Source organism: Lithobates pipiens, unplaced genomic scaffold (assembly GCF_037356315.1).
Source record: "Lithobates pipiens isolate NorthernLeopardFrog02 unplaced genomic scaffold, aLitPip1_a1.2 Scaffold_30, whole genome shotgun sequence".
Taxonomy (NCBI): Eukaryota; Metazoa; Chordata; class Amphibia; order Anura; family Ranidae; genus Lithobates; species Lithobates pipiens.
Window position 1 is genome coordinate 96,701,462 of NW_027507791.1, and position 428,807 is coordinate 97,130,268.

The 428,807-nt window shown below is 43.6% G+C and overlaps 2 protein-coding genes, 1 long non-coding RNA gene and 52 other non-coding genes across 64 annotated transcripts; 54 read left to right on the plus strand and 1 right to left on the minus strand.

Moving 5' to 3' along the window:
• Window positions 1-40,232: 40,232 nt before the first annotated feature.
• Window positions 40,233-128,532, plus strand: ZNF106 (zinc finger protein 106). 2 transcript variants are annotated; one of them, XM_077464661.1, is made up of 23 exons: window positions 40,253-40,347; window positions 42,327-42,504; window positions 60,490-60,574; window positions 62,960-63,021; window positions 74,429-74,623; window positions 81,592-83,622; window positions 84,702-85,260; window positions 90,341-90,410; window positions 91,738-91,892; window positions 94,905-94,965; window positions 95,059-95,379; window positions 98,532-99,270; window positions 101,467-101,510; window positions 101,642-101,787; window positions 104,375-104,509; window positions 111,212-111,328; window positions 112,961-113,152; window positions 114,701-114,763; window positions 115,070-115,189; window positions 116,442-116,513; window positions 118,594-118,665; window positions 121,512-121,658; window positions 123,319-128,532. In XM_077464661.1, the coding sequence occupies exons 3-23, from the start codon at window positions 60,521-60,523 to the stop codon at window positions 123,370-123,372; spliced, it is 5,409 nt and encodes a 1,802-aa protein (XP_077320787.1). In that variant the 5' UTR covers window positions 40,253-40,347; window positions 42,327-42,504; window positions 60,490-60,520; the 3' UTR covers window positions 123,373-128,532. The 2 variants fall into 2 exon arrangements, with proteins under 2 accessions (XP_077320786.1, XP_077320787.1); XM_077464660.1 differs by lacking the exon at window positions 42,327-42,504 and having other exon boundaries at window positions 40,233-40,347.
• An 11,386-nt stretch (window positions 128,533-139,918) lies between these two features.
• CAPN3 (calpain 3) lies at window positions 139,919-403,845 on the minus strand. 9 transcript variants are annotated; one of them, XM_077464662.1, is made up of 24 exons: window positions 403,303-403,845; window positions 260,264-260,333; window positions 254,944-255,062; window positions 253,251-253,384; window positions 249,878-250,046; window positions 240,706-240,834; window positions 236,454-236,537; window positions 231,181-231,266; window positions 226,829-226,906; window positions 215,911-216,071; window positions 208,987-209,156; window positions 197,321-197,332; window positions 193,560-193,768; window positions 190,723-190,759; window positions 189,908-189,925; window positions 181,159-181,269; window positions 171,381-171,455; window positions 169,392-169,449; window positions 166,843-166,907; window positions 158,091-158,159; window positions 155,454-155,532; window positions 152,780-152,896; window positions 144,157-144,215; window positions 139,919-142,586 (listed from the first exon to the last, which is right to left on the minus strand). In XM_077464662.1, the coding sequence occupies exons 1-24, from the start codon at window positions 403,585-403,587 to the stop codon at window positions 142,560-142,562; spliced, it is 2,421 nt and encodes an 806-aa protein (XP_077320788.1). In that variant the 5' UTR covers window positions 403,588-403,845; the 3' UTR covers window positions 139,919-142,559. The 9 variants fall into 9 exon arrangements, with proteins under 9 accessions (XP_077320788.1, XP_077320791.1, XP_077320792.1 ...); XM_077464665.1 differs by lacking the exon at window positions 403,303-403,845 and adding an exon at window positions 361,943-362,421; XM_077464666.1 differs by lacking the exon at window positions 240,706-240,834.
• LOC143943109 (uncharacterized) lies at window positions 143,605-155,875 on the plus strand. The gene is made up of 3 exons (XR_013264880.1): window positions 143,605-143,759; window positions 151,139-151,288; window positions 155,724-155,875. It is a non-coding gene; the product is annotated as an uncharacterized LOC143943109 (long non-coding RNA).
• On the plus strand, window positions 309,796-309,867 carry TRNAA-CGC (transfer RNA alanine (anticodon CGC)). Its single transcript has one exon. It is a non-coding gene; the product is annotated as a tRNA-Ala (tRNA).
• On the plus strand, window positions 310,023-310,094 carry TRNAA-UGC (transfer RNA alanine (anticodon UGC)). The gene has a single exon. It is a non-coding gene; the product is annotated as a tRNA-Ala (tRNA).
• TRNAA-UGC (transfer RNA alanine (anticodon UGC)) lies at window positions 311,647-311,718 on the plus strand. The gene has a single exon. It is a non-coding gene; the product is annotated as a tRNA-Ala (tRNA).
• Window positions 311,949-312,020, plus strand: TRNAA-CGC (transfer RNA alanine (anticodon CGC)). The gene has a single exon. It is a non-coding gene; the product is annotated as a tRNA-Ala (tRNA).
• On the plus strand, window positions 312,174-312,245 carry TRNAA-UGC (transfer RNA alanine (anticodon UGC)). The gene has a single exon. It is a non-coding gene; the product is annotated as a tRNA-Ala (tRNA).
• Window positions 312,405-312,476, plus strand: TRNAA-UGC (transfer RNA alanine (anticodon UGC)). The gene has a single exon. It is a non-coding gene; the product is annotated as a tRNA-Ala (tRNA).
• Window positions 313,655-313,726, plus strand: TRNAA-UGC (transfer RNA alanine (anticodon UGC)). The gene has a single exon. It is a non-coding gene; the product is annotated as a tRNA-Ala (tRNA).
• On the plus strand, window positions 313,882-313,953 carry TRNAA-UGC (transfer RNA alanine (anticodon UGC)). Its single transcript has one exon. It is a non-coding gene; the product is annotated as a tRNA-Ala (tRNA).
• Window positions 315,522-315,593, plus strand: TRNAA-UGC (transfer RNA alanine (anticodon UGC)). Its single transcript has one exon. It is a non-coding gene; the product is annotated as a tRNA-Ala (tRNA).
• TRNAA-CGC (transfer RNA alanine (anticodon CGC)) lies at window positions 315,824-315,902 on the plus strand. The gene has a single exon. It is a non-coding gene; the product is annotated as a tRNA-Ala (tRNA).
• TRNAA-UGC (transfer RNA alanine (anticodon UGC)) lies at window positions 316,061-316,132 on the plus strand. Its single transcript has one exon. It is a non-coding gene; the product is annotated as a tRNA-Ala (tRNA).
• Window positions 316,289-316,360, plus strand: TRNAA-UGC (transfer RNA alanine (anticodon UGC)). Its single transcript has one exon. It is a non-coding gene; the product is annotated as a tRNA-Ala (tRNA).
• On the plus strand, window positions 317,539-317,610 carry TRNAA-CGC (transfer RNA alanine (anticodon CGC)). The gene has a single exon. It is a non-coding gene; the product is annotated as a tRNA-Ala (tRNA).
• Window positions 317,769-317,840, plus strand: TRNAA-UGC (transfer RNA alanine (anticodon UGC)). Its single transcript has one exon. It is a non-coding gene; the product is annotated as a tRNA-Ala (tRNA).
• Window positions 319,397-319,468, plus strand: TRNAA-UGC (transfer RNA alanine (anticodon UGC)). Its single transcript has one exon. It is a non-coding gene; the product is annotated as a tRNA-Ala (tRNA).
• Window positions 319,699-319,770, plus strand: TRNAA-CGC (transfer RNA alanine (anticodon CGC)). The gene has a single exon. It is a non-coding gene; the product is annotated as a tRNA-Ala (tRNA).
• TRNAA-UGC (transfer RNA alanine (anticodon UGC)) lies at window positions 319,931-320,002 on the plus strand. Its single transcript has one exon. It is a non-coding gene; the product is annotated as a tRNA-Ala (tRNA).
• On the plus strand, window positions 320,159-320,230 carry TRNAA-UGC (transfer RNA alanine (anticodon UGC)). The gene has a single exon. It is a non-coding gene; the product is annotated as a tRNA-Ala (tRNA).
• On the plus strand, window positions 321,412-321,483 carry TRNAA-CGC (transfer RNA alanine (anticodon CGC)). The gene has a single exon. It is a non-coding gene; the product is annotated as a tRNA-Ala (tRNA).
• Window positions 321,639-321,710, plus strand: TRNAA-UGC (transfer RNA alanine (anticodon UGC)). Its single transcript has one exon. It is a non-coding gene; the product is annotated as a tRNA-Ala (tRNA).
• On the plus strand, window positions 321,870-321,941 carry TRNAA-UGC (transfer RNA alanine (anticodon UGC)). Its single transcript has one exon. It is a non-coding gene; the product is annotated as a tRNA-Ala (tRNA).
• On the plus strand, window positions 323,089-323,160 carry TRNAA-CGC (transfer RNA alanine (anticodon CGC)). Its single transcript has one exon. It is a non-coding gene; the product is annotated as a tRNA-Ala (tRNA).
• Window positions 323,319-323,390, plus strand: TRNAA-UGC (transfer RNA alanine (anticodon UGC)). The gene has a single exon. It is a non-coding gene; the product is annotated as a tRNA-Ala (tRNA).
• TRNAA-UGC (transfer RNA alanine (anticodon UGC)) lies at window positions 323,548-323,619 on the plus strand. Its single transcript has one exon. It is a non-coding gene; the product is annotated as a tRNA-Ala (tRNA).
• On the plus strand, window positions 324,798-324,869 carry TRNAA-CGC (transfer RNA alanine (anticodon CGC)). The gene has a single exon. It is a non-coding gene; the product is annotated as a tRNA-Ala (tRNA).
• On the plus strand, window positions 325,027-325,098 carry TRNAA-UGC (transfer RNA alanine (anticodon UGC)). Its single transcript has one exon. It is a non-coding gene; the product is annotated as a tRNA-Ala (tRNA).
• Window positions 325,260-325,331, plus strand: TRNAA-UGC (transfer RNA alanine (anticodon UGC)). Its single transcript has one exon. It is a non-coding gene; the product is annotated as a tRNA-Ala (tRNA).
• Window positions 326,510-326,581, plus strand: TRNAA-CGC (transfer RNA alanine (anticodon CGC)). The gene has a single exon. It is a non-coding gene; the product is annotated as a tRNA-Ala (tRNA).
• Window positions 326,740-326,811, plus strand: TRNAA-UGC (transfer RNA alanine (anticodon UGC)). Its single transcript has one exon. It is a non-coding gene; the product is annotated as a tRNA-Ala (tRNA).
• Window positions 328,220-328,291, plus strand: TRNAA-CGC (transfer RNA alanine (anticodon CGC)). Its single transcript has one exon. It is a non-coding gene; the product is annotated as a tRNA-Ala (tRNA).
• TRNAA-UGC (transfer RNA alanine (anticodon UGC)) lies at window positions 328,447-328,518 on the plus strand. The gene has a single exon. It is a non-coding gene; the product is annotated as a tRNA-Ala (tRNA).
• On the plus strand, window positions 328,698-328,769 carry TRNAA-UGC (transfer RNA alanine (anticodon UGC)). The gene has a single exon. It is a non-coding gene; the product is annotated as a tRNA-Ala (tRNA).
• On the plus strand, window positions 329,934-330,004 carry TRNAA-CGC (transfer RNA alanine (anticodon CGC)). Its single transcript has one exon. It is a non-coding gene; the product is annotated as a tRNA-Ala (tRNA).
• On the plus strand, window positions 330,164-330,235 carry TRNAA-UGC (transfer RNA alanine (anticodon UGC)). The gene has a single exon. It is a non-coding gene; the product is annotated as a tRNA-Ala (tRNA).
• Window positions 330,394-330,465, plus strand: TRNAA-UGC (transfer RNA alanine (anticodon UGC)). Its single transcript has one exon. It is a non-coding gene; the product is annotated as a tRNA-Ala (tRNA).
• On the plus strand, window positions 331,644-331,715 carry TRNAA-CGC (transfer RNA alanine (anticodon CGC)). Its single transcript has one exon. It is a non-coding gene; the product is annotated as a tRNA-Ala (tRNA).
• TRNAA-UGC (transfer RNA alanine (anticodon UGC)) lies at window positions 331,871-331,942 on the plus strand. The gene has a single exon. It is a non-coding gene; the product is annotated as a tRNA-Ala (tRNA).
• On the plus strand, window positions 333,349-333,420 carry TRNAA-CGC (transfer RNA alanine (anticodon CGC)). The gene has a single exon. It is a non-coding gene; the product is annotated as a tRNA-Ala (tRNA).
• On the plus strand, window positions 333,576-333,647 carry TRNAA-UGC (transfer RNA alanine (anticodon UGC)). Its single transcript has one exon. It is a non-coding gene; the product is annotated as a tRNA-Ala (tRNA).
• Window positions 333,814-333,885, plus strand: TRNAA-UGC (transfer RNA alanine (anticodon UGC)). The gene has a single exon. It is a non-coding gene; the product is annotated as a tRNA-Ala (tRNA).
• On the plus strand, window positions 335,054-335,125 carry TRNAA-CGC (transfer RNA alanine (anticodon CGC)). Its single transcript has one exon. It is a non-coding gene; the product is annotated as a tRNA-Ala (tRNA).
• Window positions 335,280-335,351, plus strand: TRNAA-UGC (transfer RNA alanine (anticodon UGC)). The gene has a single exon. It is a non-coding gene; the product is annotated as a tRNA-Ala (tRNA).
• On the plus strand, window positions 335,513-335,584 carry TRNAA-UGC (transfer RNA alanine (anticodon UGC)). The gene has a single exon. It is a non-coding gene; the product is annotated as a tRNA-Ala (tRNA).
• TRNAA-CGC (transfer RNA alanine (anticodon CGC)) lies at window positions 336,763-336,834 on the plus strand. The gene has a single exon. It is a non-coding gene; the product is annotated as a tRNA-Ala (tRNA).
• TRNAA-UGC (transfer RNA alanine (anticodon UGC)) lies at window positions 336,991-337,062 on the plus strand. The gene has a single exon. It is a non-coding gene; the product is annotated as a tRNA-Ala (tRNA).
• TRNAA-CGC (transfer RNA alanine (anticodon CGC)) lies at window positions 338,469-338,540 on the plus strand. Its single transcript has one exon. It is a non-coding gene; the product is annotated as a tRNA-Ala (tRNA).
• TRNAA-UGC (transfer RNA alanine (anticodon UGC)) lies at window positions 338,696-338,767 on the plus strand. Its single transcript has one exon. It is a non-coding gene; the product is annotated as a tRNA-Ala (tRNA).
• TRNAA-CGC (transfer RNA alanine (anticodon CGC)) lies at window positions 340,185-340,256 on the plus strand. Its single transcript has one exon. It is a non-coding gene; the product is annotated as a tRNA-Ala (tRNA).
• TRNAA-UGC (transfer RNA alanine (anticodon UGC)) lies at window positions 340,412-340,483 on the plus strand. The gene has a single exon. It is a non-coding gene; the product is annotated as a tRNA-Ala (tRNA).
• Window positions 342,035-342,106, plus strand: TRNAA-UGC (transfer RNA alanine (anticodon UGC)). The gene has a single exon. It is a non-coding gene; the product is annotated as a tRNA-Ala (tRNA).
• Window positions 342,337-342,408, plus strand: TRNAA-CGC (transfer RNA alanine (anticodon CGC)). Its single transcript has one exon. It is a non-coding gene; the product is annotated as a tRNA-Ala (tRNA).
• Window positions 342,560-342,631, plus strand: TRNAA-UGC (transfer RNA alanine (anticodon UGC)). The gene has a single exon. It is a non-coding gene; the product is annotated as a tRNA-Ala (tRNA).
• Window positions 403,846-428,807: the final 24,962 nt, after the last annotated feature.

A 428,807-nucleotide genomic window follows, 5' to 3' on the forward strand; every position in this document is an offset into this window, starting at 1 on the left:
AGCAAACCAGCCCTGTAAAAACATTTATAGAGCAATTGGTTAATGGGTTCAGCTTCCACCCCTTCCGTTAGTGGTTGGTGGGTTGGCTCCTGCCCCTTCCCTTGGTGGTCAGTGGGTCGGCTCCTGCCTCGTTCCATTGTTGGTTGGTGTGCAGGGGGACTCTGTGTTCCCTTTTGAAACTGGAAGACTGCTTGCCACTGCATTATAATTTCATTTAACTCTGCCATGGCTGGTCCCAAGCAGCGAAAAGAGGAGGATGTTGACAAAAAAATGGGTAGTGGCGCTGCTAAATAGTATGAGATATAATACATTAGTCCATCAGTAAATCCTTGAAGTGGAATACTCAGTGTATGTATTAGGGGAGAGATGAAGAGGGAGGACCTGTATAGATTACCAAAGAACCTGGGCAGCCTTGGGGGGGGGGGGGGGCGGGTTGAAAGCAGACTCCAGATATGCAAAGAAATATAGCTATACACAGAGTGTTAACCGCTAAGGATGAGCTCAATGTTCGGGTCAAACGTAAGATTAACCCGAACATCGTGTGTTCGCTCTTTCACCGAATAGTGAACCTTATGGGGCGCTTGCGGAAAATCGCTGTGGAATGCCCCATAATGCACTTTTGACGTTGCTTCTGCCCTGCAATGATGTGGAGATGGGTGGGGGCCATTTTCCCCTCACTCATCTCCGTGCCTAACAGGGAGAAGAACCCGATCGCCTCTGCCCCTACTGACGACACTGGTGCATGGTGGGCCCTCCCCCTCCACCGATAAAAGGGATCTTGCCGCAAATCCGCTGCAGAGACCACTTATCTGAAAGTGGACAGCCAGCTGAAGAAGAGGATAATCAAGCTTATGGTAGCTAGCTGCTGCCATAACAATATTCCTCTTCAAAGTAGCGATGTAAAACAACTGTGGGCAGTCTGTAAGCCCTTCAGCTGCTTTAGGATTTGCCCACGTCTTGACCAAGCCATTTTTTGCGATAATGCACTGCGTGGCTTTAACTGACAATTGCATAGTTGTGCGATGCTGTACCCAAATAAAATTTACGCCCTTTTTTTCCCCACAAATAAAGTTGTATGTAAAGTTGTACTCCTTCAAGTTTTACTCACAGCTACCCGCTGTATTCTTGGATGAGTCTCGACTGAAGCTTTCTCACTTACTTCACCGTCCCCAGCTAGTGAAGCGCCTGCTCTGGTAATCCTTCAGAAATCCATCCCTTTGCACCTTTCTCAGGCAACAAGAGTGGTTGACCCTCTGGCAACTTCTTCTCCCTTGCCTCCTGGCAGCGATCAGGTTCCTTTTAGGCTGAGCCCCTTTTACATGTGGCTAGGCCCCAGGCTTCAGGCCTACACCTCGACTGCTGCTTCACACACACCCACCCAGGCCGCAGCCCGGGTGGAAAGAACCCTGATCACCTGCACCCAGCACAGCATGCTCAGTGGCCAAAGAAACGCCTGCTGATTGGCTGAGACAACATTCATTCATAACCTGAATTCACTGCAATCTATCATCCTAATGCCAAAGGCAATAGTGACACCTATTGAAGAAAAAAAAAAAGTGCCAATAGATAAAAAGTTCATAAGAAAGAAGGGGGGGGGGGGGGGGGGTGCCTACATCCTATCTAATAGAGAAATAGTGTTTTTTTTAGGCTGTTTGGACATATCTTGTACATTCAGCTCTATACAGTTACAGATGGGTTTACCAGCAGGGGATGATAATCACCCAAATCATACCCCATCTATTGAATACTTATTAATGCTCTACATGTTTCATGGGGAACACTACTGCTTCTTCAGGAGATTGTAGTACAGTATTTATAGAGCAAAGGTCATGTTTTTTATTGCTACAAATAAGAAAAATAAAAAAAGGAAATTTAATTACATAATTCCAACATCGTGTACAATACATGCATGACATTGCTTTCTGCACGTCATCTTACCCATACAATACATCTTTTTTCATCTCACTTGCTGTTGTCTCCTTCCGTTTGCAAGTAGGAGATGTTTGTAAGTTGGATGTTTGAAAGTAGGGGCCTGCCCTATATGCTCTGCAGAAATGGCGAAACAAGGTGTTGGTTTTGCCACAACATTGTAAGCCCTCAAAGTGACTCTTGCTGGGCGCTGGAGCGCCCTGCTGTGAACGATTATATCAAGAATTGTAATTACATGCCATTGTTGAACAGTGGTAGAAAAATTGACCTTTGGTGGTTGTGGTGCTGGTGCCACAACACTATAAGTCCTCACAGTTACTCTGGGTGGGCACAGGAACGGGCCCTCCTGTGAAATATTATATCAAGAATTGTAATTGCATGTCCCTGTTAAACAGGGGCAGAAAAATTGGGCCTTAGGCACTGGTGCTGGTGCCACGACACTGCAACTTCTCCCATATACTCTAGTTTTATTGCAGGAATTAGCCCTGCTGCAAAGCATTGCATCAAAAATTGTACTTAAAGGCCCCTGTTAAACAAGGGCAGAAAAATTGGGCTGATGGCATCACCCAGAACCAGAAATGTTCTTCCAACAGAGGAGGAGGAAGAGGATAGACAATCAACATAACAGGACAGTCACTCAGCATCAGCATAGGCAGTCTTGAAGGGATGTGATATTTCAAAAAAAATTATTCGGTTACATCAGCTTCAGGTGCTTGGTAGCTGTGTGTGATCCAAGACTGATTCATCTTGATGAAGCTCAGTCGATCAACTGATTCGGTGGACAGGCGCACCCTGTGATCGGTAACAAAGCCACCAGCAGCACTGAAGGTGCGTTCCGAAAGAACGTTGGATGCAGGACAGGCCAGTAGCTCAATTGCATACTGTGCAAGCTCTGGCCAGTGATCCATCCTCAAAACCCAGTAAGCCAGAGGATTTTCGGTGGGAAAGGTGTCCAAGTCTGACCTTGCCCCTAGGTATTCCTGCACCATGTAAATCAGACGCTGGCGATGGTTGCTGGAACCGATCATACCTTGGGGCTGCGGACTAAAAAATTGTCTGAAAGCATCAGTCAGACGGCCACCTTCTCCATAGCTCCTTCTGACCGATGCCTCAGCAACACGTTGTCCAGGACCAGGAGTTTATAACCTCCCAGTCTCTGGGAAAACGTTGCACATACCTTTCTGCAAGGCCTCCCGGAGATGTCTCATCCTCTGCTCCCTCTGCGATGGCAAGATAAGGTCGGCAACCTTACCCTTGTACCGTGGATCAAGGAGAGTGGCCAGCCAGTAATGGTCCCTCTCCTTGATCTGAAGAATACGAGGATCCTTCCGCAGACTTTGCAGGATCAGGGAGGCCATGCAGCGTAGGTTAGTTGAGGCATTCGGTCCGGAGTCCTCTGGGTCACTAAGGGCAACATGATCCACAGCTACCTGCTCCCAGCCACGTACAAGTCCACGTGTTTCTTGGGACTGTAAATCATCCCTACAAGACTGCTGCTGCTGATGCTGAGTGCCAGACTCCACCTCCATGCTGACACAATCATCCTCCTCCTCCTCCTCCTCATCCTCTTCCTGTGTGATGGGTGGCACAGCAGGAACACTGTCTGGATAAAGGGGGCCTTGAGAGGCAAGGAAGTCCTCCTCTTCCTGCCTCTGTTCTGCCTCAAGTGCCCTGTCCATTATTCCACGCAGCGTATGCTCCAAGAGGTAGACAAGAGGTACAGTGTCACTGATGCATGCACTGTCACTGCTCACCATCCTTGTGGCCTCCTCAAACGGTGACAGGACAGTGCATGCATCCCTGATAATGCCCCACTGGCGTGGTGAGAAAAAAATCGAGCTCCCCTGACCCTGTCCTGGTGCCGTAGTCACACAGGTACTCATTGATGGCCCTCTGCTGCGTGTGCAGCCGCTGCAGCATGGCCAACATTGAGTTCCACCTGGTGGGCATGTCACATATAAGGCGGTTCTTGGGCAGGTTCAACTTCTTTTGGAGCTCAGCCAGCCGAGCACAGGCATTAAATGATCGGCGGAAATGCACACAGACTTTCCTGGCCTGCTTCAGGACATCCTGTAAGCCGGGGTACCTGCCCAAGAACCGCTGCACCACCAGGTTAAGGACGTGAGCTACACAGGGCACATGGGTCAGTTGTCCCTGTCGGAGGGCGGAGAGGAGGTTGGTGCCATTGTCGCAAACCACCATTCCTGGCTTAAGCTGGCGTGGCATCAACCACCTCTCGGCCTGCCCCTGCAGAGCTGACAAAACATCCGCCCCTGTGTGGCTCCTGTCCCCCAAACAAACCAGCGCAAGCACGGCATGGCATCGTTTTGCCTGCGTACTTGCGTAGCCCCTGGAACGCCTACGGAGCAGCGCTGGTTCTGAGGACAGAGCACTGGAAGAGGTCATGGAGGAAGAAGAAGAGGAGGAGGGGGTGGAGGAGAGAGGTGTGTCACAACCAATAGTAGCATTTTGGAGGCGTGGTGGCGGAACAACCTCCAACACTACTGCACCTTGTCCTGCATCCTTCCCAGCTGCCAGAAGAGTGACCCAATGGGCCGTGAAAGACAGGTAACGTCCCTGTCCATGCCTGCTGGACCATGAGTCAGCGGTAATATGCACCTTACCGCTGACCGCCCTGTCCAGCGAGGCAAGGACATTGCCTTCCACATGCCGGTAGAGAGCCGGAATCGCCTTCCGTGAGAAAAAGTGGCGTTTGGGGACCTGCCACTGAGGAACCGCACATTGTACAAACTCACAGAAGGGGGCAGAGTCTACCAACTGAAAAGGCAGCAGTTGAAGTGCTAGCAATTTAGCCAAGCTAGCATTCAACCGTTGGGCATGTGGATGGCTGGGAGAGAACTTCTTTCGCCGGTCCAGCAGCTGGGGCAGGGACATTTGCCTGCTATAATCGGACGTGGGTGTACTGCTAGCAGAGTGCCCGGAGGCACTTGGCTGTGACACACCTAAATCTACACCTTCATTCCTCTCAGAGCAGGTTTCAGAGAGGACTGAAGGTCTAGTGGGGTTGGAGATGCCAGCTGATGAGGAGCAAGGAGAGGTCCGCTTTGTTCTTTGGTGTGGGTCTTTCAGGTACGCTTGCCAACGAGCTGCATGGCAGGTCAACATATGTCTGGTCAAGCATGTGGTGCCCAAGCGGCTGATGCTTTGGCCACGCGAGATACGCTTGAGACATATGTTGCAAATAGCAGCGGTGCGATCTGATGCACTCGTCTCAAAAAAGGCCCACACCAAAGAACTTTTAGAATAACGCGCAGAGGCAGCGCCCTGCACAGGCGGAGCTCTGCGGTGTGATTCAGTCGGTGTGCTGCCCCTAAGCTGGCCCCTGGAGGGCATCCTGCCTCGTTGGACATGTGCCTCCTCCTCCTCCTCCTCTCTCCTACCAGGCACCCACGTGGAGTCAGTGCCCTCATCATCCCCTCCCTCTTCATCGCTGTAGCAAACCTGGCAGTATGCTGCAGCTTGTGGAACATGACTGCCAGATTGCTGTCCTTCTTGAGCATCCCCTCTCTCTGCGCTCACGCTACTGCCTTCCTTTAGCTGAGTGTCATCATCAGAGCCTACAAAACACTGGGCATCCTCCTGGAGCATGTACCCAACACTGTGCTCAAAGAGTTCAGGAGACTCCTCAGGAGGACGTGGTGGGTCTAGGGAAGGAGTCACTGATGATGACATTGAGAGGAGGGAAGACGATGCGTTGGCAGCTGCTTTGCTAGTACCCTGAGACTGGGTGAGAGAGGATGAGGAGGATGAAGAGGGCTTGGTCATCCACTCTACCAAGTCGTTGGCATGTTGGGGTTCAACATGTCCAGCTGCCGAAAAGAAGGACAAGCGTGTCCCATGGCCACGTGCTGATGACAATGCACCGGGTCCACGACCAGCACTGTTGTCTCTAGACACAGAGCCTGCTTGCCCTCTTTTATCGGCTCGCACCTGTCTGCCTCTCCTTGCTGGCCTTCCAGACATGGTAATGGCCTGAAGGGAGTTGGGTAAAACAGCAGTGTAATGGAGTCACACAACACCCACTAAGCCCTGCAGATGCCTCTATTAGAGAACAGCAATAAAGGGTAGATACAGGTGTATATTATGCTGGAGGCACAAAAAACCCACTAACTCCTGCAGATGCCTTTATTATAGAACACCAGAGATAAAGGGGTATATACAGATGTATACTGGGCTGTGCTGGAGGCACACACAACTTCCAATAACTCCTGCAGATGGCAAGTGGGCTCAAATAGAGAAGAGCTATGTAGGTGGATATAGCGGTGTGTACTGGGTACAGAGCACGCAGACAGCACGCACAAGCTCCTAACACTACTGACTGCAAGCTCTATTATAAAAGATAGATCACTAGCTATATAGGTGAGGTGAATATAGCAGTGTATACTGTGGTCAGGGCAAGCAGACAACAACCACTACAGAAGAGCAAGATCGAAAATCGGCCGATAACGATCGGTGTGTACTGTGTTGAAGGTACACAGAACACCCACTAACTGCTTCAGACGCCAACACACTACACTAGGCCGCCGCGCTGGCGGCCTTATATAGTGTGGGGCGTGTACTACACAGCCTGAGCTATGATTGGCCACAGATGGCTCTCCTCGCTGCTGACGCTGTGATTGGCCAAGCATGCGGGGTCACAGTGCATGCTTGGCCAATCATGAGCCAGCAATGCACTGCGATGACGCAGTGCATTGTGGGCCATGAGCGCCACACGAATTTGGAGCGAACGGCCCATAACGTTCGGAATTCGCCGAACGGGCGAATCGCTAGTCCTGGCAAAAAATGGATAAGGAGAGGTAACATGGAACGATAAACTGTAAAAACAAATACATACTGCCACATGAAAATAGGTGAAAATAACTTATGTTATGTTACAAATGGGATTTCACACGATGACAGATAAATATGAGGCATTATTTACAATTACGTGTAGCGTGCCACACAATAGCAAAGGAAAAAAATGCAATAAACAACAACCTTATATCCTATATCTAATATTTACACGATAATGCAATTAAAGATAAACATTATAATATAGAGTCTTGTGAGCCTCCACTAACCAAAATGCCTAATTACCATAAATCAGCTGCAAGCGTTAAACATGTCTCATAAAATCATAAAAAAGTAGAAAACTCAAATATATACGCTGCACTTCCAAAATAGACCACACACAATACCAATTTGCATACAGGTATATGTGAATGTCTTACGGTGGTAAATAAATTTGTCTCTATTGACTGTAAAAACTGACACTAGTGCACCACAATATACAAAATAAACAGGTAAATGAAAAATAAAAATGATGGGAAAAAGTGATGAAAAAGTGCTTGTGTGCATACAAGCTGTTAACAATTATACCACTTCTGACTGAAACTACTAGGTGATCCAAAGCATGCTGTGGTGTTCCTCGCTCTGGTGCTCCCCTTAGGTATTGACCACTTCCCGACCGGCACATGCAGTGTACGTCGGCAGAATGGCACAGGCAGGCAAATGGGCGTACCTGTACGTCCCTTTAAATTTGCCGCCCTGCCATCGCGAGCGAGCTGCCGGCGGCGCACTCGCGTGCCGGTCGGGACCCCCGCGAGTCCGGTCGCGGGTCCCGCAGAATCGATCGCTGCTGGCATACCTGCGATCGTCTCACGGGGCGGCTGAACTAGGAGATGCCGTTGTAAACAGCATCTCCCAGTTCTGCCTAGCAACAAGTGACTCTGATCTCTGCTCCATATGATTGGAGCAGAGATCAGTGTTCACTAAAAGAAAGCCCAGCCCCCAACAGTAAGTAACATGCCCCTAGGAACACTTAACCCCTACACTGCCACCCACTGGTTAACCCCTTCACTGCCAGTGTCATTTACACAGGAATCACTGCATTTGTATAGCAGTGATTGCTGTATAAATGACAATGGTCCCAAAAATGTGTCAAAAATGTCCGATGCGTTTGCCATAATGTCGCAGTCACAATAAAAATTGCTGATCGCCGGAATTACTAGTAAAAAAATAAAAATAAAAAATAAATAATGAATAATAAAAATGGCATAAAACTATCCCCTATTTTGTAAACGCTATAACTTTTGCGCAAACCAATCAATAATCGCTTATTGTGATTTTTTTACCAAAAATATGTAGAAGAATACGTATCGGCCTAAACTGAGGGAAATTTAATTTTTTTTAAATATTTTTGGGGGATATTATAACAAAAAAGTTAAAAATAATGCATTTTTTCAAAATTGTCGCTCTATTTTTGTTTATAGCGCAAAAAATAAAAACCGCAGGGGTGATCAAATACGACCAAAAGCTCTATTTGTGGGAAAAAAAGGACGTCAATTTTTTTTGTGAGCCACGTCGCACGACTGCGCAATTGTCAGTTAAAGCGACGCAGTGCCGAATCGCAAAAATTTGTCTGGTCTTAAGCCAGCAAAATGGTCCGGGCTGAAGTGGTTAAATGCTCACCTCAGAGTGTGTGACTTTTGTAAGATTGGGGTTATCGGACTCAAACGGTAGGTGCGTTTTCCAGTGAGTACGCCAGTACAAAACTGTATTTTTAGGGGCCTGGTAGCCCACTTTTATTTAAAAGCAGAGAAAAGTTCACAAAGACATCAGTACCCACGCATTGGGGTTCCACCATTACTGTATCTTGCACACTCAATACTTTAGCCTCCTGGCTTACATTCTTCCCATACGGTTGATTCAGGCCTTTAGCCTAGGCCTTAGGTCTACTCCTCAGACCCAAAAGAGTTTCCTAGAGTTAAGCTTTCTCCTAGCTCACTCCTGATCAGCGCCTTGCTGCTCTGTCACCAAGTACGTCTGCCTCCTGCAGACATGCATGCTCTGAGGCTCGATTCACATATATGCATGTTGCTTTTGAGCGTTTTTGCAATGCTTTTTGCGGTGCTTGCCGCATTTTTGGACACGCGTTTTTACCGTGATTTTGCTGCGTTTTGCGTTTTTGCTTTTTTATTTCTTTTTTTTACACTGTGGTGGCTTAGCAACCAGATATATACAGTGAAAAAAAAAACGCAAATCGCGGTACTTGCCTTTTTGATGCAGGTCCATTGACTTCTATTACATGCAAAACGCTGCATTTTGCATGAAAAAAAATCCCCGACCCTTTCCAAAAAACGCAGAGGCACAAAAATGCATTAATGTGAACATGCTCCATAGGAACCCATGTTAAAAAATGTCCTTGCATTTCTGCAAAATGCAAAATGCATCAAGAAACGTGCTAGTGTGAATCGAGCCTAACTCCTCTGCACAGACTTTCTGTCTGTTGAGTGGAATGCTGAGCCATACCAGGTCCAAAACTAAATAGTCCAGCACCCAGCTGTGCAATCAGCGTGCCTGTCTCTCCAAAATCTGGCATAAACCAACAATCCTCCAGGTAGCACAGGGTCCTACCGCCACCCTTTGCAATTGAGCGCAGTCAGTACATGCCTGTGAACCACCTCTGGGCTCTTGGCATCTATACTGGAATCATGGACTCATCAGTGTAATACCTCCGAGCGTGTGACTTTGCGATTAAGAGCAGTCAGTACACGCCTATAAACCACCTCTGGGCTCTTGCAGCTATTCCGGAATCCTGGACAGAACTCCAGGGCTGCAAACAGCTGTGAGCTGCTGGTGTCGTCTTATCCATTCTCTGAGCTCCAGGAATAGAGTGGCCGGAGCTGAGGGGCCGCTATGGGAGGAGGTGAGAGATGCTCTCTTGTTCCGGCTCTATGTAAAGGACCGTTATATGCAGATGAAAGGTATTACACAGACAAGTCCAGGATTCCGGTAAAGCTACAAGAGCCCAGAGGTGGTTCACAGGTGTCTACTGACTGCGCTTAATTGCAAAGTCACACGATTGGAGTTGATCATTTCATACCTAAGGGGAGCACCAGAGTGAGGAACACCACGTCATGTTTTGGATCACTTAGCAGTTTTAGAATCGCATGGACTTTAAGCACACTTAAATAGATTCAGCTGATTGTCACACATATGCACAGGGGCACTTTTGATTCAGTAGCGGGGTCATTGTTAATTGATACATGATCCTTTGTACACAGTGAAAAGTGGTATAATTGTTAACCACTTGTATGCACACAAGCAATTTTTCATCACTATTCATAATTTTTCTTTTTATTTACCTGTTTATTTATTTATTTTATATATTGTGGTGCACTAGTGTCACTTTTTACGGTCAATGCAGACAAATTGATTTACCACTGTAAGACATTCACATATACCTGTATGCACTTTGTTTTTCACATTGGTATTGTGTGTGGTCTATTTTGGAAGAGCAGCGTATATATTTAATTTAAAGATAAACATTACTGTACACAATGAAGATCTTGTCTCTCCTCATCCGAGGATATAGGAACACCTGGAAACACAAGATTATGCAATATATAGAAATATGACATTTTAGCAACACACTATAGTATAATCTACTAGTACAGCAATATCTATGCAGAATAAACTGTTATGTAAATGTTTGGAGCTTTTGTCTGCCCTCATCCGAGAGTGACAAAATGTGCAAGGTACACACAGCAATATATCCTAATATATCCTAATATAATATAACATAATATAATATAATATAATATATATATATATGTGTATATATATATATATATATATGTATACTGCATTAATGGGTCACAGTCAAGCTGCATTGATGGGGTACAGTGAGGCTGCGTTCACAGGCACAGTGAGGCTACGGGCACAGTGAGGCTGTGGGCACAGTGAGGCTGCATTCACGGGCACAGTGAGGCTGTGGGCACAGTGAGGCTGCGTTCATGAGCACAGTCAGAATGCATTCACAGACATAGAGAGGCTGCGTTCACAGGCACAGAGAGGCTGCATTCACGGGCCACTGTGCCTATGAATGCAGCCTCTCTATGCCTGTAAACAAGATTGCATTCACAGGCACAGAGCTTGCGTTCACGGGCACGGAGAGGCTGCATTCATGGGCACAGTGAGGCTGCTTTCAGGGGCACAGTGAGGCTGCGTTCACAGGCATAGAGAGGCTGCGGACACATTGAGGCTGTGTTCACAGGCACAGAGAGGTTGCATTCACAGGCACAGAGAGGCTGCATTCACAGGCACAGAAAGGCTGTATTCACGGGCAAAGTTAGGCTGCATTCATGGACACAGTGGGGCTGCAATGATGGGCACAGTGAGAGTGCATTGATGGGCACAGTGAGGCTGCATTCATGGACACAGTGGAACTGCAATGATGGGCACAGTGAGTGTGCACGGACGGGCACAGTGAGTGTGCATTCATGGGCACCATAAAGCTGCATTTGATGGGCACAGTGAGGCTGCAAGTTGTTGTTATTTATTTTTGGAACTTAATTCTGCTTCTGAGAGAGAAAATTGTATATATCTATATATATAATATATATATATATATACACACACACACATTCCTAGCAAATAACTATACCTAGAAATATGTACATGTGGAAAAGGGCCCCACTCCTGTGAGAGTGGCACAGTTTTTGAGAACATTTCTAGAATATCTGAAAAATAACACTCACTTAGCAACCTATATTTAGATACGTGCAGTAAGAACTTATAACTCACTCAGAATGGCATGCTCACACCATCTAGTGGTCAGTAAAGAGAGACTAGTCCATATGTAAACATTTCATTCCATGAGATCCAGATCATAGGTAAAGTCTTACCCCTTTGCCATAGCACAGCCTACCTGACTAGCTAACTAAACACCCCATTGTCCTTGGAGCCCCAAAGTCCAATGGGCACTTTCCTTGGAACTGCAACGAACATGGTTAGCAAACTTCCCAGTAAGTTCCCCTTTTCCTAGCAACGAACATCGGGACTGCGTGTATGGCTACTTTAACACAAGCAATTTAGCCACACAAGCATGCAAGGGACTGTAACCATGAAGAACTTTTCCATCTTCTGGATCAACAAAGTCCAACAAAGTCCCCTTTCACTTAGAACATATCTCAGCCTTTCTTTTTCATGGCCGGGGAATGGGATCACTTTTCCTCACGTGAAGAACAAAACATGCTGACTGTGACAGACTCACCCGGAACAGAGGCTTTTGGAGGGGACTGAATGCTAACTTCTTGCTTACCGACTATGGGCCCTGGCATTTGAGGGAGCTACAAGCATTTAGGAAGATATTCTGTTATGTAATACAAAAGAACATTATTAAGGAGGATGTCAGGGCTGGCTTAGCCCTTCCTTCTCTAGGCTGGCCACTCAGCTGTCGGCTAATTGCCAGCTCTCTTCTCTCTCCACAGTTACCAGCTGTTCCTGATGATGCTCGTCTGATCTGCCTACTTAAAGCCTTCCAGCTCACTTCACCTCTGCCTTTGCCTTGGTCACATCACTAGAAACCATCTTCTGCTGTTTGTTTAAAGACTGGCTTGCTGACATCCCTTCTGGCTCCTTATCCTGCTTGCTGTTGCTCTACTCGGATCCCCTGACTTCTGGCCTGGCTGACTACCCGATCTGGTTACTGGACTCTGGCTATGCTTGACTACAATTTTTCTATTTACCTTTTTATTTTTATTAATAAACAAGTGTGATTTAATTGTACTTCTGTCTCAGTCTGATTCATGGTTTCTGACAGAGGACATGATGTTCTCTGCCAGCTTGGCACTCAGTGGACAGATATATGTGAAAGGAATGCTGATTAATGAGATCTGGAAAGCCCGGGTTTTTCACCCAATAGTTTATTGTGCTCATTAACGCACCTTTGTCTCCTAGAAAACTATTGGGGGATGTGTTTATACTTATGTGTATTGTAAGTTGAGTGACCTTTCAAGTCTACCCTGAAAGGTCATATCTCTGCGTCACCAAGTGTGGGTAAATGATTAGCTAACTAGCTCATGTTAATTAGGTTTTTGTTTACAGTATTAAACAGTATTGTTAGAGTAATATGAGCAGGAGGGAGGAACCTCCTCTTCAACTGTATATGATTGTATTCTTGTTCTAATAAACAATTCATGTTCAGCAACCAAATGAGTATTGTCTTGTTTTGTTTGTTGTCAGCGGTTGGAATAATTGATATCTATATTCGAACTGTGAGGAAGCGGTATATGACACAAGCACTCAAGCGGAGTGTAGGATGTTTCGTTATACTGACAATCTGGAGCAGTAGTTCAGCATATCACTTTCCTGAGCAACGCATACTGGCCATTTCAGGGCACAGGCCAGCATGTCACTTTTAGGGCACCTCCTGCAACTGCTGCTGTCAGGAGCACATCCAGCAGCAAACAGCACAGGCAGGAGTGTTCCCACATCAACATTTTTTCAAATGCAGAGCAGCTTCTTGTGGAACGGACACAGTCAAACTGGGCACATTGATGTGTTCCATGCTGACTTAAAACAAGCTTTGAATGGTTAAATGGCGTTACCAATAGTAACGAGGATCAGTTAGTTGAGAAGGCTTTCCACATGATCCAATAGTAGCAATCTAGTTTTTCACATCTACTTGATTGGGCCTGTGAATGACAGCACAGTCTGGGTAGATATGGCAACCATAGTCCCAGGTTTGCAGAACACGAGTATACTTCCCGGCATGTCGGGGCAACAACTTTCTTATATCACAGTGAGCAGGAATTTTTTAGGTACTCTCGAATAGCAGTATCAACCCACTGTGCCCACTTGCATTGGATTTCAGCTTCCAGACTTTCTGGCACATATGGATACAAGTAGCCATACTCCTCAGCCACTTTCCTCATAACAATTCGTTACAGTTTGGATAATCTTAGCAGCACTTTTGGATCCCCACAACCGGGTAACACTTCAGTATCTAAAGCACATTTGACACGATAGCCTGCAATTTTGTCAGGCTTTTGAGATGCACTTGCATCAGGGGTTTTAAAACGGTGTGCCCACAGCTCCTCTTCCAGAGAACCTGCAGGACAAAGAACAGGAGATGCAAATGCTGACAACCCAGGCCTATTACTGGAGGTTTGGATAGTTGAGAGAACTTCCTACTCTGTAGGCTCACACTGCTGCTCAGCATCACTTTCAGACCATCTCACAGGCCAAGAAACAGTATCAGAAAACAGTTCAGAGATCCGATCAGACAGGATATCCGAATCTGACTCAGTTAAAGGGGTTGTAAAGGTTTGTTTTTTATTTTCTACATAGGTTCCTCTAAGCTAGTGCATTGTTGGTTCACTTACCTTTTCCTTCGATTTCCCTTCTAAATGTTTTTTTTCTTTGTCTGAATATCTCACTTCCTGTTTCTCCTCAGTAAACTTCTCACCATCATCCGAGCAGTGGTTAGTCAGCCAGAGCAGCTTACTGAACAGCTTACTGAGGAGGAACAGGAAGTAAGAAATTCAGACAAAGAAAACAAAGAAAAAAAAACATTTATAAGGGAAATCGAAGGAAAAGGTAAGTGAACCAACAATGCACTAGCTTATAGGAACCTATTTAGTAAATAAAAAACAAACCTTTACAACCCCTTTAAGAACTCTTCAGCCAGGAGCAGATTACACTTTGAACTTTCCAAAACCTGCTCCCTTAGTGGCTAAAGGTTTTACATTCCCCACAGGCACACTGGCTTTACTTACATCAGGCTGACCCAGCTCAGTCATCTTCTCTTTGGGAGGTCACCATCAAAAATGTAGTTGGCCCCCACCTTGGCCACAGGAGATTACCGGTGAACCTGGCTTTGAAACTGTCACAATAACTGAAGGAGCAGTCACTCCAGCAAGCAAGGTGACAGTAGCAGTGTTCACAGGAACTTGTTCTGGAGCTGAAATGGAGACACACTTGTCCCAATTCACTTGTAGCACCCGTGGAGGTAAGACTGGCGAGACTACCTCTAGTAGTGGCTCCCCGCAGTGCTTGCAGGTAATCCAGGGCCGAACATTAGTAGATAGGCCGGAAAGTTTAGCTCACAACATCCCGATTGCTTCATAGCCTCTCGGCGTATAAAGCGACCGGATATCTTTTGGTACATACCGAAATCCGACATCAGTAAGGACCTCTTTCAGCCCTCCCGGGCCAGGAGCGATGTCCGCTACATAGACTTTCCAATCCGACATTGAGACTTCGAACTGCGCCATACTCTCTGCTTGGTAACAGTATCTCAAAATGTGTACTGGTAATGGCAGTGCGCACAGCAGCGTCTCCTTCTCCTCCTCTGCAGAACGACAACTCCCCCCACCAAGGGATTGATTCAAATGCTCTTCAGAAGCTTCAACCGATGCCTCTTGTCTCCTGAAGCATGCCAAAACTGTTGTGGAGCCTGCCTTAACCCCTTCAGCACTGGTGTAAAGTGACAAAAAAACAGTTTGGCACTCTCCCAAGAGCAAAAAGACACGTTGGTGCTTTCCCACATGGTTCAAAAGGAAAATAACACAGTTTCTGTGGAATAAAGATGTTATTTGCCACTTTCCCACAGAGCTAGACGAAATCCTTGTGTAAATGCAGTCCCTTGCTAGGAGCGACTACAGCAAAAATGACGTCATGCCACATGTTGGGTGCCAAAATGTAGCGGTCTCCCAGACCTCGAGAGGCCTGGTGGTGACCCCCAGAGTCAGGGAGAGCTGACATTCCTCCTCAGGGTGCAGGTTACTACACATGGTGGATGTAGTGCAAGATGGAAAGATGGGTGCCAGTCACTTTTAAAATGAACAAAGAGAGTTTTTATTTCTCTTAACAGAAACAGGGGAGAGAGGGTTAGGGCACAGCACACCGCAAATACATTTACAACTTGGCAGACTCCACAGACAAAAATAGAAATAGGCAGACAGCAATACAGAAAGGGGGCCTTTAACCTGAATTTGACAATCTGTATCTTGTAGCAACTGCTTTCTCCTATCTCCAACTTCACTCACAGTATCCCATTTTAGGTCTTGAAGCTTAGCTCCCAGCAGCCTGATGGACTTCTCAAGCTTCACTCACAGCTACCTGCTGTATTCTTCAATCTGAGCTCGCAGTATCCCACTGGAGTTCATGGACTCTCAGCTACCCCCTGGATCACTTGAGCTCAACTCAAAGCTACCCACTGTATTCTTTAAGCTTCACCCCCACTACCCACTGGGTTCCTTGGATTTACAGCTACCCGCTGGATCCCTCAAGCTTTGCTCACAGCTACCAGCTGTACTTCTCTTCAAACTTTACTTACAGCTACACACTGTACTCCTTCAAGCTTCACTCACAGCTACCAGCTGTATTCTTGGATGAATCTCTACTGAAGCTTTCCCACTTACTTCCCCGTCCCCAGCTAGTGAAGTGTCTGCTCTGGTACGCCTTCAGAACTCCATCCCTTTACATCTGTCTCTGTCAACAAGAGTGATTGACCCTCTGGCAACTTGGCAACTTATTCTCCCCTCGGGTGATCAGGTTCCCCTCAGGCTCAGCCCTTTTTACACGTGGCTAGGTCCCAGGCTTCAGGCCTACACCTTGGCTGCTGCTTCACACACATCCACCCACGCCGCAGCCCAGGTAGAAAGAACCCCAATCCCCTGACTCCTTCCAAATAGACTATCCCAGCATGCTCAGCGGTCAAAGAAACCCATGCTGATTGGCTGAGACAACATTTACTTTGTTGGTCAGTGGTTCAGCTCCCACCCCTTCTGTAGATGGTTGGTGTGCAGAGGGACTCTGTTCTCCTTTCCAAAACTGGAAAACTGCTTACCACTGATTTTTTTTTTTTTTTTTTACTTTGCAGAAAGCTGCCCATGGTTACAATGCATGGGGCAGCAGCCTTTAGTGTCCTTTGTGGAGTCACCTCGTTCAGGAGTTCAAGAGTATTGGGTACATGAGGGTCGTTAGGACCACCACACCCCCCCCCCCCCCCAAGGCTCAAGGTTGACTCCTCAGCAGAGTTCAGATGGTCAATTGGGCCTGCAGGGGCCAGAGGCTCTAGCATGAGAGAAGGCAGGTACGATTAGTGGAGAACTTCTTGTATTGGTGGGACATCAATGGAGTCTGAGACCTCTTTAGCTCCGGCAGGTTTGGAAAAGCAATCACTATTTAGCACACAGGGTCTCAACAGGTTGCAGTGGTGCCTTCTCTTGGTGGGGTTGGGACCCTCCGAGATCACATCATATACTGGAGTTGGAGGGAAGGGGGGTTTCGCAACCCAATAGGGAGTGTGTTCCCATTTGGGATCCAATTTTCTGCCTCTCTTGCTTTTGGTATTCTTCACCAACACCTGATCCCCCCAGTCGCAATGGCAACTTTTCTAGGGTGGAGCCCTCAGCCAAGTCCTTGTGTCTATCCAGTACCATCTGCTTAGCTGTCTGTATTCAATCCCAGTGCTCCTGCACCCAGGTGCTGTTTGTGAGGGGCATCAAACTCTCTAGGGAGCCCAGTAGGAGGTCTACCGGTAGCCTGCCATCTCTCTCGAACATCAAGAAGAATGACCTGTGACTTTTGGCCTGATATACTGTGTTGTTGTAGGCCCACACCACGGCTCCAATGGTATGCTACTTCCAGATATCATTGAGGTGGCACAGTTTGAACATGATCTGTGAAAGATCAGTGATCATCAAAGTTTGGGCCTAGGTCCCAGAGTATGCATTTGGGCCAGCCATATTGTTTTACCACGTGTTCTTAAAACAGTTTAGCCCTGGTCGGAGCCGTATGGACCTCGATGAGGACTACCACCACAAACTTGGTGAAGTATTCCACAAAAACCAGGACATAACGATATCCTAAAGGGGAGCTGGGTATTTTCAGGAAGTCCATGGTGACCAGATCAAAAAACTCTGAGATGGTATTAGTCATGGGTGTTGTCTTTTCAGGAGGGGCCCTATGCATGGAGTAGGATTCCCATTCCTCTGGACCCAGTCAACCAGCCGTAGACAAAACAAGTACCTTCTGACCAGGGTCTCGGTTAAGTCAGCTCCAAAGTGCCCTCTTGCAGCATGCAGCACCTGACAGATTTAAAGAATGTGCGACTGGGGGAACACAAACAGTTGTATGTCCACTGTTCGGTAGGGATGTGCGCCTGGCAGTAAAGCATACTATTCTGCATCTCGAGCCAATCCAACTGTTTCAGGATCACTCTGACTGTGTTGGACAGTCTCTGGCATTTGCGAAAAGATGGTTTACGTTGCCACGAGAGGAAGTATTGTACCTGTATGAAATTGGGGTCTTTTTGTTAGATCAGAGCCCATTCCTCCTGGTTGTGGGTCTCTGTGGGTTCTGCCTGGGTGACTGTGGCTCGCTCCTTAAGGGAGTTTGAGGTGACTGCTGTAGGTAGGATAGGGGCTACCTCAACGGTCTACTGGCTGGAGTCTACATCCTCCTCCGGTTGTTCCACTGGATAGTGAGACAGAGCATCATTACATCAAAGAAAAAATATTGCGCCTCCATCCCTGGTTGCTTATGCAAAAAAGAGGGGGGAGGGTGGGACTTTAGATGAGGTGCGTGGGGTAGAGCCAGACAAAACCATATACATATGTAAAAAATTATATTCTTTATTAGACCAAAGATAGGGCATGGATCCCATATAAATGCATAATAACACACTGGCATATAAAATGCAAAGGGGGTTATTTACTAAAGGAAAATCCACTTTGCACTGCAAATGCACTTGAAAGTGCACTTAACGTGCACTTGGAAGTAAAGTCCCTGTAGATCTGAGGGGGACATGCAAGGAAAAAAAAAACAGCATTTTAGTATGCACATGATTGGATGATAAAATCAGCAGAGCTTCCACTCATTCCAGATCTATCCTTTAGATTTAGAGCGACTGCACTTCCAAGTGCACTTGCAGTGCAAAGTGTATTTGCCATTAGTAAATAACCCCCAAAGTATCAACATACATATTGAGGATAGTCACCAACATGACACAGAAAGTAAATATTATACATTACAGTCCCCCAAATGGAGTAGACATAACATTATATCAGGGTGGTAAAGCAATAAAACCATCTAGAATCATAAATATGAAACGGATGCCTCAAAATAAGCTTGACAACGTTTCATGGACTTCTATCCACTCATCAGGAGCAAGTGCATCCATATACTAAAAAGGGGATAAAAATCAACATTATAGTTTGATATATCCATAGACTGGGGGGGTGGAAGGAATAGGGATGATGATGAACAGATAAACGGCCATAACTGAAAGTACTCACATAAGAACTGATACTGAGAACATGCGATACAACCTGCCGGGGGTCAGCCAGATAAATATGTCCAGCACGGGAGCCAAGGAAAGGACCCAAGCATGAACCAGGAGCACACACGCAGTCCCCCAAAAAGTGTGTATGGAAAAATCTTGATGTAGCTGTGGATGGGGTTTCTATATTGTATACAATAAAGTAAGCAGTTTGTTACCATATAAAGAAATGTCATAGAGTAGGCCCATCACCACAGTATAGAAGTATATTGTGGCGCATATCATCAAGGTGAACAGAATAAAAAAATAGGGTGTCCATATAGTGAAAATAGGGAAGAGGAGATAAGATTCCTGAAATCCTTGAGAAAATAATGAAAGCTAGAGTAAAGAAATAGTAATAATGCTTGTTATAGTGGAATTAAAAATAAATCAAGAGCTTGCTGTGTATTTACCCATGTAGGTCCTGATGGGATATGAACCAAAAATGGAGTGCAGCATGGGGCTCCTGAGAAACAGTCACTGAAGGGGAACTGCAGGGTGAGCCCTGTGGCCAGGGTCCCATCCAGCATCACACTGGCATGGCAACAAAGGAGAGGCAGCAGCCACACCTACTCACCATGCCAAGCTGAAATAGCACACGCCTGCATGAAGGGACGCCCACTGGGCGTCACACACATAGCGCGGGAGGTGTGGTGCCGTTGCACGGTGAAGCCGCCTGCCCGATCCCCCACCCCCATAATGTGTGGGATGAAGGGTAGAGGGAAGGCATGCAGCATGCATCGCAGCTCTTGTGCAAACAAAACACCGGCCAACCTGTGGGCTGCAGAACACACTGAACCAATTCAGCTCAAGGGAGTAGAGACAATTACAGCAGCAGTGTGTCTATCAAAATCAGCTGTGTTCAATAGGGTATGTAGTAACTTGACCACTAGGGGTCAGATACAAGGAAGTGAAGGCTCTTGAACCATACACACCTCCATCCCTTCCAGACTTGTAGTGGATCTTGTATTTGAACCGTGCAAGTCAGGAGATCCCCCTTTGTGCTAAAGCCCTCAGTTTAGCTGTTTCCAGGTAGACGAGGAAGTTATTGTTGGTGAAGACCTCTATAACTGCTCCCGCTGAGTCTTTCAGGGGATCCACCATTACTGTCATTTCTTGTGAGCCCCAATGGCAGAGACCAGACCCTCCCCAGGCAAGGACCCTCTTGACCACTGATGAGGGCGTTCATTACTGGACCTGGTGGCGAAGGACGGTCCAGAGGGTTGTCCCTCTGCCCTGGGAGCCACTAGATTATTGGTGGTACTTTTGGATTCTGATCGACCACAGTTCTTGGCTACATGTCCAAACACCACCAGCACTTCCCGTCCTCCTCTTGGTCCCTCCACAATGGATTCTCAACCTTAGAGGGGTGGTCCAAATTCTGTTTGAATGTGAATATTTCTTGTTTCAATAAGGCCATGTTCTGGGCGAGTTCCCTTAAAGCCATCTCTATGGCTGACAGAGGTTAAAGGGCCAAAGCCTCCTCTTTCAGGTGTAAAGGTTCATACCTTTTTGTCACTGTCACAGTTGCTTCCACATCTTCTTCCTGTTCCTGTAAGGCTACATCCAACATAGTATCCTGGAAGGAGATGACGGGTTACATTTTGATTCACTCTTGTAGGACTCTCCTGACTGGCGCAAGCTTCAATCCTACCACAAATTGGTCTCTCAGTCGGCAGATATATTGGCACAGCTTTGCACATCCCTCTTCTCAAGGCCTTTCCAAAGATTCTGAATTGCTACCGTCAAGTGGGTGAGGCTTTTGTCTTTCTGTTGCCTCTTGACAAGAACCTGCACCTCAACTGGCTCCAAACAGGTCCTCTAGACGCACCACAATTGCTAGCTCAGTGGTCAGCCGAGCTGGAACCTGATACAGGTGCGCAGTCCTTTCTACTCTCTTCTCCCACTCAACCTGAGGAATATTGGAACCCTTAAACTCAGTCTCCAGAGCCAGGGCTGTTGAAATGAATGGCCCGTCAAAACCGAACATGCGCTTACATGCCAACAGTCCTGATTTTCCCAGGACATTCACAGGATTAAGACCCTTGTCACGTTTTTATGTTGTCCCTGGAAAAATCGTGGGAAATCGGCACTTGTACTGACTCCAGGAGAATCACCAGAGCCGCCGCTAGAGGTCCAAGGCCAGCACTGGTGATGATCTCTACCGTCATTTTACAGAAGACCAGCTCTTATGGAGCCTGGGCACTCACCGAGGGGAAGAAACAAGAGGTGGAGCCTGGGTGGCTGCCAATAGAAATGGAGCTGCCGCCAACTCCCCGTCCCATGGCCTACTGCAGGTCTGTGACCTGTTGTGTGAAAGGCCGTGGGGCGGGGGGGTTGGTGGCAGCTCCATTTCTTTTGGCAGCCATCCAGGCTCCACCTTTTGTTGCTTCCCCTTGGCAAGTCAGGCTCGGCCTCCATGAGAGCTGGTCTTCTGTAATGGGGGCAGAGATCAAATCTTGCATTATTCGACGAGAGGCAGAGCCAAGGGACTCTGCTGGGGGCACCTTATGTAAGGAGGGATTCTGCTGGGAGCACCTGATGTAAGGAGGGACTCTGCTGGGGGCACCTGATGTAAGGAGGGGCTCTACTGGGGGCAATTGATGTAAGGAGAGACTCCACTGGGGGAACCTGAAGTAAGGAGGGACTCCGCTAGGGGCACATGATGTAAGGAGGGAGTCCGCTGGGGGCACCTGATGTAAGAAGGGACTCTGCTGGGGGCACCTGATGTAAGGAGGGACTCTACTGGGGGCACCTGATGTAAGGAGGGACTCTGCTGGGGGTACCTAATGTAAGGAGGGACTCTCCTGGGAATGTCTGATGTAAGGAGGGACTCTGCTGGAGACACTAGATGTAAGAAGGGACTCTACTGGGAATGCCTGATGTAACGAGGGACTCTATTGGGAACACCTGATGGCATCTGGTGATGGTGACACGCTCGGGGCTCCCACTGACTCTGCATTATGGTGAGTTGAACTATTTCATTTTATATTACAATGCATAGAAATAATGCACTTCAATCATCCTGACACCATAACAACCATGGTGCTGTGATGAGTGAAGCTCTACACCAGGTTTTTGGAATATTGTTAAACTTTCTGGAATACATATATTTCTATTGTGGTATAGGATCTGGGCCTACTGTCCCTCCATCCCTCTTTCTTTCCTTTCTTATCTCTCCTTCCCTCCCTTTCCTTCTCCCTCCATCCCTTATTCATCTCAGACTCTAACCACACCTCCTTTGAGCCACACCCCTTTAAGCCACGCCCAAGATTTAATCTACCCACTTCCTGCCCAAGCCTATAGCAGATTAATGGCTGGGCAGTGGTTCTGTTATCCTGACTGTCCGTCATATGACTTCTAGGAGGATAACATGCCAGCTTGCGCCCGCTGGGGTGCGCAGTGCGGCGATTGTAGGCGCTGTGTGTCACTCTGACACACTGCATCTCCGATCGTAGTAAGGAGCTTCTGACAGAGGCTTCTTACCATGTGATCAGCTGTGACCAATCGCAGCTGATCATCGCGTGAACCAGGAAGTGCTGGTAAACAGCATTCCTTGGTTTGCGCTGACAGGGAGAGCCGATTGGCGGCTTTCCCTGTCAGATGTGGGGGTTTGTGCTAATAATCAGCACATTGATTATCTGTACAGCCCCCATCAGATGTGCCCATCAGCTACCAATCAGTGCCCATAAGCTGCCAGTCTGTGCTCCATCAAAAAGCCTGCCAGTGCCAATCAAAGTGCCAATCAGATCCAACCACAGTGCCAATCAGTGCCCAGCCAGCAGTAACACCTGTCAGTATCTCATTATCAGTGCTGTCTATTGGTGTATATCAGTAGTGATGGACGAACTTCCGACGGGACGTTTCGTGAACGCGAAAAGCGAACACGGCCAATAGTTCGCAAACCGTAACGTTCGCGGCGGGCCCAATTGACTTCAATGGGAGGTGAACTTTACAAACCTACAGGTCATATTTGCAGCCACAAAATAATTACTAGCTGTGCACACATAGTCCCACCACATGGCCAATGACATAACACATGTATGAGGTGAATCTGGGATCGACAACTACAAGCATTCTTTTTTTATATGTGAAATTCTGACAATTCAGGACTCATGAGGCAATGGAGGTGAGGGAAGGTCAGGGTAGGCAAAGAAGAGGGTGCAGGAGATGATCACCAGAACCGTGATATATAGCACTGACACCTGCACCGTGATAGAGTGATCTGACACCAGCACCGTGATAGAGAGCACTGACATCAGCACCGTGACATAAAACACTGACATCAGCACCGTGATATAGAGCACTGACACCTGCACCGTGATAGAGTGATCTAACACCAGCACCGTGATAGAGAGCACTGACATCAGCAGCGTGACATAAAGCACTGACACCTGCACCGTAAGCAGCCCCAGGAGGAAGTCAGCATAGCACAGGGATGGTGGGAGCCCCTCATAATAAGCAGCCCCAGGAGGAAGTCAGCATAGCACAGGGATGGTGGGAGCCCCTCATAATGAGCATAGCACAGGGCTGGTGGGAGCCCCTCATAATAAGCAGGCCCAGGAGGAAGTCAGCATAGCACAGGGATGGTGGAAGCCCCTCATAATGAGCATAGCACAGGGATGGTGGGAGCCCCTCATAATAAGCAGCCCCAGGAGGAAGTCAGCACAGCACAGGGATGGTGGGAGCCCCTCGTAATAAGCAGCCCCAGGAGGAAGTCAGCACAGGCATGGTGGGAGCCCCTCGTAATAAGCAGCCCCAGGAGGAAGTCAGCACAGCACAGGGATGGTGAGAGCCCCTCCTAATAAGCAGCCCCAGGAGGAAGTCAGCACAGCACAGGGATGGTGGGAGCCCCTCATAATAAGCAGCCCCAGGAGGAAGTCAGCATAGCACAGGGATGGTGGGAGCCCCTCATAATAAGCAGCCCCAGGAGGAAGTCAGCACAGCACAGGGATGGTGGGAGCCCCTCATAATAAGCAGCCCCAGGAGGAAGTCAGCACAGCACAGGGATGGTGGGAGCCCCTCATAATAAGCAGCCCCAGGAGGAAGTCAGCATAGCACAGGGATGGTGGGAGCCCCTCATAATAAGCAGCCCCAGGAGGAAGTCAGCACAGCACAGGGATGGTGGGAGCCCCTCATAATAAGCAGCCCCAGGAGGAAGTCAGCACAGCACAGGGATGGTGGGAGCCCCTCATAATAAGCAGCCCCAGGAGGAAGTCAGCACAGCACAGGGATGCCGAACTTTACAAACCTACAGGTCATATTTGCAGCCACAAAATAATTACTAGCTGTGCACACATAGTCCCACCACATGGCCAATGACATAACACATGTATGAGGTGAATCTGGGATCGACAGCTACAAGCATTCTTTTTTTATATGTGAAATTCTGACAATTCAGGACTCATGAGGCAATGGAGGCGAGGGAAGGTCAGGGAAGGCAAAGAAGAGGGTGCAGGAGATGATCACCAGCACCGTGATATAAAACACTGACACCTGCACCGTGATAGAGTGATATGACACCAGCACCGTGATAGAGAGCACTGACATCAGCACCGTGACATAAAACACTGACATCAGCACCGTGATATAGAGCACTGACACCTGCACCGTGATAGAGTGATCTGACACCAGCACCGTGATAGAGAGTACTGACATCTGCAGCGTGACATAAAGCACTGACACCAGCACCGTGATATACAGCACTGACACCTGCAATGTAAGCAGCCCCAGGAGGAAGTCAGCATATCGCAGGGATGGTGGGAGCCCCTCATAATGAGCATAGCACAGGGATGGTGAGAGCCCCTCATAATATGCACAGCAGAGGTAAAGCCCCAGGAGGAAGTCAGCACAGCACAGGGATGGTGGGAGCCCCTCATAATAAGCAGCCCCAGGAGGATGTCAGCATAGCACAGGGATGGTGGGAGCCCCTCATAATAAGCAGCCCCAGGAGGAAGTCAGCATAGCACAGGAATGGTGGGAGCCCCTCATAATAAGCAGCCCCAGGAGGAAGTCAGCACAGCACAGGGATGGTGGGAGCCCCTCATAATGAGCATAGCACAGGGATGGTGGGAGCCCCTCATAATAAGCAGCCCCAGGAGGAAGTCAGCACAGCACAGGGATGGTGGGAGCCCCTCATAATGAGCATAGCACAGGGATAGTGGGAGCCCCTCATAATAAGCAACCCCAGGAGGAAGTCAGCATAGCACAGGGATGGTGGGAGCCCCTCATAATAAGCAGCCCCAGGAGGAAGTCAGCACAGGGATGGCAAACTTTACATACCTACAGGTCATATTTGCAGCCACAAAATAATTACTAGCTGTGCACACATAGTCCCACCACATGGCCAAAGACATAACACATGTATGAGGTGAATCTGGGATCGACAACTACAAGCATTCTTTTTTTATATGTGAAATTCTGACAATTCAGGACTCATGAGGCAATGGAGGCGAGGGAAGGTCAGGGTAGGCAAAGAAGAGGGTGCAGGAGATGATCATCAGAACCGTGATATAGAGCACTGACACCTGCACCGTGATAGAGTGATCTGACACCAGCACCGTGATAGAGAGCACTGACATCAGCACCGTGACATAAAACACTGACATCAGCACCGTGATATAGAGCACTGACACCTGCACCGTGATAGAGTGATCTGACACCAGCACAGTGATAGAGAGCACTGACATCAGCAGCGTGACATAAAGCACTGACACCAGCACCGTGATATACAGCACTGACACCTGCAACGTAAGCAGCCCCAGGAGGAAGTCAGCATAGCACAGGGATGGTGGGAGCCCCTCATAATGAGAATAGCACAGGGATGGTGGGAGCCCCTCATAATAAGCAGGCCCAGGAGGAAGTCAGCATAGCACAGGGATGGTGGGAGCCCCTCATAATGAGCATAGCACAGGGATGGTGGGAGCCCCTCATAATAAGCAGCCCCAGGAGGAAGTCAGCACAGCACAGGGATGGTGGGAGCCCCTCATAATAAGCAGCCCCAGGAGGAAGTCAGCACAGCACAGGGATGGTGGGAGCCCCTCATAATAAGCAGCCCCAGGAGGAAGTCAGCATAGCACAGGGATGGTGGGAGCCCCTCATAATGAGCATAGCACAGGGATGGTGGGAGCCCCTCATAATAAGCAGGCCCAGGAGGAAGTCAGCATAGCACAGGGATGGTGGGAGCCCCTCATAATGAGCATAGCACAGGGATGGTGGGAGCCCCTCATAATAAGCAGCCCCAGGAGGAAGTCAGCACAGCACAGGGATGGTGGGAGCCCCTCATAATAAGCAGCCCCAGGAGGAAGTCAGCACAGCACAGGGATGGTGGGAGCCCCTCATAATAAGCAGCCCCAGGAGGAACTCAGCACAGCACAGGGATGGTGGGAGCCCCTCATAATAAGCAGCCCCAGGAGGAAGTCAGCATAGCACAGGGATGGTGGGAGCCCCTCATAATGAGCATAGCACAGGGATGGTGGGAGCCCCTCATAATAAGCAGCCCCAGGAGGAAGTCAGCATAGCACAGGGATGGTGGGAGCCCCTCATAATAAGCAGGCCCAGGAGGAAGTCAGCATAGCACAGGGATAGTGGGAGCCCCTCATAATGAGCATAGCACAGGGATGGTGGGAGCCCCTCATAATAAGCAGCCCCAGGAGGAAGTCAGCATGGCACAGGGATGGTGGGAGCCCCTCATAATGAGCATAGCACAGGGATGGTGGGAGCCCCTCATAATAAGCAGGCCCAAGAGGAAGTCAGCATAGCACAGGGATGGTGGGAGCCCCTCATAATGAGCATGGCACAGGGATGGTGGGAGCCCCTCATAATAAGCAGCCCCAGGAGGAAGTCAGCACAGCACAGGGATGGTGGGAGCCCCTCATAATAAGCAGCCCCAGGAGGAAGTCAGCACAGCACAGGGATGGTGGGAGCCCCTCATAATAAGCAGCCCCAGGAGGAAGTCAGCACAGCACAGGGATGATGGGAGCCCCTCATAATAAGCAGCCCCAGGAGGAAGTCAGCATAGCACAGGGATGGTGGGAGCCCCTCATAATATGCACAGCAGAGATACAGCCCCAGGAGGAAGTCAGCACAGCACAGGGATAGTGGGAGCCCCTCATAATAAGCAGCCCCAGGAGGAAGTCAAGTATGTTCAAGTATTTTATACGTGTATTACACAACTATATACTGCACACCAAATAGTACACCTATACCAGTCCTTAAGGACCTTTGTGGAACTAGTAGCTAGGGATTAGCAGACTGAACCACACTCAACCCTATAGACTGTACTACGCTATACCTTACCAGTCCTTATAAGGACCTTTGTGGAACTAGTAGGTTGTGATTAGCAGACTGTACCTCACTCAAACCTATATACTGTACTACGCTATACCATACCAGTCCTTAGAAGGACCTTTGTGGGACTAGTAGCTAGTGATTAGCGGACTGTACTTCAGTCCCTATACTGATAAAGGACTGCTGCAGAATAGGGCAGCAGTCAGCAGTAGTGCACCTTAACCCTATATATTGTGGACCTATACCAGTCCTTAAGGATTAGCAGACTGTATCTCACTCAACCCTATATACTGTACTACGCTATACCTTACCAGTCCTTATAAGGACCTTTGTGGAACTAGTAGGTTGTGATTAGCAGACTGTACCTCACTCAACCCTATATACTGTACTAAGCTATACCTTACCAGTCCTTAGAAGGACCGTTGTGGAACTAGTAGGTTGTGATTAGCAGACTGTACCTCAGTCCCTATACTGATAAAGGACTGCCGCAGAATAGGGCAGCAGTCAGCAGTAGTGCACCTCAACCCTATATATTGTGGACCTATACCAGTCCTTAAGGATTAGCAGACTGTACCTCACTCAACCCTATATACTGTACTACGCTATACCATACCAGTCCTTAGAAGGACCTTTGTGGGACTAGTAGCTAGTGATTAGCAGACTGTACCTCAGTCCCTATACTGATAAAGGACTGCTGCAGAATAGGGCAGCAGTCAGCAGTAGTGCACCTCAACCCTATATATTGTGGACCTATACCAGTCCTTAAGGATTAGCAGACTGTACCTCACTCAACCCTATAGACTGTACTACACTATACCTTACCAGTTCTTAGAAGGACCTTTGTGGAACTAGTAGGTTGTGATTAGCAGACTGTACCTCAATCCCTATACTGATAAAGGACTGCTGCAGCATAAGGGCAGCAGTCAAGTATAATATTCTTTCTATATTTGGAAGAAAGAATATTATACGTGTACAACCCTATTACCATACCAGTCCTGAAAAGGACCTTTGTGGACCTAATAGTAACAGCTAATGATTAAACTGACTGTCCCTTACTGCTACACACAGCGTCCTGTCTGTCCCTCTGTACACTGACAAAACACAGGCTGCTGCAACAATAACTTGAATAGCAGTGCACTCAAAGCTATATCCTGTACTACACCATACCAGTCCTGAAAAGGACTTTTGTGGACCTAATAGTAACAGCTAATGATTAAACTGACTGTCCCTCTCTGCTGCACACAGCGTCCTGTCTGTCCCTATCTGCACTGACAAAAGACAATCTGCTGCAACAATGACTTGAATAGCAGTGCCTCAAACCTATATCCAGAACTACATCTACACCATACCAGTCCTTAAAAGGACTTTTGTGGTCCTAATTAGTGATGGCCGAACGGTTCGCCCGGCGGTCGTTTCGCGGCGAATTTCGGCTGTTCGCGGTCCGCCCGTTCGGCTGACTTTTGGCGCCGTTCGCCCGGCGGACTTCCGTGTTTACTGTGTTAAAGAACTTTGACCTATGATGACACATCCATCATGGGGTACAGGACAGCCAATTGAGACATTACAGCACATGGACACTTGGACATCCCCCCTAACTTATAAATACACCCGATTCGGCGGCTATTTTACATTCTTTCTTCTGTCACTATAGGGAGAGGTTGCTGTGTGGAGCAGGGAGAGATTACAGTGACCCAAATCGCTAGCTATTTGGTACACAAAAGTTCTTTTCAGGACTGGTATAGGTGTTAGGTGTAGTTCAGGATAGGCAGTGCTGTGCTAGTGATTGTTGCAGCAGCCTGAGTGTCTTTTGTCAGTTTAGAGAAAGGGACAGGACGGTGTGTGCTGCAGGGACAGCCAGTTTAGTCATTAGCTGTTACTATCAGGTCCACAAAAGTGCTATTTCAATTATTGTTCCAGTAGCCTCTGTTTTGTCAGTTTATATAGGGACAGGCAGGAAGCAGTGTGTGAGGCAGTGAGGGTCAGTTTAATCAGTAGCTGTTACTATTAGTTCCACAAAGGTTCTTTTCAGGACTGGTATCAGTGGTATGGTAATAGGCTTGTACACGTATAATATTCTTTCTTCCAAATATAGAAAGAATATTATACTTGACTGCTGCCCTTCTGCTGCAGTCTGCTAATCATTCACAACCCACTTGTTCCACAAAGCTCCTTATAAGGACTGGTAACTTGGTCTGTCTAGGGTGCTACAGTACATAGGGTTGAGTGAGGTACAGTCTGCCATTCTATAAGGACTGGTATAGGTCCACAATACATAGGGTTGAGGTGCACTACTGCTGACCGCTGCCCTATACTGCAGCAGTCCTTCATCGGTATAGGGACTGACGTACAGTCTGCTAATCACTCACACACAACCTACTTGGTCCACAAAAGTCCTTATAAGGACTGGTAACTTGGTCTGTCTAGGGTGCTACAGTACATAGGTTTGAGTGAGGTACAGTCTGCCATTCTATAAGGACTGGTATCGGTCCACAATACATAGGGTTGAGGTGCACTACTGCTGACCGCTGCCCTATACTGCAGCAGTCCTTCATCGGTATAGGGAGTGAGAGTTTTGTCACAGGGTCATTTAAAAAATGACAGGCAGAGGAAGAGGCAGGCCCTTCCGCAGTGGTGGTAGGGGTAGGGCAGGAGCAACAGGCTTGAGCCAAAGTGGGAAGTTGCAGAAGGTGCGTTCAATTACTTTAAAGGACGCACCAGACTTGGTTGAGTGGCTCGCTCAGCCTTACTCTTCTGCACCCTCCTCATCCTCTCGATCTGCACCCTCTTCTTCACTCTCTGCTATGTGCACCCCCAAAGACACTACCACCAACAACACCACCACCACCACCACCACCACATACCTTCCGCTTGAGTCACAGGAATTATTTTCCGATCCATATCAAGACATTTGTGATGCGCAGCCACTCTTGGTATTGGATCAGGAAGAGGAGGCAGCAACAACCGCTATTCAGCAGTCTGACGACAGTACCCAGATCAGCCCAAGGAGGAGGTTGGTCCCCGGTGTTGCTGCCTACTCCGAGATCTCTACTTATAGTGGTGGGGAAGGTGACGTTGATGATGACGTGTCTAGTGATGTCACGTGGGTGCCCACAAGAGAGGAAGAGGAGGGGAGTTCAGAGGGAGATATGGACCAGCAGATAGGGAGGAGAAGCAGGAATAACTTACATTGCACAGGAGGGACAAAGCAGACTGCAAATGTATCAGGAGCGAGTCATCGACCATGTACGGTCACATCTGGCGCTCCCAGGACACCGGCACATGGCTCCGCAGTGTGGGCTTTTTTTAACGTGTCCGCTGCTCACAATAGCGTTGCCATCTGCAATCTTTGCAGTCAACACATTAGTCGTGGTAAGTCCAACACTCACCTAGGGACGACCGCCTTAAGAAGGCACATGAGCAGCCATCACCGAGCCGAGTGGGAGCAACGGAACACACAAAGCCACACTGCAGGCTCTCACCGTCCAGCCTCGTCTTCTACTTCTCCTTCTCCTCTCTCCTCACAATTGTCCTCCACTCCACCTTCCATCACGCCAAGCTCACGTTTTTCTGCAAAAAGGCAGGCTTCTGTGGGCCTAACGTTCAAGCGTAAAAAAATTATGATGCCGGATAACCCTCTTGCCCAACGGTTGACGGCTGGCTTGTCAGAACTCATAGCCCGCCAACTACTGCCATATAAACTGGTGGACTCGGAGGCCTTTTGCAAATTTGTGGCCATTGGAACACCACAATGAAAGGTCCCAGGAAGGAAGTATTTCTCACAGAAGGGCATCCCAGAGCTATATGGCCATGTTCAGCGGCAAGTGAATGTATCTCTGGCACACAGTGTCGGTGCCAAGATACATCTGACCACAGACACGTGGTCTAGCAAACACGGGCAGGGAAGGTATATCACTTTTACTGCCCACTGGGTTAACCTTCTGACGGACGTCAAGCATGTAACCCGTGGCACCCGTGTAGATTTGGTTTTATCGCCACGGATTGCATGCAGGGCTGACTCTTCTTCTCCTCCTCCTCCTACTCCATCCTCCTCCCTCTCCTCCTCAGCTGACTCCTCCTTTTCCGTTGCTAGCGTCTCTTCCACTGCGCCACCCAAGCTCCCCAGAACCTATTCGACATGCCAGGTGAGACGTTGCCATGCCGTGCTGCGTCTGTTGTGCCTGGAAGCCAAGAGCCACACTGGCCCGGCACTCCTTTCAGCTTTGCGTTCACAGGCAGATCAGTGGCCAACACCGCTCAATTTGACAGTTGGTAAAGTGGTGTGTGACAACGGTGCCAATCTGCTTAGCGCATTGAAACAGGGCAAAATCACGCACGTGCCATGCATGGCACACGTCTTAAACTTGGTCGTGCAGCGATTCTTTGTCAAATACCCTGGGGTCCAGGACATCTTGCGGCAGGCAAGGAAAATCTCGGCCCATTTTAGAAGATCTTACACGGCCATGGCTCGCCTTGCTGACATTCAGCAGTGACACAATCTGCCGGTCAGACGTCTTATTTGCGATTGCCCGACGCAATGGAACTCAACCTTCTATATGCTTGATAGGCTGCTCCAGCAGAAACGTGCAGTTAACGTCTACCTGTATGAACTCTGCCGCAGAACCGGTTCTGGGGAGCTGGGTTTTTTTTCACCGCGCCAGTGGCTGCTCATGCGCGACGCATGCAGACTTCTGCGCCCATTTGAGGAGATCACCAAACTGCTCAGTCGCAGCCATGGCGCCATCAGTGACATGGTACCTTATGCCTTCTTTATGGAGCGTGTATTGCGTCGTGTCATTGATCAAGCTGTGGAGGAGCAGGAGCGGGAAGATGAGGAAGTCGCAATGCTGGATGAATTCCCAGGGGGGGCTTCTCTGAGACAAGTCAACCACAGGAGTCTGAAGAGGAGTCAGAGGAGGATGGTGACGGGGCGGATGAGGAGGAGCAAGAAGAGCATGCTTTAAACCTTTCTGGGATCCCTGTTGTGCGTGGATGGGGAGAGGAGAATGAAGAGGACGACATTATCCTGGATGATGAGCAGGAGCCAGGCCACCACACATCTTCCACTTTAGTGCAAATGGAGGCCTTCATGCTCCAGTGTTTTAATAGGGACCCCCGTATAAAAAGCATAAGGGTCGAGGACCAGTACTGGGTGGCAACGTACTTAGACCCCCCGGTACAAACACAAAATGGCGGAAATGTTACCGCCGTCACAGAGGGCTGTCAGAATGCAGCACTTTCAGGCCTTGCTTCGAGAAATGCTGCATTCTGCTTTTGCGTGCGCTGGCAGAGGAGCAATTCCCACTTCCAGAGAAGGAGTTGCGGGTACCAATCCAACAGCGCCTGCAAGAAGAGGCCGGTTTGAAGATGTGTTGGTGACTTCGGGTATGAGTTCATTCTTTCAGCCGACCCATCGACAGGTGTCATCCGGATCCAGCATCAGGGAACGCCTAGACCGTCAGGTGTCTGACTACATCGGGTTAACGGCCGATGTGGACGCTCTGAGGAGGGATGAACCCCTGGACTACTGGGTGGGCAGGCTTGACCTCTGGCCAGAGCTTGCCCAATTTGCAATCGAACTGTTGGCTTGCCCCTCATTCAGTGTCCTGTCCGAAAGGACGTTCAGCGCAGCAGGGGGGATCGTGACCGATAAGCGTACTCGCCTAGCTCACGACAGTGTTAACTACCTCACATTTCTAAAAATGAATGAGGCATGGATCTCGGAGGAATTCAACACATGTGACCAGTAGACCATGTATATGTCTATAAACAATTTTTTTAATCGAGCACACAGACCTTCTTTCTTCATTTGGCTCACTTCCTTGTCCAAAAAAAGCACACCGTACTATATGCCCGTACCCTCCTCTTTGAAGAGGTTGAGCGGTGTCATATTTCTACTGGGGCTGCTTTTTATGAGGGGCTCCCACCATCCCTGTGCTGTGCTGACATCCTCCTGGGGCTGTACCTCTGCTGTGCATATTATGAGGGGCTCCCACCATCCCTGTGCTGTGCTGACTTCCTCCTGGGGCTGTACCTCTGCTGTGCATATTTTGAGGTGCTCCCACCATCCCTGTGCTATGCTCATTATGAGGGGCTCCCACCATCCCTGTGCTGTGCTGACTTACTCCTGGGGCTGCTTATTATGAGGGGCTCCCACCATCTCTGTGCTATGCTGACATCCTCCTGGGGCTGCTTATTATGAGGGGCTCCCACCATCCCTGTGCTATGCTGACATCCTCCTGGGGCTGCTTATTATGAGGGGCTCCCACCATCCCTGTGCTATGCTGACATCCTCCTGGGGCTGCTTATTATGAGGGGCTCCCACCATCCCTGTGCTATGCTCATTATGAGGGGCTCCCACCATCCCTGTGCTATGCTGACTTCCTCCTGGGGCTGCTTACGGTGCAGGTGTCAGTGCTGTATATCACGGTGCTGATGTCAGTGCTCTCTGTCACGGTGTTGCTGTCAGTGCTGTATATCACGGTGCTGGTGTGAGTGCTTTATGTCACGCTGCTGATGTCAGTGCTCTCTATCACGGTGCTGCTATCAGTGCTGTATATCACGGTGCTGGTGTGAGTGCTTTATGTCACGCTGCTGATGTCAGTGCTCTCTATCACGGTGCTGCTATCAGTGCTGTATATCACGGTGCTGGTGTGAGTGCTTTATGTCACGCTGCTGATGTCAGTGCTCTCTATCACAGGGCTGTTGTCAGATCACTCTATCACGGTGCAGGTGTCATTGCTGTATGTCACGCTGCTGATGTCAGTGCTCTCTATCACGGTGCTGGTATCAGATGACTCTATCATGGTGCAGGTGTCATTGCTGTATGTCACGCTGCTGATGTCAGTGCTCTCTATCACGGTGCTGCTGTCAGTGCTGTATATCACGGTGCTGGTGTGAGTGCTTTATGTCACGCTGCTGATGTCAGTGCTCTCTATCACGGTGCTGCTATCAGTGCTGTATATCACGGTGCTGGTGTGAGTGCTTTATGTCACACTGCTGATGTCAGTGCTCTCTATCACAGGGCTGTTGTCAGATCACTCTATCACGGTGCAGGTGTCATTGCTGTATGTCACGCTGCTGATGTCAGTGTTCTCTATCACGGTGCTGGTGTCAGATGACTCTATCACGGTGCAGGTGTCATTGCTGTATGTCACGCTGCTGGTGATTATCTACTGCACCCTCTTCTTTGCCTACCCTGGTCCCTGACCTTCCCTCTCCTCCATTGCCTTCATGCGCTCCACAGTCCTGAATTGTCACAACAATTTCCCATATAAAAAAAGAATGCTTGTAGTTGTCGATCCCAGATTCACCTCATACATGTGTTACGTCATTGGCCATGTGGTGGGACTATGTTTGCACAGCTAATAATTATTTTGTGGCTGCAAATTTGACCTGTAGGTTTGCGAAGTTCACCTCCCATTGAAGTCAATGGAGCCCGCCGCGAACGTTCCGGTTCGCGAACTATCGGCCGCGTTCGTGGTCCGCGTTCGCGAAACATCTCGTCTGAAGTTCGTCCATCACTAGTCCTAATAGCTAGCGATTTGGGTCACTGCAGTCTCTCCCTGCTCCACACAGCAACCTCTCCCTATAGTGACAGTAGAAAAAAATGTAAAATGGCCGCCGGATCGGGTCTATTTATAAGTTAGGGGGAATGTCCAATTGTCCATGTGCTGTAATGTCTCAATTGGCTGTCCTGTACCCCATGATGGATGTGTCATCATAGGTCAAAGTTCTTTTACACAGTAAACACGTGGGTCCGCCGGACGAACAGCGGCAATTTTCCACCGATCGGGCGAATCGCGAACAGCCGAAATTCGCCGCGAACCGACCGCCGGGCGAACAGTTCGGCCATCCCTATATATCAGTGCCACCTGTCAGTGCCAATCAGTGCCGCCTATCAGTTCGGCTGGTCAGTGCCCATCAGTGCCGCCTGTCAGTGTCCATCAGTGTCGCCTGTCAGTGGCCATCAGTGCTGCCTGTGAGAGCCCATCAGTATCGCCTATCAGTGCCCATCAGTGCTGCATATTAGTGCCTCCTAGACATGTGCAAAAGGAAAAAAATTGTTTAGTTTCGTTTAGTTTTAATTCGTTAATTAATTAATTTCGTTTAGTTATATTCGTTAACCACTTCCCACCCGGCCAATGCACATATACGTCTACTTCTGATAGGACGTTCAGGAACGTCCATCAGAAGGAGCGGGATCGCGCGCGCGATCCCGATGCGCCTGTGTCACCCAGACACAGCGCATCTCAGATCGGCAGGAGGGCTCTGTGATTGGCCCTCCTGATCACATGACGGCCGTGCCCAATCACGGCCGTCATGTGATGTAAACAAACAGCCGGTTGCTAGGCAATCTGCTCCTCCTCTCCTCACACAGAAGTCATCGCTGAGGAGAGGAGAGCAGATCGCTGCAGCCGGCTGATGATCAGTGAGTATGAGCTGTTTTTTACAGCTTTTTACTCACTGATCACCAATCTAGTGTAAACACAAATCACCACACAGTGTGAACACACCACACAGTAAAAACACAATGTCCCCACACATGTCCCCAAAACATACATGTCCCCAAATAATAAATACACATGTCCCTAATAATAAAAACATGTCCCCCACATATGTCCCACTAAAATCACATGTCCCAATGATTATCTGCACACATATGTACGTGATCACCTGCACACATATGTGCATGATCATTTGCGTACATATGTCCGTGATCACACAAACCAATTATTATACACTTAACGGAATTGTTTTTTACCAAAAACATGTAGCAGAATACATTTTGGCTTAAATTTATGACAAAATTTGATTTTATTGGATTTCTTTTAAAATAGAAAAAAGAAAATATTGTTTTTTTTTCCAAATTTCTGCTTTTTTTGCGTTTATATTGCAAAAAATAAAAAATGGAGTCGTGAATAAATACCACCAAAATAAAGCTCTATTTTTGCGAACAAAATGATAAAAATTTCATTTAGGTACAGTGTAGCATGACCGCGCAATTGTCACTGAAAGCGCTAGAGCGATGAAAGCTAAAAATTGGGCTGGGAAGGAAGGGGGCGAAAGTGCCCTGTATTAAAGTGGTTAAATTCGTTAAATTGGTTTTCGGATTTTGTTTTGTTTTCTACCGAATTCGAAAAATCGGTCGCATTTGAAAATATTTAAACCAAATTCGAAAATATTTCTACCGGATTCAAAATTATTTCAACATGATTCGAAATTATTTCAACCGCATTCAAAACAATTTCAACCGCATTCAAAAATATTTTGCGACACGACTTTGGGGCCAAGTATCTCGGGGTCACTTGGTGCTAGAAACCCCAAGTGGACAATCCACAACTTGGTCACATGACACTTGTGGCAGGTCACATGGCACTCGTGGCCTGTCACATGGCACTCGTGGCCTGTCACGTGGCACTTGTTGCAGGTCACGTGGCACTCGTGGCCAGTCATGTGGCACTCGTGCCCGGTCATGTGGTACTCATGTCAGGTCACGTGGCACTCGTAGCCGGCAAGTGGACAATAGACAACTTGTGGCAGGTGATGTGGCAAGTGGACAATACAGAACTTCTGGCAGGTGATGTGGCAAGTGGACAATACACAACTTGTGGCAGGTGACATGGAAAGTGGACAATACACAACTTGTGGCAAGTGACGTGGCAAGTGGACAATACACAACTTGTGGCAAGTGACGTGGCAAGTGGACAATACACAACTTGGTCACGTGGCAGGTTACGTGGCACTTGTGGCCGGTCACGTGGCACTTGTGGCCGGTGTCGTGGCACTTGTGGCAGGTGTCGTGGCAAGTGGACAATACACAACTTGTGGCAGGTGATGTGGCAAGTTTACAATACACAACTTGTGGCAGGCAGGGCCGGACTGGCCTACCGGGATACCGGATATTTTCCGGTAGGCCGGCATCCCTGGGGCCGCTTTTAGTTGCGGCTACATCCTCCGCTCTCTCCTGCGGATCACAGAGCTGGCTGGCTCTGTGTTCGGCGGCCGCTCTGTAACATGGCCCCGCCCCCTCAGACCTGCTCGTGGGATAGTAGATAGAATCAACTTTCCGCCTATCACACAAGCAGGTATGAGGGGGTGGGGCCATGTTACAGAGCGGCCGCCGAACACAGAGCCGGCTAGCTCTGTGATCCGCAGGAGGAGATGCTGCAGATACAGCCCGCCCTGTATGCCATTGCCTGGATAGGAGGATCGGCGGGGTGGGGGCTGCCGATTCTCCCATCCAACTTATTTTACTGTCCCCAGTTCACCTTGTGCTCCCTGCCCCCCTGCTCTCCCCCCTGTTCTTTCCCCCCCAGTGCTCTCCCCTGCTCTTTCCCCCCCAGTGCTCTCCCCCCGTTCTTCCCCCCCTCAGTGCTCTCCTCTCCCCCCCAGTGCTCTCCACTCCCCCCATTGCTCCCCCCAGTGCTCTCCCTGTTCTTTTCCCCCCCAGTGCTCTCCCCCCCAGTGCTCTCCACTCCCGCAGTGCTCTCCACTCCCCCCAGAGCTCTCCCCCCTGTTCTTTTGCCCCCCCCCCCCCAGTGCTCTCCAGCTCTCCCCATCACTCCCCAGCCCCCTCCCCATTGCTCTTCAGCCCCCCATTCTCCCCACCCCTGTTCTTTCTGGCCCCCTGGTGCTCTCTACCCCCCCGTGCTCTCCACCCCTGTTCTTTTTGGCTCCCCCCAGCACTCTCCACTCCCCACCCCTTTACTCTCAACACCCCCCTGCATTTTGCCCCCACCCATGTGCTCTCCACCCCCCATAATGCTCTCCAGTCCCCCGTGCTTTCCACCTCTGTTCTTTCTGGCCCCCACTGGTGCTCTCAAGCTCTCCCCCATTGCTCTCCACCCCCCTGCTCTTTGTACCCCCCCAGTACTCTCCAGCCCCCGTGCGCTCCCCCCCTGTTTTTCTGCCCCCCCAGTGCTCCTCACTACCCCACACTCTTAGCCCTCCCAGTGCTCTCAGCCTACCGTGCTCTCCACCCCTGTTCTTTTTGGCCCCCCAATGCTCTCAAGTTCCCCCACAGCGCTCTCCGCTCCCCACCCCTGTGATCTCCACTCCCCCTGCTCGTTGGGCAGCAAACAGATCCTCTGGAAGGAGCACCGTCCCCATCCAAAACGAGAACAGACCCTGCCTGCTGCTGGCCATAACGGATATCCTGCTGGCATGCAAGGTACCGTACCGAGCATCAACAACACACCTTCCCACAGACAGGGACTGCAGACTGGGACATGGGGCACAGGAGGGGCTGCAATGATGGGCACAGTGAGACTGCATTCAGGGCACAGTAAAGCTGCATTTGATGGACACTGTGAGGCTGCAATGGTGGACACAGTGAGGCTGCAATGGTGGGCACAGTGAGGCTGCAATGGTGGGAACAGTGAGGCTGCAATGGTGGGCACAGTGAGGCTGCATTGGTGGGCACAGTGAGGCTGCATTGGTGGGCACAGTGAGGCTACATTGATGGGGACAGTGAGGCTGCATTTGATGGGCACTGGTGAGGCTGCATTGAGCTCTTGTATCATGTCTGCAGTCTCTGACCATTTCCTGTATAATGTCTGCAGTCTCTGAGGGAGTCTGGATTTTGAATATATATATATATATATATATATATATATATATATATATATATATATATAGCCCTATGTGATTTCATATCTATATATAATACTCTCTTCATCAAATGTGCTTTAAAATGTATGGTTTTCCCTTTCATGAACAAGAAAATAATGACGCTCTGCTGTTGGGCTGGTATAATAATGCTGTGGGGCTGGTATGAAATTTTTTCCAGGGCTGGTTTTTATTCTCAGTCCGACCCTGGTGGCAGGTGATGTGGTAAGGGGACAATCCACAACTTGGGGTTCGGGTTACGTTTAGGGTTGGGGTTAGAGTTTCCCCTTGATGAATAAGGCTTCGACTACTTTATACTATTCTGTTCAATTTTTTTTCTAGTCTATTCTTTTCTATTCAAATCTTTTCTATTCTAATTCATTCTATAGGAAATTCGAATTTTCGGAAGATGGTTATAGAGATATTTATTTATATAGCTATAAAACCATCTTCTGAAATTCTAATTTAGTATAAAAATTTGGATCAAATTCGAATAGAAAATATTAGAATATAAAATAATAGAAAAGAATGGACTAAGAATAGACTATAATAAAATATAATATATATTATTTTAGTTTCCATTGTTTTGAGTTATTTTCAAATCTATTCTCCAATTTGAATTTATACTATTCAAAATTATCATTTCAGAAGAAGGTCATATTCTTCTATTGTATTTTATTACATTCTATTAAATTATATTCTGTTCTTTACTATTCTTTTATTTTCATTCTATTGTGTTATTATTTTATATTCTATTTTACTGTATTCTTTTTTAGAAATTGATTGCCTGGTATTGAAGTGGTTAAATCAAGCCCAATTTTCACCGAGAGGCGCGCCACGTTTTTCTTTCCTCCGCTACATCACGCCTACAAATGAATGCCCCACCTCCTAATTATAATGAGACTCCACCCACAGACAAAAAATGTCCCTATAATAATAAGTAATAGTTTTTTATATATAAAAAAGCTTTAAGTAGTTTTCATGCAATAAATGTCCATGGTAGTGTGTGAAAAAAATAAATAAAAACAGAGCAACTAAAGTGAAATCCTTCACCACAAAGAATAACACGGACAATAATAAAATAATAGAGATTCCCTTTAAGAGGGACAGCTCAGGACTATGAAGGAGTCCGCAGTAGCATACCGTATACAGACTCTCCCCAGCTGATTGGGCAAAAGGGGCATATACTTCAGGAAGGTATGAAGGAGAGAGACCAACAGGGACCCGCCCACTCCGGCAAACGCGTATGAGGATGTTTGGTCGCCATGGTAACTAGGGTACAGTACGGGGCCATGTTTTGTTACCGGAAGCGGAAGTTGCTTGTTATAGTGGAGAAATTGTACAGGTCGACCTGGCGGGAGTGAAGCGGAGTAAGGTAGCTGAGTGTATGGGGACCATATTAGGATGAGGTAAGATGGCGGGAGTCTTGGGCTCGGAGCCGTGCGCTGTCTGTGTGTATGATGTTGGGTTGGTCTGTGGGGCTGTGTGTGCGGTGTTTTGGGGAGGGGGTCCTCTGGTTCTTTGTGTACAGTGTTTTGGGGGGTCCTCTGGTTCTTTGTGTACAGTGTTTTGGGGGGTCCTCTGGTTCTTTGTGTACAGTGGTCCTCTGGTGCTGTGTGTACGGTGGTGCGGGGGTCTCTGCTGCTGTGTGTACGGTGGTCTCTGCTGCTGTGTGTACGGTGGTCTCTGCTGCTGTGTGTACGGTGGTGCAGGGGTCTCGGGTGCTGTGTGTACGTTGTTGCGGGGGTCTCGGGGTGCTGTGTGTACGGTGGTCTCGGGGTGCTGTGTGTACGGTGTTGCGGGGGTCTCGGGTGCTGTGTGTACGGTGGTGTGGGGGTCTCTGCTGCTGTGTGTACGGTGTTGCGGGGGGTCTCTGGGTGCTGTGTGTACGGTGTTGCGGGGGGTCTCTGGGTGCTGTGTGTACGGTGTTGCGGGGGGTCTCGGGGTGCTGTGTGTACGGTGTTGCGGGGGGTCTCGGGGTGCTGTGTGTATGGTGTTGCGGGGGTCTCGGGGTGCTGTGTGTACGGTGTTGCGGGGGGTCTCGGGGTGCTGTGTGTACGGTGTTGCGGGGGGTCTCGGGGTGCTGTGTGTACGGTGTTGCGGGGGGTCTCTGGGTGCTGTGTGTACGGTGTTGCGGGGGGTCTCTGGGTGCTGTGTGTACGGTGTTGCGGGGGGTCTCGGGGTGCTGTGTGTACGGTGTTGCGGGGGGTCTCGGGGTGCTGTGTGTATGGTGTTGCGGGGGTCTCGGGGTGCTGTGTGTACGGTGTTGCGGGGGGTCTCGGGGTGCTGTGTGTACGGTGTTGCGGGGGGTCTCGGGGTGCTGTGTGTACGGTGTTGCGGGGGGTCTCGGGGTGCTGTGTGTACGGTGTTGCGGGGGGTCTCGGGGTGCTGTGTGTACGGTGTTGCGGGGGGTCTCGGGGTGCTGTGTGTACGGTGTTGCGGGGCTCTCGGGGTGCTGTGTGTACGGTGTTGCGGGGATCTCGGGGTGCTGTGTGTACGGTGTTGCGGGGATCTCGGGGTGCTGTGTGTACGGTGTTGCGGGGATCTCGGGGTGCTGTGTGTACAGTACTAAGGGGCTGAGATTTTGTGTGTATTATGTGTACTATCACTATCAAGTCCTAGATGGTGTTTTTGGTGGCAGGCAGTGTTTGCTGCAATGGGTTGTCTGTAATACTGGGAGTCTGCATAGATTCCAAAATGAGGATGCAAATGTTCAGAACATATACATTGCTATCACACACTAGTTTGTGTGGCAGGTGCCTGTTGGGTGCTAGTTACTGTCTTACGTGTTTAATGGGGGGCCATGGTTTAATAGCTCATGTCCTGGATTGAGTATATTACCTCTTTTGCAGGAAACATTCCACTGAAGATGTATGAGAAGATCTGGCATCATACAGTTATGCACAGGGGGTTGCATAAACTACCCATGTAGACGCATGTTCTAAGCACACACTATCTGTGTTTGAATCGTAGTCTATGCCGGTACTTTACTCAACCTCTGGAGTATAACAGTACAGCCGCATCTTCTAAATGATCTCAGTGGGTAGCTGTGGACCCTGGAGAGCGTTTAGTTAGGCTGGCCATGACCTAATGGCTCTAAATAGTGTCTTGGGTGGCCGTGGTGCTCTGGTTGCAAATATTACCTCCTCTCTTGCTTTATCCGCTAATTTTGAAATGAATGTGCCACTAATAAGAGGACTGCCAACAAATAGATGAATCTCTCAGTAGTAAAAAAAAAAAAAAAAATGTAAATTAAAACTGAACTTTAGTAAAAGTAAAAGACTTCCCTTGGAGTGGGGCTGCACCTGCACGTCAAGGGTTAACTGCGGCTTTATGTCTTGGGGGACCGTGTATAGTAGTTTACTTACCCTATTCTCTGCTCCCACAGGATCCTCCATGCTGCTTGACTTGGTCCCCGCAGCCTCTTCTCCCCTGCACTCTGGCGGTCTAAAGTCCTCTGATGTATTCAAGACCGGTGCAAGGTCCTTAGCCCTGCATTGGACGCAAGGGACAGTCTGCCACCGCAGCATGGGGGAGCGCTGTATACCAGGGGAGCAGATTATCTGGTAAGTAAAACTGCTTTCCTGTCCCCTAGACATAGACAAGCAGTTAACCCTTTCAGTGTAGATGAATAAATGTACCCTACCCTCCGTGTCCACTTGCAGCTGAGGGTAATGGTGAAGTCCTGGTGAAATGTTTAGTATTTTAAATCTTGTGAGAAGATGTACCTGTGCTGAGTTGAAATGTCTTATTGTGAGACTTGGTGTACTATCAATTACACAGGAAAATAAGGGGACGTGAAAAAAAAGTGGGCCTTTCTTGGTAGTACCAATCTAGTAGCCCTAGACTTATACTATCCAATGCACTGCTCAATGCACTCATACATGTTCAGGAAACCAAAACAAAGTATCTGTCTGCACATTTTGTGCCCGATCTGTGACCTTTGATGCTTACCATGCAGTCCAGGGACTCCAGCAGTCAGTAGTAGCAGTGCTGAATTTGTTAAGGGATTGTAATGCCAGTGATCTCTAGCAGTCTCATGTAACATCCCCCCTGTCTCTGACTATCACTAAGTATGAAAGATCAAAATTTACTGACCATTCCTTCTTATCAGTCTTCTATAGCATCATCTATGCTGAATACTATGTGCAGCCTTTGGGGATTTTAGGCAGTGGTGCACCGAAATGAAAATTCTGGATGCACTTGGCTGAAAACAGAAATGGACAGTTTAAAAAAAAAAAAAAAAGTTTTTTAAATGTAATTTAATGCGGCTGGCCGGTAGCTTCATCTTTTTATTTTAACATTAAAGAAGAACTTCAGATTTTCACACAATTTACATTTTGTGAAGCTGGCCCAAATGAACTATGTCCCTCACTAAGCTGTGAGGCCGCTGCATGTGCTGTATAAGCTGTGTGTAGCGTAGCTGAGGCTCCATACAACATACTACACTGTGTGCTGGGTGCGAGCCGAGACTTTCTATCTCCTACCTAGAACACAGAAGAGTCTATAGAAGAAGTGTTTAGCCATTCAGAGGGAGCAATGTATTCTATCAATGAATACAAAGCTTCCTCTGATTGGCTGAGTCAGAGAGGTGGACTGATGATGTCACATTTCTGACTCATTGATAGAATACATTGCTCCTTCTAGGAGACAGGAATATAGTCAAGTTTAGATTGCAACAATGATAATGGCATGTATTAACGCGCAAACTATATTTGCCATGTAGCATGTATTAGCAAGGGTTAATCAGCAGGAGAGCATAAGCCAGTAGCCAAATAAGGAGGCAGAAATGAGCGAGTTGAGAATAATTTCCTCAAAAAGTCTTTGGGTATGTAGTGACAGCTCCACTACCCTTCTAACCCCCCCTGCCAGAGTATTCAACATCCCTGCAGCCACTCACAAACTTACTACAGTCAGCTGTTACCATGCTGTGCTCCATTGCGGACAATACAGTTACAAGCCTACGAGCCGCCTGTTGAGTGACCCCCACAGGAAGCAGCTTGCTATGGGGGTACCTGAGCCGAGCCACAGCTCCCTGTGTCCATTCAGATGTGGAGCCGTGGCCTGGCCCCTTTCTCTCCTCATTGTCTGACTGACTTTGACAGCAGCGGGAGCCAATGGCGCCACGCTGCTGTCTTAGCCAATGAGGAGGGGAGTCCTGGGCAGCCGAGACACTCCAACATCCCTGGATCTAGATGGGGCTCAGGTAAGTATTAGGGGGGCTAAGAAGGGCTGCTGCACACAAAAGGATTTTCTATCTTAATGCATAGTATGCGTTAAGATAAAAAAAAAACTTCTGCCTTTACAATCACTTTTGTAATCTCTGAGGTGTGCACATGCAGGCAGATACAATAGTCACCTATGACTCTGGTGGGACCACCAAGCTGACCAGCAGTAAAATGCCATCAAAAAGTTTCAACAGTGTGTTTGTTTTTTTTTTTGTTTTTTTTGTCTAAGGCAGTAGAGAAGTTGTACAACTTCCTGTGATTATTAAGGCCCAACACACAATCAGAAAATAATACAAAAAATACTGCTTTCGAAGTGACCGTGCAATGATTGATGAAGGAATAAACTACCAACAGAGATAGGGAGACGGTCAACAGTAAACGGCTTCAAACATGCTTGGGATAAATATAAATCTATAGTCAGACAACAAAGTTATTGATAAAAAAACAATGATTCTAATCTGATCTCTTGTATACAGCTTTCATCCCAAATGATCCGAGGGGACCAATACATGTTCAGTCTTGTTGTGTCCAGTGAAACTTTGGTTAAATCTCTATAAACAATTCCCTGAGTTGAATGTAAATTGGTTTAATGTTTATTTGGGTAACTCTAGCTTTCTTTTGTATGGAAATTACTTTGTAATGTGTGATTACAATAAGAATGTACCACATTTTGTCAACAATGGTTGTGCTAAGAGACATCCAAACTATACACAGTCTAGGTGTTTATATGTGGAAGTTGTTATTGTTTTTAGGACCCTTCCACACCCATCAGTTTTCCTTCTGTGCCCAAAACCTGGTACACACAGTGAGATTATCGGACGGATGATTGTCCGTGTTGTGTTTTTTTTTTTTGGATGCTATTCTCCCTATTGGGAACTAATAGGTTAATAAAGTACGAAAATTCTCATATGACAGAATAAAATTTGGAAGTGATGTGATATATTTGTATTGTATCTTCAGATGAAAAAAAATGTACTGATTAAACGAAAATCGCACGATCTGGTATTGTGCGAGAAACATTTTTGCGTGTGTGTGTGTCCCTTCGGAACATTTCGGACGACAGCTGTGTACTAATGATCAGATTATCGTACGATTGCTTCGAAAACTATATTTTAAGTATGATTTTCTCATCATGTGCATGGGGCTTAAAGCCTAGTACGCACTATTATTTATTTATTTTACTGGGTTGAACAAAAAAAATGGTCAGCTCTGGTCAGAGCTGCTGTACTAACGATCTGGTGTTAGTACAGTGATCTCCCCTGCTGAGCTGTTGTGGCGCCCCCCCCCCCGGCAGAACACTGCAATCAGCGCTCTCTGCCATTGGCTGAGAACAAGTGCCTTACACACGGAACAAATGTCAGCTGGTTTTTAATGAAACGGTCAGTGTCGGCCAGCTTTCGGCCCCTGTGTACAGTGTTTTAAGCTGTGTACACACGGGCTGAAAATCATACAAAAATGGCCTGTGTGTACAGCTGTCTGTTCGACAGAAGCCAGTCTTACGATCGGCTTTTGTCAAACAGCAATGATGGAGAACTAGCATTAAACCGGCATCTGATCAGCGCTGCCAGCCATCATCAGTGTGTTCTGTTGGGTTGAAGAGGAAAAAAAAAAAAAAAAATGGTGTATATCCTTCATTACCAAAAGTGAAAGAAAAATGCATGACCCTTAAGTCTTATAGAACTCTTCACACCAGTCAGTTGCATTTTTTAAAAAGTGCTGCATTTCTTGGTGCATATTTGATGTAGTAAAAAACAAAAAGCACCAAAAATGCACCCCCCCCCCCCCCCATTGAATGAATGGAAAACGCATCAAAAACACACCCACAGTTGCGTGTGTGTGTTTTTTTTTTTTTTTTTTTGCATTTCTTTGAGTCCTGTTTTTTCACAGGTGCAAAATGCACCTGAAATGCAACAAAACCACACGCATGCCTTTCTACCTTGTTTTTGTGAGGAGCAGTGTGAAAGCAGCCTTAGTTAATCTTATTTCTTTAGGTGTATACTATTTAAAACTGATGATTTTTTTTTTTTTTTTATGTATATGTGTAGTCATCATGAGCATTCAACTTCATGAATGACAAAAGCCACTTCACTCCACTGGCCAGTCAGGCATCTGGGCAGATCCCGATATTATTGTCAGGATCCTTGCAGTGTCTGGACTGGCTCTGTGATGTCAGCCGACAGCAGACCTTATCCTGCTGTCAGCTAAATCTGGGCCACAGGAGTGCAGAACTACCGTATTTATTGGCGTATAACATGCACCTTTTTCCCCCCTAAAACCGGGGGGGGGGGGGGAAATCGGGGGTGCGTGTTATACACCGATCCCCTGCTGTTGCTTTCTGTCGCTATCTTCGGTTTCCGTGTATTTTCGGCCGCACTCGGCCATTCGCGGCCATCTTCGGCTGTTCTCGGCGGCTTTCGGAAAGCCGAAAATAGCAGAGAACAGCCGAGTGCTGCCGAAAATACCCGAAAGCGGCCGAGAACTACCGCCGCCATTTTTAAACGGCAAATGACTGACAAGGCTGCATACGACTATCAGGGCTGCAATGCAAGGCTGCAAATGACACTGACAAGGCTGCAAATGACACTGACAAGGCTGCAAATGACACTGACAAGGCTGCATTGATGGGCATTTTAAATGTAAGGTGTGTTTTTTTTTTTTTTTTTTTTTTTTTCCTTCCCTCCTAAAAGTTTTTTTTCTTTTAAATTCCCTCCTAAACTTGGGGTGCGTGTTATACGCCAATAAATACGGTAAGTGCTAAGAGCTTTGACCATACTTCTCCTTTAAGGGGAACCGCCCGAAATGGCAGGCAGTATGTACTCTCCATGAGTTTTAAGAAACTTCCACGTTAATAAATCTGAGCTGCTGATCATAAAAACAGCATTTTCTAAAACCATTGGTAATCCATGCTGTTCCTAAACACCCTCTACTCCTTGCTCCTCTGGATGTTGGGTGCCTGCCTGAGAGTGTGTCCCCGCCCCACAAACAAGTATCATAAGAATAAACAAGCTGCACACCAATGTTGTTGTCATTAGACGTTGTCCCAAAGAAAAAGCCATGTAAGGCCGCGTACACACGCAGGGACTGTTCGCCCAACTTTGTCCGTCAAACAGTTTCAGCAAACAGTCCGCTCAAAATTAGCATGGACGGACATGGCCACACACGACGAACGAACAGTTTGCTGAAACCGTGCGCGATGACGTGAACGGCACGTACGACGGGACGAAAAATACGACGTCCTATACACTGCATTATAACTTTCGGCGTGTAAATCCTTTCTGAGCATGCGCGGAACTTAGTTTGACGAACAAGCCTACACACGAGGGGACTGTTCGCTGAAACAAAGTTTCAGCGGACAGTTTTTCGGAAATTCCGAAAAACCTTGTTCAGCAGACTGTTCGCTGAAACTGTCCGCTGAAAGCCCACACACGAGCGGACTGTCCGCCGAAACACTGTTCAGCGGACAAAGTTGGGCGAACAGTCCCCGCGTGTGTACGCGGCCTTACTCTCCTGTCAAGCAGCTGGATAAAGCTGACTGTTCAAGTGGTTTGTAATTTAGTAATGTAATGCCATGTACACATGACCGGACTTTCTGGCAGACTAGGTCCGACGGTCTTCCTGATGGACTTTTCATCGGAGTTCCGACGGCCACACACAATCGCACGTCCGGATTTGAACGTGATGATGTACGACCGGACTAGAATAAGGAAATTCATAGCTAGGATCCAATAGCTGCCCTAGCTTCGGTTTTCATCCATCGCACTAGCATACAGACGAATGGATTTTTCCACCAGAATCGAGTCCCTCGGAAGGATTTGAAACATGTTCTAAATCTAAAGTCCGTCTGACTTTTCCTTTTTTTTTTTTTTTTGGACAGTAAAGGTCCGATGAAGCCCACACGCGGTCGAATTGTCAGACGGATTAGTTCCGTCGGAACTTTGCTGTCAAAGTCTGGCCGTGTGTATAAGATGGCATAAGATTATCTTCAAAACAGTGCTGTGTAAGAGAGATCAATGTATTTTCACTTCTAGCCTCGTTGTATGACCATCTTCCATGTAAAGAACATAGCTATGTTATAGATGTGCAGATCTTTGACACTGAGAAATGTCTTGGCGACCATTGATGGAGCAGCATGAATGTCCAGATTAAAGTCTGTGGGATCTGTGCCAGAAAAGATCACAGTTACACATACTCTAGGCATACCACAAAGCGTTCATGCCGGAAGTGTCTGAAATAATCCAGGGGCGGTTGGCATTGGACAATTGTGGTGACACTTTTAAAATGACAGTAAAAGAAACAGTTTCTTGAAGTGTATCCTCGCAACAAGAACCCTTATAGCTCAGAAATTACTCGTCCTTCATTGAGAAACTATTTTTGCTTTGAGAGGACTTAAAATAGCGTCTGTCAGGAACTTTACATTCCTATCTGTTAAGCCCCATACACACTATCAGATTTTCTGCTGATTTTTGTCTTCAGATTTACTAAAACCATGTAGTGCAAGGGGCTGCCTGATTGCATACACATTGAAACTCCTAAGGTTTGACCTCATATTATATGGTTTTGGTAAATCTGAAGACAAAAATCAGCAGAAAACCTCATGCTCCAGTTAAAACTCCCAATTCCCATCCCTTTACTACCTAACTGGACAAAATTTATTTTATTATTTTCTATTTTTATTATCTATAAAATGTGTATTTTTTTTTTTACTTTTTGCAAATTAATCATTGGATGATTTATAGCTTTGGAACTTTTATAAGTACAAAGGGAGCTGATCGTTGTCTTCTAGTGTTTTATGACATATTGCAGTAGACAGGCCATTCTCTTTTTAATGATCAGTTGATGCCGCCTTAATCTGTGTCCCATCTGCATATAACCTGTATTTACAGTACCAGAGAGGTAATGGCAATCTATAGGAATCGTTCATGGAACAGTCTGCAGTAATGTGCTGGAGGATTTCTAAAGGGTGCATTATGGGCAAGGTCTGTGATGGTGTTTCCCTCAAAAATTCAAGAATAGTTTTCTTGTTCCCAAAACACTAAATGTGCATGCAGGCTAAAATGTAGAGCTGATTAACCACTTCAGCTCTGGAAGGTTTTACCCCCTTCCTGACCAGGCCATTTTTGTGATACGGCACTGTTACTTTAACTGACTCGTGCGACGATGTACCCACATAACATTTGTCCTTTTTTTTTTTTTTTCCCCCATAAATCAAGCTTTCTTTTGGTGGTATTTCTTCATCAGTTTAGGCCAATTTGTATTCTGCTACATGTTTTTGTTAAAAAAATAAAATAAAAATAAATCCCAAAAAGCGTATATTGATTGGTTTGCACAAAAGTTATAGCGTCTACAAACTATGGGGTAGATTTATGGACGTTTACATTTTTTTTATTATTATTGTTTTTACTAGTAATGGCGGTGATCAGTGATTTTTAGCAACACTGACATTGCAGTGGAAAAATCTGACGCTTTTTGGGGACCAGTGATCAAGGCTAAACAAAATGCACTGTCACGGTATAAATGACACTGACAGGGAAGGGGTTAACATCAGGTGCATTTAAAATGTTAACTGTGTTCCCTGGGTGTGCAGTCTTACTGTGGGGGATGGACTGACTTGAAGAGACATGTCTGTGTTCCTGATTAGCAGGAATTGCATATCTCTTTCTTCCTGTCTGACAAAACGATGATCTGCCTTGTTTACATAGGCAGATGTAAGGTTTCATCCCCTTCATGACAGGTCATTTTTTGCGATACGGCACTGCGTTGCTTTAACTGACAGTTGCGCGTTCATGCAACGCTGTACCCAAACAAAATCGGTGTAGTTCACACCCCCCCCAAAATAGAGCTTTCTTTTGGTGGCATTTGATCACCTCTGCGGTTTTTATTTTTTGCACTATAAACAAGAAAAAGACCATCAATTTTGAAAAACAATTTTTTTACTTCCTGCTATAAAATATATCCAATAAAACAATTTAAAAAAATCTAATTTACATCATCAATTTAGGCCAATATGTATTCTGCTACATTATTTTGGGATATTTTTATGGAAGTTTTATTTTTACTGGTAATGGTGGCGATCAGCAATTTTTAGTGGGACTGCGACATTGCCGTGGACAAATTGGATGCTAAGTGACACTTTTTGGGGACCAGTTACACTAATACAGTAATCAGTGCTTAAAAAATGCACTCTCGCTGTACTAATGATTAGAGCTGAAACAATCGATTATGAAATTAATTGATTACTATTTTCATAATCGATCGGCCAGCCGATTAGTTGGCCTGCATACAGAATACATTATTTGTTTACATATCGGGGAAATACAGTGCAGCACACATGCAGCTCAGTACATCATCCATACATGTCAGTAAGTGCCTGAGAACTTCTGAATCTGTGAGGAGCAATGCATCATGGGATATGTAGTCCTGGGCAGGAAGTGAGTGGTTCTAAAGGCAGAAGTTTTTTTTACCTTGCTATATACTGTACTTTAAAGTGGTTGTAAACCCTTACAAACCACTTTGACCTACAGGTAAGCCTAGATTAAGGCTTACCTGTAGGTCCAAGAAATATCTCCCAAACCTATACGGTTTAGGAGATATTTGCCCGAAGACGGGCACCGCTATCTACGGCGCATGCGCCTTAGACAGCGGCGCGCAGGTGCACTGAGCGGGGCATCGTCCATGACGCGCGTCTCGGTTCCCGTGTGCATGCGCGGGAGTGACGTCATCGCTGCTCCGGCGAATCACAGCGCCGGAGCAGCGAGACCCACGGAGACCCACCAAGAAGATGGACGCTCGGAACTACAGGGGACAGCGGTGACTTTGCTGGCTCCTGTGTCAGGTAAGTGACACATAATGGACTACAATGCGATACATAGTCTATTATGCTTTACCTTTGCAGGGAGTGAAAGAGGAAGTAAACCCATTAGGGTTTACTTCCTCTTTAACGTACAGCAAAAAGCAATGTAGAAACAGATCAAAAGCAAACTGCATAGGTGTGTACCGAGCCTTATGCTGGCCACATGGATCAATTTTCAGATGAGAATATTCATATGAAAAATCTTTGTATATTGGCTGAAGGAAAAATGTTTGAAATTTTCAGTTGCTTTTAACATTCTGTTTTAAAATGAATGCAATTTCTGAACGAAAACCACATACACTGCCTGAAAATTAATTTTACCAAGCAGTTTTCTATTATTTCAAAATTTTCCTGTCACTGCGTATGATTCCGTATGGAATTAATGAAATTTAATTATCTGGGCACCCCAGAAGACGCCCGTTGAGGCGAAATGCGTTGGAGAGTCTGAAGCTGTTTCCGCTGTTACTGTCTTACAAGTGCTGCTATGTGCCCTCCTTTTTCTTTCTATCTAATGGTTGGGCTGTCTGCCCTATATATTGTCCTATCTGCTGATAGCCACTGGTCTGAACCATCTCTGGTACCTCACAAAAGCCCGATTGACTCATTAGATGTACACCTATTTGAGTTCAATCGTTCCGTGATTGGTGATTTTGGTGGATCTTCTATCAATTTTTCACGAATTATGTGACACTTACATTCTGATATTATTTTTTTGATGCACCTGGATTGTTTTTTCATTCCACTAAACTTCTTTTTGGTTTATCGCTATTAGGACCTACCTTGGTCCCCATATTTTCACTTCTGGACATTTTATTTTTGTACGTTTTATTCAAAAGAATTGTACTCATACTTTAGCTTTGCACTTTACTTTAATATTTATATCTTTGCATTTTGAATCACTGCTGTGCTGGCTGCTAACCTTGCACTTTTGGACAGCGCGGTATACATTTGTATATTTCACTTTGTGAGCCACATCGCACAACCACACAATTGTCAGTTAAAGCGACGCAGTGCAGAATCGCAGAAAGTGCTCTGGTCTTTGGCCAGCCAAATGTTCCGGTGCTGAAGTGGTTAATCTGTTTTAACCACTTCCCGACCGGCGCACGCCGATGTACATCGGCAGAATGGCACGGGCAGGCATATTGGCGTACAGGTACGTCCATTTTAATATGCCACCCTGTCATCACGTGCGCGCCACCGGCGGTGCACTTGCGTGCCGGTCGGGACCCCTGTGAGTCTGGCCGCGGATCCCGCGGACTTGATCACCGCGGGGATACCCGCGATCGTCTCACAGGGCGGCTGAACGGAGAGATGCCGTTGTAAACAGCATCTCCCCGTTCTGCCTAGAAACCAGTGACGCTGATCTCTGCTCCATGTGATTGGAGCAGAGATCAGTGTTCACAAACGCAAAGCCCAGCCCCCCACAGTTAGTAACACACCCCTAGGAACACTTAACCCCTAGACTGCCACCCCCCTGGTTAATCCCTTCACTGCCAGTGTCATTTACACAGGAATCACTGCATTTGTATACCATTGATTGCTGTATAAATGACAATGGTCCCAAAAAATGTGTCAGAAATGTCCGATCTGTCCGCCATAATGTTGCAGTCACGATAAAAATCGCTGATCTCCGCCATTACTAGTAAAAAAAAATTATTAATAAAAATGCCATAAAACTATCCCCTATTTTGTAGACTATAACTTTTGCTCAAATCAATCGCTTATTGCGATTTATTTTTTGAAAAAAAAAAAAAAAAATGTAGAAGAATACGTATCGGCCTAAACTGAGGGAAAAATATATATATATTTTTTTTATATATTTTTGGGGGATATTTATTCTAACAAAAAGTAAAAAATAATGCATTTTTTTTTTTTTAATTGCCGCTCTGATTTTGTTTATAGCGCAAAAAATAAAAACCGCAGGGGCGATCAAATACCACCAAAAGAAAGCTCTATTTGTGGGGGAAAATGGGAGCCACGTCGTGCGACCGCGCAATTGTCAGTTAAAGCGATGCAGTGCCGAATCGCAAAAAGTGGTCTGGTCTTCAGCCAGCAAAATGGTCCGGTCTGAAAGTGGTTAAGGGACCAGGATCTCTATTTTGGGGTGGCTTAACGGGGTTTTAAACCCTCGCGTTTTTTCACCTTAATGCAGGGGTGCCCAACCTTTTGAAGAGTGAGGGCCACTTAAGCGACTTGGTAACCGGTTGTGGGCCACAACGAGCGGAGCAGTGGATGGCATTTCCATGTCCGCTCTGCATTTGGAGAGTGGACACGGACGCAGCCCACAATACTTTTTAGCGGATCGTATTGGAGGTAGAATACAAGTCGGTTTATGTGTGCCACTACTTAGAGGTGAATGGAGGGTCCAATTGGTTGGACTGTCGGACTGACCGTGTGAAAGGGGTCCAAGGCTGCTTTCACACTGATGCGCTGCGGTTTACCTGCACCACGTGTGCAACGCAGTGTACCTTTTGGCTTTCCTGGAGTTTGCAATAGACTTCTATTATATTCTGCAGGTTTGGTGCACTTTCACAAAGCTCTCCAAACTAGCAGGTAATAGAAGTCTATGGCTCAGTGCAGGGCTCGACAAAACCCGGGCGCCCGATCGCATTTGCGACTAGAATTCCAGACCTGGCGCCTGGGGCAGCACAGCTGGGGGTATGATGTCTCCGTGGCCCCCCCGGCGCGATCGCGTCGGGCCGCGCCGCCGCCGGCCGGTAATTTAGCCCCCGGCTTTGAGGCCTTCTACGATCCTATGGTTCCTTCTGTAATCTGGCGCCCTCTTGTGGTGGCCGTTGGAATTACAACCAGCAATGCTAATGGATGTAATGCTAATTTTCCCTGCCTGCCAGCCTATCTTTCTTCCCTTTACTCAGAACCCCTAAAAATTATATATATATTTTATTCTAACACCCTAGAGAATAAAATGGTGGTCGTTGCAATACTGTCTGTCACACCGTATTTGCACAGCGGACTTACAAGCGCACTTTTTTGGGGAAAATGTATTTAATAAAAAAAAAAAAATAAGACAACAGTAAAGTTAGCCCAATTTTTTTTAATATTGTGAAAGATAATGTTGCGTCGAGTAAATCGATACCAAACATGTCATGCTTCAAAATTGCGCCCGCTCATCGAATGGCGACAAACTTTTACCCTTTAAAATCTCCATAGGCGACATTTAAAAAATTCTACAGGTTGCACTTTTTAAGTTACAGAGGAGGTCTGGGGGCTAGAATTATTGCTCTCACTCTACCGATCGCAGCGATACCTCATGTGTGGTTTGAACACCGCTTTCATATATGCGTTCGCTTCTGCACGCAAGCTTGGCGGGACAGGGCGCGTTTAAAATATTTTTTTTTTATTTTAACTTTTATTTTTATTTTTTTCACTGTTCTTTAAAAAAAAAAAAAAAAAATGTGTGTCACTTTTGTTCCTATTACAAGGAATGTAAAAATCCCTTGTAATAGAAAAAAGCATGACAGGTCCTCTTGTATATGAGATCCGGGGTCAGAGAGACCTCACATCTCATATTTACACTAAAATGCAATTTAAAAAAAAAATTGTCATTTGAAAAAAATTAATAAAATGTCCCTCTAAGAGCTATGGGGGGCAATGACTTGGAGACAGGTGGGGGGCTTGAGGCTATCTTCCCCTCACTTGTCTCCATGTCAGGCCAGGGACAGGTCCGGATCGCCGTCACGGACCCGGCTCCTAACTTTTTTAGCTGGCTCCTAGATTCCAAGCAAATTTGTCAACCCCTGGCTCAGTGCAGGTAATGTGCGGGTAAACTGCTCTGCACCTGCGGATCAGTTTGAAAGCAGCCCAGTAACCACTGCAGAACAGATATGCCCATTTATACATTGTGATTTTAGTAATAAACTGACCTTTAATAACGGTATTCTTTCTATTCTATCCCAGAGCAGGAGGTCGCAGGCTACATCAGAGGGCTCCGTGGGCCACTGGTTTGGCACCCCTGCCTTAATGCATTCTATACGGTCCACATAGGATAGATTCATAGCTGCGGGAGCCATTTGTTCCCAATGCTGTCAATCAAATCCAGTGACGGGGGGGGGGGGTCAGGGTGAGTCCTGCTGTCTGTCAATGGGCACAGGACTCAGGAGCGTGCCTGCACGAGTGCCCCCATGGAAAGCGGCTCTCCGTGGGAACACTCAAGTAGAGGAGAAGCCAGGCGCGTCGCTGGGGGACCCCAGAAAAGGAGGATTGGGGTCACTCTGTGCAAAACTCTTGCACGGAGGAGGTATGTATGATGTTTGTTATGTAGAAAAAAAAAAACAAGCTTTACAATCCACTTTAATTGGGAAAAAAAATTGAGATTTGTGTTTTCTGCTTCCCCAAACATGCTCCAAAGATGCTGCAAGCAGGATTTTTTACACTGCAACAGAAGCGCACCGCCCCATTGTAAACACATTCATAGATTTTAAATGGAAGCATTTTTCTTGAGCTTTTAGGCACTTTTTTTAATGTAAAAGCGCTTGCAAAACACCTCCAGTGTGAAAGCAGCCTAAAATATGGCTTTGATCCCCCAATTACCCACAAAGACTTTGTGAATGTCAACAGCTAGGTGCAGGATGTATTATTTCTTAGTTTTGTATTTACTGAGCTCCTTTTATAATCTTTTATATCCTTCAGTGATCCACCATCATGACTTCCAGACTAGGAAATCCATGAGCATTGGAAGTCTTCAGATGCTGAAAGCAACTGCGCTCTCATGGCTCCCAGCTCCCCCCATTCAGTTGTCACCTAATATAGTTAGAACATTTCCGACATAGATCTGTAGGAAAAATTAGGCTGGACACATGTTCTTTTTATACATACAGATCTTCTAGGAAGTGGAGAAGGTCACTTGCTGTTTGGTTAGCTGTTGGTTTAGTTGTTGCTATGATTTATCTATACAAATGTTGTTTTTCTTATAATAGCCAAGTGGAGCTTTTGCATTTGCAATAATTATATCGGTTTATTTTAACCTTTTTATATGATGATGATGTCAGTCCTGGAGTTGGAGAGTTTGCAGTATAATATTCCAGCTTCAATCGCAAAGACGCACGCATTTTTCTGATTGTTGGAGTCGCATTATTGGCAGTTTAACCCCCCGTGTTCCAAGATATGAGTTTTAAAGCCCCATACACACTATTAGATTTTTGTCTTCAGATTTACCAAAACATATAATGTGAGGTTAAAACTTAACCACTTAAGCCAGGCACCATTTGTCTGGCCAAAGACCAGAGCACTTTTTGTGATTTGGCACTGCTTCGCTTTAACTGACAATTGCGTGGTCGTGCGAAGTGGTTTCCAAACAAAATCAACGTCCTTTTTTCCCCACAAATAGTGCTTTCTTTTGTTGGTATTTGGTCATCTCTGTGGTTTTTATTTTTTGCGCTATAAACCGAAAAATGGGGACAATTTTGAAAAAAAAAAAACGCAAAATAAGGGATAGTTTTATGGCATTTTTATTAAGATTTTTATTTTTTACTAGTAATGGCGGTGATCAGTGTTCCCCCTCCCCCCGTGACTGCGACATTATGACGGACACATCGGACAGTTTCGACACATTTTTGGGACCATTGGCAATTAAAAATTTACTGATTACTGTAAAAATGGCAGTGAAGGGATTAAATGTGTCCTAGTTTGTGTTCTAACTGAAGGGGGGGGGGGGGGGGGGGTGGGACTGTGCAGGGAAGATAACAGATTGTCTGTGTTTTACAGTATTTATTTAAGCAGAGATCTGACTAGCAGAGTTGTCAGGGAGTAGAGTACAGCAATCACACATGACCCCTTCTCAGGTTATTAACTGCTGATGTCCTTAATATTCCTTCTCTCCTAGCCAATCTGATGAGACGCCTGTATTTATAGTGCTCGTTCCCTAGCAGTTCAGTGTTTGTGTGTCTTCTGGAGTCTTGAAGAGTGCAGCTCTTCTGTAATAAATTAGTATTATTCTGCTACTTATTGGAAGCTCAACATTGTTTTAGGTATATTTATTTTGAGTGTACATGCTAGTAGATCCTACTTGACATGCTTATTGGAGCTAACAGTCATATATGCATTTGTGTGTGTATATTAAGGATGCGCCAAAATTTCGGCCGTAAATGCCCTTTTCGGCAATTTGCCGAAAGAAAAAAATTGCCGAAATGGGGCGTGGCCTGGGTGGGGGCGGGGCCCCGCCCCTGGTGACGCCCATCATGGGGGGTGTATAGCGCAGGAGAGCCGCCTCCGCCGCCTGTTTGATCACAGCGCCGGGAACATCACAGCTTTCATTTCAATAGCTGTGTGTTCCCGACCGCGCGCAGTCACACACAGCCCCCCCCCCCCTGTCCGGGCACTTTGATAGACAGATTATCCGTCCAATCCTGCGGATGATCTAAGTGCCCGGACAAGGGGGAGGGGCTGTGTGTGACGGCGCGCGGTCGGGAACACACAGCTATTGAAATGAAAGCTGTGATGTTCCCGGCGCTGTGATCAAACAGGCGGCGGAGGCGGCTCTCTTCCCTGCACAGGCACACTGGCCTGCAATGGGGCACACTGGCCTGCAATGGGGGATGCCTCCTGTACCATGTCCCCAGTCTCTGACCATCTCCTGTACCGTGTTCCCAGTCTCTGACCATCTCCTGTACCGTGTTCCCAGTCTCTGACCATCTCCTGTACCGTGTTCCCAGTCTCTGACCATCTCCTGTACCGTGTTCCCAGTCTCTGACCATCTCCTGTACCGTGTTCCCAGTCTCTGACCATCTCCTGTACCGTGTTCCCAGTCTCTGACCATCTCCTGTACCGTGTCCCCAGTCTCTGACCATCTCCTGTACCGTGTCCCCAGTCTCTGACCATCTCCTGTACCGTGTCCCCAGTCTCTGACCATCTCCTGTACCGTGTCCCCAGTCTCTGACCATCTCCTGTACCGTGTCCCCAGTCTCTGACCATCTCCTGTACCGTGTCCCCAGTCTCTGACCATCTCCTGTACCGTGTCTCCAGTCTCTGACCATCTCCTGTATAAAAATATATATTTTTAAATATGTTTCGGTATCGGTGCTGTTTCGGTATCGGTTTTCGGCCTAGTGTATTTTTCATTTTCGATATCGGTTTCGGCACCAAAAAACACATTCGGTGCACCCCTAGTGTATATCCGTGTTTCTCAACTCCAGTCCTACAGGTCATGTTTTCAGGATTTCCCTCAGATGAAACAGCTGTGGTAATTACTAAAGAGGAAGTAAACCCTGATGGGTTTACTTCCTCTTTTTTTCCCTGCAAAGGTAAAGCATAATGGACTACTATGCATCGCATAGTAGCTCATTATGTGTCACTTACCTGACACAGGAGCCAGCGAAGTCGCCGCTGATCCCTGTAGTCCGCCGCATCCATGTTGCTGGTGGCGTCTCGCAGCTCCGATGAATCACAGCGGCGAAGCCGCGATGACGTCACTCCCGCGCATGCGCACGGGAGTCGCGTCTCGCAGCTCCGCCGCTGCCACTCGGCGAAGCCGCGATGACGTCACTCCCGCGCATGCGCACGGGAGTCGACAAATTTGGCAAATCCATTCATGGATTTGCCGCATTTAGTGCGCCTGCGCGCCGCTGTCTACGGCGCATGCGCCGTGGACAGCGGTGCCCATTTTCGGGCAAATATCTCCTAAACCATATAGGTTTAGGAGATATTGCTTGGACCTACAGGTAAGCCTTAATCTAGGCTTACCTGTAGGTCCAAGTTGTTTGGAAGGGTTTACTTCCTCTTAAGCATGGTGTATATAAATCAAAGATCGTTTTCTATTTAAAATACATTCATAATTTAGTTTATTCAGCGTGAAATGGAGCTTAGTTATGTAGCATCAGGCTGTATATTCTGCAATATTTCCATTTTTGGTAAACTCATTCAGTGAATCCAAGCTCTGCAAGCTGAGATAACATGCACTGCATTGATGCATTCACACACTTTGACAGTAAATATGAGCTAAACCAAAGTTCAGGAATATTCCTTTATCCTATTGTTTTACAAATCTATGTACACTACAAACTGTATGATTGAATGGGTTCTGATATCTCCGTTTTACTACCTGATAGCTTATTATTCTAATAGGAAACCTTCATTTTGTTTGCAAATATTAATGAATGCAACTACCAGCAAGAATAAGTCCTTGCCTTTAAAGAGGACCTGTCATTTCAGATCCATTATGGCAGCGCCTGTTAACGGACATCCACTCACTCGCTGCTGCTGCGTCCCTCACCTTGTTGTGTCACTGTCGTATCGCACCAGCCGTCCCATTACAATGAATGGGACTGTCGGTGTGTCAACAGCGGGTCAGAGGAGGACTTGCTGCGGGACAGAGATGGCAGTTGCTCTTTAAAAATGGTGATATAAACCAAGCCTTTTTACTAGTGATTTCAATGAAATCCACCCAGTTACTAAGGCAGTGAAACTGATCAAATCACCTGTGTGTGGATATTTATTTTCTCTTATGTAAAGTAGTTGTAAAGGCTTTTTCCCACTAAAATAAAGAGATTTATACTTTCCTGCTTTGTGCAATGGTATTGCAGTAAACAGGTAGGGGGACAGTTCTTTCTTCTTTCTTCTTCTTCTTTCTTCTTCTTCTTCTTTCTTCTTTCTTCTTCTTCTTTCTTCTTCTTCCTTCTTTCTTCTTCTTTCTTCTTCTTCTTTCTTCTTCTTCTTTCTTCTTCTTCTTTCTTCTTCTTCTTTCTTCTTCTTCTTTCTTCTTCTTCTTTCTTCTTCTTCTTTCTTCTTCTTCTTTCTTCTTCTTCTTTCTTCTTCTTCTTTCTTCTTCATTTTGACTTTATAACCACTTTAATATTCGAAGCCTTCATAAAAACAGCATGCACAAGGTGAATTTATGCTCCCAGCAAAGCATAATGTTTCAGGATATACCTTTTTTATTTTTTTTTATTTTTATTTTTTTAATACCGTTAGCGTCACTGTGAGATCCATCTTTTTAAAGGAGGTTGTAAACCCGAGAAAAAGAAAATAAAAAAAACCCCTCAGTGCAACGATGGCGGGGGACAGATGCTGCATCCACCTAAGTAAGTACCGAAAATCCTGCTGACCTGGATGACTTTCAGTAGGTGTGTACCTCTGGCTGTTCAACAGAAGCTTGGCTCACAACTGGTTTCTGTCGAATAGTGTTACTGGAAAACCAGCATTCGATCAGCACAACCTACTGGTTGATTGAAAAAAAAATGACCCTTGTATACCCAGCTTTATTCAGGGAACAACTTCCCACTGGACTGTTTCACTCCATATCTATTTTCTGGTTAGTCTGCTGAGCTTGTATTTGCATGTAGGCCTCAAGATAGTCTGGCAGTCTTGTTATTGTCAAGAGTTTGTTACAATCATCTAAACAGGCTTATGATAAAGTGGACCTTTTCTAGGTGTAAATCGGATAGCACACTGTAGGTTGCATTGCTATCTATACCTTGACATAACTAACATGTCCTGTTTAATTTTATTTGTTTTCACAGCTATGGCCTGAGTCCTTACTAAGAAGACACAATGGTGCAGGAACGAAAATGCATCTTGTGCCACATGGTATACTGCTCCAAAAAGGTAATTCACATTGTGTTGTCTCTAAAAATACTTGCAAAATGTAAAGGTACTCACAGACATATAATAACTAGATAATTCTTACTCCTGCGGGTACAGTGAGGTATCCCTGGTTGACTGACGTTGGCAGAATAATTTGTTAGTATTGTTTAATTTTTCTCAACTACTAACTGTTGTTTCTGAAGAGAAGGCCAAGGCCTGGGATGTCTTCAAACTTCCTATCAATTGCACCTTTGGGTGATATGACAATACCTTATGATGTCGTCTATGTTCGCTTTAATAGGTTTTGTAGACGTATGATGGGAATGCCTGGCCTTTGGCAGTATAAGCTGTGTGTGTTCATGGGTCTGTGTTAAAGACGCCAACAAATCAGTTTAGTGTTCAAATCCACCTGCAGTCTCATGCTGCCTGCGACTAGGATGGGATGTGTATGATTTTTTTTTTCCAGCTCTATCCAAAACTAAAGGTTTTTGGCTTGATATACAAATAATTCCATTTATTAAAATGTTACCAAGTCCCATTGTTTTGCTGGTGCACACACATTCTCAGGGAATGTATAACAACGGAATCTGTTCTGATCTTTACTCTCCAGAAGACTCGCAAAGATTACAAACATCTGCCCAGGAATTTAGTTTTAGTGCCGGTCTCCTGTCAAATACTGTCCCCCGTCGGATGGTGTCCGCTGTGTACTTCGCAAGCAGATTCCAGGTTCAAGCCCCACCATCCAAGTGGACATAGAGTTAGAACAAAAAAGGGCCGAGGCCGTGCCCGAAGCATGGCGAGCGAAGTGATGCCCACCCCAAATTGTGGCGAGCGGCCCTCTGTGTGCAGCCCTATGTCCACTTGGATGGTGGGGCTTGCGCCGTTCATCTTCGGAGATTTTCCGAATCTCTTTGTGCGCCGTACTGCGCAAGTGCTGCACCTGCGCAGTACGGGGCAGACGCTATTCAATAGGCGGACATTTTTGGACAGAACGCCGGATCACACCAGCTGGGCTTTGAAGCCGACATCCCTGCGCGACTTCATTGAGGCTTGCATATGACTTCTTTATCAGAAGTCACTGCAAGTCATGATGAAGTCGCCCCCAAAGTAGTGCAGGAACCTTTTTCTAAGACTTAAGTTGTGCCGTTTAGAACAGATCCATTGTCATTAATGGGGAGTGACTTGTCATGTGACTTTGTTGCGTGACAAGTTGCCGCAGTGTGATCCGGTCCTAAGTGTACATCTAACTAAAACGTTGTTTTTAAGGTTTTGGATATATTGGGGAAAGGTTAGAACACCTGATGGGTTTTACTATTGGTCCCCTTTTTGCAGGCGGGCATATGTTTAGGCGTGTCTGTCAGTTTTTCCGATGGACCTGATTGTAAGATCCATGTACCCCTATAGATAGGTAGGTGTAAATGGACTTGTGTCTCCGAATCACATCAGGTCTGCAAAAAAAAAAAAGAGCACGGTGTATTCTGGAACAGCTCAGAGCTCCCCTGCTGATTGTAGTGGAATCCGCCTTGTGTGAAAGGGACCTTATCTGGGTCCCTAATTAGAATCTGTCAGGACAATTCTTAGATCTTTACAACTGCAGCTCTTGTTTTGTTGTTTTGTTTTTTTGTTTCTTTTTTACATTTTTTTTTTTTTTCCGCTAGCTGACCGGTAACATTTGCTCTGACAGGTTCATGTTAATGCTTCGTTAAACAGTTTTTAGGGCTTTTTTTTGCATTTGCGGCTTTCACACCAGAATTCTAACATTATAGCCTGACAGAGCTGTACACATGCCATGTCCATGGCAATTTAAATTCAGGCTGCAGAGTTTGGTAGGCAGGACTGCCTGTAAAACTCGCTCATTGAGGTCAACAGGGCCTCAAATGCGAGGCAAATGTTTGTCTCGCTGTTGCAGGCACAGTCCCACGATGTTAAATTGCTGTTCAGTAATTTTAAAAGAAAAAAAAAACGGGTGGTAGGAGGCAGCAATAGAGCCTCCTGAATGCCTTCCAATCGCTGCTCTCTTAATAAACTATGGATTGCTTTTCAGAGGGCAGTAAGCATTACCGTCTCTCTGGTAGAACCCTTAGGGAAACGATTGCTATTGAATACACTATAATAATAAGTCTTGAATGATGCATTTCAGTGACTGTAAAATGTTCTTTACAATAGATCACTATTCCTCTTTGAGTCTCTGTAAACAGCTTTTTTTTTTTTTCCCAACAAAAATTGGTTGTCTATAAAGTCCCACTTTTATAGTTTATCTCAGCAACTTTTATAAAAATGACATTTACATGTTGCCGTTATCAGCATGTCTGTCTCCACATGCACATTTTATTTTTTTCTTACATTTACTAAAAGTGTTTTTATAATCTTACAATATATAATTTTGCACATTTATTTTTTGCACAGGAAATGGAGGAGCACATGCGTAGCATGCTTCATCACCGGGAACTGGAAAATCTAAGGGGCAGGTAAGAGACATGTAACAAGTCCTATCCCTAAAAAAATACTTTTCTATGGATAAATCGTCTCGCTTATCACTACGTCATACATGTGTATGCACAGCTGTTATCGAACTTGCAATTAAAAAAAAGTGTGAAATAGCTATGATATACAGTATATGTTGAAATGTGTGACATTTCTCCATTTGCAGAGCAGCTGCCTGCCGGTTTACATGGCAGCTGTTCTAGGGAAAGCTCAGTCACAGAAGATTGCTACTTTCAAATATGTGCTCATCTATAAAACTCTTCATCACTCTTCCTACACTCTTTCTTCAGATATGTAGGCTGTGGCTTTCTAAGAACATTACTGCCGTTTGTTGCTGCTTCCCTTTTTTTTTTTTTTTTTTTTTTTTTTTTTTCCCCAAGGTCAGTTATGGTTTGGAGATTAGCAGCCAGTACATATTAGGAGATCCTGGTACATTATTTCCTGCTGGACCTAAGATTACCAGCAAATACATGCATGTTCCTTGAATTGATAATTCGGAATGGTGGATGGTGGTAAGTCATGTGCTTATGAGGCAGGAGTAATGGAATAGCCAACAAGAGCGGCAAGGATGTGGAATTCCCTTCCACAGGTCTCAGCGGGGAGCATTGATAGTTTCAAGAAACTATTAGCTAAGCACTTGAATGACCGTGACATACAGGAATATACAATCTAATACTGACATATAATCACACACATAGGTTGGATTTGATGGTCTTGTATCTTTTTTTTTTTTTTTTCAACCTCGTCTACTATGTAACACAAGGAACAAAATGTGTATGGCCCCTTTCACATGGACGATCCGTTCAGGTCTGCCTGTCAGTTTTTCAGGCAGACCTGAACGGATGCTCCATAGAGGTCTATGAAGCGTCGGATGTCAGCGGTGACAAGTCTGCTGACATCCGACCCACTCCGATCCGAAAAAGTGTGACGGAGGAAAAGGCTATTTTTCCATCCCTCATCGGATCGGGTGACGACGGACACTGCGGTCTGTCGTCACCCGATCTCCCATAGGGGAGAGCAGCGCTTTGACAGGTCCATCCCTGCGCAGTGTGCAGAGACGGACCTATCATCTTCCTGCTCAGCGGATATCCATGGGGCGGATCAGCACTGATCCGCCCCGTGTGAAAGGACCCAAAGGTGTCAAAGGGTTTGACAAGAACAAGATGACCAGCATTAAGATTAAAGTGGCTGTAAACCCTTACATATACCCAGTGAATTGACTAACCCTGGGGGATACACAGAGATAAAACCAATCCTCCCACACATGTTGCATCTGTCTACATGCAGTGTTCTCTACCTCCATTCAAAGTGCTACATTTTTAAGCTTGTCAGAAGTGACTCATGCTGATGGCAGAGGAATGAAGCAGTAGACAGAAAGACAGACAGTAGACAGAAATTACACTTAGTGCTCTTAATTGAGGCAAGTACACACTATAGAGGGATATGCTTTGTTCATATTTTATGTCTGAGGTTTACAACAACTTTAATTCACAGAATAAAGTCCCCCAATATAAGAAGTTTAAAATCAGTCCACCCTGACTGATTTCTGTTTTAGATTGATCTTGGCAGGTTTCACCATCCATTGGCTTGTTAAAACTTACACGTTAACTATACTTTATCAGGTTAAATTGTGTCATGAAAGATGGTTGTTTAGGGATGTAATTCTGTGACAAACACTTGTTTGCTTATATTTAGAACTCATTGCTGTGCTTTTGTGAAGATGTCCTTTAACCAGAACCTTAAAAAAAAAAAAAAAAAAAAAAAAAATGTTCCATGAACTGCCTTTTGTTTGTGCAGTAGTAGACCTAGACATTATCCTGAATATTTTGAACCCGTCCCCTCCTGCTCCTCCAGGATAACAGCTGAGCGGCTTTTAGCTGCATTGGTTGTTATCCCTGCATAGCCGATCGCCCGCTCTAAACAATGGTATCGGGATGATGCCTGCAGCTGCAGGCGTCATCCTGGTATAACCACTAAAAATAGAGTACGTACATCTGCGTACGCTTGGCGGGAAGGGGATAAACCAGTTCAACCTGAGTGAGTGTGGGTGCGTGTCTACAATTGTCCCTATCCCTATACATTGTATCTCATTAAGGTGCTCATCTATTATTAATATTTATTTAAGGTACCCATATAGTGCTTTCAATTTACGCAGCGCTCCACACATACATCGCACACTGGCACCAGTCCCTACCCTCAAGGAGCCCACAATCCAAGGCCCCCAACTCACATTCATATACTAGGGCCAATTTTATTTTGGTCAGAAGCCAATTAACCTACCAGCACGTCTTTGGAGTGATTTTTGTTTGCAAAAGGAACAATACAGTACATGTTTTTTATTTTTCACTTTAATTTGCTTGTCTTATATATGTAAATGTAAGATATTGTAAAGCACAAGGCTGTGTGAAACATTTGAGCTCGGTCAGTAGGAAGGAATGTGCACAGGCTGAGAATCTTGTGCTTGTACTAGAGACTAGCCCAGGCATGTGTACTTAAAACATTGCCAGTCTTTCCTTGGCTATCTTTGCTTCAGATGATAAGAAGTTATTTTATAAAATTTGGACATACCAGGCAGCTTTTTAAAAATGGGGAAACAATCGGTTTCGCTAATATTAAATTTAGAGCAGCCTTTTTCAAAATTCTAATCACTGGGAAACCCTTGAAACAATTTTCAAGTATCAGGGAACCCTTGCTAAAACCAAGTTATAGGGGGAATGGATAAAATACCCCTTACATTGGTGGTCAGCGGGAAGCATACCCCCTTACAGGTAGTGGTCAGAATGCATCACTACTGACATTGGTGTCATGCTTCTGGTTCCCAAGTGGCATTGGCCCTGGAACTATTCAGGCACCTCCAGATGGGAGATTAACCAGCAACAATGCTAGCACGTCAAGAATGAATGCTCTAGGTCTGTGGTATTCAATCTGCAGCCCGGGGGCCGGACAAGGCCCTTTGCTTCCTTGTATCTGGCCATTGGAGCACTTTTATTTACTGATACCAATGAAGGGCACAATATCTTCTAATGAGACCAATGATGGGGCACAATTCCTCCGAATGGCATCGACAATGGGGCACAGCTCCCCCAAATCGCACCAACAATGGGCACCAATGATGCCACACCATTTCTTCTAATGACCCCAATGATAGGGGAATTGTTTACTCCCACTGATGCTGGGACATTTTGTGCTTCCGATGGCCACAGTCCATCCGCCCTAAGTCTGAAAGACAGTAAGCTGGCCATTTGTTTAGAAAGTTTGGAGATCTAGATAAGATTTTGTTTATATGGAAAGTATTCATTATATCAACATAGTCCTGCAAGTTAAGTACAGACTAAGGTCCTTGTCATGCTAGAGATTTTCACACTAGTGCCAACTTACCTTCTGTTATAGCTATGCTTGCTAGCTTAGCAAAAGCAGCTGTCAGTCCGCCAGCACACCTTCACAGTGTTTGAGATTGTTTAGTGTTCCAGAAACTGAATGAGCAACTTCCAAAGGCAAAGTATTTACAGTTTAGTGATTTTGTCAGCAGATGTCTGCCAAATGTGTTCTACACTCCATCAATCATAGGAATAATGCTTAGTGGTTGTAAAGGCAGAAGGTTTTTTATCTTAATGCATTATATGTATTAAGATTAAAAACCTTCTTTGTGCAGCAGCGTACTTACCTGAGCCCCATCTCAATTCAGCGATGTGCAAAAGTGCCTCGGCCGTCCAATAGGGTTCTTTTCTAACCACCCTATCTAGTGAGACAGAATGAAAGTGCAAGGGTGAAACCAAAACCAGTGATCAGCCGCTGCAAAAGGAAAGGGATGAAGTGAAGCTAAAACCAAAACCGACTAAGCCTCCAAGAGAGGACTGTGGGGGGGGGGGGGTGACTGTTAGGAGTACTAGAGTACCTAGTAATAGGAGGAAAGGAGGGACAGAGTCTATGGTGATGCAGGGAGTCCAGGATGTGAGAACATGGAAGCCAAGCCCAACCAGGGAGGCTGTATATGTAGGCGCAAACATCGGACAACCCACCAAGGCCACGTGCACAGGGCGCTGTCACCTGGGCGAAGATGCGCCTGGCAGTCGGCGCCATCGGAGATGACGCACTTCAAAGTGGGAGGTGTGACGTCAATGCGCAGTGCAGTGGGTCCGCCCCCCTCAAGCATGAACAGCGGAGGGAGGAGGCCTGCAGTGCACATCGCACATCGCATCGAACACGATGAAGAACAGGCAGACCAATAAGATCAAGGATTCTTTTCTAACCCCCTTTACAGCAAACCATTTGGTTGGTTCACATACCATCCAACATTGCACCATGGACATGCCTAGACCCACAGTTACCTGGGATCCTGGGCATGGTTGGATGCTTTCGCTGGACATGTCCCCACCGCAGCTTCAGACCATGATGCCTCCGGGTGAACCATGATTCCTAGCATTACACCACCATTACAAGTTTTTTTTGTAAGTAACATGGTTGGGGGGTTCCCCCTTTCCCATAATGGTATATGACAAAATATTTAGGCCCATTTTTTTTATTCTATTTTTGATTGTAGATCTACGTGCCTGCTCCTGACTGGTTTACGAAGGGGGTAAAACCTTCCGAAAGTCAAGTGGTTAAAAGCATTCTGTTGCATTAAGCAACCAAACACAAAGCTTGTTGCTCTTTTTAATTAGTTTTTCCATAGGCAGTAAATTATCAGACGTTGGTGTAAATTAAATGTAAAAAAGATCTGCCTTTTTCATACATTCATACTATAATGAAATACTGAAATACTTGTGTTTTACCGCAGCAATTGCATTCTTTCAGAACTTGGAAGTACTGTAATTTATAGAAGTTAAAGTGATTGTAAAGTCAGAAGGTTTTTTTTATCTTAATACATAAATTCTATGCATTAAAGTGGTGTTGCACATAAAAAAAAAAAAAAAAAAAAAAAAATCATCAAAATTCCTAAAAAAAAAAAAAAAAAAAAAAAAAATTTTGATTTTTTTTTTTTTTAACTCGCCTTTAAATGCCTGTTGCTAGGGGGTCTCTCATAGTCTGCCTCCTAAAGTGCCTGGGCTCTTGATGTCACTTCCCCTCGGCGCAGGAAGGTCTCAGCTCTGCCCCTCAGTTCTGTCAGTCATCTGGGACACGTGACAGGTCCCAGATGACTGTGCGGCCAATCATGGCGAGCGGCGCCGCTCACGCATGTGCAGGGGGGTCCCCGGCTGTGCCCACAGTTAGAATGCCGGCGCCACCGAGCAGAGGGGGAGATGAGTGTGGATTCATTCCCCCGCATCGCTGGACCCTGGGACAGGTAAGTGTCCGATGATTAAAAGTCAGCAGCTGCAGTATTTTGTAACTGCTGACTCTTTAAAAAAAAATAAAAAATAAAAAAATAAATAAAAAAAAAGGGTTACTGCTAACAACCTCTTGTCCATAAAGGGTCCCCTAATCCTGTGAACCCTGAAAGAGCTTCTTTTTTTTCACCCCAGCAGCCAGGCCTGGCTTCAAGGAGCAGTCACCAGCAACACCTACACCATATGATTGCAAATGCATTGAAATTCATAGATACACATGACTGATTACATTGTAACAATTTTTTTAAAATGCATCTTTTTGTATAATGCTGACACTGTGAGCTTGAGTTACTGTGAGTTATGACTGGCATTTTTCCCGCACTAGAACAACAGTAGTCACCGCTAGGGCACAAAAAAACTGCAGACATGCTGCATTTTATTGCAAGCGCACAGGTAGGCCTCACATGTCACCGCACAGTAGTGCAACACACTGCATTGCTGTGTGATGACATAAACTGTCACTTTGTGCACTTCAAATAAAGTTGACAAAAAAAAAAGTGAGCTGTGTGGTGCGCTGAAACATGATTTCAAGCATCAGCTACCCTTTCAGTAAAATAATACTTTCCAAGATTAGTTTTGAACTTCCAGTTATTTTGATGTCATGTCCCTGTGTTCTTGATTTTGGTTTCATATTTAAAAAAAGTCCTCCTAAACCTTATTCACCCCCTTGATGTAGTTAAAGGTTTCAATTATGTCTCCCCTTTTCTTTCTTTCCCCCAGACTGCACATTACATTCCTGAAGTCGCTTTCGATATGTTTTATCCCCCAGACCTTTCACCATTTTTGTTACCTGTCTCTGGACTTGTTCTATCTTATCAATATCTTTTTGTATGTGAGGTCTCCAGAACTGGACATAGTTTTCTAAATGACGTCTCACCAAAGATCAATACAGGGGAATCGGGACCACCTTCCCACATGCTGGTGATCCCTCTAGTAATGCATCCTAGAATTCTATTTGCTTTCCCCACTGCCTGGCCGCACTGTTTGCTCATTTTGCAATCATCTGAAATAAGTACCCCCAAACATGTTATACTTACCTGCTCTGTGCAATGGAATGGCACAGAGTGGCCCAGATCCTGCTGTTCTGGGGTCCCCTGTTGGGATTCCTTAATCCTCCTGTTCTTGGTGTGCCACCATAAGAAGCCACTTCTTATGGTGGCACACCTGCAAGTTTGATGCCAAGCTGGGCTGCCTGCATCTATAGACACATGCAGTGTGGCTTGCCCCCATGCCCTCACAGGATTTGACTGATAGCAGTGGAAGCCAATAGCTCCTTCTGCCTCAGTAAAGACTGTGAGAGCGTGGAGAGCCACCACAAATGGGCTTGGGTAAATATAAGGGGGAGTAAGAGGGCGATACCAATACCTAAACACGTTTCACCTTGATGGAGGGAATACATTGTATTAGCCCTTGTACACACGGTCGGAGAATCCGTCGGAATGTGTCCTATCGGACCGTGTTGTCGGATAATCCGACTGTGTGTGGTATGCATCGGACTGATTCCGTCGGACCCAATTTTCCAACTTGTTGGAAATATTTTCCGACAACCTGGTCCGATCGGACATACTCCGATCATGTGTAGAGAATTCCGATCGGACAAAGTGCCACGCATGCTCAGATCAAATTCCTACACCAAAGCAATTGGCTACTAGCGTGAACGTAGTCCCGTCGTAACGAAATAACGTCATCACGTTCTGAATGATCGTATTTTCCGACAACTTGGTCCGACTGTGTGTATGCAACAGTTTCAGACACAATCCATCGGACAAAATCCAACGGATTTGGTTAGCAGAATGTCTGACCGTGTGTACAGGGGCTAAGGCTTTTTCACCATTTTAAACAGAATGTCGCTTTCTTGAGGCATCAAAGCTTGTCCGCTACCTACATTGATTTCAATGGCAATGCTCTGTAATTGCACCTTAACAGCACCTATAGCATTTTATGGTGTGTTAGTAAAGCATTTATAAAGTATTAGCCGGGTGCTGGGGAAGAGGCAGTCTATGCGCTTGTATCCCAGAATGCACTGGGAAATAGAGCAGCAGGACACAGCTGCTTCAGTTACTTCCTGGTTGTAAAGAACAGGCGTGTGGTAACACCATTTGCTTCTGTGTGCAGGCAAAAGCATCAAGCTAGCAGTACTAACAGTGCCAAGCAGGAGAATAGGCGTTGAGAATTATTGGCAGTGGGTTTTTGTTTTGTTTTTAGCAAAGATAAAGTGGATGTACACCCTTGCATATACCCAGTGGCGTGAACAGCCTCCGACGATAGATATGTACAAATCTCCCTACAGAAGTTTTACATATATATCTGCTGTCTTCAGCTTTCTGTATTCTTTAGAAAGTGAACCTCGTGTTAGAATTTTTGCTTTCTCATTCAGCAGTAGGAGTGGATTCTTGGCATACACTAGGAGACAGCTGATTGGAGGAAAGGCACACAACACCCCCCTCTACATGGGTAGAGGAAGGAAGGGGTGTGCAGAGCTGTGCTGTGACAAGACCGACTCTCTGCTAATCTATTTAAAGCACCTTCCCTGACACAAATTTCAGCCTGGTTTTATCTTCCTTGACGGAGAACTTGTCAGAAGTTACCATGCTAATAACAGAGCAACGAAACCGCAGACAGACACAACTTAGTGCTTTGGAGAGAGATGAGTAAACACTGCAGATGTATGTGCCCAGGTCAATTTCATGAATCGGGTTTACATTCACTTTAAGCTGGACCAAGCAAAGTTTCAAAGAGATCTAAGTGTAGAAATCCATGTTGCAGAGAATTGACAAAAATATCCGCAATCCCACCACCAACGTCTCAAAGTAGATAATTTCCTCTACAACACTTCATAGAGTACAAAATACTTCTCACATCATTGTCTTTCCTAGAAGGGCTTACTGTCTCTGCCTATGCCCAACCAATTGTCTTGTTTTTAGATAAATTGGTGAAGTGTTCAAATTTCTGCTTTGTGTTGTATTTATGGCTGTGTGCCCATTGGGAAGAGTTTCCCTTAATTCCTCTTCATACAGGATAGGAAAGCACAGACAGTAATAAAACATGTCATACGTTCTAACCCCTCCTAATGTTTAATTTTTGTTTATGTGCCCAATGGAGTGACATGGATGGTGCGTATGTATGTGTATATATATCTGTGTGTGTGTATGTGTATATGTATATATATATATAATATATATGTGTATGTATGTATGTATGTATGTATGTATGAGATGGTACAGATTATCTCACAATAGCGATTACACCCCTCACATTTTTGTTAATCTTAAATGATATCTTTTCATGTGATAACACTGAAGAAATTACACTTTGCTACAATGTAAAGTAGTGAGTGTACAGCTTCTATAACGGTGTAAATTTGCTGTCCACTTAAAATAACTCAACCGCTGGCAACAAAAGTGAGTACACCCCTAAGTGAAAATGTCCAAATTGGGCCCAAAGTGTCAATATTTTGTGTGGCCACCATTATTTTCCAGCACTGCCTTAACCCTCTTGGGCATGGAGTTCACCAGAGCTTCACAGGTTGTCCTCTTCCACTCCTCTATGACAACATCACAGAGCTGGTGGATTTTAGAGACCTTGCGCTCCACCTCTCGTTTTTAAGGTTGCCCTACAGATACTTAATAGGATTTATGTCCGGAGACGTGCTTGACCGGTCCATTACTTTTCCCTCAGGTTCTTTAGCAAGGCAGTGGTCGTCTTGGAGGTATGTTTGGGATCATTATCATGCTGGAATACTGCCCTGCAGCCCAGTCTCCTAAGGGAGGGGGATCATGCTCTGCTTTAGTATGTCACAGAACATGTTGGCATTCATGGTTCCTTCAGTGAACTGTAGCTCCCTAGTCCCGGCAGCGCTCATGCAGCCCCAGACCATGACATTCCCACCACCATGCTTGACTGTAAGCAAGACACACTTGTCTTTGCACTCCTCACCTAGTTGCCGCCACACACACTTGACTCCATCTGAACCAAATAAGTTTATCTTGGTCTCATCAGACCACAGGACACGGTTCCTGTAATCCATGTTCTTCGCATCATCTTTAGAAGAGGCTTTCTTCTGGGACGACAGCCATGCAGACCAATTTGATGCAGTGTGCAGCGTATGGTATGAGCGCTGACAGGTGTTCTTGGGGTCATAGTCAGAATTTTCCTTCCTCCAAACATGGTAAGTCAAGGTAATGCCATAGAGCTCAATTCTGGGCTCATCTGACCACAGCACTATCTCCCAGTCCTTTTTTTAATAATTTAAATGTTCATTGGCAAACTTCAGATGGGCCTGTACATGTACTTTCTTGAGGAGGCGTATTGTGTTACCAATTGGGATGAGCTCCGGCGTGTCCGCACACTCCACGTGCAGAGCCCGCCAGGAAGTCGGCACGGCGCTGCGCTAATCACAGCCAATGAGACATTTTCTCGATGTGCAGCTGCAGAGATCGGGAAATGTCTCATTGTGATTAGCGCAGTGCCGCGCCGGCTATCTGGCGGGCTCTGCACGTGGAGTGTGCGGACACGCCAGAGCTCATCCCTAGTTACCAATGGCTTGTTTGGTGACTGTGGTTCCAACTGCCTTTTGAAATCCTTCATAAGCTCCTCCTGTGTAGTTCTGGGCTGATCCCTCACTTTTCTCATGATCATCCTTACCCTATGAGGGCAATTGATGGTTATTTTGTATTTCTTCCATTTGCGAATAATCGCTCCAACAGTTCTCTCCTTCTCACCAAGCTTATGGCTGATGGTCTTGTAGCCCATTCCAGCCTTGTGCAGGTCTACAATCTTGTCCCTGACGTCCTATGACAGCTCTTTGGTCTTTCCCATGATGGGGAGGTTTGAATGGAAGAATTCTTTGGACAGGTGTATTTTATACACATAACGAGTTGTAGTTCTGCGCACCTTCTTACATTTATAGGACTAATCTGTGTACCACATAGGCACATACTGTAGCCAGTCTGTGGGATCCTGAATTATTGTTGGTTGGTAGGGGATCAAATACTTATTTTACTGAACTGCAACTCAATTTATAACATTTGTATCGTGTGTTTTTTCTTGATTTGTGTTTGATATTCTGTTTCAATCATTTAAAATACACCTATGATAAAAGTGATAACCCCTTTGTTTATTTGTAAGTGAGCAAACTTACAAAATCTGCAGGGCTCAAATAATTATTTTCCCCACTGTATACCCAGAAGGCAATGAATTCCAGACAGAAGCCATTCACACTATCCAGAAAAAAAAAAGGGGCTGCATTTGAGCTAAAGTTACGTGTACAATACATGTGTCTGCTTGTCTGTCTGTTACTATGAGAAGTCTATTGGCTATACTGGTTCCTGAAGCCAATGTCACTTTCTGCACAGATGGATCCATTTGTGCTCTTCCATCTGTTGTAACCCATGTGCTTCTGTAGCATAATGCATAGTTTGTTGTAACCATTTTCAGTGTGTTTAATGCTAGGCAGTCCCTTTTCTTCAGCTGTGAAGCCGGAGTTTTCAAATTCCCAACCTGCGTTTCAGCTGTCCAGGCTCTTGTTTCTCCCTAGTGATTGGCTGGCATCCCATCCCCCCTCATGCCCTTTCTGAGCTTGTGGGCAGAGTGTGATGCTAGAAATAAAAGTGAAATCTGTCAGTGAGGCAGCTCTCACAACAGCTGACACCATGCTTGGGCTTCAGAGCTGAGACATCTAGCTCTGTAGCCCACCTCCCCTGCCTGGGTTGCCATCCAGCATGCTGTGTGTCCTCTATGGGCATGATTTTCAGTACAACAATTAAAGAAGTTTTTTTTTTCTTTTTTTTTTCCTTAACAAGCTTTGCCTCTTAATTGTTGGAGAAAAATCTATCCTATGTTATTTTTTTTTTTAATTTATGATTTCTTAAAACTACATTTGCGAAATATCAAGATTAAGTATTTTAGCAGCCTTTTAAAGAAACTTTCCCTGTGCCAGAAAGTTACTTGGTGCTGCAGTGACAGAGTCAAGGAGACCCTGCTCTTAGAGGACACAGCATAGCCTGCCTTTTTCAGCAATGCCTATTGGAAGAATTGAGCACCCCTCTTTTGCCTCTATCCCCAGGGACTGCAACCATGAGTGCCGGGTTTGCAGAGTGACCGTGGTGGGCCTTTCAACCTACGCCAAGCACATATCCAGCCAAGGACACAAGGATAAAGTTTATGCCTGGGACAAAGAGGGATCAAAGGAGGAGGAGGATGAAGAATACTTTGATAAGGAGCTCATCCAGTTAATTAACCAAAGGAGGGAACAAACCCAGTAAGTATACATGTATTTTTGTTTTTTTAATTCATATGGCTTCTGCACTATAACTGAAACACTAATTGTCTGTATTAGTATGGACGTTTCCTTGAATAGCTTCTTTTTTTTTCTGTTGGGAAGATGCTATCTTTTGTCATCTATTCATGTACTATATGCTGCTTATGGCAATATGTTTCATCATTCACGTTATTAACCACTTGCTTACTGGGCACTTAAACACCCTTCCTGCCCAGACCAATTTTCAGCTTTCGGTGCTCTCACACTTTGAATGACAATTACTCAGTCATGCAACACTGTACCCAAATGAATTTTGTGTCCTTTTTTTCCCACAAATAGAGCTTTCTTTTGGTGGTATTTGATCACCTCTGGGGTTTTTATTTTTTGCGCTATAAATGAAAAAAGACCGAAAATTTTGAAAAAAAACGCATATTTCTTTGTTTCTGTGACAGAATTATGCAAATTATTAATTTTTCTTCATAAATTTTGGCCACAATTTATACTGCTACATATCTTTGGTAAAAATAACCCAAATTAGTGGATATTATTTGGTCTTTGTGAAAGTTAGAGAGTCTACAAGCTGTGGTGCGAATCGCACAAAATTGATCACATCTGATGTACTGGTGGCCTATCTCGCTTCTTGTGACCCGAACAAGTCAGGAAAGTACAAATACCCCCCAAATGACCCCTTTTTGGAAAGTAGACATTCCAAGGTATTTAGTAAGAGGCATGGTGAGCTTTTTGATGTTGTCATTTTTTTCCCACAATTCTTTGCAAAATGAAGATTTTTCATTTTCTTTATTTTTCTCCACAAAATTGTCATTGTAATAGGTTATTTCTCTCACGTGGCATGTGTATACCACAAATGACACCCCCCAAAAAATTCTGCTACTCCTCCTGAGTATTACAATACCACATGTGTGGGACTTTTTCACAGCATGGCCACATAGAGAGGCCCAACATGCAGGGAGCGCCATCACGTGTTCTAGAAGCATAAATTACACATCTAACTTGTTGACTATTTATTACACTTTTGAAGCACCAGGACAATGACACGTGACACTGATGACAGATGGCACTGATACGTGGCAATGATGACACTTATACGTGGCACTGATGACAGATGACACTAATACGTGGCACTGATGACAGATGACACTAATACGTGGCACTGATGACACGTGGCACTAATACGTGGCACTGATGACACGTGGCACTAATACGTGGCACTGATGACACGTGGCACTAATATGTGGCACTGATGACACGTGGCACTAATACGTGGCACTGATGACACGTGGCACTAATACGTGCCACCGGTGACAGATGGCACTAATACGTGGCACCAATGACGCGTGACACTGATGACAGATGGCACTGATAAGTGGCATTGATGACACGTGACACTGACAACAGATGGCACGTGACACTGACAGGTGGCACTGATGACAAATGGCACTGATACGTGGCACTGATAGATGGCACTAATACGTGGCACTGATGATAGATGGCACTATGTGGCACTAATAACACGTGGCACTGATGACAGATGCCACTTATACGTGGCACTGATGACAGATGGCACTGGGGACAAATGGCACTGACAACAGGTGGCACTGGGGACAGATAGCACTGCGGGCAGGTGGCACTGGGGGGGGGCATGGCACTGGGGGGGGCATGGCACTGGGGGGGGCGGCACTGGGGGAGGATGGCTCTGGGGGAGGATGGCACTTTTTTTTAAACTTTTTTTTTTTTTTACTTTTTTTTTTATTTATTTTTTCTTTTGTACACTGACGGCTGCTGCAGCCGTTCTTCTCTCCCCTCTCACACGCTGTCTGTGTGAGGAGGGAGAGCGGCGCTGAGAGATGATCTCATATGTTTACATATGAGATCATCTCCCATTGGACACGCCGATCACGCTGTAAACGGCCGCTGTGATTGGCCGTTTACAGCGATCTGTGTTTGCCTGTCCCCGGGGGACACGGCAAACACAGAACTTCCGCGATGCGCGCCCGCGGCGGCGCGCATTGCGGAAGTAAACACCAGGCCGTCCAGGGACGGCCAGGCGAGGGAAGCCGCCCGCCCTAAGGCCGTCATTCGGCTATAGGGCGGGCGGGAAGCGGTTAAGGACAACCTGTCAGTGTTCTAGTTTAACAAATTACAAATGTCTATATACAGTAAGCATATGTACTTGCATATACTGGCTTGGAAGCTTTTACTTGGAAAGTTATTTGTAAGGCTGGGAGCTATGCTGATCTATGCACATTGCTGTGTAAGCACAGGTGCCAAAAATATGCCAAAGAAATGTTTGTATATCCTGTACAGCCAATCAGGTTTATCGCTTTGTTACCAAAACAGATGTTCCATTACTCTTTGTAGGTGATAGTGACATGCTTCTTGCAGGGTACATAACTAGAAATGACACCTTTCTCCCAAACAGACCCTGCACTGTGCAACATAATGTATTATGTCTGTCTCCAATTTCTTTCATGTACACATTTATGCCTTTCTGATTGAAATCCTGTAACATTTCATGCCACCTATAATCTCATCTTCCCTAATGGAGTGGCAGCTCTGTAATCTCTGTCTACTTGCATAACCAGGGTTGGACCGGCCCGGATCCTTCTCTTCTTGGGTCCCCCCCTGTTGTGTGCCCCCATAGCAAGCAGCTTACTTTGGGGTGCCGAGCCGATTCACAGCTCTCTGTGTCCATTCAGGGCAGCCAGTGGTGCCACTGTTGTGTCTCAGCCAATCGAGAGGGAGAATCTTGGATGGCTGAGACACTCGTGGACATCGCTGGACAGAGACGGACCTCGGGTAAGTGTCAGGGGGGCTTCTGCACACAGAAGGCTTTTTTGTTTTAATGCATATAATGCATTAGGATAAAAAGAAGCCATATCTACACAAGGACCCCACATTTTTTTTAAATGAATCAGGGCAACCCCCTTTCTCATAAGTGCTTTGGTAGGGTTTACATACACTTTAAGGAAAATTTGAAATTTATTTAAGAAAATAAGAAAGCTTTAACAACACTTGTTTTGATGCAGTAGTTCCCTTTAGACCTACATGCACCTAACTCGGGTAAGCATTTTGTAAAAGTTTCAGGAGCATTACCAATATATGGGCCAAATTCAGGTAGTTCTAACTACTGCTACTTTACCTGTAGCTACGGCAACAACATTCTTGAAGAATTACTACTAGTTTGCAGATGAGGAAATGGATGGTAATGGACCATCGATGACATGTACTCCATTATGAAGAGTGGGGCATGGCTTTGCTGGGAAGCTATATATGACCACTTCCTGCACAGTACTGTATCCTCGACCCCACTTAGCTGTGTTGGCCCGGAGATTCCAATGCTAGGATGCTAGTTCCCCATTAGGTCCGCCTTAATTTCATGGTCTACGTCAGTTTTTATTTTTTTATTTATTTTTTTTATTATTTTTACAATTTATCCTTTTAAAAAATTATTATTACAATTCTTTCTTTTTTTTTTTTTTTTATCAGACCTGTTGGAGTGGCTTTGGTGAGATATCAGGGGTCCTAACAGACCCCTGACATCTTCCTTTTGAGACAGGGAAAGGGACTTCCCCAGTCCCTTTTCTCTGTAGCCTCAGCTGCACTGAAGGTGAATGGACAAGAGACATAGGCTCCTGTTTATTTACAAACTAAAGCACACAATGCTCAGTTATGAATGGACAGAGTCACTGATCAGTGCATTCAGAAAAGGAAGGAGGCGGTAAATTGCATATTTACCGCCTCCGCTCTCCATGACAGATCCAAGATGAGTGGAGGACCGGAGGAGGACCCGGAGAGCCAGAGGAGCACACAGAGGACTCGGGGATAACTTTTAATAAAGCAGTTGACAGCTGTGGGAGGGAGAGGAGGAAAAGCGTCTTTCAGCTGCTTTATTGAAAACTATACAGGGAGATTGGTGCTTGTAACTGCCCCCACCACTGCACCCATCATCAGTGAGGCTGCACCCCCCCCCCCCCACTACACTGAGGATGCCGGACCCTGTACAACAAGTATTGGATTAAGCATTGCATCGGAGCATTTGTACGAGTGCAAGTACTTGTGCAAATGCTCAGTATTGCTATTGGTGCAACCCTACTAAAAACTTCTTTGCCATGCGCCTGTCTGTGAGATAAGCACAGTGCCTGAGAATGGGGCAGCGTAAGGGAGAGAGCGTACTGAGAAAGGAGTGATCAATATGGATACTCTCATCTCAGTGCCAGGCTCCAACTGATTCACATATTTTGCAAATCAATAATACACTCATTAATGCCCTTTCACCTGTGTATTTACCACTGCGCTTCCAGCAAAAGAACTAGGGATGCACCGAAATTTCGGCCGCCGAAACATATCGGCCGAAAATGCCCTTTTCGGCAATTTGCCGAAAGAGAAAAACGGCCGATAATGGAGCCGAAAATGGGGCGGGGCCTGGGTAGGGGGTGGGGCTCCGTCCCTGGTGCTGCCGATCATGAAAAGATATATCGTGCTATAGTGCAGGAGAGCCGCCTCCACCACCTGTTTTGATCACAGCACGGGAACATCACAGCTTTCAGTTCAATAGCTGTGTGTTCCCAGCCACGCCCCGTCACGTGCAGCCCCTCCCCCTAGTCTGGGCACTTTGATAGACAGATCACCCGCAGGATTGGACGGATGATCTGTCTATCAAAGTGCCCTGACAAGGGGGAGGGGCTATATGTGGCGGCGCGCGGCCGGGAACACACAGCTATTGAACTGAAAGCTGTGATGTTCCCGGCGCTGTGATCAAACAGGCGACGGAGGCGGCTCTCCTCTTCTCTTCACAGGTTAGCTGCTATGAGGGGACACTGGATGCAACGGGGGACACTGGCTGCATTGTATCAATTGTATCATGTGTCATGTATCATGTGTGCAATTTCTGACCATCTCCTGTACCATGTCCCCAGTCTCTGACCATCTCCTGTACCATGTCCCCAGTCTCTGACCATCTCCTGTACCATGTCCCCAGTCTCTGACCATCTCCTGTATAAAAAATGTTTTTTTTAAATATGTTTCGGTATCGGTGCTGTTTTTCGGCTTTCGGCCTAGTGTATTTTTCATTTTCGGTATCGGTTTCGGCACCAAAAAACCCATTCAGTGCACCCCTTAAAAGAACCCTTCCCCCACTAAGCAGCCACTTAAAATAATGTGTAATTTCTGTGTATTTGTTCCTATTATAAATAATTGAAACATGTGGCGCTAAACCAAGTGACTATTACACCACTAAATATTATACTACAAAGTGCATCAGATATAGCTCAAAAAAATTGTATACATAAATAAACAATAAAAAATTAATAGTAAATAAACATTAAATAAAAATAAATAACCCAGTGAATAAGTGATAGTTCACACTATTCATTTAAACACTCCTCAGGGAGTATTGCAGAGCATATGCAGTGTTCATACAATGTTGCAAAAGTCCGTGAGTCTCCAAAATATATTTCACTTTAACAAGCAATATTGATCAGTGTTTTTTTTTCTCTCTCAAACCGCCTTTCCTTCACCACACCGCTGTGAAATGTGATTCCTCTCTCCCTTATGTGAATTAACTCGCAGACTAAATCCGCCACACACTCAACGTATTTGGCAGAAAAGCGCTTTCCAAACCCTTTTTGCAGGGATGTGGATGACAGGCATACAATTCTTCACTTCAGCGGGAGAAAAGCTGACCTATTTGACACTTTCATAGACAGTGCTCTCATGAAATAGAAAAAAGGAAATGCTCCCATAGCGTGATACCGTAAAAAAAACTTTTAATCACACATAAGAAGATCCTCTTAAGTTACACTCACATTTTAAAAACTTGTAACCATGCCAAATAAGTCAAGCCACAGCTGATTGTCAAAGCATTGGTGATTGTTAGCGGACCCAGGGTATGCGAGACACGCTCTTTAAATCTCTCACCGCTCCTTGGCCTCGCCAGCACCTTGGTGAAGATAGACGGGAGCCGTCCGATGGTTCCTCTCACTCTGTTACCTAGTAGCCACGCCCCGACATGTTTCGTCATTCACTTGACTTAATCATTGGGTTAGGCCTCTTTCACACTAACGTTCAGGCCCGCCTGTCAGTTTTTCAGGCGGACCTGAACGGGTGCTCCATAGAGCTCTATGGAGCGTCGGATGTCAGCGGTGACATGTCCGCTGACATCCGACCCGCTCCGATCCGAAAAAGTGTAACGGAGGAAAAAGCTATTTTTCCATCCGTCTGCGGATCGGATCGGATGACGACGGGCACTGCGGTCCGTCGTCATCCGATCTCCCATAGGGGAGAGCGGCGCTGTGACAGGTCCGTCCCTGCGCAGTGTGCAGAGACGGAGCTGTCATCTCCCTGCTCAGCGGGGATCGGCGGAGTGATCCCCGCTGAGCAAACGGATATCCACGGGGCGGATCAGAACTGATCCGCCCCGTGTGAAAGGACCCTTAACCACGTTTCGTCATTCACTTAATCATGGGGTTAACTTATTTACTGGGTTATTTATTTTTATTTAATGTTTATTTACTATTAATAATTTTTTTATTTACGTATACAATTTTTTTTGAGCTATATCTGATGCACTTTGTAATATAATATTTAGTGGTGTAATAGTGACTTGATTCACATACTTGTCTGTGAAAAAACACCCATTATGCATTCCACCAAATATTTTTTACATGCTTATTCAACATTCTACACATTTTTTTTGGCAAGATGTACAAAAAGTAGCATTGCAATTTTTATACTACTTCTTTTTTTTTTTTTTTTTTTTTTTTTTGAGTCACATTTGCACAACTTTTTGCTGTGCATGCACATTTTTACATATAGGGCTAGTTCTCCAGAGGTTAGCTGTGTCACCCAGTAAACAAATTTTGAGAGGCATCTTGCTGTATTTAATGTCATTAGAAACTTAAGCTTGCTTAGTCGTGGTCAATTATATTCATTGTTTTCTTTTCTTTTAGGCCAGATGATGCCTGCAGTATCTCCAAAGACCAAGAATTTCAGAGAAGAGACGAACGCCTATCACATCCAGTTATAAATCAGCAAGACTGGCAGAAAGGTTTGCCGGAAAGGAGCTGGCAATTGCAAAAGGAGAGCTTCAGCAACCCTAGACAAAATTTTCTGCATTCTGCATTAAGCCTCAATTCTAATCGACATCTCCCTGGTCCAAGGGGGCGAGCTGGATGGCATATGAGCAGTCAGACCACTCGACAGTTGGTCCATGTCAGAGTAGAAGACTCATGGCATTTAACCACAGGGGGGAAAACTAATTGGCACCAAAGGGGCAGAGGTAGAGGTTTTCACTGGCAACCAGAGGGAAAAGGAAATTTCCCCAACCAGCATTCTAGAAACTGTGGTGGAAACTTGCCACCTTATTCTTATAATAATAACCAGTGGAAGTTCGGTAGCAATGTTGAAACTTTTCCACAAGGGAGAAATTGGCCACAAAGACACCGTGATACTGCTCTGGACCAGAATTCTGGATGGTCAATTAAAAGTAAGACGTCAAATAATTTTTCCAATGAAAGATTCAAGTGGAAAAATGCTGAAAAAGTTACCAGCAGCACAACTGTTTGTGCAAATTTAGATAAAAACTTTTCAAACAAAACAGACGATTTTACTAGCGATAACCACATAGAAAACTTTATAGACTTCAGAGCATCTGAAAGCTCAGATTCATCATCATCATCATCCAAAACACAACCTACACTTCCCTCTGAGAAGAACAGCCTTACGAAAGACAAACAGCACAGGTGGTCTCCATATCCATCACAGAAGGCCTCAGATCAAAACGTTCCACCAGTTGCTGACAAAAATGTCATGCCTTCATCAGAGGAGACAAAGCGTGGAGAGTTACAAGCAGACCAAAATGAAAATTTAGCTAAAGAGAAGGTGGCAGAAAATATGCAAGCTGAGCAGTCTATCGGCAAGAAAAGTGACTTCACGGAGCTGAGAAGCTCTCGTATGCCTTCTTTAAAATCCCCACTTCACAACATCCCAGATAATAAAGCTTTAGCTTTGAAAAAGGATCAAAAGAATCCTTTGAAAGGTGTAAAATTGTCATTTCCACCTTTTGTTGAGAGACAAAGTCGGCTAAATGCTCTCAATTTAGAAACCATTAGATCCAATAGTATTTCCAAATTTCACAGTGCAGCTAAAAGCACAAAGAACAGCGAGGAGGCACAAAAGAATAGCAAAAAAGAGCCAGAGGAAACCCTTAGTGAGGTGTTACACAAAGCAAAAGAGATGTTGCATAATAGCCAGGTCATGCAGAGCTGTTACAACCAATCTTTGAGTAGGGAACCTAGTGATCCAAAAACTAGCAGAACTGAGGCAAAAAATTACCTTTTTCAAAATGTCGTTTCTTCTGATGAGATCTTAGAAGACTTTAGTGATGATGATTTCTTCAGTAATGCACCTAAAACAGAAATTGTAGTGGAGTTGCCTAGTGATAGCTCTGATAAAAATATCTCTCCCAAGGCAGATGATAGCACAAAATATTTGGAGCAAATCGCCACCAATTCTGACAATTCTGGTCTATTTATTGCAAAATCTACTGAGAAAAGTTCCCTGACCAATGAGTCTCCAGATAGTGGCGATAATAGCAATTCGCTTCAATCTCAAGACTTTAATGACTGTGAAAATCTTGAAAATTTTTCTGATCTTGAACATCAGAAAAGTGCTGCCCATTCTTCTAATCCAATATTACCAGAACTGTGCAAGCTTGGACTTCCTGTTTCCCTCCAGAGAGATCTAACTAGGCATATTGGTTCGAGAAGCAAACCTGGAACACATCTTCCGGAGCCAAACCTCAACAGTGCACGTCGCATTAGGAACAAAAGTGGTCATCGTAAGAGCGATGGTGACAAGGATTCAGGACTCAAACCAACCCTTCGTCAGATTCTGAATGTATCGAGAAGGAATATAAACTGGGAGCAGGTTATGCAACAAGTGACAAAGAAGAGACAAGAGCAAGGCAAAGGTTTGCCAAGGTTTGTCTTTATGATGTTGCATTTGCGTAAAATAAGAGCTTTTCAAATGCTGTAATCTTTTTGTTTCGTTTTGGGTTAAGTGAGTCAGGTCAGTTAAAGCCTGTCAAGTTTGTATTTCTACTAAGAGGACATGCAACTGCAAGTCGGTTATAAACGTTATAACAAATCACAGAGATTTGAATCTAATGGGGGGAAAAAACAGCCCAAAATCAATAATGCAGAATAGAAGTACAGTATATTGGTAACCCATTGTCCCCACACTGATTTTTAAGAACACATTAAAGCAGTATTAAACCCAAAAGCAAACATTTATTATGTTGCAGCTTACCAGTTTGTAGCTGCATTCATTTTAATTTTTAGGTTTTCCTTTTTTATCCAGTAATCCAGCCAGTAGGTCTGTTCTTCTTTTTTATTTTATTTTTATTTTTTTTTTATTTTTTTTTTGAAAAGCTCTCTTGCAGATGTAGCCCCCTGTGTTTATTCATCCAGAGTGGAGGCACTCTAGTACAGGAGGTGTGCTACTGGCCAGATCACCAGGTGAAAGCAGAGGGGGAAAAAAGAAAATGAATGCAGCCACCACATTTAGTGAATATATATATATATATATATATATATATATATATATATATATATATATATATATATAATATATATATATATATAATTGTGTGTGTATATTTATTTATTTTAACATTTTTGGGTTTAATACCACTTTAACCCCCTTCTGCCACCGCTCCTGGTACATTGACAGAAAGAATGGGGATAAGCCCCACCCCCTGCTCCCTCCTCACTGGCTGTGAATGACAGCAGCAGGGGCCAGTGGCAGTCTGGCAGAAATCGGTTTTATTGATAAGGTAACCTGCTAGAATTAGGCTGCAGTGGAAGCAGCCATCCATTGGCTCATGTTATTTGTAGTTCTGGGGCAGTGAATCTCAATCTGTTCATCACTTCACTTCTCTGGAGTCAGTATGTATCTGTTCTGTTTGGTGACATAAGTCCCTTTTAAATTATTAAATAAAATGAGAACATACTTTTTATTTTTTTTATTAAATCTTTATTTTATCTCCTTCTCATTAAAGGTTTGGTATAGAAATGGTAGCACAGGTTCAAAGCGAACAAGATGGTCTTGACTTTGATGAGGAGTCGGATTTGGGGATTGAAAGCTATCACTTGGACATCGCTGCAAACGCACTTGGGTCAGTGAGGAAAAGGAGCCTCTCAGAAAGCAGCGTAGCTGTTGAAAGGGGCTTTGTATACAATATATTTAATCATTCTGACATAAGTGGCAAGCAAATTATTCGAACACACCAGTTAACATCGGCAACATCTGGACCAAAGGCAGCTTCAATATTAACTTCACCTTCCAGTCACGGGAAAATTGGCAGCAATTTTCCTGAAGAACTTTCTGCTACAGCCAGTAGCGGTGTTTCTAACACAAGATCGTATGAAACATCACAAAGTCAGAGCGGAAATGAAGAAACCTGTGCCCCATCAGACAGCCTGAGCATGTTCCAGAGCTCTTGTGTTAATGTGGTTACCACCGTCAGCAGTCATGTGGATGGAGGTACTGATAGTTGTGCATCCAGCACAGAGCAGAATGACAACCAAGGAGTTGGAAAGAAAAGAAGAGCCACCAGGGTAAGATTATTTTTATCAGAGAATTTGTGTATTTAGTTTGTATTTGTTTATCTTGTGCCGGTGTTCTGAAAAAATGACCAGCCTGACAGAATGTGCAACCTGCGTCACTTCCTGTGACGTGGAATCAGCTATATCTCCAAACAGCACGCACTGTGCAGGTGCAACGTGTCATACATCCCTTCAGTGGCTGGCGTTGGTGCACAGAGGAATTTGCCTGACAAAATGCTCGACCAACTGCTGCGCATGGCACAAATCAACACTTATGCCATTTACGTTGCTAAGAATCTAGTCATCTACTCTGTCAAGCAAAGAAAGTAACTGCGCTTGCATGAACTGTACGTAATGATTGTCTGCATATCACATTCACAAACAACAATGATTTTATAGATACTTGACAAAATGAAAATTTGTGAAATCTGTATATAAATTCATTGTTTGTGAATGTGATATGCAGACAATCATTCCGTACAGTTCTAACGTAACAGTTCTTACTTTCTTTGCTTTGCAGAGTAGATGACTAGATTCTTAGCAACGTAAATGTCATAAGTGTTAGTTGATTTGTGCTATGTGCAGTAGTCAGTTGAGAATTTTGTCAGGCAAATTTCTTTGTGCACCGACGTCAGCCACTGAAGGGATGTATGACGCATGTGCAGTGCACGCTGTTTGGGGCTACAGCTGATTCCACATCACAGGAAGTGACGCAGATTACACATTCTGCCAGATTGGTCATTTTGTCACAACGCCTGCACAACAAATATAATGCTGCTAGTGGAACAAAATATGTAGTTATATGTTCACCAAGGCGCTGTAAACACGTTTGATAAGCTGTTGAGTATCTACCCTTGATCTCCCTAAAAAAACTTTCCACATTACTAATATACAGTAAGATTACAAACGTAGGTGAGGTTGAAAAAAGTCCATCAAGTCCAATCTGTGTGTGATTATGTGTCAGTATATCACTGTATGTTAAGTCCCCTTAATTAGAACAACAGGCAAAACTTTTTTTTTTTTTTAGGGTTGCACCAGTACTGTTTTTTCCAAGCACTGATGCTTTCCATCAAATGTTCAGATACCAATTCCCGATACCATTTGCGGTGCGATTTGGAGCCCATACAAAAATGAAAAAATGAATGGGCTCAAATTGCACTGCAAAGAATTGCATGCGATTTGAACAGGAATGAGGGCGATTCCTGTCCGAATCGCAATCCGTTTCCCCCAACGCTCCTGTGTGATCCCAGTATAAAAAGACAGCGAAGTAGCGAAGTGACAAAAAGGAAGTGCAGAAGTGGTGCAGGAATGGGCAAAAAACAGCTTATTAAAGAGGGATTCCGCCCAAAAAAAAATATTAAAAGCCAGCAGCTATAAATACTACAGCTGCTGACTTTTAATAAATGGACACTCACCTGTCCCGGGTTCCAGCGATTGCCGAGGCCGATCGATCGCTCGGCCCTCGGCTGCTGCCGCCGCCATTCTAGGTGAGGGAATCAGGAAGTGAAGCGAATCGGCTTCACTTCCCGGTTCCCTACTGCGCATGCGCGAGCCGCGCCGCGCAATAGGAAATCTCCGTGCTGTCACTGGGACCCGTGTGTGTCCCAGCAGACAGCGCGGCAGGGCAGGAAATGGCGTAGACTCCCGTGGGAGTCTATGCCCGGAAGTGGGTGAAAATACCTGTCTTTGACAGGTATCTCCACCCCCCTCCCCCCTGAAAGGTGTTAATTGTGACACTGGAGGAGGGGGGGGGGGGGTTCCGATCAGCGGAGGTTCCACTTTAGGGTGGAATCCCGCTTTAAAAAATGCTATCACAACTCGCAAGTCAAAAGTACATAATATAACTTGCATGTCAAATCCAAAACTGTAGCCACTTGCGGTGCTCTTGGGGCTGGAGGAGATGTGAGAGGTTCCGGGACCCCTGTAGGTATAGGGTGGAAGTGATTGGGATCTGAATGCCTTTACATCTCCTCCAGCCCTGTAAGTACCACAAGCAGCTGCAGTTTTGGATTTGACATAGAAGATATATTGTGTACTTTTAACATGTGAGTTGTGATAACATTTTTTAATAAACTGTTTGTTTGCCCTCCTGCTGCACTTCTTAGATGGCACATCCCTGTCTTTCTATACTGGAATCACACAGGGGCGGCGGGGGAACCGCATGTGATTTGGACAGGGACCGCACTGCATTCCTGTTCAAATCCCATGCAATTCTTTGCAGCGGGATTTGAGCCCATTCATTTTGTATTGGCTCAAATCGTACCCAAAGGTTTTTGTTATCGGGAGCATTTGCACACGTATGAGTACATGTGCAAGTACTTTGGTACTTTGTATCGGTGCAACCCTTCTTTTTTTTTATTTTGGCTAGAGTACGGAGATTGCAGAGATTTCCCCTCACTTCCTGTTCCATAGCCAAACAGGAAGTGAGAGGAAATCCCTGCAAATTAAGGGAATCCCTTGGGAGATTTCCCCTCGGTTGCTTTTGTGGGTACATCCTAAAATTTGGGATTTTCTTCTACTTTCACCTTCAATGATAATTGTAAACAGGAAAAACTAGAGATGGTGAATCTCCCTAATGGGGACACAGGCCGTGATAAAAACTGACAAGCATTTTAATCCTTCTTCACTCTATTCAAAATGTAAAAAAAAATTTTTGCCTTTAGTTATACTTTAACATCGAAGTCTCTCGTCTTGAAGTAAAATGCTGAACCCTCATTTTTTGTATATTGTGATATAGTTTAGAGGTCGACCGATATATCGGCCGATATTTGCCGTTTTTTAAATAATCGTCATCGGCCGATTGTGCTGATAAAAAGCCGATTCTACAGCGACTTCTGTAAGAAGTCAGTGTAAGGTACCTGAGTCGTCATAGCAACACTTTCCTCCTCTCTGGGCAGACTGCCAAGAAAAGAACTAAATGATACAATGTTTACACTTCTGATTGAATGAACTCATCTCTGTGTGTAGAAGTTCTCAGTTTAACCATTTAAAGACTAAATCTTTTCTGACACTTGTTGCTTACAAGTAAAAATCCTGTATTTTCTGCCAGAAAATCACTTAGACCCCCCAAAAATTATATATATTTTTTTAGCAGAGATCCTAGGGAATAAAATAGCGGTTGTTGCAATATTTTATGTCACACGGCATTTGCACAGAGGTCTTTCAAATGCATTTTTTTGGGGAAAAAATACACCATTTAAAAAATAAAAATAAAATAAAAAAACAGTAAAGTTAGCCCATTTTTTTTTTTTTTTTTTTTTTTTTTTTTTTTTTGTCCAAAAGTTTTGACTACCCGTTTTTATTTAATATATAGTTTTTTTTTTTTTTTTTTTTAATCTAGATCATGCATACAAGTAAACTGATTGGAGGTTTGTTTTGTTTAATAAATGTTTAAAGCGGGAGTCCGCCGGGACTCCGCGTTTTTTTTTTTTTTTTTTTTTTTTTTTTTTTTAAAAGCCAGCAGCTACAAATACTGCAGCTGCTGACTTTTAAAATAGTGACACTTACCTGTCCAGCGCACCCGCGATGTCGGCACCCGAAGCCGATCTCTAGATCGACACTCGAGTGCTGCCGCCGCCATCTTGGGTATGGGAATCAGGAAATGGAGCCTTTCGGCTTCATTTCCCGGTTCCCTACTGCGCATGCGCGAGCCGCGCTGCGCAATGAGGACGGTCCCCGCTGCCTCTGGGATCTGTGTGTTTCCCAGCAGGCAGCGGGGCACTTGCGGAAGGGGGCGTAATGTACGCCCCTTTCCGCAGAGAGCTAGCCCGGAAGTGGGTGCAGTTACCTGGATTATCCAGGTAACTGCACCCCCCTCCCCCCTGAAAGGTGCCAATTGTGGCGCCGGAGGGGGGGAGGAATCCGATGAGCGGAAGTCTCATTTTAGGGTGGACCTCCGCTTTAAGTGTAAGAAATTTTCTGTATCACTTATGAAGGCCGCTTTCACACTGGAGCGGGCAGACGTTGATGGTAAAACGCAAGTTTTAGCAGGTCTTTACCATCATTTTAGCGGTGCTATTTGGCTGCTAGTGGGGCACATATAACCCAGCTAGCGGCCAAGGAAGAGGTTAAATGCGCCCATGAAGCACCGCTGCCAAATCGCATTGCATGCGCTTCGGCAGTGGTGCCCATTCATATCAATGGGCAGGAGTGGTGGAGGAGCGGTATACACCACTCCAAACGTGCTGCTTGCAGGACTTTTTTTTAAGATCCTGCCAGCGCATCGCCTCAGTGTGAAAGCACTCTGTCTTTCACACAGACTGCAGGGGAGCCATTTTGCAGGTACTTTACAGGCGCTATTTTTAGCCCAAAAGCGCCTTAATAAACGCCCCAGTGGCAAAGGTGTGTTAGATCAAGGGGGATTAAAAATAAATAAATAAAATAAAATCGGCCTAACATATCGGCCCAAAAAAATCGGCATCATATATCGGCTATCGGCCGCCATGATTTCTAAATATCGGCATCGGCATCGGCCAGAGAAAAACCCATATCGGTCGACCTCTAATATAGTTGATTCCTGAACTCCATAATGGTAGTCCCTGTAACTTTGTTTTTCCTGTGTAGTTGATTCTCATATAGTGAAGCAGACTACTAAATAGTTCCGTTGAAAAATGATTTCAGCATAAGTACATCCCTATCAGAGATTATTTTGCTAGTATTGCTTTATGCTGATCCACTCCTTTGTACGGCTTGCTCCTGCTCTCTGCCATGTTTCCTGCTGATGTCACACGCTCGGACGCACACAGGAAGAGGAAGTTGCCAGTTTTCTACATATCATGTTTGTCACATGTTGTCTCTATGGACACAAATTTAGGCATTCATTTTCTTGCATGTTATGCAATTATTATTTAGCAATAAACATTGTGTTTTTATATTGACTGAGATTCTGTTGCTGCACATACATCATATAAAGTCCCACCCCAGTTCTCTTTTGTATCTAATGTTACGCCCGTATTTTTGGTGTAATACAGTTGCAAGTGGTGAATTTAGTGAAGACTAGCAAAAGGTGAACTTAGCCTTTATAGCCCACTTTCTTTCTTTAAAAAAACAAATTGTTTGGTTTTGCATACAATATTTTTTTTATTTTTTTAAGGATGGTTCTGGTCCTGAAACTTCAAACCTGGAAAGAGACTCCAAAAGAAGAAAAATTAGAGGGAAGAAAGGTGAGCTCTCTTAGACTTTATCTGTTCTCTATTCTATTATTAGAGGCACACATTCATATAAATAATATCGTCAGTATGTTTTTGTTTTTCAAGTTTTTGTAAACATCAGACATGAAATATGAACAAAGCATATCCCTTTATGGTGTGTAGTTGTCTCAATTAAAAGCAAGGTGTCATATCTGTCATTTCTGTCTGCTGATTTGTTCCTCTATCAGCATGAATCACTTCTGACAATTTTTCCTGAAACCAAGAGAAAAATGGTGACAGGGGAGGGACCTCCAGTTGATTGATAGCCTCAGCTCTGATCCTGTGCAAAGGGGAGTGTGTCTCTTTCCTCCAATCAGCTCTCAGAGCTCTCCTCACTGAGCTCTGCAGAGTGAAACTTCCGCTCTCGGTCCCCTTTTATTCTGAATTCTCAGACAAGCCTTATAATTCAGCTTTATAATTTTAATAAAAGCAATAAAAATGTACATGTTCTAAATCCTCTGCACTCTATCCAAAAAACAAAAAAAAAGTTATACTTCTAAGGCCCCTTTCTCCCTGGTGCCGTTTGACCACATGGCAGGTGAAGAGCAATGTACCTGTGGGTTTGGTGTGGGTCAGCTGCTCTTTCTTATAGAATTCTCTTATATCCCGCCATTTTGGTTGCGCTTTCTGAGAGCACACCAAAGCCGCATCAGTGTGAAAGTGGGCTAGCACTAACTTTTTTCCTAAAAACATTCCCTCCTCCTACCTGTCCTGCATACTCTGTAAAACAGATTTGTGTACTTACCTTTTTGTAGTCTGGTCCAGTCATGTGATCTTGCAGCACCCATTCCCATGTGTAAAGGGAGCACTTGACAACAGCTGTGAATTCCCGGAGCTATGACGCCATCTATAGGCTCCCATGGCCAGCTATTGTCAGCGCTCTCTCCCCTGCAGCAGCCGCTCGCTGACACAGGGGAGCCAGAGCTGCAAGAAAAAAAAGCCTGCATTAAAGACATTTCTTGCAGCCCCATTAACCAAGCTAATTCAAACTCAACTTAAAAGTTTGCATGTGATTGGTGATAAAAGAAACTGATACAGCATGGGCTTCTGACACAAAATTATTATCTAGCTGATTGGTTCCACTATTACTTTGTATAGTTCTATATTCTCATTATTATGTTTGTTTATCCAGTCATAAGTCTGAATCTAGTTCTATGTGCCTTGGGTGCTGTATCTGCTTAAATACTGATCCTTCTCTTCTTACTGTTTTTGTATAGCTTGTGGGTTTATGACTGCAACTGAATTTTAAAATGCAGAACATTTCTTCCATTATTATAGTCATTTTTTTTTTCTTCCGCAGAGCGCTCCCAAGTGGACCAGTTGTTAAATATCTCTTTAAAGGAAGAAGAACTAAACAATTCTCTCCAGGATGTTGATAACAACCTTAGCCAGGCCCGTGCTGCTTTACAGGCAGCTTATATTGAAGTCCAACGCTTAATGATTCTGAAACAACAGGTAAAACATTTGTCTGATGTGGACAATATTGAAATGTTTTAGCAAATGGGTTTATTATTCTCCTTTTATATCTTTGGGTGTTTTTCTACATATTTTTCCAAAGTGTCAGACACACGTTTAAAGGATGTTTCCATTTTTGTATACAAATTGGGATAACATCTGCTTTGTATTTGTTGCATGTTCTCATTTACATATCATAACTTTAAAGGGGTTTTAAAGGTTCATTTTTTTATTTTCTAAATAGGTTCCTTTAAGCTAGTGCATTATTGGTTCATTTACTTTTTTTCTTAGATTTCCCTTCCTTCCTGTTCCTCCTCAGTAAGCTGTTCTGACTTACTAAACACCGCTCGGATGATGGTGTGAAGTTTACTGAGGAGAAACAGGAAGTGAGAAATTCAGACAAAGAAAAAAAAAACATTTAGAAGGGAAATCGAAGGAAAAGGTAAATGAACCAACAATGCACTAGCTTAAAGGAACCTATTTAGAAAATAAAAGATTAACCTTTACAACCCCTTTAAAGCCAAAGAATATAATATTATTATTAAACTATTTTCCACTGTCCACCACCATAACTATGCCCACCCTTCCACCCAAGTTCCCTACTCACAGAAGCCAGTACTATAGCTTCTATGAATTAAATGTGATCTATGAATGCAGGACAAATGGATGATTGAAAGGTCTGCCTCCTCCATTCATAGATCAGATTTAATTCATAGAAGCTATAGTGCGACTTTTATTAATAGAGTAGTTGGGCAAAAAGAGCACACATAGCACTCGTGCAAATGCTCCTGATACCCAAAAACCGATGTGGTACAAATTGAATGGGCTCAAATTGCACTGCAAAGAATCGCATGCTGAAACGGGCAGTTTATTAAAATTGTTATAACAACTCACATTTAAAAGTACATAGCGTCAAATCCAAATCTGCAGGGTCCCCGCCCTGCTGATGATAAAATTAAACCACGGCCGCTGAAGGAGAAGTTCAGGGACCCCTGTGGGTATAAGGCGAAAGGGATATCAGCTTGGGGGTGGACCACCTATACATCTCCTTCAGCCCTGTGAGCACCTCCAGCGGCCGTGGTTTACTGTCGTCGGCAGGGCGGGGACACTGTGTAGATTTGGATTTGATGAGATCTGTACTTTAATGTGAGTTGTTATAACATTTAAAAAAAAACTGCCCATTGCTGCACTAAATGGAGCTTCCCTCTCTTTACCTGGTTCACACACACAGGAATGGCACTGCATTCCTGTTCATACGCATGCGTTTCTTTGCAGTGCGATTTAAGCAGATTCATTTTGTATGGGCTCAAATCACAACACAAAGGTATCAGGACTCGGTATCGGCGTACTCGTCAATAAAAAAGCGGTATCAGTGCAACTCTAAGCCGTAGTATCAGAGAAAATACAGGGAAAGTTTGTGCAGCCTTGATGAATGCTTGTGACATTTGTCCAACAAAAGTTTTACAAATAGACCCATATGTCTGTGACTGAGATCCAGCAAATGTTTAAGTCCTGGGTTTCTTTTAAAATAGGCTCTAGCAGAAATGTCATTGGTGTATTGGCTGCCTACCACCTGGAATACACTATATTTTCAAAAGTATCGGGACAACTGCCTTTATACGCACATGAATTTTAATAGCATCCCAGTCTTGGTCCGTAGGGTTCAATATTGAGTTGGCCCACCCTTTGCAGCTATAACAGCTTCAAATCTTCTGGGAAGGCTGTTCACAGGGTTTAGGAGTGTGTCTATGGGAATGTTTGGCTATTCTTCCAGAAGCACATTTGTGAGGTCAGGCACTGATGTTGGACGAGAAGGCCCGGCTCGCAGTCTCCGCTCTAATTCATCCCATGAGTGTTATATCAGGTTGAGGTCAAGCCAGTCAAGTTCTCAAGTCGCCCTCAAACTCTCTCATCCATGTCTTTATGGACCTCGCTTTATTCACTGGTTCAAATCATTTGGTGGAGGGGGGATTATAGTTCTGGCGTTCTTTTTCAGGGGTTGGTCCTGGCCTCTTAGTCCCAGTTAAGGAAACGCTTAAGGTTTCAGCATGGCAAGACATTTTGGCCAATTTCTTGCTCCCAAATTTGTGGGAACATTTTGGGGATGGTCCCTTCCTTTTCCAAAATTACTGCGCACCAGTGCACAAAGCAAGGTCCACAAAGACATGGATGAGCGAGTTTGTGCAGGCCAGTCAAGTTCGTCCACCTCAGAGTCCTGACCTCCACCCCGATAGAACACTTTTGGGATGAATTAGAGCAGAGAGCCAGACCTTCTCGTCCAGCATCAGTGACTGACCTGACAAATGCGTTTCAGGAAGAATGGTCAAACATTCCCATAAACACACTACTAAACCCTGTGGACAGCCTTCCCAGAAGAGTTGAAGCTGTTATAGCTGCAAAGGATGGGCCAACTCAATATTGAACCCTATGAACTAAGACTGGGATGACTTTAAAGTTCATGTGCGGTTTAAGGCTGGGTTCACACTGCTGCGGGGGGAGAACCGGATGTGATTCGCACAGCAAATCACATCCGATCTCCGTAGCAATGCGAGTTCAGCCATACAGATAGTATGGCTGAACTCGCAGCGGTCCCGCAGCAAACTCGCACAGGACCCTTTTTTGGGTCCGCAACGGAATCGGATCGCATGGGGGTTCACACCATGCGATCCGATTCCTGTGCGAGTCGGCAGATCGCACTGCGATATGCCGACGGATCTGGGGGTGTCATTAACATAACATTGACACCCCCAGCCGTCCGCATAGGGCAGTGTGAACTGCCGGCGGGAGGTATGCGATGCGGGAAAACGCCGCGGATTCGCGGCATTCCCGCATCGCAGCGGTGTGAACCTAGCCTAAAGGCAGGTGTCCCAATACTTTTGACAATATTGTGTATGCTAAAACTGGCAAACTTTGTAATTTACTATAATTCCAGAATAATTGAACATAAGCTGTTGGACAGCTGTTGATATTGTGGGTTTCAGAAGTATTTTTAAAATTGTTCTCTTTTTACAGATTACAGTGGAAATGGGTACTTTAAGAACACGGAGAATTCAGATACTTCAGGGACTCCAAGGTACAGAATTATGGCGAAAATGACACTGTGTGCAATTAACTATTGATGATATAAGAGCATAATATTTCCCTACTCTTTTTAATGTGTGAATAGGAACCCTTGGTTTAGCCATTGATGCAGAGGAGGGAGGGAACAATACAGCTCAAGGACAACAGGAACTAGCTGTCCAACCCAGAAATGTGCTTCCTTTCCATTTGGAGACTCCACCTTTTCTTACTACCCAGACCCCAGCCAGCTCTCTTCTACCACCTCCAGTCCTCGCTTTTACACCTGCAGCCATCCTTCCGGCTCCTTCTGAAACAGCAACACCTGATTCATCTATAATAATTAAACAAGAACCAATGTCACCTGAGGAAGCAGATAGAAACCTCTCCACGCCACCATTACAAGTCACTGCACCAGCAGAGCCTAATGGTATGTTGATTTAGAATGTACAAAAAGATTTGTAATATCTAAAAACAATTCTAATGTATAATACAATTATTTACACGTTGGGGGTGAACACATCCATACAAAATATTCCCAAATTGAAAATATAAAAAAATCACATATAACGAATGATTGAAGTAGATAATCCTTGCAGAACTTGAAAATATAAATGTGCAAAATCAGTTGGTTTTGGATCTGGCATCTTGCCGTTGCTTTTTTTGGTGCAGGGACAGGTGATCTCTGAAACAAATGGCTGATTCATAGACCATGGGTTATATGCTGCTACTTATAGGTGATTGAGCAATGGCAAAATGCCTGTAGCGTCCCCATATAATGTTGTGTTTTTTTTTTGCTTGAGTCCTTAGCTTATGGATACTTTCTCCTTTTTGGAGAATTTCCTACTAAATTCACATCCTTCAACTGACACTTCTGTGAAGATCTTACAGCCTAATGCCTCCATGGCTCACTAGCAGCTTTCCTGAATCGCTGACCCTTGGGTACATCTTTGCAACCATACCTGAACCCCCCACTTCAAAGTGGGGTTGACTTTGTAATGTTTGTTTTGAGCACTGAATCTCCCGAGTCTGTTTTATTTTTGTTCAGCCTACTGGTTGAACCAAAAAAGCTAAGCATGTATTGCCAGCTGTAGTGGTATGATTTAATCTAGACCAGGGGTCTCAAACTGGTGGCCCTCTAGCTGTTGCGAAACTACAAATCCCATAAGGCATTGCAAAGCTGACAGTTACAAGCATGACTCCCACAGGCAGAGGCTTGATGGGACTTGTAGTTTCACAACAGCTGGAGGGCTGCCAGATTGAGACCCCTGAGCTAGACACAAATAGAAAGTTTTTTGCTCCATCATCATAACAACTTTTACTAATCTTGTACTAGTGAGACTTTATCCAAATATAAAAATTCTAATAAGGACTTTGAGATTTTTCTTTGCAATATTTTTGTCGTTGGTATGTTATATTTGTTAGTAATATTTAGTGATTTTGCATATGCACCTCATTTCAGTAGTAGGGGTGGGGTGTGTCAATTTACTGATATTTCAAATACATTCGCTTGTATCTCTAAATAATAAACTGAAGTTTAGATATATTTTTTCTTATGTACAGCTTTAGTCTCATTACTTACATGCAATGAAGTAGGTTCCACGTCATGCAGGCAACTGGATTCTGAAGTAATCTTCTCTTCAATGCAGGGATGCCCTGTGTTCTTCCTGTCTCTGAAATGTCAGCACTGCGATGGTTAATAGCTTCAGGCTTTGGGCTGAGCTGTTGTGAAAAATTTCTCCTCTCCCTCCTTTCTCCTCCATTGGGAAAAGTTCTACCACAATCTTTGAATGAGGGAAAGTCTCGGGAGTCACAGGATCCTCTCACCACTTCACAGATCATGTATAGGCCTGCAGTTAATGTACTTTTCTCAACCGGGGGTTGGGGCCCTGGAACAACTTTTTCACAGCAGATCGATGTGGAGTCGCAAGTTATCAACCTCCGCAGCACCGGAAGTTCTGCAGGGGCATACCTGCAGTGACGGCTTCTCTAAGATCCAGCTGCCTGAATTACTGGTACAGAAGAAAATAGCGATGCTTCGACTTTAAATCAATCCTCACTCTTTGAATAAGCGCTACTATATTTTAGGTCTCTGAAATATCCCTGTCTGGTGTGACAGTGTGTATTATAGATATTTCTTAAGGTCGGGATTAATGAAGCAAAACCGATATTGAGAATGGGGTGTACATTGTGTGTGTGTGTGTGTGTGTGTTCAGAAGGGACATTTTGCAGTATTAACCATCACCTATCCTTCTGAGGAACCTAAATTGTGAAACATGCTGAGGAAAGGACTACTGGGCTTTTTTTTTTTTTTTGCTTTTTTTTTTTTATGGATTGATGACTAGATTACTGAAAAGGTTAACAACCTGTTGTAATATGCAATAACAGGATTAGTCATAGAGAAGGTTATTTTGCACAATATCTGAAAAACTATATGCAAGATGTATAGAGTATGTCCTTCCTTTTGAACACTGTACTATATAAATTGTGTTATTTAATATACTATTTATTGAATACAATTTGTAACTTTTATATTAATACTATTGTTTGGCACCTTAAAGGCTATCAGGTGTGTTTAAACACAACCAAGGTGTGCAAAGGGTGTATTGCAGAGGTAACTGACCCCCAATGACTATTACTCTTACTCTACTGGCACATAGATTATTGCTCTGCGGGCTAGAAAACCTTTGTCTATGGGGGAGGCTGAAAGTGCCATCGTCACATACTTTTGACGGTAGCAGATTAGTGGCATGATGTTATGCGGTCACATATCTGTGGCAGTGTCTGGGATCTATCGCTGTCATCTTTCCCCTACAGAGGTTGGACAAAATTATGGGAAACGCCAGGTAAAAGAACAAAATTGTTACCTAATATAATGTTGGACCGCATTTGGCATCCAAGAGGGCCTGAAGTCTCCAGAGAATTGACAAATATAAGTCTTGAATGATGGATAATGGGATCTGAATCTACTTGTCATGCAAAATGGTTCCAGTTGTCACAGAGATGCTGGAGGCGGAAAATGAACCCAGACCTTGTTCTACAAAATTGACCATATTGGCTCTAGGCTATTGAGGTCTGGTGACTGTGGCGTCCAGGGAAGGTGCGAGATTTTGCATGCTTGTCAAACTACGATTTGACAACACCATTTGTGTGAATCGGAGCATTATAGTCTTGGCAAATCATGTAGTGTTTCCATATTTTTGTCCAACCCCTGTAGCTCCCCCATAGTAACACCCATAAATTGGGCTTCAGTCTGCGGTGGAGCACAGCACAAACAGACATAAAGATGTGCTTTATTTTCACAATATGGTCAAGGATCAGATAAGGACCAAGTGCTATGTGTGCTTAGTCCCCTGGAGGATTTGAATAACCTTTTTAAGCATTAATGATTTGTACAGCAATCATTTCAATAAATGATGAGTAGATTGTAGGGCGACATTAGCTGCAATTTGAGGTAAATGTAATTTTACATAAGTAGATTGAACAGTGAAACTCTATTATTATTTTATAGTATTTACAAATGTACCCTTTTACTGCATACATAATTTAGTATTTTTATTTTATTTTAATTTTTTTATCCAGGTATAGATGGTCAAAATACAATGCTGTATCCAGTTATTACAGCTTCTATGTCTCTTTCTGAGCTTACAAGCAAGTTTCCTATTCTTAATACCGAAGAATCTAATGAAAGGCAGTATGTATCAACTGCTACATCACCACCTCCTTATTTATCACCAACTCCAGTTTTCTCACCAAAGAAGGAAGTGGGCACCCCTGAAGATCCACCTGCTTCTGTGACTAGTCTACTTCAAAGCCAAACTCTTCCCATCAGTATTTCACCAAAAGATACTGACTGTCCATTAGCCCCTTCAGAGAATATAGATTCCGCTTTGATTTTACCAGATTCTAAGGTAGGCAAAAAAAAGAAGAAACTACGAAAAAAGAAGACGTTACGTGCTGCCCATGTGCCTGAAAACAGTGACACTGAACAGGACGTCAGCAAACCTGTTAGAAAAGTAAAGTGTAGAAAACTTTCAAAGGATGCTACAGTCAGCACTTCCACTCCTCTAGTGGTAGATGTGGCGTCACAGGATGGTGAAAGCAACAAAGGCGTCAATGCCAGTGATTCCAGCATAGAAATGATGGAATTACCAAAACCTTGCTATGAGGTGGTCGAGATAGATTCCAATGAGGAAAAACCAGACAGTCCAACCAAAACTGCCCTTGCAGACTTTCCAAAACTGGGCAGCTTAGATAAGAACGATGAAGTAACCTCCACCAGTGAACTTGGCACAAACTACACAGAGGAAACTTTGAGAAGGTGAGCAAGTGTTTAAATGTCTTGATGTGAAGATAATGCAGTTTGCAGGTCTTTTTAAAAGTAAAATCTTAGCTCACAAAGCAGCTATAGCCTGAGAAGAAAAGCCAGACTTTTGCTCTCTGTGTGGAAGAAGTGGTCTCATAGCAGAGGTCCAAAACAGCCCCTGCTGCAAAGCTCATGCTCCCTGCTGTTTGGAGAGCTTGGGCTTTGATACAGCAGGGGGCATGTTTGACCTTAGGTCCTTGGACTGATCGAATAATGGCACTAATGGTGCTGGCCTGGTCATACTTTCAGTGTTTTAAGAGACTGAGAAGTACAGTTAATCTTCTAGCAGAAAAAAAGTTGAAAATAAAGATTGATGACAGACTTGTTTTTTTTAATGATAGAATAGACCCATTTGGTTTCATTGTTATAATTTCATCTTCCTACCTGTTGGCATTTATGTACACAGAGCCACAAATGTGCAGCTCTGCATGCATTCACGGCACAGCTCTGTGCAAAGGTCATGTAACTTCTATGCACCTGTACAGGATTCATGTCCTCATGGCCTGACCAATCAGGTGGCCAAAGAATCCAAACTCTGAAGGGAGACTGGGAGAAGATTGAAGCGCCCACAACAGATGGGGCAGCTATAGGAAAACTGTATGGTAATGTGAGCATGACCAAAGCCCCGGGTCCCGGAGTCCAGCCCTGCAAGGAGAGGCATCACAGGCAAAACCTTGCTCTTCCATACAATGCCCAGGTACCATCCACTTTGGCCTCAGTGGCACTTTGGACAGATCCGGCCTGTGGAGCCTATTTAAATCCAGTAAGGATCCCTCCAGCGGAGCTCTACAGAGCACAGCTTCACTCGTGACCAACATCTTAGACACTGGCGTAAAAAACTGAGGTACTCCTGGTAGGAGGAGGGGTTATATAGGGAGTGAACTTCCTGTCTTGGGTGTGCCAGTGTCCATCACCTGAAGGTGCCTATATAATACTATGGCTCTGTGTCTTGTGATGTACTCCAAGAAAAGGATTTTACAGGTAAGCTATTATAAAAATTCTATTGTGCCCAGCCCAAATTTCATGAATTGGGTTTACATTGACTTTAAAGCGGAGTTCCATCCAAAAATGGTACTTCCGCTGATCGGATTCCTCCCCTCCTCCGGTATTACATTTGGCACCTTTCAGGGGGTAGAGGGAGCAGATACCTGTATAATCCAGGTATTTGCTCCCACTTCCAGGCATAGATCACCACAGGCTCTGTGGTGAGCTACGTCATATCCAGCCCCTCTTCCACCCACCCCCCCAATATCTTCTGGGAGACACAGGTCCCAGAAGACAGCAGGGACCAGTGAGGACAAGCATGCGTAGTAGGGACCTAGGCTGTGAAGCCGCAAGACTTTACTTCCTGATTCTCTTACCGAAGATGGCAGTGCCTCCACCCGAGAGCCAAGGGATAGATTGGCTTTGGGTGTGGACATCGTGGGCGCCTTGGACAGGTAAGTGTTCATTTGTAGTGTTGAGAATTTGTAGCCTCTGACACAAGAAAAAAAATTCAACGGAACTCCGCTTTAATTAAAAACTCCACGTAAATCTGAAAACTCAGTGTTCAGTCATACTCTTAGCAGAAAATTAGGTTAACTTGGAGTAAACTTGTTCTGCTTGCCAGTGCCAAATCATCCATGGTATTATGGAAATTTTAAATCACATTCAACTCATTTTATTTTATGAATTTCACTTGAAGGGCTGCATTCAAACCAGAGGGTAACGCTTTAGAATAGATCTGTTAGTTGTTGGTAATTTTTCAATGGTATAACCCAGAATTTGTAAAGTCTGTCAGGTTTGTTCTTCTATGTAGCTAATGTTTTAAAAGTGATGTTTATATACTGAAATGGCTTGCTGTATTCCTTTATATAAAAAGAAGTGCACTTTGAAGTAAAGTCGCTGTAGATTCCAGGGGGACATGCAAGGAAAATTAAAAAACAGCATTTTAGCTTGCACTTGATTGGATGATAAAAATCGGCAGAGCTTATCATCCAATCAAGTACAAGCTAAAATGCACTCATTTCAGATCTACCCCTTAGATTTAGAGCGACTGCACTTGCAGTGCAAGGTGGATCCACCTTTTGTAAATAACCCCCTATTTATTATAAACTGAAAATTAACAACTTTTGTCATTTGCTTCAATCATTATTTTCTTACCCTATGCAGCATGGAGCAGAGAACTTCTACCCCAGGAACAAAGCATTCTTCTGGTGAGTGTGTTATTGCTGTTTTTTAGAGTTTATTATTAATTGGCTTCTGTGAATCTGCAGTGAATGTCCTCTTCTTCTTTTTTTTTTTTTCTAGCTATGCCCTCCTTATCACTGTTCATTGTATTTTGTAGAAGTATCATCGGATCCTGGTGAAGATGAGGAACCTACAGAAGGCAGATTTGAAGGACACCAGGCTTCAGTTAATGCCATGCAGGTTTACTGTAGAGCCCTCTACACCTGTTCTGCTGACAAGAAAGTGCGGGCGTACAATCTGGTGGTAAGAAAAACAAAACAAAAAAAACTTGTTTTTCGAGCTGTTGGTATGCAGTTGTAACCTATGCATAAAATAAAAATGATAACATCTATAGGCATGTTACGTCCTCCCCTCTCGGATGCCTCCTGCATGCCCTAGGGGCGATGCAGTTGCATGATCTGTGAACTGCTGTGCCCACTGGAGAGATCATTGTATGGGGATGGCCCTGGTACCATGCGATCGTTGTAACCAATGTGGCCAATCACAGCTTGCCACAATGGTACACATTGACACATAAATGGATGCCATTCGTCATCTTCCCAGAGCAGTACGGTGTAACTATGGAAAAACTGTACTGCTCTGGTCACAGTATGTAAACTAAAAAAATTTAATCGAATGATTGTTTTTGTTTGTTTTTTTTCCTTTATATACTGTTGTCACTATCAGTGTCCCAGATCACCGCTACACCAGGCACATGGTGAGGCTGTACTGCTCTGGTGGCAGTATGTTAAAAAAAATGTGAAAAACATATATTTAATGTCTTTCCTTTCCAAAAAAAAGTGACTAAAAATTGCAACTTTAAAAAGTCACCATTCCACTTACTAAATACCTTTGGGTGTCTACTTTCGAAAAAGAGAGGTATTTTGGGGGCTAGTTGTACTGTCCTGACATTTTTGAGCCTCAAGAAATATATATACCATAGTTTTTAGACTCTATAACTTTTATTGAGAGTGAGTAATATACACTGATTTGGGTTATTTTCACCTAAGAAATGTAGCAAAATATACAGTATCTCACAAAAGTGAGTACACCCCTCACATTTTTGTAAATCTTTTATTATCTTATGTGACAACACTAAAGAAATGACACTTTCCTACAATGTAAAGTAGTGAATGTACAGCTTGTATAACCGTGTAAATTTGTTGTCCCCACAAAATTACTCAACAAACACACAGTCATTAATGTCTAAACTGCTGGCAACAAAAGTTGAGTACACTCCTAAGTGAAAATGTCCAAATTGGTCCCAAAGTGTCAATATTTTGTGTGGCCACCATTATTTTCCAGCACTGCCTTAACCCTCTTGGGCATGGAGTTCACCAGAGCTTCACAGGTTGTCACTGCAGTCCTCTTCCACTCCTCCATGATGACATCACGGAGCTGGTGGATGTTCGAAACCTTGTGCTCCTCCACCTACCTTTTGAGGATGCCCCACAGATGCTCAATAGGGTTTAGATCTGGAGACATGCTTGGCCGGTCCATCACCTTTACCCTCAGCTTCTTTAGCAAGACAGTGGTCATCTTGGAGGTGTGTTTGGGATCGTTCTCATGTTGGAATACTGCCCTGCGGCCCAGTCTCCGAAGGGAGGGGATCATGCTCTGTTTCAGTGCATCACAGCACATATTGCCATTCATGGTTCCCTCGGTAAACTGTAGCTCCCCAGTGCCGGCCGCACTAATGCAAACCAGGACACTCCCACCACCATGCTTGACTGTAGACAAGACACACTACTTTGTACTCCTCACCTGGTTGCCACCACACACGCTTGACACCATCTGAGCCAAACAAGTTTATCTTGGGTTCATCAGACCACAGGACATGATTCCAGTAATCCATGTCCTTAGTCTGCTTGTCTTCAGCAAACTGTTTGCAGGCTTTCTTGTGCATTGTCTTTAGAAGAGGCTTTCTTCTGGGATGACAGCCCTGCAGATCAATTTGGTGCAGTGTGCGGCATATGGTCTGACCACTGACACTCCCCCACCCCTTCAACCTCTGCAGTAATCATATGTCTATTTCCCAAAGACAACCTCTGGATATGACGCTGAGCACATGCACTCAACTTCTTTGGTCACCCATTGAGATGCCTGTACTGAGTGGAACCTGTCCTGTTAAACTGCTGTATGGTCTTGGCCACCGTGCTGCAGCTCAGTTTCAGGGTCTTGGCAATCTTCTTATAGCCTAGGTCATCTTCATGTAGAGCACCAATTATTTATTTCAGAACCTCAGAGAGTTCTTTGCCATGAGGTGACATATTGAACTTCCAGTGACCAGTATGAGAGAGTGAGAGCAATAACACCAAATGTAACACACCTGCTCCTCATTCATACCTGAGACCTTCTAACACTAACGAGTTGCATGACACCGCGTTGGAAAATGGCTAATTGGGCCCAATTTGGACATTATTGGTGTTGTCACATAAAAAGGTAGAATAAAATATTTACATAAATGTGAGGGGTATACTAAGTTTTGTACGATACTGTATTTTGGCCTACATTTATGAAGAAAGGTTATGTGCAAAATTTTTAATGGAAACTAAGAAGAATGTGGGATTTTTTTTCAACATTCTTGATTTTTTATTTTTTTTATTTTATGTAGCAAAAAATAACCCAGTGATGATTTAAATGCCACTAAAAGAAGGCTCTATATGTGTCAAAAAAATGTTAAAAATGTCATATGGGTACAATGTTGCATGGCCGAGTAATTATCAGTCAGAGTGTTACAGCGCTGAAATCTTAAAATTGCTCTGGCCAGGAAGTGTGACATATACTAAAGTGTTTAATGTGGCTTTCAGATTATAAAAAAAAAAATAATAAAACTTTATTTTTTATTTAGACTCGAAAATGTAAGGCAGTTTTTGAAGGACACACATCAAAAGTGAACTGTCTCCTTGTGACACACAAGCGTGGGGGAACCATAGTACTGTATACTGGTTCTAGTGACTACACAATCCGATGCTTTGATGTTAAGGTAAGTTACTCTCTAATACTATCACAGCGGAACAAGGAATGTAAAATAATGCTTCAAATATCTGTCAATGAGTGGCACTAAAATCTGCATATGCGGTGTTTAAATGTTAAGAACTGGGGATTTATTTGTTCTTCATCAGATGTCAAGCTATGCCTAGTCATTAAAGAGGTTGTAAACCTAGAAAAAAAACATAAACAAAAAACCCTGTAAGGCAAAGGCACAGGGAGCTAATATTGATCGCATGCTAGCTCATTATGAAATACTTGTGACTGGCATTTCTGCACATGCCTGTGGGAGCCACTGGTCACGGTACAGGCCCTGAAAAAACGGCACTGGTGGCCGTTCCTTCAGAGCGCATGCAGCAATGTATACAGTAAATATCTCCTAAACGGTGCAAGTTTAACCGCTAGCCGATCAGTCGCCGCAGTTACACTATACTATTATCCATGTCCCTGGAGCCGATGCGCGTTCACGATGATCGTACTAGTAGGAGCACCCATCAGTCTCCTCCCCCCTACAGTTAGAACACAGTGAGGGAACACAGTAACCTCTTGATCTCCCCCTAGTGTTAACCCCTTCCCTGCCAGTGACATACAATCAATAATGGTAATCAATGGCTATTTTTTGCTCTGATTGCTGTATAAATGTCACTGGTCCCAAAATAGTGTCAAGAATATCCGATGTGTCTGCCACAATGTCGCAGACCTGATAAAAAAAATCGCAGATCGCCGCCATTACTAGTAAAAAAGATAAATAATAATAAATATGATAAAAATCTATCCCCTATTTTCTAGACGTTATAACTTTTGCGCAAAACCAATCAATATACACTTATTGCGTGGTTTTTTTTTTTTTTTTTTTACCAAAAATAAGAGAAGAATATATTGGCCTAAACTGATGAAGACTTTTTAAATGTGTATGTGTGTATATATGTATATATATATATATATATATATATATATATATATATAATATAATATATTTTTTGGATATTTATTATAGCAAAAAGTACAAAATATTGTTTTGGTTTCTTTTTTCAAAAATTTACGGCCTTTTTTGTTTAGAGCACAAAAAATAAAAACCATAGAGGCGATAAAATACCAATACAATATATTTCACCACCAGAAGCCCTAAAGACTGTCCACATTCTGCAGCCAAACCTTATATAGCTATGAAGACATCTTGCAGCTAGCAGCCATACCCAGTCTTTTTGACTTGGTCATTTGTGGATAGCAAGATACTTCCTAGCCATATACTGCAGTTTCTGAAAAAAATGCCACGTGCACAACCTAAAGTAGATGAGCAAAAATCAACCGTGAGTCTTCAGCAGTAGTGACAGACAATTGGCATTTTTATAAAAATTTGTTTTAAATATTTTATCATGCATTAGGGACTAAAGATTCACGTAAACAGCCCAGATTTAGGTAACTCTGTAATCGCCCCGAAACACACAGAGGCTCCATGCACACTGGGCTTAAAAAAAACTGCAGTTCCATTGGCACTATTTTGTACATAGTTTAGGAGAGTTTGAGACTTTTGTGTTATTTCTGCCAGAAAGCTCCTATCAGAAATGTGAACCATCACAGGATACAGAGCACCATAGTAATCACTATGTGGGTATATAGGCACCTTCAGGTGATGGACACTGGTATACCCAATACAGGAAGTTCACTCCCTATGTAACCCCTCCTCTTACCAGGAGTACCTCAGTTTTTTTGCCAGTGTCTTAGGTGTGTGTCACGAGTGAAGATGTGCTCTGCGGAGCTCCAGGATGGATCCATGCTGGATTTAAATAGCCTCCACAGACCGGATCCATCCAAAGTGCCACTGAGGCCAAGGTGGATGGTACTCGGGCCTTGTATACGAAGCACGAGGTTTTGCCTGTAACGCCTCTTTGCAGGGCTGGACCCCGGGACCCAGAGCTTTGGTCATGCTACATTACCTAAAGTTTTTTCTGGGGGGATGCTATTACAGGTCCAAGGGAGTGGAACCCCGATAAAAAGGGACCCGGTCCTTGAAGGTTTGCTAAACGCAGCTCGCTGTGATGGTTGAAGGTTGGATCTGTCTGTTAATTCAGCAGAATCCTGCAGCGGGGACAAGGTAAGGGAAGAAGCCTAGGAAATATAAAAGTCCACCTAAGGTTTTCTTCTTTAGGGAAAAATGTTGTCATGCCTTAAATCTCCACTAGAGGGGGTATGTGCAAATACAGTGCCTTGCGAAAGTATTCGGCCCCCTTGAACTTTTCAACCTTTTGCCACATTTCAGGCTTTAAACATAAAGATATGACATTTTTATTTTTTGTGAAGAATCACCAACAAGTGGGACACAATTGTGAAGTGGAACGAAATCTATTGGATTTTTGAAACTTTTTTAACTAATAAAAAAATTAAAAGTGGGGCGTGCAAAATTATTCGGCCCCCTTGCGTTAATACTTTGTAGAGCCACCTTTTGCTGCGATTACAGCTGCAAGTCGCTTGGGGTATGTCTCTATCAGTTTTGCACATCGAGAGACTGAAATTCTTGCCCATTCTTCCTTGCAAAACAGCTCGAGCTCAGTGAGGTTGGATGGAGAGCATTTGTGAACAGCCGTTTTCAGCTCTTTCCACAGATTCTCGATTGGATTCAGGTCTGGACTTTGACTTTGGCCATTCTAACACCTGGATACGTTTATTTGTGAACCATTCCTTTGTAGATTTTGCTGTATGTTTGAGATCATTGTCTTGTTGGAAGATAAATCTCCGTCCCAGTTTCAGGTCTTTTGCAGACTCCAACAGGTTTTCATCCAGAATGGTCCTGTATTTGGCTGCATCCATCTTCCCCTCAATTTTAACCACCTTCCCTGTCCCTGCTGAAGAAAAGCAGGCCCAAACCATGATGCTGCCACCACCATGTTTGACAGTGGAGATGGTGTGTTGAGGGTGATGAGCTGTGTTGCTTTTACGCCAAACATATCGTTTTGCATTGTGGGCAAAAAGTTCGATTTTGGTTTCATCTGACCAGAGCACCTTCTTCCACATGTTTGGTGTGTCTCCCAGGTGGCTTGTGGCAAACTTTAGACGAGACTTTTTATGGATATCTTTGAGAAATGGCTTTCTTCTTGCCACTCTTCCATGAAGGCCAGATTTGTGCAGTGTACGACTGATTGTTGTCCTATGGACAGACTCTCCCACCTCAGCTGTAGTTCTCTGCAGTTCATCCAGAGTGATCATGGGCCTCTTGGCTGCATATCTGATCAGTCTTCTCCTTGTCTGAGCTGAAAGTTTAGAGGGATGGCCAGGTCTTGGTAGATTTGCAGTGGTCTGATACTCCTTCCATTTCAAAATGATCGCTTGCACAGTGCTCCTTGGGATGTTTAAAGCTTGGGAAATCTTTTTGTATCCAAATCCGGCTTTAAACTTCTCCACAACAGTATTACGGACCTGCCTGGTGTGTTCCTTGGTCTTCATGATGCTCTCTGCGCTTTCAACAGAACCCTGAGACTATCACAGAGCAGGTGCATTTATACAGAGACTTGATTACACAAGTCTCTGTATACTGGATTCTATTTATCACCATCAGTCATTTAGGACAACATTGGATCATTCAGAGATCCTCACTGAACTTCTGGAGTGAGTTTGTTGCACTGAAAGTAAAGGGGCCGAATAATTTTGCACGCACCACTTTTCAGTTTTTTATTTGCTAAAAAAGTTTAAAATATCCAATAGATTTCGTTCCACTTCACAATTGTGTCCCACTTGTTGGTGATTCTTCACAAAAAATTAAAATTTTATATCTTTATGTTTGAAGCCTGAAATGTGGCAAAAGGTTGAAAAGTTCAAGGGGGCCGAATACTTTCGCAAAGGCACTGTACCTTAATCTGTTGTCTTCATTTCAGCTCAGTGTCAGTCTGTGTGTGGCTGCAGCAGCTTGCACAGGGGGATTCCTCATGAGGTAAGAGATCTGCCATGCAGGAGGTTATGGAATCAGCAATTGTTGTACCCCCTTGCAATAACCCCCCACCCCACGCACAGAGGGTGTGGAGGTCCCTGGTTTCGCCCCACATGTATTTCTCTTCCTGCTTGGCTCATTGGGCGCTGCCTACCCTCCCATGTTAGGTCTGCGGATCCAAAGGCGTGCGCGGGAACTTTTTTTCAAATGAAAGGAGGGGGGGGGTTGACGGAGGGGGGCGAGGCCTAGTAGACGCAATGCCGTGTGTAGGGCACAGCGTCCATGAGGACGCACGGTGCAAGGGCTTAAGAGTTTTACTGGTGCAGTCTCTCTGCAGATGCGAGGAGAAGCAAGCATGGCTACACTCGTGACACGGGAGTGGTGGGGAACGCAAGGACTGCAAAGGGCATTCCTAATACGGAAAGGACAGTTTTCCCAGCACTAGGCTGAACTTGTATATCCGTATTATACTGTCGGACTATGTTCAGCAATTAGTGCATTTAAATAGTGCCTCTTCTTTTGTGCCTAGGACAAACATGCGTAACAAAAAAGGCACCACAAAGACCACAAAGGTACCAAAGATTTCACCCTTAGGTGCTAGGAACTCCAGTCATGCCTCCACACTGTCATCCTCGCCTGAAATACCAGATATGGATACGGGGTGAGTCATTGGAACAAATTGGTGGTGCAGCTGCTTCTCTCATCTCAGCCCCTGTATACGTGACTGAAGATGCCTTTTCCTCCGTCCTGCAGGACCTAGAAGGAAGATTTAGTGGCTTTAATCGCATCCTCCATCCAAATGGATAGGAAGCGTGTTAGATCCCCCACCCCCACCTTAGACCCTTTGCAAAGGGAACAGTGGGTACAGGATAAGGTGAGGCTATGAATCCTCTGCGGAGGAAACAAAAGTAGATGAACCCTTTTAAGCCTCACAATCTGAGAAGTTGCTGATACAATCTCTTACGGAGATGGTTAATTCTACTTTCATGCTACCCCTAACGGAGTCTATTGAACGTTCGGTTTCTTCCTTGGGTTCCTTAAAACCTTCACAGCCTTTGCATGCATTTCCTGTCCATGCATTACTAGAAAAGCTTATTTATGCTGAATGGGATCACCTGGATAAGCATTTTCTCCCTCCAAAGAGATTCTCAGTTCTCTATCCCATGGAGGAGAAATTCACCAAAAAATGGAATGTACCAGCAGTTGACACTGTGATTTTTCAGTGTGAATAATAGTCTAACTTGTCTAGTAGACAATGCACAAATGCTTAAGGATCCAACATGTGCATTTTAAAATATATGCAGCTTCATACCTCATTTCTTAGTGTGTGTGTATATATAACTGTATATGCCGCTCATGTGACTGCTTGGTCCGGCTCTCCTCTCTGTCCCTCCTCACGTCAGTGTGAGTTCTCAGCCCCGCCCACCGACTGTAGCTATCAGAAGAGAGGCAGCTGGGGCTGATGTCAGACGAGACGTGAAAGGACAGAGGCGGTCCGGACCGAGCAATCACATAAGCGGCATGTAGAGTTATACACACACTAAAAAACGAGGTATGAAGCTGCATATATTAAAAAAAAAAAAAAACACATACAGCGGTGGCCACTTAATGAATTATAATTGCTTTTATTAACAAAAGGCATTTTGACAAAAACGCTTGGAGCACTTTTCCGAGAGGGGCGGGGCAAGTCGAGATGACGTCACCTGACATCGATTTTTCGGGTCGCTTGCATCGATGCCGCATCGGGGACTCCCTAATTAAATTCCACACCCCTATTGCTCAGATCCGGAAGACTGATGTCTTTATACTGCCAGAAGGTCCTAAGAAAGGACGGACAGCGTTGAAATCCACTGTTGCTAAGTGGATTTGGCAAGTTATAATTCAGGCTTATGATTTAAGGGTTAAGATTCCACCCTTTCGAGTCAAAGTACACTCTACCAGGGCGGTTGGTGCTTCTTGGGCAGTGCGTCACCAGGCCTCCATGGCTCAGATCTGTAAGGCCTCAACTTGGTCTTCAGTACATATATTCACCAAGTTTTATCAGGTGGATGTAAGAAGGCATGAGGATATTGCCTTTGGGTGCAGTGTGCTGCAGGCAGCAGTATAGGCCCTCAAGTCTGGGGATGCCCTACGGGTTGTGTCTCCCTCCCCTTGAATAGCATTGCTATGGGGCATCCCACATAGTGATTACTATGGTGCTCTGTGTCCCCTGATGTACGATAAAGTGAACTTCTTGTTTTGGGTATACCAGTGTCCATCACCTGAAGGTGCTTATATACCCACATAGTGATTACTATGGTGCTCTGTGTTCCATGATGTACTCCAAGAAAAAGATTTTACAGGCAAGCTGTTATAAAAATCCTATTTTTTTTCTGCCTTAAACGTTGAGCTCAAAATATGCCTCTAAATCTCCTACTGTGCATGGACATTGAGCTGCTTCATCAGAGAAAACACAAAACTCCTGTAGGAAGCAGCGATTTTTAAGCCAGTGTGCATGGAACCTATGTACAGTAACTCTATGCACAATATAAATATCTATGATCAATACTGATCTGCCTGATGTCTATCAAAGTTTGCCCCTGTGATATATAGTTAATTCAGAAGCATAAATGTAATATATTGCAGCCTACTAATTCTTAGATATTGTGGCTGTATGCATTTTCCTTTTTATTCTTACCCAATACCCAAAAAAAAAAAAAAAAAGAATCTAAAGTCTTGTACAATATGTTTTTGGGAATTGGTCTTAATTAACCTTCTTCACCCTCATGTCTTTAGACCAAGGAGTGCATTGATATCTTTTATGTTGGTCAACGAGTCTTGTGTCTGCACTCGCGATGGAAAATCCTATATGCAGGTCTTGCCAATGGAACAGTGGTTACTTTCTCAATCAAGGTATGTGAGCTGTTGTGTCGATTTTGAGACCGATTCTGTAGGTTTGTAATAAATTGTCTCATTAATTGCGGTAAGAAGGGTCCTAATGTAGCTGCACGCATTTACTATTTATTTATTCTAAAAAAAATTTTTAGCTACATTTATTGAAAAAAGTTATTTTATTAGGGGCATTTGTGCTTTTTTATTTTTGCTTAACCCCTTCGCGCCTAAGGGTAAAACAAATGTTCATGCCTAAGCACAATTTTGCAAATTTGACATGTGTTAGTAAAACTGTACATAATCTCTAATTGGATTATACTTTTTTCAGCGCAAATTGGGCTGGCCCAAAATAGTTAAAATAAAAAAAAAATGTAGGTGTATGTTGCAGAAACAACAGTGTGCATTTTGTGTGTGTATGTATGTATATGTGTATGTGTGTGTGTGTATATGTGTGTATATATATATATATATATATATATATATATATATATATATATATATATATATATATATATATATATATATATATATATATATATATATATATATATATTCCTACTTAAACACGCTATCACTAACTCACCCTGGTACAAATTTATAGCTTTTAAAAAAAATAAAAAATCTTGACCCTTGACTCAAACAATAACCCTGCCAATGACCTAGATCAAACCTTGATCAAGGTATTTTTTCTTTTTTCTTTTCTTTTTTCAAGTGTCTTTCTGCTCCAGTCACAGAGAGAGAAACACAGGGACGGGCTTCAGTGACTGATCACTGTGGTAGCCAGTCAGAGGCTATCACAGCGATCAGATGACCCTGAACCAGAAGTTCTGGGTACGGAACATTAGTACGGTGCTCCCGGTAAGATCCCAGTCTCTGTCCTGTGTGGCATGCCCCCAGCACACACAGATACGCATATATGCAGACCCACGGGAAAAAAGCCCAGTTCGGTGGGGCCGCATATATGCGTACTGTCAGCGCGAAGGGGTTAAGATTTTATCAAAGACCATTCTAGGCTTTTACACTCTTTTCTTGAATTTTGGCAAATGTATATTTTTCTAGAAAATCATCTGGACCTAGTAACTCTTCTTGTGAGTGTAAATTAATAACATTTTGTGTTAATGAATATTCTCCACACCTGGCTCTTCATTTTATAGGGTTAGTAGAGAGTTTTGTTGCTCTGGTCTGGAACTACCCTGTAGACCCAGCAAAATATTTCTCTATAGATAATCATTACTTTTGGACACTTGACCATGCCAGGACTTTCCTAGCAGCCAGACTGTGTCAGTGTAGCTGGTTGCAGAGAACACTTCTAGATCACACACAGACCTTAAAATTTACTGCAAGATAAAGAACAAAAGATAGATCAATAACACTGAAGTGTAGGGGAAGCTGATTATTTTCTTGCATGAAATATGACTGAAAAGTAGATTTACAAACAATTGTCATAGGTGTAGAGATGGCTTCCCCAGAAGACTGAAAATATGAATACTGAAATATCTGTTTCGTGAAGTTGTGTTTTTATTTTTTATTTATTTTATTTTTTTTGTTTCGAGGTTTGCCAGCTACTTGTCTAGTAGTGGCAGTGGTTGCTTAGAATTTTTGAACTTATGCAGTTATCTTATTTCAAATTTGTCATTTTCCTATTTTTGTTAGAGCAACACCCAGCTTGATATGTTTGAGTGTCATGGGCCCCGGGCAGTTAGCTGTTTGGCAACAGCACAAGAAGGCTCTCGGAGGCTACTGCTAGTTGGGTCATACGATTGCACCATTAGTGTTCGAGACGCCCGTAATGGCCTTTTGCTGCGCACCCTGGAGGGACATACAAAAACCGTCCTCTGCATGAAGGTGAGAAAAAAATGAAATATGTTTTAGTGCATATCACAGGCATTAAAAATATCATTTATGGCTTTCATGATTTTTAGGACAAGTGCTGGTGTTGACAAGCCTATTTTAATGGAGGGAATGCAGCCAAGCCATTCACTTGGCTTGTGATTGAAGTATCAGTCACCAGGTTAGCCAACTGGAGATTTATATAAAAAAAAATGTATTTCAGATACTTGTATAGTGCCATCAATTTATGCAGCGCTTTACATATACATTGTACATTCCTATCAGTACCTACCCTCAAGCAGCTTACAATGTAAGGTCCCTAACTCACATATATAAATACAGTACACATACTAGGGCCAATTTAGAGAGGATCCAGTTAACCTACTAGCATGACTTTGGAGTGTGGGAGGAAACCAGAGTACCCGGAGGAAACCCACAAAGGCACCGGGAGAACATGCAAACTTTGTATGTTTGCCCACTGCCAAAGAAATTATCAGTCTATAATGTGCTCCTAATCTCAGATTGTTACCTGTATAAAAGACACCTTTCCACAGAAGCAATCAATCAGATGCCAAGGCCAAAGAGCTGTCCAAGGAAGATCAGGGACAAGATTGTAGACCTACACAAGTCTGGAATGGGCTACAAGCAGCTTGGTTAGAGGGTGACAACAGTAGTGATTTTTCGCAACTGAAAAAAACACAAAATAACTGTCTATCTCCCTCAGACTGGGGCTCCATGCAAGATCTCACCTCATGGAGTTTCAAGGATCATGAGAACGGTGAGGAATCAGCCCAGAACTACACCAGAGAATCTTGTCAATGATCTCAAGGTAGCTGGGACCATAGTCGCCTAGAAAATAATTGGTAACACACTACGCAGTAAAGGGCTGAAATTCTGCTGCACCCACAAGGCCCCCCTTCTCAAAAAAGCACATGTACAGGCCCGTCTGAGGTTTACTAATGAACTTCTGAATGATTCAGAGGAGAACTGGGTTTAAGTGTTGTGGTCAAATGAGACCAAAATCAAGCTTTGGCATCAACTCAACTTGTTGTCTTTGGAGGAATGCTGCCTATGACCCCAAGAATATCATCCCCACCAGTAGTGGCCCGTCCATACAGGGTGCATGGGTGCCGCCCCCCCCCCCCTAATACATCGCCCTAATATGGGGGGTGGGGTTTGCAGGTGGTTTGTTTCATGTGGATCTAATTGCTATTTGCAGTTCTTTGAGTGATGACTTCTGGCTTTTTCTAGATCTATGGCTGAGAATATATTGAAATCAGAAGATCAGTTTTTTTTTTTTCAGTAAGGCAGCTAGTATTTTCAGAAGGAGGTTGATAATGGCAGTCTTCAGGTTGTTCTCATCCCATGCTGCTCCACCATAGTTTTGACCTCCTAAATAATATAAGCTGTTGGTGGCATACTTGTCTCAACCGATTCCACTTTTCGCATTATCTCTTTCTATCCCTGTCTTTGTATTTTTCCCCTGCACAGTCCAGAAATTGTTTCGCTTTGAACCTGTATTTCTTGACTGGGACTACATAAGCCTCATGTGATTTCTTACAGGTTGTCAATGATCTGGTATTCAGTGGATCAAGTGACCAGTCTGTCCATGCCCACAACATCCATGTAAGTATGGCAAGTCATTTTTATGTTTTCCATTCATGAGATGTTGCCTGTCAAGCTGTTCTGAACGCTGTAATAGTCTTCTTAAATAAACCACCTGTTTCTGCATTTGCACTTGTAGACTGCCTTTTCTTCTATAGTTTGTGTATTGAGCATAGCCGTGGAATTGGCGCTGTTTGTGGGGTGGATGCGTGCTGATTCCCCTGGCGACAGCTGTCCCATTTCTTGGCACATTACAATGTTTTGGCTTTAAAAAAAAATCTGCAGTAGTAGTTTACTTATCTTAATCATCATGTGTTTTTCTTGTAGACTGGGGAGCTGGTACGCATCTACAAAGGTCACAATCATGCTGTTACAGTAGTTAACATCTTGGGGCAGGTTATGGTGACAGCTTGCTTGGATAAATTTGTCCGTGTCTATGAACTGCAGGTAAGATATTGTTTTGCTTTGACTCAGACTGCAAAAACAATGATTTGTATAATCAAAATAAAATGTACAGTGTTTTTGTATATGACTGCTTTGTTTATTACAGTCATGACTAAAACATACCCTTTTTTTTTTTTTTTGCCTAATAAAAATGAAATATTGTTAATTATATTTTGCAGTCTCATTTTGAGCCTACAGATGGAGCCTTTGGTCCATTTTCACATTTTCCTAGCTCTTTCCTGGCTTTTGTATTACTTCTCGATACAAAAACCCATAACCTGAGCCTAAATATACACACACAGCAACTCATCGCCAATTATCAAACGTATTCTTGGAGTTCAGGCAAATCAATCGTGTCTCAAAGCAGAAAGAATCTGCTGGACTGTTATCAGTAAACTGATACTCTGGGAATCCTTAGCCGTGTGTTACTTTTTTTTTTTTTTTTTTTTTTGTGAGACAAAGCTTTGTATGAAGATGATAAACATCATCCTAAAAGATAAGTGTTGCGCTGTCACATAAAAAGGTTAAATCAATAAACTAATAAGTAATGCCCAAGTGTTAACTGAAAAAACATCCACCATGAAGAAAAATTATTGATAATTCTAAAGTGCACCAGCAACCATGTGAGAAAAAGAAGCCACTTGCCAGATGTTTAGACCTTACATTAAAAAAGGTCTAAAACTGCTTTTAAAGTACACAAAATCCATCGGGATGGATGGCTTCAATCCCCCCTTAGCCTCCCAATCCACAGTGCCTCAGATCGCTCTTATAGAGGTCAAGATCATCTCATAATTATTAACTAGATGCACTCTCACCGAGTAAAATAGTTTACAAATAGAAGGCAATAAGAGCATTTCAAATGGCACCGCCAATGCTCCGGGCGGGCGAGATGATATGATCGCCATTCTTTGCCTGACGCACGTTTTTGTTCTAAGTGGCGTTTTTTTTTTTTTTTTCCCCCTCTCACAATTTCAAGTTCAAAACCGATGACGTGCGCGATTCAGAAGCGTTCCCAGTGAGCCTGGAATTCGTATCTGACTCGCACCACAGTGCTCAGAAATACACAGGACTCTTTTTCGGGAAACTGAGTTTGACAACCCTACTGTAGATGATTGAGAATTGTTCTTTTTTGATTTTATGTGTCGCCTATTATGTTAAATTTACTGCTGGATTACATGTGCACGTTATGGAGCCAAATATTGTTCAGTTCAAAATCTTATATTTAACAGAAGTAATTTTTTTCTCTTTTTGTTAGTCACATGACCGGTTACAAGTTTACGCAGGATATTCAGACATGATCATGTGCATGTCAATTTACAAAAGCATGGTAAGTTGTAAATAGTTCTGCATCTTGTTTGGTTATTTCACAAGATCAGTAAAGGCAACTAAAGAGACCAGACAACATTTCACAAGATCCGTCTAAACTTTTTTTTTTTTTTTTTATTTTTTTTTTTTTATTCTATAACCCTGGGTATACAAAAAAGTGCATGTGTTTTACATTTATTTTGGACAAAATATTTAAGGATAACAACAGTAATTATCCAGGTTTTGAAATTTCTGTTAATATCACAGGTTCATCAGTGCAATAATGCAGACTGTAAAAGTTAACATGCCATGTGGTTTTCAGACGAGCCTTATTTTTAAATGTATGGGTATTTTTGTGGTGTTTTGAAAGCATTTTTAAGCCCCTCCTTTTTTTGTACCAACACCACTTTACTTCCTGTGCTGTTATGCTTGGTCCAAATGGCTGTAGGCCTCATGCACACACATATCTAGAGGCTGCAGTGTATATAGAAGTAGAGTATTTAGTAGAACAGCAGGAACGCTGCTAGAATCTCAGTCTCCCCTCACAGGTGACCGGTTAGCATCAATGAAGAGCAACTTCTGAGGCGCACTCCCAGGAGACAATCACTACACATAAATGGACGTTCCCTAAAAAACATTCCTTGCAAGGATAAAGGTAAAAAAAAGCTGCTCTGCTAGTATCTATAAAGACTGTTCACGCATGCGCAGTGCATTTATACGTGACGACCCGCACGTATACACGCACTATATTGGGTTGTCACGTATACACACACTGCGCATGCGCGAACCGTCTTTATAGATACTAGCAGAGCTTTTTTTACCTTTATCCTTGCAAGGAATGTTTTTATGTATTGGGATTTTCTTTGGAAACTTTTAATAAATGAACCAAAGGAATCTCTGCACTACTGGAGTCTTTCTTCTCTCCCATTTTCGTTTTTTCCTGGGAAATCCACTGCATGTCTATGCCTCACCTGTGGAAGGGGGAACATCCATTGATGTGTAGCGATCATCTCCTGGGAGTGCGCCTCAGAAGTTGCTCTTCATAGATGCTAACCGGTCACCTGTGAGGGGAGTCTGTGAGATTCGAGCAGCGTTCCTGCTGTTCTACTAAGCCGTGTTTGACCTCCCCGTTAGTTGGTTTTCTGGTAAGCTTTCATTGTTAAAAGGTGACGGGGGCAGCACAAGTGGTGGAAGTATATACCCAGGGTTTAGTATTGGAAACTTTTCATTGGATACCTTCACATATGAACTGTTTTTTGTCACATTTTTGTATTTAACTGCATGTTTTTGCTGCCAATGCAGTATTCATATGGACTATTTTTTTTTTTTTTTTATGTCTTTTATCTGCACATAATTTTAGATGACTAATCATATTGTACACATTTGTATTCATATTCCTCTTATTCACCTTTATTATTGGTATATTATCCAGTGCTTCACTCCTAGCTTTATATCTTTTGTGCCCTATATCAGGGTTATAGTGTTCAGCTGCAGGATACCCTTTATGGTCTTTCTTTTTTTTTTATTTTTTTTATTTACACACCTAGCGCAATTCTTTCTTTTTAATAGAGTATATAGTGTAAAAATCCCTGGCACTTTCCTGCACCCAGGGAGCCCAGGTGCGGTGTACAGCTGCCCATACAAGTGAAATTGTTGCATGCGGCCTGTCTCATGTAAACACTGATGACTTCTGCATTGGTATTTGCATGCACAGTGTAGGAAAGCAGTGAGCATTTTACATTCCAGCCTTCAGGCTTCCGTGTGCATGAAGCCTTAAAATTACAGTAACATATTGGGTTGCGAGGAATTTGGTGTACAATGATGTTATGAGGTGCTGAATAATTTTAACCCATCTGAATTAGTCCTTGTTGACTTATTGACTGTGAATACTGCTGTACACTATAATTGTAGCAAACTTGTCATAAAATGGGAGTTTCCCGTTCACATGTATTGCTTTAACTTCTTACTAAATATGTCAGATTTACTTGGAAGTGTCTTTCAACCTCATTGCCTGCTTTTCCTCCTATGTGATGATGATTACATCTTATGTTAATATTCTGAAATCTAAGCGTGCATAAATATGTTTGCTCCATGTCTTGTAGATCTACACTGGCTGTTACGATGGTAGTGTTCAAGCTGTGCGTCTGAACCTTATGCAAAATTACCGTTGCTGGGTAAGAACATTGTATTAAGTATAAGTATTCCTGCACCTGATTTATTTGCCCATAATTTTGTATATGTACAGTACACTGTTTTTTTTTTTTTTTTTTGTTTTTTGTTTTTTTAAATCTTCTTTTGGATATTATAATTGTTTTGCAGTATCACTCACCTATGCTTTTATTTGTGATCATTTTTTCCCCCCTTACACTAAAAAAAAAAAAAAGAAAAATTGTCACAGCGTTACTGTTAAAATCGACAGTACTGGGCAGCAGTCTCTTGTTCCTGATTGATGTAAAGAAACCCACGCTCTATGCATAGTATCAGATACAAAAACTAAACGGCGCTGCTGCTACAAACATGTATCTACATGCAGACTATATGTGATTAAAAACAAGACCAGTGCGAGCCCAAAAATACTTGCACATTAAGATACCTGTATGTTAAATCATGCCAATCAAGGTGCAAATTAGTAATAAACAATAAACTGCAACAGAGCCATAAAAAGTAATACATTGGTGAATGAAAATGTACAGTCTTGAAATGTGTCAACCATAAGGATGAAATAATACATTTCAGCCTTAAGTGTAAAAACTGCCCGAAAAAGTGACTATTGCAAATTTTAAAGATAAATATAGGTTTGAGTTAAAAAAAAAAAAAAAAAAATCGCCCAAGTGGATGCCGCTTTGATGCAATGCTGCATCTGTCCCCGCCTTCTCTGTTGGTGAGAACTGAGAGATCAGACACCACTGATTGCTCAGAGCTCTGTGAGCAGAGAGCTGGTAACTGTCAGTCACCGGCCCTGTCCTCTGCCCCACCGGCTCTCTGCTTCAAACCACTGTCTGCTGAAAATGGGTCACAGGACTGCAGAATGAACTGCAGGAGCAGCACAGCCAAACGAGCTTTGGCTGCAATTCTCCTTTAAAGTGCCCATCCCAATGATTTTAGTGAATATTTTTAGTTCCAAATATTTGCCTCAATATATTTTCTCCAAGGTGCCCTTAAAGAATGCTCACTCACTGAATAGTAATGACACCTCATAATACATAAGCAGGTCCAAAGCGCTTTTTCATAAGGGTCAACTCCAGGCGATACCCACTCAGAGAGAGGTCTTTGTTCCTCCTCTATAAGCGACATAACAGTCTCTTGTTATGTGTGTGAAATCATGTTTAAAGCTTAAAGGAGTTGGAAACTCTCACGTTTTTTCACTCTAATTCTTTGCATTAGGGTGAAAAACCTTTTGTGCTGCAGCAGCTCCCCAGACACCCCCCCCCCTCCTTCTTACCTGAGCCTGACCATTCCAGCAACAGGGATAAGCACCTCAGCTCCAGCCGCTGTCTCGGGTCCTCATTGGATAGATTGATAGCAGCATGTGCCATTGGCTCCCACTGTTGTCAATCAAATCCAGTGACAAGGGGGGCGGACTGAGTCCTGCTGTCTGTGTCGATGGACTCAGCAGCAGGACTTGGGCACGTGCCCCCATGGAATGCGGCTCTCTGAGGCCACTTAAGAAGAGGCGGAGCCAGGAGCGCTGCTGGTGGACCCCAGAAAAGGACAAACGGGGCCACTCTGTGCCAAATCCTTGCACAGAGCAGTGAAGTAAAAAAATAACAAAGCTTTACAATCACTTTAATTCCAATTATTTATTTATTTTGTAAAGGTGTAGTTGTTTAGCCACTCCCCGTGGAAGCAAAGAATCACTGTAGTAGCCATCCGTACTACATTTATATTTGCTGTCTTCAGGACCCTGTGCCATTCGGAAGAACACCATGTATTTTTCTCAGTGAAGGCGTTCTCTGATTGAAGGGGGGAATCGTTGAGTGATTTTCTTTCCTTCAACCCATGGTTGAAGAAAAGAAAACTATATATTGTTTGGCTTGCTTAAGATGCAGTCAACATTGTAAATGTTACTAATGTACAATTAACTGCACAATAATATCAACTTTCACTCTTTTCAATACTTAGCAGGGCCTTGAAACTATTCAATTGTAACAACCTACCATTTGTAAAGATAACTTAATTTTCCCATGATAATAGTTTGTGAATATCTCTATGGATAGGTACTGACATATTTGTTTCATGGTCCAGAGGTTAACTACAGATTGTATTCTGTTTGGTGCATTGTGTTCTATGGTGAAGGTGTAAATGACACCCATTTAATTGTTCTTGTGTCTGCCCCCTTCCCTTCTCAAAGTGTATACACAAATACTGTACAGGATTTTTAGAATTGTTAGGTGGAGAAGAGGAGAGACGGGGTTGTATTGTGTTTATGCTTTCTTGTATTAAGAAACTTGTTACAATTAAAACTGATTAAGGGCCACTAAGGTACCATGTGATTTGGTGCCCACAAAATCTCTGTTTGCGTTCTGAATTTGGAGCGCCATTAACAGTATATTGACCATAGAACATGAGTATTCATGGGAAAGCAAGTGGTGGCAGAAGATTAAACTTGGTTCTACTACTGAAATTTTTAAACATTCGATCTACTGCCACAACTTCAGCTTCATTTTCACTGGTATATTGGCCCCTGGTAAAACCTCATACACCCTTTTGGTTACTTAACATATACTTTGATGAAATCTAAAAATAACCTGGCTTTTAATCAATGGTGTGGTTTTTCAAAAGCACCTCCCAGATGCCACTTCATGTATAGCAGCAACCTAACCTATTACTCTGCACTCCACCTCATATATATTCCTCTCCACCCTCCAAGTGTAAAAACCCACTTTGGATCCAGTGCCTCCAAACACATTCTTTCTCATTAAGTTGTGATGTGGCATTTCTGTGGAGCGGTAGAGTACATTCAGAATTGACTATATAAAACAACGCTAACACTGAATTTGTTTTATGCACTTCTGTACAGTGGCATGGATGCTCGCTTGTCTTTGGTGTTGTCGACCATCTGAAGCAACACCTACTGAACGATCACACAAATCCCAACTTCCAAACCTTAAAATGCAGATGGAAGAATTGTGATGGTTTCTTCACAGCTCGGCGAGGATCCAAGCAGGTATTGTGATATAAATGCTTTAGCTTTGTTGGTCTAATTATTAATACTTGTGCGTTTGGTTTAAATAAACAATAAAAAATGTGTGTGTGTGTGTGTGTGTGTGTGTGTGTGTGTGTGTGTATATATATATATATATATAATATAGGTCTGTGTGTATGTGTTGGGTTAGGTGTATACTGTTATACTAAACAGAAAAGAGATTCCCTACACTTAGTGTACAAATTAAAGATATGTGACAATGGCAACACTGAAATACTTATCACTAAATAGGAGCACTGTCATTTTAAGGTGCTATCCATACTAATCTAGATATAAAAATAATGTATTATTAATAAAAAAAATTGTGAAAATTTCTGAAAAAAAAATAAGGATAAGATTGCTAGATCCGGAAAATGAGCTTTGTTTTTTTGTTTTAAAGTGAGGAAAGTTACCACCGTCCTTCTTTTTTTTTTTTTTTTTTTTTTTTAGTGCAGTAAATATTTAGTAAACTGGGAAGTACTGTTTGTATTTATCACTTCAATACCGCAGACTATTGCCCCTTTCCTGCCCTGGCCAATTTTCAGCTTTCAGCGTTGTCACATGAAATTTTAATTATTTTTTTCACACAAATAGAGCTTTCTTTCGGTGGTGTTTGATCACCTGTGTTTTTAATTTTAATTACATTTTTCACAAAATAAATGGGGGGGGGGGATCCTTTGGAAAAAGTTTTTCTTAGTTTCTGTTATAACATTTTGCAAATTAATAATTTTTCTTCATAAAATTAGGCCAACATGTATTCTGCTCCATTTCTTTGGTGAAAATAACCCAAATCCATGTATTATATTTAGTCTGTAGGAAAGTTACAGAGTTTACAAACTATGGTGTGTGTGTGTGTGTGTATGTATATGTGTAGTGTGTGTATGTGTGTGTGTGTGTGTGTGTGTATATATATATATATATATATATATATATATATATATATATATATATATATATATATATATATATATGAAAATTGCGAAAATTGTACTTGAGATTGGAAAGTACAAATATATCCCCCAAATGACCCCTTTTCAGAATGTAGACAGTATTTACTTTTTTTGAAGTTGTTATACTTGTTTGTAAAATGAAGACATTTTAAAAAATAGTTTTTAGAAGTTTTTTTGTGCTTTACTTTTGTATGAGGTGTACTGTCAACATTGTGGAAGGGGGCTCGCCCTCTAGCTAGTGCAAAAGGCTCAAATTCAGCTGATTTCTCCAACTGCAACACAGCCAATGGCTCCCATTGCTGTCAATCACAACCAGTAAGGAGAGAGTGGGCGGGGCTGAGCCAAGGCTCTGTGTGTGAATGAACAAGCAGAGCTGTGGCTTGGGGGCCCCATTTCCAAGCCACTTGTTCTAAGGACACTTGGCAGGAGGGGAGCGGCCATGAGCACCGGTGAGGGACCCAAGAAGAGGAGTATGGGGGTTTCTGTGCGCAAAACCATTACACAGCAAGTGAGTATGCCATGATTTATTAAATTTTTTTAAAGAAAGCCTTTAATATCACTTTAAGACTAAAATACAGATTTGTAAACACAGAGTCATCACTGGTTCTTTGACAATTAAATCTGTTGGGTTATCTGTTCAATTGTTTTGGACTGGTCCATTTACAATGTCAGCATGTTTTCTTTCTCCACAGGGCGCAATAGGACACATTGAACGGCATGCAGAAGAGTGCCAAATGAACAAATAAGAAGCACATTACCTCCCATATTGGGATGTTTCTTTATAAACAACACAGAGAGATTTTCAGCAACTCCAGGTGTCCGATGCCCAGCAGGATCATTATACACTACTGGGAAGTAAAGCGCAGAGTTGCCTCATCTCTTTTTTATTTTTAATGACCGCACAAAGCAACAGCCCAAATGGCTCCTACATCTGTCGTCTTTGTCACTCCAGTGTCCAACATCCTTGTATTTCATTTTAAATGGTGTAATTTTCAGTGTTAAGTTACCAAAAAAAAAAAAAAAACTAATATTTTTCTACATTTCTCAGTCTTTCCTTCATGGGCACAGCATGAAGGAATCCATTGTGTTATATGCCTCTGTTTCCTGTACAAATCTTAAATGGACAATTTTACATTTTTATAGAATGAATAGAGCCTTTTTACATTTTATTTACACTTCTTATCATTAGAGAAAAGATTCTAGAAATCGTTAAATTATTTTAAAAAAATTCCCAATAAGCAGATATGATTTGCTCCCTTTGGCACTAATTGTGTTTTTGTTGCACTAGAATTACTCAGATCCTCATCAAATTAATAACCTTTAATACCTGTCTCTGTTAAGCTGAGGACACTAATGTGGAATAATATTATTTTGATATCATGCTGATTTATCAGAATGTGACACTAACAAATGTGTATCTTTTAATTGAAGAATTAATTTCAAGTCAATCAGTCAAAAGGCTCGTAAATTTTCCAAAGCTTGTTAAAAATTTCAGACAGTTTGTCAACTTCCAATACGAGATTTCCATTGTTATGGTTTAAAATACTATGAAAGACCACACTAATGGAGTCAATCTGTAGAGTTTTTTTTTGGCAGTGAGGAAAACAATGCTTGACTTGTTAAGTTGGTTCTTTTTCAATATTCTCATACTGTTGTTGGTAATGTGAGTGGCATGGCTGAGGCTTTGCATCCTTAAATTTCAATGAAAATGTTTTTTGGAGAAGGGGAAGCTATAGTATTTTTATTTTTTTCACTAAGTACACATTTTGCTCTATCATTTTTTTTAACATTACCCGAAAGTAATACTTGGACTCTGACATTTTTACTTTTATTTTATACAGATTTGTGAATGCTTATACTATGGATCATCAGTGTATCAGGGAATGTGGATAGGGTCCCGTGTTTAGGAACTGTTAAAGGGTACCCAAAATAAAAAATGTGATCTATTGCAATTTACCAGTCCTTAGATGTGGTGGCTACCTGAATTCTCTTTTTTTTCAGGCTGAAAGCATTCACAGCAAGTACAGAAAATACACATTGAACTTGCTAGAAATGTGATGCTCTTGTCGCTTCCTGTGAGCTGGCCTTGAAGCAGAAACCATGACATATCTCTTTTGTAAACTACTGAGCCCATCAATACACCATGTAATGGGAATGAACAAATGTAGGTAGTTTGAAAGCCCATACTGCATGACATATTTCCCTCCACGAATACCATGAAGAAGTGAGTGTAGTCACAAAGGAAGAGGAAGTGTGTTATGTTCGGCATTTATTATGTGAAAATAAAGGGAAAGAATTGCCTGAAGAATGAAAATGAATGTAGCCACCACTTTTAAGGGACTGATAACCTACAATATATTACATTTTTCCTTTTTGTTCCAGATACAGTGTAGATTATAATATTTTTTTTTTTTTTTTTTAAGGGCACAAATCTGGCCTATAAATTTGCACTGACCAACTGAGAGGACAGTAAAGCACAGTCACAGTGCAGTATCAAAAAGAAGAGCCTACATATGTAACCAACAATGTGGCTGCACTTTTATGTATAGAATTACAAATTATATAAGGTTTTCAAATCATTAATACCCATTTGATAGGATTATTTACATCTGTAAAAAGACTATGGTTTCTCTTTAAGTGCTTTATTTCATGGCATGATGTATTGAGCAATGTTGTATCCTAAACAATGGAGGTCTGGCTACATCCATTGGGCAACCTGCTCTTTAGGCGCACCAGTTAGATGTTTATAACAAGGAGTTACAGGAACGAAGATGGTTGGCCAGCTAGCCATGTGCATTGTATTTACCTAAAAATCTTCTGATATATCTCTAAAATATATATTTGTGGGCCATTGACCTTTTATGGATCCTTTACAACTTGACCATACAAAGTAACTCTAGATGCGTCACCCGGTGAGGATAATGGCCCTTTGCTCTAGGAGCACCTGTGCCCTATGGGGTTAGTTTTCCTTTGCTCCCAATGGCAGCTCTTTTGTGGTATTAAACCAACCAGAGTAACCTGTAAATCTGCTTTCATCCATCTAGATATCTGATTTGGTTATTATGGGTTGCACTACTTTATTGCTCTTCACACTTTGCCATGACCTAAACTCTTACAAGTATCTTTATGGTGATGTCCTAGATATGCTGTTTGATGGCATGGGTCTCTTACAGCAAAATAGGCATTTCAATACTGACTTTACAGTATGTGGGGATAACTTGAATGTCCTTCTCATCACTATCATATTTTTGTGTGTTCATTTGTATTGGTATTGTGTTACTGCATCTGTTAGGCAATAAATTTATATTCTAGTATCCCCAGACACAAGAATTGTGTTCAGAACTGTAAAAAGTCAGCCTTCGAAATGGGCCCAAATATGCTTCAGTTGTAAGCTTGGGCCCCGAATTTTATTTAAAGTGGCACTTAGGTTATTTTATTGTTTGATTCGTGTGTGTTTTAAGTTAATTTCTCATACACTTACTATGCAGATCTTCTTTTAAGGTATTTTATAGTGCCACTGATAAGTATGAAATAAAAAACGTCATCTTATTTATTTCACATAAAACAGAAAATCTATTTGAAGTCTGCCGTGATGTTAGGTAGGTGTGAAGTTATGGTGTACAAGTGATTGAATGTGTGTTGTGGGGAGTCGACAAAGTAGAAAGAAAAAAAAAAATACCACAAAACAACAAAAAACACAAAAATCATCTTCCAGTTATGTGTGAGTGATCTAGCCAAAAAAATAACAGATTACTTTGTTTTTGTTGGATTGTTTGTGTGTGCGTGATACATAGCTGTCTTTTTGTTTATTTTAGGAGTCTTGAAACCTCAGGACTGCAAAAATTGCAGGTAATAGCTTTACAGTACCTGACAGCAGTGAGTTTCCACAAAGCTAAATTTAGCAGTGATTTAGGGTACAATATTATGTACACACCCAAAGAAATCCCAGGGAATGTTGTCAGGCATTAGGAAAACTATTTTTTTGGTATGTGCCATTATAACTTACTTTATAGGAAAATTACAGCAGAACCTACCTGTCCTGTACAAGAGTAAATCTAAGAACATTGGAAGTGGTTTGGTTTTTTTAAATTGCCACCATCGCCAAACAAAAATATGCATGCACAATGTAAGTTCCCATGGGATCTTAAAGGCAATGTAAAGATTAGTCAACAAAAGTATGTTAAACTATTGTAATAAAAGCTTTTTTTTTTTATGTAAAAAGCACATAATTAGTCATAAAATTACATATTTGCTGGTAGGTTACAAAAATGCATGATGCCTTTATATCAGTCCATTGCTGGGGAGCTTATGGGAGCATATCCCGAGTATAACAAAAGTTAAATTTTGTTATACTTCAGATATGCTTTCATAAGCTCCCCAGTTATGGAACCTAATAGGATTATCGTGTATATTTGTCGAGTACCAACAAATATGTACGGTAGTTTTTATGACTAATAGCCAATTGTTTGCTTTTTACGTATGCTATTGTAATAAAGTTGTTATATGTTTAGTATACTTTTGTTGATTACGGTTTGCATTGCATTTAAAATCCCATGAGAACTTAAATTTTTGCATGTATGAGAGTTATGATGGCCACACAGCCGAAAAATCATTTGAAAATCTGTCAATTGGACCATAAGTTTGTCTTCCTTCCAGTTCATGGGCAGGAATAGAAAATTGTTTTTAACTTTTCAGAACTGAAAAAATCAAAGAGACAGGCTAGAAAATTCTGCTGAATGAAAGATAAATTGAAATGTTAATGTGTTTCTTCCCCAAACTGTTTTGCACTAGGCATATGTAACAAAACTAAGAAAAAACGGATTCATTTATGTCCATTGAACAAATTATCAATCAAAATTCGGTCATTACATGATGGCAAAATCGTTTGCTCTCACGGCAAAGTGTTCAGCATTCGAAAACGAGTTTGAAAGATTTTTTATATAGTGTATGGCCAGCATACCGAGCATTGCTAGATTCAACTGGTGGCAAATAAGTGGAAATTAACTTTTCGTGATGAAAGCTTGTGTGTTTTTGGATATTAAAGAGTTGCCAAGCACCATTGTTCTTTATGGCATAACTAAAGAGAACTTGTCACAAACATTAATTTCGGGATTACATGTCTTGTGTGTTGTTTTACTTTGGAGTGGTCTTTTGGCACTGTGTGCCCCCTTTTGAACAGGAAAACCTTAATAATCTGTATGCCAATGTTTGGAGTCATTGCTGTCTACTGATTCCAGGGTGGTATTTTTATTCGTGTAAAAACTGAATATTTTTTCCAGGGCTTGCATGAAGACCGATGTCAACCACATTGGCATACTAGTGACAAGGGTTCTGCCAGGCAGAGGGTGCTTTTAGCCACAAATGTTTGTATTGTTTTCTCTTTAAAAAAAAAAAAAAAAAAAAAAAGGCCTGTAATACTTAGCCAGTAGCTTTGCAGAGCTGAGCATCTCCCTGTATCCTCCAAATATTTATTATTACAGTTTTTAAGGGAGAATGCAAAACCCTCTGCATATATGTATTGCACTGGCTCTGGAATCCCAGAGAAACAATGACTAACAATACAAACGGTAATTAATTTGAAAATGAATAATATCAATGTGTATTATTGTGTTGACATGTAGTAATTCAGATTTTCATTCTACCATAGCCTATGTTGTGCATCTAGAACCTAGGCAAGTGCTAATGTCATTTCTTGCACATGATTGTTTGGAACGTGCACAGCAGTTGAGCCCTTAATAGTGCCAAGTTTTAGAATTGCCTTGATAGGCTTTTATGTCTTTATGTTCCATCATTTTACACCTGTTTCCATAGTCTTTACTTTCTCTTTTTCTCTTTCTTTCCACAAATCTCTGATTTATAATTTGGTATTTGAGGGCTAATGTGAGCTAATAAATCAGTTAAATCAATGACCTTGTTTCCTTGTTTTTTATTTATTCATTCCGTAATTTCTGAAATGTTTGGGGGTCTATTCATGCAAAATTAGCTGGACAAATATCACAAGCATTTACCCAGCCATTACAATTTTTGCCTGTGTTTTTTTTCAAATATAATTTTTGGCCATCTAGTGGCCTTAATGTTGTGTTACGGCTGGTCAAATGCTAGTGAATATTTAACCAGCACATTTTTTTTTTTTTAAATGAACCCCTTAGAGTCGTGTTTTGGAAGCATCCCAGTAGGAGCACTCTGTGGAACCTAAAGAAAAGCAATGTAAAACCGCAACAATGCCAACAAACAATTAGAGACCCACGCTTAAAACTGATTTGTTTAGCCAATTCAATTGGGGAAAGCCCCTGTGTTAAAACCCAAGCCTACTTGACAGAGCTTATACAATGCTATGGACTGTAGTCCTTCCTCCCCTTGTGTTACTGCTGGATCAATGCTCACCCATACCTAGAAATGTCAGTTATTTAACCTTCCTTCTGGCTTCAGAGCAAAAGAAAAAAAGAAGTATGTACTGCTTGGAATAGATTTCTAATATTTTTTATTCCACCCTTCTGTTCCTATGTGGGAGTACAACATCCACTTTCTGACACTTTTTTGTTTACAGAAAATTAGTTAAAGCCCCCAAACATTATATGTTTTTAAAGCAGAGGCCCTAGATAATAAAATGGTGGGGTTTGCAATTTTTTATGTCACACGGTATTTGTGCATTTTTCAAATGCAATTATTTTTGGAAAAAATACTTAAAAAAAAAAAAAAAAAAATGATGATGTTACACCGAGTAAATAGATGCCAAACATGTCACATTTTAAAATTTGAGCACATCGCTCAATGGTGACAATGTAAATTTTACTATCCATAGGCAACACTTTAAAGGCCTTTACAGGTTACCACTTTAGATTTACTCAGGAGGTCTGGTTTTAGAATTGCTCCCATGATCTGACATTCACGGTGATACCTCATGTGTGGGATGATCACTATTTGTGTGCGTTTTGACTTTTCGCACAAGTATGGGGGCACTTTTAAGGCTGCATCCGCACCTGAGCGCTTCAAAGTTGAGCGTTTTTACCGCAATTTGGCCACCTTTTTGCCATGATTTTGTAGAGGTCACCAATGTAAAGAGCGGAAAAACGCCTGTAATCTGCCCCAAAGAAGCTCATGTTCTTTTTTTGAGGTTAAGGCTTTTTCAGGCGTTTTGCTTCAGGTGACAAAACACTCAGATGTGAACAGGTGCTATTGAAATTAATGGGATTTTGCTTGTTGGGTGTTTTCTCAGGAGTTTTTTCGGGCGTTTTATGAGCTCAGGTGTGAATGCAGCCTATAAGAAAAAATTATTTTTTATTTGTACACTGTCGCTTTTTATTTTTTGAAATCACTTTTGTTGTCACAAATGTTTACATCCCTTGTGGAGACAACAGGCATGTCGCAGGTACACTTTATGGAGAGATCTGGGGTCTATAAGACCCCAAATCCTTCCTCTACCCTTAAAAGCATTAAATTACATCAAGATCTGTGTTTTCGAATGCTTTTTATTTGTGACAATGAGACCATTGACATCCGGGTAAACTGTAAGTAATATCGGGTCATTGCTTCTCAGAGAGCTGAACAACGGGACGGCAGAGCTCAAGAATGCCACGGAAGGGGTGGGGGGCTTTAATTTGCACATTGTTTGTTTATGTCAGGACGTTTACAAATTTGCTTTTAATCTAGGAGCCAGCTAAACAAAGATAGGAGCCATTTTTTGGGGGACTGGCAAGGCTTTGTTTTCGGCGACAAAAGTGGCAGATCTTGGATTTGAACATGGAGGGGACTGGAGATGGGCATGCTGGTGGGTGGGACAGCTTTATCACTGTCTGGTTTCAGGGGTTGTATGTCCCTTTGGTGCTCTCATAATGTTAGGATTTGACACATACTGTAGGATTGTTGGGGCTGGGGTTTTAGGTGTATGTGGCACGTGACCTGTGCTCAATTCACCTCCCTGCTAGGATATCCCTCTGCACCCCTATGACCCCACAGGGCACTCCTCCACAACGCCCCCTCCCTACCAACACCACAAGATACATCTCTGCACCCAACTGAAACCACATGATACCCCTCCACATGTACTGGCCTACTGACACCGCAGGAAACACCCCCTGCTCAGTGACTCCACATGACTCCCCTCTACACCCCCCTCCAACATTACACCACAGGATAACCCCCCCCCCATCTGTGAATACCTATCTGTACCTGACAACACAGTACACCCCGTGACACCACGGGTAACGGCTCTGCACCCCCTCCCCTGACATAAGTAGACCCCCGCAACTTATAACACCACAGGGTATGCGTCCCAACGTGATACCCCTTCTCCCTCAGATGTAATCTCCCGATCTTTGATGTGCCTCTTGTGCATGCACGCTCTGATAATCACAGATAGCTGGGAGAGTGTTCACACACAGGATAAGGTAGTATTGTGTGACTGGATAGTGATAGAGGATTTTCCTGGCCTGCACAGAGAAGGGATGTGCTGTATGATCGTGTCCTCTGCTGGTGGGTGGTCTGAGAGAATCGGAACAGGAGTTATCTGCTTGACAGCGGGAGTTGTTCGCACTAGATGCCGGCGGTGGATGGGCTGGCAGGGGCCCGTGGCATGGATTCTGGTCGCTGTGGCCACCTAGCGCCTGGAATTTGAGCCCTAGTTTACCCTGCGTGCCATTTTTTTCATTTTGCACATTTAAAAAAAAAAAAAAAAATTTTATATGGCGGATTAGGTTTGCACATATGTATTCAATCTGGCCCTCTCACTAATCTGGTAACAGTGACTGTTCTCCAGAATCCCCAATTACACATATTAAACGTGAGCACATCAAACTACCATGTGGAGAAACCTAATTTTTTTTCTCATTTATTGAAGCACATATGTCTTTCATTTTTGGGTTGTACTACCACCTACAGGAGGAGTCGCAGTCTTCTCCTGGTGCACCCTCTGTTTCAAATACACTTCTATAGAGACTGGAAACTCCCAACAACGTATTTGCTCCCCCTGAAGCACTTATTGGCCTTGTACCCTTTTTAAGAGGACTTTAAGAAGTAGTCTTTCCCCACCCTGGATCTTGCAGTGTGCCACCTTGCTAAAGTGACCACCATACAGATCTATAAGACTTCCTCCCTACCTAGTTGGACCAGTTGTCCTATTCACCACAATGGAAGTTCAGTCCGTTGTCTGGATGTGGTTCAGGCAGGAAGAGTTTCTCTTAGCCACTGCTTTTTCAGGAAGACTGATTCCTTTTTTGTAATTCTGGACTAACTTTGGAAGGGTTCACTGGCTTTTTGTTCTACCATTTCTTGGTGGCTCAGACAGACCATCATTAAGCTCTGGTTGGTGGGTTGTTCTTAGGCTTTTCAACATCAGGCAACAGGCAAAGCGTTCAACTTGTCTTCTGTTCACACATTCTTTAAGTTCTACTAGGTGAATGTTGATGCCTCATCTCATGCTAGTTTGGGGCTTAAGGTCTTTCACATTACATTTTGAGCTACAGGTGGTCCCCAGTTTTATGTTTTCATTTGCCTGTTTTATTGTCTTTAACTGTGTTGCCCACCCCGCAGTTGGACTACTTTTGGTTGTCTGGAAGGTGAGAGATTTTTGCAGTCACTGTTAAATCCATTGAAGGACTCTGGTCCCATCCCTCTGTGTTTATGATCATGTTCTCAATACTGTTTTGCTGTAAAATTGAGGCATGCTGGCAGTAGGAGGAATTACCCTTGGCTGGCCCATTTTTTTGTTTTGGTAATGTCCAGTCCTCCTGTAGGCAGCTGTGAAACCCAAAGGTGAAAGACTTTCCTGTGTCCCTTAATGGGCCCCAAGAATTTTACAGCAAGTACAGAAATCCCATTTTTCTGCCACAGTACTAATTTGTCAGTTTGGCTATAACTCCAAAGGCATAGGTTTAGGCAATGACTGACCAATATACTGTACATAAAAGTAAAATCTGACAGGCTGGTTGTGGCCAAGTTGATTGAATGCTCAACTTGGTACATTAAGTCTGCTCATACACAGTTCAAGTCTCAGCTGGTTCCAGCTAAACAGGCCCAGATTCGAATGATCTATGGCCAGCATTCGTTTATTTTTCTTTCAACCTAGTCGGCTGAACGAAAAAAAATACAAATTGCTGCATTAATATCTCTTGTGTTAGTACAGCAATCTCCCCTGCTGAAATATTGTGTTCTGACGAGGGCCAGCAATTGCTGATCGGATGTTGGTTTTTCAGCATGCTCGTTTGACAGAAGCTGGTTATGAGATTGGTTTCTGTTGGACAGGAGCTTTACATATGGGCAGCCCAATTGAGTGTTTCCAGACGACTTTCGACCCATGTTTATCCTTTGCAAATTTGAATAGTGATTTGAAAAAGACAGCAACTTGCACCAACCAATTAGCTCTTAATTTTCATTAACCACTTTAGTAGCATGCTATAGCCAAAAGACTGCTTCAGTGTGGAACTATAGTTCTGGGAGGGCATCCATAGATGTCCTTCAATGAACCGCGCTCCCTGCAGCTGTTCTTTGTGACCACTGTGTCCTCCTTCGTAGACAGCTGCTCACAGATTGGGGTAAAGGGCCAATCACAGCAGCCATTCACCATGTAATCAGCTGTGTCCGATCACAGCTAATCACATGTAAACAGACTTGCCAGTTATCGGCAGTCTTTATCTCACACGTGACTGTGTGAGAAAAGGAGTGCCGATAACCAGCAAGGCTGTCAGTGAAGTTCAGGGCACTGATCATCAGTGTTCTGATTATCAGTACACATCAGTGAAGAAAAATTCCATATCCTAAACAGAAAAAAAGTTTTTATTTTTCCAAATTTTTGGTTTGTTTAGCAGTACAGTAAAAAAAAAAAAAAACAGTGGTGATTAAATACCACCAAAAGGAGGGGGGCGTGACCGGATGTGATCAAGGCAGTCAGCTTTTCTCCACAGCTCCGCACATCCTGCATGAATCCGCGATCTTGGAGCGCAGACAGCCAGGAATAAAAGTTGTCCGGGGGAAGGTGAGCAGACTCGGGACATGCGTTCATCGGCCTCTAAACAACAGCACAAGGCCCAGAAAGAGCAACGCCGCACTTGCTCCACGAAGGGCACGGACGGAAGTCCCGCCCCCGCCATCTTGTCTTCACAGAGGGCTGAGCAGCGTGCAGTGCGGCCATGGGACGAGATGGAGCAGCATGAAAATGCAGCGGAGCTGGGTGCAGATGGTGAAGGGGCTGAGGACCATCCTGTGGCGGTGGACACAGAGGCGATCACGCGGCCTATATTGGAAGCCATAAATGCCAGCAAGTCTGAGCTGATGGGGCGCATTGATCACTTGTCATCGGAATGGCACGACCTAGATAAGATCCGGGGCAGACTCACCACGGTGGAAGACCGGGTGTCTGAAGTTGAGGACACCACACATACACAGGAAGCACATATAGCTGAACTCCGCGATATGGTACGGTCCCTCCAGAGCAGAGCAGATGACGCCGAAGACCCTCAAAGGAGAAACAATATCAGGGTGGTGGGCCTGCCAGAAGCATCAGACCGGGACAAGCCGGTGGAGTTTGCAGAGGCTCTGTTCAAAAAATTATTCTCTTTGGAAGAATTACCCCCCACCTATGTGGTGGAAAGGGCACACCGGGTCCCAACGGGCAGGAGACCGCCGGGTGTATTCCCGCGACCTTTTCTTGTAAGATTCCTGAACTACAGGGATAGGGACATGATCCTGGCCAAATCTAGAAGAACACAAGAGCTGCTTTATGAAAACTCCAAGTTGATGCTCTTCCCTGATTTTTCAGCTGCCACGCCTCCCGTTTTTTTCCTGGGGAATTGCTAGAAATATTCACTGCAAGGGAGGAGGATGCTCATGGCGAATATTGTGGTATTATGAGGTCTCCTGAGGAGGGGGTGGGTTTTACCCGGAGCAACCATGGAGCCCACTGCCTTTTTCCTTCAGTTTTTTACCCATTTCTATTTTTATTTTTTTTTTTCCCTTTTTCTCACTCATTCTCATGGAAATCTGTTGGCACGAGTCTGTGCCCTGGAGTTTGCTGCACTCCAACTGTCTACTTACTTCCTGGAGCTTAGGATTGAGGAAGACCTGACGGAGGAGACTTTGCCAGACTTTCGATTGCAGCGGTTGGACCTCAACGCAAGTTTTTGCCGTTTTAGTTACGGGAGGAAGCTTAATATCAGGACACTTTGGTTTGGTTGTAAAAAGGGTACTGGTATAAGAGCAGGGGGGGGGGAATTTCGGTTTGTCACGTCTCAAAGACTCGGGAATGTGGTATGGTTCCTTATGTTAAGGTATTCTGGCATTGTACCGGTAGTCCGGACTGCGAGAGAAAGGTATACACTGAACGATATATGTGTTAAGCTGTTGTGGGATGATGGTGGATAGATTAGAGATTGTGTCTTGGAACGTCCGAGGCCTGAACCACAAATTTAAAAGGGCCTCTGTTTTCCAATATTTGAAACAATCCAAACCACATATAATTTTTTTCCAGGAAACCCATCTAGACGGAGCCAAAGTGTTGACTATGAGGAAGCTGTGGATTCAGAAAGCTCTACATTCCACATACTCTACATTTGCGAGGGGAGTGTCAATGCTTATTAGCAAGGCCATTGCATGCACGGTACATCAGGTTATTACTGATCAGGGGGGACAGTATGTGGCGGTGGTGATGGAAGTGTGTTACCAGAAGCTACTGTTGGTCAGTGTTTATGTACCCCCCCATTTCAGGTTCAACTATTATATGTTTGCCCGCCTGGCGGAATTTTTGCATTTACCCCTGGTGGTGGGGGATTTCAACACTACACTGGATGCGGTGTTGGATTCCTCCAACCCAGGTAGGGGAGGTTCAACGGAACTGGTAAATTGGGCTTCAGTGGTGTGGCTGACGGAATTGTGGAGGTGGAAGCATCCGACGGCCAGATGTTATTCTCACCTATCGTCCGCACATGGGTCGGCAGCGAGAATTGATCTGGCCTTTGGAAATGGTAGATTGATGCACAGTGTGGAAAGGGTGGAGTATTTGCCGGGGGGCCTTTCGGACCATAATCCTCTCTCCCTCACCCTGTCCTTTCCGACCGGGTCCGGGAAGAGGGGATGGAGGTTGTCTGCAAGTTGGCTACAGAAGGAACAGGTGCTTTCCCAGCTCGAACCTGCCTTTAACAACTACTGGTCAGAGAATGTGGACTCCACGGACCCACCCATGGTCTGGGATGCCTTTAAGGCAGTTGCAAGGGGTGAATGTATATCGGCCATAAAAACGACTCGGGTTAATGACAACGAGGAATTCAATCTGCTGAAGCAGCAGGAAAGGGAGAGCGCAGATGCACACGCGGGTTCCCCAACTGGGGCCACACTTGAGCATCTACTGGCGGCAAGGAGGCGTCTGTCTCTCCATATTAAGGAGTTGACTAGCTCTGAATGGACTAATAATGCTCATAGGGTGTTTGCTGAAGGGGATAAAAATGGCAAGCTTCTGGCTATGTTGGTGGCTGACCAGCCGCCCCTGGTACACATTCCCACAATTAGAACTAGTTCCGGAGACTTGGTTACTGACCCAACATTAATAATTCAAGAGTTTGTGGCCTTTTTTTCAAGACTGTACATGCCCATTCCTAGGTATGACCCTGGAGCTCTGGATTCCCTATTAGGGGAACTACCCATCCCAAGATTGGCGGAGGAGGACTGCTTGACCCTTGATTCCCCAATTACGCTTACGGAGATTCAGAAAGCTATCTTCTCGTTCCCACCCAACAAGGCCCCAGGCCCAGGCGGTTTTCCCATAGAATTTTACAAAACCAATGTAGAGTTGCTGGCCCCGCGAATTAATTGGCTGCTGCAACACTGTCTTGACGTATCCTCCCTGCCGCCTTCAATGATGGAGGCTTATATGATTCTACTGTTGAAGCCGGGGAAGGATCCTACGGAGTGTGCATCTTATCGTCCCATAGCTCTAAATACGGATCTTAAGGTCCTCACGAAAATTCTAGCGACCAGACTTGCCAAAGTTATTCAGACGATAGTCAATAGTGACCAGACGGGGTTCATGCCTGGCAAATCGACGAACACGAACATACGGAGACGTTTTACACATCTACAACTACCGCCAACGGACTCTGACAGTAGAATAGTAGTGTCCATAGACATAGAAAAAGCATTTGATTCTATTGATTGGGAGTATATGCTTAAAGTGTTAAAGGTCATGGGCTTTGGGCCACAGTTTTGTAAATGGGTATCCATGTTGTACACAAATCCTAAGGTGGCCATTAGAATGGGATCATGGACCTTTGAGTTTTTTGCGGTGGGCAGGGGCACCAGGCAGGGTTGCCCGTTGTCTCCTTTTCTTTTTGCTCTGGCCATCGCACTCAGGTCAGCGGAGAAGGTACAAGCTATTAGGGTGGGGTCTATTAGAGAAACATTGGCCCTTTATGCAGATGATATGCTATTGTTCCTTAATGACCCGGAGGAATCCCTGAAAGCAGTGTTGGCTGTCTTCGATACATTTGCCATTTATTCGGGTCTTCGAGTGAACTGGACTAAGTCGTCCATCCTACCAGTGGACGAAAAGGCCAGGGAAAGGATGGATCCAGACTTGCCACTTCAATGGGTGGAATCTATTAAATACTTAGGCGTGACGGTTACTCCACGGGTGCGAGACTATCTCTCCCTTAACTTCCCTTAGTGGGACTCCTTAAGCAAAAAACGCAGGCCTGGACCAAACTGCCCCTGTCCCTTATGGGCAGGATCAGCTTACTCAAAATGAAACTGCTTCCGGTAATCCTGTATTTTCTCCGGCATGCGCCGGTCTGGATACCAATGTCCTTTTTCAAACAATTGGAGGGGGTTATTAATGCATTTCTCTGGACGCCAAAACCACCTAGGATAGGGTTGATGGTCCTACAGGAGCCAACGGACGGGGGTGGCCTAGCAGTACCAGGTTGGTTTAAATACTACCTTGCGGGCCAGATGGTGTTTGCGCGCCGGTGGCTAATATCTGACGAAGGTGATGCGGCTACTGTACTGGAAGACGCTCATTTAGGATCCTACAAAAGCCTGCGTCTGGCACTTTTTCGGGGAACCAATTCGGATTTGCCCATCACGTTAACCATGACTTCCACGATTAGGGCATGGGAGAAGGCGCAAAACTTGGCAGCCCCTAGCTATGGATGAATAGGAAGCTTCCGCATTTCTATGGTTTACCCGATCCCATGCTATGGGCGATTAAGGGAATAAAGACACTCGGGGACATCACAAACTTAGGGGACTTGCAAATGTTTTCGCAGCTGCAAACTAGACACGATTTGCCTAACTCGTATTTTTTCATTTTTTTTTCAAATTCTGCAAGCATATCAAGCTCAATTTGAGGAGTTGAGGGTGGAATCTCTACCCTCGACGCTCGAATCGATGCTGTCCCGGGAGGACCTGTCTAAAACGCTCTCAGTAACGTACAAGGAACTTTTTAAACGTTCGCCTAAGGCGGTAACTAAGTGCAGGACCAAATGGGAAGTAGAAGTCCCTGATATTCAGGCAGAGGACTGGGATGATCTCTGGACACAGCCCTTTCAGCATCTTGTATCAGCTAGGGATCGCCTAATACGATTTAAGTTCTTACATAGAAGCTACTACACGCCAGCCAGAATAGCCAGGATATATGGACTGGCAACGGCAGAGTGTTGGAGATGTACTTTCTCTCCAGCCGATGCTGACCATGTATTCTGGAGCTGTGCGCACATTAGGGGGTTTTGGCAGGAGGTTATCACGTGTATCTCGGAAGTAGTGGCGGTACCGATCCCCCTGGCGGTGAGGGTTTGCTTGTTAGGGCTGGTAGAGGAGGTGGTTCCATCCAGGGCGTTACGAACGCTGATCACCATCCTGCTATTCTATGGTTAAAAGGCCATACTACTTAAGTGGAAGAACAAACAGGCCCCAGACATAGTTTTTTGGAAACATCTAATCAATTCTATGTTGCCGTATTATAAAACAACATACAGGGTGCGAGGAAATGGGAAGAAATTTGATAGGGTCTGGAGAGCTTGGTATGAAATGAATGATACTGTGGGCTGAGTGGGTGAGCCCTGAGTCCCTGGGGACATAATGTGACAGGGATGGATATGGTAACAAGGTCCTGTAGAAGACAGCTTGAAGGTAGCGGGGAGGTGATAAAATGGGGAGTGTATGCAATTTAACAAACTGAATATAAAGTAATATTAGCATTGTAGTGGAGGTTGCTGGTATGTATGCACACGGATATAGTTTTCAAAGATGATGCAGGAACCTGGATCTGAGGTAACAGTCCGAGAATCAGGGGGGCTGAGTCGTGACAAACAGGGGGGTGGGGAGGGGGGGGGGGGTAGATAGTAGAAAATGTTAGTACTAGGATGTTTGGCCCTGCGAGGCCAATGGTTGGGCTACTGTTATGTTAACAGGACCCAACTTGTGTTGTATATGTTCTTATAAAATTGAAAACTTTAATAAACAGAAGTTTAAAAAAAAAATACCACCAAAAGAAGGCTCTCTCTGTCTCCAAAAAAATGCTAAAAGTTGTATATGGGTACAGTGTTGCATGGCCACGCAATTGTCATTCAAACTGTGGCAACGATGAAAGCTGAAAATCGGCCTGGCCAGGAAGGGGGTGAAAGTGCACGGTATTGAATTGGTTAAAATGACTGAGGTAAACCAAAATCTCATTGCTGTGGATTACTAGTATACATTGCTTTACTTAAAGCAGAGTTCCACCCAAAAGTGGAACTTCTGCTTTAAGCTTTTCTTTCCCCCTGAGATGCCACATTTGGCATGTTATTTTTTTGGGGAGATGGGTACTTAGGTTAGCGTGGGACTTCCTGTCCCATTTTTTCCTTCCTGCTCTTGGCCGCCTAGGTGACTCCTCCTTTTACCCTCGGCGGCCCCTCCCTCTCTGTAATCTTCTGGTACATGTGACAGGTCCCAGAAGCTTGCCTGGCCACTAGCAGAATGCAGTGCACATCCGGCCGTGAAGCCGAGAGCTGTCAGGGCCGGATGCCCACAGTGGCTATGACTGTGCTGGAGGAGAAGAGGGGGCGACGAACGAGGCTCAAGGCGGCTGTATCGCTGGACCATAGGACAAGTGAGTGACAAGTCTGTTTATTAGGTCAGTAGCTACACGTTTTGTAGCTGCTGACTTTTAATGCATGAAAAAAATGGGTGGAACTCCACTTTGGGGTGAGAGATTGTATAGTAGGATAATAGTGTGTAGAATTTAAATATCCATTGATACAATTATGACAAATATTGGAATCAATAAATGTACTCAAACGTTTTCCAGATAAATAACTGCAAAACATGATACAGTTGTACAAGGATGACTTACTTTGTTTTATTAGTACTGGACTCTATAGTATCACTTTTACATATAAAATGGAGCATTCAGTTATGAAATGTCACACCTCAATTGCTAAATCCCAAACAACACACTAAAAGTAAATGAGATATCACATTCATAAAACACATGTAACATACAGAGTGGGGATAAAATATTGCCATTGCCATTGGCGATGTGTATCTTGCATTCATTTTCACTGCTACCTTTTATTAGGTTGAGAGAGGTGTGCCCTGCTTGTATTAAAGTGGAACTCAAGGCAAACCTGAAAACACAATTTAGTCCAGTTTTAAATCAATTTAAACATCATTACATTTATTATCAAAGCACATTTTAACTCCTGGAAAATAACAAGTGATAAATCTGAAGTATGTCTTTTGGCTAAACTCCAGGCAGATCTAAAAGGCACAAATTAATGCAATTTTATATTCATTAATACACCATTAAATTATTATTTATTTTGCCTGCAAGCAGTGTAAGTACCTGAATTTGACATAGAAGCTATTTGCAGTCCCTGAACAACAGCATTCAGACTGGCAGAGGAAGCAGCAGGACTGGACAAATGTCAATTATTCTGCAGTGTAAAGTCTGGTACACACTAGTCGTCTTTTTTTTCTGCTCAACCCAGCGGGCTGAAACCCCCCCCCAACAAAAACAGAAGAGCTCAGGTGGAGCTGCTGTACCAACAATAAATGTTAATACAGCCATCTCCGCTGCTGTGCTAGTGTGTTCTGACGGGGGCTGCCCCCGCCCACCAGAACACACTGGTCAGCGCTGATCAGCAGGCCACGTTCGGTTGGCTTCTGTTGGACTGGCCCCCAGTACACACGGTCTGAATATCGATGCTGCCTGATATGTGGGCTGTGTGTATGGCCCTTAAGTGGCAATACTGATAGGAGGAGAGAGCAGACTGACAGAGAGATGAGCTCATTAGTGAGCTACTTCTCTTTTAAATCTCAACTCACGGGCTGGGAAAGAGAAGGCTTGTCAGTGTTATTATTATCCCCTAAGCTACCATTCCCTGTACATTTTGCACAAAGCACAGGAACTGTGCATCATAGCAGGGTATAGGTAAGAAGATGCAGAAACACCTCTCCAGGCTTTCCTTGTTATAGATCGCATTTGAGGCTGCAAGAGTGCGAGTCATCAATTATGGGTGTTATGAGCGGTAGAACTTGACCTTGTTCTATGTTCATTAACACTGACTCTTGTGCCAAGAACTTATAAAGGCTTACTCATCAGTGAGACTAGCTGACTCTGACCATCAAGATATTTCTTTGTGCACCTACTGACAGCAACCTTCCTCTGACGGTGATGATAGAGGAACTAAAATTTGTTGGGAGGCTCTAAAAACTGGGTATTGCTTGATCTAGTTAGCTGCATTTGAACTTTTAGACTGGTCATAAAAAAAAAAGTAAAGCTGAACTCAAGGCACCAAAACCTCTCTGCAGAGAACAGAGCTGGTGGTGGTGCCCAATAGGTCCACCCAAAACAGGCTGGCCGCAGGAAACTACAGGGGGGCAGATACAAGACCAGTCATTCTTCACAAGGAGAGAGCGCAGGAGATGGAAATACACGATGGACACCAATATTCAACTAAAAATACACATGCTGCTGGTATTTACACTTTATTTATTTTTTGCTTGTACTTCACCTTTAAATATATCTTTATATTAACTTACAGAATTGCACTCTGTACCAGAAATCAAACTGAGTAGGATTTTGCTATTCTGTAGATGAGCTATACTGGTCCCCAATGCACATACACACTGTGGTCCAATTAAGCTCCACTACACTGTACAGTGTGTGTTTCAGAAGCTAGGGATGAGAAGGGGAGGTGTTTATGCCAGATATACAAGGGACACAAGATACAGAGGACCCCTTTTCTTTGCAGATGATCGAATATAGTCCAGATAGAGCAAGCTAGATAAGGAGTGGTGGCATGGGAAGTTACAGAGTTGTAATATTGAACAGTAGTTTCTGTCCTTTAGCTATATCGTATGGCAGGTGAAGGGTTCACAGCTGTGTGGCTGGAATTCCACTTTAAAAGATATGCAGAGTTCCCTGAAACCATTGTGTACTGAGTTTACACTTTAACTGGGTAAGTATTTATAGAAGACCTCTCTTGACCCTCAAGTCTTTAATGACCTTCCTATGATGAAATGGCCAAAGAACCCTATTCCTGGTGTCTGACAAGTGGTAACTACTATATATAGGTTTATGAGTTATTTATTTCTTAGGTTCTAGAGTATGTTCAAATGATTTCGCTAGATTGCATCAGCCCTCTTGCAATTTTTGTTGTGTACATGATATCATTTGTCTAATTTTAAAGTGATTTTCAATTTTAAGAATACAATTTACTTAAAGAATAGATTGATGTTGGTGCTATTAATGGAGAAGGAAACCATGACAGAAGTTAATAAAGGCTGCAGAGTTGCTTGTACAAGTCAGTCATGTCGGTCCTGATTTTTAAACTCTTCTGTGGATTTTAGTAAACGTATATTTAAGATATATGAGGTAAAGGTTTGCTCTGTCCAACAGAGATCCTGAGTCGTTCCTTGTGTGAGAGCGATCGAGGGACAGGAGCTGAGGTCACCGTAGTTCATGATAACTTTAGGCATACATGGTAAGCTGCAGCCACTGAAATAAATAAAGACATAAATAAATGTTAATCACTTACAGATTAGTAAAATTCTCATTTTTTTAAGTAAGATGCACCCTCATTTCATGTCCCAGGTCTACTGGCACCAGGACTGAAAGGAAAGAAACATTTAAATTGTTAGTTTTCACTAGGAGAAGATTAAAGAGGAAGTAAACCCTGATGAGTTTACTTCCTCTTTCATTCCCTGCAAAGGCAAAGCATAATGGACTACTATGCATCGCATAGTAGCCCATTATGTGTCACTTACCTGACACAGGAGCCAGCGAAGTCGCCGCTGTCCCCTGTAGTCCGCCGCATCCATCTTGTTGGTGGGGTCTCGTAGCTCCGCCGCTGTCATTCGGCAAAGCCGCAATGACGTCACTCCCGCGCATGCGCACGGGAGTCGACACGCGCGGGAGCTCCATTCTTGGAAATGCCGCGCTCAGTGCGCCTGCGCGCCGCTGTCTCTTTTTGGGCAAATATCTCCTAAACCATATAGGTTTAGGAGATATTGCTTGGACCTACAGGTAAGCCTTAATCTAGGCTTACCTGTAGGTCAAAGTGGTTTGTAAGAGTTTACAACCACTTTAAAGAGAAAATCTCTCCTTGGGGACACACCAATGAAAGAATTCCAAATGCTTCCTTGATCCAATCCAAAGCTTAAAGAAGGCTTTCATTTGATTCAACGATAACTGTTTTTAAAGAGTAACTCCACTTTTGTGTGTAAAAAAATAAATAAAATAACAAATAAACTGTATATACAGTAGCATATACAATTGCTACCACACAAGTCCTATTGTAATTGTATGTTATTAAAAATGACCTTTCCTTTTAAGTCTGCAGCACTGTCATTTTCTGTAAAATGCAATGCAATTTGGCAACCTGTAGGCGTCCAGTACACATGGTTTGCTTGTGTGATTGGCTTACTGATTTTTCCAGAAGTTTACACGGAAACATAATTTAGATTTTGGGTATCCCTTGCAAGAAAATTTTCATTTTTGGGGAGATACTGCCAAAGGGAAATCACATCTAAAGGGATGTAGACCCTGCCACTTTCCTCATTAGAGCCCTGCAAGTTAAACAACTGATTGATAATTATAAAATTACTTCCCATACAGATTCACTCCGTACATGGACACAGACAAATGGCTATTTCTCCAGAATATCAAAAGGTAGGAATCTGCAACAAAGTTTATTAAAATCTTTGCAATGTACATAGATCACCCAGCGGGGAATGTTTTTTTTCTCAACAAAAGTAGAGTTATTCTTTAAATCATTACGTGGCAGTTATAAGTTCCTTATACTCAAATGATAAAGCAAACTGATATTCAAATAAAAAATTGAAAGTACATAATTAACAGTGTAAGTATACTTTTATGTTCTCGTTTCTGCAATATCGATGCTCGGTGAGCTAAATAAAAAAATAGGGGGAAACCTTGTCCATTTTAATCATCCAGCTTCTTTGCATAACACTGGGTATTCATACTGAATATACACAAAAAAAAAATTCACCTGAACCTAGAACAAAATATACTGCTCCTCATAATACTAAATATCTTCAGTATTTACCTCTAACACGTTGAGTTTGATAATCCCATCTCCATCTTTGTCAAAGGCATGGAATGCTCCTGTAAAATAAAGACAAATAGAGCATTATAAAAGATAAGATACGATTTGGGACAAGGCTTGAATGCGAATGATTGTGGATTTACCTGGGTGTATTATATCATTTTTGGATATATTTTAGCAATCTTATAAGATTGACAAATTTTTGTTGACTCCCTTTCTATGAAATGAGTGCTGGAAATAACCTTTAGGTTGGGTTCACACTAGTGTGAATTGGATGTTGGTTTCCCCGCATCCAATTCGCATGACAGGAAATTGTGATCGTCTCACTATGGAGCCGTTTCACAAATCTCGGGAGCGGCTTGCACAGGAGTTCTGTGTGTTTTTAGCTCTGTTTAAGGACTGAATTCAGGCAAAAATTTGTCCCGGAAAGGGGAACGCACCGAACCCCCTGCTGCGAGCCACATCCAGCAGCAGTGTGAACCCAGCCTCAGGCTGGATTCGCACCTATGCAGTCTTAGTGCTTTTTGCAGATTTGCACTACAGTCCATTTAACGTTGTTTCCTATGGAACACGATCTGGAGTGCAAATCTGCAAAATGCAAAAAGCACAAAAAATGCATAGGTGTGAATCCAGCCTCAGGGCTACACTTCACTAAAATTGGAATTATCATGGAAATACATAAAATTTACCTTTCCTGTGTTTTTGTTATGGGAGAAATCAATTTTCCAGCTTTTGCTGTTGTACAAAATCATATGACCGCAGTGGACCCTGCTTTGTGATTCTGTAGACCATGGATTTGACCGTCATCAATCATAAGCTCACTAAAGTCTAATATGCCCACCCCTCTGCATTCAGGAGAAAATTATTTATATATTTGCTCTACATGCTGCCATCTTATTATTTGATGCAGACAAATATAATTGTCATGGCTGGAGAAAGTGGAAAGCGGCTGCAGTCCACCCAGAAGTAAAAGCTTTGTTCCATGTGTCTGCAAGAAGTTATAGAAAGTTATATTAGATGGACTTCCTGATTGAGACATACAATACAATACGGTAGTAAAAGCAGTTTCCAGCATGCCAACATGCATTACTCTGCATAAGGCAGGCATCATCTAGTAATACAGCATAGCCCTCAATCTAAAAGCTGAACTCCAGGCAGTTATATAAAACAGCTTCTGTATGTATTAAGAAATGTCTCCAAATGTTTTTACATGCAGCGAGCATAAGGATCCTTATCTGTCTTTGAGCCATCGACCCAGAAAAGTACTGTATGTAAACTTCCACTTTCATGACATAAATGTTGTGGGTCCATAACTTAGAAAATATTGAAGTCAGTGAGTTGCCCTGAAAGCTTGCCAGCTAGCATTTCCAGAAAGCAGTTTGCAATGCCAGTTTTCATATTTCCTGACAAGTTTAACTGCAGAGAGGTCCAGGACCAGGCTACAGTATGCCAGCCATGTCGTGTGAATCATAAGACTGGCAAAACACAATTATATTCATCTCCAAAAAAAAAACAGTTTAGATGTTTGTATTTAGCAGTTTTTCTGGAGATTAGAAAAACTGAGAACTTTAAAAAAATGGACTAATTATACCAAAAAACTGTGAATCTGTTGCCTTAAGTAATTCCATCTTCCCTCAAAAAAAAAATGCATTAACCGCTTGCCAACAAGCCGCCGCAGTTGTACTGCGGCAGGTTGGCACGGCTGTGCTAACCGCTGTAGGTGTACATCAGCCACTTTAAGAGCTATAGGGGGCACACACACGTGTTTCCGGAGCCGATGCGCATGGCCGGCGGCTGCGGGAATGTCTGCAATGTTTTTATAATAAAAACGCCATAAATATATCCCCTATTTTGTAGATGCTATAACTTTTACGCAAACCAATCAGTATACTTATTGCGATTTTCGTTTTTTTACCAAAAATATGTAGAAGAATGCATATTGGCTTAAAGTGATGAAGACATTTTTTTTTGTTTTGGATATATATTATAGCAAAAAGTAAAAAATATTGTTTGTTTTTTTTCAAAATTGTTGCTTTCCCAAGGCGTCTTTCAGGACAGCACCTGAGAGATAGCGACTCCTCCCTCCTCGTTAGGAAACACCTTCTTCCTCCAGACTTTAAAGGGAGGCACCTCCCTACCACACTTCAGTTATTGTGTTTCCTCCGGCCCGGAGGGAACACCTTTTGGGAGGGAGTCAGTTTCTCTTAGGTGTTCCTGAGGGACTAGGCTTCTTTCCCTTTTTTTTCCTCCTTTAGAGACCCGCTGTCCTCCCGACCTACCCACGCCTCGGCAGCGGTAGCAAGCGGGCTCCTCTTCCCCTCTTGTGCTCGGAGAGAGCCGAAGATTCGGTGGCCCGCACGGTCGTAGGCACGGCGGGTTTTTTTCGGCGGTCGCGCCGGAAGTGACAGAGCGGGTCATCGGGTCAGCTGAAACGTCGTTTCCGGCGTGGACGCAGGGGGGAGGAGGGAGGACAGGAGCTGGTGCCTATTTCCGCTTCCGGTCCGGTGCAGCTGCATTATGGGAGTCCGGAGGCGGCGTGTAGCCACAAGTGGATTTCTGCACACCTGTTATGGAAGATTCAGCGTCTGCAGCGGTGGGGACAGGCACAGGCACCAGCAAAGCCCAGGTAAGAGGCAGCGGTTAAAGTCTGCCTTCTTTCTCCTATTTTCCTGGCGTTTGGTCTCGCTCTCTCTTTTTTTCTTTCCCCCCTGGTGGCAAGGGGCCTGTCTGGGCACTAGAAGCTGACTGGTTTCTTCTCAGTGCACCTGTGTGGTGATCCCTACCAAGGCTGAGACTGGGTCTCACCAAGGGTTCCCTGTTTTTTTTCCCTTTTTTGTCTTTTTCTTCATAGGCTAAGAGCTCTGACCCAAAGAAAAGATGTCCTTCTTGCAGGGCCAAGCTGGGAGAAAATTGGAAGAAAACCCTATGCAGTCCCTGCATTACTTCTTTAGTTAAGGAGGAATCAGACTCTGTATGTGAGGATCTGGTGGCCTCTGTAAAGAAGGAGCTATACGCCACGATTCAGAATTTTCGTGACTCACTAGCAAACCCGGCTGCTAGTCAGCCTTCCACTTCAGAGTCTTCCCAGGGGTCTCTCTCAATCCCGGTGTTGGAATCTCTGCCTGAGGACCCTTCAGATAGGGAAAAGCAGTCCACTGCTCTTTCCATTAAAGATTCGGAAGAGGAGTTGGAGGATTCTGAGGTAGCCCCCTCTAAATTCAAACTGTCCCTTGAAGAGGTTGATGGGCTCCTTAAAGCCATTCATGCTACGCTTGGTTTAAGTGAGGAGAGAAAGGAATTATCACTCCATGACCGCATGTATGCTGGGTTGGATGAGCCTAAGAGCCGAACGTTCCCAGTTCATCCGGTCATCTCTGAGGCCATTAGGAAAGAATGGCAGGATCCAGAGAAAAAACCCTTTTTCTCCAAAGCCCACAAAAGGCGTTTTCCTTTTGAGGAGGACCCTGCAGCAGTGTGGAACAAGGTGCCCAGACTGGATGCCGCCTTCTCCCAGGTTTCAAGGTCCACGGATCTGTCCTTTTGAGAGGATGCCTCAGCTGAGGCAATTAAGATATCAGCCAGGTCAGCAGCTCTAACTAATGCTGCAAGAAGAGCCTTATGGCTTAAAACCTGGCCCGGTGACTCGGCTTCAAAGAATAAGCTGTGTGGGTTACCCTTTTCAGGGGACCTGCTCTTCGGCCCTGACCTTGATAATATTCTTGACAGGACAGCCGATAAAAAGAGATCCTTCCCGGTCAAAAAGAAAAAGCAGGTACCAAAACGTCTTTTTCGACCTCAAAAAACTCAGGATCAGGACAGCAAGTTGCAGGGGAGAAGGAAAAATTGGTCCGTCCCGAAGCCAAAAGGTAGAGGCGGAATTCTCTTCCGTCCTCCTACACAGGCCGAAAAATCGCAATGACTCGTCCCTGCGGGTAGGCGGAGGACTACAAGAATTTATTCCGCAGTGGTCAGGGATAACTTCAAATCAGTTTATCCTGACCACTCTCGCGCAGGGTTACTCACTCGAGTTTGCCAACAACCCCCCAAAAAGGTTCCTGATTACCAACACCCCGCGGGACCCGGTAAGGGCCCTGGCCATGAAGTCCTCTCTAGAGGAACTGATGCAACAGGGTGTAGTAGTACAGGTACCCCTGCAAGAGCAGCAGGAGGGGTTTTACTCCCATGTTTTCCTAGTAAAGAAACCGACAGGAAAATTTCGGTTGATTATCAACCTGAAACCGTTAAACGAGTCCATAAGGTACAGGAAGTTCAAAATGGACTCAATTTTTTCAGTCAGAAATCTGTTGACGCCAGGATGTTTTATGGCGTCAGTGGATTTAAAAGATGCATACCTACATGTTCCGATCTCTCCCCAGTCTCAGAAGTTCCTCAGGCTGGCGGTGAGGTTGGGGGGTGTGGTTCATCATCTCCAGTTCAGGGCCTTACCCTTCGGCCTGTCATCATCTCCCCGAATTTTTACCAAAGTAATGGCAGAAGCTTTAGCGCCGCTGCGACTTCAGGGAATCGCAGTTATTCCTTATTTAGACGATCTGCTGTTTTTCGCCCTATCCAGCCAAGAATTGCAGATCAATCTAGGCAAGGCTCGCAGCCATCTGGAGGCGCTGGGGTGGATTTTGAATCTCCAAAAGTCGTCCCTAAACCCATCTCAGGAGATTCGGTTTTTAGGGTATCTAATAAATTCGGTGGATCAAAAAATCTTCCTTCCCTTAGACAAAAAGGACAGGATTTCCGGTGCAATGTCTTTACTACAGACCAGCCAAAATCTGACAGTAAGACAGGTTATGTCAGCTCTGGGGGTTCTAACTTCAACAATGCCAGCAGTCCAGTGGGCAAGAATGCATTTCAGGTGTCTGCAGGCTTTCCTTCTAAAATCTTGGGATCACACAGTGGCATCCCTAGAGGCAGAGGTAAGAGTGTCAACCCAGGTAAAAAGGTCCCTATGGTGGTGGAAAAGACAGGATGTCTTATCGGAAGGGTTAGTCTGGGCTTTTCCAGTCGAGAAAAGACTAACAACCGACGCCAGTTCCTGGGGGTGGGGAGCCCATCTAGGAACACGTTTCACTCAGGGGTCCTGGGCCAAAGAGGAGGCAATAAGGTCCTCGAACTGGAGGGAGCTCAAGGCGATTGCCTTGGCTCTGGAGTTGTTTGTTCAGGAGCTTCAGTCCCATCACGTCCAGGTCCTAACAGACAATGCCACGGCGGTGGCTTATTTAAACAGACAGGGGGGTACAAGAAGCAGGTCGCTTCAGGTACTGGCCATGGAGATTCTTCGGTGGGCGGAAAAAACGTTTGTTATCCCTATCAGCAGTCCACCTAAAAGGGGATCTAAACAGGTTAGCGGACTTCCTAAGCAGAAACGCTATTCAGGAAGCGGAATGGTCTCTAAACCCGGAGGTATTCGCAATGATTGCAGGGAAATGGGGTTTACCAGAGGTGGACCTGTTCGCCTCAAGGGTGAACGCCCAGGTTCCCCAGTTTTTTTCCCTGGACAGTCGCGATGGTTCGCTGGGCACAGATGCGCTAGCTTATCCATGGGAATTTCGTCTTTGCTACGCTTTCCCCCCATTTCAGTTAATCCCGTTAATTTTAAGAAAAATTCAGAAGGAGAAGGTGCCAGTTATTCTAATCACGCCCTTTTGGCCAAAAAGGGCCTGGTTTTCGACAGTTCTAGGTCTGGCAATCAAGCCTTGTTGGCATCTGCCCCTCAGGCACGATCTGTTGTTGCAGGGCCCAGTAAACCATCCAGGAGTGGCCAGTCTGGCCCTCACGGCCTGGTTTCTGAAAGGCAGCTCCTTAGGAGCAAGGGGTTTTCCAGCCGTTTGATCTCTACCCTTTTGGCAAGTAGGAAAAGGGTTACAGGGGCCATTTATTCTAAGGTTTGGAAGCGTTATAAAACTTGGTGTTTTTCAGCTGCCCAGGTGCCAGGGAGCCTTGTCTCCATCTTGGAGTTTTTACAAGATGGAGCAGACAAGGGACTAGCAGTTAGTACCCTGAAGGTGCAGGTAGCAGCTCTGACAGTGTTCTTAGAAAGATCTGTGGCCTCAGATCCGCTGGTGATCAGATTCTTTAGAGCCCTTAAAAGATCTAGGCCAGCTCCTATTAAGGTTTTTCCTAGATGGGATTTGTCGGTAGTCCTACAGTCTCTAACAAAGGGTCCTTTTGAGCCTCTGGTGGAGGCTTCCCTTAGGTTTCTCACATTAAAGACCGTTTTTCTGATTGCCATTGTCTCTGCACGCAGGATCAGTGAGCTAAATGCTCTGTCAGTTAAGGAACCATATCTTTCCATTTTTCCTGACAGAGTTATTCTTAGAACAGATGCAAAATTCTTACCGAAGGTAGCTTCAGTTCAGAACCGTATACAGGACATAGTACTGCCAACCTTTTGTGTTAACCCCAAAGGAAATAAGGAGACTCTTTTCCATACTTTGGACGTCAGGAGGACTCTGCTGAGTTATCTAGAAAGGAGGGAGCCCTTCAGACGTTCAGATTCACTGTTTGTACTTTTCTCAGGAAGAAAAAAGGGTTTCCAAGCTTCTAAAGTTACTTTAGCTAGATGGCTGAAATTAGCTATCTCGGAGGCATATTCCCAGGCAGGATTATCCCCTCCAGCAGGAATTTGTGCACACTCAACCAGGGCTCTGGCGTCTACGTGGGCAGAGAGAGCTGGTGCCACCCCGGAGCAGATCTGCAAGGCGGCGACATGGTCGAGTTTTCACACATTTGTGAAACATTATAGACTGGACCTCACTTCTGCCGGCGATCAGGCGTTTGGCAGAAAGGTCCTGCAAGCTGTTGTCCCGCCCTAAGGGGTAAGTCTCTGTTATCCTCTCAGGTGCTGTCCTGAAAGACGCCTTGGGAAAAACCAAGTTGTTTTCCAGAAGTCTTTCAGGACAGCAACATCCCGCCCTATGGTATTATATTATGCTATGCTGTGACTAACGTATATGTTTATGTGTTCCAGCCGGGGCCGGAGGTTCTCTTCTACAACTGAAGTGTGGTAGGGAGGCGCCTCCCTTTAAAGTCTGGAGGAAGAAGGTGTTTCCTAACGAGGAGGGAGGAGTCGCTATCTCTCAGGTGCTGTCCTGAAAGACTTCTGGAAAACAAGTTACCGGTAAGTCTAACTTGGTTTTTTTTTTAGTTTAGAGCGCAAAAAATAAAACCCGCAGAGGTGATCAAATACCACCAAAAGAATGCTCTATTTGTGGGAAAAAAAGGGCATAAATTTTGTTTGTGTAGAATGTCGCACAACCAGGCAATTGTCAGTTGAAGTGACACAGTGACGTATCGCAAAAAATGGCCTGGTCATTAAGGGGGCAAATCCTTCCGGGGCTGAAGTGGTTAAGCAATTAAAAAAGAAAGTTACCTAAACTAGGCAATGCGTTTTGGGGGAAGATCCTGTGTTCTCAAGAGGTCTGAGAAAAGGGGGACCCACCCCCAAAATTCAGCACCTATGTTACCACTCGCACACTAGAGGAACAGTACATGCTTCCTGTTGGTCTGTAGTAGCTGTCAGTAATGCCGCGTACACACGATCAAATAATCGGGTGGAAAAGTCCGGCAAACTCAAGTCCGCCGGACAATCCCCCCGTGTGTAGCCTCCGGCGGACTTTTTTTACCCAAAAGTACGGCGGACTTAGAAAGTAGTTTTGCACTCCAATCTTCCCGCCGGACTTGCATTTCGGCGGACAATCCGGCCGTGCGTATGTCAGTCCGCCGTACTTTTGAAATGAACAGACTTTTCCCGCCCGGAGAAAAGTCCGCTCATTTTGAGCACGTCTCCAGGTAGGCGGGGCACGCGAAGGATGCGTCGCTGGCCCCGCCACCTGGTATGGACTTAAAGGGAAACATCGGCGTGGGGGTCCCCCCCAGGTCCACATCAGACCCTTGTCCGAGCACGCTACCCGGCCGGCCAGGAAAGGGGGGGAAGAGCGAGCGCCCCCCCCCCTCCTGAGCCGTACCAGGCCGCGTGCCCTCAACATAGGGGGGTGTCGCAGACCCCGACAACCAATGGCCAGGGTTGTCGGGAAGGAGGCCCTTGTCCTCATCAACATGGGGACAAGGTGCTTTGGGGTGGGGGGCCGTGCGGCCCCCCTTCCCCAAGGCACCCCCCCCATGTTGAGGGCACGCGGCCTGGTATGGCTCAGGAGGGGGGGTGCGCTCGCTCGTCCCCACCTTTCCTGGCCGGCCGGGTAGCGTGCTCGGACAAGGGTCTGATGTGGACCTGAGGGGGACCCCCACGCCGTTTTTTTTTCGCCGTTGGGGTTCCCCTTTAAGTCCATACCAGGTGGCGGGGCCAGCGACGTCTCCTTCGCGGGCCCCGCCTACCTGGAGACGCGCTCAAAATGAGCGGACTTTCCTCCGCGTGTGTGGGCGAGTCCATTCATTTCAAAAGTTACGGTGGATAGTACGGCGGACTTAGTACGCCGTATTAGTCCGCTGAAAAAGTGCCGTGTGTGGGCAAGTAGCCCATTCGGAAAGTCCGGCGGACAGTCTGGCGGGAAGTCCGTCGGTAGTCGGCTACGTGTGTACGCGGCATAAGAAGCTCTGGCATAAAGTCAAACTAGGTGAAAACATTTAGTAGCAGGCAGTAAAATGAACTTACTAAACATTCCTTCCAGACGCACAAAGCAACAGATGAAGCTATCAAAGTCAATGTTCATATGCTTGTTTGCATAGCGCATTGTGATGATGTCATACAACTGGTTATTCAGATGGAACCCTAGGAAAAAAGTTAAACAAAAGAATATTAGTCCAATGTCTATCCAACCCACATAGATACTGTGAAAATATACAGTTGACCAGAAGTAGACACAAATACTGGCTCACTCTAAATTCAGTATATGTATTTTATTATTAAAAAAGATAATAGATGCTTGCGTGCAGTAGAGATAAAAGCACCTGTCAGATACTCTGAAGCCGTCATCAGATGGCAATCTTGGGCGGGCTTCAGAAAAGGCTATACCGCAAGGGTAGTTTATGAAATCAGTGGGCTTGTGTGTTGAGTTCATACGTTGGGCCCTATTGTTTTATTAAAAAAAAAAGTGGTGTGCGTAGTGTGCCACAGTGAAAAGTGGGCATGGTTTTAATTGTGCCAGATGTTTTGCAAGGATTGTACAAAATCTAAGGCTCCTTTTGGACATACCAAGTAGAACAGTAATGCAGGGGGTGTAGCATGCTGCGGCAAACAGTGGGTAAGGCCAAATTGTGTTAATGGTGGGTGGGCTTTAAGGGGCGTGGTTAAATCAGGGGCTTACCCCTACCCATTCACCAAAAAAAGTGTCAAAAAGTAAAAAAAACAGACATAGTTTTTGACAATTCCTTTATTAAAAAAGAAAAACAAATGTCCCCCGCTTGCAAGGACAACTGGTCGCCGAATGCCTCCTCTGCAGTTTGACAGTTCTTATATAGGAAAGGGCAGGGCCACCTGGCGATGTGACCTGGAGGCACCACCCCCCTTGTGAGGTCACAGACCGGCTGCATGCTCAGATAATGGTCTGGCATGGATTTTTTTTTTTTTATTTTGGCTTGGAGTTCCCCTTAAAATCCATACCATCGGGCCTGGTATGCATTGGGGGGACCCCATGCTCTTTTTTTTTTCATCATCTTTAATTGTCGGCATGTTTTTTTTTTTTATTCATCTGTCATGACAGCTGATTAGTCATCCATTGTTAAGGAAGCGGCAGCCAGCTTCCCAGCCTGCTCCTTAGCAACAAGCTATTTGTCAAAAAAACAGCGTGTAGTTCCCCCACCAACCCCCACGCTGTTTTTTGACACATACCGCATGTGATACTGCCAGCAAAACCCTTGTGGTAAATATCAAATTTTTTTTTTTTGCTCTCTGGTCCATTTGTGGACTTAAGAGCTTTTTAACCACTTGCCAGCCACCGTATGGCGAAATAACGGCAGCAAAGTGGTTGTGTTATCCTGATCAGACATCATATGACGTGATCAGAATAGCAGAGCCCCTGTGCAGCGCAGCGATTGGAGGTGCTGTGTGCCAGTCTGACACACTGCAACTCCAATCGTGGTATGAAGCCTCTGACAGAGGCTTCTTATCACATGATCAGCTGTGACCAATCATAGCTGATCACCGCGTGAACCAGGAAGTGCCAGTAAACGGCTTTCCTCAGTTCACAGTGACAGGGAGAGCCAATCTCCCTGCCAGAAGGGGGGTCTATGCTGATAATCAGCACACTGATTATCAGCACAGCCCCCATCAAAAGGTGCCCATCAGCTACCAATCAGTGCCCATCACCTGCCAGCCTGTCCCCCTCTACAGTGCCTTGTGAAAGTATTCGGCCCCCTTGAACTTTTTAACCTTTTGCTACATTTCAGGCTTCAAACATAAAGATATAAAAAAATTTTTTTTGTGAAGAATCACCAACAAAACCTTTTGCCTGAAATGTGGCAAAAGGTTGAAAAGTTCAAGGGGGCCGAATACTTTCGCAAGGCACTGTATAAGCGCCTATCAGTGCCCAAAAAGTGTCAATAAGTGCCCCATCAGTAATGCTTGTCAGTGCCACATCAAAGTGTTACTCAGTAATGCCTGTCAGTAACTCCTCATCAGTGCTGCCTATCCAGTGCCACCTATCAGTGCCCATCAGTTTTTTTTTGGTTTTTTTTTCAAAATTGTTTTTTTTTCGTCTATAGTGCAAAAATTAAAAACTGCAGAAGTGATCAAATACAACCAAAAGAGCTCTATTTGTGGGAAGAAAATGAAAAAATTTAGTTTGGGTGCAGTGTTGTATGACCGCGCAATTGTCATTCAAAGTGCGACGGTGCAGAAAGCTAAAAATTGTCCTGGGCAGGAAGGGGGCAAAGTGCCTGGTATTGAAGTGGTAAAATCCCGCTATATATATATATATATATATATATATATATATATATATATATATATATATATAAATTTTTTTTTTTTTTTTTTTTTTTTTTGATGAATTGGACCTCATTTACTGCATATGATAAGTTATACAAATGTCTCACGTGACCATGTTATCGCATTCGGTAAACATTAGTGAATTGACCCCAAAGTTCCTGTTAAAGTTCTACTAAGGCCTTATGTATATGAGGCATACTAACGTGTGCACTGATGTGAGGGCTGTGTTTTGTTTGACACCAACTACCCCCTGATTCTCTTATTGTCTGTCCTCTGTGTTGTTTTGACCTCCTTGTTACATCTCTTCCTCGGTCACCCGCAGCATGTGCTCTCCACTTCAGCCATCACAGGTCCTCTCTGTGATCTGGCCATCCACACTTGGTTCATAATAAAATATTACCTGCTTCATCGACAGCATTTCGCATCTCATAACTGCTGATAGTTCCCGACTGGTCTGCATCATATTTAATAAATATTTTCTGAAAAAATAATAGCGTATTTTACTCATCTGTAATATAAACCCATTTTTACAATTTCTACTTTAACAATACTGTACTGTATATAATAAAACAGTATTTTTCTATACAAATGCAGATTATTGAGTTTATTTAAAGAAAGCTTATAATGATGGAAACATGTAGACAGTCTCTTATTTTCACTCATTCAATAGGTTTCCTCAATTAAAAACTACGGAAATTTGGACAAGTAATTAAATATATTCAACATTACAGAACAAGCGGCTGAAAGTAAATGTTATATGTACCATGACCTGGATAAATGGAAACCCAAAGTAGACTGCCATTGCTCACCTCAGCAAAAGCACAGGGTAAGCAAATTTAGAGTAAGTCAGAACTCAGCTTCACACTTAACAGCTTCAGTGATCCAGAAAGTAATGAATGCAGTACGACAATATCAGAAGTATATGTAGTATCTATTATCAATGACCAATGCTTTGCCACTACTCTAGCCATATTGCAAGAATGGCTGGCTGTACAGTATGCCTGCTGATATGATGGAGGTTCTGGGGGCCTTTCACGTGGAATATAATCCAAATTAAGTGCCCACTGGGTAAGGCAGGTGTCGGTAGTACTAATGTGGAGGACCCTAAGAAGCACAGTGGTTCCTGATTTGAGAAGTGCTCTGTGGTCTGGAGGGATATAAAGGCAAAGAGCCTGCAGTGTTAAATGCTCCCTGGGATTGACAACCCAAGGGAGTGCCCAGTTTCACTATGGGTTTGGACCCCACTGTGAGAACAGGCACTAGGCCACAGCACAGCTTGTTTTTTAATGCACACTGCCTTATGGCCTAGGCCTTTTGGCCGCAACCAGGGCAATTCTTGTTTTTAGGCAGCAAGACATAGCCACTGCATTGCACATATATTTATTTTTGTTTACCTGTTTGTCACTGCACATTTTTATGTGTTTATTTTTTTTACTCACTGGATGGTAGGGTGTGGGTCTTCGGACATGCCCTGAAGCCTTGGGGGAAGATGTGTGGCCCTTGGGTTCCTGCCTCCCTTGCCTGGGGGTCTTTGTTCAGGAAAGCACTTAATCTAGTGTACTCAGTAGTTAGTTTTGGCTAGTCATGAGTAAATGGGTCTGCCAGGCCTTTTGGTTAGGTGGACTAGAATGCCTTGCACCTTTAGGAGTTATGCACCCCTAGGGGTCAGGGAGGTCCATCCTCATTAGGAGGGGACCATTGACCCTGTGCACTTATTTGTGTGTGTTCACATGTACTTTATTAGTTCAATTGCTTAGTTTTTTTGTACACTGCACCGCGAGCTCAAAAAAAAGGAAGGAGGGGGAGAAAGCATATGGGAAAAAAACAGAAAGAGGTCAGCAGTGACAGCCTACACAGTCTTTCAGAACAGATTTCCTTTAACTGCTTCCCATCCAGCGACATACTGGTACCTTACTGGATAGGAAGGATGATATCTCAATCATTGCTGCAGCTGTATCACTACAGCTGGTGATTCCAAAGCCAGTAAAAGTAATCCAAGGGGCAAATGAGCCACTGGATTACTTTTACAGGCGGTGGAAGGGGGTCCCATGCCCCTCTCATCACCTTTACTGAGCTCTCCTGGGCAATCGGGGTGCTCAGTAAGGATGTGACCAGTGGCCTCCCCCCGGGCACACAGTGAGAGGAACTGTGGTTGTTCCTTCCACTGTGTGACATCAGAAACTGGAAGTGACAACGATTTTGCCACTTCTGGTTTTGGTTCTTTGTTTACTTGCTCATTACCAGCCAGGGATGCAGCCGGTCAGACGAATCTGTGTCTGATCGGCTGCATTGGAGACAAGAGGAGCGGTCTGGGGTCTAAAAGATCCCAGATCTCTCCATAGAGGACCTGTCACGGCCCATGTTATTACAAGAGATGTTGTTCATCCCTTGTGATAGCAAACAAGTTAGTCAAAAAATAAAGCAATATAGTTAAAAAAAAATTAGACAAATGATTAGAAGAATTAAGAATTAAAATGAGACAAATGATTAGAGATAAAAATGTTTTTTTTTAAAATAAAATAGTTGATACCACTGAAGGTATTTTTGGGGATTTTTAAGTACTGTAGTGTGGCGCTTTTAAAGTGTGACATGTAAGGTATCTATTTACTTGGCGTAACATAATCTTCTATATTTTACCAAAAAATTGGGCATTTTGTTGTGTTTTTGTATTTAAAAAAAAGTTGCATTTGAAAAACCGCTGTGCAAAGGCCGTGAGGCACAAAAATATGCAACACCATTTTATTCTCTAGGACCCCTGCTTACAATATATATATATATATATATATATATATATATATATATATATATATATATATAATGTTTGGGGTTCTAAATTGTTTTGTAGCAAAAGAAAAATATGTTTATACATGTAGGGGAGGAATGTCAGAATTGGCTCAGACTGGTAATGGTTAATGAAGAAGTGTAATAAAGATATGCATAGTGCAGTAATCCATATTAGTTTACCAATTGGTTGTTATGGGTTACTGTACTTTTTGCATTTGTTCGATGTAGCAATGATAGATCAACTTGGTTTTACCTGCCACTCCTTGATCTTTTTCCACAGGTGCTGAAACTCCTGCAGATTCAACCGGCCACATCCATCTGTCTGTAAGAAAATTGGTAAAGGATTCACGTTTCTGTTCTTGGTATGTTAATGAGATATGATGTCGTTTTTTGGTGCTCCCAAAAATTAAACAGTGGACATCATATCCCTGGAGTGTTGCAGGACACCACTTGTCTTATCTACTTGTGATAGGGTTCAACATTCAGCTTTCCTCGAAAGATACTGATATTTGAAATATTGTCTGCTGACTATTATTATATGTGCTTTGATTTCTATATAATTCACCAAATTGAGCTTTATATCATAATAAAAGAGATTTGTTCTCATGTCCCTATCTTAAGAGGTTTGAACTTAGTTTTTCCATCACTTCTAGACATACTCTAGACAAAAAAAAAAAAAAAAAAAAAAAAACACTACAATACCTTCCCTGAAACAAAACCCCACTTTTTTTTTCCTTTTTTAAAGGAGGTCATACAGCAAAAAAAGCTCTATCAACAGGCAATAAAAACGAATATACCTCCAAAATAAATGAATCCCATGCCAAATAAAAAATAAATAAATACAAAATAAAACAAATGGCCGCTTTTAAAAGGAAACAATAATGCAAAAAACCCTTTAACCTAAAATAAAGGCCCTAATAACACAAAATAATAAACAACATACCCCCAAAATAAATCCCCCAAATACCACCCTGTGAAACAAAAGCCCCTTTTTTAACCACTTACCAACCGCGCACTGTAGTTTTACTGCTACAGTGCTGGCTGGCTGCACAGAATCACGTATATATACATGATTTTGCACTTTTGGGTAGGGGACACATGCATTCCCACCCGGCTAAGCTGTCACTGGCTTCAACACATGCCAATCACTGGTTTCCGGCCAATGATTTATGGCCAGGACCTGCTGATCCGTAGAGTGGGTGACAGGAGAGAGCTTTGTGTATGTAAATAACACAAAGCTCTCTTCTGACAGTGGTGATGTTTTTCCGTTTTTGTTTTTTTGTTAACATTGTTAGATCCCTTAGTAAAAGAACCTCACAGTAAACATTTTCCACATAGTTAGGCACACATTCAACTCTTTGATTGCCTCAGATGTTAACCCGCTCCCAGCCAGTGTCATTAGTACAGTGTCAGTGTATATTATTATCACTGATTACTGTATTAGTGTCACTTGAGATGTCAGTGACAGTTAGTCAGCTCCCACAAAGTGTCAATTAGTGCCAGGATGCTCGCCAGACTATCACTGTCCTGCTATAAGTCGCTGATCACCGCTATTATTAGTATTTAAAAAAAAAAGTATATATCTCAGAATTTGTAGATTCAATCAAAGATCAAATTCACTTGCGTTGTAAGTCTTTTTTCCTGTGTATTACCAGAGTTTTCCACTAGGTGGCACATGGTGGTGTCAACCCGTCATACTAAGCCCCACTTAGGTGGGGTTAACCCTGTTTTAGGGTGGACCCTAATTGGTACACCTTTCTGGATGGAGGATCTTTCTTCGGTCTGTTAGTTATGGTGTCCAGTAGGTGTCTTTTGGACACTCGATGGGAGCCTAACTATCTGTGGTGACTCCAGTAATGGGGTCTTTGCTACCACCTATCGCTCCTTGTGCCGTGATTGTGTTGTACACTTCTGGGTGTACGGAGCGGAGCAATGAAAGGAGAGCGCCTGGGACCACAGGTGGCCAATGATCTTGGCCCTCATTGTTCCTTTGGGACTGATGGGACATGAGGCCCAGGTGCAACAGCACCTGTGTAAGCTTGTCCCTGCCTTTTCCCCCAAAATATATGTGGGTTGTTTGGAGACACATTGAAGAGCTCTCCCTTCAGGGAGCATCATGGAATGATATATGCTGGTCTGGTGGCATGTTTTTATTTCCACTGTTAAAGGCATGAGCGATTTTTCAAGATTTTTTCCTTTTTCTATGCCCTCAGTTCACAGTGTCTTTTTGGAACAATTGTTTTCTGCTTGTTCTAATACACAACTGGTCTGGTTCAGGATTTGCAGGTAGCAAGGGGTGTGTTGGAGCATCTGGCATGGCTCTTAAATTTGGAGAAATCCAACCTGGTTCCATCCCAGAGGGTTACCTTCCTGGGTTACATTCTGGACTTAACCCAGCGGAGAGTTTTTCTTCACGAAGAAAAAAATTCTGAAAGTAGACAAAGCCTTGGCATTTCTACAAAGTAATCAACAAATCTCCATAAGAAAAGCCATGTCGGCTTTGGGATTACTGACGGCTGCCTAGCCAGCCCTAAGTTTTGCAGTTGCTCATTCTGGGATCACACTCAAAGGGCCTTGAACTCAACGGGTACTGCCAGTATCCAAGAATCCAAGATTGTCACAACAGACGCAAGCAGCACGGGTTGGGGAGCACACCTGGGGGTGAGTCTGACGCAGGGATCCTGGAAAGTCGAGGATGTGGGGAAATCCTCAAACTGGAGAGAGTTGAAAGCCATTTCTCTGGCTCTCAGAGCCTCTCAACAGGAGCTCCAGGGACATCACGTCCAGGTCCACTCAGACAATTCCTCAGCAATTCCTCAGCAGTTGCTTACATCAACCGACGGGGGGGGGCCAGAAGCAGTTCCCTTTGGGCTTTTGGGCCTATTCAACTGGGCCGAGGTCACGGTGCTCCCACTATGTGCAGTACACCTAAAGGGGGAGTTGAACCAGATGATTATCCAAAAGTGGGGGGTTCCATGTGTGGAACTTTTTGCTTTGAGGGAGAATGCAAAGACTCCCCTCTTCTTCTCTCTGAGCCGGTGGGACGGGGTAATATGGGTGGATGCTCTTTCTCAGAGCTGACATTTTTCCAAGTGCTATGCCTTTCCCCTCCTGTACTGTTGCCCGCAGTCCTGAGGAAATTCCAGTCAGAGGACATGACCCTGATCTTGATAGCTCCACACTGGCCCAGGTGGCCATGGTTTTCTGTCCTAAAGGAGCAGGCGGTGGAACCGCCTTGGATTTTACCAGTCAGGGAAGACCTCCTCTATCAAGGCCCAATCTGCTGCCCTCAAGTGGAGAGGTGGAATCTGGCAGCCTGGTTACTAAGGAGGAAATGCTGAGAAGTAAGGGTTTCTCTGAAAGGCTGGTAGTGACTCTTCTGAATTGTAGGAAAGAAGAGACACACAGGATCTATTTGAAAGTCTGGAAGAAGTTAAATTCTTGGTGTGCAGAGAGCTCCTTTAATGTTCACAGCCCAGTAGCAGTGCTGGGGTTCCTACAGAGTGGGACAGATAAGGGGCTGGCCCTTAGTACTTTTAAAGGTCAAGTTTCTGCTTTAAGTGTGTTCCTTGAACAACAACTCGCAGTGAATCCTTGAATATCCAGGTTCTTTAAAGCCTTAGGTAGGCAGAGACCAGTCAGCACCCAATCAGCACCCATCCTTTTCCTGTATGGGATCTCTCCCTAGTGTTGCAAGCTTTTACAGGGGAGCCTATTGAGTCTTGTACAGTAAAATTTTTAACCCTCAAGACTTTTTTTTGGTGGCAATCACTACCGCAAGGAGGGTTAGTGAGCTAGAAGCCCTCTTGAGGAGGGCACCTTTCCTTCAAGTTTTTCCGGATCGGAATATTTTTAAACCGATCCGGCCTTTTTGCCAAAGGTGGCTTAAAAATTTCATGGGAGCCAGGAAATCTGTCTGCCCATTTTTTGTTCAAATCCTCAAATCCTGTGAGGGAACAGGAACACATCTTCCACAGGTTAGATGTCAGGAGATGTGTATTAAAAAACCTGGAGATTACAGATCAGTTTAAGATAATCGATTCCTTTTTTGTTTATTTTTCAGGGGCTAGGAAGGGGTCCAAAGCTTCCAGACATACTATAGCCAGATGGTTGAGGTTGCCTATCAGTCAGGCCTATATAACAAAAGGGGTGGATGTCCCAGAAGGTATTAGGGCTCATTTGTCTAGGGCTATGGCAGCGTCACAAGCAGAGTGGGCTGGCGCTACACCCGAACAGATCTGCAGAGCAGCAACATGGTTACGTTTTAAGAATTTCGTTAAGCACTACAGACTGGATTTACTGTCTGCCCAGGACAGGACTTTGGGCGTAAAGTCCTGCAAGCAGTAGTCCCACCCTAGGGTAAGTCCTCGCTTATCCTCTCAAGTGTGCTGTCCTGAAAGACGAAATAGGGAAAATCGAAGTTGCTTACCGGTAACGTTTTTTTTCCCCAAGAGTCTTTCAGGACAGCACCAGTACCCACCCATTGAATTTATTGCCACTAGGAGGTGAAGCATCAGGAATATGAAGGTTGGTATGATGTGTTCTTGTGTCTCCCTACACTGGCCAGAGGTTCTCGTAGAAAAACTATTAGATAAGCACCTGAACGACCACAGCCTACAGGGATATACAAGTTAATACTGGCATATAATCACACACATTTCGACTTGATGGACTTTTTTCAACCTCACCTACTATGTACCTATATATATATATATATATATATATATATATATATATATAACTATGTAACATGGGGCCTTTGATTGCAGAGTGGAGGACTCCATTGATCAACTTGATGGCAATTTTGGTAAGCATGCAATTTCCTCTCTTTTTTGCCACAATATAAGTGCCAGGAAGGCCTGACACAGGATGCCTTACCAGTAGCCTAGGATTTATTTAGTATACATCTTTCTGCCAGTAGAAATGGCAATTTATTGAAAACAAGAAAGAGAAAACTGAACATCAGTTATGACCAAATCTGGAACAAATTCTTTGACTTTGCAGAAGAAAATCAGTTCCCAGCATTGTCATCAAAGCTTCTGAATATTCTGGACATATTACAATTGCCCCTAGATAAAGGCTTAGTATATTTTTCAGTAAAAGGTCATGTTTTGGCTTGGTCATGTTTCACAACTACAAAATGGGCAGAAGACCCTATATTAAAACACTTTATGCAGGGAGCAAACAGAATGTGTCCTCTGAAAAAGTCCTTATATCTACTATAAGATTTAACCTTATTTTTAAAGTCTCTCCTGCAGACCCCTTTGTAAACCTGTACTTCATGGTTCCTGACTTTGATAGTTGTTTTCCTAACCCCTATTACTACTGCTTGAAAAACTCTAAATGTGTGCTTTTTCTTGTAAAGAGCCATGTTTCTGTTTACTCAATGAAAAATCTATTTTAGGTCCCTTTTCTAAACCATCCAAAAAATTTTCATGCTAATTGGGAATCTGTTCTACCAGTCCCTAAACTATTACCAGATTTACAGCAGGAGGAGCTTAGCACTTTGAACATCATGAGATTGATCTCTGACTATCTTGGCAAAATTAAAATATTCAAAATGATGGACAATCTATTTATGTTGCTAGGTAGTCCAAGGAAGAGCTCTGTGGTTTTGTTACCAGGGGCCAGGTTCCTCGGGACAGCAGCTCACCAAGCATCCAGGACAAGTCTGCTGTGTATCAGGATTGGTGAACATATTCACCTGTGCTTATTCTATCACTATTAGCAGTTCAGTACAGTAGAATATCCTATTTGCCTAGCAGCCCAAAGTTGTTCATTCCATGCAGGGACAGTAACTAAGTGCACCACTGTACAGACCAGCCCACAATGTTAGTCGGCTTAAGTTTTTGCAAGTTAGTGCCAGATACTATACAAACACCTACCAGGGGTACCTAGCTCAGGAAAACCCACATATTCCTACATCACTGTTTATGCTGTTCTTTATAAATGCTGTGCATTTCAGGTTAACTTGGGTTAGTATTATCATAGCCTAATATTCACATCAGTTACTTGATCATTAATGTTAGTGTGTTGCCATTTATTTTTCCTTTTTGACAATTTACTTACTTATTTACAACCTACTAGCCTGGCTTTTATCCCCTATGTAGTCAGGTACTGGGTTACAGCAATATGGAGAAGGAGCCATCTCTTTCTAGTCTTTTCTACTTCTACTTCTGTTATTTTTCATGGCACTGAGGGAGTGAGAGAGAGAGAGCACCTCTTTCTGGATATTTGCTTGCCAGCGCAAGACCATACCAAGCGGAGATCCGAGCCTGAAACTGGAAGTGAGGACACCCGAGGCTAGAGCAGTACTGCTCACATCACAGCACCTTCACTGCTGCTGCAGGGAGACTGGAGCACCCTCTCACCCTCTGCTTCCCACCGCTGATCACAAAGGCTTTTGGGGAGAGACATAGGCCCCCTTCTAAAGCAAAAGGTCACTGCAGCATTACGGGAACTGGTGAGAGGGATATTTGCCCATTGCTGATACTGCTAGCAGTGACTGAGCCACTGAGCTCAGGACACCAAGTGTATCCAATCCATACTGCACCCATGCTGCACTCTATACTGCACTTATTCCAAACCTAGACTGCACCTATACCAACCCTAGCCTACATTGTATTAAACTCTTAACTGCATCTGAACCACATCTACCTTGCACCTGTGCTGAGATGATTATACACCTTCACTGTGCCTGTATTGCATGCAATGTAACTGGGACTGTTGTTATGTGCACCGACGCTCTTAAAGTGCCCCAATGAATAAATCTCAAAGAACCGCTCCTCCCATAATAAATATTCTGCAAGTCCCCTTTGCTCCTCTGCCCCATCCCCTACCATCCTCCTTGCTTTGTTACCAACCATATTGTGTGACAATATATTAATTTTGCCTTTACTGCCTGGTTGGATGTCTGTTTTCTTTAATATAGTACTACTATTGGGTACTAAGTTTTACTTTCAGTGAATTCCTGTGATATTGTATGCTTGTCCACTCAACCTGGTGTGTCAGAGAGGCTGCGGTTCTTGAGAAGGTTGAGCCAAAGTACAGAGGACCCAAAACTGCTTGGTGTGTTGCTCAAGCTCTCTGAAATGGTGTGTAAGTCTCAGGCATCCATTGCTGGCAGTTCCTGCATGGGAGGGAGCTTGTCTCAGCTCCTATAATCACTTGAGGCAAAAAAAGGTCCCCCTGCAGCTGCACATCAATGCTGTCCGAATTGATGTGTGAGTGGCAACCTCAGCCTGGACTCTGTCCAGACCATGCTCCCCAATGTGTTTCACTCTGCCTCTAGAGCTTATCCCCATCACTAAGCTTTGAGGGGTGGAGGCAAACGTGTTGCGGGCGTGACTTGGTCGGAGCCCAGGCTGAGGCTGCCACTCACACACTTACACATCCATTCAAGGCACAACATGGAAGTGTGGCTGCAGGGAGACATTTCTTTCCACAAAGAACAGAGGACCCATTTGATTAAGCGGTTCCTACGGGTGTAGCGCTACACATGTAATTAGTAGTGGATAGTGCTCAAATACCTGACCTAATGTAGGTCTTTGCAGCGCACATATAACCAGGTGTGCCGGTGGGGACAAAGCAGTTCACAGAGTCGTAACAGAAGACAGACAATTCATCACCATCATAATCGGCTCCTTATGGGGTAAGCGCTACAAGTATAGGATAACAATTTTATTATCAATAGTCCTTCTAAAGCCCCGTACACACGAGAGAACTTATGTCCGACAGACTTCCGAAGGAGTTCTGCCGGAGTTCTGCCGGAGTTCCGACAGAGTTCTGAGCGGACTTGGCCACACACAATCACACTAAACTCCGACGGATTCGAACGTGATGACGTACGACTGGACTCGAATAAGGAAGTTCATAGCCAGTAGCCAATAGCTGCCCTAGCGTCGGTTTTAGTCCGTCGGAATAGCATACACACGAGCGAATTTTTCGGAGGGACCAGGTCCGGCGGAGTTCCGTCGGAAAAATTTGAAGCATGTTCCATATTCTAAAGTCCGTCAGACTTTGGCGAATCAAAAGTCCGTTGCAGCCCACACACGATCGAATAGTCTGACGGAATCAGTCCGTCGGACTTTGGATGTTGAAAAGTCCGCTCGTGTGTACGCGGCATAAGTCTACTGGTTCAAAATGCATGTCATGCCTTATTGTTTAATAAAACTTAAATTCAAATCTACACATACATAAAGTCACAAAGACTTTGAACCTCAAACTCACAGGATTCACTCATGGTATTGGCGAACCTGAAATGCATCCCTACATCTAGCTTGAGAAAGTGTTCTTCATAGCTAAAAACATTCCTTTTTCGGAATGGTTATTTTTGCTGGCATTTTCTAATGCACTGTAATAAAACATCCGGTTTTTAATCAAGGAGAGCTCAGATTAGCATGTCCATGGATCTTGTAACAATGTCTCATCGGCATATCCCAGTATCTGCAATGTTTTTAAAAAAAAAATATGGCTGGCAGCTTGAATGACTGCCTCTCACAAGCTAGATCCCAGAGCTACATCCCAGAGAATACATGCCAATGCATCACCCTGCATCAATCCACTAATAATATTTTCTGCCTCTAAAAAGAGGAAGTTTGTGTGCTGTGCTGCCTGCCATGGTAAGCTTTAACATACCGGTATGCCCACTTCCCTCATGGCTATATACAGATGTTTTTCAATGAAGCTGTCATATTCTGCTCTAAAATCTGGAAACAGTGCTGTGTTTAATTTCACCAAAGAGAAAGTCTTATCATGTATCATCCATTTTAAATCCTTTTTAAAAATCTCCTTGCTAACGCATGCATGTTTGTTATTAAACTAAAGATATGGATTGAAACTACTTAACTTCTGTCTATTCTTGCTCAGACATGCAACAGATATTCAGAATCTGTTTATTTGTACAACATAAAATGATTGCACGACATACGTTCAGTGTAAATCTCCAACTTACAGCTACAAGATAAGGTTATGTTTGCTAACTTGAATTCATACAAAAAGGATACATCCATAAGAGCAATCATACTGCGGCAAGACTCCAGGGTGAAACCTTCAATCTTTAGGTTTTTATCTGAAGAAAAAAAAAAACAGTATTGCAGTCATTCACATAGAATCACAAAACAAATGCACATTTCTTTAAATAAAAAATAAAACAACACCTTGGAATAAAGTTAAATGCTTAAATAAAGAGTACTCTGCATAAAATAAATAATGGGAAATTGCATCTGGATCTATTTTTCGTGATAAACACACTTAAATGCTATGTACTATTTAGCTGTATTCACTAATATTATTATACTGGATTTATATAGCGCCAAGAGTTTGCACAGCGCTTTACAACATGAGGGCAGACAATACAGTTATAATACAATTTAATACAGGAGTAGTGTTGGGTGAACGGTTTGGCCCGAGAATGAGTTCGCCAGAGCTTTGACAGTTCATATATAGGTAATGTCAGCTGGTGGCTCCACCCCCTTGTGACATCAACAGCCCAGCATGTAGCTGTCTGTGACATTACAAGGGGGCATGGCCACCAGATGACATTGCCAGGTGACCACGTCCTTACTTATATAAGAACTGTCTATACACAGAGGAGGCATTTGGCCGGCAGCTGTCCTAGAAGGCAGAGCGTTTATATTTTTGGGGTTTGTCAAAAACTTGTCTGCTATTTTAATTTTTTTTTCTACACTTTTTGGGTGAATGGGTAGGGGTACTATGTACCCGATACTCATTCACATAATGGGAAGGGCCAGGATCTATGGGCTCCCTTGTTAAAGAGGGCTTCCAGATTCCAATAAGCCTCTCGCCCGCAGACCCCCACAACCACCGGCCATGGTTGTGGGAATAAGGCCCTTGTTCCCATCAACATGGGGACAAGGAGCATTTTTGGGGGTGGGGGCTTTTTTTTTTTCCTTATTTTTCCACTAGCCAAGTGCCAGCTATTGTAACTGCTTGTAATTTTAAATGGGATTTGACTCATTTTCTTTTCTTAACAAATGGCAGTTTTGCTGCAGCATGTCCTGTATATGCTACAGATGCACCACTTTACAGGCAGAATAAGGAGACTCCCCAGGCACTATACTTAAAGGAATTTTTCATTTTTGTTGTTGCACTTTAAGCATAATTAAAATCACTGCTCCTGAAAAAACAATATATTTTTTTTTAAATTGCATTGCTACATGTCCCCCAGGGCAGTATCCAGATCCCTATACCCCTTTTATGGCCAATTGCTTGCATAAAAGTCTTCAAAATGGGTACTTTTGATTTTTCCTGTTCGGCTCCCATGGACTTCAATGGGGTCCGCTGTTCAGGTTAGAACATTTCCCCTGTTCGGGAGTTCTGCTGCGAACCAAACAAGGGGGTGTTCAGCCCACATCTATACAGAAGGAATCAGGGGGCCCTGCTCGTTAGAGCTTACAATCTAGGATAGTAAACTTTATTATGTTTGTTATTTGTAGCTATTGTTTCTTTGGATTACTGTAGACTGACCCACATTAACTGCTTGCTCTACATGTTCCTACCTGGGATTTCAACAGTTCTCTGAAAATTAAATATTTCTATAACAATAATCTGTTAAAGATTGATTTGATTTATTTCCACTGCTACCAGTGTATTCTTTTCAGAAATGTTACATGTCAGGATATGAATATGGGACATGCCCATTGCTGACTTTTTTCTAATGTTGAAAGTTCTAGGGCTGTAATCCTTATCCTTTCTACATGACTTAACGAGTCACTGATTTAGAGTAAGTATCCACATAATGGTTGTCGAACACTTCATGCATCCTATGTCAGTGACTTTCCACTTAGTAATGCAAGAATAAGGCAGTTTTGTAACTTGGCTCTTAAAAAAACAAGTGAGCAGTGCTAGTTCCTATATTTCTATACTGTTAGATTGTTTATGTACAAAATTTGGTTAATATATCAAATAAAACACAGCACAGCATAATGTTTAAATACACTGAGATGTAGCTACTACTAAAATTGCTTGTCTACAGCAAAAGTCAGATTCCCCTAAACTGCAATTTCAGTTTTTTCTGATGGGTTTAATTATCTTTGAGATACCATCACACTTTTGTTGATTTATAATAATTCTAAGGCCATCATCGCTGCTATGTTTAAACTGATAACCTGTAAAGGCTTTTAAAGTATTGTTTATGGACGATTTGGATACCGTACTTTTCCACTATTTCACATCAGCGGGCAGTTTTAAAGCTTAACATATTTGATATGTATTTACTCACCATAGCCCTACTCACAAGGCCAAAGTGAAGGTGCCACTCATACTACTGGACTAACCCAGTCTGTTGAAAGGGCATGATACCAACACTGAGCTTTGTTATGGTAATTCTAGTAGAAATATCTTGCTACTGGAAGCCCCAATTGTCACATTAGAAAACTGAAATATCAGCTTTGTATGGAGCAAACATTAAAAAAAAAAGTTCATATGCATAGCTTTGTTTTCTGTTTATATACAGTACATTACTTTAGTGCTCTGTAAAGTATGCATATACTAGAAGCTACCAATGTGGAGAGTAGATGGATTGTATACATACGTTTAGTTACAACTCTATTTAGAACACTCTGAAGTTCATCAGCACTGATTTCCATGTCCTAGAAGAAAACCAGAAATGAAAACATCAGCTAAAGATAGAAAACCAAAGCCGAGCCAAAACCAAAGGAAGTCAATCCCCATCTCAACATTCTGCCATCACTAAGATTATTCTAGTCAATTGCTGGATGGAAATCGCTTTAGTTGATGGTAAAGTGCCTTTTAACCAAAATAATGAATGACTAAATGATATTTAATTTGATGCCACAATAACGCCATCATACCCATAGACTGAATCAGGAGCATTTAGCCCCTACCAGTTATCTGGAGTAGAATATAATATGTATTGCCCTACACTCCTTCCCTAAACATATGTGCCACCCTCTACCATTACATCCAGCTTCCTATACCAAGGTAATTGTGCCATAGGAGGGGTGAAAGCCTCTGGACACATTCTCCATCTTCTTTTTATTACCAGTGTATTATCGGTGCATGCCTTTAAACTCATTAAGCCCCATACACACGATCAGTTTTTCTGCTGAGTTTTTCCTTCAGGTTCACCAAAACCATGTAGTGCAAGGGCCTGCCTGATTGCATACAAATTGAAACTCCTAAGGTTTGACCTCATTTTATGTGGTTTTGGTAAATCTGAAGGAAAAACTCAACAGAAAAACTGATAGTGTGTATGGGGCTTTAGGGACAAGAAGAAAGAATTTGGGTCATTTTCACTTAAAATTCACCACATGAAAATGCATTTCAAATAGAAATGCAATTTTTCTCATACGGTTGGTTCACATCTACACAAAAGATCCCCAAAGTCACTTTCAAGCTAGCCACAAAAAAATACTTAGGTAAGTAAAACACTGAAGTTTTTCTTGCATTCATTTGTAAAGACATGTAAAGCCACAGTGCCACATCAAGGCACCTTTGAAAAGTAAGCCCCCTCACCCCCTCATCTTTGGATTTAGTGCAAACACACACTGGAGGTCTTCAGCTGCCTTGGTACAGTGTAGCACGACCAAGTAATTGTCAGTCAAACTATCAGAGCACTGAAAACCAAAACATGACCTGGTAATGAAAGGGTATTTACAGGCTAGTACTCAATGGCCTACAGGTAAGCTTGTCTTCAGTTTTTGCTTTGCTACATATGGTATGTCCTATAGCTGAGAAATCAGATAGTTTTGAGTCAGAGACCACACTTATTAGAAATGCCTTGAGCAGTAGTGTTATTCTACTTGAATTTGAAAATGTATGTAACAAAATCTCTTCTGATAAATTTTTTTTTTTTGCTTTTTTGCTGGATTACTTTTGAGTCCCCATTTACATCTCTTGCTTTGAGATTGTGGGCAGAATTGCTGCAATTCTGCCTGTGATCCCAAATTGCATGGCAATCACAGCACAATGTGTTGGGTGCCATTATCCTCCAATGTCACCCCAGATGCAATTTTGTTGTTCAACGATTGCAGCAAACCGTGCCATCACAAATTATGTGAAACTTGTTGCCAAAAAGGAGCAGGGGTTTCCTTTTGGGCAAGCAATGCCCATAGGGCAGCCCATTCAAGTGAATTCAAGAATAGCATGTCAAAATTGAGTAGATATTTGATAATGTGAACAGGGCCTTAAAGAGTGCTTATGGCCTTTTTGTATTGTTTTGTATATTGCCCTGCTTGTGTGCAAACTGATCAGAGTGTCTGGCATTGTAAATTTTTTATTTCACAAAAAAATATATAGACACATTCACATTCAGACAATGGGATAATTATCTCCTCAAACAGCAAATGGAAGCTTCACCCTTTGATCTATTCAGTCTACTGTATATGGTCTTCCAGGTCACAATTTTTTTAACAGCAATCATGCTATTTGTTTTCCATGCCATCATTTTATTTTCTAGGGTTAAAAAAAACTCAAGTTGTCACTCGAAAACATGTTCGGCTTACTGTGTAAGAATGAAAAGTAATATATAATGGATTTTAACACTACTATCAGTACTCACATCCCCTGCAATCTGCTGAAAGATGTTCCTGAATTGCTTCTCCTCTTCAGTTTCTTTGCCAGTGTTTCCAGAGTTCTACAAAATACAGAAGTAGTATAATTTGTATAATTATTAGGCCATTTTATAATGAATTATTAAACATCTTATATCCCACTGAAAAAAACACGATGCTGTTGCAATGAATAAAAACTATAAAGATGCGTTTATTGAAACAATGGTAAGTTTATAATAAAGATAAAAAGGGGGAAATTGTTTAGGACTTTAGATGAGGTATATGGTCGAACGAGCATACGCCTCCATCCATCAATTTTGGACTTTGAGTGAGATGTGTATTTGGACAAAAATAGATAGAAATAGATAAATTGCACAATAAAGAAGAAGTTTATTCATATAAATGCACATGGGACATGGTACATAGCAGATATTACGAGCTGATAGACATATAATAGACGTGAACCAAAAATTCCATTATTGCACATGATACACGAAACCAAAAAAACAGAGCATGATGTAAACGTATGATTGAATAAAAAAAAACGCATTTAAAAGCTTGACACGTTTCGTGGATGAAGTTCCACTTCTTCAGAAGCAAGTGTAGAGTGCGTATCTAAAAAAAAATAAAATACTCAAATGAAAATTAAATAGGAATGTAAGGGGGCGGGGGGGGGGGGGAGAAAACCAAACATCACAAAGTTACTTACATAGCTCTAAATTTGGTCATAAAATGCTAAAACCTGATGGTTGAGGAAAGCTGGGAAAAATTCCCCACCGTGGATAAAGATGCCTGCAAAGGTTCCAATCTATATGAATGTAAAATTAAATAGTCAATAAAGTGTATGGTTAAACTTGTAAGGGGCATAAAGCCTAAGTTGGGTCAATGTGAGAGTGAAGGGACAGAAGGAAGTGTAGTGAAGACCCTTACACCAGGGGAAACAAAAAGTGATGGGGTATATACATTCTGAGATCACGACAGACCAATCCTGTCCAGAAATTCAGGAACTGACTGAAATGACAAAGAAACAAATGAAAGAAACCCCAAGGGGAAATGAAGGAAGTGAGTATACCTGGTAATCCCAGTGCTAGTGCCATGGCTTCCATGTGTGATCCATAAAGTGTCCAGCATGAAGTGAAGAATCATGCCTCCCACAAGAATGAAGTATATACCTGCCGTGGCCGCTATGCATGACGCCCCCAGTGTCACGCTGAGCGTGTTTGAATGAAGGCACTCCCACCAGAACAACTGACATGATGCAGCCAGTGTCTGGGGAGATGCACAACACACGCTGAGGATGAAACAACGCTGCCGGAGTAATTTGGAATATTTTTTAAAGATGCTTGCTTCGGAAGAAGTGGAAACGTCATCCACAAAACGTGCCAATATTTTAAATACAGTTTTTTTTATTCAATCAAGCGTTGATTTTATGTATAATGTGCAATCATTGAATTTTTGTTTCATGTCTATTATATGCCCATCAGCTCGTCATATCTGCTATGTACCATGTGCATTTATATGAATAAACTTCTTCTTTATTGTGCAATTCATCTATTTCTATTTTTGTCCAAATACACATGAAAGTACAAAAAGGAGGGGTTACAAAAGGTGACCCAAGGTAGGACTTTAAAGGCACAGTAAACAATAAGGATATGAAAAAATATTGATATTTATTGAAACATAGATATAAATACTGCATTTATCGGCATATAACACGCACTTTTTCCCCCTTAAAATCAGGGGAAAATCATGGATGCGTGTTATACGTCGATCCCCGCTGTTTGTGAGGGGAAGTGGAGTGAGCGCCACCGAAAAAGACAGAGCCGAGTGTGCTGTGTGCTCGGCTCCACTCAGCTGCGCTCGCAGTCACACCATCCCGCCTCCCTGCTGTCTGAGTGGAAGAGGAACGAATGTCAGCAAAAAAGACAGAGTCGAGTGTACTGTGTACTCGGCTCAGCTCGCAGTCCTGCCTCCTAGCCTTTACGGGCCATTGGACCGGCGATGTGTCCATCATAGAAGCCAGCCAAGGGGTGGGACTGCGAGACGAGCCATATCTCGGCGGCGCAATAATTTAAAAAACGACAATGCTGCAATTTTGGGCAAGGCTGCAGATGGACACTGGGCAAGGCTGCAGATGGACATCATAACAACCAATGACATTGAGGAGCCAGGACACTCAGCAATGCATCATTAGTTGCTATGCTGCTGGTGGCTGGCCCAACAGCATCATGGAAAAACATTGCACTTTTTCAGGGCAGAAGCATCCAGGGCCACCCCAGTATTCAGAAAAGGACCTGCTCCCTCTTGCCCTGTGCCATGCTGCTGCTGCTTTAGTGAAGATTGTATGGTAGGATGGGGGGACTGAGAACTTCATTTGAAGGGGGGGGCATTGATGTAAAGGAGGGGGAGCTTTCATGTGAAAGGGAGGCTCCACTGTGAAAGAAGAGGACCGATGTAATGGAAGACTCTGATGTGGATGGGCTCTGGTTTGATGGGTGGATTCTGATGTAAATGGGAACTTCTTATGTGAAGTTATTTATTGGGGCAAGTTTATCCATTTAGGTTTTAATCATTCAATTAAAAAAAAAAAGATTTTTTCGGCCTGCACATTTTTTGTAAAATATGCAATGTGGCCCACATGCTGAAAAGTTTAGAGAACCCTGTTGTACATTGTTATCACTATGATGACAAAGAGCCTAGGCTAGACAGATGTGTAGACAGAAAAGAGACAGGGAGGGATATAAACTGGTAATATATCATCCATTTTCATCATTTTAATGCAAAACAAGCACTACTTACTGTATATCCAGCTTGGTAACACAAATCAAATGCATTAAAAATTGAGATGAACTACAAACCTTTATAAGAAAGGAAAACAATGTTCAGGGTCATAACTTAGCTTTAACAGCCGAAGTGATGAAGCTGGACTCTAGATGCATGGCTTAGGAGACTATCATATTACTAGCTTAATTCCCGTACCTTCATCTTCAAACACTGCAGCAGAATTGTAGCTAGGTTCATTTTAGAGACCCATTTTTGTTTAGGCCAAAATGCTTCTTTAAACCAAGCTTCTATTTGGGAAGTAAAAGGCATACCACATGGTAGGCACATAAGGCAAATATTTTTACCTTACCTTTTACCCTACCAAGCAAACAATTTTATGGGGGGAACCTGGTTCCTCCATCACCTGTCATTTACAGCTGGTGCTTGAACGCAAGTTATTAAGTCTTAGCATTGTAATGTTATTGCTGTTTAAATATTGACTTTCAGAATGTCAGTCTTGGCATAGGAACTTCAGAGGCCTCAGACTGCAGATTGGGTTAGTGATGAAGTATGACGCAGATACCAGCAAGGAACCCTATGGCGCCTACTCTGCAGCAGGCCAGTTTCAGAATACAGATTCACTCTGAATATATCCAGCTGCATTGCACATATCCTTAATAGTTTAGCTTCCTTAATTTATTAAGTTACATTTACTTTATACGAGTATAGAATTGTGTGAAGATATGTTAATTAAATTGTTTGCAATACAGTATATTTTCTACTGCATTGTAACTTTACTACCAAAGTACTACAGTTCTCATGAGGTGGTTCCACAGTATCCTTGGGCCTTGCATCCCTCCAGCTGTTTGCCTGTGTTACAAGAGCTACCCTGGACTTTACTGTGAGGGATGCTGTTTGTGCAGATGAGCACGAGTAGCTGTTTGTGTTCTGATCTGTTTTACTGAAGTAGTGACTCTTTATTCTTAGAGTTGTAGCGCACTCCCTTAAGGGTCGCAAGTAAACTAGGATCCCCCAATGTCACCCCCCAGACTAGGGGGCTCCTTGCAAGGGCCTCCGACAGCCTGCTCAGCACCCCATCTCCATCTGCCACCTGACTGCCCCTGCTGGCATGACTCATGTCTATTTATGTGGTGCCTACCCCCTTCCAGACCCTTTTTGCTGGGGATTTGTCAAGGACCTCATGAATATGCCAAACAGCTGCACCTAACCTCCTTCCACTACATCTGGAAGCTTCTCCAAGGTTCCAGAAAATGGGTAGGCACCAGAGATGCTGCTTGCTGAGTCATCCAGCCTCACTGAGTCAGTCAACTCTAACCCAGATTCAACCCAAGCCTGGCTCTCAATTTACCTACCCTATCAGTTAACTATATATACTAGCACACTAGCTAGTGGGTGCTACACCCACCCCCCTACAAAACAGCCCATCCCCAGGCTGAGGGAAAAAAATAGCAGGAGCATCCCAAAAAATGCAAAGGAGGGGGAAAAGGGGAAACAACTTGGAAGGGCTATGTACAAATAATTTAGCAGCTACCGTATCTAAAAGGGACATTTCTCTTCAAAACACATTTGTACACTACAAATCAACAGTATATACACATCCTAACTACAGGTCTGGAACAGGTCAGGGTGTTAGGCCAGCCTAGTTAGTGAGCAAAGAGCAATACAGGCAGCAATCTTCTTCCTGCTGTCCATGTAAGTTTTACCAGTAAATTAAACAATTCACATCAGCTCCTTATAGATAGTACTGAAGGTAAGGCAGTCTCCTCAAGTTGCTGTCAGCTCCCCTGACAGCGACAAAGTGGCTCTTGGTTGGCTGTCAGGCTTTAACAACCACCACCCTGTCTTTGTAAATAGCTCTCCAGCCACCATTCCTTCCGAATATCCTGAGACCGGGTCTAAGTTTAGTCACAATGTGGTCCCCGGGCTTGGGGACATGTATATACTCCCACTTCATGTCATCCTCCCATTCTCCTCGAGAGTCCTCAATGACGTCCATGATCTTTAGAGGGACATAGGGATAGTCCAGACCCCACTCCAGAGCTGTTCTTCGCTGCACCTCCCATTGAAACCTGGAAAACCTTGGCAGTTCTCTTGGCTTTCCCTTCCCAGAAAGAACACAGGCTTTGGGTGACCTCACTACCCAACTACCTGTACTCAGCCAATTTGGTCTGGGTGGTAGAGTATCTGTTGAGGAATTTCTGCTTTACACTGACTGGGATCTGCATGGCTCCTCTCGCCCCTTCAGCTGGGTCTGGTACATCTAACACCTCGGACAAAACTTCCACCTTCTCCTGAGAATGCCCCCTCCAAACTACTGTGTGATGACCACTCTGCAAACTCATCATCCAAGGGCCCAAAAACTGCCAGCAGTCTGAGCGACCACCAGTCTATGCACCCACCAATGGGACTCCCCACTGGCTCACCTGAAGACGAGCTGTCCTCCAACACTGGTTCCTTCCAGGTGGGGCTGCCAGGGTGTATGAGCATGGCTGGCTTTTAAGGAACATCATCTGGCTCCTACTGGGCAGTACTTGCAGGTACCAGCTCCCTCACCCAGGCTTCAAGCTGAGGCAGACTTCCTGCTTTTTTCCCAGATGTCACTTTTCTTCGCAGGGGTGTCATCACTATCAGACTCAACCCTGCCTTCACCAGATACTTCAAGGCCCGCTCTGGCCATCCGGGACTTCTGCGGCTGTTCCGTGCAGAGACCTGACCGCAGATCCATAACTATAGTTAAGTGGCTCCTATTCGCTGGGCATCAGCCTGGTGAGTGGCTCGTCACAGTGCCCATATCGGATCCAGGCACTAACCACTGCAGTTGGTCTTCTGCAACCAGGACAGTACACACAGCCTCTCCATCCCCTTGATTATCCCAAGGACATATCCCCCTCGATGCTCCAACCCAACACTGATGTTCACCACAGTCAGCTCCTGCATGTCAGGCAACCAGGTCAGCACTGAGTACACACATGCACCTTCCTCCATCTTGCTCCACTCTCTCACACTACCAGCAGGGCATGCTGCGTCTCCACCGGGGTGTGGTTACGCCCCCAAACTTCGAGACTGGCTGTCGCCTGCAGCTCTGAATAGCAGGCCCATTCCCACCACGCTCTGCTGTAATCCCTTGTTAACATTACTGAAGTTTGCAGGCATAGGCAGCACACTGATGATAGTGATGTACACTGGCACTTGCAGAACTTATCTACACATGCTGCTAAGCATCGACTGTGCCCGAGCAACACTGGGAGCAAGTGGTAGCAAGCGTTACGTTACACTCTAATTAGCAGGGTTAGGACAGTCCTTAACATCAGCCTTGGTTGGGCAACTAATAGACCCCCTCCTGCAGATACCCACTTGCTTACCCAAATCCCCATGGGCAACAGCAGACATTTTGGTGCACATTTTACTGTTCTCAGAAGGACATTGCAGCATACAGTCACATTTTCCACCTTTAAGCAGACTGCTGGACATTTTGAAATCAAAGGGCATGTTTGCCCACCGTGATTGCCATGGGTGACAGCACATGACACAGTTCTCAGAGTTCTCTCTGAACAGCAGATTTAACACAAATGTCCGTCCCAGACATGGTTTGAGGCAACTGGGTATGCGATGCAATAGTTCCCACTGGTTGCTATGGACAATGGCAATGGTTTTAGCACACAATCACAAACGGGCACAACACATAAGGCCGTCTCACTGGTTTTAACCCTCACAGTGATTCTGAAGCAAAGCACAGTCCCCTGGCTTGATGTATCTCTACTAGGAGCAACGGCCGTACAAGATGCCGTGGGTAATATTCCAGACTAGCCCTGTAGCATAACCCCTTAAGGGCTACAAGTAAACTGGGATCACCCACCCTGCACAGCCAGGCACACCAAATCTTCAGTCACCTCAAAATAAGGAAACAGTCCAGGACCTTGTTTTTGTTATTTGAGGGATTAGAACTTGGCTGGGGATTGGGAAATTATGGGATGCCCACTTGACTTCAAACAAACTTCAGGGACAACTATATCCTATATACAGTCTATATACACTCCACTACTTCCTCCAGCACTCACCTTGTTGCAATTTGGTAGCCAAGGCCCATTACAGGCAGGGACTCGAAACCCCTATACTTGAAGAAAGGCTGACACAGCTTACACTTTCCCAGCACTTTCTCTCTGTGGTCACTGATCCCAGCACCACCTCTTCAGGCACTGCCAGCCCACCTGGCTGCAGCTGCCCCTTTCAGAAGCCCTCCTAGCTAACTCCTGCACAGTCCTCCCTAACTGACACTCCACAGTCCGCCCAGACTGAACATTCACCAGCCCACCCAGCAGACTTCTCAGGAGCTCTCTGAATGTGCTGACCTGCTCCTGCTGTCCTCCTACTTGCTCCTGTGGCTCCCGGAAGGGTGAAGTCTGTGTATCCCCTGTGTGTTGTGGGGGACCCTTCCAATACCTGAGCTCCAGGCCCGAGGTTACCCCGCCCCGGCCCCCTCAGCGCTCCATGTCTATCTTCCACCTGACTGACCCTGCTGGCATGACTCATGCCTGTTTATGAGGCGCCTACTCCTTTCTAGCCCCATTTTGCTGGGGATTGGTCGAGGACCTCATAAATAAAACAGCTTCTCCCAACCTCCTCCCACTGCATCTGGAAGCTTTTCCAAGGTTCCAGAAAACAGGGGGAGGCACCAAAGATGCTGCTTGTTGAGTCATTCTGCCTCTCTGAGTCACACAACCCTGACACAGATTCAACCCAAGGCTTGGCTCTCAGCCAAACCAATTTACCTACACTATCAGTTAACTATATACACTAGCTAGAGGGTGCTACAGAGTCTTTTAGAGACTATACTTTGCAGTCACATGTTATTTTGATTGAGCCGAAGTCACATTGCTGAGAAGAGTCCATGTTTTTGAAGCTTTCATGATCTGTTTTGTATAAATATGTACTTCATGCACACCCTGTCATTCTGAACCTGTTTTGCATTACTGATTCTAACTTTCCTTCTGTTTAGTAAATTGCAAGTTACAGTTACTCCTTAACTTATTTCCATCCTGTCATACTTTTAACTATTTTGACATAGTTACTATGGCATGAACAGGGGGACAGCACCAATATCATAAGTACTAAAGAAGTGGCTTGGATGAGCTGGATAACATTTTCAACAGTACAGCATAAGTCCAGCTGATTGAGTAACTATTACTAACTTTACCATGACCTGAATGAATAAGCACCTTCACAGACACCATAGAGTAATTTTGTTCCACTCATGGTGACCAAGCTTCTACAAATTCATATTTAGTAGACATGAATAATAAAATAACTGTGAAGCTCAACACTTCTGGGTTGCAGAGAGAAGCTTGCTACAAAGTCTTCAACATCCAGCAGACATGGGTGTGTGGATTTCCTGGTGCCCTGCTGTGCTCAGTAGTTGAATCTGGTGGCCCTCCATGTCACTACAGTATACAGCAGAAAAGTAGGATACAGCAAAGGAATATCAATGTACAGTGGAGTAGCAGGCATCTGACACACCTGAAAGTATGCTGGATGTTGAAGACCTTTTAACAAGCTTCTCTGTGTAACTTAGTGGAGTTTGGCTACGTAGGCAGCAGGACAGGTAAGTATTAATTGTTTTCTTTACAGGCAGTGCTTTCTTTCAATGTTTAAAAGTAGCCTTAAAGCGGAGTTCCACCCAAAAATGGAACTTACGCTTTAAGTAATGGCACATTTGGCATGTCATTTTTTTGGTGGGGGGGGGGGGTGAGTACTAAGTTTTTAGAGGCACCCAGCTCCCACTTCCTCCCCTGGCACTGTGACACCGGAAGGAAGTTTACCTCTTCCCCTCCCTCCCTCCCTGCAATCTTCTGGGACACGTCACAGGTCCCAGAAGTTTGCCTGGCCATTCACAGCGCACAGCCCGGCTCGCGCATGCACAGTGCGCGCCCGGCTGTGGAGTCACAGCCAGGCACCCACATTTAGAATGCCAACGCCGTGGAGAGGAGGGGAAGAGGAGCAGGGCTTTGTAGCTGCTGACTTTTAAATGGGTAAAACTCCGCTTTAAAATTGGACTCATAATTTATTTTTGCATAATAGAAAATGTAGGAGGGTGAGCTGCAAAACACAATGTTAGGTGGGAACACCCAAAACTCACAGGTGGATAGGGGCAGTAATCATGTTGGGAAATCTTGCTGTTGGAGTATCTAAAGCATGTCAATTTCTTATGTTCGTTATACAAGAATGATTTAACATGGAAAACCGCCTCTTTTTTCCTTGGTACCAAACATGAGGTATGACATAGTACATCAGATATACTATATACAAAACACAATTTGCTTATTATTCCAGTAATTCAGAGCGACCAGCTTATTTCGACCTTACTAAACTAAACAAATATGGCTGCTTTGAATTACTATGTTACCATTCTCATTGTTCTTTATCCCAATTTACTGAATAAGTTAATCATGTAATCGGATAAGGAAACGTTTTAAGGTACCCATAAACATTACATGTCAGTAATATGAATGAAGCAATTTCAGCAGGTGTAAATAACAGTCACACTGCTATTTGATTACCAGCAACTACATATGTTGTGTGAGGATCTACCTACGGTAATTTGATATAAACTAAATGCTTAGGTAAGCCTTCAAACTACATGACTATTGGTAAACCAATCAGACTGTAGAGTGTATAGCCAGCTTTGGAAAAGAGTTGAATCTACCAATTCGGACATTTTTCTCCAATCTTTCATTTGTACTATAGAGATGATGGCTCATGCTGTGGGTCAGAAGAAGATGGTTGATGAAGGAGTATCTATTAGTGGTCAGATTATTATTATTATTTTTTAACAAGAAAAGTGGTCAGATTGTTATTTAATGTTCATCTGTCATGTAATGTCTCTGAGTACCTTTTAGGTCTTTCACCAAGACAGACTATGACTTACACTCTAATCACTACATCGACCCATCATTACAATCTTGCCCAGCAATGGCACATTATGAGAATTATGGAAGGCACAATGACCTTATCTTTATCTTTTTGATCGGCTGCCCTTTTTTTCTTCTCTTCATCAGACACTTCATCCACACTCAACTCCTTATTGCTGTTTGATCTGTCGGATACAAAGATGATTGGCTGGAACGGGGAGGAGGAGAGGGGTAAGAGGGAAAGAGAGGGCTGATTATAAAATGGAAGAGTGTAATGTGCCTAACTTTTACAATGGTCATGCATGAATCGGTGGTGCATCAAAAAGGAACATAGCTCCAAAGTATGTATCACCGGATCTTTCCATAGTTGAAATGTATGGATTTATTTAGATATTTAATTAGTTCATTGATATTTGTGATTACCGTAGTGCAATCATTTAGAATTTGGTTAATTGACAAAGGACCTTACTACATTTCATGTTGCTATATCAATAGCAACAGTCACAGCTAGAGACAATAAGAACTCTAAATAATGAAGATGAAGCACATTAAAACAAAGAAATTTTATCTTCAAAATTGTGTAAGTACTAGTATTATTATAACATTAATAACAGCTGTATTATAACAATCATCAGGGGCAATTAGAGGATCTCCTGACTAGTGCCCAATTTAAGTATTATCACATTTTAACTTTTTAAAAGTTTGTACCTCCACATGTTATGATTTGTGTTATGATTTTTTTTTCTCTAGGAAGTAAATTAAAAATCTATTTTTCTCCCAATAAAAATGCTGCTTCCTGCCCTCACACTCCCATGCTCTGTGTTGACAGAACTGTGACATACCCTTCATCACAGGGACATTTATTGCAGGGATAGAGAGGGGGGTTTGTCTGTGCAGATATGTAAATAAGTGCTAATTACTGAGAGCACTGGGTCTAGCTACTGCCTACTGGAGTAAACGGTCATATTTAGACACCTTATGCCCAGTACACATGGTCGGACTTTGATGGAAAATGTGCGATCGGATCGTGTTGTCGGAAAATCTGATCACGTGTGGGCTCCATCTGACTTTTTCCGTCGTAATTTCCGACACACAAACTATGAGAGTTGGATCTAAAATTTTCCGACAACAAAATCCAATCGTTTAAATTCCCATCATGTGTAGATAATTCCGACGGACAAAGTGCCACACATGCTCAGAATCAATTACGAGACGAAAGTGAGTGGCTACTGCCCTCTTTATAGTTCCGTCATATGTGATTTATGTCCCCTCGTTCTGAACGATCTGATTTTCCGCCAACTTTATGCGACTGTATGTATGCAAGACAAGTTTGGGCCAAAATCCGTCAGAAAAGATCAGACGGATTTTGTCATCGGAATGTGTGACCGTGTGTATTGGGCATTACACAACTGCTGTTACAGAAAATAGGAGGCAAGACTATGAAAACTGGACTTGATAGTGCAATTTCGAACTGACTGTATCTATTTCTGTGACTTTGACTGGGCTTTAAAGAGGAAATTTTGTTCAAACTGAAATCCCCTGGAACCACCTTCTGTGTGCACAGACTTATGGCCTATTTCAACTAGGTTTTGTTGCTTTCAGAACTGCTTCTTTCCCCAAACATGTCTATGGAAATTAAAAAGCAGCTGAAGCAGGTCAAATGCAGGCCAAATTCACTTCAATGAATGCCGAATGATCACTAAAGCCTCTTAAATTGTTAATTCTCCATTACGAACGCTAGTTTACAAGACCGACTGCTTCTGGCTCATCCTTGCTTCCAAGCAGGGGTGTTTGTACTTTGAACTTTTGTCCAACGGATTTGTGTACACACACTCGGAAAATCCGTCAACAGATATTTGTCCGCAGAAAATTTTAAAGCATGCCATCCAACATTTGTCCATAGAAAATCTGACAACAATTGTCCGATGGAGTGTACAAACAGTCAGATTTTCCGCCAACAGCCTGTCATCACACATTTTCTGTTGGAAAATCTGATCGTGTGTACGCGGTTTTACAGATCTATGCAGTTTGTAATAAATTGATCTATAATACTAGTCGCTGTCTGTGCTATAAACCCAGAGGTATTGGATGCATACTGTAGTTGGCCCAGGAGCAAAATAGAATGATTTGCATGATAGTTTCTCCAGTATCCTAAAATGAGATCTAAACCCCCTTTGCTTTAGTTTTTTCACGGAATGAGACATGCATGTACTTTCTATTTTAAGAAGGCTCTTTTTGTGCTTCAGCTACACTTGAAAAGAAATATGTTTGCAATATGCTTATTTTAATTTTTTTTTTTTTTTAACATTTTCTAACCCACAGCAGGAAAAGAACAGCTGCAATCAGAATGCAAGATAAGTAACTGTTTAATGGCTTTTATACCAAAGTCAATATAAGATAAGATCATAGACAGAAATCTAAATACATGCAGAAAGATGCTTAATATTCATGCAAATCAAACACATCATTCAACAGAATCATTTCAAACCAAACAATATCATGCACAATTATGAAAAAGTTAATATGATACCATTGCTGGGCAAGATGTCATGCAAGTGAACTGTAGTGACTTCTCATCACAGGAAACATATACTTATCTAATTTGTATTCAGCATACCAAAGGCCTAGTCATTATGAATACAATCACCCCAAAACATTCAGGACACAGAGCTATGTACATATCATACAGTATTATTTAGCTTAACATATGTGAAAGCCCAAACGCTATAATCACATATACACCTATTAGTGCTCCTACCCAAATGCCCATATTGTGTTTGACACTTCCTAGTAGCATTGGGGCTTGGACACTCCCTCCCCCCACCCAAAAACACCTTTCTAGGTGCCTGTATTTTAAAAATTCTAAGCAACATATATTTTTTTTGTTAAAGTAACAGTCACACTTTAATAAGTCAGTAACTTGAGGCAACTGTACAGGTCCGGAGTGCCAGCTCCACTGGTTCAATATCAGCATAAGCACTTGCTGAAAGCCAATCCGGACATGTTTAAACCTGCCATAGATGGTGCGATTTTCTTTCATCATTTTCATTCATTTTCACCAGGGGTTGCAAAAAAATAAATCGCTTGATTCCCATACAAACACAGTCGGTTTTTGATGCGGGAATCTCTACCATGGAGTTATAGCGGCTGTCAATAACCGCATGGTCCATAAATGGTTTGAATCTTGGCCGGTCGCTCGTCTATTTACTTAAGGCAGTCTTAACCACCCCAGGCTGACATTTGTTATACTTTTTTGTTAGAAAATTACTTAGAACCCGCATACATTATATATTTTTTGAAAGCAGAGACCCCAGAGAATAATTTTTTTTATGGTGCACGATATTTGCACAATATTTTTTTTAAAATGGAAATTATTAGTAAAAAATACACTTTATTGAATTTTAGTGCACATAGACACAGTATAATACACACTTGACTCCTTGACTTGACTCCTACGAGCAAACCACATATTACAAGAGGTGTCAACTGTCATCTGCTGCAAGGGAACTTCTAAACCAAAGGTCGTTGTTGTTCACGATAAAACTATAAGAGGATAATAAAGAAAAAAAAAGCAGACCTAATCAAATAAGAGGGAAAAGGGAAGTAGAAAAGAAAACCCAAGTAAGGGCACAGATAGCGTGTAAGGAGAACAAAAAGATAGAAAAAGGGGAGCATAGGAGAGATAGAGAACTGCTGGAGAGACACTTGTGGGAAGCGTTAGAGAGGAGACAGAGGGTAAGACACTTAGGGATTGCCACTTTCACCCTCCCTATATTTAACCTATGTACTGGGATGACCCTGTCGGGGTCAAGAGCATAGTCGCGAGGGTATCTGAGGAGGAGAAGCGGAGCCAGATGGACCACAACATCTTGTATTTAGCAAAGATGTTGTTGTCTAAAGCCAACATCTCCTCCATTCTCATAGTATCATTCGTGGCTGAGACCCATTGTGATAGGGGAGGTGTGGTGGTTGTCTTCCAGTATAAAGGAATAAGCAGTCATGGCGAAGACAGAAAAGGTGGAGAAGACTCCGTTTCTGTGATGTTATAGACCTGAGGAGTATTGAGAGGAGGGCAATCGTTGGAGTAGGCAATAAAGATTCCTCATAAACTTTATTATAGCATTTAAATACCCGAGTCCAGAAAGGGCGCATCCCCTCGCATTGCCATCAGACATGTAGATAGGTCCCTGTAACTGAGCCACAATGCAAGCAGGAGGTTGGAGTTGATGGGAAAATTTTGTGTAGTGTGGGATCCCTATATCATCAGGATAGGCTCTTGTAATTGGTAAAATGAAATGAGGTCTGCCAATCCACCCTGGAGATGTCGTTTCCCAAGTCTGTGTACCACATCCTGGTATAGGGTGGAAAGTCATCATGTGTAAGAGCTTGTATGAGACAGTATAGGGATGAGAGAAGGTGTCTGGGCATTTCAGAGAGGGAGCACAGCCTTTCATATTCAGTATAGGGGCGGCGTAGTTGAGAGGAAGCAAATAATCGTTTTGTGAATGTAGATAAGTGAAGGATGGGGAGCCAATCGCGAGACTCCGCCGGGGTAACTTGAGTCCCCTGTAACGGTTGTATAAAATAATGTGCCTGTGGCCACTCTAAACGTTGAAATGAGCCCAGGATAGTGGCTCCTATGCCCTGGGAAAAATGGGGATGTCAAAAGAGAAGGATCAAAGAACAAAATTGAGCACAATCCCTAATACCATAGCCTAAGGGCAGTCAGCATTAGTGGCGAGGAGGTAGATAGGTGGGAGAGGTAGTTTCTGTAACCCCAGAGAAGGGCCTGGAGGTCAACAGGAGTCAAATCTTGTTCAACCATGATGGAAGCTTTCAGGAAAAGATGGGGGAACCATTCCAGAATGTGAGCCATGTGAGTGGCTTTATGGCAAAGCTCATAATCTGGCAGGACCGTACCTCCCTGCAGTTTCAGAAGGGTGAGTAGTTTGTACTTGACCCTAGATAACCCACACTTCCACAGGAAGAGAACGTAAGGAAACAAAGAAGGACTTGGTTACCAGGACGGATATCATTTGAAAGAGGTACAGCAATTTAGGTATGGTATCCGTCTTAAGAGTGTTAATTTGTCCGAACCATGGCAAAGAGGAACCCCCCATTCTTCTAGAACTTTCTGAATGCAAGAAAGTAGGGGAATATAATTCAGGGAGAATAAATTCGAGAGATTGGTGGGAATTGTGACCCCTAGATAGGATATGCCTCTAGCTTGCCATTGAAAAGAGAAATTCGCTTGCAATAAGGACATCGTAGAAGCAGATAAAGACACGTTGAGGGCCTCTGTTTTGGATATATTGAGTTTGAAATTACTGAAAGAGCTGAAATGACGAAATTCCATGAAAAGTGATGGTAAGGAAGTATGGGGTTGTTGACCAGGAGATCGTCTGCGTATAGGGACAGCTTATGATAGGAAGAGGGTGTTTGGATACCTTGGATAGAGGTATTTTGACAAATAGCACAAGCCAGAAGTTCAATAACAATGACAAATAAAAGTGGGGAGAGGGGGCAACCCTGTCGTGTGCCATTCGATATGTCAAATGGTTCAGAAGAAGTACCATTCACTAGGACAGAGGTGGAAGGTTGAGAATAGCATTTCATGCCTTAAAATCGAGTATACAGCTTGGCTATAAAACTTTCCGACAACATGATCCGATCGGACCTTGTCCGATCATGTGTAGAGAATTCCGATCGGACAAAGTGCCACGCATGCTCAGATCAAATTCCTACACCAAAGCTATTGGCTACTAGCCTGAACGTAGGCCCATCGTAACGAAATAACGTCATCACCGTGTGTATGCAACAGTTTTGGACAAAATCCTTCAGACAAAATCCGACGGATTTGGTTGTCGGAATGTCCGACCGTGTGTACAAGGGTTAAAATTGCTCTTTGCAGAAGTTTGTTCACTAACCAGTTTCAGCATTCAATAATGGATCACTGAGTCATTACCAAATATCAGTAATGTTAAACCTGAGTTTTGGAATAGGAGTTTAAAACTTGTATTGGATAGAAATTATCATAGTTAAATATTTCCTTGGAATGGTTAATTGTTTCTGAATGTACGGTAAAAGAAACAGCATGGAATAACAGAGCCATTTCCATTTCGCCTGGCTGCACTGTGCTCATGGGTCGCTGATCTTCCTATCATTTGTTTTTCTTCATGTGTGATTACATTGTAAATGATGGTAAGGCCTATAAGCTTTGCACAATGAATGCAGTGGCTGCTGTGCTGTGGTCAGCAGATACATTAATCTGAGTCACTCAACTAAAAATAATTTCTTAACCATAAGTCCTGGAACGCTGAGCCGTATGTTGCCTATGGTAGCTGTAGAATACAATTATTCCACAGGAGAAGATGTTAAAAACAGGCACAACGCATAAGCATCACTGTTTCTTTATTGAATCAAACATATTAAATTCCACAGAAAAGGATAAACAAGTTTCCACCAGTCCATAAAATAGTCATAGGCTTACAAAGAGTAAAAAATTATCATAGTAGATGTTCCACTTCCCTATCTCATTTCTTTTCCTAAATGTATGCAAACATTTTTTAAGGATTTGCTAAAATTGTCCTTTTCTAGATCAAAACCTCCACTGAGTGATTTATTGAGAATGTCATTGTTGACCTCTTTCGGAAAGTGCTAGTTGCCTGAAACAACCAGCTGGATGAAGAAAGTTAGAGTGAGGTCAGAACATCTAATCTACATGCTTGGAAAAGTCGTTTTTGGATGATGGACTTTATAGGCACAACACTAACTACATAGTTTTGTAAAAAAGTATATACATTTACTATTTACAGAAACATATGAAACCATTTTTAAAATATTGACAATTGTGCAATTGTGCCTTGAAGCATAGAACACACCACCTATGTATCGTAGACACTAGAATACTTAGTAGTGAGAAACCCAAAGGTCACTCTCCAAGAATTTGATGTAGTAACGTAATTTAGGAGAAGCGGTGTGACGTGGTTTGGCTCAGCTGAGCTATGTAGTTAGTGTTGTTCCTATAAAGTCCATCATCCAAAAACATATTTTCCAATATAATATATCGGTACGTGGCATATGTTTACTAATCCCTCGTATCCACAGTACCACTCTGTGATGATGCAAATCTAATTTATCTATAATTTACATGCTTGTTCCAGTTCTGGCTTGTTCAAACTGGTGTGTTGTAAAACATGATATGCGTTTTTTTAAAACACATATTGCATTTTTAGCATGTTTTTAATAAGTTGAAAATTTCATGCAACACATATGCATTTAAGATATGTTTTGCATGCGCTTTCATCTCTGGTCACCTGGGGAAAAAAATAACACGTAACTCGAAAAATGCACTTTAAAAAAACATGGTGCAGTTTTGGTGCATTTCTATTGACTATAATGGAAGGTGTATTTTTGGTGTGTTTTTCAAACGGCACCAAAGATGCAGCAAGCAGAACTTTCTAAAAATGCAGCGCAGAAATGTGAGCAGTTGGAATTTAAAGGGAACTATTTTTCATGCCCTTTTGTGAGGCTGGAAAGGACAGGGCCTTCAGTCACTCAGAAACTATTGGGATCTAATATCTTTTGAAGAATAGATCAGCATGGGTAGATATTCACTGTATAGGTTCCCTTTAACTTGCATTCAATAAAGAAGGGAGTTTTGGTTTTAGAATTGCATAGTTTTTTTATGCAACGGGGAAGCACCGTACAGCCTTCTTAAAATGGAAGGTATTTCCATCTTGCTCCCATCACAATTACCAAAAATAGGGAGTTTATCAATTGAGGGTCGTGGGCAAAGCAATACAAAACATTCCTTTTTCCCAGAGCCAAAATTTGCATCCATAAGTATGCCAAGTACTGTATAACATTTTTTGGGGGACCAATGAGACAGTATAACCCAAACACATCTAAATATCCCTCTACTGTTTTATGATTTAAAAAGTTATATTTTTAATTTATAATTAAAACTAATTTATTTACTTAAGTAAAGGAAAACAAATGGTCAATGTCCCATAAAAAAAAAAAAAAAAAAAACTTTTTTTTTTCCTTTTGTCACATACAGTTCACATAATGCATTATAACTTGAGAATAAATGTCAAACTAATGCCGCATACACACGATCAAATTGTCCGGCGTACTTAGTCCGCCAAAACGCATTTCACCGGACAATTCGATCGTGTGTGGGTTTCAGCGGACAATACGTTCGTCAGTATACTAGTCCGGCGGACTAAGAATGACGCATGCTCAGAAGCAAGTACGAAAAGGAAGCTATTGGCTACTGGCTATTGAACTTCCTTTTTCTAGTCCCTTCGTACATGCTGTACGTCATCGCGCTAGCAAACACCGAACTTTCTGTGTGTCCGTGTGTGGCCAAGTCCATTCAGTAGAAAGTCTGCCGGACTATCCGCCGGATTGTTTGCCGGATTAAGTACGCCGGACAATTCGAACGTGTGTACGCGGCATTAGAATTAACATGGAAGCTATAATATATGGATGCATTAGTAGGAATAAACACAAACACTACATACCAGGAGTGGAAAAGTCAAAACATGATCCTTTATTATTAATCAGCACACCGAATATAATATTGTAGTACAGGCAGTGCATCATCCACTTTCAGTAAAACCAATTTCCATTCCGAAATGAACAAAAAAATAGGAGGTATATTCAAAATGCAGCTAACGTGACTTTCATCAAACATTCATTGCAGGTGGCTCTTCCTAGTGCACATGTTATCAATTAAAAAGTGGTTGATTCACCTCCAGTAAGAGTTTAGTGAAAGTCATATTTTTTTTTTTATTAAAAACATGCAATGTACAAGCCACAAATCTCATGCTAAGACCCACCTTGGGTTTTTTCTTTTTCTGGGTGCATGAAACAAAATAGACTACTGTCAGAACAGTGATATATGTACATAAACATTAAAATGGCAATGGCACTTCTGCTGATGTTACTAGACATTATTATATATACAGTATATAAGAAAGGTTGTAGTGTGGAGACCTACCTAAATGATCTGCGTGATTGTCCTATGCATGGTAAGCATTTAGATAGTTGTCACCAGAAAAGTTATCCTTATTGATAGATTTCTCCTTACCTCCTGTGCTGGTTTTGGATTTCCCGTCCCTTTCTGTCAGGCCCGGGATAAGGGGTGGGCAAGAGGAACGGCTGCCCTGGGCACAACGGTTTACTGTAGGGTTAAGGGAGTTTTCCTTCTGTTATAAGGCTGACAGGAGTAGTGACAGTGGCAGTGATTTCGACAAGTGAGTGACTGCTGGGCGTAGGATCCCCTAAGCTTGCACATCACAAACAAGGGGGGACACGGTTTGGCATCTTTGCCCTTAGTGCTGGATGACCTTGTCCCGGAACTGCTTTTTGTCCCGGGGTCTGTAACCATCAGGACAAGCAGAAAGAACTAATCTCCCCAAAGGGGGCACAGGCAGCAATAAAAACCTGACCAGTTCTATCTAAAGCTAAAATTGATTGCTACACAGAATTATATATGCCCAGAAAGGCACTTTTTACCAAGGTCACATAAAAACAGTCTTCATTGACTCTCTTTACGGAAAAAAAAACACTGTACCAGAACAAACACTTTTTTGGAACGACAGTGATAAGTTAAGCTGAATGGCACAACACAGAAAGAAGAGCGAATACTTACACTTGGTCGGTCAGCTTCAATCTTGTTTTCAACCTCTCTGAAAAAAACAATAAAAAACAAAAAAATAGTGTGAAAGATTTACCTAGAATTGATGTCCACAAAAATGCCTGTGCTGTTAATTACTGCATGTCGTTATATTATATCATATATTTTATTTTACAGTTGACTCCTTTTAATTTTTACACACCAGTGCCCTGCTAAAAAAAAAAATTTTTCAAAGAAATTTGTGTATTCCCTATTTTATTGAGACCTTCACATGATGCCTCCCAGAGAACTGTAGTAAGAGCTTGTTTGAGCCTCAATCCTCGCTTTCAGTGTGCCATTTCTATATACATTTCTATATACACATTTGTGGTACCTTTTTGTAGCATAATTTTTCTTAATTTGTTTTACCTTACTCTTTTTAATATGCATTTGCAATGCATTTACATATGTTCTATTGCAAAAAATAGGTGACTGAATTGCTACCACATCAGATGGCTGAATCAGTTCCACTTGACAGTCTGCCGAAGAAGTACACACATACATTTTTAGCTGCTACAGCACCCAGGTGTGTGTTTTAGCAGCCACTGCCAACAATGTAAGCCTTACATCAGTGGCAGTAAAAGGGTTAATGGATAGTATGACAGTGAGAGGTTCTGTCATGGTGGGAATACAGGAAAATGTGACACAGGATTTGCATTTAGGGTAAATGTGATGTTCCAGACTAATGTTTCTGGGCAGAGAAAGCTGTTTATTTGGATTTCTCCAGATTCTGCAATTCTGGATCAAAATAGTGAATCTTGTGGCCGGGTTTTGACGCCTAGATGCCTGCACCCTGGCTGAGTACGCAGGTGTGCAGTGTTGTTATATAGTTAGGTCTGAGGACAGCTCAGAGATTCCAGTTTGGAGGCTCCCAAGGAGGGAGACAGAAGGTTTCACCTCTGGGTCAGGGTGCCCCAGCCAGGAGACAGCTGGTCTCCTACCAGGAGTCAGGTTAGCTCCTATTGGGTTGTTAGGAGAACCCCAATCCGTGGGCCATGCAGCAGGGTGGTGCAAAGAAAGGCTAGAGAGCCAAGCATGGGCGTCCACAGGTAGGGGCAAGGGGGGTCAAGTGCCCCCCCTGGAATTGGGGATCAGATCTTAAATTCAGCACAGTTGAGTCGCTATCGAGGCTTCCTGCCCACTCTGTTCCTTCCCTATTGGCCCTAACTGAGGGCCAATCAAAGGAGACTAGGATAGGAGAGCATCGTGGGACATATAGTCCCAAAGATTGGCAGCCCCATTTTCCACAGGGAGGAGGCTACAGCTCAATCAAGAGAGAGATTGGGAGACTGCAGCCTGAAAAAAAGGTGATGGAGAGAGTGCTACAGAACAAAGAATGAGGAGTGTGCCGGGCGGAAGCCAGAGAAACCAGGGTACGGACATGCTACTGACCAGAGTCGCCCTCGGGGGACCCAGAATGATCTATCGTCCAGCCAAAGGGATCACTGCGGTAGTTTCGCTCTGTCTAGTAAGGGCCTGTTGGTCATTATCCATTACTTATCTTAGGGACTGTACTACGTCTCTGACCATGATAATTTGATAATGACATTGTCGAAAAGGGGTGGTGCATGGGCGACCCTAAAATGATGCCCTCCCCCGAAAAAAGTTCTGCAGACGCCCATGGAGCCAAGTTTCCAGGAGAGCTGGACACCAGAGTCTGAGACACCGGTAAGAGGGGCAGCGTGGTAGTGCAGTTGAAGCTGAGTGAGCTTTTTCCGTGTTTGTATTCTGCTAAAAGCTGGTTGAAGATCCCCTGCATGTGAAACTTTATGTTGGACTGTTGTTTTTTTACTTTCTTCCATTTAAATGGCAGTTTGTTGCTACTGAGGTGTTGAAAGGAGCCAATTGGGTGGATTGGAGCAGTCTTTTGTATCTGTTTGGACTGGGGGCATATGTTGCTGCTGTTCCAGTGGAGTAACTCTATGCTGGTAATTCGGAATCAATGTTTAGACCATTCTTCTTTGTTTTCAAGATTATAAAGTCCTGAAGAAGCTATTTGATGTGAATCGTGTTGACCTCTTGGGAAATTTGAGCAAAGATATTTGTGTAACAGTACATATAGTCTACATTGCCTTGAAGGGACCAGTATCCCATTAAATTTCAATGATCTTTTTAACTTTGTAATACTTAATGTGATTGTAGCCATATTGGAGTACTGCTTGGACCTTGAAGAAGGGGACATACCCCGAAAGCTTGTCCTGAAAAATTGTATGTTAGTGCAAATAAAAAAAGTATCACGGACAGTACTCAATTTTCTCTAACTTTGTAATAAAATTCTTCATAATTTTCATATATACATGTGTTTGTCCCCTCTTGTACCAGTAAAGTCCGACATATATATGTGTATTTGAGGTTGTAGTGCAGTGGTGTAAACACACCTCAAAGCTTTATTTACAGAAAGGGGCTTCATACATACACAGTGCACTGTATATGTGAGCTGATTTACCTGCAAAAACCCGTGCAGTTCTATGTGACCAGTTTTGTAACCCAGGCACCCATGCCTGACAGCATAGCCAGAACCTTAGCCTCGATTGCGGCAGCACTGTGTGGTGAAAAATACACCTCTGGCCTGATGACTGCAAAACAAAAGAGCTGAAGAGCACTGAAGTCACCAGTCTGCTAAGCATGAGTACTGTTGGCATATGTAATTTGCAGCAATCCTAGTGTTGGTCCTCCATCTGAGTGCTGACATTTTACTGCAAGGCTAAAGTACAGATGTGCTTTAAGCTAAATTACATTTACTTAAATAAAAAGAATGTTTTTTAATGGGAATTGTAGTTATTAAAGTACTGATAACATTCCAATAGGCTTACTCTGAAATATTTCTTTTCTCTGAAAATACTCTCAGAATAAATTCTCCTTCCTGGTGCGGCTCATAGGTGGAGGGGATAATGACGTATTCACTGGGAGGTAGCCGAAAACGCTGTGAAACTTCTCTCATGTTGATATAAGACTTACACCGATCTTTGGATGCATTGTACAAAAAGAAGTCCTTTTGTAGATGTTGCTTATTCCCATGCATCTGCATAACAGCAGAAAAAACAGTGACTTACATTAAAAAGAAGCATTGCATATTGACTGGTAATAGCCTTCTGTAATTGATGAGCACCCCAAATACAAAACATATTCTGCAAAATACATGGTAGATGTAGAACCAACAAATTTATGATATACTAAAACTCACATAGACAGCTCAGAGGGTTATCATCAAAAGAAGAATATGATTGTTTAGTAGATGGAAGCCACATTTTTAAAAGAGCACACACAATTTGCAAGCTGCAATTAAGAAAGACAATCAACAGCACAGCTCTAATATGCACATAAGACAGCAGGGTGGATAAATCTTGAGCACTCTAGTTTCCTCCTAGAAGCATACTAATAGATTAAATAGGTTACTGTGACTGCATCCACATAGATCCTAATGCAAGTACATACTAGAGGTAGGAACACTAGAATGTACACTATTACGGTAATGGCCAATAATATCAATGGATCTGTGTACCCCATAAAGCCCTACTTAATATGCTGGCATTATATAAATTAGTAAACTAACATTAAAAAAAGGAAACTACAATAAAGATTGTAAGTTCTAAAGAACAGGGCCCTTTGATTCCTCCTGTGTTAAATTATATTGTAACTGTACTGTTTGCCCTCATGTTGTAAAGGGCTGTGCAAACAATAATAAACAAGCACTATTTAAAGTGTGTAGTTTTTGTTCAAATCCCGGTATTTCTTCCATACAAATCCATACCGATTTTATTAAGGATATTCCTTACTCTTACCTGAGCACAGGCTTCACCTTCTAGTAGGAAGAACTAACACAACATTGGTAGTAAAAATAATGTCTTTTTCCTTTGGACAAAAAGTAGACTTTTACGGAAAACAACCAATTCTCAAATTTGAAGTATAGGGTTTCAAACAAAGCCCTATTGTTCCTTTGCATTATATTTTTTTCTCCAGTAATTAGTGTATCAGTGTATTAGTGTATCAGTAGTTAGCCAATGGTATATATGCCCCTGGAATGGTAGTCCAGGGGTGCCAAAAAAATTCACAGTGGGGTAACTTACTACATTTTTAGTATAGTACTTTGGTCACAGCACCCCTTGCATGCTTTCTTTCACACCTGCCTCCTTGGCACCCAAAGCACTTATTTTATTTATTTTTTTCCCAAGCACTATGCACTTTAACTTATTTTGATTAGTAGTATCTAGGTCCTTGGACTTGCCCTGAAAGTCTTGGGGGAGAGGGCACATGGCCTTATGGTTGGTTTCTCTCCCTCCTATGGGGTCTCCCTCCAGGGGAGCCTCACATAGTACTTGGGTGGACCTTGCTTGGTGGTTCCCCTGAAGAATGAAGTCTGCCTGGTAAGAGTATGAGTATCCTGGAGGTCAATTCAATAAAAATGTAAATAATGCTTAAAAAAATGCGGTAAAATAACGAAACAAATGTGCAAATGTTCAATTCACAAAAAATTGTGCGGTAAATAACTACTACTGTAAAGTTTAGATAATGCTGTAATTACCACATATATTCATGTGGTAAGTTATCGCATTGAGCTGGTTGCTAAGCAGCTAAGCCGGCTGCCGCATCCCCCTTATCAACAGATGACTTATGAGCTGAATGTAAAGAAAACGTGCTGGCAATTAAAAGTTATGGAACAAAAACAGCATGGGGTTCCCTCCCCCAATGCATACCGTCTCTTTGGGTCTGATATGGATTTTAGGGGGAACCGCATGAAAAAATCTAAGAAAAAAAAAAACACCATACCAGACCTTTATCCGACCATATAGCCCAGGAGATCAGGAAAGGAAAGTGGGACGAGCAAGCCCCTCCTCCTGATCTATGCCAGGCCACATGCCCTCGACATAGGTGGGTGCTTTGGGGGGGACTCTGCCCCAAAGCACCTTGTCCCCATGTTGATGGGGACATGGGGACAAGATCCTCTTCCACACAACCCTGGGCGGTGGTTGTGGGGGGGATCCTACCCCCCACCTCAAACTACCTTCCCCCATAGCTGTTTTTATTTCTTTTTGACACTTTTTTTGGTAAATGAGTAGTTGGTACAATGTACCCCATACTCATTCACATGGGGGGTTCTGGGATCTGAGGCAGAGCCCCCCAAATCACCCCCAATGTTGAGGGCATGTGGCCTGGTATAGTTCAGGAGAGGGGGAAGCTCGCTCATCCCCTCCCTTTCCTAATCTTTTGGGCAGCATGCTCCGATAAGGGTCTGGTATGGTTCTTGGGGGGGCCCCACACCATTTTTTTTATATTGAATCCATACCCGACTGAAGACCTGGTATGCATTGGAGGGGGACCCCACGCTGTTTTTTTTTTCATAATTTTTAATTGCCGGCATGTTTTCTTTACATTCAGCTGTCTATGGGGAACCGGCTGACAGCTGATGAGTCATCCATTGTCAGGGACGCGGCGGCCAACTTCCTGGCCCAACGAGCAACCTTAACAACCTGCATCATGCTGTTTCTGACAAATACCGCATGTGATACCACCAGCAAAACCCTGGTGATAAATATTGCATGTTTTTTTACTCTCTTTTCCAATTGTGAATTGGACTTAAGAGCTTACTGCATGATTTTTTTTGCAATATTTACAGGCACATTAAAAATTTTGCAGTAAATACTGCAAAATCTTTATTTATTTTTTATTTTGTGCATTGGATTTTTTTTTTAACTACATCATTTATGAAAATCAGTAAAGTGACCGTGCTATCCCATGCGGTAAACATTAGCAAATTAACCCCCGAGTCTCTGTCAGGAAGAATGCGCCGGGGGATCAGGACCAGGGTAGTTTCATTTTGGAGGAGCATGTATACACCCAGCCTATGCACTTTTTTTGTGGTTGACTGTTTGTGTGTTCACTTAACTATTGCACTTGGTGTTTTGCTTTCCATTGTGTGCACTGCATCACAGAGAAAAAATAAATAAATTATTAGTTAGAAGGTAAGTCCAGCCAAAACTATTTCATTTTACATTTTGAATAAAGTGAGGGTTAGGACTACTGTTGGGTTTATGTAATGGCCCAGTGATAACAGTTTCACCAGGCAGGAAGTGAGGAAAAATCTGCAACAGAGACATAGAAATAAAAAGCCAACAAAGGTTTTAACTTTCTACTCTACTAACAAAAAATGTATTTTATTTTTATCCGTGATACTGTTGGGGATTTTTCCTTCTTTTATTTTCCGATTGGAACTGTTGCCTCCAGGACAAAAAAGTGAGGAGAAGTCTCTGTAACAGAACCCCAGGTATTAGTACAAAGTGTGAAATAAGCTGCCAAATATTTGGGGTAAAGTTTTGATAATTTTGTGGCATTAAACATATTTCATGCTCCAATGGGACAGTGTTAGTTGATGTTATTTAATTGGTTACTGGGATTCCAGATGACCAGGCACAGACGAATGCTAGTAACTCCGTATGGCAATATTTATTCTTGCAACAGTCACTACAGTTGAAACACATCAAAATAACCCAAATGGATTGGTTTCCAATGGGTTACAAAAGCCATAACAAAATCATTATAAGATACTTTTTCCATACTTATCCTTTCACCACCATACCTCTTTTGGGACCTTGGAGGAAGGAAAAGAACAAAAAAATACAGAGAAGGTGAAAAACGGCATACAAATTGCAGCAACAAAATGGTAAATTCTGTCAAAAAACAGAAAATTGTACCATACTTACCGTAATTTTCTTTTCCTGGTGCCTATCCATGGCAGCATACCTGTGACAAGCTCCGCCTTGGCTCCTCCCTCAGGACTAGTGAATATTATAAAAGAAAAGGTTAGTACAGCCCCCGCATTCTCGTTAATATAGAATACCGAGGGTGGGAATGTATGCTGCCATGGATAGGCACCAGGAAAAGAAAATTACGGTAAGTATGGTACAATTTTCTGTTTTCCTGGTGCCTCCATGGCAGCATACCTGTGACAAATAACTAGCTGAGACGGGTGGGATAATGCTTAGAGTTTTATTTAAAGAATTTATTATTTAGAAGAGGCGAAGGCCGAAGTGACTGCCTGTCTGCCAAATTCCACTGAGGAGAGAGCTCCTGGGTCCACCCTGTAATGTTTCAGGAATGTGTGTTGGGACGACCAGGTCGCTGCCCGACAAATAGTTTCGATCGACACATTCGCTCTTGCCGCCCAAGAGGCAGAAACCGCTCTTGTGGAGTGCGCCCTGACCGCCGAAGGGGTCTCTAGTCCCTTTGTCCTGTACACCTTGTGGATGAGTTTGACGATCCATGAGGCGATCGTTCTAGCTGATGCCTCCTTTCCTTTGTATTTTCCCCAGGGAATTATGAACAGTCTGATGGAAGCCCGGAATGAAGCTGTGGCTTGCAGATAGCATTTCAGAGTGGAGGCGATGTCTAATTCATGAAGAGCAACAGAGTCCTGTTCAGAAAATGTTGGGAGTGCCCAGGGTTCTGACATGCTCAAGGATGAAGCGACCTTGGGAATGAACCCTCGTACTGTTCTGAGTTCCACTCTATCTGGGTAAAATATAATGTGATCATGATCTGCTCCCAAAGCTTGGAGCTCTGACACCCGTCTGCCGGAGGTTATGGCTATCAGAAAGGCTAATTTTAAAGTTAGATTCCAGAGTGATATTGAGCTCGAAGGGGCAAAGGGTGGATTGGCTAAGGACTCCAGGATGACCGTAAGGTCCCAAGTGGGAAAAGATTGTTTGGTTGGTGGTCTGATCTTCCTGACGGCCTTAAAGAATTGGATTAACAATGGATCCTCCGCCCATCTTCTACTGGTTGCTGCCGAGATCGCTGACACCTGTACCTTCAATGTACCTAATGCAAGCCCTAGGTCCAGGCCTGCCTGCAAGAACTCAAGAATTTGAGATGACGAAGGGGAACCTGGATCACAGTTTCTATCAAGCATGAAAGTCCTGAACTTGTTCCATACTTTATCATATATGTTGTTCGTGGATGGTTTTCTCGCTTTGAGCAGGGTTGCGATCACTTTGTCGGAGCACCCCAGGGATTGGAACCTTTTCCTTTCAGTTGCCAGATGTGAAGGTCCAGCCTGCGGGGATCTGGGTGGGTGTGACATCCTTGCGACAGGAGGAGGGGTACTATTGGAACCTTGACTGGAGGACTGGTGCTCAGATCCATTGCTGTAGGGAACCAAGGCCTTCTTGGCCAGTATGGTAGAACGGCTATCACCGTCGATGTCTCCCTCACGAGTCTTGACAGGAACCTCGGTATGAGGGGCCGTGGAGGAAAAGCGTAGGCCCGATCGCATGCCCAAGGGGCTGATAGGGCATCTGTTGCCTCCGCCTGGGGGTGCGGAAATCTCGAGATAAACCTTGGAAGTTTGGTGTTGGATGCTGTCGCAAAGAGGTCTAGCTCGAGGGGCCCCCACTGGATCATTATCCAGTTGAAGATTTCCGGGTGTAAGGACCACTCGTTGGTGTCTGCGAACCTGCGGGAAAGGCCGTCTGCCCTTGAGTTGAGATGGCCGGGCAGATAGACTGCCCTCAGGTCCTTCAGATTCCTTTTGGCCCAGAGGAATTAGGGGTCCACCTCGTTCAGGAGAGATCTGCTGCGCGTTCCCCCTTGACGGTGCACATAAGATACCGCTGCCCTGTTGTCCATCCTGAGGAGAACTGGTTTGCCCGAAATCTCGAACTCCAGGGCTAGCAGTGCAAGATAGGCCGCTCTGAGCTCCAGGACATTGGACACCATGCCGGCTGCATTGAAGGACCATCTTCCTTGTACGGAGGTCTTGTTGGAATGTGCTCCCCAACCAGCTGCGCTGGCATCGGTAGTAATTATGATCCAGTCGACATGCCCTAGCGGGCGAGACTTCAGAAGCGACTGTCTCTTCATCCACCAATGTAGACTCCTGAGCATCCGGGTCGTCAGGTGTATGGGTTGGGATAGATATCGTTTGTTCCACATTCTTAAGAACTCCAGCTGAAAATGTCTCAAATGCCAGTGGGCCCAGGGGACCATAGGGATGCATGATGACATCCGACCTATCAGGCTCAAACAATTTGAGGCTGTCAGGTAGGATCTGGAGCTCACCTTCTTCATCTGTTGGACAATGGAAGATACCTTCTGAGGTGGGAGAGACACCGATCCGTTCATTGTATTGAACAGGGCTCCCAGATAGACCATCTCTTGAGTCAGAGAGAGAAGACTTTTCTCGTAGTTTATCTTCCATCCAAAATCCACTAGTGTTGTTAACAGGATATTTCTGTGTTCTAATAACTGGGTTGGGTCCTTCGCCAGGAGAGGAAGGTCGTCCAGATAGTGATACACCCGGAGCCCCAATTCTCTCAGAGGTGCTATGATGGCGATCAGGGTTTTTGTAAAGACTCTGGGTGACGTGCAGAGGCCAAATGGAAGGCTCCGAAATTGGAGATGTACTTGCCCCACCGCGAATCTCAGGTATTTCTGGAACGTCGGGAGTATGGGTATGTGTAAGTAAGCGTCTTGCAGGTCTATTGACAACATCCAATCCCCTGGTTGGACTACGCGAATAATCGTCTGAAGAGACTCCATCTTGAACTTTTCCAGAAAGATATAGCGATTTAGCCTCTTTAGGTCTATCACGGGTCTCCACCCTCCGTTTCTTTTGGGGACTAGAAACAGGGTGAAATAGAAACCTAAAAATCTCTCGGATGGAGGCACTGGAACTACTGCTCGTTGTTCCTGTAGGGAAATAAGAAATTGCTTCAGAGCTTCCGCCTTTTGAGGAGATCTTGATACCCTTGTCGGAGAAAAAAAGTCTTTGGGGGGTTTGTTTAGGAAGGACCAGAAATGACCGTGTTTGACTGTTGCAACAACCCAAGGATCCCTGCATTTTTGTTCCCAGATCTTTGAGAACTGTTTCAACCTGGCCCCCACAGGGATCACTTGGGCTGGCCTGGCGTCAAAAGGATTTCGATGGATCCTGTGGGGTAGGTACTGGCCTCTGCCTCCTGGACTTGAGAAATGTAGACTGTGTGCTTTTCCAGTTTTGCCTGAAGCCTTTCCCTTGTCTGGATTGTCGGTAGTCCCTATTTTTGGAAAATTGGAACCTTGGTGCAGATGATCTGAAACGTCTGGAGCGCCTGTCTTGAGGAAGTAGGCCTGACTTTCCGCCAGTGACCCGAGAGATGGCTTTGTCAAGTTTTTCCCCGAACAAGGCTTTACCGTCAAAGGGTATCTTGCACCAATTTTGCTTCGAGGCAATGTCCGCTGCCCATGGTTTTAGCCACAGTGCCCTTTTGGCCATTACTGTGTGAAGCATTGCCCTTGCGGAGCAACGAATCGAATCGATCGCGGCCTCCCCAATGAAGTCGGCTGATAGCTTCAGCTCATCCAATGCCCTGATTATATCTTCTTTAGGGACATCTTGTTGGATTGCTGACTCTATATTATCTGTCCAGACGCGTAATGCGTTGGACACTGATGTCAGAGCTATTGCAGGTTTACAAGCATATCCTGCCATCTGATAGGCCTTCTTAAGGTCGAGGTCCATCCTCCTGTCCAGAGGGTCCTTGAAGGAGGTTGAATCATCTAGGGGCAAAGTGACATTCTTGGCCAGCCTTACCACTGCGGCATCTACCACCGGAGGGCCGTCCAGCATTTTGGAATCTGCCTCGGAGAAAGGGTATAATTTTCCCAATCGATTGATGGAAAGTCTTTTGTCTGTCCTCCCCCATTCTTCCTCGATCACTTCCCTGATTTCCTCCATAAGAGGGAAGAAGGAGATCTGGCGCTTAAGGAAGGGGAAGTATGATTTGGACTTCCTGACCTCCGTGTTGGAATCCTCCCAACCGATTGCTTGTTTAACAGCCTGCACATAGGGCTGGACCATGGCGAAGGGAAAGCCAGAGGCATCTGTGTCATCTGAAGAATCCTCTGAAATGGCCATTTCGTCCTGATGCTTAGAGGAGGAGGGAGGGAACGGACGACCACTTCCACTCGTGGATGGAATGGGAATGGAGGCCTCGGCCATCTGTTCCTGAGGAGGGGATGCTGGTTGTTGCGTTGGCCTTGTGGCGACCAATTCCGCAAGGGAGTCTTTTACTGCCTTTTTAAGGAGATCTGCCACCTGTAGGCCCTCAGACTCTCTGTCTGCTGCATAGTCTCTAAGGCAATCACGACAAATTAGTTTGTCCGGAAGTGGGGTGCCTCCGCAGGCCTGACATTTATTAGGTCTAGGTCTCGGGGAGCGCGAATGACGGCGCCTCTTGGCTGAAGCTTTCCTGCCACTTCTGTAATGCCCATGTCTGGGCGACCTGTCCCTGCTGTGACAGGAATCATCATCGTCATCTTCATATCGCCTTGAGGTCTTCTTAGACGTCTTCTGGCGTACAGGACTGAAATACAAAAAGTATCGTCCTTAGTGCACTCTTTTTTTTTTTTTTTAAAACTTACCTGGGCGTAGGTCCTTACCTTGGGAGTAGAGTAGGATCTTGAGCGGGCGGCGAAAGGCTCATGTTAGGCGGCTAAGCAGAGGTAACGGCTAGGAAAGAGTCAGAGGAAAAGGCGTCAACCGGTCGTGCGCTGATTCACGGAAAAAAAGGGAATTTGCCTACATAAGTAACGACTTCCCCCCACTGTTACTGTGCGCTGTGTGTTTTTTTTTTTTTTTTTTAAAACATCCAAAAAAAATTTTTTTTTTTTTTATATTTTTTTTTTTTTTTTTTTTTTTTTTTTAGGAGGCTCCGATGAAAAGAGAAATTTTTTAAAAATTTAATAAATTAATAAATCAATTAATAAATTGATACACTTTTAACGAACAAGTTGTTCCATCAGAGCTATACATATATATATTCGCATGCTCACAAGTATAAGAAGACAAATGCATTAAGACATGCCTTACCTTAACAGGGGTGGGTATAGCCTGGAACTCTAGAGTGTAATTCCCTTGTTGACCACAGGCATTTCACTTGTGCTGCTGGGGAAATAAATAGGAGGAGGGGAAGTGATGTCACGCTTGAGCTCCTCCCCTGACACTCTGAGGGCAAGAAGAACCATTCGCCCTCAGTAAAAATGGCCGTCCTCCGACGCTACCGCGCATGCGCCGAACGTCGAGACTGGCCGTCGAAACATACGACCCGCCGGCGCATGCGCAGACGACGACGGGAACGCTGATCTATTATAAAATGACACAGACTCGCCGCGCGCGGCCCCTAGTGAGTCTGAGGATAACAAACGCACGTGGGAAGGGAAGGGGGTCTCCTAAAACTATGTGGACCAGGGGAACAGAGCGCAAAAGAGAGAGAGAGAAAGGACAGATGAGACAGGAGGGGAACAACAAGTCTCAGGGACAGAGCAAAGCTGCCACCTCTGCTGCCATAGACTGGAGCCTGAATGCCCATACTGCAGGTAAAGCTCTTACTTAAGAGACAAACTGCTTGTCCCAAAAGATCCTACAGAAGGGACTTCCAACCTTATTAGCGCGTTTAGCTGCCCAAGAGAAGGAACTGTGTCCGGGAGAGGCTTGAACCCGGACGGACGCTGCCGAATGCAGAAGGTAAGGACGCCGACCAGGATTCACTGCCATGAGGTATGAGGAAAAAAAGGAGAATGCGGGGGCTGTACTAACCTTTTCTTTTATAATATTCACTAGTCCTGAGGGAGGAGCCAAGGCGGAGCTTGTCACAGGTATGCTGCCATGGAGGCACCAGGAAAGTGGTGTTCATACAAAGGCCTACAGTATACTCAACCCTCTATTTGTGAAAAAGCTCTCTAAAGTACCAAGAGTTGTATTGACCACACAGATGACTGTAAAAGCACAGTGTTAGGTAAAAAAGAGCTATGTTGGTTACTTTAGCTAACCAACTAGGACTGTTAACCTCCCTGGCAGTACGATTATTTCGGATTTTAGGTGCTAAAAGCGGTACAATTATTTTGCATGAAAATTTGGCGTTTTATATTGTAGTCCTGTAATTCTAGGAATAACTCTCTTAAATCTGTCCAAACCAGAGTCTAGCAGACATCCCGGGTATAATAAAGTTTGAAAAATGAAATCATAAATTATAATATAATAAATAACTATAAATAATTGTACCAAATAATAATATAACAATAATAAAAATAATTCAATAATGTAATCAAATCAAAAACACTGAAATTTGCTCAGTTGCAGAATTGTCACTGTCATTACTTTTCAGTATTTGATGACGGATCTCCCCACAAATCGCTGTCACTCAATTCTGCAAGTGATTCCAATTTATTATCGCTATTTTCTAGCTGGTCTAAAACCATTTTTGATGTAAAGGGACAGTTTTGGTTGCTATGGGCAATCTCCAGTTTCCAGGCATAAAGAACAGTTTTTATAATATAAAACTGCATGCAGGGCACTGGGCAGACCACTAGGGACAAAGGGGATGTGAAATATTTACATACAGCAATGTAATCTGTAAGATTACATTATACTGTATGTATACTGTGTGTTTCACTTTTTGAATTTGGCGCCGATCTCCGTCCCCGTGCATCGCAACGCTCGCAGGGCACGGAGATCAGGTCCGTGATAGATCGAGCGAGACACGGCTCGCTCGTACAGTGGGGAGACAACGCTGGATCCGAGGGAGAAGGTAAGTAAACATCCTCCTGGATCCAGCGATGCAGTCCCGAGTCTGGCTCGGGGTTACCGCTAATGGTACAAAAATTCCACCCCGAGCCAGACTCGGGAAGACCATCAGGGGGGTTAATATGCAGATGTATAAATGTAACCTACAAAGCATACTGACACAAAATATTCATGATTAATTAGGTTTAAAAAATTTAGGAGTATGCTGTTCAGGAAAATTTACCTGATTTCCATTCTAGAGCCAGGGTGAATTTTTTTTTTTTTTTTACTTAAGTGTAAGCTCACCTTTTTCACAAAAAAAGAAAAGATAAACTAACATCCTAAACCCTCCCCACTCCCCTGGCCCCTTCTGTACTTACCTTCCTGGGTAACTGCCCATGCAGCCGGTGTAGGAGTCTAGGGATTTGAAATCCCCTCTCTTCTTCATCTTCTTTGTGTAGGGCTCCCAGAATGGACCAGAGAAATTCCTCTTTGACGAATTGGTATCGACCTGATCCATCCTGGAAGCCCTATACAAAGAAGGGGAAGAAGAAGGGATTTTATATCCCTGGACCACTACACTGATTGTGTGGGTAGTGACAGCCCTTAACCCAGGAAGCTAAGTTCAGTGTGGACCGGGTTGGAGGGGGAGTGGGTGGGGAGAGTGTAGAATTAGTTCACCTTTTTATTTTTTGTGAAAAGGTGAACTTACACTTTAACATATATCTAAATGCAAGAACAAAAATGTAACATTTTATGGCTTATAGACTGTATATGTGGTGGCTGAATTTGTTTTCTTTTTTCAGGGTAAGTACATTTTCTGCTAGCACTGGAAAGACCCGTTGATACTGCCAGAAATGCTTGTAACGTCCTGTGCATCAAAAAATAAACTGATTTACCAAAGAAGTTTTGAATATTATTCAAATTTTGTGAATATTTAATTATCCAGCCATATGGGAATGTAAATATCAAGGGCTGAGCAAATGGATTAAAAACCACATCCCAAAATAAATGAGATTGAATGGTACAAAATAAAATATATGTAATATAATATTACCCATTTACTGTACTGTGGGAAAGATGTAAATGAGGCAACTCCACAGATATACTAAACATCCCAGCACTACCCGAGAAGAGGATAAACTATGTACAATCTAGATGTAGACAGATATCAGAAGGGTTGAGTCTAAACAGAAGAGCAATATATAGCTATTAAAGTATTGTAATGTACCCATCTATTGATATATTGCATAGTGCACAGGCATTAAGTCAATAATTCAAGGGCTACCATACCAAATAGGATGCGGGGGGGGGGGGGATACATCCCCCAAGGACGGTGGTTAGCTGATTTCTGTGAAACACATTGAGAAACTACCTTCACCCCATTGCATGATACAGACAATTACAAAATACTTTCTCATAAAGTGTTACACAATTTTTCTAGTGTGCTCATACATGAGGTTTATATTGTCATTTTATGGTTTGTCTGTTTTCATAGTACCTCAAAAGAACAGCATAGGGTGACAATGCACCTGCTCCTTTTTTTTCACAATGAAGTGCACCTCCTTTTTAGAGTACAGTGAGCAAGTGTTGTAATCCAAGGTCAGAAAGTGTGTTACTAACAGAATCAATGGGTGAATATAAAGGGGAAAATCCATAGAAAAGAAAACAAATGCAGCCACCATCTTAGAACAGGTAAGCTGAATTGTATTACGTTTTTGTCATTGGGTTTAGATAAGATATTAATAATTGGTACACACTTTAAACCCTGCTCGCTGACCGCCTCCTGGCTCTTTAAGGGTTTTAAAAGTCAGGAGCCGGTCAGGTCATGTGAGTGCTGTGACTGGCTGCCACAGTGATCACATGATCGTAAAGCTCCCAATTGCTAGTATGCATCAAGAGCTTTCCTTTAACTGCCAGCTACTGTGTTCTCAGTGCGGTTAGTGGTTTACACAGGTACACACGCTGAGAGGCCGCATACACAATACAATACACGTTTTTGATCCATTGAAGTCTATGGAAGCAAAAACCAGAAAAAAGTTCCTGCCCCTTTCCATAAAATGCACAGATGTGAATGTGACCCCTAGGACACCATGTTAAAAGTGAGAAATGTAAAGCAAATATACTGCTCTGTCTGCAATCAATGTAAAAAAAAGCAGCTAGCACAGCAATAGATTCATTGCAAAAAAATGTGAACAGTAAGTGCAGCGCTCGGAATAAATCTCAGAATAAACAGAAAATAAATAAATAAATATATGTATATATATATATATATGTATGTATATATATATATATATATATATATATATGTATGTATATATATATATATATATATATATATATATATATATATATATATATATATATATATATATATATATATATATACACATAAAGTGCACATAAATGATCCAGGAAGAAACTCAAACAACTTATATATGTAGACAACGGGGGTTATTAACGAAAGGCAAATCCACTTTGCACTGCAAGTGCACTTGAAAGTGCACTGAAAGTAAATCTGAGGGGTAGATCTGCTGATTTTATCATCCAATCACGTGAAAGCTAAAATGCTGTTTTTTATTTTCCTGGCATGTCCCCCTCTGATCTACAGGGACTTTACTTACAAGTGCACTTTCAGTGCAAAGTGGCTTTTCCTTTAGTAAATAACCCCCATAGTGTAATCTCATTTAAATCAGAAGTAATTTAAAGGGATAACCCACTTTTAAGTACATAATGGGGTTTATTTACTAAAGCTGGAAAGTGCAAAATCAGGCTCACTTCTGTATAGAAACCAATGAGCTTCTAACCCCCAGCTTGTTCAATTAAGCTTTGGTAATACGACTTGGAAGCTCATTGGTTTCTATGCAGAAGTGAGCCTGATTTTGCACTTTCCAGCTTTAGTAAATAAACCACATTGTGTACTTAAATGTGGGGTATACCTGTATTCAATAAAAAAGGAGGAAATACACTCACATTCTAGTAGATAAAAAAGCGCTTTGGAATAAAACAGTGACTTCAGCAGAGTGTCCCCAATGCTTTTCCTCTTAAAAGACATCATCTGGGGCATTATCCAGTCACTGTTTTATTCCAAAGCGCTTTTTTATCTACGAAAAAATGTGAGTGTATTTCCTCCTTTTTTATAGCATAAATTACTTCTGATTTAATTGGGATTACACTATGTGCCTACTTCTTCTTCCTTTTCATAAATTTGTCCTATTGGAGCAACTATCCATGTGGTTCTCTGTCTATTACCTATTCCATTGAGGTCCATTGTTGGAGTTGGTCTTCTGGTTGGAAGTCGTGTCCTCTGTGACAGTTTCCCCTGGGTGTGTGGCCCTACAAGCCTGATTGACCCATTGGGTGTACACTCATTTGGATTCAATTGCTCCAGTAATACTTTGGACTCTCTGGTGGTGGATCACTTATCAATTTTGGGCACGCTTTCCTTTGTCACATCGTTATCTAGTTCAAGTGTCAGTTATTTTGAACCACATTTTGTAAATCTACAATTCATTGTTTGGTTCACCGGTCAAAACACTAAGGACTATAATTTATCTTTAAAATATTTTTTTTCCTTCACATTATTGGACATCATTCACTCATATATTGATTGTCACATAGCACATTCATTTTTTGTTCTATCATACACGTATATTTAGTGTCTATACACATTGCCTGCATAAATATGTTGTTTTAGTTTCTTCCTGGATCATTTATGCGCAATTTATGTATGTGTATATATATATATATATATATATATATATATATATATGAAAATGCACTAAAATATGCATAGGTGTGAACCAGCTCTTAATCTTATCAGAACATGTTAATATTTTAGAAAACCTGTTTCTGTTCATTATTTATAGTTATATATGCAAATGGGGGAAGTCATATTTGCTTTTCACTGCTTCTATTCACAGTGCAAGTCTGTGAGTCCTCTGATAGCTTATCTCAGCAGTAGTAGCAAGGAAACCCGAGTGATAGAAACAAAATGCAAAGCTAGTTCAGAAAATCAAGTGAATGTAAACCCATAAAAGAGTTAAGATGGCCATACATGGCTTAAAATTCGACTGAGCTGAGTGGAAAGTTAGCGGCTGAACAGTTACTGCATCCTATCAGAAGCAGCCATTGTTCAGATATTTAGGCAGCCACAGGTGTCATGGCTACCTGAATAAAATAGCCGGCAGTGGAGTTTCCTTCATCCATGCTCATGAATGGGAAAATAGATTGGTTTTCTTGTTAAGCCTGGGGGTTGAAAACACAAAAACATGCTCGGCTAGCTTTACAAGTTCCCACAGCACATACAATAAAAATAAATTTTGAATGTAGATACAGTATATGATCTTAGAAGATGTTTATGTTTGCATGGAGCAATCCTTTAAGTCCCCAATAAAACAGTCAACCTGACTGGCACATTGCCAGGAAATTGCACCCTCTGGCATGACATAATCATCATCTGATTCAGTAACGCTGTCTACTGTATCTTTTTGGTAGAATTAGTAACTGTCTAACCTCAATCAGATACTAGGGTCTGCTCATAATATTTTTTAGGGGAAAATGTGTGGCTTTTCAGCCTTAGGTGGATACTAGGGTCTGATGATCCCATCAAAAACAGGACATCCGATCTTATAGCATTCTGCCAATGTATGACCAGTTTAAAGTTGCCCATGTGGTCATTTATAGTCAGACCAGTTAGTTACCTCATAAATAGCAAAGCCAATTGTGAACAGATTTGCTCCCACTTTTCGATCTTTTCTGCGGTTTTTCTGCATTAAGGCAACAAGGAAACTGCACACAACTTCATTGTCTTCAGGGTCATCATCTTCCTCCAAGAGCTTCAGACGGTACTGGGGGTTAGTCCAGTAGGTGTCTGTGAACAATGAATTAAAAAAGTTAACTTATGTTAATGTCAAACTAAATATTCAGAAGAAACTTTTTTTTTTAAAATAATATTTCCCTCTAGAATGGAATTCCCGATGTTATGCTCCCCATTTCCTCCATTCATATACATGTAACATTGATTTCCCATTGAAAAGATGTATGGTGCAGCTATGCCTGGAAGCACATAGTCCCCAACTAAGTTGTTCTAGTGCTGGAATAATGCTTACAATGGCTTTAAAAAGTATTTATACCTCTTGAAACTTTCCAAATTGTTTCATGTTACAACCAAAAATGTAAATATATTTTATTGGGATTTTATGTGATAGACCAACACAAAGTGGCACATAATTGTGAAGTAAAAAGAAAATGATAAATGATTTTCAATTTTTTTACAAATATCTGAAAAGTGTGGCGTGCATTCTTTCCCATTCGTCTTTCTTCTTCTAGTTCAAAATCTGTCAGATTGGATGGAGAGCGTCTATGAAGAGCAATTTTCAAGTCTTACCACAGATTCCCATTTGGATTTAGGTCTGGACTTTGGGCCATTCTAACACATTAATATGGGGATGGGGGAGGCGGGCGCCCACGCTCACCCCCCACATTAATATGCTTCTAAGCAATCTGTGATTGTAGCTCTGGCTTTATGTTTACAGTTGTTCTGCTGGAAGACAAACCTTTGCCCCAGTCTCAAGTCTTTTGCAGACTCTAACCGTTTATTTTCTAAGACTGCCCTGTATTTGGCTTCATCCTTTTTCTAGATTGTAAGCTCTAACAAGCAGGGCCCTCTGATCCCTGCTTTAGTGAATTGTACTGTAACTGTACTGTCTGTCCTCATGTTGTAAAGCGCTGCACAAACTGCTGGTGCTATATAAATCCTGTATAATAATAATAATAATAATGATAATTTTCCCATCAACTTTGACCAGCTTCCCTGTCCCTACAGAAGAAAAGCATCCCCACAACATGATGACCATGTTTCCTGGTGGGGGTGGTATGTCCAGGGTGATGCACAGTGCTAGTTTTCCGCCACACAAGGCGTTTTGCTTTTAGGCCAAAAAGTTTAATTTGGTTTCTCCTCACCAGAGCATCTTCTTCCACGTTTGCTGTTTCCCCCACATGGCAAACTGCAAACGGAGCTTCTTATGGCTTTCTTTCAACAATGGCTTTCTTCTTGCCACGACTAATAGTTGTCCTGTGGACAGATTGTCCCACCTGAGCTGTGAATCTCTGCAGCTCCTCCAAAGTTACCATGGGCCTCCTGCTTCTCTGATTAATGCTCTCCTTACCTGGCCTGCCAGTTTAGGTGGATGGTCTAGGTTTGCAAAACGAGCAGAAAGAGGGTGTCTGGGTCAGTGTGATAGTAAAAACAAGTAACACTTCATATACACTTACATAAAAGTATCTTGCAAGCTGCACACAGGGTGGATGTGAATCACCAATCAAGCAGTCAGCCATCACAAGGGATGAGAAGACCGCTGTGGGGATAAGTTCAGACCTGCCGTATGGTCTTTTTCTAGCTCTGTGAGAGCGCCCGCTCTCACAGAGCTAGCAAGAGACCATACGATGGTCCGCTCTCACAGAGCTAGCAAGAGACCATACGGCAGCCCACTCTCACGGAGCTAGCAAGAGACCATATGGCAGCTCACTCTTGCAGAGCTAGTAAGGGACCATACCGTGGCCCGCCCTCACAGAGCTAGCAAGAGACAATGCGGTGGGTCTGAGCTTATCCCCATAGCAGTCTTCTGATCCCTTGTGATGACTTGCTGCTTGATTGGTGATCCACATCCACCCTGTGTGCAGTTTGCAACATACTTTTATGTAAGTGTATCTAAATAAAGTGTTACTTGTTTTTACTATCACACTGACCCAGATGCCCTCTTCCTGCTGTTTTTGTTTGAGTCTGTGAGAATTCCCATTTCCTACTGAGGAGCTTCCGGTGACTGTGTGTGCTATCCCCATCCACCTGTGGATCCATCCATCCTGTGGACTTCTCCTTGATATTACTTGTTGTTATTGGGTTTCCGCCCCGTTATTGATCCCTTAAGGTCCACCTTATAGCTGCCAGTGATCACTGACTCATATATTACCTGCCAGTTCTGCGTGATATATTGCTGGTTTAGGTTTGCAGTTGTGCCATACGCTTTCCATTTTCAGGTGATGGATTGAACAGTGCGTGAGATGTTCAAAGCTTGGGATATTTTTATAACCTAACCTTGCTTTAAACTTCTCCACAACTTTAACCATGACCTGTCTGGTGTTCTTGGCCTTCATGATGCTGTTTGTTCACTAAGGTTCTCTAACAAACCTTTGAGGGCTTCACAGAACAGCTGTATTTATACTGAGATTAAATTACACACTGGTGGACTCAATTTACTAATTAGGTGACAGTCACCTAGGTGACAGACAGGTGGCATTTGGTTACACTAGATTTTTGTTAGGGGTAACAGAGTAAAGGGGGCTGAATACAAATGCAAACCAGACATTTCAGATATTTATTTGTAAAACATTTTAAAAACCATTTATCGTTTTCCTTCCACTTCACAATTATGTGCGACTTTGTGTTAGTCTATCACATAAAATTCCAATAAAATACATTTTTACTGGTTGTAACATGGCAAAATGTGCAAAATTTCAAGGGGTATGAATACCTTTTTAAAGGCATTGTAAAGCCCACTTTCAACCAAAATATGTTTATTTAATTTGGAAAGAATGGAGAAGGGTTACAACTTATGCCTGTCTTTTACTGCCATCTTAGTTCATATAGGAAATATTTTCTTTCACTTCCTGTCAGAACAGATGCCCACAAACAAAAATTTGAAACATATTATTAGAGGAGTAGGGAAGGGTTTAAACCTCTGACTATGCTTTTTTTTTTTTTTTGCAGTCTATGCCTTCCTCTGGGACAACTGCACCCCTCATCTCTGCCAAAATTAAATATTCAATTTGACAATTTAGCTCTATGGGTCATTTGAATTAAGATGTACCATTTTAAGATGGTACATTTGAGATGTACAATTTTAAGCAATCCTAGTGGTTAATTAGCTGTTTTATTGCTTTCATAGGCAGCAAAAGGGTGCCCCACCGTCTGATGCCTCTCCGGTCTCTTCCGTCCCAGGACTGAAGTCGGAGATTCAACCGTTCTACCAAAGAGATGATTGGGGACTTCTTCCCTAATTATCTCTATGGTATTAGAAACTTGAAGCGACAAGTATTTTGTCACTTCCGCTTTCCCCAGCATGTAAACGTAATTTTTGCCAAATTTTGAAAAAGCATTTAATCAAACGGATCTTGGTTTCATCAGATGCTTTTAAGGGCAAAAGAGGGGTCTGCCACTGCTTATTGCTATAACATTCCTTGTGATAGCATTACAATTGTAAAAAAAAAAAAAAATAGAAACAGTGTAAAAAAAAAAAAAAAAGAAATGTAAATGGCAATGTATTTCCGTGAACGTCAGAGCGAGGACAATAATTCTAGCACCAGACCTCCTGTGTAACTCTAAACTGTAACCTATAAAGACTTTTAAAGTGTCACATCTTTTAGGATTTTTAAGTTCTATAGTTTGGCACCATTCCATGACCAATCACAGCTGATCATTACATGAACCAGGAAGTGGCGGTAAACGGCATTCCTCAGTTTGCGCTGACAGGCAGAGCCAATCGGCGGCTCTCCTTGTCAGGGAGGGGGGTCTGTGCTGATAATCAGCACATTGATTATCAGCACAGCCCCCATCAGATGTGCCCAACAGCTGCCAGTCAGTGCCCCCTCAATAAAGACTCTCAGTGCCCACCACCGTGCCAATCAGTGCCCATTACAGTGCCAGAGCCCATCACAGTGCCAATCAGTGCCCAGCAGTAACACCTGTCAGTACCTCATCATCAGTGCCATATATTAGTGTTCATCAGTGCCCATCAGTGCTGCTGGTCAGTGCCCATCAGTTCCACCTGTCAGTGCCCATCATTGCCACCTAGCAGTGCCCGTGAGTGCTGCATATCAGTGCTGCCTATCGGTGCCCATCAGTGCTGCATATCAGTGCCTCCTCTATCAGTGCCCATCAATTCTACATATCAGTGCCAACTCATCAGTGCCCATCAGTGCTGCTTCATCAGTGCCCATCAGTGAAGGATATAACAACATTTTATCATAGAAACTAAGAATTTTTTTTGGCCTTTTTTACTTTGTTTAGCAAAATATAAAACCCCAATGGTGATCAAAAAAAGAAAGTTTGATTTGTGGGAAGAAAATGATAAAAATTTCGTTTGGGTACAGTGTTGCATGACTACGCAATTGTCATTCAAAGTGCGACAGCGCGGAAAGCTGAAAAATGTCCTGGGCAGGAAGGGGCGAAAGTACCCAGTGTTGAAGTGGTTAAAGGTGGAGGTCATTTTGCATGCTAACCACTGCCACTGCCTAATAAATTACTTATTCAGAGCCAGGGGTACACATAAACAACATATTCCTAGGCGTCAGTAAGCAGTGGTTTTGGTACAGGGCAATATCCATTTACACATTATGCATGTGAAGTTCGCATAAATGCTTGCAATGCATAATGCATAAAATAAGTTCCAAATTGGACCATGGATGCAAAATTTTTAACTTTAGACACAACTGGGGGCCTGGCTCAAAAAGATTTGAAAAGCAGCTCTGTCACCTCACTGGCAATATCTCACTGATTCAGGGACAGGTAATTATAAAACTAGCAGAGGGTGCTGGGGCAGCTTCAGTATATTTGTAACTGCACCAAGGTGAAGTTACACTTTAGAGCAAAATGTAAACTAGGTCACAACAACATCTCATTAATATTATGAGCTCATTGTATATGCAAAAAATTCTCTTAGAAAATTGACTGTATAGACACAGTATATCTGGTGCAACAAGGGGCAATAAATAAGTGTAGCAGGCATGTTGTAATGCATTTCTCCTTTTGGCCACAAGATGGAGACAGAGAGATGCTGACTGGTCCTTCCATAAAACAGAGAGAGAGAGAGAGAGAGAGAGCTCTGGGAAAAAGTGCCATTTCAGGAAGTGCTGAGGGGACAAAAGAGAGGGAAATACTGAGGTAAAAGAGAGCGAGAGAGTGCTGACAGGAGACAGAGGAGAGGAGATTGCTTAAAAGAGAGGGAAAAACCAAGGCCCAAAAAGTCCTTTGCTGGGACACAGTCACACTTAACAATAAGGAGAGGAGGAGTGTGTGAGGGGAAGGAACTGAGGTGCCAGAGTGAGGAGAGAGACACACATTGACACCAAGGACTGTGTGCCCCAACAGAGGAGGAGTGATATCCTGAAGCCTGGAAAAAAAGAGTCTGTGAGGAGAATTAGGAGAGCGGTCTTAGGGAGAGAGAGAAAGAGAGAGAGAGAGAGAGTGTGTAGTGAGGTACCAGGTGTGAGGAGAACCGCTAAGACCAAGGATACTGAGAAAGAGACTCTGGCAGCATCAGAGGGGGAGAAAGCCAAGCATTTCCAGGGACTGCCAGGAGAGTGTTGCCTGGAGACGGAGGAGTGAGGATGCCTGAGAGGAGCTAAGCACAGAGACAGTCCACTACTATTTAGTCCAGGGACCCTACACAGAAGCATAGCACCACTTAGCTCAGCAGAGACAACCCACACCTTTCAGGGATCGAGATACCCATCTGGGTATCGGGTTGGCCAATGCCTGTTCACTACCAGTCATCTCAATCGGCCAACAGCAAGAGACCCAGTGCCTTACAACATTGTTAGAAGCATCAGGAGCCTAAACCAGTACCTAGGGCTATTTTTATGTCATTGCACAGAGGACTGGTGAGCGGGTGTAAACACAACATCCTTCTTGACACCATACTGACAATGCATGCAGACACCAATTTCCCTTTTTAGTGTCACAGGATGCTTGTTTGGATATATCATCTCTAGTAGTTTGCCCTTTTAAGTCTCTGGAGGACTGCTGCTCCATGCAAGCTTGTTTAAACCTTCTCTTAAAACAAGGGCCCCACCTTTTGCTAGCAGAGGATACTAGTATTCTTCACCTTAGGACCTGCAGCATTACCAAACTGTGCTTTCTGTACTTGTACCCCTTTACTTTTCGTTGTGTGTTTGCGGCCCAGAAGGAGCTGAGAAGTTGGCAAGTCTTCTCTCCTTCCTCCATCGCCTGTGTTAAGGGCATATAGATTATTTCCCTTTCTATAGATGCAGTTACTTAATATTGAAGGTTGTCTTTTCTAATGTATTAGTTATTTGTAGCAATGTTTAACAGTGTTGTAAGTTTTCATATGCTTTAAGCCATGCTAATATATTCAACTTTTTTATCACTACCAGGTTTGTGTCTATTTTTGGTAATAATCCACCGCCAGGATAACGGTATTTACCACGTGTCCTTAAATGTGTTTGCAGTAATTTTATTTAACCAGGTGTGTCAGAGGGGCTGAGGTCATTCTTGGAATTGAGGTGGAGATCAGAGAATCCAAATTCACCAAACGGGTCCTTGGGGGGGTGGCGCTACATAAGCATTACTGAATAAGGAACAGAGCCCAAAGGCAGGTGCTTAGTACTGATTATCGCTTCCTATGCTACCCTAGGTGTTACTGGAAATTTGAGTCAGGCTGGGAAAATGCCTTCTGATTAATGGGCTTGTGACAGGAGGGATCATTGGACACTATAAATGTCAAGCTTCTTACAATACATTTGGGCATTAGTTCCATTCCCTTTGTCTAAAAATTAAAACTGAATGCATTATGCCACCTAAACCTCTGTTTTATAAACATGAATTTTACCTGGAAAATTTCGACATCCACCAGCCGAGCAGCCTCGGACCCATCGTCCCTCATTAACGGATACCGTCCATGTTTGTAACCTGTCTGATTCCAGAGCGTCTGCTGTTAGGTTGCAAATCTCGAGCTTTGTGAAATTCTTCATAAAATCATCAAATGACATCCTAAGAGGAACAGTATGATTAGTAAATGTATAATGCTAAGGCGTTATTTATTTTAATAGTGATTTATTTCAATAGTTATCGTTTGCTTCATATCCTGGGACAGATTTTTACTTTTTGTCCCCCTAGAATGATTTTGCTTTGCTGGGGCAGTAGAAGCTGAAATAGACATTTTGCCCACTATGCATCATTGCTTAAAACTGACTTGAGAAGTTGGAAAACTATTTATCTATTTTGATAGCAGTTCAGTTCTGAGGCCGCGTACACACGGGCGGATTGTCTGGCCAACTAAGTTCGTCAGACAATCCGACAGACAGTCCGTCCAAATTTTGAATGAACGGACTTGACCACACACGATGAGCAGACAGTCCGCTGAAAGCGTGCGCGATGACGTCTACAGCACGTACGACGGGACTAGAAAAACGACGTCCTATACACTGCAATGCAACCTTTGGCCGTGTAAATCCTTTCTGAGCATGCGCCATACTTAGTTCGTCCAACTTGCCTACACACGAGCGGACTGTCCGCTGAAACCAAGTTTGGACGGACAAAACCAAGTTTGAACGGACTGTATTACGGAAATTCCGTAAGACTTTGTTCGTCAGACAGTCCGCTGAAAAAGTCCACTGAAGCCCACACACGAGCGGATTGTCCGCTGAAACGCGGTTCAGCGGACTAAGTTGGCCAGACAATCCGCCCGTGTGTACGCGGCCTAAGTGTACATATCCAACGTGGATAAGCTATATGTACACAGTACTCTAAATCAGACGTTTTTAACCAGGGTGCCTTTAGGTTTCTTTGGGGATGCCTTAGCAAAATGCATAACAATTGTATACAAGCCAGTGGGTGGATCAAGCCTGCCTATTAGTTACTCAAAGCCACAGGTTTTCACTGTGCACCATTACAACCTTCTAGCTGCTAACATCCTAACAACCGATGATGTAATTGGTTAATAAGGAGGCTGTCAGGTACCTGCATCCTTGTTGACCCCTCCCCTGCCCCTCTCTATCAGCACTGGGGTTACTTAGCTAAGTGAGGGAGCAGAGGAATGCTGAAACACTAGTCAGTGCCAGTGTGAAAAGGTGTATTAGCTTTGGAAGAATAAATCACCAATAATATTGGGTGTCCTACATGTGTGAATGTTTCTGTAATAAGTAAAACTGTTCGTGTTGTTTTTATACATTTTAGAATGGGGTGCCTTGAGATTGTCAATAATTTTAAAGAGCACCTTGACTGAAGTAAGATTGAGACTCACTGCTCTAAACCACTGGATTACTGACAGTCAGCAGCAGATGATGTGTAAAAGCTTGTGTGCTGTCCCTGGAAATTCTGCCACCCTAAGCTACAGTTTGAGTTGGCGATGCAAAAAGCATTCCCTGTTCCTAATTGTTAAATAAGGATTCCGTTCATTATTTACGGTATATGAAATGTGGCAATATAATTCCCAAAATGCACTGGAAAAAATGTTTGCTTACCTATACACTAGATGAAATTTTAATTCAACTTTCTTTCTGATCTTCTGTCAAGACACATAGTGGGAGGAAGGACAAAGTGGGCTGCCTGGATATTTATGGAGCTCTAGACAGTCCTTGGGGTGGTGTGCTCAGAAGGTGGAGAGAGAGAGACCATAAACAGTCTGAGACCTGGGCATCAGGGTGCAGTGGTCCTGGGTCCTGCAGGAGGAGACCATCTCTGCAGGGGTTAGAGAAGCCTGTGTGAAGACATTGAGGTCCTAGCTAGGCTTAGCTGTGGGACCTATTCACAGGTTTAAGTCCTGGGGTCAAGTTGAAGCCGGTGTGAAAACATCAAGGTCCCAGCTAGAATCAACTGGGGGGCCTATTCGCAAGTCCAGGGATCAAGCTGGATCTGGAAAAGCTCAGGGGAGAGAGCCAGGAAGAAGTTGGTGGGAAAGTGTTCAACTATCCTATGGTGGTGTGAGTCTACATCTCCCTCACTAGGAAGAGCCTAATGGCAATCTAGCAGGAGGCAACCGATGATCCTGTGGCTGGAGGAAAAGTGATTGTATGTAGCTTTTTACTCTGGAAGGAGTACAGGTCACCTACAGCATAGGGGTATTCAGTAGTTTGTACAGTGCAGCCAGCAGTTTGTGTATTGAAGGCAGAGGGTCTGTGCAGTGCAGGCAGAAAATGAGTAGCCCTCAAGTTATCTAGTTTTACAATTTTAAGGTAGCTCATACTTCCTGTACCCTATCCCAGTTCCCTGTTCCCCCATAAAAAAAACCCTAAAAAGAACCCCTAGACTGTTTTCTGAGCCAGTGGGAGAATGCTGTGTGCTTGCATGTGTGTTCTCTAAGGGGTAAATAGGATCAAATTCACCAGTGGTTATTTAGGGGTCGCACTGCAGTTACACTGTCGCTAACTGTAGCTAAACCCAAATACATGATGTGGTGTGTTGCGTGATTGACTATAACCTAGAGGTGGAAATACTACGCAGGGCACGTTCTGCCACCACCCCGGTAACATACAATGGCACTGAAATTCACCTCTTTCAAACCGTATCCACCACCACTTTACAGAGGCGAAGGGAACTCTGCCCCATTCTAGAAGTCCTGCACTCCAAAGGATTTCCATATCGGTGGAAGTTCCCCCCTTCGCCCTGTTGGCCACCTCAAGAGGCAGAACTGCGATGCTTAGGGTGCCTGAACATTTATGCAATTTTTGCGAAACCCTAGAAATACCTTACACCAAGGAGCCAGATTGGTATGCGGAATTTCGCCCACCGCCGCCTAGAGCCTATCACACAAGTAACGAACCAATGGAGTACCAGGAACACTGATCCAGACGATGACCTTCACCATCGGAATCCAGGCCTCAACATGCGCAGCACAGGCCAGATCATGGAGCTAGCACATCGAAAGCTCTACACTCCAGGAGAGCCCGCCGCGATCGCTGATCGGAGAGCTCAACAGCATCGACTCCACCAGATAAGTACTCTGCCCTTCATTACTATCTGCCTTTACCCTCTCAAACTCTGTTTTCCCATTACACTGAACTCCTGATAATCTGTAATCCTACTCTCACGGGTCAAGGAGGTACACCAAAGATTGCAACTAAAAGGTTTGTTTCCCCCCCCCCCCAGAACCTATGTTCGACTCCAGATGTTATCCCATGTTGCACGTTTAAGCCATGCAGGATGACTCCTGCTTCATAATGGAATCACAAAAAGACCAGGTCACTCCACATTGAAAGTAAAGCCGCGTACACACGGGCGGACTGTCTGGCCAACTAAGTCCGTCAGACAATCCGACAGACAGTCCGTCCTACTTTTGAATGAACGGACTTGACCACACACGATGAACAGACAGTCCATTGAAAGCTTGCGCGATGACGTGTACAGCACGTACGTCGGGACTAGAAATACGACGTCCAATACACTGCAATGCAACCTTCGGCCGTGTAAATCCTTTCTGAGCATGCGCCATACTTAGTCCGTCCAACTTGCCTACTCACGAGCGGACTGTCCGCTGAAACCAAAGTTGGACGGACAATATTACGGAAATTCCAAAAGACTTAGTCCGCCAGACTGCCCGCTGAAAAAGTCCGCTGAAGCCCACACACGAGCGGACTGTCCGCTGAAATGTGTTTCAGCGGACTAAGTTGGACGGACAATTCTCTCGTGTGTACGCGGCCTAAGACTTTGTGCTTCTTGAACTGCTCCCCAGTATTAACATGTCTTTCATCATTAATGGTATGGTAAACACAGCCTATCGGACAGTGGTGATCCTGACCAAACTTGACTTGAGTCCCCTGAATGTGTTATATAGTTCCTTAACAATGCACATCTCATGTTTGTTCTGGTTTGATAAATACGAAGCTTAGGCATATAGCCCTCTAATTATCTCTGATAGTAGGTGTAGGCATAGTCTTGGGGGAGCTGCAGCAGAGAACAGATGGAGGAGATCATACAGGGTTACCCACTCCCGATACACCGAACACACTAACCCCACATAATAGATCAGCGAAATCTTCAGTCTCCATACACTTGGGGTGAAAGACCATACTGGGTGTTGAGTAGACTATTTCTATGCCCCCTCCACCTTCTACCCCCCTCGAATGGGAGGGGAGGACTTCTTGAGGACCCCAGAAGCACTTCCATCCGTCTCCAAAGCATCAACCCCCAGGAATTAGGCTTAGAAACTGGCCCGGTTATGGATCAGTTGCACGCTACAGGCACCTTTCCCACCTGGGGCCTCTTACTGGAATTGCACAATCTATTTCTCTCTTAGTAACACAACCACACACACAAAGGGGCTCAACCCCTTTCTAGAGACATTTAGGTCATGCAACAAACCCAGAACCAAAAAGTAAAGGGGTATGCTTTTGACCCCAAGAACAATGATTATTGCTATCAGGCAAATTCAAGTTCAGTTTCTCCTTAAGCGGACATCTATGTACATTAGAACCCATGTCCCGATCGCCATGGTAACTGCCCTCTCTTTGAAGCACACACAAGACACCCCAAACGGAGCAGTACAACCTGAACAGACTACCACTTCCAACCGCAAGTTTAGCAGACCGGTGCATGGCAATGGTAAAATAGAGTACCTCACTTTTCCTTTATTTGTATTTTTTTATTTGAATTGTTCAGTTTTATGTAAGTTTAGTTCAGTTTACTAAAAATTTATAGTTAAAAGGTTGACACATATCACAGACTCAGGAATCCAATTCGACTGGTAAAGTCGGTCTACTCCAGAGACCATAAGTTACCCTAATGATAATTATAAACAATATAGTAGTGTGGAGATTTGTCCCAGAACTATCCCATCGGTCATTAAACACTTAATTTCCAACGGGACATTTCCCATCTGAGCTTGGCTCTAAACACCATAATTTTCAAACCTCAACCAACAAATCAAAACATTCATAATACCCTCGATCTAGCCTGGTTGCACCCTCCTAGCCTCTCTGAAAGCACAACCATAAACTTCTCACGTATCTCCTTGATCGGCGGGTAGTGAGATGTATAGATCCGTCTCCACCCCAGCCGACTCGAGTCCCCTCCCCACACAGTGGTGTCGCAGAGAGAAACCTACAGGGTTATTATACAATTTTCCCCCCACCACTGAAATTATCCGGTCGCGGTTTACTAAGATAAACCTGTACACTGTGAGGGGGTTAGCTCGGCAGCGGGTGTGTGTGACCCCCTGGATGGGTTCACAACACAAAATTAGGCACAGCAGACAGCGTTGTAGGTGCAAAAAAACAAAAGATGCAGTTTATTTATGCAGTGAAACATATAACAGCCAAACAAAAATAAAACATGAAAATAAATCCTGGTCAGCTTGACCTCTAATTACACACTTAGACTCCCTGTCTAACAACTGAGTGCAGCCTTGTGCTGCACCAGTCGCTGTCTCTGTTGTAGAGGTTTGCGACACAGGCGTTAACTCACCGCACAGAACAGGTATCACACTCCCCAGTCTATACAAACACAAAACTGGTTCCAGGATGGAGCATCTCCCTAAGCATGCTGGGGTTTTTTGTAGAGGTCTTAATGAGCCCTCTTACTTCAGTTGGGCTCATTAACTCTTCCCCTCTAATTGTAAAAGTCTGCATAAAGCCTGAATCTAGGGCACACATATTTCCCATCCTGGATACAACCAGGTGACTTTACCTGCGTGCTGCCACAACACCAACACTGGAATTGCAAGCTGGTTCTTGCTTTTCTCCGGATTAGTAATTACAGACACAAACATAACCTTGCACTTGGACAACCCCCAAGCTGCACATGAAAGACTTTTAATACGCTCCCCTATATTATTTTAATCTGCCTAATCCCCGTTCCCCCTTGCCTTCCCTCTACAGCCATTCACTATCAACACAGGCACTACACCCAATTTCCATTCCTTATCACACTTGAATCAATAAGTGCTATCAATACCAGCTTGCCCTATGTTAACACACAACATCCCCTTTCCCCCTTCCGCACACAATGCCACCTAAATAGCCCAACCAGACACACAAATCTATCAAAATACTTTCCTTAAATACGCGTGGACTCAACGTTCTGGAAAAACGCTCTCAGGTGTTGCTCTCCCTTCATAAAAGCAAAGCCGGTATCATCTTCCTCCAAAAAACGCATTTCAAATCCAGTTCGGTTCCGAAACTCTCGAACCACAGATTCCCCACAGTCACAGTTACATGCCCCCAACCATGAAGAAAAATCGAAAGCAGTCTCAATCCCCCTAGCACAGCACTGCCAACTTCAAATAGACGACACCCTTATCGACAAGGATGCACAATTCATCTTTGCCAAAGGCACATTACTAGGCAAACGTGTCAGACTTGCCAACGTATATGCCCAGAATACAGGGCACGTACCATTCTTTTACTCCGCCCTGAATAAACTTTCCTCCTTCCAAGAAGGAGTCCTTATCCTCAGTGGAGGTTTCAACGTCCCCCTCAATCCCCTGCAAGACTCCTCTACAATCTCTTCCTCTTTACTGTATAAAGCGTTACGCGCTAGCAAAACACATTTACAAGAGCTTTCTCTACATGACTCTTGGCAAACACTCCATCCACAGGGAAAAGACTATACCACATTCTTCTCAACCCCACACAATATACACTCTAGACTAGACTACTTGTTTCTATCACAAAGGGACCTCCCATGTCTCACTGAGGCCTCTATAGACCCCAAGTACCTGTTAGACCATCACCCCATGTCCATGACTTTAAAACTCGCAGACAACCCATCCAGACCACCTATTTGCCACCTAGACTACTAACAGCTCCTGTCATAGCATCTAAAATAAAAGATCGCCTAACACTCTACTTCAAAGAAAACAAATCCCCAGAGGTCTCCCCTATACTACTGTGGGAAGCACATAAAAGCATGGTTCGTGGGGAACTCATAGCGGCAGCAGCCAAACGAAAGAAAGAAAGGAATGCTCAAATCACACAGCTTACCAACCGCATTCGAACACTAGAAAGAGCCCAGAAAATCTCACAAGCAAGGGGTACTTTCCTCAAGCTCATTCAAGCTAGACAAGACCTCCTAGACTTATTGAATAAACAAATCAAAAGAAATTACATTCTATCTCGTAAAATCTTTTACAAATTCGGCAATAAATCAGGCATTATTATTATTTTATTTATTTTTATTTAATGTTTATTATTAATAATTATTTATTTATTTATGTATACAATTTTTTTTTTAGCTATATTTGATGCACTTTGTAGTATAATATTTAGTGGTGTAACAGTCACTTGGTTTAGCGCCACGTGTTTCAGTTATTTATAATAGGAACAAATACACAGAAATCACACATTATTTTAAGTGGCTGCTTAGTGGGGAAGGGTTCTTTTGCTGGAAGCGCAGTGGTAAATACACAGGTGAAAGGGCATTAGTAAGTGTATTATTGATTTGCAAAATAAATCAGGCAAGCTATTAACAAGAGCCCTCCATAAACAACAGGCCTCCAAATCTATCCACGCCCTAACGGACCCTTCTGGCAACAAGGTTGTAACGAAGAATCACATTGCCAAACAATTCGTCCAATATTACACTGGTCTATATAACCTGCACCCCAAAAACCCACAAGTGGACAACTCCTATTGGCTAAAGCTCATAACAAACTTCCTTATGGAATATGGACCAACCCCATTGTCTGCAGAAATGGCCAGTAACTTGGAACTACCCCACCGCTTGAACTCGAAACAGTTCTCAAACAACTAAAACCGGGGAAAAGTCCCAGCCCAGACGGGTTAACGACGAGCTATTACAAATCTTTCATTGACATTTTAAAACCACGCCTTCTGTCTGCATTTAACACCTTATCCCCTGATAACCCGCCCCCGCGAGATCTACTAAAAGCCCATATTGCGGTAATTCCCAAACCAGATAAAGATGAATCCCTGGTATCCAACTATCGACCAATTTCCCTACTAAACGTTGATTTAAAGATTTACGCCAAGATTCTACCAACCGCCTCTTGCCTCTACTGCCCAATCTCGTTTCGCTTGACCAGGTAGGCTTTATTCCAGGGAGGGAGGCAAGAGACAATACAATAAAAGCTATCAATATACTCAATTGGTTGTCCTCTTCCAATCAACAGGGATTCTTCTTCTCCTTGGAGGCGGAGAAGGCGTTCGACAGGGTGGCCTGGGATTATATGTTTGAAGTTCTCAAGCAGATAGCAATACCAGAACACATATTAACCTACATCATGACCCTTTACGCCTCTCCCACAGTCCAGGTTAGGGTTAATTGTCAACTGTCGAACGCCTTCTCCATATCCAACGGGACTTGCCAAGGATGCCTGACTTTTGCCCCTGATTTTTGTCCTCACCCTTGAACCCCTCCTCAGGAGACTGAAAGCAAACCCGGACATAAAAGTAGCTGCTTTTGCAGATTACATCCTTCTATTCCTTACAGAACCACATATTGTTACCTAACCTCCTTAAAGACTCCAATTTGCAAATAAATTTCACCAAATCTGAGGCCCTAAATATCTCCCTATGGAAAGAAACAGTAGACTTGTGTCAGACTAATTTCCAATTCCGCTGGAATAGCGCAGCCATCACGTACCTAGGAATTAAGCTAACCTCAAATATCAGAACTTTATATTCCAACAATCATCTCCCACTCCTCCTCAAAATTAAAAAAGACCTCAAAGCCTGGTCATCAGGAATGTTCTCCTGGTTTGGCAAGGCATCATTAAAATGAATATCCTCCCAATACTTTTGTATTTGCTACAAACGATACCCATAAAACTCTCTCAAGCCTTTTTTGCCTCTTACCGAAGCATTTGCAACAACTTTCTATGGGAGGGTAAATGACCTAGGCTCAGCTATGGCAGACTGACCCTACCTAAAATGAAAGGAGGCATTGGACTCCCGGATATTAAGAAATACTATTGGGCCTGTCACCTCACTAGAATAGTTGATTGGAATGTACACACACACACACACACACACACACACACAAGAGCCTGGACAAAACTAGAGAATGCAATCTCCCCGATATCAACACAATTACCCTGGATGGACCCCAAATACGTCCCCCAAGTATGCAAACAACATCCATTAATAAGCAGTACCTTGCAAGCTTTTCGCATGATGTGTTGCATGCATCACATTTCTTCTACCCACAGTCCCCTGACCCCAATTTGTCACAATCTGGACTTTCAGGCAGGTCAATCGGATGCATTCCTTGCCAAATTTTGGCCACATCCAGTAGTACGCGCCCAACACTTCTTCTCCAACGAGAAATTTCTCGCACTACAGGAGATTCCTAAACAGAAATCCGAACGCCCCTTCCCGCAATGGATTTAATTTCAAATTAGGCTTTTCTTGACCCACCACCAACGCCAACCCAATTATGCCAGACCTCACACCCTGTTCGAAACATGTGACAAGATAGAACCACAAAGACACATGATTTCCAGCATCTACTTTTTTTCTCAGAACATAATCCTAAATCTAATATAGCTTTTATGGGAAAGAGAACTATTAATATCCCTAACAGAGGAAGAATGGGAAAACATTTACACTTGCATCCACAAGGGATCCACCAACGTGTCAGTACAAGAAAATGGTTTCAAGATTTTTGCTAAATGGCACAAAACTCCCTCCAAACGACACAAGTTGGATCCTAACATCCCACCTACGTGTTGGAGATGCTCTGAAGACATAGGAACTCTCCTACACATCTGGTGGTCATGTCCAAGAATCCAACCATTCTGGAAAGAAGTACATTTCCTTATTACTAAAATCACCACATTTCACTTAGATTTCTCACCAGTACAAATGCTCCTACACCATACCCCACTCCCGAACAAAACATATCACCACTCACTAGCCCAACATTTACTTAACGCGGCAAAAATGTGCATCCCTACACTATGGAAATCTACTACTCCCCCATCTACTTCGGACTGGATTAAACGCTTATCCGGAGTTGCTGAAATGGAAGAACTAATACACCAATCTAAAGATACCCCATTTAGTTACTGGAAAGTACCATTGACACAATATAAAACATTTTCGGGAATAACCCAAATCCCCCCCGACCCTCATTGCATCAAAGACTATATAAGATAACCCTTAACAGGGGGATGATTTGACACTTGATATTTGATACTTGATATCTGTTACTGGACATCCAGCAACAATTATCCCGTCTTGAGGCTATTAGCGAGGCTCAAACATGGTTACTAGCAGTAACTATTATCCTAATGCATCTGCGGTATATGATGTCCGTAGGGAAAATTCACTTTCATTAATACAAGGTTATCACAACTCTCACCCACGTAAGTTGATATTGACTTGCTTGTTATAAATATTTGGACTACCTGTTAAACCTTTGGAAACCCATTGTAATCACAATGTATATCCTTGTGAATTTGTGTCACGCTTATTTACATAGTCATGTTGTATTATTTTACAATGTTCAATAAACAGATTTTGAAATAAAAAAAAAAAAATCATGTTCAGGAGCTCAGTCACTTTTCAAGAAATTAGATGAGAATATTACTATCTTTAGAATATGGGAGACTGAAATCTATAAGTATATTTTAATGTCTGTTACTAAGCTTTTCAATAAGAAGTTAGAAAATACATCTCTATGTAATTGCTCATCGTTAGCCCTTCCATTTCTGTTTCCAAGAAAATAGCAAAAATTCTTAATACTTTATTCTGTATAATAAAATATATATTTACATCATATATTTACATTATGTATGTATTTATATAAAAGAAATGTCATCAGGATATATTACTAAACAATGTTTACCATACCAGAATTCACCATCTTCTTTTATCTGATGTTGTAGACGAGCTTTCTCTGATTTATCAATTATATTCCATTCCTTTGAGCTACAGAAGACAGAACATAATTACCAGAATGCCAAATAGATGTTATAAAGAAGTTGTAACAAGCCTGAGCTAGACTCAATGTTATAAATATATATAAAGAGTATATTTTACACATTGAGATGTAACACGGTTGAGCTAGACCCATATACAGAATGTTTATAAAGCAATTGATATTATTCTTGCATTGCTGATCATGAGAGAAACCTTAGACACTTCACTGTCTTTCATTGAGGTGCCATCCAGACTGGAAGATGACCTGATTTCATGACATGATCAATTGCTATATGACCATACTATATATTATTATCTGGCCTTGATCTATTAAAATAATTATCCATCCGTAATAAAAGCATATTCAAAGCAGACAGTTTATTTTAGTTTTGGACAGAGTAGGAAAGTGTCAAAACTCATGTTAGGTTTTTTGTGTCCCATTGGAGAAATGTCACTTCTCTTCCTGTCCCATAGACACATCAGGAAAGGAACCCCCCTCTAAAGCAGTTGTCTACTTAGCAAGTGACCCATTGGAAGTTAGCCATTCTATACCTGTTTCATTAAAACTCACAATTTTGGATTTCCCCTCACTTTTGGTCCCTATGATAATGGTAATCAGGAGAAACAAAGGGTAAATCTTCCCAATGATGACACAGATGGCAATAAAAACCAGATGGGTTTGCTCCAGACCTTATAAGCTCATATCACTTTGATTCCAAAGCTGGGAAAATACATGACCAATTGTGGAAGTTGCATGCCAATTTCTCTTTATTCTGAGTGTTCCAGTAGTTTTCAAATGCTACTAAACACCTAATCATTCATCAACATTTTAAAAGGGGTGTTATTTGAGTGTTTTTTAATGTTATTGTTTGTGGGTTAAGGTTGTTGAGTGTTTTTTAATGTTGTTTGTGGGTTAACTTTCCTATCATAACTAGTAGCACAGCACTTGTATGCATAGTATTTGTATTTGTATGCATTTGTATGGATATATATGCACAGTGCTGTCTATTAATGGCTGGTTATAAAGACAATCAAACCTGTAGTCAGAGGACTAGAGCACTAAAAGGAAGGACCCAAGCCTGTCTAAATATTTACTTAGTAGTCCAGTTTTGTTTCTCCCAGGAAGTGGACTGAGACTAAAGTGAAGGGCTTAAAGTACATTAAGATGAAGATGAATTGAAGCGTCTCCCATTTTTTCATTGAAATATTGAAGGATTACAATAAATCAACAGTTGGGTGATTAGACATAACTAATGTATGAAGTGGATCCCATGAGTTGAGTATAGCCCAAAGTCCATGACAGCTTTCATTAGCTATTACAACTGGTAAATAAACTAGTACTCTGCACATGGTTAAACTATGGAAAGTAAGCCTGTAATAAACCTTGCAAATTTAGTCTTGGCATATAAGAAAAAGGACATGAACGGAGGTTATTCTGTGTGAAAACTGCATATCAAAACCATCTTTTGAACAAAATTTACTTTTTTCCCCCTGTAAATTGACCTAGGCTCCACCCATCCTAACTTCCAAATCTCCCTATTGGTCAGTAAGGTCACGATCACACTCATAGAAAGGCTCATGGGATGTGTAGTGACAAGCTCAACTATTACAGGGAAAGTTGAGATTTTAACGGAATTTCAGCAGCCTGTATCTCTCCTACCTAACCACTTCTCATCCATTTTTTTGGTAGAAAATTACTCAGAACCCCCAAACAATATATACCGTATATGTTTTTTAGCAGAGACCCTAAGGCAGTGATGGCGAACCTTGGCACCCCAGATGTTTTTGAACTACATTTCCCATGATGCTCAGCTAAACTGCAGAGTGCATGAGCATCATGGGAAATATAGTTCCAAAACATCTGGGGGGCCAAGGTTCACCATCACTGCCCTAGGGAATAAAATGGTGGTTGTTGCAACTTTTTATGTTACATGGTATTTGGCGCAGCAATTTTTCCAACGTGTTTTTTTTTGGAAGAAATACAGATTCATGAATTAAAAAAAAAAAAACAAACACTAAAGTGAGCCCAATTTTTTTGTATAATGTGAAAGCTGATGTTACGCCAAGTAAATTCCTAATATGTCATGCTTGAAAATTGCACGTGCTCGTGGAATGACGCCTAACTTCGGTACTCAAAAATCTCCATAGGCAACTCTTAAATTTTTTTTTACAGGATACCTGCTTAGAGTTACAGAGGAAGTCTAGGTATAGAATTATTGCTCTCGCTCTAACACTCATAGTGATATTCCACATGTGTGGTTTGAATGCCGTTTACATATGTGGGCACGACGTATGCATGCATTCACTTTTTTTTTACACTTTCTCTTTAAAAACATTTTTTGATCACTTTTATTCCTATTACAAGGAATGTAAACATCCCTTGTAATAGGAATAGTGCATGACAGGTCCTCTTTATGGAGAGATGTGGGGTCAATAAGACCCCACATCTCTCCTTCAGGCTGGAAAGCCTGAGATAAAAAACAAAAACAGGACGATCTCAGCTTTCCAGCCGAGTATATGGCAGTATTTACCGCTGCCAGGCCGGGCATGACGTCATAACGTTGCGCTCAGGCCTCTGAGAGTCATATAGATGACCGGGGACCATCTGTTCCCTGGAAATCTCTATTGTCAATTTCTGGCGCCAGTGGATTTCTTCTCCAGCTCACGGATCGCGTGGACGAGCTGGTAGAAGCACTGGAGGTTGGCTGCCTGTAAGAACAATCAAGCGGATGAATTGCCACTATGATTGTTCTTACGATGCAGGGAATTGCCAGTGAAAGAGAACAATACCGGGTTGATGCCTGTAGATGCAGGCATCACCCCAGTATAATCACTGAAACAAGTGGACGTCCCTGTACGCCCTCCCGGCGGGAAGTGTTTAAAGTGATTGTAAAGACTCTGTTTTTTTTAATTAAAAATAACAAACATGTTATACTTACCTGCCCTGTACAGTGGATTTGGACAGAGCAGCCCAGATCCTCCTCTTCTCGGGCCCCTCTTCGGTGCTCCTGGCCCCTCTCCCCTGTTGAGTGTCCCCACAGCAAGCAGCTTACTATGGGAACACCCGAGCCGAGCCACTGCTCCCTGTATCCATTCAGACACAGAGCCATGGCCCTGCCCTGCCCCCTTTCTCTCCTCATTGGCTAACTGATTTTGATTGACAGCAGCAGGAGCCAATGGTGCTGCGCTGCTGTTTATGCCAATTAGGAGGGGAGTTCCAGGAAGCCAAGATAATCCTACAACATCACTGGATCTAGATGGGGCTAAGGTAAGTATTAGGGGGGCTGAGGAAAGCTGCTGCACATAGAAGGCTTTTTATCTTAATGCATAGAATGCACCTTCTGACTTTACAATCATTTTAACATTTGTACATCAAGGTGTCCTCTGATGATTTTTTTTTTTCTTTTTAAACTCAGTTTGAAAATTCCCAGATTTGTTTATAATGAATACAACTAATAAAGTATGGTAAATAACCACCTAACATATCTGTCCTGCTTCAAACATCACGTACCTACGACTATAGAATAGATAAACAAGCCAAGAATGAGAAAGGGGACCACTGTGAAAAAACTCAAATGTGAAGGATTCTGCTGAATGAACACACTGCTAGCATGCTCAGTAGCAACTATTTCAATGCAAAATTTAATGTCAATAAATACAGCGCTCAAACAAATTAAATGACTCTAAAAAATAAAATTAAAAAAAAAAACTATAAAATACATCTAATATGTGCAATGGCAAAAAAAGTGGTAACTCATTATGACTAGAACTTACCAAAAACCAAGAGTCGCATAATACATCAATGTTAAACATAGTATCAAATCGGATAAAAATTATCAGATAAAAAACAAAACAGTGAAAAAAAATTGTTTTATGTTTTTTTAATCCGACTCTTTTAAAATCTGACTAGATTGTATGTTTAACATTGATGGATTATGGGACTCTCACAATATTGATTTTTGCTAGCAGTGCCAATAAGGAAGATTACATATGAAAACATAAACCTCATACTGATTCTTTAGCTGCTGTGTTTCACATTACAATATCACATTGCATTGTTTTTATTTCACCTGTAACCATAAAGACGCTTTCTCTGTGTTATCAGCGTTGGGGGAATGGAAATGTAAAGGTGCTCATAATAGTCATGTTTCGAACCTTCATTTCTCCAAGGCCATTTTGGAAAATAGCATATAAAATCGGTTATCATTCTGCCCTTTTTATTTGATAAAACAGGGCCAATGACACCAGCAAGGGCATAATACAGAAGGACATGTCAGGCTTACTTATCACTCCAGGATCCGTTCCATTCCACTTGTCCCCACGGGTTTCTTAGACGAACAAGTTTTACCTTATCTGCTTTAAATGTTGTCTGTATTGTAGAAAATACAAAGATGTAGATTTGTCATTAGACGTTTCTAAAAATATTGGATTAACCACTTTGTTTTCTACATTGAATGCCTATAAAATAGAAATGCATTTGATTGGATTTGCTCATTTCTGTGAATGTTTCACAGACTTATTGGCTTCATCACTAAGGCCGCGTACACACGCGCGGACTGTTCGCCCAACCTTGTTCGTCAAACAGTTTCGGCAAACAGTCCGCTCAAAATTTGCATGAGCGGACTTGCCCACACACGAGCGGACTGTTTCAGCGAACTGTTTGCCAAACAGTTCGCTCAACTTTTGAAATGAACGGACTCGCCCAAGTAAGGCGGAGGCAAGTCCGCCCATTTCGAGCGCGTGTGCAGGTAGGCGGGGCCCGCGACGGAGACGTCGCGGGCTCCGCCGCCTGGAATGGACTTAAAGGGGAACCCCAACGCCGAAAAAAATCGGCGTGGGGGTCCCCCCAAAGTCCACAACAGACCCTTGTCCGAGCACGCTACCCGGCCGGCCAGGAAAGGGGGGCGAGCGAGCGCGCCCCCCCTCCTGAGCCGTACCAGGCCGCGTGCCCTCAACATGGGGGGTGCCTTGGGGAAGGGGGGGGCGCGCGGCCCCCCCACCCCAAAGCACCTTGTCCCCATGTTGATGAGGACAAGGGCCTCTTCCCGACAACCCTGGCCGTTGGTTGTCGGGGTCTGCGGGCGGGGGGCTTATCGGAATCCGGGAGCCCCCTTTAAGAAGGGGGCCCCCGGATACCGGCCCCCCACCCTATGTGAATGAGTATGGGGTACAATGTACCCCTACCCATTCACCTGTAAAATAAAAGTACCCCAAAAAAAAACACAACACACGAGAAAAAATATTTTATTGCACAGCTCCGGGGGTCTTCCGTCTTCGGGGGTCTTCTCGCCGGACTCCTCCGCTATCTTCTTGTAGCTCTTTTACTAGCGGAGGAGTCCGGCTTTCTTCCTCCCCGCCGCCGGCCTCTTCTCCCGACTTCGGGGGTCTTGTCCCCCTCTTCGGTTCTTCTGCCGGGCCACCGCGCCTTCTTGTAGCTCTTTTACAGGCGGTGGCCCGGTCTTCTGTCGCCGCCGCCTTCCGTTCTTCTGCCGGGCCACCGCGCCTTCTTATAGCTCTTTTGCAGGCGGTGGCCCGGTCTTCTGTCGCCGCTGTCGCCATCGCCGCCTTCCGTTCTTCTTCTTCTTCTTGTTCTTCTTCTTCTCCAGGAGATGTTGACACGACGCTCTCTCCGGCCGGAATGCCAGAGCCGCCCTGCGCTGCCACTTATATAGTGACAATGGGGCGGTGTCACATGGTATATGTCACATGGGTTGGTCACATGGGTTGATGTCACATGGTGACCCCGCCCCCTTACGATGTCATAGTCCCCATGTGACATCAACCCATGTGACCAACCCATGTGACATATACCATGTGACACCGCCCCATTGTCACTATATAAGTGGCAGCGCAGGGCGGCTCTGGCATTCCGGCCGGAGAGAGCGTCGTGTCAACATCTCCTGGAGAAGAAGAAGAACAAGAAGAAGAACGGAAGGCGGCGACGGCGACAGCGGCGACAGAAGACCGGGCCACCGCCTGCAAAAGAGCTATAAGAAGGCGCGGTGGCCCGGCAGAAGAACGGAAGGCGGCGGCGACAGAAGACCGGGCCACCGCCTGTAAAAGAGCTACAAGAAGGCGCGGTGGCCCGGCAGAAGAACCGAAGAGGGGGACAAGACCCCCGAAGTCGGGAGAAGAGGCCGGCGGCGGGGAGGAAGAAAGCCAAACTCCTCCGCTAGTAAAAGAGCTACAAGAAGATAGCGGAGGAGTCCGGCGAGAAGACCCCCGGAGCTGTGCAATAAAATATTTTTTCTCGTGTGTTGTGTTTTTTTTTGGGTACTTTTATTTTACAGGTGAATGGGTAGGGGTACATTGTACCCCATACTCATTCACATAGGGTGGGGGGCCGGTATCCGGGGGCCCCCTTCTTAAAGGGGGCTCCCGGATTCCGATAAGCCCCCCGCCCGCAGACCCCGACAACCAACGGCCAGGGTTGTCGGGAAGAGGCCCTTGTCCTCATCAACATGGGGACAAGGTGCTTTGGGGTGGGGGGGCCGCGCGGCCCCCCTTCCCCAAGGCACCCCCCATGTTGAGGGCACGCGGCCTGGTACGGCTCAGGAGGGGGGGCGCGCTCGCTCGCCCCCCTTTCCTGGCCGGCCGGGTAGCGTGCTCGGACAAGGGTCTGTTGTGGACTTTGGGGGGACCCCCACGCCGATTTTTTTCGGCGTTGGGGTTCCCCTTTAAGTCCATTCCAGGCGGCGGAGCCCGCGACGTCTCCGTCGCGGGCCCCGCCTACCTGCACACGCGCTCGAAATGAGCAGACTTCCCTCCGAGCGGGAACAGTTTGCTCATTTCGAAAGTAGCCTACACACGGGCGGACTGTCCGCTCAAACCAAGTTTGAGCGGACAGTTTTTCGGAATTTCCGAAAGACTTTGTCCGTCAAACTGTCCGCTGAAACTGTCCGCTGAAAGCCCACACACGAGCGGACTGTCCGCCCAAACACTGTTCAGCGGACAAAGTTGGGCGAACAGTCCGCCCGTGTGTACGCGGCCTAAGGCAGAACAATATGGCATCACTGAAAAGTGCAGTAACTCATGGAAATCAGATTTAGTGCTTTCCTGCATATGACTATTATAACTCTGATTGATTGTTTAGGCATATTGCTATTTAACTTTACATTGTCATGCTGAATAAGACCACTGAGGTTTAAATGAACTTTGCTGCTTAAAGTGTTTGTTAACCAAAAAAAAAAGAAACATGCAGATCCTGGTCCCCCTAGAGCAGATTACACAGCACAGTGCCGTGTAATCTACCCCCATCTAAACTGTAACACCCCCCCGAACTTGCCACTTCCTGTATGGCCTCTCTAAACAGACCACGAAAATCAGGGCTGCTCCGTCCTGATCTCTGTGGTCTGATTGCGTCCCTGCATCATACGTATCTGCCCCCTCTACTCTCCTCTCTCCCCCCTCACCCCCTCTTTTCTGCCTGTCATCCCCCTCTGTGTCTGTTTCCAGCCTGGCCCTGCCCTCCCCCATCGATTTATTATTCTAAAATAATAAAAGTTTAAATTACAACTGCCAGCCTCTGTATTAGAGGCTGGCATAGCACACTGTCATTAGTTTGAACAAAAAAAAAAATGGGTACCTAATTGATCTTTAATCATGTTGTGTCTTCCTCTCTGGCATACCTGGGTGCACTTTGACATCTCTTATGCAATTGTTTCCTACTATATTGTGGATAGGCTACATATAGACGGTCAAAAGGACGTTTTTGCCCAAACTTCTTTACTATTTTGGACGCTACCTATCCGCATTCCTTTCTTCTACTTGCGCCTTCTACAAAGTAGAATTCTCTCTTTCATTTGGGCCTATAAGCACTCTAGATTCTCACACTCCACCCTCTTTACACACAGCTTATGGGGAGGCCTTGGGGTCCCCAATATGGCGCAATACTATCTGGCAGCTCAAATCTCGCAGCTTACCATGCCCCATGTTACAACTGATATCTTGCTTTGGGTACTCCTGAACTCCCCAAATGTGTGCCAGCTCTAATTTTGGCCCTGCTATGGCACCCCCACAGACTTTTCCCACCTTCCTTAAGTCCCCTAATGTTGCAATGTCTGAAACTCTGGGACTCCATATGCTGCCTCATATCCTCTTTTCTACCCCTTCTACCGCTTTAAAACACTCCTCTCTTTCTTCCAAGCCTAGAACAGCTGGAAGCATTTTGATGGTGGTGGTCTCGCAGGTTCTTCATTTTCTTTTGTCTCGCTCCTTCCCTCCTTGGCCCTCTATTCAAGAGATGAGTTGCCTTCTGAAATTTCCGCTATATCCAACTTCACCACTAGTTGACTTTCTTATGATGCAGCTCCACCTTCCCTTTCCAAAAAATTACTTTCAAGCACATCTCTTTACATTCACCTGGCTCTTCGTGTGCTAACTCGGCGATCTACTCCTGATTAAATGCTTCCCACTGGAAATGAGATTTAGCAACCCCTTTTGACCCAGCAGAGTGGAGCAAAGCCTGGTCTATGATAGTAAAATATTCTTTCAATACTGCTACCTTGGCGTCAGCATATAAGGTCCTGTTAAGATGGTAATGGGTGCCGACTCTTATAGCACATGCTAATTCCTCTCCTGGGGAGAGATGTTTCAAGGACTGTGGTCAGCGCAGAGATGTCATTCACGTTTGGTGGACTTGCCCACGTTTAAATGGATTCTGGTTCAGGGTCTTTGGACTTTCACACACATTTTTTGAGTTACCCATCCACAAAGACACAAAACTGGCTTTATTACATTGTCCCATTCAAGGCCTCTTCTCATAACACCAAAAACTGTCAACCTATTTATTTCCTGCTGCCAAATGCACCATAGCCAAGGCTTGGAAGAAACCCACTCATTTGCAGCGATGAAGGACTGCTTGACCACTCTGATGTTTAATGAGAAGAATTCTAGCATGATTCTCACTCAAAATTGCTAAAGGTGTGGGAACCTTGGCTATCTTACGCTTTTACCACTCTACACCTGACTAGTTTTGGCAACCTGTGACCTATTCCCTGCCTAATTCCTGAGATTCCAGGAACTTTTGCTACCCCCCCCCCCCCTTGATTTTTTCTCTTTTTTTTCATACATTTTCCTCTGATCCCGTTCTACTACTTATATTTATATTCCCCCTGGTTTATTCCATTTCTTCTATTTCAGGTTTATTAATATCTGGATCTTTGGACCTGGACAGTGTATTCAGGCCTGCGGCTTGGCTGTGAGGCCATGAAGTTGAATCCTTGAAGTCTTGCTTAGTACTTAACTACATGAACCCACCTTTACTGGAAGACTGTATACCCATTACCAACCCCATGCATGGGTGATCTGTTTTGTACTTTCTTAAAAACTCTCAATAAAATTGTATTGTACCAGAAGTAGGATGACTGCAAATGATCATAAACATCAGTTTCATTCAGCATCATGTACTTCCTACGTTGTTTGGTCTCTTGGTGACTGTGGTTGGTGATTCAGTTTCCTAGCATAATCTTAAATATTCGTTTTGGAAATGCTGGCTGAGCCTTTAAACAAAATTTCACCATGTGTTATGCCAGTGATATACATATTTATATTATACCTCTTCCACTCCTGTTACGGAATAAGCATGACCTTTAACCAGTCCACTAGCCATACGGGTCTCAAACTGTGCAGGTACAATAGCCTGAAACAACAAAGTCAGAAGTTAGACAGCCACACTCATAATAACTCAATCTTCTGCTATGTTAGTCAGTTAAAAGAAGATGACATCTTGCTTGGTAGCATTGATAAAGTTAATTAAACCAAATGTACTGTAGCCCTAGGGGCTGATGTCTGAGATTTGTAATAAATAATTCCAGGCAAGGCCAGCTACTGTCAGTTCATGAAAACCACACATTGCACAAGGCAAACAATGCAAACACAGTGTTCTGCATTATTTAGATTCAATCAGTAGTTATTCCTGAGCAGAATTCAAAGCAAAAATGCAAATTATTTAAAAGAAAATTTCCATGAAAATATTATAGATACAGTGCCTTGCGAAAGTATTCGGCCCCCTTGAACTTTTCAACCTTTTGCCACATTTCAGGCTTCAAACATAAAGATATAAAAAATTTATTTTTTGTGAAGAATCACCAACAAGTGGGACACAATTGTGAAGTGGAACGAAATCTATTGGATTTTTTAAACTTTTTTAACTAATAAAAAAATGAAAAGTGGGGCGTGCAAAATTATTCGGCCCCCTTGCATTAATACTTTGTAGAGCCACCTTTTGCTGCGATTACAGCTGCAAGTCGCTTGGGGTATGTCTCTATCAGTTTTGCACATCGAGAAACTGAAATTCTTGCCCATTCTTCCTTGCAAAACAGCTCGAGCTCAGTGAGGTTGGATGGAGAGCGTTTGTGAACAGCAGTTTTCAGCTCTTTCCACAGATTCTCGATTGGATTCAGGTCTGGACTTTGACTTGGCCATTCTAACACCTGGATACGTTTATTTGTGAACCATTCCTTTGTAGATTTTGCTGTATGTTTGGGATCATTATCTTGTTGGAAGATAAATCTCCGTCCCAGTTTCAGGTCTTTTGCAGACTCCAACAGGTTTTCATCCAGAATGGTCCTGTATTTGGCTGCATCCATCTTCCCCTCAATTTTAACCATCTTCCCTGTCCCTGCTGAAGAAAAGCAGGCCCAAACCATGATGCTGCCTGCCACCACCATGTTTGACAGTGGGGATGGTGTGTTGAGGGTGATGAGCTGTGTTGCTTTTACGCCAAACATATCGTTTTGCATTGTGGGCAAAAAGTTCGATTTTGGTTTCATCTGACCAGAGCACCTTCTTCCACATGTTTGGTGTGTCTCCCAGGTGGCTTGTGGCAAACTTTAGACAAGACTTTTTATGGATATCTTTGAGAAATTACTTTCTTCTTGCCACTCTTCCATAAAGGCCAGATTTGTGCAGTGTACAACTGATTGTTGTCCTATGGACAGACTCTCCCACCTCAGCTGTAGTTCTCTGCAGTTCATCCAGAGTGATCATGGGCCTCTTGGCTGCATCTCTGATCAGTCTTCTCCTTGTCTGAGCTGAAAGTTTAGAGGGACGGTCAGGTCTTGGTAGATTTGCAGTGGTTTGATACTCCTTCCATTTCAAAATGATCGCTTGCACAGTGCTCCTTGGGATGTTTAAAGCTTGGGAAATCTTTTTGTATCCAAATCCGGCTTTAAACTTCTCCACAACAGTATTACGGACCTGCCTGGTGTGTTCCTTGGTCTTCATGCTGCTCTCTGCGCTTTCAACAGAACCCTGAGACTATCACAGAGCAGGTGCATTTATACAGAGACTCGATTGCACACAGGTGGATTCTATTTATCACCATCAGTCATTTAGGACAACATTGGATCATTCAGAGATCCTCGCTGAACTTCTGGAGTGAGTTTGCTGCACTGAAAGTAAAGGGGCCGAATAATTTTGCACGCACCACTTTTCAGTTTCTTATTTGCTAAAAAAGCTTAAAATTTCCAATAGATTTCATTCCACTTCACAATTGTGTCCCACTTGTTGGTGATTCTTCACAAAAAATTTAAGTTTTATATCTTTATGTTTGAAGCCTGAAATGTGGCAAAAGGTTGAAAAGTTCAAGGGGGCCGAATACTTGCGCAAGGCACTGTACTGCTGATCAATGTCAGCTATCTAAATTAAACATAAAAGCATATACAGTATACGGCAAAGCAGCATAAATACCTGAATGTTTATAAACATAACCCAGCATGCGTTTTTCCAAAGTAAGAATATCTAACATTCACTTTTAACTGAAAACATGACATATTAAGAAAATAATTGTTGCATAATGCATCCAGAAAAGGAGGACAATGCACAGAAGTCTAAAACCACCACATATAAGATACTTTCGTTTCTTTTGCAATTTCTTAGGTAAAAGAAAGTATCTAGACAAAATGCCACAGTCAAAAACAAGTCCATTGCAACATTCAAGTTACACATTTCAGTGACATGCTTTTCTTCTTAAATTTCTTAATGTCATCTACTGTTTTTGAATGTTTGGAAAGAATCCCTGTCAGTCTCTAATATCACCCCTTTAAGAGCTGATAGTTGCTCAGAGAATATATAAGAATTCTTAATCCCACTGATAGACAGTATGGTTGAGACCAACACATGTCAGCCCTTACTGGACAGCTGGTATTCCTGGTACCCTTCTTATATCATTCAGTTTGTCTTCTGGTAGTTGTGGGGGCTGTCTGGGAGATCTATCAGGAAGATTATGCTTCAGCTTCCATGAATTAATTACAGTATCAGAAATATGTGCTGGAACGTACTCTTGGTACAAAGCCTTCCTAGCTTGACACAGCTGACAACATAAAGTGGGGAATATTTTAAGAGTTGTTCAGGTGTGGGTATTGTTTAGAATCGCTATAAAATATAATCCAATTACAACTTTTTGCATTCGTTTTGAAAACATAGGAAAATGAGGGAGGGAAGGAGGGAATGGAGATGTAGTAGCAACATAAATCTTGACAGAGGTTCTAAGTGTTTATAATATTGTCTTTTCCCCTCTGGAGAAATTATACCTCACTGCCCTTCCTGTTAATCCCGCATTAAATTAACCAAGAGCAGGAAATCGCCAATGAGGACAAAGACAGCAACATAAAATAGATTAAATCTTCTGCATTCTAAAAATAAATAAATATAAAATTTTTCTTAAAATCCCCATGTAACCTCTTCCCGCCAATGTGGCACATAAATGCGGCCTCTCAGAATGTGGGATTTAATGCCAAGAGGCTGTACATATGTGGCCCTATGTAAACACACCCTGCGTTCACCCAACACAGTCTTTAGCAGAGACAGGAAAGCCCCGATGCATATTGGGTGCTTTGCGATCATGTGACCGCTGTGACAACTAATCACAGTGGTCACATGGTACGAATGCTTGCCTACTGGCATTTAGCTCTTTAAAGGGTTAAGAGGTGGTGGCGGTAAGGGGTTAAAATTATTTAGGCAATATGAATGCCACACTTATAAATAGTTGTAAAGCCATGCAGCAAAACTTGCCCATTATACTAAATCTATAAAGGCCTTGCTTGGCCCCTAGGACCTACTAGACATTAAAAAGTTCACAAAGTTCGAAAAGGAAGTTAGAGTATTAATTTCCTACCTACACCTACCTTTTGACAAGTCTATAATAATATAAGTAATTGACTTTTGTAGACTTGTTTTACAAAGTAAAATTTAATTATTTATGGCTCCCACCTTGAAAAATAAGTCTGCAGTATTCAGGTTATTCATTTATTCATGTTAAGCTCTCTGACCTTGTGCAAAATCTACAGTATGTAGCTATTAGCTTATAATAATAGTAAAAAGTAATTAGAGATTACAATAAAAGGCACCAAACTGCAAATAACCACCACCGGGTTACTTAGTAATGGAAGTATGAATTTGCAAAGTAAAAGTGATTTTTGTAGTGTTCCATCCTGGCCTACAACATTGGTTGTTTGTTTTATATATGTAACTATATTAAAGAATAAAAAAAAAAATAACCTTTTTATGTTTTACAGGCTGCAACATGGGCTCAATGACCCTTATGGGGGTTTTTTTGTAGTAATATTTGTAAACCTTGTTACATCTAGCCAATAAAAGGATGACCCTGTCATGGCACCCTTGGGTGGGTTTAAGAAAAACAGTAAACACTAAGCTGCCTATATAGTACAATATAGCTGAAAGAGCCACAAGAATACCTATCCATTGACATAATTATTATGTATCTTCCCTGATACAGATCACAACATTACTGCATGCTGTATTGTCAGATCTATATAGCCAGTATACCATGCACGGGGAATACAAACCACAGATGGTTTTGGTTCCAAGCCTTTTCCTTCTAAATCAGACTGCTTGTCACCCACACTTTGTACCATTCGTATTAATGCTTGCCCCATATCAGGTGGTGCGATACCATAGGACAACCCATTAGCTTCCTGGCATCAGCAACAGAAAGCACATAGGTTAAGACAAGCTACAATAAACTATGTATCCAAGACAAGAGACAAATAAATTAATTTGCAGTATTTATTATATTTGCCTCATTACAAAGTAAGAGACCTTTTTTAAGAGCACAAATAAATACATAGTAAATCATTAAATCTGCCTTGCCCATGCAGGAAAAAGCGACAGATTTGCATTAATGCCCCCCTTCCCCAGCAACATATACTCATCTTTCTTTTGTTTCCTGCTCAGTTCAGCCACTGGGAAAGAGGAAAATGCTCTATACTTCTGGGTATAGAGTGCATGTGACAGTGCTGGAGCTTGATGATTGGCCCAACTCTGTTACATCGGTGAAAAGAGAATTCTCATCTCTTTGTAAGCTTCCATTGGAATAAGTTTATAACAAGTGGGTCTCTTTCTTTCCTCCCAATGGCTGAAGCCATAAAGTAAACCTGCTACTGTGCTCTACAGTGGCAAAACACGGTTTCACTTGGTAACACTAAAATATTTCTTTAACCAATAAGATCATAAGTAAGCCTGACCAGTTTTAATAATTTAGAATTAAAATTTTTGATTAGTCTAATTAGGCTGCACAAATTCAAAACAAACCTGGCTCATGCAAAATGGAAAATGGTTAACAGCTACTTACAAAAACAAAAAAATGGTTGTGGGAAGTCACACAAAAATCCCTTTCACTAAGGACCAAAGAGAACTATGCTTTGTTGCCACTAGGCAGGGTAACCAAAAGGGAGTAAGTACATAACATTGCTGTGCTCCATCCCTTTCTTTATCTACCACAACACTGGCCATTCTAAGTAAGGTTGGCCATACACTGTTAGTTTTTTTTCCTTCAGCCAGTAGATTCCTTCATCCACACAAACATGGTGGATGGAGGAATCCCCCCTCACCCCCCACCAGGACATAGAATTCTGACAACAGCACCCACCTCTATCAGAAAAACACCAGTCAGCAGCTGCAGCTGGATGGTTGCAGCCACCAATGAATAAACATATTTCCAACATGTCCCTTTGATAGAAATGAATCAAATTATACATTTCTGCTGAACGGGGGCAGCCACACACAATTATACAGTGATCGGTGCTATAAAAAAGCACTGATTACTGTATAAATGTCACTGGCAGGGAAGGGGTTAACACTAGGGGCGATCAAGGGATTAACTGTGTTCCCTAGGTGTGTTCTAACTGTGGGGGGGGGGGGGGTGGGACTGACTAGGAGGAGAGAGAGATTGGAGTTTATACTTAATATGAACACACAATCTTTCTCTACTCCCCTGAAAGAACCAGGATCTGTGTGTTTTTAGACACACAGATCCTGGTTCACACTCTGTCACGAGCGATTGCGGGTGCCCATGGTCATTGCACCCGTTGGGCACACTCTGCGGGCGCTCCTCTAGTGGCCAATAGGCAAAGCGATGTAAGGCAGCGTCAGTTTGCCCAGCCGAGCAAACCAGCTACAATAAAACTGCGGTGGCAGGTCGGGAAGTGGTTAAAGTAAATGTAAACCCAAACACTAAAATCTCATATAGCTTAGCATGTTCATGTTATTTCAAAAGTAACCTCCAACTTTTTTCAATCTGAAGCTTTCATTAAAACAATATGCGTGGATCCTGGATGTTCCTGTAATAGGGCTGCAAAATGATGTTCCTGCCTTTTAATTGTTCTTCTTTATTGCCAGTCTACCACACAGACTCCCAATAGAGACTACAAGCCCACACTGAACAGACATACTCCACTGTTTTCACTATCAGGAAACCCACCCAGAAAAATGATGTACAGCAGTTGCTGGGGCACCTGCGGGTAGACAGGAAATTGCTGCAAAGGAACTACCAGAAATCAGAGAGGTTTATTTTCAATCAAGAAAAAAACAAAAAAAGACAAAAAGCTCTTTTTCTAAAAAAATAAAAAAAATATTGTTTATGGCAAACTGTACTATATCAAGCTAATGGGCATAATAATCATAAAGCAGTGCATGTGAAAGAACTGTAGTTTTAAACATGTACCAGGCAGACACACCTGCAGTGAATATTTTGTGAATGTCACATTAACTACTTTATAAATATACTCCTAAGTGTCATTCAGTTAGTGATTACATGTACGGTAAGTATGTACATAATAGGAATATTTACTCTAAATGTTGAGGGCTTACAAAATGTTGGTAGCTACAAGTACAATTGGCAATTAAATTCACAACCAATTTCTTTGTCAATTTCATTGTAAATCTACTTTTTTTTTTAAGGATAATACATTTACATAATTATTTTTACAGATACATTACTCTGTCCATATATATGTTTTGGAATGTTCGTACATATGGAAGCTGTACCATAAAACCCTGGAAGTGTGGAAAGATTTATAGGAGCAGGTGTCATACCCATCATGTTGCCCTGAATTACAAAACTAAAAATAAAATCTCCCAGAATCCTCTACTTTTTAGACAGCTGGTGGCATTACACAATCATTTTTACTGCTTTAATTGGTGGTCTCAAGAGCACTCTTTTGACTCAAACTAATATGGTTTTGTGGGTAAGACAAAATAGCCCAGTTATAATGGCAATGGATATGTTTCACGTCTCATGTTACCCTCAGTATACATGGATATTCAGAATGAACCCAAGATGAATGCTTTTAAATATAGAATAGCAAACAAACTAAATAAAACTTGTTGTAGCAACGTCACACATTTATAGTGGAGGGTATAATAGTAAAATGTTTAATAACTCTACAAATTGTGCAGCTTATCCAAATCCATTTTTACACAATGATTACCCTGTTAAATTCCAAGCTAGATCCAAGAGAAATAATAAAGTATCCCCTTTACTAATTTCTATAATTGATAATTTATTAATATTGCTCCATAGAATGTGCTCTGTAAAGATCTATTTTTTTCAGTAGTTATATTATTTAGGAAAGCTGCAGGGCAAAGTAATAATGCCTTAGCAAAGATCTCCCCTGACCCCTTTATTTTTATATTGTCTGCACTAGACCAGATGGAAGAAGGAGCAGTGAGGGAGTGCAGGAGGGTAAGTTTATGGGGGACAGCAGGGCCATGTGCAGACACACTCTCCGGTTGCTTTGGCCTGCATGGGCAAGGTGACAGTGGGTGTTATTTACTAAAGGAAAATCCACTTTGCGCTGCAGGTGCACTTGGAAGTAAAGTCGATGTAGATCCGAGGGGGACATGCAAGGAGAATAAAAAACAGCATTTTAGCTTGCACATGGTTGGATGATAAAATCAGAAGAGCTTCCACTGATTTCAGATCTACCCCTTAGATTTAGAGTGACTGCACTTTCAACTGCACTTTCAGTGCACTTTCAAGTGCACTTGCAGTGCAAAGTGGCTTTGCCTTTCGTAAATAACCCCCAGTGTCTTTTTAAGCACCAAGCACTACATTGTGAGATAAGGGAGGAAGCATGCATTGTTTTGGGGGCTTTAGTGATTTATTAGAGAGGCATTTAGTCAGTGTAAAAGCATGGCAACAGAGCATGCTTTCTAGTATTTTGTGCTTTCTTCTTCATTATATGCCAAACATAGTGAATTTTTACACTTCAACAAATCCGCTGGGCTGTTTTCTTGCAGAAGTTTGTGATCTCTAGTGATTGCACAAATATTATATTGAAGTGCGTTAGTGCACGTTCAACACAATATATTTCAGTGCATTATTGCACGTTTAACGCAGTATATTGCAGTGTGTTAGTGCATGTTTAACGCAGTCGATTTCAGTGTGTTGGTACATGTTTACCCAGTATATTGCAGTGTGTTAGTGCACATGTAACGCAGTATATGTCAGTGTGTTATTGAACGTTTACTGCAGTATATTGCAGTGCATTAGTGCACTTTTAACGCAAAATATTTCAGTTCAGTATATTTCATTTAACACATAAATCAAACAGGGCTCAGTGGAACCAGATATAAAGTCAATTGGTGTAGAAAAAAATCCATTTAATGTAAAATAATTTAAAAAAATGCGCAGATGTAATAAAATCTAATAAAAAAGCAATCAACAGTCAGATGCAGATGAAAATGCTCATTTCTGGAATATAACAAAGTTATATTATAGCAGTACTGCCTTTAGAGATGAAGACAAGGGGTTAATCCATGTTGATAACCATCATTCATCATGATCCAGACCACAGGGGGCTTGCTGGTTCACAAAGCTGGCAGCGGTGCAAGCATGAGGGGGCACTGGAACTGCCACTTATCTGATGGCCCGTCAGATGTCCACAATGGGGGGAAACACATGCATTTGCCACTTCCTACAATACGTCCCTCCTGGGTGACGCTTTACAGCATCCTTGGTTGCTGTACATCCAAATGTCAGAAGGAACCCAACGAAGGATCCAGAAGATCAAACGCTCGGACACCAGAACTCGATTGGGCGGTACACGTGCTCAGTCAGTTGCCATGACGAACGTGACTGACATGTTCCACGCGCCTGCGCTTTGTCAAAGTCACGGGAGCCACTGGCATAGATGCACTTAACAACGAACGGAACAAGACGAGGGGTTGGGAGACAATATCAAAGTTAACCCCTTGTTTCCATCACAAGGCATAACGTCCAAGTGTTTATACATACATAACCATCACAAATACGGAAACAAATATATATACCAGGGATCTGCAATTAGCGGACCTCCAGCTGTTGCAAAACGACACGTCCCATCATGCCTCTGCCTTTGGGTGTCATGCTTGTGGCTGTCAGAGGCTTGCTATGCCTCATGGGATTTGTAGTTCTGCAACAGCTGGAGGTCCGCTAATTGCATATCCCTGATATATACTATACTAATGTCTAACTTGAATTTTATTATGAGTTATATTGTATTACATTAGTATAGTATATATATTTGTTTCCGTATTTGTGTTGGTGGTCTCCATAATTAATGTCACTATTTTTCAGCTGTTTGTAAAGAGAATGAATGTTCTTTCGTTCTATATGGCTATGTATGTATAAACACTTGGACTTTATGATGGAAACAAGGGGTTAACTTTGATATTGTCTCCCAATCCCTCCCCTTGTTCTGTTCGTTGTTAAGTGCGTGTATGCCGGTGGCTCCCGTGACTTTGACAAAGTGCAGGGGCGCGAAACATGTCAGTCACGGTCATCACGGCAACTGACTGAGCGTGCGTACCGCCCGATCAAGTTCCAGTGTCCAAGCGTTTGATCTTCCGGGTCCTTCGTTGGGTTCCTTCTGACGTTCGGACGTAGAGCAACCAAGGACGCTGTAAAGCGTCGCCCAGGAGGGACGGTATTGTAGGAAGTGGTGAATGCATGTGTTTCCCAGCATAGTGGACATCTGACTGGCCATAAGATAAGTGGCCGTTTCCAGCACCCCCTCATGCTTGAACCACTCCCAGCCTGTGGTCTGGATCGTGATGAATGATGGTTATCAACATGGATTAACCTCTTGTCTTCATCTCTAAAGGTGGTACTGCTATAATATAACTTTGTTATATTCCAGAAATTAGCATTTTCATTTCCATCTGACTGTTGATTGCTTTTTTATTAGATTTTATTACATCTGTGCAGTTTTTTAAATTATTTTACATTAAATTGATTTTTTTCCTACACCAATTCATTTTCTATCTGGCTCCACTGAGCGCTGTTTGATTTATATGATTCCAATTGCTTTCTTTTTATCCAAGAATTATACAGCTGCACGGGTTCACTGATATAGCTTTTGGACTGTGACTGCAGTTTTACTGCAGTATTTTTTAGTGTGTCAGGGTAATGCACTTGTGTAGTGAGTAACAGCACTTTCCATTGATTAAAGTGCATCCATGTACACATTTCCCCATCTTTATTCCATTTTGTTAATAACCTCCCCTCCATCATGTCTGGGAGGCCCTGGGAGGGGCCCAGGAGCATCTGTGTCCACAAGCAAAGGTGGACTTGGTCCGTCCTCACGCAGGACATAATTTCTTGTTTAGTGATGTTGCCGTGCTTTCCAGCCACAGCATGCAGAGGAGGTGTCTCAGTAATACCTTCATGTCCTGTCTGTCTGCTTACCTGGTCTGTGTGTCAGCCTTGCACTCTCACCCTGCATGGTTAAGTAATCTTCCCTCAGCGTGGATCCACTCTAGCCTCTACAGGATATACTATTTAACACTGTGCTGTTCAAGCCTGCCTTGCCCGAGCAATAGTGTGTGCTTGGTTTCTTATCTCCTGCTTGCTGTGTGCTCTACGTCTGTTTGTGTTACGGATCTTGGATTGTTCTTTGACTATCCCTGCTTGCTTGTTACCCTGACCTTTGGGGTGTTCTCCGTTTATTCTTGTCTGCTAGTTGCCCCGACCTTTGGCTTATCTTCTGATTGTCAGTGCTTCAGCTGGTCTGTATAGGGGACAGGAGCCACATTGGAGCAGAGATTCTTTCAGCTCTGCAGGGGCAGGCCCAGAGGAGGTTCATGCCATGCCAGCTGGAGCCAGGAATGGTGGTGAGTAATAATGGAACAAACTTCCTGTCTGCCGTTAGGCAAGGAAAGTTGGCACATGTGCCATGTCTGGAACATGTATTCAATTTGGTGTTGCGGCTTTTCTTAAATAAGTACCCAGGGTTGGAAGATCTGCTAACGCAGTCCCGAAGAGGCTGGAGCCATTTCAGGCGGTCATACAGAGCCAGTACTCTGTTGGCTGTAATTCAGCAGGAAATCCACCCCAGCTCTGCTTTTTTTTCCCATGCCAATGGCTGCTGATAAAGTATACGTGCACTGTACTGCCACCATTTGAGTAGGCGACAAGGATGGTAAGCCGTGACAATGCATGCATCAGTGACACAATCCCTGTTGTGTTTCTGCTGGAGCAGACTCTGTGTGGTATTATGGACAGGACATTCAAGGCAGAGCAAGGCAGAGCAGCAGGAAGAAGAGCAGAAATTTGTGACAGATAAGAGAGTGCATCTGTCCATAGACTCCGTGGACCAGCTGACTTTTATCAAAATGAATCAGTCCTGGATTAGCAGCAGCTATGAAGCTCCTGATACTGATGACACTGATTAAGTGCTTTATGGATTTGAAATCTCTGAAAGACTGTCTAGGTTGCCTAGCTTTGTTTGTGTTAATATCACCTGGAAGAAATGTTTTGGTGTAGGTTTCATGGGCACAATTAACACCCAAAGACCAATTTTTCCACATTTAACAGGTGCATATCATTTAAATTTTTTGACAGCAAGGCCAATTCCTGCTTTCATCAAGAGTACCTCTATAGGGTTACGGGGGTTATGGTATGAAGGCACTACTAACACCCAAAGCCCGATTTTTCCACCACTATTTGACTAGTGCATATTATTAAAATTTTTGACAGCAAGGCCAATTCTTGCTTTCATCAAGAGTACCTCTATATGGTTACGGTGTGAAGGCACCACAGACACCCAAAGACCAGTTTGTCCGCACCTGTTTGACAGGTGCATATCATTAAATTTTTTGACAGCAAGACAAATTCTTGCTTTTATCAAGAGTACCTCTATAGGGGTTATGGTATGAATGCTTCACCAACACCCAAAGCCCAATTTTACTTCTTTACTTCTATCCAAAGTCTGCAAAAGAGACACCATAATTTATCCAAAAAAACTCTAATATTGTTCCAAATGCACTAAATTGTGGCCTTATCCTACTGACTGGCTCCCCAAGCTGTTGTTTACAAAATAAAGAAAGCTTGCAGGAAAAATTTCGAAATGCAATTTTGCTGCAGCATGTTCTATACATGGTACAGATGTGCCACTTTACAGGCACTATTTTTAACCACTTCAGCCCCGGAAGGTTTTACCCCCTTCCTGACCAGAGCATTGTTTGCGATTTGACACTGCGTCGCTTTAGCTGACAATTGTGTGGTTGTGCGACATCGTACCCAAACAAACTTGACATCCTTTTTTTACACAAATAGAGCTTTCTTTTGGTGTTATTTGATCACCTCTGCAGTTTATTTGTTGCGCTATAAACAAAAAAAGAGCGAAAATTTTGAAAAAAAAGCAATGCTTTTTACTTTTTGCGTTAATAAATATGCCCCAAAAAATATAAAAAAACAAATTTCTTCCAGTTCAGGCTGAAATGTATTTTTATACATATTTTTGGTAAAAAAAAAAAAATTGCAATAATTGTATATTGATTGGTTTGCGCAAAAGTTATAGTGTCTACAAAATAAAGGGTTATATTTATGGCATTTTTTATCACTTTTTTTTACTAGTAATGGCGGCAATCTGCGATTTTTATCATGACTGTGACATTGCGGCAGACAGATCGGACACTTTTGACACTATTTTGGGACCACTGACATTTATACAGCGATCACAGCTAAAAATAGCCACTGATTATTGTATAAATGTCACTGGCAGGGAAGGGGTTAAACTCTAGGGGACGATCAAGGGGTTAAGTGTGTTCCCTAAATGTGTTCTAACTGTATGGGGGATGGGCTCACTACATGACAGAGATCAATGCTCCCGATGACAGGTCATGTTGCTAGGCAGAAAAGGGAAATGCCTTGTTTACATAGGCATCTCCCCGTTCTGCTTCTCCTCACCCCAATCGCGCGCCGCCGGCGAACATCGAGTCCGTAGGACCCGCGGCATGCTCCCGCAGCGCACGACCCTGCTAGGCAGGGATTTCCAAGGAGCCCCCTTTTGTCTGCCTGTGCCATTCTGCTGACATAAATCTGCATGCGGCGGTCGGCATGTGGTTAAAGGAATTTTTAATTTTTATTGTTATTTCTCATTTTTGCGGTTTCACTTTAAGCATCAATAAATCACTGCTCATTTAAATATGATGTTTTTTATGAACTTTTTTTCATTGAAACATGTCCCACAGGGCAGTATCCAGACCTCCATAACCATTGTATGCCCAATTACTTGCATATAAGTCTTCAAAATGGGCACTTTAGATTTTTTTGTAGTTGGGGTCTCATAGACTTCAGTGGGGTTTGTTACTCGGTTCTGAACTTTTGCGATGTTCAAAAACTCTGCCACAAACGGACATGTCTAGTAACAACTATGAATAATCCCCACAATTCAGAAAAGATTTCTTTACACTTACATCGATTGAGCATCCAATGAGTGAGCCCCTTTCAAATGCTTTTTTCATGATTTTGAACAAGTCTTTTGGTGCATCCTTAATTTCGTAAAATTCAGTAACTCCACCCGTGAAGTCCTCCATTGCTTCTGTAGTGTTTCCACCTTTAAGTGCCTCATAAGATCCATGTAACCTAAAAAGGACACACTGTACTAAAAGTATGAATAACTAAAAACATACCTACAGACATTGGTGTATTTAAAGTGAAACCGAATTCCATTCAAAATGTCAAAATCACTAGGTAAAACAGTAAAAGAAAGGAGAAGCAAACAACTGGAGGAAACACTGGGGGTTATTTACGAAAGGTAAATCCACTTTGCACTACAAGTGCAAACTACAAGTGCAAAGTGCACTTGAAATTGCACTGAAAGTGCACTTGGAAGTGCAGTCGCTGTAGATGCCAGGGGGACATGCAAAGAGAATAAAAAACAGCATTTTAGCTTGCACATGATTGGATAATAAAATAAGCAGAGCTTACCCTCATTTCAGATCCAGCCTTCAGATTTACAGCGACTGTACTTCCAAGTGCCCTTTCAGTGCAATTTCAAGTGCACATTTGCCTTTCGTAAATAACCCCCATGGTCTAGAGATATACAGTAAGTAAGAAATAATACCTCTGCGCTGCCACTATATACAGGTGCATCTCATACAATTAGAATATCATCAAAAGGTTAATTTATTTTAGTAATTCAATTCAAAAAGTGAAACTCATGTATTTTATATAGATGGGTTACACACAGAGTAATATATTTCAAGCATTTTTTTTCTTTTATTTTGATGATTATGGCTTACAGCTAGTGAAAACCCAAAATTCAGTGTCTCGTAAAATTAGAATATTACATACCTGTAAGACCAATAAAAAAAGGATTTTTTTTAATACAGAAATGTTGGCTTACTGAAAAGTATGTTCATGTACAGTATAGTACGCACTCAATACTTTGTTGCAGCTCCTTTTGTTTGAATTACTCCATCAATGCGGCGTTAAATGGAGGCGATCAGCCAGTGGCATTGCTGAGGTGTTATGGAAGCCCAGGTTGCTTCGATAGTGGCCTATAGCTCATCTGCATTGTTGGATCTGGTGTCTCATCTTCTTCTTGACAATAACCCACAGATTCTTTATGGGGTTTAGGTCAGTCGAGTTTGCTGGCCAATCAAGTACAGCGATACCATGATCATGAAACCAGGTATTGGTACTTTTGGCAGTATGGGAGGTGCCAAGGCCTTCTGGAAAATTATCTCCATAAAGCTGGTCAGCAGAGGGAAGCATGAAGTGCTCTAGAATTTCCTGTTAGAGGGTTGCGCTGACTTTGGACTTGATAAAACACAGTGGATGAAAACCAGCAGATGACTTGGCTACCCAAATCATCATTGACTGTGGAAAAGTTTGCATTTCATTTGGAAATCAAGGTCCCAGAGTCTGGAGGAAGAGTGGAGAGCCACAAAATCCAAGTTGCCTGAGGTCCAGTGTGAAGTTTTCTCAGTCAGTGATGATTTAGGGAGCCATGACATCTGCTGGTGATGGTCCACTGTGTTTTATCAAGTCCAAAGTCAGTGCAGCCCTCTACCAGGAAATTCTAGAGCACTTCATACTTCTCTCTGCTGACCAGCTTTATGGAGATGCTGATTTCATTTTCCAACAGGACTTGGCATCTGCCCACTCTGCTAAAAGTGCCAATACCTGGTTTAATGATCATGATATCACTGTGCTTTATTGGGCAGAAAACTCGTCTGACCTAAATCCCACAGAGAATCTGTGGGGTATTGTCAACAGGAAGATGAGAGACCCCAGACCCAACAATGCAGATGAGCTAAAGGCCGCTACCAAAGAAACGTGGGCTTCCATAACACCTCAGCAGTGCCACAGGATGATCGCCTACATACCACACCACATTAATGCAGTAATTCGTGCAAAAGGAGCCCCAACCAAGTGTGGAGTGCATACTATACTGTACATGGACATACTTTTCAGTGAGCCAACATTTCTATATTAAAAATCCTTTTTTTTTTATTGGTCTTATGTAATATTCTAATTTTCTGAGATTGAATTTTGGGTTGTTGTCGCTAGCTGGAAGACATAATCTTCAAAATTAAAAGAAAGAAATACTTAAAATATATCACTCTGTGTGTAACACATCTTTATAAAATAGATAAGTTTCACTTTTTGAATTGAATTACTGAAATAACTGAACTTTTTAATGATATTTAAATTTTATGAGATACACCTGCATAATTGCCAAGTGTGGTTGCTGCAAACACTGTATTGTGTGCCCACCAGTAATGAAATAATACATTTCAATAAGTGTTGCGAATACCAGAAAAAACAAACTGATACTGTAAAACAAATGACCTCAAATGATCCATGATAAAAATATATCAAATCATCAAATGCAATCAATTCACACTTTGTTTTTACCCTAACATATGAATAAGTGTATGTGAGGGAGTCTTAAAAGGACCAACACTAGAGGATATCCAAACCAACTGAAAAGGACTACAAGTGGGTGAACATAGATGGAGGAGGATTTCTATATGTAATCAAATGTGTATTTGATTACTCATTAAGGTGAGAATACTGGGAGCACGGAGGTGTCACGATCGGGTGGAAGTGCATCATTTGTTTATATGTAGTTGCACTGAAGCTACCTGCACTGAAGAGCACTTTGCATTTTTAGCACACTTACACTTTACTTTTATTGAACTATTTTAATGCACTGAGTGTGAATTGATTTAATATATTTTCATCACGGATCAGTTGAGGTTATTTGTTTTACAGTATCAGTTTGTTTTTTCTGGTATGCGCAACACTTTACTTGGATAGAGAGATGCTGGAAATAGACATGAAACAAAGTGGCAAGCTACTGAAATAATTCTTTAGTTACATTTGACTGCTCAAATAACATGTACAGGTATATTGGCTTTGTCTTTTTTTAAATGTATTTATGGTTTAGGGTCCTTTCACATGAGCATTCCGTTTATCTGTTTTTCATCCATCCATCCATCGGATGGACCCGCACCCTTGTTACATCATTTACAATCGAGATCCACCCAGATGCCTGGAAAGGAGACCAGCTCAGCCTCTCAGCGAGCCGCTGAGCACAGCCTCTCCTGCCCCTTCACCAGCCCAGCACTCCAGTGAGGGCTGCAGGGGAAAGCAGAGGCTCTCTGCTCACTGAAGACTGAGAACTGAGCGATCAGTGGTCTTTGATTGCTCAGTTCTCATTCTTAGAAGCAGAGGGGGAAAGATGCAGCACCGGATCTATGCTGTATCCATCTAGGTAAGTATAACTGTTTGTTTATTAAAAAAAAAAAAAACATACTTCTCTTTTAAGGTACTCACTTTGCATAAGCTTTTTCCAGTAGTGCACTCCAGAACTCATTCCGCTGAGAAGACTTGGTAAATACTAACTGATTGTTAAATGTTGGCAGGCAGTCATCAATTATCACATCAATCCAGTCTCCATAGCGCCAAAACTACAAGAAAACAAACAACACATAGATATACTTACAATACTTTAAAGTATAACTAAAGACAAAACTTATTTTTTAGTTCTGGATAGATTGCAGGGGGATTAGAACATCTGTCAGTTTTTATTGCTGTCTGTCCCCCCCCCCCCCCCCCCCGTTAGGGAGATAAAACCTCTCTATTTGTCTTGTTTACCATTATCATTAAAAGTGAAAGTAAAAGAAAATCCAAAAGTTTGGTTTGTCCACAGAAAAGAAATAGAGCGGAAATCTTCCAATGGGGACACTAGTTCTGGTGACCTGGGGGGTCCCCAAGGAATTCCCTTAATTTACAAGGATTCCCTCTCACTTCCAAACGCCTGGTCTGCCCTATGGCTAGTCCAGGCCTGCTTCCCATCCTTGTAGTTAGTTATTGGCCTACCACATGTATGCTGCCCTGTTGGCACCAGGAAAACTGAAAATTGCTTTCCTTTCCTGGCAATACATGGTAGAATAATAAATCCACCCAGTTTGCTCTAGGCTTGGTACAGGAAACAGACTGTTGTAGATGTGAACACCTTATGGTTTTGCTTGGCTCCTGTGGGTAGAAGTAGGCGGGTATGCTGCCATTGATTGGCACCAGGAAGGTAAAAGTAAAGCATCTAAAACAATTTTCCATTTATTCCTGTTGGAATGAAGGTTTTAAACAAACTATTAGCTGACCATTGTAAGCACCCCGTCAGTGTTAAATGATTTGTCCCAAACCTCAAACAGCCACTTTTGCTTGGCCTGTTAAGAAAAGCTAAAAAAAACAGACTTACTGGCAAGATCACAACATGAAAATAAAGGAAAAGAAGCCATAAGAAAGAAGGTGAATACAGTAATAGCTCGGATTGCGAGTAACGCGGTTTACAAGAGTTTTGCAATACGAGCTATTATTTTTTTTCAATCCTGACTCAGTTGGCAGGTGTTGTCTCACAAAACTAGCAGGATTCAAGCCTCTGGGGTGTGCAGTACTGCATTTGGTCAGAGGTCCGGGGGCGCCAGTTACAATCGGAGCTGTTCGGATCCGCTTGGAAACACCCTGTTTCCGAGTGCATCCGAGCGGCTCTGAGTGTTTCGAAATGTCTCTGGCACCCCCCACCTCTGGTTACATGCGGTACTGCATACCCTAGCAGTGCCACTGGAATGTATTATTTGAGTTTCTATTATTTCCTATGTGAAACTCACTTTTATATACGAGTGCTTTGGATTACAAGTATTCTTCTGGAACAAATTATGCCCGTAATCCAACATACAACTGTAAAGGGTGGGTAAGCTAATTTAAAGCTAAAGTTTTTGCTTTTGGGTTTAGCTACACTTTGAGCTCTGGGCTTCCGTGTTATTCTGCAATTTTATTCTATGGAGCAGATGTCTTCTGTGATTGGAACAATGATTTCATGTGTGGTTTGATGTGTGACAACCAGGTGCCAACTCATTGCTGATGGCATCCAGTCACCATTGATAATTATGTATTATATTTACTGATTTTATTTTAACATACAAATTTTGAGGCTCATATAAAAAAAAATAGCATTGTTTTTAATTACCTGAAAATGAAATATCCCAGCATAGTTTTCAGTGAAGTTTTGTTCTGGAGGTATGACACGGAAAAGTAACTTTTCATTAAGGGTTAGACAAGCAATGGCAGCCAAAAACCAGCAGTCACCTACGGGTAAAAATAAGAATGGTTAGATGACTGCGCGCGCTTCCTTTATCCTGTATAGACCAACAGTTTCTTGTTTAAACCTTGAGTGTATCATTCGAGAGCAGCACATACCCAACTTCCACCAATTAAGATGACATTGGTGTGTGTTGTGGACTGAAGGACACTGTCTTGGTTAACATATTTTCACATTACGTTAAACACGATCGTGCTGTGTCTGTCCAGGTTGTCACTCATAATCTGTAATATGAGGCATGGCAGGTTACAGGTGTCCAGTCACTGCAAATAGATATCCCTGCCAGCAGGGAAGCCTGCCATCGCACACATTCTCTGCATCCTGACAGCTCAATAAATAAAGCCGCTCAGTCATCCCGAGTAACAGGCTTTCCAACCATCTGATATCAGGATAAGAAAAGACTTACAATGCTGGCCACATGTATCCCATACAGCTTGCACCTTATCCTATGATAGATGAAAGTTTAGTGCTCCTTAGTGTATAGAAGTCACAGTTGCAGCTAATTTGTTTTCTTTTTTATTGCAACTGGGTTTCTTTTCCTATGTGTCTCTAAATCAAATCTAAATTGTTAGGCTACTTTCACAATGGGGCGGGTGGGCGCCGGTAAAGTGGCACTATTCTGCCACTAGCCTGGCAGTTTTAACCCCCGCTAGTGACCAAAAAAGGGTTAAAACCGCTCGCAAAGTGCTGCTTTGCCAGCAGTTTGCTGACGGTTTGCAGCGCTGCCCCATTGTTTTCAATGAGAAGGGGCGCTTTAGGAGCAGTGAATACACCACTCCTATAGCGCTGCAAAGATGCGGCTTGCAGAACTTTTTTGACCGTCCTGCAAGCGCACCACTCCAGCGTCAAAGTCTGAGACACAGGAGAGGCACTTTACAGGCGCTATACAGGCTGTAGCGCCTGTAAAGCACCTCAGTGTGAAAGTAGCCTTTAAGTGAGTTCTATCAAAGTAAGCTTCTGCAAGCCCAACAAGGAACACCTCATTCTAAGTGTATGCTATGCCCCTTGTGCTGATTTTTATGTTTTCCATTTTAGCTAAGCTTAGAAAAAAAAAAAACACAGTCACTGTCCAATACTGGGGCAAGCAAAACTCTGCCACTGACCATCACTGGGGGGAGCACAACTCTGCCACTGACCATCACTGGGGGAGCACATCTCTGCCATTGACCATCACTGGGGGGAGCACACCTCTGCCACTGACCATCACTTGGGGGAGCACACCTCTGCCACTAACCATCACTTGGGGGGGCACACCTCTGCCACTGACCATCACTTGGGGGGAGCACACCTCTGCCACAACCATCACTTGGGGGGAGCACACCTCTGCCACTGACCATCACTTGGGGGAGCACAACTCTGCCATTGACCATCACTTGGGGGGAGCACAACTCTGCCACTGACCATCACTTGGGGGAGCACAACTCTGCCACTGACCATCACTTGGGGGGAGCACAACTCTGCCACTGACCATCACTTGGGGGAGCATAACTCTGCCACTGAACATCACTTGGGGGAGCACAACTCTGCCACTGACCATCACTTGGGGGGAGCACAACTCTACCACTGACCATCACTTGGGGGAGCACAACTTTGCCACTGACCATCACTGAGGGGAGCACACCTCTGCCACTGACCATCACTTGGGGGAGCACAACTCTGCCACTGACCATCACTTGGGGGGAGTACAACTCTGCCACTGACCATCACTTGGGGGAGCACAACTCTGCCACTGACCATCACTTGGGGGGAGCACAACTCTGCCACTGACCATCACTTGGGGGAGCATAACTCTGCCACTGAACATCACTTTGGGGAGCACAACTCTGCCACTGACCATCACTTGGGGGGAGCACAACTCTACCACTGACCATCACTTGGGGGAGCACAACTTTGCCACTGACCATCACTGAGGGGAGCACAACTCTGCCACTGACCATCACTGGGGGAGCACAACTCTGCCACTGACCATCACTGGGGGAGCACAACTCTGCCACTGACCATTACTAGGGGGAGCACAACTCTGCCACTGACCATTACTAGGGGGGAGCACAACTTTGCCACTGACCATCACTGGGAGGAGCATAATTCTGCCACTGACCTTTCCTGGGGGGAGCACAACTCTGCCGATGACCTTTCCTGGGGGGAGCACAACTCTGCTGATGACCCTCACTAGGGGGGAGGCATTACAAAACTGCCGCTGACCATCACTAGGGGGGAGGCATAAGAAAACTGCCGCTGACCATCACTAGGGGGGAGGTGTAACAAAACTGCCGCTGACCATCACTGGGGGGAGGCGTAACAAACCTGCCGCTGACCATTACTAGGGGGGAGGCGTAACAAACCTGCCACTTACCATCACTAGGGGGAGGCGTAACAAACCTGCTGCTGACCACCACTAGGGGATGGCGTAACAAACCTGCCGCTGACCATCACTGGGGGGGAGGCGTAACAAAACTCTGCCACTGACCATCACTGGGGGGGGGGGGGCTTAGAAAAAATACTGCCATTGACCATCACTTGAGGGGCTTTCACTGAGCACCAATTGGAGGGGCTTAAAAACACTACCACGGAGCACCACCAGGGAGGGAGGGGCTTAAAAATACACTGACACTGACCCCTATTTGGGGGTGGGGTAGGGTGGAGGAGTTAAACATAGAACTGATCACCAATGTGATGGGATCACCAGTGTGGGGCATAAAAAAAAAATCACTGATCACCAGTTGGATGGGGGGTTTAGATACTAATGCTGGCCATACGCTATATGAAAAATAGGCCAGAAATTCGGTCTCTTCGTTTTTTCAGCCAGTTAGTGGGCACAAATTCAAAAACTATTGGGACGTTTTTGAGCTGAAAAAACGAAGGACAAGTTTGGAAATGTTCTGCCGACCGAGCGAAAAATTGAAAGGTTAATTTGTTTCCCGTCTGAACTGTTTGCACTAGGCATATGTAAAAAAAAGTAAAATTTATGTAAAAAAAAAGTGGATTAATTTATGCCCACTGAACGATTTACTGATCATTACATGATGGCAGTATCGTTTGCTCTCATGGCTGAATATTCCTTTTCGAAAATGGGCTGATTTTTCGTATAGTGTATAACCAGCATAACACTGATCACAAGTTGAGGGGTTAATAGTAAATAGTTATTCCTGCACTGCTCCTAATAAGGGTTTTTTATATGAATAGCTGCATACACCGATATGGACCAAGCCGTGTCCACTAGGGAAAATATGTAGGAAAGTTGATGTCACGCTATTCTTACTCTAATTGTAGGTAGGGGGCTGTTACACCTTCTACTCTATTTAGTAATGTGTAAATGACTCTCAAAACGTTTATATTCGGATATATGATATCCTCTAAGTGGTTCTGTATGATTAAAATTCTTTATAGTGTAGGTATTTTATAGAAAAAACTATAAAATAAGGTGCCCAAAAAAGGACTAGATTATTGAAATTGCACTCTAAAAAACTGTAAACACACTTACAAAGGTGCTACCACCCAGTAATGTTGGGTGTGTATAGAACTCCCGGGAGTGTGTTAGTGTTGGATGTTACCTCAAAAAAAAAAAATATATATATATATGAATAATATAAAATAAATAAACGCACTACAGAGGCAACTATTATATGCATATAACTTTTCACCTGGTGAACTATATGTCTTTAAATGACATCAATATTATGTAAAAAAATTAAATGCCACACGCTTAAAAGATAAGTGCAACTACATCAATATACTAAACAGAACTAAAAACTATCTGATTGCATCATGTATTGCCTAGTGATGGCTGGTATTATAAACAGTCGTAATAACAGTGTTAAATATGGTAAGATATAAAAAAGGATATACAAAAATATTTTTTTTTTGTCAAAAATATATTTTTTTTTTGTCAAAATATTTTTTTTTTTTGTCAAAAATATTTTTTTTTTTGTCAAAAATATTTTTTTTTTGTCAAAAATATTTATTTTTTTGTCAAAAATATTTATTTTTTTGTCAAAAATATTTATTTTTTTACAAAAATATTAAAAAAGGACCCCTGTAGAGTGTTTACATTTTGTCACTTTGCCCTTTATATTTATTTTGCCAAAAATAAATAAATATTTTTGTATATCTTTTTTTATATCTTACCATATTTAACACTGTTATTACGACTGTTTATAATACCAGCCATCACTAGGCAACACATGATGCAATCAGATTTTTAGTTCTGTTTAGTATATTGATGTAGTTGCACTTATCTTTTAAGCGTGTGGCATTTTTTTTACATAATATTGATGTCATTTAAAGACATATTTCAATAATCTAGTCCTTTTTTGGGCACCTTATTTTATAGTTTTTTTTCTATAAAATACCTACACTATAAAGAATTTTAATCATACAGAACCACTTAGAGGATATCATATATCCGAATATATACATTTTGAGAGTCATTTACACATTACTAAATAGAGTAGAAGGTGTAACAGCCCCCTACCTACAATTAGAGTAAGAATAGCGCGACATCAACTTTCCTACACAAGTTGAGGGGTTGAAGCAGGTTATAAATTTTAGCACTATTTACCAATACAGGGTGTAAAGGGGTTAAAAACACTAATCACCAATGTGAGAAGAGTGGTAAAAAAAAAACACCAGGGGGTGTGGAAAAAACCCAAAACGCAATGACCACCAATCCCACACGGGGGGTGAAGGTGGGGGGTTGGGGTTAAAAACACTGCACACTAACCACCAAAGCATTGGGAAGGGTATAGTGTATATTAAAAAAACACAGTCACTAACCACTGGGGGAAGAGGGAGTTAATATAGCATTGCTACTGAGCACCAATGTTGGGGGGGGGGGGGGGGTTAATACCACCAATGCTATTGTGGTCACTGTAGCAGATGTCACCTGCATCATAAGTAATAAAATCCACAAAATGGTATCATACATGTTGGAAATGCAAAGAGGTGACATGTCTTCTTTACAGCAGTTAGTAAATTGGTATTGTGGGTATTTTTCTGCTCCCCCCTCCTGTAAGGGTGCTGTCATTGTTAAACTCTCAGCAGCGTGCAAAGCAGAGGCCTACTAGGCTCTAGAAGCTAAAATTCATTGGTATTTTTTTGGGGTTGCCTAAAAACATTAATAAGATTAAAAAATGGTGTAAAGAAATACATTTAAAATATACAGAATGTAAAGTAAATATGCCAGTCTTACCTAAATCTCCTTGACAAATATCTGTTCTGTTTGCCCCACCGATGATAAACTGAGGATTTTCGCATATTTCCTGCACAAGAAATTTAAAATATGAGCAATGCAAGTACAGGATACAGAAATGCATAATACATAGAAATAGCTAAAAAGATGAGTATACCTGTTTAAAGACAAACACATTTACTACTGAGCATTAGACTTAAAGTGTTACTAAACCCATGACCCTACATTCACTATATCTGGTCTCCCACAGTACACAGAACATGGAAATGCAATTATTTTAGTAAATATAAACTGCCAAATATCTTTTCTCATCAGCAGTATATAGCAGTCTTATGACTTCTATCAGTGTCCGGCCGAGCACTAGTTAAAGCTTGTGGGAGGAGTTTTCATTCTCCTCTGACTGTCCTATGAGGCTGCATGAACCCTGACTGTCTGGACAGTGCTGATTGGCCCTGTGCTGATCACATGCACCCTCCCAAGAGAAAGATAAAACCTCTCTTGCAATACACACTAAACGGAGAATGTGCCTTCTAGGGCTCTGTTCTATCAGTAGATAGTTTGGGGACTTTGGAAGAAGAAGATGATCAGAGAAGACAGGATCAAACAGCATTTTTACACAATGTGGAGGATTAACCCCTTAGGTTCCACAGTGAGTATAACAAGCATGCTTTACTGCATATACATACTGATTTTACTGTTGCGGGTTCAATAACACTTTAACTGCTTGCCGCCCATCTATCGTCAAATGACGGCGGGCGGTGCGGCTACCGTCTACCGTCATATGACGGCGCATCATATGGCGCTTTCATATGATCGCAGCCAAGCCATGTCTTAGCAACAGGGCAGGCCCGCGAGAGTGGCCATTCTGGGATGCCGTCATATGGCGGCATCCCAGAACGAGAGCCATACTGCCCCGTCCCGCCCCGCTGTCAGTTGTCGGTGGACAGGCGGCAAGCAGTTAAAGTGTTATTAAACCCACAACAGTAAAATCAGTCTGTATATGCAGTGAAGTATTTTTGTTATACTCACTGTGGAACCTAAGGGGTTAATCCTTTACATTAAGGAAAATTTTACATTCCAATCAAAATAAATAAGGGGAAATTTCTATTTAGCTAAAATAAAAAATGAATTCAAAAGCTGTGAATGGACATTGGCTAGACACATAAATCTATGACAATCTAAAATATTAGACAACTGCATACTGTATATACAGTATCTCTCAAAAGTGAGTACACCCCTTTTATCTCAATGTAATTAGGCAAATGATGCACCCTGCAAGGTCTTCATTTCCATGACTCATAAAGAACGAAATTACAAAAAATGATTGATTAAACTCATTACTTCACTTCACAACTACTTTTCCTTGATGCTGGTTTTTCAAAGCACCAGGTGCACTATTATAGAGATTGGATGAAAGGTTTAGTGTGCTTTAAAGTGGTACTAAAGCCTTAAGATGGTTTTCGTAATGGATTTTATGCCTTAAGGTAACCCCCCCCCCCCCCCATACTTACCTGAGTCCCATCTCAATCCAGAAGCTTTAATATCACTTTAACACTTTTAGTAATTAAGCAATTCATTAGACCAAAAAGAGATGCAACTGAAGAGGAAAGACGGACAGAGAGATTTGGTTACAATAGTGGGACAGTCCCTCCAAATGATTGACAGTTGGGAGCTATGCTGCCTGGATATGATACATATACACTGATTACATGATCAGCACTCACATGGTGATCAGCAGTTTTGTTGCTAAACAAAGTCAGCCCTATACCTTACACCAGGCATATGCAATTAGCGGACCTCCGGCTGTTGCAAAACTACAAGTCCCATCATGCCTCTGCCCCTGGGTGTCATGCTTGTGGCTGTCAGAGGCTTGCTATGCCTCATGGGACTTATAGTTCTGCAACAGCTGGAGGTCCGCTAATTGCATATCCCTGCCTTACGCTAACTCTTTGCTTAACAACAAATTCATGTGACTGTCATGTTAGCACAGACACACACTACTACGATATGTTGATAACAAAGGGTTAGGATTAGCATAAGGGCTACAGTTTTTCTGTTCCCCAATATCTCACATCATGTTCCCAAGGTAACAAGAACCAGGATAGATGAAATGAGCCAAGCTGCGCTCCATGAATGAACACAGAGCAGCGGGACTCAGGAGCGAGCCTGCTCAGGTGCACCCATAATAAACTGCTTGGTATGGGGGCACTTGGAAAGAGTGAGGGGTCAGGAGCATTGGCGGGTGGGGGGGGGGGGGCTGAGAAGAAAAGGTTGGGGCTGCTCTGTGCAAAACCGCTGCACAGAGCAGGTAAATTATAACAATTCTGCCTTTAGTAACACTTTAATTTAGCTTTTACCACCTGGTGTTCTTAATCTTTTTTTTTGCTTAAAACCCCCAATGGACAGTCCAATATATCCCCATACCTGCTTCTCCATCTTTTCAAACTCATCACCAGTCCTGCTATGAGTACTGTACCAAGATGACTTCAAAAGATGTTAAAAGCTTGGTTTTTACAAATGATTCTGAATAGAAAATTAGTTGGAACCGATTGTTATATTTAGGTATCAAAAATGGTAAATCACAAATACACAAACTAACAGTGGTATTTATGTTGTTGTTGTGCAGTCAAGACATGAAATGGAGGCACATTTACTGACAATGTTACTCGCAGGTCATCTGATGTGTTAAGTTGATTGCAATTTTTTTTAATTATTCAGAGATACAATCCTGATCATTTGGTCCCTATACACCCAAGAGGTATAGATACCGCCACTGAAAGTGGTGTTCCACAGAAAAAAAAATTAAAAATCATTAAAATTCCTAAAAAAAACCTCACCTCTAAATGCCTGTTGCTAGGGGGTTCCTCATAGTCTGCCTCCTTCAGTGTCTGGGCTGGTGACATCACTTCCCCTCGGCACAATGACGGGGCGTGGCGCTGCTCGCCAGTATGGTGGCCTGGAATTATGGGAGGAGCCCGGTGGGGTATATAACTAGCCCGTTCGCCTATCTTCCTCGTCAGTTCCGGTGCGCGATATCTGATACGTCAGAGATCAAGGGCCGACTATTTTCGAGACCAAACGTAGTGAGTTGTGTTCGTGAGTTCCCGTGTTAGTCCTGATCGTATCCGTGTTGTCAGTCATCTTGTCTTCGTCAGCGTTCGTGTGTTTTTTCCCGTCCGAGTGTCGCAATACTCAAAGAAATTGCCGTTGTCGTAGAACGCATCTGGGCCGGCTGTCGCAGGTAGGGCTTCGGCACCCATTTTTCATTTCATGTGTTACAATGTCACTTAAACGCGATATCCTGAACTCACGAACCTCTCACTTTTCATTTCACGAACGTTTTAAATCGTGTCACTCGTACTCGTTACCTCATGTCACTACCCCTTTTCTTTCGAAGGAAAGTCGTTATTACCTTTTCGGGACATGTCGATCGTGCCACATCAGGCACTTCATTTCGTAGGCACGTCATTTCTAGCCGAACGACTCCCCAATCATTTCTCAATATTCGAATCGATTGAATCATTTTGAAATCACAGCCGACTGCTCGTTACGTTAAATCAAGCAGTCCGGACCATTTCAAATTTCATGTCGTTTCAAATCGTAAACCGGTCAGATCGTTCCAAATTCGAATCATTTCATATACCGTATATACTCGAGTATAGGCCGACCCGAATATAAGCCGAGACCCCCAAAAAAACTGGCAAACTTATTGACTCGTGTATAAGCCGAGGGTGAGACATGCCTGTCCATCCCTGTGTGTGTGTCCGTCCATCCCTGTGTGTCCGTCCATCCCTGTGTGTCCGTCCATCCCTGTGTGTCCGTCCATCCATCCCTGTGTGTGTGTGTGTCCATCCATCCATCCATCCCTGTGTGTGTGTGTCTCCATCCATCCATCCATCCATCCCTGTGTGTGTGTGTCTCCATCCATCCATCCATCCCTGTGTGTGTCTCCATCCATCCACCCATCCCTGTGTGTGTCTCCATCCATCCACCCATCCCTGTGTGTGTGTGTATCCGTGTGTGTGTGTGTGTGTGTGTGTGTGTGTGTGTGTGTGTGTGTGTGTGTGTCCAGCCTACCTTTGTCCCGAGCCTCCGTCCCGTGCCTTGCCTCCTTGCCTCCGTTCCGTCCCGTGCCTTGCCTCCTTGCCTCCGTTCCGTTCCGTCCCGTGCCGTCCCGTGCCGTGCCGTGCCTTGCCGTCGTGTCGTGCCTTGCCTTGCCTCCGTCCCGTCCCATCCCGTGCCGTGCCGTGCCGTGCCTTGCCTTGCCTTGCCTTGCCTCCGTCCCGTGCCCTCTTCGGCGGCCATTGTAAAATTCAAAAGCCGCGCCTCCTCCTTCGCCTGTGATAGGCGGAACACTGAATTTCCCAGCAGCCTGTGTTCCGCCTATCACTGACGTCGTATCATCCTCGTCCGTAGTACGAGGATGATACGATGTCCGTGATAGGCGGAACACAGGCTGCTGGGAAATTCAGTGTTCCGCCTATCACAGGCGAAGGCGGAGCCGGAGGCGCGGCTTTTGAATAGAATGGCCGCTGTCTGTCTGCTCGACACGCTGATCGAGCGGGCAGACAGCGATGACTCGAGTATAAGCCGAGGGGGGCACTTTCAGCCTCAAAAAAGAGGCTGAAAATCTCGGCTTATACTCGAGTATATACGGTAATTAAGCCATTTCAATCATTTCATGCCATTCGAATTATTTCAATCATTTCATGTCATTTCGAATCATTTCAATCTCTTTTATGTCAGATCGAATCATTTCAATCATTTCTAATCATTTCAGATAATTTCATCATTTCGGTCACTTACCGCGCTCCGGTGCGAATCCTGTCGTATCCCCGATGCACCGATTCGCTTCGAAGTGCCCCAGTTTTCGGCCTCATTTCTGTACATGCTCCAGAGACTGAGTCACTCGCAGGTTCAGGCACAGTCCCTGATTCTAGTCTTTGTCATGGCATACCATTTCTGTCACTTATTACGCTCCGATTCGAATCCTGTCGCATTCATCGATGCACCGATTCGTTCTGGTGTGCCCAGCTGTTACGCCTCATTTCAGTACATGCTCCAGAGACGGATTCTTTGTTGTAACCATCAGTCCAGTCGTTGATTCTTGTCTCTGTCATGGCATATCTTTTCTGTCACTTATTATGCTCCGATTCAAATCCTGTTGCATTTATTGATGCACCGATTTGTTCCGGTGTGCCCAGCTGTCACGCCTCATTTCAGTACATGCTCCAAAGACAGGATTCATTTGTTTCATTCATGGGCTCATCCTCTGATTCTTGTCTTTGTCATGGGTATCATTTCATCTCACCTATCACGCTCCGGTACGAATAGTCATATCGGGGGCCTTGCTCATCAGCCTCATTTCACTATAAATTGCTTCAGAAATTTCATACTTGCTCCAGAGTTCAGTTTGGTGTCAGTTGCATCTGCAACGCGACCAAATCACTTCTCTGTCATGATAAGCATGTTATTCAAAAAAGCAACATTTCATTTGTTTGTTTGTTTCATTTCATTTATTTCATTTCATCTCATTTCTAAATCTCACCTCCATGAAGTCACTATTTAGCTAGCCATCTCTGTTCGGGTATAGAAATCTCAAACAAACTTCACCTTCATCTCCTCAGGTCAGTCGAGTTTTCAGTAGGTCCACCCTGCACCCGGTCGGACGATGCCTCCTTAGGTAAGACAAAAAAAAACGTCATCTGGGAGGAAACGCTCATGAGCGGAAGCATCCTTCTCGTTAAAGCATGTATTTTCTTCAGGAGTCTCCAACGAGTCTTGTAATCCATGTCACCCTCATATAGGTTCCGTTTAGGAGAAAACCCGAACCCGAGGACTAATAGGCTCGCCAGGCCTGGATTACGCCACCATGTCCCGGACTGGCAGCGAGGACCTCACGGCCCCATTATCTCCGTCTCTAGTCTCAGAGAGTGGCAGCCAACGGTCCCTCAGAGCATGGATCATTCCTAGGCTGACAGCTGAGCTAAGGCGCAGAGGTGTACCCTTTCCGGCAACAGCCAGAAAGGCCGACCTTTTCAGGCTCCTCTTTCCTCCCCCAGCCGCGGCTGAGGCTAGTACCCAGCAGGCCTCCCTGGGCTCTATCGCTTCTTCTATTTCGCAGCTACATACCTTGGTATCTTCCCTGACGACCTCAATGTCAGAGGTCCAGAATCGGGTGGCCCTCCTCGAGACCCACCCGCCAGTTTCTCCTCCAGTACCAGCATCCCAGGCAGTGACTAACCCTCTCGCAGGTATCACCGGGTGTACATCAGTTGTGTACCCTTCTCATCTGGTATCAGCTAGCATCAGGAAGGACATCCTAGAGGGCAAGGACGTCAATCTGGCTTCTCTTCTCATCTCCATTCACGAGCTTGCGGAGAACAAGGCTTATACATGTCAGTGTCAGTGGTCCTCAAAACCAAAGACCCCAGGCTGGACAGGAAGCTTTCTGTCACCGAGTTTACCTTGGCCTTCGGCATGATGAGGGACATCATCTGCTCAGCCTCCCCCGGCAGGAGGGAGGAGCTGGATCGCTACCTCCATGTGATAGTAGACCTGGGTTATAAATACGGCGGTTTTTCATTTTACGACTACCACCGCTCCTTCTCCGCTAAGGCGGCCGCCAGGCTCTTCCAATTCCAGACGCCTACTGACTGGAGCGTCATGGATACCGAGCTATTCTGCCGCCACTTCGCGGGGCTAAGGTCTCCTCTCTGTGCGATTTGCCAGTCGGCTACTCATACCGCGACTTGGTGCGCTAGCTCAGTGGCAGCCCCGCCCTCAGACGGTCCTTCTACCTCAGGTACTGCTCAGGGCCCACAGGCGCCGGCACGCCTGCCGCAGACGGATAAATTTGGGCGCCCGGTCAAGACCATGGGAGGTGCAGCAATCTGCAACAATTATAATAGCGGGTCATGCAATTTTAGTCAGTGCAGGCTGCTCCACGTATGCACGCAGTGTCATAGGGCTCATCCCAGGCTTATGTGTGAGGTCAAACAGATTAAGAAATCTTGACTAAGCCGGGTCAATGTCTCGTGGCTCAGTGTCTACCTTACCAATCATCCTACCCCCTCACTATCCGTCTACCTTGTTCAGGGCTTCACTAAAGGCTTTCACACTGGACTTATCTCTCTCCCTCACCTCACGCACGAATGCCAGAACCTGCAGTCAGCAGCTATGGATGAACGAGCCATTGACCAACTACTACAGTCAGAGTTAGACCGGGACTTCATCATAGGCCCTTTCACACAGCCCCCATTCAACACCTGGAGAGTCAGCCCTATTGGGCTTGTCAAGGGCAAATTCTCTAATAAACTCAGATTGGTGTACGATTTGTCAGCGCCTCATTCCTCTTCTGTCCCCAGTCTTAATTCCCTTATCCCCTCCGAGGAGTTCTCCCTTAAGTATGCATCCGTAGACACGGCCATCCAGGCCATTCTCAAAACAGGCACAGGAACCTGGCTCTCCAAGGCTGACATCTCGGACGCCTTCAAGCTCCTTCCCATCCATCCATCTCTCTGGTGCTGGCATGGCATCAAATGGAGGGAGCTGTACTATTTTGCCACCAAACTAACATTCGGGTCCAAGAGCAGCCCCTGGCTCTTCGACACTTTCGCACAGACTCTCACATGGATCTTGCTGCACGTAGCCCAGTGTCGGGGAGTCATACACTATCTGGATGACTTCCTGCTGATCGAGCCACCCGGCTCACCTCCAGGAGATCTGGATAAGTTAAGGGTGGTCTTCAGTAACCTCAACGTCCCCATTGCCGAGCACAAGGTGGATGGTCCAACGCAGACCATCACCTTTCTCGGGGTCAGCCTAGACACCAACACTATGCAGGCCAGCCTCCCCCCGGATAAACTGGCCCGCATCAGGACGGTCCTGAGGGACTTCACCCGTGCCAGAACTTGCACCAAGAGACAGCTACAGTCCCTACTCGGCATGTTAAATTTCGCCATGCGCATCATCCCTCAGGGTCGCGCATTTGTGTCACGCCTATTGGTCTTACTGTCCCTCTCACAGGACCCGGAGCAAGTCCTCAGCCTGGATCCCGCGGCGATAGCAGACCTTGCTATGTGGGAGGAATTCCTATCGTCTTGGAATGGCGTGTCCCTGTTCATTCCCTCTGTGTCCTCCCTTTCACCCCAGGTGGTGACCGACGCAGCGGCCTCCACGGGCTTTGCGGCAATTTTTGGCCACCTCTGGCTCGCAGCTCCCTGGCCTCCCCAGATACTGGCAATTCCTGGCTTTGCCGAGACGTCCTCCCTGTTTGAGTTATACCCCATCGTAGCTGCAGCACACACATGGGGCCGCAGTTGGTCGGGTCAAACGGTGACCTTTTCAACAGATAATTTAGCCACTGCGGAGATCATTAATAAAGGCAGGTCCAAGTCTCTAGAGATTATGTCCTTCCTACGTCGACTGGTCCAGCTCTCGTTATTATTTCAGTTCAACATCCATTGTTCCTTTATCCCCGGTAAATTCAATCAGGCAGCAGACGCCCTCTCCCGCTTTAACTTTGTCTCATTTTTCGATCAGGTGCCCGGAGCCGGACCAACATCAGCAGCTATCCCGGACTGGTCTCAACTGACCCTGGATTAGCCCCACACCTCCTAGCAGCAACCCAACTCATCGATCACTCCCTCTCACGCAATACCCGCAAGGCTTATCAATCGGCCTGGAGGGCCTTTAACCGCTTCATGACGTATCACAGCACAGAGACGTCCCAGGTCAACCAAGTCCTGGCCTTCATTTCCTACTGCCACTCGGAGTTGGCGTTATCCTTTAATACGATCCGGCTATACCTGGCCGGGGTACAACATTTCACGTCCCTCCAGGACCCTACCGAACCCTCCTTATTTTCTTACCACGCCGTTCGGGCTGTTATGCGCGGCGTTCAGAAGCGCCAGCCAATGGCCTGCACCAAACGGCTGCCTATCACAGGAGACGTTTTTAGGAACATGTCAGATATCCTGGCCACTTCACCTTTCGGTCTCCGCATTAGTGTCGTCTTACAAGCAGCCATACACCTGGCCTTCTACGGCTTCTTACGGCCAGGCGAGTTTACTTGTAATAGCCCCACAGCACGCATGCTGTGCAAGCACCACCTGGTCAGATACGAAGACCATTTCGTCTTACACTTAGCAGTCTCCAAGACGCAGCAGCTTGGCTCGGGTACGGACATACACTTCTATAAGACCAACAACCGCTGGTGCCCGGTCGCCATTCTCACCCGCTTGTTGACCCTTCTGGCCGATCAACCAGGAACTGGCCCGCTTCTGCCTTTTCACACTAAACCTCTGAACGCTGCCCGGTTTATGGAACATGTCAGGATACTCCTGGGTATCCTTCACCTCAATCCTACTCACTACTCCGGACATTCATTTCGTATCGGAGCAGCTTCAACAGCCTCCCACCAAGGGGTCCCGGACCATGTCATCAAGAAGTTGGGTAGATGGAAATCCACCTGTTTCGCCCGTTACATACCCAATCCGCAAGTGGAGATGGCCCAGGCCTTTGTCAAGCTCACCCAGTAACAAACTTGAAACAATAAAATACAACCCCTACCTGTATGTTTTTGCCCCCTTATTTTGGTATACCGTACGTTAGACCAGGGCACACTTTCAGGTCCATTTCAAGTAAGCGAGTTTATGTTAACCTTGTTTGTCATCCTTATCCGTATCGGTCAGAGGGCTCTGGACCATAAATAGAAAGGCCAGTATGGTGGCCTGGAATTATGGGAGGAGCCCGGTGGGGTATATAACTAGCCCGTTCGCCTATCTTCCTCGTCGGTTCCGGTGCGCGATACCCACCCACCCATCCCCTTTTTCAGGGCATTTCTCAAGCATTATACTCCTCATGAGAGTACTCATTTCACTCCATTTCATATTCATTTCATTTATCACCCACTTCTCTATCTAGGGTATGCCCCCTTATTTTGGTATACCGTACGTTAGACCAGGGCACACTTTCAGGTCCATTTCAAGTAAGCGAGTTTATGTTAACCTTGTTTGTCATCCTTATCCGTATCGGTCAGAGGGCTCTGGACCATAATATATATATATATATATATATATATATATATATATATATATATATATATATATTTGCTGTGTGCTGCTAAAGTGTTCAGGTTTAACCCGAAAAAAAAAGTGGCATGCCTAGTGCAGTACACTCAGATGAGGTGCGGTAGTGCAAGCTTTGAGGGGCCTCCTCCCTGTCTGTCAAATGAGCGGCCTCCTCCCTGTCTTTCGAATGTGCTCTGAAACGTGATCCACCAGATCACTTTTCAGAGGGCTGACGCTAGTGTAGGCAAAAAGCTGGACCGATGTAGGTACTGTATACAATACAAATAATTCCTAGAGTTCAAATGTAACAGACCAAAAGGAAGAAAACATATCACTGGCAGCTGTAGTGCAAAAAGCCTTTCCTTTTCCAGTCACCTCCTTTTAGCCAGCATTGGCCTTATGGTGGACTCCTATGAGAGCAGACAGGAGGGTGGCAGGCATCCAAATGTGACAAGTCAGCTGCAGAATATCTTGTAGCACGGGGATTTTTTCGCACTTGTCTCATATCTCAAGCCATGCATATGTTTAGTATTAGCCTGGGATTTAGAGCCAGGCTAACCAAAACTTTTAGCAGTTTTAGTGTATTCTGAGGTAAAAACTACCTAACAGCTTCATTGGTTTCGTGTGGATGCTAGATGTTAGCTTTCTGCTCTTAAAGCAAACCTGTCAGAAATCTGCACATCTCAAATAGCAATGAAAATGATTTAAAAACACTCAAACTTCCGACTATGGTCTGTCTAAGCCAGCACTTACTACATACAGATCAGGTAGTATATAATATTTATGCTTAGTGCATGTACCTTACTCTTCCCATCAAAATAGAAGTAGAAATTATTCACTTGCAAGTGCTAATGCTAAACAAAAGTAAAAGTTATACAGTGACTGGTTCTTCACTTATAAAACACTAAGCAAACAGGCCGAGCTAATGTTACAACGTGGAAACAAATACAATCCACCCATGTGTTAAAAAAAAAAAAAAATCCACAAGTACAATCAATCATTAATATTAGTCGACCACACTTGATTTTCTATTCACTAATGTGTGTAATCGCAAATAATAGTCCAGGAATCTTCACACACTAAAGCCCCGTACACATGGGCCAAATGTCGGGACACATCGGCTGGTTCAATAAAATGGCAGCCGGTCTGACAGAAGCTGGCCATTAGGCCAGCTTCTGTTGGACGAACATACTGGAAAACCAGCAGCCGATCAGCGCTGATCGGAGTGTTCTGGCGAAGGGGGGGGGCATTACCCTGTCAGAACACAACAGCTCAGTGGGTTAGATACCTGTACTAATGTAGGATTGTTAGTACAGTGGCTCTGACCGGTGCTGTCAGCTTTTTCAGAACAAAAAGAAAAACAAAACTAGTAGGGCCAGTTCACCCCATAAAAATGCAGTCCTGTTGCGCTCCAGATGTTTTTTTGCATGCACGTTTTTGATGCGTTTTTGATGCATTTTTTGGTGCCTTTTTGATGCAGTCCAGTGCATTTCCCCCCCTTTTTTTCCTTAACCTTAGGCTGGATTCACACCTATACATTTTTAGTGCTTTTTGCATTTTTCAGATTTGCACTACAGTCCATTTAACATGGTTTCCTATGGAACACGTTCTGTAGTACAAATCTGCAAAATGCAAAAAGCACAAAAAATGCATAGTTGTGAATCCAGCCTTAAGGGCCAGTTCACACCAGATGCAGTTCCTTTCCATTCGCTTTTTTTCTGTACTAGAAATGCATGCACAGTGTTTTCAGTGTATTCCAATGGCTCTAGTTCACACCATGCAGTCAGTTTCTGGTCAGTTTCCGGTGCAGAAACTGGCTATTGAACTTCCTTTTTCTAGTCCTGTCATATGTGTTGTACGTCACCGTGTTCTTGACGGTCGGAATTTGGTGTGACCGTGTGCATGCAAGACAACTTGAGTGAAATACTGTCGGGAAAACCATCAGAGCTTTGTCCGAACAAAATTCCCATTGTGTGTACACGGCATTAGTGCGTATCAGGCTTTATGCTGCAGCCACAATGCAAAGCAAAAAATTATCCCCACCTTTGCATTTGGCAGGCTGTATCTCCCGCCCCATGAGACCTAGTCAACTGAATGCAGGCGCCTTGCAAATGTTCCAAAACCATGTGTAAAGCATGCAGTTGTGATGCACTTGTGCGTGTTTAAGGGGTTAAAACACTCAATGAGGAGGCAATATAATGCCTCCTTACTGTCTGTTACATGTCCTCTGAAGGTGATCTGAATGTGGATCACTCTCCAGATAATACTTCAAGGGCAAGGTCTTACAGAGCAGCTGCTCTTTTAGTGCTTTGACACTTTTTAGGTTTTGTTTAGACCAGTGGTCTCCAAACTGTGGGCCGGGGGCCAGATGCGGCCTCTTTTCTCACTTTTATACGGCCCTTGGGGCACCATTTTCATTCACTGGCACCAATGAAAGGGGCGCAATGTCTCCCAAAGACACAAAATGTCTCCCAATGACACCAAAAACACTGGATAAAAATGCTGATATTTAGTGTTTTTGCAGTGTTTAGGAACGGTAGCACTTTCAATAAGGAGCTGGCTGCTGCCAGCTTTTTTTTTTTCTCCCAGTAAATACCTTATACAGACCATTTCATGTTTCTTGTCTGGTCATTAGCCTAGGCTTATGACATCATGCACAACTCTCTCTCTCACTCTCGTCAAAGTTTGCCAGGAAGGGAGGGGGTTATGAGTCATAAGAGGGCCAATGAATGCTGCAGAGCTAGAGGTGTGCCTATGTGTGTCTGTGTACATTCAGGAAGTGAACAGACAGCAGCTTCAGCTGCCCACAGTTAAAATGGATGCAGCCAGACTTAGTGGAGGGAGATTTCTGCAGCATATTTGGCAAGTACGTGTAGCACGGACTCCTGAAGGAGCGGCTGGTTTTACTGGGCTTACCGTTACCTTCTTCACCTTGATCTTGATCTAGGGGTTTCCCTTGTCCAGAAACGATAGAGACTGACAACTGATCCGCTTAAAGGGATTTTTATTTGTGAAAATAAACGTAGTTAAACAACAGTCTCTCAGCATAGGATCAGAGGGTTTGGGTGAAAAGTCCAGGTACTCTTAAGCCTCATACACACGATAGGACTTTGTACAAACTTTCCCTTGGATTTTTGTACAAAGGGCGTCGGCCCTGAACTTGTATTGCATACACACAGCAGGACTTTTTCAGCCAACTTTCACCAAATCACATGGTTTTTCTGCTCTTTACCGCCACCTTTGGTCAACTTCTGTATTGTTGTCTGATCGTTTGCATTGGTTCTGAGCATGCCTGTTTGTACTTTGTACAAAAGTCCTATGGTTTTCTGTACACACGATCAGACTTTGCTCTATCAGACTTTTGTTGCCAGAAAGTTTGTCCGTTCGCACAGCCAACAAAAGTCTGATGAAAACCAAAAAAGTTTGTCCGATGGAGCATACACACAGTCGGATGTTGCTCCAAACCAGCTAATTTGCATGTTTGTTGTCAAAAAGTCTGATCGTGTGTATGGGCCTTCAGTGTCAAAGTCAGCAATAAAATAACTTTCTTACTTTGTATAAAATCCAGAGAATAGCCATTCACAGCTGGATCCTCACCCTAGTTGAATAGACCTTCTCTTACTAGGCCTAGCAGCCAACAGGGTGCCATTTCAGGAAGAAGTCTCTGCCACAGACTCTGTTGTAGAACATGTAGGAATAAGTCTCTGGCACAGACTTTGTTGTAGAACATGTAGGAATAAGTCTCTGGCACAGACTTTGTTGTAGAACATGTAGGAATAAGTCTCTGGCACAGACTTTGTTGTAGAACATGTAGGAATAAGTCTCTGCCACAGACTTTGTTGTATCACATGTAGGAAACTAGAAAACTTGTAGAACACTCGTGATTAGATTAGATTAGATTAGATTAGATTCACTTAGGTCCTTCAGCTTTACCAGGCTCTTGCTAAGAAGCCAACCCTTGCATGGCCTTCTTCTGAAGAGTCCTCCCCTGAATAACTACGAAGTTGCTGGGCCTCTCCACAACCTGAGACGGCACCGGACCACCTCTGAATCCTTGCTTTATTTTCTTTGCCTCGGGCTAGCCAGCCCCGAGACATAAAGTCGGGTGGATCTGCATCCCAGGCCTTAGGCCTCCTGGGGGCTGGTCAGGAGGACCAGGACCATGGAGTTAGAACATACTTCTGGACCGGAAACCCTGAAACGCGTGACATTCGCATCTTAAGTACCCTCTCCCAGAAAGTACAGCAAGAGTGACCCTCCCACTGGGCTGACTCCGAGAGAAAATAACCTTAAAGCACCCAACCAGACTGTGTTTCCATGCCTGCCAGAAGTGACAGCGCCCCCTATGGCCAGGCCGAACACCCTATAATCCAGTCAGACTGATGCTGAGGTAAAAATTTGGAATAATTATACCCAAACCAAACTGCAGTTTAGGTGTAACGTTAAATTTCAAAAACACATAGAGCGTGCTCTTCAGGAGCCGGCGGTGCATGCAGAATCACAGTATATATAAAATAATATACAAAGTGGTTGGAGGGAAGCTTCAGAATGGCAAAGATGTTTTTATTACAAATTATGTGAGCAGACTGTAGTTCCTCTTTAATGACGAGTGCATAGCTGGTTGTTAGGGAGCAGGTCGGGAAGCCCGCTGACAGCTGAATGTAAAAAATTGAGAGGAAAAAAGTGCGGGGGTCCCCCCAAACCCCCAATCCAACAGTTAGCATTTTTGCCAGCATTTTTACAGTGTTTAGGAGCATTTTTAAAAGTGCTTAGGAGCGGCAGCGTTTTTGTTAAGGAGCGGGTTGCTGCCAGTGTCCTCAACAACCAGTGAATAGATGGTTGTTATGGAGCAGGCTGGGAAGCCGGCCGCCGCGTCCTTAAAGCGAGGTTCCACCCTAAAGTGGAACTTCCGCTGATCGGAACCCTCCCCCCTCTGGTGTCACAATTGGCACCTTTCAGGGGGGAGGGGGGTGCAGATACCTGTCAAAGACAGGTATTTACACCCACTTCCGGGCATAGACTCCCGTGGGAGTCTACGCCATTTCCTGTCCTGCCGCGCTGTCTGCTGGGACACACACGGGTCTCAGAGACAGTGCGGACAATTCCTAGGCAGTAGGGAACCGGGAAGTGAAGCCGATTCGCTTCACATCCTGATTCCCTCACCTAAAATGGTGGCGGCAGCAGCCGAGAGCCGAGCGATCGATCGGCCTCAGCTGCCGGCATCGCTGGACCCCGGGACAGGTGAGTGTCCATTTATTAAAAGTCAGCAGCTGTAGTATTTGTAGCTGCTCGCTTTTAATATTTTTTTACGCAGTACAGTCCCTCTTTAACAACGGTTGACTCCCCATTGCCAGCTGAATGTACACTAAACAATTGCCAACAATAAAAAAAGGAAGAAAAAGAGCATGGGGGTCCCCCCAATCCATACCAGGTCCTTTGGGTCTGGTATGGATTTTAAGAGGGAACCCCGTGCCAAATAAAAAAAAAAGAAAGTTGGGGCCCCCAAAATCCATGTCAGACCCTTATCTGAGCATGCAGCCTGGCAGGCTGCTCGCTTGTCCCCCCTCCCCATCCCAAACCATACTAGGCAATATGCCCCCAACATAGGAAGGGTGCTTTGAGGGCCCGATGGTTGTGGGGGTACAGGATTTGACTTATTGGAATCTGAAAGCCCCCTTTAACAAGACCTGAAAAAAGGTCCTCACCCAAAGAAGGCTCCCACCGCTTGACAGCCCCGCCACCTCCCATACGCTAAATAAACGAAGGGGCAGGGCCACCCTTGTGGCGTAATGGACCCAGCATGCCCCGGGTCGGTGTCCACCGTGATTGACGATGGATCCACACAGAGGGACATTGTTTTTTTTGTTTTTTTTAATAAAGGACTTGTCAAAAACAGTCCCACAGGAACAGGAGCTGCAGGAAAGAGCCGTACAGCTGACAGAGGTACAGCATTTGTATGAGAGCACAGGGGTGCTGTGTTAGATTTTTAAGTGTACTAATGCCACGTACACACGACCGGAATGAACTCTGATGGTCTTTTCGACTGACTTTTCAACGGAGTTCCACTGAAACTGACTTGCCTACACACGATCACACCAAAGTCCAATTGTTTAACACGATGACATACGACGGGACTAGAAAAAGGAAGTTCAATAGCCAGTAGCCAATAGCTGCCCTTGTGGCGTTGTTGATCCATCGGACCTGCATACAGATGAGCGGTTTTCTCGATAGGAACTGGTTCCGGCGGAAAGATTTGAAACATGTTCTATTTCTAAAGTCCGGCAGATTTTTCAACAGAAAAGGTCAGATGAAGCCCACACACGATCAAATTGTCCGATGGATTTGTTCCGTTGGAACTTTGCTATTGAAAAGTCCGGTCGTGTGCACATGGCATAAGGCTTGGGGCCTGAGCAGCAGGGCTGCCAAAGAGAGTAAGAATATTGCTGATTTTTTTATTGATGGTCGAAAAGCCCTGTGAGGGAAGCTGAATGTTGTGTTGTGAATGTTTGTTTTCTTTCTGTTTAACCACTTGAGCTCCTGATAGGTTTACCCCCCTTCCTGACCATTTTTTGGGATATGGCACTGCATTACTTTAACCACTTGCTTACTGGGCACTTAAACCCCCCTCAGTCCCAGACCAATTTTCAGCTTTCAGCGCTGATGCACTTTGAATGACAATTGCGCGGGCATACAACACTGTACCCAAATGAAATTTTTATCATTTTTTTCCCACAAATAGAGCTTTCTTTTGGTGGTATTTAGTTACAGCTCGGAGTTTTATTTTTTGCTAAACAAACAAAAAAAGATGCAAAAAAAAAAAAAAAAAAATCATGTTTTAATAGTTTGTTATAAAATTTTGCAAACGGGTCATTTTTCTCCTTCATTGAAGTGCGCTGATAAGGCGGCACTGATAGGCTGCATTGGTGGGCACTGATGGGCTGCATTGGTGGGCACTGATAGGCTGCATTGGTGGGCACTGATAGGCTGCACTTGTGGGCACTGATAGGCATAGTTAAGGCGGCACTAATAGGCACAGATAAGGCGGCACCGATGGGCACAGATAAGGCGGCACTGATGGGCAAAGATGGGCACAGATAAGATGGCACGGATGGGTGGCACGGATAAGTGGCACGGATGGGTGGCACGGATGGGCACTGATAGGTACCACAGATAGATGGGACTGATGGGCACTGATAGGTGGCACTGATAGGTGGCTCTGATAGGTGGCACTGCTGGGCACTGATGGGCGGCACTGCTGGGCACTGATGGGCGGCACTGCTGGGCACTGATGGGCGGCACTGGGGTGCAGCACCTTTGAGGCAGATTGGGTGGCACTGTGGGTGGCACTGTGGGTGGCACTGTGGGGTGGCACTGTGGGGTGGCACTGTGGGTGGCACTGTGGGGTGGCACTGTGGGCATTATGGGCACAGACGGGGGGCACTTACTTTTACTTTGTTATATTTCAGGATGGCACTGCGGGAGGCAGGTGGGCACTGGCAGGTGGCATGTGGTGCCTTTCATTGCTGGCCGTGATCGGGACTGATGTCCCGATCACGGCCGCCGGTGATCGGCTTTTTTTTTTTCTCCTCGCGCTGTCAGCGCGAGGAGGAATAATAGCCGATTACCGGCTCCGTTCTATCACATGATCAGCTGTCATTGGCTGACAGCTGATCACGTGATAAGGGGTCGGGATCGACCCCTTACACGGATCGGTGATCAGGCGAGTCTCACGGACTCGCCGATCACAGAGCGCGCCGCGCGCGCCCCTCAGGGGGCGCGCAGGCCGCTCGTAACCAGGACGACGTCAATAGACGTAGTCCTGGAAATCTAGGTCCGCGCTAATGCCGTCATTCGGCAATAGCGCGGTACCCAAGTGGTTAACTGACAAATGTGTGGTTGTGCGACACTGTACCCAAATCAAAAATATGTCCTTTTTTTCCCCACAAATAGAGCTTTCTTTTGATCAACTCTGCGCTTTTTATTTGTTGCGCTATAAACAAAAAAAAGACCGACAATTTTGAAAAAAAACAAAAAAACTATGTTTCTTCCTTTCTGCCATAAAATAAATTTAATAAAAAAAATGTAAAAAAATCTAATTAGGCTAATATGTATTCTGCTACAAATTTTTGGTAAAAAAATATCCAAATAAGCGTATATTGATTGGTTTGCACAAAAGTTAACGCGTCTACAAACTAAGAGATAGATTTATGGAATATTTTTTATTTTTTTTACTAGTAATGGCAGCATTCAGCATCTTATAGGAGGACTGCGACATTGTGGCAGACAAATTGGACACCAATGCTGCGTACACACGATCGGACATTCCAACAACGAAATTCTGGCATTTTTTTCCGACGGATGTTGGCTCAAGCTTGTCTTGCATACACACAAATGTTGTCGGAAATTTCGAACGTCAAGAACGTGGTGACGTACAATGTGTACAACAAACCGAGAAAAAATAAGTTCAATAGCCAGTGTGGCTCTTCTGCTTGATTACGAGCATGCGTGGAATTTTGTGTGTCGGAATTGTGTACACACGATTGGAATTTACGACAATGGATTTTGCTGTTGGGAAATTTGAGAACCAGCTTTCAAATTTTTGTTGTTGGAAATTCCGACCAAAAATTTCCGATGGAGCCTACACACAGTCGGAAATTTCTGACAACAAGCTCCCATTGAATATCTGATCGTGTGTACACAGCATTAGTGACACTTTTTTAGGGACCAGTGACACTAATACAGTGATCAGTGCTAAAAATATGCACTGTCACTGTACTAATGACACAAGCAGGGATGGGGTTAACATCAGGGGCGATCAAAGGATTAAATGTGTTCCTGGGGAATGATTACCAACTGTGGGGGATGTGCTTTTACTGTGAGAAGGCAGAAATCTGTGTTTCTGCTTAGCAGAAGAAAAGGAAAACAGGACCTACATCAGCAGACCGCCATTCTGTCTCTCTTGGGAACGATCGGTTCCCAGACCCGGAAGAGCCGCCTTGCTGCTGTATATATACAGTATATGGTCAGACAGCAGTTATAATAAGAGTGGACCTACAATCCCTACAAACATTTCATTTGAGTTAAAGTGGTTATAAATTCTTACATATACCCAGTGCAGTGACTGGATACACAGAGATTAATCAGATCCTCCTACATAAGTTGAATCCGTTTATCTGCAGTATTCTCTACATCTGTGTAAAGTCCAGAACTCATAGAGCTTGTCTGAGCTGTCATAAAAAAGGGGGCAAAGAGCTGAAGTTACACTCTGCAGAGCTCAGTGAGGAGAACTCTGAGAGCTGATTGGATGAAAGGGACACAAAGCAAAAGGTGTCCTCTGCGCTACCTTTAAAGCGGGAGTCCACCGGGACTCCGCGTTTTTTTTTTTTTAAAAGCCAGCAGCTACAAATACTGCAGCTGCTGACTTTTAAAATAGTGACACTTACCTGTCCAGCGCGCCCGCGATGTCGGCACCCGAAGCCGATCGCTAGGTCGTCTGTCGGGTCCTGCCGCCGCCATCTTGGGTATGGGAATCAGGAAATGGAGCCTTTCGGCTTCATTTCCCGGTTCCCTACTGCGCATGCGCGAGCCGCGCGGCGCAATCCGGACGGTCCCCGCTGCCTCTGGGAACTGTGTGTTTCCCAGCAGGCAGCGGGGCACTTGCGCAAAGGGGCGGGCAGTTGCGGAAAGGGGCGTAATCTACGCCCCTTTCCGCAGACAGCTATCCCGGAAGTTGCTGCTGCAACTGATTGTGCATTCACCACAAACCAACCAAAAAATACAAAAAAGAAAGTGCAATGCAAACCACCATATGATGAAACAATGTATGTAAATAATAATAATATACTGATAGACTGTGTATCAAGAGCCCAAATCAATAAGACATGTATATAACACATGAATTGCATAAATACAGGATAAACCCAAAATATAACTAAAAATATACCAAAATGAATCATAAGCACATATCATATTTCAATGCATGCATAAAGTCCATAAAGAAAAAAGAAAATTTCATAAAGTCCATAAAAACCCATTAAAATGAACTGAAAATTAGGTGAAACTTGAGCAATAATTCAGTGATCCATTATTGTGCCATCATAGAGAGGGTCCCACCTCCATTCACTGGAAAGAGATCAGGTTAAAGCTAAAGTTGAATATATTATGCTGTCCTTGGTTTCAGAAATTTCTAAAACTTTCTGTCAATACATACCTTATTTTCGACCAAGTGGTGCCATGACTAGGTCTCTGTACTCCTATAGACTATGCAGGCAGATCATGGCTGTTGGGAGGGTCTGGCAGGCTGCTTCACACAGCTTTCTGAAAACATCATAGCATCCTCCTTCAGTACTCTTCTCAAAAGCCTGATGCAGGCAGCCGACTTGATCTTGGGAGGAGTTGTGCAAATCTGGTTGATGGGGTAGATGTCAGTCTGGAGGAGTGGGAGTTCTTAGGCAGACTGCATGTGCTAGCAGACCACCCAGCTAATGCCTACATGCAGGGTTGTGAATAAGGGGGTACTTTGGGTCCTCCTGCATGGGGCCTAGGCCAGCAGGGGGTTCAGGCTGGGTGAATCAGATGTGGGCAGGGAGGGTGATGGGCACGGAAGGGGAGCAGTGACTGGAACCGATCCTATGTATGGCTCTCTCTGCAGCAAAGTTGGAAAAGTTGGCTTTTTCTTCTCTCCCTCCCGCTGACTTTCAACTGCTGCAGAGAGAACCATACAGGGGATCAGTTTCAGTAATTCCCCCCCCCCCCCCGCGATACCAATCACCCTCCCTGTGTACCATACATTTCCCCTGGCTTCCCTCCTCTCTTTGTCATCATCTGCAAGGACGTGATAGCATACTTCAGGATGGAGAATGGGGGAAGGTCCAAGAAATATGTCACATTTACCAGCCCCTTCCTTTCCTGAATGAACACAATAAGTGATCAGTACTGGCACAATTTTGTGCTCCCAACTTTGTGGGTACAATTTGGGGATGGTTCCTTCCTGTTCCAAGATGACTGCGCATCAGTGAACAAAGCAAGGTCCATAAAGACATGGATGAGTGAGTTTGGGGTGGAGGAACTTGACTGGCCTGACCTCGACCCGACAGAATGCCTTTAGGATGAATTAGAGCAGAGACTGTGAGCTAGGCCTTCTTGTCCAACATCAATTGCGGTTATAGAAGTATGGTGAAACATTCCCATAGAAACACTCCTAAACTGTGTGGACAGCCTTCCCAGAAGAATTGAAGCTGTTATAGCTGCAAAGGGTGGGCCAACTCAATATTGTATCCTGCAGACTAATACTGTGGTGCCATTACAGTTCATTAGCATGTAAAGGCAGGCACCCCAATCATTTTGACAATATAGTCATGCACCCACACTTACTCAGGTTGAACTGGATGGACTGGTGTCTTTATTCAACCTTACTATGTAAAAATAATGTATCTATGGAGATGGCAAGCTTTTCTGACAAGGTAGAATAGGTGGCATGTGTCACCAGTTTCTGTGCATTACAATTACATAGTTACATAGTAGGTGAGGTTAAAAAAAGACCATCAAGTCCAACCCATGTGTGTGATTATAATAGGGGTTTTAAAATTCTCGCTAGCCCCCGTGGCAAATTAGGTGTCACAGCCACACAAGGCCAAGGCTGGAAAGATGGAAGAGCAAACCTGAAAGAGACAGGGTGTCCGCATCATATTTAGTAGACTTTATTAGAAGATGAAGACCTCTCTTGGACAGCTGTCCTCTGTTCTGATCAGCAGGGGATTGGTGAACAGATCATCTAAATGGGAGCAAACTGAATGAATGTCACATTTGTGTCTGCTTATTTTTGGCCTTCAGCTTATGACCACAGGAAACCAACTGACTGTTCTATGGGCAGAAGGGTACGTCCATTTGCATCGGATTACCTCCGATCCATTGGGTTTAGGTAAAAAAAAATGGAAAAGGATGGCAATCTTTTCCTTTATTTTTTTTATTTTTTGGGGGGGGGGGGGGGGCCTAGACAAACATGAAGGTAATCAGATTTAAATGGACGTACATCAGTATAGTGCCACCTACCCATAGACTAAATTAGAACTTTTAATAAGATCCACCTGAGAAGCTGATAGGCAGATCTGATCAGACCACAGATGTAAATGGAACCTAATGCCACGTACATACGAACTGAGTTTTCAACGGTCTTCCCGACGGACTTTCGGTGGAATTCCGAGGGACTTTCCAAATGAACGGACTTGGCCACACACAAGCACACCAAAGTCCAACAGATTCGAAGGTGATGATGTATGACCGGACTAGAATAAGGAAGTTCATAGCCAGTAGCTAGGGATGAGCCGAACACCCCTCAGTTCGGTTCGCACCAGAACTTTCGAACGGACCCCAAATTCGTACGAACGTTAAAACCCCATTGAAGTCTATGGGACTCGAACGTTCGAAATTAAAAGTGCTAATTTTAACGGCTAATATGCAAGATACTGTCCTAAAAAGGGTTTGGGGACCTGGCTCCTGCCCAAGGGGACATGGGTCAATGCAAAAAAAAAGTTTTAAAAATGTCCGTTTTGGTGGGAGCACTGATTTTAATGACGATTAAAGTGAAAAAAAAGTGAAATATTCCTTTAAATATCATGCCTGGGGGGTGTCTATAGTATGCCTGTGAAGTGCCACGTGTTTCCCGTGTTTAGAACAGCCCCTGCACAAAATGACATTTAACGGAAATAACGTCATTTAAAACTGCTTGCGGTTTTGATGTTATATCTGGTTCCTGCAATATGGTTGAAAATCATTGAGAAAAATGGCATGGGTAGCCCTCCTTTGGGTCTTGTATGGATATTAAGGGGAACCCCGTACCCATATTAAAAAAAGGAAAAACGTGTGGCCCCCATGCCCTATATACTCAGAACAGCAGTATACAGGCGGTGCAAACAAGACAGGGACTGTGTAGATTTGTTGTGTTAAGTTGAATCTGTTTGTAATTTTCAACTGGTACATTTTTAAAGTGTAGCTCCAGTCAAAAAAACTATTTTTAAGCTTTTTGGAAAACATAGGGAAGGGTTATCACCTCTGTATAATTTGTTTTGCCGTCCGTCTTTTTTCATCTCACTTGCTGTTGTCTCCTTCCGTTTGCAAGTAGGAGATGTTTGTAAGTTGGATGTTTGAAAGTAGGGGCCTGCCCTATATGCTCTGCAGAAATGGCGGAACAAGGTGTTGGTTTTGCCACAACATTGTAAGCCCTCAAAGTGACTCTTGGTGGGCGCTGGAGCGCCCTGCTGTGAACGATTATATCAAGAATTGTAATTACATGCCATTGTTGAACAGTGGTAGAAAAATTGACCTTTGGTGGTTGTGGTGCTGGTGCCACAACACTATAAGTCCTCACAGTTACTCTGGGTGGGCACAGGAATGGGCCCTCCTGTGAAATATTGTATCAAGAATTGTAATTACATGTCCCTGTTAAACAGGGGCTGAAAAATTGGGCCTTAGGCACTGGTGCTGGTGCCACGACACTGCAACCTCTCCCATATACTCTAGTTTTAGTGCAGGAATTAGCCCTGCTGCAAAGCATTGCATCAAAAATTGTAATTAAACGCCCCTGTTAAACAGGGGCAAAAAAATTGGGCCTTAGGCACTGGTGCTGGTGCCATGACACTGCAACCTCTCCCATATACTCTAGTTTTAGTGCAGGAATTAGCCCTGCTGCAAAGCATTGCATTAAAAATTGTAATTAAACGCCCCTGTTAAACAGGGGCAGAAAAATTGGGCCTTAGGCACTGGTGCCACGACACTGCAACCTCTCCCATAGGAAAAATTGGGCTGATGGCATCACCCAGAACCAAAAATGTTCTTCCAACATATCAGCGGAGGAGGAAGAGGATAGACAATCAACATAACAGGACAGTCACTCAGCATCAGCATAGGCAGTCTTGAAGGGATGTGATATTTCAAAAACAATTATTCGGTTACATCAGCTTCAGGTGTTTGGTAGCTGTAGGTGATCCAAGACTGATTCATCTTGATGAAGGTCAGTCGATCAACTGATTCGGTGGACAGGCGCACCCTGTGATCGGTAACAAAGCCACCAGCAGCACTGAAGGTGCGTTCCGAAAGAACGCTGGATGCAGGACAGGCCAGCAGCTCAATTGCATACTGTGCAAGCTCTGGCCAGTGATCCATCCTCAAGACCCAGTAAGCCAGAGGATTTTCGGTGGGAAAGGTGTCCAAGTCTGACCTTGCCCCTAGGTATTCCTGCACCATGTAAATCAGACGCTGGTGATGGTTGCTGGAACCGATCATACCTTGGGGCTGCGGACTAAAAAATTGTCTGAAAGCATCGGTCAGAAGGCCACCTTCACCACCGCTCCTTCTGACCGATGCCTCAGCAACACGTTGTCCAGGACCAGGAGTTTGTAACCTCCCAGTCTCTGGGAATGCGTTGCACAGACCTTTCTGCAAGGCCTCCCGGAGATGTCTCATCCTCTGCTCCCTCTGCAACGGCAAGATAAGGTCCGCAACCTTACCCTTGTACCATGGATCAAGGAGAGTGGCCAGCCAGTAATGGTCCCTCTCCTTGATCCGAAGAATACGAGGATCCTTCCGCAGGCTTTGCAGGATCAGGGAGGCCATGCAGCGTAGGTTAGCTGAGGCATTCGGTCCGGAGTCCTCTGGGTCACTAAGGACAACATGATCGGCAGCTACCTCCTCCCAGCCACGTATAAGTCCACGGGTTTCTTGGGACTGTAAATCATCCCTACAAGACTGCTGCTGCTGCTGATGCTGAGTGCCAGCCTCCACCTTCATGCTGACACAATCATCCTCCTCCTCCTCCTCCTCCTCATCCTCTTCCTGTGTGATGGGTGGCACAGCAGGAACACTATCTGGATAAAGGGGGCCTTGAGAGGCAAGGAAGTCCTCCTCTTCCTGCCTCTGTTCTGCCACAAGTGCCCTGTCCATTATTCCACGCAGCGTATGCTCCAAGAGGTGGACAAGAGGTACAGTGTCACTGATACATGCACTGTCACTGCTCACCATCCTTGTGGCCTCCTCAAACGGTGACAGGACAGTGCAGTGAGAAAAAACCGAGCTCCCCTGACCCTGTCCTGGTGCCGTAGTCGCACAGGTACTCATTGATGGCCCTCTGCTGCGTGTGCAGCCGCTGCAGCATGGCCAACGTTGAGTTCCACCTGGTGGGCATGTCACATATAAGGCGGTTCTTGGGCAGGTCCAACTCCTTTTGGAGCTCAGCCAGCCGAGCACAGGCATTAAATGATCGGCGGAAATGCACACAGACTTTCCTGGCCTGCTTCAGGACATCCTGTAAGCCCGGGTACCTGCCCAAGAACCGCTGAACCACCAGGTTAAGGACGTGAGCCACACAGGGCACATGGGTCAGTTGTCCCTGTCGGAGGGCGGAGAGGAGGTTGGTGGCATTGTCGCAAACCCCCATTCCTGGCTTAAGCTGGCGTGGCATCAACCACCTCTCGGCCTGCCCCTGCAGAGCTGACAAAACATCCACCCCAGTGTGGCTCCTGTCCCCTAAACAAACCAGCGCAAGCATGGCATGGCATCGTTTTGCCTGCGTACTTGCGTAGCCCCTGGAACACCTATGGAGCACTGCTGGCTCTGAGGACAGAGCACTGGAAGAGGCCATGGAGGAAGAAGAAGAGGAGGGGTGGAGGAGAGAGGTGTGTCACAACCAATAGTAGCATTTTGGAGGCGTGGTGGCGGAACAACCTCCAACACTACTGCACCTTGTCCTGCATCCTTCCCAGCTGCCAGAAGAGTGACCCAATGGGCCGTGAAAGACAGGTAACGTCCCTGTCCATGCCTGCTGGACCATGAGTCAGCGGTACTATGCACCTTACCGCTGACTGCCCTGTCCAGTGAGGCAAGGACATTGCCTTCCACATGCCGGTAGAGAGCCGGAATCGCCTTCCGTGAGAAAAAGTGGCGTTTGGGGACCTGCCACTGAGGAACCGTACATTGTACAAACTCGGAAGGGGGCCGAGTCTACCAACTGAAAAGGCAGCAATTGAAGTGCTAGCAATTTAGCCAAGCTAGCATTCAACCGCTGGGCATGTGGATGGCTGGGAGTGAACTTCTTTCAGCAGCTGGGGAAGGGACATTTGCCTGCTATAATCGGACGTGGGTGTACTGCTAGCAGAGTGCCCAGAAGCACTTGGCTGTGACGCACCTAATTGTACACCTTTATTCCTCTCAGAGCAGGTTTCAGAGAGGACTGAAGGTCTAGTGGGGTTGGAGATCCCAGCTGATGAGGAGCAAGGAGAGGTCCGCTTTGTTCTTTGGTGTGGGTCTTTGAGGTACGTTTGCCAACGAGCTGCATGGCAGGTCAACATATGTCTGGTCAAGCATGTGGTGCCCAAGCAGCTGATGTTTTGGCCACGCGAGATACGCTTGAGACATATTTTGCAAATAGCAGCAGTGCGATCTGATGCACTCGTCTCAAAAAAGGCCCACACCAAAGAACTTTTAGAATAACGCGCAGAGGCAGCGCCCTGCACAGGCGGAGCTCTGCAGTGTGATTCAGTCGGTGTGCTGCCCCTAAGCTGGCCCCCGGAGGGCATCCTGCCTCGTTGGACATGTGCCTCCTCCTCCTCCTCCTCCTCCTCTCTCCTACCAGGCACCCACGTGGAGTCAGTGCCCTTTATCATCCCCTCCCTCTTCATTGCTGGAGCAAACCTGGCAGTATGCTGCAGCTTGTGGAACATGACTGCCAGATTGCTGTCCTTCTTGAGCATCCCCTCTCTCTGCATTCACGTTACTGCCTTCCTCTAGCTGAGTATCATCATCAGAGCCTACAAAACACTGGGTATCCTCCTGGAGCATGTACCCAACACTGTGCTCAAAGAGTTCAGGAGACTCCTCAGGAGGACGTGGTGGGTCTAGGGAAGGAGTCACTGATGATGACATTGAGAGGAGGGAAGACGATGCGTTGGCAGCTGCTTTGCTAGTACCCTGAGCCTGGGTGAGAGAGGATGAGGAGGATGAAGAGGGCTTGGTCATCCACTCTACCAAGTCGTTGGCATGTTGCAGCTCAACATGTCCAGCTGCCGAAAAGAAGGACAAGCGTGTCCCTTGGCCACGTGCTGATGATGACGATGCACCGCGTCCACGACCAGCACTGTTGTCTCTAGACACAGAGCCTGCTTGCCCTCTTTTATCGGCTTGCGCCTGTCTGCCTCTACTTGCTGGCCTTCCAGACATGGTAATGGCCTGAAGGGAGTTGGAAAAACCAGCAATTGGGTAGTGTATATTGTGCTGGAGGCACACACAACAATCACTAACTCCTGCAGATGGCAGATGGCTCAATTAGAGAAGAGCTATGTAGGTGGATATAACGGTGTATACTGGGTTCAGAGCACGCAGACAGCACGCACAATCTCCTACCACTGACTGCAAGCTCTATTTAAAACGAGCAAGATAGCTAGCTATATAGATGGATAAAGCGGTGTATACTGGGTTCAGAGCACGCAGACAGCACGCACAATCTCCTACCACTGACTGCAAGCTCTATTTAAAACGAGCAAGATAGCTAGCTATATAGATGGATATAGCGGTGTATACTGGGTTCAGAGCACGCAGACAGCACGCACAATCTCCTACCACTGACTGCAAGCTCTATTTAAAACGAGCAAGATAGCTAGCTATATAGATGGATATAGCGGTGTATACTGGGTTCAGAGCACGCAGACAGCACGCACAATCTCCTACCACTGACTGCAAGCTCTATATAAAACGAGCAAGATAGCTAGCTATATAGGTGGATATAGCGGTGTATACTGGGTTCAGGGCACGCAGACAGCACGCACAATCTCCTACCACTGACTGCAAGCTCTATTAAAAAAGAAAAATATAGCTAGCTATAAAGGTGGATATTTTTTTTAATGGTTATCTGCTACCGAACATACAAATTTTTCATTACAAATCAAATATCAGTTAACATACACTTTGCAATTTAACAGATAATAAACTATACAAACAAAAGGGAAAAAACAACTTACATGTCATCTTCCCCCTCCTCCTCCCCAGAAGAAACATTTATAAGTAGAGCATCACCCCTACTGCTAGGCCCTTCTGGTGGCCCAGGATCCACCTCAGGTAACGGGGCCCTTTTTTTCTTCTTCTTCCCCTGCTTTTTCCTAATCGTGACCCAAGCCACTTCACCCTCCTCATCCGATACTTCTTTTGGGCGTTTCTGAGCCCCCTTAACCGAGACTTCCATCTCCTCCTCCCCAGACCTGTCATCCCCAGCCGAAGAATCGGATGAGGAGACAGTGACCAGACGTCTGCCCGGCCTACATCTCCGAGGAAGGGGAGTGGGAGCAGTAACCTGGGAAACAGAACCCTGTGCCCCCCCCTTATCCAAAAAGGGAGGCCCAACTACCTCCACCTGACCAATATCTGGACCGGGCACCTGAACTTCAGTGACAGGGGCCTGGGCAACATCTGCAGGCCGTACCCCCTTTTCTCTTTGAGGGACCCTACTTGCCTTTTGGGTTCGAGGTGCACCCTGTGGCTCCGCCGTAGGAGCGCTTCCCTGCCTTTCCCCTCCAGAACTCTGCCCAGCAGGAGGAGGTGCACTATCCCCTCCTGGCCCACCACCTGCTGCAGCTTCACCCCTGTAGGCTCTGGGACATCTGCTAAAGGGATGCCCCATTTGACCGCAAAGGTTGCAGCAGATCAACCCACACGTGTCACCTGAGTGTCCAAACTTATTGCACTTAGTGCAGCGCACAACTGTGCAATCTGCACTCATGTGGGTTGGACACCCACACCTGAAACACCTACGGGGCTGGCCTGGGTAGAACACCAGGATTCTATCTCGTCCCAGGAAAGCACTTCCTGGGACATGTGCAACCGTGTTGCCAGATCTTCTCAAACGAATCCTGGTGTTCCATGCTCCAGTCCATACCCCACGCTCGTCTAAGCATTTATTTAGAGGACACTGCAACTGGCCGTGTCTCCCCAGCCAAGTTGCTATGTCCTCCGGGGGCAGGCTCTCGTTCCTTACTAACACCGTCAGGTTTTTAATCTCCTCCTGCCTACTCAAAGGAATCAGGCGGAACCCTTTCCAGGGATCAGCCCCTTTAACCAACCCAAAAGCGGTTATAAAACGCTCCATAGTCACAGCGTTGGTGAAACTGACATCAAAGTCAGGGGTGCCAGCTGGGTGGATCACAGCAAATAGCTCAGCCACCCTGAACCCCAACGCCAGGACCATGTCAACCACTTGGCCCCTCGTGGGGCACTGACCTTCACCCTCCCATCTCAGCTGGACCACATTCCTACGCTTGCGCTCCGGACCACCTGTCCCCCTAGACCAAGTACTGGCCCCAGGGGTCTGACCAGCCGGGGGTACCCGAAAGTTACTGGCCCCAAACTGGTGGTACAGGTGGTCCAGAGGCACACTGGACCCAGCCACATTGGCGTAGGAACGCCTTTCACCAAGTGCCGTCAGCAACTTTACCTCCGGTGTCCCCCTTAGTACGGGTCCCGGAGGAGGAGCCTCTGCCACAGACACTGGGGGTACAACATGAGAAGCAGCCCCCCCACTCACGGCATGGGAAGTCACACTCCCCACATCGTTTACCCCAGCCTGAACTTTAGGATAGGTCTCATCCTCAGAGCTATAAAGCAAAGCCTCCCAGGCTTCCTGCCACTCCACCTCCATATGGGCCCCGCAGGAATCCACTGACACTTGGCTCGGCCCTGATTGAGAACCCTCCAAGCCGCGAATGAACGTCATTGCAGGGTTCTCACCATCAAGCTCGCCCATTGGGCAGTCACCCCAGGCCGTAGCTTGTTCTGGCACTATACAATTAGACATTTCAACATTACTGTTACTGTTACTGTTTACACTCTCTTGACCAGAAAGCAGACCGGAAGTCCTTTGAAAACGACCCTCGGGGTCAACTTCCGGACCCGCCACCGTCACTTCCGGCCGCGGGCTATTCTCGCCATGAACCAGCTCGCGCACCGGAAGTGCGTCATCACCCCTTCCCGCGCTACTATTGGCCTCGCGGTCAGTAGCACCACCCCTCCTCCCGCGGGAAGACGGCGTTCTCTTATTCACGGCCGCCATTCCCGAACTGTCAGATGCCATGCCGCCGGCCGACACTGCACCGCTGCCCACAGCGGCAGCCAAGCTGGCTTGACTCTCATATACCCTAGTCCCCTTACCCTGAGACCGGCTTGCAGCAGTGGCAGCCGACAACGCAACTGACGGCGTGCCCTGCTTGCAACCACCGGCTGGGATCACTGGGGACTGTACAGGTAAGTCCATTTTTCCTTTGCTTACTATCCTAGCAAGCTGCACCACTGGTATCTTCTTAACAACACTCCTGTCTTTAATGTCCTTTTGCTGCCTCCTTCCCACTTCAGCGGGGTCTAACCTGCCCTCTGGGGACACAGCCTCATTCATAGGCTGGCAACCCTTAGGCTTACCTGACCCCTCTGCAGGATTAGTGGAGTTAGCAGGGCTAGCAGTCTTTTCACCAGGAATGCTCTTCACATTTTCAGCCTTCACAGCACTCTCTCTCTCCAAAACTGTTTCTTTACACACCGCTGGCTTTCTTTCCACCACAGTCTTTCCCTCTGGTTTGTCACTGGCCACCTTTCTTTCCACCGCACTTTCCTTTTCTTCATGGCTGGCTTCCACAGAGGGACCCGCCATTTCCTCCTCCTGCGTTGTGTTCGGGGCTGGATACAGTCTACGGCGTCTCCCTGCCTGGGTCCCCTCGTCACACGCAATTCTCATCGCTTTGTCCACGTTAGATAGAAAGTCTTTCTCACCAGAAGCACTGTCAATCAGGTTGGATAACAGCTCACCCAATATGTTGCACTGCTTCTTCAATCCGTCTATCACCGTCTTATACTCCTGTCTCTTTACAACGCCTGATCTGTCTCTCCGGTTCCTTAGCTCCGCCAGGACCTTCATTTTCTCGCAGTAGCTGCGGGAAGCCTTTACAATTAAGCTTTTAGCTTTCTTTCTTCTGTCTGCAGATTTCTCCACATCCTCTCCTGGCTGTCTCAGAGACCAATCTGCAAGATCCAGCTGGTTCTCCAAAAACAACCTCTCCTCCTTGACGAGCTCCAGGAGCTTAGGGGCTCCACGTCCTTCATTAGGCTGAGAAACAGGCACCTGGCCTGGGCTGACTGAAGTCATCAGCTCCCTCTCTTTCTCCACCACTCTGGAAGTCCTCAGAGATCAGAGCACGCAGCCAGCACACACAAGCTCCTACAACTGACTGCAAGCTCTATTTAAAACGAGCAAGATAGCTAGCTATATAGATGGATATAGCGGTGTATACTGGGTTCAGAGCACGCAGACAGCACGCACAATCTCCTACCACTGACTGCAAGCTCTATATAAAACGAGCAAGATAGCTAGCTATATAGGTGGATATAGCGGTGTATACTGGGTTCAGGGCACGCAGACAGCACGCACAATCTCCTACCACTGACTGCAAGCTCTATTAAAAAAGAAAAATATAGCTAGCTATAAAGGTGGATATAGCGGTGTATACTGCGGTCAGTGCACGCAGACAACAACCACTACAGAAGAGCAAGAACGAAAAATCGGCTGATAACGATCATTGTATACTGTGTTGAAGGTACACAGAACACCCACTAACTCCTACAGATGCCAACACACTACACAAGGCCGCCGCGCTGGCGGACTTATATAGTGTGGGGCGTGTACTACACAGCCTGAGCTATGATTGGCCACAGGCATCCTGCCTGTGGCCAATCATGACTCTCCTCGCTGCCGGCGCTGTGATTGGCCAAGCATGCGGGGTCACAGTGCATGCTTGGCCAATCATGAGCCAGCAATGCACTGCGATGGCGCAGTGCATTGTGGGCCGTGAGCGCCACACGAATTTGTCGCTAACGGCCCATAAAGTTCGGTATTCGCCGAACGGGCGAACAGCCGATGTTCGAGTCGAACGTATGCTCGACTCGAACACGAAGCTCATCCCTACCAGTAGCCAATAGCTGCCCTAGCGGCGGTTTTAGTTCTTCGGACTAGAATACAGACGAACAGATTTTTCGACCACACTCGAATCTGTCGGAAAGATTTGAAACATGTTTTAAATCTAAAGTCCATTTGATTTTTAGACAGCAAAGGTCCGATGAAGCCCACACACGATTGATGTGTCCGGTGGATTTGTTCCGTCGGACCTAGTCTGTCGAAAAGTCCAGTCGTGTGTACATGGCATAAGTCACACTGTCACCATGTACTGCAGGCAGTTTAGTGCTAGATGCAAGAAGCTGAAGAACTATAAGTGCAAAACAAATTACTCCACCAATATCAATACACAAATGGTACAAGGACAGGAAAATGAGGACTCAGCTGGACGGTGTTGGCAGGCAGGGTAGTCACAGGGATCCTTCTCATACATGGGAATGTGTTACTGGCAGTCAGGAACAGGATGCGTGGGTGATCTTGTACTGCCCCTGGTAGACCTGCCATTCTTTTCCATGACTCATGTTAGTAATGTAGAAATAAGTCCATGTGTTATTATATGTTATCATATTACTCCCATGTATGTTTTATTATCCTAATTTAGTTGCTTTTTAAAGTGTAACTATAGGCAGAATTAAAAATTACATATATGATGCAGCCTGCCGGCATTAACCACTTCAGCCCCGGAGCATTTGGCTGATCAAAGACCAGAGCACTTTTTGCGATTCGGCACTGAGTCCCTTTAACTGACAATTGCGCGGTCGTGTGACGTGGCTCCCAAACAAAATTGATGTCCTTTTTTTCCCCACAAATAGAGATTTCTTTTGGTGGTATTTAATCACCTCTGCGTTTTTTATTTTATTTGCTATAATAAATATCCCAAAAATATATATAAAAAAATTAATTTCTTCCCCAGTTTAGGCCGATATGTATTCTTCTACATATTTTTTGTAAAAATATAAAAATCGCAATAAGCGTTTATTGATTGGTTTGCGCAAAAGTTATAGCATCTACAAAATAGGGGATAGTTTTATGCCATTTTTATTAATAATTTTCTTTTTACTAGTAATGGCAGCGATCAGCAATTTTTATCATGAATGTGACATTATGGCAGACACATCGGACATTTTTGCTGCTATTTTGGGACCATTCACATTTATACAGCGATTAGCGCAATAAAAAATGCATTGATTACTGTATAAATGTGACAGGCAGTGAAGGGGTTAACCACACCGCTCCCGATTACAGGCAGCTGTGATCAGTGACAGTGTCACTAGGCAAAATGAGGAAATGTTTGTTTACATTAGCATTTCTCCGTTCTTCCTCTACGTGAGGCGATCACGGGTATCCCCGCGGACATCGAGTCCGCACGACCCGCAATCACAGTCATGGCGCTCACGGCGGGCACACGCCTGCTATCCAAGCCTCACGAGATCACGTGCGATAACGTGATTTCGTGCAGCTGAGCCAACCTGCCCCAGTAAAACTGTGGCGGCTGGTCCACAAGCGGTTAACAAAGAAGATAATTTTCTGAATCCTCCTGTAACATAACTTTTACCTGTTGATTAGTTATTTTTTTTCCACTTCCTGTAATAGTGCGGCAACTATGTTCATTCTGCAGTGAAATTGCACCACAGCTTTATCACCCCTGTGCACAGGGTAGTCTTAAGGCCCATACACACGATTGGACTTTTCGAAAACAACGGTCAGGCAACAAATGTCCGATGGAGGATAATCCGATCGTGTGTACACAATTCTATCGGACTAAAGTCCAAAGTACAAACACGCATACTCAGAACCAATGCTAAAGATCAGACAACAATAGCAGAAGTTGCCCAAAGGGTGGCGATAAAGAGGTGAATTGGGGAATATTGGCTGAAAAGGTTCTGCCGGATGTATGCAGAGCAAGTTCACGGACAACGCCCCTTCGTACAAAAAAACATGGAAAAGTCCGATAGCGTGTACGTGGTTTTAGATGGAAATTAAATTTCATAGAGACTGTAACCCCTTTGCTTCTGGAGACTTTTTATATTTTTTCACACATGTTTAAAAAAAACCTAAACTCCCAAAACTTGTTTTTTTTTCAAAGCTATTTTTGTTAAAGAATTTTTTTAATAATTATTTTCTGTTTTTGCAGTTATACAAACATAAATGGTCAAGCAAGAATTTCCTTTAAACGTGATTAAATCATTGAATTGAATATTCAAAACATGTACTGTGTGAAGATTATCAGCTCTTCTATTAAATCTGCCTCGTTGTCAGAGTTATGATTCTAAAACCAGGAGTTGCTTCTGTCTTTTACTTTAACAAGGATCTTTTGATTTCTCTATTTGGGCTGATGCACTAATGTTAGGTAAAGTGTGTGCATAGCCCAAACTTTGTTTTAATTTTGGTTAGAGTAAGAAAAGGGATAAAACCCTTGCCATCTTATTTTTTTTATATTTTTTATCATCTATGTACTATTGGGAAATTTTCCTTTCACTTCCTGTCCCAGAGATATCATTGAAAGGAAGAAGAATTACCCTCTGGTAGTTGTCTCCAGAGGTGCTCCCTCACCTCATGTTCTGGAGATATGGGCATGGGCCATATGAGAAGAACATTTGCTATGTTTATACTTGTGTTATACGTGTCTAAATGTGATGAACAAGAATTCACAAGAAAGCCTTTTTTCTGCTATTCTGTACAAAAAAAATAATAATAATAAATTTGAAAAGGTATACAATTACCTGACAGCATTGAGGGCCCATTTACACTGTCATGATTATCTCATACAACTCATACATTACAAAGCATTAAAACGCCTTTGTCCAACTTCCCCCATAAAAAAAATATAGTGCCTGTTCCGATCTCAGTGCTGCAGTGCAATGAGTTTTCAAAAATACAAAATGTAAATTTTTGTGTTTTAAGGTTGTTGGGAGGATCATAGAATTCAATGACATGGCATATAACATAAGTATATTGACTTTGTGTTTTGTGTTTTGTGTCATGTGTTTTGTTTCACAATGGGCATGAACAAGCATTGGTAATTGAAGTTGGAACAACTCCCTATACATGTCCTATTAGTTCCAATGGCGAGTAGATTCACTGCCTTATTTGGTAAACCTATATTTCTCCTGATCCGAGGGTTTTATATGACCTTCATTTTGGAAAATGATTAGAGTGGATTTTTAGAAGACCTGAATTTGTGACATGACTATTTCTTGACATGGTTCGGACGCATAAATGTGCTCAAAATGACTATCCTCCTTCGAATAATATATTTGTTGTATACTATACCGATTTTATAGATGCATGGCGCTAGTGCGTATTTTAATTTGCCGTCATGATGCCTCTACTAAAATTTGGGTTCCTTTAGAGAAGACTTTGGCAGGCAGGAACTTGTCCGGGGCCTCATGGTTACTGATGGATGACAGAGGACTTTCAGACTGGACATTCCCATTGACACGTGCAAACCTCATTGTGTGGGATAGACCGAATATTCACGGTGTGTATGCCGCTCAGACTTTCCCCCCCGATGCTTCTTGGAGGCTTTCTCCTAGAAGAGGATGTTCGTTTTTTCCGCTCCTGGGGAGCAGACAGACACGTCTTGCACTAAATTTGCACCTGAAAGGAAGCTGTTGGTCTCATTATGGGGACTTCCCGATGTCATTACGGAGGCACAGACAATTGCTGGATTTATTCTCTAAATTGCAAACCCCACTGTGCCCACAAGGTACACTATCTCTCTTGGAATCTTGGTGTGCCCATGGAATCTAGACACCTGCACTCCTACATGTATAAGTTGGTACTTGGGGCTTATTCTCAGACACCCATATTTTATTAAGGAATAGAAGAGAGAGCTGGGGACTGAGTTTTCCACTCCACAGATCCAGAAAATTATGCACCTAGCCCACGTTTCCTCCATTAGTACTTGCATCCAGGAATCCTCTTATAAACATTTGACTAGGTGGTACAAGAAACAAAGAGGAACCCCCTATGGGTGGGGCTTTACCGGCACTACCACATGAACAAAAAGTATTTGAGAAATATCAAGTATTTATTGAAAAACATGCAAAGAAAAGATATAGCTTCATGAACCCAAAGCATTTCAGGGATGAATGCTAGCTCCTTCATCAGGGTTTTTCACAGAAAATATAATATATATAGAATTCAAATGCAAAAAGATCAGTGATATTTAAACATTAAAAACTATCGCCAAATACACACATACACAATGTTGAAAGTATTTGAGACTTACATCCTGGTCATTTGCATATATATCAGAACATCCACATTGATTAAAATACAGCACATCCACATCGTTTATTGGTTCAATTGTAAAATTGAAAAGGAGAAAAAGAATTCCTGGATGGCCGCACATCAAAAAAAGGCATCTTTATTGACAAACAATTAAAATCTAAGTACAGTCACCTCATAAAAATAGGGAAAACATGACAAATAGCTATTTTTCACACCCCATCATGGCGCTTATTCATAGCTAAAGAAAATAAGCGTGTTCATGGGTATATATAGAAGCATTTATACAACCCTATAGGGTAAACGACCAATCAAAAAGAGCAGTCTCAATCCAATGAGCACGCTTCAAAATACTTCCCTTAGCAGAATGGAACACACCTGAGCAACAAAAGGGTGGCCAACACTTGTACTTGTCAGCCATGCTCAGTGTGTGAATCCATAATCCCACAGGTAGAAAAACATGATAAATACTAAAAAAAAGCCTGGATCTAGTACAAAATGACAGCTTCAATATCAAAAGTATCTAATCGGACATTATCTGCTGAAACAATTGCCACAACTATGCCTACGTCAATATCGTTATTGGAACTATATAAAAATGAACAAATAATAACATATATAGCATCCATGCATATTGTCATGACACCTGTAAATTTGAACAGATCCAAAAAAATGTGCTAAGGAAATCCATATAATAAACTGAATTAAAAATATGTAAATATATATCATAATTTCCATATAAATACAAGCACCCAAAGGAAAAGCCAGTGCTCACACCACTAGGCATATTACGCATACTAAAAATTCCACATAACAACAGGTTAACATCACAACAATGTCAGAACAATAGCCCTTATGTGGAGGAGCACTGAAATAGTGCATGTAAAAAATGGAAAACAAAAAAGTTTTTACGTAGAACCAAAACATAAAGAAGGACCCTGAGGAAATCAAGTAATAAAGTTATGCCATGTTTTGCATACACAATAATAGTGCATGCACAATAAGTGGAGAACTACAAACTATAAATAAAACCTCCTCAGAAATCTGGACAGGAATATGGATAATAATAATAAGAGTAGTAATCATAATGGATTCTCCACAATGCATATCCCATATCACAGTATAGAAAGAATAAAGAAATTATTCATTCAATTCAAAGTCGAATCTTTGTGTCTGTAAAATTGATAAGGATGGAAAAAAGATACCGAGTGTTGTAAGGGGATACGATCCCCAATCACACCAAACTCAGCTGGAATCTGGAGACCCAGATACAGTCGATAAATACCATGTCTACTGAGGCCCCAAAAGTGGAAAATCTGGAAGGAAGAGCACAAATAGACACATAAAGATAAAATACAATCTATTCTGAAAGAAGGAGTAATGGGGTGAAGGACAGAGGTATATTATACTTATATCCCCATTGGCTGAACCCCTCAAAAGATAACATACCTATATGGAGCAGTGACATCAATTGCAGGTAGAGGGGCCGGTGGGAGTGTGGAAGGCATAGACCAATTCAGTAAGATAGTCACTGGTAGGAATAAATATTGCCAACAGGTGGGTAACCCAAGAAAAAAGAGAAAAAGGAGAAATATATAGAATCTATATTAGAGAGATACATACATCTCCATTCAAACATGCGTAATGTTTGTAAGTCAAATGCCAAAAAGGCATTATATGGCAGTGTTATCCCAACGGCCTACTCACAGTGAATCTGGCCCCTCAGCAGCCTCTCCCAGAACATCCCATCGATAGCCCTATCCGCTAGCAAATGAGGTGGAGGCTTAAATAGCCCCATAGCTGCCACCACACCTCTGCTGAATGTAGATCAGCTGTGTGTAGCTAGTTTCCTCCCAGGTTACCAAACGGGGCCCCCTAGGCAGTGGACATGCCGCGCCTCCCCACGGCACATGGGCAAGCGGTACCACGCACCGCATAGTCCATATGGCGCATGCGAAATGATGTCACGCACCACGGAGGGACACAATGTCCCACCGGCACGGCAACGCAGCCCAGGACAGGAGAAGTCACCCTAGGTGCAAATGGGAACAGAGCCAGGCAAATGATAAAGCGCATAGCTCCTCCCCAAAAGTGTCTCCAAAGGGGAAACTCTTAGCCGTGCTGGGTGCACATGGTAAGCTGGCATACATAATGTATATGCCAAAATAAAGCCCCACAGAGATAACAGATGAATCTGTATGAGAGGTAAATAAAAACCACAGACAGAACCTGTAAATATTGATGACCCATGTATCTATATAGAACATGACCAATTTATGCTATCGTGCTGGATCAAGTGGCATATGGCAACAAGTTCCAAGCTCTATCTATGTCCCAATTCTCAACACATGTTCGAGAAAAGGGGACAGCCATAAGATTAACCGTGGAGGGGATGTGTGTAGGACTGCACGCGGAAATGTTTACATTAAAAACGCATCATAGAAAGCAACATATATATATATATATATATATATATATATATATATATATATATATATATATACAGACATTCAAAACGTGCAAAATATACTTGAATGTGCAAAAACATATATACAGTATCTCACATTTTTGTAAATATTTTATTATATCTTTCAATGTGACAACACAGAAGAAATTACAATTTACTACAATGTAAAGTAGTGAGTGCTTGTATAACAGTGTAAATTTTCTCTCCCCTCAAAATAACTCAACACACAGCCATTAATGTTTAAACCGCTGGCAACAAAAGTGAGTACACCCCTAAGTGAAAATGTCCAAATTGGGCCCAAAGTGTCAATATTTTGTGTGGCCACCATTATTTTCTAGCACTGCCTTAACCCTCCTTGGGCATGAAGTTCACCAGAGCTTGACAGGCATGACGACATCACAGAGCTGGTGGATGTTAGAGACCTTGCAATCCTCCACCCCCCATTTAAGGATGCCCCACAGATGCTCAATAGGGTTCAGGTCTGGAGATATGCTTGGCCAGTCCATCACCTTTAACCTCAGCTTGTCTAGAAAGACAGTGGTCTTATTCATGTTGGAATACTGCCCTGTGGCCCAGTCTGTGAAGGGAGGGAATCATGCTCTGCTTCAGTATTTCATAGTACATGTTGGCTTTCATGGTTCCCTCAATGAACTGTAGCTCCCCAGTGCTGGCAGCACTCATGCAGCGCCAGATCATGACACTCCCATCACCATGCTTGACTGTAGGCAAGACACATTTATCTTTGTACTCCCCACCTGGTTGCTGCCACACACACTTGATACCATCTGAACCAAATACGTTTATCTTAGTCTGCGGATATGGTCTGCGCACTGAAAGGCTGACCCCCCACCCCTTCAACCTCTGCAGCAATGCTGGCAGCACTCATGAGTCTATTTTCCAAAGACAATCTCTGGATATGACGCTGAGAACGTGCACTCAACTTCTTTGATCGATCATGGCAAGGCTTGTTCTGTGTAGAACCTGTCCTTTTAAACTGTTGTATGGTCTTGGCCGCTGTGCTGCAGCTCAGTTTCAGGGTCTTGGCAATCTTCTTATAGCCTTAGCCATCTTTATGTAGAGCAACAATTATTTTTTTCAGATCTCAGAGAGTTCTTTGCCATGAGATGCCACGTTGAACTTCCAGTGACCAGTATGAGAGAGTGAGAGCGATAACACCAAATTTAAAACACTTGCCCCCTAATCACACCTGAGATCTTGTAACACTAACAAGTCACATGACACCGGGTAGGGAAATGGCCAATTGGGCCCAATTTGGACATTTTCATTTAGGGGTGTACTCAGTTTTGTTGCCAGTGGTTTAGACAGTTATTTTGAGGGGACAGCAAATTTACACTGCTATACAAACTGTACACTCACTACTTTACATTGTAGCAAAGTTTAATTTATTCAGTGTTGTCACATGAAAAGATATAATAAAATATTTACAAAAATAAGGGGGGTGTACTCACTTTTGTGAGTTACTGTACATATAAGTGCAAAGTTGTCAATATTGAAAGTCCACACTGAGAAGAGTGGTTAAAAACACTGAAATAGGGGGCGCATGCGCGGCGCGGGACAGGCAGGACGCTAAATCTAAGAGCTCCGGGGACAGCGGAGAATCTACAGCACTCCCCAGGACGATTCTGCACCCCTATCAACTCCAAAATAACCTCTTCCTCCCGAGGGATTATTCGTGCATGCCGACATCTAAGAAGGGCAAGCGGAAAACCTCTCAACACTCTCTTACGAACTATCTGCTGCGGGTCACTGAGAGACAGGAGATGTCCCAAGATGGCGCCCAGGCCTCCACAGACACAGAGGCCCTACGTACGGCGAGCTCTCATACAGGTACGGGGGATGCCCAACTAACGAAAGCGGACTTGGAAGACAGTCTAGCTAACATATATGACAGGCTAGCTAGGAAATTCCAGGCGGAATTACAAAAATCAACTAGTACACTGTCTCAAGAGTTAGCGGCCCTGGGAAACAGGATGGATCTCTTAGAAGTGAAACATGATGAGCTTCACTTGGCTTATGCGGACCTCCGGAGGGACCACGAGGTGTTGGGAGACACGGTTGTCCAGCTCCAGAATCATTTGGAAGACCTGCATAACCGCAACAGAAGGAACAATGTTAGGGTGCGGGGGGTCCCTGAATCGGTGACCGACCTCCCAGCTACGGTCATAAAGTTGTTCCAACTCCTCCTTCCTAACCAGCCAAAGGAATCCTTTATCTGCGATCGCCTGCATAGGGCACTGAGACTTAAGCCTCCCCGGAGAAACCCCCCCCGGGACATTGTCATGTGTCTTAAGGATTTCCTTATTAAGGAGGAAATCCTCAGAGCTTCCCATAATACCCCACGCATTCATCTGGATGGGATTGCCATACAAATCTTCCCTGACATAGCACCCGCTACTCTGGAGAAGCGGCGACAAATGAGAGAAGTCACCTCTGCGTTGCAGACAGCACAGATATGTTATCGTTGGGGCTTTCCATTTAAACTTATCATACCACACAATGGATCCACACACGTTGCCACCACAGTCGTGGAGGGTAAAGAAGTTTTAATGAAATTAGGCCTACTGGAGAGACAACAAACACCCAGGCACCCGCCAACACCTCACCCGTCACCCATTTGGGCCACCCCTTCGCCTCACAGGGATAGACGTTCCCGAAGACTACAACCACTACCCGAAATATGATTGCACGGTTGACTAGCCGGACTTCTCGCCTACATCCAGACATATGCAAAGGGATATCAGGTGTCATTAATGGGACATCTAGTCAGATTTATTCAGTTGACACACCTGGATCCCCCCCCCTTTTCCCCCTCCCCCCCCCCCTAGGTTTTAGCCAATCTGGCATGACTACGATGATGACCAGGAGTCTCCCTGTCCCCGGAGAAGTTCTCTTTTTGCCTATTCTTCTTTTTTTTCTCCTCTTTTTCTCGGCCTCGCATTCCCCCCCCCCCCCTCCATACTTGTCCTCCACTCCCTGCTCGGTCCCCTCTTTTGACTAGTTTTATTTTTTATTTTTCTAGCTGACCCATCAGTCAGGAGGGTTTTTTTTTTATCTACCCTTGTAGTGGGGAGTGGATGGAGCAGGTGGATTTAAGGGCCGGAGGGCCCTATGTTTACACTTTATTGGTCCGGATAAACCCCGACCCCACGGAATTTTTGTTTATGTTGTTGTTTATTTGTTTTTATGTTATACTGACCTTAATGTTTGCCCTGGAATGTGGATATGTATGCTTACTGCTTATAGCTTTTCTAACTGGTGGAGGCCTGGCTCTGACCACGTCCTGATAATGCTATGCTCTAACGTGAGTAGGAGTAGCTCCCTGGGCACTGGACTCTGGCATAGGGTAAAGCACTTCTCTGGTGACTTTTTCAGAGGAGCATATATACCTACCGGATAGCATGGGTCTACAAATTATTTCCCATAATGTGAGGGGTTTCAACTCCCCACAAAAACAAAGGAAAGCTTTCCACCACTATAAGCGAATTGGTGCGGATATTATCCTTTTACAAGAGACCCACTTCTCTTCAGCAGCTTGTCCTAAATTCTTTGATAAGTCCTATAAATTGCACTACTATACCACTTTCGAGTCCAGAGCCAGGGGAGTTGCGATTTTTATCCGTAATAATATACAGTTTGAACCCTCCCATGTCTATAGGGACCCTGATAGCAGGTTTCTTATTCTCCAGGGCATGATACAGGGTAAGGCTGTGACTGTAGCCAATCTGTACGCTCCAAATTCTGCGCAAGGTACTTTCTACAATATGTTTTTACGAATTTTGGATAGATACATCTCCCCCCATTTGATTGTAGGGGGAGACTTTAATTTAGTAGCCAACCCCTCGATAGACAGAAGTAAACCAACACACAGTGCTAAAGCGTTCCCGAAACTACTTAGCAGATCCTTGGATAGATTACAACTTATTGATACTTGGAGGGCACTGAATATTGGCGCTAGGGAATATATTCATTATTCCCATCCCCACGACAGCTACGCTAGATTAGATTACATATTCACATCCCCCATATTACTGGCCAACTCGGCTCTTGCAACTATCCACCCATGTCCCTGGTCTGATCACCACGTGGTAACCTTCCATACCTCTCACATTGGACTTTCCCCTGCAACGGCGTTGCGGGCCTCCTAGAGGAATACTTTGACACTAATGACACGGGTGACATCTCCCCCCAAGTACTCTGGACTGCTCATAAAGCAGTACTCCGCGGTCATCTTATTGAAATCGCAGTCACCAAGAAAAGGCAGAAAAGTGCACAGATTCGGACGCTCAACCGCGATTTACAGAAATTGTACCAGTCCCACACGCATACACATTCGCCAGATACCATGCAGTTAATCAATCAAAAGAGAGCCGAGTTGGACACTATACTCTCAGAACATACAGAGAAATCACTACGCTGGTCTAAAGCTAAATTCCTTTTACATAGTAACACAGCCTCGAGTATGTTCTCTCGCAAACTCCACCAATCCCTACAACCTACCCACGTCTATAAATTAAGAAATAATTCAGGCCAAATGGTTACCCACCCCACGGAAGTACTTCAAATTTTCAAATCCTTCTACCAAACTTTGTTATCCCCCCCACACTACCTATAGCCCATAATATAGACCAGTGGCTTGATTCTTTGCGTCTTCCATCCCTTTCGGACTCACAACTTCAGGTCTTGAATGCTCCCTGTACCGACCAAGAAGTCAAAGCCACTATGAAAACCCTTAAATCCTCTACGGCTCCTGGCCCAGACGGTTATACCTCTTTGTATTACAAAAAAATTTCCCAGATATTGGCCCCTAAATTGACGAAACTTTTTAATCAGACTCTGCAAGGTCATACACTTTCTGATGAAATGTTACATGCCAATATGACATTAATCCCCAAACCGAATAAAGATCACATCATGCCCCAAAATTATAGGCCCATTTCAGTTTTAAATAATGATATCAAAATTTTAGGAAAAATTTTAGCAAATAGATTGGCCCCTATCATTTGTACCCTGGTCGGCCTGGAACAAACGGGATTTATTCCCAACAGGCAAATCACGGATAATATCAGATTGGCCATGAATATTATACAAGACACAAACCTTTATTCTCGCAAAGTCTTGATTTTGGGATTGGACATACATAAGACGTTTGATAGTATTTTATGGCCATATCTAGATAGGGTTTTAACTAAATTTGGGTTTATGGGTGAATTTGTGAACGGATTTAATGCACTATATCATAGGCCTCAAACTAGAATAAAAATCCCTGGTTGTTCATCCGATTTCTTCCCTTTAGGCAGAGGTATCCGGCAGGGTTGTCCCCTGTCCCCTCTAGTATTTGCCCTGGCCTTAGAACCCCTTGCCAGGGCACTTATAACTAACCCGAATATAGGAGGGTACTTGAAGGAAGACGGAGAGTACAAAATAAGTGTCTATGCGGACGATGTCCTCTTGTTTTTGCCCAACCCTCTGATATCACTACCCAACCTTATCGAGAACCTAGCTTCCTTCCAGAAGCTCTCAGGATTAGGAGTTAATTTATCTAAATGTTCTGCCCTCCCTGTTAATTTTACCTGTCCGGAAATCTTAAATCTCCAAAACACATTCGGTCTCCCTTTATCTAACCATACATTACATTACCTAGGTATCCACCTGGCCCCTACACTGAAAGATATATACAATGCTAACTTTCCTTCTGCCTTCTCTGCAGTTAAGAGATGGCTGAAATTGTGGTCCACATACCATATCCCCCTAATGGGTAGGGTGGTGGCTGTTAAAATGTCAATTTTACCTAAATTACTTTATTTTTTTAGAGCCCTCCCTTTGTATGTCCCACGCCAATCCCTTACGTTGTTACAGCGAGATATCAACGCATTTATATGGCAAAATAAGAGGCCCAGGTTTGGGAAACCCTTGGTGCATCAACCTCTGCCGCAGGGTGGACTGGGTTTACCGGATATGTGGTTGTATTATCTGGCAGCTAGGTTAGCCCAAACAGCTCAATGGCATGCCCCCAATGTTGGGGTGCCATGGATAAAATTTGAAACCCAGTCCATACGCCCATATTTCCTCCCGGGCATCCTGTGGCAGGAGGGGCTGAAACCAGGGGACCTAGCCCCCCTAAATGCTATTGTCAGTCCTTCTTTTTTTCTTTGGTCGCTATACCATTCTAAATTTAAACTACGCCCAAATAGACCCCGCTTGGCATCTTTCTTGGGGGATAAGAGGTTCCCCCTGGCCTTTGAATCCCCTAGCTCCTTTAGCTGGTGGATTCAAAAATCGCTGGTCACCCTACAGGCTCTCTGCAATGATAACATCCATTTTACCTCTTTCTCACAACTCCAGACACGATATGAGATACCGAGGGGGGAATTCTTAAAATGTCTTCAAATCCGCCATTTTTTTCAAACACACTATAGCGCTCCTCAAGCCCACACAAATGCACAATTTGAATCTATATGCTTTCGTCATTCTAGAGACAGAGGTATTATTTCTACCATGTACAAATATCTCATTGAGACCCAACAGCCAGAGAAATCCAGAGCTATGGGACTATGGGAAGCTGACCTGGCCACCGAATTCTCACTTGAGGAGTGGCGAGATATGATTCTGAATATGCATAGATGTTCCAGGTCAATGGCTATAAAGGACACTGTGGTGAAATTACATACACGATGGTACCTCACCCCAGAAAGGGTTCATAAGTTCTATCCGTCGGTCCCTGACCTGTGTTTTAGGGGCTGTCCTGTGACTGGCACCTTGCTCCATACTTTTTGGAGCTGTCCTCAACTTCAACCCATCTGGGATCAAGTTTCAGCCTTAGTGGCTACCATCGTAGGATCTAGTGTTGATTTAACAGCTGCACACTGCTTACCATTTCCCCCGATCCCGGGGATTCCCCAATCCTCCCAAAGGTTAATTAATACACTATTTAGTGCCATCCAATGGGTGGTGGCACTACATTGGCGCACACCCTTGACTCCCTGGTCTCAGGTCCTCCGGAGGATGGACTCTATCCGCCTCATGGAGTGGATCCACCATACACTCATGGATTCTATGCACATTCATACCGCCAAATGGGCCAAGTGGCCTACAAGTGCACGGCCCGAGGGGGTGATACTTCTTCCCCCCCCTCCCCATGAGGCTCCCTGAGTGTGAGTTGGATTTGGACCCCTTTCTGGGACACACTAGTCTCCCTTGCCTTGATCTTATAGCCTACTCCACCAGACAATTTGACACTATCAAGCACCCGGAGCTTAGCTGCTACTAGTTGCTATAGGGCTGAAAGATAACACCGATTGTTTTTTGATGGTATGGTCAGTTGTTATAAGAAAATTAGTTCATTGTTTTGTTAACCTACACAGACAATTCGGATAACTTGGCACAGTATCTTTAGATGTGTATGGCATGAGCTCAATGTAGACTGTCTATAACAGAGGTTTTTATTTTCTCTGTTCTTCAAGATACTAAATTGTCTAAATACTTCTAATGTGTACTATTATGTTATCCACTGATACTGCACTATATATGTGTTTATTATTGTGTTTATTGTTTCTCACCCAATAAAAACGTTTGTATTAAAAAAAAACATTGAAATATAGTCCAAAACCATAAGTTAAAAAAGTTTGTGAAAAAATTACATTATTGAAGTGTTGATCCCGATGGATATATATCAGCCTCCAGATATAAACATAATGGTGCGTGAAAAATGATAAGGGAAACCACCACCAATAAAAATGAGGCTTACTGGAACATATAGACCCAATAAGGCAAATTCCAAATTAGTCATCAGAGCTTTGTGGGGGCAATGCACCAAATGATTTGAAACGTCAGCGTTTGAAGATGTTTAGACACCGGAAGTTAGTACTCCCACCAGGGGACACAGATCTCAAGAGCAGAAATTCAGAAACATGGGTTCACAGATGTATAGCCATAAATAAAATAAAAATCCCTCAGTGTGAATCTGCTTGACAGGAAATTTACTAAAATAGTAAATAGACACACTCACATTTGAGTAAAAAAACAGGCGCTTGTATATCAGGATTGGTAATGCAATGGAAACAGTTGGCTCGACCCGACGCGTTTCATCTAAGACAACATCATCTGGGGTGTCGCCCTACTGAAACCATCACCTTTATATAGGCAAAAGACCCCAATAATTATGAGACAAACCTGCTGGTGATTAACCAAATAACTATGTAATGAATTCCCAAAACATGGCGGCATTCAAGCCCTGCTATGGAATAGAGGCACTTCCTCAAGTGATGCACGTCAAATCAAGCCTGGCTATGGATAGCAAAAGGCCCAAAAGGAAGAGAGGCGCTTCCTGAAGAGCTGGGAAGTGATGCACGCCGATTCAAGCCTCACTCTGAGTAATGAAGCAGCATTAACTAGAAAACACCAAGCCTCGTTATCAGGAGCATCAGGAAATGACCCAGAAAAAATGACATCCAGGTCCAACCTCTGAATTCCACAATTGTAAACAAAGGGCAATGTATGGGTTTTAAGCCTCGCTGAGAATAACGATCGGCTTAGGTTAAAAAAAAACATGGCTTTAAAATAAATAAATGATGTGCCCATTGAGCCTCATTTCAAACATCTAACATCACTTTGATCATACCTAGAAGGCCACAATTTCAATGACGCTAGGATGGCATATTATTGGCAAAAAAAGGCACATTAGTAAACTACAAATATTATATATTAAAAAAAGGATATTATATTAAAAATATCATTTAAAATATAAAACATGCATACTAAACCCCTGATTTAGTAGGAAAATTCCAGAAAAGAGGACTACAAATACTCCAATATAATGTATTGAGGGCAGACATCCCGCAGGGTTGAATCCCAACGTGGGTATTGACTTACATCCACAAATATATACAAAATAATGAACCACATATAGCCACATATAAATAAAGGACAATAAAATACATAACAACCAACACTAGAACCCAGGTAACCCCTAACTAGATAATATATCATGACATGTCATAAAAATAAATTAATATTCAATTAATAACCTAAAATAATTTGTTACATACAACTTCACTAAGAAAAATAGCCCTGCAGGGCAACATTATTAAAAAATAATTAAACTAAAAAGTAAAAAAGTAGGAAAAAAAGAGAAGGAGAAAAAAATGATGAAGGCATTAAGAAGATGAAAAATAATGAAGGCATTAATGTCGCACTCTCCATTAATTCCCTGGGGGGAGTGAGACTGTAATTCGTAGATCCAGTACGTCTTAAGTCGAGAAACGCCTCTAACAATAGTAGGCTTGTGCAATTAGTTTCATAACAAATCGAAATTCGGCCGAATTTTGCATCCGAATGTCCGAATAAAAAAATAACAAATTACAACGAATACGAAAGAAATATAACGAATTAATTTGAATGAATTCGACATGGTTCGAAATGATTTCAACCGCATTCAAAATTATTTCAACTGCATTCGAAATTATTTAAACTGCATTCGACATTATTTCAACCACATTCGAAAATATTTTGTGACCCAAATTTAGGGCCATGTATCTCGGGGTCACTTGGTGCTAGACACTTTAAATTTGGATATATTGTAGTGATATTATTATTGTGTTTGCATACCAAATTTGGGGTTTCTAGCTATAAGTGACCCCAAGATATGTGGCCCCAAAATTGGGTCGCAAAATGTTATTAGTTATTAGAGCAGAGAATGACATTTTGCGACCCGATTTTGGGGCCACATATCTCGGGGTCACTTATAGCTAGAAACCCCAAATTTGGTATGCAAACACAATAATACACTACAACATATCCAAATTTGAAGTGTCTAGCACGAAGTGACCCCGAGATACATGGCCCTAAAGTTGGGTCACAAAATATTTTCTAATGTGGTTGAAATAATGTTGAATCATGTTGAAATAATTTCGAATGCATTCGAAATTATTTCAACATGATTCGACATTATTTCAACTGCATTCGAAATGATTTCAACATGATTCAACATTATTTCAACCGCATTCGAAAATATTTTGTGACCCGACTTTAGGGCCATGTATCTCAGGGTCAATTGGTGCTAGACACTTCAAATCTGGATATGTCGTAGTGCTAGTATTATTGTGTTTGCATACCAAATTTGGGGTTTCTAGCTATAAGTGACCCCGAGATATGTGGCCCCAAAATCGGGTCGCAAAATGTTATTAGTTATTAGAGCAGAGAATAACATTTTGCGACCCGATAGTACTAGCACTACAAAATATCCAAATTTGGAGTTTCTAGCACCAAGTGACCCCGAGATACATGGCCCTAAAGTCGGGTCAAAAAATATTTTCGAATGTGGTTGAAATAATGTCGAATCATGTTGAAATCATTTCGAATCCGGTAGAAATATTTTCGAATTTGGTTGGAATATTTTCGAATGTGCCCAATTTTTCGAATTCGGTAGAAAACTAAACGAAATCCGAAAACGAATTTAAGGAAGTTAACGAATATAACTAAACAAAATTAATGAATTAACGAATTAAAACGAAACGAAACTAAACAAATTTTTTCCTTTTGCACATGTCTAATGTCCAGTTTCGTCAGAAAAAAAGATAGAAAATAAGTAAAAGTAGTAGTATTGGCCAATACAACCCTTACATAAACCCTTACATAAACATGCCTGGCCACACCCTCCACAGTCATTAGCATGTAAGGGTGGAGGAGACAACCAGGAATTCTTCCCTTTGTTCCTCTCTATCTGCATTTTAAACTCACAAGGATCAAAGGTCTGCTCCTGAGTAGTAAGGGGGATGTAGCTCAGTGGTAGAGCGCACGCTTCGCATGTGTGAGGTCCCGGGTTCAACCCCCGGCATCTCCATTCTTTATCTTAAAACCGGGTCTAGTTACCATGTAGCGCATGCTGAGTGGCCTAATTATCCCCACAAAGTGCAAAATACTGCTGAGAACTTTACTCTAAAGTCAAACTTCACCCCCCCCCCCCCAAAAAAAGGCACAGACTCACGCTAACAAGAAGGGGATGTAGCTCAGTGGTAGAGTGCATGCTTTGCATGTGTGAGGTCCCAGGTTCAATCCCCGGCATCTCCATTCTTTATCTTAAAGCCGAGTCTAGTATCTATGCAGCGCGTGCTGACTTGACTAATTATCCCCACAAAGTGCAAAATCCTGCTGAGAACTTTTCTCTAAGTCAAACTTTCTCCCCCCCCCCAAAAAAAAAAAAAAAAAGACACAGAAGGACAAGCACAAGATGGGTATGTAGCTCAGTGGTAGAGCACGCACGCTTTGCATGTGTGGAAGCCCCGGGTTCAATTCCCGGCATCTCCAGCCTTCGCCTTAAACAGATATCAGTTGGGGTGATTGCAACTAGTTTCAAAACCCTGCCCACACCTTTGCTGGGTACTGTCAAAATGGGTGGCAGTAGCAAGGAAGGCTTTGCTTGGAAGCATGCTAATGAACTTGTAGTTGACATTGGCTGTCTGTTTAAGGGTATATCCAGTTTCGTCAGAAAAAAAGATAGAAAATAAGTAAAAGTAATATTGTATATACAATTGTAACACAAGCTATATTGTCACTTATTTTAAAAAAAATGATCTTTACTTTTCAATTGACAGCGCTGTCATTTTCTGTAAAATTCAATGCAATATGGCAACCTAGAGGCGTTCCGTACACAATTGGTGTACAGAACGGCCCCCAGAGATTTCACTTCCTGTTTGTGTGATTGGCTCACTGATTTTCCCAGAAGTCTTCCCTTAGATACAAGTCAGATTTTAGGCAACCTCTGCAAGAAAAAATGTCAGATTTGGTGAGATGCTCCTAAATGGTTAAGTACTTCTCAAGGACTGCAGGTCCTGTTATTCTTCTCACTAGAGCCCTGCAAGTGCATCAGCTGCTCAAAAGTGAAGAATAAAAAAATAACTCCCATTTCAAATCAGTCTTGCACAAGACATGATCTAACAAAAAGCTATTCATTCAGAGAAGAAACAGGTAGGACTCTGCAACAAAACGTGTTAAAATTCTTGCAATGTCCATTGATCACCCAGAGGGGATTGGTTTTTTTTCCTCAATAAAAGGGGAGTCCTCCCTGCATAAGTTGTGCCCTGAAGATGTAGTTTAATGGTGTCATTTGTTGAACTGTACGCATAGGCTATAGTAGAGGAAATCTTCACATTCCTGTGTCAGCGGTTTCTTATTGTGTTGACACGTGAGGCTATTAGGCATGGCTTTGCATGGGTTAATGCATGACCTCTATCTGCAGTGTGAGACCTGACACCTCCTGAGAAGAAACTTCATTTCGAAAAAGTCCTGCCTCTCTCAGACTAGTGCTCATGCAGGTGAGAGCCACACAGTAATTAGATGTGACACAGACACAAAGAGAGGTCACTTATGCAGCTAGGAGATGATGTGTTGTCAGCTAACTGACAAACACAATTCGGACATAAATGGGTTTTTTTTGGCTCTTGAAGGCTGAAAGTCCTTCCTGGAAGAAAAAAAATGAAAGCGTGGTTGGTTTTGGGAAGTGAAGGAGGCCCTGAGTACTGGTAGTGGAACACAGATGTGAAGGCCAGGTGCCGGGTTAAAGGATGCAACATCGTTTAGAGCTCTGTGGGGCGAAAAAGGCACAAGCGCTACCACGAGGTAAGGGGATGTAGCTCAGTGGTAGAGTGCACGCTTTGCATGTGTGAGGCCCCGGGTTCAATCCCCGGCATCTCCATTTACCGTACGCCAAGGGAAACGGCCACCCCTCATCTGCTGCAACCCAGGCATGTGCACTCACATGGGAAACATTTGGCCAAAACAACCCTTACATAAACATGCCTGGCCGCACCCTCCAAAGTCATTAGCATGTAAGGGTGGAGGAGACAACCAGGAATTCGTCTCTTTGTTCCTCTCTATCTGCATTTTCAACTCACAAGGATCAAAGGTCTGCTCCTGAGTAGTAAGGGGGATGTAGCTCAGTGGTAGAGCGCACGCTTCGCATGTGTGAGGTCCCGGGTTCAACCCCCGGCATCTCCATTCTTTATCTTAAAACCGAGTCTAGTAACCATGTAGCGCATGCTGAGTGGCCTAATTATCCCCACAAAGTGCAAAATACTGCTGAGAACTTCACTCTAAAGTCAAACTTCACCCCCCCCCAAAAAAAAAGGCACAGACTCATGCAAACAAGATGGGCATGTAGCTCAGTGGTAGAGCGCGCGCTTTGCATGTGTGAGGTCCTGGGCTCAATTCCCAGCATCTCCATTCTTTATCTTAAAGCCGAGTCTAGTATCTATGCAGCGCATGCTGACTTGACTAATTATCCCCACAAAGTGCAAAATCCTGCTGAGAACTTTTCTCTAAAGTCAAACTTTCTCCCCCCCCCCCAAAAAAAAAAAAGGCACAGAAGGACAAGCACAAGATGGGGATGTAGCTCAGTGGTTGAGCACACGCTTTGCATGTGTGAAGCCCCGGGTTCAATTCCTGGTATCTCCAGCCTTTGCCTTAAGCAGATATCAGTTGGGGTGATTGCAACTAGTTTCAAAACCCTGCCCACAGCTTTGCTGGGTACTGTCTAAATGGGTGGCAGTAGCAAGGAAGGCTTTTCTTGGAAGCATGCTAATGAACTTGTAGTTGACATTGGCTGTCTGTTTAAGGGTATGTCCAGTATTTTGCATCTTTCGGACATTCGGATGCATCCGAATGTCCGAATAAAAAAATAACAAATTACAACAAATACGAAAGAAATATAACGAATGAATTCGAATGAATTCGACATGATTCGAAATTATTTCAACCGCATTCAAAATTATTTCAACTGCATTTGAAATTATTTCAACTGCATTCGACATTATTTCAACCGCATTCAAAATTATTTCAACTGCATTCGAAATTATTTCAACCACATTCGAAAATATTTTGTGACCCGACTTTAGGGCCATGTATCTCGGGGTCACTTGGTGCTAGACACTTCAAATTTGGATATGTTGTAGTGATATTATTATTGTGTTTGCATACCAAATTTGGGGTTTCTAGCTATAAGTGACCCTGAGATATGTGGCCCCAAAATTGGGTCGCCAAATGTTATTAGTTATTAGAGCAGAGAATAACATTTTGCGACCCGATAGTACTAGCACTACAAAATATCCAAATTTGGAGTTTCTAGCACCAAGTGACCCCGAGATACATGGCCCTAAAGTCGGGTCACAAAATATTTTCGAATGTGGTTGAAATAATGTCGAATCATGTTGAAATCATTTCGAATCCGGTAGAAATATTTTCGAATTTGGTTGAAATATTTTCGAATGTGCCCAATTTTTCGAATTCGGTAGAAAACTAAACGAAATCCGAAAACGAATTTAAGGAAGTTAACGAATATAACTAAACGAAATTAATGAATTAACGAATTAAAACGAAATGAAACTAAACAAATTTTTTCCTTTTGCACATGTCTAATGTCCAGTTTCGTCAGAAAAAAAGATAGAAAATAAGTAAAAGTAGTAGTATTGGCCAATACAACCCTTACATAAACCCTTACATAAACATGCCTGGCCACACCCTCCACAGTCATTAGCATGTAAGGGTGGAGGAGACAACCAGGAATTCTTCCCTTTGTTCCTCTCTATCTGCATTTTAAACTCACAAGGATCAAAGGTCTGCTCCTGAGTAGTAAGGGGGATGTAGCTCAGTGGTAGAGTGCACGCTTTGCATGTGTGAGGTCCCGGGTTCAACCCCCGGCATCTCCATTCTTTATCTTAAAACCGGGTCTAGTTACCATGTAGCGCATGCTGAGTGGCCTAATTATCCCCACAAAGTGCAAAATACTGCTGAGAACTTTACTCTAAAGTCAAACTTCACCCCCCCCCCCCCCAAAAAAGGCACAGACTCACACTAACTAGATGGGAATGTAGCTCAGTGGTAGAGTGCGCGCTTTGCATGTGTGAGGTCCCAGGTTCAATCCCCGGCATCTCCATTCTTTATCTTAACGCCGAGTCTAGTATCTATGCAGCGCATGCTGACTTGACTAATTATCCCCACAAAGTGCAAAATCCTGCTGAGAACTTTTCTCTAAGTCAAACTTTCTCCCCCCCCCCAAAAAAAAAAAAAAAAAAAAAAAAAAAAAAAAAAGACACAGAAGGACAAGCACAAGATGGGTATGTAGCTCAGTGGTAGAGCACGCACGCTTTGCATGTGTGGAAGCCCCGGGTTCAATTCCCGGCATCTCCAGCCTTCGCCTTAAACAGATATCAGTTGGGGTGATTGCAACTAGTTTCAAAACCCTGCCCACACCTTTGCTGGGTACTGCCAAAATGGGTGGCAGTAGCAAGGAAGGCTTTTCTTGGAAGCATGCTAATGAACTTGTAGTTGACATTGGCTGTCTGTTTAAGGGTATATCCAGTTTCGTCAGAAAAAAAGATAGAAAATAAGTAAAAGTAATATTGTATATACAATTGTAACACAAGCCATATTGTCACTTATTTAAAAAAAATGATCTTTACTTTTCAATTGACAGCGCTGTCATTTTCTGTAAAATTCAATGCAATATGGCAACCTAGAGGCGTTCCGTACACAATTGGTGTACAGAACGGCCCCCAGAGATTTCACTTCCTGTTTGTGTGATTGGCTCACTGATTTTCCCAGAAGTCTTCCCTTAGATACAAGTCAGATTTTAGGCAACCTCTGCAAGAAAAAAATTCAGATTTGGTGAGATGCTCCTAAATGGTTAAGTACTTCTCAAGGACTGCAGGTCCTGTTATTCTTCTCACTAGAGCCCTGCAAGTGCATCAGCTGCTCAAAAGTGAAGAATAAAAAAATAACTCCCATTTCAAATCAGTCCTGCACAAGACATGATCTAACAAAAAGCTATTCATTCAGAGAAGAAACAGGTAGGACTCTGCAACAAAACGTGTTAAAATTCTTGCAATGTCCATTGATCACCCAGAGGGGATTGTTTTTTTTTCCTCAATAAAAGGGGAGTCCTCCCTGCATAAGTTGTGCCCTGAAGATGTAGTTTAATGGTGTCTTTTGTTGAACTGTACGCATAGGCTATAGTAGAGGAAATCTTCACAGTCCTGTGTCAGCGGTTTCTTATTGTGTTGACACGTGAGGCTATTAGGCATGGCTTTGCATGGGTTAATGCATGACCTCTATCTGCAGTGTGAGACCTGACACCTCCTGAGAAGAAACTTCATTTCGAAAAAGTCCTGCCTCTCTCAGACTAGTGCTCATGCAGGTGAGAGCCACACAGTAATTAGATGTGACACAGACACAAAGAGAGGTCACTTATGCAGCTAGGAGATGATGTGTTGTCAGCTAACTGACAAACACAATTCGGACATAAATGGGTTTTTTTTGGCTCTTGAAGGCTGAAAGTCCTTCCTGGAAGAAAAAAAATGAAAGCGTGGTTGGTTTTGGGAAGTGAAGGAGGCCCTGAGTAATGGTAGTGGAACACAGATGTGAAGGCCAGGTGCCGGGTTAAAGGATGCAACATCGTTTAGAGCTTTGTGGGGCGAAAAAGGCACAAGCGCTACCACAAGGTAAGGGGATGTAGCTCAGTGGTAGAGCGCACGCTTTGCATGTGTGAGGCCCCGGGTTCAATCCTCGGCATCTCCATTTACCGTACGCCAAGGGAAACGGCCACCCCTCATCTGCTGCAACCCAGGCATGTGCACTCACATGGGAAACATTTGGCCAAAACAACCCTTACATAAACATGCCTGGCCGCACCCTCCAAAGTCATTAGCATGTAAGGGTGGAGGAGACAACCAGGAATTCTTCTCTTTGTTCCTCTCTATCTGCATTTTCAACTCACAAGGATCAAAGGTCTGCTCCTGAGTAGTAAGGGGGATGTAGCTCAGTGGTCAGTGGTAGAGCGCACGCTTCGCATGTGTGAGGTCCTGGGTTCAACCCCCGGCATCTCCATTCTTTATCTTAAAACCGAGTCTAGTTACCATGTAGCGCATGCTGAGTGGCCTAATTATCCCCACAAAGTGCAAAATACTGCTGAGAACTTCACTCTAAAGTCAAACTTCACCCCCCCCCCCCCCCCAAAAAAAGGCACAGACTCATGCAAACAAGATGGGGATGTAGCTCAGTGGTAGAGCGCGCGCTTTGCATGTGTGAGGTCCTGGGCTCAATCCCCAGCATCTCCATTCTTTATCTTAAAGCCGAGTCTAGTATCTATGCAGCGCATGCTGACTTGACTAATTATCCCCACAAAGTGCAAAATCGTGCTGAGAACTTTTCTCTAAAGTCAAACTTTCTCCCCCCCCCAAAAAAAAAAAGGCACAGAAGGACAAGCACAAGATGGGGATGTAGCTCAGTGGTTGAGCACACGCTTTGCATGTGTGAAGCCCCGGGTTCAATTCCTGGTATCTCCAGCCTTTGCCTTAAACAGATATCAGTTGGGGTGATTGCAACTAGTTTCAAAACCCTGCCCACAGCTTTGCTGGGTACTGTCTAAATGGGTGGCAGTAGCAAGGAAGGCTTTTCTTGGAAGCATGCTAATGAACTTGTAGTTGACATTGGCTGTCTGTTTAAGGGTATGTCCAGTATTTTGCATCTTTCAGACATTCGGATGCATCCGAATGTCCGAATAAAAAAATAACAAATTACAACAAATACGAAAGAAATATAACGAATGAATTCGAATGAATTCGACATGATTCGAAATTATTTCAACCGCATTCAAAATTATTTCAACTGCATTTGAAATTATTTCAACTGCATTCGACATTATTTCAACCGCATTCAAAATTATTTCAACTGCATTCGAAATTATTTCAACCACATTCGAAAATATTTTGTGACCCGACTTTAGGGCCATGTATCTCGGGGTCACTTGGTGCTAGACACTTCAAATTTGGATATGTTGTAGTGATATTATTATTGTGTTTGCATACCAAATTTGGGGTTTCTAGCTATAAGTGACCCTGAGATATGTGGCCCCAAAATTGGGTCGCCAAATGTTATTAGTTATTAGAGCAGAGAATAACATTTTGCGACCCGATAGTACTAGCACTACAAAATATCCAAATTTGGAGTTTCTAGCACCAAGTGACCCCGAGATACATGGCCCTAAAGTCGGGTCACAAAATATTTTCGAATGTGGTTGAAATAATGTCGAATCATGTTGAAATCATTTCGAATCCGGGAGAAATATTTTCGAATTTGGTTGAAATATTTTCGAATGTGCCCAATTTTTCGAATTCGGTAGAAAACTAAACGAAATCCGAAAACGAATTTAAGGAAGTTAACGAATATAACTAAACGAAATTAATGAATTAATGAATTAAAACGAAATGAAACTAAACAAATTTTTTCCTTTTGCACATGTCTAATGTCCAGTTTCGTCAGAAAAAAAGATAGAAAATAAGTAAAAGTAGTAGTATTGGCCAATACAACCCTTACATAAACCCTTACATAAACATGCCTGGCCACACCCTCCACAGTCATTAGCATGTAAGGGTGGAGGAGACAACCAGGAATTCTTCCCTTTGTTCATCTCTATCTGCATTTTAAACTCACAAGGATCAAAGGTCTGCTCCTGAGTAGTAAGGGGGATGTAGCTCAGTGGTAGAGCGCACGCTTCGCATGTGTGAGGTCCCGGGTTCAACCCCCGGCATCTCCATTCTTTATCTTAAAACCGGGTCTAGTTACCATGTAGCGCATGCTGAGTGGCCTAATTATCCCCACAAAGTGCAAAATACTGCTGAGAACTTTACTCTAAAGTCAAACTTCACCCCCCCCCCCCCCCCCAAAAAAGGCACAGACTCACGCTAACAAGATGGGGATGTAGCTCAGTGGTAGAGTGCGCGCTTTGCATGTGTGAGGTCCCAGGTTCAATCCCCGGCATCTCCATTCTTTATCTTAACGCCGAGTCTAGTATCTATGCAGCGCATGCTGACTTGACTAATTATCCCCACAAAGTGCAAAATCCTGCTGAGAACTTTTCTCTAAGTCAAACTTTCTCCCCCCCCCCCCAAAAAAAAAAAAAAAAAAAAGACACAGAAGGACAAGCACAAGATGGGTATGTAGCTCAGTGGTAGAGCACGCACGCTTTGCATGCGTGGAAGCCCAGGGTTCAATTCCCGGCATCTCCAGCCTTCGCCTTAAACAGATATCAGTTGGGGTGATTGCAACTAGTTTCAAAACCCTGCCCACACCTTTGCTGGGTACTGCCAAAATGGGTGGCAGTAGCAAGGAAGGCTTTTCTTGGAAGCATGCTAATGAACTTGTAGTTGACATTGGCTGTCTGTTTAAGGGTATATCCAGTTTCGTCAGAAAAAAAGATAGAAAATAAGTAAAAGTAATATTGTATATACAATTGTAACACAAGCCATATTGTCACTTATTTAAAAAAAATGATCTTTACTTTTCAATTGACAGCGCTGTCATTTTCTGTAAAATTCAATGCAATATGGCAACCTAGAGGCGTTCCGTACACAATTGGTGTACAGAACGGCCCCCAGAGATTTCACTTCCTGTTTGTGTGATTGGCTCACTGATTTTCCCAGAAGTCTTCCCTTAGATACAAGTCAGATTTTAGGCAACCTCTGCAAGAAAAAATGTCAGATTTGGTGAGATGCTCCTAAATGGTTAAGTACTTCTCAAGGACTGCAGGTCCTGTTATTCTTCTCACTAGAGCCCTGCAAGTGCATCAGCTGCTCAAAAGTGAAGAATAAAAAAATAACTCCCATTTCAAATCAGTCCTGCACAAGACATGATCTAACAAAAAGCTATTCATTCAGAGAAGAAACAGGTAGGACTCTGCAACAAAACGTGTTAAAATTCTTGCAATGTCCATTGATCACCCAGAGGGGATTGGTTTTTTTTCCTCAATAAAAGGGGAGTCCTCCCTGCATAAGTTGTGCCCTGAAGATGTAGTTTAATGGTGTCATTTGTTGAACTGTACGCATAGGCTATAGTAGAGGAAATCTTCACATTCCTGTGTCAGCGGTTTCTTATTGTGTTGACACGTGAGGCTATTAGGCATGGCTTTGCATGGGTTAATGCATGACCTCTATCTGCAGTGTGAGACCTGACACCTCCTGAGAAGAAACTTCATTTCGAAAAAGTCCTGCCTCTCTCAGACTAGTGCTCATGCAGGTGAGAGCCACACAGTAATTAGATGTGACACAGACACAAAGAGAGGTCACTTATGCAGCTAGGAGATGATGTGTTGTCAGCTAACTGACAAACACAATTCGGACATAAATGGGTTTTTTTTGGCTCTTGAAGGCTGAAAGTCCTTCCTGGAATAAAAAAAATGAAATAGTGGTTGGTTTTGGGAAGTGAAGGAGGCCCTGAGTACTGGTAGTGGAACACAGATGTGAAGGCCAGGTGCCGGGTTAAAGGATGCAACATCGTTTAGAGCTTTGTGGGTCGAAAAAGGCACAAGCGCTACCCCAAGGTAAGGGGATGTAGCTCAGTGGTAGAGCGCACGCTTTGCATGTGTGAGGCCCCGGGTTCAATCCCCGGCATCTCCATTTACCGTACGCCAGGGGAAACGGCCACCCCTCATCTGCTGCAACCCAGGCATGTGCACTCACATGGGAAACATTTGGCCAAAACAACCCTTACATAAACATGCCTGGCCGCACCCTCCAAAGTCATTAGCATGTAAGGGTGGAGGAGACAACCAGGAATTCTTCTCTTTGTTCCTCTCTATCTGCATTTTCAACTCACAAGGATCAAAGGTCTGCTCCTGAGTAGTAAGGGGGATGTAGCTCAGTGGTAGAGCGCACGCTTCGCATGTGTGAGGTCCCGGGTTCAACCCCCGGCATCTCCATTCTTTATCTTAAAACCGAGTCTAGTTACCATGTAGCGCATGCTGAGTGGCCTAATTATCCCCACAAAGTGCAAAATACTGCTGAGAACTTCACTCTAAAGTCAAACTTCACCCCCCCCCCCCCCCCCAAAAAAAAGGCACAGACTCATGCAAACAAGATGGGGATGTAGCTCAGTGGTAGAGCGCGCGCTTTGCATGTGTGAGGTCCTGTGCTCAATCCCCAGCATCTCCATTCTTTATCTTAAAGCCGAGTCTAGTATCTATGCAGCGCATGCTGACTTGACTAATTATCCCCACAAAGTGCAAAATCCTGCTGAGAACTTTTCTCTAAAGTCAAACTTTCTCCCCCCCCCAAAAAAAAAAAGGCACAGAAGGACAAGCACAAGATGGGGATGTAGCTCAGTGGTTGAGCACACGCTTTGCATGTGTGAAGCCCCGGGTTCAATTCCTGGTATCTCCAGCCTTTGCCTTAAACAGATATCAGTTGGGGTGATTGCAACTAGTTTCAAAACCCTGCCCACAGCTTTGCTGGGTACTGTCTAAATGGGTGGCAGTAGCAAGGAAGGCTTTTCTTGGAAGCATGCTAATAATGAACTTGTAGTTGACATTGGCTGTCTGTTTAAGGGTATGTCCAGTATTTTGCATCTTTCGGACATTCGGATGCATCCGAATGTCCGAATAAAAAAATAACAAATTACAACAAATACGAAAGAAATATAACGAATGAATTCGAATGAATTCGACATGATTCGAAATTATTTCAACCGCATTCAAAATTATTTCAACTGCATTCGAAATTATTTCAACTGCATTCGACATTATTTCAACCGCATTCAAAATTATTTCAACTGCATTCAAAATTATTTCAACCACATTCGAAAATATTTTGTGACCCGACTTTAGGGCCATGTATCTCGGGGTCACTTGGTGCTAGACACTTCAAATTTGGATATGTTGTAGTGATATTATTATTGTGTTTGCATACCAAATTTGGGGTTTCTAGCTATAAGTGACCCTGAGATATGTGGCCCCAAAATTGGGTCGCCAAATGTTATTAGTTATTAGAGCAGAGAATAACATTTTGCGACCCGATAGTACTAGCACTACAAAATATCCAAATTTGGAGTTTCTAGCACCAAGTGACCCCGAGATACATGGCCCTAAAGTCGGGTCACAAAATATTTTCGAATGTGGTTGAAATAATGTCGAATCATGTTGAAATCATTTCGAATCCGGTAGAAATATTTTCGAATTTGGTTGAAATATTTTCGAATGTGCCCAATTTTTCGAATTCGGTAGAAAACTAAACGAAATCCGAAAACGAATTTAAGGAAGTTAACGAATATAACTAAACGAAATTAATGAATTAACGAATTAAAACGAAATGAAACTAAACAAATTTTTTCCTTTTGCACATGTCTAATGTCCAGTTTCGTCAGAAAAAAAGATAGAAAATAAGTAAAAGTAGTAGTATTGGCCAATACAACCCTTACATAAACCCTTACATAAACATGCCTGGCCACACCCTCCACAGTCATTAGCATGTAAGGGTGGAGGAGACAACCAGGAATTCTTCCCTTTGTTCCTCTCTATCTGCATTTTAAACTCACAAGGATCAAAGGTCTGCTCCTGAGTAGTAAGGGGGATGTAGCTCAGTGGTAGAGCGCACGCTTCGCATGTGTGAGGTCCCGGGTTCAACCCCCGGCATCTCCATTCTTTATCTTAAAACCGGGTCTAGTTACCATGTAGCGCATGCTGAGTGGCCTAATTATCCCCACAAAGTGCAAAATACTGCTGAGAACTTTACTCTAAAGTCAAACTTCACCCCCCCCCCAAAAAAAAAAGGCACAGACTCACGCTAACAAGATGGGGATGTAGCTCAGTGGTAGAGTGCGCGCTTTGCATGTGTGAGGTCCCAGGTTCAATCCCCGGCATCTCCATTCTTTATCTTAACGCCGAGTCTAGTATCTATGCAGCGCATGCTGACTTGACTAATTATCCCCACAAAGTGCAAAATCCTGCTGAGAACTTTTCTCTAAGTCAAACTTTCTCCCCCCCCCCCCCAAAAAAAAAAAGGCACAGAAGGACAAGCACAAGATGGGGATGTAGCTCAGTGGTTGAGCACACACTTTGCATGTGTGAAGCCCCGGGTTCAATTCCTGGTATCTCCAGCCTTTGCCTTAAACAGATATCAGTTGGGGTGATTGCAACTAGTTTCAAAACCCTGCCCACAGCTTTGCTGGGTACTGTCTAAATGGGTGGCAGTAGCAAGGAAGGCTTTTCTTGGAAGCATGCTAATGAACTTGTAGTTGACATTGGCTGTCTGTTTAAGGGTATGTCCAGTATTTTGCATCTTTCGGACATTCGGATGCATCCGAATGTCCGAATAAAAAAATAACAAATTACAACAAATACGAAAGAAATATAACGAATGAATTCGACATGATTCGAAATTATTTCAACCGCATTCAAAATTATTTCAACTGCATTCGACATTATTTCAACCGCATTCAAAATTATTTCAACTGCATTCAAAATTATTTCAACCACATTCGAAAATATTTTGTGACCCGACTTTAGGGCCATGTATCTCGGGGTCACTTGGTGCTAGACACTTCAAATTTGTATATGTTGTAGTGATATTATTATTGTGTTTGCATACCAAATTTGGGGTTTCTAGCTATAAGTGACCCTGAGATATGTGGCCCCAAAATTGGGTCGCCAAATGTTATTAGTTATTAGAGCAGAGAATAACATTTTGCGACCCGATAGTACTAGCACTACAAAATATCCAAATTTGGAGTTTCTAGCACCAAGTGACCCCGAGATACATGGCCCTAAAGTCGGGTCACAAAATATTTTCGAATGTGGTTGAAATAATGTCGAATCATGTTGAAATCATTTCGAATCCGGTAGAAATATTTTCGAATTTGGTTGAAATATTTTCGAATGTGCCCAATTTTTCGAATTCGGTAGAAAACTAAACGAAATCCGAAAACGAATTTAAGGAAGTTAACGAATATAACTAAACGAAATTAATGAATTAACGAATTAAAACGAAATGAAACTAAACAAATTTTTTCCTTTTGCACATGTCTAATGTCCAGTTTCGTCAGAAAAAAAGATAGAAAATAAGTAAAAGTAGTAGTATTGGCCAATACAACCCTTACATAAACCCTTACATAAACATGCCTGGCCACACCCTCCACAGTCATTAGCATGTAAGGGTGGAGGAGACAACCAGGAATTCTTCCCTTTGTTCCTCTCTATCTGCATTTTAAACTCACAAGGATCAAAGGTCTGCTCCTGAGTAGTAAGGGGGATGTAGCTCAGTGGTAGAGCGCACGCTTCGCATGTGTGAGGTCCCGGGTTCAACCCCCGGCATCTCCATTCTTTATCTTAAAACCGGGTCTAGTTACCATGTAGCGCATGCTGAGTGGCCTAATTATCCCCACAAAGTGCAAAATACTGCTGAGAACTTTACTCTAAAGTCAAACTTCACCCCCCCCCCCCAAAAAAAAAAAGGCACAGACTCACGCTAACAAGATGGGGATGTAGCTCAGTGGTAGAGTGCGCGCTTTGCATGTGTGAGGTCCCAGGTTCAATCCCCGGCATCTCCATTCTTTATCTTAACGCCGAGTCTAGTATCTATGCAGCGCATGCTGACTTGACTAATTATCCCCACAAAGTGCAAAATCCTGCTGAGAACTTTTCTCTAAGTCAAACTTTCTCCCCCCCCCCCAAAAAAAAAAAGGCACAGAAGGACAAGCACAAGATGGGGATGTAGCTCAGTGGTTGAGCACACGCTTTGCATGTGTGAAGCCCCGGGTTCAATTCCTGGTATCTCCAGCCTTTGCCTTAAACAGATATCAGTTGGGGTGATTGCAACTAGTTTCAAAACCCTGCCCACAGCTTTGCTGGGTACTGTCTAAATGGGTGGCAGTAGCAAGGAAGGCTTTTCTTGGAAGCATGCTAATGAACTTGTAGTTGACATTGGCTGTCTGTTTAAGGGTATGTCCAGTATTTTGCATCTTTCGGACATTCGGATGCATCCGAATGTCCGAATAAAAAAATAACAAATTACAACAAATACGAAAGAAATATAACGAATGAATTCGAATGAATTCGACATGATTCGAAATTATTTCAACCGCATTCAAAATTATTTCAACTGCATTCGAAATTATTTCAACTGCATTCGACATTATTTCAACCGCATTCAAAATTATTTCAACTGCATTCAAAATTATTTCAACCACATTCGAAAATATTTTGTGACCCGACTTTAGGGCCATGTATCTCGGGGTCACTTGGTGCTAGACACTTCAAATTTGTATATGTTGTAGTGATATTATTATTGTGTTTGCATACCAAATTTGGGGTTTCTAGCTATAAGTGACCCTGAGATATGTGGCCCCAAAATTGGGTCGCCAAATGTTATTAGTTATTAGAGCAGAGAATAACATTTTGCGACCCGATAGTACTAGCACTACAAAATATCCAAATTTGGAGTTTCTAGCACCAAGTGACCCCGAGATACATGGCCCTAAAGTCGGGTCACAAAATATTTTCGAATGTGGTTGAAATAATGTCGAATCATGTTGAAATCATTTCGAATCCGGTAGAAATATTTTCGAATTTGGTTGAAATATTTTCGAATGTGCCCAATTTTTCGAATTCGGTAGAAAACTAAACGAAATCCGAAAACGAATTTAAGGAAGTTAACGAATATAACTAAACGAAATTAATGAATTAACGAATTAAAACGAAATGAAACTAAACAAATTTTTTCCTTTTGCACATGTCTAATGTCCAGTTTCGTCAGAAAAAAAGATAGAAAATAAGTAAAAGTAGTAGTATTGGCCAATACAACCCTTACATAAACCCTTACATAAACATGCCTGGCCACACCCTCCACAGTCATTAGCATGTAAGGGTGGAGGAGACAACCAGGAATTCTTCCCTTTGTTCCTCTCTATCTGCATTTTAAACTCACAAGGATCAAAGGTCTGCTCCTGAGTAGTAAGGGGGATGTAGCTCAGTGGTAGAGCGCACGCTTCGCATGTGTGAGGTCCCGGGTTCAACCCCCGGCATCTCCATTCTTTATCTTAAAACCGGGTCTAGTTACCATGTAGCGCATGCTGAGTGGCCTAATTATCCCCACAAAGTGCAAAATACTGCTGAGAACTTTACTCTAAAGTCAAACTTCACCCCCCCCCCCCCCAAAAAAAAGGCACAGACTCACGCTAACAAGATGGGGATGTAGCTCAGTGGTAGAGTGCGCGCTTTGCATGTGTGAGGTCCCAGGTTCAATCCCCGGCATCTCCATTCTTTATCTTAACGCCGAGTCTAGTATCTATGCAGCGCATGCTGACTTGACTAATTATCCCCACAAAGTGCAAAATCCTGCTGAGAACTTTTCTCTAAGTCAAACTTTCTCCCCCCCCCCCCCCAAAAAAAAAAAAGGCACAGAAGGACAAGCACAAGATGGGGATGTAGCTCAGTGGTTGAGCACACGCTTTGCATGTGTGAAGCCCCGGGTTCAATTCCTGGTATCTCCAGCCTTTGCCTTAAACAGATATCAGTTGGGGTGATTGCAACTAGTTTCAAAACCCTGCCCACAGCTTTGCTGGGTACTGTCTAAATGGGTGGCAGTAGCAAGGAAGGCTTTTCTTGGAAGCATGCTAATGAACTTGTAGTTGACATTGGCTGTCTGTTTAAGGGTATGTCCAGTATTTTGCATCTTTCGGACATTCGGATGCATCCGAATGTCCGAATAAAAAAATAACAAATTACAACAAATACGAAAGAAATATAACGAATGAATTCGAATGAATTCGACATGATTCGAAATTATTTCAACCGCATTCAAAATTATTTCAACTGCATTCGAAATTATTTCAACTGCATTCGACATTATTTCAACCGCATTCAAAATTATTTCAACTGCATTCAAAATTATTTCAACCACATTCGAAAATATTTTGTGACCCGACTTTAGGGCCATGTATCTCGGGGTCACTTGGTGCTAGACACTTCAAATTTGGATATGTTGTAGTGATATTATTATTGTGTTTGCATACCAAATTTGGGGTTTCTAGCTATAAGTGACCCTGAGATATGTGGCCCCAAAATTGGGTCGCCAAATGTTATTAGTTATTAGAGCAGAGAATAACATTTTGCGACCCGATAGTACTAGCACTACAAAATATCCAAATTTGGAGTTTCTAGCACCAAATGACCCCGAGATACATGGCCCTAAAGTCGGGTCACAAAATATTTTCGAATGTGGTTGAAATAATGTCGAATCATGTTGAAATCATTTCGAATCCGGTAGAAATATTTTCGAATTTGGTTGAAATATTTTCGAATGTGCCCAATTTTTCGAATTCGGTAGAAAACTAAACGAAATCCGAAAACGAATTTAAGGAAGTTAACGAATATAACTAAACGAAATTAATGAATTAACGAATTAAAACGAAATGAAACTAAACAAATTTTTTCCTTTTGCACATGTCTAATGTCCAGTTTCGTCAGAAAAAAAGATAGAAAATAAGTAAAAGTAGTAGTATTGGCCAATACAACCCTTACATAAACCCTTACATAAACATGCCTGGCCACACCCTCCACAGTCATTAGCATGTAAGGGTGGAGGAGACAACCAGGAATTCTTCCCTTTGTTCCTCTCTATCTGCATTTTAAACTCACAAGGATCAAAGGTCTGCTCCTGAGTAGTAAGGGGGATGTAGCTCAGTGGTAGAGCGCACGCTTCGCATGTGTGAGGTCCCGGGTTCAACCCCCGGCATCTCCATTCTTTATCTTAAAACCGGGTCTAGTTACCATGTAGCGCATGCTGAGTGGCCTAATTATCCCCACAAAGTGCAAAATACTGCTGAGAACTTTACTCTAAAGTCAAACTTCACCCCCCCCCCAAAAAAAAAAAAAGGCACAGACTCACGCTAACAAGATGGGGATGTAGCTCAGTGGTAGAGTGCGCGCTTTGCATGTGTGAGGTCCCAGGTTCAATCCCCGGCATCTCCATTCTTTATCTTAACGCCGAGTCTAGTATCTATGCAGCGCATGCTGACTTGACTAATTATCCCCACAAAGTGCAAAATCCTGCTGAGAACTTTTCTCTAAGTCAAACTTTCTCCCCCCCCCCCAAAAAAAAAAAGGCACAGAAGGACAAGCACAAGATGGGGAAGTAGCTCAGTGGTTGAGCACACGCTTTGCATGTGTGAAGCCCCGGGTTCAATTCCTGGTATCTCCAGCCTTTGCCTTAAACAGATATCAGTTGGGGTGATTGCAACTAGTTTCAAAACCCTGCCCACAGCTTTGCTGGGTACTGTCTAAATGGGTGGCAGTAGCAAGGAAGGCTTTTCTTGGAAGCATGCTAATGAACTTGTAGTTGACATTGGCTGTCTGTTAAGGGTATGTCCAGTATTTTGCATCTTTCGGACATTCGGATGCATCCGAATGTCCGAATAAAAAAATAACAAATTACAACAAATACGAAAGAAATATAACGAATGAATTCGAATGAATTCGACATGATTCGAAATTATTTCAACCGCATTCAAAATTATTTCAACTGCATTCGAAATTATTTCAACTGCATTCGACATTATTTCAACCGCATTCAAAATTATTTCAACTGCATTCAAAATTATTTCAACCACATTCGAAAATATTTTGTGACCCGACTTTAGGGCCATGTATCTCGGGGTCACTTGGTGCTAGACACTTCAAATTTGGATATGTTGTAGTGATATTATTATTGTGTTTGCATACCAAATTTGGGGTTTCTAGCTATAAGTGACCCTGAGATATGTGGCCCCAAAATTGGGTCGCCAAAATGTTATTAGTTATTAGAGCAGAGAAATAACATTTTGCGACCCGATAGTACTAGCACTACAAAATATCCAAATTTGGAGTTTCTAGCACCAAGTGACCCCGAGATACATGGCCCTAAAGTCGGGTCACAAAATATTTTCGAATGTGGTTGAAATAATGTCGAATCATGTTGAAATCATTTCGAATCCGGTAGAAATATTTTCGAATTTGGTTGAAATATTTTCGAATGTGCCAATTTTTCGAATTCGGTAGAAAACTAAACGAAATCCGAAAACGAATTTTAAGGAAGTTAACGAATATAACTAAACGAAATTAATGAATTAACGAATTAAAACGAAATGAAACTAAACAAATTTTTTCCTTTTGCACATGTCTAATGTCCAGTTCGTCAGAAAAAAAGATAGAAAATAAGTAAAAGTAGTAGTATTGGCCAATACAACCCTTACATAAACCCTTACATAAACATGCCTGGCCACACCCCTCCACAGTCATTAGCATGTAAGGGTGGAGGAGACAACCAGGAATTCTTCCCTTTGTTCCTCTCTATCTGCATTTTAAACTCACAAGGATCAAAGGTCTGCTCCTGAGTAGTAAGGGGGATGTAGCTCAGTGGTAGAGCGCACGCTTCGCATGTGTGAGGTCCCGGGTTCAACCCCCGGCATCTCCATTCTTTATCTTAAAACCGGGTCTAGTTACCATGTAGCGCATGCTGAGTGGCCTAATTATCCCCACAAAGTGCAAAATACTGCTGAGAACTTTACTCTAAAGTCAAACTTCACCCCCCCCCCAAAAAAAAAAGGCACAGACTCACGCTAACAAGATGGGGATGTAGCTCAGTGGTAGAGTGCGCGCTTTGCATGTGTGAGGTCCCAGGTTCAATCCCCGGCATCTCCATTCTTTATCTTAACGCCGAGTCTAGTATCTATGCAGCGCATGCTGACTTGACTAATTATCCCCACAAAGTGCAAAATCCTGCTGAGAACTTTTCTCTAAGTCAAACTTTCTCCCCCCCCCCCCCCCCCCCCCCCCCCCCCCCCCCCAAAAAAAAAGGCACAGAAGGACAAGCACAAGATGGGGATGTAGCTCAGTGGTTGAGCACACGCTTTGCATGTGTGAAGCCCCGGGTTCAATTCCTGGTATCTCCAGCCTTTGCCTTAAACAGAATCAGTTGGGGTGATTGCAACTAGTTTCAAAACCCTGCCCACAGCTTTGCTGGGTACTGTCTAAATGGGTGGCAGTAGCAAGGAAGGCTTTTCTTGGAAGCATGCTAATGAACTTGTAGTTGACATTGGCTGTCTGTTTAAGGGTATGTCCAGTATTTGCATCTTTCGGACATTCGGATGCATCCGAATGTCCGAATAAAAAAATAACAAATTACAACAAATACGAAAGAAATATAACGAATGAATTCGACATGATTCGAAATTATTTCAACCGCATTCAAAATTATTTCAACTGCATTCGAAATTATTTCAACTGCATTCGACATTATTTCAACCGCATTCAAAATTATTTCAACTGCATTCAAAATTATTTCAACCACATTCGAAAATATTTTGTGACCCGACTTTAGGGCCATGTATCTCGGGGTCACTTGGTGCTAGACACTTCAAATTTGTATATGTTGTAGTGATATTATTATTGTGTTTGCATACCAAATTTGGGTTTCTAGCTATAAGTGACCCTGAGATATGTGGCCCCAAAATTGGGTCGCCAAATGTTATTAGTTATTAGAGCAGAGAATAACATTTTGCGACCCGATAGTACTAGCACTACAAAATATCCAAATTTGGAGTTTCTAGCACCAAGTGACCCCGAGATACATGGCCCTAAAGTCGGGTCACAAAATATTTTCGAATGTGGTTGAAATAATGTCGAATCATGTGAAATCATTTCGAATCCGGTAGAAATATTTTCGAATTTGGTTGAAATATTTTCGAATGTGCCCAATTTTTCGAATTCGGTAGAAAACTAAACGAAATCCGAAAACGAATTTAAGGAAGTTAACGAATATAACTAAACGAAATTAATGAATTAACGAATTAAAACGAAATGAAACTAAACAAATTTTTTCCTTTTGCACATGTCTAATGTCCAGTTTCGTCAGAAAAAAAGATAGAAAAATAAGTAAAAGAGTAGTATTGGCCAATACAACCCTTACATAAACCCTTACATAAACATGCCTGGCCACACCCTCCACAGTCATTAGCATGTAAGGGTGGAGGAGACAACCAGGAATTCTTCCCTTTGTTCCTCTCTATCTGCATTTTAAACTCACAAGGATCAAAGGTCTGCTCCTGAGTAGTAAGGGGGATGTAGCTCAGTGGTAGAGCGCACGCTTCGCATGTGTGAGGTCCCGGGTTCAACCCCGGCATCTCCATTCTTTATCTTAAAACCGGTCTAGTTACCATGTAGCGCATGCTGAGTGGCCTAATTATCCCCACAAAGTGCAAAATACTGCTGAGAACTTTACTCTAAAGTCAAACTTCACCCCCCCCCCCCCCCCCCAAAAAAAGGCACAGACTCACGCTAACAAGCTGGGGATGTAGCTCAGTGGTAGAGTGCGCGCTTTGCATGTGTGAGGTCCCAGGTTCAATCCCCGGCATCTCCATTCTTTATCTTAACGCCGAGTCTAGTATCTATGCAGCGCATGCTGACTTGACTAATTATCCCCCACAAAGTGCAAAATCCTGCTGAGAACTTTTCTCTAAGTCAAACTTTCTCCCCCCCCCCCCAAAAAAAAAAAGCACAGAAGGACAAGCACAAGATGGGGATGTAGCTCAGTGGTTGAGCACACGCTTTGCATGTGTGAAGCCCCGGGTTCAATTCCTGGTATCTCCAGCCTTTGCCTTAAACAGATATCAGTTGGGGTGATTGCAACTAGTTTCAAAACCCTGCCCACAGCTTTGCTGGGTACTGTCTAAATGGGTGGCAGTAGCAAGGAAGGCTTTTCTTGGAAGCATGCTAATGAACTTGTAGTTGACATTGGCTGTCTGTTTAAGGGTATGTCCAGTATTTTGCATCTTTCGGACATTCGGATGCATCCGAATGTCCGAATAAAAAAATAACAAATTACAACAAATACGAAAGAAATATAACGAATGAATTCGAATGAATTCGACATGATTCGAAATTATTTCAACCGCATTCAAAATTATTTCAACTGCATTCGAAATTATTTCAACTGCATTCGACATTATTTCAACCGCATTCAAAATTATTTCAACTGCATTCAAAATTATTTCAACCACATTCGAAAATATTTTGTGACCCGACTTTAGGGCCATGTATCTCGGGGTCACTTGGTGCTAGACACTTCAAATTTGGATATGTTGTAGTGATATTATTATTGTGTTTGCATACCAAATTTGGGGTTTCTAGCTATAAGTGACCCTGAGATATGTGGCCCCAAAATTGGGTCGCCAAATGTTATTAGTTATTAGAGCAGAGAATAACATTTTGCGACCCGATAGTACTAGCACTACAAAATATCCAAATTTGGAGTTTCTAGCACCAAATGACCCCGAGATACATGGCCCTAAAGTCGGGTCACAAAATATTTTCGAATGTGGTTGAAATAATGTCGAATCATGTTGAAATCATTTCGAATCCGGTAGAAATATTTTCGAATTTGGTTGAAATATTTTCGAATGTGCCCAATTTTTCGAATTCGGTAGAAAACTAAACGAAATCCGAAAACGAATTTAAGGAAGTTAACGAATATAACTAAACGAAATTAATGAATTAACGAATTAAAACGAAATGAAACTAAACAAATTTTTTCCTTTTGCACATGTCTAATGTCCAGTTTCGTCAGAAAAAAAGATAGAAAATAAGTAAAAGTAGTAGTATTGGCCAATACAACCCTTACATAAACCCTTACATAAACATGCCTGGCCACACCCTCCACAGTCATTAGCATGTAAGGGTGGAGGAGACAACCAGGAATTCTTCCCTTTGTTCCTCTCTATCTGCATTTTAAACTCACAAGGATCAAAGGTCTGCTCCTGAGTAGTAAGGGGGATGTAGCTCAGTGGTAGAGCGCACGCTTCGCATGTGTGAGGTCCCGGGTTCAACCCCCGGCATCTCCATTCTTTATCTTAAAACCGGGTCTAGTTACCATGTAGCGCATGCTGAGTGGCCTAATTATCCCCACAAAGTGCAAAATACTGCTGAGAACTTTACTCTAAAGTCAAACTTCACCCCCCCCCCAAAAAAAAAAAGCACAGACTCACGCTAACAAGATGGGGATGTAGCTCAGTGGTAGAGTGCGCGCTTTGCATGTGTGAGGTCCCAGGTTCAATCCCCGGCATCTCCATTCTTTATCTTAACGCCGAGTCTAGTATCTATGCAGCGCATGCTGACTTGACTAATTATCCCCACAAAGTGCAAAATCCTGCTGAGAACTTTCTCTAAGTCAAACTTTCTCCCCCCCCCAAAAAAAAATAAGGCACAGAAGGACAAGCACAAGATGGGGAAGTAGCTCAGTGGTTGAGCACACGCTTTTGCATGTGTGAAGCCCCGGGTTCAATTCCTGGTATCTCCAGCCTTTGCCTTAAACAGATATCAGTTGGGGTGATTGCAACTAGTTTCAAAACCCTGCCACAGCTTTGCTGGGTACTGTCTAAATGGGTGGCAGTTAGCAAGGAAGGCTTTTCTTGGAAGCATGCTAATGAACTTGTAGTTGACATTGGCTGTCTGTTTAAGGGTATGTCCAGTATTTTGCATCTTTCGGACATTCGGATGCATCCGAATGTCCGAATAAAAAAATAACAAATTACAACAAATACGAAAGAAATATAACGAATGAATTCGAATGAATTCGACATGATTCGAAATTATTTCAACCGCATTCAAAATTATTTCAACTGCATTCGAAATTATTTCAACTGCATTCGACATTATTTCAACCGCATTCAAAATTATTTCAACTGCATTCAAAATTATTTCAACCACATTCGAAAATATTTTGTGACCCGACTTTAGGGCCATGTATCTCGGGGTCACTTGGTGCTAGACACTTCAAATTTGTATATGTTGTAGTGATATTATTATTGTGTTTGCATACCAAATTTGGGGTTTCTAGCTATAAGTGACCCTGAGATATGTGGCCCCAAAATTGGGTCGCCAAATGTTATTAGTTATTAGAGCAGAGAATAACATTTTGCGACCCGATAGTACTAGCACTACAAAATATCCAAATTTGGAGTTTCTAGCACCAAGTGACCCCGAGATACATGGCCCTAAAGTCGGGTCACAAAATATTTTCGAATGTGGTTGAAATAATGTCGAATCATGTTGAAATCATTTCGAATCCGGTAGAAATATTTTCGAATTTGGTTGAAATATTTTCGAATGTGCCCAATTTTTCGAATTCGGTAGAAAACTAAACGAAATCCGAAAACGAATTTAAGGAAGTTAACGAATATAACTAAACGAAATTAATGAATTAACGAATTAAAACGAAATGAAACTAAACAAATTTTTTCCTTTTGCACATGTCTAATGTCCAGTTTCGTCAGAAAAAAAGATAGAAAATAAGTAAAAGTAGTAGTATTGGCCAATACAACCCTTACATAAACCCTTACATAAACATGCCTGGCCACACCCTCCACAGTCATTAGCATGTAAGGGTGGAGGAGACAACCAGGAATTCTTCCCTTTGTTCCTCTCTATCTGCATTTTAAACTCACAAGGATCAAAGGTCTGCTCCTGAGTAGTAAGGGGGATGTAGCTCAGTGGTAGAGCGCACGCTTCGCATGTGTGAGGTCCCGGGTTCAACCCCCGGCATCTCCATTCTTTATCTTAAAACCGGGTCTAGTTACCATGTAGCGCATGCTGAGTGGCCTAATTATCCCCACAAAGTGCAAAATACTGCTGAGAACTTTACTCTAAAGTCAAACTTCACCCCCCCCCCCAAAAAAAAAGGCACAGACTCACGCTAACAAGATGGGGATGTAGCTCAGTGGTAGAGTGCGCGCTTTGCATGTGTGAGGTCCCAGGTTCAATCCCCGGCATCTCCATTCTTTATCTTAACGCCGAGTCTAGTATCTATGCAGCGCATGCTGACTTGACTAATTATCCCCACAAAGTGCAAAATCCTGCTGAGAACTTTTCTCTAAGTCAAACTTTCTCCCCCCCCCCCCCCCCCCCCCCAAAAAAAAAGGCACAGAAGGACAAGCACAAGATGGGGATGTAGCTCAGTGGTTGAGCACACGCTTTGCATGTGTGAAGCCCCGGGTTCAATTCCTGGTATCTCCAGCCTTTGCCTTAAACAGATATCAGTTGGGGTGATTGCAACTAGTTTCAAAACCCTGCCCACAGCTTTGCTGGGTACTGTCTAAATGGGTGGCAGTAGCAAGGAAGGCTTTTCTTGGAAGCATGCTAATGAACTTGTAGTTGACATTGGCTGTCTGTTTAAGGGTATGTCCAGTATTTTGCATCTTTCGGACATTCGGATGCATCCGAATGTCCGAATAAAAAAATAACAAATTACAACAAATACGAAAGAAATATAACGAATGAATTCGACATGATTCGAAATTATTTCAACCGCATTCAAAATTATTTCAACTGCATTCGAAATTATTTCAACTGCATTCGACATTATTTCAACCGCATTCAAAATTATTTCAACTGCATTCAAAATTATTTCAACCACATTCGAAAATATTTTGTGACCCGACTTTAGGGCCATGTATCTCGGGGTCACTTGGTGCTAGACACTTCAAATTTGTATATGTTGTAGTGATATTATTATTGTGTTTGCATACCAAATTTGGGGTTTCTAGCTATAAGTGACCCTGAGATATGTGGCCCCAAAATTGGGTCGCCAAATGTTATTAGTTATTAGAGCAGAGAATAACATTTTGCGACCCGATAGTACTAGCACTACAAAATATCCAAATTTGGAGTTTCTAGCACCAAGTGACCCCGAGATACATGGCCCTAAAGTCGGGTCACAAAATATTTTCGAATGTGGTTGAAATAATGTCGAATCATGTTGAAATCATTTCGAATCCGGTAGAAATATTTTCGAATTTGGTTGAAATATTTTCGAATGTGCCCAATTTTTCGAATTCGGTAGAAAACTAAACGAAATCCGAAAACGAATTTAAGGAAGTTAACGAATATAACTAAACGAAATTAATGAATTAACGAATTAAAACGAAATGAAACTAAACAAATTTTTTCCTTTTGCACATGTCTAATGTCCAGTTTCGTCAGAAAAAAAGATAGAAAATAAGTAAAAGTAGTAGTATTGGCCAATACAACCCTTACATAAACCCTTACATAAACATGCCTGGCCACACCCTCCACAGTCATTAGCATGTAAGGGTGGAGGAGACAACCAGGAATTCTTCCCTTTGTTCCTCTCTATCTGCATTTTAAACTCACAAGGATCAAAGGTCTGCTCCTGAGTAGTAAGGGGGATGTAGCTCAGTGGTAGAGCGCACGCTTCGCATGTGTGAGGTCCCGGGTTCAACCCCCGGCATCTCCATTCTTTATCTTAAAACCGGGTCTAGTTACCATGTAGCGCATGCTGAGTGGCCTAATTATCCCCACAAAGTGCAAAATACTGCTGAGAACTTTACTCTAAAGTCAAACTTCACCCCCCCCCCAAAAAAAAAGGCACAGACTCACGCTAACAAGATGGGGATGTAGCTCAGTGGTAGAGTGCGCGCTTTGCATGTGTGAGGTCCCAGGTTCAATCCCCGGCATCTCCATTCTTTATCTTAACGCCGAGTCTAGTATCTATGCAGCGCATGCTGACTTGACTAATTATCCCCACAAAGTGCAAAATCCTGCTGAGAACTTTTCTCTAAGTCAAACTTTCTCCCCCCCCCCCCCCAAAAAAAAAAAAGGCACAGAAGGACAAGCACAAGATGGGGATGTAGCTCAGTGGTTGAGCACACGCTTTGCATGTGTGAAGCCCCGGGTTCAATTCCTGGTATCTCCAGCCTTTGCCTTAAACAGATATCAGTTGGGGTGATTGCAACTAGTTTCAAAACCCTGCCCACAGCTTTGCTGGGTACTGTCTAAATGGGTGGCAGTAGCAAGGAAGGCTTTTCTTGGAAGCATGCTAATGAACTTGTAGTTGACATTGGCTGTCTGTTTAAGGGTATGTCCAGTATTTTGCATCTTTCGGACATTCGGATGCATCCGAATGTCCGAATAAAAAAATAACAAATTACAACAAATACGAAAGAAATATAACGAATGAATTCGAATGAATTCGACATGATTCGAAATTATTTCAACCGCATTCAAAATTATTTCAACTGCATTCGAAATTATTTCAACTGCATTCGACATTATTTCAACCGCATTCAAAATTATTTCAACTGCATTCAAAATTATTTCAACCACATTCGAAAATATTTTGTGACCCGACTTTAGGGCCATGTATCTCGGGGTCACTTGGTGCTAGACACTTCAAATTTGGATATGTTGTAGTGATATTATTATTGTGTTTGCATACCAAATTTGGGGTTTCTAGCTATAAGTGACCCTGAGATATGTGGCCCCAAAATTGGGTCGCCAAATGTTATTAGTTATTAGAGCAGAGAATAACATTTTGCGACCCGATAGTACTAGCACTACAAAATATCAAAATTTGGAGTTTCTAGCACCAAATGACCCCGAGATACATGGCCCTAAAGTCGGGTCACAAAATATTTTCGAATGTGGTTGAAATAATGTCGAATCATGTTGAAATCATTTCGAATCCGGTAGAAATATTTTCGAATTTGGTTGAAATATTTTCGAATGTGCCCAATTTTTCGAATTCGGTAGAAAACTAAACGAAATCCGAAAACGAATTTAAGGAAGTTAACGAATATAACTAAACGAAATTAATGAATTAACGAATTAAAACGAAATGAAACTAAACAAATTTTTTCCTTTTGCACATGTCTAATGTCCAGTTTCGTCAGAAAAAAAGATAGAAAATAAGTAAAAGTAGTAGTATTGGCCAATACAACCCTTACATAAACCCTTACATAAACATGCCTGGCCACACCCTCCACAGTCATTAGCATGTAAGGGTGGAGGAGACAACCAGGAATTCTTCCCTTTGTTCCTCTCTATCTGCATTTTAAACTCACAAGGATCAGAGGTCTGCTCCTGAGTAGTAAGGGGGATGTAGCTCAGTGGTAGAGCGCACGCTTCGCATGTGTGAGGTCCCGGGTTCAACCCCCGGCATCTCCATTCTTTATCTTAAAACCGGGTCTAGTTACCATGTAGCGCATGCTGAGTGGCCTAATTATCCCCACAAAGTGCAAAATACTGCTGAGAACTTTACTCTAAAGTCAAACTTCACCCCCCCCCCCCAAAAAAAAAGGCACAGACTCACGCTAACAAGATGGGGATGTAGCTCAGTGGTAGAGTGCGCGCTTTGCATGTGTGAGGTCCCAGGTTCAATCCCCGGCATCTCCATTCTTTATCTTAACGCCGAGTCTAGTATCTATGCAGCGCATGCTGACTTGACTAATTATCCCCACAAAGTGCAAAATCCTGCTGAGAACTTTTCTCTAAGTCAAACTTTCTCCCCCCCCCCAAAAAAAAAAAGGCACAGAAGGACAAGCACAAGATGGGGAAGTAGCTCAGTGGTTGAGCACACGCTTTGCATGTGTGAAGCCCCGGGTTCAATTCCTGGTATCTCCAGCCTTTGCCTTAAACAGATATCAGTTGGGGTGATTGCAACTAGTTTCAAAACCCTGCCCACAGCTTTGCTGGGTACTGTCTAAATGGGTGGCAGTAGCAAGGAAGGCTTTTCTTGGAAGCATGCTAATGAACTTGTAGTTGACATTGGCTGTCTGTTTAAGGGTATGTCCAGTATTTTGCATCTTTCGGACATTCGGATGCATCCGAATGTCCGAATAAAAAAATAACAAATTACAACAAATACGAAAGAAATATAACGAATGAATTCGAATGAATTCGACATGATTCGAAATTATTTCAACCGCATTCAAAATTATTTCAACTGCATTCGAAATTATTTCAACTGCATTCGACATTATTTCAACCGCATTCAAAATTATTTCAACTGCATTCAAAATTATTTCAACCACATTCGAAAATATTTTGTGACCCGACTTTAGGGCCATGTATCTCGGGGTCACTTGGTGCTAGACACTTCAAATTTGTATATGTTGTAGTGATATTATTATTGTGTTTGCATACCAAATTTGGGGTTTCTAGCTATAAGTGACCCTGAGATATGTGGCCCCAAAATTGGGTCGCCAAATGTTATTAGTTATTAGAGCAGAGAATAACATTTTGCGACCCGATAGTACTAGCACTACAAAATATCCAAATTTGGAGTTTCTAGCACCAAGTGACCCCGAGATACATGGCCCTAAAGTCGGGTCACAAAATATTTTCGAATGTGGTTGAAATAATGTCGAATCATGTTGAAATCATTTCGAATCCGGTAGAAATATTTTCGAATTTGGTTGAAATATTTTCGAATGTGCCCAATTTTTCGAATTCGGTAGAAAACTAAACGAAATCCGAAAACGAATTTAAGGAAGTTAACGAATATAACTAAACGAAATTAATGAATTAACGAATTAAAACGAAATGAAACTAAACAAATTTTTTCCTTTTGCACATGTCTAATGTCCAGTTTCGTCAGAAAAAAAGATAGAAAATAAGTAAAAGTAGTAGTATTGGCCAATACAACCCTTACATAAACCCTTACATAAACATGCCTGGCCACACCCTCCACAGTCATTAGCATGTAAGGGTGGAGGAGACAACCAGGAATTCTTCCCTTTGTTCCTCTCTATCTGCATTTTAAACTCACAAGGATCAAAGGTCTGCTCCTGAGTAGTAAGGGGGATGTAGCTCAGTGGTAGAGCGCACGCTTCGCATGTGTGAGGTCCCGGGTTCAACCCCCGGCATCTCCATTCTTTATCTTAAAACCGGGTCTAGTTACCATGTAGCGCATGCTGAGTGGCCTAATTATCCCCACAAAGTGCAAAATACTGCTGAGAACTTTACTCTAAAGTCAAACTTCACCCCCCCCCCCCAAAAAAAAGGCACAGACTCACGCTAACAAGATGGGGATGTAGCTCAGTGGTAGAGTGCGCGCTTTGCATGTGTGATGTCCCAGGTTCAATCCCCGGCATCTCCATTCTTTATCTTAACGCCGAGTCTAGTATCTATGCAGCGCATGCTGACTTGACTAATTATCCCCACAAAGTGCAAAATCCTGCTGAGAACTTTTCTCTAAGTCAAACTTCCCCCCCCCCCCCCCCCCAAAAAAAAAAAAAAGACACAGAAGGACAAGCACAAGATGGGTATGTAGCTCAGTGGTAGAGCACGCACGCTTTGCATGTGTGGAAGCCCTGGGTTCAATTCCCGGCATCTCCAGCCTTCGCCTTAAACAGATATCAGTTGGGGTGATTGCAACTAGTTTCAAAACCCTGCCCACACCTTTGCTGGGTACTGCCAAAATGGGTGGCAGTAGCAAGGAAGGCTTTTCTTGGAAGCATGCTAATGAACTTGTAGTTGACATTGGCTGTCTGTTTAAGGGTATGTCCAGTATTTTGCATCTTTCGGACATTCGGATGCATCCGAATGTCCGAATAAAAAAATAACAAATTACAACAAATACGAAAGAAATATAACGAATGAATTTGAATGAATTCGACATGATTCGAAATTATTTCAACCGCATTCAAAATTATTTCAACTGCATTCGAAATTATTTCAACTGCATTCGACATTATTTCAACCGCATTCAAAATTATTTCAACTGCATTCAAAATTATTTCAACCACATTCGAAAATATTTTGTGACCCGACTTTAGGGCCATGTATCTCGGGGTCACTTGGTGCTAGACACTTCAAATTTGGATATGTTGTAGTGATATTATTATTGTGTTTGCATACCAAATTTGGGGTTTCTAGCTATAAGTGACCCTGAGATATGTGGCCCCAAAATTGGGTCGCCAAATGTTATTAGTTATTAGAGCAGAGAATAACATTTTGCGACCCGATAGTACTAGCACTACAAAATATCCAAATTTGGAGTTTCTAGCACCAAGTGACCCCGAGATACATGGCCCTAAAGTCGGGTCACAAAATATTTTCGAATGTGGTTGAAATAATGTCGAATCATGTTGAAATCATTTCGAATCCGGTAGAAATATTTTCGAATTTGGTTGAAATATTTTCGAATGTGCCCAATTTTTCGAATTCGGTAGAAAACTAAACGAAATCCGAAAACGAATTTAAGGAAGTTAACGAATATAACTAAACGAAATTAATGAATTAACGAATTAAAACGAAATGAAACTAAACAAATTTTTTCCTTTTGCACATGTCTAATGTCCAGTTTCGTCAGAAAAAAAGATAGAAAATAAGTAAAAGTAGTAGTATTGGCCAATACAACCCTTACATAAACCCTTACATAAACATGCCTGGCCACACCCTCCACAGTCATTAGCATGTAAGGGTGGAGGAGACAACCAGGAATTCTTCCCTTTGTTCCTCTCTATCTGCATTTTAAACTCACAAGGATCAAAGGTCTGCTCCTGAGTAGTAAGGGGGATGTAGCTCAGTGGTAGAGCGCACGCTTCGCATGTGTGAGGTCCCGGGTTCAACCCCCGGCATCTCCATTCTTTATCTTAAAACCGGGTCTAGTTACCATGTAGCGCATGCTGAGTGGCCTAATTATCCCCACAAAGTGCAAAATACTGCTGAGAACTTTACTCTAAAGTCAAACTTCACCCCCCCCCCCAAAAAAAAAGGCACAGACTCACGCTAACAAGATGGGGATGTAGCTCAGTGGTAGAGTGCGCGCTTTGCATGTGTGATGTCCCAGGTTCAATCCCCGGCATCTCCATTCTTTATCTTAACGCCGAGTCTAGTATCTATGCAGCGCATGCTGACTTGACTAATTATCCCCACAAAGTGCAAAATCCTGCTGAGAACTTTTCTCTAAGTCAAACTTTCCCCCCCCCCCCCCCAAAAAAAAAAAAAAGACACAGAAGGACAAGCACAAGATGGGTATGTAGCTCAGTGGTAGAGCACGCACGCTTTGCATGTGTGGAAGCCCTGGGTTCAATTCCCGGCATCTCCAGCCTTCGCCTTAAACAGATATCAGTTGGGGTGATTGCAACTAGTTTCAAAACCCTGCCCACACCTTTGCTGGGTACTGCCAAAATGGGTGGCAGTAGCAAGGAAGGCTTTTCTTGGAAGCATGCTAATGAACTTGTAGTTGACATTGGCTGTCTGTTTAAGGGTATATCCAGTTTCGTCAGAAAAAAAGATAGAAAATAAGTAAAAGTAATATTGTATATACAATTGTAACACAAGCCATATTGTCACTTATTTAAAAAAAATGATCTTTACTTTTCAATTGACAGCGCTGTCATTTTCTGTAAAATTCAATGCAATATGGCAACCTAGAGGCGTTCCGTACACAATTGGTGTACAGAACGGCCCCCAGAGATTTCACTTCCTGTTTGTGTGATTGGCTCACTGATTTTCCCAGAAGTCTTCCCTTAGATACAAGTCAGATTTTAGGCAACCTCTGCAAGAAAAAATGTCAGATTTGGTGAGATGCTCCTAAATGGTTAAGTACTTCTCAAGGACTGCAGGTCCTGTTATTCTTCTCACTAGAGCCCTGCAAGTGCATCAGCTGCTCAAAAGTGAAGAATAAAAAAATAACTCCCATTTCAAATCAGTCCTGCACAAGACATGATCTAACAAAAAGCTATTCATTCAGAGAAGAAACAGGTAGGACTCTGCAACAAAACGTGTTAAAATTCTTGCAATGTCCATTGATCACCCAGAGGGGATTGGTTTTTTTTCCTCAATAAAAGGGGAGTCCTCCCTGCATAAGTTGTGCCCTGAAGATGTAGTTTAATGGTGTCATTTGTTGAACTGTACGCATAGGCTATAGTAGAGGAAATCTTCACATTCCTGTGTCAGCGGTTTCTTATTGTGTTGACACGTGAGGCTATTAGGCATGGCTTTGCATGGGTTAATGCATGACCTCTATCTGCAGTGTGAGACCTGACACCTCCTGAGAAGAAACTTCATTTCGAAAAAGTCCTGCCTCTCTCAGACTAGTGCTCATGCAGGTGAGAGCCACACAGTAATTAGATGTGACACAGACACAAAGAGAGGTCACTTATGCAGCTAGGAGATGATGTGTTGTCAGCTAACTGACAAACACAATTCGGACATAAATGGGTTTTTTTTGGCTCTTGAAGGCTGAAAGTCCTTCCTGGAATAAAAAAAATGAAATAGTGGTTGGTTTTGGGAAGTGAAGGAGGCCCTGAGTACTGGTAGTGGAACACAGATGTGAAGGCCAGGTGCCGGGTTAAAGGATGCAACATCGTTTAGAGCTTTGTGGGGCGAAAAAGGCACAAGCGCTACCACAAGGTAAGGGGATGTAGCTCAGTGGTAGAGCGCACGCTTTGCATGTGTGAGGCCCCGGGTTCAATCCCTGGCATCTCCATTTACCGTACGCCAAGGGAAACGGCCACCCCTCATCTGCTGCAACCCAGGCATGTGCACTCACATGGGAAACATTTGGCCAAAACAACCCTTACATAAACATGCCTGGCCGCACCCTCCAAAGTCATTAGCATGTAAGGGTGGAGGAGACAACCAGGAATTCATCTCTTTGTTCCTCTCTATCTGCATTTTCAACTCACAAGGATCAAAGGTCTGCTCCTGAGTAGTAAGGGGGATGTAGCTCAGTGGTAGAGCGCACGCTTCGCATGTGTGAGGTCCCGGGTTCAACCCCCGGCATCTCCATTCTTTATCTTAAAACCGAGTCTAGTTACCATGTAGCGCATGCTGAGTGGCCTAATTATCCCCACAAAGTGCAAAATACTGCTGAGAACTTTACTCTTAAGTCAAACTTCACCCCCCCCAAAAAAAAGGCACAGACTCATGCAAACAAGATGGGGATGTAGCTCAGTGGTAGAGCGTGCGCTTTGCATGTGTGAGGTCCTGGGCTCAATCCCCGGCATCTCCATTTTTTATCTTAAAGCCGAGTCTAGTATCTATGCAGCGCATGCTGACTTGACTAATTATCCCCACAAAGTGCAAAATCCTGCTGAGAACTTTTCTCTAAAGTCAAACTTTCTCCCCCCCCCCAAAAAAAAAAAAGGCACAGAAGGACAAGCACAAGATGGGGATGTAGCTCAGTGGTTGAGCACACGCTTTGCATGTGTGAAGCCCTGGGTTCAATTCTTGGTATCTCCAGCCTTCGCCTTAAACAGATATCAGTTGGGGTGATTGCAACTAGTTTCAAAACCCTGCCCACAGCTTTGCTGGGTACTGTCTAAATGGGTGGCAGTAGCAAGGAAGGCTTTTCTTGGAAGCATGCTAATGAACTTGTAGTTGACATTGGCTGTCTGTTTAAGGGTATGACCAGTATTTTGCATCTTTCGGACATTCGGATGCATCCGAATGTCCGAATAAAAAAATAACAAATTACAACAAATACGAAAGAAATATAACGAATGAATTCGAATGAATTCGACATGATTCGAAATTATTTCAACCGCATTCAAAATTATTTCAACTGCATTCGAAATTATTTCAACTGCATTCGACATTATTTCAACCGCATTCAAAATTATTTCAACTGCATTCGAAATTATTTCAACCACATTCGAAAATATTTTGTGACCCGACTTTAGGGCCATGTATCTCGGGGTCACTTGGTGCTAGACACTTCAAATTTGGATATGTTGTAGTGATATTATTATTGTGTTTGCATACCAAATTTGGGGTTTCTAGCTATAAGTGACCCCGAGATAAGTGGCCCCAAAATCGGGTCGCAAAATGTTATTAGTTATTAGAGCAGAGAATAACATTTTGCGACCCGATTTTGGGGCCACATATCTCGGGGTCAAATTTGGAGTTCCTAGCACCAAGTGACCCCGAGATACATGGCCCTAAATTCGGGTCACAAAATATTTTCGAATGTGGTTGAAATAATGTCGAATCATGTTGAAATCATTTCGAATCCGGTAGAAATATTTTCGAATTTGGTTGAAATATTTTCGAATGTGCCCGATTTTTTTTTTTTACACTGGCAGTGAAAGGGTTAACCAGGGGGTGGCAGTGTAGGGGTTAAGTGTGTACTAGGGGTGTGTTACTAACTGTGGGGGGCTGGGCTGTGTGTTAGCGAACACTGATCTCTGCTCCAATCATAGGGAGCAGAGATCAGTGTCACTTGTTGCTAGGCAGAATGGGGAGATGCTGTTTACATCGATATCTCCCCGTTTAGCCTCCCCGTGAGATGATCGTGGGTATCTCCGTGGACTCACGGGTTCCAGACTGGCACGAATGTGCACTGCTGGCGGCGTGCACGCAATGGCAGGGCGGCAATTACGCCAATTTGCCTGCCTGTGCCATTCTCCCGATGTACATCGTTGTGCGCCGGTTGGGAAGTGGTTAAAAAAAAATTTGGTCACTTTTATTCATATTACAAGGAATGTAAACGGCCCTTGTAATAGAAAAAAGCATGGCAGGTCCTCTTAAATATGAGATCTGGGGTCAAAAAGTCCTCAGATCTGATATTTGGACTAAAATGCAAAAAAAAAAAAAATTGTCATTTGAAAAAATTACAACAGAAAAATGTAAAAAAAAAGAGGTATGGGCGGAAGTGATGTTTTGACGTCTCTTCCGCCCTCTTATGGTATGGAGATGAGTGGGGGCCATCTTAGCCTCACTCGTCTCCATACTCAGGACATGACAGGTCCCGATCGCCTCCGCTGCTACCGACGGCTCCGGTAAGTGGCGGGGGGCGTGGGAGAGTGACGGTAGGGGGGTGGCACCTCTCCCGCCGTGGATAACGGTGATCTCGTGGTGAATCCACTGCAGATCAACATTATCGTAAGCATGACCGCCTCCTGTAAAGATGGATATCTCGGTTGTAGCAGCAGCTGCTGCCGTTACCGAGATATCCCTCTTCAAATTGCCAATGTATATATACAGGAAGCGGTCGGCAAGTGGTTAATACACCCCATTGTTTATCTATTTTAGACTTCACTTGTTTGTGTTGCACAGAATAGGTTATAACCAATGACCATTTAAAGGAATCATTGGACTCAGAGAGAGGTTTTTCAACCAACAATGAGAGTCTATCAAACTCTAGGGTGTTTTTCAAGTCCAAATCTACCTCGGATTGATTGTAGCCCTTTTCAAGAAACCTCTGTCGCTGGGTCCGTACAATTCCTACACAACCTCAAAAATTGGCTGCGCGGAATTGAACGTAGCCATGAATGGGGATGGTAACTATCTGTAGGTAGAAATCCATTATGGTCTGTAGACTTAAAATATGTCTTGAATTGAAATTGGCACTCATGAATCTCTATTACCATAACCAAAAAATTAACCTTATGTCTACTGGACTCGTAAGTCAAAGATATACCTCAATCGTTCTGGTTCAGCAAGGTAAAACATTGTGCCAAAGACTGTTAACAGCCATCCCACAGGAGGAGGATGTCATCAATGTACCTCATCCACAAAATCTATTTGGTAAACAAGTAAAAGGCGCAATAGTCTGGGAAATATATGGAGAAAACCCCTCTTAGGATGCAGACAGTAAATAAAGACACATTATCTTTAAAAGTTAGTTAAATTAACATTTTAGATCAAAAAATGGAGTCCATAATAATAAAAAATTATTACTAAAGTCCAAATTTTAAAAGAAAGGAGGGGATGATGAGGTGAATTGTACAAGCAGGGCTGCCTCCAAGGGGAAACTGAAAACAAGCTCCAAGATTCTACAACAAAACACAAAGAGAGCGGCGCCTCTGGGTGTAGACATATAAAACAGTTTATTTTCACATTAAGGGCAAGGCTCTTAGCGAGCAGGAGGAGCCCTTAACGGATCTGATGACACACACGATGAATGTATTTTAATTGACATGCTTATGATCAACTTTAAAAATGTGAGTTGCCTGTACATGTAATGTGCAAATAAACTGTTTTATACATCTACACCCAGAGGCGCCGCTCTCTTTGTGATTTGTTACAAAATCAATTTGGGTCCACTACGAGTATAGACAACATCCTCCTCCCATTTAGCCATGAAGTGATAGGCGAGTCTGGGAGTGAATTTAGCCTGTCTGAATTGGCCTCAGTATTAGGCCTTGCTAAGGTGATCTTGACATTTTACAGCTATGTTTTTGTCTTTTTTTTCCCTTAAGATATGGATTTTGGGGTGCTCTACACCCATGTTTTTCCGTGGATGGTTATTCTCTGATGGATGGTTATTAGGTGTGCACCCATTGTGTCATAGTTGTTGTTTTTTGCCTTGTTTTTTTTTTTTTTTACTGTCTGTTAGATATGGTCCTGTATGGTACATTTTATATTAGAGGATGGTAGCTAGAATTTGTACGATACTACTTATCTGGGTATGTCCTTCTTGATTACATGATAGACTTTGATAAGTATATTGATTGATATTGATGTACTTTATTTAGCCTATAGGCACAGTCTGTTGATTTGCAATATACCCTGTTGTTGTACCAGATTGTATACTGTCAGGACTTATATTGCAAACATTGACCTTTCTTTTGATGGATGTGTGTTTTCTTTTTGAACTGTGGTCTTGTACAAAATTTCAATAAACTGTGATTATATAAATAAAAAACAAGCCTTGACAAATGACCGTTACCCCTAACCACTCCAAATTCTACAATTATCCACTCCCTGTTCAACATACATTTATAATCGTCCTCGGATGGGAAGCGTCATTGTTGCAGCTGCAGCAGTGATTGAATCATCATTATTTAGGGTCAGCGATACTACACAAAAATAAAAGAAATCAGAGTGGTTAAAGAGCCTCTGGATTACTTTTACCCCGTCCACCCCCTTTACTAGGCTCTCCCGTGCAATCAGAGAGCCTGGAAAGGATTTGACCAGCGGCATCTAGCTCTAGACACACAGTTAGAGAAATCAATGTTGTTCCAACCATTGTGTGATGTCAAAAACAAGAAGCGACAAGGATTTTGTCACTTCCTGTTTCGGTTCATTGTTTAGCTGGCCATTACCAGCCAGGGAAGAAGCTGATTAGACTGATCTGTGTCTGTATTGGAGGCCAGGGGAGAGATTTGGAGTCTTTCTATAAAGAGGACATGTTATGGCCCATGCTATTACAAGGGATGTTGTTCATCCCTTGTAATAGCAATAAAGTTGATAAAAAAAAGTTAACAGTACAGTGGTAAAAAAAATCTATAATATATAATTTTTTAAGCGCCCATATACTCACGAGCATATGAGAACATGCACATAGGTCCCGCACACATATTTAAACAGTGATAGCACCACACCATACACACACAACCTTGAACGTCAGAGCCTGTCCAACCTGCTGTTCCAATGCCCGCTCTCTGGCCTGATCATTTGGTGCCCGCTTTCCAGTCTAATGTTCCGGTGCCCATTTTCCAGTCTGATGTTACGGTGCCCACTGTCCAGCCTGTTGTTCCAGTGCCCGCTGTCCAGCCTGTTGTGCCAGTGCCTCTGCTCACTGTCCATTCAGATGTTCCAGTGCCCGCTGTCCAGTCTGATGTTCCAGTGCCCGCTGCCCAGCCTGATGTTCCAGTGCCCGCTGCCCAGTCTGATGTTTCAGTGCCTGCTGTTCAGCTGGCTGTTCCAGTGCCCGCTGTCCAGCCTGCTGTTCCAGTGCCTCTGCCTGCTGTCCAGCCTGATCCAGTACCCACTTTCCAATGGTAATTCATAGAATTTGCTTGATTTCTTATGACCGAACACTTCAATAAGTAATTATTGTAATAATGTTTCAGTAATGGCCAATTAGTAATTTGAATAAACTAATAAAATGCCAAGGTCATTCTTATTTCAATGAATATGTTGTATATTTCTTTTAAAGTTATTGTTTATGGTTTTATTTGGGGAAGGGGTGTGCAGCCTGCAATTCTCACTTTTTCAAACACCTCTGCATAGTATACCATACCCAAGAGATGAACATTTTTGTATGAGCATATTCCAAAATTTTCTGTAAAAAGCAACCAACAGAAAAAAATATGCACAACATCAGCATTTAAAAAAGAAACACAAAAATATTAAACAAAAAAAATCTACACAGAGGTTAGTAGTTAAAAAATCTACATATGAAAATCTGTGAAATGTATTAGTTGATTGTGCAAAAAGAAATGCAATTCAACTAATAGCATGACTATTTACTTCCCAGTTGCAGGATTCTAGTGTGTGTTTGTTTAATTATTGTATACCGTAGTGGTAAAAAGTGAGTTTGTTGATAAAGTGAAGGTCTCTCAGAGTTCAATGGAAAATCCATTTCTAAATGTGCTTAGTAGTTTGGAATGCATTGACAACAGAAAATAATACGAGAATGGGACTTGTTATCCCTGTGTGGCCCCTTTTGTGCCTGACTTTGGCAGATTTTCATGATATGAAGTGTCTAGCTATATCCCACACTAAACGTGAAAATAAAACAAATACCATTTTAAAACACTATTTATCCACATAAAATGCAACCAATGAATTATACACACAAAACATTGCATGCTTAAATGAACCTTTATGTTTTGTAAAGTACAGTATATTTAAAGGCAAAATGTTTTTTTTTTTTTTTCATTTTGATTAGAGTAGTGGAGTAGTTTTGCTTTTTTTAAGTAACTTTACTGTAAAGCACGGAAACAGAAACCCTTGTAGTATATTAATGTGCTTTTATTAAATAAGAATGCTGTACATACAAACTACTTACAATTGTAGGAAAACAACATCAGACATTAATATTACAAATATGCATGCATACAACACACTATCTATACCTCCTAGCAAATAAGTAGAGATGGGTTGAACAACCCATTGATGACTGCAAGAATTGGCCTTGCTGTCAAAAACTTGAAATGATATGCACCTGTCAAAAAAAAAAAATTGTTCTTGGGTGGTAATTGTGTCCAGGAAACCAATACAAAAAAGCTTCTTCAAGATAAAATCAACACTCAAAAAGCTAGGGAGCCTAGACAGTCTTACACAGACTCCACATCCCAAAAACACTTAATGAGCAACATTGGCATCAGGGGCTTGAAAGCTGCTGCTAATTCAGGAATGATTCATTTTGATAAATGTCAGCTGGTCAAAGGAGTCTGTGGACAGACTCGCTCTTTTATTTCTCACAAAACCTCTGGCAGCACTGAATGTCCATTTGGAAAGCACGCTGGATGTAGGGCAGCCCAGAAGCTTAATTGCATGCTGGGCAAGTTCTGGCCAGTGGTCTGTTCTCATGACCCAGTAACCCAGTGGATCGTCAACTGGAAACCTCTCCATAAAATACACACAAGAGAAAAAACGAACAGGTGCGCTGATCAACGGTTTAGTATAGCCCTCAAGCTGACTATTGATGATAATTAGACTAGTTAAAGGTTTCTGCTGCTCTCAATGGTTCTTCTGGGTGGCAAAAACACATCTTTTGTGTTTTTGGAAAGTTCTCCATGTCTGTTTTTGCCTCTAGATAATCTTCCACCATATGATGCAGATGCTGCCAATGGGATGTGGAAACTGACAGCCCTGGGTGCTGAGGACTAAAAAAAAAATTTAATTCCTCACTAAGGCTGTCCCTTCTCCACTGCTCCTCTCTTAACCAAAAGAAGACTCAAAACTAGCCTTTGCATGAGACTGTAACCTACATGAACTCCTTTACATAAACGCCTCTTTAAGGTATCCTCAAAACATTTCATACTCTGCTCCCTCTCTGAGGACCGGATGAGTTCTCAGACTTTCCCCTTGTAACAGTGGTCAAGAAAGGTTGCCAACCAATAGTGATCCTTCTCCTTGATGCCACAACTTCTCGGGTCCTTTTGCAGGCTTTGAAGAATGAGGGAGCCCAAGTTTGTGGAGGCATGAGAAGCAGAGTCCTTGGGGTCCCTGAGGATTACAGTATCTAGGTATCTGAAACTCTCTTAAATCTCTTAAAGTTTGACATATTTCTTCCTCTGCTTCAATGCCTCCAAAACTGCCATAATTCTCCTCCTGCTCTTGTGTGTTCTGTGGTATTGCAAGAATGGTGTCTGCATAAAGTGGGCCTTGGGAGAAAAGGAAGTACTCCTCTTCCTCCCGCTGCTGTGCTGCTAGTGCCCTGTCCATAATGCCACACAGAGTCTGCTCAAACAGGAACACAACGGTAATTGTGTCACTGATGCATGCATTGAAACAATGATAGATTACAGGTGATACTCGAAAAAATTTGAATATTGTGCAAAAGTTCATTTATTTAACAAATGCAACTTAAAAGGTGAAACTAATATATGAGATAGACTCATTACATGCAAAGAAAGATAGTTCAAGCCGTGATTAGTCATAATTGTGATGATTATGGCTTACGGCTCATGAAAACCCCAAATCCACGATCTCAGAAAAATTTGAATATTGTGAAAAGGTGCAATATTCTAGGCTCAAAGTGTTCCACTCTAATCAGCTAATTAAGTCCTAACACCTGCAAAGGGCTTCTGAGCCTTTAAATGGTCTCCCTGTCTGTTTCAGTAGAAAGACTGCTGACCTGACAGTTGTGCAGAAAAGCATCATTGACACCCTCCATAAAGAGGGAAAGCTTCAAAAGGTAATTGCAAAAGAAGTTGGATGTTCCCAAAGTGTTGTATTAAAGGACATTAATAGAAAGTTATGTGGAAGGGAAAAGTGTGGAAGAAAAAGGTGCACAAGCAGCAGGGATTACCGCAGCCTGGAGAGGATTGTCAGGAAAAGGCCATTCAAAAATATTGGGGACTTTCACAAGGAGTGGACTGAGGCTGCAGTCAGTGCATCAAGAGCCACCACACACAGACGGATCCTGGTCATGGGCTTCAAAAGTTGTATTCCTCTTGTCAAGCCACTCCTGAATAACAAACAACCTCAGAAGCGTCTTACCTGGGCTTAAGGAAAACAGACCTGTTCTGTTGCTCAGTGGTACAAAGTCCTCTTTTCTGATGAGAGCAAATTTTGCATCTCGTTTGGAAGCCAAGGACCCAGAGTATGGAGTAAGAATGGAGAGGCACGCACTGAAAGATGCTTGAAGTCCAGTGTGAAGTTTCCACAGTATGTGTTGATTTGGGGAGCCATGTCATCTGCTGGTGTTGGTCCACTGTGCTTCATTAAGGCCAGGGTCAACACAGCCATCTACCAGGAGATTTTGGAGCACTTCATGATTCCTTCCACAGACAAGCTCTATGGGGATGCTGACTTCATTTTCCAGCAGGACTTGGCACCTGCCCATACTGCCAAAATCACCAAAACCTGGTTCAATGACCTTGGGATTACTGTGCTTGATTGGCCAGCAAACTCGCCTGACCTAAACCCCACAGAGAATCTATGGGGCATTGCCAAGAGAAAGATGAGAGACATGAGACCGAACATTGCAGAAGAGCCAAAGGCCGCTATTGAAGCATCCTGGTCTTCCATAACACCTCAGCAGTGCTACAAGCTGAGAGCTTCCATGCCACACCGCATTGAGGCAGTAATTGCTGCAAAAGGTGCCCAAACCAAGTACTGAGTACATATGTATGCTTATACTTTTTCTTTTTTTTTTTGTAATATTCAAATACTCTGAAATTATGGATTTGTAGTTTTCTGTTTCAATATGTTTATTGAAAATTTGAATAAACAGGAATAAACAAGAGACTACAATCTGCTCCTTGTGCGCCCTCGCAGGGGCTACAAAGCATGAATATGAAACCAAAGGGCTAACCATCACATTATACTTATAATAAACACAAGAAAAGGAGGGAAAATGAGTAGGGGATGGTATCGAGACAGGCTCCAGAACCAAGCAACTCGTTCCCTCGTCGTTTCTGGAGGGCAAGCCCTTCTCCCACTACCCCCTTCTACGGGGGGCAGCAGTATTTGTTAGCAATGGGAGAGATTACAAAGAAGAGTGAAGAGAGATAGGGAACAAAAGAAGGAAAGGTAGGGAGAAAAGAGGGGGAAGAAAGGAGGGGGAAAGTTCGGGTGTGGGCGCCTTGCCAAGAGGAGTTAGACCTAGCCCAGGCATGCAGCTTGGAGCGCGGGGAACTCATAGGAGATCCATGGCTCCCAGATTTTTATAAATTTAGCATGAGAATCATGGACAATACTGGACATACGTTCCTGAAGTAACATAGCAGTCATGCGGGTTTTAACCCCTTGAAAATCTACCCGTTGGGACTTCCAGGCTTGGACAATGGTCCGCTTGGCCGCTATAAATAAATAAGTAGCCAACTTCTGTCGAGGGCCCTGCAAACCAGGTACCGGGCAATGTAGAAGAGCTAGCTTAGCGTCCCTTCGAATCGTTAGGTGGAAAAGTATTTGCAGTAAACCAAAAATCCTAGACCAGAACTCCACCAGCCTTGGGCAAGCCCACCATGTGTGCATAACATCACCTCGCTGTCCACAGTTGCGGAAGCATCTGTCAGTACTCCCAGGGAAAGCCCAAGCTGTGCAGGCAGGTACCCATTACCATCGAAACATTACTTTATATGCAGCCTCTAGGGTATTTGTGTTGAACGAGCATTTGGCGACTGTTTTCCAGGCCCTGCTCCAGTCCTCTGGGTCTACTGGGGCCTGAAGGTCCTTTTCCCATTGAGTCATATAAGAGAGGGGTGCTGATGGCGGGCGACTATTCAGGGAGGCATAAATGGCCGAAATAAGGCCTGGGGACCCTGGGGCGTGTTGGCATGAATGTTCAAAAAAAGTTTTTTGGAAGGGGTAGATGGAAATGCGGCGCAACGTTGCAATCCAGTGCTTTAATTGGATAAAGTGATAATGCTTGTTAGCCGGCGCCCCTTGTGTTTCCCGGATACTCTCCCAGGAGGGGAATAAGCGTGAGGAAAGGAAATTTTGGACTCGTGGGTAGCCATGTGAGGACCACCAGGAGAATGCCTTCCTTTTGTGTGGCTTTTAGATGCTCAATGGGCTGAGTGGTGGAAGGTTAAATGCCTTGTGAAGCATGTTATACCCAAATGGCACATCAATCACCACATCAATCTTTACATCAATATACTGCAGTAAACATGTACTAAAGAAGTTCAATATACTGCAATAAACATTCACTAAAGCACCTCCATATACTGCAGTATACGTGCACTAATGCACCTCAATATACTGCAATAAACATTCACTAAAGCACCTCCATATACTGCAGTATACGTGCACTAATGCACCTCAATATACTACAGTAAACGTGCACGAACGCACTTCAATATATTGCAGTAAACGTGTTCTAACACACGTCAATATGCTGCAATATACATGCACGAATGCACCTCAGTATACTGCAGTAAATGTGCACTAATGAACCTCAATATACTGCAGTAAGTGTGCACTAATGCAGTTCAATATACTGCAGTAAACGCACATCAATATTCTGCAGTACATGGGCACTAACGCACCTCAATATACTACAGCACACGTGCACCTCAATATACTGCAGTAAATGTACACTAATGCACCTCAATATATACTGCAGTAAACTTGCCCTGCAACAATAAACTGACACTAAAGTAAAAATTAAAGGTTGCACTATGCTGACTCTGCACTATCACTATATTCACACTAAACTGACACTAAAGTAAAAAAGAATGGTCGCAGTCGCACTATGCTCACACTGCACTATCACTATATTTACACTTAACGAACACTCTCAAGCAAACTATAGCAAACTAACATGCTAGTAGAGCCCTGTTCTATCTATCTCCACTCCAATATCACACTGAAAATGACTGATGTTGGAAGGATCCTTTTATAGAGGGGTTGGGTCTATGAGCAATGAGCCATGATTGGGCCCAGCCATCATTACTTTCTCTAATCATGGCTCTGACAGAGTTCTGTGCCCTGATTGGGAAAATCCTTCATTACTTCAGCAATGGGTTGTAAAGGTAAATGATTTTTTACCTTAATGCATTCTATGCATTAAGGTGAAAAAACATCTGACAGTGCCTGCGCCCCCAGCCCCCCGTTTTACTTACCTCACCCCTCGAAAATCCCGCGTTCGCTCCCGCTGTCCTTCCTCGCCATTCAGCCTGGCCGCTGATTGGTTTGAGTGGATGGATGGAAAGCAGCGCAGCCATTGGCTCACGCTGCTGTCAATCACATCCACTGAAGCGAAGCGTCAGGGGGCGGGGCCGTGTGATACAGTGAGTGGCTATAGCGCCGGCTGTATCACGGAAGCGCGCTCGCAGGTGCTTCTCACCATGCGAGGGAGCTCGCATGAACGTGAGAAGTACCTGCGGGAAGAAGCCGAGACAGCCGCCGAGGGACCACAGAAGACCAGGTTCAGGGCCACTCTGTGCAAAACGAGCTGCACAGTGGAGGTAAGTATAACATGTTTGTTATTTAAAAAAAAAAAAATTAACTTTACAATCCCTTTAAGGCTTCCAATACACTTTGCAGCCTGCAGTGCATTTTGGGGTGCTCGGCGGGCCGAACGGTCAAATGCCCCAACAATTTGGATGTTTGTCGAATTTATGCTCAGGCCAAACCGTTCGCCCAACACTACAAATAAGCATTGACAATGGCCTGTATGCTAAAGGGGTACGCTAAAAAGTTACTTAGCTCGGGTTATAGTTCACAATTTCTGTAACAATCAGAACTGCAGGCTACTCAAGCAGATTGCAGGAAACCGGGTGCTCTTGTGGTGTAGATTTAGTGTCATACCTAGGTGAAGTTCCTTCTCTGGTCTTTCTGGGCCTTCTGGCACAAACCTTCCTTGGGGTTATTGATCCCCATTTCTTCTACCTAGGTCTTCTTTCAGACTTCCCACCCTGTCTTCAGCACATGGCTGTGTTATCTAAATTCCTGCCCCCACCTTTCCTGACAAAATCACTTCCTGTTCAACTAGCCTTTATAAACCAGTTAAACAAGTTAATTAGCAGTCAAATAGAGGAGGACCAGCTTCTAAATTATAGATGGTAGCTACAATATATTATTTCATATATTTATGCTATAACAAAAAATTATAAAAATATATCAACACCAGAGGTTTGTTTTTCCGGCTCAAAAGGAAGAGAGAGGACATTAGAGGCATATCCCTACTTAGAGAGCTATCACAGAAACATGTGTCCCATTATAAGATTTCCCTTCTTTTCCTGTTCTGGTGGCAATGCAAGCATTTGAACCTCACTTTTATTTCCAGTAGCATTGGTGAACATGACAATTAATGTCCCTAATTGGGACAAAGGTAGCAATACAAACCTGACAGAATTCTAACCCCTCACCAATCCATCCAAAAGCTAAAAAAAGACCTAGAGCAGGGGTCTTTAACCACTTGCCGACCGCCGCACGGCGATATACGTCGGCAGAATGGCACGGGCAGGCATATGGGCGTATATATAAGTCCCTGCCTTCCCGCGGGTGGGGGGCCCGACCGGGCCCCCCCCGGTGCCTGCGGCGGTCGGCATTCGTTCGGGAGCGATCCGGGATGAGGGGGCAGCCATTCATTCATGGCCACCCCCTCGCGATCGCTCCCGACGAATAGAAATGCTCCCTGACATCACTTCCTCTCCTCACAGGAGAGGAAGTGATGTAATCTCTCCTCCGTGTCGGTATTTTTCGTTCCGGCACCGAGGAGAGAGGATCGGTGAGTTGCACCAACACACCACACGTACAGTAGAACATGCCAGGCACACTCACACCCCCCCTTTACCCCCCGATCACCCCCCAATTACCCCTGCCCCCCCCAGTCACAGTGACACCAATTGCATTTTTTTTTTTTGCATTGGTGTCATTTGTGACTGTAATAACTGTTAGGGCAGTTAGGGTTAGCCCCCTTTAGTTCTAATGTGCCCCCCTAACCCCCCCAATAAAGGTTTAACCCCGTGATCACCCCCCGTCGCCAGTGTCACTAAGGCTGGGTTCACATTGCAGCGGTTTATGAGAACGAATGTGATTCGCACCGCACTGCAGTGCAAATCACATCCGATCTCTGTGCGATTCGAGTTCAGCCATATAGATAGTATGGCTGAATTCGCGCCGCACCCGCCGCACCCGCCGCAAATTCGCACGGGACCCTTTTTTTGGTCCGCAGCAGAATTGGATCGCATGGGTGTTCACACCATGCGATCCGAGTTTGCAGATCGCACTGCGATATGCGAACTGATCTGGGGGTGTCATTAACATTTCACTGACACTCCCAGCAGTTCGCATAGGGCAGTGTGAACTGCCGCCGGGAGGCATGCGATGCGGGAACCCGCCACGGATTCGTGGCGTTCCCGCATCGCTCCAGTGTGAACCCAGCCTAATAAGCGATCATTTTTCTGATCGCTGTATTAGTGTCACAGGTGACGCTAGTTAGGCAGGTAGGTATTTAAGTTCACCGCAGCTTTTTATAGCGCCAGGGACCCCCATATACTACCGCATAAAGCCCCCTGATTGCCCCCTAGTTAACCCTTTCACCAGTGATCACCATATAACTGTTACAGGTGACGCTGGTTGGTTAGTTATTTTTTTATAGTTTCAGGGCACCCGCCATTTATTACCTAATAAAGGTTTAACCCCCTGATCACCCGGCGGGTGTCATTTGTGACTGTAATAACTGTTAGGGCAGTTAGGGTTAGCCCCCTTTAGTTCTAAGGTACCCCCCTAACCCCCCCAATAAAGGTTTAACCCCGTGATCACCCCCCCGTCGCCAGTGTCACTAAGGCTGGTTTCACATTGCAGCGGTTTGAGAACGGATGTGATTCGCACCGCACTGCAGTGCAAATCACATCCGATCTCTGTGCGATTCGAGTTCAGCCATACAGATTGCCGCACCCGCCGCAAACTCGCACGGGACCCTTTTTTTGGTCCGCAGCAGAATCGGATCACATGGGTGTTCACACCATGCGATCCGAGTTTGCAGATCGCACTGCGGGTGTCATTAACATTTCACTGACACTCCCAGCAGTTCGCATAGGGCAGTGTGAACTGCCGCCGGGAGGCATGCGGTGCGGGAACCCGCCGCGGATTTGTGGCGTTCCTGCATCGCTCCAGTGTGAACCCAGCCTAATAAGCGATCGTTTTTCTGATCGCTGTATTAGTGTCACAGGTGACGCTAGTTAGGCAGGTAGGTATTTGGGTTAGTTTCAGGGCACCCGCCATTTATTACCTAGTCTCACTAGTGTACCCCTAAATTTAGGGGTGTCTACTTTCCAAAATGGGGTCATTTGGGGGGCGTTTGTGCCATCTTGGCATTTTATGGCCTTCAAAACTGTAACGCCCTTAGAAAGCCTGAAGGCGGTGCTTGGTTTTCGGGGCCCCGTACGCGGCTAGGCTCCCAAAAAGTCCCACATATGTGGTATCCCCGTACTCAGGAGAAGCAGCAGAATTTATTTTGGGGTGTCATTTCACATATGCCCATGGCATGCGTGAGCAATATATCATTTAGTGACAACTTTGTGAAAAAAATAAATAAAATAAAAAAGTTTGTAATTTTCCCTCAACTTGTGGCAAAATATAAAATATTCCATGGACTCAACATGCCTCTCAGCAAATAGCTTGGGGTGTCTACTTTCTAAAATGGGGTCATTTGTGGGGGTTTTGTGCCATCTTGGCATTTTATGGCCTTCAAAACTGTAATAGGTAGTGAGGAGTGAAGTCAAATATTTACGCCCTTAGAAAACCTGAAGGCGGTTCTTGGCTTTCGGGGCCCCGTACGCGGCTAGGCTCCCAAAAAATCCCACACATGTGGTATCCCCGTACTCAGGAGAAGCAGCAGAATTTATTTTTGGGTGTCATTTCACATATGCCCATGGCATGTGTGAGCAATATATCATTTAGTGACAACTTTGTGAAAATAAAAATAAAATAAAATTAAAGTTTGTAATTTTCCCGCAACTTGTGGCAAAATATAAAATATCCCATGGACTCAACATGCCTCTCAGCAAATAGCTTGGGGTGTCTACTTTCTAAAATGGGGTCATTTGTGGGGGTTTTGTGCCATCTTGGCATTTTATGGCCTTCAAAACTGTAATAGGTAGTGAGGAGTGAAGTCAAATATTTACGCCCTTAGAAAACCTGAAGGCGGTTCTTGGCTTTCGGGGCCCCGTACGCGGCTAGGCTCCCAAAAAATCCCACACATGTGGTATCCCCGTACTCAGTAGAAGCAGCAGAATTTATTTTGGGGTGTCATTTCACATATGCCCATAGCATGTGTGAGCAATATATCATTTAGTGACAACTTTGTGTAAAAAAATAAAATACATTTTTTTTTGTCATTATTCAATCGCTTGAGGCAAAAAAATAAAATATTCAATGGGCTCAACATGCCACTTATCAATTTCCTTTAGGGGGTCTACTTTCCAAAATGGGGTAATTTGGGGGGGTTTTGTACTGCCCTGCCATTTTAGCACCTCAAGAAATGAGATAGGCAGTCGTAAACTAAAAGCTGCGTAAATTCCAGAAAACGTACCTTAGTTTGTAGATGTGACAACTTTTGCGCAAACCAATAAATATACAGTTATTGACTTTTTTTTTACCAAAGACATGTGGCTGAATACATTTTGGCCTAAATGTATGACTAAAATTGAGTTTATTGGATTTTTCTAATAACAAAAAGTAGAAAATATCATTTTTTTTCAAAATTTGCGGTCTTTTTCCATTTATATCGCAAAAAATAAAAATCGCAGAGGCAATCAAATACCATCAAAAGAAAGCTCTATTTGTGGGAAGAAAAGGACGCAAATTTTGTTTGGGTACAACATTGCATGACCGTGCAATTACCAGTTAAAGCAGCGCAGTGCCAAATTGTAAAAAGACTTCTGGTCATTTACCAGCAAAATGGTCCGGTCTGAAAGTGGTTAAACTTTGCAGTATGAGGGCCATATTGTATGTTTTACAAATATTTGTGGGGTGAAAAAAAAATCAGTTTTATAAATCAACAAGTCAAATTTCAATTAAGTAATGCAATTTTACTTGAAGTTTGTAACCAGCATGCATTATTTAAAACAACTGAGAAAAAACTTCAGTAAAACAAAACAACACAATTTTAAATAATCTTGAGTCCCCTTTACATTGGAAATCCCATCAAAGTCCTCCTTACAGTCTTCCCTGTCCCTCTTTACGTCAGAGTCCTCTATTACAGTGGAGGAAGGGATAAAATCTTGCAGTGGGACCTATTTGGCCTTGGGCCATATTTTGGAGACCCCTGATCTACATCACACCTTACTTAGAGTGCGGGGTCCAGATCTTCAGTGATCCAATTTTCCCCCCGCTTGGTGCTCCAATCTACAACCATTCTCAGGGAGCATGAGTGCAAGTGATTGCAGCACACTAGTTATGGTTCCACTTCTAATAATTTGAAAGATCTTAAAGTTTATGAAGAATCTGACACATTTGCCAACCAGCCGTCACCATCATTATACTGCAGCAGGTCGGCTCGGTATGTTCCTGCGAATCGCCGTAGCTGTACATCAGCTCTTTTAAGAGCCATATCAGGCACGTGTGTGCTGCCGGTGGTGCACGCGCCCACTGCATGGCGGGTGGACGCGATGCGCCGGCCACGTGCGATCACGGGCACGAGAGCCAGAACAGGGGTGTGTGTGTGTGTAAACACACATATCCCCATTCTGTCAAGAGAGACAGATCGGCTGTTCCTACTAAGTAGGAACAGCGATCTGGCTCCTCCTCTAGTAAGTCACATCCCCACTCAGTTAGAAACACCTAGCAGGGAACACAGGTAACCCCTTCCTCGCCCCCCTGTGTTAACCCCTTCCCTACCAGTGACATTTACACAGTAATCAGTGCATTTTTTTAGCACTGATCGCTGTATGAATGTCAATGGTCCCAAAAATGTGTCAAAAGTGTCTGATCTGTCCACAGCTAAAAATTGCAGATCGCTGCCATTACTAGTAAAAATAAATAAAAATGCCATCAATCTATTTTCTATTTTGTAGACACTATAACTTTTGCGCAAACCAATCAATATACGCTTATTGCGATTTTTTTTTTACCAAAAATATGTAGAAGGATATATATCAGCCTAAACTGAGGAAGACGTTTGTTTAATATTTTTTGGGGGGATATTTATTCTAGTAAAAAGTTAAAAATATTGCTTTTTTCCCCAAAATTTGCTTGTTTATAGTGCAAAAAATAAAAACCACAGAGGTGATCAAATACCACCAAAAGAAAGCTCTATTTGTGGAAAAAAAAGGATGCCAATTTTGTTTGAGTACAGTGTCGCACTACTGCGCAATTGTCAACATTTCTACCAGCATGCTTCACTGTTCGTGTGGGGTCCCTCTACTAAGTTGCTGTTTTTGGTTAGTGCAAACATGTCTATTACTCTAACCAAACAACTCTATCTTTGAATCATCAATCTGTGTTCTAGAAGGTCTGGTCTTTTTCAGTTTGTTTCATAGTAAAATGTCATCTTTCCCTAATGCTCCTGTTGTAGAGCAAAGGCTTTTTCCTGGCACACCTTCTATGTAGGTTAAATTGGTACAATCTCTTGTTGATTTTAGGTGGACATAATTTGATACCAACTGTAGCAAAAGTTATGTGAAAATCCCACAATGTAATTTTGGAATTCTTGAAGACTTGCTTTGGCATTAAACAGTCATCCCTTGGACTGAATTTGCTGAGCTAGCCAGTCCTAGATAAATTAGCAGACATTTGTCAATCTTCTTAAATCCCTTGCCAGACACCTAGGGATTGACAACCTCCTGTCTGAGGGCCTAATGCGGCGTACACATGATCGTAAAGTCGGCCAGCAAAAGACTGATGAGAGCTTTTGGTCGGAAAATGCGATCGTGTGTGTGCTCCATCTGACTTTTGCTGGCTGAATTTCTGCCAGCAAAAGATTGAGAGCATGTTATCAATTTTTCGGTCGGAAAAAGTTCCTATCCGAAAATGCGTTTGTGTGTATGCAATTCCGACGCACAAAAACTTACGCATGCTCAGATTCAACTACGAGATGGAAGCTATTGGCTATTGGCTACTGAACTTCCTTTTTCTAGTCCCGTGGTACGTGTTGTACGTCCCCGCGTTCTTGACAGTTGGAATTTGTTGTGACCGTGTGCAAGACAGCTTGAGCGAAATCCCGTCTGAATTCTGTCGGGAAAACCATCAGAGCTTTTTCCGACCAAAATTCCGATCGTAAGAACGCGGCATTAGAAAGCTTTTTTTGGCATGATGACACCACACATCAATAGAAAAGAGAACACCAGATCCTAGATATTTGAGGTTTATCCAAGACAGTTTTCAGCTATATACTCCCTAAGCCCATGTTCACACCTCTGCTTTTTGTGCAGGTGCATTTGTGCTAGCACGTAAGCCCTTTCATTTTATAGGGGGGAAGTCCCCGACATTTTATGAAAATGCACCTACAGGGCAGCTGCACAGAACTGAACTATTGTGTGAGGCTAATGAAGCCATCACTGTCAGGTATCCTCATAGTTTCTGGCATCTCCACAACATAAAAAAAAACTGAAGCCTTAACTGCCTGTTCGTGGCTTATGTGGCTTTGTGCACCCAAAAATGTTCCGCATTTTCTGATAAATGGGGAGGCCATTAAAAATTACATGTTTACTAAACAGCAACAAATTTTGGCTGCGGGTGCCTGTGTGCAAGAACACGTGCGATTTACATGCAGTCCCGCACTTGCATTTATGTGAACTTAGGCTAAGGAAATTGTAACCAATGGCATCTAAAATGGAACACCTGATTCAAATTTCATGGATTTAGGGTGGTGATAAATGTAAGAGCATGCTTATTTTTTTCACATGACACATCGCCATTTTGCTAATTTAGATCATGAGCATAAATAAACTAGTTCAATATTATGTGTCATTTATTCAAATATTTCACCTTTATTTGTAGGCAGTCTTTGAATGAAGATCTAACGGTCACCTATATATTTAGTATATTATTTTAGAATTAAGGTTTCTAATGGGTTAGGATTGTTCTTGATACAATATATGAATGTAACTTTTGTATGTTATGGATTATAATTAATACAGCAATGCAGCATATTTTAAGGTGCTTTTTGTTTGAATAGTTATGGTATGGCATGACATACTCAATCACAAGGTTGAAATGACTGACTTACACAGATACTAGTTTATTAGAATTAGGTTTATCAGCTTAGTAATATGTATTATATGTAATATGACTGTATTTTATGCATATTTGCATATTTAACTTGCAACAGCCCTTTATTACTAAGTGTATTTGGATACTGTTTTCCTTCAGGATACACCAAACAGATGGTACATCCAAACATTTACCTGTAGTATAGTAAAAAAACAAAGTAACATGTAAATAAATACATTACATGTGTTACAAATAGAGTGAAGAAAAAAAAGGAATACATGTTCAACATGATAAGGAACATACATAAACTTCTGACCTTGGGTCTTTTCCAAACAATGTTCTTCACCTTGTTGGCCTTCTGTCCAAACTCCTTGTAGCCCAAAGACTGTCCACCGGCAGGGAAGATGTCATCTTCGAACAATTTCTTCTTGCTAAGACACTCCTTTCTTAATGTCACAAAATCCTGCCCTTCAAACTTCAGAGGCTTGTTAAGGGATCCTTCTCCATTTCGTCGATCCCTTTCCCGGATCACTCGGTCACAAAAGAACCCCGAAGGGATGAAAGGCATGGCTTCGTACAGGATTTGGTGGGTGGCACTACTAATCAGTCTCTTCAATGTGCATTAGGCATAAATCCAACCAGATAATTCCCTTTTTGGCTACAACCTGGCAGAGTGGCATACGAGTGCCCAATTCACTATCATTAATTGTAACAATGACCCCAAGGGTTGTCGGTCATATGACTGATCTGTGGCACTAGTATGCTTTATTCTCAGCTGCTTTCAGGAATGGATGTATGTAAGCCATGTTCATGTATGAATTTGAAGTGGAGGAACACTAAACGCAATGCTTCACTATAACTTTTTTTCCCCTAGTTTTTTCTTTCTTTTGTTCTGCTTTAACGTGTAAAACAAATCCCACCCTGGCTTGTCCCTGTCTCAGCAGAAGTCATTCATCCTTTTAAAAACTGTCGTCAACAGAATAGGGCATGGGCCTTTCTAAACAGACGGTATACACTAATCCTATACCACTGAATGAATGAACGAATGCATAGGGGATCTGCTTTGCACTATTGTGTGAGGCTAATGAAGCCATCACTGTCATGTATCCTCATATTTTCTGGCATCTCCACAACACTGGAAAACTGAAGCCTTATCTGCCTGTACGTGGGTTATTACTGCACAGGCTGGCACTAAATAACTTGAATAATGCAGGCTGATCTAAGTTTACTGTAAACTACACTGTCCTGATGTTAATAAAGTGACATAAACAGCAAATACATTTGTACAGCAAAAAAAATATATATATATTTTTTTATTTAACCACTTCCCCTACGAAAGATTTACTCACCTTCATGACCAGGCCATTCTTTTGCAATACGGCACTGCATTACTTTAACTGACAATTGCATGGTTGTGCAACACTGTACACAAATAAAATTTCTCTCTCACAAATAGAGCTTTATTTTGGTGGTATTTGATCCCCCCTGCAGTTTTTATTTTTTTGCGCTATAACCAAAAAAAGGCTGACAATTTTGAAAAAAAAACAATGTTTTTTACTTTCTGTTATAAAACATATCCAATACATTTTTTACAAAAAAATCTAATTTTTTCATCGATTTAGGCCAACATGTATTCTTCTACATATTTTTGGTAAAATCCCAATAAGTGTATATTGATTGGTTTGTGCAAAAGTAATAGCATCTACAATCTATTGGATATTTTTATTTATTCTTTTTAAAAATGATTTATTTTTGCTAGTAATGGCAGCGATCAGTGACTTATAGCTGGACTGCGATATTGCAGTGGACAGTTACTAACTGACACTTTTGACACTTTCTAGGGCACCAGTGACACTAATACAGTGATCAGTGCTTCAAATATGCACTGACTGGGAAGGGGTTAACATCAGAGGCGATCAAAGGGTTAGCTGTGTGCCTGACCAATGTTTTATTGTACTGTGGGAGGTTCTTTTACAAAGGGAAGGCATGGATCCATGTCCCTGCTTTGCAGGAACACAGAATACATGCTTTCCCTACTGACAGAACGGCGATACATAGGCAGACCACTGTTCTTCCTCTGTGCTGGATGATTGGTGGGTGCCAGCGGACACAGAGTCCATAGTACCTTCAGATCACCTCCCATTGTGTATAATCACAGGGGGAGTGGGTGATCAGTGGCATGCATTTGCGCCCCAGAACCGGACGTGTCGGATCCCGTACTAGGTATGTTATCCTCTGCAGCATTGAACAAGCAGAAGTTAGAAGCTGATTGGCTACGATGCCATAGCTGCATCAGATTCTAAGTGCTCCAGTTTTAGTAATTCTTCCCCAGTATGTAGACAAAAGACAAATCCCTGACACTCCCCCAGTTACACAAACCACAAATAATTAGTAGACAAAACAAGTTGGTAAAATCCATAACTGCCTTTTTCTCAGCTGTTTTTTTCTATATAGTGGTAGCTTAAAACAACAATAATTAAATAGCAATAATATAGATGCTCAAACAAAGGCTTGGCATAGTTTAACGTTTTTTGGTAGATAAATAGTACATTTTTTATACAAATCTACATCAGACCAAAAAAGATTAACAACTTTGACAGAGTAATTTGGTTCCAAAAAAGGGAGTCCCCCCAAATTGAGGCAAAGCTGGGAACACAGGACAAAGTAAGTATCTTATAAAATGCTAATTTGAGCTAGGAAAAAATAAGAAAGTGATACAACGGTTTTTGAAATGAATGACCTTCATTTGGATGTATGGCCTGTGTCTAAATGATCTTATGACTACTGTTGGAACCTTACCTTGTGGATGATGCTTTTTATAACCAGCTGCCAGTCCTATCATATGAACAGGAATCTCTGCATAGGTTTCTCAGCAGGCTGCCATACAATATTTAGAAGTAGTAATAGTATGACGTGTGTTCATTAGATATGAGCTCAAGATTTGGTCTGAACACAAGTTTAGACTGAACTTTGGCTGTTTGGGCAATTATTCAAATGCCAGGCATTTAGCATGTTTGGCTAGAGCTGAAAATCATATATAGTTTCAGTATTTCGGCCGATACTGTGCATGACAGCTTCCTATTTGTCACCGCGTCCTTAGCAACCAATGATGTAATTTGGCCCGATTAAATAAAAATTCCCAGCCATGTAAATAAAGCAGCAGGAATAACGTTACATAACTGACCAAATATGGCCTTGTTGCCATATTTAGGCAATGACACAGACAAAACTTGGTTGTAGCCATATTTGGCCAATGACACCGGCAAAATTTGGCCACGTTGTCTGCAATGGTTCAGGCTGCATGGACTACCAGGCTGCATGCTCCGATAAGGGTCTGGTATGAGTTTTTTGGGGGGAATCAATCTTTTTATTTTTTTGCATGGGGTTCCCCCTCAAAATCCACACCAGGGTCTGGTATATAGTTTTAGGGGAACCCTACGTTTGTGCTGGTTTGTGCTGGTAACATTTTTATTTCTGCTGTTATGGTTTTTAAGTTATAACAGTTTTTTTTTTTTAAACCCCACTCACTTTGCCCCCTCTACAATCAGCACAAGTAATAATTTAGATATGTTTCTTTAGTGCTACGTTTGTGCTGTTTACATTTTCTTTCTATCTTTTATAGTTTTTTGCGTTATTAATGATTTATTAAAGGTCACTCAGCCCCCCTACAACACCCAAATGACACAAAACTGGTCTTGTTGGTTAGTGCTACATTTGTGCTGGTTTGCGCTGCTAACATTTTTATTTCTGCTGTTATGCAGTGAAAGATAGAAAGGAAATTTAAACAGCACAATAAAAGATAGAACGGAAATTTAAACAGCACAAAGTAGCACTAAAGAAACACACTTAAATTATTTTTTGTGCTGACTGTAGGTGGGGGGCAAAGTGAGTGGGGTTTGAAAGAAAAAAACTGTTATAACTTAAAAACCATAACACCAGAAATATACATTTTAACAGCACGAATGTAGTACTAACCAACGAGAACAGTTTTATATCATTTGGCAGTTGTAGGGGGGCTGAGTGACCTTTGGTGACCTTTAATAAATCATTAATAACACACAATAAAAGATAGAAAGGAAATTTGAACAGCACAAACGTAGCACTAAAGAAACACACTTAAATTATAATTTGTGCTGATTGTAAGGGGGGGGGGGGGGCAAAGTGAGTGGGGCTTGAAAAAAAAAACTATAAAACCATGACACCAGAAATCTACATTTTAGCAGCACGAACGTAGTATTAAACAAAGAGAACAGTTTCGTATCATTTGGCAGGTGTGGGGGGGGGCTGAGTGATCTTTGGTGACCTTTAAAGAGGAAGTAAACCCTGATGAGTTTACTTCCTCTTTCATTCCCTGCATGGACTACTATGCATCACATAGTAGCCCATTATGTGTCACTTACCTGACACAGGAGCCAGCGAAGTCGCCGCTGTCCCCTGTAGTCCGCCGCATCCATCTTGTTGGTGGGGTCTCGCAGCTCCGCCGCTGTCATTCGGCGAAGCAGCGATAACGTCACTCCCGCACATGCGCACGGGAGCCAACACGCGCGGCAGCTCCGTCGCTGAGAATGCCGCGCTCAGTGCGCCTGCGCGCCGCTGTCTACGGCGCCTGCGCCGTAGACAGCGGTGCCCGTTTTCACCCAAATATCTCCTAAACCATATAGGTTTAGGAGATATTGCTTGGACCTACAGGTAAGCCTTAATCTAGGCTTACCTGTAGGTCAAAGTGATTTGTAAGGGTTTACAACCACTTTAATAAATCATTAATAACGCAAAAATCATAAAAGATAGAATGGAGATTTCAACAGTACAAAACTGCACAAATGTAGCACTAACCAACGAGCCCAGTTGCATGTCCTTTGGGTGTTGTAGGGGGGCTGAGTGACCTTTGGTGACCTTTAATAAATCATTAATAACACAAAAACGATAAAAGGTAGAAAGGAAATTTAATTTAAACAGCACAAAACAGCACAAACGTAGCACTGAAGGAACACACTTTTTTTTTTTTACTTGTGCTGATTGTGGGAGAGGACAAAGTGAGTGGTGTTTGAAAAAAAAAACTGTTATAGCTTAAAAACCATAACAGCACAAATAAACAGCCAAAATAAAAACCATAACAGCACAAACCAGTACAAACTTAAGCACTAACCAACAAGACCAGTTTCATGTCATTTGGGGGCTGAGTGACCTTTGGTGACCTTTAATGAACCATTAATAATGCAAAAACAATAAAAACTAGAACAGAAAATTAAACGACACAAACAAGCACAAGCACGACACTAACTAACCACCCTGATTTTGTGCCATTTGGCTGTCGTAGGGGGGGCTAGGTGATGTCATAGTCTGAAAAAAACTATTGCTAATATTTTAAAAAGAAAAACAGCACAAATGTAAATGTGTACAGTACAAAACAGCACAAACGTAGCACTAAAGAAACACACTTGAGTTTTTATTTGTGCTGATTGTAGGGGGGCCAGCTTCACTGAGCTAAAATCTTCCTATATACAATTTCTATATACAGTCTATATACAACTCCACTTCTTCCTCCAGCACACAATTGCTTGCGCAACCCAGCTGAATCACTGTGTGAAGATCTAACAGTCACTCAGTCAGATTAAAGGTCTATTACAGGCAGGAACCCAAGGCCCCTTGGTTGTGCAGCAACATTACAGTGTTCATCTTGTACACCTCTTCCTGTGCCAGCTGATCCCAGCACCACCTCTTCAGGCACTGCCAACCCCCTAGCTGCAGCTGTCCCTTTACTAGCCTTCCAGGCTAATTTCTCCATCACAGTCCTCCAGGCTGACACTCAAGTGATCTCCCGGCAGTGCTGACCTGCTCCTGCTGTCCTCTCTTCTTGCTCCTGTACCTCCAAGAAGGGATTCCTCTGTGTGTTATGGCAGGATCCTTCCAGCACCCATGCCCTTGTCCAAGTTCACCCCCCCAGACTAGGGGGCACCCTTGAGGGCCACCGACAGCCTCCTCAGCACTCCATCTCCATCTTCCACCTGACCCCCCTGGCATTACTCATGCCTATTTATGAGGTAGCCTACCCCCTGCCAACCATTTACTAGGGATTGGCTATGGTCCTCAAATATGCCAAGCAGCTCCTCCTAACCTCCAACCACTAAGTTTAGAACATACTCCAATGTCCCAGAAAACAGGGGAGGCACCAGAGATGCTGCTAGGATGAGTCATCCAGCCCTTAGTCAGAAAAACCCTGACCCAGATTCAAAGCTCAGGCGTAGCCCTGAGCTGGACTAAATTTACCTAAACAAACTTAGTACTAACAAACCTAGAACACACTAGAGGGTGGTACAATATGTACATATCCCATGGTAACTTGCTGCCTGCAAGCAGTGATTCTGCCTCCTGAAAATCTTCCTCTCAGCACCTCAGTAGTTCAGATGGCAGGCTCTGTGAAAGGTGTGACACAACAGTGTCTACCTACAGGCCATAGTGAATATGTGTCACAGAATTCAAGGACATAAGTGTATGATCTTTACAAAGTAAGTTTACAGACTTTAAGTTAATTCAGAATAATAGGAGTAGGCTAGAAATAATTGAAATCCAATGTGGAAATAAATATATAATACTATATTTTGGCCATAGATATGCTTTAACACTTTTCCATGTTTTTTATTCATGTAGCTGATTAGGGATGATCCAATCACCCCCCGGTTCGCTTTGCAGCAGAACATGCAACAAATTTGTGCGAACATGTGAACACCGTTAAAGTCTATGGGACACGAGCATGAAAAATCAAAAGTGCTAATTTTAAAGGCTTATATGCAAGTGATTTTAATAATGCTTAAAGTGAAACAATAACAATTAAATATTCCTTTAAATATCGTGCCCGGGGGGTCTCTTTAGTCTGCCTGTAAAGTAGTGCATCTTTCCCATGTTTATATCAGTACCACAGCAAAATTACATTTCTAAAGGAAAAAATGTCATTTAAAACTGCTTGTAGCTGTAATGTATTGGTGGATCCTGGCAATATAGATAAAAATCATTGAAAAAAATGATGTGGGTTCCCCCAAATGCCGACCAGCACACAACCATGTACATCGGCACAATGTCATGGCTGGGTAAATGGGCGTACAGGTACGTTCCCTTTAAATTGCGGCATTGTGGGTGCGCGATGTCTACTGGGAGCCTGCGATCATGTCACGGAACAGCAGAACAGGGGGGTCCCCTATGTCCCCTCTGTTTTGCCTAGCAACATGACAAAGATCTACTGCTCCCTGTCATCGGAAGCAGTGATCTCTGTCATGTTCTAGTAAGACAATCCCACCCACAGTTAGAATCTCTCCCTAGGACACACTTAACCCCCTTGATTGCCCCCTAGTGTTTAACCACTTCCCTGCCAGTGCCATTTACACAGTAATCAGTGCATTTTTATAGCACTGATCACTGTATAAATGACAATGGTCCCAAAATAGTGTCAAAAGTGTCCGATGTGTCCGCCATAATGTGGCAGTCATGACATTACTAATAAAAAAAGAAGAATAAAAATGCCATAAATCTATCCCCTATTTTGTAGACGCTATAAATTTTGTGCAAACCAATCTAAATACGCTTATTGTGATTTTTTATTAACCAAAAATATGTAGAAGAATACATATCGGCCTAAACTGAGAAAGAAATTAGTTTTTTTTAATATATTTTGTTGGGGATATTTATTATAGCAAAAAGTAAAAAATATTGCTTTTAAAAAAAAAATGTCACTCTCTTTTTGTTTATAGCACAAAAAATAAAAACCGCAGGAGGTGATCAAATACCACCAAAAGAAAGCTCTATTTGTGGGAAAAAAACTTCAATTTTGTTTGGGTGCAATGTCACATGACAATTGTCAACAAATTGACAATTGACAACAGTGCAATTGTCAGTGAAAGCGCCGTAGTGCCGTATTGCAAAAAGTGCTCTGGTCAGGAAGGGGGTAAATCCTTCCGGGCTGAAGTGGTTAAGGGGTACCCTGTGCCAAAAATACCAAAAAAAATGGTGCGAATGTCCCCCCCAAAATGAAAAGAAAAATGGCATGGATGTTCCCCAGGCTCCAGTGTTCTATGTACTCTGAACAGCAGTATATATTCTATACGCAATAACAATAAGATCTTAAAATACGCCACCAAGAAAGATCAAAGCACCGTGCAAAGAGCTAATCGGTAGTAATAAACATGTAGAGCAACTACTATAGAAAGAAAAACATATATATATATATATATATATATATATATAGTAAAGGTAAATAGTAGCGCTAGCAGATACAAATATCATTTGAATAAAAACCTCCACAGTGATAGGGTGTGAAGAAATGAATAGTCCATAAGTAGCTTCATAATCAAATACTTTGTTGCTGAGCTTTCAACTGTCACCACACCATGTGAGTAAACGTGCTACCACTTCCCCAGTCAGATTTACATTCACCAACTAGTATTGGCAAATGGCAAAAAAAAAGCAGTAACCCCTCAGGGTTAAAGCGACTTCCCATCAGATAGAGGTCCAAGGAAAATCGTAATATGTGGAGAAAATAAACTCCGGATAGTGTGATATCGTATATAAATGTTTATTTAAACATAGCATTACATCATCAGCCTAATGAAAGTGCACTTACCAGAAGGCAATGATAGTATCGTGGCGAGCATACGAAAAACCTGACTTCCTTATTCAAAAACACTCGGAACGTCATTTCCGGTGGTACGTGATCGTCACTTCTGGTTGCCGTACAGTCCCTACACGTTTCGTCATACCGACTTCGTCCTGGGATTGGTTGTACAGCACAGCATCCTAATTTAAGTACTCCCAGTTATGCAAATATAGATTCAAAACCCAGCCCATCCAATGTCCCTGCGGGAATGATATATCTAGCATTTGCCATATATACATTCATACATGCTGCATAAATATCAATGCAACTTGATAAAAAAACATTATCCCAAATGTATACATTTAAAAATTCATCATTAATTTACAATGATATATCACTTCAATAATTTCATAATGATAATGTTTATGGATGAGTGGCTTGCATTCTTTAATAATGCTGGACAGGAAGGTTCAGGTACTTGTTCTCTAAAGATTAAGGATAGACTCTATAATAAGATTAAAAACTTGCAGGTCAAATTGGAACCTATTAAGGAGGTGCAAGAATTTAATATTAATATCAAGAAAAAAATTGAAAAAGTGGATAGAGACACCCAAAGAAAAAAAAGGAAGGACATTTAGGAGAGATCTATCTGACTTTAATACTAATAATGTGTATCATTGGCAAAATTCTGAGAATGAAGATAATAATAAACTATCTAAAAAGATGGAAGTGACTGGACAAGTTAATAATATGTCAGCAATTATTAATGCTAGAATTAGAGGTCCAAAAGAAAAGAACACTGTTAAGACTAAAAATAATACATTAAAACGAGTCTATCGTTACACTAAATCCTTGGGTTCACCGAGTGGAAGGACTTTCCAATCACCCAGACCTCCACCAAAGGTGTTTAGAAATCAGCAGCGGCTGTTATCAGCAGTCTTGGGCAGTGGTGTTTTTGATAAAAAATAAATAAAAAATTTAGTGGGTTCTAAGTGATGTTTTTCAGCTGTAAAAATGCTCTAACGCTGATAAACGCTCAAAAACGTCGCTCACCAGCATTTTTTAATGTTTTTGATCCATTGAAAAAATATTCTTCAAAAAAAAAATGCTAAAATGCTAACGTGGAAAAACTCTAAAAAACGCTATTGCAAAAACATTGAAAAAAATTGAAAAACTCACTGCAAAGCTACGGACGTTTTTAACGTCCAGTATGCATGAGGCCTTACAATGAATCTGCAAATTTTGAATATCAGGTCCCTATTCAGAATCAATTTCAATCATTGGCGTATCAAGGATGTAATGATGGCTACTCTCAGCCTAATTCTTCCTCTTTTTCTGCCCCCTCTCCAACAGGGGAATGGTTGGAGAGGGGGTAGAACACGAGGAGTTTTTTTGCCCCCCACACAACCGAGGAAGAGGGAGGGGAGGACTACCTCAAAATGTATACAGAGAGGATCTATCAATTCAAAAAGACAGAGGATGTAGGGCAGGGAGACGTAAACAACGCAAAAAAGAGAAGGAAGGACACCTAAATGAGGGGATATACAATTTGAGTAGTGTCACATTAAATCATATATAAAAAGGTGAATATCTTCGCTAACCCCTACAGGGTGTAAGAAAACAGGGTGCTGTAGCTTGAAAATAGCCTAAACACTAAAAGCTAGAAAACATGTAAAGTAGTGATAACAAGTGTGCATCCATTGCTAATCAGTTGAAAAAAGAAATAGCGTATTTATTGGCATATAACACGCACCTTTTCCCTAGAAGAGAGGGACAAAATTGCGGGTGCATGTTATACGCCAAAAGAGCACCTCAAAGGGGAAGAAGGAGAACGAGTGCCGCCGGAAATCACTGAACTGTCATCTCCTCTCCACTTTGCTCACGTCACACACAAACAGTCCCGCCTCTGCCACCTGCATTGGACCAGTGTTCTGTCTATCACAGGAGCTGGTCCAATGCCGATGACGGAGGCGGGACTGTGTATGTGACTGCCGACTGAGAGCCGAGTAAACAGATGACGGCTCGGTGATGTCCTATGAGAGATGGTGAGCTGCATTGATGGGGCAGATGGGTGATGAACAGGCTGCAGATGGGCACAGATCAGGCTGCAGATGGGCACAGATCAGGCTTTACTGAAGCTGCAGATGGGCACAGATTAGGCTGCATTGAGGCTGCAGATGGGCACTAATCAGGCTGCATTGATTCTCACTGACCATTATTTTGCTTCAAAGTGGTTTATTTAAAAAAATAATTAAATTGGGCTGCCTGTTATATGCCGACGCATGGTATATACCGATAAATACGGTAAATGAATTGAAAAAATTATGATACCAAAAAAGTGTCATGTCAAAAAATGAATGCGTGAAAAGAATAATCACAAAAATATTGCATGCGCTCATAAATCATATAAAACAAAAAGTCCACATGGATTAAAACGACCACAATGTGAGATAATGTGTAACTCCCAATGCTCTGGAGTCAGGGAATGATAATATCAATGCCAGATTCGTAGGATCTCATTATATAGAGACGCCTGTGCAAAAATCTGCAGGCAGGAATACAGTTTCTCTCAGGGAAAAGGGACACCTTCTGTTACATCAGTATATCCAGTTAGAAAAGAAGCTTGGAGACAAAGGTCATCATCTATTATTAGATGGTCCTGGGTGGTAGAGGATAAAAAAGAAGGACTTCATGGTGTAGTATATCCACAAAATGTAAACGCTTACATTCAAGAACACAGTGAAAGGTAAAAAGTTGTTTCACAAACAGCCGTGGCTCAGACCAGCTAGCTGTTTGCGTGGTGACGTCAAGGACTAGTGCTCCATCCGATGCGTTTCCCCTTTTAAGGCATCGACTGGGAACAAAGGCTAATACGCCATAAGCATCCTTTTTCCCTGAAAGGAACCCCAGGAGGATTGTATTCCTGCTGGCAGACTTTTGCACAGGTATCTTTGATCTCTATAATATGAGATCCTACGAATCTGGTAAGCGGCATTGATATCATCATTCCCTGACTTCAGAGCATTGGAAGATACACATTGTCTCACATTGTGGTCCTTTTAACCACTTGCTAACCAGCTCACGCTGATATACATTGGCAAAGTAGCACGGGTGCGCACAACAATGTACCCACACGTTGCTGTGTCATTGGCGGCTAGCGGGCGTACACTCGATGTCCCTCGGTGGCACGCAAAAGGAGAGGCAGAACGGGGAGATGTAAATAAGGCATTTCCCTGTTCTGCCTAGCAACATGACAGGGATCCCACTGCTGTCAGTGAACTACTGCTCCCCAGTGAACCCACCCCCCTACAGTTAGAACACACCCAGGGAACACACTTAACCTCTTGATCGCCCCCTAGTGTTTAACCCCTTCCCTGCCAGTGACATTTACACAGTAATCAGTGCATTTTTATAGTACTGATCGCTGTATAAATGCCAATGGTCCCAAAATAGTGTCAAAAGTGTCCAATCTGTCCGCCGTAATGTCGCAGTCACGATAAAAATCGCAGATCGCAGCCATTACTAATAAAAAACCTTAATAATAAAAATGACAAATCTATCCCCTATTTTGTAAACGCAATAACTCTGCTTAAACCAATCAATATATGCTTGTTGCATTTTTTATTTACCAAAAAATATGTAGAAGAATATATATCAGCCTAAACTGAGGAAGAAATTTGTTTTTTTATATAATTTTTGGGCATATTTATTATAGCAAAAAGGAAAAAATATTTCTTTTTTTAAAAATGTTCGCTCTTTTTTTGTTTATAGCACAAAAAATAAAAACCGCGGAGATGATCAAATACCACCAAAAGAAAGCTTTATTTGTGGGAACAAAATTTTATTAGGGTATAACGTCGCACAACCGTGCAATTGTCAGTTAAAGTGACGCAGTGCCGTATCGCAAATAAGGGCTTGGTCGGGAAAGGGGTAAATCCTTCCCGGGCTGAAGTGGTTAATCTATGTGGACATTTTGTTTTATATGATTATGAGCACATGCAATATTTTTCTGATGACTTTTTTAAACTGATTATTTTTATAATTGTGTTATTTATGTGCACTGGTTTGATTGATTTTTTCAATTCATTTATTTATTTTTTAAACTGACTAGCAGTGGATGCGCGCTTGTTTTCACTACTTTTCACATTAAATCATTAGAAATTAAACATGTTCAATTTGGGGCTTAAATGTGCCCCAAAGAAACCTTTCAATAAATTTAAGGTGTACATAGATACACACAAGTATGCTCGCAACTTGAATATGAAAAAATATTTTCAATAATAAACCAGTTGCAATATCTGATCAGATTGATAGTGGATTACGCAATAGATCCATCTTTAATCCTCAAAACAACCATCATATAGAGGTATTTAAATATTTGGCTCTAAAAGACATGGAAGGGCTACAATTAAAGAAAGAGATTAATTCTGATTATATCAGAGAGGGTATTAAATCATTGGAAGGAAGAAATAATATTATCATATGCCCAGCTGATAAAGGGTTGTGGGGGAGTCGGGGTGGTAATTTTATCCAAACCAGCTTATGGAAATGTTAAATGATAAGGAGACATACAAAAGACTCCATAGTACCCCTACGGATTTATACAGTAAACAATTAGCTGAGCTGGTTGATTTGGGCTTCAGGATGAAAGCATTAAATAAAAAAAGAGAAAAGATATTTGGTCCCTAGCCCATGCAGGATTCCGGTGATTTATACATTACGAAAAATTCATAAAAATGAAATAGCACCTCTGGCACGATCGATTGTGAACAGTATAGGCTTGGTCACTGCTAGACTGGGTGAACATTTAGATAAATTCCTTCAACCCAGTGTTCAGGCAACTAAAGCCTATCTCAAAGACACTAAAGATCTTTTGAAGTGGAGTTCCGCCCCAAAAAATAATTAAAAGTCAGCAGCTACAAATACTACAGCTGCTGACTTTTAAAATAAGGACACTTGCCTGTTCAGGGCGATCACAATGTCCTCACCCGAAGCCGACCCTTGGCTCCCAGGTGGAGGCGCCGCCATCTTCAGTAAGGGATTCAGGAAGTGAAGCCTTGTGGCTTTACAGCCTGGTTCTCTACTGCGCATGCGTGAGCCGCACTGCACGTTCTGACTGGTCCTGCTGTCTTCTGGGACCTGAGTGTCTCCCAGAAGACCGGGTGGGGGGGGACAGAGGAGGGGCCAGACTTGGCTTAAAACGCCGCAGATTCTGATGCGATCTATAGCCAGAAGTGGGAGCAAATACCTGTATTAGACAGTTATCTGCTCCCCCCTCCCCCCTGAAAGGTGTCAAATGTCACACCGGAGTGGGGGGGGAAACACGATAAGCGGAAGTTCCATTTTTGGGTGGAACACTGCTTCAAAGTCCCTTGATGAAATTAAATTGGATTTTGAGAAGCAGGTTTTTATGGTTACTGCGGATGTATCATCACTTTCTACCATCAGCCAACATAATGATGTGCTATTAGCTCTGAATTGGGCTCTAAGTAAACGAGATGACATCCCACATAACCAGAAATCCTTTTTAGGTAAATATTTGGATTACTGTATCTCTCATAATTATTTCTGGTATCAGGCTGTTTTTTTCGCCTAGCGGGTTGGTGTTGCTATGCGGGCAAAATTTGTTCCCAGCTTTGCCAACTTGTTTATGGCTGAATGGCAGGATAGATATATTTTTAATACCCATCGACTGAGATTATTATTGTATCGTAGGTATATAGATGACCTAGTACTAATCTGGGTGGGCCCTAAACATGTGGAAGAGTTTCTTTCCTATCTGAATCATAATAATAATGATATCAAATTAGACTTTCAGATTAGTGACACCAGTATACATTTTTTGGATGTCACTATTGAACAGTCTGGATCAAGGCTGGATACAAAAGTCTATTTTAAAACAATGGCTAGGAACAGTTATTTGTCTGGGAACAGTGATCACCATCCAATATAGTTTAGAAATATTCCTAAGGGGCAAATAATAAGAGTCAAACGTAATTGCAGTAAACATGAGGATTCTGTTTTACAACCTGGAATTTTAAAAGATAAATTTGTACAGAAAGGCTATAATGGTGACATTTTAGAAAGGACTATTTGTGAAATAGGTGCAATCCCTAGGAGTCAATGTCTTGCTGATAAAATCTATAAGGATGAAAGTAATCCACAACAATGGGGATTTCAGATTTCCATTGTCAGTATAGGGATGTAGAGGGCATCTTTAAAAGACACTGGAAAAATTGGGCCTTGGGTGGTGGTGGTGGTGCCACAACACTGTAGCCCCTCACAGTTACTCTTGTTGTGCACAGGAACGGGCCCTGCATTGAAATATTATATCAAAAATTGTATTTACATGCTCCTGTTAAACAATATTCTATGCGTGGCTAGGCACTTGGGACCTTTATTACCAGATCGACCCAAGTTTATATATAGGAAAGCAACCAATTTTGGTGATCAAGTAGTCAAAAAGATTTTGGATGCCCCTGGACAACAAAAAATACATATAGGTAAAAAAGATTTTTTTTCTCATGCAGAAAGTGTATTGCTTGCAGGGCAGTAAAAGTTAGTAACAGGGGCCATATACATTCTACGAATCGGGAGGGTAGATCCTTTGCAATAGACGAGTTTATCACAAGTAGGGATGAGCCGACGAACGGACCAAAAATTTGTATGAACTTTAGAACCCTATTAAAGTCTATGGGACTCAAACGTTCTAAATCAAAATTGCTAATTTTAAAGGCTAATATGCAAGATATGCAACAGACAACACCAGCAATACTGTGCTGGAGGCACACAACACCCACTTTAACTCCTGCAGATGCCTGTATTAGAGAACACGAGCAATAAAGGGTAGATACAGGTGTATATTGTGCTGTGCTGGAGGCACACAACACCCACAGATGCCTGTATTAGAGAACACCAGCAAAAAAGCGGTACATACAGGTGTATACTGTGCTGGAGGCACACAACACCCACTAACTCCTGCAGATACCTGTATTAGCGAACACCAGCAAAAAAGGATAGATGCAGGTGTATACTGTGCTGGAGGCACACAACACTCACTGTAACTCCTGCAGATGCCTGAGAAAAGAACACTGTCCCTGCCTATCTTGCTCTTTCCCTGCACGCTGGAACACACTACACAAGGCCGTTGCGCTGGCGGCCTTATATAGTGTGGGGCGTGTACTAAACCCCCTGAGCTATAATTGGCCACAGGCATCCTGCCTGTGGCCAATTATGGCTCTCCTCGCTGCCGGCGCTGTGATTGGCCAAGCATGCGGGGTCACAGTGCATGCTTGGCCAATTATGAGCCAGCAATGCACTGCGATGGCATAGTGCATTGTGGGCCATTCGTGCCACATGAATTTGGTGTGAACGGGCCACAGTTTTGAATTCGCCGAACAGACGAACGGCCGATGTTCGAGTCGAACATGCGTTTGAGTCGAACACCGAGCTCATACCTAATCACAAGTAATACAACACATGTGGTATATCTATTATGGTGTCCACGTGGCCTGTTCTACATAGGAAGGACTAAAAGACTGCTCAGGATCCTGATAGCTGAACATTTAATATTAAGAATGGATTCAAGAAGCACAGAGAAAAACATAAGAGGGACCCATCCTTATTGCAGTGTGGTATAGACTGTGTATTCTCATTTTGGAGGGGCTCCAATAGAGTGAGGGACTTGTCCCAGAGAGAGACGAAATGGATAATTCTTCTGAAATGTCTTACACCGCATGGCTTGAATATAAAGTTGGATCTAAACTGCTTTAAAAAACATATTTTGAGTGTATTAATTGAGTCATAATTTCTAGTATTTGTATTTGATTAATATTCATCGTTATATTATTGTTTTATATGGCTCATGTCATTTGGTCAAATGTATCACTGTAATTGGTTTGGTGTCATCATGATCAATTCATCTATGTAACTTAAAGATTTTATCATTATTATATTAAGTGATTTTTCATTGTAATGATGAGTTTTAAAATTTACACATTTGAGATAATGGTTTTTATCAAGTTGCATTGATATTTATGCAGCATGCATACACGATATCTATGCAATACTTTCATTGCCTTCTGGTAAGTGCACTACCATTAGGCTGGTGATATAATTCTATGTTTAAATAAACTTTTTTTATAGGGTATCACACAATCTGTTTGATTATGAAATTACTACTATTAATTTCTTCACAACCTATCACTGTGTTTTTTTTTATACAAAATTATATTTGTATCTGCTAGCGTTACTATTTACCTTTACTATATATATATATATATATATATATATATATATAAATATATATATATATATATGTATAGGTAATCTATTGTCTATTAATATATACTATACGGCCTGCCCTACATATTCTGTAAAAAAATTGGGCCTTAGGTGTTGGTGGTGCAAGAACACTGTAACCCCACACAGTTACTCTTGTTGGGTGCAGGAAAGGGCCCTGCTATGAAATATTATATCAAAAATTGTAATCACGTGGCCCTGTTAAACAGGGGCAGAAAAATTTGGCCCTAAACCAAAAATATTGTTGGAAACTAGCATCATCAAGATTGAGGAGGAATAGGATAGTCAGTATAGGCAGTCTTCAAGGGATCCCAGATCTATAGCAAATTCAGTTAGATCAGCATCAGATGCTTGATAGCTGCTGACCCTGGACTGATTCATTTTTATAAATGTGAGCACTCTTTGATCCATTACAAACCCTCCAGCAGCACTGAATGTACGTTCAGAAAGCAGGCTGGATGCAGGACAGGCCAGTAGCTTGATTGCATATTGAGCAAGTTCTGGCCAGTGGTCCATCCTCCAGACCCAGTAACCCAGTGGATGCTCTGTTGGAAAGGTCTCCAAGTCTGCTCTTGCCCCTAGATATTCCTGCACCATATAATACAGGCACAGGTGATGGTTGCTTGAACCAATCAGACCTTGGCGCTGAGGACTGAAAAATTGTTTAAAGGCATCGGTCAGCCGGCCACCTTCTCCACCGCTCTTCCTCTGACTGAACGAAGCCTCAGCCGGCCACCTTCTCCACGCTCTTCCTCTGACTTAATGAAGCCTCAGCAACACGTTGTCCAGCACCAGGAAATGGTAACTGCCCAGGGTCTGGAAATGTGTTACACAAACCTTTCTTCAAGGCCTCCTGAAGATGTTTCATCCTCTGCTCCCTCTGCGAAGGCAGAATGAGTTCTGTAACTATATATATAAACTCCAACAACACTGGACCCTGTCCTGCATCCTTCCCAGCTGTCAGCAAAGTTACCCAGTGTGCCATGAAGGAAAGGTAACATCCCTGCCCATGCCTGCTGGACCATGAGTCAGCGGTAATATGAACCTTACCGCTGACCTCCCTGTCTAACGAGGCCAAAACATTGCCTTCCACATGCCGATAGAGAGGTACAGCATAATCCACAAAGTCACAAAAGGGGGCAGAGTCTACCAGCTGAAAAGGCAGCAGTTGCAGTGCTAGCAATTTGGCCAAGCTAGCATATTAGACGCTGAGCATGTGGATGACTGGGACCAAATACATTTTTACGGTTCAGCAACTAGAGTAGGCAAATTTGCCTGCTAAAATCAATTGGTGGTCTACTGCTAGCAGATTGGTTGCAAGTACTTTGGACACTTATTGCTATACCTTCATTCCTCTCAGTGCAAGTTTTTGAAAGGACTGGAGGTATAGTAGGGTTGGAAATCCCAGATAAGGAGCAAGGAGAAGTCCACCTTTTTCTATGTGGGTCTTTCAAGTGCTATTGCCAACGGACTGCATGGCAGGTCATCATATGTCTGGTCAAACATGTGGTCCCCAAGCAGCTGCTGTTCTAGCCATGCTTGATCTGCTTCAGACATAGGTTGCAAACAGCAACAGTGTGATCTGCTGCACACGTGTTGAAAAAGGCCCACACCAAGAAACTTTTAAAAGTGAGCGGGGAGTCAGCAGTGCCCTGCACCTGTGTAGCTCTGCACTGTGAAGCAATAGGGTGGCTGCTTTAAGCTGCCCCCTAGAGGACATCCTGCCTCATTGGAGTTGTGCCCCCTCCTTCCTCCTCTCTTCTCTCAGGCACCCAAGTACAGTCATAATGCCCTCCCTTCTCGTCACTGGCGCAAACTTGGCAGTATGCTGCAGCTGAGGGGACATGACTGCCAGTTTCTTGTCCTTCTGTGGCACCCCCCTCTCTAGTCTCACATTACTCCTTTCCTCAACCTGGGAACCAACATCAGAGCCTTCAAATCGCTGCTCATCCTCCAGCAGCATGTAACCATAACCAACACTGTGGTCGATTAATTCTGAGGACTCCTCCGTGCATGAGGGTGGGGCTATGGAAGGAGTAATTGTGGACAAGGAGCTGGTGGAATAGGCTGCTTTGGCAGCTGCGTTGGAAGGCAAACTACTCTGAGCCTGGGTGACAGAGGATGATGAGGACATTTTTGTTATCTACTCCACCAACTCTTCTGCATGCTGTAGCTCAATAACATGGCCAGCAGCAAAAAAAAGGACAAGCATGCCCCACGACCATGTGCAGAGAATGCACCATGTCCACGACCACCACTGTTGACTGTAGACACAGAGACTGCTTGCCCTCTTTTAGTGGCCTGTGAGCGTCTGCCTTTCCTTGGTGGCCTTCCGGACATGATGTATTTTTGGTTTTGCAGCACCACACTACACTGTATTATATACTGTGTACACCGCCTGAATTGTATTAAAAACTATACACCACCGACTGCACTGTATATAAAGGCTACACTGAATGTAGAGTATATATAAATAAATATATATACATATAGAGGAGTCCAGGTATGCAAGGGAGAACCCAGAGAGTGCAGGTGTGCACTGGAGTAGCCAAAGAGTGCAGGCGGCACTGTGAGGAGTCCAGGCATGCAAGGGAGAACCCAGAGAGTGCAGGTGTGCACTGGAGTAGCCAAAGAGTGCAGGCAGCACTGTGAAAGCCAGAAACCCGAGCCTGAGGTCGCTGACAGGAGTCAGGAGGGCTCCATGTGGGAGCCTGAGCAGTGGTGCTGCTGCTGAAGAGAGCCAGGTGGCTTGACATTTTTAATTTATATTGTTGCTGTGGAAAGCTGAAACCCTTGCGTGGGCAACTGTTCTGTTATTGGACTTATTTTTCCTTTAATAAAAGTGGGCTAACAAGCCCTTGAATGGCACAACTGGCGTGGAATTTTTTTTATGTCATAATGTAGAGTATAAGATTTCCTATCATTTGAGCCCAGTCTTGCCACAAAGAGTTAATCCAGCTCTGAGCAATTCTCTTTCATTGTTCAATGAGATAAATTTTGACAAACAGAGAAAAGCATTGCCAAATCCTCCCCCTTACTGTAAGTGACAGGTCATTTACATATCTTGTGCACTAGCCTGCATGCAAGAGACATGCATTATTTTTTAATACCCTCCCACTTCTTTCTTGCTGCTCTGCCAGGATTCCACACCTCAGCATAATTGAGCATGCTGAAGTCATGTGGTTACTTTCCTGTCTTTTCACTGGATGCTAGAGATCATAGCAGAAGTTCAGTGTAAGAAATACATAGGAGAAAATGCATATTGACAAGGGGAGTGTAGAGGTGGGCGGGAAGTCTACTGACATCACGACTCCACCCACCGAGCTCCAGACAACAGATACACCGACAGAATCTGCAGTTTTTCGGGTCTCATAACAGACAGAGGGGAGAAATTAAACAGGTAAAGATACATGCAGGAGACATGTATATCCTTATAAATAACCCCTATGGCAGTAGTTTAGAAAGGATGATATTGGGTATACATCCACAATGCACAATATTACAAAAAAATGATATATATATATATAAATATATATATATATATATATATATATATATAGTGAAGTGTATTAGAAAAAGTACACCACTGAATGCACTGTATATTTAGGCTACACTGGATGCAGAGTATATATATACATACACATACACACACACACACACACACACACACACACACACACACACACGGGCTTATACCATAGAAAAAAATCAAGAGGGATTGCTGCACAAAAGAGTGCCTGTAATCTATAGGATTTGTTTTTTTGACATGGTTTGGGGGACAATATACTTGCCTGTGTGTGAGTCACTGGACCTGACTTATACCATGCTTGACTAGGAATTCCAATTGTAACTAGAATATATATCAATAGAAAACCTGCACTGCACTCAGCACTTACATTTAAAGTATACAATGGTAGTGCCATATAACTGAACTTTGCACTGCCATTTCTATGACAAAGCATGACACTTCTATCATGATAGATCACATGGATTACTGAGACGGCATGTACTGACTATTCAGCTATAGGGATGAGCTCGATGTTAGGGTCAAACATAAGTTTGACTCAAACATTGGGTTTTCGCCCGTTCGCAGAACAGCAAACATTATGGGGCGCAGCTGAATGCCCCATAATGCCCTGCGAGATCGCAATGCATTTCTGTATGATGATAGGCCAAAACCTGCACCTGACCTGCATTCTTTGGTCAATCACAGCGCTGTGCTGAGAGAGCCATAATTGGCCGAAGGCAGGGTGCTCAGTATTTTCTTAACAAAATTCAAAATCTTACATTACCTTCTGGCTCGGTGCTAGTCACATGGGATGTGGCTAATTTATACACGGCCATTCCACACACTCTTAATCTATAAGCATTTAAACATTTACTATACAGATGTAAAAAATATACCCCTGCACACATTTATTTCCTTTTAGACTTTTGAAAATAGTCCTGGAGAAGAATTTCTTTCTCTTCAAGGATACTTACTATTTGCAGCTCGCTGGAGCTGCGATGGGCTCAAATGTGGCACCTCCATATGCCAATGCATTTATGGATATGTTAGAGCAGGCATTTATTTACAATTGTACGCTTTTTAATGATAATTGTACACTACGGTACAGGTTCGTTGATGACGCCTTCGCATCTGGACAGGCGACCTTGAATCTCTATCTGTTCAATACATATCTTAATTTATTCATTCCATGCCTGAAATTGAACATGTCGGTTTACCATGAGTAAACTCCATTCTTAGACATACTGTTATCTATCAAAGAAAGGTATATTTTTAGTGACCTACAGGCATACCCCACTTTTAAGTACACAATGAGGTTTATTTACGAAAACTGGAAAGTGCAAAATCGGGCTCAGTTCTGCATAGAAACCAATGAACTTCTAACCCCAGCTTGTTCAATTAAGCTTTGGTAATAAAACCTGGAAGCTCACTGGTTTCTATGCAGAAGTGAGCCTGATTTTGCACTTTCCAGCTTTAGTAAATAAACCCCATTGTGCACTTAAAAGTGGGGTATACCTGTATATAGGAAACCAACTGATCGCAACCAGTTATTAAAATTTTGTAGTTTTCATCCTCCTGGAGTCTTCAAATCCATCCCCCGTAGTCAATTCAAATGAGTAGCTAGGATTACTACTACTCCCGATACACGAGAGATTAGATTAGGAGAGATGGAGGACAGGCTGCGACAACGAGGATACCCTAGAGACATGGTTCATAAAGAACGTGCTGGTTTTTATGATAATACTAAAATCCCAATCTCTGGTCGCAGAATGCCCTTCATCTCTCAATTCCATCCATTTTCCAATAAAATAAATAACATCATTAAAAAAAATTGGTCCATTTTCAACAATAGTTTTCCTTTGGTTCCACAGTTTTACGATCCCCTATGCCATCATACTGTCGTGGCAAGTGTATTTATGATAGAGTGGTAAAATCTGACTAGTATTCTGCACCTACACCTCGTGTGACCTTTTTAGGTCCTAAAAATAAGGGATCGTTTCCCTGTCTTTCTTGTATACAATGTACTAGTATGATGAAAGGCAAATGTTTTTCACACCCCCAAAAGGGTTATGATATACCTATCAAAGATTATTATACCTGTCAGTCTGCTTATGTCATTTATATTATTAAATGTCTGTTTGGGCTCCTCTATGTGAGGGAGACCACACAAAAAATAAAAGATCGCATCGCAAGACATAAATATTCCATTAGAGACAAGTTGGAGAAATTGCCAATAGACAGACATTTTATGGAAAAAGTTCATACGGTTTCCTAACTCAGATTTATGGTGATTGATGGGGTGCTAAAGAACAGATGGGATGGCAATAGGGGAATTGGAGTTGAGAAAGAGAGAAGTGAATTGGATACATCGGCTTGATACCTTTCAACCTAAGGGGTTAAAGGTGTTCCATCTATCTATCTGTCTGTCTATCTATCTATCTATATCTATATAGCTATATATATCTATATATATCTATAGCTCAAGGGCTGAGCGACACGCTAACGTCACCTCATGTTCGGTGTCCAGGCAGGACGGTTTGTCCGTGTGCATCCGGCCGGCGCAACAGACTTAAGGCTCTAAAGTTTCATTTTTATTGTAAGTGTTATTTTATATTTTTAAGTTTTTACAATAAAGGGTTTTACACTATTGGAGCTTTATCTCTCTTCCATGGTGCATATCTTGAGCCTTCCAAATATATGAGAGGTATCCCATGAAAATGTATCCAGTCATTTACATATGAAAACGGTGGTGCAAGGCGAACAATAAGGATTCCTTTGGAGTGGGGGACGATTACACACCTACCATATTTATTGGCATATAACATGCACAAGCGTATAACACGCACCTTCACTTTAAGAGGGACATTTTCCATCAATGCAGCCTAATCAGTGCCCATCTACAGTGTCACCATTGCCATGAATGCAGCCTCAAAAGTGCATATGAATGCAGCCTCACCATTGCCATTAATGCAGCCTCTATATTGCCATGAATGCAGCCTCACCTTTGTATGAATGCAGCGTCACCATTGCCATGAATGCAGCCTCACCATTGACACGAATGCAGGCTCACCATTTACATGAATTCAGCCTCACAAGTGCCATGAATGCAGCCTCACCATTGCTATGAATGCAGCCTAACCATTGCCATGAATGCAGCCTCTAAATTGCAGCCTCACCATTGACATGAATGCAGCCTCACAAGTGTCATGAATGCAGCCTCACCATTGCCATCAGTGCAGCTTGATCCATGCCCATCTGCAGCCTTGGAGGAGACAGGGAAGGGGGGGCGAGAATTAGTTGGGGGCCACAAAAGATATATATATACAAATTACCAATGTGGCCATATTAAACCGGAAAACACAGGCCGCAATTGGCCCATGGGCCAGACTTTGGACATGTCTGACCTAAATAGTGTATGCCTAACCTGCATTATATCTGTGGGGATACAGGGTGTGGTGTCTTTCAAATGCACCATTCATCCATGGAAGTTAGTACATTATAAAATGTAAATGCTTATTTTTGCTTTTCTTAATGGTCAATGTTGTTATAGCTAAAATATGTTTTATACAAGTTTTTCTTTAATCAGGGGTATATTTTATGTTTTGAGGAATATTTTATTGAAAGAGTTTTATAGGTATAAACCTGCAGCAATTTGCTAAGCAAGGAAAAAAGCCCATAGGTGATTCAAGTGGCAACAGCACCCATTGTCGTTTAACTAAGGATGTATCTAAATCATCCGGTTTAATGACAAAATGCTTTATTTGACCAAAAAAAAATAATTGACTTATACCCAGGAATGTGTAATAATACTTTGTGAAATTTCTTCATTAGCTTGAAAAAATTGTGATACTTTTTCTTTATGGGTCTTCTAATAAACTGGTCTCTATTTAATTTTCACTTTAAAAAATAAACTTGGCTGCTGGGGTTTTGAAACATCTGTTGGGGAATTATGAATATATCAGTTTCATTTCCTTAAAACAAATGAGGTAGTGTGGTGGAAAAGAAAAACAAAGTACAATCAAAATTATAATCAGTGTTACATTATATGCTTAAATAGGAGGACCGCCAAACCCTGCAAAAATTTAAATCCTTTACTTTAATAATAGGATATTTTCCTGTATTGGAGTCAAACAATATTTCCATCAGCTGTTGGGTGCTGCTGCCACCATTGCGGGTAAGGGAATCCACCAGTGCAGCATTATGGCTTCACACCAGGTCCTTACTGTGCATGTGCGAGGCCCCGCTGCACTTTCCTACTGGCCCGGCGGCGGGGGAAGGGGAAGGGTGGTGAGCTGTGATGTAATAGGCCACGGCCTGCACTCCCAAAAGTGGGGACAGGATACCTGTCAGAGACAGGCATCTGCTTCCCCCCTAAAGGTGCCAAATGTGGCACCGGATGGGGGGAGGAGACAAATGTGTGGAAGTTCCACTTTTGGGTGAAACTCCGCTTTAAATTTTACAAAAATGTGCTAAAATAAAATCATTATTTAAACATTCCAGAAAATACTACTGGACATCATATTGTGAACTGGATATACAGTAATTCTATAAATGTATAAATGTATATGTTGCCTTTTAATGCTGTGCTATGTTGCCTTTTAAATTGTCCTTTGTGATGCTTCTTTAACAAAAAATGCATTGTTGCATGTGATTATTGATTTAAAGGAATATCTACTTTAGGATCATTATCTGAGCAATCTGATATGTCTATAATGTGTAAATAGCACTCTATTCTACAGCCCTGACACTTAAAAGGTACACACCTTTTACATGCCTGGACTTTTCTATGACCTGAAATCACATCTGCTTACAAAAAACGACGTGAACGCACGTCCAAATAGCAACACCAGTGCATAAAGAGTTAACCCCTTCCAGCCCGAGCCAATTGACATTCTTCTCCTACATGTTAACTGTTAACGTTCTTTGAGTAAGTGAGATGCTATATAGATAGGGGGAGGCCTGTGGATGTGGTATATCTGCATTTTAGAAAAGCATTCGATACGTCCCCATAATTGATTAGTCTACAAGCTGAGGTCTGCAGTCATGGACCATAAGGTTTATTCTTGGTTAGAAAACTGGCTACAGGGGCGCGTCCAAAGGGTAGTGATAAATAGCGTGTACTTAGACTGGTCTGGAGTGGTAAGTGGGGTACCCCAAAGTTCTGCCTTGGTACCAATTCTGTTTAATGTATTCACATATTCACATAGAGGAATAGATATATAGCTCAATCTCAGTTTTTGCGGACGATACAAAAAATAAGCAGGGAAATAACTTCACTTCAGGCAGCGGTGGCTGGTGCTCAAATTTTTTTTGGGGGGGGGGGGCGCAAACAAACTGAAAAGTTCTGAAAAAAAACCCATCAATCACAGCCACTGTACCCATCAAATGCAGCCACTGTGCCATCAAACGCCGTCACTGTGCCACATCAAATACAGCTACTGTGCCCATCAAATGCAGCCTCACTGTCCCATAAAATGCAGCCTATGTCCCATAAAATGCAACCTGTGTCCCATCAAATGCAGCCTTTGTCCCATCAAATGCAGCCTGTGTCCCATCAAATGCAGCCTCACTGTCCCATCAAATGCAGCCTGTGCTCCATCAAATTCAGCCTGTGTCCCATCAAAAGCAGCCTTTGTCCCATCAAATGTAGCCTGTGTCCCATCAAATGCAGCCTCACTGTCCTATCAAATGCAGCCTCACTGTCCTATCAAATGCAGCCTGTGCCCCATCAAATGCAGCCTGTGTCCCATCAAATGCAGCCTCACTGTCCCATCAATTGCAGCCTGTGTTCCATCAAATGCAGCCTGTGCCCCATCAAATGCTACCTGTGTCCCATCAAATGCAGCCTGTGCCCCATCAAATGCAGCCTGTGCACCATCAAATGCAGCCTGTGTCCCATCAAATGCAGCCTTTGTCCCATCAAATGCAGCCTGTGTCCCATCAAATGCAGCCTCACTGTCCCATCAAATGCAGCCTGTGTCCCATCAAATGCAGCCTGTGCCCCATCAAATGCAGCCTGTGCACCATCAAAGCCACCCTCCCCCCGTTCTCTGCGGGAGGTCTGGACTGGCACTTACTTTACCTTGCTGTGGTATCCTCTCCTCCTGCTGTCTCCTTCAGTGGGCACTGGCAACGGAGTTGGAGGAGTCTGCTCCTCATACTTCCTCTGCTCAGGCGCAATGGGACTCAGAGAGAGAAAACCGGAAATTACATCTTACTGGGATGTCAATAAAATCACACGGCTGTAGCAATACATACTATGGATGCAAGCTGCATGGCGCTTTGGAATGCGCTGCAAGGTGGGACAAAAGCCTGCAAATGAAGCGCCTCAATTGCCATCTTGTGATTGCATAGACATGGCGCTTCTCTTTTTGTTTTTTAAAGGGTCATTATTAAAAATGTATTTTTTTATGACTGCCTGGAGGGGGTGCAGCACCTGTGCACCCCCATGGACGGGCCTCCGCTGACTTCAGGATATAGAAATTTTAAAGAAAGACCTGAACAAAATATTGGCGTGGGCAAATACATGGCAAATGAGGTTTAATGTGGAGAAATGCAAAATAATGCACTTGAGGTCTAAGAACACTCTGATTCCCCTTGTCTTGAATTGTATTGTATTGTAATGTCTACCCCAATGTTGTAAAGCGCTGCTTAAACTGTCGGCGCTATATAAATCCTGTATAATAATAATAATAATAATAATAAATGTAAACTACTCACTGGGGGAGTACCTCTGGTAGATTACAGATTGAGTAATAGTATGCAATGTCAAGCTGAAGCTACGAAAGTGGGCAGAATATTAACATACATAAAAAAGGGGATATACACCAGAGATAAAACTATAATCCTGCCACTTTATAAAACTCTGGTCCGGCCACATCTGAAGTAAGGATGAGCCGAACACCCCCCAGTTCAGTTTGCACCAGAACCTGCGAACAGACCTACATTTCACGTGAATTTTAGAACCCTATTAAAGTCTATGGGACACGGAAGTTCAAAATCAAAAGGGCAAATTTTAAAGGCTAATATGCAAGTTCTTGTCCTAAAAAGTGTTTGGGGACCTGGGTCCTGCCCCAGGGGACATGTATCAATGCAAAAAAAAACTTTCAAAAACTGCAGTTTTTTTAGGAGCAGTGATTTTAATAATGCTTAAAGTGAAACAATAAAAGTGTAATATTCCTTTAAATTTCGTACCTGGGAGGTGTGTATAGTATGCCTGTAAAGGGGCGCATGTTTCCCGTGCTTAGAACTGTCCCTGCACAAAGTGTAATTTCTGCAGGAAAAAACAGACATTGAAAGTCATTGAAAAAAAAATAAATGTGTGGGATTCCCCCCAAATTCAATTACCAGGCCCTTCAGGTCTGGTATGGATATTAAGGGGAACCTCGCATCAAAAAAAAAAAAAATGAAGTGGGGTTCCCCCCAAATATCCATACCAGACCCTTTATCTGAGCACGCAACCTGTCAGACCGCAGGAAAAGAGGGGGGGACGAGAGAGCGCCCCCCTCCTGAACCATACCTGGCTACATGCCCTCAACATTGGGAGGATGCTTTGGGGGTCTGTGACACCTCAAAGCACCATGTCCCCATGTTGATGGAGAAAAGGGCCTCATCCCCACAACCCTGGCCGGTGGTTGTGAGGGTCTGCGGGCGGGGGGCTTATCAGAATCTGGAACCCCCCTTTAACAAGGGGACCCCCAGATCCTGGCCCCCCTTAAAATGGTAAGGGTCACAAAAGTACCCCTACCATTTCACAAAAAAAGTGTAAAAAATTGTTAAAAAACACACAGACACCATTGGTAAAAGTCCTTTATTAAAAATAAAAAAAATTAAAAAAGATTCCAGTGGTGGTAATCCACTCGTGCTATCCAGCGATGGCATATCATCTCTCTGGGGTCCAGCAATGGGTGATCTGATCTCTTCTCTGGGGTCCAATAATGGGTGATCTCTCCAGATGGTCCAGCATAGCACATCCTGTCTCCACCGGAGACACTGCGGGAATCCCGGCAGCCTGACAGGTCTTAGCTGAGGAGGATGGGGCCACCTGTCATCTAACACCACCCCCTCTGACGCAAGGAGAAACCCGGGATTCCTCAGTGATGTACAGGTGATCCCGCCCCCTCTGATGTAATGCAGGTTTCTGTTACATCAGAGGGGGGAGGGGTCACCCGCACATCACTGGGGAGAGGCACCGGAGGGTGGCAGGAGGGGGTTGTGTTGCCTGTAAGAACGATCAAGCAGCTGAACTGCCGCCATGATTGTTCATATGGTGCACAGAATTACTAGCGGTAAAAGATGATATCTGAATGATGCCTGCAGCTGCTCCCCACTCAACGTCAAAGATGTCATATGAATTCCTTGGGCTGGAGGTGGTTAAAAAGTAAAAGTTACTTTTTTCGTTAGCCGCTAGGATTACTTTTACTTTGTAGGGAATCACCGGGCCTAAAAGATGATATCTTGATCATTGCTGCAGCTGCAGAAATGACCAAGATATCACTCTTCCCAGCCGAGGACGTTTATAAGCATACGGCGGAAGGGAAGTGGTTAATTACATAAATTAGGGTGCTGAAAACATAGATTGGGTTTCCTCAAAGACCCTAGAAAAATACACTCTATAATAGGCCACATCCCATTTACTCAGGTAATTAGCAAAGTTAGGTTGATGTGTAGGACTATCAACTCCAAAAATGCTGAATCTGGTAAACTGGTGGAATATAGAGATGATTTTTATTTACACATTATACTGTCTTGTTTTATCAGTTGTCTGTAAGAGGGCTGTTAAAAAAAAAAAAAAAAAGAGAGAACTGGCACTAATCCATTGTTTAATTTTTACAGAAAATATAAAAGCTAAGCATGGATATTTATGTAGGTTACAGCTCTGCTTTCGATCCCTATTTATTTTCATAAATATCTCACATGGTGCAACTGGCGCTTCACCCTTGTGATAAAAATATCCTAAACAATGCGATAAATATACAAATTTTGCATCGTCTTTGCTATTTTCATTAACAAATTTTCTGAAATTGTAATATATGCAAGACAGATTTGTTACAATTACTGTTCCATTAACCATGTAAAGATCCCCACATTAGAGCAAACCTTAATGACTTTAATCTTATCTATTCAGAAGCAAACTCCAGCCAAAATTTTTTTCTTAGCTTTGTATAGTTTGGATAGAATTTTATCAGGTTGTTATTGCTGTCTATAATGCTGTTTGAGATATTTCAACAGGGTTCTGTCCAGTGGCGGCTGGTGGTAATTTTTTTCGGGGGGGGGGGGCAGCAAACAGTGCACCCACAGCCACCCCCCCCGGTTCGGTCGGTCTGGTCCGGAGCACTTACCCCATCTATGGCAGGCAGCGCTTCACCCGGGCAACAGGCGGTGGGCATCACCAACGGCTTCCCCTGCTCTCCGCGGGCAGCACAGCAGCTTCCTCTACTCTCTGCGGGTATCATGGCAGCTTCCCCTGCTTCCTGAGGGCATCATGTCTGCTTACCCTGCTCTCTGCTTACCCCGGGCATCACAGCAGTTTACATTTCCACCCTCCTCTTCGGGATGCACCCGGGCTCCCCTAACGGATGGGCTGCCTATGGGCATAGCATAAGGGGTTGCAGGGGTCACAATCGCAACCCTGCCCCTAGCTCCAGGGGGCCCCTGCAGCCTCCCTGTCATATTATCATATATTCCACAAAATCCAGCTCCGATCTGCCCTAGGGCCCCACAGCCACGCTCCAGTACTGGGCTTCTACTTTGCCTTCCACAGTCCACATCCCTCTGTTCTCATTGGCTGGAGAGAAGCTGTGAGCCATTTCCTGAATGGAGAGGAGCACAAACTGAGAACAGCCCAGGATAGGGAAGTGTCTGTGCTGTGTGCTGGCAACATGGAATGGTAACCAAGCTCAGAGAGGCAAGAGGAGGAGAGTGCCGTCCTGTAGCCACGATGGGGCCGATGTCGCTGGTGAGGTAAGACACTGCTCAGTGTCTCCTAGTCACCAGCTGGGATTCTCTGTACTCCCTCACCTGGGGATGTCTACTTTTTTTTTTTTCCAAGAAGTTTATTGACAAATATTGTAAAGATTACAAATAACCAATAACATTCGTAGTAAGCTAGTACAAGCAATACGAACATGGAGCAGTACTACGAGAAAGTACAAATCTGTTAACAGCAGTTTAGCATAGATGCACGTATATCATATCATCACGGATAAGATGAGAAAACTAAGAAAAAGAATAAGAATATTGGGGGGAAGGCAGGTTAAACAATACAACACAACCATCGTAATCCGGTTCATGTTATTAAATCGAATGAGCCTAAAATCATCTGAAGTATTGGATTACAAAGGTAGGAAGCCTGAATACCCCCAGGGGGACTAATCTATGTATTAACGGTAGTTGTGTGATTTTGCAGCTATCACCTGAAGTAAAATAAACAGAAGCCTATGAAGCATAACCTGTATCAAGTACAGGCTCACTCCAGATATATGTGCGGGTACAGTGGCACAATGGGATATGTCTATGTGTGGTCACTTGTAGCCATGCCCAGTCTCCAAGCAAGCCATCCACCCCAAAGGGGAGCACACTGTGGATGGATAAGTATTCTCAGTGAATTAGGGTTGTTTATTTAGAGACTGGACACAGCTGGTAAAGTAGGTCAATCCATCGTGTAGCTTAATGGACGTATCTTATTCTTAATTTATTAACATAGAGCAGGAGGATCTCTCCAGGAGCATATGGCGGCAGGGGCGGACTGACAACTCATGGGGCCCCCGGGCAACAGGAGATAATGAGGCCCCCGCCCACACTCAAGCCACACCCACACAAAGCCCCACCCTCCAGCTTGCATTGTGTGGACGCCTCAATTCTGGGTCAAACATGAGATAAACACAGGAGGCAGCAGGGCAGAGCATGGGATATTAAGCAAGCACAGTACACAGAGGGCACCAGGGCAAAGCATGGGGGAACCATGGAAAAGTATATAAGTCAGTAGATCATAGCACAGGGGGTCAGGAGGGCACAATATGTGTGTGTGGAGGGCAGGAGGGCACATTATGGGGCACACAAGGGCACATTACAGGTTGAGGGGGCACAGTAGGACACATTACATGGGGGAGGGGGCAGCAGGGAACATTATAGGGCACATTACATGGGGAGTGGCAGAGGGACATATTATGGGGCACAGCATGGAACTTTACATGGGCAGGAGGGCACATTATGGGGAACAGCAGAGTATATTACATAGGGGCATGAGGGCACATTATGGGGCAGAGCACATTATGGGGCATATTACATGGGGGCAAGTGTGCACATAATGGGACACAGGGAATATTACATGAGGGCACATTAAGGGGCACAGCAGAACACATTAGGAGGGATAAAATCTCATATTATGGGGCACAGCAGGGCACATTATAGGGCATATCACATGGGGGCAAGAGGATACATTATGAGGCACAGCAGGGGATATTACATAGAGCAGGAGGGCACATATAGGGCACAGTATGGTGCACACAGCAGAGAACTGAATGATGCATCATGGGCCACACAGCAGGGCACATCATATGGCACACAGCAGGGTACAGGGCACATCATGGGGCATACAGTAGGGCTCAGGACACATCACAAGGCCCACAGGAGGAAATTGGGCACACAGTGAGGCACATAGAAGGGCATGGGGCACATAGTAGGACACACGATGGGGCACACCACAAGGGCACACAGTAGGGCATATCACGAGGCACACAGTAGGGCATGGGGCAGACAGCAGGGCATGGAGGCACACATCAGAGCATGGGCCAGACATCTGGGCATGGGCAGACAGCAGGCCATTGGGCACAGAACAGAGTGTGGGGTAGACATCATGGCATGGGGACACAGAGCAGGGCATGGGGGCACAGAGCAGGGCCTGGGGCACAGAGCAGGATATGAGGCAGACATCGGGGCATGGGGGCCCAGAGCAGGGCGTGGGGGCATGGAGCAGGGCATGGGGCAGACAGCAGGGCATGGGGTAGACATCAGGGCATGGGGGCATGGAGCAGAGCATGGGGCAGACATCGGGGCACAGGGCAGACAGCAAGGCATAGAGACACACATCAGAGCATGGGGGCAAAGGGCAGCGCATGAGGCAGACATCAGGGCATGGGGCACAGAGCAGGGCATGAGGCAGACAGCAGGGCATGGGGTAGACATCAGGGCATGGGGGCACAGACCAGGGCATGGGGCAGACATCGGGGCACAGGGCAGACAGCAGGGCATGGGGACACACATCAGAGCATGGGGACACACATCAGAGCATGGGGCAAAGAGCAGGGAATGGGGCAAAGAGCAGGGCATGGGGCTCAGAGCAGGGCATGGGGCTCAGAGCAGGGCATGGGGGCACAGCAGGGCATAGAAGTGCAGGGCATGGGGCAGACATCATGGCATGGGGCAAAGAGCAGGGCATGGGACAGTCAGTATGGCATGGGGGCACAGAGCAGGTCATGGGGCAGACATCAGGGCATGGGGGCACAGAGCAGGGCATGGGGCACAGAGCAGGGCATGGGCCAAACATCAGGGCATGGGGCACAGAGCAGGGTATGGGGGCACAGCAGGGCATGGGGCAGACATCATGGCATGGGGCAAAGAGCAGGGCATGGGGCAGTCAGTATTGCATGGAGGCACAGAGCAGGGCATGGGGCAGACATCAGGGCATGGGGGCACAGAGCAGGACATAGGGGCACAGAGCAGGCCATGGAGCAGGGCATAGGGCAGATAGCAGGGCAAGGGGGCACAGAGCATGGCATGGGGTATATATCAGGGCATGAGGGCACACAGCAGGGCATAGAGCAAAGAGCAGGGCATGGAGCAAAGAGGGCATGGGACAGACAGCAGGGTATGGGCAGACATCAGGGCTTGGGTCAGATATCAGGACATGGGGCAGATATCAGAGCATGGTGCACAGAGCAGGGTATGGGCAGATTCATGTTTTCTCTCCTCTGCAACTGCACATGCCAGTTATGCTGCTCAGAAGGTTAACTTAACACGTGGGAAGTGGCTCTAAACATACCTCTTGTGATGCATGCCTCCCCACCAGCTCTTCTCGTCCGTCTGAGGTGATGATAAACACAAGCACCTGGAATAGAGGGGAGGGAAGGAGGGGTCGGCGGGGAGACGTGCATCATGAGGTCTGTTCACACTGCAGTCTCTTCTGCAGGGAGCAGTATTCGGGACCCGATCTACCCGTCAATCACAGCTAGCTGACGGGTAGATCGGGTCCCGAAGTGGAAGATATCATGGGGCCCCCTACTGGCCACGGGCCCTCGGTCAGTGCCCGAACTGCCCGATGGTCAGTCCGCCCCTGTATGGCGGGGTATGATCTATCGATTAGGGTGGAAATAAAATATAGGGGAAGGTGGGGAAGGGGGCTAACCCTTCTGGAAGAGAGGACGGAGTAGAGGTACGGGTGGGGTTGGCCAGGTGGGGTAAAGGGAGGACGGAGTCCGAGTAGTATTTTAGGTTATCTATCTTAGCATTATATCAAGGTGGTCGTGGTGTAGTGGCGGAAGTTTGGTTTAAGGAGGCTCGAAAATGGATCCAGCAGGCCCAGGTGTTGGTGAATGTGGAGTGTCTGTCGTTTGCCTGGTGAACCAGTCTTTCCATTTCTTCCGTTCTGTCAATTTGTCTATACCATTCCTCAATAGTCGGGGGAGTTGTAGATCTCCAATGCCTGGGGATACATTGTGTAGCCGCGTTAATCATGTGCAGGAGTAGTGATTTCCGATAGGTCTTTTTTGGGAGGGATGTATGATGTAGTAGGTATTGGGATGGGGAGAATTCTGGATGATGTGTGGTTACCTGGACTATGACACGATGGACCTCACTCCAGTATGGTTGGAGCAGTGGACAATCCCACCAAATATGCATGAAGGAACCAAAGGTAGCTTGGCACCTCCAGCACGTTGGAGGGATCTCCGGCACAATTTTATGTACTTTGTCAGGAGTGCGGTACCATCTGGAATATATTTTGTATCTGTGTTCCTGTACTGATACATTGATTGTGCCCTTATGTGTATGTTCGTAGATTATATTCCAGTTGTCGTCTGTCAACTTGGTCGTCAGGTCTTGTTCCCAGCGTTGTAAAATAGGTTTGTGTGGTGATGTGTCGGAGCTTAACATTTTCGCAATAATCGAAATCAAATGTTTTTGGGGTTCTGAGCTACTGCATAATGCTTCAAAAGGGGTTAGGTCTCGGTGCCAAAATGAGAGTGGTGTCGTTGAGGTCAGAAAGTGTCTAATTTGGAGAAATTTAAAGAACGGGAGGTGCAGGTCTGGAAATTTAGCAATCATTGTGGGATGGGAGAGTAGTTTGCCCCGTTCAAAGAATTGGTGCGCTCTGTAGGGTGGGTCTGGAAATGGGAGATGGGAGTCACAACCCGTCAGATCTGGGGGAAATTCAGGATTTCGTGAGATAGGGGTCATGGGTCCGTGCGGCTGCGTTATGTTCAGCGACTTACTTGTGTGTATAAATGCCTTTAGAGTAGGGCCTATGAAAGGGTGGGACCAACAATTAGCAGGGGTTGCCCGTTTCGAGATCCAAGGAAGATTGGGCAGTGGGATGTGTGTAACAGCCTGTTCTAGATGAATCCATGCTTTAGCGTCATGGTGTAGGTGCCAATCCACTATTCTAGTGAGTAAACTTGCATTTTAGTAGGTGTGGATGTCAGGTAGACCTAGTCCGCCACACTGTTTGGGAAGGATTAGTTTAGCCCAACTCAATCTTGGGGGTTGAAAGGACCAAAGAAATTTTCTGCAAATAGTTTTGTATGTGAGAAAAAAGGATTTAGGGAGCGTGATAGGGATAGTTTGGAGCAAATAAAGTAGTCTAGGGAGGATATTCATTTTTAAAACCGCAAGTCTACCAAACCTGGGGATGTCTACTTACCCCACTTCCCTGACTACTGGAGGAAAGACACACACCTCCGAGAGGTGACCTTCCCCCAACACCTGCCAACACTGACAGAGAAACCTTCAGAAATTGCTAAAACAAATCTCTTAACACCTCCTCGAGGGGCCCCTGAAGGGCTGAAGGCTCCAAATTTTGTGTCACATGGCTTTGCCCTCCCAGATCTAAGTTTCCCCCTCAAAGCCTCCTGACCACCCCCTCCACCCTGAATGCTATGCCCAGCTGCTGAGCTCCTTTCCCATTATAGCACTCTATACAGTTCATCCTTCGCAGGGCTGGAATCACATTCCTTTACCACACAGCCAGTTAGTAATGATCTGTACAGGGTCTATCTGCCTTCTGCAACTACACTCCAACCAGAGAATTTCACAGGTCAGAAGGGCAACATAAAAGCCAGATACACCCTGTGAAGACTGACAGACTGTGTGTAAAGGAATGTGATTTCAACCCTGTGTAGTGTGTGGGGGGAGCTGTATACAGTGCTTGGATGGGAAAGGAGCTCTGCCAAGTGACCTGCCAGGGGTTCCTGTCCTCTGATGCTCCAGCGGTGATCCCTGTCCTCTGATTCTCCAGCGGTAATCTGTGTCCTCTGATGTAAAGTGTAACTCTGGGAATCAAAAATCTTAAGACACTTTGAGTGTCTTGGCATGCAGTGGATGTATCTGCATGCATGTTGGAAGTAGATATTTAGAGCCCTGCTAAGCACTGCTTATACCAATGCAGTGCTAGAATATAGTAAATTGTACTGTAAAAAAAAAAACAATTAGCAAGGTATTTGGGGAAATATGTCAAAGTGTAGGGTCCAATGTTGATGGGTTTTTGTTTGCTTCAACCTGGTTTTGCATTCCCATAAGTCAATGAATGCAAAACTTGCTCGTAGCAGGTCAGATACAAATCGGTCGGCTAGAAGGACATCTTCAGGGCAAATGCACCTGTCAATGAATTATGAATGATTTTAGAAATATATAATTGGGAAATATGAATGTGGTGCTAATACTATTAAATAATGGGATACAGAAAATTCATTGTGATCTTAGATATATCTCAAACTGATGTCAAACTGATGCCATCAACACAAGCCCACAGTCCACTCACACAGGTCCTTGGGCCTCATGCACATAGCACCCAGCACTTTTTGGGCATCCAGCTTTAATTGCGGTATTTTTATACCTAGGAGTGTATAGTAGACTGCAGTAAACAATACAAGGGAAGAGGAAAGAGCAGCGCTATCTAAGTACAGCAGGACAAATTGTAATGGGCAATAAAAGACAGCAACTTACAAGATGAAAGATGTGTCATGTGCTTTTATAATCAAATAGGGATCATCCGCTCCAGAGGAGGACTCGGTGCAAAGAGATGGATATGCAATCTTTGCAGTCTGATTACTCTTCCTTTCACGGTAACGCCGTTCCCATTACTTGGACTTCGTTCCCGCAATTACATCCTGTCTGGACCGCCACCATCCCGCCCCGCCTATCCAGAGAAAGAGAATGTAGGGCGGCCACTGAAATATGAAGTCAACTGACCAGCTTAATTTTGAACGTGACTCCAGGTAGATGGGACTAGCGAAGGCCTGGTACGGTTCAGGAGAGGGGGCGCTTACAAAGAGTAATTATTGAATTTTCATTTTCATGATTATTAGCTAGCTATGACTAGGCACTGTGTGTAGTGCGAAACGGGTCAGGCCGCGAACACACGGGCGGACTGTTCGCCCAACCTTGTTCGGCAAACAGTTTCATCAAACAGTCCGCTCAAAATTTGCATGAGCGGACTTGCCCACACACGAGCGGACTGTTTGACGAACAAGGTTGGGCAAACAGTTCGCTCAACTTTTGAAATGAACGGACTCGCCCACGTAAGGCGGAGGCAAATCCGCCCATTTCGAGCGCGTGTACAGGTAGGCGGGGCCCGCGAAGGAGACGTCGCGGGCTCCGCCGCCTGGAATGGGCTTAAAGGGGAACCCCAACGCCGAAAAAGATCGGCGTGGGGGTTCCCCCCAAGTCCAGACCAGACCCTTGTCCGAGCACGCTACCCGGCCGGCCAGGAAAGGGGGGCGAGCGAGCGCGCCCCCCCTCCTGAGCCGTACCAGGCCGCGTGCCCTCAACATGGGGGGTGCCTTGGGGAAGGGGGGGGCCGCGCGGCCCCCCCACCCCAAAGCACCTTGTCCCCATGTTGATGAGGACAAGGGCCTCTTCCCGACAACCCTGGCCGTTGGTTGTCGGGGTCTGCGGGCGGGGGGCTTATCGGAATCCGGGAGCCCCCTTTAAGAAGGGGGCCCCCGGATACCGGCCCCCCACCCTATGTGAATGAGTATGGGGTACAATGTACCCCTACCCATTCACCTGTGAACTAAAGTACAATAAAAAACACAACACAGAGAAAAAATATTTTATTGCACAGCTCCGGGGGTCTTCCGTCTTCGGGGGTCTTCTCGCCGGACTCCTCCGCTATCTGTGTGTAGCTCTTTTGCTAGCGGAGGAGTCCGGCTTTCTTCCTCCCCGCCGCCGGCCTCTTCTCCCGACTTCGGGGGTCTTGTCCCCCTCTTCGGTTCTTCTGCCGGGCCACCGCGCCTGGTCCGGTGGCCCGGTCTTCTGTCGCCGTCTTCCGTCGCCGCCTTCGGTTCTTCTGCCGGGCCACCGCGCCTTCTTGTAGCTCTTTTACAGGCGGTGGCCCGGTCTTCTGTCGCCGCTGTCGTCGCCGCCGCCGCCGCCTTCCGTTCTTGTTCTTCTTCTTGTTCTTCTTCTTCTTCTCCTTGAGATGTTGACTCGACGATCTCTCCGGCCGGAATGCCAGGGACACGCTCCGCTGCCACTTATATAGTGACAATGGGGCGGTGTCACATGGTATATGTCACATGGGTTGGTCACATGGGTTGATGTCACATGGGGACTATGACATCGTAAGGGGGCGGGGTCACCATGTGACCAACCCATGTGACATATACCATGTGACACCGCCCCATTGTCACTATATAAGTGACCGCACAGCGCGGCTCTGGCATTCCGGCCGGAGAGCTCGTCGAGTCAACATCTCCAGGAGAAGAAGAAGAAGAACAAGAAGAAGAACAAGAACGGAAGGCGGCGGCGGCGGCGACGACAGCGGCGACAGAAGACCGGGCCACCGCCTGTAAAAGAGCTACAAGAAGGCGCGGTGGCCCGGCAGAAGAACCGAAGGCGGCGACGGAAGACGGCGACAGAAGACCGGGCCACCGGACCAGGCGCGGTGGCCCGGCAGAAGAACCGAAGAGGGGGACAAGACCCCCGAAGTCGGGAGAAGAGGCCGGCGGCGGGGAGGAAGAAAGCCGGACTCCTCCGCTAGCAAAAGAGCTACACACAGATAGCGGAGGAGTCCGGCGAGAAGACCCCCGAAGACGGAAGACCCCCGGAGCTGTGCAATAAAATATTTTTTCTCTGTGTTGTGTTTTTTATTGTACTTTAGTTCACAGGTGAATGGGTAGGGGTACATTGTACCCCATACTCATTCACATAGGGTGGGGGGCCGGTATCCGGGGGCCCCCTTCTTAAAGGGGGCTCCCGGATTCCGATAAGCCCCCCGCCCGCAGACCCCGACAACCAACGGCCAGGGTTGTCGGGAAGAGGCCCTTGTCCTCATCAACATGGGGACAAGGTGCTTTGGGGTGGGGGGGCCGCGCGGCCCCCCCCTTCCCCAAGGCACCCCCCATGTTGAGGGCACGCGGCCTGGTACGGCTCAGGAGGGGGGGCGCGCTCGCTCGCCCCCCTTTCCTGGCCGGCCGGGTAGCGTGCTCGGACAAGGGTCTGGTCTGGACTTGGGGGGAACCCCCACGCCGATCTTTTTCGGCGTTGGGGTTCCCCTTTAAGCCCATTCCAGGCGGCGGAGCCCGCGACGTCTCCTTCGCGGGCCCCGCCTACCTGTACACGCGCTCGAAATGGGCGGACTTTCCGAGCGGGAACAGTCCGCTCATTTCGAAAGTACAGCGGACAAGCCCACACACGGGCGGACTGTTCGCTCAAACACAGTTTCAGCGGACAGTTTTTCGGAATTTCCGAAAGACTTTGTCCGTCCAACTGTCCGCTGAAACTGTCCGCTGAAAGCCCACACACGAGCGGACTGTCCGCCCAAACACTGTTCAGCGGACAAGGTTGGGCGAACAGTCCGCCCGTGTGTACGCGGCCTCAGCTGTCTTGTTCTGTTGTGACATGCATTTTGGATTTTGTTTGTTTTTTTGAATAAAATGCTTTTTTTGGACTGCAGCTGTCCAGAACTATTCTTCATTCATTAATTGCACCATGGTACTGGGTATTGCAAAGGCTTTCCTTCGACCTGCTATATCTAGTATACATAAAATTACAGTTCAACATATTATACCATACTTGTGAATCTGCTCTACATATTTTGTTTTATTCCCACTTCTTCAGGAGAATATAAAGTGCAAAAATATTTTTCGGTTACAATTACAAATCGTAATTCTAACCGTATGTGACTTCACAGCAGCGTGAAAAGGTTTTGGGCAAGTGTGGGAGCGCAGTAACAGAGAGAGAAATATAGAGGGCCAGTTCCAGTTAACCTAGATTTCCCACAGCATCTATTGACTAGGCCAGACACAGCACACTGCTGCAGGTTTAATTTCTGTACAGAGCTGAAAGCAAAGCTTTTTTTTTCCATTTCGGAGAGTAACCCCCAGTTTCAGATAGCTGTGTTATATTGGGGAGATTTTCCTTCAATTCCTGTCCCATAGCCAAAACAGGAAGTGAGAACATTTCTTCAAATTGAAACAACACGTAGTTTTCACCAGGCTTACCACGACTAGTGTCTTCCTTAGACAATTTCCCCGCTATTCTTGTTCTGGTAACAACACAAATCTGGGGATTTTTTTTCACTTTCACTCTTGACGATAACAGTAAACAGGACAAGTGGAGAGGTTGAATCTTTCTAACGGGGACACAGACAGCAATAAAATTCTGGCAAGTGTTCTAAACCATTCTCCAATCCATCCAAAAAAAAAAAACTATTGCCGTAGTTGTACTTTAATCCACCTAATGCCTTGTACACACGGTCGGACATTCCGACGGATTTTGTCCGAAACTGGTGTTGCATACACACGGTCGGACAAAGTTGTCGGAAAATCCGATTGTTCGGAATGTGGTCAGTGACATTCGTTCTACGGGACTACGTTGAGGCTAGTAGCCAATAGCTTTGGTCTCGTAATTTGATCTGAGCATGCGTGGCACTTTGTCCAATCGGAATTCTTTACAAACGATCGGAAAAAGTCTGATCGGATTTTTTTTGTGGAAAATTTGAGATCCTGCTCTCAAATTTTTTCCGTCGGAGTTTCAGACGGAAAAAGTCAGATAGAGCCCACACACGATCGGATTTTCCGACAATATAATCCGATCGGACCTTTTCCGTCTGAATTTCCGACCGTGTGTACAGGTCATAACAATTTCTTATATCTCAGGGGATCCATTGGTGAGATCTCTGTTCCACTAGTTCCTGAGTTTGTGCATGTGCTGTTGCAATTATGAAAATATGCCACTATGCCCGTAGGATGTTTTCTTTTTTTTAGATTATGAAGAATATAACAGGAAAAGCTGGAACACCCAAAAGTGGGCAGCAACACCCAAAACTCCCAGATAACATCAACAGTGGTGATAATTAAGGGCAGTGAGGTCTTGCTGTTGGAGTATACAAAACATATAGGAATCCAGGGGTTAACTGAGCCCACCATATTACACCCATCATTAAATACCACTTTTAGATGGACTGACTCTTCAAAGACTTCCATTAACATGACTCTGAATATCAAATGGGAAAGCTCGGTGAGGTTTTCTGGCAGTTGTGGACTGGTCTAAAGGGCATTTGCACCCTGAGCCAGCACTAATGTTGGGCTGATAGTCCTGGGGTAAGATACCTCACCATTAAGACATCGACCACAGAAGGATCTGCGCTCAGTGATAGCTGCTGAACATTATGTAGCTTATCGCTCTTTCTCAGACCTGCAATCACAGCACCTGGTTGAGAGAAATTTTCCACCAACAACTCCCTTTGCAGCTATGGGATGTCATGCATGTGGCTAAAATCAGAGCTGAAAGAAAGCTGATGCTGGTATATATGAAGGAGTGTCACAATGATAATATTCTATAGGAATATCCTTCTCTTATAATGCCCACCACTCATACTCAACACGTTCTTTAGCCCACAGAAATCAGAACTATAAGAAAGCCAGTTGGTGGTGATGTTTGCCCGCAGTCCTCCCCTTTGTCATAATGCCTATACAGACTACTATCCAACAATAGTTCTATGTATAACAAAAAAAAGCAATTGTTACAGAGACTAGCGTGGTTCTTGCACATCAGCTCTACTTACCGGAGGTCGCTTCCATTCAAATTTAACTGGAAAAGTCTGGCTGTAAAACAAAGAGCTTTCGTCAGCTGGGAATTCCCGATCTTGAAAAAGGACCTTCCTGTCCAAACATTTATTCCGTAATTCCTCAAAAGTCTTATCTCTTCCTTTTATAATGGGCAAATTTCTGCTGATGATGGCAGAAAAGGTGCCCGTTCCGCCACCTGGGCCTGCATCATTAGCAGCACTGGTAGTGGCTGAGCCAGATTCAGTCGGCTGTGCTACCTTGGCAAGTACTTCAGACGGCATGAAGAGCGTGTGTGTGCAGAAATAAGACTGCAGGAATATAAATACAACAATTTCTCAACAAAAAAAAACAGGAAGTTTAGTGATGCAATTTCTCTCTAGGTGGCTGCATTCTTATTTTAGAAGCCAGTAAATGTAGAGGGAACCATTGCTCTTCCTTATCTTCGTAGGGGAATGCACAGGCCGTGTTCAGTCACTTGTACACACAGGATCTTTCAGCAGGTTGTTGCATGAAGGGTGGGAAGTCTGCGCCTTCTGTGCCCTGTAGCACTGAATAAGTTTCTGCCAGGATGCTAAAAATAAACTAACCAAAGGACTCTTCCAGGCAAGCAGATTCCTTCCATCATAATGTGACCCCAGGGAACAGACATATCCGATCACAATTTCATTTATTTGCCAGGAACCCACCTCTAATTTAGCCTCTATAAAGAGATAATGCTTCTCAATTTGTGTCTTTTTATGACAGGAAAGTTAATTCCTTACCCTTACTGATCACACATCATTTCTGTAGTGCATGGGAAGAAACACAGGAAATAAGAAACATACACATGAAAGAACATATAAAAAATGTATTCTGCTTGAAAAGGCTGCAGTTATTTATTTATCAGGGTTACCTAATATAATATTAGGGATGAGCTTGATGTTCAGGTCGAATATAAGTACTACTTGAACATTGGGTGTTTGCCCGTTCGCCGAAGAGTGATCATTATGGGGCGTTCGTGGCAAATTCGAGCACCGCGGAATGCCACATAACGCACTGCAAGATCGCAGTGCATTGCTGTATGATGATTCACAGCGCCCTCTGCTAAGAGAGCCATAATAGTGAGGCCCGAAGCGAAAGGAAAAAAAGAGAAAATAGTGTAGGGCTGGGCATAACAGTGTGTATAGGGGAGACAACAATGGGTTAAAAGCAAGGATGTTTGCAAGGAAGGGGATGGTATGGATTGATAAATGATCAGAGTGGGAGGGGCATTGTTTATTTAAGGGGGAGGTGGGACTTTCGGATTTTTTACTGGGACCCTCCCCCAGAGATTCGCGCCACGTCAGGAGCCCCCCACAGGACCCGTCAGGTCCCCTGGCAAAGCACCCATCGACTTCCACTGGTGGGGGTCCTGGTCAGAATCTACGCCATTGGCGGAGCTTGGTGGGTGGGGCTATGGGCCGCCATCACGCTTCTTCCCCTGCCCAATCGTGGCACAGGTCAGGAGCCTCCTCCCCCTCAGTGGTGCCTGCGTTGGGGGGGGAGTCTCGGCAAGAGAGACGTGCAGCCACGGCCACCAGGCCATTACCAGATGTGGCCAGAAACTCCACTGTGAGAGACAGGGGCCAGTGGCTGCTAGAGCCATTCCACAGTCATCTGTAGGCCACGGCACTCCGCTTGACAATTCTGGGACAGAGGCGCAGCTGCAAGACTTGCTGGGGGGGTCTGCGGGATTTGGTGCAGCGATTTGCAGATGGAAAAGGAGGCCAGCCCCCGCAGGTGTCACCGTGGGTCCAATCAGTTGGCAGGGCTAGTGCAGATGGCGGGGGGATGGGGTCAAACGGGGGGATTCCAAGAAGGAGGATAAGAAGAAGCGGAGGTACAGATTAATTCCATTATAATGGCATTTGCTATTATATTGAGCATTATAAGGGACAAGAGCCCGGAACATTGTTCGGCTCTGTTTTGTTACATGGACGCCATCAGAGAGGCTCACTGGGTCTATGGGGCATCGGCCAGGTTAAGGTACGATGAGCAGTTCCGACAGCGCAGGGCCGTCCGTTCGTCCATCTCTTCTCTGGGATTACAAAGATGTTAGCCCCTGGATGCGCCTGATGTCCTCAGCTCGGCCCCAAGATAACTGACTGGAAAGAAATGGGGTCTCTGCTGGCAGTACAACAAGGGATCATGCAAGTTTGGAGGGTCCTGCTGTTTTAAGCAAGAGTGCTCCGGATGTAGAGGTTCCTCACATGTTCCGCTGCTTAAAAAAGGTAAGGGAGGCCTTGCTGCTGAGTTTGCTAACAAGAGGGATGACACTGGTGAGGGGTAAAAAGTATGAAACCTTTTCTAAATAGGTACCCACACTGGGAAGCTCTTGGCCACAGGATTCTTGGAGGGTTTTATGATCCCATGTTCTCTGACTGCTGTCCCACCTATGGCACAGAATTTGCAGTCTGTATTGCAGCATCCTGCGGTGGTTTCGGAGAGGCTGGCTAAGGAAGTGGCACTGGGTCGCATGGGTGGGCAGTTCTCGGTTAAGTCTTTTCAGAATTTAGTTATTTCGCCTCTGGGGGTGGTGCCTAAGAAGGAACTGCACAAGTTTCACCTTATTTACCACCTGTCTTTCCCCAAGGGAGGTTTGGTCAAGGATCCCAAAGCTTATACGGTGTCATATACTTCCTTTGACGCAGCTATTGGGTGTGTTTGTCGATATGGACAGGGGGCGCTGATGGCAAAATTCTGACACTGAATCCGCTTTCCGCTTGCTTCCAGTACATCCGGACAGTTTTTGGCTGCTGGGGTGCTGCTGGCAAGAGGAATTTTATGTGGATCAAAGCCTGCCCATGGGCTACTCCATTTCCTGCGCCAAGTTTGAGACGTTCAGCTCTTTTGTGAAATGGGTGGTTAGAGACGTGTCTGGTTTGGATTCCATCATCCATTATTTGGATGATTTCCTCTGCGTGGGGCCACCTTCCTCTAATGTGTGTGCAGCTCTCCCGTCCATGTTGCAGCACATTGTGGGTAGATTCCGTTGGCTGCATATAAGACGGAACGCCTGACTATGGTGATTAGTTCCTTGGGCATAGTTCTTGACTCCGGCGCCATGGAGTGCCGCCTGCCAGAGGATAAATTGATGGTACTCAAGATGGAGATTCTGGGAATTTTGGGACAGCGTTCAGCTTCGGAAGCTACAATCATTGCTGGGTAAGTTTAATTTTGCATGTTGCATTTTTCCTATGGTAGGATTTTTTGCAGCTACAGCAGGGGTTAAAGCCTCGACCCATTTTATCTGTTTCAATAAGGAACATCGAGACATCAAGGAACATCGAGAGGACTTGAACGTGTGGCACACATTTTTGGAATCTTATAACGGTCGATTGGTCTGGATGTCTGACCCGGTGAGTAACTTGGAGCTGTTTATGGACACGGTCGGGTCTACTTGGTATGGGGCCTTCTATCAGGGTCATTGGAGCACGGAACCTTGGCCACGCTCCTGGGTGGACGTGGGTTTTCTTCATAATCTGGTGCTCCTGGAACTTTTTACGGTGGTGCTGGCTATGTACATATGGGGTGAGTCTTGTCAGGAATTTTTAAGATACGGCTGAACTGTGACAACATGGGAGTGGTACAAGTCATCAACCGCATCTCAACAATGTCACAACCAGTAATACGGCTGCTGCACCACATGGTGCTACGTTGCTTGCAGTTGAACATTTTTCTACGTGCTGTTCACCTTCTGGGCTTTGAAAATACTTTGGCTGACTCTTTATCTCGGTTTCAGTGGGACAGGTTAAGAGAGCTGGCTCCAGTGGCAGAGAAGGAAGGGTTTCCTTGTCCCGGATGGTTAAGGGAGATTGCCTTGGAGTCACTACTTGGAAACGGTCAGTGAGTGAGTCCACGTGGATGGCCTACGTCAAGGTATGGCAGAAATGGTTATGGATGGTTAAGCAAGCCAGGGTGGAGCAGGACAGTCTGAAGGGGAGGCTACTGGTTCTTTATTTTGTTTCCAGGAACATGGAGTGAGGTGGGTCAGTGTCTGCCATCGAGCAAAAACTGGCTGGCTTGGCCTTTTTCTTTAAACTACAGGGCATGATGGATTTGACAAAGGACTTTTGGGTTCAGCATGCAGTTAAGGGGTATCGGAAGCTACACAAGCGCAAGGATACTGGGCAGCCCATATCCTTTGCGAATCTGCAGGCCATTTTTGGTCAACTGGGGTCTTTGTGTGCATCGAGTTACGAGGTCTCCCTCTTTTTTCAGGCAGCGTTTTCTTTATCCTTTTTTGGTGCATTTTGGATTTAGGAATTGGTCAGACCGTCTAAGAGGAGGTGGGTTCATGGCACAGGACGTGATTTGTAGTGACGACAGGGTTCTGTTATTGCTGCGCAGGTCAAAGATGGACCAGGGGGGTAAGGGGGTGCAGTTGTTTCCACTTCTGGGTTCCGCGGTTTGCCCAGTGGGGGCAGTAAGGGAAGGGCCGTCCTTGTTACATCGGGATGGGTCTCCTTTATCTAAATTTCAGTTTGTGTCAGTTTTCATGAAAAGTCTTAGCCCTTGTACACACGGTCGGACATTCCGACAACTTTATCCGTCGGATTTTGTCAGACGGATTTTATCCGAAACTTGTGTTGCATACACACGGTCGGACAAAGTTGTCAGAAAATCCGATCGTACGTAACGTGACAACGTTATTTCGTTACAATGGGACTACGTTCAGGCTAGTAGCCAATAGCTTTGGTCTAGGAATTTGATCTGAGCATGCGTGGCACTTGGCCGATTGGAATTCTCTACACACAATCGGACAAAGTCCGATCGGATCATGTTGTCGAAAAGATTTATAGCCCAGCTCTAAAACTTTGTCCGTCGGATATTCAGACGGAAACAGTCCGATGGAGCCCACACACAGTCGGATTATTCGACAACACGGTCCGATCGGACATTTTCCATCGGAATGTCCGACTGTGTGTACAAGGGCTTAGGGCAGTACGCCTTGCACTACTTCCGCATCGGGGCAGCCATGGAGCCCGCCCAGTGCGGGTTTGACAAGGCGGCCATAAAAAATGGATTGGTAGATGGGAATCCAAGAGATTCCATACTTAAAACCGCTTGCAGTTGTTGGTGGATTAGCTGTTGAAGGAGGATAATAGTGGGGTGTATGTCATTATGTGTTTTTCTTTTTCATGTGTGGTGATTGTTTAGTGTTCTGTATTGGTACTATCCCGTGATGTTTATTCGTTGTTTTCTTTGAGATGAAGTACACCTACGTCTCGTCTGGATTATGGGCAATGGTGGGCACAGTGAGGCTGCAATGGTGGGTACAGTGAGGCTGCATTCATGGGCACAGTGAGGCTGCAACGGTGTGGACATTGAGGCTGCATTCACGGCACAATGAGGCTGTAATGGTGGGCAGAGTGAGGCTGCATTCACGGGCACAATGAGGCTGCAATGGTGGGCACAGTGAAGCTGCATTCATGGGCACAGTGAGGCTGAAATGGTGGGCACAGTGAGGCTGCATTTGATGGGCACAGTGAGGCTGCATTCACGGGCACAGAAAAGCTGCATTTGATGGGCTATCGTGCATGATTGTGTAGACAGGGCCCCAGTGTACTGTATTGCCTGGGGTCCTATAATGCTCTTAAGTTGGCACTGATACTTGGAATAATATGGAGTAAGGTCGTGCCAGAGGTGCATCGTTTTGCACATCTTGATTGGCTGCTTGACATTTTGGTACTTCATGTTGGTGGAAATGATTTGGGGGTTCAGTCTATTTGAGAGCTAATTATGGATGTCAAGTCTGATTTCTTGAGGCTCCGCAAGGCCTTTCCTGACATGCTGGTGTTGTGGTCCTACATTGTTGCTCGGAACACTTGGTGCCTGGCATGGTCAGTGGTGAGGCTCGATAAGGTTCGCATAAAGGTAAACAAGGTGGTGGGAAGATTTATTACTTGGAATGGGGGCATGGTCATCTGCCACATGGAGTTGGAATCCAATACCGGCCTCTACCTCCAAGGAGATGGGGTTCACCTGTCTGCAGTGGGGATTGATTTATGAGCTTTCTAATACACTTCAGGCAGTGTACACAGTATCTAATACAGTGTGTACAGTGTCTACTACACTTCTGGTGGTGTACACAGTATAAAATACGGTGCAGCCATTGTACAGTTTCTAATACAGTGCAGGCGGTGTACACAGTATCTAATACAGTGTGTACAGTTTCTACTACACTTCTGGTGGCATACATCAGGTCCCCCAGAGTGCCTCCTAACATTAATGCCCTCAGCATGTTCCCTTACATCAGTGCATCCCGAGTGCCCCCTTACATCAGTGCTCCCCAGTGTGCCCCCTTATATTAGAGCCCCCAGAGCTACACCTTACATGTACCTTCACCGTTGCTGGCTGGCAAGGGCTTTAAAAAAAATACACTTGTCCCCGGCTTTGAACTGCACAAGTGCAGTTCCGAAGCCAGCTAATTAGTGAACTGCTGGGTTTGACAACAACTTGTATGGCAGGGCATGTGAATATAAGATACGCCTGATGAGTACTGTGATATTACCATGCAGACCCACCCCACCGCCTGATCCGAGATCAAGCCCAGAAGTTTTCTATTTGGCTGGGTACTGAACTGCAAATGCGCAGTTCAGAGTAAACAACAAGTGGATTTTTATGGGCATTTTTCTCCTGTCTAAAAGTGCCTGTTTATTACAAACTGCCCAAAAAATTTATGAACGGATGCCTGTACTGATTCTGTCTAACTGTTACCGTAATTGACTTAAGAAATAGAGTAATAGTTTCCCACTGGTTGATTCATCATTGCACACGGTTATCTGTAACAATATACAATATAACAATATATAATATATTTGCAGTCAACCAGTTTGGTGTCAGTTTCTGGTGCCTTTGCAGTCAAGCCTGGGGATACTTATATCTATGTGTGCACAGATGTCTGCAGCTATCTTCTATCCAGCAAGGTGTGTCAGGGAGTAAAGAGCTGTTCTCATAGTCGTGGGACAAGATCAAAGGACCCGATACATTAAGCTGCTCCTTAAAGTGGTTGTAAACCCTTTACAACCATTTTATGCTACAGGTAAGCCTATAATAAGGCTTACCTGTAGCTCCCCTTGATATCTCGTAAGCCGGCATGGACCCTGTCCCCTACATGTGCCGATGACAACGGCACATATGTGCTGTTGCTTCAGTCAGTGTGCCGTTACCGGGGGCTCCCACGTGCATGCGCGGGAGTGACATCATCGTGACTCCAACCAATCACAGCATCAGAGCCGCAATACCCAGAAGTAGCCCCCGGGAGGGGGAGATGAGGAGGGCTGCGGGGGCTTAATTCCCGGGTAAGTAATTCATAATGAGCTAGTGTGCTATGCCTATGCCTTGCAGGGTTTTTAGTTTTTTTTACCAGGATTTACAATCACTTTAAGCGCTACATACACTTTTCCTATGCATTGCAGTAGTGGGTTACAACACTTAGAAGTGGGTCGAACGCCCCCTGGTTCGGTTCGAACCAGAACACCTTGAACAGGCAAAAAGTTCTAGACAACTGTGAACCCTATTAAAGTCTATGGGACACGAACATGAAAAATCTAAATTGCTAATTTTAAAGACTTATATGCAAGTTATTGACATTAAAAGTGTATGGGGACCCGGGTACTGCCCTAGGGGACATGTATCAATGCAAGAATTTTTTAAAAAAAAATCGTTTTTTCAGGAGCAGTGATTTTAATGCTGCTTAATGTGAAACAATTAAAATGAAATATTGTTTTAAATATCATGCCTGGGGGGTTCCCTTAGTCTGCCTGCAAAGTGGCGCATATGTGTAAAACATGCTGCAGCAATACTGACATTTCTAAAGGAAAAAATGTCATTTTAACTTGTTCACGTCTGTAAATGTATTGCTGGTTCCGGGCAATATAGATGAAAAATCAATGAAAAAAACAGCATGGGGTCCCCCCCAGTTCATACCAATCCCTTAGGGTCTGGTATGGATTTTAGGGGAACTCCCCCCCCAAAATCCATACCAGATCCTTATCCGAGTATGCAGCCTGGAGGTCAGGATGGGGGGGAAACGAGCACTCACCCTTCTGAACCATACCAGGCCACATGTCCTCAACATGGGCATCACATGATATCAGAAGGGTCACTCGGTTGCCCCACCTTTGCCTATATAACAGCTGTCAAACAGGAGGCCTCCCGTCGAGGCGCAAGCTTTTTATATTTTTCCTAATTTTTCAGGTCTGTCGGGCAGCATGATTGAAGATAGATGTACATTTTTTAGTAGAGGAATTGCCAAAAACTCTCTATTGTGGTTTTTACTTTTTGACACTTTTTTGGTGAATAGGTAGGGGTACAATGTACCCGATATCCATTCACATAGGGGGCGCAGGAACTGGGGGCTCCCTTGTTAAAGGGGGCTTCCAAATTCTGATAAGCCCCCGCCGCAGACCCCAACAACCACTGTGTGTTGGAAAGAAGCACTTGTCCCCATCAACATGGGGACAAAGTGCTTTGGGGGGTAGAACGGGAAGATGCTTGTTTACATTAGCATCTCCCCGTTCTTCCTCTCTGGGAGGTGATCGCAGGTATGCCTGTGGACATCGAGTCCGCGGGACCCGCTGTCGGACTCACAGAGCGCGCCCGCTAGACAAGCCTCATGAGATCACGTACAACAATGTGATTTTGCGCAGCGGAGCCAGCCTGCAGCAGTAAAACTGCGGCGGCTGGTCCGCAAGCAGTTAAACAAAAATAAACAGTCCTTCCAGGATTCCCAAGCAGGGGTTTCAACTTTACCCAGCAACAATGTTAGCCAAAATAAACCAAGCCTCCTGACTCTCTGGTCAGCACTACTGCTCAGGCTTTGGGCCTTGGTCCTCTTGACAATGTAACAGTATCCCTGTTCTGTACACATTCTGTATCTCTGCTGGCACTCTCTCTTAAACAGATTCCTTGATGCTCCAGCCCACAGGCTTGGGCCCTCTGGCTTTTCCCTTGCACATCTGGACTCATCGGGCGGGTGGAGCTCAGAACACTGGTCCTGACTCTTACAAAAAGCCCTGAACCCACCTGCACAATCAGTGTCCCAGCTAATCCTAAATCCTGGTCCCAGGACTAGAGATTTCATCCCACCCAGATCACTACGAAATCTCCGGGATCCAGGTCCCAAATCGAATTCTACCAACTACGGAGGAAACCTCAGAAAACAGTTTCCTCCAAATAAATTAATCATTCTGGAGCCTCTCAACCTGCCTTGTTAAGAATCCTGGGTGACAAAAGAGCATTGTAACACCTATAACAAATCGCTGTACTATAACACTATACAAATAGGATAAAACGTTTACGTGAAATGTTTACATTATTATGTTCAGCCCTGTAAATTTCTCTATCACAATATGACTATCAATATTGCAGGAAATGTTATAAATATAAAACTATGCACACAATTCATTCAATCGTAAGGATATTTTTTTCTGAGAAAATGATAAAAAAAAAATATGGCGGTGGACATGGGGTTATTAGAATATGCTTGCAAACTGTGTATGCTTGTGCAGGACTGGGCTGAGAGGAAATTGTCCACGGTCCAGTACAGATAATAGATGTTGGACTGGTGGCACTGAGTGCAGATACTTCCCAATTTAGACATTGATAAGAGTGGTACCCGCAGTCATTGACAGCTAATGGGCTTTATATTACTATCTGCTCCTTGTTCTTATTTGTAATAACTTTATCTAAATGAAGGAAGTCTTCCAGCATTGACTGTTTTTGGCTCTGAAATATTATGTGACCAAATAGAAAGGGCTTCAAAGGAAGTCAATGTTGAAAGAGTAAAAAAAAACGTGAAATGTATTGTCTTATATGTTTTAAAGAAAGCTGAATGATAGGAAATATTTATGATTAAGGCATTGTATTTCCATATCATTTTTACAGAGCAGCAGTTATTTTGTCCAGTTCATAAATGTACTAAAGTGGTGCGTGAAGCGTGTGGGTGTGCACACTTTTGGAGAAAAAAAAGAGGACGGTCAATAAAGTGGTTTTGTATCACAGTGTATGTGCCATTTCCCCCATTTTGACTAGACCTGGGGTACACTGAAGAAATCATGGCAGTAAAATAAGCCCCATTGGAGCCTCCAATGGTAACGGCCTGCATTTGGACAACTGACGGCAATATTAAACCCAGCATTGCTGTTGCTGAGTGCAATAATAGCTCCACCTTTGGTGCCAATGGCCACAATAATATCCCAGCATTGGTTCTGGTAGACACGATAAAGGCCCCCAGCATTGTTATTGATGAACACAATATTAGTCTTCAACACCAGTTTCAGTGGTCTCGATAATACCCCCAGGACTACTGTTAATGGACACAATCATAGCCCCCAGCATTGGTGTTAGTGGCAACAATCATTGCTTCCAGCATTGGTGTTAGTGACAACAATAATAGCTTCCCCACATTAGTTTTAGTGGTTACGATAATAATCCCTAGCATTCGTACCAGTGGCCTTAATAATACCCTCAAGCATTTGTGCCAATGGCCTCAATAATAATCCTCTTCATTGGTGTCACTGGCAGTATTATTACCTCAATCCCATTTACAGATGGTCAGTGGCAGCGCTGTTAGCCCCCCACCCCTTTGTATTGCTAGGCAATTGGAGTGCTCCTAAATCCTATCACCACCTTGAATTGCTGGTCAGTGGTAGTGTCCTCAACCCTTCCCCTTGCATTGCATTGATAGTCGGTGGCAGTGCTGTTATAAATCCCCCAACCCCCCCCCCCCCTCCCCAAGCATTGGTGGTGGTGTTTACTTTATCACATTCTTTCTCTCCACCATACAGTCCAGACTATGCTGTCAGGTAAAGCGATCTTCAGGTGATATATATCTGTTTTTTTAAATGGCAATATGCTGTCACTGTGCAAAAGCTTTTTCCATAAGTACAGTATATGCATCCTCTACATATGCATATGAAAAAACTGTGCCCACCCGAAAAACACAATATCAATGCAGCACTTTGGGGGGAAATTACCAAAACTGAAGCAGACAAATCTGGAGCAGCTGTGCATAATAACCAGCGTCTTAAAATGTGTTCACTTAAGCGTTGAAATGAAAGCTAGAATCTGATTGGTTGCCATGCACAGCAGCTCCAGATTCTGTCTGTTCTAGTAAATTCTCATGATTGTGTCAGAGCACTCCCTTTCTGGGTCTGCTGAAATTAAACAATCACTTTCATTCTGACTCTAGAGCAGCCACATATCAATCCACTGCCCCAGCAGGGCCAGAGCTATACTCTAATTGTTGGGAGCTGGTCAGCCATGGTATTAAACCATAGACTAGTCAGAATGAAGATAAGTCTCATCTCTGCATTGCATGGTCAAAAGTCAAGTCTGCATGTGTTATGTGAATGATCTGTTGAGGGTGCTGTGGAGGTGCTAGCAAAATTTTGTGAGGCTATGTCACACTCACTCCTGGTGCCACCTCTGCTTGTGATGGTGTAGTTCCATATCCATATCCCCATTGTGGGATAGATAGGGTTAGTGATTAGCCTGGGTTGAGGTTGGTTATTAGCCTAGGTTATGATTATGGTTAGTTACTGTATAGTGATTAGCTACGGTCATTGATTATCTAGTGATTATTGACAGAAAGTTATGGTTAGGTTTTTTTTTTTCTTTTATTGTATTAACTCATATAGCATCAATAAATTCCACAGTACTTTACAGCCCACATTCAATCATTTACTTACAATGGTTTCTAAATCATTTTAACATTTTTCTGTGTTTTAGTATTAGGGGGTTTTTTACTTCTTTTAAAGACCAATAAAGTCATTTTATTGTTATGCAGTCAAGTTGCATAATAAGTCAAGAACAATGTATTTTATTTTATTGAAAAAAACATGCATTGGCCTTGAATATAGAGAAGCATGCAACACACTCCATGTGACAGTGACGGTACTCGGTGATTGGGATAGCACTGTCAAATGAGGGGTGGGGATACCATCCTTAGACCATGTGTAAGCTCTGACTAGAACAACTCTGAGCTTACACATTGTTTCTTTGTTTTCTTTGGAGAGTGAGAACAGTGGAGACGAGAAAAAAATTGAGTAGAGTGAAGTCTACATCTTTGCTTGAAGTGGCAGCTTAAGAAATTCAGTTTAGACAAGATCTCCAGTTCCAGTGGAAACATATTAGCCAGTTAATTATCTGCAACTGTCTATTACAGAGGTGCCGCTGAAAGAAACTGTATTTCAGTCAAAACTTTACACAAAATGGTGTTTATCTTATTGCTAGGCACCATCCTTCATCTTACTGTGGTCCAGTACAGCACTATCGTGGGATGGTGCTCTCTGCATTCTCAGCACACTCAGGCCGCATACACACGGGCGGACTGTTCGCCCAACCTTGTCCGCTGAACAGTGTTTGGGCGGACAGTCCGCTCGTGTGTGGGCTTTCAGCGGACAGTTTCAGCGGACAGTTTGACGGACAAAGTCTTTCGGAAATTCCGAAAAACTGTCCGCTGAAACTGTGTTTGAGCGAACAGTCCGCCCGTGTGTAGGCTACTTTCGAAATGAGCAAACTGTTCCCGCTCGGAGGGAAGTCTGCTCATTTCGAGCGCGTGTGCAGGTAGGCGGGGCCCGCGACGGAGACGTCGCGGGCTCCGCCGCCTGGAATGGGCTTAAAGGGGAACCCCAACGCCGAAAAAAATCGGCGTGGGGGTTCCCCCAAAGTCCACAACAGACCCTTGTCCGAGCACGCTACCCGGCCGGCCAGGAAAGGGGGGCGAGCGAGCGCGCCCCCCCTCCTGAGCCGTACCAGGCCGCGTGCCCTCAACATGGGGGGTGCCTTGGGGAAGGGGGGGCCGCGCGGCCCCCCCACCCCAAAGCACCTTGTCCCCATGTTGATGAGGACAAGGGCCTCTTCCCGACATCCCTGGCCGTTGGTTGTCGGGGTCTGCGGGCGGGGGGCTTATCGGAATCCGGGAGCCCCCTTTAAGAAGGGGGCCCCCGGATACCGGCCCCCCACCCTATGTGAATGAGTATGGGGTACAATGTACCCCTACCCATTCACCTGTGAAATAAAGTACAAAAAAAAACACAACACAGAGAAAAAATATTTTATTGCACAGCTCCGGGGGTCTTCCGTCTTCGGGGGTCTTCTCGCCGGACTCCTCCGCTATCTTCGTGTAGCTCTTTTACTAGCGGAGGAGCCCGGCTTTCTTCCTCCCCGCCGCCGGCCTCTTCTCCCGACTTCGGGGGTCTTGTCCCCCTCTTCGGTTCTTCTGCCGGGCCACCGCGCCTTCTTGTAGCTCTTTTACAGGCGGTGGCCCGGTCTTCTGTCGCCGCTGTCGCTGTCGCCGCCTTCCGTTCTTCTTCTTCTTCTTGTTCTTCTTCTTCTTCTTCTTCCCCAGGAGATGTTGACACGTCGCTCTCTCCGGCCGGAATGCCAGAGCCGCCCTGCGCTGCCACTTATATAGTGCCAATGGGGCGGTGTCACATGGTATATGTCACATGGGTTGGTCACATGGGTTGATGTCACATGGGGACTATGACATCGTAAGGGGGCGGGGTCACCATGTGACCAACCCATGTGACATATACCATGTGACACTGCCCCATTGGCACTATATAAGTGGCAGCGCAGGGCGGCTCTGGCATTCCGGCCGGAGAGAGCGACGTGTCAACATCTCCTGGGGAAGAAGAAGAAGAAGAACAAGAAGAAGAAGAAGAAGAACGGAAGGCGGCGACGGCGACAGCGGCGACAGAAGACCGGGCCACCGCCTGTAAAAGAGCTACAAGAAGGCGCGGTGGCCCGGCAGAAGAACCGAAGGCGGCGACAGAAGAACGGAAGGCAGCGGCGACAGAAGACCGGGCCACCGCCTGCAAAAGAGCTACAAGAAGGCGCGGTGGCCTGGCAGAAGAACCGAAGGCGGCAACAGAAGAACGGAAGGCAGCGGCGACAGAAGACCGGGCCACCGCCTGCAAAAGAGCTACAAGAAGGCGCGGTGGCCCGGCAGAAGAACCGAAGAGGGGGACAAGACCCCCGAAGTCGGGAGAAGAGGCCGGCGGCGGGGAGGAAGAAAGCCGGGCTCCTCCGCTAGTAAAAGAGCTACACGAAGATAGCGGAGGAGTCCGGCGAGAAGACCCCCGAAGACGGAAGACCCCCGGAGCTGTGCAATAAAATATTTTTTCTCTGTGTTGTGTTTTTTTTGTACTTTATTTCACAGGTGAATGGGTAGGGGTACATTGTACCCCATACTCATTCACATAGGGTGGGGGGCCGGTATCCGGGGGCCCCCTTCTTAAAGGGGGCTCCTGGATTCCGATAAGCCCCCCGCCCGCAGACCCCGACAACCAACGGCCAGGGTTGTCGGGAAGAGGCCCTTGTCCTCATCAACATGGGGACAAGGTGCTTTGGGGTGGGGGGGCCGCGCGGCCCCCCCTTCCCCAAGGCACCCCCCATGTTGAGGGCACGCGGCCTGGTACGGCTCAGGAGGGGGGGTGCGCTCGCTCGCCCCCCCTTTCCTGGCCGGCCGGGTAGCGTGCTCGGACAAGGGTCTGTTGTGGACTTTGGGGGAACCCCCACGCCGATTTTTTTCGGCGTTGGGGTTCCCCTTTAAGTCCATTCCAGGCGGCGGTGCCCGCGACGTCTCCTTCGCGGGCCCCGCCTACCTGTACACGCGCTCGAAATGGGCGGACTTGCCTCCGCCTTACGTGGGCGAGTCCGTTCATTTCAAAAGTTGAGCGAACTGTTTGGCAAACAGTTCGCTGAAACAGTCCGCTCAAAAAGTGCCGTGTGTGGCCATGTCCGTCCATGCTAATTTTGAGCGGACTGTTTGCCGAAACTGTTTGACAAACAAAGTTGGGCGAACAGTCCGCCCGTGTGTACGCGGCCTCAGTGTTACATCAATGCAGAGAGTATCGCACATGCACTAGTGATGTCATCAGCTAAAAGCAATGACCATATCTACCAAACATCATCAAACAACCCTTTAACATCAATACACAGAAGTCCAGTATTCCATCAGAAGTTTGGGCATTCTGACAAAATTGTAGGTATGTCTTTTTTAGGTTTGGATATCTTCCATTGATGTATTGGATTTTCTTTATTTATATGTATTCCAAACAGATGGCTCTCTAGAATATATCCCTCTCTATGGTATCATCATATGATCCTTGCTTTTATCCAGCCACATGTGGATTATCCATATTAGTTCAATTGAAGTGTACATGTCAGCTTTTGAGGTTGAAAGACTTGTGGTCTCTATGATATCCTGTGTGGTGCTAAATTGTAATTATATTGATTAGTGTTTTTGTGTGTTTTTTGATTTTTCTTTATTTATTTCAGAGATTATGTGCTTATGCAAGATAAATGAATTCTCCTGAAGAAGCCTTATGATATATGGCGAAACATGTTGATATGTATCCGCAATGCAATTGTTCATATCCATTCTATATCATTTCTGTACTAAATTCAACTATGTATTTATATGTTTTTTCTATATTGTATTAAAAATTTATATTTTTATATAATATGGTGTCATTGCGCTTAAAAAGTCCCCTTATAAATCTTCTATTATTCTACCAAACATCATATATTTAGGTAATTTCTAAGGCACCTACAGGTAAGACTTTTCATAAACTTATCTGTAGGGCAAACTTAAAATTGTTACTTAAATACCATTTTAATACACTTTATAGGCTGACTTTTGATTAATGGAAAAGTACAATCAGGTTTGATCAATCTTATTTTCAATTTTTAGAATTTTACAAACTCATGTAACGTACCTCACAAAAGTGAGTACACCCCCCACATTTTTGCAAATATTTTATTATATCTTTTCATGTGATAACACTGAAGAAATTACACTTTGCTACAATGTAAAACAGTGAGTGTACAGCTTGTATAACAATGTCAATTTGCTGTCCCCTCAAAATAACTCAACATGCAGCCATTAATGTCTAAACCGCTGGCAACACAAGTGAGTACACACCTAAATGAAAATGTCCAAATTGGGCACAATTAGCCATTTCCCATCCCCGATGCCATGTGACTGATTAGTGTTACAAAGTCTCAGTTGTGAATGGGGAGCAGGTGTGTTAAATTTTGGTGTTATCGCTCTTACTTTCTCATACTGGTCAATGGAAGTTCAACATTACACCTCATGGCAAATAACTCCCTAAAGCAGTGGTCATCAACCATGTCCTCAGGGCCCACTAACAAGCCAGGATTTATGTATTACCTTAGGGAGATGCAGACTAGAATACTGAAATCACTGAGCAACAAATGATATCACCTGTGATGTATTTTAGTTATCTTGCAAACCTGGCCAGTTAGTGGGCCCTGAGGACAGGGTTGAAGATCACTGCTCTAAAGGATCTGAAAAAAAAGAATTGTTGCTCTACATAAAGATGGCCTAGGCTATAAGAAGATTGCCAAGACCCTGAAACTGAGCTGCAGCATGGTGGCAAAGACCATACAGCGGTTTAACAGGACAGGTTCCACTCAGAACAGGCCTCGCCATGGTCGACCAATAAAGTTGAGTGCACATGCTCAGCGTCATATCCAGAGGTTGTCTTTGGGGAGAAGACATATGAGTACTGCCAGCATTGCTGCATAGGTTAAAGGGGTGGGGTGGTCAGCTTGTCAGTGTTCAGATCATACACGGCACACTGCATCAACTTGGTCTGCATGGCTGTCATCCCAGAAGGAAGCTTCTTCTAAAGATGATGCACAAAAACCGTTTGCTGAAGCCAAGCAGACTAAGGACATGGATTACTGGAACCATGTCCTGTGGCCTGATGATACCAAGATATACATATATATATATATATATATATATATATATATATATATATATATATATATATCAATCATTTTTTTTCATTATTTCTTTGCTGTCTTTATTTTACAAAAAAAACAAAAAACATTTCGTACAATATGCTTCCATTTCACTTCCATTTACATAATTTGATGGTGTTATTGATGATAGATTAGCATCACTTAACAGTGTCATTGAAGATAGAGTTACATCGCTTATCAGATTGCTGCATTCATCAATGTTTTCACCAATAATATTTAGAAAAATGTTGGGTGAAACAAGGCTGCACACATTGTAATCTCCAGATCATACTGGGTGTTCTAATAAAATACCAATTCTACACTTGTTGCCCAGTCCTACAGATCAAGTTGGTTCTCATCTCTGCTAGCAGTGAGGAAAGATTTTTTATTGCAATCAGTCAGGGCCGTCTTTAAGGCAGGGCAAAAGGGGCAGCTGGGCCCTGTCATTGTTGGGGGGCCCAAAGCAGCTGCCTCATACTTGCCAACTATTTCAGTTTAAATTCCCTTGTCCCTTGAAGTTTTAGTCCTGTGCTGTGTCCTGATATCTCAGTGTGAATTGCTGCTACTAATGCTGCCCAGCTCTGCCCTATTGTTGTGTACATATCACGTAGCTGTAGACCCTGTGTTTACATGTAAATAACCGGCATTCATAGGTAAATAGCTGCATCCGGTGGCATAGATATGTAAATAAAGGCGGCATTCATATGTATATCATGCCCCTTGCAGTGAGGAGATGATGTGCTGTAACCTCTAGCAACCAATCAGTGAGCAGTATTACTGTACAGTAATCTCTAGCAACCAATCAACAAACACAAATCATGTCCTGTAACATCTAGCAACTATTCAGTGAGCTGTAATGTGTGCCATAACCTCCAGCAACCAGTCAGTAAGCGGTAATGATACACTGTAACCTCTGGCAACCAATCGCTGCCTTATCTGATACAGTAAACTGATTTTAAGTCTAGCTGCTATTTAATGTCTCAGAGCAGGTGGATAGTGAAATTTTATGGGGGAGCGGGCCCAAGAAAATGTTTGCCCAGGGTCAAATCAATATTAAAGAGGAAGTAAACCCTGATGGGTTTACTTCCTCTTTCATTCCCTGCAAAGGTAAAGCATAATGGACTACTATGCATCGCATGCGCCGTAGACAGCGGTGGCTGTCTTCAGGTAAATATCTCCTAAACTGTATAGGTTTAGGAGATATTTCTTGGACCTACAGGTAAGCCTTAATCTAGGCTTACCTGTAGGTCAAAGTGGTTTGTAAGGGTTTACAACCACTTAAAAGACGGCCCTTCAATCAGTGATTCTGTTTTTTTTTTTTTCACTTTTTATAACAGTGACAAGAAATACAATAACTGTGATCGGTAAGTTCCATTCCAACAGTGAGTGCAAAGCCTCCCTAATAGGAAAACAAACAGCAATACAAGCTTTACAGACAGTCTAATTATCCCCCATTTATTATAAAAAGTGCTGGCTGGAGCTGGAGTTTAAATATTTTATCTATTATATTCTGACAATTAACAGAAAATCATCCTGATATTCGAAACAGAAAAAAAGAGCTATTCTCTCCCCCGCTCCTATTAAAAAATTAGCTAAATAGAATAGAAAACAAAAAAGTCAAAGCAACATTCTGAAAACCTGAAATATGTTGAAACATTTACTTAGCCAATGCAGAATTGATTGAATTAACACTAAATGACTATCTCAATTAATCCGGAATGTTATGCAGCATTGCAACATAATCTGTTTCCTCTACTAATCTGACATCTAGAGGTAATTGCTGTTATTGCACCATATTTCAAATTGTTAATAAATGTTTTCAATATCAGGGTACAACGGTTTGAAAATGCCCAAGGGGAGAACAGTATGTCTTTTTCAGCCATACCTTACCGTTTATTCCTAAAAAAACTGATGGAATAATAATTGGTTGTTCAACACCTCAAACAATTTTTCACATGCAATTTCTCACATGAGACTTAATGCTTTTTGCAATGCAAAGATTTATTGCTATACAGATAGCCACTAAAGAAAATATTCAAAGATGTATATATGAAAGAAAAGTCAAAATAAAAAAAACACAAAACATATATGTGATAAACGTGAAGTCTGACCACTGTCAACTTCACCAACCAACAAATAATTGGTCAAACTCTGGTGCAGCTGTGCACGGTAGTCAATCAGCTTCTAACTTCAGCTTGTTCAGTTAAGCTTTGACAAAAAACCTGGAAACTGATTGGTTTCAAAGCAGAACTGCACCAGATTTGCACTCTCCAGTTTTAGTTCATCGACCCCTCTCGGTCTCACCCTGAACAAAGATTTTCCAGCTCGCGGGACCACAATCTATGTTCCAACAGATTCAGAGCAATTGTCACTAGGTTTGGTTAACTAAGCAATTACTCTTCACTTTGCCACCAGATATTTTTACAGTAAAATATCAAAATATTAGTGCTTTTTGCAGATTTGCACTACAGTTCACTTAACATGGTTTCCTATGGAACACGTTCTGTAGTGCAAATCTGCAAAATGCAAAAATCACCAAAAATGCATAGGTGTGAACCGGGCCTAAAGTAGTGTTCTTCAAGAGACAAGGGTTCTTTAAGTTCTGCGTTAGGGCATTAGAGACAATATTAACAATTTGGAAATATTGTTTAATAAAAAATAAAAAGCAATTAAACAAAAAACTGTGCAAAGAAAAAATGTATAGAAAATGGTATTACCAAAGGAAAGGAGACAATAATACAATAGTAAATAAAAAAATAACATACTCATGGATGGGAAGAATAAATATAATGAAAATGGAGATAATCCCAAAAATGTATATTTTTCAAACAATACCTACCGGTATATTGCCACCAAGGAAATTAATGATGGAGTTAAGGAAAGCAATAGGATGCTTCATTTGGGCCCCCCCAAAAAAAAACTAGAATAAAAAGAAACTTTAATTAGAACCAGAGAAAATGGAGGATTAGCACTACTTGACTTTGTAAAATATTTACAAGTAGCATCATTAATTCGAATAATTGAGTGGCGCCATAATACGGAAAGTAAACAATGGGTTAGTTTAGAGTGAGGATATTATAGGGATACAACTTAGATTCTTGCCCTGGATAAAACCAGAGTTAAGATAAAAAAAAAAAAAAAAGAAATGCAGATTTTTGTAAGAGCTACATTAAAAATATGGGATGCCGTACAAAAAAAGGAAAACTTTCCACTAGATCGGACCTATGACCCCACTGTTCTTCAATCCAAGATTTACACCAGCTTTAGAAACCACAAAATATTTAAAATGAAATAAATTGGAGAACCTAAGGGTGGTACAGATCCTAGTGGATAGAAAAATGCCAAAGCTTCAAGATTTGGGAACCCGAATATAAAAATAAATGACTACAATACCATCAATTAAGTACATTTATTGAAGCGAATAAAACATTATTATTTTTTTTCAACTCAAAACTGATTTTATTGGTACAAAAATACAAATGACAATCACAGAATCAGCATAACATACATGTTCATGCAGCATACAAAGAAAGGTACTTTTCACTTGTCAATGTCATGTACCACTATTGGTATAGATATTCTCCTATATAAACAGCATACCAAGTTAAAGAAATAGTATGGTCCATTCGGGCCTCAGCCCCTTTGCAACCTGGCCTGCCCTTACCACGTCAGTTGTTATTTCTCTATAACTCTATATTCCCCGGTATATCTCTCCTTAGGCCGCGTACACACGCGCGGACTGTTCGCCCAACCTTGTCCGCTGAACAGTGTTTGGGCGGACAGTCCGCTCGTGTGTGGGGCTTCAGCGGACAGTTTCAGCGGACAGTTGGCCGAACAAGGTCTTACGGAAATTCCGAAAAACTGTCCGCTGAAACAAGGTTTCAGCGGACTGTTCGCTCGTGTGTAGGCTTGTTCGGCCAACTAAGTCTCGCGCATGCTCAGAAAGGATTTCCACGTCGGAAGGTTGCATTGCAGTGTATAGGACGTCGTATTTTTCGTCCCGTCGTACGTGCCGTTCACGTCATCGCGCACGGTTTCAGCAAACTGTTCGTCCGTCGTGTGTGGCCATGTCCGTCCATGCTAAGTTTGAGCGGACTGTTCGCTCAAACTGTTGGACGGACAAAGTTGGGCCAACAGTCCGCGCGTGTGTACGCGGCCTTACACTTCCTAAATAAACAGCCTATCCATAACCAGCTCCAGGGGGGACAACCCGGGGGCATCAAGCCAAGGACCCCATAGCCGTTCAAATCTTTCCGCCCGACCCCTGTGTTGATAAATGTACTTTTCCATGCTTAACATGTTCCCCATCTGAGATATCCATTCCTTCAACCTCGGGGGGTTGCCCGCTCTCCAGTGTTGAAGGATAAGTTTACGTGCCTGAAAGAGGGCTCTACCTATGGCCTCCTTAGAGAACGCCTCCAATGGGAGGTCGTCCATTATACCTAAGAGACAAACCTTTGGATCTTGTGGCACCTTTACCCTGAAGGCCCCATTGAGAGTATCAATGACTCCCGACCAATATATATGCAATTTGGGGCAACGCCATAGTAAATGAATGAGATCTCCCTGGTCCCTGGCGCACCTGGTGCATTGATCCTCCTCCCCAATCCCCATCTTGTACAGTCTGGCCGGTGTGCGGTGCACCCTCATTACAATGTACAGTTGTGACAATCGCTGTGCCGTATTCAGCGAGCAACCCTGTATTGCCTGTAGGGCCTCAGCCCATTGGTCCTCCTCAAATGCTCCTACATGTCTCTCCCATGAGGCAGTTAACCTTGCGGGGAAACCAGGTACAAATGCATTAAGTAACATATTGTATGAACTGGATATAAAACCCTTGTAACTGGTGACTTCTATCACATAGCGAAAGATTGGGGTGGGAGATTGTATCCAGGGATTATTTCCTGCCTGCGCCTTAACGGCATGTCGCAGTTGCAAATAATAAAAATACATACCCTGGGGGACACCATATCTTTCTCTCAACTCTGCAAAAGAGAGCAGTTTACCCCCAGTGAAAATGTGAGTCAGGAGGGTCACTCCGTATTGTCTCTAACGTTCAGCACAGGTCAGACCAAGCAGCTCCCCATAATACCGATTATTCCATATCGGACTGTACTCCGTGAAGCCCTCCACATTTTGTAATTGACGTGTTTTATTCCAAATTTTCTGAATTAGGGCATACGTTGGGAACTGCCTGTTAGACTTGGCGAACGATAAGGTTTCTAGGCCTTCTACTACCCCACCCGAGCCCGTGGTGTGTTTCAGGAGAGCAGTGGTGGGATCTCCCTCCCCTCCCCCAATCTCCCGTTCGTTTGCTGTGGCACGGGCAATATGTTGAAGCTGTGCAGCTAAATAGTAAAGCCACGGGTTGGGAAGGGCCAGCCCTCCTGCCTCCTTGGGTTTCTGAAGCTGTTCCAATCTTATTCTGGGAGGTTTGTTAAGCCAAATGAATGCTCTAAATAAGGAGTTAATGATTCTAAACATTTTAAGTGGAATTACCATTGGAGTGTTATGTAAGATATACAATAATTGTGGCATAAAAATCATTTTGATAAGGTTTACTCTGCCTATCAGCGACATTTTTAATTTAGCCCAAACTTTTTTTTATCTCTGATCCTACTCAATAACGGGGAGAGATTCAGTGGTATGTATTCGCATGGCTGTGGGGTGACCCATATCCTAAGGTACTTAAATTTTGTAGCTACCGGGATGTCGTGCAGTGTGGGATCTTGCAGAGAGGTAGAGTCTAATAACATGATATTTGATTTAGTCCAATTAATCACTAGACCTGAGAACGACCCAAAGTTCTTTATCACCTTCATGGCCTCATCCAGGGACCCGACATATCCCCCAATAGCAGCATGGCATTGTCAGCATTTAACATAAATTTTTCATGCAGCTGCCCATATTTAAAACCCGTTATTAAGGAGTTACATCTCACCAGAGCTGCCATGGGCTCAATGGCAATGGCAAAAAGTAGAGGGGACAGGGGGCAGCCCTGTCTAGTCCCTCTATATAAAGGAAAAGGAGCAGACACCCTTCCAGCTTCCCTTATTACTGCAGAGGGGGAGTTATCTAATGGTTGTACCCATGATAAAAAGCCAGGTCCAAACCCAAATTTTTCAAGAGTCACCCATAGGTACCGCCATTCGATGCTATCAAAAGCCTTATGGGCGTCTAGCGAAAGCAGCGCACTGTCTCCCACATTGTCTGCGCGGGACTGCATATTAAGAAATAACCGGCGGAGGTTAATTGCCATAGTCCTTTCAGATATAGAACCCGATTGATCCGGATGAATGATAGAGGATATCACAGTATTAAGTCTCCGGGCCAGCACTTTGGCAAGAATTTTGATATCATTCTGTAAGAGCGATATTGGCCTATACGAACCGGGGTCTAGCGGGTCTTTCGAATAATACATTATTAAATAGACAAACAACCAAATTTGAACAAATAGTGAATGAACAAAAACCGATTAAAAAATGATCTAAGATATATGATCTATTACTCCCCTCTGGAAACATTAGGGAACTAATAAGATTGAAAAAATGGGAAGAAGAAACAGGAAATCCAATATCAGAGGAAGAGTGGGAATTTTTTTTTGGACTAATTCATAAAACATCTACAGCGATTAAATATCAAGAGAGAAACTACAAGATTGCAATGAGATGGTCTGGTGCCCAGTAGCATTGAACACAATAACTAGGGGAATACAGAGAACTGTTGGAGATGTAAGGTAGGAAGGGGGACTATGGATCATATTTGGTATGGATGCGTTAAGGTGAGAAGTTTTTGAAATAAGATTTTTGAGATATATCAGAAAGTAATTGGAATAGAGGTGTGTCCAAATATAAATATTGCGTTATTTTCTCTCACGGCAAACTCAATAAATGGTATGAAAACAGATATAATACATCATATGACAACGGCAGCTAGAACAGTAATAGCACAAAGATGGAAAGAAATAAGCAGCCCAACAGTGACATGAATGAACGAAATACATTACATGGAAAAACAGATAAGAGAAGAGGGATATATGAAAAATCAAATACTAGTAATATGGCAAAAATGGGAAGAATTTCGGACCTCAAGAAGTATGATAGAATATCAATAAATAGAAGGGGAACAATTGGCCCATAGGGGAGTATAGGGGGCACGGGAGTAGAGGGGGAGAGGGAAAGGATGGGTGGATTAAAAAAAAAAAAATTGTGAATGAGATGAGAGTGAATGGGGTGAGAATGAACAAGAAGTAGGTAAGGGTAAGGGGAAAGTTAACAAAGAAAATAGACAAAATTGAGAACGCTTTGTTGATATAAAAAAGAAGAAATTTATGTTTTAATGAATGATGTTAGTTGGATTATTGTAAAAATATTTTTCTTAAAATTAAATAAAAAGAGATTTGGTAGAATAGTAAATAAATAAAGGTTTAATGAAAATACTTAACAAAGTCCTAGTTCAGCAAGGTCCAAACAATGAACAGGATGGCTCTCAAGTCTCGAGAGATGTTCCTTGTTTTGATATTAAACGAGAGCCATCGATTACACGCGCAAACCCCTTTTCTTGTCTGTAAGGAGGGTGTTGCCAGAAGTTATCTGATCAATTAATAGGGGAGGAGTGGCCAATGGGATGTCACATGAGCTTACAGTGGCCACCCCCTACAAATAGTTTCATCCAGATATTAAAATCTACAAGAATGTACAGGTTGAAAAGCCCACCTAATAGTCACTTACATACAGCCATGCAGCCATAGGCGCGGTATCGGTAGCCACCAAGCACCAAGCGTCACTTGGGGTGCTTGGTGGCTCCCGATACTGCGCCTATGGCTGTATGTAAGTGACTATTAGGTGGGCTTTTCAATCTCCTTTTTGTTTTAATTATTATAAATATTAATTGATTACTACCCTGTATTTTCAGAGCAATCATGAGCTTGCTCCTGATGAGCGGCAGTAAGCCGCGAAACACGTAGAGCTACCAGTTGCCGTGTATTTTGGTACCCCAACTCCAACAGTATTTATTTCTGTAATATTGTAGCAATTATGCTTGTTTTATTTAATTTAATGTATTAATCATGAAGTCATAGGTTCATGTAGCTGCAATATTTTATCAATTGTCGAATTCATCATTACCATTGGTTGTTTCTATGTATACAATTGAGGTGCGCTTTTTTAACTTATTTTGTATCGGTCACCATCAGTGCATAAAGAAAATTTTGATATTAATGATATGTATGTCTGCGCACCTCTTTAAATATATGTAATCATGCTTTGATAGACAATAAATAATAAATCTTTTTCAATAGCCATTTTCTTTCTTTTTTAACCCCTTACTTCATTCATATAAGCTCTTGTTTTTAATTTTTGCCTCATATTGATAGGGATGGAGGCTATGACCTCATTTAAAGTCCCAATTTTTCCCTTTCCCCTTTCCCCATTATTTGATCATCTATGTAAAGTTACCAGGCTAGGGCAAGGCTGGTGTACATAGACGCTATATCATCTGAAAATAGGAACTGCTCCCACTCCCCCAGATACAGGTTGGCATGAGAGGGGGCACAACAAGTGCCCATAGCCACCCCCTGTACTTGGAGGTAGTGGGAACCAGAGAATGAAAAATAATTGCATTTCAGTATGACTTTGAGAGATGTTAGGAGAAATTCAACAAGTGAGGAGTCGTACTGACTCTCCCTTTGAAGTGT

Coding starts and splice junctions, on each gene's coding strand:
- ZNF106 (XM_077464660.1), top strand. CDS start 60,521: ATGGTGCAGGAACGAAAATGCATCTTGTGCCACATGGTATACTGCTCC. Junction 74,624..81,591: donor CAAAGGAGGGAACAAACCCA/GTAAGTATACAT, acceptor CTTTTCTTTTAG/GCCAGATGATGCCTGCAGTA. Junction 91,893..94,904: donor TAATGATTCTGAAACAACAG/GTAAAACATTTG, acceptor CTCTTTTTACAG/ATTACAGTGGAAATGGGTAC.
- CAPN3 (XM_077464662.1), bottom strand. CDS start 403,587: ATGCCGTCTGAAGTACTTGCCAAGGTAGCACAGCCGACTGAATCTGGC. Junction 255,063..260,263: donor TATTTGTCAAGGAGATTTAG/GTAAGACTGGCA, acceptor TTTTACCCGTAG/GTGACTGCTGGTTTTTGGCT. Junction 152,897..155,453: donor AAATGCTGTCGATGAAGCAG/GTAATATTTTAT, acceptor CTTTTTTCCTAG/GGTTCCATCTGAATAACCAG.